The sequence below is a fragment of the Choloepus didactylus genome, chromosome 3 (genome assembly GCF_015220235.1).
Source record: "Choloepus didactylus isolate mChoDid1 chromosome 3, mChoDid1.pri, whole genome shotgun sequence".
NCBI classification, from domain to species: Eukaryota; Metazoa; Chordata; class Mammalia; order Pilosa; family Megalonychidae; genus Choloepus; species Choloepus didactylus.
The window spans coordinates 198,563,965-199,140,680 of NC_051309.1; the positions used below are offsets into that span (position 1 = coordinate 198,563,965).

The 576,716-nt window shown below is 39.1% G+C and overlaps 6 protein-coding genes, 1 non-coding gene and 5 pseudogenes across 12 annotated transcripts; 5 read left to right on the forward strand and 7 right to left on the reverse strand.

Moving 5' to 3' along the window:
* Window positions 1-347: 347 nt before the first annotated feature.
* Window positions 348-255,947, forward strand: WWC2 (WW and C2 domain containing 2). 5 transcript variants are annotated; one of them, XM_037831062.1, is made up of 23 exons: window positions 348-797; window positions 115,475-115,584; window positions 139,864-140,067; window positions 140,815-140,891; window positions 170,006-170,085; window positions 173,735-173,864; window positions 176,682-176,828; window positions 177,872-177,945; window positions 181,507-181,749; window positions 187,291-187,380; window positions 188,280-188,899; window positions 192,990-193,119; window positions 193,654-193,734; window positions 193,833-193,919; window positions 197,009-197,201; window positions 198,823-198,981; window positions 224,477-224,601; window positions 226,968-227,166; window positions 228,478-228,642; window positions 229,925-230,017; window positions 230,650-230,892; window positions 249,880-250,007; window positions 253,296-255,947. In XM_037831062.1, the coding sequence occupies exons 1-23, from the start codon at window positions 667-669 to the stop codon at window positions 253,360-253,362; spliced, it is 3,576 nt and encodes a 1,191-aa protein (XP_037686990.1). In that variant the 5' UTR covers window positions 348-666; the 3' UTR covers window positions 253,363-255,947. The 5 variants fall into 5 exon arrangements, with proteins under 5 accessions (XP_037686990.1, XP_037686991.1, XP_037686992.1 ...); XM_037831066.1 differs by lacking the exon at window positions 348-797 and adding an exon at window positions 101,972-101,990; XM_037831064.1 differs by lacking the exons at window positions 348-797; window positions 139,864-140,067; window positions 140,815-140,891 and adding exons at window positions 96,641-96,890; window positions 101,924-101,990.
* Window positions 6,914-7,527, reverse strand: LOC119529106 (annotated as a pseudogene).
* LOC119530764 lies at window positions 168,051-168,156 on the reverse strand. The gene has a single exon (XR_005216144.1). It is a non-coding gene; the product is annotated as a U6 spliceosomal RNA (small nuclear RNA).
* A 1,297-nt stretch (window positions 255,948-257,244) lies between the features above and the next one.
* Window positions 257,245-257,895, reverse strand: LOC119530610 (claudin-22-like). Its single transcript, XM_037831524.1, has one exon. The coding sequence runs from the start codon at window positions 257,893-257,895 to the stop codon at window positions 257,245-257,247; it is 651 nt and encodes a 216-aa protein (XP_037687452.1).
* A 1,483-nt stretch (window positions 257,896-259,378) lies between these two features.
* Window positions 259,379-260,041, reverse strand: LOC119528933 (putative claudin-24). The gene has a single exon (XM_037829114.1). It carries the CDS (start codon window positions 260,039-260,041, stop codon window positions 259,379-259,381), a length of 663 nt encoding a protein of 220 aa, XP_037685042.1.
* A 14,996-nt stretch (window positions 260,042-275,037) lies between these two features.
* Window positions 275,038-275,592, forward strand: LOC119528934 (annotated as a pseudogene).
* Window positions 275,593-309,837: 34,245 nt separating this feature from the next.
* On the forward strand, window positions 309,838-310,981 carry LOC119528935 (annotated as a pseudogene).
* An 80,964-nt stretch (window positions 310,982-391,945) lies between these two features.
* LOC119530044 (CDKN2A interacting protein) lies at window positions 391,946-397,491 on the forward strand. Of its 2 annotated transcripts, none has more exons than XM_037831068.1 (3): window positions 391,946-392,680; window positions 393,164-393,263; window positions 393,720-393,860. In XM_037831068.1, the coding sequence occupies exons 1-3, from the start codon at window positions 392,409-392,411 to the stop codon at window positions 393,726-393,728; spliced, it is 381 nt and encodes a 126-aa protein (XP_037686996.1). In that variant the 5' UTR covers window positions 391,946-392,408; the 3' UTR covers window positions 393,729-393,860. The 2 variants fall into 2 exon arrangements, with proteins under 2 accessions (XP_037686996.1, XP_037686995.1); XM_037831067.1 differs by having other exon boundaries at window positions 391,975-392,680; window positions 393,164-393,294; window positions 393,720-397,491.
* Window positions 397,492-429,805: 32,314 nt separating this feature from the next.
* On the reverse strand, window positions 429,806-431,446 carry LOC119530045 (keratin, type II cytoskeletal 8-like). The gene has a single exon (XM_037831070.1). It carries the CDS (start codon window positions 431,372-431,374, stop codon window positions 429,932-429,934), a length of 1,443 nt encoding a protein of 480 aa, XP_037686998.1. The 5' UTR covers window positions 431,375-431,446; the 3' UTR covers window positions 429,806-429,931.
* An 11,109-nt stretch (window positions 431,447-442,555) lies between these two features.
* On the reverse strand, window positions 442,556-445,851 carry LOC119530612 (annotated as a pseudogene).
* Window positions 445,852-456,276: 10,425 nt separating this feature from the next.
* On the forward strand, window positions 456,277-468,242 carry ING2 (inhibitor of growth family member 2). Its single transcript, XM_037831071.1, has 2 exons — window positions 456,277-456,893; window positions 461,036-468,242. Exons 1-2 carry the CDS (start codon window positions 456,725-456,727, stop codon window positions 461,704-461,706), a joined length of 840 nt encoding a protein of 279 aa, XP_037686999.1. The 5' UTR covers window positions 456,277-456,724; the 3' UTR covers window positions 461,707-468,242.
* Window positions 468,243-546,913: 78,671 nt separating this feature from the next.
* Window positions 546,914-549,045, reverse strand: LOC119528937 (annotated as a pseudogene).
* Window positions 549,046-576,716: the final 27,671 nt, after the last annotated feature.

Here is a 576,716-nt window from a genome sequence, read left to right on the forward strand (position 1 = left end):
AGGAGGTTGCTGAGACTTTTCTTTTGCAATCTTTCCCGTCCCTAAACTTTAAAAACCCAAGCCGTTAGGCTGTAGGGAGAGTTTTCGGGTCAAGGGAGGGAGTGAGCAGCGCATTCCATTTCCTTCTTCCCTCCCACCTGGTCCTTCGGCTCCCCTCCCCCGCCTGTCGCTCGGGCCCGGCGCCCCGCCCGTGCAGCGGGCCCCGGGAACTGCAGGGTTAATCCCAGGAATGTGGCGGCGAGGAATGTGCATGCAGATGAGCAGAGGGAGGGGAGGAGCGGCGGGGGCGGGCCCGGGGCGGGGCGCATGCTAATAGCATGCAAATAAGGAGGCCCGTCGCCGCCGCCGGCGCTTCAGCGGAGCTTCCCGGATCGGATCCCGGACGGCCACGGCCCTGGCAGCCTGGGCGCCGCGACCCTCGGCGGCCGCAGGGGGACGGGGCGGAGGAGGAGGAGGAAGAGGCGGGGGCAGCAGCGGCGGCGGCGGCGAGGAGGAGGGTTCGTTCGCCTGCTCCGACGCAGACATGGTGGACTGATCCCGAGCGGGGCCGAGAGCAGGGTTTCCTGAGCCGCCCCCCTCGCGTGGCCCCGCCGCGCCCCGAGCCCGCGGCCCCTGTCCCGCGCCCGGTCCTTATGGAGGCGCCGCTCGCCGGCGAGGCCGCCGACCATGCCTAGGAGGGCCGGGAGCGGGCAGCTGCCGCTACCCCGGGGCTGGGAGGAGGCCAGGGACTACGACGGCAAGGTCTTCTACATCGACCACAACACCAGGAGGACCAGCTGGATCGACCCCCGGGACAGGTGGGCGGCCGGGCCGGGCGGCGGGTGGGCGCGGACCCGCCACGGAAGCGCGGCGGCGGCTGTTGTCCGGGAGACCCGGCGGGAGCGGCGGCGCCCGGGGGGCGGGGGGCGTCGTCTGCCCCGGGGTGCCGGGTGGTGTCCCCGGAAGGAGGCGCGGGACCGGCTGCCCGACCCCGGGCCCTGTCAGCGGGCGAGGCGCTCTGGAGGGGCCACTTTGCCCACCCCCTCCCCAGTGCCCCGGGGGACCTTCAGACACTCCCGGCCCCGCGGGAAGGGTGGAATTGGCACCCCTGGGTCGGCGCTCCTTATCCAGTTAACTGGCGCAAAGGGGCCACCTGAGTCTGTTCCGAGCTCACCTCCTCCTAACGTGGGGCAGGTTGAGGCTGGAGGGCACTTTCTGCCTCTGGGAAGCGGGGAAAGGGTTGGGGCCTTTGGAGGAAACCTAAGTGCGGAGTGGGAACCAGCCGTCCAGGCCACCTGTGGCATCTTTCTGGCCGTCTTTGGCTCCAAAGCTTTGAAGGCAATTCCTCCATCCTTTTGAGTCCAGGCTGGGAGGGGTCGCTGGTTCCTCCCGGCATGGAGAGAGGGTTTCCAGGCACCCTTCCTTACTGGGCCCTGGTAGTGAGTGTAACTGGCTCTGCCCCTTAGATTTTAGAAACGCTTTCTTTGGGGCTTTACTGCTTAGTGTTAGTCTTCACCTGAAAAGTTGGACACCCGGATCTTGAAAAGGCAGATGCTGTTTTGAAGAAGTGGTGAGGTGAACACTGGAACTGAATCTTGAGCGTTAAGGACCCCTGAATTGAGTCTTGGCGTGGTTTCTTTCGGTTCTCATTGTACACTTTTTATTCCCTTCTGAAGATAAAGAAGAGAGGTAAAACAAAATCATTTAAGAAGTTCAGGAGCTAAAGTTTTCTTAGCTTACTGTTCCCAAATGTTGTTCCTCTATCCTATCTTTCTTTTAAACTAATTCTTATAATTAATTCATTAAGGAGTTATTTCTAATTTAAAATTTAAATAATCTGTCATTAGGTATAACTCCAACATTTGGACTTGTATCATTTCTGAAACTTATTTCAAGCTCTTTATGGAATATGGCCTTAGGGGTTTATAATCTTTTTAAGTTCTATTAAACATCCCTCCTTTTCTCAATTTGAAGCTGAAATAATTTTATACTTTATATTCTCATTTATATTGTTTTTGAAAGCTATTAAAAGCAATTATAAGAAAGTCATATCTGACATTATAAATTTATGGAACAATCCTTGTTAAATTATCCATGAAGGCTTCGGTTTAGATTTCCCTCCTGAAATGAGAAAAGGCACCTGTGCCAAGGGTTCCCTCTTGCCACAGCCTGGCTGCCTGTTGCTGGCTTGATGAAAGTTACGACAAACATCACACCTTCGCAGTCTCTGCAGACATATTAGTTGTTGTCATAAACTTCACGCTCCAAGCCAGTTATTTGACTTATGCCATTGCACTTTGAAACTACTTAACAGATAGTAAATGTCAGTGCTGATGGTGTGCACTGAACAGTGGCTTTTAAGGCACCTGTATAAATATTTGACTTTTACAGCTGTGTGGTAATTCTTACTGCTTTCGGATACTTGAAGTTTCTCTTGAAATATTTGGGCATTTTATGTTCTCCTCTGCTTCAGTTTACATGTCTCATTTTATCATTTCACTTGTGCTTACCAAAAAGGATTACAAGAATATATAATGCCTGGGTAAAGCAAATAGAAAGTGAATGAAACTTGTTTTACCAATATCACTACTCCTTAGGCAAGTTAAGCATGTCTTTTATTTTAAACTGTTAATGGATTAGCAATTATTATGAACTCTGTTTTCTGGAAACCGGATACCCAGTTTATTTGATGAGGGCCAAACAGTTTTGACTAAAATGACCCATTCCAATTTTCCTGGAAGTTCTTGGGTCTTTAGGTTTTTGAAGACATAAATTTGACTAGTTATAAATATATCTGGGTCTGAGTATTAGAATTTTAAAAAGATAGTCCGTGAGATCAGTCACCATGACATTTTTAGTTTAAATTTTATTATGTTTTCTTTTAGGACAATTAAGTGACTATAAGTCTTGCTAAATGAGAGATGATATTAGGAGTAACCATTAACTCTTGTCAATTTTGTTACAGTGTTACCAAACATACAGAAAAAGAGATGTTACACAGACCAATTGGAGTGTGTGAATTCTGCAGGATCAAATTACAAATCCTGGAAGAAAACTGACTTGATATACTGTGGCTCTGCATAACTTTTGAACTTTTTAAAGCCATTTAATTAAAATCATCATGATGATTTAGTCATGTTTCTTATGTTATTCTGGAAAGAAAAAGGATTTTCTGTTGATTTTGGTAGTCTATCAGGATGTGTCATGTTTTTCGGATTGTATAGTTTATTATGCTGATTTAGAGAGGGGCTGGGGGATTTTACAGAAGTGTAATTTCATTCAACAACTAATGATTTCAGAATACTGAAACATTTAAAAATATTTTTAAACGTTTGGAGATAGATAACATAATGGAAACTTTGGTGGGGTGAGATCAAAACTTTAATTGCACCAACATTCCACCCTCTTTAAGCTTAGGTGAGTTTCTGAATCCCTCTAAACCTCCATTTTTCACTCTAAAATAAGGATACCACCTACCTCATAGGGATGTTTGGGCCCATAATTAGGGACCAGACAAATGGTAGTAGTCACAGTGTAGTCATTCCAGTTTTGGAAATGGGGATTAGTTCAGATTACCCCTGAAAATACTAGATATAATAGCAGGTATTTACTGAATGCTTGTGTGCCAGCCACTGTGCTAAGTCCTTTCACTGTGATCTCCTTTTGTTCTCCCATTAGTCCTCTGAGGTAGGTTCTATTATTATCTTCCAGTTGCAAATGAGGAAATCAAGTCTAAGAGAGGTTGCCATTGCTGTGGTCTGGAGGCAGGATTTGAACCAGGCAGTCTAACTTTGGAGCCTGTGCATGCCCTTAACCACTGGTCTAGACTACCTTGACCTCCTGGGTATGCTCAGGGGTTGGATGGGATACCTGGAGGGGAAGAATGTCTGTGCCCAACTAGGTCTTGCCAGCTGATTGACCAGTTTTTATTGACCTTCTAAGGTTCCTGTCAACTTTTTACTATCCTCTGATCCCTGAATTAGCCATACATAGGCTCTGGTTCATGAATGCTTTTGCAGGGGTGTGGATGTGGGGTGGCAATTGACTTCGTTGAACTGCAGCACAGACCCATATGGAAGTTGAAAATTCAGTGTACTCATGGGCACATTAGAAGTTCTATTTCTGGCATAGTTAAGGGCTTCTGTCTTTTCCCTGAATAGATTACAATTTTACTATAAGGGTCTGCGCTTTTCCCTCCCCCCTGCCCTTTTAATAATCCTGGAGAAATCCCCCTGTCCATGATTCCTGGCCCCCCTTTGGGCCCATCACTCCCCCAAGAGTGTATTTTGTGCCAACCCCCTCATTCACCTCTTATTTTGCTCACATGGACACCCCTTGAACACACCAGTTGGTGTTTATGGTGGGCTATAGAGCATGGCCAAATGGTCTAGTGCCTTATAAAAAAACAAACAATATTCAACATGGTGACAAAGGTGAGACCGATTCATTGACTTTGGAGCAGTAGGGAGCTGAGATGGGCAGGCCTCAGAGACGGTGAGGAGAATTTTGCTCATTTTCTGTCCTTGGATTGAATGTTGCCCAGCAATGTAATAACTTTGTCTAGGTGAACTGAAAAGATTTACCATCACACAAAGTGACTTTACACCGAAACCTTCTGAGAGACCCTAACCTTTGGCTTATGGCTAGGGTCAGATGTTGACAATCCTCTGCTTTCTAATTAAGGAAAAGAAATCCTAGATGATGAGGAGGAAGGGGATGTCAGCTGGGTTTCACTGATGAGCCAGTTAACTTGTAGCTATCCAGGCACAGTTGTGGCACATTAGAATCTGAGGAAGTCTGTTGTCTATTTTTTTACCTAACCCACCGTTAGAGTGTAATCTCAAGAGTTTTAACTTATTACTGCTTTCTGTATCCTTTGTATGTGGTAAATGTTAAATGAATGTTGGTTAAGTTAATTAATGAGGGAAGTATGTTACATTCATGAAAGAATATTAATTGAGCTACTCTTGTATTTCCGTTCTCTTATTGTTGAGCTTTCAAACAATTATACCCACAACCGCCAACAACCAGAGATAATTGATTTTCCAGTTAGATTAAAAATGAGAGAATTAAGCTGCTGCATTTTGAGTAATAGTATAAATATGTGCATCACTTATAGGTGCAAAGAAAACAAAATTAAACTCTGATAGTCTTAATCACAATTGCCATTGTCCTAGATGGCTGGAAATCATTCTTCTCCAGCAGGTTCAGAGTATGTGTGTCAAATGGTTAGTGTGAACTATTTTAGTGATTATGGTATTTGAAGTGTGGAGAGGTTGTTAAAAAAAGATTTTTTAAAAACCACTCTAGCAAGCACTAATTTAAACTAAATTAAGCTGTCTTCCAAAAATTCCCAAAGAAATATTTCTTGTTTTCAACAGTTTGCTATAATGCTTGCTGGAAGGAGTAGTTGTTGCTTAATATATTTAAATGACTAAGATTTCTTTAATGACTTTTAATAGTCCATAGTTTGCAGTTTAATTTTGTTGGAAGACTAAGGATAGTAATTGCAGTTTCAAGAAAGACGGTTATTTATAAGTTATTTTTTTGAGCTCAGATCACTAAGTTGTCAGCTAGCTGATAACAGCTACATAATAAGCCATTGTGACATGTGGCCTTCAAGCAAGCCAGTATTTCAATTTAGTGGGAGGAAGCCCTGATCCACTATTAAAAGTATGGAGGCTGCCCAACAGTCTGCCTGCCTGCAGCACCTAGACATGTTGCCTTGTTAAATGGCACTTGCTTAGTTTTTTCCAAGTAAATGTCTGTAGGAGAATTATGCTACCATTATAGAGGGGTGTGGCTGGCTTCATTTTGCTGATGTGGGAGTTATTAAAATGTTGGGAAACAGTGATAGTCCTTCTACACTGTGAATTCTTTGAGATAGGGCCTGAGTCTGTATGTGCCCCTGTTGTAGGGACTTGGGAGAAATTGATTGAACTGACCACTTGCTAGAATTTTGGATTACTTCCTTCATTCATTTCTGAAGCACCTATTACTAGAAAAATTGCCACAGAAGTATATAGGACAGGAAAGGCATTTTCCCAGACAAAATGTGTACATAAGTTGTGGGTTAAAAATAATTTACCAAATATATAGGGTTCAGAATGTTTTAAATGTCTTCAATGTTTTTTTTTTCCAATTTAAAATTTTATTTTATTAAAATTCACGTAACATAAAATTCATCTTTTAGCCATTTTAAAGTGTATTCACAAAGTTGTGCAACCATGACCACTGTCTATTTCCAGAATATTTTCATCACCACCAAAAGAAACCCCTTATCAATAAGTATCACTCCTTATACCAGTCCTTGGCAACCACTAATCTCCTTTCTGTCTCTGTGATTTGGCTATTCTGGATCTTTTATATTAATGGAATTATATAATATGTGGCCTTTTGTGTTAGGCTTCTTTCACTTAACATGATATTTTCAAGGTTTATACATGTTGTAACATGTATCAATTTTTTTATGGGCGAATAATATTCAGTTGTATGAATGTACCACCATTTGTTTATCTGGTCAATAGCTGATGGGCATTTGGGTTGTTTCCACTTTTTGGCTAATATGAATAATGCTGCTGTGAACATTAGTGTACAAGTTTTTGTGTGAACATGTTTTCAGTTCTCTATGATATATAACTAGGAGTGGGATTGCTGGGTCATATGGTAATTCTGTTTAACTTTTTTTTTTTTCTTTTACCAAATGAAGCAGCTTTTATTGATGGGTTGCCTTCACAGACCAAAAAGGCTATGTAGTCACTTTCATTTTTACCTGTTTCCCCTAACTTACATGGCTTCACATGGAGAGGGGCTATAAATTGCCTCTTGGTTTTCCTAGAACCTGGTCTTTCTGCCCTCTGTGTAGCCTAACTTAGAAACTTAGTAGCAATGTTTGCCCCCACCCCCACCCCCGCAATGCCTGTTACATAGCTACTTAGTAACAACTAGAGGTGGAGAAGGGTGGGGAGAAGTCATATGAGTAAGAGTAGTGAAGCACACCAAAACAGAAACCTAGCCTATCAAAGGTCCCTCTGTCCTGCCTTAGTGGCTTGACCCTTTCTTGGTTGCATTTCTCTTTATGCTGCATCGCGCCCTTCTGAATCAGATTCTGGATTTCCACTGTCGGCCATGGACCCAGCCACAGAGCTGTGAGATGAGCTAGTCCAAACTTGGGCACATTGCTGGCCCACAAAGGCTTGAAGTGATCGATCTGGCATATTTTGCCTTCTCCGTACATCTCTGCTGTTTTTCATCCAGTTTGGGACTGTAATTTCTGGAGCAGCAGTGGGATATGTGATAGGAATGTGAAACTGGATGTCAAACTCATATTTGAGGAGGTCATGGATATATTAGCATTTTCCAAACCATAGAATCTCTTCCTTGTTGGACTCCAGTTGGAACCAATGATCTGCATTCTTGTTGTTCTCCACCATACCACATAAGAGATTGATATTCTTCCATAACTTGCTGTACCCACCACGCTGGATCTTGGGGTTCAGTGTGCACTAGGATCTCTGAAACAACATGCTGGGTGGCCTCATCTGCCATCTTGGACCAGGATGCACAAGAACCATGTTTAACTTTTGCAGGTACTGCCAGACTATTTTCCTTAGCAGTTGCACCATTTTACATTCCCACCAGCATTGTGGATGAGGGTTCCAATTTCTCTACATCCTCATTAACACTTGTTATTTTCCTTTTCTTTCTTTAAAAAAAAAAAAAAAAAAAAAATTGTAGCCATCCTACTGGGTGTGAGATAGTATCTCATGGGTTTGATATGCATGTCTCTTCAGAGTGTTCTGACAGCCTTAATTTGACCCAAGCCTTCTCCCTTTATTCTAGCCTTTTAACCATTGTTTCCCTCCTCACTTTTTTGTATGTTATTACTTGACCAAGAAAACATTAGGTAAGAGGAATTGAAAGTTCTTTTTAGTCGCAGATTGCTCTCTCCCTTGATGCCTAGCTGTTTTGGATTATTTTAACACTATAGTTGTAGATATAAATTAATCAGCAGTTTTATTGTGTACCTTAGGCTCTGGGGGATATAAAGGTGGATAAGATTCCGTTCCAGCTCAAGTTGCTTCCAATCTAATTTCCATAATCACTATTTTAAAAGTGAAAGAAAACTTGAGCATTGTCCATTACATTTTCTCTCTTTTCCTTTAATTCAGCCTTATAGGTACTTCCTTCCTGAACATTCATATTAGGCAGGGGGAGAACAGTTGAGAGGAATGAAAAGTAGAATATACTGGTGAAGTACATATGAAATTTTCTCTTCATTTAAAAACGTGAGGCATAGATGTAATCATGTAGATAATGAATTATATGTGTGTGCATTTATACACAGCTGGCTTATTCAAAATTATTTGACTTTTAAAAGCTATTCTTTTTAGCTAGTTAACATAAGAATTAAATCAATGAATATTAATTGATTTTTTAAAGAGTTTTGGAGGAAACCTGACAAATTCTGACACACGGTGCCTCAGCCAGAGGATCAAGGTGAATATCAGCAACAGTGATGTCATGGTGTACCCTTGCGATGTGATGAAAATAGCACTTTACTTAAAGAAATTACAAAACAAAACCAAAAACCAGTTGGAAGTACTTTTCTTGAATCAAAGTATGACTGTACTATATAATTATGGCATTTTGGTATATGTGTAAAGCAGAGGTGGGCAAGCTATGGGCTGAGGGCCAAATCCTGTCCTGCAGGTGTAAGCTAAAAATGGGTTTTTCATTTTTAAAGGGTTGTGAACAGACACTAAGAAGAATATGTGACAGAAACTATATGTCACCTACAAAACCTAAAATATTTACTATCTGGCCCTTTACAGAAAAAATTTGACAATCTCTGATGTAAAGTTGATAAAATCTTTAAAGTATATAAATATTTTAAGAAAGTATATAAATATTTAAGTATATAAATATTTAAGAAAATATTTATATGATAAATGGCACGTTTTTCAGTGATCATTGTTCATTCACTTATCTCACAATTACTTTGAACTCTAGGCGCTATGTGGGGTGGTTAGAGATGAATCAGACATGGATGCTGAATTTGAGGAGTTGCCTTGCTTCTCTTATTACTTTTCTTCCAATGAAATGCAATACTTAGTTTTCCAAATCCATTCTTCTCTGGAGATGGGAGTGAGTTCATGGATCCTGCATTAAGTGTAGCTGCCTGCAGACACTGGGCACCTCATTTTCTGACAGGAAACCAAGGAGCATCTTTAGGAACCTGACAGCCATGGCAGGGCTGGAAGGAGAGATTGTTTTTGTGAGACAGAGACTGCTCGATTAAGTTTTAGCCACTCAGAAAAGTGCCAGATATCAGGCACTGTTAGTAACATACAAAGAGTAAATAATTCTTGAAAAGAATTGTACATGAGAAAAATAGGTAAAAACGAACTTTTAGAGGTACCATAGCTGTTTGTTTGCACTTTACCATTGGAAGTCTACTATAATGATGTGTTCTGATAGTTGGAAATACTGATTTTCCTGTGGCATGTGGGTAGTATTTATAAAATCAGAAAGTTGGTGATGATGGTCATATAGAAAATAATTCACGTATTATCCTTACTGTGCAAAGTTGGTGCTACTCACAGTCAATGGTGTTCCAAAGAATGCTGTAAAGAGCTAATTTTTCTGTGCTGTGAATTATTTTTCCTATACTGATAGCCCTGATCTTAGGAAAGAAATCATGGTTCTAAGAGAATAATAGTAAGCAGCATTTGAAAATGGAACCAGCTGGGAAATGAGGCAGTAATAAACTATCAAAGTTAAGCTTTGGGGGCTATTCTTTCCTTCCTGTAACATATGAGGAGTTATAATGGCCCTAGCAGAGAATGTGAACAGAAACATACATTTTAAAGTACTTTGTTCTAGCTGGGGATAGGGGTAGGAATTTTAATTTTAGAGTAATGTGGACATTATTTTGATTACTAAATTAGTGACTGACTTTTAACTAAGGGTTCCTGGTATTTTTGTAAAAATGAGTATGCCAGGATTTGGAAGGCAGAGAGGCTTTCCTTTGGTGAAGGGTGAAAAAAAAAAAAAGTTACTGCTTCTGCATATGCCGTGTTTTTTTTCTTTTGGTGTGGTTTGGGTTGTATTGACCACCAGCTCTGAATGTGAATGCTAACAACAGTAATAAATGTTGAACTACATTTGCAATATAAACTCCTGATTAATATTCAGCTTAGTAAGCGATTGTGAAATATGTTCTGTACTTTACTGACATTTCTCCATTTTATGAGACAGTCATTTTAATGAGTGTCCCTGATATTCATTCAGTAAAGTTTAAAATGTGGTAGACAACTTTTACTCCAAAAGCATACAGTTTCAAAATTTTAATCTACCTTTCAGTTTTTCTTAGTGTTATGGTTTTTAATAGAGATGAGTTAAAATGGTCTTTTCCTTTGAAATTGTGACGATGAACGACTGTGGAATCCATATTGTACCTGGTGTCGCTGGGTTATGAGATTTGTCTGTCTGCTTATTGATCTAGGCATAGTCCTCTTTATGCCTGCCCTTTGTTCTGAAAACCCTTTGAACTTGTACTGCAATCTTCTTCCAATTCAGGCTTTTGTGAATCATCCCTCTCCAAATGCCCCTCTGCCATCTGCACCTCTTCCTACCTCTTCCACCCTTTGAGGACAGGTGAGCTGATATTAGGGATGGAGAATTTTCAAAGTAATTAAGGTGTGTCCCACCTCTTCCAGATTCTTTTCTAGAGTGTTCTCTTTTTCATTGATTTTTGGCCCTGATGGATGATCTGTTTTCTGAGAATGCCTTGGTTTCACCACAATGTGTAAATTATAGACCTTGAGTAGGATTATTTTTTACCTTGGTTCTCATAGTTGCACCCTAAGTCTGGGGGGGAAAATAATCTCTTTCTGTAAATTGCTATGCTATAGTTGCTGTAAACTCCTTACATTTGGATTTAGGCTAAAGAGCCTTTGTAAATGGGAAGTGATAGAAACTCAGAGGGAGAGTGGCGTATTTTTGTTTGATTTACTTATGCCATGACACTTCCTTGGAAGAAAATAAGCAGTACTTAAAATGGTGGTTAAAGAGGAATTTTTTTGACTTGTACATTCCTTATCCCTGTCACACGTTGCTGCACCTTTTTCTTTTTTTTCTTGCTAAACAGTGTATTTTGTATCTCGTTCTGTATGGGAATCTAATATTCTTAAATTTTTATTTTTGAGTTGGTTTGAGATCCAGGTTTGTGAATTTTTATTAAGTGCCTAGATTATGCATAGGAAAAATCTTTTGTTCCTATGTTGCTATGAGCAACAGGTGTTAGAGTTAGTATTGTTTTTTCAAGGAAATGTGGGCAAATAAATATATGAATTTTAACAGGTTAAAAAAAGTCATTTGGTGTTGTGATGTTCTACCTATAAAATAAAAATTGTTAATATTACCATAATTAATGGTGAAGGGAAGAATGCAGTGGAAGTGAATAATCATCTGACACATTGACAAAACATTCCTAAGATACTATTCAAATGAGGAAAGACTTTATGGGCTGCAGCTGAGTAGCCAAGCGTTGAGTCCTTTTAGCTAGTTGCCTGACTAAGTTTACTATTGTGGCCAAAAAAGAAGCTGTGTAGTGTTTTGCATAGAAAGGCAACTTATCTGAAATTTCCCAACTTTTTTTTTTTTTTTTTTTTTTTTTTTTTTTAAGCCTTGTCTCTCTTTCTCCCCAGGCAGCACTTTATCTCATTCTTAAAGACTTCTTTTGTCCTGATTGTATTTGTTTCAATGCTTTCAGCCCTACTCCACTCTAAATTTTACTGACTCCTGGTGGTTGATTAGATTTGTTGTTTGGTTCTCTTGCCTGATGTTTGATTATACTCCTTCGTGTTGTTTAAAATAGCCGTGTTTACCTAAATTAATGGTAAGAGCAAAGGACACAGGTTGGCCCATCTGAATGAAAATGGAGAGCATCGCGCTGTCCTGCCATTGAGCACTGCTGGGTAGATTTCCATGAATTTACTCTCCAGAAGGGCCCTAGGAATTTGGCTGGGCTACTGAAGCCAGCTTCCCAGTTAAAGGGCTGGGGTCTGGGAACGGCTGGGTTCAGGGATTTACAGTGATAATGCAATTCATTCTCCCTCTGAGAATACAGGGTTCAGTGAAGAGAGGCTCTTTGTGTCCTCTTCCTGCATTCTCGCCTGCATCCTGGCTCCCTCTTGAGAAGGAACCCTGCAGCACTGGACTCTTACAGCTTGCAGAAAAACCCAGTAACTTGCTTTGAGATTTCAGAGGAACCTGCCGAGCTCTTCACCTTTGGGAGGGGGTTTCAAGTCTTCTTCCCATATTTTCATCCCTGAGTAGCCACGCGTGTTGCCAATGTATGTTGGGAGACTGAAGATTTTAAAAGTAGAAAAGTCTTATTTTTAATTTTGAAAATTCAAATAGGATTTTTACGTATTCTTGTTGAAGACTTCACTTTTAAAAGCAGATATGGCTTTAGAAAGTTAATTCTAAAAGATTTTCTGGGATAAAGAGTAGAAACTTAAAAGGGGCCTGCAGTATTTGAGACAAATATTCATTTAACCCATTAAGCAGAGTTTTCAGTGGAAGACCATGTCTTTTGTTATACTAAGATCATTTTCTTTTCACTATTCTCAATTCTTGTTCCAAGATCCATCTTTTTTTTTTTTTTTTTTTTTTTAGGTTGTTTGCACTTTTTAATGGGTACTAATTGACAGAATCTCACCATTACATAATTTCAATCTTTTTTCTATAACAATTGTCTTTTTTTTTTTTAATCATCATTTTATTGAGATATATTCACATACCACGCAGTCATACAAAACAAATTGTACTTTCGATTGTTTACAGTACCATTACATAGTTGTACATTCATCACCTAAATCAATCCCTGACACCTTCATTAGCACACACACAAAAATAACAAGAATAATAATTAGAGTGAAAAAGAGCAATTGAAGTAAAAAAGAACACTGGGTACCTTTGTCTGTTTGTTTCCTTCCCCTACTTTTCTACACATCCACAAGATCCATCTTTAATTTCTGATTTTTTTCTGTTATTCATCCCCAGTGATAATCATGTGGTTCTTAGGTAATTGATCCAAAGAACGTAAATTTGTTTGTTGATTGGTTTTAAAGAAAGTCACGATGGAAATGGAAGTAATATAAACATATGGTTTTATCACGTTTCTCAGAAGTGATGTCCTGGCAGTGAAGATAAAAAGTTACCTCTGAATTGTAGAAAGGATATTTTTGCTACTTTATGATTGACTCCTTCTAAGTTAATTAATAATTTGGAGTTTGAGAAGTCAGAAAAGGTAGCTTTCCTTCTCTGGTCTTGAAGAGGAAAATGAGGCTGAATTTTGCTGGAAAACTGGTTATTTTAGAATTTTCAAGGTCAGCTGCCTGAAAAGGTGCATATATTATTGAAAAACAGTCTTATTCATGTTAAATAAATCATAGCACATAGAATGAAATACTATGAACTGATGAAAAAGAAAGGTAAATGTGGGTGCAGATACAAAAGTCTTCAAGCTATATTATTAAAGAAAGGTTATGATTTCATTTGGATTAAAACACACGTAACCATGCACACACACACTCCTATATATTTGTTTACAAGTAGAATATTTCTGACATCTGTGAAGTAGATCTGTTTTCAAACAAGGAACCTTTATTAGTGGTTACCTCTGGGAGTGGGATTGCAGGTTAGGGGAAAGAGACTTGGATTATGTAATCACTTTTTGGGTCATTTGAAATTATTAAAATGTGCATAATTTGCTGTTTTAAAAACAACTAATAATTTTAATAAAAAAATTTTAAAAAGAAAAAGTTCATATACTCTATTTAGAAATAACGAGTGGAACATTTAGAAATAAAGAGTGGAACATAACGAATATTTGTTTTGTTAAAATAATAGCCCTGTATTTCTGTTCATTTAATTTTGTTTAATTTTACCTGTCTGCAGTTTTCTTTGGAAAATTCTCCTTAATTCCTTTTGTAAAAGATGGAGGTGAACAAGTTAAAACATATTTGCAAAACTAACATTGTGAGGAAAAGAATGACTTTGTTGATGAGTGTAGTTTTTTATGATGCTTATTTATGATTAATCCTTATTATGATACGTTATTGTCAGTGGAGAGAACATTTTTCTAGTACCCACATCTTTTAGTTTTGCAAGGTAAAATAATGTAAGCACTATTCATTTATCTGATTTAGTTGCAAAATTAGTCTAAAGACTTAGAATACTTTATGTAGTGGCCATCATCCAAACATAAAATAGCTTTTTCTTTTAATTGAATGAGAACTATGTTCTAAGGCAGATGTTGGAAAACTATGGCCTTAAGGCCAGATCCTGCCCACGCCTGTTTTTTTTATGGCCTGTGAGCTGTCATAACAAATGATGGGTTCTACATTTTTAAATAGTTGAAAAAATCAAAAGGAGTAATAGTTCTTGACACATAAAATTTGTATAGAATTCATATTTCAGTGACCATAAATAAAGTTTTATTGAACACAGCCATGCTCATCTGCAGAGAATATCTGACCCCATGTAGAAAATGTTTGCCCATCCTTTATCTAATGATATAAAAACAAGAAACACATTACTTGGTGGGAAAACTGTTGATTACGTTGAGACTTCTGGATAAATCATTTAACCTAATAACTGTCTACAGAAAAGTGTGTGTGTGTATGTATAAACTAGTGTTCCTCCTTTTTTTCCCCTTAACTTTCTCTTTGTCTAATTTTTCTCATCTAATTTAAATTTTATTTGACTATTTTAGTATTTTTATGAGCCATCATTGAGCTCTCAGAATCGATAATCATAATATCTCATTTATTGAGGGCCTTTTATGTGCTAGAAGTATGGTAGGTGTGCCAAATACGTTAACTCATTTTAATTAATATCAGAACCGTTTTGCAGGAAAAGTGATGTCCCAATAGACAAGAAAGCCAAGGCTTAACTAGAGAGTAGGGAGCCAGAATTTGATCCAAGGCTTTGAATTTGTCTACTGTGCTAAGCTAGTTTGTCACTTTTCAGAAATCAAAAGGTCACTAGTACTTATCCAATACAGAAATGTCTGAAAATGGAGTGTTTCACTTTTATGAATGACCATGTATGTGTAAGTATATATACATATTGTCTGTCTCTCCTGCTAAATTATAAATTCATTGAGAGTTGGTGCTGCATATATTATCTGACAGGTAACTAGGGGTTGACATACACTTGTGTGAGTATGACCTTGATTGCATAATTAAATTTATGGACTATATATTATGAGCCAGGAACTCTTCCAGGCACTCCCCATGTATTATCTCATTTAATTCTTAGTACAATATATGGAGGTAGATATGCTCACATTCTTTAGTGTTAGCCTTCTAATTTCATTTGCTTGTTTATTCATTTATTCAAGAAATTCTGTCTGTCTCATCTCTACTGTCTTTCCTGGGCTCTGAGCTCTCCCATTAAACATGGTCCTCAGTTTTAATGGGCACAATGAAATCCCCTTTCCATATCCTACTGAGGGGTGGAAGATTCCCAGTTATTTTAGCAAAGACAATCAGCACTTTTTTTCTTTAAAGAATTTAAAAAATTCTTTATTATTTTGAATAGGTAAATGAACAAAAAGAGACTCAATGCATAGTAAATATCCTTTCCACCCCTCCTGGGACCTTATTCCTCTTCCCAAAGGAAGACGTCTCTCACCAGTTTCCTATATATTCTCCCAGAGATCCTCACTGCATATGCAAGCTTATACATGCATATGTGTTATATATGTGTTTCTGATTGTTCCATACCATCGCAGATAGCTTTGCCTCTTAATATTCCATTTTATGAAGGTATGGAACAGTTTTTAACCATACCCTCATTGATGGATGTTTAAGATCCTCCCAGTTTTTATTTTTCTATTAACAACGCTTCACTGACACTAGCATGCATATGTTTCCATCTCAATTTCCCAGGGCTACTTTAACAAAGTACCACCAACCAGGTGGCTTAGAACAATTAGCCATTTATAGTATCCCAGTTGTGGAGGCTAGCAGCAAGAAATCAAGGTGTCCTCAGGGCCAGGTGTCCTCTGAAGTCTGTAGGGAAGAATCTGTCCGTGCCTCTCCCCTGGTGTCTGGCAGTAGCTTGCCGGCAATCCATGGTGCTCTCTGCCTTGATTGTCACATACCTGCTCCCCTCCCTCTGTGTACAAGTTTCCTCTTATAAAGATCCCAGTCACATTGGATTAAAGGTCCAGCCTACTCCAGTATGACCTCATTTTAATTTGTCTACTTCTATCTGTAATTGCCCAGTTTCCAAAAGCGCACATTTTGAGGTCCTGGGGATTAGGACTTCAACATACCTTTTTGGGAGCCATAACTCAATCCATAACAATCTCTTTAATGAAATAAAATTAAATGTAACATAAATGTACATATACATTTATAATTTTAATAGGTTTCTTGAAATTGTTTCCCGTGGAGTTGTACTTATTTTACTCCCAGCAATTTATGAATTAGTGCCAGTTTCCCACAGTTTTGCCAAGCATCATGTTTCAAAACACTTTGATATTTGTTATTGATAAGAGAAATGTAGATTAAAACTGTAATGACATAGTACTTTCCACCTGTTATGAGTGAAGTTGAACATCTTTTCATTTGTTCAGAAGTCATTTAGTTTTCCTTTTCTGTGAGCCAGGTATTCATATTCTTTGCTTTGTTGTTGTTGTTGGATAGTTGGTATTTTTCTTACTGATTTGTAAGTTATTTATATATTAGGGAAGTGACAAAAATCAGTGGGGCAAGAATGATTTATTAAATAAAATTCAGATCTCTGTATCTTTCCATACACAAAAAATTGTGGCCTTCTAATGTGGAAAAGTAACATGGAAAAATAGATTGCAAGCTGTTAAAAGATTATATAGGTGGGTATAATGACATAGTAGGGGAAGCTAAAAAGTCCAGACTGTTTTGGAAAAGTCTGATATATTTGATTACAGTAGAATTACAAATGTGATTAAAGACAAACATTAAATTAAAGGGCAAAAAAAAAGGGGGTGGTCATGGTGGAGACAATGTTTGCATATCAGCATTAAAAAATTAGTATCCTGAATAAATAAAGATCTGTAACTAGATATGTAAATGACAGTAAAGAAGACAAATGGGATAAAAATAACAGCCAGTTCTCAGAAGAAAAAGAATGGTTAGTGAATATATGGAAATACCTCAATTTCATTAGTAAGAGAAATGCAAAGTAAAACTTCAAAGAAATACTATTTAATTTCTATCAGATTTACTGAAATTAATAAACCTGCCAACATCAAATATGGAGAGGATGTGGGGGAAATGGGAACTGTCATCACTGCTCATAGAAGGGTGAATGGATGCTACCACCGAGGCAATAAGTACAATAATATTTGCATACTTGTAAACCTAGGCATCTACTTGTATAAGTATCCTAGAGAAATTCTTGCACATCTGCACAAGCAAGATCATTGCAGCATAATTTGTAAAAGCAGAAAATGGGTAACAATCCAAATGTCCACCAGTCGGGGATTGATTAATTTTTGTGACTTAGTCATATGATGGAATGCTATACAGCAGTTTAGATAAATGAAATAGAATCTTCCTACATATATCAACATGGATAAATCTCGAAGATAGTGTTTAGAAAAATACAGCAAGTTTCAGAAGTATATGTATAGTATATCATTTATGTACATAATAATCCCCAGAAAACTAAGCTATATAACATTTATGGATACACGTGTATGTGGTCAAGATTCAAAAACAGGAATGAACTACCTCTTCATGAGGGTATAGTATTGTGTCAGGGAAAGAGGAGGCAGTGGGACCAGGGACAATGTAAAAGGGTCTGTCTTAAAAGATATCTATTATGCTTTATATATTTAAATCTGGAGGCAGATGTAGCAAAATGCATTTCCTAAATCTTAGTGTTGTAGACATAGATATTTATTAGTCCTTGTGTTTTTTGATATATTTGATTATAGATTTGAATTTTCCAAAAGCCTTTTACTATGCAGGGAGAGTTTGTGCTTTAAGCTATTAACATGATGAATTATATTAACAGTTACATTGTTGTGGGAAGCCCACTTAGTCATTTTAAAAAGTATATTGCTGGATTCTGTTTGCTAATATTTTTATTATGATTTTTACATTGATATTCATAAGTGAGAGTATTCTGTAGTTTTTTTTTTTTTCTTTCTCTTTTTGATACTGTCTTAGATTTTGTTTTAAAGTTATGCTGACTTCCTAAAAAGAATTTAAAAGATTGCCTTTTTTACCATGTTCTGGAACACTTCAAGGATCATTGGAATTTTATGTTCCTTTACACTTTGTTAGAATTGACATTTATAACTTATTTGTTCTTAATTTTTCTGGGGGTGCAGCAAGGAGGAGTTAGTTCTTAGATAACCATTTTGGTATCTATATGACTGATTAGATTTTTTGTCTCTTCAGTGATCAATTTGGTGTTTAAATTTTCTGGGAAAATCATCAAGTGTTTTCAAATTTATTGGACAAGATAATCGCTTAATATTTTCCTCTTCTAGTGTATCTGTGGTGGTTCTCATTTTTTACTTAGTGTTTTTGTGCTTTTCTCTTTTTTATTTCCTTTTGTTTCTAGTTTAGGTTATCTAATGGCTTAGTTACTTGGATAGTTCTTAAAGTAACCAGCTCTTGAATTTATGGGTATTAACTACTGTTCTAATTCATTCTGTTCTAATTCATTACTTTTTGCTTTTATCTTTATTAATTCCTTCCTTCCGTTTGTTTTTCACTTCTTGAGTTTGCTTAATTTATTTTCATTGTTACTTATTTATTCATACTAGCGTTGAAAGCTGTGAGTATTCATCATATCACTGCTTTAGTTGTACCAGAGCTTCTATGTTGCAGTTTCATTGTTATTTTATAATTATTCAGCAACTTTCAGTTTTGAATTCCTCTTTATGTCAGAATCTGTGGTAGTTCAAACTACTTCCCAAAACCATAGAAATAACTAGACACACTAAATTTCTCTGATGTAATATGTGGTCAAAGAAATTGTCCCAAGTATAGAAAATGTTCCCAGTACTGCACCCCTGCAAGTCGTCTGGAGATGACTGGGGTTATTGAGGCTGCTTTTAGTCTGTGAGTGGGGTATTGGGGGGTAAGACTGGTCTCAGCTACAGCCTTTTCTTCCAGTCTTCTTCATGCCAGTGATGACTCAGGGCTGGAAGCTCCTGCCTGAAACAAGGTGTGTTTTTGCCCTTGATTTCCTGTAGTGAAGATGTAGGTGGGTCCTTAACTTTTGCCAGTTTAGTTTTTAAATGACTCATACTTCAGTTGCACTATGGAATCTGCCTCCAGATGCTGAGTTCAAATAATCTGACAGACGTTTTCAGTTATATGTGGGTGCTCGCTGACAACCATTCTGTTTTGGTATTGTAGCCTATCTTTGACTATAAAGCACTATTTTTATAATTATTGAAATATTTTAAGTAAATTTCTCATTATCATTTTATTAAAACAAGAATGTAAAAATGAAATTTGAAAATGATAATACTAATGAAAAATGCCATGAATCCTTTGTTTCAACAATCAGTGCTCATTTGATTTAAGCCAGTTGTATATGTTCAGTTGTGAAAGAAAATAAAAATTAAAGAGAGATAGGTTGGTATTGCATCATCTAACACTGAGTCTAAAATTTTATAATAATATGTAGTTTTCTGGCTTCCCCCATCCCCATATTATAACATTAAGCCTGTTGAATACTTTTACATACTCAACTTAGTATTTTTTTTTTAATTCTTTCAATATTAAAGTAGATAACTCTGTACACTTTTTATTTGAGTGTAGTTCATTCTCTGTAGGTATTTTATTTGTCTTCAGTGTTCCAGAAGAATTCTTGCTCATTCCCATTATTCCTCCCTCCAAATTACAAGGGATAGGTAACATCCCACGGTCCTAGCTATACTGTGCGAAAATTCTTTAGGACTGACTAATAGTTGCGTGCAGTTTGTGAGATGAGAAGTGTTGGCATTTTCAATTCCAGAACTGGACTAGGATAAGAAAAGCAAGAGGTACCTAGGATGCAAAATTTAAGGAGGCTCTCACTCCCAGTCCCTGGCAGATGCAGGGATGCGTAACCCTGAGGGTAAGTTTGTAGACATTCACCCCTTCATTGAGGCCTGGTTCAGGAATGGGCATGTAACCTATTCTGGCCAATGAGATGTGAAGGAGGAGGTGTGTCTTGTTCCTTCCTATGTTGTTTCGTCTGCAAGTGTGTCCTGGAACTCTGGCTGCCCTCTTGTCACCGGCCTGAGAAGGAAGCCGTTGTGGAGGCTGGCGGGGTAGAAATGGGCAGAGGTTGAGCCGCTAAAGCAGTCCACCTTGAAAACACACACTGTCTCTGGACTTTGTGTCAGGTGGAATAATAAATTATTTTATTTCTTATTTTTTAAACCAGTTTCAGACCAAGAACTTTTATTTGCACCAGAAAATGTGTAAACTCACACCATGACCCCCTGCATGGTGGTGTGTTTCTGGAACATAGGCTTTGGAATTGGGTGGACCTAAGTTTAAATCCTGGTTCTTCCACTTGCCTGGTGACTTTGTGATCTCATGCGATGGTAATACCAGCTATCATTTAGTGAGGGCTTACTTTCTTTGGTATTTTACATAATTATATTATTTAATCCTTTTAATCTCATTTCACAGATTAAGGAAACTGAAGATCACAAAACTTAATGATTTATACAGCAATATTGAGCTTGTAAGTGAGTAGGGCCTCAAATAAATAAAAATCAGATCTATTTGACCTCACTTCTCAAAGCCCTGTTGTTTAATCTGAAAATTGGTGTTTTCTATATTAATGCCAACCTCACGGGTTTGTTGGTAGGATTAAATGAGATAATTTAAAGCATTTTAGTGTAGGGCCTATTACTTAGATGCCATTCAGTAAATAGTGGCTATTATTCCTGTTGCTGTTTTTATTCTTCATTATGTGCTTCTATTAGTACAGTGTCTGGCACTTTGTAGGCTCTTCATAAATATTTGTTTAGTCATGAATGAATGAATGAATGCATTTCTCTTATTGATTCTCTTAAATAAAATGCTTAGACATATAGTGTTTTGTTATATATGCTATTTAACTGCTTCGCTAAGATTTGTGGTCTCCTCACTGCTGAGAGTAGGAAGTGAATGTTACCCTGTGTATCTTCTTTACCACCTGTTTCAGTGGTAGGCATTGAAAGTTCTTTTTATTTTATTATTATTTTTATACAGTTTTATTCACATATCATACAATCCATCCAAAATATAGTCACAAATTATGCATTCACCACTATAATCAGTATAACATTCTCATTTCCTTGGGGAAAAAAAAGCAAACAAACCCATACCCCTTATGACCCCCTATTATTGATGCTAAGCGTTGGTATAGTGTCATTGTTGCAATTGAAAGAATAGTATAATGTCACTGTTGACTGTAGTTCTTAGTTTGCATTGGTTGTATCTTTTTCCATATACCACCCTATTATTAACACCTTGTTATAATGGTCTACATTTGTTCTAGTACATGTACGAACTTTCTTATATTTTACAATTAACCACAGTAGTCATCGTCCACTCTAGGTTTTGCTGTTATACAGTCCCAGTTTTTATCCTCTAGCTTTCCTTCTGGTGACATACACGACCCTAGCCTTCCCCTACTCACACTCAGCTTTGTTAGCTACACTTACAGTATTGTGCTATCGTCACATGGGATTGTGCTATCCATTTCTGAACCTTTACATTCAACCTTATTAACATTCTTGATTAAGTATCATCTGCCCATTCCCTACCCTCTTTCTGTCTCCTGGTAACCTGTACTCTAGATCTTAATTCCCAGAGATTGTTCATTATAATTAGTTCATATTCGTAAGCCCATACAATATTTGTCTTTTTGTTTCTGGCTTATTTCGCTCAACATAATGTCCCCAAAGTTCATCCCCATTGTTGCATGCTGTTCTAGTTTGCTAATGCTGCTAGAATGCAAAACACCAGAAATGGATTGGCTTTTATGAAGGCGGTTTATTTGGTTACACAGTTACAGTCTTAAGGCCATAAAGTGTCCAAGGTAAGTCATCAACAAATGGGTACCTTCACTGGAGGATGGCCAATGGCATCTGGAAAACCTCTGTTAGCTGGGAAGGCACGTGGCCAGTGTCTGCTCTAAGTTGTGGTTTCAAAATGGCTATCTCCCAGGACGTTTCTCTCTAGGGTTCAACTCCTCAAAAATGTCATTTTCTGTTGCTCTTGGGGCATTTGTCCTCTCTTAGCTTCTCCCGAGCAACAGTCTGCTTTCAAAGGCCATCTCCAAAATGTCTCTGTAAGCTGAACCTCCTCTCTCAGTTCCAGTGCGTTCTTCAAAGTGTCCCTCTTGGCTGTAGCAGCTTGCTCCTTCTATCTGATCTTATATAGTACTCCAGTAATTTAATTCAGACCCACCCTGAATGGGCGGGCCAACACCTCCATGGAAATTATCCAATCAGAGTCATCACCCACAGTTTGGTGGGGCACATCTCCATGGAAACACTTCAAGAATTACAATCTAATTAACACTGATAGTCCTGCCCACACAAGAGTACATCAAAGATAATGGCGTTTGGGGGACATAATACATTCAAACTGGCACACATGCATCAAAAGCTTCATTCCTTCTTATAGCTGCATAATATTCCATTGTATGTAAATACCACGGTTTGTTTATCCACTCCTCCCTTTGATGCACACTTGGGCTGTTTCCATCTGTTGGCAATCACTGATGTTTACATCAGTGTAAAAACATCTATTTGCATCCTGGCTTTCAGTTCTTCCGAATATATATCTAGTAACAGGGATTGCTGGATCATATGGCACCTCTTTACTTAGCTTTTTTAAGAATCACCAACTGCCTGCCAGAGGCACTGCACCATTCTACATTCCCAGCAGCAGTGAACAAGTGTTCCTCTTTCTCTGTATCCTCTCCAGCTCTTGCGGTTTTCTGTTTATTTTATTTATTTATTTTTATTATGGCCATTCCAGTAGATGACAAATGATATCTCATTCTGGTTTTGATTTGCATTTCTCTAATAGTGATGTTGGTCATCTTTTCATGTGCTTTTTAGCCAAATGTATTTCCTCTTGGGAAAAGTTTCTACTCATGTCTCTTGCCCATTTTTTTTTCTCTTTTTTTTTAAATTCATTTTATTCAGATATATTCACATACCATGCAGTCATACAAAACAAATTGTACATTCAATTGTTCACAATACTATTACATAGTTGTGCATTCATCACCAAAATCAATCCCTGACACCTTCATTACCACACACACAAAAATAACAAGAATAATAATTAAAGTGAAAAAGAGCAATTAAAGTAAAAAAGAACACTGGATGCCTTTGTTTGTTTGTTTGTTGTTTCCTTCCCCCATTTTTCTACTCATCCATCCATAAACTAGACAAGGGGGAGTGTGGTCCATATGGCTTTCCCAATCCCATTGTCACCCCTCATAAGCTAGATTTTTATACAATCGTCTTCAAGATTCATGGGTTCTGGGTTGTAGTTTGATAGTTTCAGGTATCTACCACCAGCTACCCTAATTCATTAGAACCTAAAAAGGGTTGTCTATACTGTGCATAAGAGTGCCCACCAGAGTGACCTCTTGGCTCCTTTTGGAATCTCTGCCACTGAAGCTTATTTCACTTCCTTTCACTTCCCCCTTTTGGTCAGTAAGATGTTCTCCATCCCACGATGCTGGTTCTGCATTCCTCCTGGGAGTCATATTCCACGTTGCCAGGGAGATTCACTCCCCTGGGTGTCTTATCCCATGTAGGGGGGAGGGCAGTGATTTCACCTACCAAGTTTGCTTAGGTAGAGAGAGGGCCACATCTGAGCAACAAAGAGGCATTTGGGAGGAGGCTTGTGCCAGTTTGAGTGTATTGTGTCCCCCAAATGCCATTATCTTTGTGGTCTTGTGTGGGGCAGAAGTTTGGTGCTGGTTGGATTTGCTTGGAGTGTGCCCCACCCAGCTGTCGGTGATAATTTTGATGAGATGTTCCCATGGAGGCGTGGCCCCACCCATTCGGGGTGGGCCTTGATTGGTGGAGCTATATAAATGAGCTGACTGAAAGAGGAAAGAGAGTGCAGCTGGGAGTGATGTTTTGAAGAGGAGCAAGCTTGCTAGAGAGGAACGTCCTGGGAGAAAGCCGTTTTGAGGCCAGAGCTTTGGAGCAGATGCCAGCTGCATTCCTAGCTAACAGAGGTTTTCCGGAGGCCATTGGCCATCCTCCGGTGAGGGTACCCGATTGCTGATGTGTTACCTTGGTTGCTTTGTGGCCTTAAGACTGTAATTGTGTAGTGAAATAAACCCCCGTTTTATAAAAGCTTATCCATCTCTGGTGTTTTGCATTCTGCAGCATTAGCAAACTAGAACAGATTTTGGTACCAGAGAAGTGGGGTGCTTTTGCTGCTGAGTTTGCAAATACCAAACATGTTGGAACGGCTTTTTAAATGGATAATGGGGAGTTTCTGGAAGAGTTGTGAGGAGCTTGATAGAAAAGGCCAAAACTGCTTTAAAGAGACTGTTTGTGGAAATATGGACTCTAAAGATACTTCGGATGAGGCCTTGAACAGAGATGATCAATGTGTTGTTGTGAACTGGAAGAAAGGTGATCCTTGTTTTAAAGTGGCACAAAATTTGGCAAAATTGAGTCCTGGTGTCAGATGGAAGGAAGAATTTGGAAGCAACAATCTGGAATACTTAGCTGAGGAGATCTCCAGACTACGTGTGGAGGACGTATCCTGGCTTCTCCTTGCAGCTTATAGTAAAATGCGAGCAGAGAGAGATAAACTTAGAACTGAACTCTTGGGTTCAAAGAAACCAGAAGTTGATGGCTTGGAAAATTACGGGCCTCCAGTGGGTAGAATCCCAGAAGCTACAGCCCAACCTGAGGACAAGCCAAGATTGGATAAGGAGTTAAGCAGAAAGGATTTGTGGAAAGTCCTATTGTCTGATGGCTTTGACCCCTGCATGCTTCATGCAAAGCCAACAGAATTTTTGCGAGATCTTTATAGACAGAGCCATTGCCGGTCTGGACTGGAGGAGACAGACAAGGAAAAAATTAAAGGAAAAATCTCTTCAAAGACAGAGCCATGGAGGTTGAGGTCTGGAGTCAGGAGGTCTCGGGCTGGGAGAGCGGAGCAGCCCACATGCATGGAAAGGGTGAGTTTGCCCTGGAGGTCGAGGGCGGGCCTTCCGCCTCGATGCTCTGGAAGAGTTTTGCCACCTCAGGTCCCAAAGAGGTTGGAGCACATTCCCAGGGAATTGGGGAGAGCCTGGCTGCCACCACACTGTTCTGAAGGGGTTGAGCGTGTGCCCTGGAGATGGAAGGGAATCCGGGAGCTGCCCCGATGTTTGAGGAGGGTGGGGCCGAGAAGGTGGTCTCCCCAATGTGTGGATATGTTGGAGCACTCACCCAAGCATTTGGAGAGAAAACGGCTGCCACAAAGGCACTTAGGAAGGGTTAGACTCCCGCTCTCTCAAGCCCCAAGGATGCAACGTCGTTTGTAAATGACTCTCAGACTTTGAAATCTAATGGAGTTTGTCCTGCAGGTTTTAGGAACTGTTTTGCTCCTGTTAACCCTGTTTTCCTTACTGTTTCTCCTTACGGCAATGGAAATGTTTATCCTATGAACATCTGTCCTTTGTATATTGGGAGCACATAACTTGTTCTAAGTTCACAGATCCACAGCTAAAGAAAGATTGTGCCTTGGGACTGACTGTGCCTATAATTGATTTTGATGGGATTTTGTACTTAACTTTTGTTACTGAAATGATTTAAGTTTTTGTGGTATTGTGATGGAATGAATGTATTTTGTATTTGGAGAGATAATGTCATTTTGGGTTCCAGGGGGTGGAATGTGCCAGTTTGAGTGTATTGTGTCCCCGAAATGCCATTATCTTTGTAGTCTTGTGTGGGGCAGAAGTTTTGGTGCTGGTTGGATTTGCTTGGAATGTGCCCCACCCAGCTGTGGGAGATGATTCTGATGAGATGTTCCCATGGAGGCATGGCCCCGCCCATTTGGGGTGGGCCTTGATCGGTGGAGCTATATAAATGAGCTAACTTGGGGGGAGAAAAGAGAGTGCAGCTGGGAGTGATGTTCTGAAGAGGAGCAAGCTTGCTAGAGAGGAGCGTCCTGGGAGAAAGCCGTTTTGAGGCCGGAGCTTTGGAGCAGACGCCGGCTGCCTTCCCAGCTAGCAGAGGTTTTCCGGACGCCATTGGCCATCCTCAGGTGAAGATGCCCGGACGCTCTGTGGCCTTAAGACTGTAACTGTGTAGTGAAATAAACCCCCATTTTATAAAAGCCTATCCATCTCTGGTGTTTTGCATTCTGCAGCATTAGCAAATTAGAACAAGGCTCTTAAGCACAATTACAGGGGGGCCTAGCCTCTCCTTTGCAGCAACAGCCTTCCCAAGGTCTTGCCCATTTTTAATTGGGTTGTTTGTCTTTTTATTGAGGGAAGTTCTTTTTAAAATCAAATACTTGGCATATTAGGAAGTATTTTTCAAGAAGTTTCTGTTTGAAACAGTTGGCCACTTTCATTCATTATCAACATTTTCATAGGAACTGAAAGTTTTATAAAGTATCCCATTGTTACCACTTTTCCTAGCCAGTTTAATAGATTAAAGAGAACTGATTTTATGGATCATTTCTGAAGTTCCTATCTGCCATATGTACCACTTTATATCAGTAACTAAAAAATGCTTTATAAACCTTATGGAGGAGAGTCTCAGTGAGACATGAAAAGAGTTATGGTATCATTTTATAAGTTTGCTGATAACTTTTTTCTGGCTTCCTGAGAGGCACTTGGATCTGAATTCCAGTCTGAATTTGTGACTTCTAGCTTATTCTCTTCCCAAGCATGAGACCATACTTTCTCTCAGAAACTATAAGTCTGTATTTCTTCCCATGACAAGTACATGAGAACAATGGATAGTCCATTCTGTCTGCCCTCTTCATAAGGAGGTCATAGTTCGGGTACAATGAGACCTTTGTAGGGTTAGTTTAAGATAAAGGTGGTTAGACCTGCCCAGTTAAATTGATTTCTCTGTTTTAATCCATTCTTTACTGTTGACCTTATTTCTTTATTAAATTATAGTGCTTTGCCCAGATTTACTTTGCTGTCTTTGTATTATCCCTAAATAGGGAATGGTTGTCATTTTGTCTGTATGCTAAAGTAAATTAACACATGCTTTCAGGGACTGTTTCTCTCTCTCTCTCTCTCTCTCTTTTTTTTTTTTGGTGTTATAGGAAGAATGTATATGTATATTCTGTGAAGAATTAAATCTGATTTTCTAATAATGTGGATATAATATATAATTGTCTTATTTTTCTTAGTATATTGAAGACTTTAAATGCAACACTGACAGAGTGGTATTCAAGGAAACTGTGGGTCCTTTTTGGTCTGAAGGTTCATGACTGAAAATGGCCTAAGAACCTATTAAATACTTTAATATTTCTCTTTTCTTTTCACTGTCCAACTTCATGAATTAATTCTTCTGTAGTCAACACATACTTATTAGACATACACTCAACAAGTGATATGAATGATTCCTCACTGCATTTCTTAATACCCTACAATCTGATTTTCCTAGGCATTGCCTTACTGAAATTGGACTTTTCAAAAGTAAGGAGTGGACTTCTTAATAAACCCAGCAGTGTATCAGTCAGGATTAATTCAGGAAAACAGAAGCCACTTTCCATATTCTAAGATATAACGGGTTTATTACTAAACTAGCTGCTTATACAACTGTCGGGAGAAGTGGAGGAGAAGCTGCTGCTGCAGGTCAGGGGAGCTGGTGTTGAACATCTGGGCATGAGGCCTGGAAGTGGGTGGTTCTCAAAGCTTGCCTGGAAGTGGCTGCGATTCCGCCTGGGTTAGAACCTCTGCGAAGCTTGCACCAATTACTCAGTCTACAGCAGCCGAGTGGGCAGGTCTCAAGTTTCTGGTGCAAGTCTGTTCTCTGCCTTCAATTCCAAATGTCTTCCGAATCTCACATGAGCTCCCATCCATGGTAGACTCACCAGAAACCATCAGGAAAGGAATTCTGAGAAATTAGTTCCTGGTTTCTCTGAACACAGCACACAAGGCCGCTTCTAGTCTTCATTCTTCTCAGTGTCTTGTGTGTGTGAACATATGACACTGTTCTCTCACCTGCTTGAAATTTTCCTGCCTTGACTTCTGCAAAAGTTTTTCTCTTTCTCTGATTTTGTCTCCTTTCCCTTCGTTTGTGGCCTTCCTCCTCACTGTGACTGGTCTTTCTTAAAGCTTTGTCCTCCTTTTTGTGCTTTGCCCTGTTCTCTTCTTTTGGGACTCCACAATTATCCTCATATCAATGGTCATTCTTTTCTTTTATCATCCCCTCTTACTAAATACATTACGTAGAAAATGAAAGTCCTTCATAGTTCCAATTCAAAAGAGATGACATTGTTAATAGTATTTAATATATATATTTATATATGTGTCTGCTTCTTAAATGCATGTCCTGACATACATTATTTACTTTTTGTAAGCAAGAATGGGATCTTGCTAGATATATTTTATAACTTGAGTTTTTACTTAATATCTTAGACCTCTTTCCCTATTAATTCATGTAGCTTTACCGCATCCTTTTAATTAGAAGCATTGTAGAAAAGTTTCTTGTATGTGCTATAATTTATTTATGTTGCTATTGATAGACATTGAGATTCTTTCTAGTTTTTTGCACTTTTAAATATACCACTGTGATTGTCCTTATATGTACAACTTTGTGAATGCTTCTTAAATTCTAAGTTCTTATTTTGAAATAATTTCAAAATTACAGGAAAGTTGAAAGAATAGAAGGAACTTCTGTTTATTCTTTACCTAGAATTACCAATTTAAAAAAAAAACCATTTTGCTATATTTGCTTTATCATTGTCTCTCTTCTCTGTTGAATTTATGTATAAATTTGTTTTTTAGGAGCAGTTTAAGAGTTGTATATATTATGTCCCTTTCCCACTTTAATACATCAGTGTATATTTTCTAAGAACAAAGTTATTTGCAGATATAGAAAACTGATATATTTTTATTTAATCTACTCTCCACATGCTTTGTCCGTTGTCCCCAAAATGTCCTTTTTCCTTTACAGCTCAAGAGTTCAGAATCATACGTTGCATTTAGTTGTTGAGTGTCTTTAGTTTTCTTTAATCTGGAACATATATCATCAGTCTTTCTTTGTCTTTTGTGACATTCATGTTAAAAAAAAATACAGGTCAGTTATTTTATAACATGTTTCTCAATTTGTGTTTGTCTGATGATTAGGTTTTAGGTTATACATCACTGCCAGAATAGTGTATCTATAACTTATATATATTTGTTGTGTCCTTTTTGTATATCACATTAGGAGGCAGATCATGTCTGTCTGTTCCTCCTTGATGAAATTAGTTTTTGTTTGTTGTTTTTGATTATTTTAGTTTTGATCACCTAGTTGGGTGTTGTATTGTTTCTCCACTGAATGCTTTACTATTACTCATCTTGCAATAACAAGCACTCTATAGGGAGACACTGAGAGCATACAAAAATCCTGTTCCTTTTTATCTTTCCCTATCGGATGGAAGTGGGAAGGAAGGGGAGGAATAGGTAACCTTATTATCTTAATGTATATTTTTTCTTTCTTTGTTTTAATTAGAGAAGTTGTGGGTTTCAATGACAATCATGCATAAAATAACGGATTCCCACATACCACCCTATTATTGACACCTTGCATTGATGTGGTACATTTGTTACAATTGATGAAAGCACATTTTTATAATTGTACTGTTAACTATAGTCCATGGTTTAACTTAGGGTTCACTCTTTGTGTTGTGCAGTTCCATGGATTTGATTTGCTTTTTTTTTATATAAGAGAAGTTGTAGGCTTTCAGAAAAATTATGCATAAAATACAGTTCCTATATACCACCCTATTATTAACAGCTTGCATTAGTGTGCATTTGATACCATTCATGAAAGAACATTTTTATCATTGTACTATTAACTATAGTCCATCATTTAAATAACGTTCACTGGTTGTGTTGTAGTGTTTTCTTTTCAATATTTATTCTAGTAATGTATTTTCTTTTCAATATTTATTCTAGTAACATATATACCCACCTAAAATTTTTCCTTTTAACCACATTCAAGTCTATAATTCAGTGCTGTTAATTATGTCCATGATGTCTTGCTACCAACACCACCATCCACTACCAAAACTTTCCATCATCCTAAATAGAAACTCTGTACATTTTAAGCCTTAACTCCCTTTTCCCTATCCTCACCCCATCCTGTTGTAACCTGTATTCTAGATTCTGACCTTAAGAATGTGCTTATTAGAATTGTCTCATATTAGTGAGATACGATATTTGTACTTTTGTGTCTGGCATATTTCACTCAACATGATGTCTTCAAGGTTCATCCATGTTGTAGCATGTGTCAGAACTCCATTCATTTTTATGGCTAAATAATATTCCATTGTATGTATATACTACATTTTGTTTATCCACTCATCAGTTGATGGACACTTGGGCTGCTTCCATCTTTTGGCAATTGTAAATAATGTTGCTTTGAACATCAGTGTGCAAGTATCTATTCAAGTCTCTGCTTTCAATTCTTTGGGTATATACCTAAAAGTGTGATTGCTGGATTTTATGGTAGTTCTATATTTAACTTTCTTTGGAATCACCAGAGTGTCTTCCATAGTGGCTGAACCATTTACATTCCTACCAGCACTGAATGAGTAATGTTACTCCACGTTCTCTTTAACATTTGTAATTTTCAATTTTTTTAATAGTAGTCATTCTAGTGGGTGTGAAATGGTATCTCATTGTAGTTTTGATTTGCATTTCCCTAATGGCTAATGAGGTTGAGCAACTTTTCATGTAATTTTTGGTCATTTGTATATCTTCTTGGGGAGAAATGTCTATTTAAGACTTCTGCCCATTTTTAAAATTGAGTTGTCTTTTTGTTGATGAATTGAAGGATTCCTTTTTATATTCTGGATATAGTAAACCGTATCAGATATGTGGTTTCCAAATGTTTTCTCCCTTTGTGTGGGTTGTTATTTTACTTTCATGAGAAATCCTTTGAGGCTCAAACAGTTTTTAATTTTAATGAGGCACCATTTATCTATTTTTTCTTTTACTGCTTGTGCTTTGGGTATAAAGTATAAGAAACCATTGCCTAATGCAAGATCCCAAAGATACTTTTCTACATTTCTAGGAGTTTTATAGTTCTGGCTCTTTTATTTAAGTCTTTGATTTGTTTTCAGTTGATTTTTGAATATGTTATGAAGTCGGGTTCCCCTTCATTCTTTTGCAAATAGAGATTCACTTTCCAGCGCCATTTGTTAAGGAGACTTTTTCTTTCTCAATTGTGTGGTCTTTGCCCCCTTGTCAAAATCAGTTGGCCATAAATACAAGCATTGTTTTCTGCCCTCTCAGTTTGATTCCATTAGTCTATATGTCTGCCCCTGTGCCAGTACTATGCTGTTTTGATTACTGTTACCTTGTAATAAGTTTTAAGATCGGGAAGTATGAGTCCTTCAATTTAGTTCTTCTTTTTTCAAGATAGCTTTGGTTATTTGGGGCCCCTTACCCTTCCACATATGTTTGATAATTGTCTTTTCTATTTCTGCAAAGGTTGTTGGAATTTTGATTGGGATTGCATGAATCTGTAAATCTCTTTGGGTAGAATTGACATCTTAACAATGTTGAGCCTTCTGATTGATGAACGCTAAATGTCCTTCCATTTATTCAGGTCTTCTTTGATTTCCTTTAGCAATGTTTTGTAGTTATCTGCATACAGACCTTTACATCCTTGGTTAGATTTATTCCAATATATTTGATTCTTTTAGTTGCTATTGAAAATGGAATTTTTTTCTTGATTTCTTCGTCTGATTGTTCATTACTAGTGTATGGAAACACTACTGATCAGTGGGTGGTTGTGGGAAACTGAGTCTTCCATGTTGCCTGAGGCATATCTGGGGTGGTGGCTTAGAACGCTGAGCCGCAGGCCTGCATAGAATGCCATGCAGGCCCGCCCTGTAAGGATGTGTGTCTTGTGACTACCATTGTCTTAAACCTAGATTGTATGCACCTGATGTAAATACACCTGATGTAAACATAAGTATCTGGTGGGCTCTTCCCCACCTGAGCACCTTTAGCATATACACCTGATCTTCTGAAATAAACAGCTGGAGCAAGGCTGCATTGTCGTCCACTTAGCACGAGATGCAAGTGGGCCCCCTGCTCCCTTAATTCTTAGCTTTGTGTCCGTGTCTCATTCCTGCGTCGCCCTGTCAGCAATAGGTGGTGATCGTGTATCCTGCCACTTTGCTGAATTCATTTATTGCTCTAGTAGCTTTGTTGTAGATTTTTTCAGGACTTTCCTTATATCGGATCATGTTGTTTCAAATAGTGAAAGTTTTCCTTCTTTCTTTCCAATTTGAATGCCTTTTATTTATTTTCTTGTGTAATCTGTCTATCAAGAACTTCCAGTGCAATGTTCAGTGGTAGTGGTGACGTGGGCATTTTTGTCTTGTCCCTCATCTTAGAGGGAAACTCTCAGTCTTTTATCAAGAAGGGGTGTTGGATTTTGTCAGATGCCTTTTCTGCAGTCAATTGACATGACCATGTTTTTTTTTCTTTTTTTCCCCTTCTTTGTTCTGTTAATGGGGTGTATTGCATCAATTGATTTTCTCATGTTGAACCACCCTTGTATACCTGGGCTAAATTCCACTTGATCATGGTGTATAATTCTTTTAATGTGCTGTTGGATTCGATTTGCCAGTATTTTGTTGAGGATTTTTGCATCCATATTCATAAGAGACACTGATCTGTAGTGTCGTGTGTTACCTGGCTTAGGTATGAGGGTGATATTGGACTTTGTAGAATGAATTTGGTAATATTCCCTGTTCTTCAGTTCTTTGGAGGAGTTTGAGTAGGATTAGGGTTAATTCTTGGAATGTTTGGTAAAATTCTTTTGTGAAGCCATCTGGTCCTGGGGCTTTTCTTTGTTGGGAGCTTTTCGTTTTTGTTTTGTTTTTGTTTTTCTTTCCCTCAACCTTTTTTTTTTTTATTATTATTAAATTCAGTTTTATTGAAATACATTTACACACCATACAATCATCCATGGTATACAATCCACTGTCCACAGTATGATAACATAGTTATGCGTTCATCACCACAATCTGTCTCTGAACATTTTCCTTACATCGGAAAGAACCAGAACAAGAATAAAAAATAAAAGTGAAAAAAGAACACCCAAATCATCCCCCCATCCCACTCCATTTGTCCTTTAGTTTTTATCCCCATTTTTCTACTCATCCATACACTAGAAAAAGGGGGTGTGATCCACAAGATCTTCACAATCACACTGTCACCTGTTGGGAGGTTTTTGATAACTGATTCAAACTCTTTACTAGTTATTGGTTTGTTGAGATATTCTCTTTCTTCTTGAGTCAATGTACATAGTTTGTGTGTTTCTAGGAATACGTCCATTTCATCAAGGTTATCTAATTTGTTGGTCTATGGCTGTTCATATATCCTGTCATAGTCTTTGTTTCAGTGGGGTCAGTAGTAATGTCCCCCTTTAAAATTTCTGATTTTTGTTATTTGTATTCTCCCTGTTTGTCTTCATCAGTCTAGTTAAAGGTTAGTCGATTTTATTGTTGTTTTAGAAGAACCAATTTTTGGTTTTGTTGATTCTGTCATTTCTTTTTTCTTCTGTATTTCATTCATCTCTGCTGTAATCTTTATTCTTTCCTTCCTACTGCTTGCTTTGGGTTTAATTTGGTGTTCTTTTTCTAATTCTTCCAGTTTTGAGGTTTGGTCTCTGACTGAAATCTTTCTTCTCTTTCAATGTAGGCATTTAGAGCTATACATTTACTGCCTTTGCTGCATGTCAGAAATTTTGGTATGTGTATTTTCATTTTCATTTGCCTCAGTATTTTCCGAATTTCTTTTGTGATTTACTCTTTTTTTCTTTTTTTTATCTTCATTTTATTGAGATATATTCACATACCACGCAGTCATACAAAACAAATCGTACTTTCGATTGTTTACAGTACCATTACATAGTTGTACATTCATCACCTAAATTAATCCCTGACACCTTCATTAGCACACACACAAAAATATGTGATTTACTCTTTAACTCATTGGTTGTTTAAAAAATATGTTGTTTAATTCCCACATATTTATGAATTTCCCATTTCTCCTTCTGTTATTGATTTCTTGCTTCACCCCATTGTGGTCAGAAAAGATACATTGTATGATTTCAGTATTAAAAAAAATTTTTTTGAGACTTGTTTTGCGACCTAAGATCTTGTCCATTTATCCCGGAGAATGATCCATGTGCACTTGTGAAGAATGTGTATACTGTTGTTAGGTTAAGTGTTCTATGTATGCCTGTTAGGTCTAGTTGGTTTAGAGTATATTTTCAGTTCCCCTCTATTTCCCAGGAGACAGACTTGCTCCCTCTCCTGGGCTTTCTACTGTGGGACATAAAGTAAGCCTTTGCCCCACCCAGGTCATCAATTGTTTCTTACACTGGTTTCATTATATCATGCTTCTTTTGCCTGAAGGACAAATTCTGGGCAGTGGGCCAGCTGGAGAGGTGTTTCTCAAATTAGTCTTTCCCAGCAGAAACCTGGCCAGGGACCCACAAAGGGAACTGCAGTCTGACTCCAAACTGCCCTCAAGACGGGATGAGGAAGGGGCCAGGAAGAGCTCCGGGAGCTTCTTCCACAGCTCCCCAAAGCTGTGCTTCCTTGATCTGCCCAAGAAATGTATCCCTTCACCTCTCCTCGCAGCTCTGAGGACGTGTATCCATGTTAAGGCTCCTCCATCACCTTTGTCCTGGTCGTGTGTGGAATAGTGGATGCCATCAGAGCCTGGTCCCCAGAGATCCAAAGAAGCAATCAGCCTGTGCCCACCTCTGATCTTGGGGAAGTGGATTTTTATGTCCTTTCTGGCACTAGCAAGCTATGCCAGGGGCTGGGCAATGGTAACTGCTGTGTGGAGAAAACAATTTACTGGCTTTCCCCTAATTTACCATCCTCTTCCTCCCCCTCTTCCCTGGATGCTCTGTGATGTTCTACTGGACCCCAGAGTTTCAGAAAGTTGATTCAGACAGTTCCTGCTGTTTAATAGTTCTGCTGGAGGGTCTGATTCCTGGAGCTGCTTACGTCACTATCTTCCCACAATCTTCAAGTATATTTCTTTAATGGTAGATTGGATTCTTTTAATATCTCCCCTGGAAAATGTTTTCCTCATTTTTTAGTTGAGTTGTCTTTTGCATTTTTTCCCTTATGATCTGTGAAAGCTGTTTTTTAAATGGTTAAGGAAACTATCTCTTTGTAATGTGCTACATGTGTGTTTTTCCTTTTAGATTTTGTAGAGTCTAATGGGTGTTTAATGTTTTGAATTTTTATTTAATCAGATTCCCCCATCTTTACTTTTATGTTTCTGGTGTTTATATAATGCCTAGAAGTGCCTTTCCTGTGTGATGATTATGAAAATATTCATGTATTTAAACTCCAGTCTTTTTTTTTAAAGGAATTATTTTATACGTTTAATAGATTCATCTGGAGTATATTTTTCCCATCATTATTTAACATATTCAAGGCCAAACTTGTCACCTTTTCTTTCTAAAGTAGTTCTCCCTTCCAGTGGACATTTGTATTATTGTAATTTCCATGATGCAGGTTTAGGGTACTCTTTGACTCGTCATATATCAAAATGTCTCTTTCCTTGCCTTTAGGGGTAAGGCCTTCTCCTTGTTCTCCAACTAAATCTTGGATTCCCTACTCAGTTTTTTTGCTGGGTCTTCCAACCCTTTAAAAATGTGTGTTTTCCAAGTTTCTGTATAGATAGGTATCGTGTACCTTGTTCCTGTTGTACCTACCTCAAGACCAGCCACAATGCGTGGCACATACTGGCAGCTGTATTTATTGAATAAATTGGTGAATTAATGGGTGAGTGTACTTCTGTCGTTTTCAGGACATTTCCACATTGACATCTAGATGTCACCTCTGAGATAACATGCCCCCAAATATCTCATGAAATAGGCATTGGGTATCTGAACAAAATATTTTGTAACATTCAAAGAACATTAGAAATATGAACTTGTTAACCTTTTAGTTTGACATATTATCTTTTATTGATAACTTAGAGAAAAATATGTTTCTCATACTTGCAGATGAAGTTAAATTGGGAAGGATAAAGTACATGACAGAATCAGGATACTTATGTGTTGTAGTCTTGGATGAAGTAATGAATTAAATGAAATCTAATGCAGTAATGTAAAGCCTTGCACCAGGATCCGAAAACCTGTGGTGTAAGTACAATATTGCCTGGTGGCATCATGAGTAGAAAAGACTTAAATGTGTTAATTGATGATTTGAGTTCAACATAAGTAAAATGTGTGACCTGATTTTAGGAAAGACTAATAAAGTGCTCTTATGCTGAATTAGTGTGATCAGAACAAATCCTGCTTTTTCCTGTGACACCACACCTGTAATACTGATTTGCTTTGGGGATATCCATCATCTGGGGTTCATGCATAGCTAAAGGTTCAGGGGATGGTGAAGGGACTGGAGATTGTGTCACCAGAGATACGACTGACAAAAAGGAGACTGCTTTGCCTGAAGGAAAGAATATTCAGGGTTGGAGGGTATCTTTTATAACTGGGTGATGGTATAATTCATTGTCCAAATCAGGACAGTTTGAGAGTAGAGGAGGGCTGTATTACTAATTATGCCAGGATGGCAGGCATAAACTGGGACTGTCTTGGCAAACAGGGACATATGGCCACCCTTCTTAAGATAATCTTCAAATATTTGACAGTCTGTCATGTGAAAGAAAGATGAGAATTCATCCGTGGGAGTGATAGCGTCAGTGGAGAAGACGACAGGAAGACTTGTATCTTTTTCCTTGTAATGAGCCAAAGTGTAATTCTTTCAGTTTGTTCAAAAATGGAATGGGCTGCCTTACAGGGTATTATGTTTCTCATCGCTGATGATACCAAAAAATTGCGTAGCTGCCCTTTCTAAGTCTGGATAATCAAAGGTTAGATGAATTTATTTTTTCCAGTCCTTCAAATATATGTGTATTTATCCTTTCCAAGTATTATGCAGATATCTATTTCTCATTATGTTTAGCGTAACCATCTGTGTACCCCTGTTTCTGTGCTTTTCACTAGACAGGGTTGGAATCTATATCTTTATGACTTTTACGAAAGACTTCCCTGTGCATTGTGTTTGATCCCTTGTACTAGCTACAGAATCCAATCCTTTCTCTTTTATGGTATAGCTTATTGTCACAGAGCCCTGCTCCTGAGCTAACATGCTGTACTTGATGGCATGTTCCAGGAAAGCACATTGGGTAGACACCATTTAGGCAGTAGAGATGCCCTGTGTCTTCAAGGGCTAGAGTACTGAGATCTAAAGTCTGTTATCCTCCCAGCTCACACTCACCAGAGTGCAGTACTGCCATGTCTTTTGTCTCCAGTCGCAGCATCTGCTCTTCTCTTGCCTGGAGGAGTCTAAACCACACTGCTACAGCCTCTACTGCTGTAGTCTTGTTCTGTGTACCTAAATATCTTTCTTTTAATTTTTACTCCTGTGCGTCTTGATTTTTATGCTAAGCAGAAGGTGCCTCTTTCTTCCTTATAGCAGAACAGTCTCTTAAAGGGATGTAAACTTTGACACCTGTGCATTTCTTACTGTGCGTGCCGAGGCCATTCCTTGACTTCGAAGGGCAACAATTATATGCTCAGTTCTTCAGTACATTATTTAATCCTTTGCAACAACTCTTAAGAGGCAGGTGGGACTTTCTCCATTTTATAAGTGAAGAAGCTTATTTTATAAATGAGGTTTATAAAGGTGAAATAGTCTCCTTGAGGTGACCCAGCCCATAGGAGTCTCAACTGTACCCAAATCCAAATCCATATCTCTCCTCATTTGTCCTTGTATTTATTCATTTGACAGATGTCCAAGTGTTCTGCATTGTGCCAGGTCCACATACCATCAAGCTTGGAAGTTTCTCTCCGTTTGGTGAATAAGACCCGGCGCTGCCCTCATGGAGAACTGGGGTCTAGCTGAGTAAACAGACAGAGCAGTGGTTTTAAGCGTCATGAGCATCATGAAAGTACAAGGTGTTAACAGGAGTGTGTTAAGTTGACCTTGACTTAAAGCGGGTAGTGAGGGAAGGTTTCCTCAGGAGTTGAGGAAGTGGCATTTAAATGGAAACCTGAAGGGTAAATAGAACTTCCATTTAGCTAGAAAATGGGTGGGTGAGACCATTTTGGGGAGAGAGGAAAGGACATATGCAAAGTCTCTGGGCAGGTATAAATGTGTTTTGGAGTTTCAGAAAGAATCCAGTACGTCTGTCAGTGTGTCGGGTGGGTGGAGCAGGGAGGCGAGGGCATGCTGAGGAGGGCTGCTCCTGTTCGCGCGTGTCTTGAGGTAGTCGTTTCCAGTTGCTTCTTTTCTTCCTGATTATTAATTTCAGTTAAGCTGAGCGTCATTATCTTCAATTTACTTTCCTCTGAGATACCCTGTTAAGTTAATGTGGTGATGCATTTATATAGCAGTGGTATTTTTTAACCTATACTTTTCCAATAACTCTTGAGACATTCATTTGTGAATTGTGGTTAAACTGTTTAGCATCCATATATGTACTTACTGCTAAAACGGAGATGTGTGTACATACATAATTCTCCCAAACTTTTCCTGAACAGCCACATTTTTTCTTAGTAATGAGTGTTTTTTTTCCCTCCACAAAAGGATAGAATTGGTGGATGGAGGTGAGTGGGTGGCTTGTGAAGAATTTCACTTGTTTATGGCAGCTACAGTGAATAATTCTCAGAGCTGTTGGCCTAATATAATGGCTGTCAATTCTGACCCAAGCATAAGCTTAAAAAGTTGCACATGCTTTGCTCTTATCTCAGAAACATGAAATTAGGAAACAAAAATACTATATAACTCTTCAGGCACTATGATTATTATGGTAAAGTATAATAGTTTTATGGTGAAAGTCATGTGCTAGATGTGAGCTTAATATTTGACAGACTATTACCTCTTTCCAGAGCCCTGCCTAAAAAAAACTTCTTCATTTTAACCACATTAAAACTGACTTGTTTCTCACAACTCAATAAGAAAATAAACAACCTCATAAAGTGGGCAAAAGATTTGGGCAGATTCTAGGCCAAAGAGGGTAAACTGATGGTAAATAAATACATGAAAGATGCTCAGTATCATCAGTCATTAGGGACATGTAAATTAGAACCACAATGAGATACCACTAGGCATCTCTTGGAGTGGCTAAGTAAACAACCAAAAACAAGCAAAAAATCTGATGATAACAAGTGCAGGTGAAGATGGGGATCATCTCATACATAGCTGGTGGGAATTCAGTATGGTACAGGCACTTTGGTAGGCAGTTTAACATACACTTATCACTCAATTCAGCAATCTCAGCCTTAGGTTTTTACAAAAGAGAAATTAAAACATGTCTATCAGTTACTGAATGGATGAAGAGACTAGTACTTCTGTATCATGGAATATTACTCAGTAGTTAAAAGGAACAGACTACTGATGTATGCAGTAACGTAGATAAATCTCATGCGTTATGCTAAGTCAGTGTTTTTCAACTTATTTTTCTTTATTGCTTCCTTCTTGAAAGGAGCACTTTTAGATATATTTTTTCCTAATTGCCCATTTCCTTATGAAATTTTAATGTCACATCTATATTGTATGTCTGTTCTTATACTGTGGTCCCTGGGAAGGCCTTGGACTAATTGTAAAATTTAAGGTTTTTTCACTTGCTGAGAACCAGTTTTTGTCACCACGCGCCCCCCCCCCCCGCCCCGTAATATCACTCTCCAGCCATCAAAAATGCATGTGCTAAGTGAAGGAAGCCAAATTCAAGATGCTACATACTTCATGATTCCATTTATATGACATTTTTGAAAAGGAAAAAAAGTTATAAGATCAGAGAACAAGTCAGTGTTTGCCAGGGGTAGAGAGAGGTATTGACTACAAAGAGGGATGAGGGAACTTTTGGCATGATGGAAACATTCTGTTTCTTGATTGTGGTGGTGGTTGTGCAATAGGTATGCATCTGTCAGATTTCATAGAATTTTACTCAAAATGGGTAAATTTTGCTTTATTTGCTTATACTTCAGTATACCTGACTTTTCCCAAACATAGTATCCTAGGTTAAATCTGGAATGATTATGGAGAGTGAGAGGATTGAAAGGTTCAGAGGCTGGTTATTTTAGACTCTTCCATCACAAAGTGTGGTGCTCCATGCTGAAAGATTCACATATAAAATCATATAGTTATCTACTGGAAAACACACACACAAAGCTGAAATCCAAGGGGCAATGATAAAAGTGTGAATAGAAGTTGTCTGGGGAGTCGTTTAAGGGTTTGATGGCTTAGCCTTTAGAGGACTGAGGCTAATCAAATTAATTAAAGTCCTAGTTTTTCCTTAGGAGTGGCTAAAACAAGGTTGAGATTTTAATTTGCAGAAAAACAAAGAAGAAAAGTTGCCTTCTGTTTCTTGGTAGCAGCTGACTTATTGTTAGCCTGGCTTCTTGGTAAAAGTTATCCAGCTCCTGTGGCATCCAAAAAGGAAAAAGTAAGTTTTTAATGTTATATTTGCCTTTTTATAGTTAAAGCTGGAACTTTTCTCCCTTCCTGCAGGCTCTAACTCTGAAGTATGCTATCTTCTTGTATCGAGAGGAACCTGGAGAAAGCAGGTGGTAGAAATTCAGGTTTTGCTTTTGGAATGAATACCTTTAACAAAGGTTTTTGAATTTGTAAGTGTTGCCAAGAAATGGAGCTTCCTCCTCTATTAGAGTTCTTATGTGTAATCATTGTGTGGCATCGGATTCTGAGCCAAAATGTTATATTTTAAATGCCCGGGTGACAAATAAGCTATTTTTTCTTTTGAAAGTTCCTACTGAATTGTCACATATTTTGGGAAGGTTCCCAGATTATGGTATAAGGGAAGTTCTGCTTCCTGTAATCTTTATACTACAGTAGTAGTTATCAGGGTGGTAGTAAAGTCTGTTAACTAATGCAGATATTAAGGACACCACTTTATGGGCTGTGTCTTAGTGTATCTAACAGTCATGAAGAAGATTTTACTGACTTCATTGTTCACAGAGAGACAGGCATCTCGTCAATACCTATTAGTCAATGATATTTTCAACATGCCTACCGGGCTTAGAGAACACTTTTTCTAGGAACACAGAGAATACAAATGAAGCTAAAGATATGCAGTCTTCAATTTACATCACCTTTCAACTGGCCTAATATTTTACTGGCCCCCTAACATGTCACCTACCACCTTTTCATGGTGATTCTGTAAGAAAATATAGAAACTGGGCTGACCGTGGGAAGAAGGAACAAAAAAAATACACCCTCCAAAAGTCAGTTTTACTGTGTGTTAATTTTAAAAAAGAGTTTACAATTTAAAAAATTTATTAAAATCAACACAAAATTAGAATTGTGAGTGTATCCATGCTGGTGACTTGTTTATAATCACTGTACAGTCTTATGTAGATGTAACAGGTGGACATTTGGTCTTTTTATAAGTTTTCGCTATTATGAACAGTACTATACTATAAACATTTTTTATATGTCTCCTCAGGCACATGTGCAAGAGTAGATTCTCTAGAGTTTATTCTTAGAGAATTGTGTTTGTTGGATTGTAGGGTTGCATGTTAAAAGCAAGCTTTCTAAAGTGTTTTTTTAAAGCACTTTACACTCTCACCAATTCTCTACATCCTTGGCAACGTTTCCGATTATCTGAATTCTAAATTTTTTTTAATTGGTTGGGTTTAAAATGGTACCTCATTTCCCTAATGATTAGTGACTAGTGACAGTGAACATATTTTCATATGTGTAGAGGCGATTTGTTCCCCTTTCCTTTGAAATTCCTTTTTTCCCTTCTCATTTTCCTATTGGTTTGTGGGAATTCCTTATATATTCTAGAAACAGATCCTTGCTAGTTTAGGCTTCTCCCAGTTTAGGCTTATTTTCTTCCTGTCTTTATGGAGTTTTTCAATAAATGGCAGTTAGTATAGTCAGATGTATCAATCTTTTCATTTAAAATTTGTGCACTTTGTTTCTTGTTTCTTTTTAAGGAAATCCTTTTATATCCTGAGTTTATGAAGCTATTCTGCTCTGGGTCTTTAAATCACTGGGGCTTGGTTTTAGAGTATGGCGTGTGGAATGAGACCAGCTACATTTTCCCCCTGTATGGCTAACTAGTCATCACAGAAAGTCCACCTGTATGGGAAAGTCCACCTTTTCCCACCGATCAGCAATGATTCCCCTTCTACGTCAGTTTCCGTGCATCACATATCCATCTTTGTGTGGTCCTATTTTTGCATTGCTATTCATTTTATTTAGCCTATTTATTTCAGTCCTTTTGCCAATATTCCGGCCTGAAATATTATAGTTTTATAACAAATCTTGATGTTTGGTATTGAATGCCTCCCTCTAGATTATCTGAAACTGATAAATAAAGACTCTTTTGTTCTTCCTTGCTTATCCTTAATCCTCTCATTTCTTTTTCCTGCCTTGTAGTACTAGCTTGGACTCACAATTCAATGTTGAACTGAAGTATAGTGTGATAATGGGTAGCTTTGTCTTGTTCTAAATCCTACAGGGAATTTTTCAAAGTAAATAGGTGTTTTTTTAGACACCCTTTATCAAATTAAGGAAGTTCCCTTCTCTTCCTAGAATACTGAGTTGTTTTTTCTTTTTTCTTTTTTTTTTGAATGAATGGATGTTGACTTATGTCAAAAGGTTTTTTTTTCCTTTTAGGGTAATCAAATGATTTTTTTGTTGTTGTTTATGGCTGGAGTTATGTTAATTATATTAATTGATATTCTATTGTTAAACCAACCTTGCATTCCTGGGATAAACCCTGTTGGTCATGCATTATTATTATTCTTTTATTTTTTATATTTGCTAAGTCTTGGTTTGCCAATACTGTTCCCCCCTTTCAAATTTACAATAAATTTAAGATGCTATTGATATAAGATGCATCCAGAGAAAAAGAAATGAAAAACATGAAAAAGTGGTTAAGAGAGAAAGAAAATAGAGTAGGAAGGTGTAACATTTGTCTAAACAGAGGTCCAGAAAAGAGGAGGACAGGATAGAGGCAATATGTAAAGAGATACTGTGTGAAGCTTTTGCGGAATTCATAAAAGACACCCATCTACAGGTTCATTAGACCTAATGAATCTTTTTTTTTCTTTTTTTGGAAGTAGTTTTATTGAGATATTCACATACCATACAATACATCCAACTTGTACAATCAGTGGCTTTTAGTATAATCACAAAGTTGTGCATTCATCACCACAATTTTAGGACATTTTCATTACTCCAAAAAGAAAAACCCTTAAACCCCTTAGCAGTCACCTCTCAATCCCTCTAAGCTTCCCAACTCTACATATCTACTGATCTAATTCTTTCCCTATAAATTTATTTAAAGTTACATTTTATATAAATGTAATCATATAATATGTTGTACTTTATATCTGGTTTCTTTCACTTAGCATAATTTTTTTTAACTTTTGTTTTTTTTAATACAGTTTTATTGAGATATATTCACATTCCCTACAATCATCCACAGTATACAATCAGCTATTCGCAGTACCATCATACAGTTGTGCATTCATCACCAGAATCAACATTTGACTGTTTTAAAACCTTACTCCAATAAATAAATAAATAAATAAATAAATAAAAATAAAAGTAAAAAGGAACACCCAAAACATCCCACCCCTCCCATCCCACCCTAGTTTTCATTTAGTTTTTGTCCCAATTTTTCTACTTATCTGTCCATACACTGGACAAAGGGAGTGTGAGCCTTGAGGTTTTCACAATCACATAGTCAAACCATGTAAGCTACATAGTTATGCAATTGACTTCAATAATCAAGACTACTGGGTTGCAGTTTGACAGTTTCAAGACCTAATGAATCTTAAGCAGGATAAATAAGAAGTACTCCACACCTATATACATCAAGAGATGCTGCTGATATTAAACACATAGGAATTCATCATGAATAACTATGCCAAACAATTTGGACATAAGGATGAAATGAACCAACTCCTAAAAAAACAAAACTCATAGAACTGAATCAAGAAGTAATAGAAAACCAGAAGAGTTTCACAAGCATAAGGTTTCATAAAATATTAAACCTGAATAGGTTCATAAGTATTTAAAAATGTTATACCCAGGTGGTTTTATAGGCTTGTTCAACCAAACATTCAAGAAAGAAATAAAGACAATATTATGCCAACTATTTAAGACCATAGAAAAAGCGGTCACACTCCTCACCTCATTTTACAATGGTAGAATTACTTGAATACCAAAATCTTTTGAGAAAAGAGTTATGAAGGAAAACCATAGGCAATCTCTCTTACAAACATAGATATGAAATATAAAAATAGAACTTAAAAATTTAACTGACATTAGAACATTCATTTTAAAACATTAAGATCTGACACCAAAATATATCTTACTATCTATGTTGTCTTACTATTATCACTAGACACTTAAAAAAAAAATTAACATCCCCAAAATAGGGATGTATATTATATCAGTAACATATAGTACAGACAAGTAACAGTCAAACTGTAAAACCTGCCTGAAGGCTGTGTTGTTTTTTAGGAATTCTTGGGTCAGGTAGGTTTGTACGTCACTCCCCCTCCCACCCCCCAATTTTATGCCAGAGTTTTAAATGGCCTGTTTCTTTGTGTTCTCCTGGGGTCCTGAGGTGGGGCAGGGGTGGGGGTGGAAAGAAGGGTTTTAATTTACCTTTATAATGAGGATCTTTTCTCTTTGGCATCTAAACTTTTGGTAGGATTTTGTTATTAGGTTCCTCACATTGGTTGGCTTTTGAATTGGGTCCTTGAACTCATGCTTTAATTCAGGAGTTGGCAAACTATAGAGTCTGCAAACAAAATCCGATCCTGTGCTTTCTATTATTTTTATTTTTTAAATTTTTGTTTTGTTTTGCATATATTTGTATGTTATGTGGCATCCTACAGGTTCTTCAGTCTCTATTCTTCTTTCTGCTCTTCAACCTGGACAATTTCAATTGTTTCGTGTTTGAGTTCACTGATCCTTTCTTTTTCCTCTTCCAATCTGCTCTTGAACCCCTCGTTTGAATTTCATTTCCAAGATAAAATATTATAGGTTTATTTAAAACTTAATTCTTACCTTGAAAATGCAAAATACAAAGGCCACAAATTTTTTTTTATTTTTTATTTTACAATATACAAAATAGAAGTTTGCTTAAATTTATATTACATATTTAATAAGGCAAGGAACTATATAGAAAAAAATTGTTCTGCTTTTAAGGCATATTCGGGAATAAACCATTGTACAAATTATTGCACACCTGAAAGCACACTGCTTAAACACTGTCTACATAACAAAAGTTAAAGTAAACCAGGTGTATTTACCTGACTTAGGCCATAAATGGAGATCAGAAGACACAAATAGATTTTTCTTGTCAAAGTATGCAGCAGTTAGAGAACTTTGGCTTCTATATTCGGTACCTTTAGAACCAAAATTCACTAAGCATCATTTAGGCTATTAAAATGCATTTTCTATACCTGAATTTCTTCCTCCTCTTCTAATATCATAATGATGGCTCTTCAAAGGCAAAGAGAATACAAGGTGATCTTTATATTTATATTGCATTGAAACATGATTCAAGGGAAAGTGGCCTTCCTTCCCCTCAATGCATGGATCTAATCTATACCCTGATATCCACAACTTCCAGTCACCCCCTTGGCATTTCGTAAGTGGGGGAATATTCAAACTGGATTTAGAATTGGAATGAATAGAAGGTGTAGTCAGAGACCCCATCTGTTCTTTATTTGTGTTCTTTAGTTTCCTCATTTCTCCTGATTATCCATTCACAAGTTGGTGCTCTGGGAACTTGGCCATGACTGTAGTGCTTTCCAGCTGGGTACCCCCCTCACTTGGAAAACAGTGTGAAAAGCAGAAAAAGTGAACTCTGTTCAGGCAGCGAGGGTCATCTCCACTCTCTAGGATTTAAAAGTGCTCCTTACACAAAAAGAGAAATATTATATGCTATCAGTAATGTGAATATTGAAAAATGTAAAACAAATGGTTTATAATGTAGGGGAACTAGCGATAGAGAGCAGTTAAGGAAGGGGGAATGATAACCCAATAAGAACAGATAAGCTATTGTGGGTAAATTTAACGTTCTGGGAATGCCCAGGAATGACTATGGTCTGTCAATTTCTGATGGGTATGGTAGGAACAAGTTCACAGAAATGTTGCTATATTAGGTTATTTTCTTGGGGTAGAGTAGGAACATGTTGGAAGTAAAGTAGTTATCTTAGGTTAGTTGTCTTCTTACTCCCTTGTTGCAGTTTGTTTGAAATGTTTTTTTATTGTATGTTTTTTTAAAAAATTTTTTTCTGATATAGTTGATTTAAAAAAAAAGTTAATTAAAAAAAAAAAAACAATGAAAAAAATATGCAGAGCCCCCTTAGGAGCTGATAGAGAATGCAGGGGTACTGGCCTGCCCCACCTCGATGGTTGCCGATGTGCTCACAGACATAGGGGACTGGTGGTTTGATGGGCTGAGCCCTCTACCACAGGATCTGCCCTTGGGAAGACTGTTGCTGCAAAGGAGAGGCTAGGCCTCCCTATAATTACGCTTAAGACCCTCCTCCCGAATGCGTCTTTGTTGCTCAGATGTGGTCCTCTCTCTCTAGCTAAGCCAACTTGGCAGGTGAAATCACTACCCTCTCCCCTATGTGGGATCAGACACCCAGGGGAGTGAATCTCCCTGGCAATGTGGAATATGACTCCCGGGGAGGAATGTAGACCCGACATCGTGGGATGGAGAACATCTTACTGACCAAAAGGGGGAAGTGAAAAGAAGTGAAATAAGCTTCAGTGGCAGAGATTCCAAAAGGAGCCAAGAGGTCACTCTGGTGGGCACTCTTATGTACAATATAGACAACCCTTTTTAGGTTCTAATGAATTGGGGTAGCTGGTGGTAGATACCTGAAACTATCAAACTACAACCCAGAACCCATGAATCTTGAAGATGATTGTATAAAAATGTAGCTTATGAGGGGTGACAGTGTGATTGGGAAAGCCATATGGACCACACTCCCCTTTGTCTAGTTTATGGATGGATGAGTAGAAAAATGGGGGAAGGAAACAAACAAAAAAGGTACCCAGTGTTATTTTTTATTTTAATTGCTCTTTTTCACTTTAATTTTTATTGTTATTTTTGTGTGTGTGGTAATGAAGGTGTCAGGGATTGATTTTGGTGATGAATGCACAACTATGTGGTGGTACTGTGAACAACTGAATGTACGCTTTGTTTTGTATGACTGCATGGTATGTGAATATATCTCAATAAATGAATAAAAAAAAAGTGCCCCTTCATGTGTAAGGCAAGATAGTCTGACGTGGAGAATGCCTGGTTGTACTTCTGGCACTGGAAGGGGCTTGTCCTCTGTGCTTCCGATAGTGCTGGGTCAGTGTGTCTGAGCCGGCGACTTTCCACCCACAGCCTGCCCAGTCACAGAGGGAGGGTTTCTCACCTGTATACCCTGTATGCAGGTGTGCCTTGAGATGAGAACTCTGTGTGTGGGTTTTGCCGGCAGCCCTGATAATCACAAGTGTGGGTGGCTGTCCTTTTCCGGTATCACGACCTTCTCCGCCTCTTTGGCTTGGGTTCCTCTGGCATGCGGGAACTGGGTGGTATGAGCTCTTGGTAACAGAGCCGTGGGACTTGTGGCTGCATCGGGTTGGGGAGAAAGGGTGGGTAGTTGGGACCCAGATGAGGATGGAAGCCCTGGGAAGTGGCAGGGTGAGAGGACAGCTCCCGCTACTCAGCAGTTCCTCAGCACCCAGGGTCGGGGTGGTCCTGCTGGGGAGCTGCCGCCTCGGGAAATTCCTGTGCGGGTGGGCGGTCGCTGTTGCTGAGCGGGGTTCCAGTGCAACAAGTGGGCCTCCAGGGGGCGGTTCTTGGTTGATCTTGGGGCACATGGGCGGTGGCCCGTTGCTGTAGGGCGCCACCACCACCACCAGGTGGCTGCTTTCAGGGCTGCCTTTGCTAACACGATGACCGACGGGCTGCCATACTCGCTTGCCGGGGGCGCTCAGCGATGCCTTCAGCGAGAACTTGACAAGCAAGCTGCCCCCTGGTGGCGGCTGCTGCTGCTGCTGCTGTGGCAGCGGCCGTGTGGATGGTGGCGGCAGCGGCGGCGGCGGCGGCGGCAGCGGAAGCGGAAGCTGAATCGGAATGTTCACTGGGTGCGGTTCGGGCCGCAAGGACCACGAAGGCACCCGAGGGACTCACATCGTTAATGTCTGGCAGATTGAAGAGCGCCGTGGGAGGGGGTGCAGACTCTCGGCGATAGAGAAAGTTGCCACCAGAGCTGCCGGGCACCACGCCGGGGTAGCCTGCCGGCCCACAGCAAGTAGCTGAAGCTGCAGGTGGAGGGTGTGCTGGCCAGGCCGCTGCTTGAGTGGGAGTACGAGGATGAGGCGACCACTAACAACTCCTGATGGGACAGCGAGTTGGAGAGGATAAAGTCCAGGTTCAGGAGATCGTTGAATCTCTCCATCTCCGTCTGGGTTAGGAGCCCCGGATTGCTGCCCCCGCAAGCCGCACTGGATCCGCAGCTTTCCAAGTTGGTGGCCACCTCCAGGTCGTAGGGGCGGCCGGGTAGCACCAGGAGAAGTTGCTTCATGTGCAAGAGCTCCTCCCGCCAGCAGTTATTCGGGGCCCCTGCTGGACACAGTGTCTTCTCTTTTCCCTTCAGGCGGGTCGAGAACGTGGAGAAGGATGGGATTAGTGCGTTGCTGAGAGTCATATCAGACTCCCCAGGTGGACGCCTCATTAATGGAGGGTCCCAGAAGATCCTCGGGACCTCGAAGCAGCCGGGGTACCCAAACCCCAAAGTCAACGAAGAGGGGGAAAAAAAACTAAAGTTAGAAACGAAGTAAAAAACTCCATATCCCCAATCGCCTGAGTGCCATCTTCTTTGGATTAAATAAATTTGAGATGCGTTTTTAAAATCTTCCTTTGTATGCAAAAGTTCTCAGAAAAGTTGTAGACTCTTAAAAAACACAATTGGCAAGGTGAGTAAAGTAGGTCTGGTGGCCAGGCTGTGCTCTGCTCAACTCAGTGGCATCCTCCCCAATGTCACTGCAGCTGTCGCCATGGATGTGGTGACTGTGGCCGTGGTGGCTGTGGCTGTGGCTGTGGTGGCAGCGGTGGCAAGCACTACCAGGTGAGACTGGGCGTGGTGGTGTGGAGCTGCGAGCTGGGCAGAGAAGCCCAGGGGGCTGCGTGGGGGGAGAGGGGGGCGCCTGGGCAGGGAGCTTGGGTGGGTGGGTTGGGTGGGTGGGAGGCTGGAGGGGGTCTGGGGAAACTCGGTGGCACCCGGTGGCTCCTGGTGCCACTAGCTTTCTTGGGAGGGGAAGTTCCTCTACTGAATATTTCACTTCAGTTATATACTTTTGAGTTCCAGAATTTCCATTAGGTTTATTTATTTGTTTTTTTTATAATTTCTATGCATTATTGAAATTCTCATTTTGTTCATGTTTTCCTTCTTTCTTTTAGTTATTTGCCTGTGCTATCCTTTAGTTCATTGATCATATTTATGAGAGTTGTTCTAAGATCTTTGAATAGTAATTCCAAAGACTGCATTTCCTCCAGAGTGTTCTCCATGAAATTCTTTAACCTGTGACTGAGCCATACTTTTCTGTTGCCTTGTATGTTTCATAATTTTTTTGTTGGGAACTTCACCTTCTCAGTATTATGTTGTGGTCACTCTAGAAATCTGCTTCTTTCATTCTTCAGTAGATTAAGAACAGGAATGGAAAAAAAAATGAGAAGGGAAAAAAAAAGAAAAAATACAAATCCCCCCCCCCCCAAAAAAAAAACACAACAAAAAACAAGGGGGAAAAATAGCAAAGCATACTGTGCTTCTCCAACTTTTGTTATGTGTGAATTGGAAACTTTCAATTCAAGTTGCTTTCAAGGCCAAAACTTAGGCCAGGCCAGTGTCCCTGTTCATCTCTCAGGGATCCACCAAACCCCAAAAAATAAGACAGAGAAAGAAAATAACCAACAACCAAAAAGCAAAGAAAAAGAGGTGTACCAGTTCTTTATGTCCTGTAGGTGCTCGTGTGAGGCCAGAAGATGCTGCTTCTGAGAAAACTGAGGCTAGCATCTGCAATGGGACTCAGATATTTTCCAGACTAAGTTACAGAAGAAAGAGAAAGAAGAAACCTAGTGAAAATGTGCATTGGGTCCCTAAGTCCTGTTAGATGCTGGTGTGAAGCCAGAAGATGCTGCTGGAGAGAAGGCTGAAACCAAGGCCAGCATCTGTGCTGTGCCCTCAGAGGTCTGCTAGACCTGCCCATAGAAGGGGAGAAAAACAGCTAAAAGAGACGCACTAGCTCTTTACCTCCAGGTGGATGCTGGTGGGAGGCTGGAAGCACTGCTGCCCGAGGGATGAATCTGAGGCCAGCTTCTACATTGGTCCCTCAGGGATCCTCCAGACTGACCTCGACCCTCAACCCTGACTTTTAGAGGAGGTGATTTCCTTTGCCAGCCCTGGGCCCAGCTGGCCGCTTCTGAAATCTGGACTGCTTTGCAGCATCCACGGCCATTTTTTCCACAGCCACTGCTGTGGGGCTGAGCAATGGTGGCTGGTTTCACTTGTTCCTGCTTTCACTCATAAAAGCTGGATGCTGGGCAGCCTTTTGCTTCCTCTGGCTCTTGTATAGTTGTTCTAAATGTGTGTTCTGGTTCCAGGGTTACCATCTAGTTAATTCTAATCTCTTTTTCTAACTTTGTCATTTTCTGAGGTAGGGAATGATTTGTAAAACTTCTACTCTGCCATTTTGTGCCTGCGCTATTTATTTTTTAAATAAAGTTGTGCTGGAACACAGCAACACATATTCCTTCATGTATTATCTATGGCTGCTTTTGTGCTTCAGTGGCAGAAGTGAGTAGTTTAACAGAGACCATATGGCTTGCAAAGCTGAAGATATTTATTTGTTTGGCCCTTTAAAAAGTTTGTCCTCCCTGCTTTAATGCACTGTTTTGATAACCACCTTCCATTAGGGCCCCACTTACTTTTTGGTTCCCATTACTTTCAGTTCCTGGCTTGAAAATACTTTATTTTCTGACTAGTGCATGGATGAAGGTATGATTTAAAAAAAACAAACAAACAAAAAACCGTTTTCAGTTGTCGAACGCAGGAGAAGTTGGTCTGGCTACCTAGTTCTTCATGTTGCCAGAAATAGTTTCTCTATGTGTATATTTTTATAATCTGGCCACATGTTATTTATTACCAGATTTGGGATGCACTATAGATAACAGCTCAACAGATGAGTTTGTAGAGAATGATAGCACATCCCTGTACCTTGAGTTTGGTCCATCTTGCAGTAGCTGCAGAAGTTCAGAGTGGCAGCTGACTGGTTGGGCATGTGTTAATAAATACAGGAGTTCTTCTTGATTCTGTCTCTTAGCAACCAGGAGATTTAGGGAGGGGTCCCTGCATTTTGGCCTCAGACTTTGGCATCATACCCGACTCTTCTGCCACATTCGTTTAGTTAGACTTCAGTTGGGAGTCGGGGGCTGGAAGCTGGAAATCCAGCTGAGTTGGGGGTGCAGGACAAGGACACTCACTCCCTTGGTGATCACATTCAGTCACAGCTTTTAAGTCCACATATGTGCTCAGGGTTCTCCAATTTACATTGCTGGCCTGAGTGCCATACTCTAATGCCTACTTGAGACATCCATTTAATGTCTAGTAGCCCCTTATCCATAACATGTCCAAAACCAAACTCCTGATGTTTCACCATAAACTGCCCAATTCCTCTTTCCTTTCCATCTCAGTAAATGCCCACGTTATTCTACCAGTAGCTCGGGACAAAAGCCTGAGTCCTTCTTCACTCCTTTCTTTCTTTCCACATCCATTCCATAGGCATGTTAAGTCATGTTTCCCTACCTACACGGAGCTGATTACTTCTCACACCACTGTCACCCTGGCACAAGTCACCATCATTGCTCACCTGAGTTATTGTAGAAGCCTCCTAACTCCTCATCTTGCTTTCACCTTTGCCCCCCCTTACAGTCTAGTTTTCCACATTGTAGCTAGAGTAATCCTTTAAAAATAATCTTATCAGTTCGAAACCACCCAGTGGCTTCTCAGTTCACTCACCATAATGGCCGAAATTGTTCCAGAGGCCCCACCTGATCTGGCCCCAGGCACCCTTTCTATTCCATCTACCACCTGTTTCCTCATTGCTCATTCCCCACCAGCCATGCTGGCTTCCTTGTTTTTCTGAACTTGGGCAAGCTCACTCCTATCCCAAGACCCTTGTACTTACTCTCTTCCCTGCAGAGAACACTCGTCTCTCAGGTCTGCATGGCTTACCTACTTTTTTAGGACCCCATTTATCAGTGAAGCCTTTTCTGACCACCCTATATAAAACGTCATCCCTTCCAGTGCTACGTCTTCCCCAGTGTTGCCTGCCTTGTCTGCATAGCACTAAGATGTGGGGTCGGTCATTAACAATGTTCCTCAGAGGCTTCTCTGCTGTCTGGATACAAGGAAGAATGGAAGGCTCGCATTTACTGCCCACCTGAAGGATTTCAAGGTTATTAGAGATAATCTTTTTTTTTCCCTGAGGGGCAGATATGACATCCTCTTAAGCTTAAAAAGGTTTTCTAGTACTATTAGTGAGTATCTTTTTAAAATTGATTTTTTATTCTTAGTTTTTAAATTATCCCCCAGAGTGGTTAAGTTCACATTTGCATCACTGCCAGGCTTGTTTCTGTAGGCCGTGGGGTGGTGGTGTGCTGCTTACACAGGCAGGCTGTGGCAGCGCTGGGGAGACTTGGGAGGATGTCTTTCTCTGCACTGGGAGGTATGATTCATTATGCAGGTAGACAATAGCCCTACGTATGGCAGATAGGAACTTCAGAAATGATCCATAAAATAAGTTTTCTTCAATCTATTAAACTGGCCAGGAAAAGTGATAGCAATGGATACTTTATAAAACTTCCAGTGTCACAGATGGCAATTCTGATATCTTCTTGCTTCATAGTATACGTTCCTGAATAGTAAGATACAGTCTAGTAGTCATTTATTCAACAAATATTAGTTTATCCGTTTCTATATGCCTGACACTGTTGTACATGCTGATAACATAGCAGAAAGCATAATTCCTACCCTCATGGAATATATAGTAGGGGTCATATGATTAACAAGTAAACAAACAGAATAGTAGCACAATGTCAGTATGTGCTGTGAAGAAAAATACAGAAAGCTAAGGTGATTGAGGAGAAGTCTTGTTAGGGAAGCAGTTGGATGCGTTTTAGAAGCGTGAGCCAGGAGAACTTTCTGGATGGTTGGGATGTAATAGGAAACACAAAGTCCCCCTAATTGGAATATTCTGGACAAGTAGTATAGAGGTGACATCCCCAGGTTCTGGGGTTATATTGCCTGGAAGTGCTCAATAAATGCTAAATATTGTTCTTAATGTGATAGTGGTCCAGATTTAGCTACAATAAACAAAATTTTTTTTCTGTCCAAATGTACTTTTTTGTTGAAAGCAGAGTTGATTACAAGGATTAGTTTCCCACTCCTCTCTCCCCTTTAAAAATTAAGACAACTGTTCTGTATTCTGCCAGTTAGTTCTCAGTTTGTGAACACTAATGGAGTGATGTTGGATTTCTGAGTTTTTCACCAAAGTATTCTCAATACAGAGGGTATGTGTGTGTGTGTCCAGGTCCTTCCATAAAGGGAACATTTCTTTGAAATCTTGTTTTCTTCTAAAGTTTTATGCCAGTTTTGTGTTCTGAATAATATATTTGTGCATTTCAATATTGAACTAACATTTAAAATTTACTTAACTAACATTTAAAATTTTTAACATTTAACAATTACTTAATGTCTTTCATACTCCAAATCTTCCTTTTGGTTCAGGAAGCTATGCCCTGTCTGTTTTGTGGATTTGAATACCTTTGCCCCCAATCCTGCTCCCTGGTCTTTCCAGTTTGGGAAGCTCTGGAATGGAGCCATGTGTGTGCGTGAGCGCACGTGCGTATGTGTATGTGTGTGTTCTGGCTTGATTTCCGCCGCAAGCTGATGTTACCCCAGGGCATTCGAGTATGGGCTGGGTGTTTTACTGTTCTATATCCTATAAAGCCAAACACAAGAAAATCCAACTTCCCTCCATAAAGCATAAAGTAAAAACCAAGAAAATGCAGTTTTCTTCCCAGCATGAACAATATAAAATAAAGCAAAAGAAAATCCAATTGCCTGTCAAGACCGAACTGTGAAATTCATCCTTTCAGCAGAGGAGAATCTCCAGATAGAAGGTGTAGCAACAAGCAACTCTTCTAAATCATTCTTATTTGGCTTTGGAATTCATAATGTGACACATTCTTGCAGACTAATTTTTCTTTTAAATTATTTTTTAATGAATTAATACTAAACTTGGCAGTCTCTGAATATTTATTAATAGTGGGTATACATGAGTCAGATATGGCCTCTGGAGTTGGTAGAAAGGCAAATTCAGTTGACATTTTCTGTAATGCATGTGTATGCCTCCACACTGGTCACAGGCATCCTGGCAGCTTCTCTGAGCTGCCTTTGAATCCTTCTCAGCAGTATGCTCCGGCATTCGGTCCTGATGGATGAGAGTTGCTCCAGGGATGAAACTCATTGGCTTAGTCTGATTTGGATAATTGGGAATCCCTCTAAAGTAGTGAGGCTGATTATCATTTTTAAAATATAGTTTTATATATTTTAGAAATTTACAATCATTTTAATGCAAGAATTACATTACATTTATTGATAATGGTATGTATTTTGAGTTACTGATGGTTTTATATGGCTTGATATTCTTAGTACGAAGTCTTTTCTTAAGAGAAGGGAAAAACTAGTGAATATGAAATTAAGATAATTGATACAGAGAAGTAAAGAAGGAAATTTAAACCATTTTTAAGCATGTTTAGGTACCTATATTTCAGAAACCTTTTTTAAATATGAATAGTTGACATGCCACTTACGTGTCTTCAGAACTTCTCCAGAATAATTTGTTTCCCTTGTTCAAGCTAAGTTTTTAAAAAAATAGTTGATGAATTGATTTCATTAATTTTTCAGCTTTTTCATTAAGTTTATATCAGGGGACTTCTCTGCTATGTGTAGTGTGTATATGTGTTGAAAGGAGGTGGTTGCAGATACAATGTTAGGTAATAGTTTGAAATAAGACCATTTTGTTTTGAATAAATAATTACTTGCTTAGTATTTAATTTTACATCCTGTTTTGGAATTTCAGTTTCAATTTGGAAACAAAATGACAAAGTGAACTTGTTGGCATTAATTTCATAATTTTAGAGCATTGCTAAATCATTTCTTTGAAGGTTAAAATTAATATTTGAATGTGATAATTAAGGCCATGACTGCCAGGACTAATTGAAATTTGTGTAGAGAGAAATGTATGATCTCAGAAGTCATTATTCATTTGTGGTATGCCTAGCTAATAAGAAGTGCTTCTGGTTTAGTTGTTTTCATACTGACTGTTTATAATAGGACAAGATTTGTTTAATGATGTTTCTTGTACATGGAATGTTATTCATTATAGAAACATACCACATTGATCATCATACAATGTAGGTGTTTCATTTCATTTGTTTTAAACACAAAAGACTTGACACAGTATCTTTAAATATCATGTATTTCTTTATTATCTTACCTATAGGCCTTTCTCAAAAAAGTAATAAACACCACCCATATTATGCATTTTGTAAATTATATACAGTTTCTTGTTTGTGTAGAAAATACTTTGTCTCTTTACCTTTTTAGTACCCCTTACTGATAATCTTCATTTTTTCATACTACTATAAGCCGTTCTCTCCTGCCTTTTCCTTTTAGTCTGCAGGACTTCCTTTGGTATTTCTTGAAGGGCAGGTCTCTTGCTGACAAACTCTCGGTTTCTGTTTATCTGTGAATATTTTAAACTCTTCCTCATTTTTGAAGGACAGATTCGCTGGATAAAGAATTTTTGGCCAGTAGTTTTTCTCTTTCATTTCCTTAAATATTTCATACTACTGCCTCCTCGCTTCCATGGTTTCTGATATGTCTTTTTGTGGATCCCTTGCATGTGATGATTCAGTTTTCTCTTGCTGCTTTCAGAGTTATCTATGTTTGGTATTTGACATTCTGATTAGTACGTGTCTCAGAGTAGTCTGTTAGGATTTGTTCTGCTTGGAGTATGTTGCACTGCTTGGACATGTATACTTATGTCTTTCTTAATAGTGGAGAAATTTTCGGCCATTATTTCCTCAGATTTTCTTTCTGACTGTTTCCCTTCCCATCTGTTTCTGGGATACCCATGCTGTGCATGTTTGTGTGCTTCATGCTACCATTCAAATCCCTAAGATATACTGCTCAGTGTTTTCCATTCTTTTCTCTATCTGTTTTTTCTGTTTGTATTATTTTGATTGTCCTGTCTTCTAGTTTCTTCTCATTCTTTCTTCTGAAAATCTGCTGTTGTATGCCTTAGTGTATTTTTAATCTCTTCTATTGTGATTTTCATCCCCATATTTCTTAGTTTCTCTTTATACTTTCAAAGTCTTCTTTATGCTCATCCAGTGTCTTCTTAATATCCTTTATCTTTTTAGCCTTATTTCCTTTCATCTCCTTGATTTGATTTCGGAGATTTGTTTGAACATCTTTGATTAGTTGTTCCAAATTCGTTTCTCCTCTGAAGATTCGTTCCCTTCACTGGGCCGTATCTTCCTGTTTCTTACTATGGCCTGTAATTTTTTGCTGATGTCTAGGCATCTGATTATCTTGATGAGTTTACTCTGAAGTTCAGTTTCTCTCTCTTGCCCAGGCTTTTATTGTTGATTGGCTTTATGTTAAGGCTTTTCTTTGATGTTTAGTCCACCTTATTCTTTACCTTTAGAATACCCGATTTGAGCAAAAAAAAATTTTTTTTTTTTTTTAGCTCTTCTTCATCTGAGTCATGCCCTGGATATGCGGTACAATTTTTAAGGTTGCACTTTTTGTGCAATTGTTTCACCTCCAGGAGAAAGCTTCCTTTCTCTCTATTCCTTCTCTGGGAATCTCGAACTGTTCTGTTTCAGGGAAGAGCAGGGGGAAGAGACTGATAAACTATGGTAAAGAACAGCGAGTTGCTCTCTCTGCATGGCTGCCACACACGTCCCCCACTCTTGCAGCAGGCCACTTTGGGATCCAGTCCCCCACATAATTTTTTGTAAGGCTTAAGCCTAGGGGAATCTGCATTGAAAAATGCTGCAACACTCTTGTCCAAGCTTAAAAAGAAGTGGCTGACCCAGAATATTATGTATAATTCAGTGATTTGCATTTATTAGAAGTTTTTGCACCTGGTCTGGACCCTGTATGAAAAATTTTAGACATCTACATTGTCTCTGAGGAAAAAGTGTCACCTTAGTAATATCTAGGGCTTTCTTGAAGTCACTGTGCTTTTCTATTATTTCCTAGTACTGGTTAGATTTGGTTTTGTTTAGCTGGTGAAATCTGACAAAATCACAACCCAAAGAAGTTTGACCGCAGGCAATATATTATGCTCATAGGATTTGCTTGGCTTTTCTAGAAATTTTCTTTTAATTCATTTTTATTGAGATATATTCACATATCATGCAGTCATAAAAAGCATACATTCAGTTGTTCACAGTACCATTATTAGTTGTGTGTTCATCACCAAAATTAATTTTTGAACATTTTCATTATCACACACACTAAAATAATAAGAATAAAAATTAAAGTGAAAAAGAACAATTAAAGTAAAAAAGAACACTGGGTCCTCCCCCCCCCTTTTTTTTTTGCCCCCATTTTTATACTCATTCATCCATACACTGGACAAAGGGGAGGTGGTCCGTATGGCTTTCCCAATCACATTGTCACCCCTCATAAGCTACATTTTTATACAATCGTCATCAAGATTTGTGGGTTCTGGGTTGTAGTTTGATAGTTTCAGGTATTTACTGCTAGCTATTCCAATTCACCTAGAACCTAAAAAGGGTTGTTTATATTGTGTATAAGAGTGCCCACCAGAGTGACCTCTCGGCTCCTTTTGGAATCTCTCAGCCACTGAAACTTATTTTGTTTCATTTCATACCCCCTTTTGGCCAAGAAGATGTTCTCCATCCCACAATGCTGGGTCTAGATTCCTCCCTGGGAGTAATATTCCACGTTGCCAGGGAGATTCACTCCCCTGGGTGTCAGAACCCATGTAGGGGGGAAGGCAGTGATCTAGAATATTTTGGTACTCTATAGATATAGAGATGGTTTAGTGAATTTAGCCACCACAGTTGAGAAGCAGCGTGGCCTACTGGTGAGAGCATGGTTTTAATCCTGGCACTGTGGACTACTGACTCTTAACCTTGTGACAAGTTTCTCTGCCTGTTTCCTCCTGGGATTGTTATGGGGATTAAGTGAATATTATTTGTAAAACATTTAGAATTGTAACTGGCTCCTAGTAAGTGAATGGCTAGTAAAGAAAGAAAGAATTTCTGGCAATATTTATTTTCAAGCTACTTGAATACATATCTGGTGACATTTTTTTTTCTTTTACTGTTGTTGAAAACATGATAGATGAGCAATATTTGAAAGAATTTAGAAATAATTATCTGTATCCCCAGTGTTTAAAAATGTTTGTTTTCATATTTTCTTCTAATTACAATTTTCCTGCATGCTTATTTATATAATTGAAATTGTAATTTATATAGTTACTGTCCCCATTATCTGGACCAGTCACTGTAGGCAATGGGATATGATAGAATATTTCTGGAGCCAATAGCATGGAAACAGAACAATTTTCTGTTCTGAACTTAACTAAAAATATAATTTCTGATTGGCATTTTCCTATATCATTAAATATTCTTCTGTAACATCTTAATTTTTCTCTTGGAGTTTATGGTGCATGTTTTCCTTTATCTCTTCTCCTTGTCCGAGTGCATTACTCTGACTTCACTGTCAGAAATATCTGCAGTTTCCCATGTTTTGAAATGTGGTTTGATCAATGTGTCGACTTTAAGGACTTATGTGGTGCATTTAGGATAAACTCCTTAGTTGGCTGTCTCAATTTTAGGAAGGTCTTAATCCCACTTTTGTTTGTGTCTAACCTGGACTCTGCCATGCAGTTCGATGCAAAATGGTGGTCTCAAGTCTCTCTTCCCCCTAGTGCCAGGGGCTCATCCTGGGTGGGATTCTTACAAATTAGTGAGCAGTGCTAGTAGAGGGTCAGTCTCTTGTAGCCTAACAAATTGGGCTGTGATTTCATTCTAATTGCCAGCCTTATGTATTGGTAGAATTGGACTTTGAGAGTGACACACACCAGTTCAGAGGGTAAAGAGAAATAGGATTATACATTGCTAGCTCCTGGAAGTCAGTCATGAAGTCAGTGGTGGCATTTCTTCCCTGCCTGGCTGATGCTCGCAGTCCAGGACAGTAGATCACATCTAGGACAAGAAGCCACCATAATTCTTATTTGTAGGAGGAGTGTGACTTCCTTTGTCTTGACTTGAAACAGAGCAATCTGAAAAGACAGAAGCACAGTGAGCTGACTCAGGAATGCTGGCAATATGTCCACTTTGGGGATGGACACGTACTTTCTGCAGTGGGGGAGAAGGTGTGGGTGTGGACTCAGATAGGTAAAGAGAGCAGCCAGTTTTGCCAAACTTCCCTTGGGTAATTTCTCAAATTGGCGATCTCCATTGTTTGCCTCCTGAGAAGACTTAAGGCTGAGATGGAGGTAATTCAGAGTCTTTGGGAGGTTTTCCATGCCCAAGGTACCAGTGGTTTACAGAACTGTGCTTGATGCTTCTTTTCTGGGGCAGGATGGGGAATGATCACTTGGAATTAGTGTTTCTTGTCTAGCCTGCTGACAAGGACAGCATATAATCTGGTTGATACCAGAGCTTTCTAGGTATCTGTCTGTGTAACAGGGTGATGCTGGGGGTTGGGAATGGCCTGTGTCCATTGCCACATTGTTAGGGGGAGAAGTCTCTATGCCAGCAGGGGTAGCAACCAGCTGTGGTCTGGGAAACGAGCCAGTGAAGTCAAAAGTTGAATCTCACAAGCTGGGGAGATAAAGGAGCTGGCTTGAGAAATAGGGGAGGAGAGAGAGGCAAGCAAGGATCAGAAAAATGGGATGACTAATCATGATAGGATGTTGGATATACATATTTTGCTTTTCAGGATCTAGATTCTCAAGCTTGGAAGTTCTTAAGAAACATTTGGAGGCTTTATTAAAATGTGGTTTCCCAGACTTATCCCCAGAGATTCTGATCTTTTAGGTCTGTTAGGGATCCATGCCACAAACTTGGAGTTCTAATGAGCTCACAGGTGATATCAGTGCTGTTGGTCCTGGGACTACATTTTTAAGAACCACTATTCTGAGTAGTATATATTACAGGAGAACTTTTCTTGCAGTATCCCTCTAATCTCAATATTTCTGAAGAAGAAAAGAGAAAGAAATAGGAAATTTTGAGTTCTTGTTTTTCTCTTTCAGATGCTTATATGTATATAGCCTCATGTAATCCTCATAAACATAAACTTATAATCTTTTTTTTCTGTCTCTGAATATGGAGACCCAGAGTAGCTAAGTCATTTTCCCAGAGCTACACAGCTAGACTGTGTTATAACTGGGTGTTTTAAGTTAATACCAAATCCTTATTGTAACTCTTTTTCTTATGAGTCACTGCACAACAGGATAAAGTTTTTGGCAGCTGAGGGAGCCTGTTGGGGGTTGAATCGTGTGCCCCACAGAAGATAATGTTCAAGTCTTAACCACTTTGCATTTGTAAATAGAACTTTGAAGATGTCATTATTAGTTAAGGTGTAGACTCATCTGTGACAGGATCTTTGAAGATCTTATTTAGATGAGGCCAAATTGAATCAAGGTATGTTTTGTTTTGTTTTTTTTTGTTTTTTTTTTAATTAAATTCAGTTTTATTGAGATATATTCACATACCATACGATCATCCATGGTGTACAATCAACTGTTCACAGTACCATCATATAGTTATACATTCATCACCCCAATCTATATATTTTTTTTAATCATCATTTTATTGAGATATATTCACATACCACGCACTCATACAAAACAAATCGTACTTTCGATTGTTTACAGTACCATTACATAGTTGTACATTCATCACCTAAATCAATCCCTGACACCTTCATTAGCACACACACAAAAATAACAAGAATAATAATTAGAGTGAAAAAGAGCAATTGAAGTAAAAAAGAACACTGGGTACCTTTGTCTGTTTGTTTCCTTCCCCTATTTTTCTACTCATCCATCCATAAACTAGACAAAGTGGAGTGTGGTCCTTATGGCTTTCCCAATCCCATTGTCACCCCTCATAAGCTACATTTTTATACAACTGTCTTCGAGATTCATGGGTTCTGGGTTGTAGTTTGATAGTTACAGGTATCCACCACCAGCTACCCCAATTCTTTAGAACCTAAAAAGGGTTGTCTAAAGTGTGCGTAAGAGTGCCCTCCAGAGTGACCTCTCGGCTCGTTTTGGAATCTCTCTGCCACTGAAGCTTATTTCATTTCCTTTCACATCCCCCTTTTGGTCAAGAAGATGTTCTCCATCCCACGATGCCGGGTCTACATTCCTCCCCGGGAGTCATATTCTACGTTGCCAGGGAGATTCACTCCCCTGGGTGTCTGATCCCACGTAGGGGGGAGGGCAGTGATTTCACCTTTCAAGTTGGCTTAGCCAGAGAGAGAGGGCCACATCTGAGCAACAAAGAGGCATTCAGGAGGAGACTCTTAGGCACAAATACAGGGAGGCCTAGCCTCTCCTTTGCAGCAACCGTCTTCCCAAGGGTAAAACTTATGGTAGAGGGCTCAGCCCATCAAAACACCAGTCCCCTATGTCTGTGGTCATGTTAGCAACCATGGAGGTGGGTTAGGCGAATACCCCTGCACTCTCCACAGGCTCCTCAAGGGGGCACTACATCTTTTTTTTTTCCTTGTTTTTCTTTCTTTTTTTTTTTTATGTTTCTACTTTACCCCAAGAAAGTTACATAATATAGCACCATTTCTGTGAACTTGTTCCCACTATATCCATCAGAATTTAACAGACCATAGTCATTTCTGGGCATCCCCAGAACGTTAAATAGCTTATCTGTTCTTCTTGGATTATTGTTCCCCCTTCCTTAATTGCTCTCTACTGCTAGTTCCCCTACATTCTACATTATAAACCATTTGTTTTATATTTTTCAAAGTTCACATTAGTGGTAGCATATAATATTTCTCTTTTTGTGCCTGGCTTATTTCGCTCAGCATTATGTCTTCAAGGTTCATCCATGTTGTCATATGTTTCACGAGATCGTTCCTTCTTACTGCCGCGTAGTATTCCATCGTGTGTATATACCACATTTTATTTATCCACTCATCTGTTGAAGGACATTTGGGTTGTTTCCATCTTTTGGCAATTGTGAATAATGCTGCTATGAACATTGGCGTGCAGATATCTGTTCGTGTCACTGCTTTCCGATCTTCCGGGTATATACCGAGAAGTGCAATCGCTGGGTCGAATGGTAACTCTATATCTAGTTTTCTAAGGAACTGCCAGACTGACTTCCAGAGTGGCTGAACCATTATACAGTCCCACCAACAGTGAATAAGAGTTCCAATTTCTCCACATCCCCTCCAGCATTTGTAGTTTCCTGTTTGTTTAATGGCAGCCATTCTAACCGGTGTTAGATGGTATCTCATTGTGGTCTTAATTTGCATCTCTCTAATAGCTAGTGAAGCTGAACATTTTTTCATGTGTTTCTTGGCCATTTGTATTTCCTCTTCAGAGAACTGTCTTTTCATATCTTTTGCCTATTTTATAATTGGGCCGACTGTACTATTGTCATTGAGTTGTAGGATTTCTTTATATATGCAAGATATCAGTCTTTTGTCAGATACATGGTTTCCAAAAATTTTTTCCCATTGAGTTGGCTGCCTCTTTACCTTTTTGAGAAATTCCTTTGAGGTGCAGAAACTTCTAAGCTTGAGGAGTTCCCATTTATCTATTTTCTCTTTTGTTGCTTGTGCTTTGGGTGTAAAGTCTAGGAAGTGGCCGCCTAATACAAGGTCTTGAAGATGTTTTCCTACATTATCTTCTAGGAGTTTTATGGTACTTTCTTTTATATTGAGATCTTTGGTCCATTTTGAGTTAATTTTTGTGTAGGGGGTGAGGTAGGGGTCCTCTTTCATTCTTTTGGATATGGATATCCAACTCTCCCAGCCCCATTTGTTGAAAAGACCATTATGGCTCAGTTCAGTGACTTTGGGGGCCTTATCAAAGATCAGTCGGCCATAGATCTGAAGGTCTATCTCCGAATTCTCAATTCGATTCCATTGATCTATATGTCTATCTTTGTGCCAGTACCATGCTGTTTTGGCAACTGTGGCTTTATAATAAGCTTCAAAGTCAGGGAGTGTAAGTCCTCCCACTTCGTTTTTCTTTTTTAGAGTGTCTTTAGCAATTCGAGGCATCTTCCCTTTCCAAATAAATTTGATAACTAGCTTTTCCAAGTCTGCAAAGTAGGTTGTTGGAATTTTGATTGGGATTGCATTGAATCTGTAGATGAGTTTGGGTAGAATTGACATCTTAATGACATTTAGTCTTCCTATCCATGAACATGGAATATTTTTCCATCTTTTAAGGTCCCCTTCTATTTCTTTTAGTAGAGTTATGTAGTTTTCTTTGTATAGGTCTTTTACATCTTTGGTTAAGTTTATTCCTAGGTACTTGATTTTTTTAGTTGCTATTGAAAATGGTATCTTTTTCTTGAGTGTCTCTTCAGTTTGTTCATTTCTAGCATATAGAAACATTACTGACTTATGTGCATTAACCTTGTATCCCGCTAATTTGCTAAATTTGTTTGTTAGCTCTAGTAGCTGTATCGTCGATTTCTCAGGGTTTTCTAGATATAAGATCATATCATCTGCAAACAATGACAGTTTTACTTCTTCTTTTCCAATTTGGATGCCTTTTATTTCTTGTCTTGCCGGATTGCCCTGGCTAGCACTTCCAGCACAATGTTGAATAACAGTGGTGACAGCGGGCATCCTTGTCTTGTTCCTGATCTTAGAGGGAAGGCTTTCAGTCTCTCACCATTGAGTACTATGCTGGCTGTGGGTTTTTCATATATGCTCTTTATCATGTTGAGGAAGTTTCCTTCAATTCCTACCTTTTGAAGTGTTTTTATCAAAAAGGGATGTTGGATTTTGTCAAATGCTTTTTCAGCATCTACTGAGATGATCAAATGATTTTTCCCTTTTGAGTTTTTAATGTGTTGTAATACATTGATTGTTTTTCTTATGTTGAACCATCCTTGCATGCCTGGAATGAACCCCACTTGGTCATGGTGTATGATTTTTTTAATGTGTCTTTGGATTCGATTTGCAAGTATTTTGTTGAGGATTTTTGCATCTATATTCATTAGGGAGATTGGCCGGTAGTTTTCCTTTTTTGTAGCATCTTTGCCTGGTTTTGGTATTAGATTGATGTTAGCTTCATAAAATGAGTTAGGTAGTGTTCCATTTTCTTCAATGTTTTGAAAGAGTTTGAGTAAGATTGGTGTCAGTTCTTTCTGGAAAGTTTGGTAGAATTCCCCTGTGAAGCCATCTGGCCCTGGGCATTTATTTGTGGGAAGATTTTTGATGACTGATTGGATCTCTTTGCTTGTGATGGGTTGGTTGAGGTCTTCTATTTCTTCTCTGGTCAGTCTAGGTTGTTCATATGTTTCCAGGAAATTGTCCATTTCCTCTACATTATCCAGTTTGTTGCCATACAGTTGTTCATAGTATCCTCTTATAATTTTTTAAATTTCTTCAGGATCTGCAGTTATGTCACCTTTTTCATTCATTATTTTGTTTATATGGGTCTTCTGTCTTTTTGATTTTGTCAGTCTAGCTAGGGGCTTGTCAATCTTGTTGATCTTCTCAAAGAACCAACTTTTGGTGATATTTATCCTCTCTATTGTTTTTTTGTTCTCTATGTCATTTATTTCTGCTTTAATCCTTGTTATTTCTTTTCTTCTACTTGGTTTAGGATTGGTTTGCTGTTCATTTTCTAGCTTCTACAGTTGATCCATTAGTTCTTTGATTTTGGCTCTTTCTTCCTTTTTAATATATGCATTTAGTGCTATAAATTTCCCCCTTAGCACTGCTTTTGCTGCATCCCATAGGTTTTGGTATGTTGTGTTCTCATTTTCATTCGTCTCTATATATTTAGCAATTTCTCTTGCTATTTCTTCTTTAACCCACTGATTGTTTAGGAGTGTGTTGTTTAACCTCCAGGTATTTGTGAATTTTCTAAGTCTCTGATGGCTGTTGACTTCTAATTGTATTCCATTGTGGTCAGAGAATGTGCTTTGAATAATTTCAATCTTTTTAAATTTATTGAGGCTTGTTTTATGTCCCAGCATATGATCTATTCTGGAGAAAGTTCCGTGAGCACTAGAAAAGTATGTGTATCCTGGTGATTTGGGATGTAATGTCCTGTATATGTCTGTTACATCAAATTCATTTATCAGATTGTTTAGGTTTTCAATTTCCTTATTGGTCTTCTGTCTGGTTGATCTATCTATAGGAGAGAGTGATGTGTTGAAGTCTCCCACAATTATTGTGGAAACATCAATTGCTTCCTTTAGTTTTGCCAGTGTTTCTCTCATGTATTTTGTGGCACCTTGATTGGGTGCATAGACATTTACGATTGTTATTTCTTCTTGCTGAATTGCCCCTTTTATTAGTACGTAGTGGCCTTCTTTGTCTCTCAAAACATCCCTGCATTTGAAGTCTATTTTATCTGAGATTAATATTGCTACACCTGCTTTCTTTTGGCTGTAGCTTGCATGAAATATTTTTTTCCATCCTTTCACTTTCAGTTTCTTTGTGTCCCTGTGTCTAAGATGAGTCTCTTGTATGCAACATATTGATGGTTCATTTTTTTTGATCCATTCTGTGAATCTATATCTTTTAATTGGGGAGTTTAATCCATTTACATTCAACGTTATAACCGTGAAGGCATTTCTTGAATCGGCCATCTTATCCTTTGGTTTATGTTTGCCATATTTTTCCCCCTCTCTATTAATATCCTTTATTGTACCCGTACCGAATCTCTTTAGTACTGAACCTTTCTCCAAGCCTCTGTCCTGTCTTTGTTTCTCTGTCTGTAGGGCTCCCTTTAGTATCTCCAGTACGGCAGTTCTCTTGTTAGCAAATTCTCTCAGCATTTGTTTGTCTGTGAAAAATTTAAGCTCTCCCTCAAATTTGAAGGAGAGCTTTGCTGGATAAAGTATTCTTGGCTGGAAATTTTTCTCACTCAGAATTTTAAATATATCGTGCCACTGCCTTCTTGCCTCCATGGTGGCTGCTGAGTAGTCACTACTTATTCTTATGCTGTTTCCTTTGTATGTGGTGAATTGCTTTTCTCTTGCTGCTTTCAGAACTTGCTCCTTCTCTTCTGTGTTTGACAGTGTGATCAGTATATGTCTCGGAGTGGGTTTATTTGGATTTATTCTATTTGAAGTTCGCTGAGCATTTATGATTTGTGTATTTATGTTGTTTAGAAGATTTGGGAAGTTTTCCCCAACAATTTCTTTGAATACTCTTCCTAGACCTTTACCCTTTTCTTCCCCTTCTGGGACACCAATGAGTCTTATATTTGGACGTTTCATATTATCTATCATATCCCTGAGGTCCATTTCGATTTTTTCAATTTTTTTCCCCATTCTTTCTTTTATGCTTTCATTTTCCATTCTGTCATCTTCCAGGTCACTGATTCGTTGTTCAACTTCCTCTAGTCTTGTACTATGAGTGTCCAGAATCTTTTTAATTTGGTCAACAGTTTCTTTAATTTCCATAAGATCATCCATTTTTTATTTAGTCTTGCAATGTCTTCTTTATGCTCTTCTAGAGTCTTCTTGATTTCCTTTATATCCCATACTATGGTCTCATTGTTCATCTTTAGTTCTTTGAGTAGCTGCTCTAGGTGCTGTGTCTCTTCTGGCCTTTTGATTTGGGTGCTTGGGCTTGGGTTATCCATATCGTCTGGTTTTTTCATATGCTTTATAATTTTCTGTTGTTTTTGGCCTCGTGGCATTTGCTGAACTTGATAGGGTTCTTTTAGGGTTTGTAGACCTATTGAAGTCCTTATCTCTAATTTATCAGATCTACAGCTTCGTGGAGTACACTTTCTCTAACTAACCAGCAGGTGGCGTCCACGAGCCACCTGTTCTCCACAAGCCAGTTCTCCCCTGCTTAGCCTTTTTGGTGAGTGGGGGAGTGAGTCTTGTGGGGCCCAATTGGTGTACCAAGCTTGCGTGTGTAGTTGGTGTTGCCTGCCCTGTATGTGGGGCGTGTTTCTGGGCAGTCGGGGAGGGGGGGTGGCCCTAACAATCAAATCTCCCTGGTGATCCTAGAGTTTTAAAGCTGCTGCAATAATCTAATCCTTCAGTTCAGTCCTGCCACAGTTTGTCTCTGCCACTGACCCACAAGTCCTTGGTATTGGCGTATGGCTCCTGAGACTTGCAGGTGGGCCCCTCTTCCAGGCCGTGTACCCCAGGTCCTCTGTTGAGGGATGACTGTGCTATGTCACAGGTGAGTGCCGTCCCCCCAGGGCAGTTCTGGGCTGCTGGGCTGTGTAGGGAGGCTCCCAGTCTGCTGAAATGATGGCTGAATGGGGCTTTGTTAATTCACACTGCTCCACCTTCCCAACTCTGGGACAATCAGCTGAGGTTGCAGGGAAGGCTAATGTCCACGCCCAGTTTTGTGGTGTGTGCCTGTTATTTGAAGCACTTCCGTCACACTGGGTTGTCTGGGGCAGCTCTGGGCTATGGGACTGGCGATGGGCAGGAGTGTTTCCTGTCCACCAGGATGGTGGCTGTGAGCGGACACCCCCCTTTTCTTGGGAAGTTGTGGTGTTTAGTGAATTTTCTCAGCCACTGGATTATTGCCTTTTGTCTCAGAGCTCTCTTAGTTCTGCTCTTGACTTGAGGTGCCCAAATTACAATTCTTTGAAGCTTTGTGTATTGGGCTTCTTAGAGTAATTGTTTTAGAAAAAGAAAAAAGGATTAAAAAAAAAAAAAAAAAAGGCCCTTCTCAGAGATCTAATGGGTTATTGAAATGCTAATAGACAAAGCAACCAGGGCCATTAAGGAAAGGTCCACAGGGCAGAGAGATCAGCTTTTCTTCGGGATTTGCAGATGCGCCTCAAGGCCTGAGCTCCGCCCTTCCCCTTTCTGCGTTCACCAGAACTCCAAAAATCCTCTGCTTTTATTTTGGAGTTTTTCGTGTTATTTTTTTTTTTTTCTATGCCTGTCTCCTCTCTGCTGGGCTGGCAGCTCCCAGATTCTCTGGTGTCTGGTCTCAGTCTATCTATGGTTGGAGTTTGAATCAGTAGAATGAGTTTCCGAGAAGGGCTACCACTGCAGTTCTCCCTTCTCCCTCCCGGAGCTGGAAGCCCCTCCTCCCATGGGACTGAGCCTGGCAGGGAAAGGCGCGGGTCCCCTGGCCGCAAAAACTTACAGATTTCGCTGATCTCAGCAGTTCGACATTTTCATGAGTGTTGTATGAAGTATGCCCAGAGACAGATTGGTCTGTGGTGTCCAGTCCACGCAGTTCCTGGCTTTCTACCTACTTTCCTGGAGAAGTAACTAAAACATGCAGCTCACCAGTCTGCCATCTTGCCCCGCCTCCCCTGTACCCAAGGTATGTTTTAATCCATATGACTGAAGTCCTTATAAGCAAAGGAAACTGGACATGGAAGTAGAGGTCAGTAGAAGCCAGAAATCAGAGAAAGCTAGAAGAGGAGATGAAGGAGACAGACCACCATGTGTTGGAGGCAGAGATGCAAGCAGGGAACCCCAAGGATTGTGGCAAACCAGCACCAGAACACGCTACACAGGAGAAAGCATGGCCTGTCGAGACCTGCAAAACTGTGTCCAGGCTCCAAAACTGTGACACAAATTTCTGTTCTTTAAACCAACCAACCCATTGTGTGATATTTGTCATAGATGCCCTTGCAAAACTAAGATAGAACCTTCACATCTGTCTTGGGGTAGAAACACTCTAATTACTCTGTTGTTACTGCAGATTTCTACATTCATCAGGGCCTGATCTGTGGCAGTTGTCTAGTCAGTTTCTGAGATTTGTAATGGGTAAAAACACCTTTAACTTTCTGCTTAAAAATGTAAAAAATGATTTAAAAAAAATTGAAATTTTAAAAGTTCAAGGTCAAGCCAAAAATGGAACAGAAAATCCTGGCATGTTTTATATAGGACTTTAGTCTAGGTTTTGTCATGAGAGATTTTATTGAGTGATGTTAAAATAAAAGATTGTCTACATAATTTATTTTCTTTAAGTTTTGTGTTCTGAAACATCAGAAAGACAAACATAAAAGCATATCAAGGAAAACATGTAAGAACAAGAAGGTGAAAGATGTTTGTCTCCGGTAAAGTTTATGTTTGCACATGCTAATATATTTCATTCTGTTTTATTGTTCTATATGAATGGTTACAGCCATTATAAAACAAGTGCTTAGTGTGATTGTACTGAATAATCCTTTTGTTTTGATTAGTATTAAAAAAATGGAAGTAGGTTATAAGAAATTTTAGAAGTCTGTGAAATTATGCTCTGCAGTTAGCTGATCTTACTAAAACTGATTTACCTTCCAGAGTACAAAAGATATTTACAGTGTGTACAATTGCGGCTCTCTCACAGTGCTTTTATAGGCACGTTTTCTGTTTCAGATAAAAATATCTGCCTTGGCAAAACAGTGGCTTTTTGGATATAAATTGTTACTGAAGAACACTGTGAAAAAACTTTATGGGGATTAATCTGGTGATATTATTCCAAATTTATATCTTTGATAATGTGTTTTGAAGTTTAATAAATTTGGAATAGGAAGCCTGTTTAACATAAATTATATCTAAGGTTTAAACTAACTGAATGCATTGAAGTTCATCATAATGCTTTGTATTCTACTATCCATTTTAATATTATATAAAGAACATTGAGATACATCTCTGATTTTCCTGTTAAACTAGGTTAGTGTTTACCTAACTGTGTGTGTGTTTTCCCCACCACATTCTCCACTTCTCTGCTTAAAGGTGACTCTCTCCCTTTCTAAAGATGTGCTTAGATAAATTAGATAATTAGGCTGAGGATTTCAGAGAATGATGGAACATTCTTTTCTCCTTTGTATGTATTTTTGTTGTAGCTCAAGGCTCATAAAGTAATTATCTGTGTTCCTGTGTCCACTCCCAAGTTTGAACTCCATGCAGCTCAGATTTTCTTGATTCAACTAGGAATCCCTAGAGAAGGTCACCTACATGGGGTGAGAGATTTAGTTTTTAAACAAAGTCAGGGCAGATAGAAACCTTTAGGGGCTTTAAGCATTATAAAGATATGGTTTGTCTTTCCAATACAACTCAAAATAATGAGTACTATGGTAAACGAAATCTAAGGACCTCCTCAGAGTTTTGATTTTTCTCATAATGACCTCTTCAATTCCTTTTTTTTTTTTAAATATCAAATAGAAATTTCTTTCTTAAAAATATTGGGATAAGTGTGGGAGGGGAGGTGCCCTATTTGCTGATGCACTGAGCTCGTGCTCAGCCTGCCTAATGGTAACTCAGAATTACCTTTAGAATTTTATTCATCTTTTTTAAACCTTTTTTTTAACTGTTAAAAAAAAACAAACCTACAGAAAACTGACTAAAACAGATGTATAACTTAATGAATTATTAATAAGGCAAACACTTTGTGACACCATCTAAAACATTAGAACTTCGCCAGCCACTCTGGAAGTCTTTTCATAAAAGCAGTTATCGTGGCTGTTACGATAATCACTTTCTTGTTTTTTTTTTTTTTTATTTCCCCCCTCCCCTGGATGATAAAACATTTTATGTTTTGTTTTGTTTTTAAATTTCTTCCAGGTATTTTTTAGCAGATGCACCCCATTGTGCAGTTCTGTGTCTCTTGTAAATTGATAGTGAACTTAACAACATGATGAAATTCAGGATATATGTATTTATGAATGAGTGTTTTACTGGTAGAAAGTATACAATGTTTGCGATGTTAGCAACCATTGATATTCAGTGTCTAAGTCTATGAGTTATTTGGGGGTTGCAAAAGATGATCTTATTCAGTCACTTCTTTTTCATTTGTAAGCTGGAATATTTCTGTAAAGAAGGATTTTCTCTCATCTGCTCCTTGTTTACCCAGTAATACAGGATACACTGGAGGCTTCTGAAAGTGCTGGGACACTATTAGCTATGGGATTCTCCTGGGGCATCTGACAGGTTGAGAAACTGAACATACTGGAAGAGGCCACTTGATAGGCTAGTGATGGTATCTGTCTTCTTGCTTTAGATAGGTAGCGGGTTGTCTGCAAGTCATTACCCAGTTGCTACCAGTGTGTTCTTTTTCAGCACAGTGGACTCCATGCCTTGTAATTTGAGAGTACCTATGTTTTTTGATCTATTCCTGGTTGTTGACTGATTCAAAACCTTATTTTGCTATATGAGACCACTAAATATTACCTGTCCCTATTCATTGCCTTGCCTTCAGTGGGTAAGATGAGATCTCCAACTTACAGAGAGTTCACAGAGGCCAAGGTCATCAGTTTTAAAATCAAAATCAAATAATAAAGTCTAGTTTCACATTGTGGCACTTATGTAAGTATGATTTAAAAGCTTATTTTTTTAAACAATAGCATCTAATTTCAAAATTTAAATTTTAAAGTAAACACTTTATATTTACATAAAACATCCATATAAATTGGAACCTAGAATTGGGATATATTAATCTTAATCCAATTGTTTCCCTCAAAGTTTCGTAAATGAAATGCCCTGGAGACAGAGAAGCATTGCTTGTCTCTGGCACTCTGGAAAATATCAGTGTAGTTTGAACTGATGCACAGAGACATACTCATGTAACCAACTGGCAGTCTTTCCAATGTGATCTGTTGAAACTCTTGGTCCTGTGTCTAAAAGACAAAGCAAAATCATTACAACTGAATAGTGAGTAATAATTGTTATATAGTGAGTAGTAATGGACTATTTGGTTGTCCTTTTGGTTTCTAAACTCTAGTTAATACAACGCTAGTAGACAACAGTATTTATTTCTATCAAATAATAAATTTGAAGTGGAAAGATCATTTGAGATTGAAAAAGCAGGAAAGTTACCTGTCCTCATTTCTTTCTAAGGAAGAAAAAGATCTGACATTTATTAAGTTCTTCCTTTGGGTTTATTGTTTTAGGTATGTTATATGTGTGTCTTCAGAATAACTTAGGGTTGTTGGTATTTTTTATACCCATTCAATAAGTGAGTGGATCACATCTCAGAGAGGTTACATACCTCACCTGAAGTCACCGAGCTAGAGGATGGAAGAGCCGTGATTCGAACGGTGCTTAAAAGCCTGACGTCTTCCTCTGTGCTTGACGGCCTCTCAGGAATTGGAGTATGAAGACTGATTCATGTAACAGATATTTTTTCATGGTAACCTAGCTCAAATATTCTATTTACTTTGTGTTTATTTTACTTTGGTTTTAAAAAAACACTTTATATTTATAACTAAAATAGTTAAGCATTAAAATATGTGTCTATTTAAAAAATGGATATGGTTATTAAATAAAAATATCCGTACTATATTAATGATATTTTGATTGAAATAAAAATTGAAGTGTCAGTTTTTAGTAATTATTGTTGCTCTCCAAATAGCCATGGTTAATGGGCTTGCTATTTTAACAATGACTTAAGTTAGCTTTAAAAGCCAAAAAAAAAAAAAAAAAAAAATTCCAAATCATCATGTAGTACCTTTAAATTAGACTGCATTCTAAAAATTAACCCCAAAGTCCCAAAGTGTTTAATTAAAATATTATACTTTTATACGAATCTTTAGAATGCATTTATTTGATCCCTTGTGATACCTTTGTATTTGTGTAATTGGTCAATGTGTGGACTCTGGCTCTGCCCCTCACTGGCTGTATGATCTTGGGCAAGTAACTTAATCTCTTTGAGCTTTAGTTTCCTCACTTGTAAAGTAGGGTTAAGAGGAGTACCTAACTCAAAGGTTTGCTATGAGGATTACATGATTTAATAACTGCTCAAAATGTATTAACTCTTATGATAACTTTGAGTTGTGAAGACTTTGTATTAGTGTTACGTGACATTCCTGAAGATTCCAGTCTCCAGGGAATGCTTTGAAAGCACCTTGAAGGCCCTGTGCCTGGATATAGGAGAGAGGAGTTAGCTACAACAGTGAGATTTCTCCAGTGTTAGATTTCTGAATTCATCAGCAGGATGTCCATTTCCATAATCAAATGGTTATATCTTCCACAGATAACTTTGTGTTACTGCTTGTGTTGCTCTGAAGACAGAGCAGCATTTCATTAATTTGAATTTATTTAATTATAATTTTAAATAATTTGAATAGTATAAGGATGAAGTTTACCATTCTGTCCATGGCAGCATTGTTTGCTGTCTGATTGTGAGTCCTTTCCACCCACACCCCTTGCCCATTTGCCGAGTCAGGCGCAGCCCTTCCCAGTTGTTGAGCCAGCAAGGAGAGTAGGCATCTTAATGCTGCCCATGGTGGCATGCTAGAAGAACCACGCCCAGTAGGGCAGGTGGGCACAGAACTGCTCTGCTGCCCTACCTAGACACTGGCTCCTCTCTAGGACCACATATCAATTCTTTTTGCTTTTATGTGTCCAAGAACTTTAGTTCCTTTGATATCTCTGTTCTCAGAGCTGCTCTATCCATCATTTTATAGAATAAGCATGTGCGAAGGTACCTGCAAAGCAGAAGCGATGAAAAGAATGAAAGGGAAAAAAGCACATTGATGGGCAGGAATTAGATAGTTGATATTCAAACAAAGGAAAAATCAGAACTTCGTAGGGCTTTCCAACGAGAGTTGGTGGTGCTGAGGTGGCAAGGCGAGGCTTCGTGGAGTGGGTGGGCTTCAAGCTGAGTTTTGAGGATCAGAAGGGAAAGTGGTAGGGATCAGCATAGATATGGTGGTTACTTGTGTGTGTGTGTGTGTGTGTGTATATATGTATTTTATTGAGATTGTTCACATACCATACAGCTATACAAAGATCCAAGGTGTACAATCAATTGCCCATGATACCATCATACAGCTGTGCATCCATCACCACAATAAATCTTTTTTTTCAATTATTAGAATATTTTCATTACTCCAGAAAAGAAATAGCCAAAAAAAGGAGACTCAAATCCTCCCATACCCCTAACCAACTCCCCCTACATTATTGATTCATAGTTTTGGTATAGAACATTCATTACTGTTGATGAAAGAATGTTAAAATACTACTAACTGTAGTATATAGTTTGCAATAGGTATACATTTTTTCCTATATGCCCCTCTATTATTAACTTCTAGTTATAGTGTCATACGTTTGTTCTAGTTCGTGAGAGAGATTTCTAATATTTGTATAGTTAATCACGGACATTGTCCACTACAGGATTCACTGTTTTATACATTCCCATCTTTTAACCTCCAGCTTTTCTTCTGGTGACATATGTGACTCTGAGCTTACCCTTTCCACCACCTTCACGCACCTTTCAGCACTGTTAGTTATTCTCACAACATACTACCATCACCCCTGTCCATTTCCAAACATCGAAGTTTACCCTAGTTGAACATTCTGCTCATAATAAACAACCACTCCCTATTCTTTAGCCTCATTCTATATCCTGGTAACTTATATTTCATGTCTGTGAGATTACATATTATAATTAGTTCATCTCAGTGAGATCCTGCAATATTTGCCTTTATGTGTCTGTCTTACTTCACTCAATATATAGTGCCCTCAAGATTTCTTCATCAACCCCTTTCTTTTAAGACGGTTTTGTTCACACACTGTACATTCCATGGTAAGTAAACGATTGTTGGTTCCCTGTATAGTCATGTATTTATGTATTCAGCATATGTGGTTAGTTTTGATGGAAGGGAGATTAGAGAACAAGTTTGGAAATGACACTAATATTAGATGATAGTCTTGGATATTGAGGGTAAGATATTTGAACTTGGTGCTTTATGTTGTAAGTATCTATTGCAGGGTTTCCACACTTGGAATAGAAGGGGTATTTTAGAATGAAGGATCTGGAAGAGTATAGCTAGAGAGATTGAAAGGGAGGGTGATTGGAGGGAGGAAGACCAGTTTGGACAATACTATAATGATCTCGGGGTGATAAGGACCTAGGGTTGAGTACTGGTTTCTCCATAATTCTTTCCTTCATTAGCAGTTGGTTGGACTGTATGCACTTGAATGTAAAAAGATGTACTTTTAAAAAAATATTCTATAAACTTCTTGGTGTGTGAGTACTTTCTCCCAATATAGAATATACTCACAGAATCAGTGACCCAAGAACACCTTCAGGGGAGGCTGAAATAATTTTTCTCTGTGCTACCTGGCAAGATTGGTGGTTTAAAACAAGAGTTTTCAACCTGTGTTATGGAGCCTGAGTACTTTACAAATTTATTATTTTTTAGATTTCTGAATTCAAATTTTAAGATGATGCGACCATATTATTTCTGAATTTCCAGTTCCGTTTTGCTCTTTGTTCTTTAGTTATACTCCCATTTGTACTCTGCAGTGGCCTTATTCTCAATGAATGAATTAAGGACTTGACCACAAAGTGCACATTGGAAGAGTAGACAAAATTTATCTCTTTATCTCTCTTTTTAACTTCTGATTTTGAAATAATTTCAGTCTTACAGAATTGGTGCTAAAAGAGTACAAAGAAGTCCTGTGTACCTTTCACCCAGATTCCTCAAATGTTATTTAACTGTATTTGCTCTACCATATTCCTTCTCTCTCTCTCTCTCTCTCTCTCTCTCTTTCTCTTTCTCTTTCTCTCTCACACACACACACGTCTAGCACACATGAATTTTTGGTCACAACCATCTTTGAGTGAGTTGCAGGCATGCTGCCCCTCAGTCCCATCTGGAGTGGGGTGCATTGTATTTCCTCACAAACAGGCCCAGTTCCTGACCCCCAGCACCTGTGACAGAGACCTTATTTGGAAATAGGGTCTTTGCAGATGTAACTAAGGGTCTTGAGATGAGATTGTCCTGGATTTAGATTGCACCCTAAATCTAATGACTGCAGTTCTCATAAGAGAAAACAGAGGGCGATTTGACACACCCAGAAAAGAGGGCCCTTATGAAGATGAAGGTGGAGGACGGAGCTATGTTGTGACAAGCCAAGGAATGCCTGGACTACCACAAGCTGCAAGAAGCACGGAAGGCTTCTCCCTCAGAGCCTCTGAAGGGAGTATGGCTCTGTAGAAACCTTGATTTCCAACTTCTGGCCTTCAGGAACTGAGAGAGAAGAAAGCTCTCTTCTTTTAAACCACCAAGTTTGTGCTAATTTGTTGCAGCAGCCCTAGGAAGCTAATATAGCACCTAAATACTTCAGTTTGCATTCCCTAAAAACAAGGACATTTTCTTATGTAATCACAGTACAATGCTTTAGTCTGTGTACTTTATTCAGTTGTACTAAATTGTCCCACTCTCGCCCATTATTTTATTTTCCTGGTCGACTATACAACTCAGGCTCACATGTTTTATTAGTTGTCACATCTCTATTCTCCTTTAATCTGGAACAGTTCCTCAGTGTTTCTCCATCTTTTGGGAACTTAACACTTTGAAGAGTACAGGTCATTTATTTGGTAGAATGTCCTTCAATTCAGGTTTATCTGATGTTGAATCCTAATTAGATCCAGATTTAGCATTTTTGGCAGAAACACCCTACAAGTGATTTTGTGTCCTTCTCTGTATCATATCAGGGGTGCGTGATGCCTATTTATCCCTTTACTGATGATGTTAACTTTGGCCTCCCAGATAAAGTGATGTCTGCAGGGTTCTGCAAGTGGAATGTGTTATGGTCTCTGTTGTGGAAAGGGTGGAGAGGATTGGTGTGTCCCTCAGCTTTAAATATAGCCCTTTCTCTGCAGGTTCTTAAATTTCCCCTCTTGCGTTTTTTTTGTCTTTACACATCAAGTTTCTAAAGAGTACCTCTCCTTTCCCTTTTACCTTCTTTTCTCCCAAATAGCTGCCTTCTCAAGACTGCCTCCTGGAGTCCTGTATTCTCTTAAGTTCCTTTTCTGTTGTTAGCTACACCATCTCCCACCCCTCTCCCCATCCTTCCCCTGTATTTTCATGTTTCAGTGGACTTTCTCTTTTAGGAAATAATTTTAGGTCACTCTTAAGACCACAACTAACTCCTGCCTTCTCTCTTCCATTCAGTTTTTCCTGGAATACCCTTGTTCCTGTAAAGACTTGAGCAGGAGTATGAGATACACAGTCAGTTCTGCAACTGTACAACATATGCATCCTTATAAGCCATGCTATGCAAAATTGCACCCTAAAAGCCACAGGGCTTACAGGCAAAAAGGGGTTTGAGGCATAGTGTTCAAAAATGGTGACACGTGAAAAAAGATAAGAACCTAATAAAAGCTGTAGCACTGTTTTACAAGTTAAATAGTTAAGAAATATGTAAATACTACAATAAATATTGAGAGAAACCTGAAGTTTGCTTGTGAGTTATTGTGAGGTGGTAGAGAGAGGGTTATCTGATATTGATGGAAAGTCCTAACACTGTCTAACACCAGATGTGGATGGGTGCAGTGAACTGAGGTAGCTGGTAGATATTTGAGCTGTGTGCATGTGTATGTTCTGTGTACTCCTACCACCCAGATCAGCTGGGTGCAGTTTTCTGTGTGCACCTAGTGTTTCTTGCAGATGAAATTGTGCATAAGGAAATGCGAAATTCTCATGTTCAAGTTATTCACTAATATGTTAGTCATACTGAAACAATTACATTTTCAAAACAAGTGTTAACAGCAGAACTGACAGTAACTTGCCTAAGATTTGCTGTTTATTTTTTTATTTACAGATAATTTGAAATTACCCTAGTCTTATTATCCTGAGGCTATGGGTTTTATGTAGTTTATCTGTTCTTGCCTGTTTTGTCTTCTTATATCTTTGGAGTATGTGTTGGGAAACTCAGTTTTACATAGCTACTATTACTACTGCCACCAAGATTCTTCTCATAGAATTTCGTTCTTAAAAAACTTTGATCACAGTAAATTGATTTTATCAATTAATGGTTGTACTTTAAAGATAAATTTTATTATAACTCCTTTTCATCCCTTTTTCCATTTCTGTGTCTTATTTGTAGAATTAATTTCCTTATACGATCAGAGTTATGGTTCTGTTTATTTTTCCCAAAAGTTTCATTTCTTTGGATAGATTTTAAAATTGGTAGCCTCACTTAGCTAACTAATTTGTAAGCACAGATTGGGATGAAATAAGGCAGTCCTCACTTTGTATGATTCTGAGATGTACAAATATCAGTTATCATGGTTTAGTTAAATAATACCAGTCCCCTAGCAATGAGGTTCAAATTTCAGCTACCACAGTATATGAACTGTAATTGCACAAAGTTCAGACTTTGTTCCTTGCTCTTCAGCCCACAAATCACTGAATAAACAACATGTGCATCACCATCAGTGACAAATCATATCTCTTTTTGTAGCTCTGTCCATGATTGGTTGCTGTGTGTCTTTCAGTCAGGTCATGCCCACAAAGTAAAGCATGTGGTTGTGTTGCTTCCTTGTCTCCCATTGATAAAACCAGGTAACATTTTACAAGAAGGGATAATCAAAAGAGGGAATTGGTCAACAAGAATGAATGTCCAGCAAAGTGATAATGCTGGAAGAGAAATTTTAAGTGATTAGAAAGATTAGAAAATGGTGACAGCAAAGCAAATATGGAATGAGACCTAGGCTTGCATGAAGAAAAAGTCTGATGAATATAAAAATATGGCAGTATTGCTTCAGCATCTTTTAGTTTAAATTGCACCTAGGAACAGAAAGCTGCTATGATTGAAACAGAATGTTTACTTCTACTTTGGGTTGAAGACTGTAATTAAAAAGAAAAAATTCCAATCAGTTTGACTAGCATTCGGGCCAGTGTGTTAAAGTTAGTTGCCACATTGAAAGAAAACAGTAATTACAAGGAAACTAAAGCAGAAATATTGCCAGTAAAGACTGGTGTCATCATTTCAGAAGTTGAAATTGATATTGGATGGAATTGACCATGTTACGCTTTTTTATAAAGCTGTAGCGCATATAAGGATAGTACAGTGAAATTTGCATCCAGATTCCAAAGATTAGTTAAGGTAGGTGATGATGATGTTCATCAGATATTTCATGTTTGTGAGACACATATTTGGAAGGCAACCCCGTCAAGAATTTATGCAAGGAAAGTAAAAGATTGCAACTCTTTTATTAGGAGGCAACACAAAGGATGACTTCAAATTAAAATCTGTGCTTATCTAGAACATTACAAGATCATGACAAAGCAACTCTACCCAGTCGTTTGGCATGCACATATAAGATTGTAGGTTACAATTACATTGTTTCAAAACTGGTTTCAATCATATTTTTCAAAACAATTTAACTTTTAAAGCACTGACTACTGTTGGATAATGCTCTAGGTCACCTTGATTCTCTTGGGGACTTAATGAAAATGTGAAAATTTGCTTTACCACCAAACACAACTGCATTACGCCAGCCAATAAACCAAGGAGTTATTGCAACTTCTAAAGCCTATCTTGGACAGACTTCTAGAAAGGCTATTGATGCTACAGTTGTGGATCATGAATTTCTTTAGCTGAGTTTATGAAGCAATATGACATAAAGGATGCACATAGAAACATTCAAGCATCATGGCAGGAAGTAACAGCAAGTAATATGCAGTGTGGCAGAAACTTTTATGGCACTGTTCAAATAACTGCAAGATTTGAATTGAGTGTAAATGAAGTTGTAGAAAAAATAGTTGACCATATGAATGTTGACATTGCTGCCATTTGAGAGATTCTAGATATGTAGCCTTAGGAACTTAGGAAGGCAAACTTAGAAGCATAAATGAGGAAAGTGGCTGTGACAGAATGGATGAACATGTCCTAGGGGAAGTGATGCTGACATAAAACTTCACATTAAAGGAACTATTGGAGATAATTCATAACATTGAGAGCACAAAGGAAAAATGTTGGCAGCTGATCCAAATAGAAGGGAATATGCCCTTTTAAACCCTTGTGGAGTTATAGAAAAGATGCTTGCTTCTTATTGAAAATTACAGGACATGAAGAAGGCATTCTCTGTTTAAATTACTCTTGATACGTTTTCTACAAAGAAATAAAACACTTTAATTCTCAATGTCTCTAATGTAGTAAATTGCAACATACTAAATAAATATTGATATTACTATTTTTTCATTTCCCTGTACATTGACAGTAAAAGAGTTTTTACCTAATGTTTTGACAAAATTTTTAGAAGTCAGAGAAAGGTTGTAATTTTTCTGAAAATTTAAGGCCACTTTGCACAGTTTCAACTTGCACAGTCATTTTTATGGTCCCACACTACCATGCAAAGTGAGGACAGCCTGTATTAAAAATAAGTCAGTTCTCTGCCCTCCCTTGCTAACACTTGCCTTAACCCACCATTAGCAGCCATCTTATTGTCTTATCTAGCTATATTCCTAGACTCTCAGAGCTGTTCCCTAGGAACAACTGCATGTATGCATGACGTTAGTGGCACTTTGTCCTTGAACAGCCTCTTGCCTGGCATTGCCGTGTCTCCCCTGTGCTTGTTTCTAATCTGCAGACTTGACAGCTGTTTTCTGCTGGAACCTCAGGTTGTCTGACATGAGAAACCACATAAGCACTGTTTCCTACCTCTTCTCACCCATCCCTGTACCGCCTGGGCTCCCCCTCCCCCTCCAGTAGTGCCTTTATCTTTTCGTCTTGTCTGGTTAATCTTATTTAGTGGTTATCTTTGGTTTCTAGAGCTTGTGCTTGGGGTCTCATCCACAATCCCAAAGTCTTAACAAGGCGTTTGCCTTCTCAAATGTATTCATCTTCCTTTTGTATTCCAAGGGGCATCATTATTTCCTGTTTAGTTTTTGTTCTTCTCTATACTGTCTTAGTGAGCTGAGATGCCTTCAAAGAATGGAATCCCTTCCCTTGGGTGACTTATGGTAAAAAGCCTTAAGATATCTTCACAGTGACTTGCATTAGCCTTAAGGCATGAGAGGACAGAAGCAAAGCTGTTAAGACTGTTTCCTTAGTGAACCAGTAAAGAGGAAAAGCCTGGACAATCAGAAAAACTGGTAACAGTAAAAAGGAAAGCAGGCAGACCCCTCCATGCAGTCACAGAGAGATTAGAACACAAGTGTCTTGGGAGATGGGTATTATTCCCAGTGAGCAAGGGTTATGTCAACCAGCAGTAACTCCTTACTCTGGTCCACACCCAGCACTTTTAGCTCCTCCCTCCTTGGGCTGGAGAAATCTGTCCTTTCACTACCAGAAGGAAAAGCCCAGAGCTCGCAGCTGAAGGGGAAGAAAGACATAAGTGATCAGAATGACAAATCTTTCTTACAGGGGGGAAAAAAAATTTTTAAAAACAAACTTGTCATATGATAGGACCTAGAAAACTTAATTTAGGTAAACCATGAAGTAAGCGACTTCTGTGATCTGGTTTGGGAGCAAACCAAATGAATAACCTGAGCCCTAAATAGCTGACCTATAAATGAGTTTTTGAAGTATAACCCAAGCGTGTGTTAGGATCTGCCTCTGTTTCCTTCATTATTTTTTGTTTTGACTGTTTGACTTGACCCAAGTTATAAGTTATTTCCAAATTACTTTAGATGTATCTTTTGTCTTGATTGTTATTATGTGTGGATAGTGTTCAAAAATTAATGTAGATATTTTCAATTTTGTGAAGAGATGGTGGGTATTTTCTAGGTCATAATATGAAAGTGACTTATCTAGCTATTGGGTGCCTTATAACTTTACAACATAATTATACATAGAATTGGATCATGAAATATGGTGGCAAGATGAGTAGAGGTGGTTTGCATTAAAGTTCTAGGTTGTATTAATTTTGAATAAAATATAATTGGTGTTCCTATGAAAATTTTAGTCAAGTTACTGAATTACTGTATTCAGTTGAGATTGACTCAATTTAACAAAATGGTACTTTAGAGTTTTTGAGGGTAATGAGGAAATGGAACTGAAATTAAAATTCTCTCTTGCAGTTTGGACAGAATAATTTCCGTGAGCAGCAATTAAGAAGGTCTGTACAGGAGTTTCACTTTCTGCCCTAAATTAGTGAGATTTCATGATCTCCCTGTTCTTCTACTTGGAAAATCTTATGACTTGATGCAGATCGATGACCCCTGCATTTGAATGGTTTGATACTTTTCTATTTTTTAAAGTGATGGGCACAGAAAGAAGAGATTGAGAGTTGGTCTTCAAAAGGCAGAGAAAGTTAGAAGTGAAGTTAGGGATTTCTGCTTTTTACTTATCAAGAATATCTTGGTAAACTCTTAAGCTAGTCTATGCTGTTAGAGACAAGCCATATGATATGTATAGCTTTGGAGATGGCAGAGAAGTATGTCCTTTCTTGTGAGTCTAAGTCTGGAATAGATTGGATTTAGGCCAGCTTGATCTGTCTGTCCTGAGGATACTTCCCAGTGGAGCCAAATCTTCTGGGTACTCCTTCACAATAATTGGTGTCTGGGGGCTTGGAGAGACGTTTTTGAAAGGTTAGACAAGTTATGGCCAGCTGTATGCCAGTTCTGTGTGACAGTTTCCAGTAGGTGACATCTACCTTCTCATTATCTTAATGATTTTTCTTGACCTGTGGTATCCTGCAAAAAAGGCACTTTTGGGGCATTTCATAAGCCAGAGGTACTGATAACCTACTGTTAGGCTCATTTAAGCACTGTATTAAAAATCTGTATCTCTGACACATCACAAACATTCCTGGGCCTATGCCTTTCACATTCTGTGTATTTCAGAGGCTTGCATTGATAGGTTGTAAACTGCCCACGGGAATTCAAACCATGGTTGGGCAACATTAATTTGAGGGTGGGTCTGGTCGGGTCAGGGAGACAAGGTTAAAGGGGGTAGAAAGAGGTGAAAGGGCCTCTCCTGACTTGGAGTGTCAGGGCTACATTCATGTCAAATGTTGTAAGTGCCTCTTGATTAGGGTTTGGTATGTAGAGAATGGAAAGCAGAGCTGGTACGCTTTCTTTTCCTCCTAAATTCCACCCTGATAACAACAGAAAAGCATTTTTGACCTGTGCGGCATTAAAATATTTGAGCATTAAGGGTCAGGTGCTAGGCTTGAGAAACTATTTAAGCCAGGCTAAATACAACTTTAGTGGGGATGTGGGTCTAAACAGATGAAGGACTAGGAACACTGTTTCTATTAGTAACTAATGTTTAATTTTTAAAGAACACAGCAGGCCTTTTGAAGGCAGTTTAAGGAATGGGTGTGGAAGGGGGTGTGGGGGAAGGAAATCTCAGCAGAATGCTTTTAGATATTTCCTGTTATATAAATGCTACATACTTCTCATGCCACTGAGGCTTTTAAATTTCTGTTACAGAGAAAGACTGAACTGTATAGGTAATGAGGGATCTTAAAAACTGACAGAAAGTATAATTATTCATTTTTCATCCAAAACCTATAGTGTAGCATTTGCATATGGTATAATGAAATATACTTGGACAAGAAAAAAGGGTATTTGATTTTTTAAAGATGCTTTAGTTTAAGTTCATAAGGCTTTCTGTTTTAGTAAACGGGTCCTTCTCCAGGTGGACATTCCAGATGATAAAGTGCCTCATTTATAGTGTCCCAAAAATAGCTTGATGCATGTATGTAGCAATATTTGAATGTGTGCTTGTGATGAACAGAGTGTTAAACTGATATTATGACACTTTTAGTATCTGCATTTAATTTAGTAAATTGGGGCTTTCTGTTAGTAATGGGAACTTAAAAAATTAAAGCTTTCGGCATCAGATTTTGTGGTATGTTAAATTCTTTTTGTTTCTCATATTTCTTTTGTTGTCCTCTGACATATCCAGATCTATCTGGATGATAGTGGCTGAAAGAAGCAGCTAATGAGAACCACCCCCTACCCCCCACCTACCCCCCCTTTTTTTTGTTACTTGTTTTCAGGAAAGTAACAGAACCATGTAAGACATTTGGAGCAGGCGTCTGTTGTACCTGTGGCATTCAGGGATGAGAGTAGCCATCAGACTTTTAGACGTTTTCTGTTATATAAAATGGCACTTTTCTCAAGTTTGTTGCAGTGTTCCTGTGTGAACCAAGATAGTGCTGGTGGTCAGAATGTCTGGAGTCAAGGCCTGGTTCCATCACTTGGCACCTTGTTCTGGGTAGTGCTCTTCATTTCTACAAACTATATGGTATTTTCATTTGTAATATGGAGACTTGTCAAATCTTCCTCAGGATTTTCTGCATACGAGTGAAGCACACTCAACTCAGTGTATATTTGAAGCATGCTTCAGTAGGGCCTTGGGAATTCTTATTTCAGTTACCGTACAACCCCAAGGCATTTATTTATTGAGACTGTAATTCATTCAATCAGTATATTCATTGTGTACTATGTTGTTATTCCAAGTACTTCAGGGATACAAACACTGTGTTCAGATCTGGACCCAGAATGTCTAGAATGTATAACTGGAAAGAAAGGTATAGATAAAATACTTTGAGATTTCAGGGCAATCAGAACCCTGTTAGATAATAAATAACCTTTCAGCTGTCCTCTATTTTCTAGATCTAAAGCGCTCCCAAAATGGAGCAATACTTTTTATAAAATATCTCCTCACAAATCTGATGCACAGAGTTCTGTGGATTTCATATCAGAGCCAACACATTTAGCTGCTACCAAGGCACCAAGTAGTTGGGTGGTTTGACAAGTGGTTGAAAAGTGGTTTCTGTCCCAGCCTGTTTGATGTCATATATGAATTTGTCACATGTACCAGGGAGGTTTCACACCATCACAAACCATCATTGTTTGTGAACATTAGATATCTCTGAGGGAGGTAGCTCTTTGGTGTGGCCAAGGAGTGTGGTTCTTCCCTTTGTGAGCTGTGATATGATCAAAGGAAGGCATATACTGATTTGAAATAACTTAATTTTATGTACCATTGTTAGACATACTTAGGACATCACTGATCATGTATTTATTGAGAATCTTCTATATACTAGGCATTGAAGCATTTCATAACTAGTAATGGTTAGGGAGATATAAGTCCTGCTGTTACATAGTTCAAATATAGGCGAAATGATAAGTGAAAAGAAATACAGATAAGTGCCAAGGAGGGAGAGATTATTTCCAGATAAGGCCTTGAGCTGGGCTTTGTGTAGAGTGATCACGTGTCCCAGTATGTTTGGGTTTATCTGCTTTACTCCTGGTACCCTGGTATTTCATCCAGTTGGCATCCCCTTTGACTTCTCAAAATGATCCCCACTTGGATAATAAATAAAATGGTGGCCCTAGCTTTGAGGATTAGGTGACTGGACTCTGTAGAGTTAAGAGGAGACGTCTAGTTAGGGAAAATAGCTTGAACAGAAACATGGAAGACTTTGGTGTGCTTAGAAAAAACACATTGTCTAGTTTGTAGCTTTGGGAACAGGCAAGAGAATCAAGAGGCAAGGGAATCATTGTAGAATAAAGGTTGGGAAGGTTAGTTGAGGTCAGATTATAAGCATCCTGACTGCCAGATCTGATACCTTGGATTTTATGTAGTTGGCAATAGAAGCCTATGAATGACTTAATTTTTTTAAAGATTTATAAAGATATTCATATTTCCTGCCAGATACATAAACGGCTCCTTTGAGGCACGAGGATGTAAAACAAAATTGTTAGGGCCCACAGCCAATTAAGGATCATTTAGATCTCTATCTAAGTTAGTGGGAAAATAAGATATGAATTACCACAATCTACGGTAAAGTGTTTCAGAACCTAAAAATCCATTAAACTTTAAATCATGAAATGACTTTGGATCTTTAAATCAAACCCTATTGTTATAGACGAAGAAAACTGACACTTAGAGAGATTGTTAAATGTCAAAGTTAGTGTCAGAGAGGGAGTCAGAACCTAGATATCCTGATTTCTTGTTCAGTGGTTATTAATCGTAGAGCTCTGTTTCGGGAACTCTGATTTACTTTGGACCCTGTCACATCACCATCTCTGTGCCTTGGCTTACTTGTGATAAAGTAAAGGTGTCTACCCTACTTCAGGGGTGTCAAAGCTTATTTTAAAAAATGGCCAGTGCCTAGAAATTCTTTGACGAAAACAAACATTAAGAAGGGGACCGTTGAACCATTCATTTTCTTCCTGTGTGCCATTGCATGTCAGAGTTAAGGTCAAGAAAATAAAAAGGGCATAAATAGTATTCTCACACATTGAGATAGGATTTTAAATTATGGCAATTGTAAAAATATGAAAGTTTTGAAAGACTGTCTTTAAATATGAAATATTATACTTTTTATGTCATAAAGTATTATAAGGTGTATATTTATTTATTTATTTATTTAAACATTTTGGGAGGCTCTGCCCCTAAACCAGATGGTGGAATGTGATGATTTAGGGATCTGTCCTCCCCACAGAAGCTTTGAAACAACCAGCAAGAACTAACAGAACCAATTTTCTCAGTGCTCCAGAAAACAAGTAAAGGACTGTAGTAACGGGGCAAGTGCCAAATCAAGAAAAAGGTTTCTTAAAATCAGTAGGGTCTCCTGGTTCCCTGGCTGCCTGTTTCCCATCCCCCCAACCACCCCACCCCCCATTTCCTCACCAGCCTGAAGCCGGCCAGCACTCCTGGTGTTGATCCCGTAGTGATCCTTGTGCACATGCTTTTGGAGCACGTACATCTGGCCCAGATTACCCAGTGGTGGCCCGAGGGACTTGCCTTCACAGAATTTGCCCTGCAGGTAGAAGGCTCCTCTGAGAGCTCTCCTACAGAGCACTGTAGGAGAGGAGGCAAGGGATTGCTGGCTGTAGGACATAAAGTGCAGTGCTCAGGATGTGGAAAGCTGTTTCCTAGGGAAGAGGGGACATTGATAACTGTGTAAATGGGAATTCTGAGGGCCACGCACATATGCCCCAGACAAGAGGCATCAGCACATGGGATCAGGGAGGGCCCTACACTTTGCCTTGAAACTGTTCTCATACAGCCCATTGTATGGATAAGCTCTGAAGGAGAGCACTTGGGTCAATCTGCAAAGACTGAGAGAGGTGTTTTCTTTTTTCTCTTCTTCTTTCTTCTTTCTTCAAATTTGAATTCGTCTTCTAAATATTCTTCCTTTCTATTTTCTTTTTATTCTTCTTTTTTATAAGCTTCTGGAATTTAAGGAAAACTAGGTGATAACACTAATTGAATACAACTTTTAAGGAATGGGTGCCAGAGTCTAAATGCCAGTGATATCAGATATCAGAATGTTAGGTTTCAACAAACAGTTACAAAACATACGAAGAAATAGGACATAATGACCTAGGCAAAGGGGGTAATTAAAGGATTAGAAACCGTCAGTGAAGAGGATCTGACCTGGGACATTCCAGCCAAAGACTTAAAAAAAAAAAAAGAAAAGGTCCTAAATATGCTCAAAGAGCTAAAGGAAAACATTAGGCAAAGAACTAAAGGAAATCAGGTAAAAGATGGATGAGCATGAAGGGAATATCAATAGAGAGATGGAAATTATGGAAAGGAAACAAACAAAGCTGAAGACCACAGTAACAGAAGTTAAAAGTTACCTAGAGTGGCTCAAAAATAGATTGAAGCTGGCAGAAGAAAGAATCAGTGAATTTGAATATAAAACAATTGAAATCAGTCTGAGGTACAGAAAGAAGAAAGAACGAAGGAAAGTGAACAGAGCCCGAGGAACCTGGGAGACCCATCAAAGAAGGAAAAGGGGGCAAAGAGAATATTCAGACAAACTGTTGAATGCCAAAGATAAAGAGAGAATTATTAATGCTGCAGGAGAGAAGCAATGTGTCACATACAAGGGAGCCTCAATGAGATTAAGTGCCAATTTCTCATTGGAAATCATGGATGCAGGAAGCAGTGGGAGGACATATTTAAAGTGCCAAGAGCAAAAAAGTTTCCAGTCAGGATCTATATCCAGCAAAACTGTCTTTCAAAAATGAGGGAGAGATTAAGACATTGCCAGATAAACAAAACTCCAGGACTTCATCATCACTCAACCGGCCCTACAAGAGATGCTAAAGAGAATTCTGCAGGTCGAAAGGAAAGGACACTAGACAAAATGACTGAAGCCACATGAAAAAATAGATTTCCAATGAGAGTAATGACATGGTAAATATAAATGCCGGTACTATTGTTATTTTTGGTTTGTAACTCTACTTTTTACTTCCTACAAGATCTAAAAGGATATAGAAAATGTAATGATAAATCAGTGGTTTTGGACTCATAACATGAATAAAAATGTAATTTGTGACAAGAAATGTATAAAGGTGGGGACAGAGGGGTATAAGAACAATGTGTATACTATGGAAGTTAAATTGGTATCAAGGTAAATGACATTGCTATAGATATAGGATGTTAAATTTAAGCCCCATTGTAACTACAAAGAAAATATTGGACACCATGCAAGCTCATAGAAACAGAATTAGAGTACAAGCTGCCAGGAGCAATTGGGAGTTAAATGCTTAGGTGTAAGGTTTCCGCTTGGGGAGATAGGAAAAGTTTTAGTAGTGAAAGTACTTTATGGCACTATTGTGAATGTGATTAATCTCCCTGAATGGTATACTTGGGTGTGGTTGAGATGGAAAAAGTTAATGTTGTATACATGTTCTACAATTAAAAAAAAAAGAAAGAACAACTAAAGAGACACTGACAATTAAATGCAATACATGATCCTGGCATCCAGCAAAGGAAAGAAATAGGCTCAAGGGACATTATTGGGGCAATAAAAAAAAAATTGGAAAATAGACTTTACATCAATGTTAAATTTCTTGAACTTGATAACTGTACTTAAGTGGTTACAGAAGTGAAGATCCTTGTTCTTAGGAAATGTACATGGCAGTATTAAGTGTTCAAAAAGCATGATGTATACAACCTACACTCAAGAGTTCAGAAAATACAATGATACAGCAAATGTGGGAAAAAGTATAAATTGTTGAGACTGGGTATCTGGGAGGGGTGGGGGTATGTTGGAATTCTCTGTATGGGATTTGCATTATTTTTCTAATTGTCCTGTAAGTTTGAACATGTTTTGAAATAAAAAGTTAAAAAAAAAAAAAAAGAAAAGTCTGGAGATTGTTTTAGTTTCCAGGCTTCCAAAGAAAATACTATGCAGTGGTTTGGCTTAAACAACAGGAATTTATTGGCTCACGGTTTTGAGGCCGGAAGTCCAAAGTTGAGGCATCATCAAGGTGATTTTTTTTCTCCCAGAAGACTGTGGCATCTGGGGCTGGCTGCCAACAATCCTCGGTTGTTGGCTCTTCTATAACATGGGAATGTACATGTCAGGCTCTCCTGGCTTTTTTCTCTTCTGTGTTCCATGACTTCTAGCTTCTGGCTGTTCCCTGTGGCTTCTCTTTCTGTGGCCTTCCCCTAAGGCCTTCAGTAATAGGATTAAGACCCATCCTGAGTCAGTCGGGCTGCACCTTAACTGAAATAACTTCATCAAAAGGTCCTATTTACAATGGGTTCACACCCACAGGAATGGATTAAGTTTAAGAACATGTTTTTCTGGGAGTATATAACTCCAAGGGACCACAGAGATATAAAAAAATTTACAAGATTGTTTATATAAGTACAAGGTTACAGGTCACTGGCACGTGAAAACTTAATTTTACTTTATACTTATTATCAATACTTGCTGAAATTAGATGATCTATAAAGCTATCACAATTTGAGGAAGGACTGACTAACAGGTTTTATACATTTTCATACTTTTATGGAAAGTTAAGTTTATTTTAATTATATTTTTGGATGTCCATCAGAGAGACCCTGTGAAAATACAATTTTGGAATGGCCTTAGTATGCCCAAAAGGTGAGATGAATATCTTTATGCGTACAAATCTGATTTGTTTGTATCACATAGTATATATATTAAAGGAAGCAAGTAATTTTGGAGATTCAAGACCTAGTGTTAAGAAATGAAGTGTTAATGGCATAGAAATTTCTCTCTTGAACCAGTGAGTTACTGAATATCTAATAGTTGTATTATCAAGTAAACATGTGAAATTATGTTTTCATTTTAGGAATACAAATAAAATATGGTTGCAGCTTACATTAAGTAAACGTCTACTTGATTGTTTCATAGTAAGTAGAGAAGTCAGGATAAAGTCAATGCTTTCTCTTGAACACTAATTTGAGGTACAAAGGAATAGTTTTCTTTGGAAAATAGGTTTTCATGTTACTTAGAAAATAGTAGATATCTTGGGCAAAGTGAATACAAATATGTTGTGGAAAAGATGCTGAGAAGATTAATATCCTAGATGCTTATTAAATTCAATAGACAAAAACATTGGATTAACCATTGCGGTTCCCTTGGCTAGAGAATGGTTTCCATTCTAGCAAATAGTAGTTCCTCTTTGATCTATCATCTGGCCTAAAACACCAGATTGAGGAAGTAGATACTTGAAATCACAAGAGGGGACCAGCTCACTAGGCCAGCGTATCTGAGGCTCATAGTGATTGGGAATAAAAGATTCAGTCGCTTTACGTGAGTAGGATATTCAGATATCTGACAGTTTCAGGCTTCCAGGGACAACTTGCCAGCTCTGAGGCCTTCGAGTTTTAGACATTTGGAAGCCTACGAATATCTAGGTAGGGAGTGGGTGGAGCTAAAGAGAGCACTTTTGAGAGGTTTGGGAACTGGTGAGTATTGCAAAGGGGTGGATACAGGCAAAGTTAAAAGAAAGTCCTGAAGGTGAAATGTGGATTATGGAGCATTGGATGTGCGAATGTACTTTTGGTAATGTGATTTTGCATTTATAATAATTTTTATTGTTGTGAGCATGGTAGAAGTAACTGCAGAGAACTGGGCATCATATTATGACTTTTTTTTTTTTTTTAACTTTTTTAAAAAAATTCAGTTTTATTGAGATATATTCACATACCATACAATCATCCACAGTGTACAATCAGTTGTTCTCAGTACCATCATATAGTTATGCATTCATCACCCCACTCAACTTTTGAACATTTTCCTTACACCAAAAAGAATAAAAATAAAAAATAAAAGTAAAAAAGAACACCCAAATCATTCCATCCCCCACATCCTACTCTATTTTTCATTTAGTTTTTGTCCCAATTTTTCTACTCATCCATCCGTTCACTGGATAAGGGGAGTGTGAGCCACAAGGTTTTCACAATCACACTGATATTATCATGTTTTAAAGGAGTAATCTTTTTTTAAATATAATTTTATTGAGATATATTCTCATACCCTACAATCATCCACAGTGTACAGTTATTCTCAGTACCATCATATAGTTGTGCATTCATCACCAGAATAAATTTTTGAATGTTTTCCTTATTCCAAGAGAAATAAAAATAAAAGTAAAAAAGAACACGTAAAACATTCCATCTCCCCATTCCCACCCTACTTTTCATTTAGTTTTTGTCCCTGTCTATCCACTGAATAAAGGGAGTGTAAGCCACCAGGTTTTCACAATCACAGAGTCACACCATGTAAGCTATGTAGTTATGCAATCGCCTTCAAGAATCAAGGCTACTGGGTTGCAGTTCAACAGTTTCAGGTATTTCCTTCTAGCTATTCCAATGCGGTAAAAACTAAAGAGGGATATCTATCTAGTGCATAAGAATGCCCTCCAGAGTGACCTCTCAACCATTTGAAATCTCTCAGCCACTGAAACTTTATTTTGTTTCATTTCACTTCCCCCTTTTGGTCAAGAAGATTTTTTCAGTCCTATGATGCAAGGTCCAGGCTCATCCCCCGGAGACATGTCTCATGTTGCCAGAGAGATTTACACCCTTGGGAGTCAGGTTCCACAAAGAGGGGAGGGCAGTGAGTTCACCTGCCGAGTGGGCTTAGAGAGAGAGGGGGCCACATAGTGGGCCACATTTGAGCAAAAACGAGGTTCTCTGGGGAGACTTTTAGGCACAAATATGACTAGGCTTAGACTCTAAAGGAGTAATCTTCAAATTCGTTTGTTTTCCTGCTTTATAAAATGAAGAGGGAAGGTAACTGATGAGAGTTTAGAATGACAATCATCATTTCAAGTGCAACCATATGGAAGCTTTTTCTAATCAACTGTCTTCTTTTCTTTTTTTTAGTTTGTATCATTCATATGGTACCTAGCAGAAATTGCCTTGTGATTTAAATATTTTGCATATGCTTTGTCTTTCCCTATTAGACTACAGTGTCTAATTTGCGAGCAGGGTGAGGAGATCAAAAATAAAAATAAAAGCATTTATATTGTGCTTTGATACTTGACAGACAGCATTTCATATATATCATTTTGGTATCTGTCAACAGTGTATGGAATATAACAGGAGCTAAATAAAAGCTAGAAGAATTTGTAACATACATTTTTAACATTTAATATTGACTAAAACTTTGTACTAAAAGGCTACATTGGTATTATCGTTAAATTTTATTGATTATATGTATTATTGGTTATGAGTCCTGAAGAATATTCTTTGTATTAAGCTCTGAGCTAATGTAACTTTAGAAATTTGTATGAGATTCCTTTAGGGATAAATTTGAAATCAGTAAACAGACAGAGAAAGTTTTCTACTGTTCTGAAATTAAAGTTGGAAACTTGATGGGAGATTTTAAAACTGTATTTTCATCAAAATTATATCTATAGATGATTAATAAATCCACAAATAGCTTCCTAAGATAAAACTGCAGTCTCCTGACCCACTCTTCCCATACCTGAATCTCTCTCTTCAGTTGATCATATTTACACATTAAATGATTTATTTTCGTATTTGCCTCTGTTTTTAAATAACATATTTATAGGTCTTGATTTTTCAGTTTTAGATTTTTGAAAATTGACTTTTCACTGTGAATGAGAATTCAGACTCAGCTCTCTTACCTGGTGCCTTATTCTTGTACACTCACTTTCCCTTTCCTCATTTCTAGGTGTATATTCTATCACCTATAAAGAAATCAGTATTTCAATGTTAACGTTTTTATGACTATGTAAATATTATTCATGGGTGACCAATCTAGTGTACTATGATTGCATTTCCTTTTGTTTTCTCTGTAAGTTAATAATTGTCTCTTTTCCCCCGTTGGTTTAATTTTCTATGTCCCTGGAACCAATTTGCTGCCAGGATGATAAATAAATCTCTGTTTAGTACATTGAAACATACCAGGTATTCTATCAGTTTCTAACCTCCTGCATCTTCTCTTCTTTTTTTCTTTTATTTTTTTATTAGAGCATTTATAGGTTTACAGAGAAATCATGCACAAAGTACAGAGTTTCCATATATCACCCCAACCCCTCAGTTTTCCCTATTACTATCATTCTGCATTAGTGTGATACCTTTGTTACAATTAGTGAACCAATGTTGTTATAATTATTAAGTATAGCCCATAGTTTACATTAGGGTTCACTCTGTATTGTACAGTTCTGTGGCTGTTGGTTTTTTAAAAATTTTATTCTGGAGACATATATACAATCTAAAATTTCCCCCTTTAACCGCATTCAAACAAATAATTCAGTGCTGTTAACTGCATTCCCAAGGTTGTGGCACCATCACCACCACCCATTGCCAAAACTTTTCCATCATCCCAAGCAGAAACTTGGGACATCTGGAAATTTTAACTCCCTTTTTTGATAGTAACTTGTCCTGTTTTATCTTTCAGAAGACATCAATTCATTATGTTTTTGAAGTTTTTTTCTATTCTTTAAATTTCTTCTGTTTTGTTCTTTTCTCAATGTGTTTTAGTTTCTGCTTTCATTTTAGAGGCCTAGTGTTCTCTGTTTTTGTGTTAGATATTGCTAATACTAATCACCTACTCGATTTTGGCACATGGATCAACTTCCCTGCCTCCATGGGACTTGTTTGGCCTGAATAGAAGTGATTTGCACTTCCCCCTGCCCTGGCGACTGATGCTTGTGTTGAGATAGAGGTGGCACAGTCACCCAAGCTGCAGTCTGGACTGCTTAGCCCCACACTGTGGAGATCAGATACTCTGGGGAGTCATCCAGAACTACTGGGAAGTAAATGTGTTTGGTCACTGAGATGTTGATATTGTTCTCTGTTGCAGCATTACCTATCCTGTCCTGGCTGATAATAGCTCTCAGCTGTATTTTAAGATGAGGCATAAAAAGTTGTTTGAAAGCTCTATATGAGTGTGCTGGGCATAATCATGTAGTGATATGGCTTAACCCTTCTATTAGGGCACTCCCAGATGTTAATGTCAACAGATCTTTCCTCTTGGACTTGGCAAATTTCCCCAGGAAAAACTCTTAGCAGTCTCCTGCCTGGCAAATACAAACCCAGTTACCAGGATTCTGCACACTGAGTAAGGAAAAGGTGGCTTGGGAGGCTCACTCTTCAATATGAAGATTTTCCCTTAATCTTTCTGTTTTTAAGAATGTACTTCATCTTGCTGCTGTGCCAGCTGCTTGGATGTCCTTAGTCCTTCTAATTGCGTCTCTAGAGACAAATTGTCAGTTTCTGCTCTGGTTGGGCAAAGGTAGGCTAGAGGTCTGTTTTCAGCTAGTCCTCCCTAGTCCCATGCACACCCTTCTGTCTAAAGTACTTGGTGCTAGAATTCCTGAGCCATGTCAGGGTTTTGCATTATGAATTGATCTGCTTCTGGGCTTGCTCTGTTGCTAACCTAGATTTCCTTTTTCTCAAGTTTGTAAGTCAGTTATCATTCTTCCATTTGCTTTCTTCTGCCCCTTTGTCTTTTTGTGTTTATGCTATTTAAAAAAAGATCTCCTTTCTGATACATATAATAGGTATATACACTTTCTTTTTTTTTTCGAGAAGTTTCCAGGGCCCTGGCTGGCTGTGGCCCTCCCCACTAACCCTCTCCCAGAGCTGACCCCGTTGAGAATCAGGGGACTTAGCAACCCCTCCTAGGAGGTGCTGAGTTCCTGGAGCAGGAGGAGCAGTTTGGGAACTGGGGGGAGGAGTCTGACTCCAGTATAGAGTCAGGGGGAGGCATATACCTAGAAGGGGGTTGAACACTTAGAAGGTTAAGGGAGCTTCTGAGTACGTAGTTGGGAGGACAGGAAATGGATACCTGAACAGTCAGTCCATCTGGGTTTCCAAATTTGGGAGGCCAGGACTCTGGATATGGGGGCTCTGTTCTTGTCTGAGGAGGGCTGGATCCAGCTTGGGTTGGGGGGAGACAAAAAGTGAACACAGGGTAACAACAGGTGCTTTAATGAGGAGGCAAGTCAAGTGGACCATTTCTGGAAGGAGCATAGTATGTAAATACATGTATTAAAATTGCGTGCATACTTTAAGTTCCTTAATGAGGGAATTTTTCCCTTCCAGCTTTTTCTTATGAAAAAATTTCTAACATATGGAAAAAAGAAAATATTACTAGAATGAACAGCCATATATCCTCCATCTATATTTGACACTTAACTTTTTGCCGTATTTGCTTTATTTCCCTCTTTTCCTTCTCTGTTTATAAATATATATGCAAATGTGCATGTATTATTCTTAGTATTTGTATCATTTTTACTTTTTTCTGTAACATTTGAAACAAGTTACAGATATTATGACTCTATTTAGTTTAGCATACATCTCCCAAGAAGAACAATATTCTCTTATAGAACCAGAATGCCATCATTTCATTAACAAAAATTGAAAAGTAATTCCATAATATCATCTAGCATCTAGTCTATTAAAATTACCAAGATGTTCCACGAGTTTCTTTTTTTTTTTTGAAAAATGGAGATCCAGTTGCGATAAACATGTTGCAATAGGTTGTTTTGTCTCCTTTGAATGACAAGAATTCCCCAAAGATTTTGGTTTTGTATCTGTTTTTAAATCAATCTTTTACAGTACTAGTACCTAGGAACTGGATAAATAACTTTAAAGATGAGGCCTTGATAAGGAGAAAGATGTTAATGAAAGTATACGGAACCAAATTAATTTTATAAAGTAATTTTAATGGTTAGTGTTTCTAACTCAGGTACTACTACTAATCTAAAAATTTAACTAAGCAGTGCTTTGCACATTCAATTCATTAACATTTTATATAAAGAACAACTAGTATTTATCTTCCAGAGATGAAGAACTGTATTTAGATCCCTTTCTAGCCCAACCTGCTTCACTTTGCACACTTAGCCAGCATTCAGCCCCATGACCTTTGTTTGCCTCAAGCTGAATTTGAGTCTAAGCTCAAAGGGCAGGCATTTTGTTTATGACTAAGGGCTGATCTCTGAAGTTTGTATAGTTATCTGACATTCCTTACATTCCATATGTCTAATTTTTACTGCTTGGAGGATGTGGTGCTATGACAGAGAAAAATAGAGACAGGCGAGCACAAGGAAATACTACCCAAGAAAGTCCTCATATAACTTATAAAAACACAATCACATGCCCAACTAGCAAAGCAAATGCTGGGTATGGAATTGATTTGTAGCATGTTAGCTCAATTCCTTAGGCTGCTTAGGAAACAATTCTTAATTTTAGGTTATTTTATTCTCTCTTGATTCTTGAAATTCCAACCCTGGAGCTTAAAAAAATATCTGTGATTCTTTCAGTTTGTGAAATTGTACCTAGGGCCAGGATGAAGTGTTCTCCAAGCAAAATCTTAGTGTCCCAAGAGTGACTTAGTGTGTGGCTGATGGTGCTCATCAGTACAGATGTGTAGCTGACAGAAGGTAGGTGTTCATTGAACACAGGTTTGTAGAGCAACTGCCGTTTCTCTAGGCACTTAAAGACCACAATGGTGACAAAGACAGGCTGTGGGGAGATAGGAAGAATAGACTATATCAATAAACCAGATAAATTCAGACAAGATAATGCCATGAAGGGAAAAAAAATGTGTGATATAATGGACTTTGGTGACTTCCACTACAAACATTTACTTCTTGCTCATATTATACGTCTGTGGCTGTGGATCAGCAGCTATGGCCCCCCTTCATGTGTCTTCTTTTTGCAGAACTTAGTTTGTAGGAGCAGCCCCGTGTAGACATGCTGTTTTTGTGGCAGAGGGGGACAGGAAGCAGAGCCAAACTCGGACTTGCTCTTCGAACTTCTGCCCAGAAGGGAAGGATCCACCTCCACTCACCTCCGTGGTCATATCTAACAGTGTACAGTGGAGGAAGAACGTAGACTTCTCTTGCAATTGGTGGGAGGGATAATCCTCTTACTGGGAAAGGAGCAAACAGTTGCAAACAATAATACAATTTACCCCCGTTGGTAGATTAGGCTTTCCTAAGGAGGTGATATTTAAGTTGACTTATGATGTGGCACCATTCATGGGATGGGTGGTGGGGTGGGGGGAGTGGGGACTAGTGTCATGAGGAAGTTGGGGCTGGCTTTGGATGATCTACTAAGAATGTGGCTGGAGGGGGTGTTGTGTGAGTGAGGATAAGGGAAAGCCTATTGAATGGGCCAGGGATGACTCTCACAGGGTCTTGTAAGCATTGATGAGGAGTCTGGATTTTATTCTAAGTGCAGTGTGAGACCATCAGAGGACTTTAAACAGGGAATGACACACTCCAGTTTATGTTGTTGCCTTTTAAAATTTTTAAGTAAATATTTTAATTGTATATCTTTAGCACTTCAAAGGAGAAAATGATTTCAAAAATGCACTTGGAATTCAATAAATATTCTTTGTAGTTACACTCAATTTTTTAATTCCTAGAAATGTACTGAGACATCTGAACTAAAGAGTAAAATAATTTTGTAAACTATAAATCTCAGGGATGGGATCATGCATGAGCAGTTAAATTGTTTGCTAAAAATGTGGTTTAAAAAGCAGTTCGAATTTGTCTTGGTCAAGAATACACATATCACAAAAGAGTTAAATTAGATTCTGACGTTAATAACTTAAAATATAACCACTGTAAATTTAATAGGAAACCTTTCAGTACACAGAAATTGGAGAAGAAAATTGTAGGACCCTCAGTCAGAAGGCTTTAATTGTTACAAATGTTATAATCCTTTGTTGTACCTCAAGTTTCAAGTGAGGCTGAATATGAAGAATTTTTCCTCTTCTTGATGAAGACATTATATATAAAATATGTGAAAGGACATTCTATAGAAACTGGTTGTAATCAAGACTTACAACTAAGCTTGAGAAGCTTTAATTTGTGTTGTAACAATTCAGAGGAATATTTATGAAGGCAAGCATAAATATTTTGTACATCTATAAACAATCATCTTTGAAACATTAAGCATGCTTTCCAGCATATGGCTTTTCTCTGGTATGAGAAGCTTCAGGTGCACCAGTGATTTACTCACCCTTTCAAAGCTTTCTTTGGAAGCAGTCAGGCTTGGCTCAGTTGTGTGGAAATCTGGTCAGATGTCTCCATCGTCTTCACATTCGGGAAGCCGAGAGTCTCTTCCTCACCTCGGTCCCCTGGAAGATCGCTGACAGTTGAGTGTTTGATGACTCCATGTAGGTCAATTATAAAGAGACTCCTTAATGCAAGGCCGGGCTCTGCTAATGGCATCACTTAAAGCCTCAGGAAATTGGCTTAGTTAAATCTGGCAAGAATTCGATGTTATATGACCCAAACCACCATACTTTCTCAGAGCGTTTATCTAGGCGAGATTACCCAGGTTGGGATCCACTGAAATAACACCAGTTCGCATGATGAAATTATGAAATTCACTTGCTTTTGTCTCTACATGTAAGTATTTGTAGGATATAAAGAAGTGAAAAAACAGAGGATAAAAATGAAGCACCAGACACTTCCCCAAAAGTCATCAAGACTTAACTCTTCATTGACAACACTTGTGCCTTTAAACAAGGGCGCCTACTGCCAGGCTCCTAGAACTAACTCAGCACAATATCGTGGGGCACTCCCTCCAGGAGCAGCAGGCTGTGGGTCTGCAGAACCAGAAACTCCCCATATCAGGCAGCCTTGGTCCAAAGTCACCTTCCCGAGGAGCTGCCATCCTTTGTGTATTTATGCAGCTGCAGGATGGGCAGACACTCCCATCAGGTTAACTTTGCAAACTTATGCCTGAGCAAAACGCTTGTCAGTATCTCACCCAGGGCTCATTCAAGGATTTTCAGTATAGTGTTGTTTTAAGCACAATCTAAATGTCCATCAGTGCTGGACTGTACTAGAATGGCTAAATAATCTGTGATCTAAACTTACTATTAAAAAATGAGTACCACACATTTCTAGGCTATATGTAGAAAAAGGTCTGGAAAGATGGGCACCGCCCTGGTAATGGTGGATACTTTTGAGGGTCAAAGCTGCAGATGACGAGACCTAGGGCTAACTGCTGGGGGAATTATTTGAGGATCCAAGCAGGTGCGGAGATGACATGAACTATATCTGAAGAAATGATCTTGGCTATACTACCCAGTGGTGCTGCTTGGGTGAACCATTTAAATCTTAACATTGGGTGACCCATTTAGCTCCTGGAGCAGGAGTCTCCTTCTTGACCCATACCCCAGGCCAAGGGCCCTCCCTAGGCTGAGCCCTACTGTGACACTAGCCGCCTTCTTGACTGTCTCTCCTTCACCTCCTCTAGAAGGCTGTGAGCTCCTCAGGGCAGGGACTAAATCCTTTCCTCATTGTATCCCCATCAATGAGTACCGGTAGGATCTGAAACACAGGAAGTGTGTGATGCATGTTTTGTGAGGGAATTATAAAGCTGTGAAAAATGGGAATAAGAATACCCAGTTCAAAGGATTGTTTTTAAATTAAATGAGATAACATGAAATCACCGTCCATAATTTCACAATAGACAATAAAATTAGTTTCCTTTCTTTAAACATTAGTATTTCATAAAATGATATTCAAAATAATGGGTAACTGTTCTAATAAGCAATATCTTAAGTGGTTCACACCTAAAATCACTTATTGGAAGGAAGCAGAGAATATTGGGTTGAGGATGGATTGGAGCCTTGAGAAATTGCCCAGTTTACTTGTAAGAGTGATCTCCAGAAGAGATGATTCTCCCCATTATGATCTATTCTAATACTTGTTCTTTATTTTCTAGAAATTATTCTGTCTAATCTGATTCAGTTGAAGAATTTAAGATGATTTGCTTCAACACAGAACTAACCTTGTTACTGTCCTCTGGAACTGATTTTGCATAATTTCTTTTAAAAGCCATTTTCTTCTTGCAGCCTCTGTTCATCATTTCCTATTATTGCCCCTCTCCTTTTGTTCCTTTGCATCCCTAGCTTTTCTGTGACTATAGTGGTGATAGAAACATGTAGAAGTTATTTTGAAGGGACTAATGAACACCATTATAAATTAATTTTTTTTCAGAACTATAGAAAGATTTCTGGTATGTTACCCTCTCTTTAAAATTCAAACTGTGAACCACATCTTTACTTCTTCCTGTTTTAGAGCAATTCAGTAATGTTTGTGTGGGCGGTCTGTAGTAATCATGGATGGTGACAATATGAACTGTACTTTGAAGATAGCTAAACAATGAGAGCAACGGATGCGATGGAATAAAAATAACTGTTAATATCTTTAACATTCATGCTAAACTATATGGTTGGGAGGCTCTGGATTGTGTCAAGAGTTTTATTAACCTGAAAATAGTTTTCTTTGTCAAATGCTTTTTATTTCATGGATTTGTGCCTGCACAAACACAGTTTACACCATTGTAAATTATGAAGAACAAATATAGAAATATGTCATCTCATGTCATAGAACAAGTATCAATGATTTGACATAAATGCTAATCAAATGATTGTGTAAAATTATAATATATCACTAAGTAGAAGAAATATCATGCAGAGTTCAGATTTTGTATGTAAACTTTGGTAAAGAGCCGTAGTAAAAATTACAGTTTCTTTACATTAGGCATGATATAAAGGAATACTTTTTGAAGCAAAGAGTGCTGTCTGGAATTTACCATAAAAACTCTTCCTAATTTCAGGTTTTTCACGTGATCTTTTTCTTTTGCCAGACATCATAAAAAAAAACCACACTCCATCTATTTTTTACCTCCTTAATATCCAAGGAAGCCTTGAGCATTTCAGAGATTGCTTGTGTACAAGAGTAAAAAACTTCAGAAGTTAATCTACGTTTTTGCTCACTGTGTCCTAATTCAAATTGTTTCTAATTTTGGAACACTTCTATTATTTCTTTTGTGTGTGTTATTTAGTATATTATAGATGTATTTTTCCCTTTCTCAAGATAACAGAATAAATAGGTTCTTAGTTTTGTGTGGTACTTTAGTATGTTAATCTATTTATATATTTGTAATTTGGATAAGGAGTAATTCCTAAAATTTTGAAGTTTACAAATATGTTTTCTGTAGTTTTACTTATTAAAAGAGTGTAGAGAAAAGATGTGTGTTTATTCAGATATGTGAAATAAAGTACTAAATTGATGAGGAACACTGCAAATAAATTTTTGTAATAAATTTCTGTGTTTTTACCTGAGTTCACAATTACATCTATATTTATAGATGCAATTCTTGTCTTAGTCCAATGACTGTTAGTAAAATGTTTATTATTAGTTGAACAATTAATGGGAAAAATAGATTATTTCCAAATGGAACCAAGTTACCGTAATGTGTAATCATAGCACAAGTTCTGAAGCTTTTATAATTTTTCCTAATTGTAAGAGTAATATATATATAAATTTCATATGGTACTCATGCTTAAGCATGTTGATTTGGTGCCAGGGTGAATACTTGTCCAGTATCTCTCTTGTGACCTAAACTTACATTCTTCTGTTTTCTTTGTTCTTCATTTCTTTAGGATGCATGTGCCCTTTAAAACACTGATAAAGTTGTTAGGGAAAGAGGATCCTCAGAATAACATGCAGGTAAACTGGCACAGGGCCTTTATCTAGTCAGCTTTATTGAGGTAGTCAAAGAGATCATTGTTACAGACAGTGTGTTTAGATGAGGCCACTTCCTATGGCGTAGTTTTGTGTTTTTTTGATATGGTAAGTAATTCCTTTGTCAAAAGAAAAATCAGTTTTCATGGGCAATTTATGACATAAGGTGGACTTTGAGCAAAATTCTAAGAACAGAATTTTGAGTTTGTGTTCTAGACACTATTCTTAATTCCTTTTGTAATGCAATTTTATTGAGATAATAGTCATACACCATAAAAATCCGTCCAGTGTATACAATCAGTGGCTCACATGGTCATCGCATAGTTGTGTACAGCCTCACAATCAATTTTAGAACATTTTTATTACTCCAAAAAGAAAAAAAAGGAAACATTAAAAAGAAAACCCAAAACACCCCATACCCCACTTCCCCTCCATTATTGACCTCTAGTATTGGTACATTTGTTACTATTGATGGAAGAATATTAAGATATTACTATTAACTATGGTTCAAAGTTTGCAGTAGGTACATTTTATACCATATACCGCTTTATTAATAACTCCGTGTAGTAGTGTTATACCTTTGTTCTAATTCATGAAAGAACTTTTTTATACTTGTTCAGCTATTCACTGTCTTTGTCCACCAAAGATTCACTTTGTTACACATTCCCTGTTTTAACCTCTAGCTTTCCTGCTGGTGACATACATGACTCTAAGCTTCTCCTTTCTCACAGTATTGAACACTGTTAATTATACTCAATAATATGCTGCCATCACCTCAATCAATTTCCAGACGTTTAATTTTAACCTTGTTAAAGCTTCTGCACATCTTAAGCAACCTTTTTGCATTCTCTAGCCTCATTCTATATACTGGTTATCTATCTTCTAGATTTGATGTCTATGAATTTACATATTTTAATTAGTTCATATTAGTGAGGTCCTACAAATTTATCCTTTTGTTTCTGGCTTATTTCTATCAGCATGTCCTCAAGGTTCATCCATGTTGTCGTATGTTTCAGAACTTCATTCCTTTTTGCTGATAAATAATATTTCATGATAATGTGTATACCACATTTTGTTTCTCCATTCATCAGTTGATGGGAACTTGGGTTGTTTCCATCTTTTGGCATTGGGAATAATCCCACTGTGAACATCGGTTTGCAGGTGTCTCCTTGCGTCCCTGGAATTGCTGGATTGTAAGGCAACTCTATATTTAGCTGTTCTAGTTTGCTAATGCTGCCAGAATGCAAAACACCAGAAGTGGCTTGGCTTTTATAAAAGGGAGTTTATTTGGTTACCAGTTACAGTCTTAAGGGCAAAAAGTGTCCATTAACAAAGGGTACCGTCACTGGAGAAAGATCATTGGCATCCGGAAAACCTCTGTTAGCTGGGAAGCACGTGGCTGGCATCTGCTTGCTCCTAGCTTGAGTTTCAAAATGGCGTTCTCCAAAATGTCTGCATCAGCTTCCAATGCCGTCTTCAAAATGTCTGTCTCCACTCCAGCTACCTGTGAGCTCCTTCTGTCTGAGCTTATGTAGTACTCTAGTAAACTAAACAAGGCCCACGTTGAATGGGCGGTGCCACACCTCCATAGAAATTATCCAATCAGAGTTATCACCTACAGTTGGGTGGGTCACATCTCTGTGGAACCCAATCCACACTAATACATCTGCCCCCACAAGAATGCATTAAAGAATATGGCTTTTTCTGGAGGACATAAATATACAAACTGCCACATTAGCTTTGTGTGAAACCGCCAATATGTTTTCCACAGCAGCTGTAACATTTTATATTCCCACCAGCACTGAATAAGTGTTCCAATTTCTCCATATCCTCTCCAATACTTGTAGTTGCTTGTTGGTTTAGTAGTGACCATTCTAGTAGGTGTGAGATGATACCTCTTTGTGGTTTTGATTTGCATTTCCATAATAGTGAAGCTGAGCAACTTTTCATGTGCTTTTTATTCATTTGTATTTCCTTTTTGGAAAAATGTCTATTCATGTCTTTTGCCCATTTTTAATTGGGTTGTTTGTCTTTTTATTGAGTTGTAGGATTTTTTTTATATATTCTGGATATCAAACCGTACTAGATATGTGGTTTCCAAATACTGTCTCCCATTGAGTCAGCTGCCATTTCACCCTTTTGACACAGTGCTTTGAAACACAGAAGTGTTCAGTGTTAAGCAGGTCCCATTTATCTAATTTTTTCTTTCATTGCCTGTCCTTGGGTATAAAGTCTAAGAGACTACCACCTATCACTAGATCTTGAAGATGTTCCCCTATATTTTCTTCTAGGAGTTTTATGGTATGGGTTCTTATATTTAGGTTTTTGATCTATTTTAGGTAATTTTTGTAGGTGTGAGTTACAGGCCCTCTTTTCCTTCTTTTGGATATGGGTATCCAGTTCTTCCAGCACCATTTATTGAAGAGATTGTTCTGTCCCAGTTGAGTGGACTTGGGAACCTTGTCAAATCAATTGCTCGTAGATCTGAGGGTCTGTTTCTGAACTCTCAATTCGATTCCATTGATCAATATGTCTATCTTTATGCCAATATTGTGCCATTTTGACTACTGTGTCTTTATACTATGCTTTAAAGTCAGAAAGTGTGAGTCCTCCCAATTCATTCTTCTTTTTCAAGATGTTTTGGTCATTCTTGACTCCTTGCTCTTCCAAATAAATTTGATAATTAGCTTTTTCATTTCTGCAAAGTAGGCTGTTGGAATTTTGATTGTTATTGCATTGAATCTGTAGATTACTTTGGGTAGAACTGAATTCTTAATGACATTTAGCCTTCCAATCCATGAACATGGACTGTCTTTCATAGTTTTGGGTCTTCTTTGATATCTTTTAGCAAGGTTTTGTAGTTTTCTATGTACAGGTCCTTTACATCCTTAGTTAAGTTTTTCCCTAGATATTTGATTCTTTTAGTTGCTATTGTAAATGGAATTTTTTTTCTTGATTGCCTCCTCGGATAGCTCACTCCTGGTGTATAGAAACTACCAATTTTTGCCTATTGATCTTGTATCTCACCACTTTGCTGAACTCATTTATTGGCTCTAATAGCTTTGTCATTCTTTTTTTGGGGACTATTCTAAATATAGGATCATATTGTCTGCAAACAGTAAAAGTTTTACTTCTTCCTTTCCAATTTGGATGCCTTTTATTTCTTTTTCTTGCCTGATTGCTCTAGCTAGAACTTTTTTTTTTTTACAAATGCTTTACATATATTATTTTTATACCCTCTGAGTGTTTTTTTATCTTCATTTTATTGAGATATAGTCACATACCACGCAGTCATACAAAACAAATCGTACATTCGATTGTTCACAGTACCATTACATAGTTGTACATTCATCACCTAAATCAATCCCTGACATCTTCATTAGCACACACACAAAAATAACAAGAATAATAATTAAAGTGAAAAAGAGCAATTGAAGTAAAAAAGAACACTGGGTACCTTTGTCTGTTTGTTTCCTTCCCCCATTTTTCTACTCATCCATCCATAAACTAGACAAAGTGGAGTGTGGTCCTTATGGCTTTCCCAATCCCATTGTCACCCCTCATAAGCTACATTTTTATACAATTGTCTTCGAGATTCCTGGGTTCTGGGTTGTAGTTTGATAGTTTCAGGTATCCACCACCAGCTACCCCAATTCTTTAGAACCTAAAAAGGGTTGTCTAAAGTGGGCGTAAGAGTGCCCACCAGAGTGACCTCTCGGCTCCTTTTGGAATCTCTCAGCCACTGAAGCTTATTTCATTTCCTTTCACATCCCCCTTTTGGTCAAGAAGATGTTCTCCGTCCCATGATGCCAGGTCTACATTCCTCCTCGGGAGTCATATTCCACGTTGCCAGGGAGATTCACTCCCCTGGGTGTCTGATCCCACGTAGGGGGGAGGGCATCTAGCTAGAACTTTTAGCACACCATGGAATAACAGTGGTGACATGGGCATCCTTGTCTTGTTCCTGATCTTAAAGGGAAAGCTTTCAGTTTCTCACCATTGCATATGATGTTACCTGTTGGTTTTTCATATATGCCCTTTATTATGTTGAGGGTGTTTCCTTCTATTCCTACCTTTTGAAATATTTTTATCAAGAAAGGATGCTCAATTTTGTCAAATGACATTTCTGTGTCTATTGAGATGATCATGTGGTTTTTTCTTTTCTATTTGTTAATATGGTGTATTATATTAATTGATTTTCTTTTGTTGAACCACTCTTGCGTGCTTGGAATAAAACCCACTTGGTCATGGTGTATAATTGTGTTATGCTGTTGGATTCTATTTAAAGGTATTTTGTTGAGGCTTTTTGCATCTATATTCATTAGAAAGATTGGTCTGTAGTTTTCTTTTCTTACAGTATCCTTATCAGGCTTTGGTATTAGGATGAAGTTGTCTTATAGAATGACTTAAGTAGTGTTCCCTATTCTTCAGTTCTTTGGAATATTTGAGCAGGATTGGTATTAATTCTTCTTGGAATATTTGGTAAGATTTCCCTGGGAAAGCATCTGGTCCTGGGCTTTTCTTTGTTGGGAGGTTTTTATGACTGATTTAATCTCTTTACTTGAGATTGGTTTGTTGAGATCTTTTATTCTCAAGTCGGTGTAGGTTGTTCATAGGTTTCTAGGAAATTGCCCATCTCGTCTAAGTTTTCTAGTTTGTTGGCATACAGTCATTCACAGTATCCTCTTAGGATCTTTTTTATTTCTTTGCATTCCATGGTAATGACCTCCCTTTCATTTCTGATTTTCCTTATTTGCATCTTCTCTGTTTTTGTCTTAGTCTAGTAAGGGATAGTCAATTTTATTGATCTTCTCAAAAGAACCAGCTTTTAGTTTTATTCTCTCTCTTTTTTTTTTTTCCTTGACTCAATTTCATTAATTTCTGCTCTAATCTTTGTTAGTTCTTCCCTTTTGCTTGCTTGTGGATTAGTTTGTTGTTCTTTCTCCAGTTTCTCTGGTTGTTCAGTTAGGTCTTTGATTTTAGCTCTTTCTTCCTTTTTAATCTAGGCATTTAGGGCTATAAATTTCCCTCTCAGCAGTGCCCTTGCTCCATTCCCTAAGTTTTGATACTTGTGTTCCTGTTTTCATTTGTCTTGAGATATTTACTGATTTCTCTTGCAATTTCTTCTTTGACCTACTGATTGTTTGAGTGTGTTGTTTAACCTCCATATATTTGTGAAAGTTCCAGTTCTCCGGCTATTATGGATTTCCAACTTCATTCCTTTATGATCAGAGAAAGTGCTTTGTATAATTTCAGTATTTTAAAATTTATGAAGACCTGCTTTATGCCCTAGCATGTGGTCTATCCTGAAGAATGACCAAATAGCACTTGAGAAGAATATATATCCTGCTGTTTTGGAGTACAATGTTCTATATATGACTGTTAGGTCTAGTTCATTTATCTTTCTATTTAGTTTCTCTGTTTCTTTATTGATCCTCTGTTCAGATGTTCTGTCTATGGAAGAGAGTTATTCTGGTTTGCTAAAGCTGCCATTATGCAAAATACCAGAAATGGATTGGCTTTTGTACAGGGTATTTATTAGGCTACAGATTTACTGTTCCAATGACATAAAAATGTCCAAACTAAGGTATCAGCAAGAGGATACCTCTACTAAAGAAAGGCCAATGACATCCAGAACACCTCTGTTCAGCTGGGAGGGCACATCGCTGGTGTCTGCTAGTCTTTTCCACATGGGTTCTGGTTTCAAAATCACTTTCTCCAAAATGTCTCTGGGCTTCTGTCTTTCTTAGCTTCTCTCTCTCAACTCCTATGCATTCTTGTTCTCCCAGGGCATTTCTCTCTAAGCGTCTGGGGATCCTCTCTTAGCTTCTCTGGGGCAAAGTCTGGGCTTCATCTCCTAGCTTAGCATCTCCAAATGTCTTTCTGTCTGCATCTCCAAGCATCTGATTCTGTGTCAGCCCCTGAGCTCTCTTAAGGACTCAAGTAAACCAATCAAGACCCATCTTGAATTGGAAATGGTCTATTCACATCTCCATGGAAACAACCTACTTAAAAGATCTCACCTATTATAAGTTTGCACTCACAAGACTGGATTAAAAGAACATGGCTTTTGTGGGGGACATAATAGATTCCAACCAGCACAAGAGTGGTGTATTAAAATCTTCCACAATTATTGTAGAGACGTCTATTCCTCCCTTCAGTTTTCTCAGTATTTGCCTTGTGTACTTTTGGACACCTTGATTAGGTGCGTAATTATTTATGATTTTTATTTCTTCTTGGTGAATTGCCTCTTTTATTAGTATAGAGTGTCCTTTTTCTTTTATAACATTTTTCCATTTAATGTTTATTTTCTCTGATATTAGTATAACTACTGCAGTTTTTTAGGTTACTGCGTGCATGGATATCTTTTTGCATCCTTTCACTTTCAACCTATTTGTATCATCTTTGGGTCTAAAATGCATCTCTTGTAAACAGCGTCTAGATAGATCATATTTTTTAATCCATTCTGCCATTATGTGTCTTTCGATTGGGAAGTTTAATACATTTAACTTTCAGTGTTATTAGTATAAAGGCGTTACTTCAGCCATTTTATCCTTTTGTTTTTCTGTGTCATATATTTTTTTTAGTCTCTCTTTTTTACCTTTTTAGTTACACTTACTGATAATCTTCATTTCTTCAATCTACTCCAAGCCTCTCTCTCCTGTCTTTTTCCTTTCAGCCTGCAGAATACCCTTTAGTATTTCTTAATAGGGCAGGTCTCTTGTTAACAGAATCTCTCATCTTCTATTTATCTGTGAATTTTAAACTCTCCATCATTTTTGAAGGATAGCTTTGCTGGATAGAGAATTCTTGCCTAGCAATTTTTCTCTTTCAGTATCTTAAATATAATATCATACCACTGCCTTCTCACCTCTTTGGTGTCTTATGAGAAATCAGCACTTAATCTTACTTGGCTTCCCTTGTAAATGGTGAATTGTATTTCTCTTGCTGCTTTCAAAATTTTCACCTCTTTGGTATTTGACTGCCTGATTCTATGTGTCTTGGAGTGGGACTATTTGGATTTATTCTGTTTGGAATATGTTGGGCTTCTTGGATTTGCATATTCATGTCTTTCATAAGGGTTGGAAATTTTTCAGCCATTATTTCCTCAAATACTCGTTCTTCCTCCTTTCCCTTCTCATCTCCTGCTGGGATACTTATGTTGTGAATGTTTGTGTGTTTCGTGTTGTCATGCATTTCCCTGAGATCCTGTTAAAATTTTTCCAATTTTTTCTCCATTTGTTCTTTCTTCTTTTCAAATTTGGTTGCTTTGTCTTCTATCTTGATGATCCTTTCTTCTGTCCCTTCAAATCTGTTGCGTCTCTAGTATATATAAATATAAATTTTATTTTGAAATAAATTCAGACTTACAGGAATAGTTGCAAAAACAATACAAAACCCATACACAGAATTCCAGCATACCATGACCCCCTCCCCCAATACCCAGATCCACCAACTTCAACATCCTGTCACACCACCATTTCTTTCCTTCCCTCCCTCCCTCCTTATCTATCATCCATCATTTATTGCTCTGTCTTCTGAACATATGAGAGCAAGCTGCACACATCCTTGAACAAACAATATAATTCACATATACATTTCCCATGAACAAGAACATTCTTTTATGCAATCCCATTAAGCGCAGCTAAGAAGTTCAAGAAATTCAACATTGATACAAAACTTACATTCTATATTTCCTTTTTTTTTCCTTATGTCCCAACTGTGTCTCTTTGAGCCTCCTGTTCTCCATCCTCAGATCCCATCCAGGATCATCCTTGACATTTAATTGTCATTGCCTTTTAGACTGTCTTTTTTATTTTTTTCCCCCCAATTGTGGAAACATATATACAGCCTAAATCTTCCCATTCCAACCACTCCCTAGCGTTCCATTAGTGGGATTAATTAACCTTCCCACCATCCATTACTGGAAATTTCCCTTCACCCCAAACAGCAACCCTACACTCATTTCTTAACTCCCCATTGCCCCTTTCCCCACTTCTTGTAACCCATACTCTACTTTTCATCTCTATGGTCATATTCTCTGATACTTTTTGTGTTTACCGTGGGGCTTAAATTTAACCTCTTAAATATGTAAAATCTTGTTTTTCTTTGATACCAACTTAACTTCAATAGGACATGTAAACTATGTTCCTATACTTCTCCATTCTCCTACCTTTATGTAGTTCTTGTCAAAAATTACATATTTTACATTGAGTTCAAAACCACTGATTTGTCATTAGAGTTTGTGTATTTTATATCCTGTAGGAAGTAAATAGTGGAGTTACAAATAAAAAATTATTGACTTCTATTTGTATTACATTGTGGTCAGAGAATGTGCTTTGAATATATTTTAATTTTTTTTTTTTAATTTATTGAGGCTTCTTTTATGTCCCAGTATATGGTGTATTCTGGAGAAAGATCTGTGATCACTAGAGGAGAATGTGTGTCCTGGTGATTTGGGATGTAATGTTCTATATATGTCTTAAATTTGTCTATATGTCTCTCTTCTTTCTTTGTTTCTCTGTCAGTAGGGCTCCCTTTAGTATCTGAAGTAGGGTGGGTCTTTTACTAGCAAATTCTCTCAGCATTTGTTTGTCTGTGAAAAATTTAAGCTCTCCCTCAAATTTGAAGGAGAGTTTTGCTGGATAAAGTATTCTTGGTTGAAGATTTTTTTCTCTCAGAATTTTAAATATGTCAGGCCACTGCCTTCTCGCCTCCATGGTGGCCACTGAGTAGACACTACTTAGTCTTATGTTGTTTCCTTTGTATGTGGTGAATTGCTTTTCTCTTGCTGCTTTCAGAACTTGCTCCTTCTCTTCAGTATTTGTCAGTCTGATCAGAATATGTCTTGGAGTGGGTTTATTTGGATTTATTCTATTTGTAGTTCACTGGGCATTTATACTTTGTGTATTTGTATTTGTGCAGAAGGTTTGGGAAGTTTTCCCCAACAATTTCTTTGAATACACCTTCTAGACCTTTACCCTTCTCTTCCCTTTCTGGGACACCAATGAGTCTTAAATTTGGATGTTTTATTTTATCTCTCATATCCCTGAGATCCATTTCGATTTTTTCCCCTGTTCTTTTGTTCTTTCATTTTCCGTTCTGTGTTCATTGAGGATGCTGAGTTGTTGTTCAGCTTCCTCTAATCTTGTATTATGAGTATCCAGAGTCTTTTTAATTTGGCCAACAATTTCTTTTATTTCCATAAGATCTATTTTTTTATTTACTCTTGTAATGTCTTCTTTATGCTCTTCTAGGGTCTTCTTTATGTCCTTTATATCCAGTACCATGCTCTTCTTCATGTCCTTTATGTCCTGTGCCATGCTCTTATTGTTTGATTTTAGGTCTTTGATTAATTGTGCCAAGTACTGTGTTTCTTCTGATCTTCTGATTTGAGTGTTTCGGTTTGGGTTCTCCATATCGTCTGGTTTTATCATGTGCTTTAAGATTTTCTGTTGTTTTTGGCCTCTTGGCATTTGCTTTACTTGATAGGGTTCTTTCTGGATATAAAAAATACTGGTCTCTAATCTGTCAGATCTACAGCTTGGTGGTGTATACTTTCTCTAACTAGCCACCAGTTGGTGTCTACAAGTCACCTATTCCCCTCAAGTCAGTTCTCCCCAACTTTGTCTTTGTGGTGTGTGGGGATCTGATTCTTGTGGGGTTCAATTGGTGCACTAAGTTTGGGTGTGTTGTTGGTGTTGTCCGCCCTGAATGTGGGGCGTGTGTCTGGGTGGTTAGGAGGCTGGGCAGCTTTAATAATCAAACCTCCCAGGTGTTCCTGGAGATTTAAGGCTGTTCCAAGAGTCTAAGCCTTCATTTCGGTCTTGCCACAGATTGTCCCTATCGCTGACCCACAAGTCCTTAGTATTGGCATAGGGTCCCTGGGATTTCCGAGTGGGTCCCCCTTCCCAGCCGTGCTCTTCCAGGACCTCTGCTGAGGGAAGGCTGTGCCACGTCACAGGTGCATGCCGGCCTCCAGGGAAGCCCTGGGTCGCTGGGCCATGCAGGGGCATTCCCAGCCTTCTTTAAAGATGGCTGAATGGGACGTGTTAATTTCCCTCTTTTCGCACAGCTCCGCCTTCCCAGCTCCGGGACAATTAGCTGTGGGTGCACTAAAGGCCATTGTCCACGGCCAGTATTATGGCGTGTGCACGATGCTGTGGGAAACACTCTTGGTGCGGCTATGGCTATGGCTCCGTCCCTAGGCAGGAGTGTCTCCAGCCTGCTGGGGAGATGGCCACCTTTCTCCTTTTGGCTCCCCTCTGGCCCCCTGGCCCCCCTGGCCCTGAGACAATCAGCAGCAGGTGTGGGGACGGCTATCCTCCATGCCAGACACCGAGGCATTGGCTACAGCCTGTTCCTGCCGTGCTTCACTGCACGATTCTCACTGCTGTATCTGCAGCCGCTCTGGTTTTTTTTTTTTTTTTTAAAGAACTAGTCCGTCTTCAAACGCCAACCCATGGTTTACCCACACCGCAGCGTGGCCACCGGACTTTCAGCTGGCTTACTCACTCGTTTCAGAATGCAGACTCCCGGTTTCACCAAATGCATGGTCCCTGTGGATTTAGCAGACCTTGTCCGGCTGGTGCATTGCTGGAACTGGTGTTCTGGGTCAGTTTCTGGCTTTTATCTAGTATTTTTCACAGAGGTGTTTTTTTTGCCCTGTGTCAGCTAGCCGCCATCTTAGTTCTCTCCTCTAGTATATTTTTAAGTTCTTTTACCACATCTTTCATTTCCATAATATGTTATTTTTCTATGTATTCTTTCAAATTTTCCACACTCACCCACTGTCTTCTTAAGATCCTTTATCTCTTTATCCATCTCATTGAATTTGTTTAGGAGATTTGTTTGAACATCTTTGATTATTTATTCCAAATTCTGTCTTCTCCGACTTTATAATTTGTTCTTTTGACTGGGCAATATCTGTCTTTCTGTGTTTTAGTATACCTTTTGATTTTTTGCTGGTATCTGGTCATTTGGTTATCTTGTTGGGTATATTCAAAAGGTTGGTTTCTCTCTTTTATCTAGGACTTATTTGTGGCTTGGGTTTGTATTAGCGCACTGCTTTGACATTTGGAGAGTTAGTATTTCCGAGACCAAACAGGGCTGGGTATCTGTGCAGGGGGCGTGGACCATCTCCAGAATTCTTGGGTTAGGTTCTGGAAAGACTCTAAAATGCCCTACTTTTTTTTTTCCTCTGCACTTCCCGGCCTGCTTGCAGATAGCACTCTTCAGTTACTTAAACTTCCTTTAAAGCAGTTCAAATTGTGGAGTCCAGCAGCATTTGAATGGGTGGGCATGAATCTGTGGGTATCTCATTTTCTCGCTCCTCTGGCCAATATCTGGCTCAATTTTGGGCTGTGTTCCTCTCTTTACGTGGGGTGGAGGACTCCCACAACTGTCCCCCGGGTAAGAATCAAGTTACCTGCTACTGCTTCTCATAAGCATGGGTGATCAGCACCAGGAGCCATGACTGGAATTACAGTCTTTGCCCACGCTTTCCCAGTCTCTTAATCCTGCACTTTCCTGGGCATTGAAATGTCTCCCCCTGTCCCCCAGGTCCCTAAGCAGTTGATTCAGACAGCTTCTGCCTGGCTACTTGCTGTCTTTGGGAAAGTAGTAGATTCTGCCATTCCCTCCTAATTCTTCATTTTGGAAACTCCTCCTTGGGGCCCTTTTGTATTCAGCACTCTGTGGCTTGTGTCCTACCCTGAGTCTCTGTGGACTCGGGTCTCTCTCTGGATATATAGGTGGGGATCTGTCTTACTGCTGTGAGAGATTTTATAGTCTGTTTCCCGGGTGGGAGGTGGGAGGGATTCTAGCTGCTGCCTCTGGGCACTTTTCCAAGCTTCATGCAACCAAGTGAGGAGGAGGGAAGAGGACTGGTCCATCCAGGACAAAAGTTTCCTACCTGATAGTTTTCTTTCTTTGATTCAGCATTTGTAGGAACCTTCTCCAGTTTTACTTTCCTCCAGATTTCTAAGCAAGTGACATTTGCTGGTTAATTCCTTTTTAGCCTCAGATTAATCTTAGGAGATAGTTAGAATGGAAGGAGAGAATGGGGGCTGGGTGGCATGATCACTACTTATTAAAGAAGGAAACTGAGGTAGAGTGAGGCCCAGTAAGGTAGTATTATAGTGAGTCAGAGGTGGAGCTCATTGTTGTCCTCATTATTATTTCTGTCAGCTGAGCTGGTTTCCTAGGCCAGTATTTCTGGTGCCAACTCCAGCAGCATATTTCTTGCTAATGGGAAGATTGAGAGGAAAGGGAGAGATTGCTTTGCTTTCATCTGTTGGTGTCTTTCAACCTTGGAGGGCTAGCATAGCTAGACTGGGAAGAAAGCCCCCCCCCTTTCTTTTCATATCTTTCTCTCAGGATTCCAAAGTATAGGTGATGCAGTTTGTTATTCTAATGAATGGTGTGATTTTGGAAATAACTTGTGTTTCACTTGAGCTATGAGATCTTTGATTGTTATTATCATGGATAAAAGGGGTTTCCAGAGATTTTGTGCATAAGAGCTGTGCTGTTATGCCAGTGCATTAGATTAGAAGGTATGTTGACTGATGGTGGCCACCCTACAGCAAAGCCTTCACTAGTCTGCAATGTGAGCCTGGCTGTGGCTGCTCTAACACCCGAGGAAAATCTCAATAGCAAAAATTAAGAGAATATGGGAGAAGATCAACCCTTCATTAAGTCTGAAAGCTGTACTCTGCTTAGGAAACGGTAGTTTCTCCATCAATTTTAAAGCTTTAAGAGAAAGGGAAGGCAATTTCAAAACGTAAGATCACATTGGCATATGAGTACTTTCTGTGTTTGGTTCCATTTAAATTTTTGTTGCATGCTTGTTATGTGTAAGATACTTATGAAAACAAGATATATTTGATCCTCTGCTGAAGGAGAGCTCACCGTGGACCTGACAATTGTTTAGTTGATTTATATGAGAGCATCCGAATCTGAAATTTAGTGTAGTCTGGCGTATATCTTGTTTTAGAGCTCCTGATATGATGATTTTCATGATACTAATATTTAAATTCTCTGACAAAGTTTTTTTTTTTGTTTTTTTTTTTGTTGTTTTGTTTTGTTTTTAATGGTATGTCTATTTAGCAGCAGAGCTGAAGCTAGGTCCCACGTCTTCTAACTCTTAACTTGGCATTGTCCTTGATTTAAATGGCTGTATTTACTAATTGTATAGATCTACTCCCCCCCACCTTAAACTATGAACTTTTAAGAGGGTATTATGACTGTTAACTATTTTTTTGATTATTCTTTTCTGTATTTTATCTCTCCACACCTACCCACCCCCCCCTTTTATTAAAGATTTCAAACGCAGTTGTGCAAAATCCTAGAAACAATCAAGAACAAAAAAGTAAAGCAACCTAGACACTTAACTTGTTGTTAGGATGTTGAATTTTGACATGTGGTTTGGTAGAAAGAATCACCGGTGTATTTATTCTGATTTGTTGTAGGTTAACGAAGCCCTTGTCGTTTGCTGATTGTGTTGGGGATGAGCTGCCATGGGGATGGGAAGCAGGGTTTGACCCTCAGATTGGTGTCTACTATATCGATCACATCAACAGTAAGTTTTTCTTTTGATGAGAGCAAACACATTAAAAAAAAAGTAATTCCAAACAATCTATGGTATCATAGAAAAGGGTAAACATTATACAAAGTGAATTTCCTTATTTTAAACCACACTTTCTCATTGACTAATATTTAACTGAAATGGACATTTTGGAACTTGGAGCATGTGTGTAGAGTTGGGCTTACAGGTGGGCAAAAATGGAGAAAGGGAGAAAGGGCACCTGGTTTGTCTGTCTGCCTGTCTTCCTGGCAGTGAGTAAATTTTCTTCCTCCATGTGCATGTTGAGGCCTCATGGAGCCACTTATTGGTGGAGACCATGAGTCATTTGGCTCCTCTTTTCCACAACTATTGTACCTTCAGATTGGGATTCCTTCCTTCTTTGGACAGAAAGCGTTGGTCATTGGTTCAGCATGACCTAAAGGCACAGCTCTGTGTGTTTCGGGTGGTGAGGCGGAGAGGGATTGAGGGATTGGCACACAGCAGCAACTCTGAAAGACATAGCTGTAGCTGTAGAAGAGACGTTAACCTTTTTCTTATTTCTGTTTCTTGAGTTCCTCATGGTTGGAAGGGCAAAACCTCACAATAGGTTTAAAAATCTATCAAATCACTGACATGATCAGGCTACATCAGAAGATTACCATGGCCAGGAAGAATTTTTAAAGACATGTACTTGAAGTGTTTTATGTATATGTATGCTACCATTTGAAAAAATTAAAAAAATTTATTCAAATGGTAGCATACAATTTTTCATTTTGCTTATTTCACTTAAAAATAATGAATTTGCCGAGAGATCACTCTGGTGGGCACTCTTACGCACACTTTAGACAACCTTTTTTTAGGTTCTAAAGAATTGGGGTAGCTGGTGGTGGATACCTGAAACTATTAAACTACAACCCAGAACCCATGAATCTCGAAGACAGTTGTATAAAAATGTAGCTTATGAGGGGTGACAGTGGGATTGGGAATGCCATAAGGACCAAACTCCACTTTGTCTAGTTTATGGATGGATGTGTAGAAAAGTAGGGGAAGCAAACAAACAGACAAAGGTACCTAGTGTTCTTTTTTACTTCAATTGCTCTTTTTCACTCTAATTATTATTCTTGTTATTTTTGTGTGTGTGCTAATGAAGGTGTCAGGGATTGATTTAGGTGATGAATGTACAACTATGTAATGGTACTGTAAACAATCGAAAGTACAATTTGTTTTGTATGACTGCGTGGTATGTGAATATATCTCAATAAAATGATGATTAAAAAAAAATAATGAATTTGGTTTTGTAGATTTGGGGGAATACAAAATCAGTTTTTTCCCTGTTGTCTTATTTCTCTAAGGTCTATATATTAAAAATTGTTATATAATACAGTACTCTTCAATATCTTTAGGAATAATATTATAGAAAAACATTTTCTTTTATACTCATTTATTAGTTATAGCTTATAACTGCCCTTGTGTAGTTATATGTTAGATATTTTTGAGAGGCCAAAAAAGCCTAGATTGTTGAATATGTAAAATACATTCACATTACTTGTATCTAGTTTGTGAAAATACCCTTGCACTGATTCTCTGTCAGTGCAAATTTTTCACCTGTGTAAATATTCATTTCCCTGGATGATTGAGAAAGGGTCTGGAACTGATTGAACTGCTTCTCCCATGCCTGAAATCTTCAGAGGCCAAAAGCCTTGTGATGGCCAGGCTGGGTGAGATGGCTTTCTGCCTCCAAGTGATTTGGTGTGAGGCGCCAACAAAAGTGATGTCAGGACAGTGGCTCAGGCTCACTTCTAGTAATTTACACAGAAAGGAAATACTCTGCTTAGGAGACTAAGAATAGTTAATAAAATGTTCACCTCCAACCCAATGGCAGACAAGGAGCCAGAGAAGATGACTAGTAAGGAGCATGACATGATGAATGTTTCTTATAAATCTGTAGGCATGCAAGCAGCATTGTGAATCACAAGAATTATGGGGAAATAGACGTCAGGGCTATAAATTGGGGTGTTGAAAGGAGCAGGCACTTTGTAGTCTTAAGTCATATTTTCAGTAAGCACACACATCTGCTATAGTAGAACATCTGGTGTATACAGTTTGGGAATGCAGCTTTATGCATACATTAGTTCAACATAAATATAAATAAATAACAATTTCTATAAAATGCTGTTTCTTCCTCTTTTTCATCTGATTAGATGAAATGTGACTTTTCATTATCTCTCCCTGAAAGTTTCTACAAATCCAATGAAAAATTTGGAATTGTGTGGTTTTGAAAATTGGCTTTTAAATTTGTTTTCTAATGAACATTTCCTGTTATTGTTTTGTTATATACTAGGCTTTATTGCTTATCAATGATTGGTCACCAAATGTTTTAATTTGTTATGGTGGAAGGGACTAATTTTGGTAAATTCATTTTCAACAATTGTGATTCATCCTTATGTTATTGCAAATAAACAATTCAGTTGAATATCTCAAATGTATAACCATTGAACTTTTTTTAATGCAATTTTATTGAGATGTATCATACAGGTTAGAAACCATCTGAAGTACACAATCATTCGTTCACAGTATCATCACATAGTTGTGCATAGAGCCCCATGATCAAATTTAGAACATTTTCATTACTCCAGAAAAGAAATAAAAATAAAAAAGAAAACCCCCTAATACTCCCATACTCCTTATCCCCCCATGTTATTGACCCATAGTATTGGTATGTTATATTTGTTAGTGTTGATGAAAGAATATTAAAATATTTCTGTTAACTATAGTCCATAGTTTGCAATGGACATTTTCCCCCAAATATCCCTCTATTATTAACTCCTTATAGTAGTGTCATTAGTGTCATATCTCTGCTCTAGTTCATGGAAGAACTTTTTTATATTTGTACAGTTAATCACAGACATTTTCCACCACAAGATTCACTCTGTTATACATTCCCATGTTTTAACCTCCAACTTTCCTTCTGGTGACATACATGACTCTAAATTTCCCCTTTCCAGTACATTCACACACCGTTCATCACTGTTAATTATTCTCACAATAATGTGCTACTATCATCTCTGTCCATTTCCAAACGTTTAAGTTCACCCTAGTTAAATATTTTGCACTTATTAAGCAACTGCTCCCCATTCTCTAGCATCATTCTGTATCCTGGTAACTTATATTCTAGATTTTATGTCTATGAGTTTACAAATATAATTAGTTCATATTAGTGAGATCATACAAATTTGATCTTTTGTGTCTGACTTATTTCACTTAACATAGTGTCCTCAGAGTTCATCCATGTTGTCATGTGCTTCAGGACTTCATTCCTTCTTACTGCTGAGTAATATTCCATTGTATGTATATACCACATTTTGCCTTCTCACCTCTATGGTGTCTTACAAGAAATCTGCACTTAGCCGTATTTGATTTCCCTTCTTTGTGGTGGATCGCTTTTCCCTTGCTGCTTTCGGCATTTTCTCGATCTCCTTGGGTGATAGCTTCAGTTATTTCCTTCAGATTGGTGGCTGCCAAATTCATCTCTTAAGTCTTTTCCACTGTGCCATATGCATGTGTTTGCTTCCTTATTATAAAACTCTTCCTGGTCTGCCCAAATTAGCCTCTCTATCTTCATCTGTTGTCTTGCCTCCACTATTGGAGGTCACTCCAGCCATGCGCTGTGCTCCCTTGGCTCTGCCTTGCTTTGCCTTTGTGTATTCTAGCCCAGAGCACTCTCCTCCCAGCTCCTTAGACCTTCCCAATGGGTCAACTTCTCATCCTTCTGGGGTCTCTCTGCTCAGGCCCCACTACTTTCCAAAGGTCCTCTCTGATACCCCTTTCTACCTTGCCCCTCTGTCCAATTCTGGATTAGGTGCACAGTCCATGTATTTCTATAGTACCAGGTACTTAGGAATTTTTATAAAGCTCTTGTCATGTTGCATTTTAATTATTTATTTGTAAGTTTTCTCACCAAAGTAGGAGCTTCTTCATAGTTTCTTGAACTTGTGACCTTCTTGACGGCTCACTGCATCTTTTATTTCTTTCTCTATGGTACCTAGTTTGATGAACTCTTAATTGTTAGAAGGAAAGAAGAGCTGTATTGTTTAACTCACAGATTAAAAGCTTTCTGTTTCTTTTGCAAGGAATTAAAGTACATTTCAAGTATAAATTGTGCTTCAGGAAGCACTATTCTGAATATTTAAAAACTTGATTGTCAGAATATAAATTTTTAAATCTACCATTTTGCTTTAGTGCAGTAATGGTATCCTAGAGGATTTAATGTGCCATGAAGTGCCAAATAACCCACAGCAAGTAGTTTACCCACTTTAAAAGGACCTGGTCCATTATCTCATTAATCTTCAAGACATAACTGTGAAGTAGTTTAGGGAACAAATGTTATTATCTTCTCATAACAGCTGGTCCATGCATATGTTGTGTTTTGACATTGTATAGTTTCAGCATTATTTTCTCTTTAATTTAATAAAAAATGAAATAAAGAATGGTTGTTGAATACTGTTTCTATCTATTATTATTAAATATGGAGGAGTAGAAGACTTGACCTTGAATATGGTAGTTATTTTAGGCCTTAAGAGTTTTATGGTAGAATTCACCTTTTAATGGGTATGCAGAGTTGGGGCATAGAAATTGGTAGAGGATGTTTGTAACAAATTAGAAGGTAATTATGAGGCACTGCTGTTGCCACAACTGGAAGTAAATCATGTTTTGGTAAGGCTGTACCTTAATTTTTTTTCTTTTAGTAATTGAGGTTTTGTTTACATACAAGAAAATGTAAGTGTATATTTTGGTGAATTTTGACAAATGTGTAGTAGTCCTTTATAATTGCTACCCCACTCAAGATGTAGAATATTTCCATCACCCCAGTAAATTCTCTCCTACCACTTTGTACTTCCCCCTCCCCCCGATAGGAAAACCTATTCTGATTTCTATCACTATAGCTTATTTTGCCTATTCTAGAACTGCATATAAATGGAATGTGTTCTGTTTTCTTCATAGATTCTTTCATTTAACATGTTTTTATGGAATTTACTACTGATACAACAGTGTGGATAACTATTTATAGTACATATATCTAACAAATGTCTCTTATCCAGAACATATAAAGAACTTCTGAAAATTAGCATTGAAACAACGAACAACCCAAACAGATACTTCACAAGTTGAAGATACACTGAGAGCCCATTTATATTCATCCTTGCTATTGTATTTATCAGTAGACTCTTCCTTTCATTGCTAAGTGGTATTCCACTGTATGAACAAATCAGTTTCAAAAATCCATTCTCTAATTTTGGTTGTTTCTTCTTTTTGGCTATTATGAATAAGACTGTTATAAACATTCTTCTGTAAGTATTTTTGTGGACATTTATTTTCATTTCTACCTAGGAGTACGATTGCTAGGTCATAGGGTAGGCGTATATTTGACTTTTGTAAGAAACTGCCAAACAGCTTTCCAAAGTGGTGTTATTTTATATTCCCACCATCAATGTTCGATAGTTAAATTTGGTGGTGTCAGTGTTTTATATTTTATCCATTGGAGTGGATGTGAAATGGTATCGCACTGTGGTTTTAATTTGCATATCTCTGAAAACTGAAGATGTTGATCACAGTTTCATTTTTTTATTGGCTGTTAGTGTATTTTGGTCTGTGAAACGTCTGCTCAAGTCTTTTGCCCATATTTTAAATTGGGTTGTTGCACGGGAAAGCAATGGATGTCATGGTCCAACATTCTCTTTGAGGAAATGACTTTAACATAAAACCTGAATGGTTGTTGGGGGAAGGTGATAGACAAGGTTTGAAGGACTCATAGGGTCAGGGTCTGATCTTTTGGGGCATTGTAGGTGGTGATGGTGAGGCTGAATTTTCTTTGTGTCCATTGAGAAGAAACAATGGAGAGGGATACAAACAGGGAAGGAACAGAGATCGAGCATTCATTTTAAAGGAATCACTGGCTGCTATGCAGAAAGTGGAAGGTTTTCAAGTATAAATGGAAAGTGTTCTAAGTTGAGAAGATTTGCTCATCAAAATCTGAAAGAAAAGTATGAAGTGGTGGAGGGAGGAAAGAAAAGAAAGGTGGTGCCCCATCGGAAGTTAGACTTGTTCTTGCTCACTTCCTTTCTGTGAAGGCAGTGGGTTAGTGGTGAACCACCTCTGATTAGCAGTGAACCCTTTGTGGCTGATGAAGTTTTTATTGTAGCCTTAAAGAGCATTGGGGTGTCAAGACACTCCCCATCCCCCACCCCATGCACAGCTAACAGATCAGTATGGCTTTCAGGCTTGGACTCTCAACTTAGGGTTTATAACTTTTCACCACAACCCTTTTATAGCCTGCTAATTCACTGTCCTATCCTTTGAGTATGTATACAGAAATCTTCCTTACACTGCTATAATTAGTGAATGGTTTATCTTCTGGGCAACATATAAACATTTTTCCAAATGGGAGACTGTTTTTTTGGATGCAACTTTAAAATCAACTTTATTGACACATAATTTAAATTCATCAAAATGTACACATTTAAGGTATGCTACCACTCCAGTCAATATAAAGAATCTTTCCATTACTGCAGAAATTCCCTTTTGCCTTTTCAGTCATTCCTTCCTCAACCCCAGGCAAACTGATTTTTAGCACTATAGACTAGTTTGTCTTTTTTATAAATGAATATGAATGGAATAATGAATTATGAACTCATTTATGGATTAGTGCTTTAGATTTATTCATGTTGTAGCATTTATCAGTAGTTTGACCCTTTTGATTCCTGAGAAGTATTTGATTGTATGGATATCCCTGAATTTCTTTATTCACTCACCAAGTGATAAATATTTGGGTTGTTTCCAGTTTGGCTATTGTGAACATCTTTTTGTGAAAATATGTCTTTATTTGTAGGGTAAAGATCCAAGAGTAGAATTGCTGGGCCATATTGTAAGTGAAGGTTTAACTTTGTAAGAAATTGTCAAACAGTTCTACAAAGTGGCTGTACTATTTAATATTTAAACCATCAACATTTGAGCATTCCGGTTGCTCCACATTCTTGACAACATTTGGTGGTGTTATTCTAAATTTTATCCATTTTAGTGTGTGTGAAATAGTATCTCATTATGGTTTTAATTTGTATGTCCTTGATGACTAATGATGCTGAGCTTCTTTTAATGTGTTTATTGGCCATTTGCATGTATCTTTTGTGAAGTGTCTGTTTAAATCTCTTGTCCATATATTTGTTTGGTTTTTTGTTTTCTTTTTATTGAGTTGTAAGAATTCTTTATATTTTCTAGATATAAGCCTTTTTAATGGTGAATATTTTCTACCAGTATGTGATTTGTATTTTCATATTCTTAATGGAGATTTGAAGAGCTGAAAATTTTAATTTGAAGTCCAATTAATTTCTAATTGGTTCTTGTCTTTTGTGCTCTAAGAAATCTTTGCCTGCTTAAAATTCTCGAGTTTTTTGTTTTTTGTTTTTTCTTTTTTTAGAACTTTTATAGATTTAACTTTTATGATTTAGGTCTATAATACATGTAAAAATTTTTTTTTTTTTAGTATGGTGTGAGGTAGTATTTATATTTAATATTTATTAATATTATATTTAATATTCATTTTCTTCTAAACAGATATCTAGTCATTCTAGCACTATTTTTTGTAAGGACTATATTTTCCCCACTGAATTAGGTTGATGCTTTTATTGACAATGAGTTGATTGTTTACTATATATGGGTCTATTTCTGCATTTTCTGTTCTGTCCAGTTGATCTATGTATCTGTCTTTATGCTAATACCACACTGTCTTGATTATCAGGGCCTTATATTGGGCCTTGAAATCAGGAAGTTTAAGTCTTTCAACTTTGTTCTTCTTTGTCAAAATTTTTTTTTCTTAAAAATCAGCTATAGGTCCTTTGCATTTGCATTTCCATATACATTGTAGAATCAGCGTATCAGTTTCTAACAAAATTGCATAATGAGATTATAACTAGGTTTATGTTGAGTCTGTAGATAACTTTGGGAAGAATTGGTTATAGTATTGAGTCTTTCAAGGTATGAACATGGGTTTGCCTCTCTGTTTATAAAAGGTTTTCCTAAATTTCTTGCAGCATTATCGTGCAGTTTTCAGTGTAGAGGTCTCATATACCTTTTGATACATTTATTCATAAGTATTTTATTTTTTGAATGCTATTGTAAAATAGTATTTTTAAAAATTTGCATTTCCAGTTATTTTTTCAAATATAGAATTGCAGTTGGTTTTTATATGTTAGTCTTATATCTTACATCCTTGCTAAATTCATTTTTTTAAATTGTTTTTGTAGATTCTTTTGTACTTTCTATGTGGAAGTTTCTGTCTGCTGCAAATAGGGAAAGTTTCACTTTCCTTTCCAATCTATACCTTTTTCTTTTTTTTTTTTCCTTCACTAAAAAAATTTGTTTTTGCATTTTTTAGGGTCTTAATATGATATTGAATAGAAGTGGTGAGAGTTGACATTCTTACCTTTTTCTTGATCTTTTAGGGAACACATTCAATTTTTCACTGTTAAGTATGATGTTAGCTATAGTATTTTTTATAAATAAGTGCTGTTTATTAGATCTTGCCATTTCTAGGTTCCTAAAAGTTTTGTTTTATTTTGTTTTTCTTACAAATGTGTGTGGAATTTTCGGAAATTATTTTTCAGCATTTTTTTTTTTGAGATGACCATATGATTTTTCTCCTTTATTTTGTTACTGGGGTGAGTTATTCATTTTTGATTATTGAACCAACCTTGCATCTTCAGATAAACCCTGGTTCTGGTATATTATCCTCTTTATATACTCCTAGCCTTAATTTGCTAGTATTTAGTTGAAATTATTGTGTCTTTGTTCATGAGGGATAGTGGTGTGTTATTGTCTTCTCTAATATTGTCAGTTTTTTTTTGCCTGGCTGCAGAATATGATCTGTCTTGGTGAATGTTCCTTGTACACTTTAAAATAATGTGCTTTCAATTTGTTTTCTTATTTTGCATTTTCCAAATATTTCCTGAAATTCCCCATCTCTTCACCTATTTCATCTTGCTTTTTTGTAACCACTTTCACATATTTGTCATTATTATTTTAAATTCTTTGCTTTGTAATTCCTGCCTTTGGGTTATTTGAAGGTATGTTTCTAATATATTTTTTTCTTGTCACATTTTCTTGTTTCTTTGTATGCCTAATAAATTTTCATGATATACAAGACATTGTGGATTATACATTGTAGAAACTCTGGATTCTGTTATCTTCATCTGAATGGTATTGGATTTTGTTCTGTTAAGTATTTCCTCTGTCATTTTAATTCTGTTATTGAAAACCTACTGGAAATTTTTAATTTTGATTGTACTTCTCAGTTATTTCAATAACTTTTATTTTTTGGCTGAGAATGTCTTTTTTTCCATTCATTTAAGAGTGTTTGCCCTTACTTCATAAAGCATGGTTATAATAGCTGCCTTGAAGTCTGACTGATCATTCTGCTATCTGCATCGTGTTGGGCTTGGCTTATGTTGATTGCCTTTTCCTTTGAGAATTGTGTAGATTTTCTTGGTTCTTTGTACATCAAGTAATGTTGGATTGTATACATTTTGAGTATTATGTCATGAGACTTTGGGTCTTCTTAAACTCTTCTGGAGAAAATATTTTAATTTAATTATTTTATTTTATTGTTTCAGTAGGCAATCAACCTGATTAGGTTTAGATGGTAAGTTCTGCCCTATATTCTGTGGGCTATTGTTCTAAAGTTAATTTAGTTTTCAGAACCTTGTCAGGAAAACAAGAAACAACGACAACAACAACAACAAAATCAACTTTGTCAAAGCTTTCTTGTCTGCTCTGCTCTGGTGCCACCCAGGAGCCAGTCTAGGTCCTACACAGTTGTCTACACCATAGTTTGTAGTTCGGCCCTCAAATTCTTTCTTATGTTGATTTCGGTCAGTTTTCATTATGCACAGCTCAGTGGTGAACCTTTATTACAGGTTTCAGGGATCCCTTTCTCAGCTCTCTCCTCTGTGGTCTTATCCCATATTGTCTTGCTACCATGGAGTCTCCTTTTCTGATATTCTGGCTAGAAAGCTGAAAATTTAGCATTGTCACACTATTGTATACTTCCCAGGGCAAAGTGGGGATTGGGTTGCTACTGCTGTTGCTGCCATGCTATTGGCTGTCATGGAATTGCTGGTTCATTCCCGGGGTTTACCTGGAATGGCCCTGATAGACTCAAAAGAACTATGTGCTGCAGCAACCCCTGTCCCTTCCAGTCCTCTGACAAGAGAAAATGGATTTTTTGTTGGAGCCTTTTCTGTCTGCCCCCCATTTGCAGTTCCAGGAGAAATGGGAAATATAAAACAACAACAAAAGTAGGAAATTCTCTGCCATATGATTATTCCAAAAGTTGTAATTTCCTTCCCCAATCTGCTTTGCTATTTAGTTTTCATAGTCCTCCTTTTATTGTTTTATGTATTCTGTCTGTGGTTTTTAGTTGTAAGTGGGAGAGATTGGATAGCCTGTGTTTGCACTAGTGTTGTGCTCCAATCTGAACTCCTCAATATTGGTTTTGAAACAACACATTAGTGTTCATATTTGAAAAAAATTGTTGAATTGTATATGGTGCTGATATGAAGAGTTACTTACTTTAGTAGGAAGGAAGTAAACTTTGGGCCCTTCTATTTCATCTTTGTCTTATTTCATCTTTTATATTTTCTTAGAGGATAAGCTGTTAAGGTATTTTACAAGGAAAAATATTTTAGATTCTTAAAATATCCTAGTAAGATACTGTGATGGTTCAATATTAGCTTCTGAAAATGTGATAATTTACATATTGTAAATGGTTGTCAAATTCAGTGACTTTTTCTCAGTCATCCTTATCTTCCGTCTAGATGTAGAGTTAATGCACATAGCTATGCCCTTAAACTTGAATGTTAACTTTACTTACTTCTGACTGTTCCTTCTTTCTCTCCTCATTTGACTTATATTCCTTTAGAGAGTCCCTAATCATGTTCCTCCCCAAAGTTGTGACCTAACCATCATCTCTTGGTCCACTGTCCTTTGGCAGTCTGATCTTCAACAGTATTTTCCTTTGTGAAAGGAACCTGTGTGAATGACTTTCCTGTCCATATTTCTGGTTCTGATTGTCCTAATCTTTTGTCAAATATTTGTAGCTATAGACTACTTCTACCTAGTTTTGCCATCAGAACTTTCAAGCGAAGTTCAAAATGGAATTCCTCCACTTTTCCTTTGATTGTATTGTATTTTGAAACAGCATTATAATCCACATGGTACTAAGTGGAAAAAAATTTAGATTCCTGTTGATTTGTTTTATCTCTATAACATGTCTCAGATTTGCTCCTTTAGCCTCTTTTCTACTGCCATTCTCTTAATTCAGACTCTTATTACTTTGTTCCTTTTGTTTCTTTTCCTTTTATTTTTAAATTTATTTTATTAAAGTAATAAATGTGCATAGGAGAAAAGTTAAAAAAATATAGATAAACAAAAGGAAGGAAAAAATTCACACAACCTAGAGATAACTAAGTATTCTAAACCTTTTGGTCTGTATCTTTCCAGACTTTTTCATACACATATGCACATATACAGGGTTTTAAATGTATTTTATACCACAAATGAGACTATATTATACATAGTTTCATAAACTGCTTTTTTCACTTTATGTATAATCCTTTCCTATCAATAAACATTTCTGCACCTATCAACCCTTTTGATCTTCCTAAAATATAGCTAAAATCCTGCCATTCTCTTTAGAACTCTTTTGAGGCATGCCATTGTTTGAAAAATGAATTTTGCATTTATTAACCTGACATTGAAGACACCCAAGGCTAGTGCCTCTTGGCGTGTACAGTCTCTTAGAGAAGAAATGAGAAGTATAGTAGAATGTCAAGAGAACAACCATAGTGCTAGTAGAACAAGGGAAATACTCAGTAGAAGCGATGGTGTTCTAGTTTGCTAATGCTGCTGAAATGCAAAACACCAGAAATGGATTGGCTTTTATAAAGGGGGTTTATTTCGTTACACAGTTGCAGTCTTAAGGCCATAAAATTTCCAAGGTAATGCATCAATGGTCGAATACCTTCACTGGAGGATGGCCACTGGTGTCCAGAAAACCTCTGTTAGCTGGGAAGGCATGTGGCTGGCATCTGCTCCAGGTTCTGGTTTCAAAATGGCTTTCTCCCAGGACGTTCCTCTCTAGGCCACAGCTTCTCTTCAAAATGTCACTCTCAGTTGCTCTTGGGGCATTTGTCCTCTCTTCGCTCCTCCAGAGCAAAAGTCTGCTTTCAAAGGCTGTCTCCAAAATGTCTCTGTAAGCTGCAGTTCCTCTATCAGCTTCTGTGCATTCTTCAAAGTGTCCCTCTTGGCTGTAGCAAGCTTGCGCCTTCTGTCTGAGCTTATATAGTGAACTAATCAAGGCCCATGCTGAATGGCCGGGGCCACACCTCCATGGAAATTATCCAGTGAAAGATCTTGCCCACAGTTGAGTGATCACATCTCCACGGAAACAGCCAATCAAAAGTCTCCATCCCAATCAACACCAATATGTTTCCTGCCCACACAAGACTGGATCAAAGATAATGGTGTTTTGGGGGACATTATACATCCAAACCAGCACAGATGGTTAGTTAGAGAAAGTGCTTTAAACTAATAACCAAAGGATGATTTGATTTAACTAAGGGGGGTTTGGGCAAGGCTTGGAAGTTTTGGAGAAGAAGAAACTTCCTGGTAGAAGGAAGACCACAAGTAAATCATAAGGTCTGGAAAGGCTTTCTGATGAAAGAAATATAACAGAAAATCAGTGCCTCTGAAGGCCTGTGTGAACGGGGCAGTGCTCTGTGATGGCAAGAGAAGTAAACAGCCTAGGTCCTGAAGAGCATCTTGTCCTGAACCTTTCAAAACCCTATTTAATTATTGCCTGTTTCATGGGGCCTTACTTTTTTGGCCAGCCGAAAACCCTGTATCTTTAAACTGCCATGGCACTTGACCATTCTCCTCTCAAAGCTCTTGTCATTATTGTATAAAATTGTTGTCCTTTCTTGTTTTATTCAATTAATGTGTCACAATTTCTGTTTTTCTGTATATTCCTTGGAAACGTCATGCCCATACATCTTGTTTCTCCTCACGCATGTATATGGTCAATAAATGTTTTAGAAGTAATGAATAGATAATAAATAAACTCAAACATTTATTGACCATGTACATCTCTGTTTTATGAAGACTTCTAAGGTGCCTTTGGGAACCCTCTTTTGTAATTCATATTTGATTATTTAATATTTCAGAAATGTAAATGTTTCCTGCTGAATCTGTTGTAACTTAAAATATTTAGACCAGTCTAGCTGAGTGTTCTGCTGATCTATACAAAGAAAATGCTGATAGTTTATTATTATTATTGTTGCACTTTATTCGAGTGACTAGTCAATATTGCTTTCAGTGTTGTGTGGCAATTTAGTTGTTGACAGATATTTTATTGAGAACATACCAGTTCCTCAATATAGAAGGAAAAATGATTAGATCAAACCTTTAAAGATACTGAAAGAGAATTGAGAATATATATCTTACTCTGTTATAACTTAAAAACATTTTGACTTTTTATATATATTTTCAATTTGTATTACCTTTTTATTTGGTTGGTTTATTAGTTATGTATTGCTCCATAACAAATTACCCCCAAACCTATTGGCTAGGCTGCCTAACAGTGACAATGTCCTTGAAGATTCTTGGCTACAAGGCTTTCTGCCCCAAACTGCCCTGTTCTACAGCTCCTCTTTAGACATTGATTCTAGCATTCCCCGCCCCCCCACAATTAAATGAGTTATGCTTGTTTTGCATATTTAAATATTGACATCTTGAAAAATTAGTGTTCTAAATACTTAATAGGTTTGTCTGAGGCAGCATTTGCAATGTGCCTGGCAGACCCAGGCCATATTCTGTTATTCATGCAGAACCTCTCTTGGCCCTAAGGGGACTGAAGCTTCATAGCCTGAAGCACTGGAGTTTGTTCTGGGTTTCTATCCGTACAGCCCCGTTGAACAGTCCCATCCTAGGACCTGGGCTTCACAGCCTGAATCATTTTAGTTTCGTGTAACCCTTTATTCCTAGTGACCATTTTAAATATTACCAGAACCAGTCTCATGAGATTTTAGAGTCTCATGGTCCAAAGCAGATCTTTTATCAATCTCATACCCAGAGATTTTGACTTACTGCAGCTCGTGAGTTGGGCTACATTAAGACCGAGATTCACATGCAAAGCATTTTGAAGCATGCACTGGATATGCCAGCAAATTGATAAATTTTCTAGCCTAATTTGTCAGGAACAGGTCTCATTCATACAATGGCCAGACTATATGGCCCATCCACTAACAAGTAGAAAGTATGTCATTATATTTCATACTAAGAAACAAGAAGCAATCTTTTCTTGCTTGTTTTCTAGGTCACATGTGAAGATCTACCCCTGATATCTTGTGTAAATACATATATGATAGAGTGTGCAAATTCCACTAAGGAAAGGGGAGAAGGAATTTTATATAATTTAATAATCTATAAATACTAATACTCCCCCCCCCCATTTTGCTTCCACATACTCAGATTGAGGATAAGGAGTGGGTGGGTGGGTGGGTGGGTAGGGAGGTAGGTAGGTAGATAGACAGATGACTTACCTCTCTATCCCATTGATATTAGCTATTCAAGCCGTGGTAGATCACAACGGATGCCGAGTAAGGAGCTTTAGTTTTAGACTTCAGACACAAATGGTCTCTTGAGCCAAGAGTAGGAGTAGCAACGTGACCTTGTAACTTCTTTGCAGCCTGCACAATGTGAACAGCAGTGCAGCATCAGAGGTAATTGGTCATAAAGATTTCATATTGCAATATCTCATTTACTCTTCAGAATAGCCCCATGGGGTTGCTCCACTTTATAAGGAGGAAACTGAGCCCTGGAGGGGTTTAAAAAGTTGCTGAAGATCACATAATTTGTAAGTGGTAAGCCTGGATTTGAACCCAGTTATACTGAATACAGAGCTTATGATCTTAGCCACTGGTGTATTGTATCTCATGGCTTATTTTTTTCCAGCATTCATATTCTTAAAATACTCTTCAGTATTTTACCCAAATAATTCATCTTGCTTTTCACCTTATCTCATACAATCTCAACCTCAGCATTCCCAATGTGGAATCCATTAAATTATCCAGGTAATGGGTAGAAGGAAGTATTGTCTCTCCTTTTCCTGTTTGCTTTCTCACAATGTAGCCTTCCTACCACCCACTGATAATATTGCGTATTGTTTTCCTTTTCCACCTGGACCTCAATGTTTCTTCATCCCTTTCCAGTAATAAATGCTGAGGTTCTGGTTGGAAGGCTTTCCTTCTGGATTCCATAATCCTTCTGTATCTGTCCCTTTCCCTTCCAGAGTCTTTCCTGGGCTGACTAATGTAAACTCTCTCTACCCCTAAGAAAACAACTCAGAATGGACTGTGGAAGTATTTTCAGGTATGATATGAGATCAAGTGTTTAAAACATCAATAGACTCTGCTGTTAAACAGTTGTCTGTTAATAAAAGGTTTATTTTCCCTTTCATATTTTCAAGAGTGATTCTTCCTCTTTCTCCCTTCTGTTCTTTCCCAGATTCCCTCTAAGAATTTCTAAGACCTTCACATAAGAATATGAGAAGTACCTCCAGGATCAAATTTCATCCATCTCAATGTTCATAGATTTAGAAGGTTAAATTGGGCTGGGTTCTCCCAGAAGCAGACCCTAAGCCAAGAATTTAAGTGAAAATGATATGAAAGAAATCTTAGGAGATCCCAGTAAGCAAATGGGGGAAGAAGGATAGTGAAGGGGAAAAAACCCAAAAGAGGATGTGATTTCTGTTAAGGCCCAGACTCGGTATGACTGGGGAATGGCCCTGAGGTATGAATTGCATCTCAGAGTTTGCTCTACCTGGAGGTTTTTGTATCTTTCACCAGCCATTGGCTGCAGGCCAGGAGTCTCCAGTGCCCCAAAACAATCTGCTGGAGAAGGATTAACAGTGAAGAATGCATGAATCAGGGGGGGCACGTGCACAGACCTGGTATAAATTATGAGATATGAGAATATTCAGATAGAGCACCGACAGTGTTTGCTATGAAGGTAAAGCCGAAAAAATCCCGTTATTCATCCAGTATGTCAGCTTCCTTTTCAATTTGAGAGACTTGAGAATCAGAGAGGTAAAATAATTTGCCTAAAGTCTCACAGCTGGCTAGTAAGAGAAGCAGCATTAAAACCTGGATGACCCGACTCCCCAAACTGTAGCTCTTTGTACCAACTGAGAGTGGCAAGGGCTGTTACTTGAGTTAATGTTATAATTGTTCCTGTTACACGTCAGTTCTCTTTAATATTGTACTCACTTACCTGAAGCTTTTCAAGCTTACTTTAATTCAACTTGAACAAGGTATAATTTATACATAGTAAATTGCATCTCTTTTAAGTATGCAGTTCCATGAGTTTTAACAAATGTGTAACACATAACCATCACAGCAATCAAGATGTAAATTATTTCCATCATCTCAAAAAGATCCTCCATGCACCATTGTGTGATGAGTCCTTCCACTGCTGCTGGCCTCTGGCAACCACTTCTGCTTTCTGTCAAAACAGATTAGATTTGCTTTTGCCCAGGATTTCATATAAATGGGACCATACAGCATGTACTCTTTTGTACCTGGCGTCTTTTACTGAACATGTTTTTGAGACTTGTGCATGTGCATCAGTATTTGTTTTTATTACTGAGTAGTATTTCACTGTATGGGTGTACCACAGTTGTTTTTCCGTTACCCATTGATGGACATCTGGGTTTTCCCAGTTTTTGCCTATCATGAATAAACTAGTTATGAACATTTGTATACAGTTAGTTTTGTGGACATGTTTCATATCTCTTGAGTAAATAACAAGGAGAATTGCTGGACTGAATCACCAAATTGTTTTCCAAAGTGATTGTACCATTTTATATTCCTTTTAGCAGTAAGTGCGAGTTCTGCTTGTTCCACATCCTGTCCAACACTTGGCATTGCCTGTTAAATTTTTTTGCACGGTATGTAATGGTATTACATTGTGTTTTTAATTTGTTTTTAGACGGTATGTAATGGTATTACATTGTGTTTTTAATTTGTATTTTTCTGATGATTGATGATGTTGAGCCTCTTTTCCTGTTCTTATTGGCAATTGATGTATATTGTTTTGTGAAGTGACTGATAAAACCTTTTGTTCATTTTTAAATGGCTTGTCTGTCTTTTATTATTATTGAAATAAAAGAGTTCTTTATATATTCTGGATAAAGGACTTTGTCAGATATATGTATTAAAAGTATTTCCTTCCAGAATGTTTAAATTTTAGGAAATCTAATATACCAAGATTTTTTCTTTTCTAGCTCATGCTTTTTGTGTCCTGAGAAAGCTTTGTCAATCTAAGATGGAGAAGATTTTTCCTGTTTTCTTCCAGAATTTTTATAGTTTTAACTTTTACTATTTGGTCAGTGGCCCATTTCAAATTAATCTTTCTGTGTGGTATACAGGAAGGGTCAGCGTTCTATCTGTGTGTGTGTGTGTGTAATTCCATGAGGACATGTAGTTGTTCCAGGGCATTTTATTGAAAAGACTATCCTTTCCTCCATTGAGTTATCTTGTCCCCTTTGCCAAAAATTAATTGATAACATATATGTAGATTTATTTCTGGACTTTTAAATTCAGTTCCATTGATCTCTCTGTATCTTTATACCAATACCATATCATCTAGATCACTGTATCTTTTTAGTAAGCCTTTGAAATCAGGTAATACAAGTCTCCCAGCTTTGTTCTTTTTCAAAATTGTTTGGGCCATTATAGGGCAATGACATTTTCATATAAACTTTAAAGTCAGCTGCTAATAAAAGCCTTGTGTTGAATTCATAGGGATTCCTATTATACATTGGTTAGAACACTTCATATTGTTTTTTTTTTTTTTTTTTACATTTTATTTTGAAATAAATTCAAAGTTCTAGGAATGGTTGCAAAAACAACACAAACCCCTTACACAGAACTCCAGCATTCCCTGACCCCCTCCGATACCCCGATCCACTAACTTTAACATGTTGTCACACTGCTATTTCTTCCCCTCTCTCCCTTCCTCCCTCTCTCCCTATCTATCATCCATCATCTATTGCTCTGTCTTCTGAACATATGAGAGCTAGCTGCACACATCCTTGAACAAACACTGTAATTCACATACACAATTCCTGTGAACAAGAACATTCTTTTTTGCAGTCCCATTAAGCGCAGCTAAGAAGTACAAGAGATTCAACAATGATACAAAGCTTACATTCTATATTTCCTTTTCCTTATGTCTCAACTATGTCCCTTTGAGCCCCCTGTTCTGCATCCTCAGACCCTGTCCAGGGTCATCCTTGGCATTCAATTGTCATCTATTTAGACTGTCTTTTTTTTTTTTTTCCCCTCAGTTGTGGAAACATATAAACAGCCTAAATCTTCCCATTCCACCCCCTCCCTAGCATTCCATTAGTGGGATTAATCACATTTAGAATGTTGTAATGCTATCACCTTCCCACCATCCATTACTAGAAATTTCCCTTCACCTCAGACAGCAACCCTCCACTCATTTCTTAAGTCCCCATTGCCCCTTCCCCCATTTCTCTTAACCCATACTCTACTTTTCATCTCTATGGTCATATTCTCTCATAATTTCTTTGTGTTTACTGAGGGGCTTAAAATTAACCTCTTAAATCCCTAACAATCTTGTTTTTCTTTGATACCAACTTAATTTCAATAGGACACATAAACTATGTACCTATACTCCTCCATTTCCCCACCTTTATATTTTTATATTTATATTCTTGTTAAAAACTACATATTTTACATTGAGTTCAAAACCACTGATTTGTCATTAGAGTTTGTGTATTTAATATCATGCAGGAAGTAAACAGTGGAGTTACAATTGAAAAATTATTGACTTCTATTTGTATTCCATTGTGGTCAGAGATTGTGCTTTGAATATGTTCAGTTGTTTTTTGTTTTTTGTGTTTTTAAATTTACTGAGGCTTGTTTTATGTCCCAGCATATGGTCCATTCTGGGGAAAGATCCATGATCACTAGAGAAAAATGAGTGTCCTGGTGATATGGGATGTAAGGTTCTATATATGTCTGTTAAAATTCTCTATATCTCTTTCTACTTTCTTTGTTTCTTTGTTGGTAGGGCTCCCTTTAGTATCTGTAGGGCAGGTCTTTTATTGGCAAACTCTCTCAGCATTTGTTTGTCTGTGAAAAATTTAAGCTTTCCCTCAAATTTGAAGGAGAGTTTTGCTGGATAAAGTATTCTTGGGTGGAAATTTTTCTCTCTCAGAGTTTTAAATATGTCATGCCACTGCCTTCTCGCCTCCATGGTGGCCGCTGAGTAGTCACAACTTAGTCTTATGTTGTTTCCTTTGTATGTGGTGAATTGCTTTTCTCTCGCTGCTTTCAGAACTTGCTCCTTCTCTTCAGTATTTGAGAGTCTGATCAGAATATGTCTCGGAGTGGGTTTATTTGGATTTATTCTATTTGGAGTTCACTGGGCATTTATGCTTTGTGTATTTATATTGTGTAGAAGTTTTGGGAAGTTTTCCCCAACAATTTCTTTGAATACTCTTTCTATACCTTTACCCTTCTCTTCCCTTTCTGGGACACCAATGAGTCTTAAATTTGGACGTTTTATTTTATCTATCGTATCCCTGAGATCCTGTTCAATCTTTTTGATTTGTTTCTCCATTCTTTCTTTTTTTCTTTCATTTTCTGTTCTGTGGACTTCTAGGACACTGAGTCGTTGTTCAGCTTCTTCTAATCTTGTATTATGAGTATCCGGAGTCTTTTAATTTGGCCAACAATTTCTTTTATTTCCATAAGATCTTCTATTTTTTTATTTAATCTTGCAATTTCTTCTTTATGCTCTTCTATGGTCTTCTTTATGTCCCTTTTATCCTGCTCCATGGTCTTCTTCATGTCTTTTATATCCTGTGCCATGTTTTCATTCTTCGATTGTGATTGTTTGATTAATTGTGCCAAGTACTGTGTCTCTTCTGATATTTTGATTTGGATGTCTGGGATCGGGTTCTCCATATCGTCTGGTTTTATCATATGCATTAAGATTTTCTGTTGTTTTTGGCCTCTTGGCATTTGCTTTGCTTGATAGGGTTCTTTCAAGTTGTGGAAAAAAAAATACCAATCTAATTTTTCAGAGATACAAGTTGGTGGTGTACACTTTCTCCAACTAACCAGCAGATGGCGTATGCAACTGAACCCCTCAAGTCAGTTCTCCCCAACTCTGTCTCTGTGGTGTGTGGGGAAATGACTTTTGTGGGGTTCAGTTGGTGAACTCAGTTTGGGTTTGTTGTTGGAGCTGTCCACCCTGAACGTGGTGCATGTGTCTGGTGGTCAAGGAGGCAGGGACGCTTTAATATTCAAATCTCGCAGGTGTTCCTGGAGAGTCAAGGTTGTTGCAAGAGTCTAAGCCTTCATTTCAGTTTTGCCCCAGATTTTCTCTGTCACTGACCCACAAACCACCAGCATTGATGTAGCACCCCTGGGTTTTCCTTGCGGGCCCCCCTTCTCAGCTGTGATCTTCCAGGACCTCTGCTGAGAGAAGGCTGTGCTACATCACTAGTGCGTGTCGTCCCTCAAAGGAAGCCCCGGGCCGCCGGGCGGTGCAGGGGCACTCTCTGCCTGATGCAAAGATTAGCCTATAATTCTTGACTGGTGTAAGTTCTGAATGAAAGGCAGGTAGTAGAGCTGGGCCTCACCCCTTTCCTCTTAGAGACTATAGACACCTTAGGGGGAGGTCATTAGCATTTCAATGGTCTCTCTCTGCCTGTGCCACACCCCTGTCTGGATCACAGAACTGGGAACTGAAAATAGCTGAGGCTTTCTCCACTGAGTCAAAAAAGGAACAGAGCTAGTCCGAGGCGACCCTCCGGCTCTCCAAGGTCAATCGTCATCCAAAGCCTCTGTCTACTTGTTGGGGATTCGTACCTCGTAGTGAGCCATTCACACTCGCTAATTAAAACCCCGGCTGGAGCTCAGCTGAGCTATATTTGCTTGCTGGGAGAAAGCTTCTCTCTGACACCACGAGGCTTTGTAGCTCGGGCTATGGGGGAGGGGTCTCCCGATTTGGATCCGCAGTTTTTATTTACAGATTTTATGCTGTGATCTCAGGCATTCCTCCCAATTCAGGTTGGTGTATGATAAGTGGACGGTCACGTTTGTCCCCCTGCAGTTATTCCGGATTATTTACTAGTTGTTTCTGTTTTTTTTTTCAGTTGTTCCAGGGGGACTACTTAGCTTCCACTCCTCTCTATGCTGCCATCTTGGATCCTCCCTCCATATTGTTTTAAGTCATTGTCTTAGTTTGCCAGGCTGCTGTGACAAACACCACACAGTGTGTTACCTTAAACAAGCATTATTAGCTCCTGGTTTCAGAGGCTAGAAATCCAAAATCAAGGTGTTGGCATGACAGTGCTTTGTCTCTGAAGTCTGTAGCATTTTGGTGATTCCTTGGCATTTTTTGGCATGCATCTCTGCCTCCTGTCACATGGCCATGTCCTTGGTCTCTTCCCTGTGGCTTTTTCTAATTCTGGCTTTTCTTTATAAGGCCTCCAGTAATTCAGATTAATTGATTCAGTTGTCTACACTTTAACTAAAAATGACTTCTTCTAAAGGTGCTGTTTTCAAATGGTTTCATATCCACAGGAATGCAGATTAAGTTTAAGAACATGTCTTTGTTCTACTACAGTCATTATTGCCCTGCTTTTTTTTTTTCCAGCCTTCCCCCCTTTTTGTTTCTTTTTGTTTCTGCCTGAGTAATTTCTCTCACTATGCCTTCAAGTTCACTAATATTTTCCAGAGTTTAATCTACTGCTAATCCTATGCAATGAGTTTTTCATTTCGGATATTGTGTTTTTCATCTCTAGGTGTTCTCTTTGGATCATTTTTATGTTTCATTTCCCTTCTCATTATGTTCATGTTTTCCTTCATTTCTTGAACAAATTTATAATATCTATTTGAAATTATTCAAAGTTTGCTTATTCCATTATTTCTTCATTTCCATGTCTGTTGCTATTGACTTGATTTTTGGGTACACTGAGTATTAGTATTGTATTGAAGTCAAGATCTTAAGTTGTAACTCCATAACTTTCACTCCTTTAATTTGAAGGGGTGAATTATTAAGTTGAATTATTTTACTTTTTAAAAATATTTGTATTGTTAAATACAACATACAGAAAAGTGCATAGACAGATGTATGTAAGTTGAACAAATATTTATAGAGCAAATATTCATGAAATTGCAACAGGTGAAAAAATAGAGCATTGCCAGCACTCAAGAAGCCTCCTCTATATGTCCTTTCCCAGTCACAAACCTGCCCTCTATGAGGAGGTAACCAGTATCCCGTCTTTTCAGTAGAGGGTTACGTGTCTGCAGACATAGAAGAATATCTCTTAACCAATCTTCACTAACCTTCTTATGGATTCACAAACATTGTTCATTCCTTTGTAAAATATCATTGCACCCCAATGCTGGAGTCCAGTACATCTCAGGTCCTTAACCCAACATCTCTGACAAATGACTACATATATCTATTTAAAAAAAAATGTTTAGGGTGATCTATATACCTTTTTTTCTCCCTTTGTGCTTAACCATGCTCCTATATAGTTGCTCACATGATTAAGAATGTGTTTTAAGTTTTATAAAATGAGTATGAACTACTAAGGAGGACACAGGATGAAGAGATGATTTTCAGGTAAGATGATTGGGGAAGCTTTGTGGAGGTAAAGCATTTGAGGTTTGTCTCAGTGGAGTGGCTATCAGCCTTGGCTGCTCTTTGGATTCACTGAGGAGATTTTAAATATACCAGTGCCTGAGTTCCATTCTTGGAGAGTCTAATTGGCCTGGGTTTCAGCATAGCTCATGGGATATTTCAAGAGCTCCCTGGGTGATTCTAATGTGCAGAAGTACAGAACCAAGAATCGGTGCCTCATATTAGAACATTCTCCTCAAGCCAGGACCAAGATTTGGATTTTTTTTTTTTTTTAATTTCTAATCCATCATGAAGTGACTGATATTTTTGTAAAATACAAATTTTTTTTAAAATTTCTAATCTATCATGAACTGATATTTTTGTAAAATACTATACTAATTATTAGAAAAATAGAAAATAAAAGTAAAGCCATATAGATTGATTTAGGTGATGAATGTACAACTATGTAATGGTACTGTAAACAATCGAAAGTACGATTTGTTTTGTATGACTGCGTGGTATGTGAATATATCTCAATAAAATGAAGATTAAAAAAAAAAAAAAAAAAGTAAAGCCATATAAAATACAAGTCCAAACATTACTATTAGACTCAACAGATGTGTAAGAGCTATTTCAAATTGCTGTAAACATTTCAAAATATTTCTTGATTTATCTGCATTTCTCATTGTGGACATGTGACAGTTTGTGGACCAGGGCTGGTTTGCATACCGCATTTCGTGTAATGCTGATGTAGAGGGTGACATGGCAAGAGTGTCCTTTATTAAGTGGGTGGAAGCCAGGTGCTGTGGGAAGTAGATTGGGTTCAAATGATATAGAGCCTTGAATGTGGTGATAAGTAGTTTGGCTTTCATTCTTTAGGCACTGGGGAGCCAGGTAATTCTTGGGGAGTAGTGACCTGATCACAGCTGTGGAAGCTTACTTTGGCAGCATTAAGGATGATGGATTTAGAGTGAGAATAAATTGTTGACAATGATCTGAAAAGGAGAGGGAGGGGTCTTGGCTAAAATAAAATAAAAATGAATCAAATTTCCACAGAAGTCACTTCAGAAATGATAACAAACTCCTAAGAGGGTGTAAAGATTTAAGCTAGCTGTTTTTTTTCAATTCAGTTTTACTGAGACTAATTCACATACCTTACGATCATCCACAGTGTACTATCAATTGTTTACAGTACCATCATATAGCTGTGCCTTCATCACCAAAATCAATTTTCGAATATTTTCATTACTCCAAAAAAAATAAAAGTAAGAATAAAAATACAAGAAGAACACCCAAAATATACCATCCCCCCATTATTCATTTAATTTTTGTTCCCATTTTTCTACTCATCTGTACATACACCAGATAAAGGGAGTGTAAGCCACAAGGTTTTCACAATCATGCGGTCACTCCGTGTAAGCTACATAGCTAACAGTCATCTTCAGGAATCAAGGCCACTGGGTTGCAGTGCAACAGAAGCTAGCTGTTTTTTAAACCTACCAACCAACTTATTTTCAGAAACCACACAGATAGAAGATCCAAGAAAACAATGGCGGGGGGAGCAGGAGAAAATGCTGAAGGACTATCTCTCGGTGGCTCAGGATGCACTCAGGACGCAGAAGGAGCTGTACCATGTGAAGGAGCAAAGACTGGCTTTGGCTTTGGATGAATATGTACGATTAAATGATGCTTACAAGGAAAAGTCGAGCTCTCGCACAAGCTGTAAGTACAGTTGGTTATTCAGACCTCAGAAATGGGAACCTACTTGCAGACAAAGAAGGCCACTTGCATTTCTGTGGAGTTTTCCTTCCTAGGCAGGAAGAGTTCCTCCAAGCCATGGGAGAGGATGATGGCACACCACAGATTTCTCAGTAAACCCCTCAACCCCATTCCACATACAAGTCTGTGTACCTTCTGTTTCTGCTCTCCCTCTGCCTGATTGCCTTTTATTCATTTATGAGTTAATTTTTACCTTTTCAGAACAAGGCAAATAATATGGTCCTTTTTGCTACCCTTGTACCCTTTTTAGTGGTGATGATGTGGGTTAGCAAGAATGACATTTCTGTTCACCACCTCTCCCTCATCCTGTAAAAAGATAGCCTAGAGCTGGCCATGTTTTAGGAAGTAGCTATGATAGACTCAGAAGTTCCATTTGAATTTTAAGTCTCTGAATAATCCAAAGTTCTGTTAAACTGCATCTGTTGTATAGTTTTCTAACGACATAAGTATGTAAAATCCACAAGAAAATTAAGCACCAGAGGCTTTATGACTTTCCTGTTTATTCTGGGGATAGCAATTCTCAGAATACATTTTCTATTTTAAAGTATCTGATGAATGACAATAAGAAATTATAAAAAGAAAGTGAGTATCCACTGGAGCATGTTGTTTTTAGTCTTGGTAAATTCTAAATTGAGAGCTGTTACTGTAACTTGTAAATTGTTACTTTTTTCTTTTTTTTTCTTTCAAAAGTATTCTCAGGATCTTCGTCCAGTACTAAATATGATCCCGATATTTTAAAAGCTGAGATCTCCACTACACGATTAAGGGTAAGATTATTTTATTGTGGTTCTGCATTGAACACGTGCATAGAATTTGACAGCTGTAGAAGAGGCCTCCGTGGTCATCTCCCTTGTCCTTGCAGCATAGGACACTCCTCCCCTCACATCTATTGTGTGGCCTTCCTCTCTTTGTTTGAACAAGCTCAGTGACTGGGATTGTGCTTGTTATTGAGACAGTGTGTTCCATTGTTGGGCAGCTTTTATTGTTAGCAGTTAGTGTATTGAATTAAAATTTGAGTCTTCATAACTTACTTTCCCTCACTGTGCAGAGTTACATCCGAGATGAGCCTAGCTGCTTTTACTCTTGATAGCCCAATGCTTAAAGATGCCCACAACCTGTGTCTCCAGGTCTTTCCTTTTCTAAGAGGCCAAACTTCACTAGTTCCTTACCCCTAAGTCTTTAACTAAACTACTGTTAAGGCTGGACCTTGTTTATCTTTGATTTTTTTGATGTCTTAATGCCTTGTTCGCAAGTGTATCTCACATAGCCAATACCTGGAACACAAAATAGACCATTACCATGACACCCGAAGCTCCTGCCATGTCCCCTCAAGATTTCACCGTCATTCTTCTCCAGAGGTAACACTAGCCTCATCAACAGTATGGATTAATTTTTTTCTGTTTTGTACTTGGCATAACTGGAACAATACTGTATGTAGTATTTGATGTCTGACTTCTTCTGTTCAGCAGTATTTTGAGGTTCGTCTACATTCACTTTTATTGCTGTGTAGTATTACATGTTTGTGTACATGCCATAAATTCTTTAGACCTTCTACTATTTATGGGCATTAGAGTTTATTCCAATTTTTGATCACTAAAAGTTGTACCTTTATGTACATTCTTAAACATGTCTTTTAGTGTATGCATGTACACATTTGTGTTGGCTGTGTAACAGAGTGGAATTGCTACGTCAAAAGATACCGCGTGTCTTTATATTTGGTGGATACTCCCAAGCAGTTTCAGTCCTTCTTATTTTCTAATATCTGCACTTAAGACTCAAAATAATTTTCTGAGCATGGCTTTTGCCTGCCTCCACAAGTTTTGATATTCTGTATTTTCGTTATCATTCAATTGAAAATATTTTCTGACTTCCTTTGTGAGTCTTCATATTAGTGTCTTGATTAATTTTCACCAAGTTGCAGATTTTCTTATGTTTTATTATTGATTTCAACTTAATTCCATTGTGTGTTGATTTCAATTCTAGAATTTCTATTTGATTTCTTTCATTGTTTCTAATTACCCAGTGTGCCCAAATTCTGCACATTGATATACAATTTTTGAACAATATAATCACAATTATTTTTAAAATTCCATGTTTTAATCAATACAACATCTAGATTTCCTACATGGCTGTTAATTTGATATGTTTTTCCTCTTGTTTTTTAGTCCATGATTGACTTCCTAGAGCTGCTTTTTTGGGGGGTGGGGAGAGTGGTGAAATATAAAGATAATTTGAGACCAGATGATATCATCCTTCAAAGAGGATTTACTTTTGCTTCCTGTAGGCAGTTAGCCCGGGAGCAGATTATTTTAATCCAATTCATGATTGTGCTAACTGAAACCTGGACTTCAATTCTTCTGCTTGTCTCTTAGGGCAAAGCTCTTCAAAATTCCCAGTTAAACTCCTAGGATCTCTTACAAGGGCCCCTTCTGATGGGTGGGGCCTGAACTCCATCCCCTCCTCTCCCCTACAGCTCTATGGACTTCCAGTGGTTCTTATCTCTATCTCAGCCCCCTAGTCCCTGATTCTGCCCAGCTTCCTAATTTCTCTAATAGGCAGACAGATGTGGATTGTGGCTTGGGGCTTCTCTTATCTTACCGCTCTTTAACACATAACGCTTGCTTCCTTGGTGGTTCTCCAATGTCATGAAATAGATGCCTTTTTTCTCAGAACTTTTCTATTTATTCTCAGAAAAAGACCATGAAAAAGTTTGTCTAAAATTTCTGGAAGCAAAATCTCTCTTCAATTTGGATTTATCGTTTTTAATTTACGAAGTCAGCAATAGAAGTGTTCTCTGTCATTGCACAATAGTTATCCTTCCAGTGTGTAATGGGCCCTTTACTCTATCAGTCAGTCCGTATTTATCCAGATATTTCTGGAGAATATCACGTGATGGTTTGTCAAATGCCTTGCTGGTGTATCTCCGTGCCTATGTATTTCTGTTATCTACTAAGCTAGATACCTTGTCTCAAAAGAAGGAAATGAAAGTATTTCATCAAAACCTACTCTTCATAAACTCCCATGCTGATATGAGTTGTGTACTCTTAATTTATTATATTTTATTACTGCCCTTTGAAATTTTTTTTAACCAATTTTGAGTTATCTTTATAAACCACCATGTAATTGGAATAACCACAGTAGATTGTTATAGTCTGTCCCTTTATACCCATATTTAGGAAACTGAGAGAGGGATTTAAAAAACAAAAACATATTATTTGTGGTATTTGGTTATATCTAATAAAATTAGATTAAAAATTTAAAAAGTATTAGAATCTTTCTCCATTTAGAAGGAATAGCCATTTAGAAAGAAATGGAGCCCCATCTCAATCAGTGATATCCCTAGTGATCACATTCCTCAGAACTGTCTCCTTAGAAGCAGTAGCATCTCTTAGATATAGCGTATTCTGTGCCATATTTAGTTTGTTTTTAATATCAGAGGCTTATATTACATTTTTTCATTTCTGTGTTTAACTCTATGGGACCACAAAGTTGAGTCAGAAGTGCCCTTCTCAAGAGGTGCTTTCTTCAAAAACAGGATATGACATTCATAAATAACCATAACAAAAGGTCAGAAGTGACACTGGCTTTATCTCTTCCATTAGTATATGGCAATGTAAATAAATGCCTTTTCAGAATGTTCCCTTAGCAAATTGGCATTATAGTCCATGTTGCTTTTTTGTTGTTTCAAGCTGTGTTGTGGTAAAAACTTTGGAACAGATGGCACACTTACTCTGGTATTTGCACATTTTGGCTGGGTATCACTTTCAGAATGCCCCAGCCATTCACTAGTGGTTGGGTAGCTTGGCAGAGTCTCATGGATTTTGATAACTAGGCCTATTGTGGCTTGGCTCTGCTGTAGAAATCCCTGTGTATACAAGTCCTTTTCACAAATTCATACCACAGAAATAGCAACTCATGAGTGAATTATCTCTTCATTGCTTTGCTAGCTCAGATTACCTGCCTGCATTTTTGGGTTTCAGTAACAGTTTTCAGGCAGAGCCAAATGCTAGTTTCATGCTTCATTATTTTGATGTGACATTATTAACAGGTATATCTCATTTGTAAGACGTAGTGAGTCAAGTATTTAAGAACATCCATCTAAAGCATCTATTTTATATTATGGTCATAGGTATTGGTTGAGCTTCAGTTTCCTCATTGGCAAATGGTATAACTGTACTTTCTTCTTCACTTCTAGTTGTTGAATGGTAAAATGAATAAATTAATGTTTTTTATTAAAATACTCATAACTTTTAGAAGTGCTATTTAATTACTTGAGAAACTCTATTTTAAGATGAGGAATGTAAAATTTTTCACCACAAAATTTATTATTTCATTTATTCAGAATAGACATTTAGACCATAGCCTTATTGGGATAGGGAGAATGAAAGAATAACTCTCACAAACTAAACTTCAGATTCAATTGCCATTTTAAAAAAATCTATGGCCAAGATTAAAAAGAGATGAGATTTGATGGAAATCTGATGGAGGAAGTTCTTGGGGAATTTTGATTAACTTTTACCATTGTTCCTTAAGCTAAAATAGAAGGTTGGAAATGTAGAAGAAAATCTTTAGAAATAAAATAAATGCATTTGAGGAGTTTATTGAGCACCATAGCATGTGCTCTGATTCAATATTTTTATACATAAGGAAAACAAGGCCCTTTTGGTTAAATTATTTTTACCCTGCTCCAAATCACATGATTAACGGGCACTGTTAGTTATACTGGTGTACTATCTTTTGTTCTCGAATGTATTTATTCACATTGATAATATTCACTCTGAATTATTTTTAGCAGTGATATTGGATTTAGAAATGTCAGTCTCTCCTAATTGTAATCTTGGGCATAGATTTAAAAGAATGGCAGTTGAATTGAAAATTTAGTCTGTAACTGTGAACAGTGATAAAGTTATTAACTCATGTGCACATCAAAGTATGACACTTTATCCTGCTGATTATCTAAGATAGCAAAAATCATAGCTGCTTGCTTCAAATGAGAACAAATGTATCTTCTAAGAATGTAATTGCTACAAATAAGGATGTCTCTTGAATATGAGAGATATATTGACTTGACCACTACATTTTTAACTTAGCTCATGTCTGGATTCTTTCAGCTGTGCTTACCACTCTTTCAGGGCATTGAAGGGGATAGCATTATGATAATTTGCAATACTGAACTGTGTGTTAGATATGGATATTCTTTCAGGATCTTCAGAAATGAATTTGTGTTGTAATTGGTGTTGTGATAAAAAATAGCCATCTTAGTGAGTTTGGAGTGAAATTCAGAATGATTATGACTTGAATCACATTTACCGATGAAAAGAGGGAGTGGGACTAGAGCAGAGAATGAGAGGTTTTTAATGTAAGAACTGATATAATTTTTATGGCATGCTGGAAAGTTGAAATAATTAAAATTCATGGCACAATAGTGTCTTTTCCAAAAGCATATTCAAATCTTAAACAGGGTTAAACTATAACACTTAATCACGTATATGATTCATAATGTTTCATTTCTCTATCTTTCTCTCTAATAATTTTGTTTCTAGCTCTGAAGGGTACCACACTGCAAACCTAAAATATGTACTTCAAAAGAAATCCTTCATCGGTGCTATGCTATTGGGAGGAGATATTTAGTTTCTCCCTTACCTAGATAAAGCCCTGTATCCACCTCTCTGGTCATGGCTTCCAAATGTTCTCCATCTTAATTCTTAAACACTTATATCTATGATCATGGCATGTTATAAAATTACACACAATAAACTCATCCTAATAGAGAATTCACAGTCTTAAGTGGACAGGATTTTCAGGAGAATCATTCAACAGTGATCAATTTTAAATGATTCTACAAAGCCCACAAAGATAATTACCTCATTTTTTGAAGGACCTTGGGAGTTAAACTTTGTATAACTGTATGAGGTAAAGATACCATAATGAATACATTCAAACTACTACAGCTTTTCTATACTACCATATTTCTATGCTTTTCCTTGATACATACACAAAAAATACATTGGCCTAAGATGTTCACATTAAATTTGGAGAGAATCAATCTCTTGAGGCTATGGCATGAAGCAGCAAGAGCATGAAAAAGCTATTTAAGTTGCATTTAATTTTGCAGTCTTCAGTTTCTTCATGCACATATTTATTTCTAGAGCTGAAAGTAGTAGACGTAATACTTTCAGCCTCTACTTAATCAAAGACCCAGACTCTTAGAGAGTTCCTTTAAGTTATAGAGGAATAGAATTGTGTAAATTTAGTTAAGAAAATTTGGTCCCAATTTAAGATGTTGTGCTTTTAGAAAGAGGGAGACATTAATGAAATAGTTCCAACAAGGGGATATCCTGCCCAAAATTCAGGCTGATAAAATCATGTGAATATCTTTTTGAAGATTCAACTGGCTTCTGCTTTTGCCCATGAAGCACTAAGTGCTAAAGGAATTGCCTTCTGATAGCAGACAATTAGAAAACTGTATAAAACCTATGTTACATCTGTTTTCAAGTCTGTAATCCTTAAGTATAGTAAAATGGATAAGTGATCCTTGAGATTGTTCCATTTGCAGTGTAAGAAGAAGGACCCAAACATAGTATGGGCTGTCCCTGAGCTGAGGAGACAGAAGAAAAAGTTCAACAAGGTGGAAGTGGTTAGAATTTTGTGGAAGAATACTGGAGAAAAGGGAGCTTCAGAGAGAGACAACGAGACAGTAAGATGAGCAATCTTTGGATATTCCTAGAGGGATCTCCTCAAATCTTTGATAACTGATTACACAAGCATGATATAAAATACCATGAGACTGAGGAAAGAAAATAGTAAGACAAACCATTCTCAAAACTCACAAAAGAACTCACACCTGGGGCATTAGGTGAAACCTGTAGAAGCGAAATGCCTTAGTAGTGGGGTAAAATTAGTCATAGAATAAAAGCTGTTTTGGACCCACTCTAAGAAAAATTAAAAGCAAATCTTGAAAGGGTCGAATTGATCCTAAATAACTTAACTGTGGTAGAACAAAGCCCAGTATTCCTCAAAAGAATAAAAAAAATCCAGAATCCAATAATGTAAAATTTACAATGTCCAACATGTAATCAAAAAATTTCAGGCATGTTGGAGATGAGAGGTAGGGTTGGAGAGGGATAGAAAGGAGAGATTAACAAGGGTCATGAGGAAACTTTTGGGGAGGGAAAGATAGATTCATTATCTTGATTGTGATACTGGTTTCATCAGTATATACATGTCAACATTTATCATAGTATATAGTTTATACATTTCAGTTTATTATGTAAATTACACATCAATAAAGGTTTTAAAAATCCATCAAGCATGCAAGAAGCAAGAAAATATGACTCATTGTAACATGAAGAAATGACAGGTATTATTTAAGTAGCAAAGATGTTAAAACATATTCTACGTATGCTCATGAATATAGAGAAAAACATGAAAATGATGAGGAGAGAAAATAAATATATAAAAACAAGACCAAAATGGAACTTGTACAGATGAAAAATATAATATCAGAAATGAAAAAAAAATGCTATATGGGATTAACAGCAGATTATACACTGCAGAAGGAAAGATTAGTGAACTTGAAGACATAAGAACAGAAAGTATCCAAAATGAATTATGCAGAGAAAAAAAAATGACAAGTTTAACAGAGCTAACCAATTTAACAGAGCATCAGTGAGTGTCCTATAGGCAATATCAACTGGTCTTACGTATATGTAATTGAAGTCCCAAGAAAAGAACAGGAGGAAAAAAATTACAAAAAGTACTTTAAAAAATTGAAAGTAATAACAGATTGAGGAAGCGCAACAAAACATAAAAAGAAAAACCAGACACAAAATCACACCAAGTTACATCATAGCCAAATTGCTGAAAACCAGTAATAAGAGAAAATCTTAAAAGCAGCCATTAAAAAAAAAAAACAAAAAACTACACATTACATACAGTGGAACAAAGATAAGAATTTCAACAGACTTCTTATAAAAAACTATGCAGGTTACAAGATAATGGAATGTCAACCTAGATTTCCATACCTAGTATATATATTTTTCCAAAATGAAGGCAAGGTATTGCATTTGACCCAGCAATCCCACCTGTAAGTCTCCACTGCAGATGATTCTTTTTAACTTTTTAAAAACTACTGTTAAGAATATGAAAACCATTCTTATTTCATGTGCTATTAAAAAACAGGCCATAGGCTGGATTTGGCCCACAAGCTGTAGTTTGCTGACCCCTGCCCTAGAGTAACCACTGAAAAAATACGCCAATAGTGACAATAAAATGGAAGCATCAAGAAAGTACTTAATCCAAGAAAGTACTTAAAAAAAGGCAGGAATAAAGGTAGAAAGGGTAAAAGAACATGTGGCAATTAGAAAATGTATTAAAAGACAGTAGATGTAAACCCAACCATATCAGTAATTACATTAAATGTAAGTGGTCAAAACACTCCTGTTAAAAGGCAGAGCTTATCATACTAGTTAAAAGCAAGACCAACTTTATGATGCGTACAGCAGACCTACTTTATCTAGACCCATACAGGTAGAAAATCAAAGGTTTCATAGGATGTGCCTTGAAATTACAAATGCAAAGAAAGCTTCAGTTGCTATATTCATGTAAAACAAAGTAAAGTTCAGAACAAGAACTATTATAGGAATTTCAGAAGGATGTTTTATAAAAATAACGTATTGCCAATTCATCAAATGATATGAGAATCCTAAAGGTCTGTGTACGTAATAACAGATCTTCAAAGCCATGAAATAAAGACCAATAGAACTGAAAGGATAAAGCAAATCTACAATTATAGTTGGGTATATTATCACTCCTCTCTCAGTACTTGATAGAATAGAAAGACAGAAAATCAGTAAGGATGTAGAAGACATGAACAGCACTACAGATCATGTTGATCTAATTGACATTTGTAGAATATGTCATCTAAAAAATACGTCATCTAAAAACAGCAACATACACATTATTTTCAGGTGTACACGGAACATATTCTAGGCTATGAAAAAAGTCTAAAGACATTTAAGAGAAATGAAATCATATAGTATGACCACAGGGGAATTAAACTAGAACTCAGAAATAAATAAATCTGGAAGAATTTCCAGATACTTAGAAATTATCAACATACTTCTCAGTAACTCATAGGTTAAAGAAACACAAGGAAAATTTAAAAATATTTTAAAGTACATGAAAATGGAAAAGCTATATAAAAATTTATGGGTTATAGCTAAAGCAGTGCTTAATGGGAAATTGTTAGCAAACGGCAAACCTTGCTGGTGGAAATCCAAAAGAGTACAACCACTTTGGAAAGCAGTTCAGCGGTTTCTTATGAAGCTTTACTATGTGTGCTGTGTACCTAGCAGTCCCACTTGTAGATATTTACATGAAAGAAATGAAAGCATATACCCACATAAAGACTTAAATGTAAATATTTACAGTAGCTTTATTTATAATAGCCTCATACTGGAAACAATCCAAATGTCCATTGATGGTCATTTGGATAAACAAATTGTGGTATATTCATAAAATGGAATGCTAGTCAATAGTAAAACGAAACAAGCTACTGATACTTATAAAAACGTGGGTGGATTTAAAAAGAAATGTGCCAAGCATAAGAAGCCAGTCACAAAAGACTACTTAATATATGTTTTGTTTATATGAAATTCTGGAAAAGGCAAAACTGACAGAAAGCATTTCAGTGGTTGCCAGGAGCCAATTGGGAAGAAGGGATAGACTACAAAGGAGCATGAAAAAATTTTGTGGTGATTGACCTGTTGGCTTCATGATTATATGATTTGTCTAGACTCATTATTACAGCTAAATTGATGGATTTTATTGTAAATTAAATATTGTTCAACAAACATGATTAAAATTTCATTTTCTATATGGGCAAAAGATTCAAATGAATGATTACTAGAACCAGTAATAAGTTGAATAGAATATTCATGTTTTTCATTTGTATATAAAATCTTTTTTATATGTCTGTTGTAATTGTTTAGAAAAAATAATGTGAAAAATGAAATTCTCAATAGCAAACAAAAATCATAATATACTTAGGAATACATTTTATAAAGATATGTACTGGCCTTATCTAAAGAAAATTATAAAAAATTATCGAGAAATATGAAAGGTGGTTTTAATAAATGAGAGACAAATCTTTTTGTTGAGTAGAAAGAATCAATATTATAAGGATCCAAAGTCAAAATACTAATTTGAATGTGGAGGAGGGGAAACAAAATAAAATTTTTCAGCTGGATGGATTATTGTACAGTAATAGAAAATATTAAAAAAATAAGAATAAATGAGGCAGAATTTATCTTAGATCAAAAACACTTTGTGATGGGAAATACTAACTACTATCCATGAGTAGAGAGAATAGTATAATATGCCTCCCATATTTCCATCATAGGCCTAATAATACTGTTTTATCTTTTACTCTCATCCTATCCTGTTGAATTATTTTGATTAGAATTTCATATGGTGTATCATTTCATCTCTGTATATCTTAGCATGTATTTCTAAAAGCTAAGGACTCGTAAAAAAAATCATAACTCGTAAGCTATTACCAATTGTTGAAAAGTTAGTGCAGTTCATTAGTACCATCAAATAGTCAATGTTTAAGTCTCATAATTTGCTTCCTATTGGTTTGTCTGAATCAAGGTCCAAATAAGGTCTGAACATTGCAACTAATAGATATATTTCTGAAGTCTGTTTTAATCAACTTCTCTTTTTTATTTCTTTCTATATAATTGTTTAAAAGTATAGAAGATTACAAGATCGAGGTTTTCTTGGTGTGGTGGGATAATTCATCATAAGTTTTATTGTATAGCTCCATCAGAAGGCACATATTTCTCTTTTTTTATTACATTAGTAGGTATTCATGATAATCATCTAGATTCATTATTTCATTAAGGATTACAAAATGTTGATAGTCTAATCATATCATTTCTTATTTATTTGTTTGAATATTTCTATTAAAGAAATTTCTCCTACCTCCCCACTGCTCTAAGTTATTTGCTTACTCTCAGCTCATAATGGAAAGATAGATAAATTATTTGATATTTTTCCATCTTTTTTTAAAACAAGTTTTCAAATAAGCTTATATCCTAGCATCTACCAGAGATGATCAATGAAGTTGGATATATTGTTTTTAAGTATCAGTGTATTCTCAAAGATTTAAACATATTTGATGTGTTTTAGGTAATTAAAATTATTATTATTGATCCTCAAATTGTTCCATCTTGGGCCTATGGGAGCCATTTTTTTTTAAGATACTTTATTGAGAGTTTATTTACAATGCAAGCTTTTCTTTTAACCAAATTTAAACTTCCAGCACTTTTTTTTTTCCTAACAATTTTATTCACATGCCATACAGTCCATCCTCTTTGTACAATCAATGGCCTCTGGTATAATCACATAGTTACATGTTCACCACCACAGTCTATATGAGAACATTCCCATCTCTTCAGAAAAGAAGGAAAAAAAAAAAAATCCCATACCCTTCCCTTATTTCCCCCTATTATTGACATTTAGCTTTGGCAAAGGGCTTCAGTACAATTAATAAAAGAACATTACAAAGTTACTGCTAACTGTAGGCCTTAGTTTGCATTAATTGTATTTTTTCCCGTATTCCACCCCATTATTAACACCTTGTAATAGTGACATACATTTGTTCTAGTTCATGTAAAAGCTTTCTTCTATTTGTACAATTAACCACTGTCATCGTCCACTCTAGGTTTTGCTAAGTTATACAGTCCCAGTTTTTATCCTCTAGCTTTCCTTCTGGTGACATACACGACCATAATTTTTCTCTTTCAGCCCTACTCACACTCAGCTTTGTTATTTACACTTAGAATATTGTGTTACCATCACTCAATATTGTGCTATCCATTTCTGAACCTTTACAATCAACCTTATTAAGCATTCTTTACTTCTTAAGCATCAATTGCCCAATCTCTGTCTTCTTTCCATCTCCTGATAATCTGTGTTCTCGAATTTAACTCTGAGTTTGCTCATTACAGTTAGTTTATGATAGTGAGCCCATACAGTATTTGTCCTTTTGTTTCTGGCTTGTTTCACTCAACATAATGTCCTCAAGATTCATTCATGTTGTTGTGTGCATCATGACTTCCTTCTTGCAGCTGAATTATATTCCATTGTATATATATATACCACAGTTTGCCCTTCCTATCATAAGTTGATGGACCCTTGGACCACCTCCATCCATTGACATTCATGAGTAATGCCACCAATATACATTGGTGTGCAAATGTCTATTTGTGTTCCTACTTTCAGTTCTTCCAAGTGTATACCTAGTAACGGGATTGCTGGATCGTATGGCAGCTTTATACTTAGCTTACTCAGGAACTGCTATGCTGCCCCCAAGAGCAACTGCACAATTCTCCATCCCCACTATACTGAATAAGTGTACTATAGGAAACTTTTCATATTGTTTTCTGAGGCCTTTTGATTAAATTCAGTATTCTGATAGTTTTCTTTCTTGCTGGTGTGAAAAGATGTTCTTGACTTTTTGCCTCAAACCTAGAATCAGTCATTTCTCCAAGAAACTGTGGCCCAGTTTGTCCTTTTCTTAAAGATAACTAAATGGTGAATAAGAGGTAAATAAGATAAACAAATAAAAGCATGGATTAGTTGGCAAGAAAGGAATTCATAGAAGTTGTAAGCCAGTTCCAGAACCCAGAATAGTAAGCAAAACCCTAAAGCTGGCTTTGCCCTGAGAGAATGTGCCAAGCTGGTTAAACAGCCTTCTGCCATTCATGGTTTCATGAAGGCAAAGCTCAGCTGCATAAAGTTGGGACCCAAAAGAATTAAACCCTCAGTGTAAGAGAATGTTAGAATTAAACCCAATACCCCAACATAACTGCCACTGCTAGCACTGCTACTTCTAGAAGACAGCAAGAAAAGTTACTTGTCTGGAGAACATTGCTAGATATGGAGAGGAAAAGAAAACATTCTCACCTTTAAACTTACCAATGACAGATGCCCCTCCCACAGGTTTGTAGCGTGAATTCACCCTTCTATAGTAGTCTCACAAAGCTGAAGCTAAAGATGTAGTTTGGTAACAGGTTTAGGTAGCAGATGATGGTTGTGATTCCAGCTGCCCACTGATGCAGAACCTCTCTGGAGAAACACACCTGCAGCCTGTGACTTTCACAGATAAAGTTCTAAGAGTATGAACTCATACTCAAAAATCACAAAATTCACACAAAAACAACATGTCATAAATGAGAACCACCAGAACAAACAAATAAAACAAAATCTGATCATCAGATGTTGGAGATAATGGATGCAGAATACGAAATATGGACGTTTAATACATTTAGAGAAATACAAAAGGAGATTGAAAATATGAGTAAGATAGATAATATAAAATGACCAAGGAGATATGGAAAAGAACCGAATAGGACTTCAGGCAATGAAATATATAATGATTAAAATTCACACTGCCAGAGAGAAACAGATTGTTTGTAAATGTCCAACAATGAAAGAGAGAAAGAAAGAGAGATGATTTTTCCATACCACTGGTGGAGGGAAAAAGGTAATATAATAATACTTTCAGTGTTCTGAGACATTTCAGACAAAATTGGAGTGTGACTTGTGCCATTAAGACTTCATCACCACTGAAAATACTGAAGAAGAAACTTGAGGCAGGTGGAAATGATTCAACTTGGAAGGCTTCAGATGAAGAAAGAATGATAAGCAAAGAAAGTGGTAATGAATAGAAGTGAAATAAATGGCAACAGTAGCTAGCACATAAATCAGAAATAGGGAAATCAGAATTAAAGTACTCATATTTTTCCTTTTCCTTGGGGTAAAGGGTAAGAGTATTCAGTTTACTTTGGAAGCCTTTAACCTTCTTAAATTTTATAGACTAAACACTAAAGGAATAGAAATAGTAGATATGACCACCAAATAGCAGAGTAGGGTAATGAGACAAGTAAAAATGAAACAATCCATAAGAAAGCAAGAAAAGAAAGAAAAGATTAGAGAAGCCAGTCCAAACAAAGGGCGATGAATAAGAGTAAAATAAATCCAAATGTATCCATAATTAGAATAAATATAATTTGATTAAATGTTCAGTTAAAAAGATATTAGTAGACTGGATTTGGAGAGGAAAATCCACCAAGTGATGCTTCCCTAAGACATAAAAATATGGAAAAGTTAAAAATAAAAGGATTAAAAAAAAAAGATACACTCATCAAATTCTAACCAGAAGAAAGTTGGTACAGGTTTGTTAATGTCAGAAGAGATACATTTAAGGCAAATTTGTATCACTAGACAAAAAAGAGAGTCATAAAACTGTAATGTAATCATTACAACATGTGCTGCAAAATACAGAAAGCAAAAATTGGCCGAAAATGCAACGAGAAAATGAGAAATCCACAATCAAGTGGGATAGTAACAGTAGTAGTATATAATAGAGAATAGGTGAATAACATTGTTGACGAGCTTAATCTACTTAACATATTTACAACATTCCACAAAAAAGTGGGGGAATATATATTATTTTCAAGCAACCTTGGAACATTCATGAAAACTGACCACATATAGGGGCATTAAACTAGTCTCAGTAATTTTCAAAGGATTGTTCAGACCACGTTCTCTGATTATAATGAATTTATATGAAAATTCATCTCAAAATGAATTAGAAATCAGTTTTTTTGTTTTTTTTTTTTTAAATCAAACTGATCCACACTTTCCGTAAGACCTAAAATCAAAAAGGCCAACAATTCAAAGGGTTGACAAAGATATGGAGCAATGGAAATTCTGTACTGCTGGTGGGAGTGTAAAGGGGCAAATCACTTTGGAAATCTGTTTGGTTTATCTACCTTAGAAAGTGACATAATTTGGAAATTCAGAATCATATACTTCTAAGTAATGGGTGAAAGATATATGAATGCTCTTGGCTAAAATTAGTGGGCAAAACTTTAAGGAGAAACAGAATATTTACATGGACCCAAAGTATCTCCATGAAAATATTTCTTACCTTCTCTGGTGGTTTTTTTTTTAAATCTTCATTTTATTGAGAGATATTCACATACCACGCAGTCATACAAAACAAATCATACATTCGAGTGTTCACAGTACCATTACATAGTTGTACATTTCATCACCTAAATCAATCCCTGACACCTTTATTAGCACACACAAATTAAAGTGAAAAAGAGCAATTAAAGTAACAAAGAACACTGGGTGCCTTTGTTTGTTTGTTTGTTTCCTTCCCTTATTTTTCTACTCATCCATCCATAAACTAGACAAAGGGGAGTGTGGTCCTTATGGCTTTCCCAATCCCATTGTCACCCCTCATAAGCTACATTTTTATACAATTGTCTTTGAGATTCATGGGTTCTGGGTTGTAGTTTGATAGTTTCAGGTATCCACCACCAGCTACCCCAATTCTTTAGAACCTAAAAACGGTTGTCTAAATTGTGCGTAAGAGTGCCCACCAGAGTGACCTCTCGGCTCCTTTTGGAATCTCTCTGCCTCTGAAGCTTATTTTATTTCCTTTCACATCCCCCTTTTGGTCAAGAAGATGTTCACAGCAGCATTATTCACAATTGCCAAGAGATGGAGACAACCCAAATGTCCTTCAACAGATGAGTGGATAAATAAAATGTAGTATATACACACGATGTAATACTACACGGCAGTAAGAAGGAACAATCTCGTGAAACATATGGCAACATGGATGAACCTTGAAGACATAATGCTGAGCGAAGTAAGCCAGGCACAGAAAGAGAAATATTATATGCTACCACTAATGTGAACTTTGAAAAATGTAAAACAAATGGTTTATAATGTAGAATGTAGGGGAACTAGCAATAGAGAGCAGTTAAGGAAGGGGGAACAATAATCCAAGAAGAACAGATAAGCTATTTAATGTTCTGGGGATGCCCAGGAATGACTATGGTCTGTTATTTCTGATGGGTATAGTAGGAACAAGTTCACAGAAATGTTGCTATATTAGGTAACTTTCTTGGGGTAGAGTAGTAACATGTTGGAAGTAAAGCAGTAATCTTAGGTTAGTTGTCTTTTTCTTACTCCCTTGTTATGGTCTCTTTGAAATGTTCTTTTATTGTATGTTTTTTTTAATTATTTTTTTATTATTTTATTTTTCATACAGTTGATTTAAAAAAAAAAAAAAAACAAGGAAAAAAATATGTAGAGCCCCCTTGAGGAGCCTGTGGAGAATGCAGGGGTATTGGCCTACCCCACCTTGATGGTTGCCAGCATGACCACAGACAGGGGACTGGTGGTTTGATGGGTTGAGTCTACCCTTGGGAAGACCACTGCTGCAAAGGAGAGGCTAGGCCTCCCTATAATTGTGCCTAAGAGCCTCCTCCCGAATGCCTCTTTGTTGCTCAGATGTGGCCCTCTCTCTCTACCTAAGCCAACTTGGCAGGTGAGATCACTGCCCTCCCCCCTACGTGAGATCAGACACCCAGGGGAGTGAATCTCCCTGGCAACGTGGAATATGACTCTCAGGGAGGAATGTAGACCCAGCATCATGGGATGAAGAACATCTTCTTGACCAAAAGGGGGATGTGAAAGGAAATGAAATAAGCTTCAGTGGCAGAGAGATTCCAAAAGGAGCCGAGAGGTCACTCTGGTGGGCACTCTTATGCACACTTTAGACAACCGTTTTTAGGTTCTAAAGAATTGGGGTAGCTGGTGGTAGATACCTGAAACTATCAAACTACAACCCAGAACCCATGAATCTCAAAGACAGTTGTATAAAAATGTAGCTTATGAGGGGTGACAAGGGGATTAGGAAAGCCATAAGGACCACACTCCCCTTTGTCTAGTTTATGGATGGATGAGTAGAAAAATAGGGGAAACAAACAAACAAACAGACAAAGGTACCCAGTGTTCTTTTTTTACTTCAATTGCTCTTTTCCACTTTAATTATTATTCTTGTTGTTTTTGTGTGTGTGTTAATGAAGGTGTAAGGGATTGATTTAGGTGATGAATGTACAACTATGTAATGGTACTGTAAACAATCGAATGTATGACTTGTTTTGTATGACTGCGTCGTATGTGAATATATCTCAATAAAATGAAGATTTAAAAAAAAAAAAGAAACTCTGGCACATATACACAAGGAAACATATACAAGAAGTCCATTACTTCAGTGTTTGTACTAGCATAAAATAAATGTAAACACACACTAGTAACAATTTGGTTTTAACATATGTCCACTAATTCTGTGATCCTTCTCTCCCCTTCTTGTGGGTGTGCTGTACCTGGTGACCACTTTTGAGTCTGAAAAGGGAAAGATAACTTTCCAGTGGAGAAACTTGGCAAACACTATCATACCAAGTGATTGTTCGCATCACCATGTGATGATATCATGGGATGATACAAGGTACAGCACCTCTGTGGTTTTCTTCTCCCAAATCCATACCTCAGTCTAATCATTAGAAAACATCAAACAAGCCCATAGAGGTACGTTTTACAAAACATCTGACCAGTACTCTTCAAAAGTGAATAGGACATTAAAAAAAAGACTGAGGAACTGTCTCAGATTGGAGGAGACGTAGGAGATGGGATAACTAAATACAATGTGGTGTCTTGGATTGTGTGCTGGCTCAGAAAACTGATCACAGTGGAAAAACTGGGGAAATCCAAATAAAGTATGTAGTTTCAACAATCACATTTATAATGTTGAAAAAGAGAAAAACTCAAAACTTTAAATGAATATACTAGAAAGTATAAAGTCTTGAAATTAATGAGCAAAGCATACAACTTAGGAAGGACAACAGAATAAACCCAAATAGAGTAGAAGGGACATGAAGTTAAAGGCAGAAATTACTGCAGTAGAAATCATGGCCATAAAAAAGAGTATCAACAAAGACAAAATTTGGTTCTTTGAAAAGAATAATAAAATTAAAGAAACTGTCAGGATTGACTCAAAAATGAAACCGAAAATGGACAATAAAATACAAGGAATGAAAGGGAGATAAAACTACAGGTGCTTAAGAAATGAGGCTTTTGAGAGCAACTTTATTCTATTCTATTTAATTTTGAGATAAAATCACTGAATTCCTATTAAAACATCATTGACTAAAAAGACTCAAGACAGAAGAGAAAATCTGAATAGTCCTATTACTGCCAATGAAATTCCAGAGAAACCCTGAAGATTAGGGTAGCATAACATTAACACCTAATTCTGACAAGATAATATGAGAAAAAATATATAGGCCAGTCATATTCACAAGCCTAGGTGCAAAAATCCTACGCAAGGTATTGGAAAACTAAATGCAGCCATGTGTTTAAAAATAATATATGATGACCAAGTAGGGTTTATTCTAAGAATGTACAGTTTAGCATTTGAAAATTAATTATTAACTATACTGAGTAAAGGGGAATCGTTAATCATTCCAGTAGACACAGAATAATCATTTGATAAATTCAACTTATAATCATATTAAAAAAAAGTCCATCCAACTAGGAATAAGTGCTAAAGAACAGGGCTTGGGTTATGAAGAAGCAGTTTATGAAAAACTGTTGGCTGCAGTTTTGAATAAGGAAGTCAGGTAAGTCTCACCTAGGAGGAGACATTTGGTGAACACTGGACAGAGATGGGGAAATGTCCGTGTCAAGGGCTTAATGTGGGAGCCGGTTTGGGATACTCAAGGAACCGTAAGAAGTTAAATGAGGCCACAAAACAGGGAGAAAGGGAAGAGCAATAGGCGAGGAGGTGAGAGAGAATCTGGGGGATGAAATGAGGCTGCTGTAAAGACTTTGGATGATAACCTGAAATGGAAAGCCATTTTGATCATAGTTTTATCATTTGTATTATTTCTTTACTAGCTTAATTATAATATATAGTGATACATGATCTTCAGTTTCATCTTTATTAGGAAATGGTTTGTTTGTTTTTCTTCTTCTTTTCTAATTCCCTTTGCCAGTTTTCTGTTTTTTAAATTTAGTAGCTTTATTGAGATGCAGTTCACATGCATACAATTCAATTCTCCCATTCAAAGTGTACAATTCAGTGGTATTTAGTATATGCACATAATTGTGCAGCCATCAACACAGTTTAATCTATTTTCATCACTCCAGAAAAATCCCATACCCATTAGCAGTCACTCACCATTTCCTCCCATCTCCCCAGCCCTAGGGAACCACTAATCTATTTCCTGTTTGTATAAATTTGCCTGTTCTGGACATTTTGTGTAAATGGCATCATAGAATAGATGATCATTTGTGATTGTCTTTCATTTAGCATAATGTTTTCAAAGTTCATCCATATTGTAGCATGTATCTACTTCATACCCTTCTATTGTCAAATATTATTCCATTGTATGCATGCACCACATTTATTTGTCCACTCATTAGTTGATGGACATTTGAGTTCTTTCCACTCTTGTTATTAATTTTGCTATCAACATTAGTGTAGAAGTTCTTGTGTGGACACATGTTGTCATTTCTCTTGGGTATATACTTACGAGTGGAAGTGCTACAACATGTGGTAACTTGCTGTTTTATTCTAATTACTTGTGATGATCTGGCTTTGACTTTCCATATTTTTATCTATTATTTGCATTTTGAGGTAGTGTATTTCATAAAGCTTCACATGATTTTTCTTGGTTGCTTTTGTTGTTTCCTTTTCATTGTTAAAGAACTTTTTTTTTTTAATGTTGAATGCAACTGTCTTCTTTCTGATAAGAGTCCACTTATAAAAGTCATCATAAATTGTTCTGGGAGCATCTGGGATTCTATTTCTATTTCTTTAGGAAAGTTTGAAAAAAATTTATCCTTTGGCTATCTGGAGTTGATTTCTCATTTTCTTTAAAGGTGGCTTTAGAGATGGGGCAGGGTGGTGAGATTTTTAGGTGGAAGGTGGTAGTCAGAAGAAAGATTTCCAGGAGCAGGTTGACAGTTGCCCTTTATTGGCTTGTTTAAGGAGCCCCCTGCAAGACAATGAAGGAAATGGTGAAGAGGGAAAGTAGTCATTAGTAAAATACCATTTTGCTCATTATAGTTTTAATGTTGAGAGGTGCACTTTTAGGGCAAACATATGAAACTTGCCTGTCTTGTGATCCTTCTGAAGTCCACAAGGTTTCTAAAGTCTATTTTTTTCTTATTGTCACTTTCTTCCTTCTCCGTCTTTTATAATAAAACTTATCAAACAGAATTGTAAGAGAGGGTAAGAAGCTCTGTGATCTCCAGTCATACCACATTTAATCACAATATTTTCCTGTTTTTCAGAAATAACTTTGAAATCATTTAAAACATCAGTTGTCTTGGTATAGGCAGTGTAGAAAACAGGAAATATTCAAGTCATTGATCTCTTGCCTCCAGTTTGGTACCCCAGGTTGTGACTTTTGTTCCTCAGAAACAGGTATATAAAATTAGATGGTTGGCAATAGCTACAGAAAGTTCAGTACATAAGGGAAAACACAGACTGTTCCTGTGGCTGTTCATATTTTCATTTTGAGTGGGATATGGCAATAAGGAAGAACTTTAGTTCTAAGGTACAATAAGGGCCATAGATTGTAGTTAGGTGTTTTGCTGCAATTGTAGTTTGTCTTTTATCTAAAAGTTTTATAATTGTAGTTAAAAAAACAATTCTGGATTCTAGATATGCCTGCACTGCTTAGTAGGAGTGTAACCTTCAGCAAGTCACTTACTCATTCTCTTTAGGTCTCAAATTGCTCATGTATATAAAGAAAATTAATATTCTATTGCATCAAGATGGTGGAGTGTGATATCTCAGGGCTTGCACCACAGAAACTTTAAACAACACAAAAGAACTGGCAAAAGCATCATTTTCAAAGCTCCAGAAAACAATTAAATGGTTGTGGTAACAGGGCAAGCACTGAAGGAAGAAAAAGGCAATTTGAAAAACAGCTGGATCTTCTGGACCCCTTACCAGCCCTTCCCCCATCCCCTTCAGCTTGGCCCAGGGCTGTCCCACGTTTCCAGTGTCGGGTGCCTGGTCCCAGTTCTGAAGGGAGCAGAGTAATCTTTGTGTACGGGTATGTCTGTGCAGTCTCTGTGGTGGCAGCCTGAAGGACTAAATCAGGACTCTCATCACAGGCTCACTGTCCCAGATTTGCTCTCTCTGTAGAGGTGACTCACAGAGCTCTTGTACAGAACTCTAGGAGAAAAATCAAATTGCACCTACATGCAACAAAGATAGTGGTTGTAAGAAATACACTGTAGCACCTGGGACCTCAAGGAAACTGTTACCTATGGCAAAGTGGACATTCAGATCTGTGTAATGGGGGAATTGCTAGGGTCTCATGTGCAAGCCCAGAACAAGATGTGTACACAGAAAATTCCAGGAAGGACCTGACGCTTTTACTTCAGGCAGTTTTCTAGACTCACTGTGATGGAAGGCTAAATTCTGAAGGAAAGCACTCCCACAGGCCAATCTGCAAAGACTGAGAAAGATGTTTTCTTCTTTTTTGTCATGTTAGCTCTTGGTATTCAATGGAATCTCTCACGACACCAACTGGATACAAGGTTAAAGAACAGATGCCTCTACCCCACCTCCATGGTTGCTAACATGACCACAGACATAGGGGACTGGTGGTTTGATGGGTTGAGCCTTCTACCACAGGTTTTACCCTTGGGAAGACGGTTGCTGCAAAGGAGAGGCTAGGCCTCCCTATGGTTGTGCCTAAGAGCCTCCTCCCGAATGCCTCTTTGTTGCTCAGATGTGGCCCTCTCTCTCTGGCTAAGCCAACCTGAAAGGTGAAATCACTGCCCTCCCCCCTACGTGGGATCAGACACCCAGGGGAGTGAATCTCCCTGGCAACGTGGAATATGACTCCCGGGGAGGAATGTAGACCTGGCATCGTGGGACGGAGAACATCTTCTTGACCAAAAGGGGGATGTGAAAGGAAATGAAATAAGCTTCAGTGGCAGAGAGATTCCAAAAGGAGCCGAGAGGTCACTCTGGTGGGCACTCTTACGCACACTTTAGACAACTGTTTTTAGGTTCCAAAGAATTGGGGTAGCTGGTGGTGGATACCTGAAACTATCAAACTACAACCCAGAACCCATGAATCTCGAAGACAGTTGTATAAAAATGTAGCTTATGAGGGGTGACAATGGGATTGGGAAAGCCATAAGGACCACACTCCACTTTGTCTAGTTTATGGATGGATGAGTAGAAAAATAGGGGAAGGAAACAAACAAACAGACAAAGGTACCCAGTGTTCTTTTTTACTTCAATTGCTCTTTTTCACTCTAATTATTATTCTTGTTATTTTTGTGTGTGTGCTAATGAAGATGTCAGGAATTGATTTAGGTGATGAATGTACAACTATGTAATGGTACTGTAAACAATCGAAAGTACGATTTGTTTTGTATGACTGCATGGTATGTGAATATATCTCAATAAAATGATGATTAAAAAAAAAAAAAAGAACAGATGCCTCAGTGTCTAAATTTCAGAGATAACGTATTAAAATATCAACATGACCAGGTTATACCAGAAGATTATAAAACATACAAAGAAACAGGAAGTGATGACCTATGCAAAGGAGCAGGACAAAGCTTAAATGCTTTTGGTTTTAAGTAACCAACAATGAGGAAGACCAGACCTTGGACATACTAGAAAAGACTTTTTTCAAAAGGGCCTAATAAACTCAGCTCAAAGGAAATCTTGGACAAAGAACTAAAGGAAATCAGGAAAATGATAGATGAATATAAAGAGGGTTTGAAAGACAAGATAAACATCATACAAAGGATCAAATGGAGCTGTAGACCACAATAACAGAAATTAAAAATTCCCATCAGGGGTTCAGCAGCAGATTGGAGCTGGGAGAAGAAAGAATCAGTGACTTGAAGAAAATATGATTGAAATTATTCATTCCAAGGAGCAGAAAGAAAAAAGAATGAAGAAAAGTGAGCAAAGCCTGAGGAATGTGTAGGGATGCCATGAAGCATGCCAACATATACATTGTGGGAGTCCCAGAGAAAGGAGAGAGAATGGGGAAGAGAGAAATTCAAAGAAATAATGGGTGAAAAATTTCCCCAAATTTAATGGAAGAAATGCATATATACATCCAAGTAGCTCAACAACACCAAACAGGGTAAACCCAAAGAAACCAATACCAAGGCATATCAAACTGATGCCAAAGATAGAGAATCCTGAAAGCTGCAAGAGAGAAGCAATGCATTATGTATAAAGGAATTTCAATAAGATTATTTATGATTCCTCATTGTAAACCAAGGAGCCAAGAGCAGTAGGGTGACATATTTATATAAGTGCTGAAAGGAAGAATTCTATAGCTGCTAAAAATTGTCTTTCAAAAATGAGGGAGAGATTAAGACATTCTCAGATAAAACAAAAATTGAGGGAGTTTGTCACCACTAGAGTGGCCATACATGAAATGCTAAAGGGAATTCTTCTCAGGTTGAATGAAAAGGACACTAAACAATAGATTGAAACCTCATGGAGAAATAAAAATCTCTGGTAAGGGTAATGGCACGGGTAAATTTAAGTGCCATTACTATTGTATTTTTGGTTTATAACTCCACTTTCTACTTGTTAACAGTATCTAAAATGTAAATGCATAAAAATAATGTTGCAAATGCATAAAAATAATGTTAAATCAATGGTTTTCAACTCATAAGTTTTAAATACATGATTTGTGATGTGAACTAAATAAAGGTCCAGAGAATGACGGGTATAGGAACATAGTTTGTGTATGCTATTGAAGTTAGCTGATATCAAACCAAATAAGATTATAATGGATTAGGGATGTTAAATTTCTACAAAGAAAATATTAGAAAAATATTCACAGAAGGAAATCAGAAAGCATTCTGTAGGGTTCACTACAAAAGATGAACCAAATACAAAAATAGTAAATAAAGGAACAATTCAGGGACAAAAATATATAAAGCATTAAATAACCAATATCAGTAGTTATTGTTTATTTAACCATTTAAACTCTCCAGTCAAAAGACAGAGATTAGCAACTTACATGCTGTTTAGAAGTGACTCATCTTATATTGAAAAACACAAATTACCAAAACTGATTCAAGAAGAAATAGAAAATCTCAATAGACTAATAAATAAAGAGATGGGTCATTATCTAAAGCTTCCATTAAAGAAAAGTCCAGTACCTCATGGCTTCACTGGTTAATTTTACCAAACATCCATAGAAGAACTGGTACCAATCCTTTAAAACTTTTCAAAAAACTGAAAGGATGGGAAGACTTCTTAATTCATTACATGAGGTCAGCATCAGCCTAATTCTAAAGGCAGAAGGAGATACCATAATAAAAAAAATTGCAGACCAGTATCCCTTATAAATATATAGCAAAAATCTTCAAGAAAATAACCAGAAAACCACCTCCAACAGCACATTAAAAGAATTGTACACCATGATCAAGTGGGATTTATCTCAGGAATGCAAGGGTGGTTCAACATAAGAAAAGCATTCAATGTAATACTCCCCATTAATAGAATGAATGGGGAAAAAAAAAACATAATCATCTCAATTGATACAGAAAGGTATTTGACAAAATCCAGCATGCTTTCTTGATAAAAACACTCATAGAAGTAGGAATAGAAGGACTTCCTCAATGTGATAAGGGCCTTATGAAATCTCACACTAACATCTACTAAGTGGTAAAAGACTGAAGCATTCTCCCTAGCATCAGGAAGACAAGGATGCCCATTTTCACCACTGTTATTCAGCATTGTACTGGATTACTACTAACCTGATCAATTAGGCAAGAAAAGAAAAGTCACCCAATTTACCAAGAATGTAGTAAAACTATTGTTTTCCCTCTTTGCAAATTACATAATCCTGTATGTAGAAATTCCCAAAGAACTTACAAGAAAGCTATTAGACCTAATTAATTTAACAAAGTGATGAGGTACAAGATCAATACACACAAAAATCAGTGGTATTTCTGTACACCAGCAATGGAAAATCCAAAAATCAGGAAAACAGGTCTATTTACATTAGCAACTAAAAGAATAAAATATCTAGAAATAAATTTAACCAAGAATATATAGGACATGTACACAGAAATCCACAATTCATTACTAAAAGAAATTAAACAAGACCTCAATAGATAGAAAGATATTCCATGCTCGTGGACTAGAAGACTTAATATCATTAAAATGTTAGTATTAGAGATTTTATCAAGCAAGAGTTAAATTATTGCATATCTGCTTTATCCAAAGTACTGTGCCAGAGTCATACAAACAGGAGTATTACACAGCTCTTTTCCTTGTCATTTTTATTCCTGATAGTGCTGTCTTCCCTCCTAACCTTTTTACTCTTCTCTTCCATGATGTTCTCTCTTTTTTTTTTTTTTCCATGATGCTTCTCTTACCACTCCTTCACAATATTTTGTTTCTTCTTCCAGTAAACTTCTGAATGATGAAAATGCCTGAAGCTTGTTTCTGGAATCTCTTCTCTTTGCAATAGGCAGTCTAGGTGTTCTTATTTATTTTCATGTGTCTAAATATCATCTTTATGTCACTGACTTTTTTTTTTTTAACAATGGGGATTTATTAACTTAAAATTTACAGTTCTTAGGCCATGAAAATGTCCAAATTAGGCATCAACAGGATGATAACCTGTTCTCTGAAGACTGGCTGCTGGCATCTGGGACACATCTGTCACATGGGAAGGCACATGGCCAGCATCTGCTGGTCCTTTTCTTCCAGATTTTGATGCCTTGAGCTCTGGTTCCAGTGGCTTCCTCTATGGGTCTTCTCTTAGCTCCTCCAGGACTTTTCTCTCTCAGCTTTCTCTAGGTGTTTCTCTGTGATTTCTCTGTGCTTTTTTTGTCTTTTATCCTCTCACAAAGGATTCCAGTAAAAGGATTAAGACCCACCTTGAATGGGCTGGGTCACATCTCAATTGAAATAACCTAACCAAAAGGTCCCACCCACAATAGGTCTGCACCCACATGAATGGATTAAAGAACATGGCATTTTGAGGGGTACATAACAGCTTCAAACAAGCACAGTGATGAATGTCAAAAACTAGGATTTCTTAGAGAAGAAAAGTTTGAATTTGTTATCAGTAAACATGCATTATTCATTATTAATTACTTCTTTATGTAATCCTCAGAATTCTCAAATATTAGTCATTATGAGCAAGGAATAATATTTAAAAATATACTGTTTTGGGTGATGTTTCTTTCATAAACACTAATCAGCACTGAACTTTTAAAGCATTCTAATTTTACAGAATGCATGAAACTCTGACTCTCTGAACTTACTATATTCATAAAATATTACTGTTTCTTAATTTTAAATATTCAGGTAGTTTAAGAAAATCAGTCATTTTTGCTGCTTGCTAAAAAGTAAAGTTTCTGCTATTTATTAATAACTATATTCTAAATTTACTTTTAATATTGTGACTATACTTATAAATTATCAAATAAAAATTAATTTAATCATCACTATATTTAATTTTAAAAAATAGCAACTATGGTAGCTTTTTACAATGTTACTTAGCAGAAAATGTTTCAAAAAATTATTATGTTTGCAACAATTTGAATTGTGGACTAGATTCACATCTAAGTGTAGGACTTGATGTTTTGAGATGGACAGTATATAAATATGGTATTAATTCATTTTAAGTGGTAGATTTTCAGGCATTTGAATTAAAATAATTTGGATCCATTAAGTTGAATTTAGGTTTAAACAAAGTCAATATTAACTATGAAAAATTGATTATTTCTAGGAAAGAAAACTTCGAAAATTTTGCACGGTAACTGTTTTGGCATTTTTTTTTTTTTTTTTTAATTTTTTTATCTGTTTCTCCATAAGAAAAAACCCAAAGATTCCTCACCTTTAATTCAGGTTGTTGTTATTGCTGTTGTTGTTTGATTTGAGCTCTATATATCAGTATCTCTCTTCTGACACAAACAGGAGCCAATCAAGCTACATGAAATTGCCTTTTTCATTTCCAATTTTTTCCATATTGGAAATACAACCCATTTATTCCAGTACCAAAAAGTGTTTATTTGTTTAGGAAGAGATATGCTTAAGGATAATTCTCTAATAATAATGTATTACCTGAGGGTGATACAACTCACAGTGGGAGCAAGAGGGAGCAAGAGTGATCAAGAGCAATAAATTAAATTTCTACTACTCTATTTAATTGATATGTTTCATTTTATGACAGTATTAATTCTCTAAATATTAAAAATAAAAGCCTGGGAAATCTATGTTAGTTCTTTTTGTGAACAGCTGAGAAATTGTGTATTGGGGCATTTTAAGTGGGAGAGTAAATTATATTCATTTTTGTAAATGCTGATCCCCAAATCTCAGCTTTGGGGATCTACTAATGTAAATACCCAGCAAAAGATAGCACAGCTAAATCTGTACTTGCCATTTTACTATCATCTCTCACCATTTCCAAACACACATTTGTTTGGAAATGATGGAGAAACTTCATTTTCTTTTCAACTCTGCTCTCCTAGTCTAGACCACTGTTATACTTGAACTGGAACCTTATTAGCCTTCTAATTTGCCTTCCTGTTTTCCCTGTGTCTCCATCTTCAACAATCTATTCACTCTACAAAAGTCAAAATTTACTTTAAAAACAGAAGTCAAGCAATGGCAAATCTTTATAAACAAAATCATTTGCCATCTTACTCATATTCAAATGTAAATACCTTATATGACTTAAAAGACTCTACAAGATCTTTTTTAATGTAATTTTATTGAGATATTCACATACCAGATAATCACCCAAAGTGTACAGTCAGTGGTTCACAGTATCATCATACAGTTGCACATTCATCACCACAATCAATTTTTGAACATTTTCATTACTCCAAAAATAAATAAATAAAAATAAGAAAAATTAAAAAAAAAAAAACACACCTGAAACATTCCATACACCATATCCCCCCTATTTTTTATTTATTTTTGTCTTTGTTTTCTTACTTACCTGTCCTCTAGTATCAGTCGCAAAAATATGGAATGCTTCATGAATTCACGTGTCATCCTTGTGTAGAGGCCATGCTAATCTTCTCTGTATTTTCCAATTTTAGTATATGTGCTGCTGAAGTAAGCACACTGACTCTTAATTTTATATCTCTTGTCCAGACACTTCTTCTGAACTTTAAGCCCACATATTCCAATTGCCTATGAAGGCTCATGGACATCTCAAAAATATCTTAAAGATAACTTTTGATCTTTTCCCCAGATTCTGGCTGGCAAACCAAAATCCTTGGAGTGCTCTTTATCCCTTTAACATCCTGTCCCTCACCCTTCCCATTCAGTCCATTACCAAGTCCTCATGATTCTACGTCCAACATGTATTCCTCCTCTGGTCTCTGTTCTCTCTAGTATGGTCCTCACCCCCACCCACACTGTGGGCCTTGCTGCTCCTTTTGGCCCTTCTTTCACCACAAAGACATCAGTGTTCATTTAGGGCTATATGTTAAATCGTACTTTAAAGTCCCTTTTTATTCTTAGGTTAAAATTTGGAAATCCTTAATATGGCTTTACAAGTCTATGTGTAATCAGACCTTCCTCTCCAATCCCAGGTCATGCCACACACACCCTCTGTAATTTTAGTAACATTCTTTAAATTCCCAGAGACTTTCTGAGCTCCCCCTCTCCCTTTCCAGTTTAGGGTTTTTGCACAAGCTCTACTTTTGTGCAACCCGTTCTACCAAGTGAATCCCCACTAATCCTCCGTCTCCAGTTAAACAGCAGCAAGACTTTATGTCCAGCAAGGCTTTATCCAATCCCTCAGACCAAATTAGCTCCTGTACCCCTTTTGTATCTCAGAGTTTCCTGAACTTTTCCTTTATTGCACCTATGGCAAGTGATAAGATTTATTTCATTGGATGATTGTTTGCTCAATATCTAGCTCCTCCATTGTTTTATAAGATCCAAGAGAGCAGAGTATGTGTCTGTGTTGTTCATGCTTTGGAACCAGGACCTGACACATAGAGGAGAGTCAATAAATATTTGTGCAGTGTTAGAAAATAAAGTTCACAAGCACTTTAAAATATTGTACATCAGAATGTGTATTAAATTTAAGACTATAATTAATGTATGTAAATGAATTATTGACTCCATTGTAGAGATCTTTAATTCAGGACTAAACCAAGCATATGCTGTGTTTCTGATCTGTCAAATTTTAGTAGTGTTACTACCAAAGAATGTATTTGGCATTAGAAAAAATTTTTATTGTTTGGAAACAAATATTTATTGGTCACCTACTGTTTGCCTTGTGTGGTTCCAGATACAGCCGGGAAACATCTGGTTTGCAGCTTACTTTCCCATGGGAGACAGACAGTAAACAAGTATACAGATAATTTCAGCTCGTAAATACTACGAGCTGAATAAAACAAGTAATGGGAGAGTGTGTGACGTGGGTAGGGTGGTTAGAGAAGTCCTTTTTTAGAAGGTGACGTTTGAATGACAGGAAGAGCCAGCCATTGAAGATGTGGGGAAGAGGCTTCCTGGCAGAGGGAGTGGCACAAGCAGAAGCACTGAGGCATAGGTTCAACCTGGCATGTTCTAGAAACACAGGGGTCACCAGTCACCCAGCCTGTGGTGAATACAGGAAAGAGGGCAAGCCTTTAGAGTTAAAGATACCTTGATTTGAAATTCTGACTCTGCCCCTTACTGGCTAGTTATTGCAAATGGGACAATAATGGTATCCAGCTCATAGGATTGTTGCTAAATATGATAAAAAGGTAAATAGTAGTAATAATGTGCATCATTGATAATTTATGTTGAACATAATACACTTTCTATTGAATTTATTTCTTGCAACAGTAAAATGGATGCTACTTAAACTTATGCTTTGTTTATGTGTTTAATATTTTATGAATTGATGATCTTTTAAAACAATCTGTGAAGTTCCCAATTATTTACATTCATATATGCATTGATTTCTCACAAAAGGTTAAAAAGCTGAAGAGAGAACTCTCACAGATGAAGCAAGAATTGCTCTATAAAGAACAAGGCTTTGAAACATTGCAACAGTGAGTATAAAAACACTGAAATTGACTTTAGAATAACTGAGAGTCCCCTAACAATACCAAAGAAACTAGAAGTACAGAGAACATAAGAGATTTCTCAGAGACATTAAAAAAAAAAGCACAAAAGTAAACAGCTCAAAGCCTTGCACCAAAAAAACTAAAAGTAATCAAACTACAACAAAAAGCTTGGGGAAATCAATACACTTTGAAAAGGTCTGAAGTTATTATTAATCATTGGAGATTCAAAGAAACCAGAGTAGAAAAATGTAGCTTTGTCTCCTGGGCACCTGCCAACCTACTCTAAAATGTGGTAGAGAGCTAAGATGAGAGGCACAAGCACTTTCTCTCCACCTTCTGCTCTAGAGACTGGACTGGATGGGACTTCTGCTTGATCCCCATAGTGGCCTATCAGGGCAGCAACAGCAAGAGCCTGTGTTCCTTAGTCTCTGTGTTCCTTCTGTTCTTTCCAGTTCAATACTAAAATCTGAGGGGTTGTTGGCATGGCTTTAGGGTGGAAGAAGTTTAATGAAAATGCAGATGACAAAGGCTAGCAGGGTCTAGAAATTCCTGCTCCGTTTCCTAAAAGCCCCTTCTCCCTGCTCATGGGTCTCACCTCACAATTTCCACCCCACATAGTCTTTAATGCAAAGGAGAAGCCTATGGTTTTCACAGCCCCATGGCCACGGAGAGGAGCGAAGGTTTTTACCTTGAAAGGCATCCAGTTGCTTTCTCCTTCCCTCCTCCATGATACAGGGCTTGATACTGCAAATTGTGCCTCAGTACTTTTAGGGATTTCCCAGATCAAGTGTTTTGTCCAGGTAGGTTTCATGTTCTTCTCTGCATCTCCCTCAGTAGCACCTCAGGAATGCCACACTGGTCCCAGGAAGCACCTGTGTAAAGTATCCAGCTCAGTCTCTTTTCCCTGTGAACTCCTATTCTGACTTCTACTCCTAGGCAATTTGGAATAATTAGGGCAGCAAGATAGTACCCCCTTTAGAGATGTGTGGTTCTGGCCAGGTAAACATAAGCTGATTGTTCTCTGTGTTGGAATGGTGAGTTATATTTTGGGACTCCCAGTCACAATTGTGGACCACCAGCCACATGACTTCAGTTTCCAGTGAGTGGGCTTCTCTTTTGCCTACTCACCTCATGAAATTATGACCATGTTATTCTTTCAGATGCTCCCAGCTTTGCAGGGCTCAAATCTTGACTGCATGTCAGAATAATGGGGAGAGCTCTTAAAAGAATACCTGTTTCTGGTCTCCATCCCAGAGTTTAAGAGGTCCCCAGGTGATTCCCGATTATAACCTCGTCCTAAGAACCTCATTTGGTTGCAAAGCTCTCCAGAAAACTGGGCAGATCTAGGCTGACATGGATGTGTTTTTTAAAAATAATTGTGTTATCAACATAAAGGAGGGCTTTGTGCTAGGGAAGGGGAAAGAAGAGTGCCATAAAATGCTTAGCCATACAGTAAACCTTTTTAAGACACATGAAATTATAATTTATGTCACCACCTGAGAGTAAAGGTTAGCCAGGCTTGCTATTTTTGTTATATTGATGTAACAATGCTGTATTGTTTCAAAGTAGTTTACTTGGGAGCAATTTTTATAGGAATCTAAGGCATGTTTTAGAATCTGTCAATAACATTCCACAACAAAACAATAGACATTTGTTGTAGAAATCAGGCATTCTCTTGGAATGATTCTAATCCCTTGAACCAAGAACGGAAAGATATGATATCTAGCATCAGAGACCTCTCTTGTTGTCTTAACTGTAGACAAAATAAAGCCATTTTCATTCAAATGTGAACCACCACACTACAATCATCATATATGATAGTCAATTGAACCCAGAGATCATACTTTCAGGAAACCACATTCCTGATAGTATGAAGGGACTTTACTTGTGGATGTAACAGCAAATATATTTCAGGAAAAGATTTAAATAGAATTCTACTGTGGGTTTTTATACCTTTTTCACTTATTCACAATAGAAAGGAATATTTTTGTTGAATCTGGATTTTTGGCATTTAAACTCAGGCTCTTGTTTTACTTAGTATAGTAGTTTTATGCTGAGTGAACGAGCATAGTTTTGTTCTTTGTTACTCATGTCAGTCTGTGGTACCAAATTTGGCTTTGACTAAGGGTGGCCAAAAGTAGAGTAGCATAGCTTGTGTGTAGATGGATACCAGAAAAATAGATATTTCCACCTTGTCTCCTCTAGTGTGCACTCAGAATTGGAAAATGGCAAGTGTTGAAACACCTGGCAAGCCAAAAAGCATTTACAAGTTTCATGAAAGTTTGACTTTGGGTGTATACATTTTCATTGAAGGCATGCAAATGGTAATCTTTTCTCTTTCAGAGGAGACCAAGATTTAGGGGGAAAAAATAACTATAATGTACACACAAGCCAAAATCTTATTTATTTATTTATTTTAAGGAAAAAATATGTATCTTCAACTTGGTAAATTCTCAAATTAAGAACAAAGAACACAGTACTTTGTTTTAAAATTTAGCAAATATGCCCACATTTTATTTATGGTCAGTTAGGGTCAAAAGAGAGAAAATGTGGGAAATGAAAAGTGGAGGAGAAAAAGGAGAAGCGTGGAGATAAAGGGGAAAAGTGGTGTTTAAAGTAAAGTAGAGAAGTTCAAAGGAGGCTGAAGAAAAGGAAAGACAGACCAAAAGGGATTTCCTGGTGAATGCTGATTTGAGATGGCTTGTTTCTGCAAGTGGAGAATCTTGGGCACCATGATTGGCTGGGGAGATCCAGGAGCATGATAGTGAAGAAAGTATTTAAACCGTTTTTTTAAAAGAAGTAGGTAAGGTGCTTGGGCCCTTCAAACACAGAGAATTGGGTTCCATGAAACCCTCAGACACAGGTTGATTATGTGAAACATAAGGACATTTGGTGAGCAGACCTGCAGGATCTCGTGGAAGGGTTCCTTATTCAATATTGGTTGACCAGTGGACATATCTGCCCTCAGCATTATTCCTAAATTTGAACTTATTTAAGCATGGCAAGCAATTTTATCTCATTTCCTAACTTTCATATTAATGGAGTAAATGCCTTTTTAGATGTTTAAAAAGAAATAAGAAACTAACTACAAATCCAAATATTGTATGATACTCACTAGCATAAGTGATAATTGCTACCATTTATTAACAGCCTGCCAAGCTGCAGGCACTGGACTAGCTTCTGCACAAACGTGATGTCACATAAAATAGTCAGCGGTGTTGAATCCTGTAATTCCTTAGGCTGTCCAGTCTGTTGGCATTACTGTCGTCTGCTAAAGCGTTTACCTCTGCCCTTTACCTTCTCAAGGAAGAGATTGGGATCAACATGTGAGTGAGGTTTGAGTTCAGCCAGTGGTGGGATCATCCAAACAGTCTGAAGACAGGAGAAGATGTATTTATTTCAGCCCGAAAGTGATTAGAGCTGGGCTGGATATGTGATAGGGGGTAGGAGAAATCTTAGCTAGAAGGGATTAGAAGAGAAAGGAGAAACAATCAGCTTTGAAAGGATGATATTGTATGTGAGAGGCAAGTAGTAAGATTATCAGTCAACTAAGACAATCCAAAAAAGCAGTGTCTCCTGCCAGGTTAACTTGTTTTCTGTCATTCTTTGATTTTTTTTTTTTCTTTTTTAACAGAATTGATAAAAAAATGTCTGGAGGCCAGAGTGGGTATGAACTTAGTGAAGCCAAAGCCATTCTAATTGAACTGAAGTCTATCAGAAAGGCTATTAGCTCAGGAGAAAAAGAAAAACAAGATCTGATGCAGGTATGTTGCAGAGCACTTTGGTGGGCCAAGCTATGACCTTCTGGGGTTCTTGAGGCAAAAGGTCTCCATCAGAATCTGAGTGGCCTTTATCACCAAATAGCCCAGACTTTGTCCCCATAGGAGAATGAATGGGATGGGCATTAAGGCAAACCGACCATCTTGGAGAAGGACAGATTGGTTTCAAGGCTCTGATACTGCTTATTTGAAAACAGGCTTTAGATATCCTTCAAGACAGTGGGTGGTGGACCCTATGAAGAGATTAGCTGCTTGGTGCACCCTGGAATTCACTGAAAACTTCATGTGGGACCCAGATAAGAAGGTTGTCTAAAGTAGTGATTATCATTCCCAGATATATGTATTATAGATAATGTCATTCATCCCCAGTAGGCAGAGGGTAAGCCTTGAGGAGAGGGAGGGGGAAGGCACTGAGGAGCTTAGAAAAGCCTCTGAGATTCTGAGATGCTAGGAGTGGGGTGGGGAATGCTGTCCCAGCTGAGGGCCACCTATATAATCTTCCTGTAAAAGCTGCTAATGACAGTAGGTACCCTGGTTATACCTGTATGGTTCTCACCCATGGGTTTTAGCTCCAAATGACCCAGTCTCATGTATGGTAAAAACAAAACAGCCATAGAGTGGTCAGTATTCTGCATGTATAATATCTGTACTTGCAAGATGTTGTCAAGTTTTTAAAAAAGGGTGTATCTCCTCTTCCCTGCTCTCCATCCCATAATTATCACAAGCACCAAGAAGTCATATTTCTATTTGGAGTTCTTTACTTTGCTGAGTAATGATTCGTTTGAAGTCTGGGAAAGTGTTAGCTCCAGTGGTGATGTTTGCATTCTTAACAGAGCCTCTCCATTTAAATACCATATTCAGCGACTCCATGTCTGTTTTTAAAATCCTGGTTGAATATTGACAAATATTCTTGAACCCACATAATTTGCATTTTAGGAATTTAACTCACAAGAAGAGATCTAATAGAAAATGCAATAATAATAATTACAAATACTTAGTGCTAGGCACTCTACTAACTGCCTTGCTTATAAATGACTTATTTAATCCTCACAACAATCCTAAAGGTAGGCACTGTTATTATCCTCAGTTTACAGATGAAGAAATTACAGCCTAGAGAAGTTAAATAACTTCCTTAAAGTCACACAGCTGGTACTGGCAAGACTGGGCTTCAAAGCCGGGCAGTCTTGCTCCAGAAGATAAGGTTTTAAAAAAATATATATATATGTAAGACTTTAGCTTTATATTTTTTGTTTTTGTTCCACAATGATCCAGTTGATTAGGTAATTCCTAAAATACATGTTAAAAAAAAAAAGTTAATAGGACTTGAACAAATTTATTTGGAACCTTATAATTCAGCAACTTTAGGTCATCTTTGATTCTTCCATGTAAACTTTGGATTCATATACAAGTCAGATTAAATTAAAAGATTGGATTCCTTTCAATTACTAAAGTGTATAGAATCATTAATTAGTAGATACAGATAGATAATACAGAGTTCAAAAGGGACATTAGATTTCTTCTGTGACTTTCAAACCTCTCTGACATTAAGAAATATATTTTCCATCAAAACCCAATAACACATAAATTTGTTTACCTGTAGGTAAACACATACACAAACATACCACAAATTTCACAAAAATACGCATACTCTTAATACTGGTAATGTACTCTGGTTTTATTTTCTAGTCACTTCTATTTCCTTAAAAAACATATTAATACAATCCACTGAATTGATTTAGTGCATTGTCACCATAGATAGATTTGAAAACCCCTAATCTAGTCCACCCTTTTCACTTTGCAATGAGAAAATAGAAAAGACTTGCCCAAGGACACTAAAAGTTTTCTTTTTTCTTTTCTATAATATATTATTTGATATGACCATTTCCAATGCTTTTAGAAATCCCTTTTTAGTATACAGTTTGTATAAATATCCCTCTTTGAGAAAATAGAGAAGGTTAAGTAATACATCAGATCTGTATATTTCTAATTCCTTATGAGAATTTCAAATTTGAGGATTTAATCCTGGCTCTTCTTAAAGATGATAATAATGGGTTTCTGACTATTTTTACTAGTATTGTGGGTTTTTTTGTTGTTTTTTTTTTTTTTAACAATTTAGATAAGGTTTTTCTTCTTAATGCTTTCATACTTGCTCATATCCTTCCTCTAAAGTGAACCCAGTTTATATTAAACCTGGGTGCAGACAGCTGGCACATTAGGTTTTTGAGGGTTTTTCTTTTTTTCCCACACATTAGCTTTTGATTATTTACTTTACCAAATCAAATGTGTCACCATAAGGCCATTGCCACTCAGCATCACAGCCCCTGGGCCTCAGTTTCCTAATCTCTAACGTTAGGGTGGGCTAAATTCATCTCTTGGGTGCTGACCAGACCTAAAATGGTGTATTACAGAAGTTTTCTTGCTGTATCTAAAATGAAATTACATTACACAGGTGTTCCATGTTTCCATTATTTTTACTGCAAAAAGTGAGTGGTTCCTATTAAAATAAAGACTTCTTAATGAAATTTTAAAAATAAAAAGTATATTTATTAAATGTAAAAAAACCATTATTCTTGGGAAAGGTAAGTTGTTTAATGTGACATCACATACTTTCAGAGCCTCAGTGCATGTGGAAAATTCTACTGGTTTTTTTTTTTTCAATAATTTAAAGTAATAAGTACCAACTAAATTAAAGTAATGGGTTTTTTCCTATTGTGTTTAGCCCTTTCAGGTTAATTTTGCCTGGTGGGGAAGGGTCGCGCTCTTAAATATGAAGTTCTATGAGATACTTTGTATTTCCTGCAGAGTCTTGCTAAGCTGCAGGAGCGGTTTCATTTGGACCAGAGCATTGGCAAATCTGAGCCAGACTTGGGATCCAGTCCTGTGAATTCTCATCTGTCTCTCTCCAGACAGACTCTTGATGCTGGGTCACAAACCAGCATTTCCGGAGATGTAAGTTACATATGTGAAAGGGGTGGCCTCAGTGCTGTTCTTATAAGCCTTAATTGCAATATGGATGGAGACCTGGAACAGGAGCTAGATGTGTGGGTGGATTTTGGCTGTGTTTCATATGTAAGATTGGTTTGAAAAATCAACCCTGTCTTTTCTGTCTAGGTGCCAAGTATATCAGGATCTGTCCATAAGAAGAGCTTTGTTCAAACTTTCTCATGTTGTATTTATTCAGAGATGCTGTGGAAAGGCTGGAGACACATAAGAATTTTAACTTTTTCCTGTCAAGTTTAGAGTTCTTTCAAGCAAATATTAAGACTAATGGGAAATATTAACATAAACATTTAAACTAACAAGAAAACTTATTTTCCGGAATCAAAAGTTGATTGTATTAAAATGTTGGATTTGTGGTTTATACTTGACATTATAAAATATTTTTAAGGTGGCCTAGATATTATTAACTATTTTGTGTTCTCCCTTTGGGTATGTTATTAGTAGGTGCTTTTTCATAAGTTACCAATTATTTTTGTATTCTCATATGCTTCTTTGTGAAGTAAGTGCCATGAAAGTAAAAGTCAAATAGAGATCAACAGTAGGACTCAGCTGTTGAAAAACTGATTCTTGAAACTTCAAGAATTTAACTTAGTTTATATTTTGTGCTGTTGAAAGCTAAATGATGGAAATTTTGGCTCATAGAGACAAAGAAATTAGTTCCAGCTCATAAATTTTATTGACCTGTACACCCTTCAGAAACTCTTAGATACCAGAGACATTTACCTGATATTTTGTTTTGAATATGTATGGAGAAAGTGGTGTTAAAAACTTAGTCTTTTAAAAAATGGAGAAGTTTGAATTAAAAAGAAATGTTTTCCCCTGCTGAGTCTATAAAGCTAGTTCCTTTGAAAACTAGTGTTCTCAATTTCAGTACCATTGTCTTCAGCTTTTCAATTACTTTTACTTCCTAGGAACAAAAGCAGTTTACTTCATTCATTAGCAGAGTTAATTGATTTTTTCCTTTTTTTTTTTTTTTTTTTTTTTTTTACTAGATTGGAATGAGAAGTAGATCAAATTTAGCTGAAAAGGTCAGGCTAAGCCTACAGTATGAAGAAGCCAAAAGAAGGTAATGACAGAGGAGCTGTTTAGTTCAATGGTCGGTGGGTCCAGTGTTTTTTTTGTGTTTTTTTTTTTCCCCCAGCATTAATCTGTACTCCTATAGTGACATCTGCTGGGCACTCGCACACGAGGTTGCCTTAAGCATACTTACCAAGATTACCCTTCTTGTGTACAGAATATAAGGGTAGAAGTGTCTCTTTTCTCCCCTCTACCTCTTCCCTCTCCCCTCCCCACCCAAAGCTGAACCCTGAAGAACAGAGAGAATTAATGAGAAGCTGTGTGGGAATGAAATTGTCCCCTTCTCTCCTGGAAAAAAAGAAGCTTTGAGTTTGTGCAATATTTGCTCATAATTAAAAGTGAGATGATTACTTTCTCAGATACAAGCATGATATAATGGCTCAGGTATAGGACTTAATAGCTATTGAGGAGTTCCGAGGTAAATATCTTTAAGTGCCTTGCTTTGCTTTGAAGTGAGGACTAATTGCTAATGGCCTTGAAGGTGCTGAAGTGACTCTTCTCCTTTACTTATTTCAGGGAGAAGAAAGAAAGGTGCTTATTTCTTTTACTTTATAAACTCTTTTTAACTCCTGTGCTATCTTTTCCTTACCTTGTGATTCTGATTGGGCAAGACATGAGAGACTTCATCGTCCTTATCTAGTAGTTCAACTCAGAATGTTTTCATAATACCAAACACCTCACTGATTTTGAGGAAGAGGGTCATACTGATACACTTGATTTCATTATATTCCTTTTAAGAGCTTAAAAATGCTGTTGATATATTATTTAGGAAGACATTGGGGGAAACTGTATCATCACACTGAAGGAGACAAGGAATTTATCAGGTTCCTATTCATGAGTATGAGCAGCTCAGCAGAGAACCTGCTATAGTGTCCTGGGTTCCCAAACAGGGAAGACAATTTGAACATAGAGAACACAGGGCTCTGATTCTGAAGTATATCCATTATTGTTGATGATGAAATGTAAAAGTAATTATTCTAAGTTCTTGGAGGTTATCTGACTTAAACAAAGTAATTATTTAAGTCAGCCTAAATACAACATTGACTGGATGTAGCATCACTTGATTCCTGATTTACTAAAAGGAACCTAAGTTTTGTTCTACCAGTTATTAGCCTTGTGAGCCTGAGAAAGCCTTAGTCTTTCTGGACAACAGTTTATTTAACTAATTTAATACCTCTACATTTTCTAAGGTAGATTATAAATTTCTTGAGTTAGGGAAAAATTTCATGTACTTTATTGGCTCCTCCTCAGTGCCCAAACTCTAGGGCATTGCCCTTAGTGAGTACTGACAGCTGATTTGTTGCTTGGTGCCCTGGAGATGTGAAAGCTTTCGGGTGGAGGAGCTATCTGTGCCCTTAGTATTATAAGCATGCTAACCCTTTAGCAGCCAAAACGCCTGGGTTCTGCTGTGAACAGAGCCCAGGATTTGTGTGTTTCTCCAAAGGAGAATTGCTATAATTCAGAATTAATCTTGGTGAGCCAGGCCTTATGCACCTGGGTTCTTTTTGGCTTTCCTATTGGTGGATCTACTTGAGCTTTTGCTTTACTTTGGCCAGTAACAGTTAATTCCACGTGGGGCTTTCTAGGTATTCCTGGAATTTTTTTTTTTTTTTTTTTTCATATTGTGCTCCCCAAATATGGAAAACCCTTTTCAAAATAAAATCCAAGACCTACATAATACCCAATCATATAAGTAATAGGGCCCTTTGTTTCCTCTCTTACCATGTTGCTCCTAGCTCAATTTAATTAAATCACATCAAAAGTTAAAACAGTGTTTCTTTCCCACTTAGTTGCATTGCTATTCTATTACTATTTGGGTTTTATTTTAAAATTATTAGCAATGCTGAAGATAAGACAAATCTCAAGGGTTTTTGCATATGTTGAAAATGCTTTTTCCTCCTCAATTCTGAATAAGTAAAGAGGCGGGTTGTGTTCTCTGAAAACTGTTTTCTCTTCCAGCCTTTGTTTTATGTGCTTAATGAAGCTAATAATATCATGCTTATTTAGCATTTTGATGATTAATTTTCCAGTACATTGAGACAGTTGTTTATGGTTTTGTGGTTAAAGCTGAAGAGTAGCTGATGTTACATCTATCGTAAGTGCAGACAATGTGTGAAAATCAGAAGTGCATTAGATATATGGTACCAATTAAAGATGGCAATTTTATTTTTAACTACAAAAAAGGAAATTATGGCACAAGAATGTAAAACTACTTCTATTTTTATTCCTGATTATGGTTTTGTTCACCTTTTCTCTTCCCTTGTATAATTTTCCCCATCAAAAAGGAAAACAACCCCTCCCCCTTTTCTTTGTGTTTTTCCTATGCTGTTGTGTGTTGTAACATATCCAAGGTAATTGTCCAATATATTTTTTTTTTAATAGGAACCTGATTTCTTGTGCCAACGTCAGGTGTGTTTTTAGGATACCTTGATCTTGTGCTTCTGCCTTTTACCTTTTGAAAAATCCTGATCTTCTTCACAGGGCCACAACAAGTTATTTGATTCAGGTGGTCAAGAAATTCATATCGAATTGGGCATCACATAGACTTTACCATTCAGTATAGAGCTCTAGACAATGAAATCTGGGGTCAGGCAAAATTATGAAACCGGCGCAGTTTGCCTTTTCTCCTCTCATTCCTGGCCCTCTCACTTCATTAGCACTAGTTGTCACTCTAGTGGGCATTGCTCCCTGCTGGACAGCCAAATAACTGGTTATAGATGGAAATCAGGGGGGGTGCAATAATGCATGATGTGCCAGCACAATAAATGCTCAATAAATGTTGTATACACCAGTGAAGGCCCTGATAGGAAAGAGATTTCACAATGCACAGTTTTAGGGGAATGTGCATGGATGGAAGCCAAGCCCTGCTCCCTTTTCCTTGGCGATGGTGGAACCTTGATGGATTGGCTTTGCTTTCAGACTGATTGGCCAACCCACTTCCCTCTTTTCTCCCTCTTCCTTCCCTGACTGGCTAATTCCCTAGTTGCCACCCATCCCATTCTGGGGATTACTGTTTTACTAGGGGAGAGTGTGTGTACCTAGAGGAACAACATCTATAATAATGGCATTTCAGGTCTCCTTTACCTTGTTTTTTTTTTTTGTAAATGGAGGTCCTCCAGGTGTCCCTCATGTCAACCCCCACAGACAGCCAAACGGGGCTGGCCTGCCTGTGGCACCCCAAGTTCTGCTTTTGAAGCATTTGCACAGTTTGGCTTTCACCCTTTGCCAAATAGGAGGTGTGCTTCCTCCCATGTTAAAGGTGAGGGGAAATGAACTGGATGACAGCTGACTGTAACTAGTCAGGCCCGGCAGAAGCTGTGGTCACAGAGATTTGAATGTAGGGCGTTGGGCGTACCCACTCACTTGCTGGCCCGCCTTCCCTCCCTCCCTCTCCTCTGTCTCTCACTTCACAGCAGGTGCTCACACCCCTCTCTGGTAAGTGACAGCCAGGAAAAACTGCACAGCATTCAAGCCCCAAACTTAGCTTGGCTTGTATGTTCCCTTTCTTGGAAGTCCTAAATATGTGCATGTCTCTTTCTTTTTATTTTAGTATGGCCAACTTAAAAATTGAACTGTCAAAATTGGACAGTGAGGCCTGGCCCGGGGCGCTGGATATTGAGAAAGAGAAGCTGATGCTGATCAATGAAAAAGAAGAACTTTTGAAAGAGCTTCAGTTTGTCACTCCCCAGAAACGCACTCAAGATGAGCTGGAACACCTGGAAGCCGAGCGGCAGCGGCTGGAGGAGGAGCTGCTGTCCGTGAGGAGTACCCCAAGCCGAGCTCTGGCGGAGAGGTTTGTTTTGCTCTGTGTGGACAGGACAATTGAAACCTTGTAGGTTTGTCTTAGCCATGCCTGGGTGCCAATTCCCTGGTCAGTAGTCTTTGCAAATCTCGGCTGCATCTGTTATTAGTGGACTGAGAAAAACAGCCCAAGAGGAGTTTCTTTCTATACAGCAGTAAAGTGCCCTTAGTATCAGTTCTGTGTTTGTTAGGAACACGAAAATGCCCATGACAGATGTTAAATAACTAAGGAATGTTGACATAAAACCAGGAATGCAGTACATCATCTACTCAGTCTGATAACAATAGCTATCAGCTGTTGCACTCTGATAAAGAAGATCTAGACTCTTACAGAGATGGAAGCTTCCTAGTCTTAAGTTTTATTACTCTCAAGAATGCAAAAGTTTATTGCTTTTCGTTTCACAAGAAAAAGACAACTTGCTCCCTTTGATATCTTAACAGGTCACAAAACGTTACACTTTAATTTTGTTTGTCAGCTGAAAGCTTCTTCTGAAGCAGGTGAAAATGTGAAGCAGGATACTGTAAGGAATTTTCTGGACTTTTTGTAGGAAAGTGTAAATTGGTCATGTAATCTAAAAAATCCAGTTTTGTAAACACAACAGCGGGAATATTCTGCAAGGGGGCCTCTGAGAGTCAATTTGATGTGACCACATCTGCATAGGAGCTCTGTGTCCAGGACATGTTGGCTGATATGGTTAGACACCTGTTTCAGCCACCAACCCATAGCCCTTTAGAACCACTGCATATCCATCCATTAGGCCAGCAGGTAAGAAGTGCCTTTCTCAGAATGAGAGGGGAGATAGTCACGTTGGTATAATTTCAGCTGACCTGGAAGTAAGTTTACAAAATAGCCAGCCATAATCCCATTGCTTTTTTTTTTTTTTTTTTATTCTTGGCTTCTTGCCTTCTGATTCCCTGTCCTATATAAATGTCTAAAGTGTGTGTCTACGTAATTTCAAAACGGGAGGAAGGAGGGAATGAACACTGACACTCCTGGTTAAGTATTAGCATGTGGACTTGCCTACCCTGAGCTTAACCATTTTGACAGTTGGCTTTTGTGAGTTAAAATAGTGATCAAGAGAATGTATAGCTGCAGCCTTAGAGCTTTAGGGAGCATGAAAAAGTATCAAAAGGAAAAGCCTCTACAGGTTACATTCTTTTGCTTTCTTAAATAATTCTCATCATCACCTCAATTTCCCCCTCTTTTTCTTCCCTTCTTGTTCTGACCTCTTTGTCTAGTGGTGCTGATTGAAAGGTCAGCCAAATGGTAGGCGTGCGCAAGGCTGACCGGGTAACGATCCATCTGACAGACAGAGAAGAACAAAAAGTGAGCGTGAAAAGACAAGGCAGAATTTAATGGCTCTCCCTGAACTCAATTAAATTTAATTTGTTTTTTTTTTTTCTGAGTTACCATTGATGCTGTGAGTTTCTACATTTGTATATCTTAAGTTTCTAGGGTAAAAGTTTGATAATCATCAGCAAATATGGTGAAATGGGTAGCTTTTGTGTGACCCATATACAAAAAACCAAAGATATTTTGTGAATTGTGTAGCTCTTAATAAATGTTACATAATCATCCCTATTTAATGTGCTACTAAGTCCACCTCAGCTTTTCTACTTTTGTAGCACATGAATCTGGGAAGAGCCCATAAACAGCCTTTAGATTTGTTCTGTGTGAGAGAGAATATTTGTTTTTAATCAGATTTTACAGGCATGATGTCTTGCTTGTCTGTTTTATTAGGGCTAAAGCCTTATAACAAATGGTTAAAATATAGTTTGTTCCTAAGGGCCTAGACTTTGACTCTTACTCTTTTGTTTGCACATACATAATAACTGTCTAGCAGAAATTCCAACAGAAACAGCAGGCTTGAACTCATCAGGAAGAGGAGTTTTAAAACATATATAGTTCTATATGTGGTCAGATCCAACTATGGGTTCATGTCATATGGAGAATAAGTGTAGATATTCTGTCTAACTCACACTACCTGCATGGTCCTGTCCCCACAATGGGATGTTAGCAGCAAGGGAAGTGTACCTATTTTATATTTGCATCACGTTGACTTTCTGAGTCATTTGGAAGGGTCAAGTCATTTAGCATTCCAAAAAATGAATATTAATTTTCTTTGAAATGTCCAGGGCCAAGTCAATCCCCATAATTGTGTTGCAGTGAAAAAGTTGGGGGACTCAAACTTTTTTGCTTGATCAACATAAAGTTTTCTCACCGCTAACCTTGGAGGCTCAGAATGGCTAAGTGTTTCACATATCCCAAAGACTGTAGTTAGTTTCCAAAATGAGTCCTTTATTTCCCAAGTAGACACAGCATAGTATGGCTTTGGGTTTTGTTGTTGTTTTTGTTGTTTTCGTTAATGATTTCACTTTATTCCTCCATACTCTGTCACCTTTTCTTACTCTTTACTCTTTATCTTTTCTTCCTATTATATATATATATATATTTTGCTTTGCTTGTTACTGTTGTTGAACTGAAAACAGGGTATCTTACCTTAGAAGACAGAAGAATACCTCAGCAAGCAGCGCATTTCCTCAATGTTAAAGCAGTCGGTGGCAGTAGATATTTCTGGGAAATAGGATCCACCATGCAGAACTAAGCTTCATGATAGAACAAATCATCATGTTGGCTCCACCAACACCAAATCCCTCAATTTCTTCTTGGTACCTACACAACTATCGAAGAAGCTACATGCTACATTCCCCCAAATTTTCTTCTGTTTTCCATTTATATTGTGGTTTCTCATTATTTCAGGGGTGGCCTCAGGCAGGATGCTGAATCATTGCTGAATTTTTGTCTCTAAAGGAGCTAAACTCCCATGAATTTTCAGCCACCATCTGAGATCATATAGTCCCCCCAGTTCCCTTCTGCAAGCCCCGCAGCAGCGGCTAAGCTTGCCACCTAGTGGTAGTAGAGTACACTGGGTGAAGAGTTGCTCATTGTGAAGAATTGTCAGGTCAAAAGAAACTGAAAAATGTCTCTTGAATTGAAAATGAAAAAAAAAAAAAAGTCATGCAGCATCTTTCATATTACTACCACACAGTTATTGAAATTCCTTAAATTCTGTGGTGCTCTTCTATAGTTAATATAATGTTAGTATTGCTCCTTATTTCCCCACAAATTTAAGGATTTTGCCTTGTAATTGCCAAGATGTCTTAATTATTTGTTAATTATGAATCTTTTTTGAAATTGCTTCTGAAAAAATGTTTTATGCAAGTGGGTTGGGGATATGCATGTCATTTATATTTTAATGGAAAAGGGTCTTCTGACTTCCATATAGATCATATGAAATCTCCCCTAGGTGGAAATGGGAGGTTTGAATCAGGAGAGACCAGAAAGGGAAGTGCCTCTCTCCCTCAGGGCAAAGGTGAGAGGACACAAAAGCACTCAGCCTTGCACAGAGCAGCTGAGCAAGGACAAGATGGAGCGGCCCAACTCAGGGAACAGTCTTTTTACAGGGATGAGAAAGAGACAGAGCACAGAAGGATGCACATTCTTGAAGGGGCTGATGTCAGTGATTTATTCTAACCTGGTGCAGAGGAAGATGGGAAGGCTAGAATCCAAGGCAGACCTCCTGCTCCCAGGAGACCTTCTGGTTACACCAAGGCAGGAGTTGGGGAGCTAGAGGACAGCAGCTGGTGCCACACTAGAACGGTTTCTGTGATCCTCCCCTCTACCTTCATTATGTTTCTCCCAATGGGGTTATCTAAGACATCAGCAAAAAGGGAGGCTCTGGGGAGGGACACCCAGCTCTTCAGGCAGAAAGTAGAAAGAGCCGATGTCTGCCTTCTAGGAACTTAGGGTCTAATTGGGGGACCTGTAAACAAAAGGCCAAATATCAGTAGTTCAAAAGTAACCACTAAAAAATCACGTAAGAGCAGTACCTGAACAATTGCCTGCTGGAGGAAGCCATCACTTCTGTTTGGGAATAGAAGAGCATGGAATTTAAATTTCAATACAAAATATAAGTTTCAATATTAAATTCTAGTGTAAAATTGAGACCTCCTGACAACAGACTTTGTTTATTTTTGTGCTATTTGGTTTTTAAAACTTTCTTCAAAAGCATTTCTTCTGTTTCAGAAGACTTGAATTTTAGTAGATTTTTGAGTTTTTTACAGATCTTTATGTATCTTCTAATCCAGTTAATCTACTTTGTTTTTTGTTTTTTTTTTTTTTTTTGTCCTGGTTGAGGTTTTGTTTATATTTGAGAGGTTAAAAAATAAGAACAGTATTCCTTTAAAAAGTACACCTATGAATCCTGTGAATTCACCCTTTGAAGTATTAAAGAAAATGGCAAGAATTGTTTATTTCAAAATATAATGAAATTAGGTTGTAGACACATCAAAGAATAGATACTTATAAATAAAATATGGGCATGTTTCTTTCCTGCCTAAAATATACAAAATGTTTCAAAGAGATAGGAAACTAGGGAAACTTTTCTCCAAAGAGAAGTGGCTAATTTTTATATTACCACCTTGCAGGGGCATGCTGAGCCTTTAAAAAAGTAATATTTGTTTCTTTCCTCCACAGAGCTCTTTCACATACATGACTCTGTTTGATCTCTTTAACAACCTTATCAGGTACACAGTATAATCCCCATTTTACAGATGAGAAAGATGTGCCTCAGGGTAGTTAGTACACAGCTAGGAAGGCACAAATCCAAGACTAGAAATGACGGTGTTTTTCTGAATCCCAGTCTGCTACTTGATTTCTAAAGACCTTCAGATTGAATAGACTATAATCATACATCAACTAAGTGTGCAATATGTTTAAAAATGAGTTGTTATTCAAGTACATAATTCTATAATACTCTAATTAAAAAAACTTATAAAACTCAAAAACTCAAAAACTTTTGCACTTGAATGTGGATAAAATTTTATGATAATCTGGTGCAGATGAAGAGATGTGCTATAGAAAAGAAAATCACTTTTATGTCTTTTTCTTAAACAGTTAAACCAAATTAGTTCACAGTAGCAACAGGGACTAATTTGTTTCTTAATTGCTAAAATTCTCGTCATTAGGATTGGAATTTTCATCGCTAAATAATTATTTTGGAACAACCCTTACTAAATTCAGTACTTAGGATGACCTTTTGTGATTCTTGATTAACACCACCATCAAGTTTTAGTGATGTGAAACCAAGTCACAGACCTGCATAAGGTTTCCATAGTCTTTGTTAGTTTTTTCTTGTTGTTGTTTTCCTCCTCACTATCCTTCCCCAACTCATAAAAGCGTGAAGTTTTTTACCCATTTAAGAAAATTTTTGAATACCCTAAGATTTTAAATTCCAAGCAACATTGGAGATTTAATATAGTTCTGTCCCCTCATGTAGCTCGGCTATGCACAGTTCTGTCCATGTTGCTTCTTGCTGTTCATAACATTTTCTCTCTGAATTCATTTGGATTTCCCACTCTTCATATATAATGTTTGTATAATGAGACTCTTTCTTTTCTTAATCTTTTCCTTTAGTTTTCAGGCTTTATCATAATCTTTTGAGAATAAATTCATTTCTATATTTTTTTCTAGGTTGAAATCGGAAGAGAGAAGAAAAGAGCTGCTACAGAAACTTGAAGAAACTACTAAATTAACTACTTATTTGCATTCACAACTTAAAAGGTAAGTCTGTTAGGTTCTTGAGAGGAAAAATGTTTTTTGACTGCTTTCAAGCATGATCTAGTTCATCTTTGGTCACTTCCTTCCTTTTCAAATAGTTGAAAATAAAATAGTTATAATACTTTCAAATAGTTGAACATAATTAAAACAGTTATAATACTAGTACAATTAAAACTTGGGTGACCAAATTTAAATTTACATGGATTTTTCCCATGAATCCCAAGGTCATATTTGGATTATGTTTGAAATAAGTTTTGGGAAGGATAAGATATATTCTAGCTACAAATAAATACTTAGGAAAATAAAACGTTTCTCCCCTCACTCCGTCTTTTAAAAAGGGAAGCTGGGGGAGACTTGCCTTAAAATTATTTTCTTATGTTAATTAGAAAAATATTCACTTCTTGGAACACACACAGAGAAGAGGAAAGATAAACACAGGGGCCTTTTGTCATAACCTCATTGTCTTTATAAGCTTGCCTTTTTTTCTCTCTAAAAAAATAAAAAGTTTTATTCTTTAAGCAAAATAATTGCATTACCACTTTGTACTCTTCATTCCTTTTACCTCACCTTCCATATTTTTAAGTTGCAAAGTTGCTTCTGAGTATCTAGGCAAGTAGATTTATCAATAGGTATTTGGTTCCTTTTTTGTTGTCCTTTTGCAAAGGAGGATGATTTTTAAGAAGAGTAGAATTGCTACTTAAAAAGTATCTAAAGAGCACAGTTGAAAATGTTAGTGAATAGCCATGGAAATGTGTGGTAAAATAGCAAGTTCCTTTTCTCTGTTCATTGATTATGTTATTTGGCATCACTGGAGTCCCTGTACAGTCTGAATGAGTCAGTAGTGGTCATGACGGGGTTTTCCACATTTGAGCACTTAACAACGTGTGTTTTCCTTTTCCCAGCCTGTCCGCCAGCACCCTGTCCATGTCTTCTGGGAGCAGCCTGGGCTCCCTGGCATCCAGTCGGGGATCCCTGAACACCTCCAGCAGAGGGTCACTCAATTCCCTCAGTTCCAGTGAGCTCTATTACAACAGTCAGGGTGATCAGATAGATGTGGACTATCAGTATAAACTGGACTTTCTTCTGCAAGAGAAAGGTGGCTACATTCCTTCTGGACCCATCACCACCATCCATGAAAATGAGGTGGTCAAGTCCCCCAGCCAGCCTGGTCAGACTGACCCCTGTGGAGCAGCTACTGCAGCTACAGGCCATATTCACCCTCTGACTGAGGCCCCCAAGTCTGTGACATCCCTGTCCTCAAGGTCTTCCCTTTCTTCCTTATCCCCTCCGGGCTCTCCCTTGGCTTTGGAAGGCCCATTTCCGATGTCTTCTCCAGACACCCATCTCCATCAGTTCACTGCTGACTTTGAAGACTGTGAATTGAGTAGCCATTTTGCAGACGTTGGCCTCAGTGAAAATCAGATATTGCTGGATTCTGATTCAGGAGGAGCCTCCCAGTCTCTTTTAGAGGACAAAGACCTTAACGAATGCACTAGGGAAGCATTATATGAAGGAACCACAGGTAAATGGAGTCCTTTTCTTTCATGTATTCCCTCTTAAATTAGTTTGAAGAGAATGCTTGGAGGTTATTTTCATCAAAAAAACAGGTGGTGCTATTCCCCCTTCTCTTTCTTCTGAGGATTCATTTTGGCTTCATCTGAAAAGGAGTTTTTATTCATATACCTAGACATAAAATAAAAATCACCTTCTTTAGTTAATAGATTTAGTCATTACGTACCTGTTCTGTCATCCAGAAACCTCTATGCGTGGCAGCTGACTAGGAACGCATTTTGTGAACACACTTCATGCTTCCAAATAGATTCTTGTTCCGAAATAGCAAGGAAAAGAACAGGGCTTTCTTTTAAAAGTTGGCCTAAAACAGATTAAAACCAAGGTAATTAGCATACCAGCTAATTAGTACCAGGGTTCAATGTTTAGATTGCTCAGGGAATTCTATATAAATACAGTTTTTGTTTCATGCCAGATTCTCTCTTTTTTTGTCCAAAACTAATTTGAAGAAAACAGATCCTGATGTATAGTATTTCTCTGCCCTCTTCTGGCCACATTAATAGTTGCAGTCCAAGAAAGAAACTGCAACAGATTGAGTTCTTGCTGCTCTGCCTTTGTACTCAGAGACAGAAACAGGGAAATTTTAATTTTTAGAATTGTGTTTCTTTGGGGGGCAACAGTTTCTAATATAGTGGATGTGGTTGTAAGAGCATGAGAGATGCCCTTTTTGGCAAATGATCACAGTTTTGGTCCAAAGAAGATGATGTGCCCAAGAACTCACTTGAGACAAAATGTGAAATAAAAGCCCATCCATGGAAGCCCAGCTCAGATCTAGGTGTTACTGCATGTCCTGCTACACAGAAGACTGCAGGCCTCTTTAGATGTATTTTATTGCTGTATCTGTCTATGATCCTAGAAACTCTTAGCTCTTAACTGATTGACCAGTTCAGATGTTTAAAGAGATTATATGAATCCACCTTGTTTCTGTGGCTGCATATACTGCAGACTGAAATACTATCTTGATGATGGCCTGCGGCGGTGGGAGGGAGTGTGAGGTCATTGGCATGGTTTGCGTGCCACTCCTGGAAAGTTACCAAAGCTACTAGTAACAGATAATGTGTCATTGACCTAATCAACCACAAAGAAAGTAAATGCAGGAGTGGTGTTTACATATGGCTCCAACAAACAGAAATCCACCATGGGGCCTCACCTCTGCTGTCGGGAAGGAGTGCAGTGCGTGGCTTCCTGTACTGGGTCTGTGCAGCCAGCCCAAGCTGCGCTCGCAGTGGGGTTGCCACCCTGCCTGGCTTTCTTCTGGCGAGCACTTGCTTACTGGGTCTCTCAAAAAGTGTTCCTCATCTGAAGAATGGGGATGGTACTGTCTGCCTCCCAGTGCCATGATACATGCATAGCACTTGACGATACCTGGTCATCATCATATATGATGACAGAAATAAGTAAATAGGAACTCTGCTAAACAAGTTATTACCACAAACCATTGAAATTTATGAAAGGAAGAAAGAACAGGAGAGAAGAACGTGGAGTGGTTTTTTTGGGGGGTTTTTTTTTGCCATTCTTATGCATGTTGGACTTGAAGGATTTTATAATTCTTGAGCATTTTAAGCTGTTATTGCTCTTCATAGATCTGGAATCTTTTCTAGTGACCCCTTGTCAACATTCAGTCAATGAAGAGGGACCAGTAAGTGAGGCAGGAAACGAGAAGAGAGAGGGGACCAGTGAGAAAACCCCCCAAGGGTCCTCCCTTACCCGATAATCACGAGCAGCTGAGATCCCTGTTGTGCAAGGGTCTTTGCCTTGTCTTTGCCTTGCTGCTGCCATGTTGTGGCTGGACACCAGTGTCTGTGACACTTCCATGAAATAGTTTTTAACTTTTTAAATACATTTTAGGAAACTGCTGTTAAAAAGTCACACTAAGGGAAAATATATCCAAGAGCTTTGTTTGCAGATAATAATTCAGTTTCATGTCTGAAAACAACTGAAAGCATATATCTAACTGTGAAGATGAAATTCTTTTCTGGTCACCAATGCTTAATCCCTTCGGGGACTGTCTGACCTTCACATGGGGGCGGGTGGCTCCTTGTTCTTGACACTGTTTATCTCCCTTAGTGCTCTAGAGTCTTATGCACGTGAAGTTGAGTTCCTTTTATATAAATTTTGCTCTCCAGCACCATTCTCTGCTGGATGACAGAAACCAAGTCAGAATAACTACGAAGTCCTTCCACAGTCAGTCTCTGTCATTGTCAAAGTCAATTCCAGGCTGCTGTCGTTATTCCTGGGGTAATCAATAAATAATGTCATCACCTTCACCCCTCACAAAGGGAGGTGGGTGGAGAGAAGGCACTTCATCATCAAGGAAAAAGCATTCCCACTGCCAAAAGTAAAAGGGAAAATGCAGCAATCAATCCTGTAATCTGAAGCCTTAAAATTTAAACATCTTAACAAGATGTAAAGTCACGACTCAGAAGGGGGGTGAAATGCATACCAATACTGATCCCCTTGCTTGAAAGAACTCCAGGGGCTTGCAGCTTATTACAGTAGGAACACAGCTTTGAATGAATGCTCCTTGCTCACTGCAGGACTCTGGCTTATGACTATGAGTTAGAGATAAAAGTTAAGTGGTAGTTGGTGCTAAAGATTCAGTATTACAAAAAGGTTTTTTTTTTTAATGATATTAGCTGGTGAGGAATTCTAAGTCAGACATTTTTTTTTCTTTAATTTCTATTAGAGGAGTAGCACAGGAGATATAGAATAGGTCATGGGGAGAGCAAAAGAGGTGGAAATCTTTCTTGCTATTGAGTTGCTCAGAGCTACTGTAGAAATATCACTAATGCTTGAGGAAGGTAGATAGTTTTCTTTTCTTTTTTTTTTTAATCTTCATTTTATTGAGATATATTCACATACCACGCAGTCATACAAAACAAATCGTACTTTCGATTGTTTACAGTACCATTACATAGTGGTACATTCATCACCCAAATCAATCCCTGACACCTTCATTAGCACACACACAAAAATAACAAGAATAATAATTAGAGTGAAAAAGAGCAATTGAAGTAAAAAAGAACACTGGGTACCTTTGTCTGTTTGTTTGTTTGTTTCCTTCCCCTATTTTTCTACTCATCCATCCATAAACTAGACAAAGTGGAGTGTGGTCCTTATGGCTTTCCCAGTCCCATTGTCACCCCTCATAAGCTACATTTTTATACAATTGTCTTCGAGATTCATGGGTTCTGGGTTGTAGTTTGATAGTTTCAGGTATCCACCACCAGCTACCCCAATTCTTTAGAACCTAAAAAGGGTTGTCTAAAGTGTGCGTAAGAGTGCCCACCAGAGTGACCTCTTGGCTCCTTTTGGAATCTCTCTGCCACTGAAGCTTATTTCATTTCCTTTCACATCCCCCTTTTGGTCAAGAAGATGTTTTCCGTCCCACAATGTCAGGTCTACATTCCTCCCCGGGAGTCATATTCCACGTTGCCAGGGAGATTCACTCCCCTGCGTGTCTGATCCCATGTAGGGGGGAGGGCAGTGATTTCACCTTTCAAGTTGGCTTAGGTAGAGAGAGAGGGCCACATCTGAGCAACAAAGAGGCATTCGGGAGGAGGCTCTTAGGCACAAGTATAGGGAGGCCTAGCCTCTCCTTTGCAGCAACCGTCTTCCCAAGGGTAAAACCTATGGTAGAGGGCTCAACCCATCAAACCACCAGTCCCCTATGTCTGTGGTCATGTTAGCAACCTAGATTGTTTTCTTACCCCCACTTCCCACCCCAAGTGCATGGTAACTGCAGTGAATGCTTAAAAAAGGGAAGCAAGGAACAGTGGGAATTTATGTAACTCATTCCTTTCCTGAAAATATTTCAGGACAAAAAAAAGACGTGCTGTCTCTCAGATAATGACTGAAATAACTGTGTCCCAGGAATCTTACAAGCTACCGTGACCCAGATCAACCACAGCTGTTAATTTGAATAATAATATCCTTGATTTTCGGGTGGCAATTGTATTTTGGCTTTCTCACGCCCAAACTGGGTGTATTTTATCCTTAACTTTTCTGTGAAGAAATCTTAATTAGTGCTCTCCCCTCCTTAGAAGTGGAAAAAACTTTACCAAGAAGAAGAGCAAGCCAATTGCTTGGGGATAAAACAGCTTGTGTGTCTGCTGCTGTATCTGATGAGTCAGTGGCTGGAGACAGTGGTGTCTATGAAGCTTTCATGAAACAGTAAGTTTTTAGCAGTGGTGCTTTTTAGCCACCACATCTCCTCTCAGCTGTGCATGTAGGTTCTCGTATTGTAAATGTTCTGCTACCATTAGTCCATTCTTTGGGATGGTGAAGGCTTTAAGCTATTAAGGGAAAGGTGTGCCTGGAAATTTCAGTATGTCTAAAACATCCCATCAGCTAAGGAAACAGTAAACAAGTTGTTATACTCCAAGACAGCCTGCGATTTAAAACTTATTTTAATGGGAGTGTTGCAGTGTTTGGCCAGTGCCTGTTGGGCACATGAAGCTTCTCCTGGGTATTTCCAAAAGCCTAGAATGTCACTAGGGGTGTGCTGTTAGCATTGTGAAGCTCGGGAAAGTCAAACAGAGGCAGACCTCTCTTGAAAAGCTGAAGAAAGCCTCTAAAAGAGTAAGCTTTCACCTGGATGGTATAAGAGGTTAATTCAGGTTTTCATTCAAAGTCATTTAGGGGCAAATTGTAACCATAACAATTGATATCCCTGTTAATAAACTGTTCATCTACTCTCTGTCCCAGGCCTAGCGAAATTGAAGATGTCACTTACAGTGAAGATGATGTTGCCATTGTAGAGACTGCCCAGGTGCAGATAGGACTCAGGTAAAGGAATCTGCATGGGGAGGGACTGTTCTAGAGCACTGTGCGGGGCTGCATGGCCTGTGCCTGTTCCTTACTGCAATCAGCTTCTCTTTTGACAGATATGATGTGAAAAGTTCAAGCTTCATGGTGGTTATAGCACAACTCCGAAATCTTCATGCCTGCTTGATACCTCATACTTTTAAAATGTAAGTAAAATCTTTGAACAACTTGAAGAACATAAAATTTTCCGCATAAAATAATTTTACATTTTAATCAAGTAATTTATCAAAATGAAGATATGGAAAAGACATAGCATGGCTGATCAGTAGATAAAGATGAAAAGAAAAGGAAGATGTGAAGAAAGCATACTGGGTTTTGGTCCTTATTCAGTGGATTCATTATTAAGAAGGGGAACCGAGACTGTTTATCTCCTTTTTCAACCAGAAATTTCATACTATGTTGTGTTGAGGTCTGACCATTTGAAATATAATTAGAAATTTTATTATTGTCTAATTGTTAGTATTATTGGCTTGGAGGAATTTTCTTGAGCTTTTACATGAACATATACTGAGTAAATTTTATTTATCAATGTAACATTGTCAATCAGTCATCTATATCTAAAGAATATGTTTTTAGCAACTAATGGCTTCCCTGTGACCAAGGTGACTATATCACACTTGAATGTTTAGTTATTTTACCTTATCAACCCCAGAATCACAACAAATGCCACACAGTCCTTTACTTGGGATTTGTTTGTTTCCTAACAGATATTTCTAGAGATCTTTACCAGCCTTCACCCTTGTACCTTCTGGAATCAGTTTCAATGATTTGCTTTAAGGCTCATGGCTGGAAAGTGTCTGGAAGAAGCCAGATTTCAACTTAGCACCCCTGACTTAGAATCTAGAATTTATATGTCCACCCTGCTTTAAACTCCTCTAAAAGCACGATGTTAATAAGGTGTTGAATATGGTAGTACAAGGGCTTGGAAATAACAAGGAGCCATTGAGGGCTGATCCCAATACCCTGTACCCAGCCAGGTGGATGTTTTCCTTAATGATAGAATGCATTCCTCAGTGAAGGTGCCTTCAATGAAGTAAGTGTAGGAATTCCGGATGCTTTCTCTTCAGGTTAGTTTTAAGTTTACATCATAACATTGCTAGAACTGTCAGAGTAAAGAAACTGGATCTAGAGGAGGAAAAATGCTAGCTGGAGATTATTTCACAGGCAATAGAAAAGTAGAGCTAGTGGATGTCTATATATTGATGACCATCAAAGTTGGAGGTGAACAAGGTACTAGGAGGGGCCACAGAGGACCCCCTGAGCTCAAGGTGAGGTGGGAGTGGGGAGATTGCATTATTATTGAGTCCAGTAAAAAGAGGAGGCATAATGGGGGAGCGTGCTTTCCAGGCCTGAGATTAAAAATACCAGTCAGCAGTATTCAGAGAAGACTGGCTTGATAATAGTATTAGTGACTTCTCTCTACCAATAAGAATACCATGATATTGGAGAGTTACATTGGCAACCTTTCTGTAAAGGTTTCCATGGCACATCAGAGAGGAGACAGGTCAGCCAAGGCGTGAATGTGAAAACGGTGAGAGCCAACTCAGTACTGGAGAAAGCTGCAGAATGCCCCAAGAACACACACTTCTCTAAACTCATATTGTAAGGACACACCTACCCAAATGCGCTGCAGCAACCAACCCATGTCACAGGCAGTTACAAAGTGCCTTCTAGAGGTATGGCAATACTCTATATAGTACTCAGCTTAACCTGTGAGCCCAGAACTCTATTCTGCTCCCCAGGGGGTATGCAGTTACTTACTTATCTGGTCTGAACATTCCTGAGATAGATGGCAATTCTTTCTTAAACCCATTTTTAAAAATCTTGACCTAAATAATGACACTACTGAAAGTGACTATTTGGTGTCAACTATCCATAAAATACCACTAACTACACATCTTATATTTTGATTATTAATTCTGATAAAAACCACGTTTATGCTTCAGCTGGTTGGCAGCACCACAGCATTTTCACAAATGACTCACAGTTTGCCTGCTTCCAGTTTGGGGGATGCTCTTAAGAAGACCCTCTTCCCCCTCAGCATAATAAGAACCTCATACCTTCTTTTTTGTGCCTTTGGCTCTTAATCACTTAAAATCTGGCTTTTGATATATGTGGGGAAACATTTTAAGATCCCTTATGTGGTTAGGCCACTGGTGACAGAGTAAAATTGAAAGCTGGCAGAACAGAAATGTCCTTCCCTCCGTTCTGGCTCTCTAATATACATCTCCTTTATAGGTTCTCCATGAAGGCAGGAAAAAAAGGATTTTCTGCTACTGAATCTACAGCTCCCAGGGGAAGTGAGCTGTGTCCTCATGAGACTTTTCAGTCAACAGCAGTGACCCAAGCTCCACTAGGTTTTACATGTTGACTCTCCATAGTTAATCTTGATATCCACAAATAATAGGACATTCTTCAGTTCACATTTGAATTTACAGCTTTTATAATTGGAGAAAGGCCCCTTTTAGCATATAAATTAGACAGATCTGGAAAGGGGTGGGAAATTTAGTGGGTGGTCTCTTTCCAGGATTTAAAAGAAAACACCTCATGCTATTTCTAAGAATTGTGAGGCCTCATATATTATGCCCTCAGAAAATCCACTTGAAATTGTTATTAGAAGTTATGAACTTTACAAAGCATAAGACTCTTAAAATAGTTTGCCATATCTGAGACTTCTGAAGTCCTGGACGGTGATATTTTTGAATTGTCATTTCATCTGTTTTAAATTTTCTTAACATCATGCTGCTTAGCCTTTCTTTTTCTCCAGTAGTATAATGTATTCCATGCCTGGGAAATGATTGTCAGCATCTATTGTTTAATACTCAGGCTGAGGATTCTTTGGGGTAAATTTACCAGGATCTGTCTGCTTTGTGGTGCTCCTACCATTCCAGACTCAGAAATAACTATTTTGGAGTTGGCCGTGCTTGGGGCAGGTGGGAAGTTAAATCTGTCTGTACCAGTGGCTTTGCTCTTCTTCAGTTTCTTAATCATGGCCTTTGCAGCAGCCCCATTGGAGGCCTCAGGAAGTGGGGTGCGGCAGGCGGGGCGCCTGCAGGCTCAGCGCCACAGCCAGCACAGGCGGCTAAGGACAAGCCTCTGCAGCTGAGCTCCAATCCATTATGGCAGCAGAGCTTTTGGGTTGATAATCTCCACGTCCCCTCGTATTTCTTTATTTTGCGGTTAATTTCAAAATGATAGTGTGAATTCAATCCGTTTTACTCTCGTTTTTTTGCAGATATTTTAGGGTTGCTGTACTTCCCTCCTCAACTGATGTCAGCTGTCTGTTCCGAACAAAAGTCCATCCAGCCACAGAATCCATTTTGTTCAATGATGTATTCAGAGTAGCCATTTCCCAAACAGCCTTACAACAGAAGACACTGAGAGTAGATCTTTGCTCTGTCAGCAAAAACAAAAGGGAAGAATGCCTGGTAGGATTTTTCATGATTATCACTATCGAGTAACATTTATTATTGTCTATTCTGAGAATATTTTATAGCTGCTATTTTGCCAGCCCTGAAATCCCCACAGTTGGTCACAATGCCTTGGTGCATATCCCTTGGTTGTTTTTACTTTTTCTGTGATGGTGACTTCTTTCTTCATTCTCTTGTTCCAGACCTTTCAGATTTGCTTATAAATTCTGGTTTATAACAGCTTTTATGTGAAAGCTGTTTTCCATTTCTATCCTTTGGCTGAAGAAGGACTTTTACCTCTGTTGTGAGGTGTGCTTATTATTCCCAATGCTGAGCCTTGTGCTAAGTGCTTTATATACATTATCTCATTTAATCCTCATGAGAATCTTATGAAAAAGGTATGATTATCCCCCACCTTTTGATAAAGAACAGCTTAAAGAGAAAATGTGTCCAGGGTTACACAGCTTGTGAATGATGGAGCCAGGTATCAAAAAGACAACCCACATTCTTGCAGATTTGAATTCACTAAAACCCTGAGTAGATAGCTCTTTCATTCAGTTCATTCTTCCCCCTTGCCCCTGCCATGGTGTTAAGCACTTCTGTAGCTTACTGTTTAGAGTAATATGATGTTTAAATGCTAAAGCAGAAGGAATTCACACATAACTAATAATGAGTTTAAAACACTGTTTTGCATAATAACCAGAAAACCTTTACATACAAGTGAAATACCAGGTGTTCAAATGTGTGCATAATAGAGTTGTGCCCATGTGTTCAAAAATCTCTTTCTAATTGAACTTTTTTCCACCACCCAAGAGGAAGCGCAAAACCTAATGTTTCATTATGAACAAAGTTTAAAGGCATGAAAAAGGAAAAAATAGCAGGCAGACTGTCAGAAAGTTTTTAGTATAATAGGTATGTGTGTCAGAGGCTCCAATAAACTTGAATACAAAAGAATACACATTCAGTCTGTGAAATAGAAGATACTTATGTTTAGATTTGTGTCTTGCTGAGATAAAAAAGTTTAAAATCTACAGATGAAAATCTGAATGATCACATATGTCCCAAAGAAAATGTTTAAGTTTCTCAATTGATAGCCTTTTAAAAATTGGTGCAGTTTAATTTAGGTTCTGATTGATAATTATGCATGATTTGGTGGAATATGAAAGCCTTTTAAATTTTCCTATAGATAATGGCTTTTTGAGTAATAATCAAGTGACTCTTACAGCATAAATAATATCATGGTTTATGCTTATTATTTATTGTTAACTTTTCATACAGAAATAATTCCAGACTTGCAAAAGTGGTACATGCTTAGTCATTTCTTAAATAATTTAATATATAGCTTTAGGTATTGGCAAAATAGTATCTCACAAAATAGTCCCAGTGTTAGCTTTCAGATTGGGAATTATTTTCTATTTAGTCAGACGTGAAAATATAGGGGATCTTTAGGTGTTAAAACAAAAATCTACCAGTGCTTTATATCATAAGCATTACTTTATTTATTTGTTTGTTTGTTTGTTTGTTTATTTATTTATTTTTCCCCTAAAACAAGCTCACCCAATAATCTTAACTGTATCCAAGGGAGAAAATACATTTTATTTTCTCTCTCTCTCTTTTTTTTTTTTTTTTCTTCACATAGGCTGGAACTCAGATTAGCCTGGCAGATTTACCATTTTCCAATGAGATTTTCACACTGTGGTATAACTTGCTTCCTTCCAAACAAATGCCTTACAAAAAGCATGAAGAAGAAAATGAGGATTTTCAACCAAAACAGCCATCAGTAGACTCCATAGATTTGGTGAGTCAAAATTAGAGAAAAAGTTATTAACATTTAATAAAATAATGTGCAATATAGAATGCTATGATAATGTGTTTTTATTCACTCTCCTTTTATTCATTGTCCTTCCTTTTTCTCTCTTCAGAGCTTTCAGTTTCTCCCCAGCTTCCCTAAAAGGAAAAAAAGGAGATCATTTCCAACTTTGTTTCAGGCATGGTTTATAAAAGGATCACTCTTTTCTGCTCACACTTTCTATAAAAATAAATTGATATGGAGGCTTCATTGCTTAAGTGACCATGGAAAATCTTTTGATTCAAATTTATATTTTTATACATTGTGTTCACACATTTGATTCCACTGTTAGGTTATACATTTGGAACTCATGTTGTAAATTATAAATTATTAAGCTTAAATGGTGTCCTAGTTTTACATTTGTAAAACTAGTTATTTTCAATTAAAAAGTTTGTTGTAACAAATAGTCGTCTTTAATACCTCAAGGGCTTTACAAAGGGATATTTTATGAGGCCATCACTAATTTGGCATTTATCATCTTTGTTACTGGGTTAAGTTTACTTTAGATTATCCATGAGGTAAGAGTTTACTAAGCAAAAGTCAGATAATTAAGCAGCAGTGCTTTCTCGATCATCTGATGTGTGCAAGAAACTATTGGACATTGTGGTAAGTGTTAGAAGGGAAACAGATGTGTCAGTAGAGCTTATGTTAGGTGCCTGTGTCTGTGGTAGACTCTAAGTAAGGCACACAAGATGGTGAAATATAATTTCTGTCTTTAAGAATACTTTTATAAATAGTCACAGGATATATAAGTTATTTTTAACAGTTTTATTTTTATATAATTCAGATACCATACAGTTCACCCATTTAAAGTGCACAATTCAAAATGGATTTTGTGCATTCAGAGTTGTGCAACCATCACCAAAATCAGTTTTAGTACATTTTCATTACTCCCAAAAGAAGCCCAGTACCCTTTAGCAGTCACTCCCCATTCTCTCCTCAACAGCCTCCCCATCCCACCCTTCCAGGCAACTACTAATCTTCTTCCTATCTCTGTAAATTTGTTTATTCTGGGCATTTCATATGAATGGACACAATATGCGTCCTTTTGTAACCATCTTATTTCACTTAGTGTAACATTTTCAAGTTCGTACATGTTGTAGTAGTATGTGTCACTACCACATTCCTTTATTACCAGATAATATTCTATCGTATGTACATACCACATTTTGTTTATCCATTCATTAGCTGATGAGCTTTTGGATTGTTTCCAGTTTTTTACTATTATGAGAAACAATACTATGAACAAGTATTTACATGATTATGTGTTTTCATTTCTTTTGGGTATAAACCTAGTAGTGAATTTCTTTAACCTTTTGAGGAACCGCCAGACTGTTTTCCAAAGTTGCTGCACCATGTTACTTTCCTAGCAGTTGAGTATGAGGGTTCCAGTTTCTCTACATCCTTGTTATTCTCTGTCTTGTTATTGTCTGTCTTTCGGATTACAGCCATCTACTGGATATGAAGTGGTATCTCATTGTGGTTTTGATTTTTATTTTCCTAATGACTAATGATGTTGAGCAATTTTTCATGGGTTTGTTGGCCATTTGCTTGTCTTTTTTTTTTTTTTTTAATAAATGTCTATATAGACCCCTTGTCCAATTTTAAACAGGTTATTTTTATTCTTCAATTTTGTAAATTTTTGATATATCCCTTATTAGATTAATGATTTGCAGATACTTTCTGTCATTCTGTGTCTTGTCTTTTCATTTCTTAATGGTTTCATTTTTAGCACAAAAGTTTTTAATTTTGATGGGAGTCCAATTTATCTGTTTGTTCTTATATTGCTTTTGTCATTAGTGCCATATCTAAGAAGGGTTTGCCTAACACAATGTCACAAAGATTTACTCTTATGATTCTTCTAAGAATTTTATTGTCTCAGTCCTACATTTCAGACTTTTGAGTTGATTTTTATGTATAGTGTGAGGAAAGAGTCCAACTTCTTACTTGCCATATGGATATGCAGTTATCCCAGCATTATTTATTGAAAAGACTTTTCTTTCCCCATTTGAATTTTCTTGGCACACTTGTCAAAAATCAGTTTACCATAAATGTGAGGGTTTATTTCTGGATACTCAATTCTGTTCCATTAATTTATATATCTACCTTTATGCCAGTATCACACTATCTTGATTCCTGAGCTTTATAGTGTATTTTTTTTCTCCATACACACAGGCTTTTTGTGCATTTATTTTCATTACCCCCATGTATTTTCTTTTTTTTATCTTCATTTTATTGACATATATTCACATACCACGCAGTCATACAAAACAAATCGTACATTCAATTGTTCATAGTACCATTACATAGTTGTACATTCATCACCAAAATCAATCCCTGACACCTTCATTAGCACACACACAAAAATAACAAGAATGATAATTAAAGTGAAAAAGAGCAATTGAAGTAAAAAAGAACACTAGGTACCTTTGTCTGTTTGTTTGTTTCCTTCCCCTATTTTTCTACTCTTCCATCCATAAACTAGACAAAGGGGAGTGTGGTCCTTATGGCTTTCCCAATCCCGTTGTCACCCCTCATAAGCTACATTTTTATACAATTGTCTTTGAGATTCATGGGTTCTGGGTTGTAGTTTGATACTTTCAGGTATCCACCACCAGCTACCCCAATTCTTAGAACCTAAAAAGGGTTGTCTAAAGTGTGCATAAGAGTGCCCACCAGAGTGACCTCTTGGCTCCTTCTGGAATCTCTCTGCCACTGAAGCTCATTTCATTTCCTTTCACATCCCCCTTTTGGTCAAGAAGATGTTCTCCGTCCCACGATGCCAGGTCTACATTCCTCCCCAGGAGTCATATTCCACGTTGCCAGGGAGATTCACTCCCCTGGGTGTCTGATCCCAGTAGTGGGGGGCGGGCAGTGATTTCACCTTTCAAGTTGGCTTAGCTAGAGAGAGAGGGCCACATCTGAGCAACAAAGAGGCATTCGAGAAGAGGCTCTTAGGCACAATTATAGGGAGTCCTAGCCTCTCCTTTGCAGCAACCGTCTTCCCAAGGGTAAATCCTATGGTAGAGGGCTCAACCCATCAAACCACCAGTCCCCTATGTCTGTGGTCATGTTAGCAACCATCGAGGTGGGGTAGGCCAATACCCCTGCATTCTCCACAGGCTCCTCAAGGGGGCTCTACATATTTTTCTCCTTGTTTTTTTTTTTTAAATCAGCTGTATGAAAAAAAAAAATCAAAACATGATAAAAGAACATTTCAAAGGGACCATAACAAGGGAGTAAGAAAAAGACAACAAACCTAAGATAACTGCTTTACTTCACACATGTTCCTACTTTACCCCAAGAAAGTTACCTAATATAGTAACATTTCTGTGAACTTGTTCCTACTATATCCATCAGAAATTAACAGACCATAGTCATTCCTGGGCATCCCCAGAACGTTAAATAGCTTATCTGTTCTCCTTGGATTATTGTTCCCCCTTCCTTAATAGCTCTCTATTGCTAGTTCCCCTACATTCTACATTATAAACCATTTGTTTTACATTTTTCAAAGTTCACATTAGTGGTAGCATATAATATTTCTCTTTTTGTGCCTGGCTTATTTCGCTCAGCATTATGTCTTCAAGGTTCATCCATGTTGTCATATGTTTCACGAGATCGTTCCTTCTTACTGCCACGTAGTATTCCATCGTGTGTATATACCACATTTTATTTATCCGCTCATCTGTTGAAGGACATTTGGGTTGTCTCCATCTCTTGGCAATTGTGAATAATGCTGCTATGAACATTGGCATGCAGATATCTGTTCGTGTCACTGCTTTCCGGTCTTCCGGGTATATACCGAGAAGTGCAATCGCTGGATTGAATGGTAACTCTATATCTAGTTTTCTAAGGAACTGCCAGACTGACTTCCAGAGTGGCTGAACCATTATACACTCCCACCAACAATGAATAAGAGTTCCAATTTCTCCACTTCCCCTCCAGCATTTGTAGTTTCCTGCTTGTTTAATGGCAGCCATTCTAACCGGTGTTAGATGGTATCTCATTGTGGTCTTAATTTGCATCTCTCTAATAGCTAGTGAAGCTGAACATTTTTTCATGTGTTTCTTGGCCATTTGTATTTCCTCTTCAGAGAACTGTCTTCATATCTTTTGCCCATTTTATAATTGGGCTGTCTGTACTATTGTCATTGAGTTGTAGGATTTCTTTATATATGCAAGATATCAGTCTTTTGTCAGATACATGGTTTCCAAAAATTTTTTCCCATTGAGTTGGCTGCCTCTTTACCTTTTTGAGAAATTCCTTTGAGGTGCAGAAACTTCTAAGCTTGAGGAGTTCCCATTTATCTATTTTTTCTTTTGTTGCTTGTGCTTTGGGTGTAAAGTCTAGGAAGTGGCCGCCTAATACAAGGTCTTGAAGATGTTTTCCTACATTATCTTCTAAGAGTTTTTTTTTGTTTTGTTTTGTTTTTTGTTTTTTTTTTAGTATATATTTCTTGTTTTACTTGAGAAAAACCATTACATTATCAACAGATTCTTTCTTTCCTATATACTTTGTTTGACAGCTCAATAGATATTGTGAATTAAAGCCTTGGAATTCTCAGAGCAGTGGTCCTAATTTACACACTGTTGTTTTATTGTGAACCTTGGTATGCCACTTACAACTCTTGTTTCTTTATTTTTTTTTTTTAATCTTCATTTTATTGAGATATATTCATATACCACGCAGTCATACAAAACAAATCGTACTTTCGATTGTTCACAGAACCATTACATAGTTGTACATTCATCACCCAAATCAATCCCTGACACCTTCATTAGCACACACACAAGAATAACAAGAATAATAATTAGGGTGAAAAAGAGCAATTGAAGTAAAAAAGAACACTGGGCACCTTTGTCTGTTTGTTTCCTTCCCCTATTTTTCTACTCATCCATCCATGAACTAGACAAAGTGGAGTGTGGTCCTTATGGCTTTCCCAATCCCCTTCTCACCCCTCATAAGCTACATTTTTATACAACTGTCTTCGAGATTCATGGGTTCTGGGTTGTAGTTTGATAGTTTCAGGTGTCCACCACCAGCTACCCAAATTCTTTAGAACCTAAAAAGGGTTGTCTAAAGTGTGCGTAAGAGTGCCCACCAGAGTGACCTCTCGGCTCCTTTTGGATTCTCTCTGCCACTGAAGCTTATTTCATTTCCTTTCACATCCCCCTTTTGGTCAAGAAGATGTTCTCCATCCCACGATGCCAGGTCTACATTCCTCCCCGGGAGTCATATTCCACGTTGCCAGGGAGATTCACTCCCCTGGGTGTCTGATCCCACGTAGGGGGGAGGGCAGTGATTTCACCTTTCAAGTTGGCTTAGCTAGAGAGACAGGGCCACATCTGAGCAACAAAGAGGCATTTGGGAGGAGGCTCTTAGGCACAACCATAGGGAGGCCTAGCCTCTCCTTTGCAGCGACCGTCTTCCCAAGGGTAAAACCTGTGGTAGAGGGCTCAGCCCATCAAACCACCAGTCCCCTATGTCTGTGGTCATGTTAGCAACCATGGAGGTGGGGTAGGCGAATACCCCTCATTCTCCACAGGCTCCTCAAGGGGGCACTGCATCTTTTTTTTTCTTCCTTGTTTTTTTTTTTTTTCTTTTTTTTAACTTTCCCTTCTTTTTTAAATCAACTGTATGAAAAAAAAGTTAAAAAGAAAACAAACATACAATAAAAGAACATTTCAAAGAGACCATAACAAGGGAGTAAGAAAAAGACAACTAACCTAAGATAACTGCTTAACTTCCAACATGTTCCTACTTTACCCCAAGAAAGTTACCTAATATAGCAACATTTCTGTGAACTTGCTCCTACTATATCCATCAGAAATTAACAGACCATAGTCATTCCTGGGCATCCCCAGAACGTTAAATGGTTTTATGGTACTTTCTTTTATATTGAGATCTTTCATCCATTTTGAGTTAATTTTTGTGTAGGGTGTGAGGTGGGGGTCCTCTTTTATTCTTTTGGATATGGATATCCAACTCTCCCAGCCCCATTTGTTGAAAAGACCATTATGACCCAGTTCAGTGACTTTGGGGGCCTTATCAAAGATCAGTCGGCCATAGATCTGAGGGTCTATCTCCGAATTCTCAATTCGATTCCATTGATCTATATGTCTATCTTTGTGCCAGTACCATGCTGTTTTGGCAACTGTGGCTTTATAATAAGCTTCAAAGTCAGGGAGTGTAAGTCCTCCCACTTCGTTTTTCTTTTTTAGAGTGTCTTTAGCAATTCGAGGCATCTTCCCTTTCCAAATAAATTTGATAACTAGCTTTTCCAAGTCTGCAAAGTAGGTTGTTGGAATTTTGATTGGGATTGCATTGAATCTGTAGATGAGTTTGGGTAGAATTGACATCTTAATGACATTTAGCCTTCCTATCCATGAACATGGAATATTTTTCCATCTTTTAAGGTCCCCTTCTATTTCTTTTAGTAGAGTTATGTAGTTTTCTTTGTATAGGTCTTTTACATCTTTGGTTAAGTTTATTCCTAGGTACTTGATTTTTTTAGTTGCTATTGAAAATGGTATCTTTTTCTTAAGTGTCTCTTCAGTTTGTTCATTTCTAGCATATAGAAACATTACTGACTTATGTGCATTAATCTTGTGTCCTGCTACTTTGCTAAATTTGTTAGCTCTAGTTGCTGTATCGTCGATTTCTCAGGGTTTTCCAGATATAAGATCATATCATCTGCAAACAATGACAGTTTTATTTCTTCTTTTCCAATTTGGATGCCTTTTATTTCTTTGTCTTGCCAGATTGCCCTGGCTAGCACTTCCAGCACAATGTTGAATAACAATGGTGACTGATCTTAGAGGGAAGGCTTTCAGTCTCTCACCATTGAGTGCTATGCTGGCTGTGGGTTTTTCATATATGCTCTTTATCATATTGAGGAAGTTTCCTTCAATTCCTACCTTTTGAAGTGTTTTTATCAAAAAGGGATGTTGGATTTTGTCAAATGCTTTTTCAGCATCTATTGAGATGATCAATTGATTTTTCCCTTTTGACTTGTTAATGTGTTGTAATACATTGATTGATTTTCTTATGTTGAACCATCCTTGCATGCCTGGAATGAACCCCACTTGGTCATGGTGTATGATTTTTTTAATGTGTCTTTGGATTCGATTTGCAAGTATTTTGTTGAGGATTTTTGCATCTATATGCATTAGGGAGATTGGCCGGTAGTTTTCCTTTTTTGTAGCATCTCTGCCTGGTTTTGGTATTAGATTGATGTTAGCTTCATAAAATGAGTTAGGTAGTGTTCCATTTTTTTCAATGTTTTGAAAGAGTTTGAGTAAGATTGGTGTCAGTTCTTTCTGGAAAGTATGGTAGAATTCCCCTGTGAAGCCATCTGGCCCTGGGCATTTATTTGTGGGAAGATTTTTGATGACTGATTGGATCTCTTTGCTTGTGATGGGTTGATTGAGGTCTTCTCTTTCTTCTCTGGTCAGTCTAGGTTGTTCATATGTTTCCAGGAAATTGTCCATTTCCTCTACATTATCCAGTTTGTTGCCATACAGTTGTTCATAGTATCCTCTTATAATTTTTTTAATTTCTTCAGGATCTGCAGTTATGTCACCTTTTTCATTCCTTATTTTGTTTATATGGGTCTTCTCTCTTTTTGATTTTGTCAGTCTAGCTAGGGGCTTGTCAATCTTGTTGATCTTCTCAAAGAACCAACTTTTGGTGATATTTATCCTCTCTATTGTTTTTTTGTTCTCTATGTCATTTATTTCTGCTTTAATCCTTGTTATTTCTTTTCTTCTACTTGGTTTAGGATTGGTTTGCTGTTCATTTTCTAGCTTCTTCAGTTGATCCATTAGTTCTTTGATTTTGGCTCTTTCTTCCTTTTTAATATATGCGTTTAGTGCTATAAATTTCCCCCTCAGCACTGCTTTTGCTGCATCCCATAGGTTTTGGTATGTTGTGTTCTCATTTTCATTCGTCTCTATATATTTAGCAATTTCTCTTGCTATTTCTTCTTTAACCCACTGATTGTTTAGGAGTATGTTGTTTAACCTCCAGGTATTTGTGAATTTTCTAAGTCTCTGATGGTTATTGACTTCTAATTGTATTCCATTGTGGTCAGAGAATGTGGTTTGAATAATTTCAATCTTTTTAAATTTCTTGAGGCTTGTTTTATGTCCCAGCATATGATCTATTCTGGAGAAAGTTCCATGAGCACTAGAAAAGTATGTGTATCCTGGTGATTTGGGATGTAATGTTCTGTATATGTCTGTTAAATATAATTCATTTATCAGACTGTTTAGGTTTTCAATTTCCTTATTGGTCTTCTGTCTGGTTGATCTATCTATAGGAGAGAGTGATGTGTTGAAGTCTCCCACAATTATTGTGGAGACATCAATTGCTTCCTTTAGTTTTGCCAGTGTTTCTCTCATGTATTTTGTGGCACCGTGATTGGGTGCATAGACATTTATGATTGTTATTTCTTCTTGTTGAATTGCCCCTTGTATTAGTATGTAGTGGCCTTCTTTGTCTCTCAAAACATCCCTGCATTGCAAGTCTATTTTATCTGAGATTAATATTGCTACACCTGCTTTCTTTTGGCTGTAGCTTGCATGAAATATTTTTTTCCATCCTTTCACTTTCAATTTCTTTGTGTCCCTGTGTCTAAAATGAGTCTCTTATATGCAACATATTGACGGTTCATTTTTTTTGATCCATTCTGCGAATCTATATCTTTTAATTGGGGAGTTTAATCCATTTACATTCAATGTTGTAACCATGAAGGCATTTCTTGAATCAGCCATCTTATCCTTTGGTTTATGTTTGTCATATATATTTTTCCCCTCTCTCTATTAATATCCTTTATTGTACCCATACCAAATCTCTTAGTACTTAACCTTTCTCCAGGTCTCTCTGTCCTTTCTTTGTTTCTCTGTCTGTAGGGCTCCCTTTAGTATCTCCAGTACGGCAGGTCTCTTGTTAGCAAATTCTCTCAACATTTGTTTGTCTGTGAAAAATTTAAGCTCTCCCTCAAATTTGAAGGAGAGCTTTGCTGCATAAAGTATTCTTGGCTGGAAATTTTTCTCACTCAGAATTTTAAATATATCATGCCACTGCCTTCTCACCTCCATGGTGGCTGCTGAGTAGTCACTACTTAGTCTTATGCTGTTTCCTTTGTATGTGGTGAATTGCTTTTCTCTTGCTGCTTTCAGAACTTGCTCCTTCTCTTCCATGTTTGACAGTGTGATCAGAATATGTCTCGGAGTGGGTTTATTTGGATTTATTCTATTTGGAGTTCGCTGGGCATTTATGATTTGTGTATTTATGTTGTTTAGGAGATTTGGGAAGTTTTCCCCAACAATTTCTTTGAATACTCTTCCTAGATTTTTACCCTTTTCTTCCCCTTCTGGAACACCAATGAGTCTTATATTCGGATGTTTTATATTATCCATCATATCCCTGAGGTCCGTTTCGATTTTGTCAATTTTTTTCCCCATTCTTTCTTTTATGCTTTCATTTTCCATTCTGTCATCTTCCAGGTCACTGATTCGTTGTTCAGCTTCCTCTAGTCTTGTACTATGAGTGTCCAGAATCTTTTTAATTTGGTCAACAGTTTCTTTAATTTCCATAAGATCATCTATTTTTTTATTTAGTTTTGCAATGTCTTCTTTATGCTCTTCTAGGGTCTTCTTGATATCCTTTGTATCCCGTACTATGGTCTCATTGTTCATCTTTAGTTCTTTGAGTAGCTGCTCTAGGTGCTGTGTCTCTTCTGAGCTTTTGATTTGGGTGCTTGGGCTTGGGTTATCCATATCGTCTGTTTTTTTCATATGCTTTATAATTTTCTGTTGTTTTTGGCCTCTTGGCATTTGCTGAACTTGATAGGGTTCTTTTAGGATTTGTAGACCAATTGAAGTCCTTATCTCCAGTTTATCAGATCTACAGCTTCGTGGAGTATACCCTCTCCAAGCAACCAGGAGGTGGCGCCCACGAGCCACCTGTTCTCTACAAGCTAGTTCTCCCCTGCTTTGCCTTTGTGGTGAGTCGAGGAGTGAGTCTTGTGCGTGTGTAGTTGGTGTTGCCTGCCCTGTATATGGGGCGTGTTTCTGGGCAGTCAGGGAGGGGGGTGGCTCTAACAATCAAATCTCCCTGGTGATCCTGGAGTTTTAAAGCTGCTGCAATAGTCTAATCCTTCAGTTCAGTCCTGCCACAGTTTGTCTCTGCCACTGACCCACAAGTCCTTGGTATTGGCGTATGGCTCCTGAGACTTGTGAGTGTGTCCCTCTTCCAGGCCGTGCACCCCCTGGTCCTCTGTTGAGGGATGACTGTGCTATGTCACAGGTGAGTGCCGTCCCCCCAGGGCAGTTCTGGGCTGCTGGGCTGTGTAGGGAGGCTCCCAGTCTGCTGAAATGATGGCTGAATGGGGCTTTGTTAATTCACACTGCTCCACCTTCCCAACTCTGGGACAATCAGCTGAGGTTGCAGGGAAGGCTAATGTCCACGTGCAGTTTTGTGGTGTGTTCCTGTTATTTGAAGCCCTTCCATCACACTGGGTTGTCTGGGGCAGCTCTAGGGTATGGGGCTGGCGATGGGCAGGAGTGTTTCCTGTCCACCAGGATGATGGCTGTGAGCGGACACCCCCCTTTTCCTGGGAAGTTGTGGTGTTTAGTGAATTTTCTCAGCCACTGGATTATTGCCTTTTGTCTCAGAGCTCTCTTAGTTCTCCTCTTGTCTTGACCTGCCCCAATTGCAAGTCTTTGACACTTTCTGTATTGGGCTTCTTAGAGTAATTGTTTTAGAAAAAGAAAAAAAGGATTAAAAAAAAAAAAAGGGCCCTCCTCAGAGATCTAATGGGTTATTGAAATGCTAAGAGACAAAGCAATTAGGGCCCTTAAGGAAAGGTCCACAGGGCAGAGAGATCAGCTTTCTTCGGGATTTGCATATGAGCCTCAGGGCCTGAGCTCTGCCCTTCCCCTTTCTATGTTCACCAGAACTCCAAAAATCCTCCTCTTTTATTTTGGAGTTTTTCGTGCTGTTTTTTTCTATGCCTGTCTTCTCTCTACTGGGCTGGCTGCTCTCAGATTCTCTGGTGTCTGGTCTCAGTCTATCTATGGTTGGAGTTTGGATCAGTAGAATGAGTTTCCGATAAGGGCTGCCACTGCAGTTCTCCCTTCTCGTTCCCGGAGCTGACAGCCCCTCCTCCCATGGGACTGAGCCTGGCAGGGAGGGGTGCAGGTCCCCTGGCCACAAAAACTTACAGATTTCACTGATCTCAGCAGTTCCACATTTTCATGAGTGTTGTATGAAGTATGCCCAAAGTCAGATTGCTCTGTGGTGTCCAGTCCACGCAGTTCCTGGTTTTCTACCTACTTTCCTGGAGGAGTAACTAAAACATACAGCTCACCAGTCTGCCATCTTGCCCCGCCTCCTGTAGTGTATTTTGAAATTGGGAAGTACTAGTCTTCCAACTTGAACTTTTTCAAGATTGTTTTGGCTATTCAGGGTCCTTTGCATTTCCATATAAATTTTGGGATCATCTTATAAATTTCTGCAAAAACAAAAAAAGGTAGCTGGGATTTTGATCAGGATTGCATTGAATCTGTATATCAACTTGGGAGGTACTAAGCCTTCTGATCCATGAACACAGGATTTACTTAGGTCTTCTTTAATTTCATTCTACAGTGTCTTGTAGTATTTAGAGTTCAGGTTTGATGCTGTTGTAAGTGGAACTAGTTTCTTAAATTCATTTTCATATTGTCCATTGCTATAATTGATTTTTGTTCAGTTTTCTGCAATTGACTCAGTCTTTTATCCTGAAACCTTCCCGAATTTGTTTATTCATTTTAATAGTTTTTTAGTGGATTCTTTAAGATTTTTTTCTGTAAGATCATATCTTCTGCAAATATAGTTTTACCTAGTCCCTTAAACATCTGTCTATTATTTCCTTTTTGTTTTGTTTTGTTTATCCTGGCAAGAACTTCAAATACAATATGTGAATAGAAGTGGTAAGAGTAGACATTCTTATCTTGTTCCTGATCTTAGGTGGAACGCTTTCACCATTGAGTATGATGTTAGCTGTGGTGTGGGTTTTTCAAAAATGCTCTCTATCGTATTGGGAAAGTTCCTTTCTAGTCCTAGTTTTCTGAGTGTTTTTATCATGAAAGAGTGCTGGGTTTTTTCACATGTCTTTTATGTTTGTTGACATGATTGTCCCCCTCCCCTTCATTCTATTAATGTGAATTACATTGAATTTCTTATGTTGAACCAGCCTTGCATTCCTAGAATAAATTCCACTTGATGATGGTGTATAATCCTTTTATTATGCTGTTGGATTTTGTTTGCTAGCATTTTGTTAAGGATTTTTGCATCTATATTTATGAGGGCAGTTATTTCGCATTTTCTTTCTTCTGATTTCTGTATCTGGCTTTGATACCAGGGAAATGCTGTCCTCAGAGTGAGTTAGGAGGTGTTTCTCCTCTCCAGTTTTTTGGAAGAATTTGATAAAGATTATGTTCATTCTTCTTTGAATGATAGAATTCACCAGTGAAGCAATCCGATCCTGGCCTTTTCTTTGCTGGGAGGTTTTGATTACTGTTTCAACCTGTTTACTTGTTATAAATCTGTTGAGATTTTCCATTTCTTCTTGAATCTGGTTTGGTAATTTCTGTGTTTGCAGGTCAAGTTTGTTAATTTTGTGTTCCAAATCTTTTGTATCTGTACTGATTTTTCAGTTTGCTTGTTTTGTTAGCTTAGAGGTACATTAAAATCTTCAATTTATGTGTGTAGATAAGTCTATTTTTATTTTTAGTTCTTAGGTTTTTAACTTTTTATTTTGAATTCTTTCAAAATTGCAGGATTAGTTACAAAAGTAATATAAACCCCATACAGAGAATTCCAGCATAGTCTTAGCCATACTCTTAGCCCTTCCCCTCCCCTCAGATACCCAGATCCACCAATTCTAACATTTTGCCAGACATGCTATATCATTCTATCTATCCATCCATCCATCTATCATATTGTTTTCTGAACATGTGAATGAAGATTGTGTAGATAATGCTCCTTGTACACTTAATACTGCCAGGTATAGTTCCTAAGAACGAGGATATTCACTTACGTAACCACCTTAAACACAGTTATCAAGTTCAAGAAATTTAACGTTGATATAAAGCTTACAGTCTATATTCCAGTTTTTTCCATGTTTCCAATAATGTTCTTTTGAGCCTTTCTTCCTCTCTGTCTAGACCCATCCAAGACTATGTATTACATTTAATTGTGATTATCACCTTAATTGCACTTTCTTTTTCTTTCTTTTTTTTTTAATTGTTGGAACATATTTGCAACATAAACTTTCCCAAAATCTCAACCCCTCCAAAGCATACCATTCAATGGGATTAATCACCACCTTCCATTACTAAAACTTTCCTGTCTCCCCAATTAGGAAACCTACACCCATTATGCAGCCACTCCCCTATTCCACCTGCCCCTCCCCTGCCTCTGGCAACCTGTACTCTAATGGCTGCCTCTGTAAGCTTGCATATTCTTTGAAGATACCATGGATCTTAAATTTAGCATCCTAAATCTATAACAACCTTGTTTACATTGATACCAAATTTACTTCGATACCATACACAAAATGTTCCTATACGTGTTTACACATTATGAATCCAAAACCACTAACTTATCATTACATTTACTACATGTGCCTTTTAGATACTGTAGAGAGTAAAAAGTGGAGTTGTGAACCAAAAAATACAATAGTATGGCATTTGTATATGCCCATGTTTTTACCCTCACTGGATATCTTTATTTCTTCATGTGGATTTGTCTATTGTTCTCTTTTTTTTTTAACTTGCAAAGCTCTTTTGTAGCATTTCTTGTAGGGCCAGTCTAGTGATGATGAACTCCATCAGCTTTTGTTTATCTGGGAATGTCTTAATCTCTCTTTTGAAAGGCAGTTTTGCTGGATATAGAATTCTTGTGTGGCAATTTTTGTTTTCAGCACTTTAAATATGTCTTCCCACTGCCTTCTTGCTTCCATGGTTTCCCATGAGAAATCAGCACTTAATCTTACTGAGATTCCCTTGTACATGGCACATTGCTTCCTTCTCAAGGCTTTCAGAATTTTCTTTTTATCTTTGACATTTGACAGTTTGAATATAACGTGATGTAGTGTGGGTCTATTTGGGTTTGTCTTGTTTGGAGTTCATTGAGCATCTTGGATGTGTATATTCATGTTTTTTCTTTAAATTTGGGAAGTTTTCAGCCATTATTTCTTTGAATATTCTGTCTGCCCCTTTCTCTCTGTTTTCTTCTTCTGGGAGTCCCACAAGGTGTATATTGACAGTATCCCACAGGTTCTTCATGCTCTGTTCACTTTTCTTCATTCTTTCTTCCTTCTCCTCCTCAGACTGAATGATTTTCAGTTGTCATATCTTCAAATTCTTTCTTCTTTCACCTTCAATCTGCTGTTGACCTATCTAGGGAATGTTCAATTTCTGTTACTGTGTTCTTCAGCTGTTTTGTTCCTTTCATAATTTCCATCTCTCTATTCATATTCTCTCTGTGTTCACCTATTGTTTTCCTGATTTCCTTTGATTCTTTGTCCATGTTTTCTTTTAGCTCTTTGGCATATTTAGGACTATTTTTTTCAGTTTTTGTCTGATATGTCCTACGTCTGGTCCTCCTCACTGATGGTTTCTAATGCTTTAATCTTCTCCTTTGTGTGTCCCATTACTTCCTGTTTCTTTGTATGTTTCGTAACCTTTTGTTGATACCTGGACATTTTGATATTTTCGTGCTGTATTGTTGCTGGTATTTTCATTCTGAGGCTTCTGTTCCTTAAGCTTGTATCTAGCTTGTATTGTAACAGGGCTTTCCTTGATTGCCAGGAGTGGACCAAAAAAATAAAACACCTTTCCCAGTCTTGGCAGATTGACCTGTGGGAGTGCTTTCCTTCAGGGCTTATCCATACAATGAGTTTAGAGAATAGCTCCAGTCCAAAGCATAAGGTCCTTCCTGGTCCCTTCCTTTTTGCACATGCATCTTGTCTTGGGCATGCACAGGTGGCCCTAGGAATTCTCCTATTTACATGATTATAACTGTCTCCTCTTCACTAAGAAACAGTTTCCTCACAGTCCTATGCACTGCATTATATGTCCTAAAGCCAGCAAACCTTTGCACCAGGCAGCATGACCTGTAAGAGAGTTCTGTTAGCTGCCTTCTACACACAGGGCAAATTCTAGGTGGTAGTTTCCTCAGAGCCAGACATACATGCTCCCAGTATGTGCACCAGGGTTATTCTGTTCCCTCCGGAACCTGGACCTGAGACCTGCATTGGCAGTGAGGGCCGGGCTATGCACTGAGCTGGGGAGAGGATAGGGGAGGAGCCACTATATCCTACTGCTTTTAAGTGTCCTTTGTCTTGATTTGGCACTCAGCCAGTGACTGCAGCCCTTTAACTGTTTTCTGGAACTTTGAAAACGATATTTCTGCCAGTTCTCTCTGGTTGTTCAAAGTGTCAGGGTGGGGGGGTAGGGCAGGGTGGAGCCCTGAAGTTTCTCATTCTGCTATGTTGATTAGAGCAGTGCTCCACAGCTCTAGTTTTTGCTTAATATAATTTGAATCTGTGTTATTAGGTAAATATAAATTTAGCATTGTGTTTGCTCCTATTGAACTGACACTTTTATCATTTGAAATGTCCCTCTTTATTTCTGGTACTTCTTTTTTACTGTATGATATTAGTATAGCTATATAAGCCTTTTATGGATTAGTGTTCATGTGGCTTATCTTTTTCTATCCTTTTTCTTTCAATATTTAATGTTTGTTGCCTGTAACCAATATGTAGTTGATTTGGTTTATTATCCAATCTTATAATCTTCATCTCTTATTTGGAATATTTAATTCATATATAGTTAATGTTATAACTGATATATTTGGGTTTGAAACTACTATCTTACTACTTGTTTTCTTTTAGTCCCAACTTTGTTCCCTTTTAAGCTTCTTTTGGATTAATTACGTATTTTAAAATTTTCATTCCCCCTTCTATTAACTCATTACTGATAGTCTTTTATGTTTTGCAGTTACCCAGGAGATAATAGGATATTTCTTTGACTTATTAGAATCTACTTTAATTAATACTTTTACTTTTTGCCAGACAGTGCAAAGATTTTATAAGACTTCATTTGTTCCCTTTCTTCCCTTGTGTGATTATTGTCATATATTTTATTTACATATATATATTTTTTTTTATCATCATTTTATTGAGATATATTCACATACCACACAGTCATACAAAACAAATTGTACTTTCGATTGTTTACAGTACCATTACATAGTTGTATATTCATCACCTAAATCAATCCCTGACACCTTCATTAGCACACACACAAAAATAACAAGAATAATAATTAGAGTGAAAAAGAGCAATTGAAGTAAAAAAGAACACTGGGTACCTTTATCTGTTTGTTTGCTTCCCCTACTTTTCTACACATCCATCCATAAACTAGACAAAGTGGAGTTTGGTCCTTATGGCATTCCCAATCCCACTGTCACCCCTCATAAGCTACATTTTTATACAACTGTCTTCGAGATTCATGGGTTCTGGGTTGTAGTTTAATAGTTTCAGGTATCCACCACCAGCTACCCCAATTCTTTAGAACCTAAAAAAGGTTGTCTAAAGTGTGCGTAAGAGTGCCCACCAGAGTGATCTCTCGGCTCGTTTTGGAATCTCTCTGCCACTGAAGCTTATTTCATTTCCTTTCACATCCCCCTTTTGGTCAAGAAGATGTTCTCCATCCCACGATGCCGGGTCTACATTCCTCCCTGGGAGTCATATTCCACGTTGCCAGGGAGATTCACTTCCCTGGGTGTCTGATCCCACGTAGGGGGGAGGGCAGTGATTTCACCTTTCAAGTTGGCTTAGCCAGAGAGACAGGGCCACATCTGAGCAACAAAGAGGCATTCAGGAGGAGACTCTTAGGCACAAATACAGGGAGGCCTAGCCTCTCCTTTGCAGCAACCGTCTTCCCAAGGGTAAAACTTATGGTAGAGGGCTCAACCCATCAAACCACCAGTCCCCTATGTCTGTGGTCATGTTAGCAACCATGGAGGTGGGGTAGGCGAATACCCCTGCATTCTCCACAGGCTCCTCAAGGGGGCACTACATCTTTTTTTTTTTTCTTCCTTGTTTGTCTTTTTTCTTTTTTTTTTTTTTTAACTTTCCCTTCTTTTTTAAATCAACTGTATGAAAAAAAAAAGTTAAAAAGAAAACAAACATACAATAAAAGAACATTTCAAAGAGACCATAGCAAGGGAGTAAGAAAAAGACAACTAACCTAAGATAACTGCTTAACTTCCAACATGTTCCTACTTTACCCCAAGAAAGTTACATAATATAGCAACATTTCAGTGAACTTGTTCTTACTACATCCATCAGAAATTAACAGACCATAGTCATTTCTGGGCATCCCCAGAACGTTAAATAGCTTATCTGTTCTTCTTGGATTATTGTTCCCCCTTCCTTAATTGCTCTCTACTGCTAGTTCCCCTACATTCTACATTATAAACCATTTGTTTTACATTTTCAAAGTTCACATTAGTGGTAGCATATAATATTTCTCTTTTTGTGCCTGGCTTATTTTGCTCAGCATTATGTCTTCAAGGTTCATCCATGTTGTCATATGTTTCACGAGATCGTTCCTTCTTACTGCCGCGTAGTATTCCATCGTGTGTATATACCACATTTTATTTATCCACTCATCTGTTGAAGGACATTTGGGTTGTTTCCATCTCTTGGCAATTGTGAATAATGCTGCTATGAACATTGGCGTGCAGATATCTGTTCGTGTCACTGCTTTCCGATCTTCCGGGTATATACCGAGAAGTGCAATCGCTGGATCGAATGGTAACTCTATATCTAGTTTTCTAAGGAACTGCCAGACTGACTTCCAGAGTGGCTGAACCATTATACAGTCCCACCAACAATGAATAAGAGTTCCAATTTCTCCACATCCCCTCCAGCATTTGTAGTTTCCTGTTTGTTTAATGGCAGCCATTCTAACCGGTGTTAGATGGTATCTCATTGTGGTCTTAATTTGCATCTCTCTAATAGCTAGTGAAGCTGAACATTTTTTCATGTGTTTCTTGGCCATTTGTATTTCCTCTTCAGAGAACTGTCTTTTCATATCTTTTGCCCATTTTATAATTGGGCTGTCTGTACTATTGTCATTGAGTTGTAGGATTTCTTTGTATATGCAAGATATCAGTCTTTTGTCAGATACATGGTTTCCAAAAATTTTTTCCCATTGAGTTGGCTGCCTCTTTACCTTTTTGAGAAATTCCTTTGAGGTGCAGAAACTTCTAAGCTTGAGGAGTTCCCATTTATCTATTTTCTCTTTTGTTGCTTGTGCTTTGGGTGTAAAGTCTAGGAAGTGGCCTCCTAATACAAGGTCTTGAAGATGTTTTCCTTACATTATCTTCTAGGAGTTTTATGGTACTTTCTTTTATATTGAGATCTTTGGTCCATTTTGAGTTAATTTTTGTGTACGGGGTGAGGTAGGGGTCCTCTTTCATTCTTTTGGATATGGATATCCAACTCTCCCAGCCCCATTTGTTGAAAAGACCATTATGGCTCAGTTCGGTGACTTTGGGGGCCTTATCAAAGATCAGTCGGCCATAGATCTGAGGGTCTATCTCTGAATTCTCAATTCGATTCCATTGATCTATATGTCTATCTTTGTGCCAGTACCATGCTGTTTTGGCAACTGTGGCTTTATAATAAGCTTCAAAGTCAGGAAGTGTAAGTCCTCCCACTTCGTTTTTCTTTTTTAGAGTGTCTTTAGCAATTCGAGGCATCTTCCCTTTCCAAATAAATTTGATCACTAGCTTTTCCAAGTCTGCAAAGTAGGTTGTTGGAATTTTGATTGGGATTGCATTGAATCTGTAGATGAGTTTGGGTAGAATTGACATCTTAATGACATTTAGCCTTCCTATCCATGAACATGGAATATTTTTCCATCTTTTAAGGTCCCCTTCTATTTCTTTTAGTAGAGTTATGTAGTTTTCTTTGTATAGGTCTTTTACATCTTTGGTTAAGTTTATTCCTAGGTACTTGATTTTTTTAGTTGCTATTGAAAATGGTATCTTTTTCTTGAGTGTCTCTTCAGTTTGTTCATTTCTAGCATATAGAAACATTACTGACTTATGTGCATTAATCTTGTATCCCGCTACTTTGCTAAATTTGTTTATTAGCTCTAGTAGGTGTATCGTTGATTTCTCAGGGTTTTCTAGATATAAGATCATATCATCTGCAAACAATGACAGTTTTACTTCTTCTTTTCCAATTTGGATGCCTTTTATTTCTTTGTCTTGCCGGATTGCCCTGGCTAGCACTTCCAGCACAATGTTGAATAACAGTGGTGACAGCGGGCATCCTTGTCTTGTTCCTGATCTTAGAGGGAAGGCTTTCAGTCTCTCACCATTGAGTACTATGCTGGCTGTGGGTTTTTCATATATGCTCTTTATCATGTTGAGGAAGTTTCCTTCAATTCCTACCTTTTGAAGTGTTTTTATCAAAAAGGGATGTTGGATTTTGTCAAATGCTTTTTCAGCATCTATTGAGATGATCAATTGATTTTTCCCTTTCGAGTTTTTAATGTGTTGTAATACATTGATTGTTTTTCTTATGTTGAAACCATCCTTGCATGCCTGGAATGAACCCCACTTGGTCATGGTGTATGATTTTTTTAATGTGTCTTTGGATTCGATTTGCAAGTATTTTGTTGAGGATTTTTGCATCTATATTCATTAGGGAGATTGGCCGGTAGTTTTCCTTTTTTATAGCATCTTTGCCTGGTTTTGGTATTAGATTGATGTTAGCTTCATAAAATGAGTTAGGTAGTGTTCCATTTTTTTCAATGTTTTGAAAGAGTTTGAGTAAGATTGGTGTCAGTTCTTTCTGGAACGTTTGGTAGAATTCCCCTGTGAAGCCATCTGGCCCTGGGCATTTATTTGTGGGAAGATTTTTGATGACTGATTGGATCTCTTTGCTTGTGATGGGTTGGTTGAGGTCTTCTATTTCTTCTCTGGTCAGTCTAGGTTGTTCATATGTTTCCAGGAAATTGTCCATTTCTTCTACATTATCCAGTTTATTGCCATACAGTTGTTCATAATATCCTCTTATAATTTTTTTAATTTCTTCAGGATCTGCAGTTATGTCACCTTTTTCATTCATTATTTTGTTTATATGGGTCTTCTCTCTTTTTGATTTTGTCAGTCTAGCTAGGGGGCTTGTCAATCTTGTTGATCTTCTCAAAGAACCAACTTTTGGTGATATTTATCCTTTCTATTGTTTTTTTTGTTCTCTATGTCATTTATTTCTGCTTTAATCCTTGTTATTTCTTTTCTTGTACTTGGTTTAGGATTGGTTTGCTGTTCATTTTCTAGCTTCTTCGGTTGATCCATTAGTTCTTTGATTTTGGCTCTTTCTTCCTTTTTAATATATGCGTTTAGTGCTATAAATTTCCCCCTTAGCACTGCTTTTGCTGCATCCCATAGGTTTTGGTATGTTGTGTTCTCATTTTCATTCGTCTCTATATATTTAGCAATTTCTCTTGCTATTTCTTCTTTAAACCCACTGATTGTTTAGGAGTGTGTTGTTTAACCTCCAGGTATTTGTGAATTTTCTAAGTCTCTGATGGTTATTGACTTCTAATTGTATTCCATTGTGGTCAGAGAATGTGCTTTGAATAATTTCAATCTTTTTAAATTTATTGAGGCTTGTTTTATGTCCCAGCATATGATCTATTCTGGAGAAAGTTCCGTGAGCACTAGAAAAGTATGTGTATCCTGGTGATTTGGGATGTAATGTTCTGTATATGTCTGTTAAATCTAATTCATTTATCAGATTGTTTAGGTTTTCAATTTCCTTACTGGTCTTCTGTCTGGTTGATCTATCTATAGGAGAGAGTGATGTGTTGAAGTCTCCCACAATTATTGTGGAAACATCAATTGCTTCCTTTAGTTTTGCCAGTGTTTCTTTCATGTATTTTGTGGCACCTTGATTGGGTGCATAGACATTTACGATTGTTATTTCTTCTTGCTGAATTGCCCCTTTTATTAGTATGTAGTGGCCTTCTTTGTCTCTCAAAACATCCCTGCATTTGAAGTCTATTTTATCTGAGATTAATATTGCTACAACCTGCTTTCTTTTGGCTGTAGCTTGCATGAAATATTTTTTTCCATCCTTTCACTTTCAGTTTCTTTGTGTCCCTGTGTCTAAGATGAGTCTCTTGTATGCAACATATTGATGGTTCATTTTTTTTGATCCGTTCTGCGAATCTATATCTTTTAATTGGGGAGTTTAATCCATTTACATTCAACGTTAAAACCGTGAAGGCATTTCTTGAATCGGCCATCTTATCCTTTGGATTATGTTTGCCATATTTTTCCCTCTCTCTATTAATATCCTTTATTGTACCCATACCGAATCTCTTTAGTACTGAACCTTTCTCCAAGTCTCTCTGTCCTGTCTTTGTTTCTCTGTCTGTAGGGCTCCCTTTAGTATCTCCAGTAGGGCAGGTCTCTTGTTAGCAAATTCTCTCAGCATTTCTTTGTCTGTGAAAAATTTAAGCTCTCCCTCAAATTTGAAGGAGAGCTTTGCTGGATAAAGTATTCTTGGCTGGAAATTCCTCTCAGTCAGAATTTTAAATATATCGTGCCACTGCCTTCTTGCCTCCATGGTGGCTGCTGAGTAGTCACTACTTAGTCTTATGCTGTTTCCTTTGTATGTGGTGAATTGCTTTTCTCTTGCTGCTTTCAGAACTTGCTCCTTCTCTTCTATGTTTGACAGTGTGATCAGTATATGTCTCGGAGTGGGTTTTTTTGGATTTATTCTATTTGGAGTTCGCTGAGCATTTATGATTTGTGTATTTATGTTGTTTAGAAGATTTGGGAAGTTTTCCCCAACAATTTCTTTGAATACTCTTCCTAGACCTTTACCCTTTTCTTCCCCTTCTGGGACACCAATGAGTCTTATATTCGGACGTTTCATATTATCTATCATATCCCTGAGGTCCATTTCGAGTTTTTCAATTTTTTTCCCCATTCTTTCTTTTATGCTTTCATTTTCCATTCTGTCATCTTCCAGGTCACTGATTCGTTGTTCAACTTCCTCTAGTCTTGTACTATGAGTGTCCAGAATCTTTTTAATTTGGTCAACAGTTTCTTTAATTTCCATAAGATCATCCATTTTTTTATTTAGTCTTGCAATGTCTTCTTTATGCTCTTCTAGGGTCTTCTTGATTTCCTTCATATCCCGTACTATGGTCTCATTGTTCATCTTTAGTTCTTTGAGTAGCTGCTCTAGGTGCTGTGTCTCTTCTGGTCTTTTGATTTGGGTGCTTGGGCTTGGGTTATCCATATTGTCTGGTTTTTTCATATGCTTTATAATTTTCTGTTGTTTTTGGCCTCGTGGCATTTGCTGAACTTGATAGGGTTCTTTTAGGGTTTGTAGACCAGTTGAAGTCCTTATCTCTAATTTATCAGATCTACAGCTTCGTGGAGTACACTTTCTCTAACTAACCAGCAGGTGGCGTCCACGAGCCACCTGTTCTCCACAAGCCAGATCTCCCCTGCTTAGCCTTTTTGGTGAGTGGGGGAGTGAGTCTTGTGGGGTCCAATTGGTGTACCAAGCTTGCGTGTGTAGTTGGTGTTGCCTGCCCTGTATGTGGGGCGTGTTTCTGGGCAGTCGGGGAGGGGGGGTGGCCCTAACAATCAAATCTCCCTGATGATCCTAGATTTTTAAAGCTGCTGCAATAGTCTAATCCTTCAGTTCAGTCCTGCCACAGTTTGTCTCTGCCACTGACCCACTAGTCTTTGGTATTGGCGTATGGCTCCTGATACTAGCAAGTGGGCCCCTCTTCCAGGCTGTGCACCCTGGGTCCTCTGTTGAGGGATGACTGTGCTATGTCACAGGTGAGTGCCGTCCCCCCAGGGCAGTTCTGGGCTGCTGGGCTGTGTAGGGAGGCTCCTAGTCTGCTGAAATGATGGCTGAATGGGGCTTTGTTAATTCACACTGCTCCACCTTCCCAGCTCTGGGACATTCAGCTGAGGTTGCAGGGAAGGCTAATGTCCACGCCCAGTTTTGTGGTGTGTGCCTGTTATTTGAAGCACTTCCGTCACACTGGGTTGTCTGGGGCCGCTCTGGGCTATGGGGCTGGCGATGGGCAGGAGTGTTTCCTGTCCACCAGGATGGTGGCTGTGAGCGGACACCCCCCTTTTCTTGGGAAGTTGTGTTGTTTAGTGAATTTTCTCAGCCACTGGATTATTGCCTTTTGTCTCAGAGCTCTCTTAGTTCTGCTCTTGACTTGACGTGCCCAAATTGCAATTCTTTGAAGCTTTCTGTATTGAGCTTCTTAGAGTAATTGTTTTAGAAAAAGCAAAAAGGATTAAAAAAAAAAAAACAAAAAAAAACGGCCCCCTCAGAGATCTAATGGGTTATTGAAATGCTAATAGACAAAGCAACCAGGGCCATTAAGGAAAGGTGCACAGGGCAGAGAGATCAGCTTTGCTTCGGGATTTGCATATGCGCCTCAAGGCCTGAGCTCCGCCCTTCCCCCCTCTGCGTTCACCAGAACTCCAAAAATCCTCCGCTTTTATTTTGGAGTTTTTCGTGTTGTTTTTTCTCTATGCCTGTCTCCTCTCTGCTGGGCTGGCTGCTCTCAGAGTCTCTGGTGTCTGGTCTCAGTCTATCTATGGTTGGAGTCTGAATCAGTAGAATGAGTTTCCGATAAGAGCAGCCACTGCAATTCTCCCTTCTCCTTCCCGGAGCTGACAGCCCCTCCTCCCCCGGGACTGAGCCTGGCAGGGAGGGGCGCAGGTCCCCTGGCCGCAAAAACTTACAGATTTCGCTGATCTCAGCAGTTCCACGTTTTCATGAGTGTTGTATGAAGTATGCCCAAAGACAGATTGCTCTGTGGTGTCCAGTCCACGCAGTTCCTGGCTTTTTACCTACTTTCCTGGAGGAGTAACTAAAACTTACAGCTCACCAGTCTGCCATCTTGCCCCGCCTCTTACATATATTTTAAAGCCCACCCCACAAGACATTATTGTTTTATTGACAGTCAATATTCATGTGGATTTCCCCCCATCTTTACCCTTTCTGGTGTATTTTATTTTAGTTTTTTCATTATTATGCCTCTATTTGAGTCATTTTCCTTCTACCTGAATAGCCTTTAGTATTTATTCTAGTACAGATTTGTTGATGTCTTTATTTCAAATTCATTTTTGAAGGAATTTTTGCTGGACATAGAATTCTAGGTGGGCCAGTATTTTCTTTGACCACATTAAAAATAACACCTCATCGTCTGGTTTCTGTGATTTTGTTGAGGTATTGAAGGTCAGTCTAATTTTTGACCCTTAAAAGGTAATGCATCTTTTATCTCTCACTGCTTTAAGATTCCCCCTTTTCTTTGATTTTTAGCAGTTTCACTCTGATGTGTCTACTGTCGTTTTCGTTGTGTTTATACGTGAAATTTTCCAACTTTTCTTCCATCTTTGAAAACATATTAAAATTTTAAATTTCTTCTATAAATAACTCCAATATATGGATCAGACATGCCTCTGTTGTCTACATTTTCTCTTGGCTTTCGGTCATTAAGTCCTGTTTCCAATGGAATACTGGATATATATATATATACATATATGTGTGTATATATATATATGTATGTATATATAAATGTATGAAGAATTGTAGTGGCTCTGGTTGACAGCTTCCTTCAGAGAGGATTTTAATGTTATTCTGGCAGGCAGATTACAATATGGACAAAACACCTGGATCACTTGGGGGACCTGAATTCCAATTTTAGTCTCCCCAGGACCATGAAACAACAGAAATATTTGTATACTGTTTCAGCCTCTTAGTAACTGATTTTTGCTTGGTTTTTCAGCTTCTTGCCCTGCATATGCCTAGCTAAGGAATGGCAAATACTTCAAGAGGTATACTATGCAGGATATTGGGCTAACTTTGCAGTCTGTTTTCTCTGGCCCCTCATGTGCTGACTGCCTAGGTAGACTCGAACTTAATTTTAGTCTTCCCATTCTAGTGACACTGCCACAGGTTCTGGGGAACCACATTTTGTTCAGCCTGTATCCATCACTACTGGAATCGACAAATGCTTCCTCTAAGGGAAAATTCACCTCATTGAATTTCCCTTCAACTCCCTGGCACCTTGGCCCTTGAGTCTCCTGACTGCTTTTGTTGTTCTTCATTGCTTTAAATCAGTTGAGGTTTTGTTTGTTAGTTTGCATTTTGTTTTTCCTTTTGTTTTATTCAGCTTTTATATTTGGTCTCAGCAGGAGAATTCAATCTGATACAAGCTTCTTTTTCACAGCTGGAAGCATAAGACCCCAGCTGACGAGCTTTTAATAATTTCTCAAACTATGTAATGTTAATTGCTACCTGTTTTGCATTCTCCAGGATGCAGTGTCTGCCTTACTTGCAAGGACATCAGCTGAGCTTTTGGCTGTGGAACAAGAACTATCACACGAAGTACAAGAGGAGCCAGGGCAGGAAGAGGAGTCAAGGGGTGCCGATGGAGACTGGTAATGCAGTTCTTTCCTCTTGCTGTTGGAGAACTCAAGGAGGGAAAACATTTGTAGGTTCTTGTCTTATTCCGGAATCAAGGAAAGCAGTGCAGCTTCAGGGAACTTGTGGCTAGGGGAACGTCTCCTTGGTCGTTAGAGAGTTGAGGGAGGTCATGGGAAGACTGGTGGGCAAAGTTTAACACATAAACAAGGTTCGTTGTTCTCCCTTTAGTAATTTTTAACATTATTTTCTGAGGTGTCCCCCACCTCCCCTAGTCCAAACTATTTTGAAGTAGTTTATTGTAAAGTCATAGAGAAATGAAAAGACTGATTCCCCTTTTCTTTAAATTATCCGAAGTATCATTTAGGCTATGATAAGTCAAAGCAGATTATTTAGAAAACAACATGAGTATTCATTTCTATATTTTTTACACCTTTGCCTTTCTTCTTCTTTTTCTGTTCTCTTTATCCATACCTAATCCTTTAAAAAGGAAAAAAAAATGTTATTATAGCTTTTGTCCAGATTCATTTACATATAAAGAGCTTTCTTTCCTGGTTTGCACTACTATTTCTAAAATCAATTTTAGTGACTGCTTCAGTTTTTGAAGTATATGTGTAAAACTATTTGGATTAATTTTGTACATACATTTGCTTATACTGTTATGTTTAATTGAACAACTGTTAACACATATGTATATACATATATAGCATGCATTTATTTGTGTGTGAGTGTAAATTTCTTTATAAACTCAGAGTGACAGGTATATCATAAATAACACAGCCATGGACATTTCTTTCTTTGGAAAGAACAGCTACCACAGTAGTGTAAAAAGGTAGAGATAATACTTTGTTCTTATCAAAAGTTCTTTGTAGTGAACAAAAATCTGAGTACTGCAGAACACATATGAGAGTGGAGAGTGATTATAATAGTGTCTTTAATTACTAAGCTTTTCTCTTGCTTGTAAAACACAATTTGTTTCACACACATTCAAAAATTACACTTTGTGTGTATATATATATATATATATATATATATATATATTAGTCGGGGTTCTCTAAGGAAACAGAACCAACAGGAGATATCTGTAAATACGAGATTTTATGAAAGTATCTCACACAACTGTGGGGATGTACAAGTCCAAATTCCATAGGGCAGGCCTCAACTCTGATGAAGTTCTCCAGTGAACCCCTAGGAAAGGCTGACTGGCTGAAGAAGAGAAATTCCATAGGGTAGGCTGTGAGCTGGCACTCCGATAAGTGTCTTCAGTGAACTCCCCAGAAGAGGCTGGCTGACCAAAGAAGTGAAAGTTCTCTCTCTTCTCCCTTAAAGAAGTCTTCAACTTACTGGATTAAATCCAGATGGTTGAATTCTCATTGTGGAAGACACTCACTTCATGGATGTAATCAGCCACAGATGCAATCAGTTGACTGATGATTTAATAAACCAGCCTTTTTTTTGGTTTATTAGCTAGACACAAATGTCCTTGCAATAACGGTTAGGCCAGTGCTTGCTTGACCTGGGCACCATCACCTAGCCAAGTTGACACGTGAACCTAACCATCACAATGTATAAAGAATTTATAACTCATAGTATTCATTACTGGTCCCCCTTGTGTTCATTTCATGGCATTTAATAACCTGTCTGTACCAATTTTTCAGTATGTCACCAATCACAATTAAAGCTTGACATTTAATTATCAGTGGAAAAAATGTTTCTATTCTAAGAACATGAAAACTCAACAAAGTACAAGATGTTCTAAACCATCCTGGCACTCTTTCTTTCCTGTAAATATGGTTTATACAGATTATAAACTGTATTTATAATTCATTTATTTGTAAAATGGCCCAAGCCCATGCCATGGATTTTGTTAAAGACAAGATCAAATGGTATTAGGGGGTCTACTGATACTTTAGTAGTAAAACTGCGGCACAGTCTGTAATGGGCACTATTTTTCCTTATGTCCCTATCCACTCTCAGCCGTTCTGTTGTAGGATTAATTTTACCATACATGAACAACTAAAACCAAGTTTTATTGTAGTGAGTGTCACCATTTTTAAATGGTGGGATTAAACTTTATATATGATTTGCAGAATATTTCTATTTTAATATCTTGGAACTAGGTCAAACTTTCATGAGTTTAACTTTGTCAGTACTACATTGTGGTGATTTTGGTACAAATTGCTAGACATAAAGTGAGAATTTATTTTTCATGAGATGTTTAGTTAAAAGTTCCAGTCAAAGGAATGGCTTGAAATTATTACATGTGCATTTGTTCATTTTCCAGATGACGGGTTAGCATACCCAAGTTGTACTTTTTCTTCTTGGTGTATGCCTACTTGACCTAAAGTGTGTTTGTTTTTGTTTTTGTTTTGTTTTACCCTAGGTTAATAATGCTAAGAGAGGCCTCAGATGAAATTGTGACTGAAGAAGGGGCTGAAGTTAATCTGCCTGAGGGCAGTAGCTGTATAGAAGACATAAGTTCATGCACTAGTGTGTCTGAAGTAAATGATGATAGGGGAAGAAAAGAAAACAGCTGTGCCAAAGACCTCAGAAGTCAGCAACCCACTGGAGTTCCCATCCTGGTGAACATTTTCAAGTGTACTCTCCTAAAACAGATACCCATAGGCACCATGTAGACTAAGGAAATGCTTGTTCATCTCTTTGGGTGCAATTCAATATTAGGTTTTTGTGCCAGGAGCTGATTGTGAAAGACTTTTATGGGAGTGGACTGTAAGAAGCATTCTAAGTGCTTTAGCATTGTTAAATGGGCCCCAAATAATAATTCTCCACTTACATTTGATATAAGAACAGAGACGGTGTTACTTTAGATCTCTGTAAATGTTTTGTGAATATTTACTTAAAGTATTATATGAATTTCCTGGAGGACACCGGGGTGACTACTTAATTGTATCATTTCATCAATGTTGTAATTAAGTTTATTTACATTTCAAACTTGAAGTAAGTATTTAAAGTTCATTTTGGTTAGCTGGTGTTCTGATTGAAATCTGTTCTGGAAGGTGGCAGATGACTTGATTTAGGCACAGGTGGCAACTAAGTTACTCAGCAGGTAGTTTTGCTAGTTGAGGGAGAGCCATGTTGAAACTGCCATTCCTAAAGGGCAGCATGATTTTTAAGCTTTGAGACTGCTGGTAAACTTGGGATGTTGGAAATAGAGTTTAGAACATTGTAACTCTTTACTGCTGAGAAAAATTTTACACCATCACTGAGGACTTCCTTTTACAATGGAGCAAACCAGCATGAGCAAAGTTTGGCATCAGGTTACAACTATAAGAATCAAAAATAGATATCTACATATGCCTGTAGTTTGTATTTTGAGAAACTTTCTTTTTTTAACTTAAATTTTATTTTTTGGAACATTTCCAAAAATTCAGGAGAAATCCAAACCCAGCTTCCCATTAGTGGTGTATTCATTTAAGTATGATTATGTATTCTATTTAAATCTACAACTCTAGCCTGTTTTCATTTCCTTATATGTAATTACTTTTAGCATTTATCTTGGGAAAAAAAAATCACGACGTGAATAATGTTTAATGAAATATCCCCAAATAAGATTCATCTGAAACCCACATTTATTCTCTTTAAATCTAAACTTTCATGTTTATGTCTAATCTGTCAGAAGTGTCAACTGTATTTATGGGTAATACTGTTGGAGAGATACTATCCTACCTATTGTGGATAACTTCCTTAGAACTCAGTAGAAAACCGTGCTCCCCAGGTTCCATCAGAAGTAGTGTTCTACAATATGAAGCCTTTCTCTCAGGCATGGCCTTAGTGCTAGATGGGATTCTATTGTAAGATGAGATATTTCTTTCCAGGAGCACAAATATATACACGTCAGTCAGCTCCTGACAAATCACTTGCTTCTGTTGTAGGTTGATAAAGAGACAAATACCGAGGAAGCAGTGAGTGGCAATGTGGCAGTTCGTCCCAAAGACCGCGGTGGCCTGAGCGCTCGGCAGCGCCCTTTTGTGCGGAGCAGCCTGATAGTGCGCTCACAGACCTTTTCCCCGGGAGAGCGGAACCAGTACATCTGCAGGGTAAGGTGGACAGTGGTCATGATGAGATGCAGGACCTGAGGTTTCTTCCATTGGTGGCTGTAGACAGTATACTTGGAAACTTCAGATTCTGACTACAAATACCAATGTCTAGAAATGCTATTAAATATATATGTATAAATAACCTCACACCCTTTGTGTTCTTTGTATTTTGGATTTCCCACCTTACCGCCCCCACCGCCACCACCAAATGTCTTGCTGGTTCTAATGTCATTTATTTGGCAAATAAGTGAAATTTAAGGATCTGCCTACTAAATATTTGGACCTATGTCTATATTTAGAAAGTTTAAGTGACTTGAGATAAATAACATTTTTTTCTGCTCCATGTCATATATACTTCAAACTGTGTTAGTCCTGCCGAACTGAAAATTGTGAATTGGGGTTCAAGACAAAAATCTTCTCTATAATACCCTCTAGTCACTGAATTCAGATTCATAGTTCTATGAAGAATATTGTGAGATTGCTTCAATTCACCAAATTCTGTTTCCAGAAATATGTATGTTCTGTAGTAATATATAGTTAATATTGTAAAATGGGTTAGAAAATACTTTTTAAATTCTAAATTTATTCATTCAATACAACAAATATTTTTATTAAGCACCTATTATTAAGCACTTTTCTAGAAACTTGGGATTCATCTGTAAACCAAGGAGATCAAAAGCATTGCCCTTGTGGAACTTATATTCTAGTGAGTGGAGCCAGACAGTAAACCATAATGAACAAATAAACACATTATGAAGTATTTGGGATGGGGCTCAGTGCTATGGTAAACAGGGTAGTAGGTTAAGAGGGATCAAAAACGGTGAGGATATGATTTGCATGTTGAAGTGGGATTCAGAATAGGCTTCACTGAGAAGGTGACATTCTTACAAAGACCTGAAGCAGGTGAGGGGACAATTTATGAGCATTCTGGGCTGAAAGAGTTCTAGGTAGCTAAACTGTGTCTAAACTCGGACACGGAGCTCTGGATATATACAAACATTAAAAAAAAATAAACAGCTATCACACAGCTTAAATTTAAAGGATAATTTCATTTTTAAAAATGCATGCATAGCTTAACACATGACTTCAGATAACTGTCACCAAAAGGTAGTTATTGAAGTTATTTATGAAAATTAAGTTATTTAAGAAAAACGTAGAAAAGGGGGAAACTTGTTTGGGGAGGATTTTGTTTATCACTGCCTGCTTTACTTGATAAACTTCTGTTGATACTGTATTATACAGCTATTTTTTTTTTTTTTTTTTTTTGATCTTCTGTTGCCAGTTAAATCGAAGTGACAGTGACAGTTCAACCCTGGCTAAAAAGTCACTGTTTGTGCGAAACTCCACTGAGCGGCGCAGTTTGAGAGTCAAAAGGGTACGTATTCTCTCAGCAACATCCCCCTCTTCTAGACTTATCCAGAATCATGAATTACGAGGCATAAATGCTACACTGTTCAGTGTCAGTGTCTGTGCTCTCAGGCTGTTAAATTAAGCCCCTGTGATTGCAGAGACACACAAATGTTATGTCAGTTGTAGAGATGGGGAGTGAGAGAATGTGTTTGAGACTGTCATTCACTACTGGTTCAGAACCTGTGGTTTTCACATAAGGCTTTGTGTAGTGAGTTGGTCAGGCTAAGATAGGATACACTATGGTAACAAACATCTCTAAAAATCTCAGTGGCTTAAAACAACAAAGATTTACTTCTTGCTTTACCGCCTGTTCATTGTGTGCTAGCTGGATTCTGTGCTCCTTGTTCTCACTCAGGACCCATCTCTATAGCAGGGGACAGCAATACGGCAGATGTCACACAGGCTTTGAAAATCCTAGCATTTGCTGAAACCAGGCACTTGGCCAGCCACGCCTCACCTCAAGGGTGCAGGAAAGTGCATTCCTGTCGTGTCATGTGCCAGGAAGGAGGAAAAGCGGAATGTTGGCAAGCAGTGCTAATGGCTACCAATATAATAAGGGTGTTTCATTGTTGTTTTGGTTTGTTTTGAACTATTCAGACTGTTTGCCAACCAGTCCTCAGAAGAACAGCAGAAGAGTGCCCAGTGCGTACATCTCTAGACTTAGAACTGGATCTTCAGGCATCTCTGACCCGGCAGAGTCGCCTCAATGATGAGCTGGAGGCCCTGCGGGGCTTGCGGCAAAAGCTGGAGGAGCTGAAAGCTCAGGGAGAGACTGACCTTCCACAGGCTGTACTGGAGGACGACAGGTTCCAGAAGCTTCTGAAGCAAGCTGAGAAGCAGGTACAGACCAAAGGGTTCATGTACAGTTAATCTTTTTTAAAGCATGACATGTAGAAAGGTACCCAAGTCATACGTCAGCTTTGCGTAAGTCTTTAAATCCTTTTTCTAGAACTTGGAACACGTTTTCTCAATGTTATAAGCCTTTCTTTCCTCTTTCTTTTTAAATTTTAACCAAGAATATTGCTAAATTGCTGGTATCGCCACCCAGCAAGGTGCAGATAAGGTCCCCTATCCTTCCCCCCAACTTCACAGCTGCAAGTGCATTAGCCCCTGGTCACCTGGCAGGAAGGAACATAGCCACACAAGGAAGTGGCTACCTTAATTTCTCTTCAGCGTTTTTGTTTCTCCCAACATAGGATTTGGTAAATAAATACAGTACAACTTTTAACATCGATGATGAATTTCATTTGGATTTTCTATGAATAGTTAAGGTTCACTAACCTCACCAATCATGAATGTATTGCTAATTTTAATGCTTCTAATTTCTCACATTCTTTCTTGCCTTCAAGAAAGATCACATTTTACATTTTGACTCTCTCCTTGTGTTTCTCCACACAACTATAACCAGACAGGATGAAGTCACTGATGCTTTTTAATGCAGTATTTTTAATGGAACATTTTTATTGTTCTGCCATGTAAGTATTACTAAAATTTTCAAGAACCTGCATATTTACAAAATTTACTTATTTCAAGATTAGAATGTATATTTTGGTATAGGGATGTGAGTTCACAACCATACGTAATATACAAATAGCGTTTTCTCTATAGCTGAAATATTACAAATATCAGCACATTGTTTTCTTTCAATCCTTTTGAAGATGGAAATTTGAAATAGGTTAGGCACATCCTTACATTAATAGAAAATCTTGACTATAACCTTCTCTTTTTGGCCTATAGTTATTTTTTGATCATGTAGTACATATGGTACTAGAGAGAAAGTTTCAGTCACTTAGCTGACTGGTGCTACTAATCCTGGATGGAACTCAGAAACTTAATAAATGTATTACAAGAATCAAACTGATACTAGTTCTTTTAAAAGAAAAATTAAGCAAAAAAGGAAATATATGTATTTATATTTCATTCCTGTATTACATCCCATCTGATAAAAGGAAACCTTTGCACACAATAGGAACTCAGTAAGTGTTTCTTCAGTTGTGGAATTTAAGTGCAGGCCTTACATTTGACCCTACAGTAAATACTAGGATAATTAAATACACTATCTTGTCCTCAAAGAACTGATCATTTGGTAAAGGAGACAAACCAGACACAACAAGTCTATAAGGAAAATCATTTCCTGTTGAAATCAGGAAAGGTTCAGGGAGGAAGTGGCACTTAAACTAGTTTTGAAAAACAGGTTGTAGAACTTCACCCAAGAGGTGGAGAGGCCCAGCAGGCACCGGGCAGTGCACTAGGAAAGCTCCTGGAGAGCTCCAGACAGCGAAGAGTGTGGGCAAGAGCCCACAGGAGAGTGCTGCCCTCGCTGTGGCTGAGTTAAAAGCTGAAATGAACTGCTCTTATTTTTGTAATCTCAATCATAACCATGATTTTTTACTCTTGGATCTTTTATTTCAACATTAACAATAGCTTCAAATGCTTGTTAACCTTTGATCCACTTTAATATCATGGAGAAGCGTCACAGACTTTTGACCCATAAGGATCAAAGACTTAAAGCTGGATTGGAGTTTCACAACTATACATATAAACAGAACTTTGCATCTTTGGGTTTTTACTCTTTGTTTCTAGTTTGTCATGATGATATGAAGTTCCAGATCCCTAAGTGTCAATAATTATGAAAATTTGGGAACTTTTAGAGACTTACTTTTTTCACTTAAAATTGTATTGCTGGGATTGGGAATGCCATAAGGACCAAACTCCACTTTGTCTAGTTTATGGATGGATGTGTAGAAAAGTAGGGGAAGGAAACAAACAGACAAAGGTACCCAGTGTTCTTTTTTACTTCAATTGCTCTTTTTCACTCTAATTATTATTCTTGTTATTTTTGTGTGTGTGCTAATGAAGGTGTCAGGGATTGATTTAGGTGATGAATGTACAACTATGTAATGGTACTGTAAACAATCGAAAGTACAATTTGTTTTGTATGACTGCGTGGTATGTGAATATATCTCAATAAAATGACGATTAAAAAAAAAAGTTACTCAAGACATATTAGATGAAATAAATTTAACTCAGCTTTCAAAGTAAAAAAAAAAAAAAAAAAAATTGTATTGCTAAAATCCATCCATAAATTGCTTGTTAGTGTAGTTCATTTGTTTTGACTGCTATCTAATCTCCATAGTGTAGAATGAAGCTCAATAAAGCAAAAAGTTGATTCTTTGAAAAAACTTAAAAATTAAAATAGGCAAAGTGCTGGCAAGACTGATGAAGAGAAGATAAAAATAAATAATATTGTAAAAAAAAGAGGGACAGAACTAAAGGAAAATTTTGAGTTTTAAAAAATAATAATATCAAAAATATATGCCCAAAATATGGACAAATTACTAGAAAAATATAACATTGATAAAAGAAGGGAAGAAAAGTTTTTAAAAAAATCCTAATCTCCTGAAGAAATAGAAGCAGTGAATAAAAAATCTATATACCAAGAAAACATGATGTTTAGATATTTTATAGGCATGTTTCACCAAACTTTCAAAGAACAAAATCCAATTTTATACAGACTCTCCCGGACACTAGTAAAAGAAAGAATACTCCATAATTCATTCTGTGCAACCAACATCCCTAATAACAAAATTAGACAAAGACATTATAAAAAGGAAAATCACACGCCAGTTTCCATATGATTATAGATGTGAAAATCTTAGCAAATAGAATCCAACAATGTATTTTAAAAGATAATACATTTTGACCATGTTGAATTGTGCAAGGATGTTTTCAATGTTAGAAAAATCACTTTAATAGATTAAGGAGAAAAAAAAAACATTTTCAACTCAATAGGTGTGGGGAAAATATTGATAAAAGTATTGATACCCATTCATGTTTAAAACTCTCAATAAGGAAAAGACGAGAACTTCCTTAAGTTGATAAAAAATAACCTAAAGCAAATGTGAAACAGGCAAACATTGGAATCATTCCTTTTAAAATCAGACACAAGACATTCAACTCTGTTCAGCATTGTATTAAGAATTATAAACAGTATGGTAAGGCAAGAAAAAATAGAAGCAAAAACTTTGGAAAGCAGGAAATAAAACTATCTTATTTGCAGATAACCTGATATGTACCAAAAAAGTCTGCAAATTATTAGAGTGTTTAGCAAGATGAATAAATAGAAGAATGATATACAGAAGCAGCATAATAAGTCCTGATTTCTTTTAGGGAAGGCCTCCCTCCCTGTTTTTCTTCTCCAGTAGTATCTTGGCTATTCTTTATTCTTTGTTCTTCCAAACAAATTTTAGATTAATTATCTCAATTAAAATGAAGAACCTTTTATGGCTTTTGCTTGGAATTACATTGAATCTATTTTGAGAATTGACTGTTTCCACAATATTAATTCTTCCTCTATATCAGTTGTTGGCAAATTATAGTCTACCTTATATTTTTGTAAATAAAGTTTTATTAGAACACAGCCATGTCTGTTTATTTTCAACTTGCCTACTGCTTTTGTGCTGCAGTGGTAGACTTGAGTGGTAGGGACTGATGGACTGAGAGGTAGGGCCCACAATGCCTAAAATATTGACAATCTGGAATTGGCAGAGGAATTGGCACATTGATCAATGGCACGAAGTAGAGAGCTCAGACAGAACAGGCTCACATCGAGAGCATTGCGGTATGACGGAGGTGGCATGTCAGCCAGAGAATGAATAAAGGAAGCTGGAAAAAAGGTTATCCATAGGGAAAAGAAGAAATTAGATACCTGCCTTATACCATATAGAAATATCAGCTCCAGATGGTTTAAGGACTTAAATGTCAAAAATAAAACCTGAAAACTCATAATAAGTATATGGGACTATATCTTTTTGCATTTTGATCTTTATATCTCTAACACCTATTCTGTCAGAGATAAAGTAGATTAGGTCAAAACTGTTAAAAACCTGACTGCCTAAGAAATGGGGAGCCACTGAAGGTTTCTAAAGAGGTACTTTTGGGAAGAGTAGTGTGTAGTGACATATGCAGCAGATGGCTGGAATGCGCGGCTGCAACCAAGTTCCCAGGATTAGACATTTCCCCATAAATTAAAGGGAGAGGGCTTTTGGCAAGATCCAAGCACTATGTTTTATACTGATGGAAAGAAACAGGATTAACGTATTCTTTAAAAGATCATAAATACACTGTTTTCCTGAGTGTTTTTAAATTGTTTTCCATTATAGAATTGTGTTAAGATTTCTGGTATTGTTGATGGGTGATTTGAGGTTTGGGTTTTTTGGGGGGTGACTCATTTTCCTTCTGCACTAAAGAAATCCTTGGATTTGCTCTTAATAGAAGCAGATGAAAACTGGAAGAATAAAACCCAGCAACCCAAGGAAATCTTCTGGGCAGACATAGACATGTTGCTCAGAGTCTCTGGAAACCTGCACATAATAAGATTTTGATGTTTGATGCACACGTGCTCATTTTAATTTGTCATTTAACAAGCCATTCAGGAATATGTAGTTGCTTTCAGCTCTAGAAAATTCTGGGAGGGGTTTCTTGGGGGAACTTGAGCAGTGTTCCTTGTAAAAAAAGAAAACACTTGAATGCATATTCTCCCCCTAGAACTTCTGTGATGTGTAAACTCCTCAGGGCAATGAGGTGGCTGCCCTTTTTTGCTTCTGTCCTATTACAGTGCCTTACAGTAGGTGCTTCATCCACTGCCTCTTGAAAGCCTGCTGATCTTTTTCTTCAGCCATGATTTAATCCAATTTGAATTTCCCTTGTCCCCCTGCTTGCAACTATAATAAAAGATTTCACCTTGACATACTGGCAAAGAGGTACAAAATACAACATAAAAAGAGGGATGAGAAACTGCCATGTGGGCATGGCCACAGCCACTCAGATGGCCCATGTGAGGCCCTCCCTGCCCTGCGGGCCAAGGCACAGCCATGGTGTAGACACCCTCAGTCCAGGCTTTGCCTTGGCAGCCCTGGGAACAAGTTCTCGGGAGTACTGGGGTCTTGGGATATTACCAGATCAAATCAAGGTTTCTTAGGTACCGCGTGTAAAACAGTTTTGTACATCAACCTCATCTCTATAGACGAACTGCTCGGAAACACGAGTTTTTTGCTGTTCTGTTACCAGCACCCCTACATGATAAAATCATGGTAGTGATATGGAGAAAGTGGCCAATTCACACTTGCCCTAGTGCCAATATCCCTGATACCCCTTGCTTATTATTTTTTTTTTCTATACATATCATACCATTCTTAGTGACATGAGTAATCATTAGAATGTCTGGTCGATTTTCCAGCCATAATACAAAGTTGAATTGAATTCCCTTGTAAATGACCTCTTTGAACACTATCATCTCTGTAATTCGGTGTTACCATTTATGTGACACGGATAGTATTTTCCCCTTTCATCTCCTAATTATTAGCATTTTGATTATCCCTGTTGTAAGTCACGATCTAAAAAGTGGACATTGGCTAAAATACATGACTGATGTGCCATCATTTCCTGTGCCTACCTCAGAACCAGTATCTCCATAAAGGTGCTGCCATATATATATATATATATTTGTGGGGGGTGGGATGATCCTTTAAAATTTCAACACAATCCAGTGCACTTCTGTACCAGTTGAGTATAGTTGCCTTTGCCAATAGAATTAACTTTAATGCCAGACTGGATGCATTTTTCTCACAGAGCAGGCATTGTATCTCACACATGACAGTGCTAACCTAGATAATGTAAAAACTGGTGCCTGGGCTGAGAACTGCCTGGGAGTACTCAGAAAATTATGGGCCTTTCTAATTTGTATCAAAATACAAGGATGCAAAAGCCAAGATCTCCTGAAGAAGAGGTACATTTTAGAATTTTTTTTTTTTTGTAAAATAGTGTTTTATTTTTATATTCATTTGCAGTTGTTCTGTCACCTAATGGAAACCAGTTTATTCATGAGTCTGGCCTTATAATCTGCTAATAATGATTATAATCATCCTTAGGTAAGTTTCATTGATGATTTCAGTTAGAAATTTAGTTGTATCTTAATAGGGGATTTCTGACTGTATTATCTGATCAACCAGTTTGCACACCAAGATAGTGAGGGAGAAGCAGCACTCAAAGAAATTTCCCTTGTGATTGTGTCAAAGCCTGAGGCAAAGCTCATGTTCTACTTTATTAAGGGGATGCCATCCCAGGGAGCAAAGGAGATAGCCATGAATTGTGCTGCTTGCTTGCCTTGCATGTGCTAGCCCCCTAGAAGCCATGCAAACTGCATCTCCCAGCAGTCCTTTGGAGACGAGAAAGAGGAAAGAGTTGGTCTTCCAGTGTGCACCGGTGAGGACCAGGCAATCACATGGCACATGGCTTCAGCAGGGAAGCCCAGGGCAGAGATCAGAGCTCACAGAAAGGGCTTGAGGGGAGATCCCAGTGGCACCTATGTGAAACCACCAGAACCCAAAGAGAGCTGATGACCCCAAGGGCAGCAGGAAAGGCCAAGAGGATCTGAGCCAGCCTGGTTTCCAGCTCTCATCAAGAAAATTCCAATCTATACAGGAGGTATATCTAAAAAACTAAGAACTAAAATATTGGTCTTTAATAATTTGTATTCAGCCTCCTCAATACCATTGGTGTTCCTTTCCTTGATCATTACCATGAGCTTCATATGGGATGCTGTTAATAGTTCAGTATAAAACTCCTTTGTGTCAGAAGAGTTAATCAGAGGAGTTAAAGCTTATATGCAGAAGCTTGTATTTTTCTACACAATACGGGACTCAAATTCTCTAGCCAGCCTGATGATGCCCAGCCAAACAGTCATCAGTGTACTTTGAAGGCTGTTGTTCAGGTTCTGAGTGCAAAGGAGAAGAGAGTGTAACAGTGAGGCCAGGAGACCCATGAGCGCCTGCAGGATCAGAGCCACATCTTTGACAATTCTTGCCAACTTTGCTTTCTCATTACCCTCCCCCATTCCTTTCATTCCCAACTCCTTCCTTTCCCTTGTCAACAAAAAATTAATTATTAATTTTTAAAACTAATCAGCCTTATACCATTCTGTGTATCTTCTACATTTTCCCTGCTCAAGTAGGATTTTATTTACTTCTCTGAAAACAAGAGGATTGGATTAGATGTCCACCAAGGTCCCTTCTAGTTACAAAATTCCATGATCTTTCTGAGATCAGAGCTAATATGCTAGTAATATAAGTGAAGATTCAAAGAGATATGTGGAGCTTGAAGTTTTGCATGGCCTAAAAGAACCAAATTTTGGGATCCATACGTTTGGGGTACATACAGTATTTCTCTAATTCTGAAGTCCAAGATGTAATGTGATCCTTAAAGAAGCTCTTACCTATCATGCTGCCCACACAGGTTGTATGGAGCAGGTATTTGACCCACTGTAGGAGGCAGTGCCCATGTTCACTGCCCCCCAGTTTTGCTTCCTTCTGCCTAATGGCAATTGCGTCAAGTAATAGTAAAGAAAGTGCTCACAAAACAAGGTGTATTTTTAAATGATTTGGTGTGATTTGAATGATTTGATTCCCCTGAGCACAGATGGTTTTTATCCTTATTTTTACCAACTCTGTGGCTATATAGACTATTTGAATTATGTACTTTTCTTTCTCACTACTAAAGTTTGTAATAACCCGCTCTGTGAAAATATAGACTATTATAAGTGTGTACTTTTCATTATGGCCACAGAAGTTAGTCATAACCATTGACTGACCTCTCCTGTTTCTTCCTCCACATCCACTTTAATATACATGTGGACACCCACACGCATACATGGACGTGTACTCACATTTCCACCACCTGCCTCCCTGTACTGTTCAGGATTTGTGAGGTTTTCAGCAGGCAGGTTATAAAATGTCTAACAATGAGCAAAGAGCCTGCCAATTGCCATCAAGAATAGAGCTCCCAGGAAAGCAGTTAATTGAGCCCAGGAGGAGCCCCGCTTTGGCTGCTTTTTTCAGGGAATGCTGTCAGGTCTCAGAGTCGCACTCCATACCCCTCCACTTCCTCCTCTGTGGTTGAAAGCCAGTTTTGTAGCTTGGAATAAAAACAGAATCATAGTGTCCTCATGTATCGTACCATCCCCCTTAGGAAGCACAGGAGGAGACATAGGGCTATAAATTAAGGCTGGATTGTGTTCTTTATTCCATTGGGTTTTAACATACTTTCTGTAAATCACGTGCCCTTTCTGCAGGCCAGGCTCCCGTCCCATAAACTGAGGGTTAATCACAGCCTTCTGGAGTCGGGGGTGTAAATAGTGGTTTCCGATCCCTGTGCACCAGGCAGCTTACCGTGGCTTGGGTGTGAAGGGGAGAGGCATGCCTTGGGAGGACTGGTAATTTTCCAAAGGAGCCTCTTGTTGCTTACAAAGCAGAAATTTCTTTTTCTTCCTCAGAGTGTGTTTCTGTTAAAATGCCAAGGTTGTATGGTACTGGACTTTTGAAAAACTTAAAAGAATACAGATGTTAACATTTTAAGTAGTCAGAATTTACTAAGAAAATTATGTCAAAGATGTCAACACTCCTCACTCAACACAAAATCTTAAGGATTACAATTCGGCACTGAGATTTAACTGTCTCAAAATTGGTTATGATTTATTAACAGCTGATAGAACATTTTTTGACAAATTTTGTCATGCAGATTTACTGAGGAAGCTCTAGATATAGGTACAGATCAAAAATACAAGACAGAGAAACAAATATAGGATTCAGGAAAATGCCTTATTATTCAGTAGGTGAAGAAATATATCCAGGTGTTTCATGGTCTTTATTTTGTGCAAAATAAAGCCAAGTTTCAGAGTGATTTCACAGTCACCACAAAAATGCTGGTAATTGAAAATATCAGCATTCGTTTGGCTACTTAGAGGGACTGTGTCAGTAGCTCCCGACAAAGGATAAACTAGACCTGCACCATTCCATTCCTAGGGAAGTTGTCAGGATACAGACTGGGGTCCAGGGAACCCGGTATTGCCCATCCATAGAGTAAGTTTCATTGGGGAAACTGAGTCAGATCTTCTTACCTAGATATATCTAGGTTGTACTTTCCTCCTCTGCCTTTTCCTGATATGTCCCTTAATCAAGTTAGTAAGCAGGTGACCTTTTAAAGATTCATTTACTGGTGTGATGATTTACCAAAATTTAGTACAATTACTAATTTGCTATTTTGATACACCAAATCATGGTAGAGGTGACTTCTTTGCATTTACTAAGTCAGTATCGTTCCTTACCTGGGACCTATTGGAAAAGCATCCGTTTACCAAAGACAGAGCTTCACAAAGTAACTAAAATCTCACATTTGTCTCCTTTGAACTTTTAATATAAATTTAGATGCTCCAAGTAACAACTGAACTATCTCATCAATTACAAAATAACCAAGAGAGAATTTCCATTTAACAGATATAGGTTGGTCTTATGGACAGAATCTTTAAAAACGGAGAGGAAAGAGAGCCCAGTAAAAAATAATCTGGAAAGGGGATCCTTTGGGATGGAAAAAAAATCAGGAGTTAACTTCAGTAGATTATTGTCAGCAATGTACTAGGGATACCTGTTGTAGGATATTTAAGTTCTGTAAAATGGTGTGAATTATAATTATGCTTCATAATTGTTGAATAAATACTCTTATAAAATATTATTTTTCCCAAAAGTGCCACAGCATTATTTTAAAATTTAAAGTGAGTTTAATGTACTTTGCTTTGAGAATATTTTAAAGCTTTAAAAAAATTATACATGCTTATTGTAACAAAGCCAAATAATGTAGAACCATGTAGAGTAGAAAGTAAATAGTCCTTCTTGCAGTCCTACTCCTCAGAGCTAAACACTTTCGACAATTTAGTATATGCCCTTCCAGCTCTTTTTAATGCTACGTATGTGTGTGTTTTTTGGAAAGTGTACATAAAAGTAGGGTCAGAAAGACATTGTTCTGAAATCCCCTCTTCCCACTTAATTCTAGTACTATCTGATGCTAGTAGATGTTGCTGTAATTCATTATTTTTAGGGTATTCCCCTATAATAGATAACTTCATAATTTTTAGATTTTCTGCTGGCAGTTAGTTTTGCAAATTTCCACAGCTGTAAATGATGCAGAAACTAACATTGCTGTACATGTATTTTTGTATCTTTAAGGTTGTTCTTGTAGTGGTGTTTTCAAAGCATTAATTCGGAGTAGTAGAACTGCTGGGAATATCAGTTTGACTGTGAACCATAGTCGAAGAGCCTGTCCAGACACATCTTTTAAGTCTGAAGACCTTGGTCTTTGACTTCTTGGCCTTGTAGCTGTCCAAAACAGTGAGCCCATGAGGGAAGACAAGGTCCTTAATTCCCTTCTTGCCAGCACAGTCTTACCTCCTTCTAAAGTTTATAACTGCTTAAGTTATAACAGAAGCAGTTGGCTTTTTCATGTCTGCAAGAATCCCAATTATGGGATTGTCCATCAACTTAGATTGCAGTTTATAGGCTGCCACCTTTAGCAAAGCTGTTTTTCTTCCATCTCTTTGCACTGACTGCTTAGCTTTGGCCTGAGTTGATCTCTCTTTTGTAAGTCTTTTCTCCAAACTGCAGAAAAGCAACATCAGGCACCAATGTTCTAAATCTCCCCCACCATTTCCTTTGCAACTTCAGCCACCACCAGCATGACCAGTGACCCCCACCAAGCAGTGCCATGTTCTAGATCATGTTATTCTATCACACTACATACAGGAACCAAATATTGCATCATTCAGGTTTAGGCTGTGCTCCATATAACAAAGAAAAAAATTAGTGGTAGCTTAAACAAAAGAGATCATTATTATTCTCATGTAAAAGAAAAAAAACTGAGGGGAATGCAAAAGTGGTTTCGTGGCTCTGTGGAGCCAGGAACTGAGGCTCTGTCCTCAGCATGTGCCTTCTTCACCAGGGTCACAGGTGACTCATTGAGTGCTTGTCCATCATTCCAGGAGGAAAAGAAGGAAGACAGATGTGCCCATCCTTGTAGAATATTCCCTAAGAGTCACATCATGCATGCACTTTGGCATCTCACTGACCAACACTCAGTCCTTCTGCCTAACTCAGCTACAAGACAATCTGGGGTCTTAATCTTCTAACTGGGTACCAGTGTGCCCAGCTAAAAATTGGGATTGTTATTTCTGAGGAGTGAGGGGAATGCAGATATTGGGAAATAGTGAGAAAACTCTGCCACACTAAGCCAAAGGTGGGCACTTTAAATTTTGGAAGATACCACAGATGTGAAAGGGGCCTTTTTCCTATAGCCGAACCCGCTCTTGTCTTTAACCCTTCCTCCCCTCTGGCGTTCTGAGTAACCAAGTACAAATAAGAAAGACTCATCAAATGGGGCAAAACATGCACCTTGCTTAGAGCCTTTGGCAGTGGCCATATTGGAGAAAACAATGGGAACCCTTGTTTCCCCCACACACTCCTCAATTTAGGCCTTGAACTCATTTAAACATGACTTGTCCACTTGGGCACTGGGGAAAAGCTGGAAGAAAGAAAGCTGAGGCCAGCCTGGTTGGACCTGGCAGAAGCAGGCTCTGCCACCCACCATGCCTGTGCCCACACACCCCCAGGGGCCAAGAAAGAGACTGGCCAGTGCTGGTTGTAGGGGTGGGGAGGGGTCCACTCACATGAGCCTGGTCTTCCCAGCCCCTGGCTCAAATTAGTAGAGGACCCTCCACTGGCACACATCACCTCTCTGTGGTGAAGAAAAGTGTTCCTCAGAATGCTTCCTCTTGGGCAGGAGAGAGTGCAATCCCCTTGACCCTGCGGGAATTCAGAACATTGGGAAATAGGCCTTCCTCCCTAGGGCTGTCAGTCCTTTAAGATGTTTACAATTTGATAGGTAAGAATGGTATCTCTTTGTTTATTAAGGATTGTGAGGGCCTTTCATGTTTATTTGCTATTTGTGTTTGTTCTGTGAATTGCCTATTCATATTTAGTGCCCTTTCTGCCATTGTGTTGGTTTTTTTTCCACTTGAAAGAGTCCTCTATATACACGTTTATTATTTGATTAACCAATGCTTTTTGTCCATTCTTAGAATTTGTCTTTTAGATGCCTTTCAAATTATAGAAGTTCAAATGTTTGCTTAAATTTAAATCTATCAATCTTTATTTTATGACTTTTCCAGAAAGACTTTCCTGATATTCAGTAATCATGGGGAAAAACCCTAGGTTGCTCTAACCTTTTAGAAGTTACTGATATGCATTAATCTTAAAAAGAGTGTAATAGTGATGTGGAGCTGTGTACCCCCAAAAAACATGCTCTTAAACTTAGTCCTTTCCTGGGGGTGTGAACCCTTATAAATAGGGTCAGTTAAGGTATGGCCCAGCTGAATCAGGATGGCTCTTAATCCTATTACTGAAGGCTGTATAGGGAAGGTCGTAAAGAGGGAATAGCCAGAACCCAGAAGGGAAGGGAGAAGCCAGGAGAGGCCGCCATGTGACAGAAAAGAAGCCAAGGACCAAGGATCCCCAGCAGCCAGTCCCAAAATGCCACAGTCTTCTTTGGAAAAGCACCATCTTGATGGCGTCTTGATTTTGGACCTCTCCTAGCATAAAAATGTGAGCCATTGAATCCCCATTATTTAAGCCAACCCATTGCATGGTATTTGTTTTAGCAGCAAGGAAACTAAAACAAGTGTCATCTAAAAACATGGTTTCCCCACAGACCCATTCATTCATTCATTCATTCATTCAACCAACACATACCTATTTGAGCAACCTGCTCTGTGCCAGGCAGAGAGTGGCGGTAGTGGTCACAGGGGCATATGGAAGGGGCATTGGAGATTTGGGCACTTAGGAAGGCAAGGCAGACAAAGCCCCTGCCCTCAGGGCACTCACATTCTTGGGGTTGGGGGACAAGGGAGGCAGACAGTAAATGTCAAAGTGTGGTGAAGAAAACTGATGCAAGGTAAAGGATTCTTTCCTGCTATGAAAAATCACTGGGACCAAAAAGGCACAGAGAGACTGATTTGAATAAACCAGTTACAGTCCATTTTGGCAGGGATAAAAGTGGCAGTGGCTCTGTTACATGGAAATTAGAGTAAGCATTGCAGGATGTCACTTGTAGCACATCGCAGCTTCCCAAAGCACTGCTCAGTTGCTAAGCATCCCTAATGAGAATTGGAAAGGAGAGAACGTAAAGAGAAAAGTTTATACTCTAGGAAGCACCAACATTTTGCTCAGAATTCCTTTTCTTAAAGCAGCTTTCCAAACAAATGACAAAAAACAATCACACATTTTTTTAACATCCCATTATCCCTTATTTCTGTCCGATGGAGATAACTACTACTTTTAAGTATGTATTGGCTAGACTGCTTTTAGACTATATCACCCCCCCACACACCATTAAGTACATATTCATTATATTTTCAGTCTCCAGGATTTTTATTTAATGTAGTTTATTTTATTAGGCAACATTGCAGGCAACCTCTGCAAATATAGGCAATTGTCAAAAACAAACTACTGAATTAAAAATCTTTTTTGTGCAATTGAACCTCTATAAATTATATTAAACAGATGCAGGCCCTATCCTCTTGAGGCTTATGGAACCAGTGTAAACAGCTCAGACAATAGGGAAAACAGTGAGCCGTAACTTAACAACCAGGCAGCCTCTTAGCATTGCCTACAAGGAGAGAGTCAGAGCCTTTGTGGAGGGAACAGTCATCACGAACCCTTTCAGCCCATGATGAGAGTTCTCAGGTAGGAAGAGTAGCAAGGACCACCTTCTTATGTAAGCCTCATTTCCTAGTTACAGTTTGTTTAGGTAGCTGTGCCGGTTTGAATGTATTATGTCCCCCAAAATGCCGTTATCTTTGAGTTAATCTTGTGTGGGTGGATGGATCAGTGTTAATTAGATTGTAATTCTTTGAGTGTTTCGGTGGAGATATGCCCCACCCAACTGTGAGTGATGACTCTGATTGGATAATTTCCATGGAGGTGTTACCCCACCCATTCAGGGTGGATCTAAATTAAATCACTGGAGACATATAAATGAGCTGACAAACAGAAAGAACTCAGTGCGGCTGTGAGTGACATTTTGAAGAGGAGCTACAGCCAAGAGGGACACTTTGAAGAATGCACAGAAGCTGAGAGAGTAGCTGCAGATGAGAGACAGTTTGAAGACGGCCATTGAAAGCAGACTCTTGCTCCGGAGAAGCTAAGAGAGGACAAACACCCCAAGAGCAACTAAGAGTGACATTTTTGAGGAACTGCAGCCTAGAGAGGAACGTTCTGGGAGAAAGCCATTTTGAAACCAAAACTTTGGAGCAGACGCCAGCCACGTGCCTTCCCAGGTTTTCTGGACACCATTGGCCATCTTCCAGTGAAGGTACCCAATTGTTGATACATTACCTTGGACACTTTATGGCCTTAAGACTCTTAACTGTGTAACCAAATAAACCCCACTTTATAAAAGCCAATCCATTTCTGGTGTTTTGCAAAAAGGCAGCATTAGCAAACTAGAACAGTAACCAAGGAATTATCCTTTTGTTTGATACCTCCTAATAAAAATGGGTTTGGATTTTATTTCAAGGAAGCCTTATTCAGTATTTTACAATATTAAATTATGTGTTTTAAAACTCAAAGTGCAAATTAAACATAATTTTGATTATTTTTCCCTGATAATAGGGTAATATAATCTCAGAATAAGTATATATAAATATATGCTTCTTGTGGATACTTTAAAAAGTGTAAAATACATGCCTGCTTTTATTCCTCTCTAAGTCCTGTGCAACCATATGTTTATGTACCTGGATTTTTAAATGCTAAATCCCTCTTGAGACCTAACCTCACATCTGGCAAATCTAGAAAAAGAAGAGTAAACTAAACCCAAAATGAGCAGAAGGAAGGAAATAACAAAGGTTTGAGCAGATATAAATGAAATAGAGAATTAAAAAAAACAACAGAATCAACCAAGCCCAAAATTGGTTTTTGAAAGGATCAATAAAATTGACAAAGAAAAAAAGAAAGAGGATGTAAATAACTAAAATCAGGAAAGGGGGACATTACTACCAACCTCATATAAATAAAAAGTTATAAGAAGAGACTGTGGACAACTGTATGCCAACAAAATTAGATAACCTAGATAAATTTGTCAAATTCCTAAACACACAAACTACCTACAGTGACTCAAAAAGATGTAGAAGATTTCAGCAGACCACTAGCAACTAAAAAGATTTAATCAGTCATCAAAATCTCCCAACAAAGAAGATTGCAGGACCAGATGGCTTCACTGGTGAATAATATCAAACATTCCAAGAAGTCACACCAATCCTGCCCAAACTCTTCCAAAAAATTAAAGAAGTGAAAACTTCCTTATCAAAGCCAGATAAAGATACCACAAGAAAAGAAAATTATAGAACAATATCACTTATGAAGATACACATAAAAATACTAACGAAGCAAATGCAATAGCTCATTTAAAGTTGTATGTACCACAATCAAGTTGGATTTCTCCCAGATATGCAAGGGTGGCTCAGTATAATAAAATTAATTACTATAATATACCAGATCAATAAAGTGAAGGAAAACAACCATTTCAGTCAGTGCAGAAAAGGCATTTGACAAAATCCAGCACCCCTTCTTGATTTAAAAAAAAAAAAAAAAAAAAAAAAGTCAGTAAACTAGGAATAGAAAGAAAGTTTCTCAATGTGGTAAAGGGCATATGTGAAAAACCCACAGCTAAATATCATACTCAATGGTGAAAGACTAAAAGCTTTCCTTCTAAGATCAGGAACGAGACAAGGATATCCATTGTCACCACTGTTATTTAACATTGTTCTGGAAGTTTTAGTCAAAGTAATGAGGCAAGAAAAAGAAATAAAAGGCATCCAGATTGGAAATAAATTAGTAAAGCTTTCCTTATTTGTAGATGACATGATCCAATATTATAGAAAATCCTGAAAAATCCACAACAAAGCAACTAGAGCTAAAAAACAAAATCAGCAAATCGGCAGTATACAAGATCAACAGGCAAAAATCAGTAGTGTTACTGTATACTAGTAATGAACAATATTAGGAGGAAATCAAGAAAAAAATCCCATTATAATAACTACTAAAAGAATCAAGTATTTAGGAATAAATATGACCAAGGATGTAAAAAATATGTACATGGAAATCTATAAATCATTGTTGAAAGAAATCAAAGAAGACCTAAAGACATGGAAAGACATTCCATGTTCATGGATTGGAAGACTAAATATTAAGGTGTTAATTCTACCTAGCGTAATTTACAGATTCAGTGGAATCCCAATCAAAATTCCAACAGCCTTCTTTGCATAAATGGAAAAGCCAATCATCAAATTTATATGGAAAAGGTAAGGGGCCCTGAATAGCTTAACACCATCTTGCAAAAGAAGAACTAAGTTGGAGAACTCAAACTTTCCAGTGTTACAATGGTCCAGTAATCAAAACATGATATGGCACAAGGAAAGACACATAGAACAATGGAATCAAATTGAAAATTCAAAAATAAACCATCATCTATGGCCAGTTGATTTTTTACAAGGTTGGCAAGTCTACTCAATGGGGAAAGAATAGTCTCTTTAATAAATGAGATTGGGAAAACTGGATATGCAAAAGAATGAAGATTGACCCCTACCTAACACCATATACAAACATTATATGGATCAAAGACCTAAAAATAGGTATGAAAACTGTAATAAAACTCCTAAAAGAAAATATAGGAAAGCATTTTTAGGACTTTGTCTTAGTCAGTGGTTTCTTACTTTACACCAGAAGCACAAGCAACAAAAGAAAAAAGATAAATGGAACTTCATCAAAAGTAATTGTACATAAAAGACTATCATGAAAGTGAAAAGACAACCTACAGAATGGGAGAAAAGATTTGGAAACTGAGTATCTGATAGGAGTTTAATGTCTAGATCATATAAAGAAATCCTACAACTCAACAAAAAGACAGGCAACCCAGTTAACAAATGGGCAAAAGACTTGCATAGACATTTCTCCATAGAAGTTAAACAAATGGCCAATAAGCACATGAAAAGATTCTCAACATTTTCAGTCACTAGAGCAATGCAATTCAAAACAACAAGATACCATTTCATACCCACTAGAACGACTATTAAAATGGAAAATAATAAGTGTTGTAGAGGATGTGGAGAAATATGAACACTAGTTCATCGTTGGTAAGAATGTAAAATGGTATAGCTACTGTGGAAAACAGTTTGGCATTTTTTCAGAAAGTTAAGTATAGAATTACCATATGACCTGGCAATCCTATTTCTAGGTGTATATTCAACAGAATTGAAAGCAGGTATTCCAATAGGTATTTGTATACCAGTGTTCATAGGGTCATTATGCACAATTTCCAAAGGATAGAAGCAATCCAAGTGCCCTTAAACCAATGAATGGATAAACAAAGTGTATATAAGTACCATGGAATTTTATTCAGCCATAAAAAGGAATGAAGTTTTGATACATACGAGAACATGGATGAACCTTGAAGGCATCGTGGTGAGTGAGATAAGCCAGACACAAAAGGAAAGTATTGTGTGATCTTACTGAAATGAGGGGAAAAAAAAAAAAAGCAAATTCATAGAGTCAGAAACTAGAATACAGGGTAAAAGAGGCCAGAGTGGGTTTAGGAATGGGGAGTTAATGCTTAATTGGTACAGTTTCTCTTTGAGGTGTTGGAAAAGTTTTGGTAATAGAGAGGGTGTTGGTAGCACTACATTGTGAATGTAATTAACTCCACAAAATTTTATATTTGAATGTGTTTAAAGGGGGAAATTTTAGGTTGTGTGTTTTTTTTGTTTTTTTGTTTTTTTAAAAAGAATTGTATAACACAGGGAGCCCTAATGTAAACTATGGACTATAGTTAATAGTATAATGATAATCATGTTTCATCAGTTCTAACAAATTTACTGCATTAACGCATAGGACCATAGGACATCTGGTCAATTTGACAGAGAGAGACAGCAAGAGACAGTCAGAGGGAGGGGGAAGGAGAGAGGGAGATGCACACAGTTGTCACAGACTACTGGTCAACCTGACGACTTGGTGCCCGAGTCCAAGTCTGCTCTCATGAAGGACATCTAGTTGACCCACCACAACCAGAAGACAGACGGAGACAGAGAGTCTGCTGGTCAACCTGCACCCCACAGGAAGGAGGAAGGAGAGCACAAGAACGGAAAAAGTCCCACCGTTGAATGTTATATGAGAGTGAGACTAAGGAGTCTCAACCACATGCGATAATGTGGATCAATCTCATAAGCATAATGTTGAGTAAATGAAGTCAGATCTTAAAGACTACTCACTGTGATTCTATTCACATAAAGAACACAAGTAGGCAAAAGTGATCTATGCTGTTAGAAATCAGAATGTTGATAATCGTTGGGGGGCTGCCCAGAAGGCTGCCTGGGCTGCTGTGGGAACTGGTAATATTCCATGTCTTCAGCTGGGTGCTGGTTACATGGGTGTGTTCGATTTATAAACATTCTTTGTGCTCTACATGTATATGTGCACCGTTTTGGTGTGTATATTCTACTTCAATAAGCTTCTTTAAAAATGGATTTTAAAAAAATGGTTGAAGTGATAAATAAAAGGTTGAAAGTATATTTGTCAAAACATTAACCATAAATATTTCTTGGAAACTGTGTTAAAAATAGTTTCCAATTTCTTTCTCTAATGTTCTTAGGTTTTCCAGATGTGATAAAATGGACACATGTTACTTATGTAATAATGTGATTAAGATAAACCTGCCCCTGAATCAGTGGCTGCTCCTACTCAGCTTGAGTTTGGCATGTTGCTGCTGGCTTCTGATGGGTTAAGAAACACCTCCTTGCCCAGTAGGAGGACCCTCTGGCTTTAGTGCACAATTTTTTAAGCCTTGTAGTATGTCTTCAGGGATTTCTAACTGATGTTTGTTTTTTATTTCCTTTGCTAGGCTGAACAGTCAAAAGAAGAACAGAAGCAGGGTTTGAATGCTGAGAAGCTAATGAGGCAAGTCTCCAAGGATGTGTGCCGGCTTCGGGAGCAGAGCCAGAAGGTTCCTCGGCAGGTGCAGTCCTTCAGGTAAGGCCTACCCTAGACAGCATCCAGGTCACCTTCTCTTAGTCGGAATTATCTAGGCATTCACCTTATAATGGTGTAGAAGTTAATATTAGGGCATGATGCACCAGCTCCCCAGTTTGAGTTTAAAATTTTCCATTTCCTCCTTCTTATGGTTACGTACTCCATTGGTGGCTGTGCCAAATTGAGTAAAGCCTTGCTTAAAGCCTGCTTCCTCAAGAACCCAGGGTGTCCTCAGCTCTCAGCAGCAGTCCATCTCATTGAGATGTCTTGACGTGGGATACAAAAAGTGCAGAAAAGCCATGTGCCTTTGGGGTATTGTTCACTCATTTGAACACATTCCTTGGGCATGCCCCTAAGCCATACACTGTGCTAGGCCTCACAGGCTGGAGACAAAAAGCATCCATCCTGCTCTCATGGAGGGCAGACCAGCAGACAAACACATTGTTGCAGTGCCATGCGGAGAGGGCTTAACTGGAGGTGTGAGCTTAGAGAAGGGAATATCACTGTCTGTGAGGTGGGCATCAGGGGCTGTGACGCTAGCAGAAAAGACCATGAGAGAGGCAACATTGAAGGATGGGAAAGAGTTTTTCAGGCCCTATGGAAGGTAGGTTTGCAAAGGGCGTCAAGGCAGGAGGAACAGCATGTGCAAAGACTTGGAGCCTCAAAGCTCAGTGTGCAGCTCCGTGTTCATGCTAGAGGCTGCCAGCGGCTGTAACCATAGGGCAGATTTAGGCTCAGACTACAAAAGGCCTTGTATGTTATGCTAAAGGTTAGAGCTTTGGTTTTAGATTTTGGTCCTTAACTTTAATGAGGGAGGGTCTCCATGCACAAAAATAAGTGGGGGGGGGGTAGATTTTTTTGGTGGGGGCAGACATTAGAGGCATTGTGGAGAGTGGGCTGCAGAGAAGCTGGTAAGGGGGGAGCTAGTTAGGTGATGGGTGTGTGAACCCGGGCAGGAGAGGGGGTGGTGGGGGTGCTGGTGGAGTGCCAGTAATCAGGATCACAAATGCCAGGGGGAGGAGCAAGTCTGGAGTGAGGAGATTGAGTTCCGCTTTTGGTTATATCAAGTTAACACTTCCACCCGGACGTCCCAGGTTAACTATGGCCAGTAGACAAGTGGAAATAAAAATCTAAAGCCAGGGTTAAGGGTCAGGACAGGAGATAAAAATTGGGAGTCTTCATCCTAGTCATGTTGGTTGCATCAGTAGACATGGGTCAGACCTCCCAGAAAATGTGAAAAGTGGCCAGCAGAGGAGGCCGGTGAACCAACCAGAAGGGGCTGGCAGCAAAGAAGAGTTAAGCAGCAGTGGCCTGAGAGCCTGTCCTGAGCCGGAGGGCTGGGAGGAGAGATGCGAAAAGCAACCCCCGCCCCTACCCCCAGATCGGCTGATCAGGAGGCCGCTTCAGTCATGTGAGGATGAAAGCAGGTTGTATTGGATTTTGAGGCAGTACATCTTGAGGAAGAGAGAAGCTGGGCCATTAGCTTAAATGAGAGAAGAGTGACAGAGTCTGAGGTTTTATTTTATTGTTTTTCATTTGTTTGTTTGGTTCATTGGTTGGGGGGTGTGTGTGTGTGTGTGTGTGTGTGTGTGTGTGTGTGTTTGTTTGGCATAGAGGGATCTTTAGAAAGCTTTTAGGCTTAAGTGGGACAAGCCAGAGGAGAAGGAGTGATTTGAAGTGTAGGGAAAACAGGGTAAATGAGGAAGCAGGCGTAGTTGGGAAGGGATGGGGTTTGGTGCCCCTTGGAGGATGGGGCCAGAGGAAGAAGTTAGGGATAAATGCTGTCCTGAAGAAGTCCAGAAGTGGAGGCAAGCTGAGGCATGATGGACTTAGGGCCTTTTGTTTTGTTTTGTTTTTGTTTTTATATGGCCCTTTATTTTTATGTTATATTTTATAGTAAAGAATTAGATTTTTCCCGCCTCCATTCTCCTAAAGAATCGTTCTTGTAGCTTTGAGGGAATGCGACCTCTGGGGCTTCAGAGCTACAGGGCAACAAGAGGCATCTTTTCATGCCCTAGGTTCTGTGATCACTTTGAAGAGTAACCAGCATTGTCCAACATGGAAAGTCATGCAATTCCCTGTTTTAAACCCAAAACAGAATTCATAAATGCTCCTAGCTTCCCTTAAGATACGAACCCGTTTCTGTCACTGGGCAGGTGTTAAGAATGAGGTCGGCCAGGTGTGTGGTGGCACCTGATGATACCTGGTGGGGGCTGGGGGGAGACAGACACAGGTCTACCCCAGCTGCTTGCTTCACGTGGAGTTAAGAGCCCAGTGTTCCCTGATCTTTTGACTTCTCAAGGGAAGTCAGAAATCAAGAATTTTATGTGAAATATTTCAAATGGCAACTAATTCCGGTATTTAAAAACACCACATGAGCTATAGAAAACATATCTGCAGGACATGTTGAAGGCAAGAGCCCCCAATTTTCAAGCCGGTCATAAGGCCCGCACTGACATCATGACCACCCTCTCTTGCCTTTTTTCATCTTATTTTTAAAATATCTCTTATAGAATTGAACAAATTGAAAGGATACCACATCATTAATCATTTCAATTTCCACAATTTTCTCACTTGTCCTTTTCTTCTCTAACCTTCGCTTTGTCTTAAGAACATTTCCATGGACCTCAGTAAATGTGTTCTGATTGAACACTGTGTACTAGGTGAATATCTTGTAGAGTAATAGACATGCTGCTCCTGTCTTTAGTGATACAATCCTAATAGTCTCTCTTAACACACCCCTAGCCTCTGAAAACCCATTGGCCCCTTTCTTTCCCAGCTTCTCTCTTTCAGGTAGTTTCTTCTCGACCTTGCTTTGGGATACAAGACAGTTTTTACCTTCAGTTCCCTCCTCTCACTTCACATGAGCCAGGGGACCACCCGCCAGCTTGTCCTTACCTTATCTAATGATCTTAAAGAATTTTCCTGGTATTCTGTGCCTTTCCAAAAGGTGCTGAGAAATTTTCTTGTAGGATCTTGGACATTTCAAATCCTCTGCTGCCTGGTTTAGAAGCCTTCATACTTAGACCGCATCCCTAAATGGTTTAGAAACTGTCTTACCTCGTATATCCTAGACCTTACTGGCCTGATATGTAGGTAATTTACCATAAGCCAGAGCTTGCCAGGCAAAAAGAATCTTGATTTTAAATGGAGTTCTACAAAGGAAAAGATCTAGGTTCCAGGCTTGCAGAGACACTGCTGTCATCCTTGGGGACTGCTGTATTTTAATGATCACAGAGTGTTTCAACATTGTATTTAAGCTGGTTTACTTTTCATCCCCATCTCCAGGGAGAAGATTGCCTACTTCACCAGAGCAAAGATAACCATCCCATCCCTGCCTGCTGATGATGTATAATTACATCCTTTAAGAAATTATTTTTTTCACCTGTTCACTTTCTTAGGGAGGGTGAAAGAGTGGATGTTTTTGTTTTTTTGTAACCTGTCAACTCTTAAAGAGCTTTTATTTCGTTATCAGATTTTCAACATGTTAGTTGGTAAAATACCTTGAATGTAATTTCTTATATGTTTAAAAAAGAAAAAAAAAATCAGATAACCAAAATGGGATAATCTGGTATACACATGTTGTATAGTAAGTGCATATTGCCCACGGGCTTTATTCTGCAGGAGTGGCAGCATCCAGTGACTATCCTGTTGAACTGACTGTTGAGAAATAGGTTGGTTTAGCAGAGGGTGGTTTCTGCTTTTCCATTGTTTTCTTGTGAGTAGACTGTGAAAACGGCAACAGGGCCATGTGATATTTCTGTACCATAGTGCAGCTGAAAGGTTGGAAGTTAAACCTGAGGATAAGCTTCAGTTCAGAGTTCCAAGTCCACCTGAAACAGGTGCTGTGTTCATTTCTGTCACCTATGTCGGAACACTTTGTTTCCTTTAAACAATTTCCTTTTTGTCCTTTTATATTTGTCTAAAGAAAACAGAAACATAAGATACTGAGTGCAGTGCAAGAATACAAAAATGCAAAGGAGAGGTACTTCTGGCTACACTAAAGATCTTGTTGATTTATTATGTTGAAAGTAGGGAAAATTAAAGGAGAAAAAGTTAACCCTAAAATACACTAAAATTGTCAGATGAGCAGCTGCTGCTTCTAACTCAACCTGAATGTGTAGTTGTTCAAATGTGAGTTTCTACTTTGCACCGATCATTCCTTGTCCCAGGAACTAGTATGGTGCTGAGCAGAAGCATGTTGCGGCCCCAGTTCTAAGGGCAGGCCGGCCTGACCATGTGTAGGGAAATGTGTCAGCGCTCATTTGGTGACACCAGGAACAGAGGAGAGGATAGATCTCAGCTGAATCAAAGTTGCCAAAAATAAGAAAACACCTCACCAGACAGATTTCTAATATTTGCTAGAAATTACTTTGCAGCTCTCATTTTTACAGGATTTTATCTAAAATTTATGGTAAAGAGTTGGAAGGCAAAGGGAAAAGTGTGACGGGGGGAGGGGATTACTAATTTGAAGCATAGGCTAAGTGGTTTGATTAAAAAAAAAAAAACAATACTATCCCAGATGAACAAGGTTATATAGATTAAAACTGACTGAAGTGTCCTCCAGTTTAGAATTTTAGCTCACCCAACCCAGGCACTTCTTAAAAGAAACAAAACCTCAGTGTAGCTAAGCCAGCTTTGCTTTTAAAATAAATATTTTTAATGCAATTTAAAGCATGTATTATTACTCATTATTACTGGAAGAAACAATTTCTGGTTAGCCGTTTTATGTAGCAAACTACATCAATTTTGGTTTTTTAGAAATACAGAAATCATCTTAAAAGAATAGGCCCCTTAAAGGAAAAAAGTTCTGTCCTAAGCTAGAATCCTCACTAGCAGGAATTTTTATTTTCTTGAAAGTAATTATATATATACTTTGGAAAGTTCAATTTATCAGAATCAAAATTCAAATTAAGCAATTTCTGAGTCTAAACTTGGATTATTGAAGACCATGAGCATATTTTTTCATAAGTGTTCCATTTATGTACACATTTCTTTGAAGATATAACTGGACATGACAATACTTTGAACAGAAACCGGTCTAATGAATTGATTGGGTAGGGTCCTTCAAGATGGCCCAGTTCATTCTTTTAGATGACTAATGAAAACTAAAAAGGAATGCCATTCGTCCTTGACAAGGTCAAATGTGAAAAACAGAGGTTTCAAAGTTTATTTAATGTAGAGTTAAATGAAGGCCAGCTGTTTTCAGCTTCTTAGTTTGAACATGAAAATGTTTATAGAGTTGTGTAGTTGTACCGTATGATTTTATTTCTTCACTTATTTATTTACGGTCTTATTTATGTTCTGTTTAATATATAGTTTGGTTTGGGCCATTTTAAATGTCTGACAGAGAAAAGGCTATATTGGAATATTTGCAGCTTTATAAATCTTCATCAGATTAGCTGTTAACTTTTTATAATACAAAAGGTTTCAGACTAGTATTAAAGAATAAAATCTGTCTCAGGCTGGTAATTAACAGTTGTGACCAAGGTCCTATGGTTTTGTCTTATAAATTTGCTCATTTCTAACATGAGAGACAAACTAATTGTAATATAATCCTTTTTCCACACTTTAAAAATCAGCAATAGTGTTATGTATTTATAGGCAGCTTTTAACAATCCTGACATATTTGTACTAACCCAAATGATTTCACAGTGACAAGACATTTTAATAACTTGATCACAAACTCATATGGACAAATATAAATTTTAATATTATAAATACTATTTTAAAAAGGTAGAATCTATTCTGCACAGGGTAAAAAGAATGAAATATTTAGTCCTCAAGTTTGAATTATCAGTATGTTATTACCGTTTTGTATATCAGAATCTAAGTGTTACAGGTACAAAAAGAATATTATCGCTGGCCAAATGAACAAAGTTTAGCTGAATCTTTGTAGCATGCAAATCAAATAAACTTAAAATCTTTTTTTCTCTTTTACTGTTGCTTTATCTATATTGTATTAAATATCAAAAGCTCAGGACTGAACTAAATATTTATCAGGTTACATTCTGAACATGTTTCTGTTTTAATTTGTCTTGTTTGTAAAAAGTATGCAAATACATAACATAGATTAACTTTGGCTTCTGCACTTTCCATATGTTTATGGGTGAAAAAAATTCAGGTTTTTTTTTTTTTTTTTTTTAACAAAGATACATATTACCTAATATTTTATTTCAGTGTCATTTATTGTTCACTTGATTTCCCTGATTGGCCTAAACACAAGAGTTTATTTGAACCATGTACTGAGCAAATATGAAATCTTTCATGAAGATTTCCCCCAAGCTAGCAGTTCGTTGTGAATAGTTCTCGGTTGGACTAAATGTACTGCTGATAAAAAAAAATTTTCACCTTGTGAGTCAAAGGGCTCCAGAACTCACTCTGTCATCACGCTGCCTGAACTGCCATGCGCTCAGGGCCAGGCCGGGCAGCAGTCCCTGTCCCAGCAGCTCTCTGCCAACACAGCCCAGTCCTGGCCCAGGATGCCCCCTGGGGCTGCTGCCCAGCCATCAGCCAGCGACCATGCTGACCATCAAATGCTGAGCATGGGATGCACAAAAACCCATTTTTTACATGAATCGTCAAAACCACAAGATTATCCCTCTCTGCTTATGACATAATAAAGGCAGCACAAACAGATGTGGCTGGCTTTGGAAAGGACTTCATGGAAGCACTGAGGTCTTTGACAGAGGGATGTTGTGTCCCTTGTCTTTCACTTTCCAAGCTTCTAAAGAACAGGCAATTTTTTTTTCATATAATCAGATGTCAAACATTGTAAATAAATATTCAATGAGACTTTCATTTCTTTATAATAAGTTATCTTCACACTTGAAAGAAGTACATGATTAGCAATAACATTTCCAATTGCCAAAATGATTCATCTCTATATGAATATCACCTGTAAAAACATGTAAGTACTAATGTAATATCTTATTTGCCAGTTCTGTACAATCACTGAACCTGTTTTAAAATTGAGAAAACTCATCCACAGTAATGAGTATGATTACTATCAGGTCTTGATTGGTTTTGGTCTCAAAAGTAGACGATAAAACTGGCTTACCAGTCTTAAGAAGAAATTACAATTTAAGAACTAATAGAGAGGGAAGGGGGGGGAACAACCACCTTTTGGGAAATTAAAAGCATAGTGAACCACTGACTGTGTGTAGCAGGAAATCCTACCAAATCCAGTGTTGAGTGAGCGTCTCCTGAAGGGGAGATACCACAAATCCTTTCCAGCTTAGGTTTTCAGATTGGTGTTTTTCATCTCCAGTTGTTGGCAATGATCTTGCATTTCTGCCACTGCATAGCGGCCCGCAGCTGGAGGAGCCTGAGTGGAGCAGGCCACACAGTGAAGCAGACACCCTCCCAGCAGAAGAGAAAATCCAGCAAACCAGCCAACAAAGAGGGCTTCCCCAAACTCCCACCGGGGGACAATCTCTGGGATGGTCTCATCCCAAAACTCCTGAACCGTGACGTGGGCCACCCAGGACACAGGGATGAGGGCGATGATTCCCGACGTCCACAGCAGGAGACCTCCCAGGACTCGCAGTCGCTGCTTGAAAGCATGCTGGCTCGCTCCAATTCTCAGGCAGTCCAGGCCAAACCCAGAGAGGAGCAGGCCCAGAAAACCAAGCCCATTTGACAAGAACATTAAAATCCTGGAGATCCTGAGCTCGGCAGGCAAAGCCAAAAAAGAATCAAAATCCTTGCATTGCCTCCCCACTTCCTCTTGGATGACGCAGGTTTGCCAGAGTCCCATGGTCCAGTTCTCCATCTCATTCAACTCTAGGCTGAGGTTCTTCCAATGGGGCAGGTAGTTCGTAAGACAGGATAAAACCCATCCCAGTAAAGATAATGAGATGCCAGCTAATTGTGCCACAGAAGCCATTAGCGAGTCCTGTGAGCTTAGCCAGGCAAGCTCCTGCCCTTCTGTAGCTGTGAGGAGTATGACACTTGTGTTATCACTTGCGGAGCTCAGAAACATTTTTTCATTGTGTATATAGGAGAATTCTTGCCAGAGTTGCTATTATTTGATTCCATGTTGAATAGGTTTCAGAAAATAACAGGGAAATAATGCTGCAAACCAGTCATGCCAAGGTGTGGCCAAGATCATGTTCTTATCCTATGGGCTTAATTCTGTAGAAGCAGTTTGTCACTGAAATAAAATTAACTAGTAATAATCCACCTTTCATTGTTAATGTATAAATTGCTTTCAAGTAGTTTCCAACCTTTCTAACAAGTCAAAGAATCAAGAAGTTGAAATTCAAAATGTTTAATTGATGGTTTTGGTTCAACTCCCACTGCTTTATATCTTACTAATTGCACCTGTCAGATTTTCATCTGCTGTAGTTCTCACATTTCAATACGTATTTTGTGGTAATGCTGGGTGTTACCATTTTTTAAAGCTAGGTTCAAGGAAAGTATTTCTTAATCAAATAAATCAAGCTTAGAAATCTCTCTAGAACTTAAATCTGGGCCTGTTGTTTAAAAATCCCTTAAGCTACATATGCCAAATAATTTAAAACAAGACTGAACTAAATATCATATCTGTTTATCTACATGTCTTTCTGTCAAATTCTTGCATGTGTGCATAAACCCTTTTTTTTCCCTTTGCATGAATAAGCTTTCTATGCTATGGAAAAGCTAAGTAGGACTTTGTGGTTTAGACTCAACATCTCTGTTCCCCACTAAAGTTTATATCCCCATGCTTGAAATTTTTAGTTGAAGAAATGAAAGTTTGCAGTAGGCAAAATATCTAGATATAAAAAAAAATTGGGGGAATGTTTTTCATTTATAAATCTAAAGCCTTTGAGAGAAGAGATGAGAGATCAGATTGGCCAGTGTTTTGAATCAAAGTATTACAAGGTACTAAAGGTCTTCAGTACCATAAAACACTGTCACAAAGGTACCTAGTAGTTTCCCGAACAACCTACCTCTGTTCAAAGCAGACAAAAGTAATTGCTGTGGAAATAACACATTAGAATTGGCTTAGATGTGGTTTTGCTAAAACATTTCAGATTGCTAGTTTTTTCCTTTGGAAACAAACTGATTATTCGTCATTTCCAGCTACTAACAAGAACAAAATAAGATTTCTAATGTAAAATTTAGCACATTAAAGTTTAAAACTGACTATATTTGATTTTAAAAACCAGTTCAAGGAAATTTTTTTTCTCATACCTATATAATGCTTACCATGATAATTTTCTTTTAAGTGTAAGAGTTCCTCTCGTTCTTATTTCTCCAGACTTGGGAGGGAAAGGAGGATGTAATTAAAGAAAAATAGTTACTGAATGAGAAAACATAACAGAACAAAGATCCCTTTGTCATCAAAGTTATACAGAAAGACACATCACTCTGGCCTTGTCAAAGTCTTACACTTGAGGATCTGCAGTTCCGTTTTCCAGGTGTGGACACTGAGTTTGCGTTTCTGCCACCGCACAGTGACGCGCTGCTAGAGTTGCTGGAGTGGAGCAGGCTGCACAGTGAAGCAGACACCCTCCCAGCAGAAGAGAAAATCCAGCAAACCAGCCAACAAAGAGGGCTTCCCCAAACTCCCACCGGGGAACAATCTCTGGGATGGTCTCGTCCCAAAACTCCTGAACCGTGACGTGAGCAACCCAGGACACGGGGATGAGGGTGATGATTCCCGACGTCCAGAGCAGGAGTCCTCCCAGGATTCGCAGTCGCCTCTTGAGAGCGTGCCGGCTCGCTCCAGTTTTCAGGCAGTCCAGGCCAAACCCAGAGAGGAGCAGGCCCAGAAACCCAAGCCCATTTGACAGGAACATTAAAATTCTGGAGATCCTGAGCTCGGCAGGCAAAGCCAAGAAAGAATCAAAATCCTTGCATTGCCTCCCCACTTCCTCTTGGATGACGCAGGTTTGCCAGAGGCCCATGGTCCAATTCTCCATCTCATTCAACTCTAGGTTGAGGTTCTTCCAATGGGGCAAATAAGTTGTAATAATGGATAAAACCCATCCCAGCAAAGATAACAAAAGCCCAACCAGTTGCATTGCTATTCTAAAGACCAAAGCCATTGTAACAAGTCCGCAAGCTTTTTGTCACCCCTATAGGAGCTGCTGTCTTTTGTGGTTGACAGGAGTGTGACAATCTTGGTTCTATGCTGCCCAGAATATAAGCTTTGGCCATTAAGGCTTTGGGCACTCTGAAATGGCATTTTTGTTCTTCTTGAATATAATGTTTCATGTAAAGGACGAAGGACTCTGTTAAAGCCATGAGCTAGGCTTTCTGATAACAATTTGATCTGTTAGCTTCCAATTTGCTTGGTAAAATTATATCCCCAATGCTTGGTGATTGTAAGTCAAAGGATGAACAAAGAGGGCTCTATGACCCCTCACCCTAAAATACAACAGAAATCTTTGTGCTTCAATATGGATTAATTAGATTTTAAGTGGTGATAAAAGGCCAGCTCTTTCTATAACAGGACTTCATTGTAATAGCTAAATCTGAGATTTCAGAGATGTAAAACAAGGCCTTGTAAAGAAAGGTAGACTGTTTCCCTATAATCTTTATTCTTCTCAGACTTCCTTAACCTACACAAGAGCTTGGCCCATGTTCTTGAGTGTCACAAGGACTCACTTGGAACTTGGCAGGAAAGTTTGCCTCATAGATTACTTTCAAAGGTAGAGGCTGATTCACTGGGTTAATTAAAATGAAAAATGACCAAGGCTGATTCCCAGTGGCACTAAATGAAGGAGGGAGCACCCTGGGAATAAGATCCAGATCCCACTCCATCTTCCGTAAGAGCTTGTGGAAATCACAGTTTCTTAGTATCCATAAAGACAGTTTGTCCAGAGGTGAGCTGTCTTTGTTGTAGTTAAGCCACAGAGGCAGAGCTGACCAGGCATCAAGAGTTCCTGCGAGTTCTAAGACAAAAGTGTCTGGTACCAAAACAAGAGCCTCAATGGGACCGACCTTTGAGGTATCATCTTGTGTGTTTTTTGGCTTAGTCCACACCTGAGAGTGTACTTAGGCAGAGCATGACCCCTCGGCACACACAGGGCCTCCCAGGCTAAGCAAGAGGCCACAATCTCCAGATTTCCAAGTCTGCTCCCCAAGACCCTGGGCATTCAGCACCCACACCAGGAAGGCAGGACCCAGTGGACCATCAAGACATGCTGGTTCCTACAGTGGCGCCGCTGCCCTGGAAGATTTTAACTTAGTCCAACAGAACCACTGCTCATCACCTTTCAACAGTTGAGTGTAGTCTAGAATCAGAGCTGAGCTTTTGTGATGTTGCTAAATAGGAGCTCAGGGAGACAAAAATCCAATCCTGGTGTATCCAAATTAGCATAAGAGTTGGGTTAGAGGGATATAACATTCTTTAGCAGTTTCCATCATTTTTATGTTAAAAATGCTTGCTACCAGATTAATTCTTTCCCTGATTTTTACAAATTTGCAGAATCCTTTAGGATGTATCAAGGTCTTCAGTGTACAGAATAGAAGGTTGTTCCAGCTTGCAAAAAAGAGATATGGGGAGCTAGAGCTTTCCTTCCTGGAGGCAGGTAGCCAGGATGATGAAATTTTAGAGTTATAGGGAGATGGTTCTTGATATTGCATTGAAATGTTTTTTGAAAATGGAATGGAATAGGCTGCTCTGGTGAGGTAGTGAGCTCTCCATCAGGAAGGTGTTTAACAGAGCTATCATGGAGGAAATCTCTGCTAGGGTGTGAGTTGGGCCCGGATAACCTCTGACATGAATTGAATTTTGTCCCCCAGCTTGGACGTGTTCTTGGTCTTGGTCTGCATTCTGGTGAGTGTGGACCCACTGTAAATAAGATGTTACTTCAGTTAGGGTGTGGCCACACTGAATCTGGTTGGGTTTTATTCCGGGTTACTGGTGTCCTTTATAGGCACAGTGACAGAGGAAGAGAGAAGCCATGGGCAGAAGCCCAAAGCTGGAAGTTAATGGAACCCAGAGGAGAAAGGGGGAGACACCACTGTGTGCATTGCCATTTGACAGAAAAACCAAGGAATCCGGTTTGCCAGAAGATACCAACCCCAGGAGGAAGCCAGCCTTCTAGCCTCTGAAAACATGAGCCAACATTTCCTGTTCAGACAACCCATTGTATGGTATTTCTTCCAGCAGCTGGGAAACTAAAACCATCTCTAAGCACCCTCCCAATTCATGTATTCTTTTAACATTTAAAATATATATTTTTGTGAACTTCCTGCATGCCAGGCACTAACTGCTGAAGATGCAAGCAAGTATGGTTACAGCCCGTGTCCCTGCCCTGTGGGGCTCACATTTGAGTGGAAAGGAGCAATCAAGAAAGAGGTTAATAAATCAGATAATTCAAAGAAATAAAAAGAGCTGGGTGTGTGCTTTCAGGTGGAGGAAATACTAATGTAACTGCCCTGAAGCAGGAGTCTGCTTGGTGGAGGAGGTTGAAAACACAAAAGCGGCCGCCCCTGAGGATGGCTGCCAGCGCCACATTTGAGTTCTTGGATTGGCTGCTTAGACCCTGTTGCTCCCAGACTGAGGGGTGGGGGCAAAATTCAGCCAGAAAAAAATATTGCCAACAAATTGTTCCTCATGTGGAGAACCACACTGTCTCTGTATAAGGAACATTAACGTCAAAAAAAATTCTATCTTGAGCAGAACTCGGAAGGTCTGCAGATTATATATAGATATATTTCTGAGAGATGGGAAGATTAGGTTGGCCAACCATTGCAGTCTGCCCAGCTGTCCTGGTTTTAGTACTGTTTCCACTTCCCTGGAAACCTGACAGTCTAGGGGAAGGGTTGATATGTGTCTCTGTTGTCTACTACTGCATAGTTAGCCATCCCAAAATTTAGTGGCGTAAAACAACAATCATTTCCATTTATTTTGCCTGTGAATCTTCTGTTTGGGCAGAGCTCAGTAGGGACACTCAGGGCAACTCACCCAAGTGCTGGCAGATCCACTTCCAAGATGGCTCACCCATGGCTGCCTGCGAGGGCACCTGCCAGCGGTGGGCTCAGCGACTGAGGGCTGCGGCCATTGGTTCTTCTCCATGTGGCTTAGGTTCTTCATAACAGGGTGGCTGGATTACAAAGGCAGGCATCCCAGGAGGGCTGTATCATCGGAAGCTGCAGAGCATCACTTCTGCCCTACTCAGACAAGGCCAGCACAGAGACCTGCCCTGTTGAAGGTGAGGGGTCACAGGCTCCATCTCTTGATCAGGGAGTAGCAAGGTTCTGGAAGGGCTATGGGACCAGAAATACTTTTGTGACCGTTTTTTTGGAAAATAAATCTGCCACATTAAGAAATGCAGATTGACCTGTTAATGAAACCACTGACCATCTCTAGATTCTAGGCAATACATGGGAAACATTGCATACGAAAGATGGCCTTTCTTTATCCCCTTGACTTTATGATTTTATGCTCCAGATTAAATTTGTGGTCACAACCAAACTGCACTGTGCAGACCTTGTTAGGTTTTACACAAACTCCTGCAACTGGTAGCCTGTCATAATTCACCTCAGGGGCTAATTCTGCCCTTTCTAATAGTCTGTGATCTGATATTGGAAAAAGGAGCCCCCAAGCTTGTTCACTCATTCAACCTGACGTGTTCAGATTCCTGCTCTGTGCCAGTGATCGTGCTAGAACTAGGGATGCAAAGATTTGCTCTCAAGCAAGACAAACCCTATAAAAATAAGGTAGTATGGTAGGTATTCTAACAGAGGCATTCTAACAGCATTAAGGAAGGAGTGAATGTTTCCTGGGAGGTGGACAGTCAAGGGCATTTTGAGTGAAAGAGTTGCTCCTGAATATAAACAGAATAGTGAGTGGGAAATTCAGTGCAGGTATGTGTGAGTAGGGTTGAAAGAGGAAGGCTAGGTTGCATATGTCACCAGAAGGAATGCTAGAGAATAAAAACCCGGACTGTATAACTTAGCAAAACCTAGAGTGGATAACAGTGGTTTCATTGTACAAAAATAAGAAAGTTCTTACATGAACTAGAACAATCATATGTCACTATTACAAGGTGTTAATAATAGGGTGGTATATGGGAAAAAATACAGCTAATGCAAACTAACATCTATAGTTAACAGTAACAGTGTAATATTCTTTCACTGATGTAACAAAGGTACTATACCAAAGTTAAATGTCAATAATGGGGGATATAAGGGGTATGGGATATTTTTTCTGGAGGAAATGAGAATGTTCTCATATTGACTGTGGTGGTAAATGCATAACTATGTTATTATACCAAGAGCCATTGGCTGTACACTTAGGATGGATTGTATGATGTGTGAATAAAACTGTTCTAAAAAAAAAAAAAAAAAAAAAAAAACAAAGAAAACCTATGGGAAATGAGCCTGGAGTGTGGATCATGGTTATGTAACATTAAATTGTTTGGATTTTAAAATATAGGTAAGTAAGCACCTTTGGAGGATTATAAGCAAGGGTGTGATGATAATTTTTTACATTTCAGAAACGTGACCGGTAGCTCCAGTAATGAGCTTCTTTGTATCATCTAAGATACAAAAACCAAGCAATCAAAGCCACCCAAAACCAAACCATAGCCTGGCTGCTGCTGCCCGTGGAGTTGGCCCCTGGGCAGGGTCTGCTCTGGCCCCTATAACATCAGCTGGCAGTGGTGGCCCAGGGGAGGAGAGGGCTCAAAGAGAGGTGGGGGCAGGGGCCCAATACAGACCCATCTTTTGAGAGCATTAGATTCTAAAGTCATTAGAGAGGCGCAAATCCCACTTGACACAATTACCCTTTAAAAAATCCCTTAGGCATTGGAGATCAAGGGAAATCTCAATGAGGTCAGTGCTCCCGGCGCCTCCTCCAGCCCTGGACCAGGTTACTGTGCTTGGGTTGAGCCCAGACTTAAGTAGTTGACTTGGTTTGGGATCCTTTTGTAGGAAAAACATCCACTGACTTAAAACACTGGAAGCAGCATTGCTGGGGAAGAAGAGGGGCCTGAGAACACTAACTGGGGAACTGGGAACTTCCCTGCCTCCCGTAAGGAACACCCCAGGCAAGCGCTAACACCAGACTTGCCCTTTCTCCTAACAGGTGCTTCTCCTTCTCTGCCACTCTGAGGAGTAGAGACAAAGGGTTTGCTCCTGCTAAACCCAATTTTTATTTGATTAAAAGAAAACCTATCATTTATTTTGTTTTTCTTAATATTATTTATTCCACTGAGGAATAATTCTCATTATTAATACTAAGATCTCATCAATAGGGACGAGATACCTTGTTACCTTCCTAACCCCCATAGCACAATGTCTTGTATCTAATATGTGTTCAACAGATAGTTGTCTAATATTAAATGGTAATGAATGTAAATATATATGCCAAGATGATAAATGCTGTTCATTTTGCCAGTTACCTTTCGTGTTGATGATGAAACCAGCTGTCCTGGTGAATCTGAGCATGACAAATGAACTCGTAGAAGAACACAATCAACCACCTATAGTGCGGTGGGACATACTGCCAAAACAGCACGAGTTAGCAAATAAGAGTGACCTATCCAGAAGAGTATCGAGATTGACGTCTTCTAGGTTTGGGAAAAAGACTGGAAGGATGGAGGTGCAACAAAATGTTCACAGTGGTTATATCAGGTTGCTAGAGATGGATGATTTTATGTTCCCTCATTTTAATTGTTTATATTTTCTAAATTTTCTAAAAAGAACATGTGGGATTCTCATGAGAAGAAAAAATATCAACGTTTAAAAGAAAAAGATTATCTGCTAAATAATAGCCTTCTTTTGTCAGATCATAATAATAGCCTACAATTATCACGTGCCTTCTAGGTACCAGGTATTTTAACATATATTATCTCATTTAATCCTCACAATACCCGATGAAGTTAGGTACTAGTAATATCCCCATTTTAGAGATAATAGAACTAAGACACAGAGAGGCTCAGTAACTTACCCAAGCTCACTCAGCTAATGAGTGGCAGAGCCAGGATTTGAACCCAGATAGTTTAACACCATAGGTGATACACCTAACAACTGCCGGGCACTGCCTCTCAGCATTAAGTGGGCTCCTCTAGGAGATGGGGACCCTGATAGCCTTTGATGTGGGTTCTGAAAGGGGAAAAATGTAGCCTCTGTTGTTATTCATGCTGATCATGAAAATTATGAAATTATGTAAATTTTTCCCAGGAAAATCAGAGCTACGAAAAGGGAGATGTGGGGTGCTTCAACGGCTTTGTCCTTCATACGGCCCTTGATTCTTATTTCCTGAACCAAAATCAGACAACGTAGTCAAAGAGAGCACTTTTGTGTCACTACAAAAGCTTTGAGTATGTAGACCGCAAAACTGAAATTGGGACTCAGTCCGAAAATCCATGATGACATCCACACTAACGGAAGTGTGGGTTTCTCATAGGAGCCCTGCCTACAGATAGATGCTCCCTCCGCCTGTCCCGTTCTCTCCAGCTGGTTGGGATGCCTCACAGGAAATGTCCTGGGAAGACTCCGTACACACTAATTCACATTTTAATGCTCTCCATCTCTACCAGACTGAAGTTTGTGTTCACAAAACCATTTATGGAGGTGCCTAAATGCCTGTCCTAGAGTGCTGAGGTAGCCTGGGGTCAGAACCCCCAAAGTCTACACTGAGCGGTGTTGTTCCAAGTGGTGCTTCTGAATCAGAGCTGCCCGAGAAGATTCTTGCAGCCTGACTTTTGGGTTCCATCCCCAGTGGTGTGCTGATAAATGTTTAACAGCAGCTCTCATGGTGGGGGAACCCTGGTTTATAAACGTTGCCAATTTCTCTGGTATAAATAATCCCATCATGGCCAACTTCAAGCTACCAATGTGAAGTTGCTGAATGCAGAGTTGAGAAGAGATGTTCAGGAGACCACCAGCGTGTAGTGTTCTCACCATCTAGATGCAATAGATGAAAATAACCTTAAGGGCATGGAAAATAGTGAAATGAAGTAAAATAATTAGAAGTGATGCGTTTTGAGTATTCATAAATACCTTTGTTTTCAATATAATTTAATTATAAATTTATATGATTCAGTTTTTAAGGATGGCTGTGTTTAACAACCAGCACCCAAATTTAATCATTGGCACCCTTGGCTCCAGTTCACCACTCTGACCAGCGCACACATTGCAGAGCAGAATCTCTGAAGGGGCTGGGGCTGGAGTCTGCCGGTTAACCAGCACTTGCAGGGATTCTCCAGCACCCTAAGCTGGATATTTGAGAAATAGGCTCCTTGGCTTTGCTGCCAGGAGTTCGGGGCTGAGACCCCTCAGAATCCTCAGTCCACCCCACACCCACCAACAAGCTCAGCCTCAGGGCTGTAAAGAAGGCAGGCTGGCCCAGGGCTGGTCTGGATTTTGCCGTCCCCCTTTCCTATTCCACTTAATTTTTGCTGTTTGGCTCAAGGTGACTAGTCTGAAAAATAGATGTGCCTTTCTGTTCTAATCCCCCCGATACCACCAGCTCCCTGACTCTCAGGCCTCCAGACATTTAGGACGTTGGTGGCAGGAAAATGTTCTTTTTAAATTTATGGCATTTGTAATGACTGGCAGTTTTGTCACTTCCAGGCAGTTGATTAGTTGAGTGCCTCTGAAACTTGTATCAAGGAGTTTTAGGGAAAGAGAAAAAGAAATTTTTGCTCATTGAAGGCAAAATTAAAAAGGATATCAAGGAAAATTAAAAAGGCTATCAAGGAAAATATATAATATATAATTTAAAATATATTAAGTATATATTCTATACTATATACTATATAATATATATTATATATTTTTAAAATATATTTTAAAAATTTTAATATGTAATTTTGAAATATATAATTAAATAATTAAATTTAATGATTATATTATTATATAATTTAAAATACATAATTAAAAGGATATAAGGAAAATAGGTTAGCAAGTATAAACTAATAACTGCTCTGCCAACTTTAACACCCGTGTCTGGGTCTTTAAACTTGCAACCCCTGGCTTCCTCTCTCAGGGGATCCTTGGGGAGTCAGCACCAGGAGGTTATTCCCACCGGCCTGACAGATCCGCCTCAGGACATCTGGGGGTCCCCGAACTCCTGGCAGCGGAGGGGGGCGGGCTGCAGCCCAGCAGGGCCCCTGGGGAGGGACGCGCGCAGCCTCTGCGCGCCCAGGGCGGCCCGGCCCCTTCGTCGTCACTCTGGCTTAGGAGTGACTCCCGGGGCGTCCTCGGGTCAGTTTCAGGTGTGACATTTGAGACAGGAAGCAGAGGAATCACGGTCAACATGAACTTGATCGCCTCTTGTCTGTGCTGGAGGAGGAAAGTGGGTTTCCAGCCGCAGGGGCGAAATCCCTCTTCACAGCCGGGCGCGCGTGGGGGGAAAGTGTAGGCATCTGACGCTCCTGTCTTCAGTGTCCCCAACTGAGATTTTATTCCAAGCCTTAAAAGGACTAAATGCTTAGGAAACAATGTGTGATCTCAGCTCTGGAGAGGGAAGGAAGCGACCAACGGGGCAGACAGCATAATAGTAATAATGATGGCGGATATTAGTGCTTAGTCACTAAGCACTTACTGCCTGCTTGGCCCTAGGCATTATCTCGTTTATCCTCACAACAGCCCCAGGGTGCAGGCACGATTATCGCCTCCATCTAATAGATAAGATTTCTGAGGCTTAAATAAGCCAATTAGCTTGCCAGATGATAGAGCGAAGAATTATACCCGATCCTGTCTAACACCAAAGCCCAGGACTTTAATTATTTCGTGCTACAGAAAGACTTCTTGGACAATCGTCACTTTCGCCTCTCCCTTTTGTCTCGAAGCCATGGCATTCTCTGAGCATGGGGTACCTCCTCCATGGACCAGGGTCGGAAGGCAGAGGCCTCCCGCAGCAGGGGGCGGGTGTCCCCGGGAGTGCGTGCTGGTTTCGTGGCTGTGGAGTTAGAAAATGCAACAGCGAAGGGGCATTTCAGGGACGATTATGGGAATTGTCCTAGCCAGGGACAGTCTCCACCCACTGCTCAAACAGAAATGAAAAGGCCTCTCTCTCAGGATTAACTGGGTTCTTTTCTTTCTAAATCCTTTCTAAATATTAATCTAGGCTCCAAACCCATCCTGGCTTTGTTAATTTCCAGTTAACAGATGGGAAAATCAGGGCAAATCAGCAACCGCCTTGACGCCTACTCTTGAGAAGGTGTCTCGGGACTCATGGAACGCCCGAGGCTGGCAAAACCTCACACATCGTGGCAGCTTCATTTAATGGTAAGTTGAGACCCAAAGAACCGACACACCTGGCTTAGGATCAGTGTCGGGACAAAGACCCAGCCTCCAGGCTCAGCTTCCACTGCTCTTCCCACCATGGGAATCCACGGTCCCAGCTCATGCCCCGGCCATCAGAATATCTGTCCTTTTCTCCAGGAGAGACTAAACTCCATACAAACATTTAACCGAGCTCCTGCCATGTCCCGGAAACTACGTCGGGCTGGGGTGGGGTAAGTTACAGGAGCAAAGGCAGGGCCACGTATAGTGTCCCATGTGGAGACACTGGAGCCCCTCTTCCTGGATCCTGGCAAGAGACAAAAGAGAGGATGAGATGGACCGTCATTCATTCATGAAATATTTATTCAGCAGCTACTCTGTGCTGGGTACTGAGCTAGGTCCAGGTGAAAAGGGGAAAAAATAATTGTGGATTCTTGGTAAAATTCATAAAGGGTGATCTAGGTCTCTGAGAAGGTGACATGAGCAGGGGACAAAATGATGAGACGGTCAGCTGTGGGAAGATCTGGTAAGGGTGAGGGGCTGGGGAGAGGGAGAAGGAGCAGTGAGTGTGAAGGCTGAAGTGTGAACATGTTTGGCTTGTTCCTAGAACCAAGCAAAGGCCAGTGTGGCAGGAGATCTGCGAGCCAAGTGGACATAGGACCAGATGAGAGCAGGGAGATAGGTGGGAACCTGTCAGGCAGACTCTGGAGGCTGTCGTGAGACGGTTGGGTTTATTGTAATAGTTTTCCTTTCCTGAGACCTGGGCAGCTGACGTGATCCAATGTGTACCCTGAAGAGATTACTTTTTAAATGTTTAAAAGGGCAAACAAACAAACAAAAAAAGACAGAAAATATGCTATGTACATTAGATTATGTGTACAGGAATGATAAGCCTTGTTAGCAGTTGTCCTAAACTAGAAACAACCCAAATATCCAAGGATAGTAGATAAATAAATTGATTATGGATACAGTTGAAAGGGGAAGAAAAATAGATTACTTTGGCTATGGGAAGGAATGGCAGGGGCAGGGGTAGGGAGAGAGGAAACCCAGCTCAGGAGGTTCTTGCAGTAGAGCTGACACTGCTCTGTCTGGGGGCACACTGGTGAAGAGGGTGAGAAGTGGAGGAATTCAGGGCATGTTCTCTGGAGGTCGAGCTGCAGGACCTGCTGGGGGACTGGAACAGAGGGTTGAATAGTACTGGGTTGAGGAGTGACCCCCACCCCCAAATCCATATCCACCTGAAACCTCAGAATGTGACCTCATTTGGAAATAGGGTCTTTGCAGATGTAGTTAAAGATCTCAAGAAGAGATCATCCTGGATTGGGGATGGGCTCAAAATCCAATGAGTGGTGACCTTGAGAGAAGAGACAAGGGCGCAGAGAGTTACATGGAGAAAAAGACCACGTGAAGACCAACACAGGGATGGGAGCGATCCTGCCACAAGCCAAGGAATGCCTGGGGCCACCAGAAGCTGGAAGAGGCAAGGATTCTCCCCTGGAGCCTTCAGAGAGAGAGCATGGCCCTGCCAACGTCTTGGTTTCAGATTTCTAGCCTCCAGAATGGTAAGACAATAAACTTCTGTTATTTTAAGCCACTGGTTTGTGGTACTTTGTTACAGCAGCCCTGGGAAACTAAGACAGATGGTGACACTCTGCATCTTGGCTTTAGCCACCGGGTGAAGAGTGACAACATGAACTGATATGGGAAAGACCCGAGGAGAAGAGAAGGAGAGAAGAATCAGGACTTCTGTCTGCGCTGTGTTTCATTTGAGATCCTGGTAGACCCTGAATCAGCATGTCAAGTAGGCGGCTGGATAAGTGAGTCAGTGCTCAGAGATCCAAGTTGAGGATATAAGTTGGGAGTCATTAGGTTGAGGTGCAATCACGAAGGGATTCTGAGGGAGAGAGCACAGCTCAGGGAGAGAAGAGAGCTCACAGTCCAGCTCTGAGGAACATCTACGTTCTGGAGTGGGGAGAGAAGGAGGAGCCCATGGGAGTGACCAAGAGAGGAGCACGAGTGGGAAATCAGACATGGGGTGGCAGAAGCCAGGAAAAGAGAATGTTTCCAGACTAGAACATGACCCACTTGCCCACTGCTACTGAGAGGTGGGGTAAGAGGAGCCCAGAGAAGATTCTTGCACGCCGCAAAAGCCTGACTCTTGTTCCTAGTGAGGGAAGCACGTACTTTGTTCTACAGGGAAGGGGGAGCTGCGGGTGTTTTGACGTGGGAGATTGACATTATCAGATCTGCGTTGAGAATGAATTAGAGGGAACGGGACCAGTTAGAGGTCTTTATGTAGTGACAGTGAGGCTATGAGGATCTAATCCAGGGTGAGAGAAGTTGAAAATGGAGAGGCGGGAACAGATGGTGCAGGGACAATCACTAGGACGTGGTGACCCATAGGACGGACAGGAAAAAATTTTCTTAGGAATGAATGGTGATGTCCTTAATCCAGATGGGAACCAGAGGCAGCAGACAGGGACAGGATGGAGCGGGGAGCAGTGGGCAAGGTGGGGAAGGCAACAGAACAAGCTCCATCTCTGACGACTTGAGTTATTGAATTGCATGTGCCCATCCCTGTGGCTTTATGGACCTTGTGCTCATGGAGAAGCTGTGGCTCAATGCAGTTTTGAGAGATGAGCAAATGATAGTTGAAGCCCTAGTCTGGATGAGATTACTCATGGAGAAGATGAAAAGCAAGAAAAGCAGAGGGCCAAGGAGGCCCCCCTACCACATGGGAGGCCACCACAATGGACCCAAATACCCAGACCTTGTCAAACTTCTTAATACATTAGCAGGATCAATGGGGTTGTTGTTTTTCAGGGCAGTGCCTTTGAGATCCACTTCAAGCCCTTCTGATCCCTCAGTGACTCTCTACAAACCTGTGTGCAGACTCCTCCTCCTGGCAAGTTCCTGGGTTTAGGCAGGAAGGTTTGGGGCGCCCCACAATCAGCATGTCAAATGCTCTGACTTTAGGAAACTCTGTACTTCCACATGGGGTCTCTGGTCCTGCTTTCCAGAATGACTAAAGAAAACATAAGCTCAAGGAGTCTGGGAACATCTCAGCTTCACCCAGGAGTTGAGAGATGAGGAATTCTGGTAACAAAAGATAAAATTTTACTTTGCATCAGTATCTGTGTTGCATTTGCATTGGGCCATCAGAGCTGTACCACTACGTTGCACAACTCTAGGGGGCACCATTTACATACAATGCAATGTATATGTTGCTACCTAGAATTAAGCAGCTCAGCAGGCCTGTCAGTTCTGTTCCTTCTCTTTAAAAAAAAACATGGAATATAGAAAATGTAAAGGGTTGTCAATCACTTGTTCAACCAATATTTGTTGAGCATCTCCTGCCAGTCACCGAGCTAGGCCCTGGGTGTACAGTGCTGAGCAAGCTCCCCACCCTCATGGAGATTGGAGTCTAGTGGATTCGGGCTGAAAATATGTATTTCAATGCCCAAATAAAACCATAGGTAGAAAAGGAATCGGAGTCAAATGCCTACAGTGCTAGCATCCCAGCCGGGTCCTGGACTCCTGGGAACCGTGACCCCTGGCCTGGCACTCAGGCCAGGGAGGGGCAGGGAAATCTCCACCATCCAAGATGGCACCCTCCTGAGGCTGGGTAGGAGAGCCCTTCTCTCTCAGGCGTGCCTCGTGGAGCTGGACTCAGGGAAAACTCTGCTTCCATCAGGTCTGACCCCCCAAACTTCAAGGCATATGGAGCACAGCAGAGGAGCTCAGGTCACATGGTTATAGGCCTTTCCAGAACAATGAGCCTTCCTGGAGACCCATCAGAGCCACAGGCTGTATCACGGAGACTTAAGAGTCAGCCTAGAGCCCTCTGGTTCCAACTGAAGCCAGGGCAAGTGCTGCCTGGAGCTGAAACAGTTGGATTTGGGGCGGTGAGAGGATCCGGGGCGGGGGTGGTGGGAGCTCAGGTCCTGGGCCTTCCCTTGAGCGTGCACCTGTGGTTGCCAGGTACACATGTATCCCTGAACACAAAGGCTGTTTGTTCTCACAGCAGGTTTGTTCCATTCTGGTTTCCAGAAAACAGTGTGCTTGAGATAACAGTCTGGAGGGGATTTCTCTCACAAATTCCCCTCTGAAGGAAATCGTTGGAGCCCAGTGATTTTTGTTGTTTGTTGTTGTGGCCTTTTCTTTCATAAACTCCTTGTTATCTGTTAATACACCTGCTTCGCACTCAGAGGCTGCTACCTCCCTGGCTGCAAGAGAGAGGGATTGATGAGGGCAGGGGGAGGGGATGGACAGCCACAATCCCACCCGGCCACGGAGCCACCAGGACAAAGCTGCCCTGGGCAGTTCCCAGCGGGGACTCTATTTCACAGTCAATATAAAAGGGTCTTTGATGATGCTCACCTAGCATTCGTGAAAATGGTCTCGTTTCAGAATTATTGCATGGATTTTACGCCCCGAGAAAAAGAGATTTTTCCAAAATCAAAGATTTATTTAAGGGAATTGGAAGAGCCTGAGCTCTGGAATCAGGAGGATCTGGGTCAAATCCAAACTCTGCTATGACCTGTGTGGCCTTAGACAACTAACAACTTCCCTGAGCCTCAGTCTCATATCTGTAAAACAGTGATAATAATGACAATACACCTGCACTCACGGGATGATATGGTTAGGGATCATGCATGGAAATCTCATGGCATACCGTAAACTCTCAATAAATGAGAGTTACTGTTTTTTATTTTTTATTTTGTTTTTCAGATCCATTTTCAGGGGATGATGTGAAACTGCATTTCTTCCGCAGTGAGGTTATTTGTTATTGTACACTGTTGGAAACAGATGCCCTTTTCCAAAGTAAAAATTGAGGTTTGTGCCATCAGAAAGAACTTGGCAAGCAGGCATGACTTGGCTTGCTTGCCCATGAAACCCATTCTTTCCTCTCAGATGTAAGTGAATGGTTCTCTTCCAAGGTTGTTCCTCTCTCTGCTGTGCCATCCGTGGCAGTTTTGTGTTGCTGCCTCAGTTGCCTTTAGATTAAGAGAATCAGATACTCTGGTCATCACTGGTTCCTGTAGCCACCAGCTCACCTGCTGACATTTGGCTGAGGCTGGGAGGCTGTATCCAGAGCCAGTATTTCTTGCCAAGTTTCCCTTGGGTCCTGCTTGGGGGGTGGGAGGGGGTCTATAGATATTATGAGCACCTAGATTTCCATCACTCTTAGCTGGAAGGAAATGTTTATTTCTAAGAGGAGAAAAATTGATGAAAGGGATTGCACATGTGAATATTTTGCATCTGTTCCTGAGTCCTTTCCCCGTCCATCCATCCTTCCACCAGTCTACCCCTCTAACAATCCATCCATCTGTCCTTGCACTCATTCATTCCTGCACCAAGTATCCCATGTTGAGTGCTTATAACAAGCAAATAAATGAGGCACATAAGACACAGGGGACCAGAGATGAAGCACATGGATCCTCACAGTTAAGTAGGGAACCATTAGAGGAGATGGTTCAGAAAAGAGGCAATTATGATGCAATGTGATGAGTGTGGGGTAAGGAAAGGGGCTTCATGTCAGGGAGGCTGCCGGGAGTTGATGAGGTTTCATGGCCATGCAAAGCACCATGGGAGTCAACCAGACGAAGAGGAGGGAACAGGCAACCCAGGCAGAAGGAACAGCATGTGTGAGGCCCAGAGGCCAGAGGTCACAACAGGTTCCTAGGCTGGAGAGGCATGGCTGCCGCAAGGGGAGAGCTGGGCTCAGGGCTTCCTACTTTTTTGAGACATGAACCCATTTCCCAGTTGGGTAAGACCTGTAGATGCCCTTTCAGAATAATGTTTTTACATGCATAAAACAAGGTGAAATAGGGTATTTGCTGCTACTGTCATCATGGTTTGTCCACTAAGCTGCGTCACCATGTTCCAGAACATGGGCATCCGCAAGAAGGGAGACCTGCCCCGGCCTTCACTCAGGAATGAATTCAAATGTTACCAAAGAATGACCACAACCTCTTCAGTAGAAGGTAAACAGAATTTGATAATTTGGGGTAGAAAGACTTGGTTCTCCATTCCTAAGAAAAATCAGCCTTTAAAGGACAGAATTTAGCTCTCAGTAGAGAACTCAAGGAACCCCAACAAGGAGTGCATTTCTTGCCAAAAGTCTGGATGATGCCTTAAACTTTACTGAGCAACCAGAATTAAAAAGAAAGTAGAGATGGTTTGGATCGTGGGAGGCAGTTCTATTTATAAGGAAACCATGAATCAGACAGGCCATCTTAGACTGCTTGTGACAAGGATCATGCAGGAATTTGAAAGTGACACATTTTTTCCAGAAATTGATTTAGAGAAATATAAACTTCTCCCAGAATACCCAGGTGTTCTTTCTGATGCCCAGGAGGAGAGAGGCATTGCATACAATCTTGAAGTGTATGAAAAGAATGATTAAGGTGCAGCTGTTTTCTCACTTATTTCAATTTGTTTCCCTTCAACTTCCAGAAAATTCTGTATTTTGACATTAGGAAAAAAAAAGACTTCTGTTGACTTTAGATCTATAGACAATTGTTGCTACAAAGTGTGTTTTTACTTTCCATTAATCTTAACTAGACTGTATCAGTTACCGTTTATGAAATATTTCTTTTTATAACTTTTTATCAGCCTGTCCCACAAGGGTCAGGACTAGGCCCCTAAGGTAATATATCTATCAAAACAGCCCAAAGTTGGAGAGTCCCTGGTAGTATGAGTTGAAACCCGGGCCCATAGAGATAGGAGCTAGACAGATTAGTCCAAATGGCAGGAATGGATTACAAATGGAAGAACTGCAACTTGTATTTTAAAAGAAAGTAAGATCAAAATAGGGACTGTAGATTATTCTGGTTATATCATCCTTCTGAAAAAAAATTCAGTTCACTCATACACAATAGTGACTTGAGAGCTCCAGTATATTCATTATGGAAGGTAGAGTTGGGTAGGAGACTAACATTTTGAGGGTTAAAAAAGGAGAAAATATCTGAGACCTTTAAAAATTCTGTTTCTCGTCATCAGTGAGATTCAAAGAGTTGTTACATGATAGAACAAGATTAGGCTGCTCTGTACAGAAAGAGCTCAATCTAATAACAAGCGTAGTGGCTAAAATTAAACTCAAAGAGGTAATGAATTGAGAATGGATATTGTTAGAAACTGAAATTAGTATGTTAGAAAATAAGTTTCACAACATTAAAAAATGAAACTTACAATGTTTTTTACCCATAATGTTAGCAAAGATTTAGATTATTACGATTTCCAAGAAAATAGCATTTTCAGTATTTCCTGCATTATAAGTCGATACAGCCATTTTAGAGTGTAAATTAGCAATATCAATTAAAATTCAAGATGTTCGTATCCTTGGAACCCAGAGCTTGCATTTCTAGAATTAATGCTGGGCAAAAAAAAAAAGGGTATTTGTTGAAGACTTTTTAAAAAATAACAGCTTGGAAACAGCTAAACACTGATCAATAAAGAAATATCAAACCAATATATCTAAAAATCATAATATTCTATAGCAGTTAAAAGGATTGAGGTACTGACATAGAAAAATGTCAAAGATTGCTAAGTCAAAGAAAGAAATTATATATGATATCCAAAAATTTTAATAAATATTAATATGTATATGAAAAAAGCAAAATGAAATAAAATACATAGGATTAGAAAGGAGACCAATTACATTGAAATACAGTTATCAAAATATTTTTAAAGGGTAATGGGTGTGCTTCTTTATCAACACATTAATTAACTAGCAGCATGTCTACGAGTACCATAGTTTCTAAATAGTGGTAAATGTAAATATTTCAAGGTATCTACAACAGCTGCAAAATAATATGAAAATATATATGGTTTTCACTGGTGTCCGACTAAAAGTGCTACAAAACCACTATGGTTTGTTGCCCTTCCAACAAAGTATAACTTTCCCCATTGCAGTTCACAGACTCCAAGTTTGCAAATACCTAGCCTTAGTGCAATTAGCTCCACCTGCCCTACCCCCTCCATCCACCTTCAATTCTGTCAGCACATCTTGAGATCTGTAACTGTATCATTGATATATTTATGTTCATCATCCGTCTCTCCACACTAAAGTGTGAGCTCCTTGCAGGCAGGTGCTTCACCTCCCTTTATCTCTGTCCTCCAGAGCCTAGCAGAGGCAAGTGTCTGCATGTTAGCTTCTCTGTACACATTTGTTGAATGAGTGAATGAGTATTTGTCATACTAAGGATTTTAGCTTTGAAAAGGGATTGGGGGGACTAGGGCAGCATGATGAGATTTACCTATGGGTTTCAAACAGTCTGAAGAAAGAAATCGCTGAGGTGTACTCCGTCTGCTCCATCGATTGTGGCCCAGGTGAGGCACCAGGATAGAAGAAGAGGGAAGAGGGATGCTAGTGCTTTCACAGTTTGTGTGATGCCCTCACTGTTCCTATTATCCATTCATTCCACCAATATTTGCTGAGGACTTATTAGATGAAAGGCATTGCCTCACACAAAGATGGATAGATATAGTTCCCTTGAGTTTGGGGAATGGCCCACAAGCAACATTTCACATTCAAGAATTTTCTTGTTAATTAATCAGTTAATTTGTAAGGTGTGCTATGAATGTGCTGGGCAATTGGCAGTGGCCCTTCATTAAACGATATTGTACAGTCTTGTAGGGAAGACAAGAAATCCACCTTATAACTGTTATACAAGGTAAAGATGCTGTGTGCCATACAAATTAAAGGAGATGTGTCAAAGGGGAGAGAGAGCCAGCTATTGAAAAAAAAAGAAACGGGTTGATTTGGAAAGGTATCATGGAGAAAGTAGCATTTGAGGTTAGCCCAGGAAATTGGGCAGAGTTTGAATAAAATTAATTTTGAATGGCTTATCCCTTGCCAGTAGAGAAGGATTCCAGATTGGAATTCTTTGTCTTACTACTTAATGTTTCCTTATTAACGACCCAGCTCAAACTATCAGACACTGTGAATAAACCTTCCTTATAGAAATTTTAACAACACTTATAGTAAGCATTTTGTTGAACTGTTAAAGCAATCATGACCTCTTGCATAATTCTAGATTTGTTTTTCTGAGGGTGGCAATGTGAAGCTTCTCAAACAGTTCCATAATCCTTATCATAAGGAAAATTCCTTGCTTCGCTTTTGGAATTCATGTAACTCCTAGTTCTTGGCAAATTTAAGACCTGCTGTGGAAAACTGAAGTGTCTTAGGAAATAAAAATAGAAGTTGGTCTTTAACCAACAGGGACTATAATTTAATCTCATAAAATAAGAGTTTCAGTGTTAAAGTGCCATTGATTTGAAGCTCATGAGGGTGGGAAAAGAATGCACATTGAATTATAAAGATATATATTAGAGCAGTGTTTTTTTAATGCAATTTTATTGAGATATATTCACTTACCATGCAATCATCCAAAGTGTACAATTGTTCACAGTATCATCACATAGTTGTGCATTCACCACCATAATCAATTTTTTGAACATTTTCATTACTCCAAAAAATAAAACTAAAAATAAGAATAAAAAGTAAAAAAGAACACCCAAAACATCTCATATTCCTTTTCACCCCTATTATTCATTTATTTTTCACCCCCTTTTTTCTACTTATCTGTCCACACACTGGATAAAGGGAGTGTGAGCCACAAGATTTCCACAATCACACAGTCACACCATGTAAGCTATATAGTTAGATGATCGTCTTCAAGAATCAAGGATACCGGTTTGCAGTTCAACAGTTTCAGGTATTCCCTTTTAGCTATTATAGTACACTAAAAACTAAAAAGGGATATCTATATAATGTATAATAATAACCTCCAGAATGACCTTTCAACTCCATTTGAAATCTCTCAGCCACTGAAACTTTATTTTGTTTAATTTCTCCTCCCCCTTTTGGTCAGGAAAACTTTCTCAATCCCATGATGCTGGGTCCAGGCTCATCCCCAGGAGTCGTGCCCCATGTTGCCAGGGAGATTGACACCCCTGGGAGTCATGTCCTACATAGGGGGAAGGGCAGTGAGTTTACCAGCTGAGTGGGCTTAGAGAGAGAGGCCACATCTGAGCAACAAAAGAGATTCTTTGGGGGTGACTCTTAGGCACCATAATAGGTAGACTTAGTCTCTCCTTTGGAATAACAAGTTTCCTAAGGGCAAGCCCCAAGATCGAGGACTTGGCCTTCTACAATGGTAGTCCCCAGTGCTTGCAAGAATACCAGGAATTCCCCAAGTGGGGAAGTTTAATGTTTCCACATTTTTCCCCAGTCCCTCAAGGGGGCTTTGCAAATACTTTTTGTTCTCTATCCAAATTACTCTGGGATGTATCAGGATTTCACACTAACCTGTACAAACCAACCAGATCTCACCCCCATTCAAGGTTCCATATAATTATGATGCTTGAATAAACTGATCACACAAGTTAAATTTCATAGCATGCTACAGGAAGTATAGACTTTGCACCAAATAAACATCTCTTCCTTTGGTCTCACACAGAAGTTGAGGTTTTAAAACACAGTTAATACCACCCTTTTTCCTTTAGTCTGGTTTATAGTAGTTCCAATCAAGTCCATTTTGTTCATACCTCTAATTGATGTCTGATCTCTTTTTCAGCTTTTTTTTTTTTTTTTTAAGCATTTGCTCTCTGGGGCAATGCTGATTCATAGCCGCTAAACTCTGGCTCTGGGTCTCAGGTGTCACACAGGTACCCAAAGTTACAGGGACCAACCAGCTCAGCATCTCAGAATTTAGAGATAACCATTACAACTCATGGATAGATGTGACTGCTGTAAAAGCTTGCAAGCTAGGAACGTTTACCATAAGCCTTCCCCTGATAACCTATGCTCTCAGACTCAATTCTCAGAGTTTTCACATTATAGTTATTCCATCTTACTGGGGCATTATAATGTTTGTCTTTTCAATTCTAGCTTATTTCACTCAACATATTGTCCTCAAGGTCCATTCACCTAGTTGCATACCTCACAACTACATTTCTTCTTGTCACTGCTTGATATTCCATTGTATGTATACCCCACAGTTCACCATTCCATTTATAAGTCAATGTACCCTTAGGTCACCTCCACCCATGCAAATCTTGAATGGCTGCCATAAACACCAGTGTGCAAGGTTCACTCATATCCCTGCTCTCAGTTCTTCCAAGTATCTACCCATTAACAGGGTTGCAGGACCATATGGCCACCCCATAGTTAGCTTCCCGTGGAACTACCACACTGCCCTCCAGCTGGGTTGTGCCATTCTACTTCTCTGTCAACAGGGAATAGGTACATCCGTCTCTTCACATTTTCTCCAACACTTGTATCCCTCTATTTATTTTTTAAGTTTTATTCACACCTCAAACAATCCACCCTAAGTAAACAATCAACAATTCCCAGTATAATCACCTAATTATGCATTAACCACCACAATATATATGAAGACATTTCCATCTCTTCCCCAAAGAAGGAGGAAAAGGAGAAAAAAATGAATAAAAATACAAATGATAGAAGAAAAATAAAAATAAAATACAATGTAAAGGTCAGCCAACATCACCACCACCAAGAATCCCATATCACTCCCTTATATCCCCCTCTTATAGATATTTAGCTTTGGTATATTGCTTTTGTTACAATTAATGGAAGCATCTTACAATGCTATGATTAACTATAGACTCTAGTTTGCATTGATTGTAATTTTTCCCCTATACATCCAATTTTCAACACCTTGCAATGTTGACATTCATTTGTTCTTCCTCATGTAAAAACATTCTTGTATTTGTACATTTAATCACCATCATTGACCACTCCAGGTTTTGCTAAGTTATACAATCCCAGTCTTTATCTTCTATTTTTCTGTCTGGTATCATACCTGCCCTTAGCCTTCCTCTTTCAACCATACTCACACTCATCTTTGTACAGAGTAAATACAATATTGTGTTATCATCACACACTATGGTGTTATCCATTCCATTTCTGGATCTATACCTTCAATCCTGGACTCCTTCTGTACTCCTTCAGCATCAAATGCCCGATCTCTAATCTCTTTCTATCTACTGATAACCTGTGTTTTCAACTCTCAAATTTTGCTCATCAATGTTAGTCCATATTACTGAGACCATACAGTATCCATCCTTTTGTTCCTGGCTAATTTCACTCAATGTAATGTCTACTGTCTACCATTTTATATGTCAGATCTTATTTTATTTTTATTTTTTCCTCACTCTCTCTTTTTACCCTTACTGATAGTCTTCATTTCTATACTCTTCCCCAAACCTCTCTCTCCTTTCTTTTCCTATCTGCTTGTAGTGCTCCCGTTAGGATTTCTTATAGAGCAGGTATATTGTTCACGAACTCTCTCAGTGTCTATTTGTCTGAAAATATTTTAAATTCTCCCTCATGTTTGAAGGACGGTTTTGCCAGATATAGAATTCTTGGTTGACAGTTTTTCTCTTTCAGTATCTTAAATATATCATACCACTGCCTTCTCACCTCCATGGTTTCTACTGAGAAATCTGCACATACTCTTATTGAGCTTCCTTTGTATGTGATGGATCACTTTTCTGTTGCTGCTTTCAGAATTCTTTGTCTTTGATATTCGATAATCTGATTATTAAGTGTCTTAGAGTCAGTCTACTCAGATCTCTTCTGTTTGGGGTACATTGTGCTTCTTGGATCTGTAATTTTATGTCTTTCATATCAGATGGGAAATTTTCAGTGATTATTTCCTCCATTATAATTTCTGCCCCTTTGCCCTTCTCTTCTCCTTCTGGGATACCCATGACATGTATATTTGTGTGCTTCATGTTGTTATTCAGTTCCCTGAGACATTGCTCATATTTTTCCATTCTTTTCCTTATCTGTTCTTTTGTGTATAGGATTTGAGCTGTCTTGTCCTCCTGTGCATGAATCCTTTCTTCTGCCTCTTCAAATCTCCTGTTGCATGTCTCCATTGTGTTTTTCATCTCTTCTATTGTGCCTTTCATTCCCATAGGTTCTGCCAATTGTTTTTTCAAACTTTAGAGGTCTTCCTTATGTTTGCCCAATATCTTCTTTAAATCTTTCATCTCTTTTGCCGTATCTTCCCTTAACTTGTTGATTTGATTTTTGATTGATTTAGGAGATTTGTTTGATTTCTAATTAGTTGTTTCAATTCCTTTATCTCAGTTGAAGTGTAAGTTTGTTCCTTTGACTGGGCCATATCTTTGTTTTTCCTAAAATGACTCATAATTTTTTGTTGTCTAGCCTCTGTTTTTTTTGATACCCCAATCAGAAATTCCCAGACCAGATGGGCCCAGGTCTCAGGAGGAGGTCATATTCAATACTAGGTTTCCAGTTCTATCCTGCAGTCTCACCTGTTCCACCCATTCCAGGCTGGTGTATGATGTGTGTCCAGTCATGGATGTCCCCCAACAGTTGTTCCAGACTATTTACTAGTTGTTCCTGGCTATTTACTAGTTGCTCTAGAGGACTAACTAAATTCTACACCTCTCTATGCCCCCAAGTTTCTCCACCTCCTAGAGTAGTGTTTTTTAAACTCAAGAAATTTACAGGGAAATAATTTTTAGTCCTCTGAAAATATGCTTATAAACCCCAGTTTGAGTTAACATTGTCTCACATAACATAATAAAGCTTTTTATGAAAATATGAAATGTAAATTATCATCGTAAGTTTTCTCTTTATAACTGCTAATTTTTGAAAACTGATAACTAAAATGAAAACACAAAATTAAAATCAGACATCTTGTTGCCTTTTGCAGCTATTTATTATGTAATCCACTAGCTATGCGATATGTTGGAAAAATTAACAAATTTTAATTGCAGGTGGCCACCACCTATGCTAGAGAGAAAATAGTAGAAAAAAAGTGATTCTATCTTTATTTATTAATTTATTATTTGTATCCCATCTAACCCACTTCTCTAAAGAATCTGAATTTGTCTGAGATAATTATAAACTCTGTGACTCAACATTCTTGAATATTTTAATATTTATTGCTTGGCCTCTTCTCCACAGAGTATGTGCAACTTTAAAGTTTTGAGGACTAAATTAAAAGATTGGTTTATGCAACCATCTTTAATGCCAAACACATGTTAAGTAAACTTTTTTGCTTAAGTGAAGACTATTGTGCATCCTGCCTAGATTATTAAATAAAAGGGTAGTGTTAATGTATTTATGCTCGTTGTAAAAAGTTAACTGGTCATGGAAATAATCACCACTTTTACCTGTCCATTCTTCATACTATGATAAATGACTGCTTATATGCTGCCTTTCCCAATGACTGGATGTTTGAAGGAAGTCCTTGAGGGCAACGGCCATGTCCTATTTCCTTCTGGAAGCTCTTTGCACTCCTGGCACATTTGGCTCTTCTGAGACCAACTTGCCATGGGCGCTCCTAAAACAAGACCTGGGCAAGCCAGTCTTCCCTTGACCAGTATTGCTCACGTCTTTTGCTCCCTTCCACTGTTTACGTCTTGAGACCTTGGTTTGAGCCACTTGTTCTTAGACCCAGGTGTCTGCACAGTTCTCAGCTCTAATCATTTTTTGTTTGTCTGTTTTTGTTTTCCCTGCAACTGTCTCATATTAGAAGTTTCTGTGCCACACTCAACCCAAGGAATGCCACCCCTGGCCAGGCACCCAACCACCCCCCTCACACTGTGTTGTGGGTGCTTATTAATGTTTACAAATTAAACTGAATGAAGCATGGTAATGAGAGGACTTGGAGAACTAAAATTGATTGTGATACATACTTATTTTATAAGGTCTTTGTGGAACAACAGAAAAGAAAAGGATATTTGCTTCCATGACAAATTTTTGATTGAGTGTTTTTATTTTTCATTTTCTAGCCTCATTGCAGAAAGGGATTTTTAGGTGGCTAGAACAAAGACTATATAGCCTGAAATATGTTTGAAAGAGATGATTCTCATGTTACTAAAGCTGAAAGATAGCTGTAGAACTGGCTGCCTGCCAAATCCCAGAAAATGTCCCTTGCTCCCCCATTTTGGAAGTCAGTTTCAGTCATCTCCTGGGTGAGGTTCTGAAGTAAAGAAAACCTGAGGGCTCACCTGTCTTAGATCACTCACAAATGTCTGCCTTATTCCTGGATTACTACAAACCAGGGGCCCTGGTAACCACTGCAAATACCAGGAATAATTAATTAATCCTTTTATCCACATATATATTCTTACAACAATGTGAGCCATCTCCAGGCACTGTAGTAAGGGAGGTACTGAGATGGAGCAAGCATGATTCTGGTGGGGCAGGGACAGCAATTAAGCAGCCATCATGGTCCAGTTTGACAAGCATACAAAAGAGGAAACAGCAGGATGCTGCGGGAGCACAGAAGAGCAGCTCCTATCCCAGAATGGAAGGTCAGGAACAGTTACCTAGAAGTAAAGATGATATTTGAATTAAGTAGGTTTCAGCAAGAGGAATGAGGTGGAGGGAGTCACTCTAAGCAGAGGAAACATCAAGTCTGGAGGCTCAGAAGGCAAGAAACTCCACAGTGTATCTATCGCTCTCTGGTCTGGATCATTTTAGGCTGACCCCCAGAAGCTCCACAGCCAAGAACTTATACCAGAACAGAAGCAGCTTCTTGCCTGGGGCCACCCAACCACTACTTGGGAATCATCTGAGTTAGAGAATCCCTCCACCTGGGTCAAGTGCCTCTGGGTAGGTGGGAAGGAAGGTTATTTTTTTTTTTGCTGTTGAATGCACTAGGGGCTTAGCATAAACACACAAACAGAGGGGGATTTTCTCTTTTTGCAAGTGGGGCGAAGGAGGTTCAGAGCTAAGCTCCTAGTCCCCATGCAGTTTCCTAAATCACCCCTCCAAGACCTACAGCACTCCATTGTAATCCACTTTTATTACAACGAAACTTGTCAACTAAGCCCAACATGGAATGGGAGAGTCATTTAAGGGACAGTTCGCAGGTCCAAATTAATATAAAGAATTCCTGGAGTCTATCATCAGTGACAATATTTGTGCATACACATTCACTGAGAACCCAACCGTGTGCTCCATGTGTGTTACAAACCTCCTTAGAAGTCAGGTTTACATTAAAGGGAAGCTGCAACTGGGTATTGGCCTGGTTGCCTCTTAGTTGACCCTTTTATTCTTCCCTGGGCACAGCTTGCTACATTCTTTCATGCTGGAATCCCCGCTCAGACCTGTGGCATTCTGGACTCATTCCAAACTGATGGATTTCAGACCCACGCAACGACAGAAATGTCACTTAAAACACTCTGCCATCTATTAAGCTAGCACAATAAAAAATACATAAAAGAATAAAACACAATGCTGGCAGGTCTACAAGGAAATAAGTGCATATATATACCGCTGGTGACTCATTATATCGGTTCTTCTCTATCTTGAGAAATATCAGACAACATGTAACAAAAGTTACAGAACTGTCTGACTTAGTAATTCCACTTTGGGAAATACACTACAAGAAAAGAATTTTGAAGGAAAAAACTAATATATAATAATGTACAAATATATACATAGCAGCTACAATTTAAAACAGTATAAAACTGGAAACAACCCAGACTTACAACAATAGGGGAAATGGCAAAGCAAATTGGGTAATGACACGAAATACTTTGTGACTATCAAAAATAACAATTACAAGGATAATGTTGCTCTACTGAGATTTAAATATTAAGCAATGATTGGATGTGAAAGCTACATGCTCATGCCAAGTATAACAATATTTTTTTGAAGTATGTGGGTCTTCTACAGGATTACAAGAGATTCTAAAAGGAAATAACTTTAATTTATATGTTCATTGGGTCCTTTTTCTCGATAGTTGCTCAAGTCCATCATTTACAAAGCACATTTTAATGAAGCAGTTGTGCATCTCTGCAGAAGGAAAACTACCCAAACCTGGGAGCCAGGGAGCCAATGGGCATGGCAGGGGATGGCCCTCTCAGGATATCAGGCAGCTTTTTGCTGTGTCACTTTGCCTCTTATTTCCACATTCTGTTTGCACACCTCCCTTGGACAAGGGCTTCTCTTTTCTCCTAATCCTGCAGGACATCCTATTACAAAGGAGGTAACTTATCTCTTTCTGCTTCACATGGAGCCTGGCAGGAATTGACAAGAAGGAGACAGAAAAATTTCAGTCTGATTAACAATGCCAAGATGTCTTCCTCTTCTCTGGGACAACTGGTTTTGATAGGCTGGCATAACTCCGGGCCAGGATATAAAGAAGTTATGCACAAGGATGTGAATGAGCAACAACCTAATATTTAGGATATTTAGGGTCTAACAACGAAGAAGGAACAATCCTGGTGCAAACTGGGGCTTTCAAGTCACAGCCACCACAAATTCTCTTTCTGCTGTTGTGTTATTATTAGATTCCACACCAAAGAGTCTTTTCCTTTGGTAACAGCCTTATTGAGATATAATTCATAGACCATACACTTCATCCATTTAAAGGGTACAACTCAGTGCAACTGCCACTACAATCAATTTTATAATATTTTCATCACCACCTAAAAAACCCTATACCTTTAGCCATCACCTCCCAATCTTCCCATCACCCCCAGCCCTAGGCAACCACTAATCTACTTTCTCTTTCTATAGGTTTGCCTATTATGGACATTTTATATAAATGGAATCATATACTATGTAGTCTTTGGTGGCTGGCTTCTTTCACTTAGCACAGTGTTTTGAAGGTTCATTCATGTTATAGCATGAATCAGTACTTCATTCCTTTTTATGGCCAGATAATATTCCATTGTGTGGATGTGCCAATTTGAATGTATTATGTCCCCCAAAATGCCATGTTCTTTGATGCAATCTTGTGTGGGCAGACTTATTAGTGTTGATTAGATTGTAATTCTTTCAGTGTTTCCATGGAGATGCAACCCACCCAACTGGAGGTGATAACCCTGATTAGATAATTTCCATGGAGATGTGGCCCCACCCATTCAGTGTGGGCCTTGATTAGTTTACTGGAACACTATATAAGCTCAGACAGAAGGAGCAAGCTTGCTACAGCCAAGAGGGACACTTTGAAGAACGCACAGGAGCTGAGAGAGGAGCTGCAGCTTACAGAGTCATTTTGGAGATGGCCTTTGAAGGCAGACTTTTGCTCCGAAGAAGCTAAGAGAGGACAAATGCCCAAAGAGCAACTAAGAGTGAAATTTTTGAGGAGCTGCAGCCTAGAGAGGAACGTCCTGGGAGAAAGTCATTTTGAAACCAGAACTCTGGAGCAGACACCAGCCACAGTCCTTCACAACTAACAGAGGTTTTCCGGACGACATTGGCCATCCTCCAGTGAAGGTACCCAATTGTTGATGCATTACCTTGGACACTTTATGGCTTTAAGACTGTAACTTTGTAACCAAATAAACCCCCTTTATAAAAGCTAATCCATTTCTGGTATTTTGCTTAACGGCAGCATTAGCAAACTGGAACAGTGGATACATAATATTTTATTTTTCCATTCATCGTTTGGTGGACATTTGTGTTGTTACTGCTTTTTGGCTATTATGAATAATGCTATTATGAACAAATTTTATGTGGATATATGTTTTCATTTCTCTTGGGCACTGTGTATACCCAGGAGTGGAATTTCTGGGTCATATGATAACTACGTTTAACCTTTTGAGGAGCTGCCAGACTGTTTTCCAAAGTTTCTACACCATTTTACTTTCCTACCATCAGTGTATGCAGGTTCCAATTTCTCCACAACCTTCCCAACACTTGTTATTATCTATCTTTATTACAGCCATCTTAGTGAGTGGTTTCTTCATTGTGGTTTTGACTTGCATTTTCCTGGTGGGTAATGATGTTGAACATCTTTTCACAAGCTTATTGGCCATTTGCATATCTTCTTTGCAGAAATGTCTGGTCAAATCCTTTGCCCATGTTTTTTTTAAACGCTTTTATTCACACATCATGCGATCCATCTGAAGCGTGCAATCAATGGTTCTTGATATAATCACAGAGTTGTGCATTCATCACCACAGTCAATTTGAGAACATTCTCATTGCTCCAAAAAAGAAAAATCCTATAACCTCACATCCCTTGACACTTGGCATTAGCATAGTACCTTTGTTATAATTGATGAAAGAATATTACAATAGTACTTTTAACTATAGTCCATAGTTTGCATTGGTTGTATTTGCCATTTTTAAATCGGTTTATTTGTCTTTTGATTATTGAGTTATAATAGTGCTTTATATTTTCTCAGTGCAAGTCCCTTATCAGATATGTGATTTGCCAAACCTTATCCCATTCAGTGTGCCCTCTTCTCACTTTCTTGATGGTGTCCTTTGAACCACAAAACTTTTTAATTTTGATGAAGTCTAATTTATCTAGAATTTTCTCTGGTTGCATGTGCAACAAAGACTCTTGCATACCTTAGTCCTACAGAATACTTTTGTGCTTAATTTTCTGAGGCAGTCCCAAATTAAATATAACTATACTGTTATCATATTATAAATCCAATTCTGGACTCAGAACATTACAAACTCTGTCAATATACCCCATCATGATTCACTAGAATTTCACCTTATAATGCTCTGATTCTTGCAAAAGGTCACCTTGAGCAAAAACGAATAAATACATCCTCCCCCCAGGGCAGCCTCTGAGCTTGTCCTCCAGCACCGCTTCTCTGAGAATCTTTCCCAAGTCCCTATCGGTATCAAAGGATGCTGGAAGTACCCCTCACATTTTTAAATGACATAACATTTGTTCCACCAATTCTACTTCTAGAAACTGTTTCTGAAGTCATTCTTAAACAAGGACTTCTATTCAAGGATAATCATTACAGCATTGCTTTGTAAAAGAGAAAGCATTGAGCCTCATAGGGGACTGATTAAATAAAATTTTAGTAGGGAAGTGTATGGAGCAGTTTAAAAAGAAGAAAGATCTTTAGGTTCTGGTGTAGAAGGATATCCACAATATATTGTTCAGAAAAAAAAAAAGTAGAAATACTATGTGTAAAATATACACTAATTTTGTAAAAAAAAAAAAAATTGTCAGACATGCCAGTATTAATAGCAGGATAACTGAATTACGCAAACAAAATGTGACTTTCTTAGTCCCTATTTTCGTAACCGATCAGATCTTCTTTAGGGGCCCCCATCCCTCTGGGTGGGGGAGCAAACCTTAAATTGTCTAGCGAACAGAATTTCACTTTTCTCTCCATCCTTGGGGTGTGCTGGCTGCTATCCCCTGGAGTGAGGTCAGTCTGTGCCTATCTCCACCAATCCCCTTGGTATTGGGGTTTAGGGAATTCTTGGGCTATTTTCTGGGTTTGATCCAGGCCAGGAAGTCCTCCCTGGCCATCTCAGTCCCACCCCAACTCTTGCTGAGGCCGTGGATGTGCCCCAAGGTGATATGACCCTCACTCAGCACTGGCCCAGGGGCCTGGCTAATGAGCTCCACACCTTTCCCACGACAACCTGCTCTGGCTAGCCTGCCAGTCTCTCTGTTGCCTTCCTCACCACCACCCTTGGGGAACGTGGGAACTTCTGGCTTTCTTCCAACTCCACTTGCAGGCTGTGTGGAGCCAGAGGATGCCTTAGGTTCACCTGTAAACACTTGTAAACACCTGTAAACACCCCTCTCCCTCCCATGCGCTGTTACCCCCAGAAGAGCTCACTGCCACCCTGTGGGCTGACCTCTTCCCTGGGCTGCAAAGAGCCACTCTGCGTTCTGTTTATCCCACAACCCTCCCCTCCTGGGTTTCAGCCCCCAGTGGGGAAGTCAAGCACACACGCATGCCCGGCTCTGCTTTCCCTTCTGCCTCTTCTGCCCATGGCCCCATTAGCTCCAGGAGTCAAGGGCCCCACATGTCTTGCTCATGCAATACCCCAGGGTCTCTAACACTGCCTTGCACATGGCAGACGCTCAGCACATATAAATGAAACTTCTGGTGTGATGGGAAGGGGACGGAGGGAGAGGCAGAGACTTCCCACTTCCTTTCCTTTTCTGTGACTTTCTCCACATTGGAGTCCTGGGATGAACAGGGTGCAGGGAGAGAAACTGGCATCAGGGTAAGGGTAGGCATGTTGGGAAGAAGTCCCAAATGTTATTCCTGTTACATATGATGGTGAATGTGACTTTAAACATGTATTTAGGTATCTGTATATGCATAGAAAATGTTGAAAGAATTCCCCACAGAAGTTAATCTTGTGGTGTGGGGGTCTGGGGAAGAGATTCTGTAGAGGACTTTCACTTTTGTTTATACTGTCCACTATTGTTCGAAAGTTTTAAATGAGCATCTTCGGTTTTTGTGGTTTCGAAAACCAAAGCTTCTTCAGCGTGCATAGGGGTGTGTGGGGAGAGAGGTCTTTCCAAAGGGCAAGCTCTTTGAGGCCCATCTCCTATCCAGCAGCTGCCTGCCCCTCTGATGCCAAGCACATGGTCAGCTCACATTCTGGGTGCAGCTTTTATTTGTTTTCTTCTACCCTGGAATGTCTGTGCACAAACCTCACCCGGGTCCCCAGATCAGTTCCTCAGTAGCCTTGCCTGCTTGGCCGGCTTCCACCTTAATTGTTTTAGGCTCTGGGCCTCCCTAGGATAGGGCTGTCCATCTCTACCATGGTTCCAAGACTCCAGAGTCCAGGAGTTGTGTTTTGGGAAGACACAGCTGACTTGCGGCCCTCTGACTCCCAATTCAGAGGTCCCATGGGTCAGGCCCACAACTCCCTGACTTTCTTGTCTCTCTCCCCTCTCCCTCAGTTTTCCCCCAGTGCATGAGCAGATTCCTCCCTGGTGCCATCAGCCCCCCACTCTCGCCTCCTTCACCCCACCCCTCCCCACCTAGAGTTCTTTTCCACCGCCCCCCGCCCCCCATCTCCAGGCCCTGGTTCCTCTTTAAACAAACCTGAGGCATTATTAGCCTTTCTTCAACTAATTTCACTTCCATTCCTCCGGTCCCAGCCCTGTTGTTCTCAACATGCTGGTTTGGGGCTGGGTCCTCTTCCACACCTGGTCACTGCCAAGTAGAGCCCTCCGATCAGAGTCTCCGGATGTGTGGCTACCGACCCACATCTGCCCTCAAAGTCACTGGCCCTTCAGGGTTACCTTACAGTGGCACAAACCCAATTTAAATGGAGAAATACAACCCAGCCTATATTCCCCCACTCGCAATTCTCCCACCCCAGGGTCTCTGTATCTCTTTGGGCAGCCAGGATAGTTGCCTGGGAGTGAGGCGGGGCACGGGCAGGCACAGGAGACTGGCAGGATTGAGAGCAAAAGCTGGGAGAGGGTATCCCGACCCCGGGCCTCCAGCGACGGCTGAGGAGGGAAGGATTTGTTTATTTATTTGAAAGTATATCCTTGGCAGAATTTGCATTTACTAAGTGCACATTTTGTTTTTAATTTCTAGAAACAATCTTCACCTCAGATCACTGAGGAACATACAAGGTTGACTTGACGCTCTCCGTACTCACTCTGTTTCTTTTGCCAGTCCCCACGGGGCACACTCCACCGGAAATGCTCTCAGCATCCGCATTTGAGACAGGAACCTGTGCACAACACTCAAGTAACGTCACTGATTGTCACGGCAGCACCAGCGAATAGTAAACCACACAAGGGGTGGGAATTTCCCAGTGTGGTGGCTGCAGTGAGTTGCCACCCCGGGACCACTTCTCCCTATTCTTCCCTAACAGATGACCCGGGCCACGAGCTTTCTCCAGTCCCGCCTTCCCACCCCGCGCGCATCCGGGGCCTCAGGGGAGGTGGGGCGACAGGGACTGGAAGCGTCCCTCTCCTGCCTGGTGATTGGTTCCAGGGTGGGCATGTGACCCAAATCTGACCAACAGGAACTGGGGAAACAGCGAGGGGCTCCTGCGAAACGCCTCTCCTGGTCTAAAAGAGCTTCAGCAAGAGGCCGCCTCTTTCCTTTGCCTGGATGCGGAACGTGGAGCTTCTACCGTTTGCTTCGTCTGAGGACGAGTCTGCCTCGAGGCTGGCAGAATGGAGGGATGATAAGAACCTGGATCCTTGGTGAAATGGTAACATCCTGAAGCCTACGCTACCTCTTTTTTTTTTTTTTCTTTAGAGAAGTTGTAGGTTTACAGAAACGTCATGTAAAAAATACAGCATTCCCTTATACTCCTCTGTTGTTGACACTTTGCATTAGTGTGCTACCTCTGTTAAAATTGATGAAAATATTTAAATAGTACTGTTAACTATAGTCCATAGTTTACTTTAGGTATATTTCTTCCCACTTATTATCCTATATTTACCACCTTGTATTAGTGTCATACAATTGTTATAATTCATGAAAGAACATTCTTGTACTGTTAACTATAGTCCATCAGACGATGGGTTCACTGTGTTATACAGTCCTGTGTTTTATCTTACAATTTTTATTCTAGAAACATGACCTAAAATTTCCCCTTTCAACCACATTTACATATATGATATAGTGCTGTTAATTACTCTCACAATAATGTGCTACCATCACCACCATCCATTTCTAAACCTTTGCAGTCAACCTAACTAGAAATTCTGTGCAAATTAAGCATAAAATCCCCTTTCTCTTACCCTACCTCTTAACTCCCTGTTACAAGAAATTAAGTTTTGCTTAATGTTTAGGCCAGTTTGAGTCGGGATTTCTGTTATTGGCAATTTAAAACATCCTTATTGATATTTGCAGGTAGGCTCATTGCTCTCAGAATTTGTTATGAGGGAAACTGTTTTGTCTAACCCGCAACACACACACACACACAAATAAATGTGTGTATATACACACATACATAAATAGCAAGTTTTTTTTTTAAATCAGTAAATTTCTTAATGATTTTTACATTTTTCTTCTTACAGGATAGGAAGTAAAAATTTCAAACCACCTGATAATTTTTTTAAACAGTTTTATTCACACACTGTACAATCCATCCTAAGTGTACATGGTGTCTCGTGGTATAATTACAGAGCTGTGCATTCATCACCACAGTCAAGTTGAGAATATTTGCATCACTCCAAGAAAAAAAAATACTATACGTCTTATACCCCCTTATTTTTGAGACTTAGTACTGGTATAGTACCTTTGTTACACTTGATGCAAGAATATTACAGTGTTACTGTTAATGATAGTCTATAGTTTGCCTTAGGTGTATTTTTCCCCATATGCCCTCCTATTATTTAGACCTTGTAATAGTGACATACATTTGTTCTAGTTTATGTAAGAACAGTCTTATATTTGTGCAATTAACCACAGTCATCGTCCACAACAGGGTTTACTATGTTATACAGTCACAGGTTTTATCCTCTAGCTTTCCTTCTATTGACATACACGACCCTAAACTTCCCCTTCCAACCATTCTCACACCCATGATTCAGCACTGTTAATTAGCCTTACAGTAATGTGCTACCATTCCCTCTATCCATTATCTGTTAAAATGTTAAATCACTCTTTGGTCTTTCTGAGGCCCAATATAGAAAATCATAATATTTGTACAATACCCTGCAGCTTGTGTAGGAGGCTCCAAGTCCCACCTGCCACCTCTAGGGCTGATGTGATTGCATCTCATCCCGTTTGACACAACTGTGCAGCTCAGAGTTAGTCTCTCTAAGCCTTAGCCTACAGTAACTTGGAGATAATAATTCTGTCTTGCAGGGTTGTTGTGTTAGAGGAAATAATGTATGTAAAGCACCTGTCACATACTGGGCTTTAAATGATGCCAGTTTATTATTTGTTTGGTGTGTAGCTAATACCATGCTCACTTTAATTCATGCTATAATTGGTCCTCATGAAAATGAATGATCAAATAGACTATCAGCAGGTCTCACATTATGAATCATCTGGGTTAATCAGAACGTCGTGGCTATGAGTCTTAGAATTGTGTGCATGGTAGTTGCAAACTGGCAGTCCGCTGGCTGAGACTGGACCACAGAAGGGCTTTGTTTGGCTTGCCCGGTGTTTGTTGTTGTTTTAAAATTGGGGCAGAGAGTCACAGTTCCCACTGAACCACGTTAGCTATTCCTGTCTTCTCACCACGCTGCTCCTATTGTCTCCTCTAGTCTTTAAACTCTTAGAAATAAGCAGCATGGGGAAGAGACAGCCTCGTTGCGGAGACTGAAGAGGGTGGAGGAGTGAACACTTGGGGCAGAGTTGAAGCCTTCTGTTTTCATCAACCACGTCCACTTCCTGTCATGGCTGTCTTGGTGCCACAGAGGCAGGACCAATGGTCTGGATTGTTGCTGCTGATATCTATGGCAAATGGATAGGCAATGATTATTCCAAAGATCTTGAGAAACAGGAAAAAGCAGAATTTACTGTTGTCATTTTTGTTAATTCTGCTAATCCATGCTTATCTCACTCTAGGGTTAATTTGGAGGTAGGGAACCAGTCACTTCTGCTAGTTCATGATCTGACCAGAAGCCTTCACTATTTTTCTTACTATAGAAAATTTCTCTTTGTACTAGAGGCATATTTCCATGATGCTGATGAAATTAAGCTTCAGGGCCCCTCACCTCCATGAGCCCATTTCAAACCCTGGGAGGGGCCCGAGCAATCTGTTGGGGTGAAGTTTGTGAGAGTAAGCTATGTTAACAGTAGTTGGTCAGAACTGCCATCTCTTTCCACTCTGACTTGTTCTTCAGCATCCTTCCCCTCATGCTGGTTAGCATTGGAGCGTCTGCTTTTTAAGATTCAACTAAAGAAAATCTGAGTTGGGGGATACATTTAATTGAGTCTAATGGGATATGTTTATGTGATTTGCAGTTATTTCCATGCGTTAGGTTGTTAATAGCCATTCCAGCGTAGAACGTCCTAGGAATCTCCCAAGTATCCACTGTGCTGATTCGCCCAGAGTCATGGCCTGAAGATGCAGGGCCAGAGGTTAAATGGCAACAAAATTGTATCTGATGGAGTCTGGCGCCAGAAGTATACAGGCAGTATGAGGAGAAACAGGTTTGAAATGTACAGAACCAGAAGCTGGTCTCTTGAAAATCCTTTTGATCTTCAGATATATCAAACTGTAAGTAAAGGCTTCAGTTCTCATTAACACCTTGTCAAAATGGAAGTTCTCATCTGTTTGAAATATAGTTAATAATACATACTACACTTTTGTAAATACACCATCCTTCTTTATTATGGAAATTGTGTACAGTAGGATTTATCAAAATTCCTGTGTTTGAGGGCACAAATCTCTAGCATTACTTCAAATAGCAAGTGCATCTGTGCGTGAACTTGCATGTTTTATGCATCCACAGTACTATATCAAACCTTGGTCTATCTGACACTTCCTTTGTCCTGATTAAGTCTGGCAGTTCCAAATAAAAAAGCACACAAAAATTGTACAAATACAGTGAAATAACCTGAAGAAACAAGTTTTACAGCAGCAAAACTGCACATATTCATCAATAAGTCAATATATGTAGTCTGTTATTTGATTTCAATGTATTTCTTTTGTAGCGCAGCACAAGAAAGAGCAATTTAAAATGCATTTGAATTGCTTATGACCATGGTTTAATTTGCGTTTCTTTTCTTGAAGAAGACCCTCCCCCCTAAATTGTATCTGCTTCAGGCCCCATAAAACCTATATTTACCCCTGCTCATGTCTTGATATGAAATGGGAAAACAAAAGGAGATGGAAGGACCATATTTTTCAGTAAGGAACAGAAAAAAAGTATATTTATTTATAGGCATAATAAGTATTACTACATATTTAAGATGAAATAAAGTGTGCATATATCAGTTTTTCTTATAACTGCTCCACTTTACTCATTCCTGTTACCTCTTGGCCCCTGTGAATATTTAAATTTGTGAACTCAGTAAAAAACTGTGTATTCTGACTCAGAGGCAAATGACAGCCAGGATAATGAAAAGGGATGCACGTGAGCCTACAGCAACTGCTCATCTATGCAGATTCCCATTGGAAAGGGAAGGCAGAGTAGGGCAGAAGTCCTCTTTTGGACAAGATCAACATAGGTAGGGAAACAGTCTGTTATGGAAAACTGATACGTGGTCACCTTAAACATACTATTTTAATTTAAAAGACATAAATAGAAAAGACATAAAGCCTGCCCAGATCAGGATGGCAGAGTGAAAAGCTTCAGACTTCATTCCCTCCTCAGAAGATTTGAAAAACCATCAAGTTCTGGCAGAAACATCTTTTTCAAAGTTCTAGAAAACAAGTTAAAGGGTCACAGTAACAGGATGAACTGAATCAAGAAAAAGGCAACTTAAAAGTGGTAGGATCGCTTGGTGCCCTGGTGTGTTCCCATGTCCCAGTTCTAGGGGGAGCAGAGTAACCTCATGCACAAACTGGGAGCATGTATGTCTGGCCAAATCTGTCTGAGGGACTTAACAAGGACACTCATCACAGGCTTACCATCCCAGAACTTGCACTGCATGTAGAAGGCAGTTCACAGAGCTTTCTTGCAGAACACTGGAACAGCAGCCAAATTGTGACTGCTTGGGGAGAGAGACTGCTGGCTGTGGGACATACAGTGCTCGGAACCATGAAGAAACTGTTTCCTAGGGAAGAGGGGACATTTGTGTCCATGTAAATGGTGGAATTCCTAGAGCCCAAGACAAGACACATGCACAGAATGGAACAGAGAGGCCCCTGCACTTTGGCCTTGAGCTATTCTCTAAATTCATTGTATGGCTAATCCTCGAAGGAGACCACTTCCACAGGTCAATCTGCAAAGACTGGGAAAAATGTTAAATTCTTTTTTTTTACCTTTTTGTTTTTGTTGCTATTAATTCCTGGCTTTCAAGGAAAGCTTTTCCATAACACTAGCTGGATACAAACTTAAAGAACAGAGGCCTCAGAGTCTAAATGCCAGTGTTAACACATTAAAATATCAAAATATCCAGGTTTCAACAAAAGATCATAAGACATACAAAGAAAAGAAACAAGAGGTATTCTCCCAGACAAAGGAGAAGATTAAATCATTAGAAACCATCAATGAGAAGGATCAGACCTGAAATATACCAAACATTTTTAAAAATGGTCTTAAACATGCTCAAAGAACTAAAGGAAAATATGGACAAAGAGTTAAAGGAAATGAGGAAAACAATAGATGAACACAAAGAAAATATCAATAGAGAAATGGAAATTGTGAAAAGGAACCAAACAAATGAAGACCATAGTAATTGAAATTAAAAATTCCCTAGAAGGATTCAACAGCAGATTGGAGTTGGCAAAAGAAATTGTCAGTGGGCTTGAAGGTAAAACAATTGAAATCATTCAGTCTGAGGAGCAGAGAGAGGAAAGAATGAAGAAAAGTGAACAAAGCCTAAGGAACCTGTGGAATCATGAAGTACACTTATACACATTGTGGGAGTCCCAGAAGGAGAAGAAAGAGAAAGGAGAGGAGAGAAGAGTCAAAGAAATGACTGAAAACTTCCCCAATTTAATGAAAGATGTGAATATGCACATCCAAGACATTCAACAAACTCCAAATGGCATAAACCCAAATAGAAGCACACCATGAGGTCGTGTAATCAAACTGTCAAATTCTGAAAGCCACAAGAGAGAAATAATGTGTACCATACAAAGGAACCGCAATAAGATTAAATGATGTTATCTTAGAAATCATGGAGGCAAGGAGGTAGCGGGATGACATATTTAAAGTATTGAAAGCAAAAAATTGCCAACCAAGAATTCTGTATCCGGCAAAACTGTCTATCAAAAATGAGGGAGAACCTGAAATTACCAAACTCCAACCCAGTAGCCTTGCCTCTTGAAGATGATTGTATAACAACGTAGCTTAGAAGGAGTGACAGTGTAATTGTGAAAACCCTGTGGATCGCACTTCCTTTATCCAGTGTATGGATGGATGAGTAGAAAAATGGGGACAAAACCTAAATGAAAAATAGTGTGGGATGGGGGGGTGATTTGGGTGTCCTTTTTTATTTTTGTTTTTTATTCTTACTCTTTCTGGTTTAAGGAAAATGTTCAAAAATAGATTGGGAATGCAGGGGTATTTGCCTACCCCACCTTCATGGTTGCTAACATGACCACAGACATAGGGGACTGGTGGTTTGATGGGTTGAGCCCTCTACCATAAGTTTTACCCTTGGGAAGACGGTTGCTGCAAAGGAGAGGCTAGGCCTCCCTGTATTTGTGCCTAAGAGTCTCCTCCTGAATGCCTCTTTGTTGCTCAGATGTGGCCCTCTCTCTCTGGCTAAGCCAACTTGAAAGGTGAAATCACTGCCCTACCCCCTACGTGGGATCAGACACCCAGGGAAGTGAATCTCCCTGGCAACGTGGAATATGACTCCCGGGGAGGAATGTAGACCCGGCATCGTGGGATGGAGAACATCTTCTTGACCAAAAGGGGGATGTGAAAGGAAATGAAATAAGCTTCAGTGGCAGAGAGATTCCAAAACGAGCCGAGAGATCACTCTGGTGGGCACTCTTACGCACACTTTAGACAACCTTTTTTAGGTTCTAAAGAATGGGGGTAGCTGGTGGTGGATACCTGAAACTATTAAACTACAACCCAGAACCCATGAATCTCGAAGACAGTTGTATAAAAATGTAGCTTATGAGGGGTGACAGTGGGATTGGGAATGCCATAAGGACCAAACTCCACTTTGTCTAGCTTATGGATGGATGTGTAGAAAAGTAGGGGAAGCAAACAAACAGACAAAGGTACCCAGTGTTCTTTTTTACTTCAATTGCTCTTTTTCACTCTAATTATTATTCTTGTTATTTTTGTGTGTGTGCTAATGAAGGTGTCAGGGATTGATTTAGGTGATGAATGTACAACTATGTAATGGTACTGTAAACAATCGAAAGTACAATTTGTTTTGTATGACTGCGTGGTATGTGAATATATCTCAATAAAATGATGATTAAAAAAAAAACAAAAAAAACAAAAAAAAAAAACCAAGTTTGAATCAATCATGCTAGAAGAAAGACTAAAATGTTGCTCTACTCTCTCTACAGAAAAATAACAGAAAATCATTGTCATGTGTAGAGGAGAAGAAAGAGAATGTAACCAAAAAATTTTAGGAAATAATGTGTTATACTGAGTGTCAGGCAGTGAGTTAATAAAAATATTATTTTATTTTCCTGAAAAAAAAAAAAAAATAGATTGGGGTGATGAATGCACAACTATAAGATTGTACTGTGAACAGTTGATTGTACACCATGGATGATTGTATGGTATGTGAATATATCTCAATAAAACTGAATTTTAAAAAAATGAGGGAGAGATTTGGACATTCCTAGACAAACAAAAAACTGAGGGAGTTCATCATCACTAGACTGGCCTACAAGAAATGCTAAAAAGAGCTCTGCAAGTTGAAAGGAAAAGACAATAAACAATAGATTGAAGACACTTGAAATAAAGATCTCCAGTGCAGGTAATGGCATAGGTGAATATAAATGCCAGTAGTATTGTATTTTTGTTATACAACTCCACTTTTTATTTCCTTTAGGATCTAAAAGTCAAATGCATGAAATATAATGATAAATCAGTGGTTTGGGGCATGTAATGTATAGACATGTAATTTGTGACAAGAACTGCATAAAGGTGGGGGGTCAGGGGTATAAGGGCATAGTTTGTGTATACTGACAAAGTTAAGTTGGTATCAAAGCAAACAAGATTATTATAGATTTAGGATGTTAAATTTAAGTGCCATGATAACTACAAAGAAAATATTGGAGAATATGCAAGCTCTTAGAAAAAGAAAGTAGAGTACAGGTTGACAAGAGTGGGAGAGAGGAGTGGGGGAATTAATGCATAATAGTTTTAGGGTTTCTGTTTAGGGAAATGGGAAAGTTTTAATAATGGAAAGTGGTGAGAGTACTGCAATATTGCGAATGTGATTAACCCCATTGAATGGGATTCTTAGGTGTGGTTGTGATGGGAAAGTTTACCTTATATATATGTTTCCATAATTTAAAAAAAAAAAAAGCAACTAAAGAGACAATGACAATACAATATATGATCCTGGGCAGGATCTAATAAGGGAGGAAGAAAGGCTCAAAAGGATAAAAGGACATTATTGGAACATATGAGAAAATTGGAATATAGGCTGTAAGCTTTAAATGAACGTTAAATTTCTTGAACTTGACAATTACACTTCAGATGGTTACCTAAGATCTTAGAGAATTATCTTAGGAAATGCACATGGCAATATTAAGTGTCCAGGGAGCATGATGCATGCAACCTACACTCAAGTGTTCAGAAAATGGGTTGATCAATAGGCAGATAGATAGGCAGGTCGATAGATAGATAGATAGGGTTTGTGTTATTTTTATAACTGTCCTGTAAATTTGAAAGTATTTCCAAATAAGTTTAAGAAAAAACTATAAACAAATACTGAACTCTGGTTAAAAAGTAAATAAATAAAATAAAGACATAAATATACATTAATCTGCTAATCTCTTGGTGTCAGACCAGGGCCTGATCTTTGAGAAGGGGTCCACTAGAGCACCACTCTTTCTTTCTTACAGAAACCACACTTACAATGCTCTATCTACCATTTCCACTCTTGATTTCTTTTAAGTGGAGTAAAAACTTAAGACACTTGAGCAATCCAAGTGCAGAATATGTAAAGATTTTCCTGTACTCTTTTATAATTGTCTCACGAACACCTAATTTAAGAGCAGTTTTGAGCTACTCACCTTTATCCCATTTTTCCAAAGCAATAAACTGGTTTTCATATAAATAAGCTTTTTTTCACACTCATGTTTAGTTGGTTTATATGATATTTAGCTTACAAATAAAAACCAAAAGGAAATGGCACAAACAGATTTGGAAATGAACATTAGTGAGTCTTGGCAAGTGCATAACTCAACTGGTGGGAACAAAGCAATGAAGAGTAGCCTACAGGCTGAGAGCATACTGATGCTGTGGCATCTGGGATGGTTAATTTCATGTATCAACTCAGCTAGGTTATGGTGCCCAGTTGGTCAAACACTGGTCTAGATGTTCCTGTGGAGGTGTTTTATAGGTGAGATTAATAGCTACAGTAAGTTGACTTTAAGTACAAGAAATTGCCCTCAAAAATACGGGTGGGCCTCATCCAATTGGAGACCTTAAATGCAAAGAATTAAGGGTTCCAGAATAAGAAGGAATTCACATTCAAGACTTCAACATCACCCTTACCAGAATTTCTAGCCTCCAGCCCTCCTTACAGAATTCAGATTTATCAGACCCTGCGAACCCCACATGAACCAATTTTGTATAATAAATCTCTTAATATATATGTACACATATATCCTGTTGTTTCTGTTTCTCTGGAGAACCCCGACTAACACAGCATCCATCAGCATGCTTCACAAAGGACTGGAGGGTATCAGTCAGTTGGGCTGGTGGGTGTGGGGGAGAGGTTCAGGCTGAGTAACTTCTTTAAGTGGGGCCAGGCAGCATGGAGCAGTGTGAAAAGCCTGGTATTAAGAATCAGGAAACCTGAACTGTAATCTGTCTCTTCTTCTAACTGCCCACATGACTTTGAGGAAATCTTTTCACTTCTTTGGCCCTCCCCCTTGCCAAACCAATCCATGGGACTGATGAAGAATCACATGACTTCGCTTCCTAATTGAGAGAATCGAAGCCATCTGAACAGAACTTTTACAAGCTCCCACCATTACAACTGCTCACTCATGTGCATTTCAGCCCATATACCATAAATATACAGCATATACCCTCAGCCTGCCTTCCTGTTGATAGAGAAACTGTCTCTACCCTTTCTAAACCAGCCCCTCCACCTGAGCACTAGGTCCCACACCCTCCAGCAAGTCTCACCTCTCTCTCTGGCATGATCAGTCTCCCCGCCCCTCCCCCCTTTACTGGACTTTCCCATTAGCTTCCTGTAAGTTCTCCCATCAAACAACCACCACAATAAAACTCCATAACTTGGTCCAGCTACCACCGTATCACTCTCTTTCTCTTTATGGCAAATTCCCAAAAAGAATGGTCTCTATTTGCTATCCCAATTCTTTGTTCTTTTCTCTCTTGAGCAGAGGCGAGTCAGGCTTTTGTTCCCACTAGTCCCTGAAATGGGTAATTTTTAAGTCCTCTTCTTACTTAACCTAGCAGCAGCACTTGACACTTCCTCCTTCAAACATTTTTCACTTACATTCCACTCCAGCATGCTGCTATGGCAGCTCCCTTTCAGCTTTCTTTAGGGGTTCCTTTTCTCATAATATGAAATGTCCCAGGACTCCATCCTACTCTCCACAAGAAAGTGCCACACGCCCTCTCTTGGCAATCTCATCCAATCTTTTGGCTTTAAAGTACCACCTGTATTCTGACCACACCCAAATTTGTATCTCTGGCTCAGTTCTCTCTTCTGAATTCCAGACTTGCATATCCACTGCCTCTCCAATGTCTCTTCTTAGATGGCTAATAGACATCTCAAGGTTAATATGTACAAACCTGGACTCCTGATCTTACTCTTCCAAGACTGACTTCCACCACCATCTTCTCCATTTCAGTTAATGGCAACTCCATTCTTCTAATTTCTCATGCCCCCTAAAATATCATAATCTTTGTCTTCTCTCTTTCTCTCATAAGCTACATCCAATCTATCAGCAAATCCCAGCAACTCTAACTTCAAATATATCCAGAATTCAGCCACTTCTCATCACCTTCATTGTTATCACTTCTCCTGCCTGAGTCATGCAAATGTCACTTGCATCTCCCCCCCTGCCCCCTTTCAGTCTCTTCTCTACACAGTAGCCAGACATACCCAATAGAAATTTAATTCAAACTCTAGTAGTGGTGCAGCCTACAAAATACCTGAGTAGTGCTCCTCAAAACTGTCAAGGTCATCAAAAACAAGGAAAATCTGAGAAACTGCCACGGTCAGAAGAGTCTAAAGGGACACGACAAAAAAATACAATATGGTACCGCAGATGGGATCCTGGAACAGAACAAGTACACTAGGTAAAAACAAACAAACAAACAACAACAGAAAAAAAAACTAAAGAAATATAAATAAACTGTGAGTTTATTGAATAGTATCAATCTGGGTTCATTGATTGTAACAAATATACCACACTGATGTAAAATATTCCTAATGGGGAAACTGTGTTTGGGGTATATGGGAGCTCTCTGTACTATCTTAATTTTTCTTTGAATCTAAAACTTTTCTTAAAAAATAAAGTCTACCAAAACAGAAAACAACATATTTCAGGTCACTCCTTTTCTCAAAGCCCTTTATTTGTATCCCACAAAAAAGTAAAACCTCAGTCCTTAAAATGGCCCACGTGACACTCCGGTTAGGCCTGGCTTGTCTCCTCTGACTTCCCTGTTTCTCCTGGCCACATAGACCTTGTGATTCTTCAGCCACCTAGACACCCTCCCAATTGTCTTTGCCTTTACAATTCCCTCTCCCTAGAACTCTCTTCCTCCAGAGATTCACATGGCTTACTCCCTCACCTTTATGGCTTTCCTTAAATATCACTTCCTCAGCAAAGCCTTCCCTCACCTCCTTATTTAAAACCTCAACACTCTCTAATCCTCCCTGTCACTTTCCCTGCTTTATTTTTCTCCATAGCATTTATCAACATCTGACAAACATGTTTGCTTTTTTTATAGCCTGTCTCCACACCACCCCCAACAATGTAAGTTCCATGAGGGCAGGGATATTTTTGTTTGCTTTGTGCTCTGCTATATCCCCATCACCTAGAATACTTCCTGACAATAGTAAACAATACATTTTAGTTGAATGAATGAATGGGGTATGTGGAAACAGGAGGGGGCACTGCTTCCTCATCGTGTGGGTGGAGCACAAGGTTCAAAGTCAGAAGTTGCAAAAGGTGCAGGCAAAGGACTGTGTGGGGCCTGTTCAGATTTAACCTAACAAGGAACAATTGGGATTATGATTCTGAACTACAAGGAATGTCAGAAAGCCTCACGCTCAATCATCTGAACTCTTATTGAGATCCCCAGTGATGGCAGATATTCAAGATCTTTAGGGGAAGAGAGTCCCAAGGTCCAAGTGGCCTTGCAAAAAATCAGGAGGCAGTTTCGAAGTTTTGCTTGATGATTCTCACTAGTAGCAGATGCAGGACAGGGCAATGGACGAGGCTCCGTGGAGCAACCCTCCCTGTAAGCTGGTCAGGGCTTGATTCCGGTGGACAGCGCGCTTCATTCTGGTTAGCTCATGTCTGCGACATTCTTAGAAAATGCCAAATTTTAGACAGCATGCAACATGTGCTAATCATTTGCCAACTGGCCATTTGAAGCAGGTAAGAAACATACCAAGCATACTACAATTGCCCTATTCATCTAATTTGTAACTTTGGGACTAATCTCTAGATTTAGAGGAACCATGAAAGAAATCAGACACTGTTGAAACCACCAGCCTGATAAGGCAGCCCTTCTGTTTGGAGGTGCCGTCATAGATGGGCTTCAGATACATTTCATCAAGATGCACAGGTGGTGACAACAGGTGTTAATATAACTGGGAAGTGCATGGCAGAAATGATCTTGTATGCATCTTTAATTCAAAAATTTTATTTTATTGAGCTTTGTGATCACATCTCATGTGACCTGCTTCTAGGGAATGAGGTGAACTGAAATATACTCTATGCCTTGTGGCAAAAACACAGGACCAGATGTCCTAAGATCCAGGCTCTACTCCTGGCTTCATTGCTTCCTAATTATGTGGGGCTTTTGGCAAGAAACTTAATCAGGATGCCATTGGTAACTTTGGCGCGGGCATCAGGGCTCTTTCAATTGCAAATCACATAAACTTATCACAAACTACCTTAGTCGAAAAAGGAAATTTTTTTGTCCCTCATAACTTGACTCCCAGACTGGAAATGCCTGCCGAGTGGACTAGATCCAGTGACTCAAACGTGTGATCAAGTGTCTTTTCTTGTGTTGGTCTCTAGTCTAATCTGCCTCATTCTCACCTGCATTACCTCTCATCCATCAGGCTCAAGTTAGATGGCCTTCTTGGCTCCTTTTCTTTTCTGTGTTGAGCAAAACCTCAAAAGGTTGAACAAACCTGTAAAACTCTACTGAACTGCGTGAGGCAGGGAATCTGTTAGTGTGAAATTAAAGAGTCTTTTCCAAATCCATAGAAACCAACAGTGAAAAAGTTCTGTGAAACTTCTTATGAAAAGAACCCTATCTCCCTGCGTGGATGAGAATAGTCAAGGGGAAAAAATATATTTACTGAGGGTTAGAGAAAGTGTAAATGATGGAAGAAGGTATCTGTCATGGAATCAATCTCATAGGAAAGCAAGGCTGCTCGGGCTGCTGGGGCATTGCCTCTCAGATCCTCTGCTGTTTGGAGAGGAGCCAGAAAATGGGCAGTGCCCAGGGAGGAAATGAGAGAAGAAAATGAGATTCAGAAATAGAAGAAATATTCAAAGTTGGAAAATTTAAATGCATTTGTGGACACATCTTCTGAAACAGCTACAATTTTTTAATGACAAAGTACTCTCTGGAATGATAGGTATCAAATAACTGGAATTCTGCTTCCAAGGCCCTTGGGTCACCAGAGGGACAAGGACAGATAATATATGAAGGCAGGATGTATTTGTTTCCCAGGGCTACTGTAACAAATTACCACAAACTTGGTGAGTTAACAGGAATTTATTCTCTCACAGTCCTGCAATCCAGAAGTCTAAAATCAAGGTGTTGGCAGGGCCTCCTGCCCCTTACAGCATCTAGTGGCTGTTATCCCTGCCTCTGTGTTCACATGGCCTTCTATGTGTGTCCTCTTCTGTCTGTGCCTTCTCCCCTTTTTTCAAGGATACTTGTCATTGGATTTAGGGCCGACCTGGAAAATCCAGGATGATCTCATCTCAAGATCCTTAACTTAATTACTTACATAGACCCTTTTACCAATTAAGGTCACAGTCACAGTTTCTGACTGGACATATTTAATGGAGGAGCACTGTGCAAGCCACTACACGAGGACTTCCAGGTAGCGAGGTAAATGAAATTTCTGCTCAAACTGGCAACTATTACAAGCTTTTGTTTTTTTATTCTTTTTTACGCAGTGCAGTGAGAAAAATACAAGTTTAAAGATTCTGTGGTTGAAGATCCCACAGAAGACAGAAAAAATGCTTCTGGACTTTCAAAATGAAGCCGGAATGCCCATTTTCCTTTCATGTTATTGGGACGGAACTTTGGGTTGGATTACATCATATACAACTTGACCACATTTGGGGATGTTTATTATATTTATATATGTTGGCCAACTCCTTTCCTCTCATATGATCATTACACCAGGTGTCAATCATTCAAGCCTTTTTACTTTTTTTTTTTCTTTTTTTGACTGTTGTAATTTGTTTTTCTTATTACAAAAGTAATGCAAGACTTCCAGAGAAAATGAGACTAGGGAGCACCAGGACTTAGTCCTTCCACCAAAGCATCTGTTAAATAGGCAAAAACCCTCCGAAACAACTCTTCTGGAGCTCCAAAGGCTAGAAGAACACTAAAAAACCCAGGGCTGGGCAGGAGGAAGAGGCTAACAAACTACAGTAAAGAACAGTGAATGATAAATAAATAAATAAATGAAAACAAAAGACAGCAAGTAGCTCTCTCTGCATTGGGTGGTGTGTGTGCGCGTGTGCTCGCATGCAGGTGCCCATCCCCCACTTGTTCAGCAGGCTGCCTTGGGGTCTACTCCCTGGCTGGCTGCAGCTGTAAGAAAGGGGCATAAAAATCCTCTTCCCAAAGAATAGGGGTGGACACAGCTAAGCACTGATCATGGCTTTTGACTAGCAAATTTGGATCCCTGGGTCCCAGCTCTGAGCTACTGTTTTAACCCCACCCCTGACAGGGCAGAGGTGGTGGAGATTTAAATACACAGAGCCTCCTTGGGGCTGTGGGGAACAGTTTGCTGGAAGGTGGCATCTGCTGGGCAGGCCAGGGAAACACAGCATCAGGGAGCCATCAAAGAGGCTTTTGGGGTCCTTTCTGATCCCCTCCCCAGGGCACATTAGAGCCAATCTGTGCCCTGTTCATGGGCCTCTGACCCTGTTTTGGTTCACAAATGCTGACAGTTGGCCTTCAGAGTAAATTCGTCAAGATGATCAGATGCCTAGACATTGGCAAAAAATTCCAAGCCACACTAGGAAACAGGAAGATATGGCCCAGTCAAAGGAACAAATTAGAACTTCAGAGGAGACACAGAATTTGGAACAACTACTCAAAAATGTTCAAACAAATATCATAAATCAATTCAAGGAGATGAAGGAAAATCTGGTGAAAGAGATAAAGGATCCCAAGAAGACAATGTGTGAGCATAAAGAATAATTTGAAAATATAAAAAGAAACATACCAGAATTTATGTGGATGAAAGGCATGATAGAAGAGATTAAAAATACACCTGAGGCATACAACAACAGAATTGAACAGTCAGAAGAAAGAATCAGTGAAATAGAAGACAGGACAATTGAAATCTTATAGACAGAAGAACAGATAGATAAAAGAATGAGAAAAATTGAGTAGTGTCTCAGGGATTTTAATGACAACACAAAGGCAAAAATATACATATCATTGGTGTCCTTAGAAGAGAAGGGAAAGGGGGCAGAAAGAATATTTGAGGAAATAATGGCTGAAAATTTCCAAACTTTAGTGAAAGACATAAATACACATGTCCAAGAAGTGCAACATACTCCAAACAGAATACATCCTAACAGACCTACTCTGAGACACACGCTAATCACAATGTCAGATGCCATAGATAAAGAGGGAATTCTGAAAGCAGCAAGAGAAAAGCAATTTATCACATACAAGGGATCCGCAATAAGACTAAGTACAGATTTCTCATCAGAAACCATGGAGGTGAGAAGGCAGTGGTATGATATATCTAAGGTACTTAAAGAGAAAAATGCCAGCCCCAAGTTATTTATCCAGCAAAACTGCCCTTCAAAACTGAGGGAGACTTTAAAATTTTCGTAGATAAACAGAAACTGAGAGTATGCATCAATATGAGACTTGCCCTACCAGAAATACCGAAGGGAATTCTAAAAGCTGCAAGGAAAAGACAGGAGAGAATAGCCTGGAGTAGTGTGGAGAAATGAAGATTATCAGTAAAGGTAACTAAAAGGGTGAAAAGAGAGACAAAAAGATATGACATATAAAAATCTAAGAATAAAATGGCTGAAGTAAGTACTGCCTTTACAGTAATAACATTAAATATTAATGGATTAAACTTCCCGATCAAAAGATACAGATTGGCAGAATGAATAAAAAAGTATGACCTGCAGAATGAATTAAAAAAGTATGACCTAACTATATGCTATTTACAAGAGACTCACCTTAGACTCAGACACACAAGTAGGTTGAAAGTTGAAAGGATGGAAAAAATACATCAGGACTGTAAAACTCCTAGAAGAAAACATAGGGAAGCATCTGCAAGATCTTGCGTTAGGTAATGGTTTCTTAGACTTTACATCCAAAGCACAAGCAATGAAAAAAAAAAAAAATAGATAGATGGAACTTCCTCAAAATTAAAAACTTGTGGATCAAAGGACTTTGTCAAGAAAGTGAAAAGGCAGCCTACCAATGGGAGGAAATATTTAGAAACTTCATATCTGATAATGGTTTAATATCCCAAAATATGTAAAGAATTCCTACAACTCAACAATAAAAAGACAAAAAACCCAATTAGAAAATGGGCAAAATATTTGAATAGACATTTCTCCAAAGAGGAAACACAAGAGGCTAAAAAGTGCATGAAAAAAATGCTTAATGTCACTAGCAATTAGAGAAATGCAAATCAAAACCGCAATGAGATATCATTTCACACCCGTTAGAATAGCCACAATTAAAAAAAACAGAAAACTGCAAATGTTGGAGAGGATGTGGAGACACAGGAACACTCATTTACTGCTGATGGGAATGGAAATGTTGCAGCCAATGTGGGGGACAGTTTGGAAGTTCCCTCAGGAAGCTAAGTATAGAATACCATATAATTTGCCAATCCCACTGTTAGGTATACCCAGAAGAACTGAAAGCAGGGACTCAGATATTTGCACACCGATGTTCTTAGTGGCATTATTCACAATTGACAAAAGATGGAAGCAACCCAGGTGTCCATCATCTGATGAATGGATAGACAAAATGTGGTATATACATACAATGTAATATTATTCAGCTATAAAAAGGAATGAAGTCCTAATGCATGCAACAACTTGGATGAACCTTGAGGACATTATGCTGAGTGGAATAAGCCAGACAAAAAAAAAAAAGACAAATAGTTTATGATTTCACAGTTATAAACTAACTATAAGAAGAAACTCAAAGAGTTAGAATATAGAATATAAGTTACCAAGAGATAGATTGGGGTTGGAGAATGGGGAGTTGGTATAATTTGTACAGAATTTCTGTTTAGGCTGATGGTAAATGTTTGGAAATGGATGGTGGTGATGGTAGCACGTTATTGTGAGTATAATCAACAGCACTGAACAGTATAGTTGAATGTGGTTAAAAGAGGAAACTTTAGGATGCATATATTATGGGAATAAAAATTAAAAGATAAAGTAAGATTGTTCAACACTGTGAGCCCTATTGTGGACGATGGGTTGTAGTTGATGTGCAACCATAAACATGTTCTTCCATGAATTATAAGAAACGTACGATACTAATACAAGGTGGTAATAATAGGGTGGTATTTGGGGGGATAAATACCTAATTCAATAATGGACAATAGATAGATGAATAATATTCCATCAATTGTAAGAAAAGTAACTACTGTTAAAAAAAATAATATGGGCTCTCTGCTCCTCCCTGCTCAACAGACAGTCACATCTTTTTGTGCAGTACCAACCACATCCCTGAGACACGATGGTGAAGGTTGGAATAAACAAATTTGGCTATATTAGGCAACTGGTCATTAGGGCTGCTGCAAACTCTGGCAAAGTGCAGGTTGTTGCCATCAGTGACCCCTTCATTGACTTCAACTACATGGTCTACATGTTTCAGTGTGATTCCACCCATGGCAAGCTCAAAGGCATCATCAAGGCTGAGAATGGGAAGCTTGTCATCAATGGGAATCCCATTATTATCTTCCAGGAGCGAGGTCCCACCAACATCAAATGGTGGTGATGCTGGTGCTGAATGTGTTGTGGAGTCCACTGGTGTCTTCATGACCCCGGAGAAGGCTGGGGCTCAGTTGAAGGGTGGTGCCAAAAGAGACGTCATCCCTGCCCCTTCGGCTGATGCCCCCATGTCATGATGGCCGTGAACCATGGGAAGTGTGACAACTCCCTCAAGATCATCAGCAATGCTTGCTGCACCACCAACTGCCTGGCCCATAGCCAAGGTCACCCATGACAATTTTGGCATCGTGTAGGGACTCATGACCACCATCCACACCATCAGTGCCACCCAGAATACTGTGGATAGGCTCTCTGGTTAAATGTGGCCTGACTGCCGTGGGTCTGCCTAGAGCATCATCCCTGCATCTACCAGCACTGCCAAGGCAGTGGGCAGGGTCACCCTGGAGCTGAACGGGAAGCTTGTGGGCCTGGCCTTCCACGTCACCCCCCTCCCCAATGTGTCCGTCGAGGATCTGACCTACTGATTGAAGAAAGTGGCCAAATACGATGACATCAAGAAGGTGGTGAAGCTGGCATCAGAGGGCCCCCTAACGGGCATCCTGGGCTACACTGAGGACCAGGTTGTCTCCTGCGACTTTCTCAGCAACACCCACTCTTCCACTTTTGATGCTGGGGCTGGCATTGCCCTCAATGGCCACTTCGTCAAGCTCATTTCCTGGTATGACAATGAATTTGGCTACAGCAGCAGGGTGGTGGCCCTTAGGGTCTACATGGTCTCCAAGGGGGAAGAGCCCCTGGACCACCACAGCCCCAGCGACAGCAGGCGAGGAAGAGAGAGGCTGTCAGCTGCTGGGGAGTCCTTGCCCCAGCTCGGTCCCCTGACACTGAGTATTTCCCTTCCTCCATAGCTTCCATCCCAGACCCCTGAAGAAGAGGAGTTGCTCAGAGAGCCCTACTTGTCACGGACCACCAATAAAGTCACTGTACACCCCCCACCCCCCAAAAAAATATGGTTTATTTTTAAAAGTGGTATCATTAATAGTGCAATTGTTCCACACCAGTTCAAGGTGTTGGTGGTGGAGTGGTGTACAGGAAGCCTGTATTTTATTCATGATTGTTTTTGTAAACTCCCAACTTCTCTAATGAAATAAAAAAGTAATACAATGACATCTTTTTTAAATGTAGAAGCTATAAACAAAAGCAAAGAAAAACCGTTTGTAATTCTATCACAAAGAGCCATTCTTAACATTTCTGTGTATGCTTTTGCAGTTATTTTTCTATATCTAGATACCCACATATATAGCTTTCTTACAAAAAAGGGTAAAGTTATCCTTACTGTTTTTACCTGCTCTATTCATCCTATACCTATGTGCGAGTCACAAACATCTTTCCATGGTGGTGCCGGGTACCTACCTGCCCCTCCAGGCCACTTTCCAATCTTCTCCACCCTTTTCCTCTTGCCCTCTGAGCTGTATGAACTCCATGGGGGGGCCATGACCTTTGTTGTTAGTTCAGCCAATAGGAGCCTAGGCCAGAGATGGGAAGGAGGGAGGACAGTTTATTCTCCCAGCCTCTGCTGTGCAAGGTCCCTTGGGGCGGCTTTGTTGACTAGTGGCTGCTGCTCCTTTCAAGGCGGCCGCCTACACACAGCTCTCTGGTTACCTGTTGGGCCACCTCTCCCCCACTGTGCCCCTTTGAGCAGATGGAGTGGTAACAGCCCTGCAGCTGCTTGCCCGGGGTTCCTGCACTTTCCCTTGTGGTTCCCTTCACTGCTCACTTGCATAATTATTCCTTTTATAAAGAAAGCCTCTCTAGATAATCCTAATGCAGCACTAAATGCATACTAAATACACTGAAATATACTTTTCCAACATCATGTTTAATGGCCACATGCTAATTCATTGAGTGGTTGTGCCATAAAACTTTCTTTGTAATCCATGAAGTAATTTAACCAATCCTCTATTATTATGTATTTAAATAGTTCTAGCTAGACATTCTTTTAAAAGAATATCTCAATGAGCATCTTTCTAGTAAATTATTTGACTTAGACATAATTGTTTATCTAGGATAAATCGCTAGAAATGCATTTATTTGAACACGTGGTATCCATATTTCTATGGATACGTAATTCCATGGCTTTTGATATATACAATAAGCTCTCCAGAAATTTTATGCCAACTTACACTCCCATCAAGAGTGAAGAAAATGCCCATTTCCTAGAACAAGCTCTATTTAGTCTTGTTGGATAAAATAAGGAAGCCCAAAGCCTGTGGTCCCAAGCTGTGCCACTAAATGCAGGACTTTTCATTGTAGATGGAGGAGAAAAGAAATCAGCTTTCTCGGTGGTGCCTAGGGCCTCCTGGAGTGGAAAAGCGTCTTTAATGAGATAAAAACAGGTGCCAGCCCTAGTCCAGGGTTATCAGGAGCTTGTCTGAAATACTTTGTAATGAATGGTTTAGGTCAATGAGAGGGTGATTCCAATTAAGGAATTTTAGTAGAGAGGGGAAGGCAGCTGCTGGCTTGAGTAAGTGAATGGCCATTATTGTCTGAGATTAAAGCAGCAAACCTTTCAAATAGAGAATGCATTGTTTGGAAGAACTGATTAAAAACATGTCTGGAAATGGACGTCAGTATCTATGGGATGGCTGTTCTAACTATAGAGTTTGTGATTTACTTCATGACATTGACCTTATCTTGAGTGAGTTATGATATTTTCTGGGTTTCAGCCATGAGATCTCTCAATGAGCTGACCTCATTGTGATAAAATAATCAGTTCAGGTTATTCATCAACATCTATATGGGCACACTGAGTAAAAATAAATGGGCAACTGTGTAATGCTTAGATATAATCTTATTAGGAGGCCTTTGTGGTGAAATTTTGGGAACTTAATTACAATGAACTGATTTCATAACCTACCCTGAAATCTCAGAATCATTCTCTACTCTTTAAAAAATAATTCTGCCTAAAATGTAAATACATCTATTAGAAACTTTGTGTTTTGAGTGGCTTCACGAGCAGGTCTGAACTACAAGACACGGGGTGAGTACAGAAAAGAGTTGTGACTAAGATACAGGGGAATCTGCCTCCACTGTAGGACTTAGTGGGCCGTCTAAAACTCCAGCACAGCAGCTCGTTCATTCATAAAACCCCAGTCCTACAGATAGGAAAGTTAACATGTCAGCAAGACCTAAAAGAAATCAAGCTATGGGAATGGAAAGACGTTGAAATAAAAGTTGAAAACAAAATCCCCCATTCTAACGACCATTCCCACACTCAGATGTGAGTCCGTCTTGAGTTAACCATGACCCTCTGGCTCTAATTCTTTTCTGATGTCTACCCCAGCCTGTGCCATATCAATTCTATGTATCTTTCTGGTCCGTGAATCCTCCCTCCCTGCCTCCTTTCCACCTTTCCTTTCTTCCTTCCTTCCTTCCTTCCCTTCCTCCCTCCCTTCCTTCCTTCTCTCTTAACTTCCACAGTCATATAAATGTGCACCAAGGGCCTGCTTAGTTTCAAGCATCATTTGAAATGTTCAGAAGACTGTCCAAGGTTTTTCCCTCTGCCCTTTTTCAGGAGTAATATCCAATAGCCATTCTCTCCAGAGAAAAACAGGGAAAAATCCTGCCAGTACCCAGTTGTCTGTGGGAAAGTCACCTCAGCTGCCTCCTGGGGTTGCTTGTTGCCATTTATCTTTGTCACTTCTCACCCCATCCCCCACCTGGATCTTGAGTGATTGACCATCAGATCCTAGAAGGTGGCAGTTAGAGCCACTGATCTGATGATTTGTGGCTGAGACTCCAGTGCTTGTGGGAGGGATCTGTGGCAGTGTTCCAAACTGAAGAATGGACTGGAGGAAGGGGGCAATTTTTTCATGTTTGAGTAGCAGTAATATGGACAAAGGGGGGCTTATTATTTATAGCTTAAGACCCTGGAATAATTCTACCTCCCTCCAATCATCTATAACTACTTACCTCCAAAAGCAATGAACTGACAAGAAATCAAAGGAACAAGTATGCCAAAGAAGAGGGGACACTCCTCTCACCTTCCCACCCCCCACCCAGCCCTACAGGTGCCATATATGGGCATCAGGCTCATCTTAGCAAGGGGCTAGACTCCAGGTCTGGAGTGTATGTGACAAGAGAACTCCAACTTCTCCCCTCCCTGCACTCTCAAGAAATAACATCAAGAAAGATGTCACCCATCATGCATTTATTCAAGCATTTATTCACTCAGCCCAGCATATTTAAAAATACAGGCTTGAGAGTCCAATTACCTGGGTTCAACTCCTGACCCCAACTTCCTAGCTGTATGTCTGACCTTAGGAATATTACTCAAACCATTTGTGCCTTAGTTTCCTCACTTGTAAAATGAGGCAATTACTAGTACCCATCCCATAAGGCTGTTGAGAGGACTAAATGAGGTATGGCATGTAAAGGGCTTAAAATTGTGCCTGGTACATGGTGGGAACAAAATACATGTTATCTCCTGTTAGTCAAATGTTTATCAACATTCCTCATTTCTAGTGTTTCAGGATTTGGCCCCTGTTCCTCCTGCCTCCCAGTTCCCTGTGATTTCTCAGAAGACCAGTCTTTCCCTTCTGAACCATGGCATCTCCTGTGTACCCAGAGTGGCTCTTCCCCACCAGATCTCCTGAGAGCAGGGTCTCTCCCTCAGAGGACCCCCAAGAGACTTCCTGGCCCTCTGCTGACTCTTCCCAGGAAAACACCATCTCAAGGCCTCCCTTTGAAAATGCTGTGCTTTCCATCAGTCGCTGTAACTCTGTCACCCTTCCACTGACCCTCCTTTTTTCTGCCCTTTGTATTCAGCTTTGATCCCCTTACTGTCTGTTCTGTGCCACCACTCTCTTAGCCCTGGGCTTTTTATGAATAGCTGAGTCTTATAAGGAGGAACTTCCTGAGCAGGCAATGTCTGACTTTCCTCTTCAGGGTCCCCGGTCGGTATCTCTCCCTCCCACAGGTCAATTTGATGTCATGGTCCAGTACACTGGGGAGAGGTGGCTCTGCAGGCTGCGGTGTCTGCAGTCAGAGGCTGGGAGGAGGTTTGGTGCTCTGTTCCCACTACTGGGATGATGGTCAGAAGAGAGAGGACCTCATACTGTGACCTGACCAGGACCCTCCCTGGAAGAGAGTTTACCCTGACTGTGTGTGTGTGTGTGTGCGTGCACACGCACCTGGGTGTGAACTGTTAATCTGGTTGTGTTCCTCAGGGTGGGCTGGGCACTTACTGGGAGAATCCCTCCAGCCTGCCCAAGGCTGGTTTTCTCCTGTAGCCTCTTCAGAGGGGTCAGGGGAAAGGGAATCCTGGTGGGTTGAGAGGGTCACAGTGGATAACCACTGAGACCACACTGCTGCCAGGAGTTGTCGACTGGCTCTGGTTTGCCGTCTTCTTTCCTCAGGTGACCCCTGAGACCTGGGACCTATACCCAGCTTTGAGGAGCGTCTGTGACTGGGTCCGCCAGCTGCTAGTGTGGTCATGGACTTCCCTCCTCTCTGATCCTGCCCCAAAGACTGGGCAACTGGCTGTTTCTACTATGTATTTATTTTCACTTGTGTTTCATGTCACTTTTTTAAAAAAGCAAACAGAACAACTGTAAGTCAGCATAACTGCCCCTCAGTTTTATTTCCCTTTTTTGTAAATTAAAATCTAAACACCCCCCCCCAAAAAAAAAGAAATGTTTATCAAGCACCTACCATGTTCCAGCATGAGGGATACAAACCAAACAAGACATGGCCTCTGTTATCAGCCCACTGGAAAGTGGACAAGAAAACCACACAAGATGACCAGTGTGTCCACTTGTGCGCAGGGGAGCAGGGAGGGTGGACATCCAAATCAGTCTGGGAGCGGGGAGAGCTCAAGGAAGACTTCCCAGGGGACCTATAAGCAGAATTCTTAATGACAAATTAGATTTCACTAGCTGGAGAAAGGTGGGGATGGAAGAGGGGAGAAAACTCCAGAGAGTGAGCAATATTTGCTGGGAGAAAACTCCAGAGATTAGAGTATCTCATGGAAGACTCCCTGAGGCAAAGAGGAAGGAGCCAAATCATGAAGTGTCTTTTCTGCCATGCTAAAGGAATTTAAACTTATCTAAAAAGCTAAGGGGACACTCGAAGGATTTTAAAGAAGCTGACCCACCCTAAAGCATTAGCAAACCCACATTCTACTGTCCACCCTCACTGTTATCTTCTATCTGAAAGAAAACTTGTGTTTTTTTGTTTTTTTGTTTTTTTTTTTTTGTCATTTCAAGAATATCTGTAGTTACACTTGTCTGGGATTTGAATTGTGGGAAATTTTTCCTGGAGCAGTAGTTACGATTTTGTATAGGCAATTGGCTAGATAATAAATGCATGCTCCTGCGAGATTTTTTCCCCCATTTCTTTTCTCATTCTGTGCAATCATTTCCAGAAAGGCCTGCTGATTGTATTTCTTCATCTGAGGTTCCTGATGTGGATGGACACACAGCTGGGCTTTCAGAGGCATTTAGGGCAAACCACTTGGCTGAGCTGTCAAGTCAGTATGTGGGGAATCAGCAGATTTATTTGAGGAAATGTATTTATGGTACTAAATGGCTGTTCTAAATGGGGCCATTATCTGGCCTTTTGCTGTTGCTATAAATGTCCCTGCAGAGTGCAGACACCCACGATAAGTCCATCATCCTTCCCCAACATAACTTTGAGACAGTATTTATGCTGGCCCCAGTCACTGCACATGCATGTGCTTGGGTAATTTCGGTAGTGTTTCTTGAACACTTATGCACAAACTCAATGCTGGATGCTTTATTAAACATTTCCAGGGCTAACAAAAGCAGAAGAAGGAGGAAAAAAGCAGAGATTTGTTGAATAGCCATTGGAGACTAGGGGTTGAAATGCAGCCCTAAATTATTAATTCATATTCAGCTCCTTGATATAAGCCAAGGAGAAATCGTAACTAAGTATATTGGGGCCACTTCCAAGAAGATTGTCTTTCTTCTGGACCCAGGGTTGCCCTCTCTACTAGGACTCAGTGAGGAAAAGCCCAGCGGAGTGGGGAGTTTGCAGGGCACCGTCTGTGAAGAACAGCTGGGCTGAAGCCTCTTGAGTTGAGCCCCTTGGAAGGCCTCTTGGAGAGACATGCCTACAACAAAAGAAAAGCTTCCAAATTCCATGGCCCCATACCACACACAGCAATGCTTTGAGATGCTTTGAGATGACGTAGATGCTTTAGATTTATAATAAAATGTTTGTGCCCAAATCCAGAAATACCTCTTCCATCTGTTCTCGCTTTGCATCCCTACTTCTAATGCTTGTATGACAGAAATGGAAACAGGCTTTTACAAAATGTACCAGTTTTTATTTGTTTAAAAAAATGAATTGTGTATATATGGGTATAAGCGTGTGTGGAAAGAAAGAGGGAGGGAGGGAGATAGGAAGGGAGAGAGAGAGAGGGAAGGGAGGGAGGGAGGGAGGAAGGAAGGAAGGAAAGAAGGAAGGAAGGAAATAAATCTTGGATGAGGCCATGATCTTTCTATATCCAGAACGTAGAGTAGGGCCTGTTCTGGTTTGCTAAAGCTGCCGAACTGCAAAATACCAGAAATGGATTGGTTTTTACAATGGGGGTTTATTAGTTCACAAATTTACAGTTCTGAGGCCATTAAAATGTCCAAATTAAGGCATAAAGAAGTAGATACCTTCTCTGAAGGAAAGGCTGATGACATCCGGAACACCTCTGTTAGCTGGGAAGGCATGTGGCTGGCATCTGCTGGTTCTTTGCTCCTGGGTTGTGTGCTTTCAGCTTCTGATTCTGGTGGCTTTCTCTTTAGGCATCTATGGGTTCTCACTTAGCTTCTCTGGGGCAAACTCTGGGCTTCATCTCTTAGCTTAGCATCTCCAAACAGCTGGATTGTAGTTGGCTCATGGCATTTTCTCTCTAAGCATCTCTCAGCTGTCTTCAAAATGTCTCTGCCTTTTATCCTCTCATAGAGGATGCCAGTAAACTAATTAAGACCCACCTTGAATGGGGGGGGGGGTGTCACATTCCATGGAAATAATCTAATCAAAAGGTCCCACCCACAATGAGTCTGCCCCCACAAGATTGGATTAAAGGAACATGGCTTTTCTGGGGGACGTAATAGATCCAAACCAGCACAAGGCCTGAAGCAAGTTTGTTTGGCTCTTAAAAGGAAAGGATGATTGTTGAAGGATGGAGGGCTTAGGAGCATCTAGGCAGCCAACCGCTGGGTTCAATTATATACAATTGTGTGTATTTGTCAAAAAAGCCACACTTGTGAGTCATCATTTCCAGGTTTGCTGTTCTGAGTCTTCATTGGGCACCAAATCAACACCTATGGCCCAGAATGACATTTATTTCTTGGGCTCATTTTTTAAAATGCCTTTTCAGTTTTTCTGTTCATATACAGGAGAGAGCCCCTGGTAGGCACAAACCCTTCTTTTTAATCCCTGCAATGAACATCTTGTGTTCTTTAACTGAAGCCATTTTTTTTTTCACTTTTCGCAAGTGTAACACATAATTCTCCCATATCTAGAGCATGGCCAGAGGGGAATGAACAATTACAATATTTTTTTTTCAAAATGGAAGTCATTTTATTGACTTTTCACAGTACAAAAGGAAGTTTTTTAAAGGAATGTATATTTGGTGTTTTGTAAAAAATTGAACACAGAACACTAAAAAGGAAACTAAAAATTCTTTGTTTCCAACTGCACAGCTTTTTTTCACAGAAATGTTGTAATAGATTTTGTACAGCTGTGTAATTGGCTTCATTTTTCTATAACTCGATACTGTGATATCCATGCCAATAAATATGGAACATCATTTTAAACAGCTGCATAGTATTCCATTGCTTAGATCCCTATTATTTGTTGAATCAATTTTTCACCTTTAGACATTCTAGAAGCCACACAGATAAATGGCCTTTGACTAACATTTTTGCCCACTTGTCCGATTGTTTCCTGGGATACCTCCAGCAGTGGGATGTACTCCCTGATTCAATAACACACATCCCTAATTGCTTGACCCTGGGAATGAGCAAGAATTGACAGGCATGTACCCTCCTTCAGAGAGATTATGGTCTGGTGGGGAATTGGGGAATCTAGGTATTAAATCAGGTTTTAAAATAAAGTGTGATGAATGCTTTCATGGGGAAAGTACAGAGTGTTTTGGCTTAAAGGAAATGCACTTTTATAAAGACTGTTGCTGCATATTAGCTAACTGCTCCTCCAGAAACCTTGTATGGATGCATTCGCCACAGGGATGTACACACCTGTGTCCTTACTTCCAAAGGACTCACACTCTTTTTCATCTTTGCCAGTCCCAAGGCCAAAGATTCTTCTCATAATGGTATTCATGGCAATTAATTATTCGTAAAGAGTTCTGGTTACTTCTCTCTTGTTCTTGTCATTGATAAGAATACACTTAGTAACCCCGCCTTCCTCTGTGAGGCTTGATTTCCCGAAGGTATGCTTAAATTTCACAGCTCAAGCAAATTGTTCAGAAGACAGAGTTTGTCCCTTGTGCCCACCTTTGCCCAAACCTCCCTGAGTTCACCACACCCCATGCAACCTTCAGGCTTCTTTCTGTTCATACAGAGGTGGCTCCCAGCGTCACTCTTCCTGAACAACACCCACCTCTTCAGAGAGCTTCAGAGAGCTCAGGGAAGCCAGCGGGGCCTGGGACCCCTCCTCCTCGACACCTTTACCCAAAGTGCATCCGCGTGGGAGGCTTCGGGAAAGATGGAATAAAACGATAAAGGGCTTAAGTAATGATCCAGTCTGGAAGAAACTGAGAAAGTTGGGAAATCTCCCAATAGGCTTATTTAACCATTCTCTGAGCTAAAGGCCTGCCAGTCATTTCTGTTCTGCAAATCAATCTGTAAATAAAGTATCATTCACTTGTTCACTCAATTAACATCTATTGAACACTTAATCTGTGCAGGGCATGGTGTCTGAGGATACATTGTGTGTGTGTATATACTTTCTCTTACATGAATATAATACATTGTTACATATTTCAGCCATTGTTACTCCAGTGGACCTGTGAACTTGGAATGTCTGTTTTCCAATAGACGGGTTTGATAGGACCCATCAAAGAGTGAACAGTTCATTGTGTCAATCATCAGGGCATCTGGTGAATCCCTCACATGGAAAATCAGAACCGAGCAGAAGCACAGCAAGGGAGTGGAGCAGACATGCTAGATACTGAGCAGCTCCTGGGTGACCTGATTTAAAATGGCACCCATCACATGAGAACAGTCCTCGTGCCTGTGGGGTTGCATAACCGACTGAGTGAGAATATCATCATAGTAGGATCAGAAATCTGTCTTTGGGAAATCTGACTTATGTATATTATTGATATTTTCTTTAGCTATTTCCTTTTGGTTCTTCTTTGTCCATGCACTTTTGAAAATGTCACCTGTCTCTTTTGTGCCAAGAGACACTAAGGAAAGGAACTTCTGTGCGTGCCCAGGCTAGACTTTTCTTTTGGGATGTGCAGGGGCTCAATCCCTGGGGACAGTGTGGATTAGCAAAATAATTAAAGCTCCATGACCACCAGGGTAGATGAGCAAGACACACACACAATTTAGTGCCTAATCACACACTCTGTCATTGTGGTTCATTAAGAGAGCCATGGAATTTCCTCTCTCACCACACAATAATATCAAGTCTTCTACCTCTTCCCCTCCTCCTTTTCCTCTTCTTCTTTCTCTTTCTCCCCCCCCCCCCTTCTTTTTCCATCTGTCACCCACCTTTCTAACCCACAGCTCAGGGTGAGCTGGGAAGTGGCTGGACCTTCCGAGACCCCACCAAGAAGCTCTACATAACAAGAAGATTGAACTTCTCCCTAAGCACTGCCACCAAAAGGAATTGTCCTCTGATAGTGCAGGGGGTCTCTGACCTTTGACCCTCCCTCACCCCGCTCCCAGCTCTTCCTGACTTTTTACACTTCAATGGGAGTATAATGTCATCTGATTTCATTATAGTAGAGCTTTGTTCTGGCCAAGCCAGAAATCCTTAGCAACAGGGACCAGTGAGAAAATATAGAGGCTGTTCTAAGCAGACCTGATAACTGGACTCCTGAGCCACATTTGAAGGACAGTGTCTCTGGCTTTTAATTAATTTCAATATAGTTCCTGCATGATTGTATTTTCCTTGTGTTTTTGTAAATGAATTTTTCATGGATGATTGGGTTATTTCTGCTCTCACTCAGACAGGGAAGATTTGGGTCTTTGTGCAGGAACCACACAGCCTGCCCAAGCCTAAAGCAAATCAATGTAAAGATTAACCTAACCCTGGGCAAGTGGTTGATAATGGCTCTTCTGACACAGACGGGCAGCTAGTGCTGGGGGTGAGGACCGGGGACAAATCAAACCACTGCTCCAATGTTTGTTACCAGACCATTGGAAACAAATCGCTGAAATCCAGAAAAAAAGATTCAGTCATGCACAAGGTATTGTAGCTTGACAATCCCCATGATTTTTTTTTTCTATTGATGTTTATTTTTAGACTATAAAAATGCTCCCATTCTTAACCCCTGTGGGCACATGTCCTGCAGCAGTCAAGTTCCACAACTAGCAAGCTGAACAAAGCCAGCCAGAGAGCTGGCTCCTGAAATTGTTTAAAACCAATCTTGGCTGCCACTTCCTTTCAGATCCAACCCAGAGTAGATGCCTGTATGCTTTGCTCTCTTGTCACTAAAGGTCAGAATACACATCAGATTTAGGAGGCCAGGAGGCAGCAGTCTAACCTTGATCTGTAGGACTGCAAAAAATGAGAGTAACGTTTTCTTTAGAAGACTGTTAACTGTTTTTTGAGGGCCAGCAGTTAGTATTCTTAACTGTGGCACCAGAGTGATGGGAATGGTGTGAAGCAGGAAGTCAGAAGGCCTGGCACAAGTCACTTCCCCATCTGAGAAAAAGAGGAACGAGGCATATTTATAAGGTTGGGGTGAATCAGCGTTTACCCAACAAATTCCCAACAGTGTGCCAGGAATCGTTTTGAGGACTGTGGATACAATTGTGCACATGAGATGGAGGCCTTCTTCTCAGGTCATGTTGGTGATGCTGAGAAATGAACAGACAATAATAACTGTGATAAATATGACAGGACAAGGGAAATCAGGATGGCGTGGTCCTCCAAGATAATTCGGGGCCGGGAAAGCTTCAGTGGCCTCCAGGCCTTATTTTAAAACTCCCCAAACCCTCAACTAACTGCTCCAAACTATTCATGACCACTCCCTTTCCTCCTTTCCTAGCTGAACCTCCACAGGCTCTCCCTCGCATAACCCTCTGCTCCCTTGCCCTTTTCTTCCCTTCTTTGAACTCACCTGGCAACTCTCTACCATCTCCACATGGGTATCCACACAGCTGAAAATGATGAGAAAAACAACGATGAATCGCTGGTCTTGCTTTAAAGCACTGGTCAGGAACCTCCAGTGGGCTTGGGTGTTGCCCAGCGATCCTGCCACCCTGTCACATCGATTCATTTCCCCTTGTTTGGACAGCTTTTTCACAAATAGTCACCCTCTCAGGTTCCCAAAGCCTCTTTTGTGGGTCTCATGGGGACTCTCAGAAGAGAAGTTCCACAAGCGCCACCCCACTTCCACCCACCCACTCATAAACTCCCTCCTTCTCCCTGTTCCTGTGGCTGAGCTGACAGTGCTCCTACCTAAACCCCCACAACACACACACACACACACATATACACATGCTAAACCCACCCCTCCCACATGTTCCAGGATTTCATGCCAGCAATTCGTCCCTCTCTCTCCTCCTTCACCAGCTTTTCCCTTTCTACTGGACCATTCCCACCAGCATATATTCTTCCCATCTTAAAAATATAATAAAAAGAAAACCTCTCTTGACTCCATATTCCCCTCCCAGCCTCCACTCACTCCCACTTATAGCCAAAAGTCTAGGAAGAGTTTTCCCTAGAACTGGTCTCCAAATCCAATCTGTCATCAAATCCTGTTGGTACTACCTTCAACATATACCCATATTGTGACCACATCTCACCACCCACCACTTCTGCTGCCAGTGCCCAGGTCCTAGACACCATCGGGGCTTGCCTGGCTTATTGCAGCTAGCCTCCTAATTGGCTTCCTGGCTTCCAGCCTTGCCCATTTCAGCAACTCACTCCTCCACTCAAAGTCTTCCAACAGCTTCCCATTTACATCTAGAGTAAAAGCTTCCTATAAATAAAAGGCTTTACCAAGCCTCACAGGCTCCCACGTCCCTCCCACCCAGGTTCTGATCCCGTCCCCCATCCACAGAGCTCCAGCCACAATGGCCTCCTCGCCATAGTGGCCTCTCCCCACTCAGCCCCATCTCCCTCCCTCCCCTTTTGAGATCTCCACTCAAATGTCACCTTCTCAGGGCAGCCTTTCCTAGCCAACCTGCTTACTGTGGTGGCTTCTGTATGCATATTTCTGAATCCTTTCCTCTGCCTGATTTTTCTCCATTGCATTTATCACCATCTGACATACTGTGTATTTTCTTTTCTACTTTATTGTCTTTCTCCTCCATTAGAATGTAAGCTCTGTGAGAGCAGGAGTTTTTTAATTTGTTTTTGCCCTACTCTAACTCCAGTAGGAGATAGAACAATTGCTTCATGGTTGGCAGATATTATTATTATTACTATTAATAATAGATATTCCTAGGAAGACTGAACTGGAACAAGTGGCTTTAACTCTAACCCTCTTTACAATATGACAATACACTTAGCATATAGTAATAGGAAGTCACCTGTGAATCATCTTTTTCAGGATGTAATAGCTGAATTCCAAAGCTGGCTCCCCAGAGAACTACACCTCCTGGTATCCATGCTTTTATACAGCTCCATTCCCTTGAATCTGAGTTGGCACTGTGACTCGCTCATAATCAACAAAGTGCAATGTTAAGTGATACCGTGTGACTTCCAAGGTAGAGCAGAAGAAGACTTGCAAGTTCTGCTGTCCTCTGTTGGACAGCTTGCTTTGGGGAAGCCACTGCCATGAATGCAGTCACTATGCTGTGGGATGCCTAAGAGAGCCCTGTAGAGAGGTTGCATAGGGAGAGCTGAGAACCTCCAGCTGTCCCCGTCAACCCAGCTTAGGCATGAGACTTAGGACTAAAGAAGCCTTCTTGATGTCCAGCCCAGTCAAACCTCCAGGTGACTCCAGACCCAGAGAGTCTGATTGCAAGTCAAGTGCTTGGGAGGCCCCAAGCATCACCCAGCTGAACCCAGCCAAGTCATTGAGCCATGAGAGATCAAAACAAATCGCTGTTTTAATTCGCTAAGTTTTGGGGTGGGTGGTTACAGCAGAAGATAACCAGAACACAGGCAACCTCAATGGCAGCAGCACCTCTTAGTGCATACAGTGGGGTTGGCCTGTGGGGGCTGCTCAGTCAGCATAGGTGTGCACTGCTTAAAGAAACTCCGATGTGAGAAAATTTGTTTAAAAGAAAGAAATTAAGGCCTTATAAAAGCATTGTTTTGTTACAAATGCAGTCCAAGGCTCGTTATAAATGAGCATTCATTTAGAGAGTAATAACTTCTTATCAGTAGCCTAAAAGCAGAAAAACAAAGAAAAATGCTGTAAATAACTAAATTTTTTAGTATTCATTTTATTGAGATATATTCACATACCACACAGTCATACAAAACAAATCGTACATTTGATTGTTCACAGTACCATTACGTAGTTGTACATTCATTACCAAAATCAATCCCCGATACCCTCATTACCACACACACAAAAATAACCAGAATAATAATTAAAGTGAAAAGGAGCAACTAAAGTAAAAAAGAACACTGGGCGCCCTTGTCTGTTTGTTTGTTTGTTTCCTTCCCCCACCTTTCCACTCATCCATCTGCAAACTAGACAAAGGGGAGTGTGATCCCCATGGCCCCCCCAATCCCACTGTCCCGCCTCAAAAGCCACAGTAAATAACTACCTTTTAAAGAAAATTAGGTGCCAAGGTAAAGCATCCTAGAAATTATGGTGTAAGTAAATGAGAAAATTATTCAATGACAGAAATTGGATTCTCACCCAAGCGTTTAGGAACAAACACAGATATTAGACATCCTTAAATATACTTGTACTTCGGAAGTTAAATCTCAGAACTATAGTAATCTAGGTCACTTCAACCCTGTTTTGGTTTGCTAAAGGTGCTGGAATGCAATGTACCAGAAATAGGTTGGCTTTTACAATGGGGGTTTATTAGTTTACAAATTTATAGTTCTAAGGCCATGAAAATGTTCCAATTAAGCATCAACCAGATGATACCTTCTCTGAAGAAAGGCCACTGGCATCCGGGGTTCCTCTGACAGATAATAAGACACATGGCCAGTGTCTGTTGGTCCTTTGCTCCCAGGTTTCATTGCTTTCAGGTCCTGGTTCCAGTGGCCTCCTCTCTGAGCTTCTGTGGGTCCTCTCTTAGCTCCTCCAGAGTTTTTCTCTCTGAGCTCTCTTGGCTTTTTCTGCCTTTTATCCTCTCATAAAGGGATCCAGTAAAGGATTAAGACCTACTTTGAATTGGGTGGGTCACATCTCAATGGAAACAACCTAACCAAAATGTCCCACCCACAATAGGTCTGCACCCATAGATATGGATTAGAAGAGCATGGCCTTTTCTGGAGTATATAACAGCTTCAAACTAGCACAAACCCCCAACCTGCTTTAGCTGCCATTAACCAGCCTAGGGTATAACCCAGAAAAAACAGAATTGAATTTCCCAGCTCCAATCCACTGAACACTTGCCAAACTTCCCCTGTATCTAACATCTGAAGAGGAACCTCTACTGTTATCCCAGGTTTGTAAATCAAAACATTCACCCAGTTTGGGATACTCTCAACAGAGTATCAAAATACTGTGAATGAACTGTAGTGAGTGAGTTGTAGAAAAACTAATAGTATTCAGAACTAGAAAAACGACCTGTCACCCCACAGTGGAGAGCCTTGTTTGCAGGAGAGCACTGAGAGGCCACCCTGGTTGGCTGCAGTTTTGATGAGTGTGCATCAGGAATAAATCAGATGGCCTTCGTATCCTGATAAGAAAGTGTTCTGCAAAGTTGGCGTGCCTTGTGGCTAAGGAAGAATAAGCTAAAGGACACTTTGATGTTTTTACTTAAAGCTTTTGCTCATTAATTCAATAAGAAGATCTGTTAACCCACAAAACCATCACAAGCTATCAAGAGTAGAATACGGTTATAAGCTGTTCACATATTATTGAAAATTTAGAAAATATTTATGCTTTCTGTTAATTGGCATTTTTCCATTATCAAAGGGGGGGCAGGGTGTGGAGTGAGTGTTGAATATGCCTCTTCTAACTCTTCTTCTAAATGAATGAGAAGAAAATAGAAAGGATTGAAATCCATGAGGGAAAATGGAATTTTCTTCCTTCCTATATTGTTGTTTACATTTCCTTTTTTTAAAAAAATGGTATCTCCTGGCAAATGTCTCTTGGAGAAAAAGGTTATTTCTGACAAAAGAATTCTTCTACTTCAGAAGTGCTGGCCATGATTCGTTTTTGAGAACTGAAATATGAAATAGTCAAGATAAGTGGCTGGTTGAGTAGAAAGAAAACTAATCAGGAGCGAAGAGCTCTCAGTTCTACCTTAAGCTCTAAGCTATGTCTGCAGGAAAGATACTGCTGGCTCCACGTGAAGGCAAGATCTGGAGGGGAAGGGAAGGGCTATTGCTTATTAATGTTTGGGGGATTTTAAGAAGACACTTGAACAGTGAACATTTCAAAAATAAGATAAGTACAATAAAAGAATTGTTGGAGGACAAATGATGGAATTGAGGCCACTGAAGAGATGGAGCTTAAAAGCCCACAGAAAAGAATTGGAAAGAAAAATATAGCCAGAGAAAATGAGGGAAATGGTTCATGGTAATACAAAGGTTTTTGGCTGCTTTTCTGTTAGAAGTGATTTCAAGATGAGAAAAAATGAACCAGGGTCCATTCAAAATAAAAATCGACTAATAGACCTGAAAAGAAATATCTTTCATAGTACATGTCAATCCTTTGCTCTGATTTTGTTTTTGATGACTATTTTTAGTACGAGATGCAGAAAAATATCTTTATTAATAAAATCTTTCCAATGGCTTCCCTCCCAACACCAGTGATGAAAGCGGAGCCACTACCGACATTGCCATCTTCAATATCTAAAAACACTGTGGGGGATTTCTGAAAAGAGCACAACTATGACCAAACTACTGGCTTTCCAGTTGTGATGAGGTGGTGTGTGTGTGTGTGCACACATATGTAGGAGGTGAGGGGTTGGTTGGTATTGTAGCTATTGTCCTCAGCCTCCCAGCATCGCCGGTGACTTCCAGGCGGCAGGAGACCCCCCTGCATGGTCCTTTTTCACCCTCCTGAAAGAAGTGGGCATGCTCATGGAAGTGATGGGCACTGCCAGAGATTCATGGGTACAGAGAGGCTGACAAGAGGGATGAAAAGAGGAAGAACCCACGGTCACCCCTTAGGAGCAAAATGAGCTCCTAGAGACAGGCAAGCAGAGATTAAGCATAAGTAAAGATTTTCAGGCTTGTGACCCAAGGAGAAAGACTTGAATTCAAAAACTTGCTGATATCTGTAATTTTTTTTCTGAAATGCAAAAAATAAGATAAATTGATAAATAGAGGGATGTATAGTGGATAGATATGTGATAAAGCATATATATTAAAATGTTAATGATAGAACCAAGGTAGTAAGCACATGGGTGTTTACTGTACAAATCTTTCAACTTTTCTGAATGTGTTTGAAATGTTCATAATAAAATTTTGCAATAAAACTAGACCATGTGAGCATGATTTTAACTGGAATCTGGAAATCAAAGTTAGCATATGTTTCCTCCCATGGAGCTTTGTTTCAGGAGCAGCTCTTTTAAAAATGTACGTTTCACATTTACTCATTTCTTTAGGGCAAATTCTCAAGGTCCCTCTGAACATATTCTACCCACCACTGAGAAGGAAAAAACAGTAGAATTAACTAGCATGATGTCTCACTAGAGAAACTTTCACAGTAAAAATCTTTTTCTAACTCCTGCTGGTAAATTCCACCACCACCACCCCCCACCCCTGAAAACCTCTTTTTCCCTTTATGTATATAAGGTGATTTAACTGGTTGCATTAAAAAACAAGGCTTTTGCCTAGCACACAGTTTACACATGGTGAGTGTTAGGAACTTTCGTTGAAGTATTTGATTTTGTGTTTTCTAGAAATCTGTGTGTCCTATCTAAGATAATTACTGACCCATCACCCAGAAAGACCTGGGCTCTGAACAGCCTTAGTTCTGTGCCTGTGACACAAAAGCTCCCATGGGGAAAATGAGGGGTCAGTGCCAGCAATACTGGTGGCAATCAAGGAGGTAGATCAATGTCAAGTGAGTTAAAATTCAGGATGCCACAAATTCAAAAGCATCCATTTACACTGTTCTCTGATGTGTGCTAAGAACGGACCAGTAGAGAAGAGCTGAATTAGACACATAGGTTAGTTTCTGTTTCTTCCTCTTATCAGCTATGTGATTGTACCAGTTTGAATGTATTACATCCCCCAAAATGCCATTATCTTTGATGCAGTCTTGTGTGGGCAGAAGTATTATTGTTTATTAGATTGTAATTCTTTGATGGAGTGTTTCCATGGAGATGTGACCTACCCAACTGTAGGTGATAACTTTGGATAATTTCCATGGAGGCGTGGCCCAGCGCATTGAGCTTGGGCCTTGATTAGTTTAGTGGAGCACTATATAAGCTCAGACAGAAGGAGTGAGCTTGCTACAGCCAAGAGGGACACTTTGAAGAATGTACAGGAGCTGAGAGAGGAGCTGCAGATGAGAGACAGTTTGAAGACGGCCGTTGAAAGCAGACTCTTGCTCCGCAGAAGCTAAGAGAGGACAAATGCCCCAAGAGCAACTGAGAGTGACATTTTGAAGAGGAGCTGCAGCCTAGAGAGGACCTTCCTGGGAGAAAGCCATTTTGAAACCAGAACTTGCAGCAGACGCCAGCCACATGCCTTCCCAGCTAACAGAGGTTTTCCGGATGCCATTGGCCATCCTCCAGTGAAGGTACCTGATTGTTGATGTGTTACCTTGGACATTTTATGGCCTTACAACTGTAACTGTGTAACCAAATAAACCCCCTTTATAAAAGCCAATCCATTTCTGGTGTTTTGCAATCTGGCAGCATTGGCAAACTAGAACAGTGATCTTGGACAGAAACTTCATTGGCTCTTAGGTTTCTCATCTGTAGTATGGAGAGGACAATGTCTACTTTGCAGAGTGGTGATGAGGGTCAAATGAGGTCAGGGACAGAACAGGGCCCAGTTACCCTGGGCACCAGTTGCTTCCTGAAGTTGACTGGTGTCAACAACTGATCCACACCAAACCTGCCTTGTGGGATAGGGATTTTGGGGAGCACCTAGAAGAGGCACATTCATAAGACTGGAGACTGGAAAGAAGGCTCAGGAAAGGAGAAAGGAGTGCCAATGGGGAATGATAAGGAAACCAATCTGGAATAACACACAGACTAGGGCCTGCGGTAAGTTAGATAAGAGTGACTGAGGGGAGTTTTATTCTGGTAGATAAAAGCTCTAAACTCTGGACAAAATACAGAAAACATTTCTTCAAGATACTGGGAAGTGACAGAAAGTGGGCATATTCTGGAAGAAAAGAATGGCACTGGATGAATTTTTTGTGTTGAAGTCTTCTACCTGGAGGGCAAGTCACAGTCTGCAACCTGCAGAGTGGCTAAAAATAGTGTCCAACCAACACGTTTTCCCTGGACTGTCTTAGCATTAACACTGAAAGTTCCATGTCCCGGGAAACTCCTCAGTCCTGGGCAAAACAGGATGGTCACTCAACCAAACCTCCAACAGAAAACCTGCAATTTCCTGGCTTGAAGATACAGTAGACAGACTTTGGGACAAACACAGACACCAAAAAGTAAGCAGGTAATGCCAGAAAGGGGATATCCTGTGAAGGGGAGCCCCATTTTTGTGTCTAACTCTGCCTGAATCCCTGGCTGACCTCTGAACCACACATGCAAATGACATACTTAAAGCATCCTAACTATGGATAAAAGAACCGAACTGAGATTCCATCTGCCATCCAAGAGATAAAAGTTGAAACCAAAGAAGGTAACTGTTTTTAATACAACAAGAAAATCAGCGCTCTTCAGAGTTATGTAACAGAATCCAGAGTCTCCACAGCATAACATTGACAGTGTCCAAGACATAATCCAATATTACCCAACATGCCAAAAAATAAGAAAATTTGACCCATTTTCAAGGGAAAAGGGCCACCCTGAGGTGACCAAAATGTTTAAACTGCCAAACAGGGATCTGAAGAATAAGCAGCTATAATTTACTGTGCTCACAGACTCAAGGAAAATATGCTCACAATGAATGAAAAAACAGAAAATCTCAGAAGAAAAATAGAAACTACAGAAAGGAACCAAATAAAATTTGGGGGAGGGGGAGTGGCAACTGAAACAAAAGGAAAAGAAAATTATGATATGTATAACAAAATAAAAGTGTAATATCAGACACCAAAGAAAATAAGTGTAAAATCTGTTACAAAACAAAATTCATTGGATGAACTTAATAGCAGAATATAGATGACAGGGGGACAAGTTAGTGAACTCAAGAGATAAAAAGGATTGAAAAATAATCTGACACCCAGGGACCTAATGGACAATATCAAAAGATTGAACATTGTGATAGTATGAAGCTGTGTGTACCCCAGAAATACATGTTCTCAAATCTAACCCATTCCTGTGGGTATAAATCCATTGTACATAGGATTTTTTTTTCCAATTCTGCTTAATTGAGATATATTCACATACCCTACAATCATCCACAGTGTACAATCACACAGTACCATCATATAGTTGTGCATTCATCACCAAAATCAATATTGAACATTTTTGTTACTCCAAAAAATTAAAATAAGAATAAAAATACAAGCAAAGAAGAACACTCAAACCATCCCATCCCCCATCCCCCTTATTATTCATTTAATTTTGTTCCCATTTTCCTACTCATCTGTCTATACACTGGATAAGGGGAGTGTGAGCCACAAGATTTTCACAATCACACAGTCAGACCACATAAGCTACATAGTTATACATTTGTCTTTAAGAATCAAGGCTACTTGGTTGCAGTTCAACAGTTTCAGGTATTTTCTTCTAGCTATTCCAACACACTAAAAACTGAAAAGGGTTATCTATATAGCAAATAAGAATACCCTCCAGAATGACCTCTTGACTCCATTTGAAATCTCTCAGCCCCTGAAACTTTGCTTTGTTTCATTTCTCTTCCCCCTTTTGGCCAAAAAGGCAATGCCAATCCCACAATGCTGGGTCCAGACTCATCCCTGGGAGTCATGTCCCACATAGGGGGAAGGGCAGTGAGTTTACCTGCTGAGTTGACTTAGAGAGAGAGGCCACATCTGAGCAACAAAAGAGGTTCTCTGGGGATGACTCTTAGCTACAATTTTAAATAGGCTTAGCCTCTCCTTTGCAGTAACAAGCTTAATAAGGGCAAGCCCCAAGATCAAGGGCTCAGCCTTCTAAATTGGTAATCCCCAATGCTTGTGAGAATATCAATAATTCCCGAGGTGGGGAAGTTTAATATTTCTGCATTTTTCCCATTCCCTCATGAGTAGGATCTTTTGATGAGGCTGCTTCAGTTAAAGTGTGACCCACCTCATTCAGGATGAGACTTAATCCCCTTACTGGAGTCCTTTATAAATGGAATGGAGAGAGAGAGAGAGAGCCACAGAAGCAAGAAGCTGAAAGCAACAGAATCTGGAAGAGAAGGGAGAGACCAGCAGATGCCACTATGTGCCTTGCTGTATGGCAGAGGAGTCTTATGCCTTGGCAGAGGAGCCAAGGATCACTGGCAGTCAGTCTTCAGGAAGAAGGTATCACCTTGGTGATGCCTTGATTTGGACATTTCCCCGGACTCTAACTGTAAGCAAATACATCTCCACTGCTTAAGCTGAACCATCTCATGGTATTGCTTTGAGCAGCCTCCGAAACTAAAATAAACATACATGTAATTTGAGTGCCAGAAGGAGAAGAAAAAGAGAGTGGGGTCAAACAATGTGAAGAAATGATAGCTGCAAAATTCCCAAATCTTGTAAAAGACATGAATTTTCAGATTCAAGTAAAGCAATAAATCAATCAGAATAAATCTGAAGAAAGCCATGCTAGACATAGCATAGTCAAATGTTGTTAACCAGTGATAAAAAGTAATCCCCAAAAGCAGAGAAAAATGATATATGGGAAAGCAATGATTCAAGTAATCTCTGACTGCTCATCAGAAACAACAGAGGTTGGAAGACAGTGGAAGAATATCTTCAAAATCCTGAAAGGAAAACAAAACAAAGCAAAACATTAAACTTACAATTCTATATCCAGTGAAAATATCACTCTAGAATGAAAGCAAAGTAAGGAAACTTCAGATAAAAGGAAACTAAGAGGTGTCATTGCCAACAGACCCGTACACAAAGAAAAGTTAAAGTAAGTTCTTCAGACAAAAGGAAATGATATTTACATGGATATTCCAGGAAGTAATGGAAAGCATCAAAAATAGTTAATATCTGGGTAAATATAAAAAAATTATTTGTCCTTTTAATTTCTTTAAAATACATATGACTATTTAAAGCAAAAAGCATAACTGTCTTCTGTGGTATTCATAATATAGATGTAAAGCAAACTATGGCTCCCAGTCTGAATCCAACCCATGGTTGTTTTTTTATGACCCTAATATAAGAAATATTTTTCCATTTTTCAAGGGTTGTTTTAAAAAATTAAGCAAAGAAGAAGATGTGATAAAGAGAGTATGTGGCCCACGAAGTCTGAAATATTTGCTGTCTGGCCTTTACAGAAAAAATTTGCTGACCCCTGGCATAAACAATTTGGGGAGGGCTTGTGGTAAACAGAGCTACACGTTTGCAAGGTTCTACACTTTAAATGAAGTGCTACAACATTAATTCTAAGAAGACTGTGAAAGTTAAGGACGTATTTTGCAATCCCTAGAGTAGCCATTTAAAAAAACTGCAGACAGATAGATTTTATTAAAAATCCTAATAGATATATTAAAATGGAAATCTAAAAGGTATTCAAAAGAAGGCAGAAAAGAGTGAATATAAGAATAAAAAACAGAACAAACAGAAAACAAATAATAAAATTATAGACCTAAATCTACCTATATGTAATAATTATGTTAAATGATAATGAGCAAACACTACAATTAAAAGGCAGAGATTGACAGAATAAATTAAAAATAATAATAAAAATAAGACCCAACTACAGGCTACCTACAAGAAACTCACTTTAAATATAAAGACACAGATAAATTGAAAGAAAAATGGTTGGAAAAAAATATACCACGTAAACAGCAGAAAAAGGCTGGAGTGGGTATATTACTATTAGATAAAATGAATTTCAAGACAGCATTATCAGAAATAAGAGGGATGTCTCATAATGATCAGTATATCAAGAAGACATAAAATCAAAATACATTAAGCAGAAGTTGACAGATAAGAGAGAAATAGATAATTTCACAATCTTATTTGAGAACTGGCACTCCCTCTTGGCAACTGATAGAATGGCTAGATTTAGAAAATCAGTAAAGACATAAATGTTCTTAATAATACTATGAACTTTATTGACCTAACTGATCTTATGGAACATTACATCTAATAATTTCACAATACATATTCTTTTAAGTGCACATGGTATATTAACTAAGATATACCATATGTTGGGCCATGAGGCAAGTTTAGTGCTCCGAGTTTTAAGGCCCCAATAACCTCCTGCTATCACGAAGGTACTGCATTCATGTGGACTCAGGTCTCAGCCCCCCACAGAACCTGCAACCTCTGTCCCCTCTTGGGGAGTCTGCACTCCTTTCTGTAGTTTCCCCTCTGCTCTGGAGGCACTGGCTCTAAATCACCTCCCAGATGGATTATTCTAGCTTTTCAGCTTGGTGGGCCTAGGCCTTCCAGGATGGCCAGAAGTTTTTCTTTTTTTTTCCTTAAACAGACACAAAACAACTTTTAACCACAGCCCAGGGAAAGCCCAGACATCAAATTCACAAAGGCCTGATTGCTCTCCTGGGACGGAGAGTAAGTAGTACAATTACCTTTTGTTCCTTTGGGGTGACCCTACTGCAGAGAAAAACAAGCCACAGTTAATTTTTAGTAGGATACCCCTCACTTTATAGATAAACCAAGGATCTAAGATACTAAATTATTTTTCTCAACTTCAGTCTGATACTGACAAAATTAATTTTCCAAACCAAACTTGCCTGATCATAAAGCTGTTGCTTAGTCCCTGGGAAAAGTTGAAGTCTTAGCTCTGACATGCCCTACCTGCTTGATCTTGGCACCTTATTTTTTAATTTCTCCATGCTTATCTGTAAAATAGGAATGGTACAACCACACAACATGTTTAGAGTGAAAAATAAATGAATTGTAACATATACAATGTCTGGCATGTACCAAATACTGTATTAAATATTACTACAAATACTGTATCATTATTATTTTGCCACACTATTATACAGCCTCAAAGAATTCTGTATTTTTCCTTTATTCTGTATTCTCATAATCTGGATTAAGTATTAAGTTTAAGTAATTATCTGTGCTCATATTTGTTTATGTCTGTCTCCACTGCTAGACTGTAAGCTCCAGGAGAGCAGTCTACTTCCATCTTGTCTCCTTGGTTTCCTCCAGGCCGAACAGGGTGCCTGCACATGTAGTAACACTCCGTGAGTGTTTATTGAATAAATGAAGAAATGTGCAAACGGCCTCTCCTTCATTCATTTATCCACCTAGGTGTGCTGTCTAGAGTACCACAAACGCTAATCTCACCTTAGAGCACATCAGGGCACAGCCTCTGAGGGCCACCTGGAGTACCTGGGAAGACTTAAGGGGTTAAAAAGAATCTTATGAGGCTGCTACCAACAAGGGTGGGAAACCTTATGGGAAATGTTTGGGAGGGTCTTCTTATTACCCAAATTTCCCAGCCTTCCTTTTGCTCCAGAGTCCGTGCTTTTGTTCTTGTGATGGTGGTTTATTCAATCTTTTTAATCATTACAGTTTACAATAATCACTAAACAAAACTGGACAGTGATTTAGAATTTCCTTTCTTTCTCCTTACACTTTTGAAATGTTGATTACTGGCTCAGGGATATGGTGATAATTTTTTTAAAACAGTTTTATTTATGTACCATACAATCCATCCTAAGTGTATAATCAATGGCTCTTGGTATAATCACGTAGTGATGCATCCACCACCACAGCCAATATGAGAACATTCTCATTTCTTCCAAAAAAAAAAAAAAAAAAAAATCCCATACCCCTTAAATCCCCCTATTATTGACATAATCTTTGGTACAGTGCCTTTGTTACAGTTAATGAAAAATATTACAATGCTACTGTTAACTATAGACGTTAGTTTGCATTAATTGTATTTTTCCCATATACCACCCCATTATTAACACCTTGTTATAAGTGACATACATTTGTTCTAGTTCATGTAAGAACTTTCTTATATTTGTACAATTAACCACTGTCATCGTCCACTCTAGGTTTCGCTGAGTTATACAATCCCAGGTTTTATCCTCTATCTCTCCTTCTGGTGACATACACGACTCTAGCCTTCCTCTTTCAACCCTACTCATACTCGGCTTTGTTTCTTACACCTCCAGTGCTGTGATGCCATCACAGTATTGTGGAGTCCCTGCTTGTAACAATCAGAATGCATGTTCAGAAAGCACACAGCATCTCCTCCTGCTTTTCAAACTGCTGTTACAGACCTGCCTATTTGCCACCCACTTTCAGTTCCTCTCTGCTGTGCAACCACATGAAAAGATCCTCTTAGTTCCTGTCCCTGAAGGGTAAGTGGATCCTGAAGCCTGAGAGCTGGAGGAAGACCTGGGTGAAATCTTGAGGGGCCACAGGCACCTGGGCACTCAAGAGAGCCTGGACTTGGAGTCACTGATCTGCTGCAGAGAGTGCAGCAAAGTAGCACACAACTGCCGAGAGTTTTCTCATTGGTCGAGAACTGTTGCTGGAGAATTCTTGTGCAATGTGTAATTCGATTATTTGAATTAATGAACTCACATACTGTATTGTGAAACTATAATTGGCCTTCAGATTAGTAGCTTTGTGCAGAAGCATACTCTTTTATCCCTGCAAATCCTTCCATATAATTTGTTACTTTCTGGAAGATTTCACACCTTGGAATCCTTTTCCTCCTCTGCAATTTGCATATAGCTCCAAAGGACAAAATGCCAATACCTTGCTTTTCTTTCACGTTTTTACCATTTACCTTACCCAGAACCACTTCTTCTGAAGTCTGAAAGGGTTCCACGTGTTAAATGAGAATTTGGCCAAGTCCTTCATTAACTATTTTCCTTTTAAAGTACTTGTGAGTGAAATTATTAAGAACTTCATATCTGATAATAGACCAGGTCTTGAACAGACTTAATAAGCAGAGGAAGGAAGGAGCAGAAGGAGGTTAACTATGTGTGAATTTATAGATGTTTTGGTGTCTAGAGTCCATGTAAATAATATATTACCTAGCTGTAAATATTAACTCTGCTAGAGTCTAGGTCTTTAAACACAAATTAGCAGGAGCTCCAGGGAATGAAGAGATGATCTGCTCTTAATGATCTTTTTAACACTAGCTGCAGGTACTTAGGACCCTGCAGGGAATTCCTGGAATGTGTAGTCCTGAAAATGCTGGTCTCCAGTGTTGAATAGTTTATAAAGGAAAAAAAAGAAAAGGAATCTTCTGTCTCTCAAATAAAAACCAAAACACTCAAGCAATTAATCCTTTAGAAACAATCACAGTAATTGGTAGTAGCCTGGAGACTCCAGGCTTTTAAACATTCAGGAGGCAATTTTTCTTTAATGCAATAAAAGTGGAACTTCTGACCAAGATCATTAGACCAAGATCATTAGTAGAGACAAATCTTGCCTGGGGACATGGGGTTTGCACATGTCCTTCCGGTGTGAACATAGACTCAGCCTGGCTTTCCTGTCTCTCCTGGCCTCTGCAGTCACCCAGCAGGAATCTCCGTGCTCCCCACCACGGTCCCTTTGACGTCTCCACTGCTCCCCTGCTCCCACTCCTGGATTCTCCTTTCCAACTCTGTTTATCGAAGGTATTTGCCATGCTTCTGTCATCTTCCTGTCACCACTCCAGAAATGCTGTGGCTCTATGGGAGTCACCTCCCTGCCTCTCCTCGTCATGATTACCATGGCATTCCCCACCCCATATCACTGCCTTTTCTGTGTCTTTTCTGTGAACTCTGAGACTTCTTGGTGGGTCCCATACCCACCCCTCCACCCCACGCTGCATGAGCTGCTCCTGCCCTTTCTCTCCCACTTGATTGCGCCTTGACCCTCCCTAGGCTGGTGACCCTGGGCAACCTTTGTGCCCAGTCTAATGGGAGACTGGAGCTGAGCACACCTGGCTCTGATACTAACTACCTGTGTGACTTTTACAATTGGCTTCACTTCTCTGAGTCTTGGTTTTCTAACTTTCTAGATGAGAATATTTTGAGGCTCAGACGAGATTGCTGTTAACTGCCCAGTGTATGATAGGCATATAATCTGCACTTGATCTATGAGAGCTACCCTCATACGTGCTGGCACATAAAAGATGCCCAAGAGTTAGTTCTTCCCGGCTTCCCTACCCATGGTGCCCATCCTCAATTGTTGGGAATTTTCGTTCGCATCCTGCCCGCTCCACCCCCAATCCAGGGTTTTAAAGATGTAGTTGAGGGATTAAATAATGGACATAACCCTGAGTAAACTCTGGGTTCAGCGACACGGATTAGGGTGAACAGCTTGGCCAATTGTGCTAAGGCACTACAGGCCAGATAGCTGATAGAGAACTATACTTTGGTATGTTTAAATATACTTTATGAATTTAAAAACAAAAATAGTTCTACTTTTTTAAAATTACACATTTATAGTGTTTAGCCAATGTATAGTTTAATTGGGTGAAATTGGCTCTTCTCTTTCTTTCCATCTCTCCCTCCCTCCTTTCGTCCCTCCCTCCCTCCCTCCCTCTGTCTCTCTCTCTCCCTCCCTCCCTCCCTCTCTCTCTCTCTCCTTCCTTTTTCCTATCTGGAAACCAACCACTATTTATAATATTGCTTCTAGGGCACAAGATGACTGCCAAATACATGAAGTCGTCCAAGTTTCCATAGCCCTCGCCATTTGGAAGAGGTGACATTAAGAGTAATCACCCAATTTTCAAAGGCTTTTGCTTCTTCATGCCAACAGAGTAACTTCACCCTTCTACAGTTCCACCCAATAAATTTGGGGCATCTTGGGGAGGGTCTCATTAGTCCTCCTCCACACTGCTAATGCCCCACTAGCTCTAGAAGTTCCTGCTGGGGCTCCCACCGTGACTCATCTTGCTGTGCCCAGGGTACAAGCTGTTCCTTGTTGCCGATGCCCTAAGCTCCAAGGGTGCCAAACCTATGGAACAGTAAACTGTGCCAAAAGGGAGGAAGTCCCAAAGCGCTGTTGCTTCAGCCCCAATATTTTGTAGAGTTTATTAAAACATCTTTCAGTGTGGAGTAGACTGAATCAGGAACAGGTTAGGCTGACACCTCCCCATGACTTTAAGAAGCTTTTTATGCCCAACTACATCTTCCCTCTGGATGAGTCCCCTTCCAGGAGCTCCCCAGCTTTGGCAGACGGAGTTTGGTCAGGTCACCACACCAGTTCTTCAGAAGTTACGCAGGCTGAGTTCCTTCCTGCAAAGCTCTTTAACCCCCAAACAAATAGACTTCCACTGGGCCTGTCCTACCTGCCCATCACGGACAATAGAAGAATACCGTTCAAGTTGAGAGTTCCACACATTGTCTTAGAAATAAGCTTTTAAGAATGCTTCTGTATTTTAAAAAATTGGCAACTGCCTGTCAAATTATTCCTTAAGGTATAAGTGTACTATGATAAAGGATTTTTTTAAATAAGTCATGAAACCACTTAAAAGATAACTGGTGGTTGTAATCCTTTGTTCTATGGGGTCTGTTTGCAAATAATGCTGTGATTCCATCCACGTTTTTGATGAGTCTGAAAAAAGAAGAACCAAGGTTCAGTTGGTAGAGTGGGAGCAACCGAAGTCATGGTTCAAAACTACATTGTTAGAGGCGGGGCAAGATGGCAGACTGGTGAGCTGTAAGTTTTAGTTACTCCTCCAGGAAAGTAGGTAAAAAGCCAGGAACTGCGTGGACTGGACACCACAGAGCAATCTGTCTTTGGGCATACTTCATACAACACTCATGAAAACGTGGAACTGCTGAGATCAGCGAAATCTGTAAGTTTTTGCAGCCAGGGGACCCGCGCCCCTCCCTGCCAGGCTCAGTCCCGGGGGAGGAGGGGCTGTCAACTCCGGGAAGGAGAAGGGAGAACTGCAGTGGCTGCTCTTATCGAAAACTCATTCTACTGATTCAAACTCCAACCATAGATAGACTGAGACCACACACCAGAGACTCTGAGAGCAGCCAGCCCAGCAGAGAGGAGACAGGCATAGAAAAAAAACAACACGAAAAACTCCAAAATAAAAGCAGAGGATTTTTGGAGTTCTGGTGAACCCAGAAAGGGGAAGGGCGGAGCTCAGGCCTTGAGGCGCATATGCAAATCCCGAAGCAAAGCTGATATCTCTGCCCTGTGCACCTTTCCTTAATGGCCCTGGTTGCTTTGTCTATTAGCATTTCAATAACCCATTAGATCTCTGAGGAGGACCCTTTTTTTTTTTTTTTTTTTTTTTTTTTTTAAATCCTTTTTGCTTTTTCTAAAACAATTACTCTAAGAAGCTCAATACAGAAAGCTTCAAAGAATTGCAATTTGGGCATGTCAAGTCAAGAGCAGAACTAAGAGAGCTCTGAGACAAAAGGCAATAATCCAGTGGCTGAGAAAATTCACTAAACAACACAACTTCCCAAGAAAAGGGGGGTGTCCGCTCACAGCCACCATCCTGGTGGACAGGAAACACTCCTGCCCATCGCCAGCCCCATAGCCCAGAGCTGCCCCAGACAACCCAGTGTGACAGAAGTGCTTCAAATAACAGGCACACACCACAAAACTGGGCGTGGACATTAGCCTTCCCTGCAACCTCAGCTGAATGTCCCAGAGCTGGGAAGGTGGAGCAGTGTGAATTAACAAAGCCCCATTCAGCCATCATTTGAGCAGACTGGGAGCCTCCCTACACAGCCCAGCAGCCCAGAACTGCCCTGGGGGGACGGCACTCACCTGTGACATAGCACAGTCATCCCTCAACAGAGGACCCGGGGTGCACAGCCTGGAAGAGGGGCCCACTTGCAAGTCTCAGGAGCCATACGCCAATACCAAAGACTTGTGGGTCAGTGGCAGAGACAAACTGTGGCAGGACTGAACTGAAGGATTAGACTATTGCAGCAGCTTTAAAACTCTAGGATCATCAGGGAGATTTGATTGTTAGGGCCACCCCCCCTCCCCGACTGCCCAGAAACACGCCCCACATACAGGGCAGGCAACACCAACTACACACGCAAGCTTGGTACACCAATTGGGCCCCACAAGACTCACTCCCCCCACTCACCAAAAAGGCTAAGCAGGGGAGATCTGGCTTGTGGAGAACAGGTGGCTCGTGGACGCCACCTGCTGGTTAGTTAGAGAAAGTGTACTACACGAAGCTGTAGATCTGATAAATTAGAGATAAGGACTTCAATAGGTCTACAAACCCTAAAAGAACCCTATCAAGTTCAGCAAATGCCACGAGGCCAAAAACAACAGAAAATTATAAAGCATATGAAAAAACCAGACGATATGGATAACCCAAGCCCAAGCACCCAAATCAAAAGACCAGAAGAGACACAGCACCTAGAGCAGCTACTCAAAGAACTAAAGATGAACAATGAGACCATAGTACGGGATATGAAGGAAATCAAGAAGACCCTAGAAGAGCATAAAGAAGACATTGCAAGACTAAATAAAAAAATGGATGATCTTATGGAAATTAAAGAAACTGTTGACCAAATTAAAAAGATTCTGGACACTCATAGTACAAGACTAGAGGAAGTTGAACAACGAATCAGTGACCTGGAAGATGACAGAATGGAAAATGAAAGCATAAAAGAAAGAATGGGGAAAAAAATTGAAAAACTCGAAATGGACCTCAGGGATATGATAGATAATATGAAACGTCCGAATATAAGACTTATTGGTGTCCCAGAAGGGGAAGAAAAGGGTAAAGGTCTAGGAAGAGTATTCAAAGAAATTGTTGGGGAAAACTTCCCAAATCTTCTAAACAACATAAATACACAAATCATAAATGCTCAGCGAACTCCAAATAGAATAAATCCAAAAAAACCCACTCCGAGACATATACTGATCACACTGTCAAACATAGAAGAGAAGGAGCAAGTTCTGAAAGCAGCAAGAGAAAAGCAATTCACCACATACAGAGGAAACAGCATAAGACTAAGTAGTGACTACTCAGCAGCCACCATGGAGGCAAGAAGGCAGTGGCACGATATATTTAAAATTCTGAGTGAGAAAAATTTCCAGCCAAGAATACTTTATCCAGCAAAGCTCTCCTTCAAATTTGAGGGAGAGCTTAAATTTTTCACAGACAAAGAAATGCTGAGAGAATTTGCTAACAAGAGACCTGCCCTACTGGAGATACTAAAGGGAGCCCTACAGAGAAACAAAGACAGGACAGAGAGACTTGGAGAAAGGTTCAGTACTAAAGAGATTCGGTATGGGTACAATAAAGGATATTAATAGAGAGAGGGAAAAATATGGCAAACATAATACAAAGGATAAGATGGCCGATTCAAGAAATGCCTTCACGGTTTTAACGTTGAATGTAAATGGATTAAACTCCCCAATTAAAAGATATAGATTCGCAGAATGGATCAAAAAAAAATGAACCATCAATATGTTGCATACAAGAGACTCATCTTAGACACAGGGACACAAAGAAACTGAAAGTGAAAGGATGGAAAAAAATATTTCATGCAAGCTACAGCCAAAAGAAAGCAGGTGTAGCAATATTAATCTCAGATAAAATAGACTTCAAATGCAGGGATGTTTTGAGAGACAAAGAAGGCCACTACATACTAATAAAAGGGGCAATTCAGCAAGAAGAAATAACAATCGTAAATGTCTATGCACCCAACCAAGGTGCCACAAAATACATGAGAGAAACACTGGCAAAACTAAAGGAAGCAATTGATGTTTCCACAATAATTGTGGGAGACTTCAACACATCACTCTCTCCTATAGATAGATCAACCAGACAGAAGACCAATAAGGAAATTGAAAACCTAAACAATCTGATAAATGAATTAGATTTAACAGACATCTACAGGACATTACATCCCAAATCACCAGGATACACATACTTTTCTAGTGCTCACGGAACTTTCTCCAGAATAGATCATATGCTGGGACATAAAACAAGCCTCAATAAATTTAAAAAGATTGAAATTATTCAAAGCACATTCTCTGACCACAATGGAATACAATTAGAAGTCAATAACCATCAGAGACTTAGAAAATTCACAAATACCTGGAGGTTAAACAACACACTCCTAAACAATCAGTGGGTTAAAGAAGACATAGCAAGAGAAATTGCTAAATATATAGAGACGAATGAAAATGAGAACACAACATACCAAAACCTATGGGATGCAGCAAAAGCAGTGCTAAGGGGGAAATTTATAGCACTAAACGCATATATTAAAAAGGAAGAAAGAGCCAAAATCAAAGAACTAATGGATCAACTGAAGAAGCTAGAAAATGAACAGCAAACCAATCCTAAACCAAGTACAAGAAAAGAAATAACAAGGATTAAAGCAGAAATAAATGACATAGAGAACAAAAAAACAATAGAGAGGATAAATATCACCAAAAGTTGGTTCTTTGAGAAGATCAACAAGATTGACAAGCCCCTAGCTAGACTGACAAAATCAAAAAGAGAGAAGACCCATATAAACAAAATAATGAATGAAAAAGGTGACATAACTGCAGATCCTGAAGAAATTAAAAAAATTATAAGAGGATATTATGAACAACTGTATGGCAACAAACTGGATAATGTAGAAGAAATAGACAATTTCCTGGAAACATATGAACAACCTAGACTGACCAGAGAAGAAATAGAAGACCTCAACCAACCCATCACAAGCAAAGAGATCCAATCAGTCATCCAAAATCTTCCCACAAATAAATGCCCAGGGCCAGATGGCTTCACAGGGGAATTCTACCAAACTTTCCAGAAAGAACTGACACCAATCTTACTCAAACTCTTTCAAAACACTGAAAAAAATGGAACACTACCTAACTCATTTTATGAAGCTAACATCAATCTAATACCAAAACCAGGCAAAGATGCTACAAAAAAGGAAAACTACCGGCCAATCTCCCTAATGAATATAGATGCAAAAATCCTCAACAAAATACTTGCAAATCGAATCCAAAGACACATTAAAAAAATCATACACCATGACCAAGTGGGGTTCATTCCAGGCATGCAAGGATGGTTCAACATAAGAAAAACAATCAATGTATTACAACACATTAAAAACTCGAAAGGGAAAAATCAATTGATCATCTCAATAGATGTTGAAAAAGCATTTGACAAAATCCAACATCCCTTTTTGATAAAAACACTTCAAAAGGTAGGAATTGAAGGAAACTTCCTCAACATGATAAAGAGCATATATGAAAAACCCACAGCCAGCATAGTACTCAATGGTGAGAGACTGAAAGCCTTCCCTCTAAGATCAGGAACAAGACAAGGATGCCCGCTGTCACCACTGTTATTCAACATTGTGCTGGAAGTGCTAGCCAGGGCAATCCGGCAAGACAAAGAAATAAAAGGCATCCAAATTGGAAAAGAAGAAGTAAAACTGTCATTGTTTGCAGATGATATGATCTTATATCTAGAAAACCCTGAGAAATCGACGATACAGCTACTAGAGCTAATAAACAAATTTAGCAAAGTAGCGGGATACAAGATTAATGCACATAAGTCAGTCATGTTTCTATATGCTAGAAATGAACAAACTGAAGAGACACTCAAGAAAAAGATACCATTTTCAATAGCAACTACAAAAATCAAGTACCTAGGAATCAACTTAACCAAAGATGTAAAAGACCTATACAAAGAAAACTACATAACTCTACTAAAAGAAATAGAAGGGGACCTTAAAAGATGGAAAAATATTCCATGTTCATGGATAGGAAGGCTAAATGTCATTAAGATGTCAATTCTACCCAAACTCATCTACAGATTCAATGCAATCCCAATCAAAATTCCAACAACCTACTTTGCAGACTTGGAAAAGCTAGTTATCAAATTTATTTGGAAAGGGAAGATGCCTCGAATTGCTAAAGACACTCTAAAAAAGAAAAACGAAGTGGGAGGACTTACACTCCCTGACTTTGAAGCTTATTATAAAGCCACAGTTGCCAAAACAGCATGGTACTGGCACAAAGATAGACATATAGATCAATGGAATCGAATTGAGAATTCGGAGATAGACCCTCAGATCTATGGCCGACTGATCTTTGATAAGGCCCCCAAAGTCACCGAACTGAGCCATAATGGTCTTTTCAACAAATGGGGCTGGGAGAGTTGGATATCCATATCCAAAAGAATGAAAGAGGACCCCTACCTCACTCCCTACACAAAAATTAACTCAAAATGGACCAAAGATCTCAATATAAAAGAAAGTACCATAAAACTCCTAGAAGATAATGTAGGAAAACATCTTCAAGACCTTGTATTAGGCGGCCACTTCCTAGACTTTACACCCAAAGCACAAGCAACAAAAGAGAAAATAGATAAATGGGAACTCCTCAAGCTTAGAAGTTTCTGCACCTCAAAGGAATTTCTCAAAAAGGTAAAGAGGCAGCCAACTCAATGGGAAAAAATTTTTGGAAACCATGTATCTGACAAAAGACTGATATCTTGCATATACAAAAAATCCTACAACTCAATGACGATAGTACAGACAGCCCAATTATAAAATGGGCAAAAGATATGAAAAGACAGTTCTCTGAAGAGGAAATACAAATGGCCAAGAAACACATGAAAAAATGTTCAGCTTCACTAGCTATTAGAGAGATGCAAATTAAGACCACAATGAGATACCATCTAACACCGGTTAGAATGGCTGCCATTAAACAAACAGGAAACTACAAATGCTGGAGGGGATGTGGAGAAATTGGAACTCTTATTCATTGTTGGTGGGACTGTATAATGGTTCAGCCACTCTGGAAGTCAGTCTGGCAGTTCCTTAGAAAACTAGATATAGAGCTACCATTTGATCCAGCGATTGCACTTCTCGGTATATACCCGGAAGATCGGAAAGCAGTGACACGAACAGATATCTGCACGCCAATGTTCATAGCAGCATTATTCACAATTGCCAAGAGATAGAAACAACCCAAATGTCCTTCAACAGATGAGTGGATAAATAAAATGTGGTATATACACACGATGGAATACTACGCGGCAGTAAGAAGGAACGATCTCGTGAAACATATGACAACATGGATGAACCTTGAAGACATAATGCTGAGCGAAATAAGCCAGGCACAAAAAGAGAAATATTATATGCTACCACTAATGTGAACTTTCAAAAATGTAAAACAAATGGTTTATAATGTAGAATGTAGGGGAACTAGCAGTAGAGAGCAATTAAGGAAGGGGGAATAATAATCCAGGAAGAACAGATAAGCTATTTAACGTTCTGGGGATGCCCAGAAATGACTATGGTCTGTTAATTTCTGTTGGATATAGTAGGAACAAGTTCACAGAAATGTTGCTATATTATGTAACTTTCTTGGGGTAAAGTAGGAACATGTTGGAAGTTAAGCAGTTATCTTAGGTTAGTTGTCTTTTTCTTACCCCCTTGTTATGGTCTCTTTGAAATGTTCTTTTATTGTATGTTTGTTTTCTTTTTAACTTTTTTTTTCATACAGTTGATTTAAAAAAGAAGGGAAAGTCAAAAAAAAAAAAAGAAAGAAAGAAAAACAAGGGAAAAAAAAAGATGTAGTGCCCCCTTGAGGAGCCTGTGGAGAATGCAGGGGTATTCGCCTACCCCACCTCCATGGTTGCTAACATGACCACAGACATAGGGGACTGGTGGTTTGATGGGTTGAGCCCTCTACCATAAGTTTTACCCTTGGGAAGATGGTTGCTGCAAAGGAGAGGCTAGGCCTCCCTATATTTGTGCCTAAGAGTCTCCTCCTGAATGCCTCTTTGTTGGTCAGATGTGGCCCTCTCTCTCTGGCTAAGCCAACTTGAAAGGTGAAATCACTGCCCTCCCCCCTATGTGGGATCAGACACCCAGGGGAGTGAATCTCCCTGGCAACGTGGAATATGACTCCCAGGGAGGAATGTAGACCCGGCATCGTGGGACGGAGAACACCTTCTTGACCAAAAGGGGGATGTGAAAGGAAATGAAATAAGCTTCAGTGGCAGAGAGATTCCAAAACGAGCCGAGAGGTCACTCTGGTGGGCACTCTTACGCACACTTTAGACAACCCTTTTTAGGTTCTAAAGAATTGGGGTAGCTGGTGGTGGATACCTGAAACTATCAAACTACAACCCAGAACCCATGAATCTCGAAGACAGTTGTATAAAAATGTAGCTTATGAGGGGTGACAATGGGATTGGGAAAGCCATAAGGACCAAACTCCACTTTGTCTAGTTTATGGATGCATGTGTAGAAAAGTAGGGGAAGGAAACAAACAGACAAAGGTACCCAGTGTTCTTTTTTACTTCAATTGCTCTTTTTCACTCTAATTATTATTCTTGTTATTTTTGTGTGTGTGCTAATGAAGGTGTCAGGGATTGATTTAGGTGATGAATGTACAACTATGTAATGGTACTGTAAACAATCGAAAGTACAATTTGTTTTGTATGACTGCGTGGTATGTGAATATATCTCAATAAAATGATTAAAAAAAATAAAAAATAAAAAAAAAAAGTATAGATCTACACACTCCCTTTAGTATATGGATGGATGAGTAGAAAAATGGGGACAAAAACTCAATGAAAAATAGGGTGGGATGGGGGGAATGATTTGGGTGTTCTTTTTTACTTTTATTTTTTACTCTTATTCTGATTCTTTCTGATGTAAGGAGAATGTTCAGAAATAGACTGGTGATGAATGCATAACTATATGATGGTACTGTGAACAGTTGATTGTACACCATGGATGATTGTATGGTACGTGAATATATTTCAATAAAACTGAATTTAATTAAAAAAAAAAAAAAGCTTTCAGAAGATTCTAATGGACAACTGAAACCTAAATCTTAGGCCATATTGATGATTGTGAGGAGTCTGGAGAAATCCTGCTGGATCAGGCTATCTTTATATACACTGCAAGAAAATCAAACTCCAGTATGTCACCTACATGGTGTTACCATATTTATTTCTGTAAGGGAGCCTTGCACGGGTTCTGCATTTCATCATTTTTATGAGTTATGCTTTCTTTGGGGGGCCACAGTGACTGGTAAATTAACAGCAGAACCAACTTCTTGTCTCTAAGTTAGTGCCTCATCTTCTCAGACTTCCTTGCCCCCACTATTCCAGCTTTGTTCTTTAGAAACCAGGAAGAACTATACCAAAAGTCTAATTAGATGGAGAGGAAAAAACAAATCTGAAGAAGTTTCCCTGCATATTCAAGCCTGAGTTCATTTATTTGCTTTTCCGGCTAAAAGATTCTATTTTAATGGCTGAACACCAGTTTTCAGAGTTCTGAGAGTCTCACCTTCTAGGGGATCTAAAAAAAATGCCAGAAATACAATGAAAATTCTTGTCAGCACATTTGCAGGACATACCTCTTCCCTTATAGGGAGAGAAATAGAGCAGAGTAAATAATATGAAACCTGATGCTAGCTTTAAATCCACACCTAGAGAAATGTGAGCCCAATTGGATTTGACCCTTTTAAGTAAAGATGGGATCTGATTGAGCTATCAGAACTCCCACCTTAGTGTATATACAGGATTCTACTTGTTTTGCTTTCAACAGTCAACATTGTTTTTATGTCCTTTTTATAGCATTCCTTTTTGCAAGTCTGCAGTAGCATTTCATAGTGAAAATTACTGCTAGACAAAGGCCTTATGAAGCAACTTTACTACTGGTTCTGTTTTCTAAGGGATCCATTTGTACATACAGCCCAAGGTGGCATCAGTCTTTTTGCACAGTAGCGATATTATGGGCTCATATCTACAGCAAGTAATTACTCACTATTACTCCCTGGTTTTTTTCTGCATTGCTGTTTTCCTGAATAGCAACCTTCTTTTTTATATCTTTGTTGATTATTATTTCTCCCCAGGTGGATTGCCTTACATTTATCTATATTAAATCTCATCCGATTTGCTTACTTTCTTAACTAAGCTTGCCAAATCAGGCTACAATTTTATCTTTCTCTCTTCTCTCTCTTTCCTTCCCTCCTTCCTCTCTTCCTTCCTTCCTTCCCTTCCCCCTTCCTTCCTTCCTTCCTTCCATCTTTTTGTCTTTTCTAGTTTCATGGCAGCAAGTTATTTTCCTCCTTCCTGTTAGTAGATAGATTGCAGAGTATAGGTCTTATCCAAAATTGATCCCCATGGTTACATTTTACATGTCCCCCATTTGAGAAAGAATTGTTAATAAGTACTTATCTTTAGCAATCTGATTGCCAGCAAACATTTTGCTTTTATTAAGGGAATAGCAGCAACGCTGTGAATTTGGCTTTATTGGAATGGGATTAGTTTCATATCCTGGACCCTCAACTGTTGCTGCATAGTTGTTTGTATATACCACATTTTGTTTATCCATTCATTGGTTGCCAATGTGGAAGACAGTTTAGCAGGTCCTCAGGAAGGTAAGTATAGAATTACATGTGCTCTGCCAATCCCACTACTAGGTATATATACCCAGAAGAATTGAAAACAGGGCCTCAAACAGATATTTGTGCACCAATGTTCATAGCAGCATTTTCATAGTTGGCAAAAGATGGAAGCAACCGAAGTGTCCAGTATTATTAATGGATAAACAAACTGTATATATGTCCAATGGAATATTATTCAGCAGTAAAAAGGAATGGGGTCCTGATGCATGTGACAACATGGATGAATCTTGAGGACATTATGTTGAGTGAAATAAGCCAGACACAAAAGGACAAATATTGAATGATCTCACTGTTATGAACTAATTATAATAAGCAAATTCAAAGAGTTAGAATCGAGAATATAGTTTACCAGGAGATAGATTGAGGTTAGAGAATGGGGAGTTGATGCTTAATTTATACAACATTTCGATTTAGGTTTGGAAGTAGATGGTGATGATGATAGCATATTATTGTGAACGTAATTAGCAGCATTGAACTATAAAGGTGAATGTGGTTAAACGGGAACTTTAGGATGTATGTATTACTAGAGTAAAAATTAAAAGATAAAACATAGGACCACACAATGCAGTGAACTGTATTGTAGATATGGACTATAGTTAATAGTAAAAGTGTAAGAATGTTCTTTCATGAATTATAACAAATGTGTGATAATACAAGGGGTGATGGGAAAAATACATCTAATGTAAATTTTAGATGATAGATAATAGTACAATTTTAATAATCTTTCATCAATTGTAACAAAAGTAACTACTGTTAAAAAAAAGTACAATTATTTTTTAAAATGCTATCATCAGTTGTAACAAATAATCTACACCAATGCAAGGTGTGGGTTGGTATATGGGAATCTGTTATTATGCATTATTGTTTTGTAAACTCTCAGCTTCTCTAATAAAAAAAAATTAAGAGGCACTCATTAATGAGAAAATGACAGACAAGGAGTTGATGCTCATTCCTTCCTTCCTCCACCCACCAAATATTTATTGAGCACCTACTGTGTTCTAGGCCCTTTCTATGTGCTGGTTGTACAACAGTAGACAATACAGACAAAACACCTGCCCCCATGGTAGGGGAAGCAGACAATAAACAAATTATGAGAACAAGCAGTAAACTGCCCCCTACAGAAAAATGGACAAAGAACAGGAGCAGAAAATTCACCTAAGATAAAAACCGGGCAGCTAATAAGCCTATGTATGTGGTGTCCCTTCCCAGGTATGGACTAAATTCTGCGAGCAGGACCCAGATCAAGCATCCAGCACTGCCCTATGTGCCCAGCCCCTCTCCTATCAGCCGCAAGTCAGACCACTGCACTTCAGCCTTGCTTTGCCATCCCTACTGCCCATTCAGGGGTCCAGGCTCGGGAGCCAACTGCCTGGTTTTGGACCAGTGGTTCCTGCGTTTGAGGTCTGCAGATCATTTAACGTCTCCGCGCCTCAGTTTCCCTCATCTGTAAAGTGCCGATTAAAATAGTAACTACCTCACAGTGTTAGGATGAGAAGCCAATACATGGAAGTTAATATACGTAAAGCACTTATGGTGGTGCCTGGTGCAGAGTGAGAATGTAAAAATAATAGTTATTATTGCGTTGTGGTGGGACAGACGCTAAATCCCTCTCACCACAGGAAGCAGGAGTGGTATCTCTGCTCAGGACTGGCCCCAAGTCCAAGGTTTACAGCAGAACGCCCTCACAATCCTCCCTGTGAGACGACTCCGGGTATCACACTGGGGAAAGCGCAGAACCAAGGAAGCTATTGCTTTTCATCATTTTCATTAACACGTTGAGTCTTAACTTTTTATGTCCAAATGCATTGCACTGCATACCTTTCTGCTGACTTTTCATGAACTAATTCTTGATGGTTCACTAAGTTCTAATAAACCCCTATCTTGCCTGTCTCTTGAGCTAATGCGAAGCAATGGAGAAAGACTTGACAAAAGGCCTTTATGAACTCCCACAATAATAAATGAAAAAAAGAAATCTGTTAGCTTTCCTCCCACATCTTTTTGAAAACTATCCCTCATATATACGTGTTTATTCTTCTGCCTTGGCCTCCTCAGGCATCCCCTATGGTAAATGCCACAATCCCTGGGTAGTATTTCAATATAGCACATCCTGTCTTGGAAGTGGCACTAGGTAGCAAAACTACTGTTCTCTAAGGTGAGAGGGAGATTTAAGGTTCATATTCCAAATGGCTGATAGGAAATTTCAGGGTCTCTTGGATCCTTGGCTTGGGAGCAAGGCCATGAATAACTAAGACTTTTGAAATGTCTTTATTACCCTGCTCCTTTATAAAACACCTTATGGAAGGAGAAAGCATTACATAGAGGATTTTGACCCTTGTGTAACTCTAGTGCTATCACAGTTCACAAAAACAGGATATATTTCAATATGACAGAGCTCTTGGCCATAAATATGGACTTTCAAAAACATAGAATATGTCCAAATTCTTATTTTCTAATTTGGCAATTCTTCAGCCCTTAAGATTTGCTAGTAGGAATATTATACTTCAACAAAAATTCATGTTTAAGTATAGCCATACAGTTGTAAAACACAGAAGAGATAAGATTTATGTTGCATGAGTATATAAAATAAATAGGTAGTTTTGAAAATGACTCCTTGGTATAGATTTAATTTTAATCATATGTGAGCCTGGTTTCACCTTTCTTTTTCCTTAACTCATGTTCTCTATAATAGTCCATAATTAAATGAAACATTACATTTGGACAAATTTGCCTAGTGAAAAATAGTTAGAGAACTACTAGCTTAATAAAATATCCCAGTGATAGGGACTTGGGCAAGATGGCGGCATAGAGAGGAGTGGAAGCTAAGTAGTCACCCTGCAACAACTACAAAAAACCAGAAACAACTAGTAAATAATCCAGAATAGCTGCGGGGGGACAAACGAGACCATCCATTCATCATACACCAACCTGAATTGGGAGGAATGCCCGAGAACACAGCATAAAATCTGTAAGTAAAACCTGCGGATCCAAGTCGTGAGACCCCCCTCCCCCATAGCCCGAGCTGCAAAGCCTCGTGGTGCCAGAGAGAAGCTCTCTCCCAGCAAGCTAATATAGCTCAGCTGAGCTCCAACTGGGGTTTTAAGTAGCGAGTGTGAACTGCTTACTACAGGTACGCGACCCCAAAAATCAGACAGAGGCTTTGGGTGACGACCGACCTGGGAGAGCCGGAGGGTTGCCTTGGACTGGGTCTGAAGGGGACTATCTGTTTCTTTTTCAGCTCAGTGAAGAAAGCCCCAGTCACTTTCAGTTTCCAGGGCTGTGACTCTGGGAAGGGTGGAGACAGCACAAGCAGAGAGCGAGACCATTGAAATGCTAATGACCTCCACCTGAGGGGTCTGTCTTCTATAGGAGGAAAGGGGTGGGGCCCTTTCCATTCAGAACCAGACCCCAGAGCCTGGGGGAACACGGCCATACCTCCTCACACCAGTCAAGAATTATAGGCTAACGGGCATCACCTGCTGGGCAGAAAAGCACAGTGACCCGAGGCATCAAAGGGTGGAGCAATTTTCTAAGACACACCCTCAGAGAAACCAGATACTGAATATTTCTTCCCTCTGGGACTTGAGCCTGTTCTGGTCTGGGAAAACCTGATTTGGATAACCAAGGAAACCATGCCTAGACAACAGAAAATTACAACCTACACTAAGAAAAACAAAGTTATGGCCCAGTCAAAGGAACAAACGTACACTTCAACTGAGATACAGGAATTTAAACAACCAATGCTAAATCAATTCAAAAAGTTTAGAGAAGATATTGCAAAAGAGATAGAGGCTGTAAAGGAAGCACTGGACATGTATACGGCAGAAATAAAAAGTTCAAAAAACCTACTAGTAGAATCTATGGAAATGAAAGGCACAACACAAGAGATGAAAGACACAATGGAAACATACAACAGCAGATCTCAAGAGGCAGAAGAAAACACTCAGGAACTGGAGAACAAAACACCTGAAAGCCTACACGCAAAGGAGCAGATGGAGAAAAGAATGAAAAAATATGAGCAATGTCTCTGGGAACTCAAGGATGAAACAAAGTACAATAATGTACGTATCATTGGTGTCCCAGAAGGAGAAGAGAAGGGAAAGGGGGCAGAAGCAATAATAGAGGAAATAATCAATGAAAATTTCCCGTCTCTTATGAAAGACATAAAATTACAGATCCAAGAAGCGCAGCGTACTCCAAACAGAAGAGATATGAATAGGCCTACGCCAAGACACTTAATAATCAGATTATCAGATGTCAAAGACAAAGAGAGAATCCTGAAAGCAGCAAGAGAAAAGCAATCCATTACATACAAAGGAAGCTTCATAAGACTATGTGCGGATCTCTCAGCAGAAACCATGGAGGCAAGAAGGAAGTGGTGTGATATATTTAAGATATTGAAAGAGAAAAACCACCAACCAAGAATCCTGTATCCAGCAAAGCTGTCCTTCAAATATGAGGGAGAGCTCAAAATATTTTCTGACAAACAGGCAATGAGAGACTTTGTGAACAAGACACCTGCCCTACAGGAAATACTAAAGGGAGCACTACAGGGTGATAGAAGACAGGAGTGTGTGGTTTGGAACACAATTTTGGGAGATGGTAGCACAACAATGTAAGTACACTGAACAAAGGTAACTATGAGTATGGTTGAGAGAGAAAGATGGGGAGCATGTGAGACACCACAAGAAAGGAGGAAAGATAACAACTGGAACTGTGTAACTTGGTGAAATCCAGAGTATTCAACAATTGTGATAAAATGTACAAATATGTTCTTTTACGAGGGAGAACAAGCAAATGTCAACCTTGCAAGGTGTTAAAAATGGGGAGGCATTGGGGGAGGGATACAATCAGCATAAAGTAGAGACTGTAACTAATAGAATCATTGTATTATGCTTCCTTTAATGTAACAAAGGTGGTATACCAAGGTGAATGCAGATAAGAGGGGGGGATAGGGGAGGCATGTTAGACACTTGACATTGGTGGTATTGTCTGATTCTTTATTCTACTTTGATTTAAGGTTATTTTTCCTTTTGCTGCTTCCTAGCTGTCATTTTTTTTTTTTGTTTCCTCTTTCTTTTGCCTCTCTACCTTCTTTGACTCTCCCTCCTGCCTTGTGGAAGGAATGTAGATGCTCTTGCTTAGTATGAGCAGAATGTTCAATTAGGATGAACTTAAATGTTTGGAAATGAACAGGGGTGTCGGTAGCAAGATGTGAGAATAACTAACAGTGCCGAATGGTGTGTGAATGAGGTGGAAAGGGGAAGCTCAGAGTCATATATGTCACCAGAAGGAAAGTTGGAGGTCAAAAGATGGAAATGTATAAAACTGAATCCTATGGTGGGCAATGTCCATGATCAACTGTACAAATACTAGAAATCACTTCATGAACCAGAACAAATGTATGACAATACAATTAGAAGTTAATGATAGAGGGGCATATAGGGAAGAAATATATACCTATTACAAACTATATACTACAGTTAGTAGTATTTCAACATTTTTTCATGAACAGTAAAAAAGTACTGTATCAATACTAGGAGTCAACAATTGAGGGGGGTTGATTAGGGATAGGGGAGGTTTAGAGTTTCCTTTTCTTTTTTTCTTTTTTCATCTTTCACTTTATTTCTTGTCTGGAGTAATGAAAAGTTTCTAAAAATTGAACAAAAATTAAGTGTGATGGATGCACAGCTGTATGAGGGTACCCAGGGGCAAGTGACTGTACACTTTGGATCTTTGGACAATTGTATGGTATCTGAACAATCTCAATAAAAATGAAAAAAAAAATGAAAAAAAAATATCCTAGTGATAAACTATAGGCCAGTTACATAAATGAATAAACTGTTAGAAAAACAATAAGCACAGATATGAGGGCTTGTTTCTGAACTTTCAATTAGGAAAAAAAAAAGAAAAGAAAAACACTAAGGACTGTTGGAGCCGATAAACTGAAGATAAGCTTCCCTACTTTAAGGGGGCAGCATCTACTCAGTTCCCACCAATTGTTGCCATTCGGGATGAGGGTCCAGTGAAGCAAGTTCTTCCAATTTTTCAAGACAAATCAGAAATCCTGATTTTTATTAGAAAGTTCTCAATGTTTAAATTTTGGAAACTGCAAAAAAAGCAAAACAAATCACTGCTTAGGCAAACAAACAGACAAAACACATTTGTAATCCAGAAATGGTTCGTGGGTTACCAGTTTGCAAGCTCTGCAGCTAGAGTCAGATTTGAATTTTTTTAGGCTTTTAGCTATTCCAAGTGCTAATTGTTTTTCAAAGCAAATGGAGAATTCTCCTAAAGCATTGGATTGGAAAATATAAATGTATATAAGGCAATAACATTGAGAGTTTAAGCTAGAACATTTTAACCAAATGAGAACCATCATTAGAAACTTTAATAACGTACAGGCGGAATGTAGAATTTTCTGGCATTTTATGAATTCAAGCTAGTTACATGGGGCAGGCTAGCATAGTTTCTTGAATGAGAATTTTCCATGATGCCATATCACAGACCTATTAGCATTTGGAGTTCCAAAGAACAAATCATAGGTAGCCTTAAGTAAATATTTAAGTCCATTTTAGCATGAAGAGTTATCTGAAGCATAGGCTAAATTTGTTCTGGGTAAATTGCTTCAGATTAAAGAAGCTGACATATCTATTTCCATCCTATTTCCGTTTCCACTTTGTGTCCTGACTTTCTTTTTCCAGATCAGTCAGTTCTGTCTTCCTCCTGGTCCAGTTTCATCATATCTACAATACCAGCAATTCTTCTTAATTATTTAAACTAAGAGTTTATATTTGATTGTAAAATGCATTATTCCAATTTCTTCCCTCAGACTTAGATTATTTGCAATATTATCCTTGGGCTAATATTTGAAAATTAGTCTAAGGAATCTATAGCACTCCATTTTCATACCCCATGGTGCCTCCCTGCTGCTACAGAAACACCTCTGCTCCTTGTCTTATCTGTGGGGACAGTGACAGCCCTTGCCTGGGAATGCCAGGGCCCACTTTCAAATCCATCGCAGGCCCAGCACCTGTTTTGGGGGCTGACAGTGAAATGAGCTTCTTGCTTTCTTCCCCATCTACTCTTCCCTAGTTGGTTCATCTTGCCATGTTCAAGAGCTAAATGAGATTCCTATTATAAATTATAAATTAGGTGTTGTGCCCTTGAAACCCAAAAGAAAAAAAAAAATAGTTGGGGAATCCCTGTGGGTTCAGCACTCACAACGGAAGTCCATAGGAAATTTGGTTTTCCCATGAGCAGACATCTAGGAATAGCATGAGAGAGGTAGGGGAGGTATATGGTGTAAGAAGGGAAAGATTATTCTGGAGGTAAAGAAACAAAGTAGGGAAGGTAATGATTAATTGTAGAATCATTCAGAAAAAAAGGGAACCAAATGTCATCTACTGTGTTTGGTCCTGGAAATACAAAGATAGAAAAGATAATACTAAGTTATCTCATTAAGGTAAAATAAATAAAATGTGAACTTGTCCTTGGAGATCTCGGAGTCTTAGAAGACAGAACAGGCAAGTAACCAACAATTGCCAATTTAATATGTACAATAGTAATAGTATGCACAGGCTTCGGAGGAAGTACAGAGAAGTGAGAGTGAAACCCTCTGCGAGGGAGTAAGGGAAAGTTTCAAAGCAAATTATTGGGACTAGATTTTGAGTTAACCAAAAAGACGGGGTGGGGTGGGGTGGCGGGGGCATTCCTGGCGTTATGGAGAAGCACAGATGTCACCTAATAAAGGAAATGTGACAGACCTACACAGACACACACACACACACCAACCGAATAAAAACATGCGGACTATTTCCAGCTCTAAAATGTAGATGTGTCTGCTTAGAGAACCCTGAAATTATGAGAACGCGCAGAGCCAATCAGGTTAGACTGGGGTCGGTTAGTAAAGAGAGAGAATTGCGAGCAGGGGAGGGATGCGGGTTGACCAAGGGGCGAGAGGGGGCCACCGAGGCAGGTGTGAACGCTCTGAAGGAAGCAGAACCCCCAGAGCCATCGGGTTCTGGACGGGGCGGCCGGAGCCGCTCGGGCTGGTCTGCAGCAGCGCGAGCCAGGGAGTGCTGAGAAATGAGGGTAATTAGGGCAGGACCCCCGGGGCTGGCCTCCGGGAGGGTGCACCGTCAGCCACCCAGACCACGTGGGGAGAGGGAAAGAGGCGCGGCGAGCGGTGGCCGCCTGCTGGCTGCGGGGTGCGGCAGGAAAACGCGGGACGGAAGCTGGCCCAAGAGATCAGAAGCGGTGCGCGTCGGGAGAGGAGGTCAGGCTGGGACCCGCCGGTTTACAAACCCCGGAATGGCACACTCCGGCCCTTGCGGCAGGACCCAGAAAGGAAAGCCAGTGCTCCAGTTGTGGGTGGGTGCGTGGGGGTTACCTCGGGGCGGGGTGAAGGATCGAGCCTTCCAGGGAGGATTTGAACTCGTGGCCGGACTCTGCCCGCAGCCATCGGCTCGGCCCTCCCCTCCGCGGGCGCGCGGGCTGCCGTGGACCTGCCTCTCGGGTCCCTCCAGGGCCCATTCACCAGCCTGCTCTTTGAGTGGCTGGCTTCAGCCCAGCCAAAGCCAGGAAATCTCTCTCTTCAATCCTCGATTTGTTAATTATTTAAACACAGTGTGTGTGTGTGTGTGTGTGTGTGTGTGTGTGCGTGCGTGCGTGTGTGTGTGTGTGTGTGTGTGTTTAATTTCCTTTATTAAAAAATCACACCAAGTCTACCGGGTCGGGAATACCGAAAGAAGCTTGGAAGGACACCCGAGAGACTTCATTCTGACAATTCGCCAGCCAGCTCACGCTGAAGTTGATGGTCACAAGATTCCAGTGACAACAGAGACTCCTAGCGATGAGAGTGAGTGAGTGATTCCCCCCAACCCAAGCCTTTGCTCCAGTCTCGGGTCAATCCACTTTCTGTCAGGCCGGGGGGTGGATCGCCGGCTGCCCTGCCCAGACAGCGGACGAACCGCAAGCAGCTGTTCAGCCCGTGGGGCATGCTCGGTGTGTGTCTCAGACCCTCCTCCCCTCTGCTGAGCACTGGGACAGTGGAGAGTGGGGACCCAGATTTATGCTTATCATCTTAAAGGTCCTTAAGAGAGAGGCACATGATTGAAATATAATATTTAAGGCTTATTAAGGATATACTATGCACCAGGTACATTTCTAAATGCTAGCATGGATTACCTCATTTAATCTTTATCTCATACTCTGAGATGGTTTCTACTGTTATCCCCATAATATAGGGGAGGAAATGGAAACAGAGAGGTGAAGGAACTGGCTCAAGCTCACACAGCCTGTAAGTCTGACCTCAGAGACCACACCCCTAACCTCTGCCCAGTAGAAAGTACAACTGCTTGGGCTCCGCCAGTGACAGGGCACCTCTCCACCAGAGCCATCTGGATGAATCAAAGACTTTTACACAAACAGTGAAATCAGAAACGCATTTGACAAAAGCATACATACAGTGTTGGTAAACTGTATGGTACTAAAAACATCGGTACTTCCCTCAGTGAGTTCATGCTCCCCACACTCAAAAGTGGTAACTGAGCATGAATATTATTTCCTGGGGTTTGTAGGGGTTTGCACAGACATGTAAGTTACAGTTTCTGCCTTCAGAGACCTTGGAGTTTTGAGAAGAGGTATTCAGATATTACTAATAGTTATAGCTGAATACCAATTCAGCTACAACGAAGGAGAAGATATTACTCCTCCAGATATTACTAACACAGTGTTTGATAGTTGCTTCAATTCTCTGAGTTTCAAGTTACTCCTAAGGAAAGCGGTATATCCAGAATCCTCTAGTGCCAGTGTTGTGAATGATTCCACAGTCACACTCCATTACCTTTTTTTTTTTAATTAGAGCAGTTGTAGGTTTACAGAAAAATCATACAGAAAGTCTGCAGTTCCCATATAATCTCCCCTCACATGCAACAGTTTTCCCTATTACTAACGTTTTGCATTAGTGTGGTCCCTTTGTTAAAATTGATGAAACATTATTATTACAACTATACTATAACTATAGCCCAGAGTTGACCTTTGTATGTTTTTTTTCCTGGTAACTTATATGCAACTTAAAATCTCCCATTTTATCTACTTGCAAATATACAGGTCAGTGGTATAGATTACATTCACTGAGTTGCGCCTCCATTACCACCATCCGTTGCCAACTCTTTTCCATCACCCCAAACACCATTATCCTTTAAACTGATCTCCCTCTCCTCCGTACACAAAACCAGAGCAGCCTCCTGACCTCCAAATACACGTGTCATTACAATTAATAGTTTAGCTTATAATAATAAGTCCCACTCATTAAGCAGCTGCCATATACACATTCTCTAATTTAATTCCCACAACTCTGCAGAGGTAGTTATTTTAGTCCTCACTTTTCAGATAGAGACCCTTTTTAAAAAGGATCTCTCTTTTTTAAAAAATGGGACAAAAATCTGAGCCCAGTTGGGTCTGACTCCAAAGTGCGTGCTCTCCTGTGGCTGCATGTGCCCCACTCCCATCTCATCTGACCCCCGCATTCCTCCCACACGACTCCCCTTTCCCTTCTTTGTTTGTTTAGCCGAAGCTTATCCATTCATCAAAGCCCAGCTGACAGCCCCATAAAATTTCCCGAAATTCCTTGGCCAAGATCTCTCTGGGGAAGGTGAATCACGGCCTGATAGACTTTTCACAAGGTCATCTGGTGAGTGCTTGATGCACACAGAAGGGGTCCCCAAAGGAATAATTCATGAATCCCAAGCTGACTCCAGTGACATCCCTGGTCTCTATCATCCCTCTGGGTGGAAACTCTTTTAATACAAATGTTCTTCCTAATCACTGTCCTTTACAAATTCTCCCTGGGTGAAGGCCTTCTGAGCTCCTGGTCTGATGGGGGTAGAAAAGAGTGAGTGTGTGTGAGAGACAGAAAGAGAAAAAGAAATTATTCAGTGCTTGCAAATGGAAGATTACATCAGGAAAATGTACCTAACTGGATGTAAAAAGGCCACCGCAGTTGTTGGCACTGAGCCACTCTCACCCTCCAGGCCTCGGTACTTAGGATATTTATGTCCTTTGTCACCTTCATAATTGGAAGGAGTCACTCCACTGACCCACTGTCATTCTCCCCTTTACAGAATAGCTGTGGGAGGTACAGGGTGACTCAGGGTTGTGGGCTTAAAATTGGTCTGGGACTGGAGTGAGGCAGAGTCATTACCCCCGACAGTTGCTTGCCAGCATTTTTAAGGTGATTTAGCGGCTTCACCTGAAGATCTGCTACACAGATGTCCACCTTAGTTGGCACAATATCTGACTTCCTATCACCAGCTTCCGAGGAAGATTCCCAGACTGGCTGAGTCTCTTGACTGTTCATTTCTATTTCTTTTGAAACACAGTGAAAGAACAAGAAAAAGAAGCTTAAAATCATTCCAATAGTAATAACCCACCTATAACAAATACAACAGGAGCAGAAATTATGCTCTGTGCTTGGAAAGCAGGCCATCTCTGGGCCTGAGGGTTCTCAGAAGCACCCACTCGTTAGCTCAGATTCCCATCATCAGTTTTCCCTTCATGCTGGTGGTTCCTCTTGCCCCCAAATGGAGCAGTTGAGCTGCTCAAAACTCCTTGAAACTCAAGCATGTAGTTTTTCTACCCTCCTCTCCATACTCTTGGAAGGGGTGATGCATCAAATTACTGAAAGCCTTTCTTTCATCTGCAACCTTGGCCTCAACTGAAAGGAAGGAGTCTTAAAGTTGGGGTGGAGAAAGGAAGGGGGGCATGAGACCAGGGACAGTCCCCACCCAACCCCACCCTGAAAAGGATGCAGTCAAAGAGGAACAGGGAGGACGAGAGAGAAGGAGGTCTCGGTCTCCTTGTCTTGAACTTGGCATCCTGAAACTATTTAACCAATAGAATGCAGCGGAAGCAACGCTGCACCACTTTCTGGGCCCAGACCTGACGACAGTGGCAACTTCATTTCCTGGATACTCACTCTTGGAATCCAGTCATTATATGTGAGAAAGCCCAAGCAGTCCATGGAGAGGTCCCAGTGGCCAGAGACCAAGTCCCCTGGCCCTAAGCCCTGGCTGAGTCCCAGCTAACAGCCAGCTCCAATTTTCCAGCCATGTGAGGGAGCCATCTTGGGAGTGGGTCCTCCAGTGCCCATTTGAGCTGCCCCAACAGATACCACATGGAGCAGAGCGGAGCCTCGTCCCAAGCCCTAATCCCTGCCCAAACTGCAGATCTGCCTGCTGCTTTGGGATGGTTTCTTATGAACAACAGATAACCAGGCTTCCAGCATTCCTTGAGGGAGCCCCAGCAAGGGTGCTAACCACTCTCAGTCCTCACCACTGTGCCCACTGGTCATTCTCTCACTCTCTTGGTGATGTGAGGTTAAGATATTGGGGCCAGACTGCCAGCCCAGCACTAAACACTTTTAACCCTCTCTTTCCAATCTTCTCTCCCACTATCCTTTACACGTATCTGGTCTTGGGAACCTACCCAATACCGGGGAACTTGGACAAGGTCACACTAACTTACCAAAAATAAATGTGGGTAAAGAACCTCAGTATCCTTGTGTCCTAGATCCAAGTTCTTCCCCAAGTGGTGGGTCCTCCTGTGCACTGCCTTCCACACCTGGCACAGTGCTTTGCGGAAAATGAAAACTCCATGTAACCAAGGAGATGGTCCGCACAGGAGGAAATCCAACGTATGTAAGTGTCTCAGGAGTTGAGGGAGGAAGGAGCTCAAGAAGGAGAATGGGTTCATCGGTATCGAAGATAACAGAGAAGCCATGTAAGATAAAACACAAAAGCATCCCCTGGATTTGGGAATATGGGCAAAGGCAGTTTCTGTGAGGCTGGAGGGACAGAAGCTAGACTGAAATGAGTTCGAGTGAGTGGGAGGGAGGAGGTAGTGCCAGCACACCCAGGGATGCCTGTCCCAAAGTTGGGTGGAGAAAGGAAGGAAAGAGATTGTTGATAAGTGGCTAAAGGGAAAGTGGAAGGCTAAGGAGTTTGTTTTTACCTTGGTTTCATTTTTGAAATGGAGGGAGCTAAGCAAGTTTACAAAGCGAGAGCAGCGGAGGGGAGCGGGGTGACCAAATAAGGGGAGGAGGAAATGGGGGTGGAACTGGGACCCAAAATGCAGGCGAAGGCCATTTGGAGACGCTGGTGGAGGGAGGGGGTACACAGGAGCGCAGGTAGCCTGAACGGAAGGAAGCGCCAATTCCACCATTAGCTCTGTCTATACAGGAGGGGCGGAGGGGCAGCAAGCTTGCCTGGAAAGCGCGTGGCCAGGCGACTTGCCCGGAAGCTGCATTTATGTGGAGTTGCATTTACACACTCTATACCCAGATGGTACTTTACAGATCAATAAAAATAGCATTTTCCAAATAAACATATCTAGTTCTTAATATGCTTTGATTCCTTCTTTTTATAAGAGGGAGAAAACATCCACTATCCACAATAAAAATGGCTTTGGAAGGGGGTTGGCCCACACTCTCTCCCTCGGAGTCACCTCTTCGCATCGTGATTGTGATTCGCCCAGTTTGGATCCGAGAGACGCTGAAAGCTGCGTCCTCACGCGCAATCTTGTCTCCTTGAGCGCCACCCAGTGGCAGGTGGGAGGAACATCGCCCGAGCCCCGAGGGCCTGTGGCGTGACTGAGCCGAGGGGCCTGTAAAACAACCCTTTGTTTTTACAGTGCACTTTTCCTGCCAAGCCAAACCACAGTGTGTTACAACTACTGGAAGCGCAATCCTGAGAAACAAAGCGCTGATCCTTTTTTTTTTTTCTTATTTTTTTTTTTTTTAGCAACAGTGGAAACCAGACCCCACTTCCTCCGGGATTAGCGCTCTCTTGCTGCTGGAATAGGCCATCCTGTTTCAGGGCTGGCCCGCTGCCATCCGATCACCGAGGGGTGGGAGAGGAGAAATGTTTAAGCTCTCCCAGGGATTTTATCAAAGGTTTTCCTGTTCGGGTTACAAAACTGTTACAAAGGACTCTCTTATGGGTGTTTTTCTATTTTCCTTTCCTTTTTTTTAAAGTCTTTAAATAACACAGTTTCCCTTCCCTGCGTGAGAGCTTGGGGGCATGTAATGAGTGACCCTGAACGCTCCTTCTGTGCCCCTCTGCGCCCCGGGGAAAGACGGCGGGAGGAAAGGAGGCCCCGGGGAGAAGGGCGGGGGTCTGGGAGCCGGTGGGCGGCCCCGCGCAGTTCTGCCAGCTTGTGCCCCACGGGAAAAAGTGACCAAAAGGATCTGCGCATGAGTGCCACATAGTGAATTCAATTCCTCGTAAAGTAATTCAGGAGAAACCCCGTCAAAATAAAGTTTTCACCAAATTCAGGGATGTAAACTCCACACGCTATTATTATGCAGAGGAGGGTCTGGGAGGAGGGCAATTTCCTGGAGGCCGAGTGGTTGCAAGCACTGCGAGTAATCAAACGATTTAGACTTTTAAGTTGCAGCATCTTGCGTAAAATGAGGGTGACAGAATACCTACTTCATAGGATTATTGTGAGTTTTTAATGAGATAATACGCATTTAACGCGAATGAATTTTAGAAAGCGTGGAGTATAAAAAATGCCATGTTCTGAACTTTTCTAAATCTTATTAAATCAACTTGCCTGTGTGGTAAGGAACTGAATGGTGGTCATGTTTGGGATCTCCTTGCCCTCCCTGGGGTCACCTGATGACACAGTGCTGTGTCTGTGGGGTCCAGAAAACCAGGGCTGGGCTCCAGCCTCAGTCTGCCAAGGCCATTCCTGAGATCCACTCTGTGTCCACGCCAAGCTGTCTGTCCCTGAGGACAGCCAGGCCCCCTGAGTTTAGGGTCTGTCCACCTTAGGGCACCCCTCCCAGCCACACCCTCTGAGTTCAGCCATGTCCACAGGGAGCTTGGTGTAAGGGTGATGGGCACTGCTTGTCTTTATTCCCTACGTAATCTACAAAAATCTCTGTTCCGTTGCCAGCCTTGGGGGAAGGTCTCCAAACCTCTTGTCACTCTGACGTCTTCCGCTTCTCCCCCTCCAAAGTCCTCAAACTCTGTCCAGTGCCCCCAGAGACAGCTCTCCCCTGATCCCCACCATGAAGCAAGGAAGCCCAAAGACATGGGATGGCAAAGGGGCAAAAAGCAACCACATAAAAAATAAAACTATGAAAAACACAAATTATTGTCTCAATAATCACCTTGCTGCTTACGTAAAATCCTTAGTCCATGTATAAGGTAAACCTTCAATGAGTGGCAATTATTGCCATCACTGCTGGAGGCTGGATTTGGGGCTATATAAACCATTGTCCACAGAACTGTATTGTGGCTTTGGATGTGACCCATTTAAGTATTTTTGTTGTTCTTCTTATCCACTCCCTCGGGCCCTGCTGGCCCAGCTATGGGCTCTGGGGAGCAGAGCTCATATACACGGCCATGCCTGAGCCCTCATTATAAGCATTTCTAGGTTTTCAGTACCTAGAGAGGTAAATCAACTCAAACAGACTGTGGTGGTGAAGTGATCTGCTTTTGGTGAGCCCCTCACTGCAGACAATTTTCAACCACAGAGGTGAGGGGAACTGTGCCCCAGTGGAAGAGAGCCATGTCTGGGCCCCTGCCTTTGCCACTTCCCCAGGGCGTTTGTGTTATCCTTATGTTTCTCACCTGTGATGGGGGGTTGGGTGAAGGCAGATATTCAGCAGACACCTTCTGAAAAAACTTTCTGAAAAGGTCATTCTGTTTCTGATAATACTACACGAAAGGAAATGCCAATCCCACAGAGTGCCTGCAAATAGCTTCATGCACAGGCAGTGGCAGAAACGCGGAGCCTGCAAGCTTCTGCCCTCAAACTTGCATTCTGCCATAATGCACGATTGGTTCAACCATCTCTACCATTGACTGCCAACCTCCTGGCTATGGAATCGTATCTTTGAACCTCTCCACAAGTCTCCATACCCTCCCCATCCTTTTCGTCCTACATCATCACCTTCCCTCTTCTTGAGCCTCCTGCTGGCAGCGGCTCCTGTTCCTTCCCACTGATCGCCGCCAGCAGGGGGAGCATCATGAGGATGGAGCACAGAAAAAGGGAAAGAGTTGGCATTTAGTCAGTGTGCTACTATGTGCTGCATCATCACATCAGTCCTCGCACAACCCATCCATTTTTATAGATGAGGAAACTGAAACCTCGGTAATGTGTTCGGCTTTGTGCCCAACTTCACATGGCTGATAAGATACAGAACTGGACCCTGCTCCTCCATCTGTGTGATGCAGAGTGACCCCAAGGCTCCGACCATTTCTACCCCACCCGCTGCCCCACCTAAAGGGATTTTCCCCAGCCCAGCAGCAGGCTGGCCAGGCTTAATCGCCTTGGAAAAGCTTTACCAGCCCAAGAGGAAGACACCCAGCTAAGGAGCCCAGCTGTCTGCAGAGGCTTAGAGGCTGTTGCTCCAGAAATGTGCTAAGGGGGGTAAGGGAGGACACCTGACTGAAGTAAAAATCAGTCAGGCAGAATGCCCTGGAGCAAAAGTAAATGCATATCCTGAGCAAGGGGGCCAGGCCAGGAAAGGGAAAAATGAGTTTTCACCAAGGTAACCAATTTGTCCACACTGGGTGGGGCTCAACAATAGACACATAAGCGACACTAAGTTTCTTCCTGGCCCTTTTTAAGTGTTTTGCTAATTTCCATTTTGCAGGGGAAAATCCTTTGTGAGGCTCCTGGTTCCATATATAAAAAAAGAGGAATGTAATAAGTATTTTTGGTTACTACGGGGAGACGACAAAATGACTAGGACTAGATTCAGCACTGACAAGAAACATCTAGAAATTTCCCAAGGCTTCTCAGCCTCCATGAATCTTGTAAATATTAATTTAACCTGCTGGGTAAATTGGTAATAAAATTCTCTTTGTATTAAGGAAGTGGTAAAAGTTAATAGGCTGGAAGCCAGAATAATTCTTTGGTGTTTTACCGCAGAGCATGCTAGCACCTCTGCAAAGGGTACTGCAAAGGGCTGACTTACTGTGGCACACGGCATGCCTGGAATAGCATTATCGCTGATTAATGTGACATTCCAGTAATTGATAGGCAGCCTGGCACAAAGTGGTTGCTCAATAAATATCATTACAATAAGTCTAAAAGTCAGTCTACATAGCATGAAATGAAAATTTAGAGGCTACAGTTAATCTGATTGAATCTAAGTAGACTCTGATAAATTTTTTTTTCATGTCTATGATTCAGAATGGGGTCTAGAAATTTCTTCCTTGGCGCACTAAAGCACAGATCCTGAAGTGTCTTCCCAAGATGGTTTAGATTGGGAGGTTCCCTGATCCTTTGGATGATCCCGCTGGTAGTTGTCCCCAGTGGTCAGAACCATAAGCAATTCTGAGCTTTGGACATTTGTTGTGAAAAAACAAATTTTACCATTGAAATCAACAATCACAACAACCACCATCTCAGTCAAACATCTAGTGACATCAGGATATTTTTAACAATTGCATACCCCCCAGTCACTAAACGTCAGAAATCCAAGGGAGCAGCTCGCTCCATGCACACAGTGGTCTCTAAAACAGCAAGCTCAGTTCAGTGTCTTCACTATGAAAAGCTAACCTTCCTCACGTTTTCATCACTCCCTTGTATCGTCAGTGAAGCTGGAGAAGGAAAAAGTCAATAGGAAACCGGCCCCTTTCCTATCAGACCACTGGAAAGAACCCTATTTTTGTCATCACAGTCTGAATAAATCCTGATGGCCTTTTCCACTGGCCCCAACTCTCTTCTTGTTGCACTCACTACTGTATGTTTTGGTGGGCTTTTTTTTCCTTTTGATTTAACTCAGGACCTTCTGATCACTTCTTGTCCAGATCAAGCTCTGAATTAAATACTGACAACTGTGTGGGTAGACATTGTTTTTTATTGCACTTGAGTTAACTCAAATAGTGGAGCTTCCCTCCGTCAGCAATAGACAACTTTATTCTTTGGGTTGCACAGGCAAAAATATATATATGTGTGTGTGTGTGTATGTGTGTGTGTGTGTGTATACACACACACACACACACATATATATATATAATGTATGTGTTCTAGTTTGCTAATGCTGCCAGGATGCAAAACACCAGAAATGGATTAGCTTTTATAAAGGGGTTTATTTGGTTACACAGTTACAGTCTCAAGGCCATAAAGTGTCCAAGGTAACACATCAACAATCAGGTACCTTCACTGGAGGATGGCCAATGCCATCCAGAAAGCCTCTGTTAGCTGGGAAGGTACGTAGCTGGTGTCTGCTCCAGAGTTCTGGTTTCAAAATAACTTTCTTCCAGGATGTTCCTCTCTAGGCTGCAGTTCCTCAAAAATGTCACTCTTAATTGCTCTTGGGGCGTTTTTCCTCTCTTAGCTTCTCTGGAGCAAGAACTCTGCTTTCAACAGCTGTCTTCAAACTGTCCCTCATCTGCAGCTACTCTCCCAGCTTCTGTGCATTCTTCAAAGTGTCCCTCTTGGCTGTAGCTCCTCTTCACAATGTCACTCTCTCAGCCGCACTGAGTTCCCTCTGTTTGCCAGCTCATTTATATGGCCCCAGTGATTTAATTTAGACCCACTCTGAATGGGTGGGATAACACCTCCATGGAAATTATCAAATGAGAATCATCACCCACAGTTGGGTGGGGTGCATCTCCATGGAAACACTCAAAGAATTACAATCTAATCAACACTGATATGTCTGCCCACACAAGATTACATCAAAGATAATGTCGTCCGTTTTGGGGAACATAATACATTCAAACTGCCACAGTATATATATATAACATGGTCATTCTCAACTTCTCTCTTGCCCTCACCCTCTTTATTTGATCTGGTAGCAAATCCTGTCAGTTTAACTTTCAAAATATGTCCAGTATCCAACCGCTCCTCACCATCGGCCCTGCCACCCTCTACTCTGCAGATTGTTGCCCCAGTCTCCTTACTGCTCTCTCTGCTTCCACCCTTGCCTGCTTCAGTCGATTCTCAACACAGCAGAGCAAGTGATCCTGTTCAGGTGCAATTGGATCACTCCTCTCTTCTGCTCCAAAGCCCCCAAGGAAACTCCCTCTCTCGCTGAAATTAAATGCCCAACTCCACACAAGTTTCACAAGTCACTCCCTCCGGACGTTCATTCCATCTCTGGCCCCTTTCCTTCCTTCTCCTCCTCCTCCTGGGTCACTTGATCCCCTTCTTTGAACACACAATACAAGCCCCTCCCTTGGTTTTTGCTCCCGGTGGTCTTTTTCCCCAGAGACACTGCCTGATTGCCCCCACCTTGCCCCATCTGGTCTTGGTCCAGATGCCCCCCTCCCGCAAGGCCTGGCTTGGCCACCCTATCAAATATTGCCGCTCACCACCCTCCCCAAGACGTCCCCTCTCTCTTCCCTCCTTTGTTTTTTCCTTGGCACAGACCACTATCAAACACCCTAGATATTTTACTTATTTCTTCCTTAGTGTCTGTATTCCCACTAAAATGAAAGCTTCACAAAGGCAGGGATTTTTGTCTGTTTTGTTCTCTAGTGCAACCCCAGCACCTAGAAGCGTGCCTGGCCCATAAGAGATGTTCAATTACTAGTTCTTGAGTAACTGAGTCTGTGTAAATCTTCATCATCTCAGACTATAGCACATTCATATTCACCAAAGTTTATGGGTCAGTTGCTGTATGTATGTGCATGTGTTATTTCATGGCTGCTGGCTAGAGACCCTTTAACCAGAATACAAATTTTTCTACGACCCTGTTTGCCTAGAAAATGCTTTGCTCACATATATGTTGTCGATCTACTAAGAAAGGGGTTTTCATATTGTTAGTCACAAGACTTTGTTATTTTTTCTTCATTTGCAAAGTATGAAAATATTAAGAACATTCACTTCACCCTTTAGTCCTGTTTGCATCTAAAGATGGTACTGTACAAAATGGGTGCTATAAAGTTGGTAAGGCATTCGAAGATTCTTGGTCAGAGGCCATTGGTTATTTACTGTTACAGATGCTAAGTTGGAGAGGTGTAATTTCAGAGAAGCAGCTGGTCCTTTGAGATCCAGAAAAGCACCTGTGAACAGATTACTGGCGTTGAATTTGTAGGTCTAATCACAAAACTGCAGGACCAACTGTTTAAAAGCAATCATTTCTATGTCAGTATTATTCCAGCTACATTATAATCTGAAGGTAAACCTTCATGTGGTCATTTGAAACCATACCAGAATGGCATTTAAGTCATAAGCCCAGCGATGAAATTTAGAAGAAAAACTTTATGTAATTTGGTTAAAATGTCCATATGTTGAAATGAACAGTGTTTAGTAAATGAAATGGCTCTCTCATATGTATATATAAAATATTTGTCAGGCTCTAGCTGAAAAAAGGAGCACTATAACAAGTCATTTAGAGTTCCTATTCTTTCCTCCATTCATTCTCATCACCCCCACAGTGCATGATATCTAGTCCATCCGGCAGGCACAGGTGAAACTATAAAATAGAAAAAGGTTTTTATTACTTTCCAGTCCCATTCAAAATAGAATTAGTGACAGCAGCAGCCTGTCAACCTGCTAGTGATAAAACCTTTCAAATGAAACCTTCTGCAAAGATAAAGAAAACTAGATTCAGAGTCTAATTTCCTGGCCTGGTATAGCCTTTTTTTTTTTTAAACACAGACTGAGGACATTATTTTTAAATCCCAACAATGAAACTCTGCACTTCCAGAACACAATGTTGTCCTTATACACACAGAGTCAAAGTCTCACCCCTCACCTTAGCCTTGGCAATGGAGCAGTTTAAAGGTCTGAGAGGCCTGGTCTCCGTTCGCCCCTCTGTTCTCTTCTACCTTCTGGGGTGTATTGCAGAAAGAGACAGCTGGGGGGAGAGGGCATGGACATTTAGTTGAGGATTCTCCAATGTTCTGACAACTGAGCTGTGGGGTCAGTGGAGTTTACCTTCTAAGCTAGATGGGAAGGTAGAGACACACCTGTTTCACGTGGCACATATCTGAAAAACAGAAGGGTCTGTCTGTCTAACCCAAGAAGCATTTCCAGTTGTTTCTTTTATGGACTATTTTGGCATAAACTCACTGAGGCCAACTCAAGAGGTTATTACTAAATGTCCATGCTTTCTGACTGCTCCAGCATACAGAAGAAAGAGGAAAACTTTCCAGTTCATTTCTGAAAGTCAAAATAACCCTGGTACCAACATTGGACAAATGTCTTAGTGCACACACACAGCCAGTATATTTTATAATAGATGCACATATTCTAAATAAAATCCTAGCAGAAATATACTGAGCAAGAGTGAAAACATGGTGCAAATGGGTTCCAAACCAAAGTCTCCTAGGTGCCCCTTCCTTTGCAGGACACCCCACATGCCCTCTTTGGCTGAATAAAGTTCTTAGCAGCGGAGGGTATCATTCACCTCAACACAAACTGGGCCTGATGTGCTTTGAGGAGAAAGAGCCATGGGTGGACAGAGAACTGAGCATCAGGAAAGCCTCCCCAAGGAGACGGACCATCACGATGGCTCACCCTTTATCCACAACAAAAGGTGATGCCACACTCTCGTGGGTCAGGGGTAAGAACAGGCTTCCTGACCCCCTTCTTATACCTGAGGATGGGATGGGGAAGAAAAGGCTCAAGTGTAAATGAAGATTTCATCTAAATATAAAAAGACATACCATTTTTCTGGATTAGAAGGCTTGGTGTGAAATGTCAGTTCTTCCCAAATTAATTTCTAAGTTTATTGGATTTTCCTCAACATCTCAAATGGGATGGGGTTGGGAGTGGTAATGGACTGTAGTAGATTGAACCATGTACCCCACAAAGACATGTTCAAATCATGTCAGATCCTGTGGGTGTGAACGCATTTGTAAATAGGAGCTTTGAAGATCATACTTGGATGAGGCCAAATTGAATCAGGGTGGGCCTTAATCTGATATGACAAGTCCTTACAAGCAGAGAAAATTCAGACACAGTCAGTTAGAAGCCAGAGGAGAGAGACATCTGCATGTAACGGAGGCAAAATGCTTCTACAAGTTAAGAAGCCCCAAGGGTTGCTGGGAAGCCAGCACCAGAATACTACAAACTCCAGGAGAAGGCATGGCCTGACCTTGATTTTGGACATCTAGCCTCCAAAACTGTGAGATGATGAATTCCTGCTGTTTAGGCCAACCATTGTGTGTTATTTGTCATAGCAGTCCTGGCAAACTAAGATATGGACTGTGACAAAAATGAGGCCCAAATAGAGAATTTTAAAGTTCCCTTGGAAGGCATTTTTGAAAAGAGTACTGAGGAGGGATTTATACTACCATATATTAAAATGTATTTCTAAAAACTACAATAGTAGTCATGCATTTTTAGTAGTAATAGCAATTACTACTAAGAGTAGTAATGCATCTTATTAAACCACAATAATTGTTAATAAAACAGTAGTACTCTTGCAATAGCAGACACAGAGATCAGTGAAGCAAAATTCATTCATTCATTCATTCAGCAAAGATTTATTGAGAACCTAGTATGTGCCCTGCACTGGGTTAGGCACTAAGAAAATTATATGCATGGTGCCTGCCCTCAAAGTTATATATTATAGTGGAGGAGACTGACATTAAATGATGATACAAATAAATAACTAATGGTCTTGGTGATGGGTTGAAAGCAGAAAATCTCAGAAACAAACCTTTATTAATAAGAATTTAGCCTATGATAAGCATGGCCTTTCAAATAAGGGTCATCTTTGTGGGGAAAAATAGATTCTCAATTTACCATATACAGAAACACAAAACAAGAAAGATTTAAAGATTTTTTTCAGAATTTGAAGGGGTCAATAAATTATAGCCCTACATTAGTTCAGGTCCTCCAAGAAATAAATGCCAAGATGGGATTAAATGTACATGGATTTTATTAGGAGAAACATGTGTGAAAGAAAATGCGGAGGGATCTGGGGAAGGCTGAGAGAACCATCAGACTGCGATGCAAGTCCCAGCCCAGTGAAAGAGAGAAGGAAGGAAAGTGGATTCTAGGAAGCATCCGAGACTGTGATGCACTCTAAGAAATATTTGGCAAGACTGGCCAGGAGTCTTTGAGCCAAAGTCACCTATCAGATGAGTCCAGTGTCTTCCAGGAACAGAACAGATGTAGCATCCCTGCCATGCTCAGTCTTTGGCTGGGAGCTGCCCAAGGGAGCAGCCTTAGTGCAAACACAGCTGTGGATCTCACAGCTGGATCATTGGTCAGTTATACCTTTCATAGTTGGAGATCTACCAGGCACATTCTCAGGTCCTTTCCTCCTCACCCAGGTTCTTTATCAATTAGGAAAAACAAAACGTGTCAGGTAGATAGAAGGCAAAATGTCAGCTTTATTATCAGTAGAACTGTTGGAAAACTGCACCTCCCAATTAGAAAGACTTCCCTACCCTGTCACAGTCAGCCCTGGAAAACTGCAGTCCTCAGTTCTAGGGCAGAGTCTTTACCCCCACTCATGGAGGTGAGCAGAGCACAGGCTCTCTGAAGGCATGTGGATTCCAGTGAAGCCAGCAGGATGGTGGAGCCAGGCATGGCCAGGTCCTTGTCCAATCTCACCACTAACGTTGGTCATTCCTCTTCCTATAGACAGGATTAATTGAGGGGCTCAGAGAAGCTAGGAGTGTTACTCTAACGGATAACCTTCCACGAGGAAGGAAGCATCAGGAGAGGGGAAGCGTTCACCCACTAATGATTTTGACAGCATAAAAATGTTAAGCTTCTGTGCATCAGAATACACCATAAATAAAATATAAAAGCAAATGAAAGCTTGGAGAATCATTTGCAGCATACCTGATAGACAGGATTAATAATGGGACACACACATTCACAGAAGAGGTGATCAATTAATATATGAAAAGAATTCAGCTTCATCAGTGATCAAAAATAGTCAAATTAAAAATAAATCTAACAAATATGACCCAGTAAAACTATTATGAAGTTGGTGCTCTCATTCACTGACAATGGGACTATAAACCTTTCTGGAAGGATTCTCCTTAACATAGGGGAGTCTATTTTAATGTTTTACTCAGTAATTCCACATTTAGGAATTCATCTTAAAAAATTTTCAGAGAAGAAGCTAAGAGAAGAAATCCAGAGTTTGCCCTGGAGAAGCTAAGAGAGGACCCATAGATGCTCAGAGAAAAATGCCCAGAGACATTTGGAGAGAGTCATTGAAACCAGAACCAGGAGAGAAGGACCAGCGGACGTCGCCACGTGCCTTCCCATGAGACAGAGGAACCCTGGATGCCAGCAGCTTTTCCTCTGAGAAGAGAGTCAAGTGGAATAAAGAAGGGAAAAGTCAACAATCAAAAAGAATGAGTAAGCATCTCCTTAACTGCTTACATCAATTCTGCTGATAATTACTCCATTGTGGATAATTAAGGAGGAATCTAATTCAAGAAAAACGTATGAACTTCAAGGCTTCTTGAAATCAAGTTTTTATTTTCCCCACCAAAGGTATGATTTGTGCTGAGAGTTAACTACCAATTTTGCTGATCCTGGCCTGTCTCTAGCAATAAAGGTGTACTTCCTATTGAGTCTCCATTGGTCCATTGGATCATATCAGAGTTCCAGGATTTAACTGGGCTCAGCTGGGCAGTTCTTGATTAGATTCCCTCTTGAAGGTGCAATAATATATCTTCTGGTTCTGGAGTCACCTGAAGACTTGGACATCAAAGCTGGCCCTCTCACAGAGCAGACAGTTAATGCTGGTTGATTTCTGGGAACTCAGCTCAGGCCGTGGGCTTCCGTGACTACACTGGACTTCTCCATTTGGTTTATTCTTCTCACAGTATGATCGGTGAATTTTGAGAAAGAGCATTCCCACAGACTAAGGTGGGAACTGCAAGATTCCTTATGAGGTAGCCTCAGAAGTCCCAGAATTTCATTTTAGCCACCTTCTATTGGTCAGGCAAGTCTTTGAAGTCATCCCCACTTCAAAGTGTTGGCGGAAATTAGTCTCTATCAGTTGCATCAGGGAGAGAAGGAATTGATGGTGTCTGTCTTTATAGACTATCTCAGTTGCATTTTCCAACCTTTTTCCTGGTCCCTACATGCCCCAGTCATCTTCAACTCCCCAAGTTATTTTTTTCTCATCTATTTTTTTATGATATTATACACACACACACACACACATACACACATATACATATATATACACATACACATACACATATAATCTAGTAATATAAATTATGGTAAAATTAATATCCAAACCGTAAAATGAAGGCTCCTTCACTAAGACCTCCAAATTCCTTTCCAAAATCCACCGTAAGCACATATGTTCCCTTTTAGTTTTACATGAACAGGAGAACAACAGTATTCTGTACCTCACATTCTCACTTTCCCAGTAACAGGCTCACAGTGTTTTCTTTAAAATAATTTAATTTTATTGTATGAATGTGCCCTCACTTATTTAATGGAAGTTGCATTTTTATACTAAATAAAATCCTTTCTAGTTCTCCAAGCTATCCAAAGCATCAGAATTACCTCTTGCTTTGTCCTTCATCTGCACAGAAGTTGTTGTTTAATTTAACCCTATTGACTATTTTGCCCAAAAATTCTGTGGTGGGCTCAACTGAGAATAGGATATCACAAAAATGTCAAGACTGTTCTCTTGTCAGACTGTCATCTACCATTGTCCCTCTGAAATAAAATTTTGATGCATTATAATATAAATACAAAAGGAGCATAAGTATACACCTCAATTAATGTTCACAAAGCAAAGAGACCCAGGTAACTATACCCAGATCATGAAACAGAATATTATCAGCATTATAGAACCCTTCCTGCCCCCTCCCAGTCATTTTATACCTCTACTCCCATCAGGGTAATCATAATCCCAACTTCTATCATCATCTAACAGCCTTGCCTGTTTTTGAACTTTATGTAAATGGAAGCAATTATGTTTGTGAGATGGATCCATGTTGTTGCATGCAGTTGTCAGTTGTTTGTTTTCATTGCTGTAAAACTTATTGCCGCAAAATTCCATTACTTTAATAAACCACAATTGATTTTAAAAAAGTTTTCAGAAATATTTGAATGGCTATTTCTGATTTTGTGATACCTAAATAACCAGAAATAAGTTGAATGTCCAACAGTAGGGATTGATGAAATAATCCCTTTTAAGTTTCACTAATATTTTTCACAGTTTCTGCATTAAATTGATTATCTTATAATCAGTAAAATTTATCTTTTCTTTAAAGTAAGAGCAATAGAGACCTGAGCGACATAGAGTTACATGTCCTGCAGTGACACTGCCCTCTATGAAAGTCCGTCTCCGACTGCTCCTCCATAACAAAGGGGAGATGATTTGGGGAACCCCTGAGACCCCTGCTCCTGGTGTGTGCATATATCCGGAGAAGAGGGCTGCGGACCCCACCCTCTCCCCCTGCTGACAGTGGGCCCACAGGCCTCCTATAAGCTGCTGCCCATAGAATCTCTGAAAGAAGATATATCCACTGCAATTACAGCCCCTGCACTTGCCATGTGGAGCCGTCTACAAGACGTATGCTCCGGGGTGTCTGGCGGGAGCAGCTGCAAGGTCATTTCCCCTTTGCCACCGTGGGTGCAGCCTCAGCCCTAGGGGAAATCAGTTTTGTTTTAATAATAAAAATAGAATTAGCTTAAAACACTTGGGCCTCTTTGTTGCTCAGATGTGGCCCTCTCTCTCTAGCTAAGCCAACTTGGCAGGTGAAATCTCTGCCCACCCCTCTACGTGGGATCAGACACCCAGGGAAGTGAATCTCCCTGGCAACGTGGAATATGACTCCCGGGGAGGAATGTAGACCTGGCATCATGGGATGGAGAACATCTTCTTGACCAAAAGGGGGATGTGAAAGGAAATGAAATAAGGTTCAGTGGCAGAGAGATTCCAAAAGGAGCATGCAGTCATACAAAGTGTACATTCAGTTGTTCCCAGTACCATTATATAGTTGTGCGTTCTTCACCAAAATTAATTTTTGACATTTTCATTAGGTTTTAATGAATTGGAATAGCTAGCAGTAAATACCTAAAACTATCAAACCACACCAGAACCCATGAATCTTGAAGACAATTGTATAAAAATGTAGCTTATGAGGAGTGACAGTGTGATTGGGAAAGCCATAAGGACCACACTCCCCTTTGTCTACTTTATGGATGGATGAGGAGAAAAATGGGGGAAGGGAAAAAAAAACAACAAAACAAAACAAAACAAAGGCACCCAGTGTTCTTTTTTACTTTAATTGCTCTTTTTCACTTTAATTTGTATTTGTATTATTTTTGTGTTTGTGGTAATGAAAATGTCAAAAATTAATTTTGGTGAAGAATGCACAACTATATAATGGTACCGGGAACAACTGAATGTACGCTTTGTATGACTGCATGGTGTGTAAATATATCTCAATAAAATTGAATTAAACAAACAAACAAACAAAACACTTGGGCTTGTATTCTGCATAGACAAAATTTTGAGGGATACATTTTATAAATGTTATCCTTGGATAAAACCCCTAGATATGTTCCTCTTGGTGACTCTGGGTCTAAGGCCCCAAAAGAAGATGCAGCTTTCGGACTCCCTTAAAGCAGTGTTTCTCAAAGTGTGATAATCATATCACCTGAAAGCATGTTTAAAATGTAGAATCCAGGACCCATCCCCAGATTTACTGAATCAGAATCTCTAAAGTTAGGCCCAAGAATGTGTATTTTAAGAAACTTTTCCATGTGATTTTTGCACACACTTAAAAGTTTGAGAACCACTACATTAGCGTACCCATAACATCCATTCTCAGCTCTAAAACACTTGACCTAGATTATATTCCTTCTTCTGCTCTGACTATTGACTGAGCCTGTGGTTCTCCATCCAGAAAGTAAAGTAAATTCTTATCTAAGTATTTGTCTAAAATTCTTTGAAATCCTTGGATCGGAGTCCAGGTAAACACAGCACTATTATTTTAAACACTTCACTTGCAAAAGGCACCACTCAGAATTTTCTTTGCAAGGTACCAAAGTAGGAAGGACCTGGGAGCCATGGAGATTATTTTTCCCTCTCTCTATCTGTTTCGTTTTGCTAAAGCTGATGAAATGCAATATACCAGAAATGGGTTGGCTTTTACAATGGGGATTTCTTACCTTACAAGTTTACAGTTCTAAGGCTGTGAAAATGTCCAAGTTAAGGCATCAACAGGATGATACCTTTTCCCTGAAGACCTGCTACAGGTGATCCCCGGCTCCTCTGTCACATGGCCAGGCACATGGTGATGTCTGCTGGTGTCTTCCTTCTCTCCCAGGTTTTGTTGCTTCCAGCTTCTGGCTTCAGTGGCTTCCTCTCTGTTTTCTGTGTGTCCTCTCTTTTAGCTCCTGTGTCTCTTAGCTTCTCTAGGGCCTTTTTCTGTGTCTTCTCTGTGTTTTTTTATCCTCTTGTGAAGGACTCCAGTAAGAGGATTAAGACTCACCCTGAATGAGGGGAAGTGTCACATCTCAATTGAAATAACCTATTCAAAAGGTCTCACCTGTGATAGGTCTACACCCACGGGAATGGATAAGCTTTAAGAGCATGCTTTTCTGGGGCACAGACAGCTTCAAACCACACACCTATCTATGGGTAGGTTAAAACGACAAGTTTTAAAGGGCTTCAGATACCCGTTCCTCCTCTTCACAATATTCTAAATCAATCTGAAGAGTGCCCTCACACCCAGTGGGGCCCACGGTTGCTTGAGCCATTCCAATCTCCAAAGGTCTCCTGCGGGACTCGGGAGCCAGTCAGGTCATTCCCCAGGAGAGGCAGGCCACTTCCCCAGCAGCGCAGGAGCCACAGCCCAAGCAGGTACACTCCCTTCAGCGTGTACTCAGTGCCTGCCCGGTACACAATATTGTATCATTAAATTCCCAACAACCCCGTTAGCTGGGCTTTATTATTTTTACTTCAGAAACAAGAACAATGCGGCTTACAGAGGTTAAGTACCTGGCCAAAGGCCACCCAACGGGTGAGTGGCACTACCATCTTTTGACTGCTGGTCTGTGGAATCTTTGTCTGTGATCTCTGAGCCTCATTCTGGCACTTGGCATTGAGTAACCATGATGCAGGGCACTGCTCCATGCTCCATCCAGATCACTCAGCTGCCGCTTCACACACAAAGTTGCGTCCTGACCTCAGGTCCACAATGAGGACTGGCTTGCTTCCGCCTTGTTCCCTCAGGCCTGGGGAAGGTGCTTCCCCGACATTTGCTGAGTGGACCATGCCCCTATTTAGGAGTGGCTGTCTGCCCCTGAACTTGGACAGACTTCTCTCCTATAGGCTGCCCGGCCCCTCACTGGACCCCCTGACACCATCTGCCCTGGAGACCGGCCACTGTACCCCACAATCTGATGGGCTGCTATTCGTATCAGAAGCCCCCTTCCTTTCCCCATCAACTGCTTGCCCACTGGGCCAGCTGTTTTCCAGGCATGTTGGCCCCAGATATGCAGGTTGCTTTCAGCCTGCTGCACTGAATTTCCTTGTGGCCCTGGCAACTGGGGATTCATTGTTTTTCCAGTCTGACCTGCCCAGTGTGAGGCCCTTTGACAAGGGCTAGACTATTCCTCTTTACCCTGTGAGACTGTATTTAGCTGCTCTATACCCAGTTATGCTCACAGATATGATGAAAAGATGTTGGATTATCAGCATTTATTCAGGGACTTACTGTCAGAGAGATCTTCAAGCTTCCATGATTCTGTATCCTTTCCCTCCTGGGAATCCCATTAAAATTATTACAAGGAATGAAAAAGCACTAATCCCACAATGCCAAAGATATAGAGGAGAGCCGTCAGTGGATATCGAAAGTTATAGAAGGTGGAAAAGGCACAAAGTGATGTGGAGAATGCTGCCACCCAGAGGGGACATTTCAGCCATGGAGACACCTGACCTGCCTGGCAGAAATCCACGGAGCTGATGTGCAGCCCACAGGGATGGCAGTGGTAGGAGGGGAGAAGAGAGTGGAGCAAAGAGCCTCCCACTCTCACAGAACAGTGGGTAGACTGCACTTACTCCCTAGGCAAAAGCAAAATTAAAAACAAAAAAAAAACAGAGGATTCTTCCCTAAAGAAACTAAGTGAATAGAGAGTGAGGGTAGCTCGTGGGGATGTTGGCACCTCTGTATTAAATTGGCATCTGTGGGTTCCCAGATAACAGCCAGCTCCTTCCTGTTCATCCTACAGTGCAACCTTCCCAATGAACATCCCTGGTCATGTAGGCAGGCCCACCAGTCAGATTTCTAAGAAAATGGACTCCAAACATTTCACCCATGGAGACCGTTAGAAAAGGATCTTATCAGGGAGGGCACAGCTGGTACTATCTCCACAGCTTCCACCCTTCCTGCTCCTTGCCTGCTTCAGGGACCTCCCTCCAAACAGGAGCAAAAGTTATGCTCAATTGTACAGGGGACAATTGGTGAAACTTGAATAAGGTCTGTAGATTAGATAATAGTAATGTAATGATGTTAATTTACTGATTTTGCTAATTGGAATGTGGTTATGTAAGAGGATGGCCTTGTTTTTAGGAAATGGAAATGGCTTATAAAAAATAATAAGTAATGCCCCATTTATACAGAAGTCAGACTACTAGCAATATTAGCCATCTGGAAAAGATTCCTAAGGGTTTGAAACAACAGTCTCAAAGTCCTGTTCTTTATCATTCTGTCTCTCTCGTGTGCACACGGACATACACAAAGAAAGACAAGATATAATATGTATATATATTTACAAGAATAATACATACACCTTGTAACAATTCAATTAATACAGAAGCATCTTAAATAAAATGAATGGCCTTTCCCTCCCATCCTCTAATAGTTGGGATGCACCTCCTTTATGTAATTGCTGTCAACCTTTAAAAAATCTTTTTCTATGAATTTTCATTTGTTTTTTGAAACATATACAAGCACATATGCATTCATAGATTTTGAAAAAATAAAACGGGATCTTATTTCTTGTATTTTCTAGCTTTTTTGTAGATTAAATAATATATTGGGAATAACCAGTGCATATAGAATAACTTTTCCTTAATAGCTTCTTAGTGTCCCATAATTTGGATGTCCCCCTACTTAAATGGGACAGAGTTTTGTCTCTTTTGTCCACTGCTATAACTCCAGCGGCTAGGACAGTGCCAGACATACAGGAGATGCTCAAACATATCTGCTGAATGAATAAACAGATGGGCTATAATGTATTTAACCATTACTCTATCAATGGACATTCAGATTATTATTTCTTATTATTTCAAATAATGCTTCAGTAAGTGTCCCTGTATATAAATCTTTATGCATTTGAATTAGTTAGGATTGGGTTTGGAAAATAAAAGAAAAACTGAAATAATGGTGACCTAACCAAAATAGTTATATAAACTTCTGTCTTTCATTTAAAACATTGAGGTAGTGAGGTCAGGGCTGGTATGGTGGCCATGGAGTTGAGGTCCCAGGTTCCTTCTACCTTGCTGGGTCTGGCATTCATGGTTTCCATTCCCAAGGATGCCTCATAGTCCAAGATAGCTGCCAGAACTCTGGCCAGCAATCTGCATTCCAGATGGAGAGAAGAAAGAAGCAGGGCCCATTATCCCTTCCTTGGAGGACACTTCCTGGAAGTTGCTGCTTTTGTGTGTATACTATTGCCTAGACCTGCAGTATATGGTCACACCTAACTGCAAGGGATGATGGGAAATGTAGTCATTACTCCAGGTGGCCATGTGTCCAGCTCAGCACCGGAGGTTCTGTTACTAAGGAAGACAGGAAGGTTGGATATCAGGAAACACGTTTTTATTTCTGTCAGATAAATTCCTAGAAGTTAAAACTGCTGTATTGAAAGGCATATTCATTTTAACATTTTAAATAAATTTGGCAGCTAGTTTCCGCAAACATTTTAGTAATTTAACCTCACTAACAGTGTATGGGAGGGTTCCGTTTCCCTACTCACTTACATTGGAGATGGGCAAAATTTTTAGAGTCATAAATGATGAGCAAAAGACATTATCCCATTGTTGTTTTAATTTGTATTTATGTGACTGCTGGTAAATTTACTGGCCATTGCCCATTCCTGTTCATTGAATTGCCTTTATGTACCTGTCCTGGTTTGCTAATGCTGCCGTTATGCAAAATACGAGGAATGGATTGGCTTTTATAAAGGGGGTTTATTTGGTTACAAAGTTACAGTCTTAAAGCCATAAAAGTGTCCAAAGTATGGCATCTACAATAGAGTACCTTCACTGAAGGATTGCCAGTGGCGTCCGGGAAACCTCTGTTAGCTGGTAAGGCACGTGGCCAGAGTTCTGGTTTCAAAATGGCTTTCTCCCAGGATGTCTGCTTGCTCCTAGGTTGCATTCTCCAAAATGTCTCTGTAAGCTGCAGCTGCTCTTAAAAATGTCACTCTCAGTTGATCTGCGTCTGGGCCTGTGTGGCTCCTTTTAAAGTATTCCAGTGATCCAATAAAGACCCATCCTCAACGAGTGGGGCAACATCTCCATGGAAAAAATCCAATGAAAAGTCTCGTCCATAGTTGATTGAGTCACATCTCTATGGAAACACTGAACCAATAGTTCCAACCTAATCATCACTAATATGTCTGCCCCCACAAGATTGCATCAAAGAACATGACATTTTGGGGGACATAATACATCCTATCCATTGTCCATATCACTATTAGATGCATTAAAAATATCTGTTTTTACAAAAATGGGATCATGCTATACATCTGGTTCTACAACTTGATTTTTTCATAGATATTTTTCATATCAATATCATTAATTTTCTCATTCTTTCTAATAGTATGGGTTAACAGACTTTATCTAACAATACCCTTACTACTGGGGATTATTAAAACTTATGTTGATTCTAATTTTCAACATAATTTTCTAATTTTTACCTACAGCAAAAAATGCAGCAATATCCTCATGTATACATACTTGCACACATAAGTGTTGATACCATCCACACACTTACACCATAGAGAGTTTCCTGGACCCTTATTCATGGTTTACTGGCTCCTGATTAAAACATTTTAAAAATCCCAATTATACAATTATTAGTCAGTAATCCTTAGGTTGCAAGTGACAGAAATCCAATCCTAACTGGCTTACACACAAAAAAGGAGTTCATTGGTTCATTCATCACAATATCTAAAATAGTCCCAATCCTATTATACTTTTATTCTGGTCCCTTTCCCTGAATAGAACTTAGCACTACCACACATTATCTATATATCTGTCTGTCTCTCCATCTTAATGCTTCCCTCACCAGAGGTTCATGAGAACGGGGACTTATTCACTGTTGAGTCCCTGAACTTGTATAGAGCAGATACTCAGGACTTTCTCTCACTTTCAAATTCTGGGTTAGATAGCTGCTGGGAACTTCAGGATCACATTCCATGCCCTGCATCCTATGTGTCCAATGGATAGACAACTTTCCCCAGTTGCTCCAACAAAAGTTTCAACATTGGCTCTCAGTCACCAGCCTAGGTCATGTGTCCCCTGGATATGGGGATTGGGGCCAGCCATGTGGACTTCCAGAGGGGAAGGAATGGAATCTCAGGGACTGTTATCAGTTCTCCGACAATAAACACGCATTATATATCTGGAGGTAGAAGAGTTTCAAACACACTGAGGACTCAAGAATTGACGTCTGGCTAACAGTTTGGTGAAACAAATAGGAAAAAAAGCATAATTACTCAAGGCCACATACATCATCGATGATTCTTCCCTTGCAAATGTTCTATATGTTTGCTTCCTTTTTCACTATTATTCTTGCCTTGTTTAAGCTCTCATCAACTAACTCTAACACATATTCTTTATTTCCTTTATTGTTTTTTTAAAATATAAATTTAAATAACACTGAAGTGTATGAAGTAAAAAATGGAATTCCCTCTCAACAGTGTCCCCAATTTCACTCTCCAGAGGGGGAAATCACTGTTAATTGTTCAGGTGAGCATCTTTCCAGCCTTTTTCTTTTCTTTTCAACTTTTTTTTTATTATGAAATATAACATATATACAGAAAAAATGATAACTTTCAAAGTATGATTTAACAGGTAGTTATACAGCAAGTTTAAAAGAATGCTATAGAGTTTCACCATTTCAGTTATTTCCTTCCATCTGCTCTAATACTCTAGAGTGTATATATATAAAGATTCAGTATTTGTAATCCTTTGTTAAATCCTATCCTGTCTGTTGCTACTCTTCCCTTTCGTCTGATCACTTTCTCAGTCTTCAGGGATATCTGGGCAGTGACTATCCTAACTTGTTCATATTGAAAAGGGGTGCTTCTGGTTGATGTTCTTGAAGAGGCTGTTGCCTCTGGGTTTTGGGACTTATCTGGCATAGAAACATTCCGGAGGATTTAAGTTTCTGAGGAATAAGCATAGTGAGTGAAACTTAAGTCTCCAATAGAGACCTGGGTCTTCTTTAGGATTTTCATAACACACATTCCTTAATGTAAAACATATCTATTATTATGAGCTACTATAAAGGTTTATGTGGGCTGTCTCATTTTATCCTCACAACAACCTTACGAGGCAGCCACAACTATTATCTCTTTTTACAGATGAGGCAAGCGAGGCTCATAAAAGCTAAGTAACCAGCCCAAGGTCACACAGCTACAATGTGGTAGATCCAGTCGTCATTCCTTTCACATCCAGTGTACTTCTCTCTCTGGGCCTCAGCTCACTGGGCTCCTCGGGCTCTGATCCAAGTCAAGCTTTCCTTCGAAGTCCAGATGAAGACTCTTTCTCCAAGACACCCCAGTGGTCTGTCTCTCTCATCTCTGAACTCCTAAAGCACTTGGAGCATTCATTTGAGATTTATGATTATTTTGCATGTATTTTTAAAAGTATATGTTCTTGTTTCCACACTGTGTGGAAAGCTCCTTGAAGGCAGTCATCTTTGTGACTCTGCTGCTGAGTGTGAGGTCTCACCCATCACAAACACTGTGGAGTCCACCTCTCATGGCCTGGGAAGCAGGAACTATTATTCATGATAATGACTCAGAGTTTCCAAGAAAATGGTGAATTGTGTTTAGAGATATCTGGGAAAGGTTTTTATTGACATTATTGAAATCAAATCTGAGACTTGAGGGAACTCGTTTCAAGATCTACAGATATCTATATGAAAAACTTTACTCACTTATATGTACAAGCCTAGTCACCTTCTGATACTTACCTAAGGACATTCAGACAAGAGGGTAATTTAATGACTACTTAAAGCCAATCCATTTACAACCCCCAAATAGACCTCCCACTGTAGTAGTCAAAGTTCTGCAATTAGAGAAAACTCCAGAACCAATTCAGAAACCTCATCCTTAAATTTGTGTCTCAAGAACAACTCTTAGTTTCAAAATCTGTTTTAGTCAGCGTACTCCAGAGAAACAGAACTGAGAAGAAATACACACACACACACACACACACACATATATACATCCATAGACATAATATACATATATACATATATGTAAATATTAAGAGATTATAGGGATTGGCTCACATGACTGTGGGGATTGGCAAGTCTGAATTCTGGAGGGCAGGCCACAGAATTTCTGTCACTTGAGAACTTGGATGATGGTTTTGATGAATTCTCCAGGAGAAGCTGGCTGGCTGAAGTAGGGATAGAAATTCTTCTTTCTGACTGTTGTACATCAGTTCTCCCTGTAAGACCTTCTACTGACTAGATGACACTTCTCTCATTGCTGAAGGCAACCTCCTTTGTTGTTTGTAGATGTAATTAGCCATAGATGCAATCAACTGACTGATGATTTAAAACCATGAAATACCTGCTCAGTAATAATCAGGCAGTGCTTGCTTGACCAAACAACTGGACACACCATAACCTGGCCAAGCTGTCACATGAACTTAATCATCACACCCACCAACAAAGTTAGACCCAGAATCCTACCACCTTAGAGAAAGGGACTTCAGGGTTAACTAGCCAATGTTTCCAAACTACAGATAAGAGAGAGAATTTGGTGTTTTTTTTCGTTGTTGTTGTTGTTTTGTTTTGTTTTATCCTGAGCCGGCCATCTCAAGGACATTTAATAAGGATGTTGGTAGCCTCTTTCCTTAGAACAATCCCCCAGGTCAGAATGATTTTGACCAAAGCCTCCCGGCCCCTTGTTGCACTCTGAAGGATGGGAAAGGCTTTCCACCACCAGGGACAGAAGGGAGACCTGGCATCCCTCGGCCTGGAAGCCAGTCTGCATGGGCAGCCTGGGCCAGGAACTCTGGTCCTAAAGCAGGGCTCTGTGGAGACTGCACAGAAGCAGATGTGAGCTTGAGGGTTTCCTGACTCCTCAGGGGGGCTCAGGGCCTGGTTAGCAGACTTGAGTGTAAGCCCTGGGAATACATAATTCTTCCTTACCCCCTCTCTCCTCCCATCTCCATTGGAATCCAGAATTATCAGAAAGATAAGGAAAGATGGGGCAAACCCCAAACCTGTGTTTCAGAAGGAAGCTACAATTTCTTTTGCACTCCTGCATAGGGGCCCATTACACTGTTGGAGTCCTGGCACTTCCTGCCAGGCAGGATGTTGTGAGTCTGCTTCAAAGGAGGCACACAAGTGGAGTGTTAAGCAGACTGACTAAGAGCTAATAAAGAACTAAAGCCTAGAGCAATCAGAAACTTCCCTCTGATTCCTAAGAGTTGGAAAAGTACAAAAAAGAAATGAAAGTCTCTTGCTAACCCTGAGGGAAAAGGAAACATCCAAAATTCTATAGACAGTAACATGACAGAGTTCATAGAAAATTTATATTAACATGTAAAGTTATTGAAGCTTGTTCTCAGCTGTATTTGGAGAGATATCACTACACCCAGAGAAAAATAGCCTAACATGCCAAAAGCTAATGTATTACGATACATATTTTTCTGGAACAAAATAATAGAATAATATATTTTATATTTATATTTCTAGAGTGCTATTTTTTTTTTTTTTTTTGGGTAGGATTTCAATATACCAGAGCATTCGGCCAATACTATCTCATTGCTTTACTATGTTTCCTATTTAAAAATTTCCATAAATTTTTCAAAACCTTCTTATTGCTCTCAAAAAGACACAAAAATGCCTGGTTGAAATTAAGTTTCTAAACGTAAACGTCCCACAAAGGAAGCAGACTACAATATAGTTCCCAGGCAACACTTAACTCGCCCCACTGGGCTCCTGTGGGTCTCCATTTTGGAATCTCAGGACAGTGGGTGCTCTTTGCCCCAGTCTGCTCTGGCAGACGCCGGGAAGGGAGTGCTGCTCCAGATGGCTGCTGCCATGCAGTCATCAAGGTTCTTTGCATTGTGGTATGTGCACATTTATATTGTTTTCTCTTTGCCTTTCCAGGCACTGTGAGTTCCCAAAATGATTTAACTATAAATCAACCTGTACCCTGGAAGTGATGATTTCTTTGTGTCTGACTCAGAGACTTCAAGTGATCAGACACTAATCTGTTGCCTTCTTGAAACCAGGGTGATTAGAGAGAATGACGACCTGGACATCAAGCATTGGTCACTGCTAAATGGCTTCTCTGAGCCTGTTTCCTAATCTGTTAAAATGAGGAAATAGCCTCAGTTTATTCCTAAAGAACCTTTCAGTAATAGAATTCTTTGAATCTATGATGTCACAAGAGAATTGAGGTAATTGAGAATTGAAATACTTCTCTCTCTAATAATTTTGAATGGGTATTGCCTCTCCTCTTCCTGAACCAATAACTTAAGGGTTTATGGTCTCTATCTTGCAAGACAACCAAAAGTGGTACCATGTCCAGAATCCTCTGACTTGATTGTCCACCGAGTCACTGAGGTGATGACACGGACTACCTAGAGCTGTAGGACTGTCCAAGCATGCCAAGCTTCACCTGTACATCAGAGCTGGTGTCTTAGACTGAAATGCCTAATGCCAGTCACTTATTTACTGAAAAGGGCAATCTGATTCTCCCCCCACAATAATGAGCAAATTCATTGCCGTGGAGGTAATATAACTGTTTTTTTTTTTCCCTTCCTAGTTACTAGTTCTAGTTTCAGATGCCACTGATAAAAAGAACATTCTGATCCTCTTAAGCTCTAGCTTGGAAAAATAAATGTGAATAATAATTCCCTACTCTTCATTCTGTATGAAAGCCCTGTGGAATCAATTTTACCACAAGTCCCACTGAAATCAATGGAGTAAGCTCCTGGATTCATTTCCATGGGACTTGGCATTGTAAAAATAATTGGATTGCACTGCACTCTTACATCCCTTTCAGGAAATAAAGAAAATGTGTCTTTCCTAGTAGGTGGGGGTGAAAACCAGTGTAAGCATTGGTAGGTTTTACCCTGTGTTTTCGGTATTGTCTTGTCAAAAGGAGCTATTATCAAGTCCCAAGCGAGCCTGGAAGTACTACCCTCAATGAGGTGTTTAAAACTGCCTTCCCTGGTGAGAATGAAAACACTTCTTTTGTTCCCATCTTTAAAATTAACTGCATAGTATTACCATTATCAATGAGGTGTTTAACATCAAAATTGCCTTCCCTGGTGAGAAGAAAAACACTTACTTTGATTCCTTCCTTAAAATTAATTGAGGTTTTTAAAAACTCATCTTTATTCAATCAACAGTTGCATAGAAGGGGACAGGGGGAGGGAGATGGGATTTTTAAATGTCATTGGTAGCTCATCAAAGTTTGCTTTTTTTTTTTTTTTTAGCACTTTCATCCTGTTTAGACCAGTAGCTGAACACTTCTTGTTCCCCTGCTTTATTTTTCCTCAATTATACATTGGCCTCACCTGTTTGACCCTTGGTATGGAGTAAATAGATATTTGCTGCAAGAATGAAGAAATGACTCTATTGGCCCAGATATTCCTAATTAGCTTGCAACTTTTTCACAAGCCTACTCTACTTGTCCTATGACGTTAAAGAAATTGCTTATTAAAAATTAAAATTGGTCTGTAGTATTAATATATGAGGGCTTTGCTAGATATGACTAAAGAGACTTTCTTTTTCCCATTTCCCTCAGGGGATTCCAGATGCAGCTCTAGGTTTTATCAACATCTGACTAGTATTTGACACGTGAGAGGTCACGTCAGTACATGTCAGGGCATGTCAGCAGTGGGGTCACTGCTTCAGAGAGAGCAAAATGCTGCAGAATGTAGAAGACAAAGAGTCAAAGTCTTGGCTTTTAAAAGTCAAAAGTCCAGGTTAAAACACTGTAACAATAGGTTTAGAAAAATAAAGAATCAAGCTACCCATTCCCTTTAAAGAAATTCTTTAAAGAAAAGGAGAACTTGAAGGATAGGGGATAACCATAAGAATTGGACTGCTATGTTTCCCTAAAAAGGAGTCCTACGCCCACTTCCAAGGATTAACTCCAACATGAGTGGAGGAGAAAGGGGAGGAGAGAAGTGGGAACAGACTACAAAAATCTCAATAGGCTGGGAGATCCCTGAGTAAGGTTGCACCCAGGGAAGCTGCAAGACATCTACAGCATCCCCTCCTCCTAGCATGACACAGGAGAAGCAGACTAGAAACAAGTGCACAATGTGTCCAGGCAAGTGGACCAGAGATAGCCTCACAGACATCCTGTGCCCCCAGCATGGTAGCAAGCAATGGAATGTTTGGCAGGCAGTACCTGAGAGAGGACAGGCCCCTGACCTATAGAGGCCCTGCTTTAGACCTTACTCGTGGACCTACCCGACCAAAAACTGATGGGAAAGATGGAAATCTCAAGGGTTGCATGAAAGTCCCTCACCCTGACCCCCACCCCTGGCCCCAATGCCTCAACACTATGTAACCTCCCTGAAACTGATACCCAAACTCAGGAAGGAAGCAAAATCCTGAGTTGACTGAAATTGTCTTTACCACCTAAAACAGAACATAACTTCCATCATAGGAAACTAGTCACATATTGAGTTTATGAACTGAGATTTGTACCTGCTGCATAAAGAGTTCATTTGCAAAAATGCTCTGTTATAAACCCAAAGGCCAATTATTATACCTACACTGATGTTACCAAATATAAACCACAACATATTTCTAAGGCTCATTGATGGAATGTAAGCTATGTACCAGGGACTGACCTATGCTCTTTAAATACATGACCTCATTAATTCCTTGCAACTCATAGGTGCCAGGATTTCCATTTTACGGGTGAGGAAACCAAGGCTTAGGGAAGTTAAATCATTTGCCCAAGGCTGCAATGGTGGTAAATAGTTGAGTTACAGTTCACACCCAGGAATATCTGAATACATATTCTTAACCATTAAGTTGAGCTACCCATTATCCTCTCATTTGACTTCCAGATTTTTCCAGATTTGTCTTCTCTACTTCCTCTGGCTACCCACATTTTCAAGTCATTCATGCATTAGAGGCCCTGGGTATAAAGAAGCACAGATTTTTATATCCTTCCTGTTCCTAATTCCCAAATGGCCCAATAACTAAGTAGATTATTGTGGTCATAATCTTAGTGCCTGGACTTTAGAAGTCTTACCTTAGCTCCTGTTTCTTTCTTTTTTTTTTTTTTTTAGTCAAACAATGACTTTATTGCCTAAGTACATTGACAAATTTATGCAACCAGGGCAGAGACAGTGGATGATTTGTACTTCCAGCGGGGGGGGGGGGCAAGGAAGGGAGAACTCCCTTCTTCTTGTAATAGCAAGCCAATTGGTGAATCCAGCTCTTGATCAGAATTGGACAGAATTCAGCATCCTTATCCTTTCTGTTCCTCCCAATAAGCTTGTGGGTTAATCAAAACTGCTGGCCAAGTAAAACTTCCCGGAGGAGTTTTAGGAGACAGTCCCACACTGTTCCTTGTTCTTGGGCTGCCATTAACAAGGGCAATCACTGTTTGACCCCAGGCAATCACTTAACTTTTACTTTTCGTTTTATGCCTTTCTATTCTCTTTAAATGTTTTATTTTTGCTTGCATGTATAACACAATTTTTTTTAATTGGCCAGAACTATGTTTATCTAGGATGCTTGCTCTCCTGCTCTCTAAAATGACCAACTTCAAGCATTCTCTACTCCATCAAATGGACTCCATCTCAACTTCCCATCTCCAAATTTACAAATGGTTTTTTCTTTTACAATGGAGGAAGTGTCCCTTTGTCTACCTGAGGTCAAACTCTTCACCTGTGTGTTGCATCCTAGCCACTCCCACTTGTTCAGAAATTAGTTGTTACCCTCTTTTTCTTCAGTTTCTTCAAATGCTCCCTCTCTATTAGCTCCTAATAGAGCAGATGTACTTGCTCAAGTTTCACCCATCTTAAATTTAAAAGCTACCTGAATCCATGACCCACTCCAGCTTGTTCTTCTCCCTTTCTCAGCAGAACATCTGTTTCATACTCCTGAACTCATTCTGATCTCCCGTCTGCACCCAATATTCCACCAAAACTGCTTTCATCAAGCTCATTAATGGTTCCAATCTCTAAATTCAACTGCTGCTACCAGTCTTCCTTTTACTTGATGTATCAGCAGCTTCTGACACAGGGGGCCACTCTTTTGAAACATTATCTTTTTGATTTTCACACACACACACAAACACGATATTCTCAACCTTGTGGTCCATGGTCTACACCTTGAATCTTTTTATGCAAAGCAAAAATTTTTAAGAAATCAAAACAAAAACTCATACCTTTTCTGTCAAGCACCCGACTCTTACAAATAAGAAGTCTGCCAGCTTTTAGACTATATTTACTATTATTAAAAATAATTATTTAGAAATTCAGGCTCAATTTGCTCTCCCTTAAAGATGACAAAGCACAAGGGATTTACGGATGGAAGACTATGGCAACAAGAAAAAAATATGAGAAAATCTTTGGTTTAAAATTACAAATATCATCCATCAATATATCCAAAAATTATTCCACTTGCTGTCCCACCCCACAACTTGTCAAATAACTCATGAAATGAAAAACTATAAAATTCTCCCAACCTTTTCAAGAGCCAGGTTTTTGCAATCCTTTTGTCCCTCTAAATTCTTAGCAATTAACAGTAAAATGGAGGAAAGAACAGCAAAACTAGAAACAAAATCCCAAGCAGCTGATCAAAACTTCTTTGTACCTATGTTTATAGTTTCTTCTAGAATAGTCAAAAAGTGAGCAATGGTGTTATTTTCATATCATAGGTTGGCTTTTCATTATTCCAGTATATTATATAAATTACATCATTTTTTGTTAATTTTATCTACTGTTATCCAAAGTGACTTGTTTTGCTTGATTATTCTGATTCAGACATTTTTACATCAAAGCCCCCCAAAAACTATAGAAAGGAAAATTTTAATTTCTTAATTTATCATTGATCTTTTATTATAATTTCTTAGATTGTATTAATCTTAAAGTACGCATATACCTAAAATTGGAAACCTAACCATAAGCAAGCCGACAGTGATGGTACATCTTGTGGAAATTCGAAAGTGCAAAGAATGCAGAGGGAAAAAATAGCTATGCAAGGGAGAGGTTTGGGGCGGTAGAGATAAACAAGTCAAATTTCCACGCTGGCTCTTGGCTGTTTGTCCAGTTGGAAGCAACGATATTATCAGTGCAGAGATCTGTTGTCATTGACGAAAAAAAGAGAGCGCGAGGAAGCAGGCACCGTCTGGGTTGAGGGGCAGACCTAGTAACTGCGGAGAAACCACCCTAAACCCCTGCGAAGACAAGACTCCTCAGGGTAACATCGAACTGGAATAATCATTTGATTTGTTACTGTTTTAGCTAATATGCACTCCTACATTCCTAACCCCCTCCGAGACCGCCTCAGAATGCTTCGCTTGTATATATTCAAAACAGTGCGAGAAGCTGCCTTGCGTACATAATCAAAAATGGAGGCGAGCTTTTGTTTGTTTTGGCCGCCATCAAAAACAAGCGTCTTAGGGCGGAAACCCACAGACCTCGCTTCGGTACCGCGGCTCAAGGTCTATCAGGAAGTAAAACAGAGCCTTCAGGCAACGAGGACTGTGTCCGCCCTGGGCCGGCTGCCAGGGAGCAGAGCTGTCCGCCATCGCCCCGGCCCAGCCTTTGCCGCCTCTGCTTCCCAGCGCCGAGGCGGGGGTGGTGAAGAAAGCCAGCCGGGAGACAGCACGGCGTCACAAAGCGAAGCTGGAACGCTGGGGTTTTCGGAAGTTCAGGGAGCCCAGGGAGAAGCCCACTTGCAGCCCGCCCTCGTGGGGCGGGAGGCGACCATCGCCCGCCTCTTCTGGCCCCTCCCGCCCCGCGGCCCAGAGAGGCCGCAGCGTCTCGGCGCCTCTGGCGCCGCAGAGAGTCCTGGGAGAGCGGGTTCGCGCCGGAAGGACGCGCGGGCGCTCCGCGGCGAGGTTATAAAAGGGAAGGAGCCGGCGGCAGGCGGAAGTGGGCGGTTCAGCTGCTCCGGGTGCTGTGTTTTTGTGTTTGGGCCTTTCCAGCGGCGTTTTCCAGAGGGCCGGCGGTGCAGGCCGCAGTGACAGGGCCGCTCGCTGCCGCGCACCCTGCCTGTTTCTCGGTGCACTGTCTGCTTGCGGCGTCCGCGACCTGCAGGCCCAACATGGCGCAGGAGGTGTCGGAGTTCCTGAGCCAGAACCCGCGGGTGGCCGCCTGGGTGGAGGCGCTGCGGTGCGACGGCGAGACTGACAAACACTGGCGCCATCGCCGGGAGTTTTTGGTCCGCAACGCCGGGGACCTGGTTCCCACTGGTGGCGTTGACTCCACTAACACGGATGAAGCTGCGGACGCCGAGAGCGGGACTCGCAATCGGCAGATGCAGCAGCTCATCTCCTTTTCCATGGCCTGGGCAAACCACGTCTTCCTCGGGTGCCGGTGAGTGAGCAAACGGCCCTAACAAGCCCCCGACCCCGACCTTTGTCTTTTGTCCCCGGCCGGCGGCCAGAGTCGTCTGCGGAGACCGGCTCTCAGAGGGGAAGGGAACTAGTTGTGAGGCGCGAGAGGCCGCGAGACCCGGCCGCCCTCTAAGGGTGAGAAGGGCGGCTCTGCGAGAAGGCAGACATGATTAATAGTCTTTAGGTGCCCCCGTCGTGTGGGAGGCTTCTGGTGGAGTCCTTGGCGTTGAGCTGACAGAAGTCTTGTGGATGGACGACAGACTTAAAGATTGGTAAGGGGGGACCCCGCCTCCCGGACCCTGGGGCATTTGTTTATGGGGTGTCCAGGAAACAAAGTTTCTGGAGTTTGGTACACTGTTTTGATTGCGACCAGGAAATGCAATTCCTGTGGCTTGTTTTTGCACACTGGAAGTAGTAGCTTAGAAAAACACTTGTTAAAAGTGAACTTTTCCCTTTTTTTCAGGTACCCTCAAAAAGTTATGGATAAAATACTTAGTATGGCTGAAGGCATCAAAGTGACAGATGCTCCAATCCATACAACAAGAGACGAACTGGTTGCCAAGGTGAAGAAAAGAGGGATATCGAGTAGCAATGGTTAGCAGATCATAGATGTGAACATACATAGGAGTTTAGAACATAAACTTGATATAATTAGGAATTATTACTCATGTTTTTAACAAGCCACAATTTACATAATATTAATCAAGTTGGAATGTTAAACCTAAAATATATTTCTGTGTTTTAGGTTCTTAATTCGATAGTTTTCTTTGACTGTTTTTGATTTTGAAATGTCAAATAATGTTTCTGATGCTGTTAATTTTTTAATATTAGAAGTTAATGGTGGTGTTCAGCACCATTTTAAGAAATTAATGAAATTATTCCATATCTTGTAAAGAAACTATTAATCTTGAACTATTTCCACCCTGTACCTTTATTTTAATAAGTATCTGTTTAAAAATTTTTAGCAGATGTGTATTTGGTAGACTTTGAAACAAGTTTATGTCTTTCTTTCTTTTTAGAAGGGATAGAAGAGCCATCCAAAAAACGAGTCATAGAAGGGAAAAACAGTTCTGCGGTTGAGCAAGATCATGCAAAAACTTCTGCCAAAACAGAACATGCATCAGCTAAGCAGGAAAAGAGTTCAGCATGTACGGGGTCATCCACCAAATCAGAGAGTAGTGGAAACTCAACTCGGAGTCAGAATAGCTCTACAAGTGATGGGGATCAACCTGTTTCCAGCCAAAGCTGCAGCATCAGCATTTCCTCTCAGGTAACAACAGCAGGGTCTGGAAAAGTTTCTGAATCAGAAGCTTCAGATAAGCATGGTTCAGCATCATTTGTTTCTTTGTTGAAATCGAGTGTGAATAGTCATGTGACCCAATCCATTGATTCCATACAACCAAGTAGTTCACCTAAAAAGAGTGCTTTGGAAGGCTCCTCAGTCTCAGTTTCTCAAAGCAGTTCAGAGATTCAGGTGCCCTTGTTGGGCTCCTCAGGAAGCTCAGAAATAGAGTTGCCACTGTTGTCTTCTAATCCTAGTTCAGAGACAGCTTCAAGTGGGTTAACTACCAAAACTAGTTCAGAGACAAGTGTTTCATCATCAGTTTCTAAAAACAGTTCCTCATCAGGCACATCCTTGACAACTTCCAAGAGCAGCTCCTCAACAAATACATCACTGCTGTCTTCTAAAAGCACTTCCCAGGTAGCTGCATCGCTGTTAACTTCTAAGAGCAGTTCCCAGAGCAGTGGATCTCTGGTTTCCAAAAACGCTTCCTTAGCAGGTGTGTCCCAGCTGGCTTCTAAGAGTAGTTCTCAAACTAGCACATCACAGTTGCCTTCTAAAAGTACTTCACAGTCAAGTGAGAGTTCAGTCAAATTCTCCTGTTGCAAGTTAACCAGTGAAGATGTGAAACAGAAGCAGCCTTTTTTTAATAGACTGTATAAAACGGTGGCATGGAAGTTGGTAGCTGTTGGTGGTTTTAGTCCCACTGTGAATCATGGAGAGCTCCTAAATGCAGCTATTGAGGCTCTGAAAGCAACACTGGATGTGTTTTTTGTCCCACTAAAAGAACTGGCAGATCTGCCTCAAAATAAGAGCTCTCAAGAAAGTATTGTTTGTGAATTGAGGTGCAAGTCTGTGTATTTGGGTACTGGCTGTGGAAAAAGCAAAGAAAATGCAAAAGCAGTTGCATCAAGAGAAGCATTGAAGTTATTTCTCAAGAAAAAGGTGGTGGTAAAAATATGTAAACGAAAATACAGGGGTAGTGAAATAGAAGATTTAGTACTCCTTGATGAAGACTCAAGACCTGTAAACTTACCTCCAGCATTAAAACATCCTCAAGAATTACTATAGTGTGTCCAAAAGATCACTGCATAAAATATTTAGTACGTGAAGACAAAAACTGACTGACTTTTGTATAATGTAAAACACAGGCTTTCACAAATTTTGTATTGCTTTTTTCCAATTTTGCAGAAAATTTACATTCTAGTTCTCGTCACACAATAGAAGTTGTAAATAATTTGTGAGTGACAGTATACATTAAAAGGTATGCATAAAACAGCATACTAGTATGCTGGTTTATTTGTTGAGGAAAATACTGTCTTCTATTTTTAATGATACATTAGGTACGATGTGTAGTTCCGTAGCATCTTAAAACTTTTGTACTACTTTCAATTTGGTGAAAATGTATTAAGTTGTCTACCATGCCTTTTTTTTTTTTAAGCTGAATAAACCTTCACATCAAAGAAAAGGGGACCACATTATTTGAATGTCCGAAAGTCTGTGAAATGTAAGGTTTTCAGAATGTTGCCCATAATGTCAAACATGTCTGTTAAAGAATAAAAGAAAAGATAGTTGCCTCAGATGATTTTTATGAGAAGTTGTAAGCATTTTTAGATATAAAGCAGTATAAAGAACTTGATGTTATTTTCTTCTAAAATAGTTTAAAATTCACCATAGTTTTGACTGCTGCAAATTCTTTAAGCAGGTTTAATTTATGTTCTGAGGTAAAATACAATTTACACTTTTTCCTGAAGACATAAATGTGGGTTTCTATATTAAGCATATTTTGTGACTACTATAACAGACTGATTTGTTTAGATATTAAATGCTTTAAGCCATTTTACCTTTTCATGAAGTTGTGTTTTTTTCCCCTAAGTCAGAACCAATTCCTACAAGTAGGCTTCCCACTTCTGGTCATTGTAAATTACATCAGGTAATTTTTCATGACTCATACACAACTTTTTATGGTAGGGAAGTTAGAATTTTCAAATCTGAAACTAGATGGTTTTTGTATTTACAAATCTCATAGAAAAATATTGGGAAGACTAGAAAGCCATGTTTAGCTCTTTAATGAGTCTGTTCAATTGAATTCTATTTGTTAGACGTGAAATGGAATCTTGTTTCTGTCTTAGGTGCTTCTGGCTGTATTAATCTATTATGTATTCTTTCATTTTTCTTCAAACTCTGACCCAAGATTCTGTTACCTTTGTGTCCTTTGTTTCTGGCTTTCTAGGTATGTTTTAAAATAGGGCACATTGAACAGTAATAGTGATTAAAAAACAAAAAATCAAGAATCTTTTATGTGCCAGTTGTACTTGAAAAGAAAATTGAACATAACCAGCACAATTTGTGTAGAAATTATTTCTATTTTATATTCTAGGAATACTAGACAAGGATACTTCAGTTTCCTGTACTTGAATTGAAATAATCATGGACATTTTTATTACACCAGAGTCATTTTTAAATGATTCATTTTTTGAGGATGTTTAATGGGATACCAAAGCGAAAAAACAAAGTAGTTTGTAAGTGGGTTGCCTTTATATTGTGGGCAGCAATAACATGAATGTATTGTGGAAGCATTTCAGTTATTTCACTTTCCTCGGTCTTGGAATATATATTTTGTGAGACAATGATTACCATAAAAGTGAGCTAAAAAATTGCAAAGAACAGTAAATTTATGTAGTTAGGTGTTTTGGTAATTTCCTGAATTGGCTTGTTGCAAGTTAAAGTTATTGAAAATGTTTTCAATTTTAATAACCTTTTGATGTAGAATTGGAGGAGGCTACTTAGTTAAAAACATTGCTTAATTTATAAACATCTTTGCTATAGAATCTTGTTTTAAAACTTATCAAATAAAGTATTTTAGTTACAATCAAAATTTAAAGATCCCTGTTTTAAGAGAAATGCATATTTTATTATACTCAAAAACATAAACTTTGGAATCTCTTATTCTTGAGATAGAATCTTGGCTCTGCCTCTTCCTAGACATGTAACTTCTTGAAATGTAAACTTTTTACCTGATCTGTAGGATAGGTCTAGTAGCTTCCTCATAGAACTTTTAAGATTAAATGAGACAATACGTTTGAAATGCCTACCATAGTGCATTCATACTACAGTTCATTAATTGCATTGTATGTATTCTCATTTAACCCTCACAACCTTATGAAACGCTATTGTCATTTGGTCTGTTTTTTACAGACAAGGAAACTGAAACACAGATTAAGTAATTTGGTCAAAGACGGCTGGATTCAAGCACATAATGTCATTCCAGAGCCCAGGCTCTTAACTGTATTGTGTTGCTTATTATCTTTTTCACTTCTCTAAATGCTAAAATTGTTTAAAATCTTCCTCAACATTGATTGGCTGCCAGTTTTATCCAGTGACCAAAACATATTTCAGAAGCTTCATCTGGAAACAAGTTGCTTCAGAAGCTCTGCTGTTTTGTTCATTAATATTTTTCCTTAGTGCTTTTATATGTTGAATATTCTCAGAACTCCATCCTATATGGGTTTAAAAAAAAAAAAAAGCTTAAAATAATTTGCAGTCAAGTTTTGAATAAAGTTAGATTATCAAACCAGGAAATATTGATTTTAGTAACTGATGAGGTAAGACAGTGATAGCCTGAGACTGATTTGTCTTGATGGTGCTGAAATCAGGATTTTTTTTTTTTTTTAATGGTAAAGTTAGTTGACTTTGAAGAATGGTACTACCATTAGTTTTTGACCCAAATTTTTGGTGCCTGCCACTGCTGCCATTGTCTGGGAATAATGGTCAGAAGGGTATGCATAATTCCAAAGCTTTTGATATGAATTATCAAAAACTTACTACAAATTAAATTATGTATGAAAGGGCCATCATTTTCCCTGCCAAATACAGCTTTTCTAGGTACGGAGTTCTTGCTGTTTGGATTCCTGAGGAAAGGCAGTGAGAAGGTAATCAAAGCAAGCAGTAATTGGGAACCGGTCAGACCTACATAAATTGGGTTTTTATGTAGTTTAAGAGGAATTTGTGGGTCTTGGCCTCAAAAGTTAGGCTAACATTCTATATTGGCTCACATTCTGGTTATCAATTTGAGTGTGATTTAAAAAAAAAAAATACTTCTTATGGTTGATGGAATAATATGTGGCTTTTTGCTGTTTGAACAAAAGTGGATCAATGCAGGGGGTTTTAGGCCATTTACTTTCCCACTATCCCTCACGAAAAATAGATTTTCACATTTTTTTGGCCTCCCTGAACATAGTTTATTTGCTATCTAACTAGCGTCGTTCCTTTTTCACTTTCTTCCTTTATTACCAGTTTTAATCTCCAGTTTTGTTTTCCTCCTTTAAAAAAACATCTGAAGGAAGATCATTATCTGAAAATGAATACTAATTTGTTAAGTTCTCTTTTCTTTGCTGTTTATCTGGAAAGAAAAATGGTGTTGTTCCTGCAAGGCGCCAAACCAAATTGACTTATAATTTTGAGGAAAAAAAAAGTTATACTAAATGTGAAGGGTTAGATATAAGACATTCTTTTTGGTAAAAACATACAGGTGTCATATGCTAGTATTTTACAGGAAACACAGTCATACTCTGATTTTGAAGCTATTGGGTAGAATGCCTTCTTGGAAGTTGTCAGGAAGCAACCAAACTAATAAACAGTAAAAACACAGTGGATTGTAAAACTATACTATTATATTGAAGTAGAACTATTACACATAATACTTATTATGTTGAGAAGAAATATAGAGACAAATCTGCAAAGACCAAACTGCTTTGGTCTTAAGAAGGGCAGCCATATCCCACCACTGAATTCCTACTGCCTGTTCTCGATTCCTGGGGCACTTCCTTGGACTATGAGCAGAAAGGAGTTTTTGAAGCATGGAGTAAATAGCCAGCTTCCATCTGCAACAGGTATTAGAATGGATAGAGGTAGAAAAGCCATCAGCTTACACAAAGTGGAAGCAAACTGACACTTAATGTGAGTTTTGGGGGGCTGTTTCTTAAATAACACTAAAAATAGCTACCATTAAAAAAAATTTTTTTTATTGTGAAATACAATTGCCAATGTCCATAAAGTCCATATATACATATAAAGCCCAATAATTAGTGAACATCCATTTAACAGTTATCGAGGTCAAGAATAAAACTTCATATCAGCACTGCTGGAGCCTACTACATGATTAGCTGCCATTTATTGGGTGTCTACAGTGTGTTGGTGCTTTACATAGGTCTCATTTAAGCCTCCCCAAACCCTCTGATGTGAGTTGGTATGGTTAATTCTGTGTTAGAAATGAGGAAACTGATGATTATTTTTTTAAAATTCAATTTTATTGAGATTGTTCACATATCATACCACTGATGATTATTTTGCACTGCTTCCCTTAAATCACAGAACTAGTAAATGCTGAAGTAAGGACTCAAACCCAGTATTCTTGCAGAAGACTAAACAATGATTTGGTTACAATTTGGGGGCACTGAATGTGAATGCCAATGAGACGTGCTGTTCCATGATGCTTATTTTTTATGTTTCATAAAATAGTGGGTATAATCACATTTTCCAAAAAGTCTGAGAAATGTTATTTTTTTAACATTAAACTAGGAAGCATCTAAAAAATAAAAAGTAAACCCTAAAAAATGGCACAAAAATGTATTTGATGTAATAATGGGGAGACCATTTTCTTAGACATTCTATTGTAGAATTCAAAGGGACAACTTAGAGGCAATGATATAATCAGTGTTGAAACATTTTATATCTTATGAGTCCTTTCTCGTTACTCTTAATCGTTTGCATATTATTAAATATTTTTCTACAATAGGTAAGGAAAAAATGATTCTCTTGAAATAAAAACAGGGCCAGGAAACCGTTTCTAGTTTATCTTACCTGTGTGCACTGAGAGCGGACCATACTTCATGAGGTAGTTACCGCACAATGTCAACAACTTGCAGTTTGGAAACCAACATGGGTAGGAGTATGTGTACCTTTCTATCCTTTTTTATTTCAAAATTTTGAATGAAATTAAGTGTGATATTTAGAGCTAAAAGATAATATTTTGAAAATACTCCTTTGCCTTGTAAGTCACATTCTCTAGCAGTCAGTCTGTCATGGCTCATATATGGAAGGGAAGAAGAATGATGTGACTTTAAGGAGGTTCACATCAGGGAGAGCAGGGATGTAAAAATCCACCCGTTCCAGCCCTGGTAGATTTGTAAGAGGAGAAGGATAAAGAGGGGAGGCAGGTGTTTGGGACACGTGGGTCCCGACTTCTACTCAGTGGCCTGAACTTCACCTCTGTCAGTACTGGGGGTGGAGGTGGGGGTGGTGGGATGGTAGAATTGACAATTTTAATGACCCTGCCTCTTGTATCCCTTGTCATAATCAAAGAAGGCATCATTCTTTAGGAGGGTCCTGGAGAGCAAAGCAAAGCTTGAGTAAGAAATATTGAAGGCATCAGAACTTTAAATGCCGAGCCACAGGGTTGCACAACACCAGAGGGCGCAATTCACATAGAATACAATGGGTTCTTATTTAATCCAGTGAGTAGTGTAGCGTCTGGGACAAGGCGGCCCTCTCTGGAACCCCTCAGATTGTTGTATAAGTAAACTTACTAGAAAAATCTTAATTTAAAAAGTGTTTAATTGGAAATAAATAATAATAGTGTTTCTGTGAAGTGTAGATAGCATGTAAATTCTAACAAACTTCTTGGAGGTAACATGCTAATTTTGGATGATGCTGGGGGGTGCTATTCTTGGTCATAAATTACTTTGCCTAATATGTATATATCTGCTCCCCCACAAACTTTGAGGAAATTTCAGGAATTTTCAGGGAATTTTAGGTGAAGAATTATGTCAGTTCAGGTATGGAATAAAATTGAGTCTGTGTTTTCTCTGACAGATAATGTCCCAACTTATTACATCAATCTGCTGAACATTCCGTGTAAAACCACCATCTCTTTCTCAGTTTCTCTTTCGTCTTTTTCTTTCTTCGCCTAATACTTTTCTTGATTGTTACACTTTGCCAATGTGAACTGACATAAACAATGAAGATTATAGGATTTATACTTGCTGAAACAATACTTCAGAAGTTATAAGCTATACTTTTAATTCTGATGATGTTTCTGGAAGAATAGAGAATAAGAGAATACTGGCCTCTTGATCTCTGTCAGTATAAAGCATGAGGGAGAAAAGAGTGGTATGTGGTAAATAATGTAAGGTCAGTTGAACTCTGTTTCCATGAAGCAGATATGTGAATTGTTTTGTTTGTAGACTTTGGTGTTCTTCTAGAATTTAAAATTTGATCCCCTCTATTGTAAGGAAATCCATGCCACATATATCAAAGCAGAGCTGCCCTGCTGAACCTTGACCTACAGTAGAGAAACTAAAATGTCATTAACAGAGTATATTGTTTTCTACTGCTGCTATAACAAGTTACCACAAATTTGGTGACTTAAACCATACAAACCAGTAGGTTAGAAATCTAACATGGGTCTCATTGGACTCAAATTGACGTGTCAGCAGGTCTGGGTTCCCATCTGGAGGCTCTAAGGGAGAATCCGTTTCATGCTTCTTCCAGCTTCCAGAGGCAGTTTGCATTTCTTGGCTTATGTTCTCTTTCTCCCATCTTCAAAGCTGGTAATGGTGGGTAGAGTCCTCCTCACATCTGACCTTGCTTCTGTCATCACATCTCTTTCTCTGACCATGACTTTTCTGCCTCCCTTTTCCACTTTTAAGGATCCTTGTGATTACACTGGGCCCAGAATAATCTCCCTATGTTAAGATCAGCTGATTAGAAACTTCTTTGCCATGCAACAACATATTCACAGTTTCTGGGGCTTAGATGTGGATATCTTTGGGGGACGGGGTGTTATTCTGCCTGCCACATAGAGGTTTGAATCCCCCGTCAACACCATTTATTTGAAGAGTCTAGGCTTTTTAACTTCAGAAATGACAAATATTGACTGTCTTGCTATGGAGCATGATACAGTATTGAAAGTGGTACAGTTCTGAAATGCAGCCAGATCAATTGCTGTAGGATGCATATAGTTACTTTAAATATCTGATCACAGGTAGTTTCACTGCCATTTAATCCTGAAAATCTAATAAGGGAGGCTCTTCTACTCTACGTACCTTTAAATAAAAAAGACTTTCTACTAAGGATTAAGTGATTGAAGTAAAATAAATGTGTGTAGCAATGGAAAACAATTTGACAGTTGAATTTCAAGACTTCTTTTGGGGCATTGTAGAATTGCAACTTTGCTATAATGAAGCTAGAGGGTGTGGTAATATCTATAAAATTAAGTGCTGTACAGCCAACCTCATTTATTGCCTCACTCTGACTTCATAAATGTTAAATGTCAGCTTCGTGCTGCTGAGAAAAATACATCTTAAATTTATAGCTCTGCGATATAGCTGAACAAATAGCCAAAGAGCACATATAATTGTTGAAATACTTGTTGGACATTCTTTATGGGCAAGTTAGTTAAATACATCCTAAGCATTTTCAAAATAACATTGTCTTCAAATATGAAAAATCTCATTGCAAGTATCTTAAAGAGGTAACAGGGAGGTGTTAATAAGAAAGATTATAGACAGAATGTGTTTCGCTCCAGGTAAAAGTTATAATTCTAAAGTAGGGGATTTTATTTAAAAAAAAAAAAAAAAAAAGACAGATTTACAAATCCCAATGTTGTGTATTTTAAAGAGTTTCCCTTAGAAAAATATTTTATTATGCTAACACCCCCAAAACATTTTAGAACCTATTTTGGAATTTTCTTTTGTTCCAGAATTATATTCTGTGGAATTGCCTTAATGACTTAGTGACAGAAAATATTTGTATTTTGTGGATTGATTTGGTTTTTACTTTTACTGGAGTTTAAGGTATAAAGTGCATTAATCAGATGGGGCTTTGAAATTCCTCATGTTTTAATAAGTCAGAAGTCTCCACTGAAGGGCTCTTGTGTCCTTTGGCAACTAATTTCACACGACTTGTCTTTGTCCAATCTCACCATTCCTTGAGTGCCTATATCAGTTACGGTTCTTTAGTTACAAGATACAGAAATTGACTCTAAGCAAAACAAAAATGATTCCAATGATACTGGGTAGCTCATTGGATCTAGGATGAGTTGACTAATCAGGTCTAAGCATTTAGGCAGCAGAGACAGACAATTTCTTCAAGACCTTACCATCAAAATAATTCATTTCCAACCATTTTTATGTCCTGTAACTTAACTCAAACTTCATACTCTCAGGAAAGAGTTCAAGTGGCCAAGCTTAGGTTACATGCCTCCCCCTGGGTGGGGGAGAGTGGGTACATGACCAATTTATTTTTTACAAATGTCGACAGAAGGATTGACTTGATGGAAGGGCCAGACAAGACACCACCTGGGTAAATCAAAAAAAGTTTACTTCTTTAAAGGATATAAAATGAAATTAACAGAATATTCAGCAGAGAGATCAGCAGTGTTCTCCAGAGACAGAGGTTTAAACTTCTGGACCCAAATCCTCAACAGATAGTATCTGAGTGAGTGAGGGTCACATCAGACCGGAAAGCTGCACCCCTTAAGCTCACCCTTATATAGCAGGGGCAAAAAGTCTGAGATACAGACTTGTCTAGTTATATGCTGGAGGCCACTATACCTGAGCCAGCTGCACCCCATATCAGTAATACTCTGCATACTGGGATTGCTAGGATTCAACATATGGTACTTTTAGGCCAGGGCATGCTTTTTCATCTATTGATTTTAGCTTTCCCAAGCTAAAATGGCTTCACCTAAGAACATGAATTTGAATTCAAAGCTGTGGGACCAGAAGAAAGATCAGTTACTTATCTGTCCCTGGAATTGCACCAAAAGGCCCTTGGGCCAGCGAGAGAGCCTGTCCTCAGCTGGGCACCTTGATTGACAACTCCCCTGCAATGGCCAGGTGTGGGAAGGAGGCAGCAGTGTTGGTGGGATAGGTCCCTAAGGGAAAAAGGGAAGTTTTAACCACAAGAAGGGGAAGATGTGCTGGAGAGGCCATAATAATAATGCCCTGTACAGTGACTCAGTGTGAATAACTAGCTGTTGGGACCTCCAACAAGTTCTTCCCTAACGTCCTGTGCTATAAGAGGATAATTATTAAAGCCATCCAGCTACTCCAAGTTCTAGAGCACATTCTCTCTCTAGGGTCCGTCTTTTCCCCAACAATTATGCCCCAGAAAGAAAAATGGGCAAGAAATTTGCCTTAGAAACTCCTCCAAATAACTAATCAAAATAAGGTGGTGATAGTGCCTTTCCACGATTTCCAAGGACTTGCCTCACCCCAGTTGCTGTGGTTTCTTCCTATTGGATTTCAGACTGCTATCTCCATCTGAAGCAGCTCTTTGCTGCCAGTGTGCCCCTATGGACACCTTTCCCACCAGTCATCTACTGATTAAATCCACTGGTAAGTAGCTGCTGAAAGAAGTCAACAACGTTACCAAACAGTTTACTTGTTTGCCCTAGTTCCTTACTCTAATTTTTTGTTCACCACCACCTTCCTGGGGAAGCTGTTCCCACTATGATATCTTTAATGTTTGTTCCATTCTAACAGTTAAGTGCTAGCATTCAGAAACACAGTACATGCCCTTAAATATGACATAATCTATAAAAAGAATAAATCATTTGATCTCACCTGTTTTATCATTAGTAAAAAAATCACTTGTCATATAACTCACAATCAATAGATGCTTCTTCCGTAGGAGAGGAGTCAGCCTCAGGATTCTGCTTTTTTTAGGCAAAGTCCATCTCTGGAGAGTCTAATAGCAGCTCTGCTGTTTAGTTTTCTTCCACTCTTCATGAGAAAGACTTTGTATTCCAGGCAACATCCAGTATAAAACCTGTCTTGAGCTGGTTTGGAATCCTTAGGACACAGAGAACCAGCAGCAACAGAATGCTATCAAAGGACCTGACGTACCAGCACATCCTAACTTGTTTCTTAAACATTCATCCTAACATTGGGTATATTCACCCAGGTCCCCCCATATACTTAATCTGCCACAAAGGTAATTGTTGTGCCTGACACCTACCAGCCTGAGGAGTCCTGTGGTATGTGGCAGCAAGAATAGTATCACGTTCTTATACGCTATGGGTCACATTAGGGGACAACAAAGGTCATTTTGAGAAATGAAATCTAGCATAATACTATTTAGGATTCAAAAATAAAATTGCTGTGTCCATCAACCGATGCATGGATAAACAAAGTATGGTCTATACATACAATGGAATCTTAGTCATAAAACGGAATGGAGTTCTGATACACGCAACAACGTGGATGAACCTTGAAGACATCATGTTAAATGAAATAAGCCAGACTCAAGAGGACAAATGTTGATGGTCTCACATTTATGAAATAATTAGAATAAGCAAATCTATAGAGACGGAAACTAAAATACAGGTTACCAGGGTCTGGGTGGGGGTGGGAAATGAGGAGTTAATGATTAATTGGTATGGAGTTTCCATCTGAGGTGATAGAAAAATCTTGATAATGGATGGTGGTGATGGTGGCACAACACTGTGAATGAATTAACACCACTGAATTGTATATTTGAAAGTGAATAAAAGGAGAAATTTTAGGTTGTGTATATGTTACCAGAACAAAAGTTTTTTTAAAAAACAAACTTTATAACTGTGTAACTTAAGGAGTGAATCCTAAGGTAAACTATGGACTATCATTAATAGTACAATTATAATAATTTTGTTTCATCAGTTGTAACGATGATACACTAATGCAAAATGTTAATAGGGAAAACTGTGTGAGGGGTGAAGGGTATATGGAGAACTTTGCACACGCAAAAAATCACGTGTCACCTGATAGAATCCAAAGATAAGAATGCAGCATCACTTCTGTGATAGTCCTGCTGATTGAATCTGTCTTAACCTAATCATAAAAATAACCACACCTGACAAATACAGAATGGAAGATATTCTACAAAACAACAAAAAACAAAATAAAACAACAAAAAACAAAACAAAAACTGTCATGTAAATTTTCAACAATGTCAAGGTCATGGAAGTCAAGGAAAGACCGAGAAATGGTCTAAGGAGACATGATAACTCAGTACAACCCGTGATTCTGAACATTTCCTATAAAGGACTCTATTGGGACAATTGTTGATACTTGAATGGGGCCTGAGGATTAGATGGTCATTCAAACAAATATTCTGATTCTCTGTACAGTGTCATGTTGAAAATGCCCTTGTTTTTAGGAAATACACAATAAAATATTTGGAGGTGATGGAGCTTCCAGGTCAGCAGTTTACTTTCAAATGGCCTGGGGGGGGGGGCGGAATCTTTGTAATATTCCTGAAACATTTCTGTAAATTAAGGTTCTTTTAGATTAATTTTTTTAAAGGTGAAAAAGAATGAGGATTTAAACCTTTTGATGAAAGAAAGACTCAGATCAAAAGGCACACAAAATTCCAGATAGAATGAGTACAAATATATCCCCACCCAGACACATCATGGTGAACTAGCAGAACAAGTAAAATATCCCAAAGGACCAGAAAAGATAAGATATTATAAAATATTATAAGAGATAATAATTGGATAATAGACTCACAGCAGAACTCTCAGTAGTCTCAGTAGAAGTAAAAAGTCAGTGGTAAAATAATGGTAAAACATCATTTCAAAGAATTATTAGCTTAGAGTTTTACACATAACTAAATCATCAAGTAATAATGAGGGGAAACTAAAGACTATTTCATGCAAAAAAAAAAAAACACATTCAATTGAAGGCAGAAAAAGAGAGAAGCTTAAAACAGATTAAGTGAAATTCATAAAAGGAGCTGATGAATTGATTCACAAATTTATCAACAATCACAATAAACGCCAGCTTTCTGATGTTTTCAAAAGACTTGCATAAACTTGAGGTCATCACTTGTAAGTGATAGACTAGGCAATGCCATACTAATGTCAGAAAAAAAAAAAACACTTTAAAAAACCATATGTCCACATACTGCCTCCTTTAAATGTTTTACTTCGGTCCCTGTTAGGATACTATGAAAATAATTTTTTAAATGAAATTGCTATAAAGTGATGAGAAAAAGCATCATTGTAAAATTATAAATTGGAAAAGAATTCACAAATAGGTATGGCCCAATGGCAGCACGGATGGAATAATTATAGAGCCTTCTAAGGTAAAGACTTAGATGGAGTTGGCACTTATATGAATTATATCATTTGGGAACAATTATGAGTTATACATCATGTGTTTATAACATTTTATTATAATGCAGACCAATTTCCAGAGTTTGAAGTTGGTCATGTAAAGTTGGCACATCCCTCTTGTCTCCCAGGAAATTATCCAGAAGCATGAAAGTAAATGAGAAACAAAATATAACAATGTGTGTGTGTGTGTGTGTGTGTGTGTGTGTGTGTGTGTGTGTGTGTGTGTGAAATTAGGAGACAGATAAATTAAATGCCAGGTAACAAAATAGTAGAAGGGCTATGAAAAGCAGTGGGGATCAATCAGGGATGAGCACAGAAGGATGTGGAAAGAAAAACATCACAACTGTAATCACATAATATTACACTTATCAAAGCAAGGGCTACATCATGAAATGCAAAACTTAAATCCCTTGTGTGCAATAAAACTCTCATGGAGGAAGCAGTCTTTGTAGAAACAAGAGGGAAGAGAGATTTGACATTGTGGGGAAAAACCCACAATGGCTCAAGACAGTTTAAAGTTAAAAAAATGAAACAAACAAAAAAAAGAACCTGCAAACAAAACTCTGAGTCATAAGAAAGATTCCAGCTGGGGAGGACCATGGCTTTGGTTCTCCCCAACATAACCATTGTTCTAGTTTGCTAATGCTGCTAGAATGCAAAACACCAGAGTTGGATTGGCTTTTATAAAAGGGGGTTTATTTGGTTACACGGTTACAGTCTTAAGGCCATAAAGTGTCCAAGGTAACGCATCAACAATCAGGTACCTTCACTGGAGGATGGCCAATGGCATCCGGAAAACCTCTGTTAGCTGGGAAGGCACATGGCTGGCATCTGCTCAAAGTTCTGGTTTCAAAATGGCTTTCTCCCAGGACGTTCCTCTCTAGGCTGCAGTTCCTCAAAAATGTCACTCTTTGTTGGGGTATTTGTCCTCTCTTAGCTTCTCCGGAGCAAGAGTCTGCTTTCAACGGCCGTCTTCAAACTGTCTCTCATCTGCAGCTCCTGTGCTTTCTTCAAAGTGTCCTTCTTGGCTGTAGCTCCTCTTCAAAATGTCACTCTCAGCTGCACTGAGTTCCTTCTGTTATGTCAGCTCATTTATATGGCTCCACTGATCAACTTAGACCCACCCTGAATGGGCGGAGCAACACCTCCATGGAAATTATCCAGAGTCATCACCCACAGCTGGGTGGGGCACATTCCAAAGAAACACTCAAAGAACTACAATCTAATCAACACTGATAACATCTGCCCACACAAGATTACATCAAAGATAATGGCGTTTGGGGGACAATGTATTCAAACTGGCACAACCAGCTACAAACAGTTGGTCCATGAATAGTTCATCTGTTTCAAAAATAAGCAAGCAAAAGGAACCATAGAGGAGCTATACAACATATTTCAAGTGGGGAGGGGGGCGAGAAACAGAAAAAAAGCAAGTGGCAGTCAACACTCAAAGAATAAAAATATTTCCACAGAAGGGATGAAAATTGGGACCAAACACCACTCCATGAATTAAAAGCAACAACAGCGACAACTCAAAAGGCATTCACTCTCTTCACCCCAGGAAGAGGAAGGATCTGGCTTCATCGTTATTCATTTATCTTAGAATGAATTCTAAGACGCAGGTGTATTCCGGTTCCAAGTGTGCCTGTCTTCCCAAAATGATGACCTTGCACCAGCAGTGAGTGCATCCGCGTACTTAGAAACAGTAACGATTCGATCTTTGAGGTGGGAAGAGTCCCATATTCTGTTTTTGAACCTGTTTTGGAGAGGCCGGATCAGCTATATCGCATTGAAGAATACAATCATATATGAATCAAAAGAAACATCAATTTATGGGAAATTCATTGTCACCGGGACTTTAAGGAGGAAAGGCCAGAAGAGTAGGAGTCGTGGCTTCAGGGGGCCGGAGAACAGCGGCTGCGGGTACTGACGAGGAATACCCGATCTGCACCCGCCAATAAACCCAAAGGCCGGCAAGTAAAGACGGCCCTTGTCAACTGTGTAGCCAAGCCACCTCGCCAAGTTCGAAGAAGCCAGAGAAGTTTGGAACAAGAGGAGCAGCTGTCCCTAAAAAAGTCAGGGTCAAGCCAGCGCCCAACCCCACAGGAAGCAGCCCCGCTCTCTCCAGCGGTGGCAGCAGCAGCAGCAGCAGCAGCGTTCACCCAGCACCGGGAGTCAGCAGTGCTGTTTCCTGCAAGCCGAGGAAAGCCACTGTGAAGCAAACTGCCCCGATGATGGCCAAGACAGTTAAAGCTTTCAGGAGAAGATTCTCCCAACGGTAACCTGAAGACTTGCCTTGGAGGTGGAATTTGGGGGTGGGGGTGGGGATGGGGCGGACTACAAGGGCAGTGGGGATTAGGGAGCGGAACTTGGAAGGAGACCAGAATCTTTTGCTTTGTGGAACTTCTTGGTCTCCGAATTCTGCACAGTTTCCAGGTGCTGCCCCTGTGAACCTTCCTGCACTGCCGCTGCTTTCCCTGCCTAGAGAACACTTCGGAATTCTGAGGAAGACGAAAAGCCTCAGTCTTACTGAGGATTTTAAGGTCAATGATACTTTTGTTGTTAACTAGCCTCTTTGTAAGCTATCATACATAGTTTTAATTAATAAATATTGTCCCCAGATTGTATTTATATTACCTCCCAGTATATATATTTTCAGAGTCCCTTACTGATGTTAGGACAAAAGCCTGGTAAAAGCCGTTCCCCTGTTCCATTTCAGCTCTCCTGAGTGACTCTGGTCTAGAAGGAGGACTGGTGTTCCTAGAGCCTGTGTGATGCCTGCTGCACATCAGGTGAGGATTTGAGTCCAGGACTGCCCATCAGGAAGGGGAGTTTTGATGTGGAGGATGTATTCAGGTCAGACTCCTTATATCTAAGACCCTTCTCAGTGTTGCTTTAAGTTACTATGCAGGTGCATCTCGCTCATCTCTCTCTTACTTGTCAAAATAGTGCTTATTAAGGGAGATTACTTGTAAAGGTCTAAAGTCTTTCCACCATCCTTTCTGCCAAGTCACTTTTTTTTTCTTTTCTTTCTTTTTTTTTCGAGGCTTAGTGGAGGACAGAACCTGTGGGAGATTGATTTGCACAGAACCCAGTGAAGCAGGAGAGAATAGGGCATCCAGGCTGTAGTCCCTGGTCTTTTATTCATCTTTGAAAATTAATGCAGAGCTGCAAACTTCAGCTGCAAACCTCATGGGACAAAAATTTCCTCTAAAGCTCCAAAACCTCCCCAAACCATAAAAACTTGTATAATCACAGGCCCAAAGCAAATTCTTAGTTAATAACAGAAAGCATGGGGTCATAAAGGTTGTTAAACATCTACCCAAAGACAAATTTTAGATACTTGATGGCAGGTCACAAGTTCTGATAACGATCTCCTCCTACAACAAAGAAGGCACTAGGTGTTCAAAGGTTGAGATAAGAAAATTACTGTAAAACTTCCCTATATAACAAGCTAATGCACTGCCACTCTGTGCATGCTTCTCCCTTGAACACATCCATGATATCTCTTTAGCATGCACTGTTTCTCTTTTTTTAATAAACTTTACTACTTATTCCTATAGGCCCCTCTTCATTTGTATTTTGATCCCAAAATGTAAATACAAATTTCTATGTTACTTTTTTTGTGGCAACTACCAAGATGAATATTTTAATTAGATAAGTTATATGAAAAGGAAGGAAAATTCCATGTCTTAAGAAAAAACAAACAAAAAAGCAATAGTTTCTATAAAGAAAAAGCTCAAGCAGAGATGAAATAACTCAGGGGGAAAAGAACGAGCAATAGGAGCTCATAAAACATAAGCTGGAGGAACTCAGGAAACAAGTGAAAGAAAAAGGCAAAACCGTAATGGAAATGAAAACAAAATTGGAAGAAGCACAAGGGAGAATGATATTGCTGATGTAACAGTTAGAGGCCAAGAGAGTAGAAGGGATAAGAGTAAGCAAAATGGAAGGAGAAGGGAGAACTGCAGTGGCAGCCCTTATCAGAAACTCATTCTACTGATTCAAACTCCAACCACAGATAGACTGAGACCAGACACCAGAGAATCTGAGAGCAGCCAGCCCAGCAGAGAGGAGACAGGCATAGAAAAAAAACAACACGAAAAACTCCAAAAAAAAGCGGAGGATTTTTGGAGTTCTGGTGAACATAGAAAGGGGAAGGGCCCGGAGGTGCATATGCAAATCCCGAAGAAAAGCTGATCTCTCTGCCCTGTGGACCTTTCCTTAATGGCCCTGGTTGCTTTGTCTCTTAGCATTTCAATAACCCATTAGATCTCTGAGGAGGGCCCGTTTTTTTGTTTTTTGTTTTTTTTTTTGGTGTTTTTTTTTAATCCTTTTTTCTTTTTCTAAAACAATTACTCTAAGAAGCCCAATACAGAAAGCTTCAAAGACTTGCTATTTGGGCAGGTCAAGTCAAGAGCAGAACTAGGAGAGCTCTGAGACAAACATAGAGGTAAACAGAAAGGAGAAAAATAAAAGTAAATAAAAGGTTAAAAAAATTAGAGAAATGAAAGATAGGAAAAATGAGCGAAGGAGATGAAACATAAGCATAATTGGAGTCTCCAAAAAATAAACTACCCCAAAAAGGAAGTGGGAGTTAAGATCTTATTAGACAAGGTTGAATTGAGGTTAAAAACAAAACAAAGAATGGCACTGTATAAAGATAAGGGGCATAATTCTTAATACAGATCTAATAGTTTTGAATAGCTAGGTACCAAAAAGTAGAGAATTGACATACAACATTATACGAGATACAAGAGAAACAGACATAAGTGAATTGATGAGTTTCAGTCACCTCTCTCAGTCCATGATAAATCAATTGGACAAAAAATAAGGCTCCAGAGGCACTAGATAATATAATTAATAAAATAGATCAAATTTATATATTTCAAATATGTATATATAAATTGTGATTCCTGAAAAAAAGGCAATAGTCTTTTTACAAGTGCTCATGGACCATTCATAAAAATGGAATATAATTGTACAGACAGTCTCTGATCACAATGCAAGAACATCTGACAACTGGGATTTTTTTTTTATTGTGGTAACATACACATAAAATTTGCCATTTTAATAATTTTAAGCATACAATTCAGTGACATTAATTACATCTACAATGTTGTGCTGCCAACACCATAATCCATTACCAAAACTCTGTCATTACACAAAATAGAAACTCTGTACCCCTTTTCCCCTATTAAGTAATAAATCCCCATCTTCCCTGGCTTCAACCCCTGGTAACCTGTATTCTTTCTGTCTCTATGAATTTGTTTATATATTTCATATAAATGGTATCATAGAATATGTCCTTTTGTATCAGGCTGATATCACTTAGCATACTGTTTTTTTAAAAAATTCAGTTTTATTGAGATATATTCACATACCATACAGTCAACCATGGTGTACAATCAACTGTTCACAGTACCACCATATAGTTGTGCATTCATTACCCCAATCTATTTCTGAACATTTTCCTTACACCAGAAAGAATAAAAATAAGAATAAAAAATAAAAGTAAAAAAGAACACCTAAATCATCCCCCCATCCCACCCTATCTTTCATTTATTTTTTTTCCCATTTTTTTACTCATCCATCCATACATTGGATAAAGGGAGTGTGATCCACAAGTCTTTCACAATCACACTGTCACCCCTTGTAAGCTACATTGTTATACAATCGTCTTCAAGAGTTAAGGCAACTAGGTTGCAGTTTGATAGCTTCAGGTATTTACTTCTAGCTATTCCAATGCATTAAACCTAGAAAGGGATACCTATATAGTGGATAAGAATGCCCACCAGAATGACCTCTCAACTCATTTGAAATCTCTCAGCCACTGAAACTTTATTTTGTTTCATTTCGCTTCCCCCTTTTGGTGAAGATTTTCAATCCCACGATGCTGGGTCCAGATTCATCCCCGGGAGTCACATCCTGCATTGCCAGGGAGATTTACACCCCTGGGAGTCAGGTCCCACATAGCAGAGAGGGCAGTGAGTTCACCTGCCCAGTTGAATTATGCTGCCTATCTTTATAAAGGTCCTGAAGATTTCCCCCTATATTTTCTTCTAGAAGTTTTATGATTTTAGCTTTTATATTTAGGTCATTGTTCCATTTTTAGTTAATTTGTGCATATGATATGTGGCATGGGCCCAATTTCCTTCTTTTGCATGTGGAAATCTGGTTTTCCCAGCACCACTTGTTGAAGAGACTACTCTTTTCTCATTGAATGGACTTGGGACTTTTGTTGAAAGTCAATTGGCCAAAGATGCAAAGGTTTATCTTTGGTCTGTCAATCAGGAAAGTAAAAAACCCCTTCTTAACTCAAGTTAAAGATAAAATCAAAGTAGAGAATGCAAAATACTTAGTAAATAACTGTAATGGAAAATATGACATTTTAGAATATATAGGGACTAATGAAAGCAATGCTTGGTTGGGAATTTAAGATAAATAACAAGGAAAAATAAATTAGAAGAAAAAAATAAACCCAAGGAAAGCAGAAAAAAGGAATTCATGATGACAAAATTATTAATGAAATAGAAAAAAATTTTAACGGCAGAACCAAAATATAAATCCAAAATCTTTTCTAAATCAACATAGACAAACTGATACTTAATCTAACCACAGATACAGAAGAAATCCCATATAAAACCATGATTAAAATGGATTGTTTTCTAGTAAAGTTGTTTCGGTTTGCTAAGCTGCCAGAATGCAATATACCAGAAATGAATTGGCTTTTACAATGGGGATTTATTAGTTCACAAATTTACAGTTCTAAGGCCATGAAAATGTCCCAATTAAGGCATCAACAGGATGATGCCTTCTCTGAGGAAAGGCTGATGGCATCTGGGGTTCCTCTGTCACATGGGAAGGCACATGGCAACATCTGCTGATCCTTCTCTCTCTGCTTCTGGCTTCAAAATGTCTCTCTTGTCTAAGCCTACTTACAGTGGTGCCTAAGAGATACCCCCAGAGAGAACCTCTTTTGTTGCTCAGATGTGATCTCTCTCTCTAAGCCCATTCAGCAAGTAAACTCACTGCACTCCCCACTATGTGGGGCATAACTCCCAGGGGTGTAACTCTCCCTGGCAACATGGGACATGACTCCTGGGGATGAACCTAAACCTGGCATAATAGGATGAAGAAAGGCTTTTTGGCCCAAAAGGGGGAAGAGAAGTGAACAAAATAAAGTTTCAGTGGCAGAGAGATTCCAAATGGAGTCAAGAGGACATTCTGGAGGTTATGCATATGTGTTATATAGATATCCCTTTGTAGTTTTTAGTTATTGGAATAGCTAGGAGGAAATACCTGAAACTGTTGAACTGCAAACCAGTAGCCTTGATTATTGAAGATGACTGTATAACTATGAAGCTTACATGGTGTGACCATGTGATTGTGAAAACCTTGTGGCTCACACTCAATGTGAGTGTATGGACAGATGAGAAGAAAAATAGGGACAAAAATTAAATGAATAATAGGGAAGATGGGATGTTTTGGGTGTTCTTTTTTTACTTTTTTTTTAATCCTTTTTTGAGTAATGAAAATGTTCAATAATTGATTGTGGTGATGAATGCACAATTATGATGGTACTGTGAATGACTGACCATTCATTGTGAATGACTGTATGGTATGTGAATATATCTCAATAAAACTGAAGTTTTTTTTTTAAAAAGGCTCTCTCTCTCCAAAATATCTCTGAGCGTTTTCCCTCTAAGCATTTCTGAGGTCTCTCAGCTTCATCTTTTATCCTCTCATAAAGGACTCCAGCAAAGGATTAAGACCCACCTTGAATGGGCTGAGTCACATCTCAATTGGAATAGCCTAACCAAAAGGTCCCACCCACAATAGATCTGCACCCACAGGAAGGGCTTAAACAAACAGTCTTTTCCAGGGTACATAATAGATTTAAAGCAGCACAAAACTGTAATTTACCAAAATTAATTCAAAAATGGGAAAATCTTACAGACCAATTACCATCAAAGTAAAAGAAAGTTGTTAAAAAGGACTCCTTAAAATGCAGCATGTCCAGATAGGTTCACAGAGCAAGTCTATAAAACCTTTAAAGAGAAGATAATTCCAATATCTTTTTTAAGCTATTCCAGCAGGATGATATAACCAACATGGCCGAGTAAGATGCTCAAAGGGGAGTTTTTCAGCCCAGAGAAGTTCTAAACAACAAGCAAAGTCAGGGAGAACCATCTTTCTGAGAGCGCTAGAAAACTGTCAAAGGATTGCAGTAACTGGGAGAGTACCAATCAAGAAAAAGAAGGCAACTTAAAAATGGGAGGAAAACTCCATGGCACTACTTCTGGTCTTCCCCCAACTCCCTGGCTCAGTGTGGAGCCAGCCTGTGCTCCCAGTGCAAGTCCCTGGGCCTGTTTCCGGAGGGAGGAGAGTAACCCTTACGCATATGCTATGGTGCATCTATATCTATAACAATCTGTCAGGTAACAGCCTGAAGGATTGAGATAAGACACTTATTGCAGGCTTGATATTCCAAAACTTGCTCAGCACAAAGCGGCCCACAGCACAAAGCAGTCTTCAATTTTGAGGGGGTCCCATTTATCTATTTTTTTTTTTTGGAAAGACATTCATTAAACCTTGCCTGGTGATCTACTCCCAAACTGAAAGACAGGAAAATGAATCAAACAGGAGTCAAGACAGGAATTCAGACAAATATATCATGTATTAATCCAACTTGAAATGGAATTAACGTGTTTGCCTTTAATATAAACTTCTTGATTAATGTTACCCATCTATGTATCCATGTATGTATACTAACTACACTTGTCTAGAGCTATGGATATGGCCATATCTATGATTTCCTTTCTTTTTCTATACTAAAAATAACTTTCCTCAGTAATTCTTTGACGGTTCTTACTAGGGATGACAAAACATAAACTGTGCTCTCATTTTTTTTCTTACACTGCACATAGGATGTGCTCTGATCTATTAGCAATTCTGTAGCACTCCTGCATTCAGACTGATTATAGTTTTGGCTTGACTACTTCATTGTTGTATTACAGAGCTGTTATAGGATACAGCAGCACCACCCACACACACAAAGAAAGCACCTGAAAAAAACAAGTACAGTAATTGTTTGGGTCCTTCCTTAAATGCTAGGGCTTTCCTATGTCTTTGGATGGAAAAACAACAACATTGGAGTAACAAATTTCATATATATCTAAAATAGTTTTGAATTCAACTCCAGACTTAAATTTTTCTATTATCACAAAGCAAAAAAAGGAAGGAGTAAAAACAAACTTCAAAATAAACTACCTTGATTGATCAAGGACCTGAGGGCTCATATCCTTCGGGTCTCAATTAGAAGGCACCTTTCCAGAGAGGCCTTCCTTGACCACATCAGTAAAGTAGTTCCCACCCAACTGCACTCAGATTTCTCAATCAGGGTTCCAGGGAACCCTAGGGTTCTGCAAGATGTCACGAGGAGTTCCACAAGAGGCTGTGATTACAAAAAAATAGCAAACTCCTTTTTGAACATTGCACCTCAGACAATACTAGCACTCACAATGATGGGCAAGTGACTGAGCTGCCTATTAGCTATTTTTGTTACTGGACTTTCAGCTTTGTATGGCAGGATGAAAGTAGCGCAGGGTTTGTGCAAGTAGGGTTTGTGAAAGTCCATTTTAAGTTGTTGACTCTATATAAAGGAGGCCAGTAATTATTTGATAATTGGTACGCATGCTAAGGTAGGGGATTGGTGGGGAGAGGGGAAGATGGTAGACTGCTGATATCAGCCTCTCCATGTTGAATTACCTCCCCTCCTCCATTCTCCCTTTACATGCCACTGACTATTTTACAGCAGTGAACAGTTTCTACCAAGTAGAAAATTGGAGACCAGTTTCATTCTAAAGAAGGAATTTTAATGCACTGTGACGCATTTGCCCACCCTTGTTGTTTTGCTGTTGTAAATGCTGCAAAAAACATGGATTGTGTCAAGTAGGAGTGAATTGCATTACTTTTTCTTTTTGCATTGCTGCATTTTGATTTCTTTATTCCTTTGGTTTCTTTCTTTCTTTTCTTTTAACTGTTTGAAGTTTTCTTCTTTAGTTATTTATTACACCCTTCTGATTTATATTTATTAGCATTTGATTTTACAAAAAAGGCTGATCTCTAATGTGGCACTGTTTTAAGAAGAGATCAGAGATGAAAGAGGACATTCTGAGCCTGTATCTATGGACAATTCTGATTAAGGCTAATTAGAACCTTCTAAGTCATTTCACTGCACTAATACAATGAAGGATACACAAAAAAGGAACATTGAAAGGTACTTATTAATGGGTTTTAGGTAAATTGGTCATCTAAATTGGCCTATTTCATTGTGTATCATCTAACAACTAAAAAATGCAGCAGTGACTCTAAAAAATTTGGAAAGAACATAATTGCAAATCACAGCCATTTGACAAATAAAGGTGCTCATTCTCTTAAATAGCTATTGGAAAATCAAAACAACAACAAAAAAAAAAACCAAGCTTTTTTTTAAAAAAGGTTACATTCCGTGGAAAGGCTCAAGAAGCAATTTATTTAGTAGCCAAACTTATTGTTCAGAAAAGGAAAAGTCACCATTGGTGAGAACTTGATAAGACTGGTGTGCAAAATTATAGTGAGTAAAATGCTAGAATAAGATGCTGTATGAAAAATTGAAAAGGTTCCACTTAAGTTGATGCAGTGATGTTCACATGATGCTGAAGAATTTTGTGTAATGAACTGAAAAAAAAAAAAACAAACAAAAAACATTCTCATTTTAGGTTGATGAATCAACCTATAATGCATTAGCACAGGTAAGATTTATAAATGATAGTGCATCTTAAGAAAACTTTGTCCTGCTGGAAATACCCTCCTCAAACAAGCAAATGTCAAGATATATTTAATTTTCTGTTTTCCTATCTAAAAACTAAAGTTCTGTCTTATAGGAATTGTGTTCAATCTATACTAATGTTCCATGAATGGATGGCCCCATAAGAACTTTCATCCCTCTTGTAAAAGAAGAAAATCCTGGAAATACCACAACATACTGCTTTCTTTACAGAGGTACTGAAGTAAAAAAACTCTTGGAGAAGAAATTACCAGAGTTCTGGTTGATTCTACAAAAATGGTTAACTGTATTTAAAAAACTCTGGTTCACTTGAGAGTTTAAAAAACTGTCAAAACCTGGTCAAAAACACATAAATCTCCTGATATGTAGAGAAAGCTAGTGGCTTACCAGAGGAAGAATTCTCAACCAGAGTGTTTGAGCTGAAAGATGTCTTAAAGGAGTACTTTCAAGAAAATAATAAGCCAAATTTTTCTGAGTGCTTTGAAGATTAAGAATGTCAGCACAAGCTAGTCTATTTAATAAACGTGTCATCACATGAACTAGTTAAGCAAGGGTCTACAAGGCCCTGAGAAAATATTTTAACTTCAAGTAACAGGATTCTTGGATTTAAAAGGAAACCAAATTTTTGGAAAAATCACATTGAAAAAGAAAATCTTGAAATGCTTCCACTGTTGTTTGGGCCTAAGAGTGAGGAAAAATATTAGCAAATCACAAGCTTATTGTAAACCATTTGCAAGAACTGCAGACAAAAAGAATCAAACTGTTTTCCCTCCCTTCCGGTATACCACTAAATAATTGGGAGAGGTACTTTTACTCTGAATCTTTTACTCAGCTTGAGAGGCTGACTTTGAGAGAAGAGGAAGAACCTGCTAAATGGCAGTCTGATAGTACATTTAAGATGAGATTTACTGATCTGCCCTTAGACAAGTTCTGGATTTCTGTGAAAGAACAGTATCCTGTCATTCACAGAGAAGCAATGAACATTTCACTGCAATGTTCAACTTCTTACATATGCAAGCAAGCTTTTTCTTGTTTAACAGGCATCAAGAGCAAGGTCAGAAATTGTCTCGTTTCAATTGTAAATGAAATCTGTGGGTGCTTATTTCAATTTCAACCCAGGATTGAGCACACATGCAGTCAAAAGCAAGCACAGGTTTCCTATGAAAAAGGTAAATTTTATTCTTTGAGTTTCAAAAAATGTTTAGGCATAAATATATCTACAAAAGAGATCAAGAAACTGACATGTCTACCATACTTTTGAAACTGCTGGGCTATTTATATGTGTATCTGATCATATCAACCAACAAGAAAAATGTATAAAGTCTTATATAAAATTATGTCTTAGACTCTATTTTTATTAATATTGCTTTGACTTGTTGTTTTAATACCTTTAACATTGATAATAAATTTTCATGCTGTAAATAACATTAATTAAAATCGATCTACAACCTTAATTTGAATTCAATTTTCTGAGACTACCTTTTAAAAATTAAATTCCAATTTTGACAAGCCAATTATTTATGTTCACCTTATGAGTTTTACAAATTTATGAAAAGGAAAGAAACATTAATTTCAAGAAAGGAAGGCTAAATTTAACTGCCCTTTTATTTAAAAAAAAAGGAAATCTTGGCTAAAAAGTTATTTTTAGTTTTAAATAGGAGGGAAACCTATTCTTGCACATATCCATAGTATATGGCATATACCATATATCTCATCACTCTCTTACATAATAGAAATTTGACTTTTAGGCCAACCTATATAAGGTTAAAACATCACATATAAAACTTAAAAGAAGGAAAAACTGACTTCTCCTACCTATACTACTGATAATTCTTTAACATCCTTAATATCCTTTGTGGAGAAGGCAACCACGCAGCGCAACACATAGAACATAGGTTTCCAGCCAGTGGCATTTCCTAGGCAGATTTGGGCGTAGGTGGAATGGCTAATGAAAGGGTCCTTGAACCACCAGGGGGCAGCATTAGGGCATTGATTTCTTAGGGAATAAACTTCAAACAGAAGGAAAAAGCAGGCAATCACCTTATTCAACAAATATATATTGGGCACCTTCAATGTGCCAAGCCCTTAAGGAGTTTACATTTAGTGGAGGATGGACAGGTAAGAGAAAGTACCAAAAGCAAAGCTGCCATTTCCAATTTTGCCTATAATTTAGCTCATTAACACTACCTCTTCTAAATACCCAGATCAGCCTTTTAGCAAACATATTTTTCCTCTTCTTGCTCACTTCCACCCCTCTTCCTGTTATTAATCTCACATTTGATGGATTATAGTTCAGGCGAGACCCTGATCATTCCTTAAGTGGAACAAAGAAACTGTCACTAATGCTATTCTTTTCTCAAAATTATAAACATCATGTCAGACTTTCCCATTAATAATATCATTGTAGAAATATCTTAGTATTAAAAAAAGATCTTACCAGTAGTGAACATTCCTTGAATCTCTTATATGCCACTTGATTTAACAGAGCTTTACATTTATAATTACAATCAGTGTTCACTTAGTATATGCTTAGTTTTATATTTAGAATGCTTACTAGCAAAACAGAGCAATCTGCAACAAACACTAGGAATTTTATAAGACAGTCACCACAAAGCATCAGAGTGAGAAGTGTTTTTTTCCCTTCACTTTTTTACTAATTGAGGAGTATATCAAACATATATGAAAGTAGATGAAATAACAAATCTCCATGTAATCATCACCCAGCTTAACAACTACCAATTCATTGCTAATCTTATTTCATCGATAACTTCGTCCACCTCCCTGCCTCCCATATTACTGTGAAGCAAATCACATAATTTTGTTCGTACTTCAAATGTCTTCCTAAAAGATACTTTCAAAAATAGTTTGAATTTTTTTAAGTTTTATTAGGAAAATATTTTTAGCTGAATTTGTTTCTGTAACATCACACACATAACTAACTTTGTAATATAAATTGGTAGAAAGCTTTTCATTAATAAAAAAAAAATTTAATTGAATATTTTAAAAGGATTTTTCAATGTCTGATTATTTCAAGAATGCAAATCTGAAGGAAAAAAAATGGCCAACATTTAGCCAAGAACAAAAATTAAAGTTGTTGGACTACAAGGTGACTATACTTTCAGTAACTGGCACCTGGGCAGGGAATTCAACACCAAGTCCACGCTTCAGTGAGTGAAAGAATTAAGAGAAACTTAATTAAAAAGCAGATTCCAGGGCCCCACTTCTGCATATTTCTGTTTTAGTAGGTCTAGGCTGTGGCCCAGAAACCCACATTTCTAATAATTGCTGAAAGTACTGGATGGAGGGGGCCCAAGACCCCTTTTGGGAAATACCAACTAAAAGCTCTATTTGTAACTTTGGTCTGATTTGTGCCATGGCTTTGAACATTTAACCTTTTTATATTTTTAATATATTCCCTTCAGTGAAATTTTTCATGTACTGGCCAAATAAATAAATATACTATAATCCAGCACTGCCCTTCTTTTAATTCTCCACTTTGAATGATGTACGTTTTCCCCACAAGTTTACATGATAATACTGCCTTATTGTCTTATGTGTGAGTGAGATTAAATTAGTTTTCATGGTCTTTGGGGAGTTTTGATTACTTTATTGGTTTCCAAGAGCACCAATCTCACTAAGGATGGCATTGGCCTAAGCAATGTAGAAGAAAAAGTGTGCATTCAACACTACCTAGGATAAGAAAAAAGGTAAGAAAATATCCATTTTGATAATATAAATTCTTTTGAGCCAATTTTTATAGAAGAATACAAATGTGATTTGCTTCAATTTTCTTACGTTAAAAACAGCACCTAAGCCAGCAATGTTTTTTCTGTTTGTTTTTGCATTTTTTAAAATTCAATTTTATTGAGATATATTCACATACCATGCAGTCATACAAAGCGTACGTACATTCAGTTGTTCACAGTACCATCTATATAGTTGTGCATTCATCACCAAAATTAATTTTTGAATATTTTCATTACCACACACACAAAAATAATAAGAATAAAATTAAAGTGACAAAGAACAATTAAAGTAAAAAAGAACACTGGGTGGGTTTTTTTTTTTTTGCCCCCATTTTTCTACTCATCCATCCATACACTGGACAAAGGGGAGTGTGGTCCCTATGGCTTTCCCAATCCCATTGTCACCCCTCATAAGCTACATTTTTATACAATTGTCTTCAAGATTCATAGGTTCTGGGTTGTAGTTTGATAGTTTCAGGTATTTACTGTTAGCTAGTTCAATTCATTAGAACCTAAAAAGGGTTGTCTATATTGTGCATAAGAGTGCCCACCAGAGTGACCTCTTGGCTCCTTTTGGAATCTCTGCCACTGAAGCTTATTTCATTTCCTTTCACATCCCCCTTTTGGTCAAGAAGATGTTCTCTATCCCACGATGCTGGGTCCAGATTCCTCCTCAGGAGTCATATTCCATGTTGCCAGGGGGATTCACTCCCCTGGGTGTCAGATCCCACGTAGAGGGGAGGGCAGTGATTTCACCTGACAAGTTGGCTTAGCTAGAGAGAAAGGGCCACATCTGAGCAACAAAGAGGCCTTCAGGAGGAGGCTCTTAGGCACAATTATAGGCAGGCCTAGCCTCTCCTTCAGCAACATTTTTTTTAAATTAATTAACAGCAATCTTCTTAGAAAACTATTTTATGCCACCTAATTAAAGTCTCAATTTCACAAGATGGACCCAAAGCTAAAGGAAAAACTTCAAGAATAGTGGCCTGAACATGAGAAAAATATAATAGAGGAAAACAAAGAATAAGAGAAAGCCAGATTTTAATCACATTAAATGGCAGAAGTAAATTATTTGAGAATGTAATCCACCAGGCATTTGGTCACAAACTTAGTTTTCTTTTCTTTAACCAGGAAGGAATAATGATGTAGTAGGAAGAACTTGGAAGATAGACAAACCTGGATTGAAATCCAGACTCTACTATTTAATGTATGACCTCGGGCAAATCATTTAAACTCAGTACCTCAATTTCAGCCTCGGTAAGATAAAGATGATAAGACCTACTTAATGAAATTGTGAGGGGTGAATCAGATAAAATACGCTAAATACTTCCCATAGAGTAGAGCCTTAGTAAAATTTAGTTTCTCAATTTTTATTTATATCTGCAGCAAACGCAGAAATTATTGGGAAGAGATTAGAGTTTAGGAAGCAAAATCTGAATCTGCAGCTTTTCTCTCTAAGTGGGGCTGCAATACACAGGAGCTCCATTACATTAGTTAGCAGTCTTGTGCTAAGGACTTTGCAACTGAAAGAGGAGTTTGAGAAAAATCCAAGATCCGAAAAAGCACAGAGGGAAGCAAATACTACTATGGGTATTGCTGGATGATTCAGAAGGGACAGAGGAAGGGAATGGGAACATCTGCTTGATTAACAATATGTAGCAGGAAGAGCTTTTACCGGGTAATTATTTTATTAAGGAAATAATCCTAAATATATAAAAACAATTAAGCACATAAACGGTCACCTCAACTTTATAAAATGAAAAAACCAAAAACAACCTGGATGTCCCCAAATTGGAAAATTATTAAATCTTAGTAATTTTATATGATGGAATATTACTTATCCATTATAAATAAAATATAAATTAGTATATACAGTATCAGCTCAATTGGGTAAAAAAAAAGAAATTAGACGGAAGAAAAAAGACTGAAGGAAATATAAACAATCTTAAAAGTATTCAAATTTGGATGATGAAATTGTAGTTTTAATTTTATTTTTAAAGCTGCCTATTTTGAAAATTTCTAACTTTAACTGGTGTCATTTTTATAATCCACTCCCATAAAAATCAACACCATAACCACACCCACACACACCCACCCACACACCATTATTTAAAAAACAAGTACAGGAAGGATATCTGTATTACGGCATTCTATAGTACTGATTAAAAGGAGATCTGGTCACTTCAGGTTTCAAATCTGTAGGTGGCAAGATGGAAATTTCATTATGTAAATTAAATAGCCTGAAATCTGTGTTTCCTGCAGGTTGGGAGGGCCTCCTCAGGTTGAGATAGTCAACCACCCCTTGAATAGCAAATTTTGACCCATTCAAATGAGCCCCAAAAGTCCTCAATTGAAGCTTCAGAATCCTGTATCTTAAAGCATGGAGTAGAGAACCCTGGCTTGGACCCTGAGGACTATAGTTACCAATATGCCATCTGTTCAATAAAAAGATCTTGATACGACTATTTGAGAATGTTTGACTGTGAACAGGACTATGTTCATATGGTTGACCCTTAGAAATCTGATAGCCAAATCTGATGACTTAATTCCCTGGACCTGGCAGGAGTTTAAAACTGTTTCTTTCTATAGTAGGTGCTTTTATCCTTCAGAAACTTCCACTAGGAATATGACTGCACTTCCCATGACGTAAAAAAAGCATTTTCGTCCAGCTGGCATTTCCACTGCTACTGGAATTTGCCATGGTCCCCCGAACAGGGATTTTTTTCTTTTGGAGTCCCATTGTTCTTCTTCTCAGGATTTAAAATGGCTCCAGGCTCTGCAGCCCTCTTTTGGTCCACAGGAAATGCTCAAGCAACCTCAGGGAAAACTCAGGAATGGCAAGTTGATTCCAAAGTATCAACAACCCCTCCTTCATTTCTGTCTTCTGAGGAGTTAGCCATCCCTTCTCTGTCTTTAGATTTCCTAGGTGAGAGTCAGTTAAAGTACGAGTCTCCTTATTTACAGGTGAATATATAGGGCTCTCTGACTGGTTCCACTGAAACCCCTCTTTTGACTGAAATATTCCCCACTCTTCTCTCTGCATAGTGCAGCATTCTCCAAAGTAATCCTCTTCACACATCGCCGTTAATCTGTTTAGACTGAAGGAAATATAAACAATCTTAAAAAAGTATTCAAATTTGGATGATGAAATTGTTTCATTTTTAAAGCTATTTTGAAAATTTCTAACTTTAACTGGTGCCATTTTTATAATCCACTCCCATAAAAATCAACACCATAACCACACACACAGACACCCACACACCCACACACCATTATTCAAAAAACAAGTACATGAAGGATATCTGTATTACGGCATTCTATAGTATTGATTAAAAGGAGATCTGGTCACTTCAGGTTTCAAATCTGTAGATGGCAAGATGGAAATTTCATTATGTAAATTAAATATGGACAAGGGGATCAAAACTCATGCATCCATGCTGACATTTCTGCATGGTGGTCTGTTTGGAATATAATACATACAGAATTCTTGCCTCTGCTGAAACTGTGACAGGAAGAGTCTCATTTAAACACTCTATTTTATGCATAATGTATATGCATAGAAAATCTCAGGAAAGACTGGTAAGAAACTGGTTTCCTCTGGAAGGGGAGCTGGAGAGTAGGGAAGGGGGTGGAAGGATACTTACTTCCAGAATATCCCTTTTTTCTGTTAGAATTTACTATGTGCATGCATTATTTTACTATATATATATATACACAAACACAAGAGAAAAATATAGAAGTAAATTAAAAAGAGAAATCCTGCATAAGTGGATATTTATATCATGTCTTGGTTGGGACAATTCATCATTATAAAATTGTTCTGTGATCCCAAATTAATCTATAAATTTAGTGCAATTCCAATAAAAATTCTAGCAGAATTTTTGGCAGAAATTTAACAAATGCTAAGATGTACATGAATAAATCTCCATAAATTAGCTAAGATCACTTGAAAAGAGCAAAAGGAGGGATTCACTTATCAAATAATATCAAGCCAATGAAATTTAAAACTATGCATTTGATTAAGGGACAGATAGAAAACCAAGGGAACAGAAGAGAGGGTCAAGACACAAGCACAAAGACATGTCACAGCGGAAATGTATCACAAAGACGTGTCACAGGGGAAATGAAAGATTATTTGGTGAGTGACAGGGAAAAATGCCTTGTTTCATGGAAAAATTAAAATTATATCCACCTATACCATATACAAAAATAAACACCAAGTGGATTAAAAGTGTGAAAAATTAAAAAACTAGAAAATCTAGGAAAATATTTTTCGAAACTCCACGGTGGGGAAAAATTTCTTCAACAAGGCCCCCAACTCACAAATCAATTTGAGTACACCAAAATTAAGCAGCTGTTTTTTCCAAAGAAGGCTATATTGGGCAATGTTAATATACAGGTGACAGACTGGGAAGAGATACTTACAATATCTAAAACCAATAAAGGCATAAATAGCTATGAAGAACTTCTGCAAATCAGTAAGAAAAAAACAGGAAGCCCAAAAGCAAAATGGTCTAAGGCTATGAGTAAGAATTTTCATACAGAGATTCCTAACCTCACTAGTAATCCAATCCAAATTGAAACAATGTATTTTTTTTCACTCAGCAAATTGGCCAAGATTAGGAAGTTGGATAGTACCAAGTGCCAGTGAGCGTGTAGGGAAGCAAAAACCTGAATACATAGCTCATGGGAGTATTAATTGGTGCAGCAATTTTGGGAAAATCTTACACAAATACACAAGGAAATGTATATACTACAACCCAATAATGGGGAATTCTAGACATTTCTCATCAGTTATAAAAATGCTAAATACATTGGAATCATAAAAAAAGCAAATAGGTATCATTTTACTAAAATGATACATCTGTAAAGATCTAGATTCACAAAGCAAATAGTGAGTATTTGTATTATTAAAAGATTCTTTTCATTGGTTAGGATGATGGGAAGACTTTTATTAGAACCTGAAGACCTGGCTCCATTACACAGAAGCTATTTGACCTCAGGCTAAAATCTAGATTAGGTATTTAACCTCTTTAAGCCTATTCCTTCTTCTGTGAAATGCTACCTACCTATAGATTTGGTGTGAAGAACAAATATGAAAATACTACATAAAATATAAAATGTTACCAAAAAAGTCTAAGGATTTATTAAAACTATTATTTTGTTGTGAAATAGCAATACCCCTGATAGTTATTTAAAATGGATTTTTAAAATTGAATTTACATATAACTTTAAAAGGGAAATATGCTATATAAAGGAAAAAATTTATTTCTGGATCATTTACTTCCAAGTGAAGAAGAGCTAGAATATTAATAATAAAAGATTCTGGAGAATTGAAAAATAGCTAGGAATGATAATTGGCTATGAACAGCCCCTATTTGCTCTTTAGAATATACTCATTACTTCCCTCAGGAGGAAAATGTTCATAGTTTCAGGATAAGTGTTATTTATCATAGTACAGACTAGCTGAAATTAGGAAAATATAAAAATGTATTTTAAATTAATTAGCCAATGTGAGGAAGGGAAATCAAATTCTGCAAATAAAAATATGATTCAATGGTCAAAAGGAAGTCGAGGTGGGGCAAAATGGTGGCATAGGGAGGTGTGGAATTAAGTTAATCCTCTAGAGCAACAAGTAAATACTCAGGAACAACTAGTAAATAGTCTGGAACAACTGTTTGGGGATATCCATGACTGGACACACATCATAAACCAGTCTGGAATTGGTGGAATGGCTGAGATCGCAACATTGAACTGTAATAAAGCTCCCCAAACTGTGAAGCTGGCACCCCTCCCCCATCAGCATGGCAGGCTGAGTTGGAAAACTCCCCTGTGGGAAAATGAAGCAGTTTACTAGGTGCAAGGGAAGATAAATCAACCAAGCTCCAAAGGTGGTTTTAATGAACAAATTAGGACTACTGTATACAAGCTATGAACACAGATAAACCTGGAGCAAGCAGGAAAGGAACCCAGAGGTCTGTCCCTGCAGAGAGGAGGTGGGACTCATGGAAAAAAAATAAATAAATAAAAAGAGGATTTTGGAGACAGTTGAGCTCAGAATACTGGAAAATGGCTGAGTCCCAAGAAAAGGGGCACATAGAACTGGGTACCAAATCCAGTCGACTGGCAAAACTGGGGGACTGGAAACTGGATCTGAAAAGGGGATTTCTTTCTTTTTTCTTTTTTTTTTTCTCTCATTCTAAGTAACTCATTAAAAAAAGCCTCAGGAATTTTCAATTGTCAGCCCTGACCCAGGCAAGTGTGGAGTTAAGAGAGTAAGAGAGACAAAGGAAGAAGTTAAGTGAAGTAGGTAATTCCCTAAAGGGTGTATCTTCCCTAAGAAAAGAGGGGACAGGGCCCAGTTCAAGTGGCTGCCCTCCTTCAGAGAATTCAGACCCCAGGGCTTGGGGGTGGGGGCAGAAACAGAAACAGCTTAAGCTTGGCTTCTGATTCACCCTTGGTCCCTGGCAGGTACAGGGTCCACTGAGAATTAAAGGCACCACACCTCTTTGCACCAGTGGGAGCTGTAGGCTAACAAGTGCCACCTGCTGGGCAGGATAGGAAAAGCACAGAGTCTAAAGGCCTCACAGGAAATTCTGACAACCTGCTGGACCTCATCCTCAGGGAAACCTGAAACTGATTACACCCTCCTACAGAGATCTGGGCCTGACTGGTCTGGGAAAATCTGATTGGGGTAATCAAGAAAACCAGATGCCTAGACAACAAAAAATTATGAGTCATATTAGGGAAAACAAAGATATGGCCCAAAGGAATAAATTTATACTTCAAACAAGACACAGGAGCTTAAACAACTAATCAAAGATGTTCAAATAAATCTTCCTAAGCAAATCCATGAGCTGAAGGAAAATGTGATAAAAGAGATGAAGAATATAAAGAAGACACTGGGGGATGACAAGGAAGAATTTGTAAGCTTGAAAAACCAATTGGCAGAACTTATGGGAATGAAAGGCACAATACAAGAGATGAAAAACACAATAGAGACATACAACAGCAGATTTGAAGAGGTAGAAGAAAAGATTCATGAACTGGAGGACAGAACACCTGAAATCCTACACACAAAATAACAGATAGGGAAAAGAATGGAAAAATATGAGCTGCATCTCAGGGAACTGAATGACAACGTGAAGCACATGAATATACTTTTCATGGATGTCCCAGAAGAAGAGAAGGGAAAAGGGGCACTAACAATAATGAAGGAAATAATCATTGAAAATTTCCCATCTCTTATGAAAGATATAAAATTTCAGATCCAAGAAGCACAGCATACCCCAAACAGAATAGATCCGAATACACCTACTCCAAGACAGTTAATAATCAGATTATCAAATGTCAAAGACAAAGAGAGAATTCTGAAAGCAGCAAGGAAAAATGATCCATCACAAAAAAGGGAAACTCGATAAGATTATGTGTGGATTTCTCAGCAGAAACCATGGAGGTGAGAAGGCAGTGGTGTTATACATTGAAGATACTGAAAGAGAAAAACTGTCAAACAAGAATTTTTTTTTAAATTTTATTTTGAAATAAAGTCAAACTTACAGAACAGTTGCAAAAACAATACAAAACCCGTACACAGAATTCCAGCATACCCCGACCCCCCTCCCCAATACCCCGATCCACCAACTTTAACATCCTGTCACACCACCATTTCTTTTTTTTATCTTCATTTTATTGAGATATATTCACATACCACGCAGTCATACAAAACAAATCGCACTTTCGATTGTTCACAGTACCATTACATAGTTGTACATTCATCACCTAAATCAATCCCTGACACCTTCATTAGCACACACACAAAAATAACAAGAATAATAATTAGAGTGAAAAAGAGCAATTGAAGTAAAAAAGAACACTGGGTACCTTTGTCTGTTTGTTTCCTTCCCCTATTTTTCTACTCATCCATCCATAAACTAGACAAAGTGGAGTGTGGTCCTTATGGCTTTCCCAATCCCATTGTCACCCCTCATAAGCTACATTTTTTTTTTTTTTTTTTTTTTTTTTTGCAAGGTCAGTTGGCAGAGCCAACTGAGGCTTTATTTTGGAAAAGATGAAATGGCTTCTAAATGGGGACATAGACAAGAAGGGGTACCCCAGGTCTCCTGTTCCCTACACCCCCTGCACAGCTCCTTGTCCCCATGCTCTGGGGCAGCACAGCAGGTGGGTGGGCCTGGAGGGGCTGCAGTGGCAGTTCACTTGGGCAGGACATCAGACGACTCCGACACCAGCTTCCCATCGCGGGTCTCAATCTTCTTCACAACCACAGCCTTGGTGGAGCCAGTGCGGCTCCCACCAGAGCTGAAGGAGTAGTTGTTGCCAGTGCCTGCGATGCCTCCAAAGACGGGGCTCAGTGGACCTGAGTAGTAGCCACTGGAAGTCTTCGTATGAATACTCATGTTCTGCATCCCAGATTCCAGCCGGCTCTCCTCGCCCTCCAGCAGCTTGCGGTAGGTGGCGATCTCAATGTCCAGGGCCAGCTTGACGTTCATCAGCTCCTGGTACTCGCGCAGCTGCCGCGCCATGTCCTGCTTGGCCTGGTGCAGGGCAGCCTCCAGCTGGGCCAACTTGGCATTGGCATCCTTAATGGCCAGCTCCCCACGCTGCTCGGCATCTGCAATGGCGGCCTCCAGGGAAGCCCTCTGGCCCTTCAGGCCCTCGATCTCAGCCTGGAGCCGGCTGATGGATCGGTTCATCTCGGAGATCTCCGTCTTCGTGCGGCGGAGGTCATCCCCATGCTTCCCGGCCAGCGTCTGCAGCTCCTCGTACTTGATCTGGTACATGCTCTCAGCCTCAGCCCGGCTGCGGTTGGCGATTTCCTCATACTGGGCCTTGACCTCGGCGATGATGCCATCCAGGTCCAGGGAGCGGCTGTTGTCCATGGAGAGGACCACGGACGTGTCCAAGATCTGGGCCTGCAGCTCACGGATCTCCGCTTCATATAGCTGCCTGAGGAAGTTAATCTCATCGGTCAGCCCTTCCAGCCGGGACTCCAGCTCCACTTTGTTCATGTAAGCTTCATCCACATCCTTCTTGATGAGGACAAATTCATTCTCCATCTCTGTTCGCTTGTTGATCTCATCCTCGTACTTATTCTTGAAGTCTTCCACCAGGCCCTGCATGTTGCCAAGCTCCGCCTCCAGCTTCAGCTTCTCCTGGCTCAGCGCCTCGTGCTGCCGCCGAAGGTTGTTGATGTAGCTCTCAAACAAGTTGTCCATTTTGCTCCCAGCAGTCTTCTGCTGCTGCAGGAGGCTCCACTTGGTCTCCAGCATCTTGTTCTGCTGCTCCAGGAACCGCACCTTGTCGATGAAGGAAGCAAACTTGTTGTTCAGGGACTTGATCTGCTCCTTCTCCTGCATCCGCACGGCCTGGATGTTGGGGTCCACCTCCAGCTTAAGGGGGCTCAGCAGGCTCTGGTTCAACGTGACGGCTGTGATACCCCCGGCACTCCCTGCCCCTGCATAGCCCCCCATCAGACCCATGCCAGCGCCCAGGTTGCCCCGGAAGCTGCTGCCACCGCTGCCCACCCGAGAGTAGGAGCTGACGCGGGTGCCGGGCCCGCTCGTGTAAGAGCGGCTGCTGAAGGTCCGGGGGCCGGAGGACACCTTGTAGGATTTCTGGGTGACCCTGATGGACATGGTGGAGGCTGAAGAAGTGGGCGAGCGGGTCAAACCAGAAATCAGAGTAGGAGCCGAGCACTGCTGCTTCTGGGTTGGGGCAAGCTACATTTTTATACAACTGTCTTCAAGATTCATGGGTTCTGGGTTGTAGTTTGATAGTTTCAGGTATCCACCACCAGCTACCCCAATTCTTTAGAACCTAAAAAGGGTTGTCTAAAGTGTGCGTAAGAGTGCCCACCAGAGTGACCTCTCGGCTCCTTTTGGAATCTCTCTGACACTGAAGCTTATTTCATTTCCTTTCACATCCCCCTTTTGGTCAAGAAGATGTTTTCCGTCCCACGATGTCAGGTCTACATTCCTCCCCGGGAGTCATATTCCACGTTGCCAGGGAGATTCACTCCCCTGGGTGTCTGATCCCACGTAGTGGGGAGGGCAGTGATTTCACCTTTCAAGTTGGCTTAGCCAGAGAGAGAGGGCCACATCTGAGCAACAAAGAGGCATTCGGGAGGAGGCTCTTAGGCACAATTATAGGGAGGCCTAGCTTCTCCTTTGTAGCAACCGTCTTCCCAAGGGTAAAACCTATGGTAGAGGGCTCAACCCATCAAACCACCAGTCCCCTATGTCTGTGGTCATGTTAGCAACCATCGAGGTGGGGTAGGCCAATACCCCTGCATTCTCCACAGGCTCCTCAAGGGGGCACTACATCTTTTTTTCCTTGTTTTTCTTTTTTTTTTTTTTTAACTTTCCCTTCTTTTTTAAATCAACTGTATGAAAAAGAAGTTAAAAAGAAAACAAACATACAATAAAAGAACATTTCAAAGAGACCATAACAAGGGAGTAAGAAAAAGACAACTAACCTAAGATAACTGCTTAACTTCCAACATGTTCCTACTTTACCCCAAGAAAGTTACATAATATAGCAACATTTCTGTGAACTTGTTCCTACTATATCCATCAGAAATTAACAGACCATAGTCATTCCTGGGCATCCCCAGAACGTTAAATAGCTTATCTGTTCTTCTTGGATTATTGTTCCCTCTTCCTTAATTGCTCTCTATTGCTAGTTCCCCTACATTCTACATTATAAACCATTTGTTTTACATTTTTCAAAGTTCACATTAGTGGTAGCATATAATATTTCTCTTTTTGTGCCTGGCTTATTTCGCTCAGCATTATGTCTTCAAGGTTCATCCATGTTGTCATATGTTTCACGAGGTCGTTCCTTCTTACTGCCGTGTAGTATTCCATCGTGTGTATATACCACATTTTATTTATCCACTCATCTGTTGAAGGACATTTGGGTTGTTTCCATCTCTTGGCAATTGTGAATAATGCTGCTATGAACATTGGCGTGCAGATATCTGTTCGTGTCACTGCTTTCTGATCTTCCGGGTATATACCGAGAAGTGCAATCGCTGGATGGAATGGTAACTCTATATCTAGTTTTCTAAGGAACTGCCAGACTGACTTCCAGAGTGGCTGAACCATTATACAGTCCCACCAACGATGAATGAGAGTTCCAATTTCTCCACATCCCCTCCAGCATTTGTAGTTTCCTGTTTGTTTAATGGCAGCCATTCTAATCGGTGTTAGATGGTATCTCATTGTGGTCTTAATTTGCATCTCTCTAATAGCTAGTGAAGCTGAACATTTTTTCATGTGTTTCTTGGCCATTTGTATTTCCGCTTCAGAGAACTGTCTTTTCATATCTTTTGCCCATTTTATAATTGGGCTGTCTGTACTATTGTCATTGAGTTGTAGGATTTCTTTATATATGCAAGATATCAGTCTTTTGTCAGATACATGGTTTCCAAAAATTTTTTCCCATTGAGTTGGCTGCCTCTTTACCTTTTTGAGAAATTCCTTTGAGGTGCAGAAACTTCTAAGCTTGAGGAGTTCCCATTTATCTATTTTTTCTTTTGTTGCTTGTGCTTTGGGTGTAAAGTCTAGGAAGTGGCCGCCTAATACAAGGTCTTGAAGATGTTTTCCTACATTATCTTCTAGGAGTTTTATGGTACTTTCTTCTATATTGAGATCTTTGGTCCATTTTGAGTTAATTTTTGTGTAGGGGGTGAGGTAGGGGTCCTCTTTCATTCTTTTGGATATGGATATCCAACTCTCCCAGCCCCATTTGTTGAAAAGACCATTATGGCTCAGTTCAGTGACTTTGGGGGGCCTTATCAAAGATCAGTTGGCCATAGATCTGAGGGTCTATCTCTGAATTCTCAATTTGATTCCATTGATCTATATGTCTATCTTTGTGCCAGTACCATGCTGTTTTGGCAACTGTGGCTTTATAATAAGCTTCAAAGTCAGGGAGTGTAAGTCCTCCCACTTCGTTTTTCTTTTTTAGAGTGTCTTTAGCAATTCGAGGCATCTTCCCTTTCCAAATAAATTTGATAACTAGCTTTTCCAAGTCTGCAAAGTAGGTTGTTGGAATTTTGATTGGGATTGCATTGAATCTGTAGATGAGTGTGGGTAGAATTGACATCTTAATGACATTTAGCCTTCCTATCCATGAACATGGAATATTTTTCCATCTTTTAAGGTCCCCTTCTATTTCTTTTAGTAGAGTTATGTAGTTTTCTTTGTATAGGTCTTTTACATCTTTGGTTAAGTTGATTCCTAGGTACTTGATTTTTTTAGTTGCTATTGAAAGTGGTATCTTTTTCTTGAGTGTCTCTTCAGTTTGTTCATTTCTAGCATATAGAAACATTACTGACTTATGTGCATTAATCTTGTATCCCGCTAATTTGCTAAATTTGTTTATTAGCTCTAGTAGCTGTATCGTCGATTTCTCAGGGTTTTCTAGATATAAGATCATATCATCTGCAAACAATGACAGTTGTACTTCTTCTTTTCCAATTTGGATGCCTTTTATTTCTTTGTCTTGCCGGATTGCCCTGGCTAGCACTTCCAGCACAATGTTGAATAACAGTGGTGACAGCGGGCATCCTTGTCTTGTTCCTGATCTTAGAGGGAAGGCTTTCAGTCTCTCACCATTGAGTACTATGCTGGCTGTGGGTTTTTCATATATGCTCTTTATCATGTTGAGGAAGTTTCCTTCAATTCCTACCTTTTGAAGTGTTTTTATCAAAAAGGGATGTTGGATTTTGTCAAATGCTTTTTCAGCATCTATTGAGATGATCAATTGATTTTTCCCTTTTGACTTGTTAATGTGTTGTAATACATTGATTGATTTTCTTATGTTGAACCATCCTTGCATGCCTGGAATGAACCCCACTTGGTCATGGTGTATGATTTTTTTAATGTGTCTTTGGATTCAATTTGCAAGTATTTTGTTGAGGATTTTTGCATCTATATTCATTAGGGAGATTGGCTGGTAGTTTTCCTTTTTTGTAGCATCTTTGCCTGGTTTGGGTATTAGATTGGTGTTAGCTTCATAAAATGAGTTAGGTAGTGTTCAATTTTCTTCAATGTTTTGAAAGAGTTTGAGTAAGATTGGTGTCAGTTCTTTCTGGAAAGTTTGGTAGAATTCCCCTGTGAAGTCATCTGGCCCTGGACATTTATTTGTGGTAAGATTTTTGATGACTGATTGGATCTCTTTGCTTGTGATGGGTTGGTTGAGGTCTTCTATTTCTTCTCTGGTCAGGCTAGGTTGTTCATATGTTTCCAGGAAATTGTCCATTTCCTCTACATTATCCAGTTTGTTGCCATACAGTTGTTCATAGTATCCTCTTATAATTTTTTTAATTTCTTCAGGATCTGCAGTTATGTCACCTTTTTCATTCATTATTTTCTTTATATGGGTCTTCTGTCTTTTTGATTTTGTCAGTCTAGCTAGGGGCTTGTCAATCTTGTTGATCTTCTCAAAGAACCAGCTTTTGGTGATATTTATCCTCTCTATTGTTTTTTTGTTCTCTATGTCATTTATTTCTGCTTTAATCCTTGTGATTTCTTTTCTTCTACTTGGTTTAGGATTGTTTTGCTGTTCATTTTCTAGCTTCTTCAGTTGATCCCTTAGTTCTTTGATTTTGGCTCTTTCTTCCTTTTTAATATATGTGTTTAGTGCTATAAATTTCCCCTTAGCACTGCTTTTGCTGCATCCCATAGGTTTTGGTATGTTGTGTTCTCATCTTCATTCGTCTGTATATATTTAGCAATTTCTCTTGCTATTTCTTCGTTAACCCACTGATTGTTTAGGAGTGTGTTGTTTAACCTCCAGGTATTTGTGAATTTTCTAAGTCTCTGATGGTTATTGACTTCTAATTGTATTCCATTGTGGTCAGAGAATATGCTTTGAATAATTTCAATCTTTTTAAATTTATTGAGGCTTGTTTTATGTCCCAGCATATGATCTATTCTGGAGAAAGTTCCATGAGCACTAGAAAAGTATGTGTATCCTGGTGATTTGGGATGTAATGTCCTGTATATGTCTGTTAAATCTAATTCATTTATCAGATTGTTTAGGTTTTCAATTTCCTTATTGGTCTTCTGTCTGGCTGATCTATCTATAGGAGAGAGTGATGTGTTGAAGTCTCCCACAATTATTGTGGAAACATCAATTGCTTCCTTTAGTTTTGCCAGTGTTTCTCTCATGTATTTTGTGGCACCTTGATTGGGTGCATAGACATTTACGATTGTTATTTCTTCTTGCTGAATTGCCCCTTTTATTAGTATGTAGTGGCCTTCTTTGTCTCTCAAAACATCCCTGCATTTAAAGTCTATTTTATCTGAGATTAATATTGCTACACCTGCTTTCTTTTGGCTGTAGCTTGCATGAAATATTTTTTTCCATCCTTTCACTTTCAGTTTCTTTGTGTCCCTGTGTCTAAGATGAGTCTCTTGTATGCAACATATTGATGGTTCATTTTTTTTGATCCATTCTGCGAATCTATATCTTTTAATTGGGGAGTTTAATCCATTTACATTCAACGTTATAACCGTGAAGGCATTTCTTGAATCAGCCATCTTATCCTTTGGTTTATGTTTGTCATATTTTTCCCCTCTGTCTATTAGTATCCTTTATTGTACCCATACCGAATCTCTTTAGTACTGAACCTTTCTCCAAGTCTCTCTGTCCTTTCTTTGTTTCTCTGTCTGTAGGGCTCCCTTGAGTATCTCCAGTAGGGCAGGTCTCTTGTTAGCAAATTCTCTCAGCATTTGTTTGTCTGTGAAAAATTTAAGCTCTCCCTCAAATTTGAAGGAGAGCTTTGCTGGATAAAGTATTCTTGGTTGGAAATTTTTCTCATTCAGAATTTTAAATATATTGTGCCACTGCCTTCTCGCCTCCATGGTGGCTGCTGAGTAGTCACTACTTAGCCTTATGCTGTTTCCTTTGTATGTGGTGAATTGCTTTTCTCTTGCTGCTTTCAGAACTTGCTCCTTCTCTTCTGTGTTTGACAGTGTGATCAGAATATGTCTCGGAGTGGGTTTATTTGGATTTATTCTATTTGGAGTTCGCTGGGCATTTATGATTTGTGTATTTATGTTGTTTAGAAGATTTGGGAAGCTTTCCCCAACAATTTCTTTGAATACTTTTCCTAGACCTTTACCCTTTTCTTCCTCTTCTGGAATACCAATGAGTCTTATATTCAGATGTTTCATATTATCTATCATATCCCTGAGGTCCATTTCGATTTTTTCAATTTTTTTCCCCATTCTTTCTTTTATGCTTTCATTTTCCATTCTGTCATCTTCGAGGTCACTGATTCGTTGTTCAACTTTCTCTAGTCTTGTACTATGAGTGTCCAGAATCTTTTTAATTTGGTCAACAGTTTCTTAGTTTCCATAAGATCATCCATTTTTTCATTTAGTCTTGCAATGTCTTCTTTATGCTCTTCTAGGGTCTTCTTGATCTCCTTTGTCTCCCGTACAATGGTCTCATTGTTCATGTTTAGTTCTTTGAGTAGCTGCTCTAGGTGCTGTGTCTCTTCTGGTCTTTTGATTTGGGTGCTTGGGCTTGGGTTATCCATATCGTCTGGTTTTTTCATATGCTTTATAATTTTCTGTTGTTTTTGGCCTCATGGCATTTGCTGAAATTGATAGGGTTCTTTTAGGATTTGTAGACCGATTGAAGTCCTTATCTCTAATTTATCAGTTCTACAGCTTCATGGAGTACACTTTCTCTAACTAACCAGCAGGTGGCGTCCATGAGCCACCTGTTCTCCACAAGCCAGTTCTCCCCTGCTTAGCCTTTTTGGTGAGTGGGGGAGTGAGTCTTGTGGGGTCCAATTGGTGTACCAAGCTTGCGTGTGTAGTTGGTGTTGCCTGCCCTGTATATGGGGCGTGTTTCTGGGCAGTCAGGGAGCGGGGGTGGCTCTAACAATCAAATCTCCCTGGTGATCCTAGAGTTTTAAAGCTGCTGCAATAGTCTAATCCTTCAGTTGAGTCCTGCCACAGTTTGTCTCTGCCACTGACCCACAAGTCCTTGGTATTGGCGTATGGCTCCTGAGACTTGCAAGTGGGCCCCTCTTCCAGGCCGTGCACCCCGGGTCCTCTGTTGAGGGATGACTGTGCTATGTCACAGGTGAGTGCCGTCCCCCCAGGGCAGTTCTGGGCTGCTGGGCTGTGTAGGGAGGCTCCTGGTCTGCTGAAATGATGGCTGAATGGGGCTTTGTTAATTCACACTGCTCTACCTTCCCAACTCTGGGACAATCAGCTGAGGTTGCAGGGAAGGCTAATGTCCACGCCCAGTTTTGTGGTGTGTGCCTGTTATTTGAAGCACTTCCGTCACACTGGGTTGTCTGGGGCAGTTCTGGGCTATGGGGCTGGCGATGGGCAGGAGTGTTTCCTGTCCACCAGGATGATGGCTGTGAGTGGACACCCCCCTTTTCTTGGGAAGTTGTGGTGTTTAGTGAATTTTCTCAGCTACTGGATTATTGCCTTTTGTCTCAGAGCTCTCCTAGTTCTGCTCTTGTCTTGACCTGCCCAAATTGCAAGTCTTTGAAGCTTTCTGTATTGGGCTTCTTAGAGTAATTGTTTTAGAAAAAGAAAAAAGGGATAAAAAAAAAAAAAAAAAAAAAGGGCCCTCCTCAGAGATCTAATGGGTTATTGAAATGCTAAGAGACAAAGCAACCAGGGCCATTAAGGAAAGTTCCACAGGGCAGAGAGATCAGCTTTTCTTCGGGATTTGCATATGCGCCTCAGGGCCCTTCCCCTTTCTATGTTCACCAGAACTCCAAAAATCCTCCGCTTTTATTTTGGAGTTTTTCGTGTTGTTTTTTTTTCTCTGTACCTGTCTCCTCTCTGCTGGGCTGGCTGCTCTCAGATTCTCTGGTGTCTGGTCTCAGTCTATCTATGGTTGGAGTTTGGATCAGTAGAATGAGATTCCGATAAGGGCTGCCACTGCAGTTCTCCCTTCTCCTTCCTGGAGCTGACAGCCCCTCCTCCCACGGGACTGAGCCTGGCAGGGAGGGGCGTGGGTCCCCTGGCCGCAAAAACTTACAGATTTCGCTGATCTCAGCAGTTCCACGTTTTCATGAGTGTTGTATGAAGTATGCCCAAAGTCAGATTGTTCTGTGGTGTCCAGTCCACGCAGTTCCTGGCTTTCTACCTACTTTCCTGGAGGAGTAACTAAAACATACAGCTCACCAGTCTGCCATCTTGCCCCCTATCATACGCTTTAAGATTTTCTGTTGTTTTTGGCCTCTTGGCATTTGCTTTACTTGATAGAATTCTTTCTGGATATAAAAAATACCAATCTCTAATTTGTCAGATTTACAGTTTGGTGGCGTATACTTTCTCTGACTAGCCAGCAGATGGCATCCACGAGTCACCTATTCCCCTAAAGTCAGTTCTCCCCGATTTTGTCTTTGTGGTGTGTGGGGATCTGATTCTTGTGGGGTTCAATTGGTGCACTAAGTTTGGGTGTGTTGTTGGTGCTGTCCGCCCTGAATGTGGGGCATGTGTCTGGGTGGTTAGGGAGGCAGGGAAGCTTTAATAATCAAACCTCCCAGGTGTTACTGGAGATTTGAGGCTGTTGCAAGAGTCTAAGCCTTCATTTCAGTCTTGCAACAGATTGTCTCTACCGCTGACCCACAAGGCCTTGGTATTGGCGTAGGGTCCCTGGGATTTCTGAGCGGGTCCCCCTTCCCAGCCGTGCTCTTCCAGAACCTCTGCTGAGGGAAGGGTGTGCCAAGTCACAAGTGCACGCCGGCCTCCAGGGAAGCCCTGGGCTGCTGGGCTATGCAGGGGCATTCCCAGGCTGCTTTAAAGATGGTTGAATGGGGCGTATTAATTTCCCTCTTTTCACACAGCTCCGCCTTCCCAGCTCTGGGACAATTGGCTGTGAGTACACGAAAGGCCACTGTCCATGGCCAATATTGTGGTGTGTGCACAATGCTGTGGGAAACACTCTTGACGCAGCTCTGGGCTTTGGCTCCATCCCCAGGCAGGAGTGTCTCCAGCCCACCAGGGATATGGCTGCAAGGGGCATGGTTTCTTTCTCCTTTTGGCTCCCCTCTGTCCCCCTGGCCCTGAGACAATCAGCAGTGGGTGTGGGGAGGGCTATCCTCCACACCAGACACCCACAGAAGTGTTGGCTGCAGCCCACTCTTGCAGTGCTTCACTGTGCAGTTCTCACTGATGTATCTGCAGCCACTCCTGGTTTTTTTTTTTTTTTTTTTTTTTTAAAAGAACAAGTCCTTCTCCATAAGCCAACCTGCGGTTTCCCCACACTGCAGCGCGGCTGCTGGACTTTCAGCCAGCTTTCTCACTCGTTTCAGAATGCAGACTCCCGGTTTCACCAAATGCATGGTCCTTGTGGATTTAGCAGACCTTGTCTGGCTGGTGCATCGCTGGAACTGGATTTCTGGGTCACTTTCTGGCTTTTATCTAGTATTTTTCACAGAGGTGTTTTTTTTTGCCCTGTCTCACCTAGCTGCCATTTTAGGTTCCCAAACAAGAATTTCATATCCAGCAAAACTGTCCTTCAAAAATGAGAGAGTTTAAAATATTTTCAGACAGACACTTACAGCGTGTGAACAAGATACTTGCTCTACAAGAAATAGTAAAGGGAGCACTACAGGCAGCTGGAGACAGGAGAGAGAGGTTCAGAGAAGAATGCAGAAATGAAGACCGTAAGTAAGGATAAAGAGAGAGAAAGTAAAAAAAAAAACTAAGATATGACATATAAAATCCAAAAGACAAAATGGTAGACAGTAACATTATGTTGAGTGAAATTAGTCAGAAACAAAAGGACAAATACTCTATGGTCTCCCTAATATGAACTTACCTTAATGAGCAAAATTTGAAAGTTAAAGTTGAGGACACAGGTTATCAGGAGATAGAAAGAGGGTAGAGATCAGGCATCTGATGCTGACGTTGTACAGAATGCTCAACAAGATCGATTGTATAGATCCAGAAATAGCACAATAACGTGTGATGGTAGCACAATATTGTAAGTACTCTGAACAAACATGAGTGTGATTTGGGTGAAAGAGGAAGGTTAGGGTTATGTATGATATCAGAAAGAAAGAGCGTAAAGACTGGGACTGTATAACTTAGTGGAGCCTAGAGTGGTCAATGATGGTGATTAAGTGTACTAATATAAGAATGCTTTTATGAGGGAGAACAAATCAATGTCAACATTGTAAGGTGTTGAAAAGTGGATGGTACAGTGGAAAAAATACAATCAATGTAAACCAGAATCTATAGTTAACAGTAACATTGTAATATACTTCCTTTAATTGTAACAAAGGCATTATACCAAAGCTAAATGTCTATAAGAGGGGGATATAAAGGAGTGGTATGGAATTCTTGATGTTGTTTTTGTTGTGTGACCTTTTTGTTGTATTTTATTTTTTCATCTATCTTTTTTTATTCTTCACTTTTTTTCCTCCTCTTCCTCTTCTCATATAGATTGTAGTGGTAAGTTCTTAACTACGTGATTATACCTGAAATCATTGATGGTTTACTTAGGATGGATAGTATGGTGTGTGAATAAAATTGATTAAAAAAATAAACAGAGGGATACAAGTGCTAGAGAAAATGTGGAGAGAGAGATGTACCTATTCACTGTTGGTGGGGAAGTAGAATGGTGCAGCCCATCTGGAGGGCAGTGTGGTGGTTCCACAGGAAGCTAAGAATGGGGTTGCCATATGGTCCTGCAACCCCATTATTGGTTGTACACTTGGAGGAACTGAGAGTGGGAACTTGAGTGGTCATTTGCACACTGCTGTTTGTGGCAACAGTATTCATGATTGGCAACAGAGGGAGGTGGCCTAAGGGTACACCGACTGATAAACCAAATGGTGAACTGTAGTGTATATATACAATGGAATATTGAGCAGTGGCAAGAAGGAATGAAGTGAGGAATGTAACTAGGTGAATGGAACTTGAGGACAGCAGGTTGAGTGAAATAAGTCAGAAATGAAAAGACAAACATTATAACACCTCACTAATATGGACTAACAATAATGTGCGAACTCTGAGAATTGAATCTGGGATCATGAGTTATCAGGGGAAGGCTTAAGTAAAGGTTCCTAGACCATAAGCTCTTACAGCAGTCACATCTATTCATGAGTTGTAACAGTTATTCCTAAATTCTGAGTTGCTGAGCTTCTTTTGTGTGTCATCTGGTCAGTCCCTGGAGCTTCAGGCATCTGTGTGGCACTTGGGACTCAAAGCCAGAGTTTGGCAGCTGTGAGTGTTGGCACTGCCCCATGCAGCAACTCTTAAAGAGGCTGAAAAGGAGGATCAGACTTCAATTGGAGATACAAATGAAATGGACTTGGTTGAGACTGGGGAAGATCAGACTAAAGGGGAGAGGATATTAACTGTGTTTAAAATTTTGGTTTCTGTGTGGCACCAATGGAAGAGATGTTTATTTGGTGCAAAATCTATATTTTCTGTAGCACACTACATAATTTAACTTGTTTGCTCAGTTTACTCAAACACCATAATTACATGAAACCTTGAATAGGGAGTGAGATCTGGTTAGTTTGTACAGGTTAGTGTGAAGCCCGTATACATCCCAGAGTAATTTGGGCAGAGAATAAAGTATTCGCAAAGCCCCCTTGAGGAACTGAGGGAAAATGTAGAAATATTAAACTTCCCCAGATGGGGAATTCCTGATATTCCTGCAAGCACTGGGGATTACCTGTTTAGTAAGCTGAGACCTTGATCTTGGGGCTTGCCTTTATGAAGCTTGTTACTGCAAAGGAAAGGCTAAGACTACCTATAATTATGCCTGAAAGTCACCCCCAGAGAATGTCTTTTGTTGCACAGATGTGGCCTCTATAATCCAAGTTGGCCGGTAAACTCACTGCCCTCCCCGCTATGTGGGACATGTCTCCTAGGGATGTAACTCTCCCTGGCATCATGGGATTTGACTCCCAAGGATGATCCTGGTCCCTGCATCATGTGTTTGAGAAAGACTTCTGGACCAAAAGGGGGAAGAGAAATGAAACAAAATGGAGTTTCAGTGGCTGACAGATTTCAAATGGAGTTGAGAGGTCATTCTGGACGTAACTCTCATGAGTTATATAGTTATCCCTTTTTAGTTTTTAGTGTATTAGAATAGTTAGAAGGAAATATCTGAAACTGTTGAACTGCAATCCAGTATTCTTGATTCTTGAAGGCAAGCATATAACTATATAGCTTATATGGTGCGACCCTGTGATTGTAAAAACCTTATGGCTCATACTCCCTTTACCCAGCATATGAACAAATGTAGAAAAATAGGGACAAAAAGTAAATGAATATTTGTCAGGGGAGGAGGGGTATGGGATGTTTTGGGTGTTCTTACTTTTATCTTCATTTTTTGGAGTAATGAAAATGTTCAAAAATTGATTATGGTGATGAAGTCACAACAATATGATGATACTGTGAACAATTGTATACTTCGGATGATTGTATGATATGTAAATATATTTCAATAAAAAAAAGGAAGGACATTCATCTCCAAAATGCATCATAAAAATTTTCATAGTTCATTCTTCTGTAGTTGTTCGGTGCAGTTAGGTCAAGGTGGTTGATGTTATTGTTCAGATTGTTATAAACCTTTACTGATTTTTTTTTTTAACACTCTATCAATTAATTACTGAGGAATAGGTGGTAAAATTACTGACTATGACTATGCAAGTGTACATTTCTTCCTTTAATTCTGTCAATTTTTTGTTTCACATACTTTGAAGCTCTACTATTAGGTGTATACACTCTTTTATCTTCCTGATGTATTCACCCTTTTATCATTACAAAATGTCCCTCTGTATCTCTAATTCTCTGCCTAGAAGTCATTTTATATCATATATCGCCACCCTAGCTTTCTTATACTTTTCTATCCATTTGCCTTCAACCTGTGTTTTTATACTTAAATTGCATCATTAGTAGACAGTATGTAATTAAGTCTCACTTTTTAATCCATACTGGCAATCCTTGACTTTTAATTGATGCTTTCAGTCCATTTATATTTAATGTAATTATTGATATAGTTAGATTTAAATGTATGACTTTACTATTTGTTTGTCCCATCTGTATTTTGCTCACCTGTTCCTCCATTCTTGTCTTCTTTTGAATTAACTGAATAATTTTCAGAGTTCTATTTTAATTTATTGACTTTAACAAAACCTTTTTGTATTATTTTTTGTAGTGGTTGCCCTAGGGATTATAATATACATCCTTTAACTTTTCACAATATTTTTAAAGCTAATATTTAACTGCTTCACGTAAAATGCAAGAACCTTGACCCACCTATTTCTTTATGCTACAGTTATCGTATGTACTAATCTACATAAGTGCCATTATAGAATGTGACAATTTTTCCTTTAATCAGCCATCTATTTTAGTAAATTATGAGGAAAAAAAAAGTATTTTATATTTACTCACACATTTACCTTTTGGATGCTCTTCATTACCTCCTGCACATTCCAACTTTCTGCCCAAAGAACTTCCTTTAGCATTTCTCATAGTATATGTCTGCTGATGACAAATTCTCTTTTAAGTGAAAATGCTTTTACTTGCCTTTATTCCTGAAGGATGTTTTCATTTCATCTCATCTGGAAGGATATTTCCAGGCAGAGAAATTTGCGATGATTTTTTTTTTTTTTTTGCAGCATTTTAAAGATGTCTTGATTCTGATAAGTCTATGGAATTTCAAATCTTTGTTTCCCTCAAAAAATGTCCTTTTTTTCTCTGGCTACTTTCAAAATTTTCTCTTTACTTTTGGTTTTCAACTTTAACCTGCTGCATTTAGATGTAACTTTCATTAATGTATCCTGCTTGTGCTTTATGGAATTTGCTGAGTCTGATAATTTAGGCTTTTCACCAAATTTGGGGAAATTCAGCCATTATGTCTTTAAATATACCTTTTTCTGTCCCATTCTTTTTCTTCTGGAAACACACACACACACACACACACACACACACACACACACACACAGGCAAGTAAAACTTGGCAACAAAAGAAACCATGAAGTCCAAACCTGAAACAGAATAAGAAGTCCTGCAACATACTTTTCAGAGAAAGGAAAATAAGACTCTCTCATGATGCAGGCTGATCTTGAGCACTGAAAAGAAGTAAGTCTGAAGAGCAAATAAGACTAGTCAGAAAATCATTAACAGAACAGGGGACTACTAGTTGATTCCAGAGGGAAATTCCCAAGGCTAGAAGGCCATATACCTCCACTACCTGAACCAATTCTCTGTCTGCACACTTAACAAGGTTATAAAGTACTAAAAGACTAGATCCAAGAAAATAGAGAATTCCAATGCAGTAAAAATCACGGCAAATTTGCTGATGACAATAATAGTCTCCAAAGGAACAAGGCAGAGTCTTGCTAACAGAAGAAGCATGAGCTGAAACAAGTCAAAAAAAAATTTTCTTTTTTTGACACAGGGGCATAAAGTACACATGCTCAACAGACCTACTAAGGCTGTGGTAAACTGCTTCATGGAGAGAGGTACTAAAAACGTTGGTACATCATAGGCGCACTCCAATTCACTCCTAACATAGTCCCTGGAGAACTGATGTCCAGCATGCAGGAGTAGAGCAGTCAAAAAATATTTTAAAAAGCTGAAATAGATGCTGCTGAGGCAAGGTTAGCAGCATAACACTTAAGACATAACCTCCAGAAAGCATATTAAAAACCAAACACCTATATTAGAAAAAAGGGTTGTTATTGACGTTATTTTTTTGGAACTGTTGGAAAAAAAGAGCTGACATTCCATCTGTGCAGGACATCCAATTGCTTGATGCTTGGTGCCCTCAGGGCCACGTTTAACAGTGTCTCTGTTTTCTCCTTTGCAACCCTGTTCCTTTTTTCTCCCCCTTCTTTCCAGCAGACCTCGGGCTGTGGACTTCCTCTCTGTGTGGCAGCTGGCAGGCTCCTCAACTTCCTGGCTCTCGCCCATCTCTCTCCTGTTCTCCTCAGGGCAGCAGGGTGGCTTACAGTGGTGGCTCTTCTGCCGGGCCATGGTTGCTGTGTCTTGGGAGGTGGTGGCCGCAGCACCTCCAGTGGCCCAACCTGGGCAGTTTCCTCAGCTGCTGGCGGCACTATCCTATTCAACTTAGTACAAATTTTGATTCCATACATATGATTTACTCAAACTTGAGTTGGATTCAGAGTACATCAGATAAAATTCAGAAAAAAATTTTTTTTTTTTTGTCTTGTATTTTCTATATATTGCCCCAAAGCTATTATTTGATAATGTGGTCGCACATCTCTTCTTAAATACACACCATCTTCCATAAACCTTTATTGACCCTTACCAATTTTAATCTTCTTAATTCTGTCTCCCTTCCTCATTTATTGCTGATTTGCTTTTATTTGTACTTATGCTTGTAAGCATTTTCCTAGTATGTGTTGTATATCCCTAGAGAGACTATATATGTATGTCTCCTGGACATGGACAGCTGTGACTTAGTTTCAATCCATACACAGCAGACACTTACAAATGTTGATTAGTCTTTTTCAATGAATCCTGTCAAGACTCAGGTGGACAAATTGAGTTTTAGATTTCTCTAACACTTACGTATATGGTTGTTTCTGCTGGAGATTCACCAGAAGGACTCACAAGACTAATGGTTAAGATTTATTAAACCAAAGGATACAGAGCAAAAGCAGCTAATAAAAGACAGGCATTGAGATAAGCCCTGAAACCCAGAGGTACCAGTATCTCTAAGCACATCAACTAGTTGTATCCTCCTCCTCCATAATGTCGACACCCCTGTCCAACATGAAGACATTAGAATGGCCATTGCCCAAATATCCCTTAAGATTGAGACAATGATCAAATGAGAGGAAGGAGTTGTAGCAGAGAGGAGAGGATTTAAAAATGATCATGACTACTGAATCATTATATAGATATTTTTTAGTTTCTAGTATATTAGAACAGCTAGAAGGAAATACTCGAAATGGTGGAACTGTAACCTGTATTATACTTTGTAATTTGCTCTATAACTACTTGTTAAAATGTACTTTGAAATTTATCACTTTTCTGCATATGTTATATTTCATATTAAAAAATGCTAAAAAAAAAAAAAAAAAAAAAAGATAGGCATTGGCAGAGTCCAAAGAAGCCCAGCACAGGCTTCTGTCCAGCACTTAGGAGTGCTCTCTCTCTCTCTTCAGCCACAAATTACAGGTACATGTGGAATGTCTCTGCCCATGAAAGTCCATTTGATTCTCAGGATCTGAGGCTTTTATGGGGGACCGTTCACATAGGCATTTATTGCTACGCATTCAGCCATGGCAAACAAAACTCAGGACCCCAACAATGAAACTAGGTGCACATCATCAATCTTAATGTTTGTGCAAAGCAACCTGACAAGCCAGTGTGGCATAGCCCATTGCTCTAGGTGTGTATAACAAAATCATCATCACAAACATAAAGAACACTCCAAGGGCCATATTCCCTGGCCATGGGTCAATCATATTTCTCTTAGGAACATGCAACCACTGAACAACCTGACCTGGTGTTTTAATTCTTTCCTCTGTATATCCTTGCTGTCACTGATTACTAATTCCTGGCTTACTAACAGGAATAATACAAAGCTAACTAAGTTCTGGCATTTCCTCTAGTCTTTCTGCTCTCCAGAGCATATTACAATTTCTATATCTGGCTGTTCTTTACAAACAAATAGGAAGCAGTAGTTTATGCTATTCAGAAGAGGAGGTCTAAAATGGACAGAGCCCAAAGATGTAAAAACTATAGGATTTATAATTCTTGTATGATTTAAAATTTTAACTCTTTGCCCATAAACGTGCTTTGCCTCCTGGATTCTGTATTTCACACAGCCTTGTCATGATCTGCCTGCAGTCCAAGCCAAAAACCTAGATGACATTTCTTCTCCATCCCCTAAATACAGTCATAAAACCCAATTGATATTACCTCCTAAAAATTTCCTGAATCCATTTCCCTCTTCCCATATGACCTCACTTCCCTGTTAATTGCTCCTTTCTTGTGTTTCCTTCCCTTTTCCCCCAGGCCATTATTCACTGCAGCAAAGTTGTCACTCTTATTCTTTCTTAGAAAGCAACATACCACACATTGAATAATTTTCTGAATAAGAACTCACATAATGAGGTACTGTAATGACTCAGGTCACTATTTTCTATTGTTTTCCTTTGTATCACTAACTCCTGTTTTGTTGGGAAACAAATTAATTTCTCTCCCAAACTGAAAAAGAATTTTCCAGTGAGACGGAATTTTTTTTTTGAGTTCAAAAGAAATAGCAACAGAAATAAGAGATGCTTCCTAATCTTCATCTGTGTCCTTTCTCAACTGCTATGTTCAGACTACTCTTCATTAGATACTACTGCTAAATTTCATCCCTATAGAAAAGAGCACAAAGCTTAATAAGAAATTACAGGAAGAATTCCTTTGTAGTCATATTTCGTAAGTTCCTTCTGAGATCACAGGCAGAAATTATAGATGGTATTAATATATAACATCAATCTAAATATGAATGTTTAAACATCTGATTCATAAAAATGATAAAAAAAATATTCACCTTAAGCTAAAGAACTCAATGGAGATCCTGCAAAAATTCAGAAAGGTTTTAACAACATATTGAGGGCTATTGTTCTAGTTTGCTAATGCTGCCAGAATGCAAAACACCAGAAATGGATTGGCTTTTATAAAAGGGGGTTTATTTAGTTACAAAGTTACAGTCTTAAGGCCATAAAGTGTCTATCAACAAAGGGTACTTTCACTGGAGGATGGCCAATGGTGTCCAGAAAACCTCTGTTAGCTGGGAAGGCACATGGCTGGCGTCTGTTCCAAAGTTCTGGTTTCAAAATGGCTTTCTCCCAGGATGTTCCTCTCTAGGCTGTAGTTCCTCAAAAAATGTCACTCTTAGTTGCGCCTGGGGTGTTTGTGCTGTCTTAGCTTCTCTGGAGCAAGAGTCTGCTTTCAACGGCCGTCTTCAAACTGTCTCCCATCTGCAGCTCCTGTGCTTTCTTCAAAGTGTCCCTCTTGGCTGTAGCTTCTTCAAAATGTTGCTTTCAGCTGAACTGGGTTCCTTCTGTTATGTTAGCTCATTTATATGACTCCACTGATCAACTTAGACCCACCCTGAATGGGCGGAGCAACACCTCCATGGAAATTATCCAATCAGAGTCATCACCCACAGCTGGGTAAGGCACATTCCAAAGAAACACTCAAAGAATTACAATCTAATCAACACTGATAATGTCTGATGTAATCTTTGATAAGATTACATCAAAGATAATGGCATTTGGGGGACACAATATATTCAAACTGGCACAGATATAAACTGAATGAGAAAAAGGCTGCACAGAAGGTACTAGTCAGGGTTATCCAAAGAAAGAGAACCACAAGATAAATATAAAAAAATTATAAGAGATTTATTATAGGAATCGGCTTACGTGACTGTGGGGATTGGCAAGTCCAAATTCCCTAAGGCAGGTCCCAAACTGGAAAATGTGATGAAGATGATGTTGAATTCCTAGGAGAAGCAAGCTGGCTGAAGCAGAGATAGAAAATCTTCCCTCTGACTGCTGAAAGCTTCAGTTCTCACTTGAAGGCCTCCAGCCTTGGATGAGGAGGCAACTCTCAAGGCTGAAGGTAATCTTTGTTGACTGTAGACATAATTAGCCATAGATAAAATTGATGGATAATTTAAATCCATTTACAAAATACCCTCACAGTAATAATCAGGCCACTGCTTGCTTGACCAAACAACACCATAACCTGGCCAAGCTGACACATGAAATTAACCATCACAATAGAACCTTTCCTAAACTGCTAAAAAACCTTCACCGAAAAATATGTTTTGAACCCAAACTGCCTAGATTAAAATTCCTAAAGTGGGAAGTCTTCAAAAGCTTGAAATTCACCAACTGTGGAGCTTTTTGGGTTCAACTTTGTGCAATAATATATATGTAATTAGACTACTGGTATGCCACAGAGAAATTACTAACAGTAGCAGAAAAACTCTCATAGCAGAGAAGTAAATCTAAATCTATAATATATTTATGTGTCCCTTTATAGTGGGTAGTATACACATGCAATTGGTTATTCCAGAATGTGCAGAAAATTTTTTGCTTCTTTTAGATTTAATATAAATAAGATTAAATTTTATTGAAGTAATGCATGTATCAAAAAAGGAAATGCGTGAAAGGATATTTGTGAAAACTACGTCTCCCTCCAACCCCACATCCCCAGGTCCCAAAGCAAAGGCAACTACTATCATCAGTATTCTCCCAGAGATATTTTAACTAAATACAGTTAGGGATATTCTAAAGATAACATCATGAAAGGAAATAACCAGGCTTTTTCAAAATGATTTTTGAATCAACATGCCCATTTTCAGTCAAGGATTGGATTAGATGGGCTAATCTGTAACACAGAGATTAGCCCTATATTACTACTGTATTTTCTGTTATACATAAAAGGATCACAAGTAGTTTTTCACAGATAAAATTTACATATCACTGTCTCTAAATTTTAATTCTAATATTGCACCATCACCATTAAGAGCTCACATAATTTTTCCTTTCCCTGATTCTTCTATTCTTCCATAATCTAAAGTTTTTTTGGCTTCTAATATTTTATGTACAAGTATTTACCTATTTTTCCCTTTTCTTGTATATGTTTGTTTTTTATCTCTCTAATTTTAGTACTCACTTTAGCCAGACACCAGAAGAAAATATTTCTGCTATCACTTTAGGTACTACTTCAACATCCTCTCCCTATAGATGTCATTTCTATGACTAAAGGATACAGCACTAAAGTATCTAGAATGTACACCACAGTTAGAACAGGCCAAAAAATATTATACCTAGACTGCAGTTAGATACTGAAGAACCAAGAACAAGTAAAACTAAATTAACAATTGAGGGTAATCTAGAAAAAGAAAATCAGACATTATTTGCATTAAAATAATATTTTCATTTGCAAAACCTGGGTCCCTCATTTTGCTAAGCTCACACATTTGAAATTACATCATGCATCAAAAGAAGGTTTACACATAGGTTTTCATAAATACATATTATTGTATAAAGCAAGATTTACAGGTTTCCATTTATAATAGAGTCACAGTGCTGAACCTCAATTTATGGGAATAAATTAGATAAGAAATTTTAACAAATTTTTTACCCATGAAAGATAAATCAATATCCACCAACATGCTGGATTAAACTAACTATGCCAAGAGCAATTAATGTTACAATAGCTCTAATAAAGCTTCGTTAAGTAATCAATTAGAATCATTTAAACGGGAAAAAGATTTAACAAAAGGCATCTGGCCAATAGCATTAGGTTCATTTTTAAAGACCATGCTTTCTTGGGCTAGAGCTGAAGGCAAAGGAATTTGCCCTCAAAAATAATAGACTGAGGATACATGGTTTCTAACACTTTTGATTTTGTGATTATTGTGAACATTATGGTTCAGTAAATTATAATTTTCCTTTAGAGGTGATTTTTTAAAAATTTGCAACAAGACGTCACAGAAAAAGTGATTTTATAAGTTCTTAATTTTTTTTCTATGGAAAATTTTCTTCTCTTCAATGATTATCAACCAGAAAATAAGACTAACTAAAACTTGTTTTACTCTTAAATTTTTAGGTATATATTTAGATCATAAATTGCAATGTGACCTTAGGCAAGTTACTTAATTTCTCTATGTCCCCATATTATCACCTGTAAAATAAGTTAGTCTAAAAGTTATCTATAATATGATTCTCAACATGTTCCCCAACCCTACATGCCTGATGGTTATGATAAAGTATGCTGTCTCCTCTACTTTCCTTTGGGGAAATCACTTAACTGAAATTACTTTCAGCTATAAAGTCTATGAATCCATAGTGACCATGAGATGAAAACAACCATCTGAAATCGTGCAACTTTAAATGCAGTTTTTCTTCTTTTCCTTCATCGAATCACTATTTATCGAGCATTGTACAGGAGGGTTCTAATACAACAGGCATGGTTCCTGAATAAAAACATCTTTTGTGGGGTGATTAGTAAAAATCAAAAACAAAAAAAATACCATAAAGTTTAAAGAAAACATGAAGTATGCTATTACAGTTTTCAAATGTTCCCTCCCTCCCACTCTTCTATTTCTATCTGGTGACATTAATAGGAAATTAATAACAATTTAACAGTAGCATTTGACAAGCATTCAAAGCTTCCATTAAGGTAGAGTTTGAAGCTTCAGTTTACACATGGTTTGGTTACTCCCAGACTCATATTAAGCTACTGTTAGGTTTATTGATTATCTGCAAAACATTTTAAGATAAGATGGCCCACTAAGATAAATGGATATCTACAAGGACAGAATAGGTTGGCATCCATCTGTTTTATCACACTTTCAGATCTAACTATTACATCATTTGTGTAGGTTGAACAATTTATATCTGTTATATCAGCTATTTCATTTGGGACCAATTTTTAAGATTTACCTGCAAAATTAGACCAGAATTTCAATTTTGAATATATAGTAGAAATTTCTCCTCCCTAAATTTTAAACCCTTTCCCCTGTTTTTAGGAAACATAATTGCATAATTCAAGCTCCTTCAATACTGTGACCTAGTTTCCTCTTTGATGGTATAAACAGCTCATGTAACTATAGTAACCATCTAGGGAAAATTGTATGTTCTTCTGGTCAGCAATATGCAAAGTATACCATATGTGTTATTTTTCTCTCTGGAATAACCAAAGTGGATAATATGTGTTTGTTTTCCTTCTTGGTTATGGGGATATGCTATTTTATTATATAGAATTTCCTCTCGACTACAGTCCCAGTCATTCACAGTCCCTTTGTTAAAATGTTTTAGGTTTATCTTTTGCTGCTAGTAGTCATCCTATAACTCAAAGTGGTAGAATTGACTATATACACCAATTTTATATCTGTGTTCTCTACCACATAAACTATAAGTATAGGCTGATACTGCTCAGATTTCTAATATCTAGAGAATCTGGTATTTTCTTAACTTTGTCTTTTGGTCTTAAATGATTCCATAAAAGCAAAATAATTGCTACATCTCAGTGGGTATACTGAGAGACTGAGAAGAGCCTTTACAGTTTATAGAGATTTTTATATTTTTTCATTTTAGCTCTACTTTCTATTTTTTCTACAGTTGGTGTGTAGTACTTAGGTAACAAAGCAATTAAAAATGCTTTAAAACTTAGCTCAATGGAGATGAGTATTAATTAGTTGTTTTTTAGTTGTCTATTGTATTCATGAATTGATTTTTCAAGTTTTGGGTTTTTTTTGCAGTATAATTTAAAATACTTCACTGGACTTTCTAGGAAAAATTATACTCTAAATTAATACAAACTTCTGGACTTTTAAGGATTTACTTATTTGTATTAGGCACAATTGTATTTCTACAGTGGGCTATCAATTGATGACCTTTGAATATGAGGATTTCATTTACAGTGATTGTCTTGAATTCCCTTACAACAGTGCTTTTCAATCATCTAAATACCTTCCTTAGAAACGCACTGCTAACTATTTCACTGAATTACATAGGGAATTAACTGCATGATTTTGAAAAAAACTAACTGGTTTTGAAAAAACTTTATTAACCAAATGCAATGTGTGGAACTTATTTGGATCCTGTTGAACAAACCAAGTGCAAAAAGGTGGGGAAATCTGAACTGTCTGAATATTAAAATGGTACTAAAAAATTTTTTTAGTTGTGATAATGAGATTGTGGTATGTTTAAAAAAAAAACTGTTATCTCTAACCATTCATATTCAAAGCATTTACAGATAATACTAGCCATTACTGTACTAATATCTCTACTTTTGTGTATGTTTGAAATTTGCCATAATGAAAAGTTTAAAAAGTATTAAAAGGAGAAAAAAGAAAAGGATTTCAAATTTAATTGGTCTGACTCAAGCAGAAGCTGAATTTTCTCAGGAGATATCACAATAAATATATTGGGAATCTATCAGAATTACTTGTTCATTTGATTTCAATTAGAATTTGAAGTTGTTGCACTGGCCTCTCACAGTTGAAATAAGAGCTACATGAGATAACTTTGGAGGCATAAACATTTCCTACCAGGGACAACCACGACTTAGAAGTTAAAGGTAATCCGCATATACTTCTAATTTGGAAGCATCAGTTACTTATTTTCTTCAGAGTTGTCTTATGGTGGAAAATGCAACAAAGAGCAAATTAAGTTGCCTCTTTTCTTTATTCATAGAATTAAATATCTTCTATATTGGAGAATTGGGGACTTTTAAAATTTGCATTTTGCAGAGAATAAGGAGACTCATTCTGAAGAGAACCTAAATTTCCAGTCAAGTGACTACTGAGAAGACAAGAGACATTAATAAATAACCAAGGTCATGAGTTGGGTTTGGGGAGTATGGTGATTTTTTTTTTCTGTGTAACTACTCTCCCCACCCCAGCTGCTTTCCTAAGTACAGCCTTTGATTAACCTTTATAAATTAATAAAGCAAGAAAAGTACATATCTGAAATAATTTCATGCACATATATATACACACACATATATTACCATATTAAAATGTGCTTTAGTTTTAGACCAATATAAATTGAAAATAATTTGAATTTTTTGCTTCCTATCAGCCTGTATAAAAGAATTATGAAAGGTGAAGATAATGCTATAAAATGTTTCCTATCTCATTCTCAACCATTCCTCTCCCTTTGCTCTAGGTTCCTGGAGGGGTATTCTGCATCATTGCCTTTGTTCATTTCTAGTTTCTATCCACTTTTCATATCTGCTGGCAGATCACATGTCAGACTGAATAAAATCCATAGGCAAATTCGGTATCAAAATTAATAAGTAACAAAGTCATACATTATTTGGGGGCCTTCAAGAAATGCTAGCTGATGCAAATTTGTGAGGAAACAAAAATAGTAGCATTCAGGTAAAAACAGTAAAATTCAGTTCTTACCAACAACTGGTTTTTGGCAAGACCTGGCTGCTTAATCTGAATAATTTAAAGATGACAATAAAATCTCAAGACTGTTCCCAGAAATTCAAATGGTCAAAACCCCAAAGTGTCACATGATAATGACATACGACAATCTATCAGTCCTCTGCAGTATTTTTGTCGTTCCCAAGACGTCGAATTCCCTGGCGTGCTTTATTTTGGTTTGAAATTTAAGTTTTCCTCTAGATTTCTCTTTGCATTTTAGGGACTCTAGCCTAATTTCAATGGTTACCTAGTATTAGCAGCTGTTTCAAAAATGCTCTAAATAGGTCATAATACAGGTGTACCACCGGTTGCAAACAAACTGGATATAAGAAAATCCAAACTCATCACCCAAACACATTTTCTCAAAGGTACTACTCACAATAGGGTTTGTTTACATAGGCATTCCATTAAAACATTAAAATTCTCCGTGTACTCGTTCTAGTTACACCAATTAGTTTCAAAAACACAAGTGTTTATATACACTGAGTACATTTGTAATTAAAAATCTGTCTTCTGCTTGGCATTTCTCTGAACAAACGCTATACAAAAATTAAATCCTGACAGTTGAAGGCTGTGGGCAGGATTCTTGATTAAGGTTTTAATTCCCATCTCCGATCCTGCCTCCCTAGTGATTGTTAGTCCTAGAGTAAAAGTGGGTAAAGATACGGTAAGTTGGTGGTGTGCCTCCACTAAGCCAGTTTGTCCACACCGACCTTTAAGGCTTAAACGTTCTAAAGATGGTTTGTTGAACAAACACGTTTCCAGGTCAGATTCAGTCCTGCATCCTTTCCCTCAAAATTAAACAGTGGGTTCCCGGAGAGGGGGAGGGAAGACAAAACCTGCAAGATACCTCTGCGCTGACCATCCGCGTCTGAGGGTGGAAGAACGCCAGAGGCCAGGAGGGAGATTTAAAAATCGCGTGGACATGAAGAAAACGCAGGGGGCTGAGGGGGCACCGCCTACCTCCCAATTAGCCCGGGTTACTCCTTGAGCCCAAGGGCTGCGGCGGGAGGAAGGGGAAACGCGAGGTGACCGCAGAGTAGGCGACACCGCAACTGACCACCGAGCGGCTGGCAGCGGCTGCGGGAGCACAGCCGCGACGCATGCTGGGAGCTGCGCCCCGCTGCACGCTGGGTCGCGTAGTTCCGGCAGGCCTCACTCGGGGTTGTAGCGAAAAGCGATCGCCTGTTGCTCCTTTTAAGGTTCGAGAGGGGCCGCACTAGATCCACCTGATGGCAGAAATGTCGGTAGCACCGGGACGAATGAGCTGGACGGAGTTTCCCTCTTCCTGTGAGAAGGACGGAAGGAAGAAGTCAGTCACTTTCCCTCTCAGGCTCCATTCAGACATTGAGCGCAGAGGCGGGCTTGACAGTGCTTCCCCTTTAAGGAGGGGCGGGGCGCACCTTGCCGTTTGGCCGTTCTCCTCACTCTCCCCACAAGCCAAGAGTTGATAGACCAATCGCCCGGGTGGCGGAGGGAAGGCGGGAGAATGCGAACCCTTCGGTAGGGCGGTAGGGGCGGACCCCGGCCTTATTAGGAGTGAGTCCTGCGCAGGCGCAGAGGCGGCCTCCAGAGGAGGGGCGGGAGCAGTCCAGTGAGAGACTCTCCGACAGGCACTGAGGGTGATTGGGAGGAAAGAGGGTAGCGAGAGGTTTGTCATGGGGATCCGAGCTATGAGACGGCATCGGTAGCATCTGGGGACTCCGAGGGGAACAGGAAGTGTCAACGCCCGGGACCCCGGCGCCAGCTCCGCTGGGGGGATCCCCGCTGCTCCAGTCCTGGGGAAGGAGGGAGAAAGGAGGGGGCACTGATCTCGCCCCGCCCCTGGGCTTGTTACCGCGGGGGCGGGGAGTGAGGGCTTCTCTTGGGGGGAGTGAAGATCGGGGGACTCGGCTGTGCCCTCCTGAGCGGCTGCCGGTGTCCCCGCCGTGCCGGGCTGCTAAACGCAGGAGCCGCGGCGGCCGTGGCTGTTGCAAGTGTGGTTGCTGAATGCGGAGGCGGCGGCGGCGGCGGCGGCGAGGAGCAGCGGCGGCGGCGGCGGCAAGATGTTAGGGCAGCAGCAGCAACTGTACTCGTCGGCCGCGCTGCTGACCGGGGAGCGGAGCCGGCTCCTCACCTGCTACGTGCAGGACTACCTCGAGTGTGTGGAGTCGCTGCCCCACGACATGCAGAGGAACGTGTCTGTTCTGCGAGAGCTGGACAACAAATATCAAGGTAGGGGGCCACAAGGCTGCCTGTGGGGGTCTTCCCCCGCCAACCCGGATCCGCCGGCCCCCTAGAGTGATCTCTTGGAACCTGACCAAGGAAGTACCACTTTTCCCTTCTCTTGTGACAGTCTCCCCGAGTGCACAGACGAGGTCTGGTATGTGGGACGGGAAAGAGGGATGGGGACCGGGTTCGTGGCCCTCCCTTCCTCCGCTGCGATCGGCGAGGACTTCTGTGGGGTCTCAAGGCGGGGAGTGCCGCTAGTCAGCCCCCACTGCACACCCAGCCGCTGCAGCTGCTGTGGAAGGGAATCAGCCATTTTAAGCAGCAAGCATTTGTCCTGCCGCTTATCCGCCCCATGCCGCAGACCCTCCTGCCCCGGCAAGGGAGTATAAGGGAGAGGCGGCCGGCCGCGACCGGGCTCCCGCTGGTCTTTGGGGCCTGGCTTTCCCCACCCCCTGAGAGCAGATGCATTGGAACGTGCGGGGAGGAGGGGGCGAGAGAGGGCCGTGAAGGCGGACTCCAGGGAGTCCCTCCCGCCGCTCTCTGGCTCCTGGCTCAAGGATTGAAGAGTCCTTTTCCCTCCAGCCCCAGAGAAAGTTCCGGGCCGTAGCTTTTGCCTAGCTCCTACAGCCGAATGGTTAAAAGGGGAGGGGTCCCCCGCGGGGAAAGGAAGAGGGGTGTGTGTGGCGAGGAGGGCCCCTAGTCTCTGGAGGCGGGGCCTGGGCATGACGTAGAGTGTGGGAGGGGCGCGGACGCGCGCGCTCCCGCCGGCCAGGAGAGTAAAAATGGCTGGTCGCTGGATGGCTTAGGCGGAGCTGGCGGTTTGGGAGAGTGTCAGGGCCATGTAGACGTTGGTTCGGCCCAAGCCGAGTCATTGCTGGGGTTGGGAATACATGTTTGCTGTTTTTCGAATTTTCTTTCCAACTACTGAATCAGCGAGGGCACAATCAGCTGCTGAGACCATCGTTGGCCCTGGCATTGCATTGATTCTGGGCCTTGCGTCACTTCCGGGTCCAGGAGGACGTGGGTTGGTTGACTGGGCAACCGCCTGGCGTCCCTTCAGCCCTGGGTGCTTCCTCCGCCAAGTTTACGTGATGAGACGAGAACCACCACTTGTGGTCAGACCCGAGAAGTTAGGACAATCAGCATTTCTCACTAAGAGTATCGTTTTTTATCCACTATTGGTTGACCTTTCGCCTGCTACTAGGAGGGGAAGAAGTTTAAAAGGAGAGTTGTTATGCGCTTTATTTAAGGAACAGACCTTGGACATTATGCGGAAAGAGCCATACGGACTTGAAAGATAACTTCTTGCACGCGTTCTGTGTTTTCTAGACACTTCACTAATCCTATGATTTAGTCTCTGAGGAGTGTGATTTTTCCTCGCCTGTGGCATGTTAGGACATTTAAGTGTCTCCATGATTTTGAATCCATATTTTATTTCTGCCTTCTGAGCCCATATTGTCGATAGGACTGATCTTTGTTAGTGGAGAAGGGAATTAATACTAACTGATTCATATCTGCGAATCGCTGCTCCAAGTCTTTGTTGCGATAACCCTATGAAGTGAAATGGGATTTTCCTCATTTTAAATATGAAAAACTTGAAAATGTTGAAGTAACTTGTCCAGGTAATTAGGTGGGGAATATTTGATCCGAGCCTGCTACTTCAGGTGCACATCCTTGTTTTTAAGCTATTTAAACTTTTCTCTCTCTCTTTATATAAAAGCTCAAGGGAGTACATAAAGGAAGGGTAGCCTAAAAATGATACCTATGTATTTAAGAATTGTATATTGAACATTTTTAATTTTTCAAATAATAATAACCCTGCAGTTTGTAAAACTTGCAGATTTTTACACTTCTTTAAAGGCAGGTGTTTGTCTTCACAAAAGTTATTTTCTGTTCATTTGAAGTTGGAAAGGACGCTATAATTCGCTCACAAGGAAATCTGCATTCTTGGCCATCTGCAATTGTCATAAGTTGCTCTGGTAACATAAGAAACAGAAGTAGGCCTTACAAGATTCACAAATTATGAGAATCCTCAACTCCATTAAGATTGTTCATTCAAGTAACTAATTTCAAGATTAATATGAAAACAGTGATCGAATTTCACTCTATGTACATGCTTACTAAGCTCATCTTTCAGTTTTATGTTTACTAAATTTATGTACTTTTTTGCTCTTGGTTCATATTACATAGGTTTATACTTAGGCTCTTAAGTATTAGTAAATAAAGTATATGTAAGTTTATATAAATTACATATATATATATATATATATATATATATATATATATATATATATATAAAATATATAGCAGTCAAAGAGATTTCTTTCCCATGTATTTGAATCACTTTCAGGAATTACTGAAGAATCTTTAAAATAGAGAAAAAAATTCATAATTGAATGAAGTATTTTTTAAGAGATATAGTTTTTAAGGAAACTCAACTTTTGTTTCAGTATTTTCACTCATAATTTCTTAGGTAAATAACAACTGTAGACTAAAATTTAATACTTATGTTCAAGTGCCCTCAATGTGGCTTAGTAGAAAGTACGTAAGCTTTGGAGTCAGACACAGATCTGGCTGAGTTGGAAGCTGGGGTGTTACCTCTTGAGCTTCGGTGTCTTCCTTCACTTGTGGAGATGATGGTTTTCTCGTGGAGTTTCTGTGGGGGTTAAATGAGAAAATCTATACCACATAGAAGGGGCTTAGTAAGTGTCAATTTCCTTTCTACTACATAATTAAGGTACCTTGAAAGTGTGAATTTTTATCTCACTTGCTGGTATGATACATAATGTAATTAGCTTCCAACTCTATTGCAGAATATTCTAAATAAGGTTGACTTTTTTTTTTAATTCTCAAATGTCTGAGGAGAAAATATCTGATTTCCTTATTTTACTTAGAGGAAGATTGGGTTCTTAAAAAATTCACTAAGATGCTGAGGGGACAGATCGGAACTTTGTTCAAAATACGGAATTCAGGTATGAGTACTCTGAAATCTATGGTGGCACTTCATCATGTATCCCAGGTTAAATAGTTGTCCATCAGGTATGTGCACGTGTAATTTCAAGGTACACATAATTTCTCATTAAGAGTTGGGTTGAATAGTTGCCTCACTTGCAGACAGCCCCAAAGTATATATTTTACTTTCTAACATTTCTGCTCTCATCTTTAGAGCAATAATATTGGGATATAAATCAGTGGTATACCATGTGGTGTGATAAAGTAGAGTTAATTTTTGTTTCTCCGGTTTTTAATAAGACAGAACTCTTTTAAATGACATTATATCTCATAAAGATAAGAAATAGAACAAATTTGAATAAAACAAATCTTAAGTAAATTTTTGGTCCCATTTGAAACTATTTCCAGAGCCATTTTAATTTTATTTAGTGTTTCATATGCTATACAATACCTAAATCAGCAATTCAAACAGCTTAGAACCAGCTGCTGATTTATCTACAAAGGCAGAATGACCCAATACTGACTTTACTGTAATTATGTTAGTGGCTTGGTCTGTTGATGCCAGAACCTAGTCTGGTTGTCTGGTCATGCTAAAATAAAAGAGCTATTAAAATGAATATGGTAGGAAGCTAAAAGTTGCTTACATCTGCTTTGTTTAATAATGTCCAGGCATGTGATATGAAAGTAAAGGCATAGTATCTTTCTGGAGTCATGTAAGCAAGCCATTGATTGAACTATAAACACAGTTGGACTGTAATCTGTGGCTTAGTCCTGGAACCTCTTCAAGTTTTACAGCTGGGGTTCAGCATGTAAATTTTATGTATAGGATTCTTTTGAGTTTCAAAACAAAGTATAGATATGATAAGACACTGAGCAAATCCTGAAGGGTCATACAGTGTTCCTGCCCTTGTGAAATACTTTTGATTATTAATTAGACCTATATCTCTTAGCCTTTTTAATATAGATTAATAAGTATTACAATTTTGTGTTCTTTGTTTTCATTAGGCTATTTGTAAATATATTTTCATATTGTGTAACAGTTGGTCTTTGTATGTGAAATAATGTTTTTAATGCAATATAGAGGAGTGTGGTTTTATGGTTTTAAGTTCTAACTTCACCAATTCTGTAAAAAAAAACTTGAAAAATATAGGTGCTAGCACAATACCATTCTGATTTTTCTTTTCTTTTTTTAGAAACATTAAAGGAAATTGATGATGTCTATGAAAAATATAAGAAAGAAGATGATTCAACCCAGAAAAAACGCCTACAGCAGCATCTTCAGAGAGCATTAATCAACAGTCAAGAATTGGGAGATGAAAAAATTCAGATTGTCACACAAATGCTCGAATTGGTGGAAAATCGGGCAAGGCAAATGGAGTTACATTCACAGTGCTTCCAAGATTCTGCAGAAAGTGAAAGAGCCTCAGATAAAGCAAAGATGGATTCCTGCCAACCAGAAAGATCTTCGAGAAGACCCCGCAGACAGCGAACCAGTGAAAGCCGTGATTTATGTCACATGACAAATGGGATTGAAGACTGTGATGATCAGCCACCTAAAGAAAAGAAATCCAAATCAGCCAAGAAAAAGAAACGCTCCAAGGCCAAGCAGGAAAGGGAAGCTTCACCTGTTGAGTTTGCAATAGATCCCAATGAACCTACATACTGTTTATGTAACCAAGTGTCTTATGGGGAAATGATAGGATGTGACAATGAACAGTGTCCAATTGAATGGTTTCACTTTTCATGTGTTTCACTTACCTATAAACCAAAGGGGAAATGGTATTGCCCAAAGTGCAGGGGAGATAATGAGAAAACAATGGACAAAAGTACTGAAAAGACAAAAAAGGATAGAAGATCGAGGTAGTAAATGCCATTCACATTTTAAAGGGTTATTTGTCTTTTATATAATTCATTTACTTTCAGAAGATGTTTTAGGGTAAATGCATAAGACTATGCAATAATTTTTAATCATTAGTATTAATGGTGTATTAAAAGTTGTTGTACTTTGTCTGTGACCTTAATTTTCTGCACTGAATTACCAAATATTTTAAACCAGGTAGTCTTCAGATCACCTGATGTAAGGAACAGGGAATAGGGGAGAGGGTGGTATGAACATTACAGAAACTCCACAAACCATGCCTATTTCATTTCACTTAAAACTGCAATGTTATTTTTAGATAAGCACCAAAGTTTTGCTAGCATTTTAGTTCTACATGCTTAAAAAAATTTAGATATTGTTGGATTTCTCAAAGCATCAAATTGTCTTGGGTAATTTAAAATACGAACACTATACAATTTAGAGTTTTTTTTCTCCCTAGCCCCATTTATACATATACTTGTTCATCTCTAGTTTTCCAGGAATTCAAGGAACTAGAGATAAGAATAATTTGGGATTCCATGTGGAATAATATGCTCTTTATTAGAGTATTTGCTGCTGTATTTTCCTTAGTAGCATTTTGATACACTGTCAGTAGCCCATTTGTAAATGCCTTGCTGCTGCTTCATAGATACATGTAATCTAGTGCTTAAAAAGGGAGGTTGTTTTTTGTTTATTTGTTTTGTTTTGTTTTAATTGGGACAGGTAAGAGTAGTTAAAATACCAAAAATACTGCTGTTGGCTTATATTGGCAATATTTGGGGTGTGCAGTATCCTAGTTCAAGGTTGAGCAATTTTAAAAATGCATCTTACTTAATATTTTTCATGTGACCCACTGCTGGGATACTTAGCAATAGGCTGTCAGTGGAAAAGGGGCATATATGCTAGTCTTTAAATACTACCTTTATGTCAACAGTTGTTTTAATAGCTTTGCTAATTGTGATAATTCATTCTGTCCCAATCAGTGATTATACATTATTTTAAATAATAGTGTATTTACCTTCTTAACTTTCTGGTATTGGTGCTGTTTGATGTTTTCACCTTGAATGAACTAATTTCATTATAACAATACAATTAATAATGTATTTGTAAATTGAATTTTCCAAGATTCTAGTATTTTAAGGGTAAGCATCTTGATAGACATATGTCCATATATTTAGAGAATTTTTTTGCTTTTGGGGGGGTGGGCAGTGGATTGGCCAGTCCTTTAAAACTTTGTGTAAAATATGTTTTATTCCTTATTTCTTCCTAATCTGATGATCTGGATTCTTTTTGATTAACATGTGAAAAATCTTGTCTCCGTGTTTGGAAAAAAAATTGTTTTTTTCTCTTCGAGCTCTCCTGTGTGACTTTTAGGCATGTAATTTTAGCTCCTCTGGGTATCAGATCACTCACCTGTAAAATGAGGTTGGCTTAATTATCTCCAGGTTCTTTTGAAACCCATAGTTTTTAAACTGTGGTGAGAATTGTAGGAAATTAATAATGAAATGACTTGTTTTTCTTTTTCATTAATTTTGTCTTTCATTCTGAGGTATGAAGACAGACGTTTAAAGATGGCCGTAGGGAGGAAGTAAATGCACAATATTTGATTAGCTTCTGTCCTGAGGATATTTTCATTGATAATAGGAGTCAGTTGAGTATATTACTTCTTGAGTGGGAAATATTAAACAGCATAATTAAGATTCACAGTTTATTTTATTATAGCTTGGTTGACAGGATTTCTTTACTGTCTTGAATATAGCATTTTGTTTTAGCAGTTACAGTCTTGTTACCCAGAATAGAGCTATTGACCTGACTCTATTAAAAATATCAGTATGCCCAAACCCTCCAAAAGGTTTCAGATATGATGTGGGGGAAAGTCAACACTTCTTCATACCTAAATTTGTCTCAACTTGCAGAAAAATATATACTTCCAAATAGAAGTGCCCAACTTTGGATTAGGCTTGATAAGAGAAGAAACCTGGAATATCCTGGAAGAGGAGCTCTGTAAGACCTAATGTTTGAAGCAGTATTATTTTTATGAATTTCTTTTTGTTTTATATACTTAATAGGAGATAGTCACGTGTACATAATATTATGACTAGGATTTTTTTTTAAGCATTATAGATCTCAAATACTATTTCATATCATGGTTACCAACTCATACTATATTACCAGTGCTTTCCAAATTTACCTCATGGTAGAATTACCTTAGGAGCTTCAAAGAATACTGACTTCTGTGCCCCACTGTCAGAAATTGTGATCTAATTCATTTGGAATGTAGACTAAGCTTTAGAATTTTTAAGATCCCCAAGTGATTCTATGTATAGAAAAGCTTTAGAACCGCTTCTATATTTTGAAAATTTGAACCTATTGAAAACTGCTTGTGGATTCCTATGTTCAGATTTGTGCAACTCTGAAGCATATATACCATGTATGTACTGATACATAGATTAGAGTTTACCTCCCACTCCTAACATTTTCACTATCATGTAGCTGTGTTCATTTGTTCAGCAAATACTTCAGTGTTTCTTATATGCCAGGCACTAAGCAGTGGTCATATAAAAAAGAAAAAGTGTCTCTTGTTCATTACTACTTCCTAATGGGAGAGTCAGATGTATACAATGTCAGGTATGGTAAATGCTAAAAGGAAAATAAAGCAGAGTAAGACGATAAAATGAATGGAAAGGAGGATGAATCTTTTAATTATGGTGATTAAAGAAGGTCTCCCTAAGGAAGTGATCTTTGAGCAAGAACCAAAACAAAGTAAGGAAGTGAGGCCAGCAAAGATTTGTGGGGTGGAGAAGTAAAACAAGTTTGGCAGTTTGACTAGAGCAGACCGTTTTAACTGAGAGTGGAAGGGGCTAGAAAATAAAGGCACTTGGAAGCCCTGGTAGAAAATTTAGGAAGCCATTGAAGGGTTTTGAGCCATGGTCTGATTTATATTATTAAAAGATCACTCGATGTTACAGAGAGAACTTACTGTTGGGAGCCAAAGTGAAAATAGGGAGATTTAGGAAACTCAAAAGTCTCAACACTAAAAATGTTGGTGGCTTATACCTGGGTGGTTAACCGTGGAAATGGTGGTGAGGGATAGGACTCTGCCTATGTTTTGAAGGTGGAGCCAACAGGACTTTGGCTCAGGAATTCGAAGGCAAGGGAAAGATAAGGATGAGGTTGAGGTTTTTGGCCTGAGAGCAAAATTGAAATTTGTTTTGCGCTTAGGTTTGAAATACGTAATAGCTCTCTAGTGGAATCCTCTGTAGAGTCATACATGAGACTGAAATTGGCAGAAAGGACAGGAAATAAACCGTTGGGAGTCAGTCTGTGAATGGAGTTAAAAGTCATATGGCTTATCAGTACTTCTCAAATTTTCATATGCATTGAATCACCTGGTGATTTTCTTAAATTGCAAATTATGATTCAGTGGGTCTGGGTTGGGGCTTGAGATTGTGCATCTTTAACAAGCTCCTCGGTGATGTTGCTGCTGGTTCGGGACCGGCATTTTGTGTAGCAACTGTGCAGATCCAAAAGCTGGAGCATTGTGCCCTGGGTAAGCCAATGTTTAAATGGGGGAGGAGCCACAAAGCCCTCCCGAGCTCTCTGTAAGTACCCCCAAAACAAAGTGAAAAAGTGTTTAAATAAGAAGAGACTGATCAAGTGCTGTTCAACTAAGATGGTTAACCATTAGATTCAGGAGTTGTTGAGTTTGACAAGCTGCAAGTTTGGAGGATGAAGGTGATTTCAGTGGAGACAGCAAGTATAGAGAACTTATGTTTTGATGTAAAAGGGAACAGAAATGAGATGTAGCTGAGGAGGAGGTAAGCTAGGGGAGGATTTTAACTATTAAGGAGATAATATAGCATGGTTGTATGTTGATTGGAATATTCTATTAGAAAATGTCAGTGTAGGGAAGATGGGATTATTTCAGCTATGAGGGAGTGAGGTCTAGGGCTCATGAAAGAGTAGTCTCAGATATACAAAGAGACAGTTCATTATTGCTGTCAATAGGGGAGGTAACATTTTTGTCCATTTATTCAATTATTTATTGAGCACCTATTATTTGAATGGCATTGATTTAGGTACTTGGGATATAGCAGTGACCAAAAATAAGACATAAATCTGTAACTTCGTGGTACGTAGATTCTGGAGGGAATGGATGTGGTTGCAGATAGATTGCTCAATTTGGCATTGGGGAAATGAGACAGTTCTCTCCTAAAAGCTTCCACTTTCCCGGTGAAGAGCTGAGATGGGGGAAGGGATGTTGTTGGAAGCTTGGAAGAACTGCTGAGAGGTTTGTGTGAACTATCACCTGGAGAGTGGGAAAGTGAATGGACCAGAAATGCCAGTCAGAGCTAAGGGTCAGCTGGAGTCTTTGGGCATAATTTCAAATGAGCAAATAATTCATTCTGTTACTTGGAGGCAGGTATGAAGAAAGAACTGAGAGAGATAGACACAAAGTAACTTAGAATTTCAAAATTTCTCTACAGTAAGCCAGAATTGGAGCTCCCTAGTCCTTTTATATACCCAAAAGGGGGCTTCTTCTAAGGGCTATGGCCTTCTTAGCTCCATCTGAAATTCAGAGGAGCAAGTCTTTAAGGAGCAGTTGATATAAATAAGCTAGCCAGCTCTTGAGCTCTTTCTGAATCAAGACCTTACAGTTTGAAGTCACTGAAAATATACTTTAAGTAAAGTGCAAATTAGTTTGGAGTTACCTTTACTATGATTGCCTAAACTCCATATATCAACAAGAGAACCAAAGCTCCTTTTTCATAACCTATTTCAGTGTGTGGGAGGCACCCTGACCAGGGGTCTAGAGACAGGGACCCTAATCTATGACCTCAGGTCACTTGTCCTCCTTGGCCTGCAATTTATTCATCTGTAAAATGAGTGATTTAAGACACAGTTATGCTAAAAGTGTTTTTAATATCCATACCGCTTAACATTAATCTTAAGAATTTCTCATGGTCATAAACTTACTAATTGGGTAGTTTATAAAATAATAGCTTTTAATTCATGTATCTGGTAACTAGACTTGAAGGCAAGGTTATCTCAACTTCAGACACTATAAGAACTATCTTGATGGATTTTGCCGTTTCTACATATCATTCTACTTTAACTTTTATACTTAAAAATATTATTTACTTAATACTCTTCTTTAAATCGATTCACTTTTTGATTTAAATTTATTTCAAAAAGGAAGCTTTTCATTTTGGTAAATGGAAAATTAGTATCACGCTCTGCAAATAGAAGACTACCTTAAAAATAATGAAACAAGGCAGTGTTACTACATGGTAGTCAAGTTACTATGTCCTGTGAAAAACCTGAGCCCAAAGCCTACCCTCCCTTTATTAAAAGGGTGATAGTAAGTAATATTAGACAAGGTAAAGTATCAAAGTGAATCTTTCTGCATGATGTAGTCAAAAGGATTGAAAGGAATTTTCTTAAATACTAACTTACCATCTCACCCTGGGAAACCCTTAAGCAACAAAAGGTTAAACCACTGCGGTTTCTGACTATCAGTATAAAACAAACATTAACATTTCTTAATTTGAAGGCATTAATCTAGCTGTATTACTAATGGATGTTGAGTTTAAAAAGGTTTCTGTAAACTCCTAAGGTACTGACCAGCATTTGCTACATCAGTATTAGAGTGGCTGGCATTATCCTGACCCCACAGGAGTTTCTAGTCTCGTCTGTTTTCTAATCTAAGAAAAAGTAAACTTTAGTTCCTACAGTGCCTCCCTTGGGGAGTTCAGAGGTTTCCTGGGCCAGCCTTGTCATACCATTGCTTTTGGATTCAGCATTCCAGACCTGAAAAAATCCTCAGAATTATCCTCAGTTGTTCGCTAGTGGATTCTTGATTTGGCAGTCTCCATTGTAAGAAAAACAAATTTTCACTCGAATTTTAAAACAGATTCGACAACAATAACATATCTAAGTCTGTCATAAACACTGAAGGAATGAGATTTTTGGTATAGCAATGTATTTTGATAATTTGGATAGCTGTGCACCTATAAGCACTAAAGTAATTTTTCAAATTTTAGTTGTATTGGATAACAATTTTCCTGCCTTCTTAAATATGTCCTTAAGTTCTTGGCAAATAGATAGGACATAAAACAAATATTTAACATTTTCATCCTTTGACTCAGCATCATGTTATGATATAGTAATATCCTGAATTCTTAGTCCAATATGGAGGACTATTTGCCTCTGTACTTGTTTCAGAATGGTTTTAAAAATAAATTTGGTTGCTTTTAAAGTTTTTCATTCTTCTTTGCTTCTAAAACTGTCTGCCTAGTAGCTTGTATCTCGCTTTCAGTCCATTGTGTGTTGAAAAGCATTTGGTCAAATTTGTGTCTAGATTAAGAATAATAGATTCTATGAGAGGACCTGGTACTTGAGCTTGAAGTATGGTTTGATTTTTTAATATGTGGATTTCTCTTATTGCTCTGTTGTGCCTTTCTAATAATATCTGCCAAATATTAGAAATGTTCTTTTATGATCTTTATAGCACATCTTGCTTTTTAGTTGCAATCTTTCATTTCCCATCAATTTGAAAAAGGTAAATTCTTATGGTTTAAGTAATTATAAAGCACTGTAGCAAAATAGTTACTGAAAAGTTTTTCATTTTTGACTACAAAATCTTTGCAATGGCTTTGGCTTTGACTTTGTGGTGTTTGAGTATTGCATAGAGTATTTTCTACCACAGTTTAATATTATTTCCAGATAATTCTGACTAGATTAAGGTATAACTTAGTGGAATTGACAATCCAGCACTTTTCTTATTGCACAGTGGAAAATAAGGAAATTTTCCCATGGCTAGTTAAGAGAAGGAAAAAAGAGGATCTATAAACCATTTTTCTTTCTCTTTAAGTCTTCACTATGTTAAAATTCGTCTTAAATTCATTCTATTTCTCTTTCCAATGGTAGATAAAAAATGTAATTAGCTGGAATTAAAGGATTAAGAAACACTTTAAATACCCTCTTTAAAGAATCTCAAAATAAGACTTTTCTTCCTTTGAAGTGAAGAGATTGAGTTTAGGATCTTGGTAAAGCACTTTGGAAAGTTTTGGGGTGTGAGTGACTATGTGAGAGAGTTTGCAGTACCTGCTTAAATATTCCAATAACTGGTTAATCCAGTGGGTTGCAGATGGTAGCTAACAGTAGATTTTTATACTACTTTATATCCAGGATTAAGATACACCTTTTTTTTCAGCCAGATACTTGAATCTTTGTTTTAGTTATTAGACTCCACTGAGGTCTGTTCTACTGAGAGGACAAGGGAAGCAAATAAGCTATGAAAAGGAATATTATGTGCACATTTGTAAATAATCCCCACATATTAACTGAATTTCATTTGTTTCCTTGAAGTATTTCCCCTATAGAATGAGAAGGGTCTTTCCATGGTAACCAGGCAACACTCTGCCTTGGGGTGAGATTATGCCCAAACCAGAGTTTCCCAAGGTGTTCTGTGGATCCTGGAATGCTAACCTGCAGAAGAAAGCTCGGGTGCTTTGCATACTATGTCCTCTCTGTTAGGAAGTCAGAAGAAACATGTTAAAGATTTTGAGGAATCTTGCCACATTTCTCTGTACAATACCTATTTGTATCATATCTTGAGGAAGTAGGATCCTTTCAAACATGGTTTTGAGATTACCCTAAACTACGCTATGAAGGGGTGAATCATATTCAAATATATTGGGTATTCATACTGTATAAAGAATAACACTCCAGCTCTTCCCTTTCCTATATCACCAGTGCTATAAGGGTCTCGATGCCATTTGTACTATTGTTTAAATGTGTCAGTTCGGAATAGGGACCTGTACTCTCTTTCCATTTGTTAGACGGTAATATTCAATCAAGTGGAGGAAGTGTATGTGTTTAAAACCTTCCTAAACCAATCTGATGCAACAGATAGCAATGAATTGTGTGTCAAATATTGATTGAGTTATTGTAGCCTATTGGCTCAAACTTGAAAATAATTTAACTTGCTCAGTTTCTTCATTGGTGGAATTGGTCTAGATTTCATAGACATCCATGGAATGTACCCTTCATATTTGATCAGAGAAACTCCAGAAAAGACTACTGTTAATAATCTTGCATCCATTTCTGGAAAGTATGGATTACAAAAGGCAAGTGATAATGAGGATCTAAATTCTAATCACATTTTATTATTACCATATGGGTAAAGGAGATGTTGCGAGAAATGACCTTTCGGCAACAGTCTTGTGCTCCCAGTGGTCACGGTCATTTATTAGGACTTAAGCCATGATGCTTCTTTGGCTCTTGAAACTGTAAAGAATCTTCTTGGAGAGTCTTGTTATTCCAAAGTAATTTATGTAATTTACTGATACTTATATGTATTTACTGAAAAGTCGAAATTGCCAAACCATGCAATAGTCAAAAATTCCTGTGAAAGAGTAGGGAAATACCATCCATAGACAGAACTGAAACCTGAATCGTATATGGGGCACAGACATTCTAGAGAAAAGGGGTAGCTGATTGCCTTGAATATTTTCCAACCAAGAATTATAACTCCAGATAGGGTTCAAAATTTGCCATTTTTAGCACAGTTTACTGAAAGAATAGGAGATCTGTCTTTTAGTTCAACTCTTAATTAGTTGGGATCTCCAGGAAGATCAATTGATCTGTATTCCATTTTCCATGGCTGTCAAGGATATAATAATTAAATCATTCTCAGTACCAGAAAATTAAGTTAAAGCAGTAGTTGATGCCTCGGTGTGTGTATGCTGAGAGGTAACAGGCTCCCTGCCAGTCACTGTAAATCTGTTTGGCATTGGAAAACTATTTTGAGGATAGTTTATAGTTTTTTCTGAAAAGAATGAAATATCAAGTCTAAGTCATTTTCCAAAAAATAAAATAAAAGGCAAAGCACTCACCCTGCCAGCATCTTACTGGTGATACACTGCCTCATGTTTTGTTTTTTTTCTTCCTTCAAATTAGGAAACTTAGGGGTTTGCAGAAAAATCGTGTATAAAACACAGGGTTCCTATATACCACCCTATTATAACGCACGTTGTATTAGTGTGGCATATTTGTTACAGTTGATGAAAAACACATTATTACAATTGTATTATTAACTATAGTCCATGGTTTACTTAGGGTTCACTGTTTGTGGTGTATAGTCAACATGGATTTTAACAAATTTTTTATTCTAGAATCATATATACAACCTAAAATTTTCCCTTTTAACCAACATTCAAAATATGATTCAGTTGTGTAATCACATTCACAATGTGTGCTTCCATCACCAGCATCCATTACCAAAACTTTTCCATCCATTCCGAGGATAGAAACTCTGTATAATTTATTGCCTCAAGTTTTATAGGCCACTGGGGCACCATAAATTCTAAGTGAAAAAGAACTAGCTCTTTGCTCCCACTGCTTTGTTAAAGTCATGAACAACTTGAACGACTTGAACAGTATACTAGGTTGGAGAACAACCTATCTAGTTCCTTCAAGTTTTAAAAACTTCTGGGATCCATGAGGCACATTTGAAATACTGATATTGGGAAACTTCCTTTACTCAAAGCAACACAAAATTTACACTCCCCCCCATCTTTCTCATGTTCAATACAATTTTTATTTGTTTTATATAAATATCAAATTTTATTTTGTTTTTATCAATTGCAAATTAATTGTAATACCTAAATTCAGAAAGTTTTAATGTTGAGATTCTGAATATTTTTTGTGCTAAGTATAATAGGGTAATCAATAACACTTTAAAGAATAAATTTTACATGACATTAGGATACTATTCTGTGGAGGAAAGTGGAAATGGAATAAAAATTTCAGTATGGAATTGAAACCACCATGGAAAAACATAATGCTAAACTTCTGTTTATTTGTACATTTTCAAAATGTATGCTATGGTGTTTATACTCTATTGAATATATTTGAGTGGTGCAATGGTTTTATTTTTAAATGCCAGTATAGATGATATGCCATAAATTACATTCTTTGTAATCATTTAAGCTGAAGAGGAAACATTTTAGAGGTCAACTTGTATGTGTGAGAGCGTACATAGTTTTCAGAAAACATTTTAGGAGATGTTGTGAGCAAAAACATTAGTGATCAATGACAGGGGTAATCTGTTCATTACCATTGTCTTGACCCTCTCCTCAAAGGAGTTCTCTCTTCTCAGCCACCCACTTCCATTCCGTGTTACCTTAGATGTTGCTATTACCAAAATCTTTACCTCTTACCAAGGAAACAAAAAATGTTCAAATATCTTACTTTCTGACCGCCACCTCTTATCTTTCTAGCTTACTCTCTCTTCTACTCAGACATGAACAACTCTTAAACATGACCAAGGCCCTAGTACCTTTTCAGGTCAGCTTTTGCCTCTTTACCTGGCTCTGATTCCACGGTTCATGGAATCAGCCCCTGCAAACTCTCTCAACTCCTTTGCTCCTCATTCTCCCAACCCTGTTTAAACCCTGTCAGCCTCCTCTGCATCTGAAGCCAGGTGGCTCAAAAGGGGCTAGACCAACACATTATTGTGCTGACCACTTTTTCCTTCAATTCATGACAAACCTCAAGTAGTCTCTTAAATTTGCCTGGGCATCCTCCCACATTTTCTTAGTTGATTTACTCTTCACTGTCAGACTGCCATTCCACTTTTCCTTTCTTCAAACCTCCTGTATGCCCCCTCCCTCCACACTCACAAGTTGATGAACTCACTTCTTATTTTACTAAAACACAATGGTAATCAGAGATCTTCACAAGCTCTTTTACCAAAACTACCATTGTAATTGCTGTCCATCCCATTATGATGGACGACTGTCTGTTCTTAAAGTCAACCCCTCTACTTGTGTGTACGGAGCTTCATTCTTGCAATCATTCCCTCTTTCTGAATATCCATGTTTCTCCTTTCATTCAACTATTCTATTGGCATGTAATATTATATTTTCTATCTTAAAAACAAAGAAGAAAAGATGATGACAACAAACAAAAAACTTTTTGCCACACATTCCCCTCCAACAAACATCTCATTTTTATGTTCACCTTTGTGGAGAAACTCCTAACAGGTTGCTTATTTTTCTTGTCTCCACTTCCGCTCCTTCCAGTCTTGCCAGAACTTACTCTGATTTGGTGTTGTATCTGGCACTCTAATGAAACTGCCTTCATATTATCAAATTCAATTATTAATTCTCTGTCCTTATCTTTTTCTGCCAGCATTTGACACAAATGATCACTCTTTCTTAAAATACTTTCTTCATGTGGCCTCCAGGGTACAAAGTACATTTGCTCTGGAATCTCCTCATTCCTCACAGACTGTGCCTTCTCATTCTGCTTTGCTGAATCTGTCCCTCCTCCTTTTCTCCAAATACTGTAGTGTCTTGAGCTAGGGCTTCAGCAGTCTTTTTGCAACTGCACTCACTCCCTAAGTAATTTCATCCTGTGTCATGATTTAAATACCCATTACACTTTGGTGACTCCCAAATAAATATCAGCCCAGTTCTCATAGGTGAGGGAGACTAACCTATTCAACTGCCCTGTCAACACTCCTTTGTGCATCTAATGGACATCTCAAATTTAACAGGTTAGTTCCTGGTTTTCATACCCCTTCCCAGCCACGAACCGACTCTCTTCTAGTCTTTCTTTTCCACAGTAAATGGAAATCCCACCTTTCAGTTACTCAGGCCAAAAATCATGGAACCATCCTCGACTCTTCTTTCCTTTTTATACCCCACAACCAATTCATCGCAAATTCTGTCAGTTTGACCTTCAAAATATATTCAGAAACCTACCGCTCCACTGCTCCTTGCCTTGTCTAGGCCACTGTCACCTCTGTCAGGACTATTGTAATAAATTCCTAACCAATCTTCCTGCTGCCACCTTTGGCCCTTATGTTTATTTTCCACAAAGCAGCTAAAGAGATCCAGCCAGACTAAAAATCTTTGAATGGCTTCCCATTTTATAATAAAATCCAAAGTCCTTAAATGGCCTAAAAGGCCCCACTTGATCTGGCTCCCAGCAACCTCTCTGACCTCTCCCAGCACTCTCTCTCTCCTCATTCTATTCCAGCCTCACTGCCTCGCTGCACACCTGAGCACACCTGAGCACACCTAGCCCTCTCCAGCCGCAGGCCTTTGCATGAACTCTTCTCTCTTTCCCACAACGCTCTTCTCTTACACTTCCATTCCACTTGTTTCCTCTCTCATACAGCAACTCCACAAACACCCATTTTATTGTCCAGAATGCCCGAAGTCCCTGACCCATCAAAACTCTTATCCGATTCCATCTAGCTCAGGAGGAAGACCATTATCTACGAAACTAACCAAAGGATGGTGATCTGACCTTAACCTTCTCAGAGAAGGTAAATGTCATCGGTTCTGCTAAAGTGATATAAATCCAAAGAAACCATGAATTTGTGGAAATTTGTGATCATATACAAAGAAACACTTCAAATAGATAAGAAAGAACACCAATTAAAAGGGAAAGAGCTCCAAAGGCAGGTTATCTATCCTTTTATTTTTTATTTTACTTCATAACATCTGGCTATTTGAGTGTCTCCTCCCACTAAAATGTAAGCTCCCTGGGGACAGGAACTATGTCCATTTTGTTCACTGCTCCATGTCCAGTGCTAATACACAATGCTCTTAATAAACATTTTTGAATGAATGTTGTGAAATTTTTGTCAATCCAGTCCAGTGCCTTTGGTCTCTGAGCATATCACCCCTTCTCATTATGCTTGTGTTCTTAGAATGAAGATGTTGAGTGGACTAAGTGCTTGTACACATTATAAGTAATACTAACTGATTATGGTAGGGGTCTACTTGGCAGGATATTGTGGAAGCATTTAGCTATTGTGTTATTTCTCTAAATTGAAAAACTGATGCATTTAGCTCAAATGGAGAAAAACCCAGGAATGCTTTGGGTTCCAAAATAAAAAGTAAAATTTGATGTGAAGTAGGGAAAATGAGAAATTAATTTTTACAATGCTTAGTTCTTCAAGAAATATCACATAGTAGAAGCCTGTTATGGAGACACCAAATGTGCAGTTACTGTCACAAAATACAAATTGTGTGCTGGACAACTTGGTCTGAATAAAAGAAGACGGGGTTCTCTGAAGTTTTACTTGAACCTACTATGACCTCAAAAACAAATTTGTCAGACGCTGTAGTTGTCCAAGCTATAGAAAGCTCACTGCTTTTCTAATGGGAAGAATGAAGGATCAGCTTGTTATCCTTGATTTCCTAGGTTAAATTGTGGAAAACCATTCTCTGCTAGCAAATATCAAAATATCCAAACTGAATTACTTGAGTTAGGGAGGCCCTTTCCCAGGGACAGTCTGTGTTAGTAAACAAATGCTTCCTTTCCCGAAGTGGTGTTTCCCTCTTAAAGAAACTGCAGACAAAACAGAGAATGTGCAAGGTCACAGGTAGGTTAGAAGAAATGTTCAAAATGCCACATTCCAGGAGGATACTGATTAGTGGTGTATGATTTGGGGGAAAGAGACACAGGAACAGCAAATACCTGGCGAGAGGGCTGCCACTGACGTACCTATGCCAGACATAGCTAATTTTTTCATAGTATTCTTTACTGCTGAGCTTCAATGAACTAAAATTCTTCTCAATGCACAATTAATTAACTGGAGTTGACACTGAACATCAATCTCATTTGCTCTTGCAGGTTTATTGGAACTTTAACAATTCTTAACAGGTAGGAATTCTGCTTTCTGATTGTAATTCTATGTAGGCAGTTTTGCAAAAGTTCAGTGTAAGTAATTATTGGTCAACTTGTCACAGATTGGGTTAAACAGGATCAAGAAAGAGAATTTGCCTTCTTGTTTCTTAGATTCCAAAGGCATTTTTTTTTATGCACCTCTCATGTGACATGTCTCAAAAATTTCTGGCTGCATTGAGTTGGGAAGGCAGAGATCAGTGCTTCGAGATTAGATTACATGTTAAGCATATAATATAGACTCACCAACAACAAATTGTAAGAAGGATGGTAAGGCATTCTAAATAAGTTGGCATCTTTTTGTCTTCCTTTTAAAATGTCCCCACATTCTCTCTGACTTCTGTTGTACTTGGCAGTGTTCATGAGTTCTCTAGACTGTCTGGTTTTGCTTTCATTGAAACTATTTCATTTTTTTTTTTGAATTAGAGAAGTTGTGGGTTTGTAGAACATTCATGCATAAAATACAGGATTCCCGTATACCACCTCATTATTAACAACTTGCATTGGTGTGGCACATTTGTTACAACTGATGAAAGTACATTCTTATAATTGTACTATTAACTATAGTCCATGGATTAACTTAGGGTTCACTGTGTTGTGCAGTTCCATGGATTTTTTTAAAATACTTTTTATTCTAGTACCATATATACAACCTAACATTCCCCCTTTTAACCACATTCAAATATATAACTCAGTAACTTCATTTGCTTTTTACTTCTTACCCCTTTTCTTATTTGCATTAGTCCCTCTTCTTTCTTTGGCTCTGTTTTAGTTTCTTAGGCTGCTCAAGTAAACACAATGAAATGTGTTGGCTTAAACAATGGGAATTTATGGTTTAAAAAGAAAGTCCAAATCAAGGCATCATCAAGGCAATTCTTTCTCTCCAAAGACTGTGGCTTTCTGGGGCTGGCTGCCAGCAAGCCTTGGCTCCTCTGTCACATGGGAAGGCACATGGTGGTAACTGCTGGTCTCTCCCGTCTCTTCTGGGTTTTGTTGATTTCTCTCTCTTTGTCTGAATTTCATTCTCTTCTAAAGGACCCCAATAATAGAATTAAGACCCATTCTGATTGAGGTGGGCCACACTTGAACTGAAGTAACCTCATCAAAAGGTTCTACTTACATTGAGTTCTCACCCACAGGAATAAATTAGATTGAAGAACTTATTTTTCTGGGGTATGTTCAGCTTCAAACCACTGCAGCCTCCTTAACTGGGAGTGTCACCAGATGTTCAGTCTTAGCCCTCTGTTTCCTTTTCACACTTTCTTCTGAGATCTCAATCCTTCTGAATTCAACCATCTCCTAACAATCTACCAGTCCTTAGCATAGCATCCAAGCTCCCTCAATCCAACTTCACACTACCTAGTCTTACTAGAATGACCCAGTATCAGCACACAACAGTGCATCTTCTCTTTGACCCAGTCCCTCCCAATTTCTACATCAGTTAAGCTGTCCCTACAATCATTTTCACCCTCTTAGCCTCCACTACAGAAGCCTTGCTGCCAATGCCATGGGAGATTTTTAAAAACTCTTGTGAGGTTGAATTCTAGAGAGCCAATGAATTCTTTACTAAAAGAAAGGGAGAAGCTGTAGATGATAGATAAGCTAATCCCTTCAGCAATAGAGCTGCATGCCTCTGTGCTGGTCACCATGCCCCTAAACTGTTTATTTCCCTTCTTCTTTTATTTTTAACCCAGTTTTATTGAGATATATTCACATACCATACAATCATCCATGGTGTACAATCAACTGTTCACAGTACCATCATATAGTTGTGCATTCATCACCCCAATCTATTTTTGAACATTTTCTTTACACCAGAAAGAGTAAGAATAAGAATAAAAAATAAAAGTAAAAAAGAACAGCGAAATCATCCCCCCTCCCACCCTATTTTTCATTTAATTTTGTCCCCATTTTTCTATTCATCCATCCATACACAGGATAAAGGGAGTATGAGCCACAAGGCTTTCACAATCACACTGTCACCCCTTGTAAGCTACATAGGTATACAATCATCTTCAAGAGTCAAGACTATGGGGTTGGAGTTTGATAGTTTCAGGTATTTACTTCTAGCTATTCCAATACATTAAAACCTAAAAAGGTTATCTATATAGTGTGTAAGAATGCCCAACAGAGTGACCTCTCAACTCCATTTGAAATCTCTCAGCCACTGAAGCTTTATTTTCTTTCATTTTGCATCCCCCTTTTGGTCAAGGAGATGTTCTCAATTCCACTATGCTGGGTCCAGACTCATTCCCGGAGTCATATCCTGCATTGCCAGGGAGATTTACACCCCTGGGAGTCAGATCCCAGTTCACCTGCTGAGTTGGCTTAGCTAGAGAGAGAGGGCCACATCTGAGCAACAGAGGTACTGAGGGGGAGACTCTAAGTCACAATTATAAGCAGGTTTAGCCTCTCCTTTGCAGTAATGAGCTTCACAAGGGCAAGCCCCAAGATAGAGGGCTCGGCACACCAAACTGCGGGTCCTCAATGTTTGTGAGAACATCAGCAACAACCCATGTGAGAAAGTCTAACATTTCCACATTTCCCCCCGGCTCCTCAGGGGGATCCTGAATATATATTTTTATTCTCTGCCCAAATTACTTTGGGATGTGTCGCTATTTCATGTTAACCTGTACAATATTTCCCTTCTTTTTTAATGGTTGGTCCTCTGTTTCTTCTAGAATCTTCTTTATTACTCTACCAAGAGTTTCAATAAATTTGAGATTCATTTGGATTAATATCACATGGCTTAATGCTCTTACCTAGATAGACATAGAAAGGAGAGTTTGGATGAGGTCAGAAGAATTTAAGGCAGTCTGGAGTGCACTATTGATCTTTGTAGGATAGCTATATAATAGTGGAGCCTTAGAACAGCCTGGAGAGAAAGAAGTTAGCAGGTGAGCAATGGTTGAAAAACAGGTGACAACTTGGAAAAAGAAACTGGCATGTGTAGCTCAGCCGCTTCTGGATCCTCTTTTAGTCCCATCTGCCAACATAGAGGGTGAATTCTCATCTTCCCTCTACCACACAGTACACCCCCTGTGGGGCTGCCTTGGCAATGAGTCTAATCCAATTAACAAGCTCACATGGCTACAGATACTGAGTCACGTTTCCAATCAACTTATTAATCATAAAGCTGACATTTTAATCAGTAGTTGCTTGTCTCCTACTTCTTATTTCTCTATTAGTTAAGTTTAGATGGGAAAAAGAAAGGGTGCTATTTACTGACCCCCTGTACTTCCACACTCAGTGAATGATTAGTTCTCAACGAATAGCTGTTGAGTAAAGACCTTTCCCATTGTACAAATTCCCCTTATCCCACCTCATTTTGGCATGGCCCAGTGTAGGACCCATTTGAATTGCAGTCTCCAAGACTAAGTGGCAAGCTGTAGCCAGGGGTACTATCTCTGGTAGAGGGAAGAAGCCAGTTTGTTTTATTTATGAGATTTTTTGCATATGTCGTTGTCCCAGATGTCAAGATCTCTACTAAAGGAGAGAAAATAGGGATAGAACTTTCTCCAGGTCCACGCCACTCTTGTCTAAGTCCAGTCAACATATTTTGCCTCATCCAGCACAAAATAACTCAAGGATCACTTCCACCCTTTCAGTAACCCCCTACTAAACTCAACTTCATTTTGGATAAAATGTTCTTAACTTTCTTGTCCATTCCAAGGAGAAGCTAATAAACATCAATGGAATTTTCATTGAGCAGTTACTGAAAATTTTTCATTTTTTATTTTATCTCCTTTTCTAGTTATTTTTTACTTTAGATTTCCTGCCCTAAGGAGACCAAGGAACCCTTAAATGATGCAGGGGATAAAGGAGAAGAGAAGAGTGACTTAGAGAGGCCCATCCACTCCAAGTGGCCCATCCATACAAGTCCTGCGTCTCCAGAACCAGGCCTCTAGCAGGCCACAGGTATTGCTAGTACATTAATTTAATATCCCTTCTGTCCATCCAGGGATGGGAAGGATGGTTCTTCCATCTTTATCTCAAGAAAGTTATCAACTGTATCAAGCAGATACTCGAGGACCCTCAATATAAAGAACTGATGATGTGCATTGGTGCTTGATGATGGAAAATGCCAATTCTGTCCTATTCCTCAACCTTTGAGCTGTGCTACAATTCCTGTGTCAAGCCCAACTCTGTTCCCTTCCTATATTTGCAGTAATCAACTCCCTGCCTTGGCCCAATTACAGATGACAGTTGTGCTTTTGCACCTTAACAGAAAAGGGCTTTTATGTTCTCAGTTCCCAAAAGATTAAAAACTCTTGAGGGAATTTTGGGGTCACCACCTGGTCCTTACACAAATATTGATAGGTAGATTCATTGCTCAGGGATCATTAAATGTTTCCATTTGAAAGGGTTTGGAGTGTTTACCCACCTGATAAAAGGATCCTCAGAAGAACAAGGTATTTACTTGGTGCCAAAGTATCACCCCACTAACTTCAAAGGGACAATGTACCAGCCCATGGAGAGAGCTGGCTGTCAGCCCCTTAACCAAACCAAGCATCACTAATGAGACAGTTCACTGTTACGTGATTTGTGATGTGATGCAATCTGAAATATCAACACCACCCATGAATATTTTTGCCAAATATTTTGAACTTTACTCAAATCAAATCTTTCTAGAACTAACATCTAAGTCTACACAGGGAAAAGAACAAGTTAAATTACAACATAAGGAAACAGGCAATTCCAGAATGAGGGCTAACTGGCCCGGACTTTTCAAAAGGTTAATGTTTTTTGGGGGGAAATAAAAAGGAAGTAGGGAGTGGGTGGCAATTCTAGGACAATTAAATGTAGGGTGTGAAACTTGATTGGTTCCTGGCTTGAACAAAAACAGCTATAAAAGACATTCTTGGAATAAATGGGGAAATTTAACCATGACAGGATATTACATGATATTATGACATTACTGTTAATTTTCTTAGATGTGATAATGTTATTGTGATTACGAGAAGAATATCCTTCTTGGGAGGTGTGTGCTGAACTACTTAGATGCGTAATTTCATGATGTTTGCAACTTATATTCAAACAGTTCAAAAACATCTGCAACAAAAAGTATATTTTTTGTTATATATATATATTTTTATATTTTATTTTTATATTTTATATTTTATTTATATATATTTTTGTTTACTTATACTTAAAGTATAAGTAAAATATACATACACGTAAAATAGGGCAAAGATGGTAATTTTTGGATCTAGACAGGGAATAAAAAGGTGTTCGTTGCGCTAGCCTTTAAAATTTCCCAGATATATTTGAAATATTTTGTAACACAAAATTGGGGAAGAAAATGCACCCCCCCCCAAAAAAAAAAAAGAAAAGAAAAAAATAGTTGGGGGAGAAAAGTTTATAAAACAAAGCAAAGTGTCTTCAGGTAGCAGGAATAACGCTGGCATGGTCAACTCTTGCTGCAAACTGTGTATCTGTTTTGGCACGAAATATGGCCTAGCACTGCCCAGATATAGATGAGAGGATCCTAAGAAAGATCCTTTCTGTGCAAATACATTCATTCCATGGAGCCAAAAGCTCTCTCCCAACTGCGGCAGGAAAAATAAGACCTATTATGTTGTTATGATATGCAGGATGCTCTTTGTTATACAAAAACAGTATTTCTAAGTGCATTACTTTTGGAAATGATGCAAGACACAGTTTCAAACTTTCAGAAAATGATATTGTTCTGCAATAATACAAAGCCAGTTGTAGAAAAATCTCCATTTTGCTTCCCATTCTACCATACTGTGCTGGTTTGAATGTATTGTGTCCCCCAAATGCCATTATCTTTGTGGTCTTGTGGGACAGACGTTTTGGTGCTGGTTAGATTTGCTTGGAATGTGCCCCACCCAGCTGTGGGTGGTGACTTTGGTGGGATAGTCCCATGGAGGTGTGACCCCACCCATTCAGGGTGGGCCTTGATCAGTGGAGCCATATAAAACATGCTGACTCAAAGAGACTGAACGGAGTGCAGCTGGGAGTGATGTCTTGAAGAGGAGCAAGCTTGCTAGAGAGGAACGTCCTGGGAGAAAGCCGTTTTGAGGCCAGAGCTTTGGAGCAGACGCCGGCTGCCTTCCCAGCTAACAGAGGTTTTCCGGACGCCATTGGCCATCCTCCGGTGAAGGTACCCGATTGCTGAGGTGTTACCTTGGACGTTTTGTGGCCTTAAGACTGTAACTGTGTAGCTAAATAAACCTCCGTTTTATAAAAGCCTATCCATCTCTAGTGTTTTGCATTCTGCAGCATTAGCAAACTAGAACACATACACATAACTTTGTTCTGGCTTTCTGGCTCAGAAACCTCTTGATTTGTAAAGGCCAGAGAAAGATTCTTGAAACTGGCAGAGGATCCCTTCAGCCAGGTCCAGGCCTCACCCCTTCCATTTGGGGTGAGGAGGCTGCATTTGAATGTCTGATGTTCTCCTTGGCTGGGGAATGGGATTTTGTATGGGTTGCTCAGATGATGACCCTAAGCTTGTCTAGGACCTGGGACACAGGCTGAAAAAGCACGGTGGCAAAGAAACCCTGCTTAATGAACAAACCTAGCAATTTACACAGCTGGAGAAAACCTGATGGCCTAATCCAAGTAGGAGCTAGCTAGACAACTCTGTAGCTCTCCTTCCTATAGGCACATGGGTTTCTTCCACCTCAAAAAAGGAGGTGATATTAAGGAGAATTTCACCATAGGTTCATGGCTTGGTTTCCCTCATTAGGCTCTGTTCCAAATAGGCTGCAATCACTAGAGACTGAATATAACTCTGGGAAAAGCAAGTTATCCATAGTAGGGCAGCACGAATTAGTCTAATGCATTCTGCATTTGGTATAATTCTTTCTTATACTGCGCTGTCCTCCTATAATGTTGGCTTTACAGATAATTAATATAGCATTGTTATAGAATATAACAGAGTGAAGAGAAAGGAGCATTCCAACAAGCAACCTGATTGATGCAGAGAGCACTGGGCCCATGCTTCTGATTTCTCTTTGCTCACCACTTTTGTTTTATCCTACCTTCCCTTCGTGCTAATGCTGGTATTTTAGCTCTCCCAGCCTGATTCCAGTTAAAAAAATAGTTGGCCATTCTCACTGCAGCTCCAGGCCAGTGGCATTTACAACCTGTGGTTTCTCCTTGCTCCTTTTTCTCCTCAGGATATTTGTTGGTTTGTGAAATGGAGCTGTTTTTGAAAGGGCTGGCTTCCAGGTGGAACAATCCTAAAAGAAAGTAGTACATCAATTCAATTAAACAAACCCTCACCCTTTGAGTTTTCTGTGTGTTTGCATCATACTAGTATTGAGGGCGTTAGAGAAAAATATCCTTGCAGAGCCTGTAATCTAAAGGGGGAAGATGGACATGGACATCTGGAGAGAAGTAATCAGGAACTCCCTCATCTTTCCATCACCCAAATTACCACACTCCCTGTACTTTCAGCCACACTCTGTCCTCTCTCTTAGCATAAACCAACCCTTCTGTGCAAATACATTCATTCCATGGAGCTAAAGTCTCTCTCCCAATTGAGGCAGGAAAAATAAAACCTATTATGTTGTTATGATGGCCTGGCCCCATCTCTTGCCTTCTTAAAGGCTCGCTTCATCAAGAATCCTTCTCTCTTCTCATCAGTTTATTTATCTCTGCTGTACCCTTGTTCTCAGTATACAAACAAGTCTAATATCACACATCCTTAAAAACCACTGTAGCTCTCACCCACCATGGGTCAGCCTTCCCTTTTCCCCAAATCTTCTTCCAGCTACTTTCCTATTTCTCTGCTCCTCTTCATGGCAAAGTACATGGAAATATTTGTATATTGTTGCAGTGTCCACTTCCTGCCCTCTCATTCCTTCTGCATCTCACTTCATACCAGTTTTCAATCCCAGCACCCTGAAAGACTGTTCTTGTCAATGTTCCCAGTGACCTCCGGGTTGCCGAATTCAATGGTAACATCTTGGAATTTATCTTACTTAATCTGTCAGCAGGATTCAACTCATTTTACCACTCTTGAAACACTTTCCTATCATATTTCTTGACACTAGGCTCTCCTGGCTGATCATAATAAGGACTTTGGCTTTTACACTGAGTGAAGTGGAAATCTGTTGGCAGTTTAAGCAGATGAGTAACATAATCCAACTTGTTTCTTAAAAATTTTTTAAATTATTTTTATTAGAGAAATTTCAGGTTTACAGAAAATTCATGCACAAAATACAGAGCTCCCATATACCAGACCCCTTCCCCATTCCCAGTCCTCCCCATCACCAACACCTTGCACCAGTGTGGCAGCCCTCTTACTACTATAATTATACCATTGACCACAGTCCATAGCTAACATCAGGGTACACTATTTCTGTTGTACAGGCATAACTTTTAAAAAATTTTCATTCTAGTAACATTACGCAACCCAGATTTCCCCTTTCAACCACATTCAAATACACAATTCGGTGATGCCAATCAAATTCAAAATGTTGCACCACCGTCACCACTGCCCACTACCTAAACTTTTCATTACCCCAAACAGAAAATCAGAACCAATTAAGCATTAACTCCCCATCCCCATCCCCCCTGCCCCAGCCCCTTGTATTCTAGTTTCTGACTATCAGTTTGCTTATTCTAATTATTTCATATCTGTAATATCATTCAATATTTGTCCTTCCCTGTCTGGCTTACTTCACTCAACATGACGTCTTCAATGTCATCCTTGCTGTAGTATGCATCAGAACTTCCTTCTTTGGACACTTGAATTTCTTCCCTCTTTTGGCAATTGTGAAACATGCCACTATGAACATTGGTGTACAAATAATGTTGAATTCACTGCTTTCAATTATTTTTGGGTATATACCTACAAATGGTATTGCTGGGTCATTTGCTAACTCTATACTTAACTTCCTGAGGAGCCACCAAACTGTTCTCCATAAAGTGGCTGCACTTTTTGCACTTTTACATTCTCACTAACAATGAACAATTGTTCCTGTTTCTCTGCATCTTCTCAAACACTTGTTATTTTCCATTTTTTTTGAATAGTAGCCATTCGAGTGGGTGTGAAATGGCATCTCATTGTGGGTTTTTTAAAAATTACCCAATTCATTCTTTTTTTAGATTAGAGAAGTTGTGGGTTTACAGAACAATCATGCATAAAATATAGGATTTACACATACTACCCTATAATAAACATGTTGTGTTGGTAGGCTACATTTGTTACAATTGATGAAAGCACATTTTAACTATAGTCTTGGTTTACCTTAGGTTTCGCTGTTTGTGTTGTGCAGTTCTATGGATTTTTAAAAAATTTTTATTCTAGTGCAATATATTCAACCCAACGTATCCCATTTTAACCACATCATTGTGGTTTTGATTTGCATTTCTCTCATGGCTAATATTGAGCACCTTTTCATGGCCATTTGCATATCTTCTTTGGAAAAATGTCTATTCAGGTCTCTGCCTATTTTTTTTAAATTAAATTCAGTTTTATTGAGATACACCTACATACCTTGCAATCATCCACAGTGTACAATCAATTGTTCGCAGTACTTTATACAGTTATACATTCATCACTCCAATCTAGTTTTGAACATTTTCCTTATACCAGAAAGAAGAAGAATAAGAACAAAAAATAAAAGTAAAAAAGAACGCCCAAGTCATCTCCCCTATCCCACCCTATCTTTCATTCAGTTTTTGTCCCTATTTTTCTACACAGCCATCCATACACTGGACAAAGGGAGTGCAATCCATAAGGTTTTCACAATCATGCTGTCACCCATTGTAAGCTGCACTGTTAAACAGTCGTCTTCAAGAGTCAAGGCTACTAGGTTGGAGTTTGACAGTTTCAGGTATTTACTTCTAGCTATTCCAATACTTTAAATCCTAAAAAGGATTATCTATAAAATGCGTAAGAATGTCCACCAGAGTGACCTCTTGACTCCATTTGAAATCTCTCAGCCCATGAAACTTTATTTTGTTTCATTTTTCATCCCCCTTTTGGTCAAGAAGATGTTCTCAGTCCCATGATGTCAGGTCCAGATTCATTCCCGGGAGTCATATCCTGCATTGCCAGGGAGATTTACACCCCTGGGAGTCAGGTCCCACGTTGGGGGGAGGGCAGTGAGTTCACCCGCCTAGTTTCTGCCTATTTTTTAACTGGGTTGTTTGTCTTTTTGTTGTTGAGTTGTAGGATTTCTTTAAATATTCTGGATATTAAACTCTTATCAGATATGTTGTTTCCAAATATTTCCTCACATTCTTTGGGTTGCCTTTAACTTTCATGATGAAGTTCATTGATGCACAAAAGTTTTAAATTTTGGTGAAATCTCATTTATCTAATTTTTCTTTTGTTGCTTTGGCTTTTGGTATAAAGTCTAAGAAACCATTGCCTAACACAAGGTCCTGAATGTGCTTCCCTATGATTTCTTCTAGGAATTTGATAGTTCCGGTTTTTATATTTAGGGTTTTTTTTAAAAATATGTTGTGACACAGAGGTATATATTCATTCTTTTGCATATGGATATCCAGTTTTCCCAGCAACATTTACTGAAGAGACCATTCTTTCCCCATTGAGTGGACTTGGCTCCCATGTCAAAAATCAATTTGCCAGATTTGAAGGAGTGATGTAATCAGCATGGCAATGTAAGACATGCCCTGAAAAAACCTCCCACAAGAGTTAGTGAATATAAGGACACATTTCACTTGCTTAGAAATCTGGACGCTGGTAGAGTATGAAGAAGGACTACACAAACACTGAATCAAAGACAGAGAAAAATATCAGGTATCAAGCTTCTGTCCCAGAATGTCAGTCCTCTCCACACTGCACCCCCCCTTCACTTGGTTCTGTGCAGCTTTGGAATTCTCCAGAGGCAGCAGCTGGGGTCCCTCCCAATGGGGACAAAGACTATAGAGGAACTCAGAGTAGTGAGTTAGAACACTGTGCATATCCAAGTCAGGATCCAAGTCCGCAGAGACCCAGGCAGAACACAAGCCACTGAGGAGTATGCTGCAAACAAAAGGGCCCGTGGCTGGGGGTGGGGGTTAGGAGAAAAACTGTGGCAGAATGGCAGCTGCCAAGTAGTAGACTAACTCAATCCAGTTACTGTTGGTGGGACTCCCTAAATGCAAAACAGACTTTTCTGGAGTGATCCACCTTGTGGATTGATTCCATTTGTCTTGCTGGGGTGGGATACCCTAATGGGTAAGGAACTGGAGGAAGAGAATCCCCACAGAGCTCAAAAAACAAGTAGGGGGGTTGGTTTAAGCTGAACTGCTACAAGACTGGAGGGTCCCCGAACAGAAAAGCATAAGGAAAATGGGGCACTGAGTAAGGGAGAAAATTTAAACAAATCATAGGAGCTGGGGAGAAAATTCTGTGCAAAACAAACAGAACAGAGCAAGATTCCTGGAGAAGGAACAGAGAAAAGGAAGCTTTCTCCTGGAGGTGAAGAAATTACACAAAAAATGAAATCTTAAAAATTGTACCACGAGGTGACATCATCAACATGGAGATGTAAACAGCTACTGAAAATTACTCTCCAGAGATTCAATGAAAAAAATGACAATCCTGAATTGTTTGAAACTCTGGAAGAGCATATAGACTGGAGAAGGACACTGCAAATGCCAAATTGAAGGAAAAGAAGAATATCAGGCAGGAATCTTCCATCCTGGACCAGCCAGTCCTCTCCCCTCCCCCTCACTCAGTCTCATGTGGGAAAGGCACAGAATCAGCAGATGGGACCCCTCCCACCACAGACACAGACTATAAAATCTCTCACAGCACTGAGACATACTCCCCACCATTTGAAGACCCAGGGGTCAAGGGAGAACATTTCAAGGCCCAGGTCAGTGAGGGACAAAGAGACTGAGAAAATGTGGACAGACACTGTGTTTCCAGCCCCAGGTCTGAAATCCCTCCTCCCACCCTTGAGGGAAGCAGCAGCCAGTGGCCATTTCCTTGCCTGGGTGACAGCTGGAGTACTGGGTCAGCTGAGAGAGTACTGGCCACAGATGTAGCCCCTCATTGAGCCAGATTTTAGCTGGCAAAGTGATGGCATAGGAATCCTGCAGTTTCAGCTCACCTGTGTAGATGCAGCCTGTGCTCACAGGCAAGGCAGCTTCTGAGGTCAATTAAGTTACTGAACAGTGCCATCTTCTGGACAGTCTGGGAGGTGTAAGGGAGTTGAAAAACTTAAAAACATATTCCAGACCCTTTCTTAGGATGACAGGAGCTGGTCTATATGCTGTGTATGGAAACCCGACCCTGTTTTGGCTGAGAAATATAGAAGACCCAACTGTTAAAGCAGGGCTCTAAAACAAACCCAGGTCTTGCTGGCCAGTGGAAAGCAGAGCACCACTGGAAGCCAGCAGATTTGTATTATCACACACAGTGAACTTGCTGGGGTGCCCAGTGCCTACCTTCCATCCCTGTGGCAGACCACGGTGGGAAACTGATTTTGGGGGGAAGACTGAGGATCAGAGCCAATCCAACAAGTGGCCAGTGAGAGAAACAAAGAAAAGATAGAGATCAAAGACAACCAACAAGAAACTCCTAGAAAAAGAGAGAAAACAACCTCCAGAACAAACTAATCAAGAAAATCAGAATCCTAGACAGCAAAAAATCACAGGCCACACCAGGAAACACAAAGATATGGTCCAGCCAAAGGAAGAAACTGACAACTCAACTGAGATTCAGGAGTTGAAACAACTAATTAAAGATATTCAAACAAATCTTCTAAATCAAATCAACAAGTTGAAAGAAAATGTGACAAAAGAGATGAAGTATATAAAGAAGACACTGGGGTGACCATAAGGAAAAATTTGTAAACTTGAAGAAACCAATGGTAGAACATATGGGAATGAAAGGCATGATAGAAGAGATGAAAAACAACAATGGAGAATAAAACAGCAGACTTGGAGAGGCAGAAGAAAGGATCAGTGAACTAGAAGACAGGACATCTGAAATCCTATACACAAAAGAACAGATGGGGAAAAGAATGGAAAAATATGAGCAGAGTCTCAGGAAACTGAATGACAACATGAAGCACATGAATATACAGGTTATAGGTGTCCCAGAAGGGGAAGACAAAGGAAAAGGGTTAGAAAGAATAATAGAGGAAAAAATCAATGAAAATTTCCCAACTCTTATGAAAGACATAAAATTGCAACTTCAAGAAGCACAGCATACCCCAAACAGAACTGATCCAAATAGACCTACTCCAAGACATTTAAAAAAAAGGTTGTCAAATGCCAAAGTCAAAGAGAGAATTCTGAATGCAGCAAGAGAAAAGGAATCCATCACATACACGGGCAGCTCAATAAGACTAAGTGAGATCTCTCAGCAGAAACCACGGAGGCAAGAAGGCAGTGGTATGACATATTCAAGATACTGAAAGAGAAAAACTGCCAACCAAAAATCCTAAATCTGGCAAAACTCTTACAGGTAAACAGACACTGAGAGAATTCGTGAACAGGAGACCTCCTCTATAAGAAATACTAAAGGGAGTGCTACACTCTAGCTAAGCCAACTTGGCAGATGAAATCACTGCCTCCCCCCCCACTACCTCCCATGGGATCTGACACCCAGGGGTGTACATACCCCTGGCAACGTGGAATATGACTCCCGGGGAGGAATCTGAACCCAGCATCATGGGATGGAGAACATCTTCTTGACCAAAAGGGGGATGTGAAATGAAATGAAGTAAGTTTTAGTGGCTGAGAGATTCCAAAAGGAGCCAAGAGGTCACTCTGGTGGGCATTCTTATGCACAGTATAGATAACCCTTTTTAGATAACCCTTTTTAGGTTCTAATGAATTGGAATAGCTAGCAGTAAATACCTGAAACTATCAAACTACAACCCAGAACCCTTGAATCTTGAAGATGATTGTATAAAGATGTAGCTTATGAGGGGTGACAATGTGACTGGGAAAGCCATGTGGATCACATTCCCCTTTGTCCAGTGTATGGATGGATGAGTAGAAAAATGGGGGCAAAAAAAAAGAAAAAAAAACCCATAAAAACAGCAACAAAAAAACGAAAACACCCAGTTTTCTTTTTACTTTAATTGTTCTTTTTCACTTTAATTTTTATTCTTATTACTTTTGTGTGGGTGGTAATGAAAATGTTCAAAAATTAATTTTGGTGATGGATGCACAACTATATAGTGGTACTGTGACAACTGATTATATGCTTTGTATGACTGCATGGTATGTGAATATATCTCAATAGAATTGAATTATTTAAAAAAAATAAAGGGACTGCTACAGACAGATAGGAAAAGACAGGAGAGAGGTTTGGAGAAGAGTGTAGAAATGAAGATATTAGGAGAGAGAAGGAGGTAGAGATGAGGCATTTGATGCTGAAGAATTATAGAATATTCAAGAGGACTGATTGTATAGATCCAGAAATGGATAGCACAATACTGTGTGATGGTAGCACAATATTGTAAATACACTGAACAAAGATGAGTGTGAGTGTGGTTGAAAGAGGAAGGCTAGGGGCATGTATAACACCATAAGGAAAGATAGAAGATACAGACTGAGATGGTATGACAGTGAAACCTAGAGTGGTCAATGATTGTGATTAAGTGTGTACATGTAAAGATGTTTTTACATGAGGGAGAACAAATGAATGTCAACTTTGCAATGTGTTGAAAATGGTATAGTATTGGGGAAAAAATACAATAAATGCAAACCAGAGCCTATAGTTAATGGTAACATTGTAATATGCTTTCATTAATTGTAACAAAGGCAATATACCAAAGCTAAATGTCTATAAAAGGGGGATATAAGGGAGAGGTATGGGACTTTGGGCATTGGTGTTGTTGTCTAATCTTTCTATTGTATTTTATTTTATTTAAAAATTTTTTTTTAGTCTTTTTTTTTCTTTTTTCTCCTCTTCCTCTTTCTTTATGGAAGAAAAGGAAATATCTTCATATAGATGGTGGTGGTGAATGTATAACTATGTGAGTATACTGGGAATGGTGTTTTACAACTTCAACTTCTGTGTGACACCAAAAGAAGAGATGTTTATTTGGTGCAAAATCTATATTTTCTGTAACACACTATATGATTTAACTTGTATGGTCAGTTTATTCAAACACCATAATTACATGAAATTTGAATAATATGATAAATGAACTAGACCTATCAGACATACGTAGAACATTGCACCCCCAAAGAGCAGGATGTACATTCTTCTCAAGTGCACATGAATCATTCTCCAGGACAGACCACATGTTGGGTCACAAAACAAGTCTCAATATATTTAAAAGATTGAAATTATACAGTGTCTTCTCTGACCATAATGAAATGAAGCTGGAAATCAAAAATAGGCAGAGAACTTGAAAATTCACAAATATATGGAAGGTGAATAACACACTCAAACAACAAGTAGATCCAAGAAGAAAATGCAAGGGAAATCAGTAAATATCTTGAGATGAACAAAGATGAGAACACAACATATCAAAACTTAGGGATGCAGTGAAAGTAGTGCTAAGGGGGAAATTTATAGCCCTAAACACTTTCATTCAAAAAAGCAGAAAAAGCTCTAATCAAAGACCTAACTGCACACCTGGAGGAACTAGAAAAAGGAAAGGAAACTAATCCAAAAGCAATCCTGCTACTAGGTATATACCCAGAAGAATTGAAAGTAGGTACTCAAAACAGATATTTGCACGCTGATGTTCATAGCAGCATTATTCACAATTGCCAAAAGGTGGAAGCAACTCAAGTGTCCCTCAGCTGATGAATGGATTAATGAAATGTGGTATAACATACAATGGAATATTATTCACCTGTAAAAAGGAATGAAGTTCTGATGCATGCTACAGCATGGATGAACCTTGAGGACATAATGCTGAGTGAAATAAGAAAGACCGAGAAGCAATGGCTGCCCTCAGAGCTCGGCCCCCAGTGATCCAAATCCGCTAATCAAAAGCTGTGTTCAGTAATCAACCATGCCCACATCTGTTCTTGTGGAAGAGGATTTTTATGTCCCTTTCTGTCACCAGTGAGCCAGCCAGGGCCTGGACCCCACGGCACCCCGCCGTGAGTGTGGAGGATGGGTGCCAGTAGCTGCTGTGGGTAGAGAGCAATTTATTGTTCCTTACTGTAGTTTATCAGCCTCTTTCTCCCACTCTTCCCTGAATGCTATATAGTGTTCTTCTGACCTCCAGCATTTCAAAATAGTGGTTTCAGACAGTTCCTGCCTGTTTAATAATTGTTTTGGTTAAAGGACTGAGTCCTGGGGCTCCCTACTCTACCATATTCCCATAATCCTCTTCTGGGCTTTTTTTGTTATGAAGTTTTTGGTGATTAATTTAATCATTTTACTTATGGGTCTGTTGAGTTCTCTTTCTTCTTCTTGTTTTTACTGTTTTTTATTGAAATAGATTCACATACCATAAATCATGCAAAATGTAAAACAATTGTTCACAATATCATCATATATTTGTGCATTCATCACCACAATCAATTTTTGAACATTTTCGTTACTCCAAAAAATAAAAATAAGAATAAAAATAAAAGTAAAAAGAATACTCAAAACATCCCATACTCCTCCTCCCTCATATTAGCCATTTACTTTTTGTCCCCATTTTTCTGCTCATTTGTCCATACACTGGGTAAATGGAGTGTGAACCATGATGTTTTCACAATCACACAGTCACACCATATAAGCCATATAGTTATCTGCTTGCCTTCAAGAAATCAAGGATACTGAATTTCAGTTCAATAGTTTCAGATATTTCCTTCTAACTATTCTGATAAACTAAAAACTAAAGAGGGATATCTATATAATGCATAAGAGTTACCTCCAGAATGACCTCTCAAATCCATTTGAAATCTCTCAGCCACTTTTAGTCCAGAATTCTTTCTTAAACACATGATGCAGGGTCCAGGCTCATGTTCTATTTCTTCTTGAGTCAGTGTAGGTAGTTTGTGTGTTTCTAGGAATTTATCTTTTTCATCTAGCTTTTCTAATTTGTTTGCATACAGTTGTTCATATTATCCTCTTATAATCCTTTTTATCCCTTCTCCTCTTTCATTTCTGATTTTAGTTATTTGCCTTCTCTCTCTTTTTCTTGTTGTCGGTGCCAACTTGCTTTTTAAAAACATCCCTTTGGCTGCTGTGTTGAGAATAGATTCTAAGGGAGAAAAGGGGAATAGTTTGGAGGCTATTTTTATAAGCCAAATAATGATGTTTTCTTGGACCAGAGTGGTAGCCGTGAAGATGGCAAAGGTTTCAAATTATGGATATATTTTGAAAGAAGGGACAACATGATCTGTGACAGATTGGATGTGGGTGTGAATATCAGAGTGAAGGATTACGCAAATGTCTTTGTGGTGAGCAATTGGAAGAATGAAGAAGCTATGAATTAGGATGGACAAGACAGTGGACTGAACATGTTTTTGAGTAGGGTTGCTGGATTTAATAAATACAAAAATATAGGACTCCCAGTTAAATCTGAGTTTCAGGTAAATAATGAGTAATTTTTTGGCATAAGTAATCATAAAATCAGATATTATTTATTTATGTTTACTCTAATTATATATGGACCTGGAGTTCAGGAGAGAGGCCTCGCCTGAACATTGACATTTGTGAGGCACCAGCATGTAAGTCATCTGTAAAGTCATGAAGCCAGAGGAAGACACAAAAGGAGTGAGTAAGGATGGGAAAGAAAGGAGCTTGGGGCCCTCCACTGTGAAGAGATCAAGGAGTTGAGAAGGAATCAGCAGAAAAGGTTGAGGAGAAAGAGCCAGCAAGGTGGGATAGAAATCAGTTTGTCTAATAGGTATCTTTTTTTAAAAAAATTCATTTTATTGAGATATATTCACATGCCATGCAGTCATACAGAACAAATCATACATTTGATTGTTCACAAAGTACCATTACATAGTTGTACATTCATCACCAAAATCAATCCCTGACACCTTCATTACCACACACACAAAAATAACAAGAATATTAATTAAAGTGAAAAAGAACACTGGGTGCCTTTGTTTGTTTGTTTGTTTCCTTTCCCCATTTTTCTACTCATCCATCCATAAACTAGACAAAAGGGAGTGTGGTCCTTATGGCTTTTCCAATCCCATTGTCACCCCTCATAAGCTACATTTTTATACAATCATCTTCAAGATTCATGGGTTCTGGGCTAATAGGTATCTTTGATTTACAATGGCTCAAGCACAACTCCTAACTCCTCCAAACACCCCTGCCAAATCGCATTCCTCCCCAAATCTTATCCCAATTCAGGATAGCACTGTATCCTATCCATCCAGTAGCAAAGGCCAAATATCTAGGAATTATCTTTAATTTCACTTTCCTCCACCCTGACAGTAAGTTCTGTCTCCTTTCCTTCCAAGAGGTGCACTGAATCCATCCAGTTCTCCTTTCGCCATTATCAGCTACTTTCATAGTCCAGCCTCCATAATCCTCAGCTAAACTACTACAAAACCTCTTGCTTCCCTACAACCATTCAGAATGATGGCACACTGAATGATTTAAGTGTGTGTGTGTGTGTCTGTGTGTGTGTGTGAGCTCAATGAAGTAGATCATTTGCTTCAACTTCTGAAATGGCATCTCATCATCAGTACAACGAATTCTGAACTCATCACCATGGGTGGTCTCTGCTATCACTGACTTCACTTTATAACTCCCCTTCACCTGCTCACTAGGATCCAGCCGCAGTGACAGGATTATGCAGGGGCACGAAAAGGAAGCTATTGTAATAGTCTCAGGAAAGAAATGAGGGTTGGATCTAAAGCAATGAGGCTGAGTTAGGGCAGGTATTCAAATATTAAAGAAATTTCAGAAAGTGACACAACAGGGTTTGTCCTTGATTTGCCTTTCATTAAATTATTTATGGATCTTGATTTTAGATCACAGATAATAAATAATTATCTGAAAAGGTTAGGTTGTGACCTTTCCTCTCTCAGATACAAAGAACTTGCTCTTTTGGGTATTCTAAATATAGGCAGTTGGTCATTGAAATTTGAACAGCCATGTTGTGAGCTCTTTACTCTGTCTTCATTTGTTTGTAGATGCAGACACTAAGGAAGGAAAATATAGATTATTATAGACAAAATATTGAGGGAATGCAGTTCATCCTCAGGCAGAAATCTACTTTCCCCAACAAAGCTGCCCATCCTCTTAGATAATCATAGTTTAGCCTTTGTGAGAAATCACCTGGGCAAAAATTATATATTATTCTGTCAGAGGGTACATACATGGGTTTCTGATCACAAGGAAAAGGTGACCAAAATGCAATTTAAATAGTTTAAAAGGATGCTTTTAAGGATTTCGTTATGAAATATGTAAGAAATCAATGTCTGTTCTTGCTTCTAGGGAAGGTAAAGGAAGAACTGGAGGTCAGGATTGGGAAGGATATTTATTTTTACTTTTCATACTTTATCCTTTTTATATATTTGAATTGTGTATCATGTTTTTTTATTACCTATACATAAAGAACTAATTTTTGTGAATTGACAATTTAAGAGGGCCAGAAAAATTGGATATTTATTCATATTTTCCCTAATTATATATGGAAATTTAATATATCCCTCCCCCCACTCCCCTCCAAATGAGAAAATGTTTTGCAAGTTGTTAAATATGTGCACGGTCCTGGACATGGAGTTGGAAGATCTGGGATTGAGTTTGGTGATGTCCTTTGTATTGTTTTGAGGCTACGTACCCCAGAAAAGGCCATGTTCTTTTAATCCATTCCGGTGGATGAAGACCTATTGTGGGTGGGACCTTTTGATAAGGTTATTTCAGTTAATGCCTGCCCCAGTGTGCCTGTTTCAATGTATTATGCCCCCAAACGCCATTATCTTTGATGCAGTCTTGTGGGGCAGACATTTTAGAGCTGATTAGATTGTAATTCTTTGAGTGTTTCCATGGAATGTGCCCCACCCAACTGTGGGTGATAACTCTGATTAGATATTTCCATGGAGGCGTGGCCCCACCCATTCAGGGTGGGCCTTAATCAGTGGAGCCATATAAATAATCTGACAGGCAAAGGGAACTCAGTGCAGCTGTGAGTGACATTTTGAAGAGGAGCTACAATCAAGAGGGACACTTTGAAGAAAGCACAGGAGCTCCTGATGAGAGACAGTTTGAAGACGGCCATTGAAAGCAGACTCTTGCTCCAGAGAAGCTGAGAGAGGACAAATACCCCAAGTGCAACCAAGAGTGACATTTTTGAGGACCTGCAGCCTAGAGAGGAATGTCCTGGGAGAAAGCCATTTTGAAACCAGAACTTTGGAGCAGACGCCAGCCATGTGCCTTCCCAGCTAACAGAGGTTTTCCAGACCCCATTGGCCATCCTCCAGTGAAGGTACCTGATTGCCAATGTGTTACCTTGGACACTTTATGGCCTTAAGACTGTAACTGGGAGGCGGGGCAAGATGGCAGACTGGTGAGCTGTATGTTTTAGTTACTCCTCCAGGAAAGTAAGTAGAAAGCCAGGAACTGCGTGGACTTGACACCACAGAGCAATCTGACTTTGGGCATACTTCATACAACACTCATGAAAACGTGGAACTGCTGAGATCAGCGAAATCTGTAAGTTTTTGCGGCCAGGGGACACGTGCCCCTCCCTGCCAGGCTCAGTCCCATGGGAGGAGGGGCTGTCAGCTCCAGGAAGGAGAAGGGAGAACTGCAGTGGCAGCTCTTATCGGAATCTCATTCTACTGATCCAAACTCCAACCATAGATAGACTGAGACCAGACACCAGAGAATCTGAGAGCAGCCAGCCCAGCAGAGAGGAGACAGGCATAGAAAAAAACAACACGAAAAACTCCAAAATAAAAGCGGAGGATTTTTGGAGTTCTGGTGAACATAGAAAGGGGAAGGGCCCTGAGGCGCATATGCAAATCCCGAAGAAAAGCTGATCTCTCTGCCCTGTGGACCTTTCCTTAATGGCCCTGGTTGCTTTGTCTCTTAGCATTTCAATAACCCATTAGATCTCTGAGGAGGGCCCCCTTTTTTTTTTTTTTTTTTTTTTAATCCTTTTTTCTTTTTCTAAAACAACTACTCTAAGAAGCCCAATACAGAAAGCTTCAAAGATTTGCAATTTGGGCAGGTCAAGTCAAGAGCAGAACTAGGAGAGCTCTGAGACAAAACGCAATAATCCAGTGGCTGAGAAAATTCACTAAACACCACAACTTCCCAAGAAAAGGGGGGTGTCCGCTCACAGCCATCATCCTGGTGGACAGGAAACACTCCTGCCCATCGCCAGCCCCATAGCCCAGAACTGCCCCAGACAACCCAGTGTGACGGGAGTGCCTCAAATAACAGGCACACACCACAAAACTGGGCGTGGACATTAGCCTTCTCTGCAACCTCAGCTGATTGTCCCAGAGTTGGGAAGGTAGAGCAGTGTGAATTAACAAAGCCCCATTCAGCCATCATTTCAGCAGACTGGGAGCCTCCCTACACAGCCCAGCAGCCCAGAACTGCCCTGGGGGGACGGCACTCACCTGTGACATAGCACAGTCATCCCTCAACAGAGGACCCGGGGTGCACGGCCTGGAAGAGGGGCCCACTTGCAAGTCTCAGGAGCCATACGCCAATACCAAGGACTTGTGGGTCAGTGGCAGAGACAAACTGTGGCAGGACTGAACTGAAGGATTAGACTATTGCAGCAGCTTTAAAACGCTAGGATCACCAGGGAGATTTGATTGTTAGAACCACCCCCCCCCCCGACTGCCCAGAAACACGCCCCATATACAGGGCAGGCAACACCAACTACACACGCAAGCTTGGTATACCAATTGGACCCCACAAGACTCACTCCCCCACTCACCAAAAAGGCAAAGCAGGGGAGAACTGGCTTGTGGAGAACAGGTGGCTCGTGGACGCCACCTGCTGGTTAGTTAGAGAAAGTGTACTCCACGAAGCTGTAGATCTGATAAATTAGAGATAAGGACTTCAATTGGTCTACAAATCCTAAAAGAACCCTATCAAGTTCAGCAAATGCCACGAGGCCAAAAACAACAGAAAATTATAAGCATATGAAAAAACCAGACGATATGGATAACCCAAGCCCAAGCACCCAAATCAAAAGAGCAGAAGAGACACAGCACCTAGAGCAGCTACTCAAAGAACTAAAGATGAACAATGAGACCATAGTACGGGAGACAAAGGAAATCAAGAAGACCCTAGAAGAGCATAAAGAAGACATTGCAAGACTAAATAAAAAAATGGATGATCTTATGGGAATTAAAGAAACTGTTGACCAAATTAAAAAGATTCTGGACACTCATAGTACAAGACTAGAGGAAGTTGAACAACGAATCAGTGACCTGGAAGATGACAGAATGGAAAATGAAAGCATAAAAGAAAGAATGGGGAAAAAAATTGAAAAAATCAAAATGGACCTCAGGGATATGATACATAATATGAAACGTCCAAATATAAGACTCATTGGTGTCCCAGAAGGGGAAGAAAAGGGTAAAGGTCTAGGAAGAGTATTCAAAGAAATTGTTGGGGAAAACTTCCCAAATCTTCTAAACAACATAAATACACAAATCATAAATGCGCAGCGAACCCCAAATAGAATAAATCCAAATAAACCCACTCCGAGACATATACTGATCACACTGTCAAACACAGAAGAGAAGGAGCAAGTTCTGAAAGCAGCAAGAGAAAAGCAATTCGCCACATACAAAGGAAACAGCATAAGACTAAGTAGTGACTACTCAGCAGCCACCATGGAGGCGAGAAGGCAGTGGCACGATATATTTATAATTCTGAGTGAGAAAAATTTCCAACCAAGAATACTTTATCCAGCAAAGCTCTTCTTCAAATTTGAGGGAGAGCTTAAATTTTTCACAGACAAACAAATGCTGAGAGAATTTGCTAACAAGAGACCTGCCCTACTGGAGATACTCAAGGGAGCCCTACAGACAGAGAAACAAAGAAAGGACAGAGAGACTTGGAGAAAGGTTCAGTACTAAAGAGATTCGGTATGGGTACAATAAAGGATATTAATAGAGAGAGGGAAAAATATGGCAAATATAAACCAAAGGATAAGATGGCCGATTCAAGAAATGCCTTCACGGTTTTAACGTTGAATGTAAATGGATTAAACTCCCCAATTAAAAGATATAGATTCGCAGAATGGATCAAAAAAAATGAACCATCAATATGTTGCATACAAGAGACTCATCTTAGACACAGGGACACAAAGAAACTGAAAGTGAAAGGATGGAAAAAAATATTTCATGCAAGCTACAGCCAAAAGAAAGCAGGTGTAGCAATATTAATCTCAGATAAAATAGACTTCAAATGCAGGGATGTTTTGAGAGACAAAGAAGGCCACTACATACTAATAAAAGGGGCAATTCAGCAAGAAGAAATAACAATCGTAAATGTCTATGCACCCAATCAAGGTGCCACAAAATACATGAGAGAAACACTGGCAAAACTAAAGGAAGCAATTGATGTTTCCACAATAATTGTGGGAGACTTCAACACATCACTCTCTCCTATAGATAGATCAACCAGACAGAAGACCAGTAAGGAAATTGAAAACCTAAACAATCTGATAAATGAATTAGATTTAACAGACATATACAGGACATTACATCCCAAATCACCAGGATACACATACTTTTCTAGTGCTCATGGAACTTTCTCCAGAATAGATCATATGCTGGGACATAAAACAAGCCTCAATAAATTTAAAAAGATTGAAATTATTCAAAGCACATTCTCTGACCACAATGAAATACAATTAGAAGTCAATAACCATCAGAGACTTAGAAAATTCACAAATACCTGGAGGTTAAACAACACACTCCTAAACAATCAGTGGGTTAAAGAAGAAATAGCAAGAGAAATTGCTAAATATATAGAGACGAATGAAAATGAGAACACAACATACCAAAACCTATGGGATGCAGCAAAAGCAGTGCTAAGGGGGAAATTTATAGCACTAAATGCATATATTAAAAAGGAAGAAAGAGCCAAAATCAAAGCACTAATGGATCAATTGAAGAAGCTAGAAAATGAACAGCAAAGCAATCCTAAACCAAGTAGAAGAAAAGAAATAACAAGGATTAAAGCAGAAATAAATGACATAGAGAACAAAAAAACAATAGAGAGGATAAATATCACCAAAAGTTGGTTCTTTGAGAAGATCAACAAGATTGACAAGCCCCTAGCTAGATTGAAAAAATCAAAAAGAGAGAAGACCCGTATAAACAAAATAAGGAATGAAAAAGGTGACATAACTGCAGATCCTGAAGAAATTAAAAAAATTATAAGAGGATACTATGAACAACTGTATGGCAACAAACTGGATAATGTAGAGGAAATGGACAATTTCCTGGAAACATATGAACAACCTAGACTGACCAGAGAAGAAATAGAAGACCTCAACCAACCGATCACAAGCAAAAAGATCCAATCAGTCATCAAAAATCTTCCCACAAATAAATGCCCAGGGCCAGATGGCTTCACAGGGGAATTCTAACAAACTTTCCAGAAAGAACTGACACCAATCTTACTCAAACTCTTTCAAAACATTGAAGAAAATGGAACACTACCTAACTCATTTTATGAAGCTAACATCAATCTAATACCAAAACCAGGCAAAGATGCTACAAAAAAGGAAAACTACCGGCCAATCTCCCTAATGAATATCGATGCAAAAATCCTCAACAAAATACTTGCAAATCGAATCCAAAGACACATTAAATAAATCGTACACCATGACCAAGTGGGGTTTATTCCAGGCATGCAAGGATGGTTCAAGATAAGAAAATCAATCAATGTATTACAACACATTAACAAGTCAAAAGGGAAAAATCAATTGATCATCTCAATAGATGCTGAAAAAGCATTTGACAAAATCCAACATCCCTTTTTGATAAAAACACTTCAAAAGGTAGGAATTGAAGGAAACTTCCTCAACATGATAAAGAGCATATATGAAAAGCCCACAGCCAGCATAGTACTCAATGGTGAGAGACTGAAAGCCTTCCCTCTAAGATCATGAACAAGACAAGGATGCCCGCTGTCACCACTGTTATTCAACATTGTGCTGGAAGTGCTAGCCAGGGCAATCTGGCAAGACAAAGAAATAAAAGGCATCCAAATTGGAAAAGAAGAAGTAAAACTGTCATTGTTTGCAGATGATACGATCTTATATCTAGAAAACCCTGAGAAATCGACGATACAGCTACTAGAGCTAATAAACAAATTTAGCAAAGTAGCGGGATACAAGATTAATGCACATAAGTCAGTAATGTTTCTATATGCTAGAAATGAACAAACTGAAGAGACACTCAAGAAAAAGATACCATTTTCAATAGCAACTAAAAAAATCAAGTACCTAGGAATAAACTTAACCAAAGATGTAAAAGACCTATGCAAAGAAAACTACATAACTCTACTAAAAGAAATAGAAGGGGACCTTAAAAGATGGAAAAATATTCCATGTTCATGGATAGGAAGACTAAATGTCATTAAGATGTCAATTCCACCCAAACTCATCTACAGATTCAATGCAATCCCAATCAAAATTCCAACAACCTACTTTGCAGACTTGGAAAAGCTAGTTATCAAATTTATTTGGAAAGGGAAGATGCCTCGAATTGCTAAAGACACTCTAAATAAGAAAAACGAAGTGGGAGGACTTACACTCCCTTACTTTGCAGCTTATTATAAAGCCACGGTTGCCAAAACAGCATGGTACTGGCACAAAGATAGACATACAGATCAATGGAATCGAATTGAGAATTCAGAGATAGACCCTCAGATCTATGGCCGACTGATCTTTGATAAGGCCCCCAAAGTCAATGAACTGAGTCATAATGGTCTTTTCAACAAACGGGGCTGGGAGAGTTGGATATCCATATCCAAAAGAATGAAAGAGGACCCCTACCTCACCCCCTACACAAAAATTAACTCAAAATGGACCAAAGATCTCAATATAAAAGAAAGTACCATAAAACTCCTAGAAGATAATGTAGGAAAACATCTTCAAGACCTTGTATTAGGCGGCCACTTCCTAGACTTTACACCCAAAGCACAAACAACAAAAGAGAAAATAGATAAATGGGAACTCCTCAAGCTTAGAAGTTTCTGCACCTCAAAGGAATTTCTCAAAAAGGTAAAGAGGCAGCCAACTCAATGGGAAAAAATTTTTGGAAACCATGTATCTGACAAAAGACTGATATCTTGCATATATAAAGAAATCCTACAACTCAATGACAATAGTACAGACAGCTCAATTATAAAATGGGCAAAAGATATGAAAAGACAGTTCTCTGAAGAGGAAATACAAATGGCCAAGAAACACATGAAAAAATATTCAGCTTCACTAGCTATTAGAGAGATGCAAATTAAGACCACAATGAGATACCATCTAACACCTATTAGAGTGGCTGCCATTAAACAAACAGGAAACTACAAATGCTGGAGGGGATGTGGAGAAATTGGAACTCTTATTCATTGTTGGTGGGACTGTATAATGGTTCAGCCACTCTGGAAGTCAGTCTGGCAGTTCCTTAGAAAACTAGATATAGAGTTACCATTCGATCCAGCGATTGCACTTCTCGGTATATACCCGGAAGATCGGAAAGCAGTGACACGAACAGATATCTGCACGCCAATGTTCATAGCAGCATTATTCACAATTGCCAAGAGATGGAAACAACCCAAATGTCCTTCAACAGATGAGTGGATATATAAAATGTGGTATATACACACGATGGAATACTACGCGTCAGTAAGAAGGAACGATCTCGTGAAACATATGACAACATGGATGAACCTTGAAGACATAATGATGAGTGAAATAAGCCAGGCACAAAAAGAGAAATATTATATGCTACCACTAATGTGAACTTTGAAAAATGTAAAACAAATGGTTTATAATGTAGAATGTAGGGGAACTAGCAATAGAGAGCAATTAAGGAAGGGGGAACAATAATCCAAGAAAACAGATAAGCTATTTAACTTTCTGGGGATGCCCAGGAATGACTATGGTCTGTTAATTTCTGATGGATATAGTAGGAACAAGTTCACAGAAACGTTGCTATATTATGTAACTTTCTTGGGGTAAAGTAGGAACATGTTGGAAGTTAAGCAGTTATCTTAGGTTAGTTGTCTTTTTCTTACTCCCTTGTTATGGTCTCTTTGAAATGTTCTTTTATTGTATGTTTGTTTTCTTTTTAACTTTTTTTTTCATACAGGTGATTTGAAAAAAGAAGGGAAAGTTAAAAAAAAAAAAAAAAAAAAAAAATAAAAATCAAGGGAAAGTTAAAAAAAAAAAAATGAAAAACATGGGGAAAAAAAAGATTTATGGCCCCCTTGAGGAGCCTGTGGGGAATGCAGGGGTATTGGCCTACCCCACCTCGATGGTTGCTAACATGACTACAGACATAGGGGACTGGTGGTTGGATGGGTTGACCCCTCTACCATAAGTTTTACCCTTGGGAAGACGGTTGCTGCAAAGGAGAGGCTAGGCCTCCCTATGTTTGTGCCTAAGAGCCTCCTCCTGAATGCCTCTTTGTTGCTCAGATGTGGCCCTCTCTCTCTGGCTAAGCCAACTTGAAAGGTGAAATCACTGCCCTCCCCACTACGTGGGATCAGACACCCAGGGGAGTGAATCTCCCTGGCAACGGGGAATATGACTCCCGGGGAGGAATGTAGACCCGGCATCGTGGGACGGAGAACATCTTCTTGACCAAAAGGGGGATGTGAAAGGAAATGAAATAAGCTTCAGTGGCAGAGAGATTCCAAAAGGAGCCGAGAGGTCACTCTGGTGGGCACTCTTATGCACACTTTAGACAACCCATTTTAGGTTCCAAAGAATTGGGGTAGCTGGTGGTGGATACCTGAAACTATCAAACTACAACCCAGAACCCATGAATCTCGAAGACAGTTGTATAAAAATGTAGCTTATGAGGGGTGACAATGGGATTGGGAAAGCCATAAGGACCACACTCCACTTTGTCTAGTTTATGGATAGATGAGTAGAAAAATAGGGGAAGGAAACAAACAGACAAAGGTACCCAGTGTTCTTTTTTACTTCAATTGCTCTTTTTCACTCTAATTATTATTCTTGTTATTTTGTGTGTGTGCTAATGAAGGTGTCAGGGATTGATTTAGGTGATGAATGTACAACTATGTAATGGTACTGTAAACAATCGAAAGTACGATTTGTTTTGTATGACTGCGTGGTATGTGAATATATCTCAATAAAATGAAGATTAAAAAAAAAAAAAGCCTGTAACTGTGTAACCAAATAAACCCCCTTTTATAAAAGCCAATCCATCTCTGGTGTTTTGCATTCTGGCAGCATTAACAAACTAGAACACCCAGGGTGGGTCTTAATCCCCTTACTGAAGCCCTGTATAAGAGACGAAATTAAGAGAAGCTCATAGAGAAAAGCCCTGGAGAAGCTCAAGAGAGGAAGCCACTGGAACTAGAAGCTGAACGAAATGGAATCCAGGAAAGAAGGACACACAGACGTCAGCCAGGTGCCTTCCCATGTGACAGAGGTGTCCTGGATGCCAGCAGTCTTTCTCCAGAGGAGGTATCCTCTTGTTGACGCCTTAATTTGGACATTTTCATGGCCTTAGAACTGTAATTTGTAAGCTAACAAATCCCCATTGTAAATGCCAACCCATTTCTGGTATATTGCATTCTGGCAGCTTTAGCAAACTGAAACCCGCTCAGAGCCTTAGAATTGTCCAGACTTGGATACTCCTCTCATTGGTCACATGTGGGACCACCCTGGATGATCTCCATTATCCCCTTCAGCTCAGTCATTCCATGAATCTACATGTCAATTCATTTCACAAAGTGAAAGAGTATCCTGACCATTCTGTCAGAGGAGATATTTCAGTGTTACCTGTGAAATTTCATCTCGAAGACAGGCTGAGTGCTTGTATTCAGAGCTAAGCCTATCAAGACCCAACCGCATTTCACACCGGTGAAGTTGGTGAATTTGCTGAGCAGCGAAGACTCACACATATTGCAGCTTGCATGAGATCCACACACCTGCACTTGCCAATCCACATGGGTTGAATCTGAACACAATTTCCACCCTCAGGAGCCAATGCATGTGGAAAATATTAATGTTTCCTTCAAAATGGAAATTTTTTATTCTCCCTTTTTGAAACAGATTTTTTAAACAAGATTCCAGGTACTAAGCTACAAGAAAAACAAACAAACAAACACATTTCCAAACACCCATGGAGTCATGTTAATATCTGAAGTAAAGAAAAAATAGTGTTTATTTAAGAGAAGAATAAAAAGCAAGTCTGACTCTTCTCTTGGACAGCTACAAGTCTTTAGCCCTGACAAATGGCGTCTCCTATCTCCTTGAAACAAACCCAAGATCATCAGTATCAGCAATGTCAGCATATTGTTTCATCTTTGTTGAGCCTCCTGGACTGAAACTCAATCCTGTGTTCTTCACCTCTGACCCTCACAGAACCTTTCAGGACATCAATTTCAAGTGCTGAATCCCTGCCAACCCCGCTAAGGCAGTATTGGCTTAAAAATGTAAGCACAAGATCTCTGAGACCGAGAAGGGCAGGGTCTCATGCTAACCATAAACTGCCCTCATTTCCTCTCTTGTAAAGTCTTAATTGCCGTTGCTTAGAGTTCTGGTTAGGGGAGGGTCTTTCCAGTGGCCTTTTAAGGTATTTAAATATGGAATTTTTTGTTTTTTGTTAATTAAATTCAGTTTTACTGAAATATAGTCACATAACATACATTCATCCATGATGTACAATCAATTGTTTAAATATGGAATTTTTATGCCTAAAAATTACATCTGATTTTTCTGTTTCTTGTTGGTCAACGCCTAATATTCCATTAAATGTAGTTAATATATTTAGGCAATTGGCCACTATGGAGTTGGTTTGTCCTGAGTTTGATTCCCTAGGTGTGAAATTTGGAATGAAGGGAAAGGTAAAGAGGATTAACTGTAGTCTAGATTGGGCTAATTGAGGAAAACCTCCAGGTATCCCAATTGAGAGGCTTTCCAAGAGTCTGGATTAGTGGAAAATAGCTTCAAGAATGGGAATTCAGTCTTCAGCACCCCTGCACTTCCCAAGAACCTAGCTTCCTTGGGGAGGAAGGTGTGGAGAGAGTAGCTCAGAGCTCCGTGTTTGTTCCTGTCAAAGTCACAGACTGAACTTGCTGGCATCTAAGAGATTGTGGGCAGAGGGAATATTCCAAGGGAAAAATATACACATATGAGTACATACATACACAGCCTATGACTGGTGCTTTCTTAACGCCCTTGGCAACAAGGCCCCCTTGAGGGCAGTGAGCTCTTTGGTTTCTACTGGAATGCTAAATGGCCCCCTCCCCTAATTGTTCTTCTGCAATTCCTCTCCTTGTTAAATAAGTAAGTGAGTAAGTAAGTAAGGAAGTAAATTTTCAGTTTGTTCCATCTTTGGAGACTCATGCTCTGTGGAAGGAACTTCAGAAATCTGGGTTTCAGGGTGACATTTTTTTTCTCTTTCTTTTTACATATCATCCTAAGAGTTGTTCCTCTCACTCTCAGAGCGGATGAACAGGTCAGTTTTCCCACAGATCTGATTTGTATACCAGGATATGGAGCTAAGCCTTGTTTTCTGTATCAAAAGTTATTTTGCTGCTGGGCTAAATCCACTGATGGTGTGCACTGCCTGCCTTATAAATTATGTACTAATTATACGGCTGGCTTCATTATCCTCCTTCTGAAAATATGCAATCTGTCCCAAACAATTAGCACTTAATTATGTTTCTCTATTGTTCCCTAATTGTTCCATCTGTTAGGTTTTACTCCCCAGCCAGACTCCATGCCTCTGGAAGGCAGACTTCATGACTTCAACTTCTTCTGAACTCCCAACACAGCAATACTTATCCATCCTAATTAATGCTGCTACTAGCAAGATTGGTGTTTTAAGAAAGAGGTGGTAGAAAAACTACCAACTAATTTCAATTTGGGGGGAAAAGAATGGGCAAAAGTGAAACTAGGTTAATGTGGTGGTTTGAAGCTGTATGTACTCGGAAAAACATGTTCTTAAACCTAATTCATTCCTGTGGGTGTGAACCCATTGTAAGTAGGACCCTTTGATGAGGTTAGTTGAATTAAGGTGTGGCCCAGATCAGTCTTAATCCTGTTACTGGAGTCCTTTATAAGAGATTGAAACTCAGACAGAGGGAGAAAAAGCCACAGAGGGAGCAGCCAGAAGCTTAACATCAACGGAAACTGGAAGAGAAGGGAGAGACCAGGAGAAGCCACCACGTGCCTTGCCATGGGACAAGCTAAGGACCAAGGATTGCCAGCAGCCAGCTCTAGAACACCATGGTCTTCGGAGAGAAAGCATTACCCTGATGATACCTTTATTTAAACTTTTTCCCAGCCTCAAACCGTAAGTGAATAAATTCCCATCCTTTAACCTGACCCACTTCATGGTATTTTCTTGAGCAGACTAGGAAACTATAGAGGTTTTAAAAGAGAAGCTTGAGGGATGTTTAGTAAACTCATTCATTGTTCAAGTCCCTGGAGAACAGGTTGCATCTGTTTTTACCATTGCTCCACGTCCAGCCCACGGTTTGGCACGTAGAACAAACTAAATGACTATTTTTAATGAGTTAATGAATGAATTTATTGAGCTCCTGTTCTTTCTAGGTCCTTCCTGTGCAAGCTGATGGAGATATCAAGACAAATGACAGTCCTTTCTCTTAAGAAATTTATGGTCTGTTGTAGAAAAAAACGGCAGACTTGAAAACAAATAATTACAATAAAATATGAAAGAAGCTAATAGAGCTGTATTCAAAGTGCTTAGGAATCATAGAAGGAAGCTGCTAACTCTCCAGGAAAGTTGGGGAAACTTCACCTAAAACAAAAAATTTGTTGGATTTTGAAGGAAGACTAAGAATTTGCCAGGTGGAAAATGTGAGGACATTCCAGGCAGAGAGAATAATTGGAACAAGCTCAGAGAGCTTTGAAAGTCTGTGTTTTCTGGGAAACCTATTATTGTTCTGAAGGCTAAAGGATAAGGTGTTCTGAGGGGGTGAGGAGTTAAGACAGGTAATTTGTTTGAGACTGGTTGTGAGCACCTTATATGCTAAGCAAAGGACTTTAAGATTTATCTTGTCGGCAACGGGATCAGTGGAAATTTTTGAGCAGGGAATTGACGTGAGTAGATTTGGATTTGGGGAAGTCTTTGTGGACAGTGTGGGGTGCAGACTGGGATGGGAGTAACTGGAGATAGAAAGACCACTTTGAAGGTGGTGGTGTTACTTTGAATTAGAAATTGGAAGGGCAGGAAGCAAGGCAGTGGCATTAAGGATGGAGTGAGGTGGATGTATTTGAGGGCTATTCAGAAGGTGGAGTCACAGGAGGACTTGGTGACTAATAGGCTGTAGGGAGTTGGTCAGCGGGGAGACAGGAGTCCAGAATGATTTTTAGTTTCCAGTCTAAATGAATAGAGAACCCAGGAAGAGCAGCAGGATTGGAAAAATTTTCTGTTTTGGACTTTGATGACACAGCCTCTCCTCTGATGCTTTGTGTTGACTTCTGATGGGTTTTTCCTATTGAGGCTACAGGGAAACCCCCTTTGTGAGGAGGGAGAAGTTTCCCTGAGGAAGTCACAGGCATCAGTACCAGTGAGAGCTGTCTTGGAAGGAAGAACTTTCTCAGCTGAGACTCTGTCATTCAAAATATGGGCTTAAGCAAGAGGAAGCTCCTGGCACTGTCTTGATTCTTGATTTCAAGAATTCCTCACCAATAGCTGCAGATCAGGGGTAGGATAGATTGCAGACTATACGATTCAGGGCAGGATGGGTTTTGAAAGCCTGATAATTTAGTTATATGATGTTGTGCCTTTTCCCCCCATTTTTCTTATCCTTGAGCCAAGTCTTATAAAAATACTCCTATTTTATTGTGGCAGTGCTGTAATGCCTTAAAGAATATTAACAGTGTAACCCTCCTCTTCTTCATGCCAGTGAGAAATAGTAATATTCAGGGAGAGAACCCTAAGGGAAAGATGACATGAGTGACACCTACAAGGTACAGTGGGCTGTTTTTTTTAAATTGTCCCTCAATCGCCAGCATTGAAAGATGAAGCTTTATTTATATTATAAAATAGGCAAATACTTTCTTAAATGGACTTGTCGTTTAAGATGCCTAAGCTACATCACTCAGAATGCCTAGTAGGAAACACTATCTCCCTGCATCCTGCCCCCACCGCCCCCCCCCCCCCCAAAAAAAAAAGAAAGAAAGAAAGAAAGAAAGAAACTCAACACTCATACTCTTTAATTTATCCAGCCTCGGCTCCAAATATTGATGAGCTTGCAGTAAATGGTTGTCAAATGGGTCTCTAGCCTTTGGGTGAGGGTGTTCCTAGGCTATTGAGAAAACTTTGTCTAACAATGCTTTCAAAACAGACACCCATCTCCCCATCACCTAGACACTATATCTCTTTTCCCAAACTTAATTTTTTTCTCTATAGCATTTATCACCACCTGATCTATTTATTGTTCACTGCCAGAATGCAAACTTTTTGAGGCCAGGAGCTTTTTTTCGTTCATAGCTTCATTCTCAAAACTCAGGGCAGGGTTTGACATACGCTAGGTGCTCAATAAATATTTGCTGAATGAAGAATAAATAGATCAACAGTCTTGACTCAGCCAGGGGTTCTATACTGAGCTCTATTCTTTTCCATCGCTGACTTTATTGCTAGGTGGAGGGGGGATTTTGAACGTTTTCAGTTACATTGTGCCTCACTTTCCTTATCTCTAAAATGGGTATCATTCTTGCTATGGGCAATATTTGTGAACCCCTCTGCATGACAGGTAGGTCTGCCCCGGATCAGCAGGTGTGGATCACTGTAACTTCTGGGAGAACTTTGGCCAGCCCGCTGGAAGGGAAAGCAGACGCCACCTTGAGGGTGGGTCCTGAAGATTTTCTCTCCAGTTTACTTCTGCTGCAGATTGACAACTTTGTTTCTTGGTTATATTTACTTGAAATTAAAAAATAAATCTCTTCCTCCACTATCATTCAAGGACAAAGATATTTTCTCAAATTATTATCCTAAGCCATAATTAAATGAACTCCTACTTGTGCTAAGCTTGAGTCACATCTGCTACCACATTTAAGCAATATTTCATGTATAAACTTCCAGTAAAAATTTACATAAAATTTCCTCAAAATGATGAATCATTTTACTAAATGTGAATGTTATTATTTTTTATGCATTTTTATAGTTGAGTTTATTATCATGGGTTATTTTTAGAAGGCTTTACCATGGATTCAAATGAAGTATGGTTTATTCAATTTGCTTATTTTTGGTATTTCACATTTGTCTCCCGGAGTAAGTAAGTTTATCAGAACTGGAGGCTCCACAACTGAAGAGTCTCATCAAAATTTACAAGCAGGGAGCTGTGAAGAAAGGGAATTCCCTTGTAGGAAATTTTACCTTTTTTAACCTCCTTGATTAGAGGATTAAGAGCTAAAATTACCTATTTTCTGGTAGACAAGTCTCCATTAAGCACCTCACATTCATGCTATCCTCACTAGGCTATAAGCTGGTAATTTCTAGAAATCATACAGGAAAACAATGGGTATGTTATTATATATTTAAGGAATTTAGGGTAGCATTAGTAATTTGGTAGTGGATGGATTAAAAATAAAAGACCCTGCCTCTCTGTTCCCCCCTGGCCCTCTTCTTCCTTTAACCTCAGGTCACAGCCCCTCTCAAGGTGGAGCTTTACACATGATTCACTCCTTTCTGTTCTGGCAACTGCTTTCTCCTGACAGTTCAGGCCGGAAGTGGTGCTGCAGGGACCCTTGTCATTTTCCTGCATCTAAGGCATATGTTTGTAAGTAGCCTTTTTTTTTTTTTTTTTTTTTTTTTAAGTTTAGATTTTGAAATACTTTCAAACTGACAGGACAGTTACAAAAATAATACAAACCCCATACAGAGAACTTCAACATACTCTACCCCACCCAATCCACCACTGGATACACAGATCTACCAATTTTAACATTTTTCCACATTTGCTCACTCTATCTATCTACCTAGCTATCTAATCTATGTGTCCATGTATTTATTAATTCCTTTTCTGAACACTTGAGTGTAAGTTGTATACATCATGCTCCTTGAACACTTAATACCATTATGTACATTGCTTAAAACAAGGATATGCACTTAGGTAACCATTTTAAGTGACCATCCAAAAAAGGAATAAACTCAACACCTATACTCCTTAATTTATCCTGCCTCAGCTCCAAATACTGATGAATTTTAATGTTGATATAAAGCTTACAGTTTACATTTCAATTTTTTTATATGCCTCAATAATGTTCCTTTGAGCCTTTTCTCTTTCCTTGCTAGATCCCCCATCCAGGATCAGGTTTGCATTTAATTGTCATTATCTCTTTAGTTGTTCTTTTTTCTTTTTTAATTGTGGGAGCATATTCAGCATACACTTTCCCATCTCAACCACCCCATACCATTCAAAGGGATTAATCACATTCACAATATTGTCTACCCTCACCACTTTCCATTACTAAAACTTTCCCATCTCCCCAAATAGAATACACAAACTATGCTCCTATATGCCTCTATCCTTCCATCGTTGTGTAATTCTTGTCACAAATTACATGTTTATATATATGAGTCCACTATCATTGATTTCTCATTACATTTAGCATTTGCCTTGTAGATCCTGAAGGAAGTCAAATATAGAGTTACAATCCAAAAATACAATATCCTGACAGAAATTTATGTTTACTCATGTGTCTTCACCAGGGATATTTAATTCCTTATATGGCTTCTATCTATTGTCTATTTTCCTTTCTTTTCAACCTGCAAAACTCTCTTTAGCTTCTCCTGTAGGGTCAGTCTAGTAGTGATAAACTCCTTCAGCTTTTGTTTATCTGGGAATATCTTAATCTCTCCCTCATTTAAAAATTTTTATTTATTTATTTTTAAGAGCAGTTTTATTGAGCTATAGCCACACACATACAATTCATTCAAAGTATACAATCAATGGCTCACAGTATAATCACAGAGTTGTGCATTCATCACCACAATCAATTTTAGAACATTTTTATGACTCCAAAAATGAAAATCCCCATACCTCTTATTCCCCCTATTTTTATGCAATACTTATTGAATTCTTAACATATACCAAGTACTGTTCTAAGTGTTTTACAGGTATTGGCTCATTTATTCCTCTTAACAATATTTTTCCCCCTACAATTTTATTGAGATATATTCACATACCATACAATCATACACAGTGTACAATCAGTTATTCACAGTATCATCATATAGTTGTGCATTCACCAACACAATCAGCCCTTGAACACATTCATTACTCCCCTCCCCCAAAAAAAGAATAATAATAAAAATAAAAATAAAAATAAAAGTAAAAAAGAACAACCAAAATGTCCCATACCCCCCATCCCCTCCTATTATTCATTTGCTTTTTGTCCCCTTTTTTCTACTCATCTGTCCATGTACTGGGTAAAGGGAATGTGAGCCACAAGGTTTTCATTATCACATGGTTACACCATATAAGCTATATAGTTACACACTTTTCTTCAAGAATCAAGGCTGCTGGATTGCAGTTCAACAGTTTCAGGTATTTCCTTCTAGCTATTCAAATACACTAAAATCTAAAAAGGGATATCTATATAATGCATAAGAATAACCTCCAGAATGACCTCTTGACTCCATTTGAGATTTCTCAGCCACTGAAACTTTATTTTGTTTCATTTCTCTTCCCCTTTTTGGTTAAGAAGTCATTCTCAATCCCACGTTGCCAGGTCCACGCTCACCCCTGGGAGTGACAACCCACGTTGTCAGGGAGATTTACAACCCACTTTCCCTCATTTTTGAAACACAGTTTTGCCAATATAGAATTCTTTGTTGACAATTTTTTTTGTTCTCAGCACTTTAAATACGTCATCTCATTGTCTTCTTGCCTCTATGGTTTCTGATGAGAAGCCTGCACTTAATCTTTTTGAGGTTCAATCTTACTGCATTTCTTCTGTCTTGCAGCCTTCAGAATTCTCTCTTTATCTTTGGCATTTGACAGTTTGACTATAACATGGTGTGGGGTGGATCTATTTGGGTTTATCCTGTTAGGAGTTCGTTGAGTAACTTGAGTGTGTAGATTCTTGTTGGAAGATAAATTTGGGAAGTATTCAGCCACTATTTCTTTGAATATTCTCTCTGCTCCTTCCTTTCTTTCTTCTCATTCTAAGACTCCCAGAGTGTGTATGTTTGTACACTTGAGGGTGTCACATTTTCCTCATGCTCTGTTCAGTTTTCTTCATTCTTTCTTCTTTCTGCTCCTCAGACTGAAAGATTTCACTTGTCTAATATACAAGTTCACTGATTCCTTCTTCTGCCAGCTCAAATCTAGGGAATTTTTAATTTTTGTTACTGTGGTCTTCAGCTCTGTTTAGTTGCTTTTCTTTTCTTTTTTTTTTTTTTTTTAATTCAGTTTTATTGAAATATATTCACAAACCATACAGTCATCCATGGTATACAATCAACTGTTCACAGTATGATCATATAGTTATGCGTTCATCACCACAATCTATTTCTGAACATTTTCCTTACATCAGAAAGAATCAGAATAAGAATAAAAAAAAAAGTGAAAAGAGAATACCCAAACCATCCCCCCATCCCACCCTATTTGTCATTTAGTTTTTACTCCCATTTTTCTACTGATTTTTTTTCAATTTTTTAACTTTGTTTATCAAAAAATTAAAAACAAACAGGCAAACAACAACCAAAAAAACCCCACAACATTTCAAACAAAGCAAAGGATTAAGGGAAACAAATAACCTAAAATAACTACTTTGCTTCCAATATGTTCCTACCATACCCCAAGAAAATTAATAAACCATGTCCAAACAGAGGAGTAAGAAAAACAAATAATCTAAAATAACTACATTGCTTCCAACATGTTCCTACCATACCCCAAGAAAATTAACAACCCCTAAGAAAACAAAGGAATAAGAGAAAAAAAAAACCTAAAATAACTCTACTGCTTCCAACATGATCTTACTATATCCAAGAAAGTTTACAAACCATAATCATTCCTGAGCATTCCCATAACATTGAGATTACCCTCCATAGTTTATCTGTTCTTATTAGATTATCATTCCCCCTCCACTAATTGGTATCTCTAGGTCCCGTACATTCTACAGTATAAAACATTGTACATTTTTCACAGAATTCACATTAGTGGTAACATACAATATCTCTCTTTTTGTGCCTGGCTTATTTTGCTCAGCATTATGTCTTTTTTTTTTTTTTTAATCTTCATTTTATTGAGATATATTCATATACCACGCAGTCATACAAAACAAATCGTACTTTCGATTGTTCACAGTACCATTACATAGTTGTACATTCATCACCCAAATCAATCCCTGACACCTTCATTAGCACACACACAAGAATAACAAGAATAATAATTAGAGTGAAAAAGAGCAATTGAAGTAAAAAAGAACACTGGGTACCTTTGTCTGTTTGTTTCCTTCCCCTATTTTTCTACTCATCCATCCATAAACTAGACAAAGTGGAGTGTGGTCCTTATGGCTTTCCCAATCCCCTTGTCACCCCTCATAAGCTACATTTTTATACAACTGTCTTCGAGATTCATGGGTTCTGGGTTGTAGTTTGATAGTTTCAGGTATCCACCACCAGCTACCCCAATTCTTTAGAACCTAAAAAGGGTTGTCTAAAGTGTGCGTAAGAGTGCCCACCAGAGTGACCTCTCGGCTCCTTTTGGATTCTCTCTGCCACTGAAGCTTATTTCATTTCCTTTCACCTCCCCCTTTTGGTCAAGAAGATGTTCTCCGTCCCACGATGCTGGGTCTACATTCCTCCCCGGGAGTCATATTCCACGTTGCCAGGGAGATTCACTCCCCTGGGTGTCTGATCCCACGTAGGGGGGAAGGCAGTGATTTCACCTTTCAAGTTGGCTTAGCTAGAGAGACAGGGCCACATCTGAGCAACAAAGAGGCATTCGGGAGGAGGCTCTTAGGCACAACCATAGGGAGGCCTAGCCTCTCCTTTGCAGCAACCGTCTTCCCAAGGGTAAAACCTGTGGTAGAGGGCTCAACCCATCAAACCACCAGTCCACTATGTCTGTGGTCATGTTAGCAACCATGGAGGTGGGGTAGGCGAATACCCCTGCATTCTCCACAGGCTCCTCAAGGGGGCACTGCATCTTTTTTTTTTTTCCTTGTTTTTTTTTTTTTTTTTTAACTTTCCCTTCTTTTTTAAATCAACTGTATGAAAAAAAAGTTAAAAAGAAAACAAACATACAATAAAAGAACATTTCAAAGAGACCATAACAAGGGAGTAAGAAAAAGACAACTAACCTAAGATAACTGCTTAACTTCCAACATGTTCCTACTTTACCCCAAGAAAGTTACCTAATATAGCAACATTTCTGTGAACTTGCTCCTACTATATCCATCAGAAATTAACAGACCATAGTCATTCCTGGGCATCCCCAGAACATTAAATAGCTTATCTGTTCTTCTTGGATTATTGTTCCCCCTTCCTTAATTGCTCTCTATTGCTAGTTCCCCTACATTCTACATTATAAACCATTTGTTTTACATTTTTCAAAGTTCACATTAGTGGTAGCATATAATATTTCTCTTTTTGTGCCTGGCTTATTTCACTTAGCATTATGTCTTCAAGGTTCATCCATGTTGTCATATGTTTCACGAGATCGTTCCTTCTTACTGCCGCGTAGTATTCCATCGTGTGTATATACCACATTTTATTTATCCACTCATCTGTTGAAGGACATTTGGGTTGTTTCCATCTCTTGGCAATTGTGAATAATGCTGCTATGAACATTGGCGTGCAGATATCTGTTCGTGTCACTGCTTTCCAATCTTCCGGGTATATACTGAGAAGTGCAATCGCACTTGGCGTATGGCTCCAGAGACTTGCAAGTGGGCCCCTCTTCCAGGCCGTGCACCCCGGGTCCTCTGTTGAGGGATGACTGTGCTATGTCACAGGTGAGTGCCGTCCCCCCAGGGCAGTTCTGGGCTGCTGGGATGTGTAGGGAGGCTCCCAGTCTGCTGAAATGATGGCTGAATGGGGCTTTGTTAATTCACACTGCTCTACCTTCCCAACTCTGGGACAATCAGCTGAGGTTGCAGGGAAGACTAATGTCCACACCCAGTTTTGTGGTGTGTGCCTGTTATTTGAAGCACTTCCGTCACACTGGGTTGTCTGGGGCAGTTCTGGGCTATGGGGCTGGCGATGGGCAGGAGTGTTTCCTGTCCACCAGGATGGTGGCTGTGAGCGGACACCCCCTTTTCTTGGGAAGTTGTGGTGTTTAGTGAATTTTCTCAGCCACTGGATTATTGCCTTTTGTCTCAGAGCTCTCCTAGTTCTGCTCTTGACTTGACCTGCCCAAATAGTAAGTCTTTGAAACTTTCTGTATTGGCTTCTTAGAGTAATTGTTTCAGAAAAAGAAAAAAGTATTAAAAAAAAAAAAAAAACAAAAAAAAAACGGGCCCTCCTCAGAGATCTAATGGGTTATTGAAATGCTAATAGACAAAGCAACCAGGGCCATTAAGGAAAGGTCCACAGGGCAGAGAGATCAGCTTTTCTTCAGGATTTGCATATGCGCTTCAGGGCCCTTCCCCTTTCTATGTTCACCAGAACTCCAAAAATCCTCCGCTTTTATTTTGGAGTTTTTCGTGTTGTTTTTTTTCTATGCCTGTCTCCTCTCTGCTGGGCTGGCTGCTCTCAGATTCTCTGGTGTCTGGTCTCAGTCTGTCTATGGTTGGAGTTTGGATCAGTAGAATGAGTTTCCGATAAGGGCTGCCACTGCAGTTCTCCCTTCTCCTTCCCGGAGCTGACAGCCCCTCCTCCCATGGGACTGAGCCTGGCAGGGAGGGGCATGGGTCCCCTGGCCGCAAAAACTTACAGATTTCGCTGATCTCAGCAGTTCCACGTTTTCATGAGTGTTGTATGAAGTATGCCCAAAGTCAGATTGCTCTGTGGTGTCCAGTCCACGCAGTTCCTGGCTTTCTACCTACTTTCCTGGAGGAGTAACTAAAACATACAGCTCACCAGTCTGCCATCTTGCCCCGCCTCCAGTTGGATCTAGTTGCTTTTCATAATTTCCATCTCTCTATGGATACTCTCTTTGTGTTCATCTGTCATTTTCTTGATTTCCTTTCATTTTTGTCCATGTTTTCCTTTAGCTCTTTGAGTATATTTAGGACTATTTTTAAAAGAAGTCTTTGTCTGGAATGTGCTGTGTCTGATCCTTCTCACTGATAATTTTTAATGCTTTAATCTTCTCCTTTGTCTGGACCATCTCTTCCTGTTCCGTTGTATGTTTTGTAATTTTTTGTTGAAACCTGGACATTTTGATATCTTAGAGGGTTGTTACTGGAATTTAGACTCTGAAGCATCCTTTCCTTAAGCTTCTATCCAGCTGGTGTAATGACAGAGTTGTCCTTGAGTGCCAGAAATTAATAACAACAAGAAAGGATAAAAAGGCAACATCTTTCCCAATCTTTGCATAGTGACCTGTGCAAGTGTTCTCCTTCAGGGTTTACCCATACAATAAGTTTAGAGAATAGCTTTAGGTCAAAGCATAGGAGTTTGCTTGATCCTTTCTGTGCATGGGTCTTGTCTTGGACATGTGTATATAACCTTGAAAATCCCCCCTTTTACATGATTCTGAATGTCCCCACTTCCCTAGGAAACAGTTTTCCCAAGGTCCAGGGCACTGCACTGTATGTCTTATAGCCAGCATGCCCTTTCCCCTGCAACATGACTTGACTGCTCTCCCACAGCATTCTGTTAGGGAACTCGTTGAGCCACCTTATATACACAGGGTAAATTCTGGGATGATAAGTCCCTCAGGCCACCACCAGACAGATTTGACCGGACATACAGGCTTCCAATAAGTGCAGAAGCGTTTCTCTGCTCCCTCTGGAACCAGGACCAGTGTTTCACACTGGGAGCACGGGTCGGCTCAGTGCCAAGCTGGTTAGGGGTGGGGGAAGGTCCCTAGGATAGCATGTCCCAGATCAGAGGTGCCTTTTTAGCCGAGGTCCCAGGTTGAGAATATATGGAGAGCAGACCTGCAGCCGACCTAAACCTGGGAGCAGAGTCACAACCCGGAGAGATTGGAGCAGACCAAAGGTTACGTGTAACATGAGCAAGATACAAAAAGGTTTTTGAATGCAAGCAGCTGAGAGTTTTGGAGTTGTTTGTTACTGCAGCAAAGCTAACTATACAGAGAAGTCCATCAAAATTCTGAAATTGAATCGATCAACAAAATATTCTTTAATAGGAGCCATTAGACTAGCAGAAGTAAGAGGGATTTTATTGAAAAGGGAAAAATATTCTCTTTGACTGCTGTGGGAATAGAATCTTTAATTAAATTAGTAATCTAATTTAAATAATTTAATAATAAATTAAAATACTCACACCATATGTGGTAGATTATATTATTAGTTCAAATTATTTGCTGCCCATTAAAGGTTATGCGTCTACACACTATAGATATCAGGCATGGCCATGGAACTAGCTTTGGCCAGTGAACGGCAATGACATGTGCCATTTCTAAGCAGAAACTTTAATGAGGACAATTTGAGCAGAAAAGGTTTCCAGGGAAAGGAGACACAGTTATCATGGAGACACACACTATTAAAAATAGAGATATTAATATTTACATTTCAGTGTTAATATGAAGATAAGAAGAAGTCTTCTGACTGGACATCCAGAGGTCTCATGGGTAGTATTTCCTTTATGATATTCTTGTCTTTGTTGTGTGTATCTGAAAACTTCATTTTATTTGTGTGACAGAATGATCAGATATGTGGAGAATGGCTAAAGCTAACACAATTCACAAGGGGTCACGGTATCAATAAGATCCTCAGTTTTAATGCGTGAAGGGCAATGTGCCTTTCCAGTGCCTGAAAGGCATGCATGCATTCCTCTCTGACTAACAATGTATCTGAGAAGTCAACTATAAAAATGCCGTGTGAATGCGGAAAGATAATGGGAATAGCATCCCAACCTTGAAAAGCCTGGAGCATGCGGGTGTTTAAGGAAAACCATCTGTCTGTGTGATTGCCTCAGAGTCATTGATCTTTCTGCTGCATGAAGCAAAATCCAACCCGAAGTCTACCTCTCAGGCTCCCTTTTTTTCTGTGCTTCATTGTCAAATGTTTCCCCTTCTCATTGACACTTTTCTTTTGGGTCTGTTTATCGCATTAATCAGTGTTCAGTTACATAATTTGTTCTCTTGGCTTCTGGCAGGTCTCTTGATTCCCAATTCAGAAAGAGAGTGTTTTCCAAGGATTTTGGAACCAAACAGATCTGGGTTTGAATCTAAGCTTTATCACTTATTAGCCCTATATTATTAGATGTTCTAAGCCTTATGTATTCAACTTTAAAAAATAGAGATATTAATATTTACATTTCAGTGTTAATGCGCAGATAAAAAGAAATATGATTCTAACCTATTTGGTACACAACAAATGTAAGGTTTCCTTACTTTCTCATTCCACTAAAGCATTATTCAAGATAATGTTATAATGATGATAACAAAAATATTAGTATTTATTAAGCCTACTATATCACTAGAACTATGCTAAAAACTTTAGTCTTTTGTTACTATTCTCTGTTGAACTAAAAATTATACTTTAGTATTCTTTTGCTTTTCTTCTCTCTGCTGTTCTATATAACTTTAGTTTTCTGTAGAAGCTAGAGATTTTCTGTAGTTCTGAGAGCTTCTAATGCTGATGAAAACCTCCATCCCTATTCTCATTTTGTAATTACAGATCCTCTTATCTCTACAACTGGATTCTTTTGGAAGCACCCTCTCCATTATGTTATTGCTCTGATCAAGAGTTTATAGTGGCTCCTAAGTGTATATCAGCTTGAGAGCTTAACTCTCACCTCCCTAGTCCTGCATTTAGTCCTCCAACAAATGTTTTACTCAGGAAAGTCTACCTTCTTCTAACTCTCCCCTGAGGTCTCCATCTACCCCACTTCCGTGCATGAACACGCACACCCACACACACCCAGTTCACTATTTATTTCCATCGTGTAAACTTTGTTTATGCTCTTCCTCTGTGTAGAACACAAATTCTGTCCTTATCTCCCTTAATCTAAGATTCTTTAAACTTAAATTTGACATCCATGAAACATTCCAAGGCTAACCAAACCTCAAACCCATGCAATCAATATTTGTATTGCTTTGAAACATCTATTATTTTTTTCCAGGTAGATAGAACAACTCTGCAGCCCTTACAAATTGTAATCCTTCAAGGACAAGGAAATTATATCATTATTTAATGTTTCTTTCCATATCTAAGCCTAACCAGTCCTAGGGGAAACAGCAGGAACTTAAAAAGTAAGTGCTGAAAGAGAAAAGCGATCCATCACATACAAAGGAGGCTTAATAAGACTATGTGCAGATCTCTCAGCAGAAACCATGGAGGCAAGAAGGAAGTGGTGTGATATATTTAAGATACTGAAAGAGAAAAACCACCAACCAAGAATCCTGTATCCAGCAAAGCTGTCCTTCAAATATGAGGGAGAGCTCAAAATATTTTCTGACAAACAGACAATGAGAGACTTTGTGAACAAGACACCTGTTCTACAGGAAATACTAAAGGGAGCACTACAGGGTGATAGAAGACAGGAGTGTGTGGTTTGGAACACAATTTTGGGAGATGGTAGCACAACAATGTAAGTACACTGAACAAAGGTAACTATGAATACGGTTGAGAGAGGAAGATGGGGAGCATGTGAGACACCACAAGAAAGGAGGAAAGATAACGACTGGGACTGTGTAACTTGGTGAAATCTAGAGTATTCAACAATTGTGATAAAATGTACAAATATGTTCTTTTACGAGGGAGAACAAGCAAATGTCAACCTTGCAAGGTGTTAAAAATGGGGAGGCATTGGGGGAGGGATGCAATCAGCATAAACTAGAGACTCTAACTAATAGAATCATTGTATTATGCTTCCTTTAATGTAACAAAGTTGATATACCAAGGTGCATGCAGATAAGAGGGGGGGATAGGGGAGGCATGTTAGACACTTGACATTGGTGGTATTGTCTGATTCTTCTACTTTGATTTAAGGTTATTTTTCCTTTTGCTGCTTCCTAGCTGTCATTTTTTTTGTTTCCTCTTTCTTTTGCCTCTCTACCTTCTTTGACTCTCCCTCCTGCCTTGTGGAAGAAATGTAGATGCTCTTGCTTAGTATGAGCAGAATGTTCAATTAGGATGAACTTAAATGTTTGGAAATGAACAGGGATGTTGGTAGCAAGATGTGAGAATAACTAACAGCGCCGAATGGTGTGTGAATGAGGTGGAAGGGGGAAGCTCAGAGTCATATATGTCACCAGAAGGAAAGTTGGAGGTCAAAAGATGGAAATGTATAAAACTGAATCCTATGGTGGGCAATGTCCATGATCAACTGTACAAATACTAGAAATCGCTTCCATGAACCAGAACAAATGTATGACAATACAATTAGAAGTTAATAATAGAGGGACATATAGGGAAGAACTATATACCTATTACAAACTATATACTACAGTTAGTAGTATTTCAACATTTTTCCATAAACAGTAACAAACGTACTATATCAATACTAGGAGTCAACAACTGAGGGGGGTTGGTTAGGGATAGGGGATGTTTAGAGTTTCCTTTTTTTTTTTTCTTTTTTCATCTTTCACTTTATTTCTTGTCTGGAGTAATGAAAAGTTTCTAAAAATTGAATAAAAATTAAGAGTGATGGATGCACAGCTGTATGAGGGTACCCAGGGGCAAATGATTGTACACTTTGGATCTTTGGATAATTGTATAGTATCTGAACAATCTCAATAAAAATGAAAAAAAAAAAAAAAAAGAAAAAGTAAGTGCTGAAATGAATCACTGTTGTAATGAATAGTAAAGCATGTAACTGGCCACCACAAAAACTTCTTGGACAACAAAATTTTTCTACTCAGTCTGTGAAGAAACCTTTGCTTAAACAATATGTGCTATATATTAGGTTAATTTTGTTTTGAAATTTGTGCATTTATTTTTTTTTTAAGCCAGCCTACGCCTCAAGAAGTTTCCAGGGATTCGCAATTAAAAATACACACATGAAGAATGATTAAATGTGCATAGTTCAGTAAGAACCATGTAGTAGAGGAGGGAGATAATCATAGTTTCACCTCCAGATTGTTTCACCTCCAGATTCCTGAATGTGAAATTTTCTCTCTTTTGAAACCTTACACAATTGTGTATATGAATATTCATCTTGAGCAAGATAAAAAATGACATCCAAGCAAGAGTTTCCCCAGTAACATTACCATTGTTCTTCATATCTTAAGAAGCATTTGTAATTGTAAGTGTAAATAAGTTATACGGTTTATGTTTTTAATATAAGTTTAAAGCACATAGCATACTTTCTTCTGTGTGGTGTGCTGAACTCGATAAATGGATGGGGTAGTTGTAGATGAACCTCCATAAGAAAGTGAGTTAAACAAATCAACTGTGGACTAGAGTCATTGTGGCACTCGTCGTGGGACAAAACAAAGTGGCATGAATAAAATATTCATGCTTCACACACTTCTACAATTTTACAGTACAGAAGTTGCAGACATACAAATATCTGAGGCATGAATACGTCTTAAGTCAGGGATATCTGTGCCAAGGTCTAGGCTAAGGCAGCTGTAATTGAGCCCAACATTTAGCTCTGAGCTTCTTGGCAGCCCAGAAGGGATGACGATTTATGTGTCTCTTATGATTTGACATTTAAAAAACTCACCAGTGCTTTGGGAGATGAACTTCTTTCCAATATTAAACTGCGAAAGAAGTTGATCCTGGGCCATTCACCAACTAAGGCAGGGTCTTCAATGGAAATTTCAAAAACATATGGCCTTTTTTGTACTAATCTTCTACAAGAGACAAGAGCATGGTGTTCTATGATAATTCTGTAAGGTATTTTTACAGGAAACTAAAGTAATTTAATCCACATCACCTTCCAATATAGCAAGGGGGGAAGTATAAAAATGTCTTAATTGGGTTGTTTTTGTTTATTATAGCTGAAAATATGGTGAAATTGTGGTTTAAAATAGGCTTAGCAAGACAATTACCTACCTTATAACTTTTCCTAATCTTCTTTTTCTTTGTTCTATTTTGGTTTATTTGTGGATTAAAAAGTGAGCTATTTATGTAATGTTAGTTGCCATAAGAAATGTTTAAAAGTTTCAAATACTGAATGGTTCTGTGGTGCTTCTTGCCGGGTGTGGTTTAGTTGTCGATTCCTAGGCTGCTATTCGGCAACAGTGACCCTTGTAAGGGAACCACCTCTCACGTTAACACAAATCACAAACTCTCCCTGACTGCAGCCGAGGGAGCACCAGAAGATGAGCAAGATGTCGTTGGTTTGGGCTGAATTATTCATATAACCTGTGTTCACTTTTCTCCTTAGGCTTCACTTTCTGGGTTGGAGTGTCTCAGTTGCATTGCTCTATTGCCTTCCAATCTGAGCCACAAGAATGTGCTTTTCCACTCTTGAACTTCAACCCAAGCTTGGCCAAAACAATCTTTCTTTGGCTTCTCTGAGCATTGACTGCATTCATTACATTCATTCATTTGGCGGTAGTTAATTCAGCATCGTTACTGTGCTAATACACTTGTAGCCCTTGAACAGCAGGGATAAATGAGGCAGATGAGATTCCTGCCGTGATGGAGCTGACATTTTAGTGGAAGAAGACCCAATAAACTCTCTTAAAAAACAGATCACTGTTTACAAGAAGAAATTACATAAATTGAGGGAGAATAGAAGAAAATAATTATAGAAAACATAAATAACAAATTATTTATATATAAAGGTTTGCAAAGCAAAGTTTTGTGTGTGTGTTGTTTTCAATTTTTTTTTTAAATTAGAGAAGTGGTAAGTTTACAGAAAAATCATGTAAAAATGCAGTGTTGCCATAGACCACCCCTTTATTGTTGTCACTTTGCATTAGTGTGGCACCTTTGTTACAAGTGATGAAAGAATATTAAAATTATACTATTAACTATAGTGCATAGTTTACATTAGTTGTATTTTTTCCCCATATACTATGCAATTATTAACACCTTGCATTAGTATGGTACATTTGTTATAATTCATGAAAGGACATTTTTATAATTCTGCTACTAACTATAGTCCATCGTTAACAATAGAGTTCACTGTGTTATACAGTCCTATATTTTATCTTTTAATTTTCATTCTAATGACATATAGATGACCTAAAATTTCCCCTTTTAACCACTTTTACATATATAGTTCAGTGCTGTTCATTACACTCATAATATTGTGTTACTATTACCACCATCCATTTCTAAAACTTTTACAATCAAACTAAATAGGAATTCCATACAAATTAAACATTAACTCTCCATTCTCTACCCCCAGCTCAGCCCCTGGTAACCTATATTGTAGATTCTAACTCAATGAATTTGCTCATTATAATTATTTCATATCAGTGAGATCATACAATATTTGTCCTTTTGTGACTGGCTTATTTCACTCAGCATAATGTCTTCAAAGTTCATCCATGTTGTCGCATGTATCAGGACTTCATTCCCTTTTATAGCTGAATAGTATTCCATTGTATGTATAGACCACATTTTGTTTATCCATCCATTGGTTGAAGGACACTTGGTTTATTTCTTTTGGCAATTGTGAATAATTGTGCTATGAACATTGGTGTGCAAATATACATTTTAGAGTCCCTGTTTTCAATTCTTTTGGGTATATACCTAGTAGAGAGATTGCCAGGTCATATGGTAATTCTATACTTAGCTTCCTGAGGAACTGCCAAACTGTCTTATACAGCAGCCGTACCATTTCACATTCCCATCAGCAATGAATGAGTGTTTCTACTTTTCCACATTCTTTCCAATGCTGGTAATTTTCTATTTTTTTTTTTAAATAGTAGCCATTTTCATCGGTGTGAAATGGTATATCATTGGAGTTTGATTTGCATTTCCCTAAAAACTAGTGATATTGAGCATCTTTTCATTTGCTTTATGGCCATTTGTATATCCTCTTTGGAGAAATGTCTATTCAAGTTTTTACCCATTTTTAAATAGGGTTATTTGTCTTTTTATTGTTGAGTTGTAGTAGTTATTTATATATCCTGGATTCTAAACCCATATTGGATATGTGTTTTCCAAAAATTTTTCCCATTGGGTAGGTTTTCTTTTCACTTCCGTGATAAAGTCTTTAGATGCACAAAAGTTTTTAATTTTGATGAGATACCATTTGTACCAGTTTGGATGTATTATGTTTGCCAAAATGCCATGTTCTTTGATGTAATCTTGTGGGGGCAGATGTATTTAGTCTTAATAACAGTTGGAACCTTTGGATTGGGTTGTTTCTGTGAAGATGTGACTCATTCAACTCTAGGTGATAACTCTGAGTGGATTATTTACATGGAGTTGTGGCCCCACCCATTCAGTGTGGGTCTTAATTAAATCACTGGAGCCCTATAAGAGCTCAGACAGAAGGATCTTGGTGCTGCAGCTGAGACAGACATTTTGAAGATGCCTGTTGAAAGCTGACGCTGACATTTAGGAGAATACCATTTTGAAATACAACCTGGGAACAAGCCGACGCCAGACACATGCCTTCCCAGATAACAGAGGTTTTCCGGATTCCAATGGCCTTTCTCCATTGAAGGTATGCTATTGTTGATGCCTTACCTTGGACACTTTATGGCCTTAAGATTGTAACTTCGTAACCAAATAAACCCCCTTTATAAAAGCCAATCCATTTCTGGTATTTTGCAAAATAGCAGCATTAGCAAACCGGAACAGCATTTATCTGTTTTCTTTTGTTGCTCGTGCTTTGGGTGTAAAGACTAAGAAAACATTGCCTAACACAAGATCCTGAAGATACTTCCCTACACTTTCTTTTAGAGGTTTTATAGTCCTGGTTCTTATAATTAGGTCTTTGATCCATTTTAGGTTAATTTTTATATATGATGTGAGATAGGGATCCTCCTTCATTGTTTTGCATATGGATATTCATTTCTCCTAGCACCATTTGTTGAAGAGACTATTCTTTCCCAACTGAATGAACCTGGCAGCCTTGTTGGAAATGAACTGGCTATGAATGTGACAGTCTATTTCTGAACTCTCAATTCAATTCCATTGGTTGATATATTTATCCTTGTGCCAGCACCATGCTGTTTTGACCACTATAGCTTTGTAATAGGCTTTGAAGTCACAAAGTATGAGTCCTTCAACTTTGTTTTTCTTTTTCTAGATGTTTTAGGCTAATTAGGGCCCCTTACCCTTCCAGATAAATTTGATAATTGTTTTTTCAATTTCTTGAAAGTAGGCTTCTGGAATTTTGATTGGGATTATATTAAATCTGTAAATCATTTGGGTAGAATTGACATCTTAAGGATATTTAGTGTTCTAATCCATGAACACAGAATATCCTTCCACTTATTTAAGTCTTCTTTGATTTCTTTCAGCAATGTTTTACAGTTTTCTGTATATAAATCCTTTACATCCTTGGTTAAATTTATTTTTAGATACTTGATTGTTTTAGGTGCTATTGTAAATGGAATTTTTTTTCTTGATTTCCTCCTCAGATGGCTCATTACTAATGTATAGAAATACTGCTGATTTTGGAGTGTTGCTCTTGTACCTCGCCACTTTACTGAATTTGTTTTAGCTCTAGTAGCGTTGTCGTAGATTTTTCAGGATTTTCTAAATATGGGATCATCTCATCTGCAAATAGCAAAGTTTTACTTCTTCCTTTCCAATTTGGGTGCCTTTTATTTCTTTTTCTTGCCTAACATCCCTGGCAAGAACTTCCGGCACAATGCTGAATAACAGTGGTGACAGTGGGCATCCTTGTCCTGTTTCAGCTCTTAGAGGTGTATGATGAGTATGATGTTAGCTGTGGGTTTTTCATATATACCCTTTATCATGTTGAGGAGGTTTCCTTCTATTCCTATTTTTCAGTGTTTTTATCAAGAAAAGGTACCGTATTTTGTTAAATGCTTTTTCTGCTTCAATTGAGATGATCAGGTGGTTTTTTTCTACCTTCATTTTGTTAATGTGGTGTATAATATTAATTTATTTTCTTATGTTGAACCAACCTTGCACACCTGGAATAAAACCCACTTGATCACTGTGTGTAATTCTTTTAATGTGCTGTTGGATTCAATTTGCAAGAATTTTGTTAAGGATTTTTGCATCTATATTCATAAAAAACATTGATCTGTGATTTTCTTTTCTTGTAGTATCTTTATCTGGCTTTGGTATAAGGGTGATGTTAGCCTCACAGAATGATTTAGGTAGTGTTCCAAACTGTTCAATTTTTGGAGGAATTTGAGCAGGAGTGATATTAATTCTTCTTGGAATGATTGGTAGAATTCACCCATGTAGCCTTCTGGTCCTGGGCTTTTCTTTATTGGGAGGTTGTTGATGACTGATTAAAGCTCTTGTAATTGGTCTGTTGAGGTCTTCTGTTTCTTCTAGAGTCAGTTAAGGGTGTTTGTGTGTTCCTAGGAATTTGTCCATTTCATCTAGGTTGCCCAATTTGTTGGCATACAGTTGTTCATGGTATCCTCTTATGATCCTTTTTATTCCTTATGATCCTTTTTAAATCTCTGATTTTATTTATTTGCATATTCTCTCTTTTTTATTTTGTCAATCTAGCTAAGGGTTTGTCATTGATGTGTGGGGTATAGAGGAAATGACTGCATTCAGAAAGGCTTCCTGGAATAAATGGGATTTGAACAGAGATCTAAATGAGGAGTTAGCCCGGTGGATGGAGCAGGAAGAGGGAGAAGATAACGGAGAAAAGAGAAGGAGGAGCAGTGGGTGAGATGAGGGTAACAGAAGGAAGTTCAGTTAGGCTGGCATTTTGAGTGCTGGGGAGCGTGGTGTGTGGAGCTAAGCAAAAGCCAGAACAAGGGCCTTTGACCAAGCTTTAAGGAGTGTGAGCATTTATACTTAGGGCAATTGGGAGCCATTGCATAGCTTAGCAGGGAACTCACATAAGCAGATTTACATTTTGGTGATATCTGTGGCTATGAAGCAATTGGTTGAGGGAAAAGTGAGGGGTAGGAGATGGGCAGGATGGGTGGCAGGGAGGCCCATCTGAGGACAACTGCAGTAACTTGTATGAGAAATGGTAATAACTCCAAGAAGAAATGGTGGAGATTGAGAGATAAGTGTGTGGATTTGAAAGATGTTTCTGAGGTAGAACTGATGTGGGTAGATGTGGGTGGGTGATGAGGGAGATGGAAGAGTCAGGTGTGATGTAAGGTTGCTGGCTTGGGCAAATGAGTGGATGGGGAGGGAGCCGCCAATGTGAACGTCTCATGATGCTTCCTGGCCGACAGCCGGCAGGCCTTCTCGGCACCATCCTGACCTGGAGGCTGGTCTTTTTCTTGAACATACATAAAAGGAGACAGATGGGCACATATTAAGAGAAGAGTCCTCCTACAGGGATGCACAGAGGAAAGAGCAAAGCTCAAGATGGGAATGACCAACCCGTTTTAGGACTTGATTCAAGCTTCAACAGGGAAGGAAATTCTATACTGTTTAAAACGGAAACAACTGGAAAAAGGTTACCCACTGCTTTTCTCCATAAGACTCCAGGAGACTGAAATCTCCTAATAGTGACAGACCAAATGGTAAAATATATATTGGTTATTTAAATACTGATAACATTTAAAATATTTTCTTCAGTTTCTGCATTTTCCTCTTTATGCTCATATTCCTCTCAGAATGTTTGTTTTTAATACTTGCCATTTTCCCCATGTTTATTTCATTCATTTATTGCCATGTCAGCCTTCGGGGTCTCATACTGTCCTTTGCTGTATGTCTCAGTTTCAAAGTGACTTAGAGACTTTCCTGTCGGACACTCAAATTCTTGGGTTTGTTTGATTTTCTGAGCTTGGTTTTGAGTCCTATTTCCTTAAATGCATCTTAATGATTCCTTTATTCCTTATGAATTATTGAATTCTGCACAAACCTTGCAAAAGCCAGTGTTTTCATGCTATGGTTTTAACTGTATTCTCATCAACATTCCAAATCTGAGATTATTATTTCTGGAAGTTTCAAGGATTACATTTTCAGCCACTCTAGCACATTTTTTTTTTTAAATTGTAAAGAAAAAATGAATTAGATTTAGTTATCTTAACTCTTTCTCATGGATTTGAATTTGATGTTCAACAGTGATGAAAGAAAAATATAGACGATAAAATTTATGTAGCATCACAAAAAACAATTGTTATGATGTCCTTATAAAAGCAATTTATCCAGAGAGATACTAACATTAATTAATAAGCTTTTGGTAGTGCTTTCCATTAGGGCTGTGAAAAGGAGTGTTTAGAAATTAATAATCATCAATCTCAAATGCACTCTCAGTACTGCCTGGAAGTCCTAATCGCATTTCTCTTATTTATTGACTTTCCCTCTCTATTTAATGATTATTTCAAAACTTACCCATTTTTCCCAAACCTCTAATCTTTTCACCTCTCTTCTCACCCTCAATGGATGATCTCATCGCTACCTTCTCAGAGAAGATTAAAATCGTCATCCAAGAAAGCTCTCAACTTCCTATAAGTGAATCACCTGGCCCTTGTATCTATCCTCTCCATGCTTTCTCTTACGTTAAGAGATATTTTTTCTTCCTGACCTGTAGATCACCACTCAAACCACTTTTGCAATTGTTTCTTCACTCTTCTGTGGCTTCAACCTTTCCTTCTCAAGTGGATTCTTTCCATAATGTGATGGCTAGGTTCATGTGTCAGCTTGGCCTGGTGATGGTGTCCAGTTGTCTGGTCAAGCAAGCACTGGTCTAACTGCTACCAGGAGGTCATTTTGTGTACTTAAATCATCAGTAAGTCAATTGTATCTATGGCTGATTACATCTACAATCAATTAAGGGGAGTGTCTTCCGCAACGAGAGACATTTAATCCAATCAGTTGAAGGCTTTAATAGGAGAAGTGATGACTTCAGCAGTCGGAAGAGAGAGCTTTCATCTCTGCTTCAGCCGCCAGCCTCTCTTGGGGAATTCATCAAAAACCTTCTTTGAAGTGGCCAGCTTCCAGCTTGCCCTATGGAGTTTGCATCTCCACAGTTGTGTGAGACACTTTTATAAAATCTCATATTTACAGTATCTCCGGTTGTTCTGTTTCCTTAGAGAACTCTGACTAATACACATGACATGCTCAAGTCTCCCTCATCTGCACTGCCTGATGAGGCAGCTTTAAAAATGCATAATCCTTTTTTTTAAAAATATAGTTTTATTGAGACATATTCACATACCCTACAGTCATCCACAGTGTACAATCAAGTGTTCACAGTACCATCATGTAGTTGTACATTCGTCACCAGAATCAACATTTGAACATTTTCTTTACTCAAATAAAAAAAACACCCAAAACTAAAAATGTGTATTTCTTAATTTGAACATGCTGTGTATTAGTTTTCCTTTGAAATGTTTGCATTTAGTATTTTTTTTTCTTAGCTTTAAATTTAGTTCACATAAAAAGGATTTTGCAATCAATTTTTATTTATTGGTGCACACCCTTCCAAAAAATCTGCTCTGTGTACTATTTCAGACTATTTTAATCTTTTGCAATCCTCATCATTTTTCATTAAATACCTAATTGTACACTGATTTTTAATATACTTTAATACACTGAAATTAACATATACAGAACAGTGATAACTTTCAAAGTACAATTTAACAAGCAGTTAGCAAATTTAAAAGAATGTTATGAGTTACAGTTCCATAGTTTCAGTTCTTTCCTTATTGTAAAATATAAGATACATACAGAAAAGTGGTAACTTTCAAAGTACAATTTAATGAATAGCTATAGAGCAAATTTCAAAGAATGCTATGGGTTACAGTTCCACCTTTTCAATTATTTCCTTCTAGCTATTCTAATACCTTAGCATCTAAAAAATATATATGTATTTATTTATGTAGATTAAGTATTTGTAATCTTTTGTTAAAACCTATCTGGTCTGTTGCTACCCCTTCCTCTCATTTAATCACTTTCTTAATCTTCAGGGGTGTCAAGGCAGTGACCACCCTAACTTGTTCATATTGAAAAGGGGTGTCAATAGTATGAGGAAGGGGCTGCATCTGGTTGACGTTCTTAAAAAAGCTGTTGCCTCTGGGTTTTAGGACTTGTCTGGCATAGGAACACTCTGGTTGATTTAAGTTTCTGAAAAATAAACTTAGTGATTGACACTTTTATAGAGTCTCAGATAGGGACCTAGGTATTTCGGGACTACTGTTGGTTAGAGCTTGGCATACTGTGGCCATTTGGGATATCTGGCAGGAGTTTGCATAAGAGTAACTTCCAGGATAACCTCTCAATTCTATTTGAAATCTCTTAGCCACTGTAACCTTATTTTGTTACCTTTCTTTTCCCCCTTTTGGTCAAGAAGGCATTTTCAATCCCTCGATGTCAGGGCCAGGCTCATTCCTGGGAATCATGTCCCATGTCGCCAGGAAGATTCACTCCCCTTGGAGTCATGCCCCATGTAGGGAGGAAGTTAGTGAATTTATTTGCCAAGTTGGGCCCGTTCTTTCAAGTGCAGTCTCTCTGCCTCTTCAAGTCCCCACTATGTGGTGTAGAGGTCCTGTTCAGCTGGTGGCACCCTGGAGCTGCTGTTCTGGAGCACTTTCTGCCCTTTATCTAGTCTTTTTTGTGGAGGAAAAGTTTACTCTGCCTCTCTTATTCCACCATCTTCCCCAAAGTCCTTAGCAGCTGTACCCTGAATTTTTAAAATGTCAGCCTTATTCAGGATAAAATGTGAGCAAAACCAAACAAAAACTATGCTTTGTTTTGCATTCCCTCCCAAAGACTCCACATTGCTTTCCTTTCCTTTATAACCAAATCTCTTGAAAGATGTGCCTAACCTTAAGATTTCTATTTCCTTACCTTCCATCCCTCAATCCACTCCCATCACACCGTCAGAGCTTATGTCTGGTTCCCCAGTGATCTCGACATCGTTCCATGCTCATTTTACCTGCTCCCTAAGTAGCCCTTGACACATTGGCAATTACCTTAGCTTCCTAGGGCTACTGTAACAAAGTACCACAAGCTGAGGGGCTTGAAACAACAGAAATGTATTCTCTCACTGCTCTGGAGGTGAAAGGTGAGAAATCAAGGCATTGGCAGGGCCACCTCCCTCTGACATCTGTGAGGGGGAATCCTTCCATGTCTCATCTCAGCCTCTGGTGGTTTGCAGACAGTCCTTGGTGTTGCTTAGCTTGCAGCTGCAGTGCTTCAGTCTCTGCTTCTGTCATCACATGGTGTCCTCCCCTCATATGTCTGTGTGTCTTTCTTCTTATAATGACACCAGTCATATTGGATTAAGAACCTGCCCTACTCCAGCATGACCTCGTCCCAACTACTTCCATCTGCAATGACCTTCTTACCAAATGAGGTCACATTCTGAGGTATTGAGGGTCTGGACTTCAACGTATCTTTTCGGGGGATACAATTCAACTCATAACAGCAATTTTTTTCCCCTCTTGAAGCTTTTCTCTTCTGGCCATTAAAGATCAGAGTTCTTTAAAATTTGGTCCTAAGCTCTGCTTTCCTCTGATCCTCTCCTTAGGAAATCTAGCTCTGTCCATTGCTTTAATCACTATATGCTATTGACTCCTAAATTGATGCCTCCAGCCCATGTTTCCATGCTCAACTCCAGATCTTGTCTTCTCTACTTCTCCACTTGGGTGTCTCAAAAGCTTCTCAAGTTCAACATGCTTAAGACATGATTCACTGTATACCTGCTCAAAGCTGACCTTCTTCCATCATGCCCCACCTCGGGGAATGGAGGCACCTTGCAGGTGCATAAGCAGGAACCTAGGGGTGATCCCCAACCTCTCACTTTTCTTCACCTCCCAGATTCAATACAACACAAGCCTGCTGATTTACTCTCCCAAACAGCTCTTGAATCTTCCTCCATTGTTACACTGTAGCCTAAGCAACTTTTAAGGAACTTCAATGAAACTGGGTAGCATTCGGAATTTTGAGGCCCCCACCTCCCTTGGACCTATCCCTTCACGCTCAGATTTAATTAGTATCAGTGATCATGGATCTCCTTAGGATCTAATAACGAACCATGTGATAACAAGAAAGTGATCATCTAGTATAACAGGGTTCTCCAGAGAAACAGAACCAAGAGATTTATTTTAAAGAATTGGGTCATGAAACTGTGGAGCGATGTTGGTGTTTTGAGTCTGAATTTCTTAGGGGAAGCTGACGGGCTGGAAATTCCAGTGAAAGTTGAGTTGAAGTTTTGAGTCTGTAATCTGTAGGGGAGGCTAGTAGGCTGGGAATTCAGAGAGGAGTAGAGAATGTACTCTAGAGGCAGAATTTCTTCTTTTCTCTGGAACCCTCAGTTCTTTGCTCTTAACACCTCCTAGTGATTGGATGAGGTCCACCCACCTTAACAAGGGTAATGTCTTTTACTTAAAGTTAACTGATTGTAAATGCTCATCCCATCTAAAAAAGTGCTTCCACAGCCACATCTAGGCCAATGTTTGACTAAATAACTGGGCACCATAACCTAGCCACATTGACACGTAAAAGTAACCATCTCACCTGGTGACTTTATATTATGAGCAGAATTAAAATCTGTGAAACTGTTAATATCTAAATTCTGACATTATTAATTGGTTACTTTGTACTTAAATTATACCCTGAATAAGGCGGACATTTAAAAAAAATTAGTGCGTGATTGAATAATTAATGGCAAGTGATAAGAACTGTGAAAGATTAACAATAGTCTGAAAATAGTACACAGAGCAGATTTTTTAAAAAGGTATGCACCAGTAAACAAAAATTGATTGTGTTTGTTAATTTTCTTGGGGTATGATAGGAACATATTGGAAGCAATGTAGTATTTTAAGTTATTTGTTTTTCTTATTCCTTTGATTTGGTTTTGTTTGAAATGTTTTTTTTATTGTTTGCTTGTGTTTTAATTTTTTGATAAATAAAGCTTTTAAAAAATTGATTGCACAATCCTATTTTACATAAAACTATCTTGAAGCTAAGAGAAAAGTCAATACTATGCGCAAATATTTCAAAGGAAAACTTAAGATACAGCAGGTCAAATGAAAAAAACATGTATATTTAAAGGAGCCTCACTAGGCAATACAAGTTATAGTGTACACATAGATGACACAATGAAACAGTCTGCTCATATCGCAGAGGCCTTCTGGGAGACGAGTCGCCAAAGTGTAGGAGTAGTTATAACATGGAAAACCTCTCCTCCCAGCAGCACAGCCTGGGCAGCCAAAAGCTCTTCACTATCACAACGGCTGGCCACCCGTGAGTAACCGTGACAACAGCCTCTGTAATTGTTAGCAATGTAGTGCTTAGAAAAGGACGTAATTCAAGGTCAAACTCTACATTCGTGAAGAGGCCTCATCCTGTTCTGTACAAACTTATTGAACAGCTGCCAAAATTCGAGGCTTCCTCCACCTTGAGGATGTTGAGCAAACGTCCCTGCTTGCTTCCTTCCCGGGACTTCCTGTTTCAGTCCTTTCCACCTTGGACCACCCGGGGTCCTCTACTTCCTGGAAAGCATTCTGTGGGGGCCATATTTGGAATGGGTGGCTGAGAAATCCTTTCACTTAGGCTCTTCATCATTGAGCCTACTGAGACTGGTGGCTTCTCCTGCAGGTCACAGTTGTGAATGTGGCTTTGGTTGCAGTCCTTGTTCCAAAAGCAAGGATCCAGCCTACCAGAAACCGAGGAGGAAGGGTGTTCCAACCCAGTTCAGCCCCCAAGACCAAAGAACACGCCAGGTAAGGAGTTAGATCTGAGTTTAATGGGACTTATGGACAGGAGATGGTTCCATGGTGGCAGCTGGCTGGGAAAGATGGAGGTTAGCGTTCTGCAAGAAGTGGGGGTGGGGGTGGGGTGCCAGGGGGTGTTTTATAAGGGTTAGGACAAAGACATTCCATAGGATGTGAGGACAGAGTTTCGGCAGGGTCATGTGACACAGGGTGTGGAGATTTGTTTTCAGTAGTGATCAGTTTACTGCTTTGTTTGCAATATCATTTGTACATTATTCCCCACCCTGGGGAGGTCTGATGATCTTTAACATCTGTCGCAGTCAAGTGGGCAGCTACATGAAATAACTCACTTTCACTATGGAGGGGAGGGAGCCTGGGCCCTGGGTCCCCACAAAGGGCTTCCTGGGAAATCTCTTTCATCTTCTATAGCCAAATGGTTTTGATTGTGCCTCCCTATCAGTAAAAATTTCTTGAGCACATACACCCAACATATACATATAATGTTATAAATTATATATAATTATATACTGAAATCTATATATTAAATTTTCATAACGTTATTTTTCTTTTTTTAAGAAATCAATAGATCTAATATTTCCTTCTCATTCCTCAACAGATTGTTTTGCACAATTTATGGAATGCTTATATCGCACTTTGAAGATCATTACTATCCATTTTTACCAGAGACAACGTTCTAAAATACAAATCTCTCCCTGCTTAAACCCCTTCAACGGCAAGTCACTGTTTTCAGGATAAAATCCAAACTCCTTGACACAAGTTTTTTTTTTTTTTTTTTTAATTAAATTCCATCTTATTGAAATATATTCACATACCATACAGTCATCCATGGTGTACAATCAGCTGTTCACAGTACCATCATATAGTTATGCATTCATCACCACAATCTATTTCTGAACATTTTCCTTACATCAGAAAGAATCAGAATAAGAATAAAAAATAAAAGTGAAAAAGAACACCCAAATCATTCCCCCCCATTCCACCCTATTTGTCATTTAGTTTTTGTCCCCATTTTTCTACTCATCCATCCATACACTGGATAAAGGGAGTGTGATCCACAATACACTGGATAAAGGGAGTGTGATCCACAAGGTTTTCATAATCACACTGTCACCCCTTGTAATCTACATTGTTATACAGTCATCTACAGGAGTCTAGACTACTAGGTTGTAGTTTCTTAGTTTCAAGTATTTACTTCTAGCTATTCCAATACATTAAAACCTAAGAGGTGTTATCTATATAGTGCATAAGGATGACCACCAGAGTGATCTCTCGACTCCATTTGAAATCTCTCAGCCACTGAAACTTTATTTCATTTCATTTTGCATCCCCCTTTTGGTCAAGAAGATGTTCTCAATCCCATGATGTCAGGTCCAGATTCATCCCCAGGAGTCATATCCTGGCACGAGTTTTAAAATCAGTCTGGTTCTGAACTCACCTTTTTCCCGTCCCATAATTTAAAATGACCTTTTGCACAGACTTTTCTGTCTTTACAGAAATCCTTTCTCCTCGCAGTTTTCTCTGACTAGCTCTTATTTCCAGGGCATTCTCTGTATCTCTTCCTCCACCTCCCTCCTCATCAGGATTGTCAACTTGCCCAAGCTTCCCCAACACAACGGGGTTTCTTCTTTACGTGACATATTAATTCATTAGTGAGCTTGTGGAAGGTGGGCATGAATTTTTAACTGAATGGCCTGGGGTTTAGCAGGGTTATAAAGGTGAAGAATCTCTTGGTTTGGGATGATGTTCCAACCAGTCCAGCACTAGTGTGAGAGGGGGACCCAGCCTCTCTCCTTACCAAATAGCAAGTATCTCTGGTCCCTGGAGCTGATGGGAAGGGAGGGAGGTAGCCCCTCCTCTTCTCTCTGCCTTCTTCCTTACATGATATCTGGGACACACTGTGGTCTAGGGACAGTAGTTTTCCGATTTGATTCAAAATAAGAGACTAATTTTACAGAAGACCCAGAATGCACATACACATTCACTTATGTTTGCCATTTTCCCAAAGAGGTCTCCCTTTTATCTTATTTATAATTGCAACTCACCCCCCCATTCTTGAACCCCCTTATGTTTCTCCACTTTTTCTCTTTTCTGTCAATCCTTCAAACACACTAAATAATTTTATGTTTATTTTTATAGTCTGAATCCCTCCATTACACTGTAGGCTCATCAAGTGCAGAGATCTTTGTCTGTTTTATTCTATTGTGTATCCCAAGTGCCCAAACAATGCCCTCAATAAATATTTTTTAAATTAATGAATTGAAATTAATGTCTCCTGAAACTTATCCTTACTGTGTGGAACACATGCACATATTTTCTCTTCTCATCTCAACTTATTAACAAAACAAAAACAAATGGCTCAAAGCCTGCAGTTCAAAAGCACTGGATTAAGCTGCTTAGTAAGGGCCTGCATCAAGGGACCCTGATACTGCTGGAGGGAAAACCCATTATGGGCAGGAAACTTCTGAAGCAATGCTGCAGGACTTAGCAACAGAGTGGGCATGAGGGAGGTCAAGAGTGGTCAGAGAAATGGTGTGATGAGTGTTGTGGTGGCTTTAACATATGTCCTTAAATTCTTTGATACTCCTCCCTTCAAAAGGTGAGGTCTTACTCCCCTCCCTTTGAGTGTGGGCTGGATTTAGTAACTCATTTCTAATAAAGCATGGCAAAAGTATGTGTGTGGCTTCACTGTGTTTGGCGTCCAAGACTAGGTCAAGAAAAGGATTGTGGCTTTCTCCTTGGTCTCTCGTTCGGATCGTTCTCTCTGTGGGAAAGCCAGAAGCCATGCAGTGAAGACACTTGAGCAGCCTGAGGAAGAGGCCCATGTGCTAAGGAACGGAGGCCTCCTGACCACAGCCATGTGAGTGAGCATTCTTGGAAGAGGTTCCTCCAGCCCCAGTCAAGCCTTGGGATGAGCGCAGCCCTGGCTGACATCTTCACTGCAACCTTGGGAGAAACTCTGAGCTGCAATTGCCCAACCCAACCACTCCTGAATTCTTGACTCACAGAACTGTGAAATAAATGTTCATTGTTTAAGTCACTGAGCTTTGGAGTAGTTTTTTTTTTTAATGTAGCATACAAGTGTAAAAAGTTTTTTTTTTTAAAAAGCATAATTTATGCTATAATTTTATATGTGGAAAATGAAACAAAATTGTTTTCATAATACAAATAAAATGTAAAGCTTGTTAAATCATTCTTGGCTGGTGGAGATTCCAAAACATAGAATCTTAGTTTTGGTCATAGTTGCCGAGGGCTGGAGCAGCTTCTTTTCATGAATAAGTTTCCATAGATTCCCAGTTGTGTTAGAAGAATTCTTGGCCAAAAATCAAGGGAGTCTCCTTCCCTTGCCAGAAGTTAAATTAATTGCTTTTTTTTATTTTTAAAGATTGAGTGGAAAATTCACAACTCCAAGAAACAAAAGGGTTTTCTGTTGTCTTTTTTTTTTTTTTTTGACATTAGAGGTCTGGGTTGGGTTAAACATACTCTTCAGTTCATAGAGTTTTCATTGCAATTAGTGAAAAATTCCTGTCTTATTTTACGTATTTATTTAAGGTCTTACAGCCCTGTTCCCATTTAGCAATCATAGGCAACTGCTGTAGTTTGTTTGCTATAAATTCCTTTATTCAAATGTGATGTTGTTATGGCTACCTTTTAAACAATGGTATTGGACTATAGACCTTATTCTATGTCTTCTCTTTTTCATGTATGACTTTATATTTAAATATTTCAGTGCTGTGTGCATCTAATCCATGGCTACCATTGCTTTGTTGTATTGACTTACCTTTTTGCCCAGGGGTGGGCACCTAGATTGCCTCCAACTCTCTTTAAGTGCAAACCCCACTGTAACGAACATCCTCATATACAGCCCCTCTAGACCTGTGTGAGACTTGCGTAACTAGGACCAAGATTACTGGATCCTAGAGCATATACAAACTGAATGTGTCTGAATACTGGTAGATTTTTTTTCCAGAATGGCTGCTCCAGCCTGCACTTGTACCAGGAGGCAGCAAGTGAGGACTCTTGCATCCTCCTGTATCTGCTTTCTAATTGTTGCCCCTCCCATAGGTAGGAACTGATACCTTGTTTTATTTGTGATTCTCTAATTACTAATGAAATAGTTATTTCTTCATATGTGTGTCAGCTGGATAGGTTTTCTCTTTTGTGTATTGCATGTTCAAATCCATTATGCATTTTACCATTGGGTTTCCTGTCTTCTTGTTGATTTGCAGAAGTTTCTAAAATAGTCAAGATGTTAATCTAGGCTAATGTTGTAAATACTTTCTCCTAATCTCTGATCCATCTGTTAATTTTATTCAAGGTGTTCTTTGTTGAATAGAGATCTTTAATTTTGATGTCACAAAATCCATCTATTTTTGCCCATGTGGTTTATGGGGATTTGTTTATTAAGAAATCCATTCCCGTTTTCTGGGTCATAAAGATAATCTCCTACATTATTTTCTGTTAACTGTATAGCTCTCATCATTTACACCTAAGGTTTTAAACCATATGGAGTCTACCTTAGTGGATTCCAAAGTTAGAATCCAATTTCATTTTTTCTCATCAGTTCCTTTTGTTTTCTGTGCAATATGCTGCTACACACACTAGTTTCTCAGCCTTCTGCAGGTTTAACCCTTTTTGTTTTAAAATTCTAAATGCTGAAGGCTCTCTCTGTTTCTGGAGCAGAATAGACAAAGGGAGAACCATCCATGGCCAGCGTGAAAGGATATGAACTGATCCCTGCCTTCCTGGGTGAGATGAGCCAACCGACCCTTTTAAAAAATAACTGAGATTATTGACAGTGATGAAGTCCACTTACAATGTTGACTAACAACAATGACATCCAATTAGAACTCTTCCTCTCTCACTGGAACACTGGGAGGAGGGCTTCCGCTATTTTCTAACAGACATATTTCAAAGTAATAAGTAGGCACACTTCCTCACGGCCAAGCAAGCAAAACTTCTTATTCTTTGTATTTTTCTTCCTTTATTATAAATTATACTAATTATCTTTGGGGAATGGTACATCCCAGGCCTTGCAACGCCATTCTTGGAACTTTAACAATACTTTGTCAAGCCCTTGTTTTCCCAGATGAAGGAAGGAATCACATACGGCAAATGGCCAATAAGCCTCTGAAAGTACTTTTCCATGGGTCCCTGGTATCTATGTCTTTCACCTTTTCCCATGGGATGGGATTAGATGGGTGCAGGAATCTCAAGGTATAGTAAAATTCCCATCTCTGGCATTATCCACGGAAAAAGAAAGAAGGGGGCCTGTGTCTGTTTGTCTTAGTAAAATAACAACCCCCATCCAATAATGGCAAGAGTGACAAACAGGTCATTATTCATGAGGGCGATGTGAGTTTTTGTATTACGTCTTAAAATAATGCTGGAAAAGATTGTTCCATGTCAGTTGGATCTTGATAAAAATGATCCTCAAACTCAGTTCCTGATTTGCCACTGCCCACTGAGTCCAAAGATGGTACTCCCAGTCCATGTGAGCTTTTCCTCGACATTATATTCTAATGTGCACTGGTTTCTGTCGGCCAAAGAAGTCATGTTCATTCCTTAGAACTTTCATAGCCTGGTGGGCTGTGGCCTTCAGAAGGACACTGACAGCAACTTAGGCTGAATTTAATTGGCACACATAATTTCTTGACCCTGACTTGGAATTGTCTGGTGTTTCTCTGCTGTTAGGAAATGGTGTGACGTGGTACCCACTGTTCTTGCGAGAGAGGTTGAGGGCAGCCTGTAAAACATATTAGTTGTGCCCTAGTGGAGGACATGCAGCTGGTAGAGACATAGTGGGTGGGGGTAGAGGAAGGACGGATGGTGATAAATTTAATACAACAAAAAAGAGCAAAAATGAACTGACACTGGTAAGGGTATGTCTGGGCATTGTAACTTCCCAGGGAGAGCTCAGTTCTTCCCCAGTGGTTGGGCTCTAAATGTTTTTAAAAGGTTAAACTTGGGGAGCAGTTTTGGTCTGGTTCTTTCTTAATCATTCTCTAGCTATTACTAATTATTTTCCCTCTTAGGACTTACAAATTATATATTCACTGTGACCCCCATTTCTAAGCCTGTATGAAAGGGTTTCATCATTCTTGTGGTTATTTATAGCACAAGGCTCAGTGGATGGCACAGCTCACGTTGGAAGCTAATGCTAACTACGGCCACTCACTCCACCTCACCGTACACAAGACAGAACCGAACACATGGATTTTAATATTTGCTATTTTGCCCTGTTAATAAAAATATTCAACCTATAGCTGTACGTTTCTGGAGGTTTTCTAGTACGTATTTATACCATTCCGCACATCAGTCTTATAGAACTCCTCGGACCAATATGGTAGCCATTAACCACCTATGGCTATTGAGCACTTGTAATGTGAATAGTTTAAATCTAGATGTGCTGGAAGTATAAAATACACACCAGATTTTGAATACTTCCCATAAAAAAAAGGAATGTAAAATATCTCATTAATAATTTTTATTTGGCGTACCTGTAGAAATGACAGTATTTGGGATATATTGACTGAGTAAAATATATTATTGAAACTAACATTATCTCTTTCCTTTTACTTTTTAAAACATTGCTCCTAGAAAGTTTAAAATTGCATTTGTGGTTCATGTTATATTTCCGTCAAACATATGACCCCATCCACACTTGAGTGGGTTCTTTCCTGTGGCTTAACCACCTCCTTCAAAAGCTGTCCAAGTGACAGATGAGTGGACAAAAAGTAGATGAAGAATAGGGTGGGATGGAGGAGATGGAAAGATGTAGGTGTTCTTGTTTGCTTTTATTTTTATTTTTGAGTAACGAATAGGTTCAAAAATTAATTCTGGTGATCGCACAACTGCATGATGGTGCTATGAATAATTGTTGTACACTGTGGATGACTGTGGGAGGTGTGAATATACCTCAACTAAACTGTATTAAAAAAAGTAAATGAACAATGGGGGGTGGGGAGAGGAATGGGATGTTCTGGATGCTCCTTTTTATTTTAATTTTAATTTTATTTTTGGAGTAATGAAAATATTCAAGGTTTGATTGTGGTGATGGAAGCACAACTATACGATGATACTGTGAACAACTGATTGTACACTTTGAATGATTGTATGTTATGTGATTATATCTCAATAAAATTGCATTAAAAAAGTTATCCAAGTGAGCTTTTGGGTGATAGTAAGGATTACAACCTATGACATCATTTTCTAGTAAGGATTAGAGCCTGTGAACAGTTTCTGATCACAGCCCAGCCTGGCCTGTGAAGCCAGCTGCACAACAGGTCACTGGGTGTGCCGTAAGTTACGTAGCTTCCTACTAGGGGAACAGAATAAAATGCCAAGGCCATTCATTTTGCTGAACTAAAGTTGTAACTCCAGCCTTGAGCAGAAAATGTCCTCATCAGAAATGGCAGTTTTTCCCTAATTGCCTTCCATTTAACCAGAAAGAATTTTGTTTTTATTTTAATCTTTTGGTGACTTGAAGAGTTATGAGTTCCTGTCATAGTTAAATCAGTGGGTTAGCATAGAATTACCTCCTAAAGCAGTGTAAAAATTAACATATAAGGAAATTTTGCATTTTGACCATGCATTTCCACTCCTCCACCCCCCCCCCCCACCACCCCGCCAATTCACTTTCTCTAATGAACCAGGTACTTGTAAACTCTAATCCACCAAATCAGATAGCTCTATTTTGAATTCTTCCCCTTGGGCTTTAATAATAAAACTTTAGGACTTCTCAGTCCTCTTTCCTGGTGGTGGCAGAGCCAGTTATGCCTGAAGTCAGGTGCATTCCTTGAGTACACTCTTTTATTATCTATACCTTGTAATTTTTACTCACCCTTTGTTCCTGACTGTCATGAAAGCATGTGAGAGAGATAGTACCCTACGGCAATAAAGACATAAGTGGTTTGTAATAGAACTAAAGACCATCCTGTTAAAGCGTCAGAGTTAGTGAGGGTCCTGAGCTGTAATTTTTATTGTGTATCAGAAAAGAATATGTATTCTGTTTTGTTGGGTGGACTATTCTGTAAGTTTCAATTAGGGAAAGCTGGTTGATAATTTTGTTCAAGTCTTTTATAGACTAACTGATTTTATATCTATGTGTACTATAAGATACTGAGAGGGGATGTTGAAATATCCAACTATAATCGTAATTTGTTTATTTTTGTTTTCAGGTTACCAATTCTGCTTTATGTATTTTGAAGCTCTGTTACTAGGGGCATAAAAATTTAGGATTGTTATCTCTCTTTTATTATTATTTTACTAGAGAAGTTGTAGGTTTACAGAAAAACTATGCAGAAATTATAGAGTTCCCATCTAACCCTTCACATACCCAGTTTTCCTTGTCATTGACATTTTGCTTTAGAGTGGTACCTTTGATACAATTGATAAAACAATATTATTATAGGTGTATTATTACTGATACACATTTTTAATTTACCAGTCTACCTTCAAGCAATATTATGTCACTTCATGTTTACTTACAACAGTATACTCTCAATCCCCTGGCCTGGCCTTTGGGCTATTGTTGTCATATAATTTACTGCTACTTACGCTGGAAATCCCACAATATATCGTTATTTTTGTTTGTTTGTTTTACAAAATTATCTTTTAAAGAGATTTTTTAAGTACAAAAAAACACAACTCATTCATATTTACACACATAATTACCATTTTTGTTACTTATTCCTTTGGGTAGATCCAGATTTCCATCTGGTATCATTATATTTCTGCCTGGGGGATTTCCTTTAACATTTCTGGTAGTGCAGATCTGCTGGTAATCAGTTTTTTTATGCCTGAAAAAGTCCTTTTTTGGGGGGGATTGTAAAATAATTTACTAAAACACAGTATTGTTAAACATCAGACCAATAATTTGTTATTAATAAGGTGCATCACTGTAGACATGACAAAATATACATAGCTAGTAGGTAAAGAATACAATTCTTTTATTTAGTCTTGCAATGTCTTCTTTATGCTCTTCTAGGGTCTTCTTGATATACTTTGTATTCTGTACTATGGTCTCACTGTTCATCTTTAGTTCTTTGAGTAGCTGCTCTAGGTGCTGTGTCTCCTCTGATCTTTTGATTTGGGTGCTTGGGCTTGGGTTATCCATATCGTCTGGTTTTTTCATATGCTTTATAATTTTCTGTTGTTTTTGGTCTCTTGGCATTTGCTGAACTTGATAGGGTTCTTTTAGGATGTGTAGACCAATTGAAGTCCTTATCTCTAATTTATCAGATCTACAGCTTCGTGGAGTACACTTTCTCTAACTAACCAGCAGGTGGCATCCACGAGCCACCTGTTCTCCACAAAAGCCAGTTCTCCCCTGCTTTGCCTTTGTGGTGAGTGGGGGAGTGAGTCTTGTGGGGTCCAATTGGTGTAGCAAGCTTGCGTGTGTAGTTGGTGTTGTCCGCCCTGTATATGGGGCATGTTTCTGGGCAGTCAGGGAGTGGGGGTGGCTCTAACAATCAAATCTCCCTGGTGATCCTGGAGTTTTAAAGCTGCTGCAATAGTCTAATCCTTCAGTTCAGTCCTGCCACAGTTTGTCTCTGCCACTGACCCACAAGTCCTTGGTATTGGTGTATGGCTCCTGAGACTTGCAAGTGGGTCCCTCTTCCAGGCCATGCACCCCCTGGTCCTCTGTTGAGGGATGACTGTGCTATGTCACAGGTGAGTGCCATCCCCCCAGGGCAGTTCTGGGCTGCTGGGCTGTGTAGGGAGGCTCCCAGTCTGCTGAAATGATGGCTGAATGGGGCTTTGTTAATTCACACTGCTCCACCTTCCCAACTCTGGGACAATCAGCTGAGGTTGCAGGAAAGGCTAATGTCCACGCCCAGTTTTGTGGTGTGTGCCTGTTATTTGAAGCACTTCCGTCACACTGGGTTGTCTGGGGCAGCTCTGGGCTATGGGGCTGGCGATGGGCAGGAGTGTTTCCTGTCCACCAGGATGATGGCTGTGAGTGGACACTCCCCTTTTCTTGGGAAGTTGTGGTGTTTAGTGAATTTTCTCAGCCACTGGATTATTGCCTTTTGTCTCAGAGCTCTCTTAGTTCTGCTCTTGTCTTGACCTGCCCAAATTGCAAGTCTTTGAAGCTTTCTGTATTGGGCTTCTTAGAGTAATTGTTTTAGAAAAAGAAAAAAGGATTAAAAAAAAAAAAAAAAGGGCCCTCCTCACAGATCTAATGGGTTATTGAAATGCTAAGAGACAAAGCAATTAGGGCCATTAAGGAAAGGTCCACAGGGCAGAGAGATCAGCTTTTCTTCGGGATTTCCATGTGAGCCTCAGGGCCTGAGCTCTGCCCTTCCCCTTTCTATGTTCACCAGAACTCCAAAAATCCTCCACTTTTATTTTGGAGTTTTTTGTGCTGTTTTTTTCTATGTCTGTCTCCTCTCTGCTGGGCTGGCTGCTCTCAGATTCTCTGGTTTCTGGTCTCAGTCTATCTATGGTTGGAGTTTGGATCAGCAGAATGAGTTTCCGATAAGGGCTGCCACTGCAGTTCTCCCTTCTCCTTCCTGGAGCTGACAGCCCTTCCTCCCACGGGACTGAGCCTGGCAGAGAGGGGCACGGGTCCCCTGGCCGCAAAAACTTACAGATTTCGCTGATCTCAGCAGTTCCACGTTTTCATGAGTGTTGTATGAAGTATGCCCAAAGTCAGATTGCTCTGTGGTGTCCAGTCCACGCAGTTCCTGGCTTTCTACCTACTTTCCTGGAGGAGTAACTAAAACATACAGCTCACCAATCCGCCATCTTGCCCCGCCTCTCCAAGAATACAATTCTTGAGTAACAGCTTTCCTAGTTACAAGATCATATATCCCTTTCAGCCATTCCAGGGGCAGGCGATTTGCCATTGCTCCCAAAATTTACCTGGGAAGAGAGCTTGGAGCTCATAATTGGTTGGAGACCATTATTGCTAAAGAGGTCTCAGCAAGCACCAAAATTTTTCACTTACAAGGGTCAGTTCTAAAATCCTTGAGTTTAGAAATCTTTACATCATCAAATCCCATCAAAATGGTATGGACTCCAATCCGCAAAGCAGCTAGCCGGAGGGTCCAATACATATATCTAAGCGTGAACTGGTGGGCTCTGCCACCAGCACAGGGTCAAAGAAAATGGAGAAATAATTTGAAGGTAGCTACTGAACATCAGCACTGTAATAAACATGGCTTATATGGCTTTAAAACTAGATTATTCATCCCATTAGATAATATTCATTAATAGCTCTAATCCTAAAAGAGCAGCTTTGGAATAAATGATCTAGGTACAGAAGCCATAGGTTTCTCTATGAGACAAATGTTAAACCAAATATAAACTAAGAAGCATCCCAGAGGCAATAAGATTGTATTCTAAAACAAGGCTTTACCTTGGTGCATAAGTTTTGAAATTGCTTTGGAACATTCCCAACAAATTATTTACATGTAAGAATTCAAGCAATTCATTAAACAATTAGTAGTGGGGCTCAGTTCAAACAAGTAGATATTACACATTTTACAGTCAAGGTATGCACTCAGCTGCTATTAGCAGGGTCACTATAACCCTCTTCCTGAAATACCACCCATAATCTTATGAATCCAAGGCAATCAAGGGGTGGGGAAGGTGGTGGAATTTGGCTTGCTAAAGAAAAAGCCTATTAACTTCAATTTAGATTTTCTGAGTAGAACAAGATCCAAACATGAAAGTTTTCCTGCTTTTTCTTTGCTTCTGTGGCTTTAAATACTCTTTTGAGTAAGCTGACTACATTTCCCAAGAAATATTACTGTTGGACAAAGGATCTAAATGTTCCACTTTACTAAATCAGGGTTTCAAGTTGGCAAAATTCTCCTACTCAGTCAAGTTCTCAATTAGTGGATCTTTCCAATGACAGAAAAAACTGTAAGACAAGGGCTAACATGGCCCTAAAAAGAAAATAAAGACAAAATATTACTAAAGCTGTATATTCATCTATAAAATAAAGAAAATTCTCCCACTTTATGCATTTGTAGATCTTGTTCTAGCCACTGTGTCAGAAGAAAGTTTGCAGTGAGAAGCATTGCAATCTAGACACGAATCTCTACATTTCCCTACAGTAAGTTTAGCTATTTCCTGCTCAGAATTATAACCACAGACGTTGAAATGTAGCCCTGAGATCTGAAAATGTCTTTATTTTTAGAAAATGGATTCCAGGAAAGTTACAAAGCAATACCAGAGGGCATTGGTGCAGAATTGGATATAGTCACTCAAAGCATTCATGTAGGAATATAGTAACATAAATATCTGGAAAGCATCTTTTATGTGTTCAAAACAAAATGTAAAATGCATTCCTAACTAAATTTGAGCTTTATAGCATTTTCTTAGACAGGGGAGGAAAAACAGTTAACACTTGAAAAGTCCTGAAAGCTTTTTCCTTAGTTAATTACATTAGAAGGTTTGTCTGCCTTTTTTTGAAAAATTCAGGTTTTTTGAGGTATAGTCACATGCCATACAAATCATCCAGAGTGTACAATCAGTTGTCCACACTACTATCATATAGTTGTGCATTCATCACCACAGTCTGCCTTCCTTTTTGAACATGGATAGAAGCATTACATAGGCCCACTATAAAAACAGACAAAATGTTGCAAATTAATTACGGTTTAATCTACTCCAACAAAGCTTAGAAAATAAAGATGTTGAGGTGGCTTTGGACTAAGTTTAATAGCCACCTCCTCTGCTGACAACTTCTTTACATGTTGGATGCAAAAATATGGTATGTTCAAACTGTGCTATGATCAGCTAATGTCACATAATAGTGGATATGGATCTACAATGCTCAAGTCACAGAGAATCTTCAGAACCATCAAGTATTTACTCTCTCCCAAGTGATCCAGCCATCTGTGACAGAAGGCAAGGGTGCCAAAGTTTTCATTGATAACATTTAGCAAGTGTTTTGTTCTTGGAAGCCTTATTGGCACATGTTCAACATCAAAATTTTCCTTGTGACATGAACATTCCATATCATCATGAACCGCACCTTTTCCTGTGCTACGAAAGATTTCAGTGGCAGACACACTCCTTCCTCCATTCTTGTTGCTTCTCCTTTTGCAACGGGCACTGTTTCCCAGCATGTATTCTACATGGCTCAATGGGATGGCCATTTAGATTTCAGATTGGTCTCACTTGATACGTCTTCCCATCTATTTCAACTTCATAGGATCCCATAACTTCTTGGATAGCCTCACCAATGTCTCATAGACAAACATCATTTCCAGCACACTTTAGTGCAGTGCTAGAAGCATCTTTACAGCTTTTAATAATGTGTCATATTTGGGATTAAAGGTGACAATAGAAGCACTACCTACCTACATAACAGTGGATATGGATCTACAATGCCCAAGGAAGCAACAATCCTACCACTTATGTGGGTTCCAAAGTCTTTCTTACAGATGTCATCATGCTGTAATACTGTCACCAGCCCTGGGGGTGTAAGGTCTGCACAGTTATTGAGAGAATACCCAGTTGGAAATACCAGGCCTGCATTTAAGCCATTCTTTTTTTTAAATTCAGTTTTATTGACATATATTCACATGCCATACAATCATCCATGGTGTACAATCAACTGTTCATAGTACCATCATATAGTTATGTATTCAACACCCCAATCTATTTTTGAACATTTTCCTTACATCAGAAAGAATCAGAATAAGAATAAAAAATAAAAGTAAAAAAGAACAGCCAAATCAACCCCCCATCCCACCCTATTTTTCATTTAGTTTTTGTCCCCATTTTTCTACTCATCCATCCATAGACTGGATAAAGGGAGTGCGATCCACAAGGTTTACACAATCACACTGTTACCCCTTGTAATCTACATTGTTATACAATCATCTTCAAGAGTCAAGGCTACTGGGTTGGAGTTTGGTAGTTTCAGGTATTTACTTCCAGCTATTCCAATACATTAAAACCTAAAAAGTGTTATTAATATATTGCGTAAGAATGTCCACCAGAGTGAACTCTCAACTCCGTTTCGAATCTCTCAGCCACTGAAGCTTTATTTCGTTTCATTGCACATTCCCCTTTTGTCAAGAAGATGTTCTCTATCTGATGATGCCAAGTCCAGATTCATTCCCGGGGGTCATATCCTGCATTGCCAGGGAGATTTACAAGCCTGGGAATCAGGTCCCACATGGAGGAGAAGGCAGTGAGATCACCTGCCAAGGTAAGCCATTCTTTTTTTATTGGCTTGCGTGAACAGTCTTCCAACTTCTCATAGAGTTCTATCATTGTCAGCCCAGGCTTGATCTGGCTCATATTGTGTTTTCTAACTTGTCAATGTGCTTCCACAGCATCTCAAAAATCATTCCAAATCTCTTTACTAGCTTTCTTTTCTTCACTTGTAGTTACCCAAGCAGGTGTTCACCCATCTTATGTGGGTGGGTACTTGCACTCTTTAGGAAAAACACCATTAGGATACAGATCACATATTGGAATTGAGGGAGGGTCTGTTTGAACTTTTGGTCCTTCCCTCCTCCTCCTCCTCCTCCTCCTCCTCTTCTTCTTCTTCTTTCCAGCTGCTTCATTTCCATCACCATCTCCATATTCATCATCATCTCTTTCTTTTTCTTCCAATGTCTCTCTTTCCAGTTGTCTTGCTACCTCATCAACTGAGACTCCTAATTTTTTGTCAGTTTCCTGTTTCCCTGTGGCAGCCCCTTAACTCTTCTTTTCCTTCTGTCTTTTTTTCTTGGCTGCCCCCTCAGCTGTAGAGGCAGTTCCTTCCTGTCATCTGGGTCCTGGTCACCATTCAGGTGGCTCCCAGAGGCTGCCACCCCCTCCACAGCCACCATGTTGTTTGAGAGTTTGTCTTTGCTTTTGAAGACATTTTCACTGCATATAGAATTCTGTGTTGACAGTTTTTACTTGTATTTGTTTTGTTTTTTAGGACTCTAAATGTGTTTCTTCACTGTGTTTTAGCTTGCATTGTTTCCAATAAGAAGCTGTCTGTCATTCTTATCTTTATTCCTCTATACCTCCTGCAATTTTTCCTCTACTAGCTCTTAACATTTTCTTTTTATCTCTGTTTTTAAGCTATTTGATTATAATGTGTCTTGGTGTCATTTTCTTCATATTTCTTGTTTTCTTCTATAGAAATTTCAATTTGGGTCTCTTTTATATCTCCCATGTTGCTTCTTAACATGCTCATGCTTTCCTCTACATTCTTGAACATACAAAATATAGTCATAATTACGGTTTTAATGTCCTTGTCCACTAATTCTATCATGTATGTCATTTCTGGGTCCATATATTGATTGGTTTTTCTGTTCATTATGGGTCATACTTTCCTCTTTTCTTTTTTCTGTGCCTCATACTTTTCTATTGGATGCCAGACATAGCAAATCTACCTTGTTGGATGCTTTGTGGTTTTGTATTCCTTTACATGCAGTTAAGTTACTTAGAAACAGTTTAATCTTTTTGAGGCTTGCTTTTACACTTGTTAGATGGGACCACAGCAGACTTGAGCATAAGGATAATTTGACCCAGTAACTGAAGCAATACCTAATAAGTATTCTGAGTGCTCTACCCAACACCCTGTGTAATACAAGGTTTCTTTCCTCTGATTGTGAACATGAACTATTCCCCCTGCCTTCCCTTTGGGAATTTTTCTTCTTGTTCCTTTTCAGTGATTCTTTCCCCAACTTCAGATAATTTCCTCATACACATGAGTTATTCACTGCTCAACTGAAGCTTTGTGGGGAACCCTTTGCAGAAATTAAAATATCTCCCTCACTCTCTGTACCAGGCTTTCCTCTTCATTCAGTTCTCTCCTCTGCCCTGCAAATTCTAGCCACCTTGGCCTTCTCAAATTGTCAACTGTTTCCTTAACTCAGGAAGATGGCCAGGCTCAGTGTGAGGTTCTCCTCTCTGTGTTGTGGTCATGAAACTCTTTTCAGGCTCTGAACTGGAGCAATCCTAGAAAAGTTCATTTTATTTTTTAACTTTTAATTCTAGAACCTTTCAAATAGTATCAAAATAGTATAATGAGCTCTGTGTACCTATCACCCATTTTTCAACTACTCTTAAAACTTTGCCAATCTTATGTCATCCAAGTTCCCCCCCAAATTTTTTCTTGAGTATGCTGAAGCAAATTCTAAACATGTCCTTTTTCCTATATACACTTAAGTCTGCACGTCTAAGTTATAACTTTTTAAAAAAATGTTACCACTATGCCATTTATCACTTAAAAAGATTAATAACAATTCCTTAAATATAATATCCAGATTATATTTTAATTGTCCCACTTTATTTGAAAAATGTCTTTTTACAGATGATTTGTTTGAATCAGGATCCAAACAAATACCACAAATTATATTTGGTTGCTAGGTCTTTTAAATTTCTCTTATTTTATATCAGTCATTTTCCCACGTGCTATCATATATTTGAGAAATTGGGTTATTTGTCTCTCCCATAATCTGTATTTGGCTAATTGTTTATTCATGGTATTATTTAACTTGTTGTGCAAACCCCTATATTTCCCATAAGCTGATAGTTGGACTTAGAGATCTAAACAATAGACTCAGGTTCAACTTTACAAGCAAGAATCTGTTACATGAAGATCTGTGTACTTTCTTTTGCATCCCATTATGTGTGGGCAGCCAATTCGGCACCCGGCAGTCGGCCTAGTGGCACGGTCCTTGGGCCTTCAGTACATGTCGTGGTGACCGTTCCAGAAGGCGGAGCGTCGAGTGGCACCTATGACTCCTGCCTAAAGGGAATTTGTTTCTTATGCTGTTTCTTATATGTTTCTCATATTCATACTGCCTCTTTTTCTCATTTGACGTCTTTTGGGCTCTGTGGTGGTGACATGCACCCACACCTAGCTACAGTAATGAGCCAGCAGCTTACCCTGCATTAGCGTCAGCGTAGTGAAAATGCCTGCTCCTTTCTTAGAAAACAATAGGTCACCCTTTCTGCTCAAATTCCCCCTTCCCAAGCTTTGAAAGAGTTAGCTAGAAGAAACAAAAAGGCAATGATTAGCAGACTCTAAAACATGAACACAAAAAATAGTTATAGGTTGCTCGGTACTAAATTATAGGAACTGCTCTGCCTGTGCGTAAACACTGTGTCCTGCTGCGCTTCAGGGAATCTGTCCCTGCAAACCCATTGATCACTGCGTAAGAATAAATAATGTCTGAAATTTAGCCAAACTATTCTAGTATTGCTTGCCTAAATGCTAGTGCGTATGTTACAGAAAATTATAAAAATAAAGCTCTGATGCTCTGCTTGGTCGGAGATTCCATCTTCGTACCCAGACACAACAAGGTGTCTGTCTCGTTTTTTCGCCGACTCCAGCCCCCCATCAGGACCCTGCCCGTTGCTGAGGGTTAGGCCAGCCCTCGGCAATTATGCAACGTAATGGCTTATTGTTCCAGTTTTAGGAAAGTTAAGATTGATTAGCACAGTCCTGATATGTCAGCGTGATCCCTCCGTTATGAAGTTTCCCATCAACCTTCCATTTGATGGTTTTATATTCAGATTGTAATGACAAACGGCCAGTATTTATAGGCACAGAGCTGATTAAAGTAGTGTAGAGTCTGCTGTAGGAATATTCTAGACCCAGGCTAAGGCAACATCCCTTTCTCTGTGGTTGCTTTGTTCGTTCACCCATTTGCATATCTCTGAGCAGTCTACTTGTCAGAGAAGGCCACTAGCCTGTTAGACAACAATAATCCAATGTAAGTCCTCACCACATTGTAGGAATCCATATTGGAAACTAGGATTTTTAATACAGAAAATTAAGGACAATAGAATGGTATATGTGTATGTGTAGGTAAGATTGCTAACTGTTTTGTCTTGGGAAAGACTATTTTGATGGTTAATTTTATGTATCAACTTAGCTAGGTTATGGTACACAGTTGTTTGGTCAAACACTGATCTAGATGTTTCATGGAGATATTTTGTAGATAGAATTAGCATCTACAATCAGTTGACTTTAAGTGAGGAAGATCAGCTGGAGACCTTAAATGCAAGTACCAGAGGGTTCTGGAAAGAAGAAGGAATTCTGTCTCAACACTACACACTCCCCTCCTTCCTGAGTTTCTGGACCAAGGAATTCAGACTCAAGACTTCACCATCATGCTTACTGGAATTTTCAGCCTCTGGCCTATCCCATGGGATTCAGATTTACCAGCCTCTACAATTGTGTGTACTAATTCATTATAATCAATCTCTTAATCCTCTCTCTGTGTGTAAATGTGTGTTTGTATGTATGCATATATGTACACATGTGTGTGTGTGTATCTTATTGGTTCTTTTTCACTCAAGAATTCTGACTGATACAACTATCTTTTAACCTGAGATATTTCTTCTACTGTTTTGAGGATCAAATACCCTTTCTTTGATGAAATTATGGTTACAGAAGCTGATATTTGGCAAAATACAAAGTTAGCAAATTTATTTTACTCATCTGTGAAATCCACAAGTCTCAGATAATAGGTTGAGATGATCTTCAACCTAGGAGGTGCATGAGAAATTCAGGGTGGTGTGAGCTTTTACTATTCATCCAAGGAGGGTATGGGTTAGGAAAGAAAGGATTGAGAAACACTGCTCTAAAAGACAATGGCTCACATTTACCAGTTTCAAAACTTATTGCAAAGCTGCAGGAATCGAAACAGTGTGGTATTGGCACATGGACATATAGACCAATGGAATAGAATTGAATTCAGAAATAAAGCTACACATTTATGCCAATTTTCTTTCAACAAAGGTGTGAAGACCACACAATGGGGAAATAACAGTCTCCTCAATAAATGGCGCAGGAAAAACTGAATAGCCGTATACAAAAGAATGAAAGTGGACCCCTACTTCACACCATATAAAAAATTGACTGAAAATGGATCAATGGCCTTAATATAGAGCTAAAACTTCTACTTCATAAAAGAAAACATAGGGAAATATCTTCAGGACTTTGTATTAGGCTTCTTAGATGTTGTACCATAAGCACAAGCAACAAAAGAAAACACAGATAAATTGGACCTCATCAAAATTAAAAACTTTTGTTCATCAAAGGACATTATCAAGACAGGGAAAAGACAACCTACATATTGGCAGAAAATATTTGGAAACAATTTATCTGATAAGGGTTTAATTTCCATAATATATAAAGAACTCCTACAACTCAACAATAAAATGTCAACCCAATTTTTAAGCGGGCAAAGGACTTGAAAAGACATTTCTTCAAAGAAGATATACAAATGACCAAAAAAAAAAAAAAACATAAAAAATGTTCAGCATCATTAGCCATTGGGGAAATGCAAATCAAAGCCACGTGATACCACCTCACATCCACTAAAATGGCTATTGTTTTTTTTAAAGGCCAGAAAAGAACTAGTATTGGCAAGGAAGCAGAGAAATAGGAATCCCTGAACCCTGCCATTGGGAATGTAAAGTGATACAGCCAGTGTGGAAAATGGTCTGATAGTTCCTCAAAAAATTAAACATGGGACTACTGTATGATCTGACAATTCCACTCTTAGGTATATAGTCATAAGAATTGAAAGCAAGGCCTTCAACAGATATTTGTACAGCAGTTTTCATAGCAGCATTATTCATAATAGCCCAAAGATGGAAACAACCTAAGTGTCCATCGACTGATGAATGGATAAACAAAATGTATACACATACTATTGCATATTAGTCAGACATAAAAAGGAATGAAGCTCTGATGCATGAGACAACATGGATGAACCTTGAAGATATCATGTTGAATGAAATAAGACACACCCAAAAGGACATACATTGCATGATTCCACTTACATGAAATAAATAAAATATGCAAATTCATAGAGATAGAAGGTAGAGTACAGGTTACCAGTGGCAGGGGAGAGGGGAAATAGGAAGTAAATGCATAATAGGTATGGGATTTTTGATTGGGGTGATAAAAAAGCTTTGTAATGGATGGTGGTGATAGTAGCACAACACTGTGAAGGTGATAATGCCACTGAATTCTAGGCTTGGGAATGGTTGCAATGAGGAAATTCATGTCGTATATGTATTACCACAATTTAAAAAGAAAAGGGACAGAGACTAAAGAGACAATGACAATTAATTCAGTACAGAATCCTGGACTGGATCTAATAATGGGAGGATAAAAATGCCTAAAATGACGTAATCAGGACAATTTAAAAAATTGGAAAATGGACTATATGCTTTTATTCATTTTAAATTTCTTGAACTTGATAAATTTATTTGAATTGGTTAAGTAAGTGAATATTCCTCTTTTAGAAGATATTCATGGAAGTGTTAAGTGTTAAAGGAGGATGATGAATGCAATCTACTCCCCAACTTTTAGCAAATAGAGAGAGAAAGATGGAGGGAGAGAAAAGGAAAGATAGACAAATGTGGCAAAATGATAAAAGTTGGTAAACCTAGGTATCTGGGTAGGAGGTATGTTGGCATTCTCGGTATTGAACTGTGTTACTTTTCTTTCCTTTATTAGAGAAGTTATGGGTTTACAGAACAATCATGCATAAAACACGGGGTCCACAAATACCACCCCACCACCAACGAACTGCATTGGTATGGATCATTTGTTTCCATTGAAGATAGCACATTTTTATAATTGTACTATTAATTAAAGTCCATGGTTTATATTAGGGTTCACTGTTTCTATAGTGTAGTTCCATGGATTTTTCTTTTTCTATTACCACAGACAGAATCTTACATTTCCCCCTTTTAATTGTATTCAGGTATACATTTCAGTGCTGATAATGGTGTTTACAATCTTGTGCTACCATCACCACCATCCATTACCAAAACATTTCTATCATTCCAAATAGGAGCCCTGTATATTTTAAGCTTTAGCGTCCCACTCCCTATACCCAACCCATCTCCTGGTAATCTGTATTCTAAATTCTGACTCTATGACTTTGCTTATTCTAATTGTTTCAAATCAGTGAGATTGTATGATACTTGCCCTTTTGTGTCTGGCTTATTTCACTCAACATGATGTCTTTAAGGTTCATCAATGTTATCACGTATCGTAGTTTGGAGCTGTCATGTACCCCAGAAAAGGCCCTGTTCTTTAAATCCATTCCTGTGGGTGCAAACCTATTGTGGGTGGTATCTTGTGATTTAGGTTGTTTCCATTGAGATGTGACCCAGCCCATTCAAGGTGGGCTTTAATCCTTTACTGGAGTCCTTTATGAGAGGATAAAAGGAAGAGACATTTGGAGAGAATTTAGAGAGAGAGAAATGTCCCAGAGATGCTAAGAGAGAACCCACAGATGCTCAGAGACAAAGCTGCTGGAATCAGAAGCTGAAAGCAATGAAACCGGGGAGCAAATGACAAGCAGACATTGGCCATGTGTCTTGCTATCTGACAGAGGAACCCGGGAGTAAAGGACTGGAAGACATCAGTCATGTGTCTTGCTATCTAAAAGAGGAATCCCAGATGCCAGCAGCTTTTCTTCAGAGAAAGATACCTCAATGTGGATATTTTCATGGCCTTAGAGTTATAACTTGTTACTTAATAAATCCCCATTGCTAAAAGCCAACCCATTTCTTGTATATTGCATTCCAGCAGCTTTAGCAAACCAAAACATCACATGTATCAGGACTTTATTCTTTTTTTATGGCTGAATATTATTCCATTGTATGTATACACCACATTTTGTTTATCCACTCATCTGTTGAAGGACATTTGGATTGTTTCCATCTCTTGGCGATTGTGAGTAATGCCACTATGAGCGTTGATGTGAAAATATCTGTTCAAGCTTCTGCTTTCAATTCTTTGAGTACATACCTACTAGTGGTATTAATGGATCATATGGTAATTCTATACATAACTTTCTGAGGAACCACCAAACTGTCTTCCACAGTGACTGCACCATTTTATATTGCCACCAGCAGTGAATGAATTTTCCTATTTCTTTGCATCCTTTCCAATAGTGTTACTTTCCATTTTAATAGCAGCTATTCTAATGGATGTGAAACAGTATCTCCCTGTGGTTTTGATTTGCATTTCCCTAATGGTTCATGATGTTAGGAATCTTTTCATGTGGTTTCTGGACATTTATATCTTCTTTGGAGCGATGTCTGTTCAAGTCTTTTGCCCATTTTTTAATCGGGTTGTTTGTCTTTTTATTGTTAAGCTGAAGGTTCTCTTTGTATATACTGGATATTAATCCTTTGTCAGACATGTGGTTTCCAAATATTTTCTCCCATTGTGTAGGTTGTCTTTTTACTTTTATGATAAAGTCCTTTGAGGAGCAAAAGCTTTTTATTTTGAGGAGGTTCCGTTTTTATATTTTTTCTTTTGTTGCTTGTGCTTTGGGTGTAAAGTCTAAGAAATCATTGCCTTACATAAGGTCCTGAAGATGCTTCCCTACATTTTCCTTTAGGAGTTTGTTGGTTCTACCACTTATATTTGGGTCTTAGATTCATTCTGAGTTTGATTTTCATACATGTTGTGAGGTGTGTGAGTGGGGGGGGGGGTTCTATTTCTTTTTTTATTTCTATTTTTATTTTTATTTTGGCAAATGGAGATCTAGTTTTCCGAGCACCATTTGTTTAAGAGACTATTCTTTCCCAATTGAGAAATCTTTGTCAGTGTCAAAACTTAGTTGGCCATAATGTGAGGGGATATTTTTTCCTTCCGTTCACCATCAACCTACTTGTATTTAAGGTGAATCTCTTACAGACAGTATGCAGGGCTTCATTTGATGTGCCAAAGTGTTCTAAAATTTATTTGGTGATGGTTGCAGTCTGTGAATATACTTAAAACCATTGAAGTGTACACTTTAAATGGTATGGTATGTGAATCATATTTCAATAAAATGGTTATAAAAAATAAATAACAACCAATCTTTTGAATAAATATCATTTTAAAGAAGTGAAATATTCCACTTATCTACTACAGAGAATCTCAGGAATTAGAGAGCTTCATAGTTGGAATTTACTTTTTAGTCATCTGGTCTTTTTATCTCCTTACTGTCCTAAATAGCATAATGTGTTGAGTGATAGCATGAGACCATATGCATTTTGAACTAGGGGAAAGAGATTATTTGAAATGCAGAATATCAAATGCTAAGACATTTGTCATGAATTCAAAATGCAGAGGGATTGCATTAAAGAAAAAATAAACCTTAGGTCATTATTCAAAATGCCAGAAGATTCAGATAGAAAAATGAATAGGAGTTCCTTTCTGATATGAGCAGAGATGGTGTATAAGTGACTGTCACTTGTTTGATGTGATACAAAGAAAGGCATTCCATAGACAGAATAGCAGTCCCAACCAAAGTGAGCCCCCCAAAAAGACCACCAGAAGGTGTTGGCTCTTAAGCAATCCTGAATGGCCAATCACACAGAAAGCTCATGCCCTGTTGACCTGGTGGCATTAAAAGGCAAAATTTGCCCAGAAAATGGAGATTCTTGAAAGACCTTTGAATCTTCAGGTATTCCAAGAAGGAATTTTAGCTGCTGCCATTTTCAACAGAGACACACAACAGGAAAAAAAAAAAAAAAAAAAGCCTAGTGATGGAGAAAGTCATTTATGAGGCAATATTTTTTAAGTTGTGGACTTTTAAGATCCTGCTCAAAAGATTTTAAGCCAGGTTGCCCTTTCATAAGAAAGGCATATGATTCCCTTGTACTTGTCTTAAAGGAGTAAATGAAGTTAAATTTGAGGCCCCAAATTTCCCACTACTTTTTTTTTTTCAATAGTTCCATGACATTTATTCCCAACTGCCATCACTTAGTCACCAAATTTTAGTTGACTTTTCAGGATACAAACGGATATCCCAATTATGGTTCAAACAAATAAAGGAATTTAAGTCTAAAAAACAAAGGAAAGAAAATGTAGGTGAATTCCTTTGTAACCTGAATATGAATAAAAACTTCCTTACTATGATTCATATCCAGATGCAACAGAATAAATAGTTGACAGATTTGGACCATATTAAACAATGAGGTATTTTTGTCTATCAGAAAAATACCATAAGCAAATTGAAGGGCAAATGCAAACTGTGAGGAGACATTGGCAACATGTAGTAAGGTAAAGAACTGCTATCCCTAATTTGTAAAGAACTCTATAAAATATAGGAGGAAAAAGAGCGAAAATTAGAAATAGAAAATGGGCATATAACATGAATGAATAGTACACAACAGGCATATACAAATAACTCTTAAACAGAAAAATGTTCAACATTAATTTAATAGGATTTAATTTAATTTAATAAGATAAATGTAATTTACTTTGAGATACCACTTTTTAACTATCCAAGTTGGCAAAAATGTAGAAGGTTGATAACAGAGGCTGTGAGTATTCTGACTTATTGCTGATCCCACTACTTTTTTATGGACTCCATGAATTAATTTTTTCAGATCTCTGCTACTGTTTTGCTGAAGGCCTGTGCTAGGGAATCTCTTCCATCTCTTCTCAAACTGTCTGTGACAGTTGTGTGCTTGTCGAGTCACAGGAGACTCCATTTAAATCTAACATGCTGCAATTTATTCTCCCAAAAGACTGTGCCTGAGAGTTTAAAAGGGCTTGTGTAAGAAGACGGAGCTCAGTTTGGTGTTGTATCAATTTACAGTTTTGTTAGCGTACTTTCACATAAGCCATAAATCTTGCAGATTCAGACTTTCAGCTTGAATTATAAGCTTCAGTTTCTAGGAGCAGTCCAGACTACAAAAATCTCTTCTCCCCCCTGTGTCAAAACAGCTTTCATTAGATCCACACTTCAGAATTTGAAAAGATGTCAAGGAAGCACAGTAGCAACATTACAGAGCAGGAGAAGTATGAGAACTAGACTATTTATAACTTTGCCCTTTTTAATTTCATGTTCAGTACTATGTACATGACTCTACCTAAAGTTATTGATCAAAAAGACCCAGTTTTGAAGTGAGACTTTTCTACTTTTTAGAGTTACTAACTATAATTATAATTTGCTGTAATCCATTAATATTTTAAAACCCAAACACAACTTTTATAGCTTTATTGAGATATAATTCACAGACCATACAATTCATCTATTTAAAGTATACAATTTAATTGTTTTTAGTGTATTCTTTGGGGTGTGCAACTATCAACACAATCTAATTTGAAAACATTTTTGTTGCACCTAAAAGAAACTTTGTACCTATTAGTTTCTCCTCATTACCCTCTTTCCCCATTCCAATTCTAGGGAACCACCGTCTATTTTCTGTCTCTGTGGATTTACCTATTCTGAATATTTCATATAAAGGAAATCATGCAATGTGTCTACTTTTGTGCCTGGCTTCTTTCACTTCTTTCAAGGTTTAGCCACGTTGTGGCATGTATCAGTACTTCATTTCTTTGAATTGCCACACTTGATTCATCCATCAGTTGATGGACATCAAATACAAAAATTTTATGTAAGGAAAAATAGTGGCTGCCCTGAGTGCCTCTTTGTTGCTCAGATGTGGCCCTCTCTTTCTAACTAAGCCACCTCGGCAGGTGAACTCACTGCCCTCCCCACTACATGGGATCTGACTCCCAGGGGTGTAAATCTCCCTGGCAACACAGGATATGACTCCCGGGATGAATCTGGACCCAGTATCGTGGGTTTGAGAACATGTTCTTGACCAAAAAGGGTATACAAAATGAAATAGTTTCACTGGCTGAGAGACTCCAAATCCAAATGGAGTGGAGAGGTCACTCTGGAGGGCATTCTTATGCACTACATAGATAACCCTTTTTAGGTTTTAATGTATTGGAATAGCTAGAAGTAAATACTTGAAACTATCAAACTACAACCCAGTAGCCTTGACTCTTGAAGATGATTGTATAACAATGTAGATTACAAGGGGTGACAGTGTGATTGTGAAAACGCTGTGGATCACACTCCCTTTATCCAGTGTATGGATGGATGAGCAGAAAAATGGGGACAAAAACTAAATGAAAAATAGGATTAGATGGGGATGTGTGTGATTTGGGTGTTCTTTCTCTATTTTTATTTTTCTATTCTGATTCTAATTCTTTCTGGTGTAAGGAAAATGTTCAAAAATATATTGGGGTGATGAATGCACAACTATATGATGGTACTGTGAACAGTTGATTGTACACCATGGATGATTGTAAAGTATGTGAATATATCTCAATAAAACTAAATTTAATTAAAAAGAGAGAGAGAAAAAAATAGTGGCTGATATCTATTCATGGACTTCACCTTGGTTTTATGTTATGTATATTCTGCAATAATTTCAAAATCCTGATCAAAGTATAATTTATCTGGAAGTCTGGGTATGAATTATGATACAGAAAATGAATTTTAGAATGTGTAGTGTTTTATTCAGACTTGTCTGAATTAGTAGAGCATTTCCTCTGACACTTCGGCCCCAGGCCTCCAATAAGGCTCTGGGCCTACTTATACAGTTGTACGAGCACATTCTAAAGAGCATTTGACTGAGTCTGTCAGTGATGCTTCAGCTACATCTCTGCAATATTTACTTGGTGATGCTTCAACTAGAAAGTTCCAAAATAACAAGGAACATCCAGACCATTCAAGACTAAGTCCATTCTCTGGATCCAAGCCTTTCAAACAGTTGCTCCATTCCAGCTTTGGTGAAGGGATATTCGTGTGGAGTCTCAAGCCACGGAGGATCTGAATGGAGGCCTCCAGAAGTGATGAGTCACTGTCCAGAAAGGACACTCTGAGGCTCATTTGCAGAGTACCTCAACATTTTTTTGGCAGAGATGTGTAGCTTACCTGCCAATAATCATTTTCATAAATGATGGTATTTCATTCCTGAGGATTAGTACTTGTAACACTGTGTAGCAGCAACAGAAGCAGCTGAATAACCATCATTATAATTCCCGGGTGAATGGCATCTAGCTGTTGTTTGTCAGAAACGGCATGCTCAAAGGAGTTAGAGGCTTTGTTGGAGTAATTTGAAGGGTTTATGAATAAAACCTTGTAGCATAGGATATAGGGGAAAACCCAAAGAGCAATGTCCTAGAAACTCGAACACCATGTTTTCAAGCTTCCTCTGCTAATGACATGATGTCACCAAGTTGTTATGACTATTTACTCCACTGTCAATGCAGATGGTATGATGATTGAACAATGAGATGAAATAATGCATATAAAATGCCTGGAACATGGCAGGCATTCTATAAACTATTAAACTGAGTCTGAGAAGACCTAAATGATTCCAGTTTGGCTTTCCTCAAATTCCAATATAACAACTTCTGTTTTACAAAATTGTTTTCAGCAAAACAATTTCCGTACCACGTAATCACTGATAGAGACCCATGGGTTTCACTAGAATTTGACACGTAGAAAAATTCAATTCAATCCAATATGGTAGTAGGGATATGTAGTAAACAAAACAGCACAATACTTTCTCAAGAAGCTTACAGGCTTCTGGGGGGTCAGGGCTACCTCTATGATGTGTACGGAGGTCTGGGCAAATATTATCTGTGAGTACCCTGTCTATATAAACAATTTGGCTAAAAGCTGTTTTACAAAATTCAAGGACTCATGGGAGGTATAGTGATATATTGAAATTTTAGAATGATGGTACTTATGTATTTGTTTATTGTCCATCAGTGTATGTGAAAATTCTTCTTAATGTCCAGGTACCATGTCTTTATGTTCAGGTCAGGAATCATCTCTTTGTGTTCCTTATTGTGAAATGCCCTGTTTCTGAATATTTTCACACCTGCCACTGGAGGAAAAGGCAGCTGTGCTGTTGTCACTCACAATGTCATGGCCCTTCAGAACCTGTTCCTAGAGAAACAATAAGATGTTCTTGTCCCTGAAGTTCTTTAACACTATTTATTTAATGCTGGTTACATCATTACTCAAGATGCTGCCTCATCCCCAACCAGGGCTGCCTGGGAAAACTCACTTCTCTTGACTCCGTCAAAGGTTGTTACTGGGCTCCATTCTTTTTTCTTTTTTTTTTTTTTGGTAATTTATTTATTTTTCTTTTTTTTTAGATTCAGCTTTATTGAGATATATTCATATACCATACAATCATCCATGGTGTACAATCAGCTGTTCACAGTACCATCATATAGTTGTGCATTCATCACCCCAATCTATTTTTTTAACATTTTCCTTATACCGGAAAGAATCAGAATAAGAATAAAAAATAAAAGTAAAAAAGAACACCCAAATCATCCTTCCCCCCATCCCACCCTATTTTTCATGTAGTTTTTGTCCCCATTTTTCTACTCATCCATCCATACACTGGATAAAGGGAGTGCGATCCACAAGGTTTTCACAATCACACTGTCACCCCTTGAAAGCTACATAGTTATACAATCTGTGCTTCCTTCTTGATGACCACAATCCAAGTCTGACCCAGACTTTGCAGGAAGATGTGAACAATGATTTGTTTTCTGGTCAGATTCACTTCTGTGTTTGGAATGCTAGAGCTTAAACATAGAACAAAGCAGCATTCAAACACGTCTTCCCTTGCACCCCTCAGTCTGTCATCACTGCATACCTAGACGTCCCCCGCACACCATCACCAGTGAGGAGGATAGGATGAGATCCTCATGCAGCAAAACGGGCAGCACAGTGATGGGAAGCAAGAGAGGGCACTGATCAGAAGGGCCCATCAGATTGTCAGGGCCCACTGGTGACATGGAAAGCCCTTGGGGGAGATGGGCACAGCCACCGCTGGAGAGCACGGCCCGACACCTGGTGGAGCCCAGAGAGGAGGTGGGCGACTGCCCCAGGGACAGCCGTGGGGGTGTGCAGGGTAGAGGAGGCCTGCCCCACCCCCACCGCCCTCAGGTGCTATTCATGAGAGGCGGCACCACAGCTGGGAGGTGGACCAGGGAAAGCCAGGGCCAGTTGCATGGGCAGAAGACTTGGTTTCTTATAAATGGAATCGTACAGTATGTGGTCTTCTGTGACTGGCTTCTGTCACTTAGCATGACATTTGGTTTAATGCTCTGCTGTTACCGTGTGGAAATTCTTAATAATTCTCTCTTTGACCATGTGTTCTGTGAGTGAGGTCTGATGGGACAGTGGAGCTGTGTAGGAGCAGCAGGGATTCACCAAGGGCCCAGGCACAGAGCACACATGCCTGAAGGGGAGCTGACTGAGCCCCCAGCGTCCCAATGGGGCCAGCCCAGGACCTGGGCCCTGATGGGTGGTGATGACCACGGCAGCAGAAGTAGTTGCGGCAGTGGCAGTGGCTGCATCCGGGGAGGAAGGGAGAGACTCTGTGCAGGGGGCAGTTCCAGGACCCCCAGTGGGTGGTGGGCTTGCTACTCTGCCTCCAGAGCCCATCTCTACCCTGTCTGCGCAAATATTAACTCTGTCCTGCTGGGGCAGGACTGCTGGCACACAGGCAGTAACTTTGTCAGTAAATTACTACAAAATAAAATCATACACACGGACTTTGCAGTAAGCATATCAGGGAGATATTAGAGCCTCCAGGTTTTAAAACTGCTGCAACATTGCAGAGCAAATATTCATAGGTTTAGAATTAGAATGAATTTAAAGATCATTGCATGAACAGAAAAGAACGCTATTTTCATATAAGCCTTCAGATGAATGAATTATTAATTAGGACTTTTAAAATTGAATTTTTCTTGTAATCAAAGAGACAATTATAGAATGCCTAAACGAGTGTTTTGAATTACATAAAAATTGTGAAGACAATTTTGTACAACCTCCACAAGTTACAGGAAATGCAAGAGAAAAACTTAAAATGCCACTGAATAAATTTACATTTAAAATTAAAATCATATTTTCACAAAATTGATTTGAATAAAGTTAAATATTTTTATAAAAATTATTCCATGAGAATCATCAGCTCTAGCTATGCTAAAATTTATGTTTCAAAATAATTTATCAGAAGTTTATCTCAATGTTCTCACAGGCACAATCTTCTTAATAGCTCTGGAAAACAGTTTCATCCTTCACAGAGTAAAGATTATCAAAAATTATGTACGCTCTTGCATTTGCCAAGAGTGACCGATGTTGCTTTCAATTACATTAATTGAAAGTGTTGTGGCTAAAAGTATAAATTTTGATGACCTATTAAATGAATTTACAGAAACATGAGCCAGAAAAATCTTATGTTCAATCATGATATCACATTAAGAAAGCATTATTATTTATTATATTATATAAAATTGTGACAACAAAAATTTTTTTTTGCAATTTGTAAGTTTATACTGTTATTTACATAAACACTATTACCCCTATTAGGTTTTATAAGTCATGAAATATTAATAAAGAAAAAGCTTTATATTTTAGAATGTTGAACAATTCTTTTTTCCTGCTTTTTCAACAAGAGGCCCATACTTTCATTTTTGCACTGGGCCTTGAAAATTATGCATGATAACAGCTGACGCATGAACCTACACCTGAAGCTCGAGCCTAAGGGCCAGCGGTGGACTGTGCGTGGCTCAGAGCCTGGAACTCATCCTCTGTCAGATGAATAAGAGCCACACAAAATCGACATGTCCGCATCCTTCTAGAGGCCAGACCTCGTGTGATCCTAGGAAAAAAATTCTCGCTGGCCAACGGGAGTAATCAGTCCCTGAAGTTGCCCCTTTGGAAGTGAGCCCCACCCAAGGGGCTCGGAACAATCTCTTAGATGTGAGTCGAGGCACTTCTCACGGTATCTGGGTGATCCTGCCGAGGTAGAGGATCAGAGTGACCCAAAGGGGAGAAACAAGGACCAGAGCCCACAGGGGCTTGGTCGGGATTCCGGGCACCCCATCCAGATGGCACACCAGCTTTGGCTGGTCTCAGGATTCAGGCACACGTAGCAAATTTCCAGGAATGCACTATACAGTATGGGGACCCCCTGAGGCATGGGACAGGGGCCAGAGACCCTGCTTGCCTGTGTCTAAGGCTCTACCTCCTTGGGGGTGGGGAATAGCATGAACAAGTAATTCCATTGTGACAGGTAAGACCAAAGGAAAAGTATTCAGAACTCTTTCCTTGGGCTTCAGACAGAGAGCTGCAGTTTCCAAAACTGGGATGGCCAGCAAATACCACTCTTTGAGCTAGAAACCAACACTTAACACACCAGACCTAAAACTGGAAGTCCGAGATTTCCCCACTGCCAAATTTTCCAATGTGTGTTACTTATTTGTCCATTGGTTCTGGGTTCCATTCTCAACCTTCCATGCTCTCTTCTATATATCAGGGGTCTGTCTAGACACCTGTGAACTGCATTTCCCAGACTTATTTTACCTGATGGCCTCTGGGTACGTTGTCAATGGGGAGCTCTAGTGTAAATGGCATGCTGTAAAAGGTAAACATAAGAGACATTTTTTATTTTTAATTTCTTTAAAAAAAAACAATTGTCTAAATCAAAAGTAGTAACAATTTATGGTGAGGTTTATGACAAATGTAAAATTAAAATATATGACAAACATAGTACAAAGAATGGGAGGAAGGAAATGGAATTATGCTGGTGTAAGGTTCTTACACTGTACATGAAGAGGTATAATTTTATTTGAAGGGGCACTGTGATAAATTAAAGACGTGTAGCATAACCCATATCAGTGGTTCTCAAGTCAGGGCAACTTTGCTCCCCAGGAGGCATTTGACAATGTCTGAAAATATTTTGTTATCACAACTGAGAGGGTACTTCTGGCATGTTGATTAGGAGGCTGCTAAACATCCTACAAATGCACTACAACAAAGAACTATTTGACCCTAAATGCAAATTCGGCTAAGGCTGAGAAACCCTGTCACAGATCAACCATTAAAAAATAAAGCGGAGGCGGGGCAAGATGGCAGACTGGTTAGCTGTAAGTTTTAGTTACTCCTCCAGGAAAGTAGGTAAAAAGCCAGGAACTGCGTGGACTGGACACCACAGAGCAATCTGACTTTGGGCATACTTCATACAACACTCATGAAAATGTCGAACTGCTGAGATCAGCGAAATCTGTAAGTTTTTGCGGCCAGGGGACCCGCGCCCCTCCCTGCCAGGCTCAGTCCCGTGGGAGGACGGGCTTCCAGCTCCGGGAGGGAGAAGGGAGAACTGCAGTGGTAGCCCTTCTCGGAAACTCATTCTACTGATTCAAACTCCAACCATAGATAGACTGAGACCAGACACCAGAGAATCTGGGAGCTGCCAGCCCAGCAGAGAGGAGACAGGCATAGAAAAAAAAAAAATAACACGAAAAACTCCAAAATAAAAGCAGAGGATTTTTGGAGTTCTGGTGAACACAGAAAGGGGAAGGGCGGAGCTCAGGCCTTGAGGCGCATATGCAAATCCCGAAGAAAAGCTGATCTCTCTGCCCTGTGGACCTTTCCTTAATGGCCCTGGTTGCTTTGTCTATTAGCATTTCAATAACCCATTAGATCTCTGAGGAGGGCCCTTTTTTTTTTTTTTTTTTTTTTTTTAAATCCTTTTTTCTTTTTCTAAAACAATTACTCTAAGAAGCCCAATACAGAAAGCTTCAAAGAATTGCAATTTGGGCACGTCAAGTCAAGAGCAGAACTAAGAGAGCTCTGAGACAAAACGCAATAATCCAGTGGCTGAGAAAATTCACTAAACACCACAACTTCCCAAGAAAAGGGGGGTGTCCGCTCACAGCCACCATCCTGGTGGACAGGAAACACTCCTGCCCATCGCCAGCCCCATAGCCCAGAGCTGCCCCAGACAACCCAGTGTGACGGAAGTGCTTCAAATAACAGGCACACACCACAAAACTGGGCGTGGACATTAGCCTTCCCTGCAACCTCAGCTGATTGTCCCAGAGCTGGGAAGGTAGAGCAGTGTGAATTAACAAAGCCCCATTCAGCCATCATTTGAGCAGACTGGGAGCCTCCCTACACAGCCCAGTAGCCCAGAACTGCCCTGGGGGGACGGCACTCACCTGTGACATAGCACAGTCATCCCTCAACAGAGGGCCCGGGGTGCATGGCCTGGAAGAGGGGCCCACTTGCAAGTCTCAGGAGCCATACGCCAATACCAAAGACTTGTGGGTCAGTGGCAGAGACAAACTGTGGCAGGACAGAACTGAAGGATTAGACTATTGCAGCAGCTTTAAAACTCTAGGATCATCAGGGAGATTTGATTGTTAGGGCCACCCCCCCACCCCGACTGCCCAGAAACACGCCCCACATACAGGGCAGGCAACACCAACTACACACGCAAGCTTGGTACACCAATTGGACCCCACAAGACTCACTCCCCCACTCACCAAAAAAAAGGCTAAGCAGGGGAGAACTGGCTTGTGGAGAACAGGTGGCTCGTGGACGCCACCTGCTGGCTAGTTAGAGAAAGTGTACTCCACGAAGCTGTAGATCTGATAAATTAGAGATAAGGACTTCAATAGGTCTACAAACCCTAAAAGAACCCTATCAAGTTCAGCAAATGCCACGAGGCCAAAAACAACAGAAAATTATAAAGCATATGAAAAAACCAGATGATATGGATAACCCAAGCCCAAGCACCCAAATCAAAAGACCAGAAGAGACACAGCACCTAGAGCAGCTACTCAAAGAACTAAAGATGAACAATGAGACCATAGTACGGGATATGAAGGAAATCAAGAAGACTCTAGAAGAGCATAAAGAAGACATTGCAAGACTAAATAAAAAAATGGATGATCTTATGGAAATTAAAGAAACTGTTGATCAAATTAAAAAGATTCTGGACACTCATAGTACAAGACTAGAGGAAGTTGAACAACGAATCAGTGACCTGGAAGATGACAGAATGGAAAATGAAAGCATAAAAGAAAGAATGGGGAAAAAAATTGAAAAAATCGAAATGGACCTCAGGGATATGATAGATAATATGAAACGTCCAAATATAAGACTCATTGGTGTCCCAGAAGGGGAAGAAAAGGGTAAAGGTCTAGGAAGAGTATTCAAAGAAATTGTTGGGGAAAACTTCCCAAATCTTCTAAACAACATAAATACACAAATCATAAATGCGCAGCGAACCCCAAATAGAATAAATCCAAATAAACCCACTCCGAGACATATACTGATCACACTGTCAAACACAGAAGAGAAGGAGCAAGTTCTGAAAGCAGCAAGAGAAAAGCAATTCACCACATACAAAGGAAACAGCATAAGACTAAGTAGTGACTACTCAGCAGCCACCATGGAGCCGAGAAGGCAGTGGCACGATATATTTAAAATTCTGAGTGAGAAAAATTTCCAGCCAAGAATACTTTATCCAGCAAAGCTCTCCTTCAAATTTGAGGGAGAGCTTAAATTTTTCACAGACAAACAAATGCTGAGAGAATTTGCTAACAAGAGACCTGCCCTACTGGAGATAGTAAAGGGAGCCCTACAGACAGAGAAACAAAGAAAGGACAGAGAGACTAGGAGAAAGGTTCAGTACTAAAGAGATTCGGTATGGGCACAATAAAGGATATTAATAGAGAGAGGGAAAAATATGGCAAACATAAACCAAAGGATAAGATGGCCGATTCAAGAAATGCCTTCATGGTTTTAACGTTGAATGTAAATGGATTAAACTCCCCAATTAAAAGATATAGATTCGCAGAATGGATCAAAAAAAATGAACCATCAATATGTTGCATACAAGAGACTCATCTTAGACACAGGGTCACAAAGAAACTGAAAGTGAAAGGATGGAAAAAAATATTTCATGCAAGCCACAGCCAAAAGAAAGCAGATGTAGCAATATTAATCTCAGATAAAATAGACTTCAAATGCAGGGATGTTTTGAGAGACAAAGAAGGCCACTACATACTAATAAAAGGGGCAATTCAGCACGAAGAAATAACAATCGTAAATGTCTATGCACCCAATCAAGGTGCCACAAAATACATGAGAGAAACACTGGCAAAACTAAAGGAAGCAATTGATGTTTCCACAATAATTGTGGGAGACTTCAACACATCACTCTCTCCTATAGATAGATGAACCAGACAGAAGACCAATAAGGAAATTGAAAACCTAAACAATCTGATAAATGAATTAGATTTAACAGACATATACAGGACATTACATCCCAAAGCACCAGGATACACATACTTTTCTAGTGCTCATGGAACTTTCTCCAGAATAGATCATATGCTGAGACATAAAACAAGCCTCAATAAATTTAAAAAGATTGAAATTATTCAAAGCACATTCTCTGACCACAATGGAATACAATTAGAAGTCAATAACCATCAGAGACTTAGAAAATTCACAAATACCTGGAGGTTAAACAACACACTCCTAAACAATCAGTGGGTTAAAGAAGAAATAGCAAGAGAAATTGCTAAATATATAGAGACAAATGAAAATGAGAACACAACATACCAAAACCTATGGGATGCAGCAAAAGCAGTGCTAAGGGGGAAATTTATAGCACTAAACGCATATATTAAAAAGGAAGAAAGAGCCAAAATCAAAGAACTAATGGATCAACTGAAGAAGCTAGAAAATGAACAGCAAAGCAATCCTAAACCAAGTAGAAGAAAAGAAATAACAAGGATTAAAGCAGAAATAAATGACATAGAGAACAAAAAAACAATAGAGAGGATAAATATCACCAAAAGTTGGTTCTTTGAGAAGATCAACAAGATTGACAAGCCCCTAGCTAGACTGACAAAATCAAAAAGACAGAAGACCCATATAAACGAAATAATGAATGAAAAAGGTGACGTAACTGTAGATCCTGAAGAAATTAAAAAAATTATAAGAGGATATTATGAACAACTGTATGGCAACAAACTGGATAATGTAGAAGAAATGGACAATTTCCTGGAAACATATGAACAACCTAGACTGACCAGAGAAGAAATAGAAGACCTCAACCAACCCATCACAAGCAAAGAGATCCAATCAGTCATCAAAAAACTTCCCACAAATAAATGCCCAGGGCCAGATGGCTTCACAGGGGAATTCTACCAAACTTTCCAGAAAGAACTGACACCAATCTTACTCAAACTCTTTCAAAACATTGAAAAAAATGGAACACTACCTAACTCATTTTATGAAGCTAACAGCAATCTAATACCAAAACTAGGCAAAGATGCTACAAAAAAGGAAAACTACTGGCCAATCTCCCTAATGAATATAGATGCAAAAATCCTCAACAAAATACTTGCAAATCGAATCCAAAGACACATTAAAAAAATCATACACCATGACCAAGTGGGGTTCATTCCAGGCATGCAAAGATGGTTCAACATAAGAAAATCAATCAATGTATTACAACACATTAACAAGTCAAAAGGGAAAAATCAATTGATCATCTCAATAGATGCTGAAAAAGCATCTGACAAAATCCAACATCCCTTTTTGATAAAAACACTTCAAAAGGTAGGAATTGAAGGAAACTTCCTCAACATGATAAAGAGCATATATGAAAAACCCACAGCCAGCATAGTACTCAATGGTGAGAGACTGAAAGCCTTCCCTCTAAGATCAGGAACAAGACAAGGATGCCCGCTGTCACCACTGTTATTCAACATTGTGCTGGAAGTGCTAGCCAGGGCAATCCGGCAAGACAAAGAAATAAAAGGCATCCAAATTGGAAAAGAAGAAGTAAAACTCTCATTGTTTGCAGATGATATGATCTTATATCTAGAAAACCCTGAGAAATCAACGATACAGCTACTAGAGCTAATAAACAAATTTAGCAAAGTAGCGGGATACAAGGTTAATGCACATAAGTCAGTAATGTTTCTATATGCTAGAAATGAACAAACTGAAGAGACACTCAAGAAAAAGATACCATTTTCAATAGCAACTAAAAAAATCAAGTACCTAGGAATCAACTTAACCAAAGATGTAAAAGACCTATACAAAGAAAACTACATAACTCTACTAAAAGAAATAGAAGGGGACCTTAAAAGATGGAAAAATATTCCATGTTCATGGATAGGAAGGCTAAATGTCATTAAGATGTCAATTCTACCCAAAGTCATCTACAGATTCAATGCAATCCGAATCAAAATTCCAACAACCTACTTTGCAGACTTGGAAAAGCTAGTTATCAAATTTATTTGGAAAGGGAAGATGCCTCGAATTGCTAAAGACACTCTAAAAAAGAAAAACGAAGTGGGAGGACTTACACTCCCTGACTTTGAAGCTTATTATAAAGCCACAGTTGCCAAAACAGCATGGTACTGGCACAAAGATAGACATATAGATCAATGGAATCGAATTGAGAATTCAGAGATAGACCCTCAGATCTATGGCCGACTGATCTTTGATAAGGCCCCCAAAGTCACTGAACTGAGCCATAATGGTCTTTTCAACAAATGGGGCTGGGAGAGTTGGATATCCATATCCAAAAGAATGAAAGAGGACCCCTACCTCACCCCCTACACAAAAATTAACTCAAAATGGACCAAAGATCTCAATATAAAAGAAAGTACCATAAAACTCCTAGAAGATAATGTAGGAAAACATCTTCAAGACCTTGTATTAGGCGGCCACTTCCTAGACTTTACACCCAAAGCACAAGCAACAAAAGAGAAAATAGATAAATGGGAACTCCTCAAGCTTAGAAGTTTCTGCACCTCAAAGGAATTTCTCAAAAAGGTAAAGAGGCAGCCAACTCAATGGGAAAAAATTTTTGGAAACCATGTATCTGACAAAGACTGATATCTTGCATATACAAAGAAATCCTACAACTCAATGACAATAGTACAGACAGCCCAATTATAAAATGGGCAAAAGATATGAAAAGACAGTTCTCTGAAGAGGAAATACAAATGGCCAAGAAACACATGAAAAAATGTTCAGCTTCACTAGCTATTAGAGAGATGCAAATTAAAACCACAATGAGATACCATCTAACACTGGTTAGAATGGCTGCCATTAAACAAACAGGAAACTACAAATGCTGGAGGGGATGTGGAGAAATTGGAACTCTTATTCATTGTTGGTGGGACTGTATAATGGTTCAGCCACTCTAGAAGTCAGTCTGGCAGTTCCTTAGAAAACTAGATATAGAGTTACCATTCGATCCAGCAATTGCACTTCTCGGTATATACCCGGAAGATCGGAAAGCAGTGACACGAACAGATATCTGCACGCCAATGTTCATAGCAGCATTATTCACAATTGCCAAGAGATGGAAACAACCCAAATGTCCTCCAACAGATGAGTGGATAAATAAAATGTGGTATATACACACGATGGAATACTACGCGGCAGTAAGAAGGAACGATCTCGTGAAACATATGACAACATGGATGAACCTTGAAGACATAATGGTGAGCGAAATAAGCCAGGCACAAAAAGAGAAATATTATATGCTACCAGTAATGTGAACTTTGAAAAATGTAAAACAAATGGTTTATAATGTAGAATGTAGGGGAACTAGCAGTAGAGAGCAATTAAGGAAGGAGGAACAATAATCCAAGAAGAACAGATAAGCTAACGTTCTGGGGATGCCCAGGAATGACTATGGTCTGTTAATTTCTGATGGATATAGTAGGAACAAGTTCACAGAAATGTTGCTATATTATGTAACTTTCTTGGGGTAAAGTAGGAACATGTTGGAAGTTAAGCAGTTATCTTAGGTTAGTTGTCTTTTTCTTACTCCCTTGTTATGGTCTCTTTGAAATGTTCTTTTATTGTATGTTTGTTTTCTTTTTAACTTTTTTTTCATACAGTTGATTTAAAAAAGAAGGGAAAGTTAAAAAAAAAAAAAAAAGGAAAAAAAAAAAAGATGTAGTGCCCCCTTGAGGAGCCTGTGGAGAATGCAGGGGTATTCGCCTACCCCACCTCCATGGTTGCTAACATGACCACAGACACAGGGGACTGGTGGTTTGATGGGTTCAGCCCTCTACCACAGGTTTTACCATTGGGAAGACGGTTGCTGCAAAGGAGAGGCTAGGCCTCCCTATGGTTGTGCCTAAGAGCCTCCTCCCGAATGCCTCTTTGTTGCTCAGATGTGGCCCTGTCTCTCTAGCTAAGCCAACTTGAAAGGTGAAATCACTGCCCTCCCCCCTACGTGGGATCAGACACCCAGGGGAGTGAATCTCCCTGGCAACGTGGAATATGACTCCCGGGGAGGAATGTAGACCCGGCATCGTGGGACGGAGAACATCTTCTTGACCAAAAGGGGGATGTGAAAGGAAATGAAATAAGCTTCAGTGGCAGAGAGATTCCAAAAGGAGCCGAGAGGTCACTCTGGTGGGCACTCTTATGCACACTTTAGACAACCCTTTTTAGGTTCTAAAGAATTGGGGTAGCTGGTGGTGGATACCTGAAACTATCAAACTACAACCCAGAACCCATGAATCTCGAAGACAGTTGTATAAAAATGTAGCTTATGAGGGGTGACAATGGGATTGGGAAAGCCATAAGGACCACACTCCACTTTGTCTAATTTATGGATGGATGAGTAGAAAAATAGGGGAAGGAAACAAACAGACAAAGGTACCCAGTGTTCTTTTTTACTTCAATTGCTCTTTTTTACTCTAATTATTATTCTTGTTATTCTTGTGTGTGTGCTAATGAAGGTGTCAGGGATTGATTTGGGTGATGAATGTCCAACTATGTAATGGTACTGTGAACAATCGAAAGTACGATTTGTTTTGTATGACTGCGTGGTATATGAATATATCTCAATAAAATGAAGATTAAAAAAAAAAAGAAAAAAAAAAAAGAAAAACAAGGAAAAAAAAAAAAGATGTAGTGCCCCCTTGAGGAGCCTGTGGAGAATGCAGGGGTATTCGCCTACCCCACCTCCATGGTTGCTAACATGACCACAGACATATGGGACTGGTGGTTTGATGGGTTGAGCCCTCTACCATAAGTTTTACCCTTGGGAAGACGGTTGCTGCAAAGGAGAGGCTAGGCCTCCCTATATTTGTGCCTAAGAGTCTCCTCCAGAATGCCTCTTTGTTGCTCAGATGTGGCCCTCTCTCTCTGGCTAAGCCAACTTGAAAGGTGAAATCACTGCCCTCCCCCCTACATGGGATCAGACACCCAGGGGAGTGAATCTCCCTGGCAACGTGGAATATGACTCCCGGGGAGGAATGTAGACCCGGCATCGTGGGACGGAGAACATCTTCTTGACCAAAAAGGGGATGTGAAAGGAAATGAAATAAGCTTCAGTGGCAGAGAGATTCCTAAACGAGCCGAGAGATCACTCTGGTGGGCACTCTTACGCACACTTTAGACAACCCTTTTTAGGTTCTAAAGAATTGGGGTAGCTGGTGGTGGATACCTGAAACTATCAAACTACAACCCAGAACCCATGAATCTCGAAGACAGTTGTATAAAAATGTAGCTTATGAGGGGTGAGAATGGGATTGGGAAAGCCATAAAGACCAAACTCCACTTTGTCTAGTTTATGGATGGATGTGTAGAAAAGTAGGGGAAGGATACAAACAGACAAAGGTACCCAGTGTTCTTTTTTACTTCAATTGCTCTTTTTCACTCTAATTATTATTCTTGTTATTTTTGTGTGTGTGCTAATGAAGGTGTCAGGGATTGATTTAGGTGATGAATGTACAACTATGTAATGGTACTGTAAACAATCGAAAGTACAATTTGTTTTGTATGACTGCATGGTATGTGAATATATCTCAATAAAATGATGATTTAAAAAATAATAAAAATAAATAAATAAAAAATAAAATAAAAAAAAAATCTAAAAAAAAAAAAATAGATTGGGGTGGTGAATGCACAACTATATGGTGGTACTGTGAACAGTTGATTGTACACCATGGATGATTGTATGGTATGTGAATATATTTCAATAAAACTGAATTTAATTAAAAAAAATAAAAAAAAATAAAGCAAAGAGGTATAAGTAATAAGACACAGCAAAGATAAAATGGAACAAAAAAATACTCAGTTCATATTTTTAAAAAGGCAAGAAAAGTAAAAAAGGAATGTCAGAAAGCAATTTGACAGTTTTTATAAAACTAAACATATACTTTGACTTCTTCCTAGTGATCCCACCCCTAAGGGTATTTAACCAAGTGAAATGAATACATATGTCCCCACAAAGACCTGTATGGAAAAGTTTATAGCAGCTTTATGTATAATACCCCCAAACTGGAAACAACTCAAATGGCCATCAATTGGCCATTTGTACCATAAACAAATTGTGATACATCCATAGAATGAATACTACTCAGTAATTGAAAGAAACAAGCTCCTGATACATGTAACATCATGGATGAATCCCAAAAGCATTATATTAAGTGAAATAAGTCAGATAAAAGCATTACATATTATATGATTACATTTACATGACTATTCTGAAAAAGGCAAAACCATAAGGACAGTAATCAGAATAGAGGTTACCAGGGACTGGGTGTTGGGGTAAGGGATTGACTACAAAGGAGCACAAGGGAACTTCTTGGGGTGATGGAAATGTTCTATATCTTGATTGTGGCGGTTGTTTTACAACTGCATAATATTTATCAAAATTCATCCAGGAGAACCTAAGATGGCAGCTAGAAGAGACAGGGCAAAAAAACACCTCCATGAAAAATACTAGATAAAAACCAGAAAGTGACCCAGAACACCAGTTCCAGCAATGCACCAGCTTGACAAGGTGTGCTAAATCCACAGGGACTGTGCGCTTGGTGAAACTGGGAGTCTGCATTCTGAAACGAGTAAGTGAGCTTGCTGAATATCCAGCAGCCATGCTGCAGTGTGAGAAACCATGGGTTGGCATTTGGAGGCAGACTAGTTCTTTTTTAAAAAACCCAGAAGTGGCTGCAGATATGGCAGCGAGAACCACACAGTGAAGCATGGCAGGAACAGGCTGTGCGAATGCCTCAATATCTGGTGCAGAAGATAGCCTTTTACACACCCGCTGCTAATTGTCTCGGAGCGAGGAAGGCAGAGGTGAGCCGAAAGGGGAAAATAACCATGCCCTTGCAACCATCCTCCAGGCAGGCTGGGAATGCTTCTGCCTGCGCTGGCACCACAGCCCAGAGCTGCACCAAAAAACCCAGTGTGACAGGAACTGTTTCCAGCAACACACACACATGCCATAATATCAGGCTTGGATAATGACCTTTTGTGCACCCACAGCTAATTCTCCCAGAGCTGGGAAGGTGGAGCTGTGTGAAAAGAGGGAAATTAACATGCCCCATACAGCCATCCTTACAGCAGGCTGGGAACACACCTACATGGCCTGGCAGCCCAGAACTTCCCTTGAGGGATGGCACACACTTGTGAAGTAGGACAATCTTCCCTCAGCAGAGGCCCTAGAAGGGTACAGCTTGGAAGAGGGACTCACTTGGAAATCCCAAGAACCATATGCCAATACCAAGGACTTGTGAGTCAGCGGCAGAGACAATCTGTGGCGAGACTGAAATGAAGGTTTAGACTCTTGCAACAGCCTTAAATCTCCAGGAACACCTGGGAGGTTTGATTATTAAAGCTGCCCTTCCTCCCTAACCGCACAGACACAAGTCCCACATTCAGGGTGGACAGCACCAACAACACACCCAAACTTGATGCACCAATTGGACCCCACAAGAATCAGACTGCCACACACCACAAAGACAAAGTTGGGGAGAACTGACTTGAGGGGAATAGGTGACTCATGGACACCATCTGCGGGTTAGAGAAAGTGTACACCACCAAGCTGTAGATCTGACAAATCA

What these genes read in the sequence shown, in the direction of transcription:
- LOC119530044 (XM_037831067.1), top strand. Translation starts at nt 392,409, where the DNA reads ATGGCGCAGGAGGTGTCGGAGTTCCTGAGCCAGAACCCGCGGGTGGCC. An exon ending in CACGTCTTCCTCGGGTGCCG is followed by an intron (nt 392,681 to 393,163) that starts GTGAGTGAGCAA and finishes CCTTTTTTTCAG; the next exon opens with GTACCCTCAAAAAGTTATGG. An exon ending in AGGGATATCGAGTAGCAATG is followed by an intron (nt 393,295 to 393,719) that starts GTTAGCAGATCA and finishes CTTTCTTTTTAG; the next exon opens with AAGGGATAGAAGAGCCATCC.
- ING2 (XM_037831071.1), top strand. Translation starts at nt 456,725, where the DNA reads ATGTTAGGGCAGCAGCAGCAACTGTACTCGTCGGCCGCGCTGCTGACC. An exon ending in GCTGGACAACAAATATCAAG is followed by an intron (nt 456,894 to 461,035) that starts GTAGGGGGCCAC and finishes TTCTTTTTTTAG; the next exon opens with AAACATTAAAGGAAATTGAT.
- LOC119528933 (XM_037829114.1), bottom strand. Translation starts at nt 260,041, where the DNA reads ATGGCTTTGGTCTTTAGAATAGCAATGCAACTGGTTGGGCTTTTGTTA.
- LOC119530045 (XM_037831070.1), bottom strand. Translation starts at nt 431,374, where the DNA reads ATGTCCATCAGGGTCACCCAGAAATCCTACAAGGTGTCCTCCGGCCCC.
- LOC119530610 (XM_037831524.1), bottom strand. Translation starts at nt 257,895, where the DNA reads ATGGCTTCTGTGGCACAATTAGCTGGCATCTCATTATCTTTACTGGGA.
- WWC2 (XM_037831062.1), top strand. Translation starts at nt 667, where the DNA reads ATGCCTAGGAGGGCCGGGAGCGGGCAGCTGCCGCTACCCCGGGGCTGG. An exon ending in TCTCCACTACACGATTAAGG is followed by an intron (nt 140,892 to 170,005) that starts GTAAGATTATTT and finishes TTCTCACAAAAG; the next exon opens with GTTAAAAAGCTGAAGAGAGA. An exon ending in CGGCAGGTGCAGTCCTTCAG is followed by an intron (nt 250,008 to 253,295) that starts GTAAGGCCTACC and finishes CCCCATCTCCAG; the next exon opens with GGAGAAGATTGCCTACTTCA.